The 438,582-nt window shown below is 35.7% G+C and overlaps 5 protein-coding genes, 1 non-coding gene and 2 pseudogenes across 8 annotated transcripts; 4 read left to right on the top strand and 4 right to left on the bottom strand.

Moving 5' to 3' along the window:
* Positions 1-21,854: 21,854 nt before the first annotated feature.
* BIRC6 (baculoviral IAP repeat containing 6) lies at positions 21,855-266,088 on the bottom strand. Of its 3 annotated transcripts, none has more exons than XM_063078978.1 (74): positions 265,758-266,088; positions 238,706-238,887; positions 236,298-236,435; positions 229,119-229,312; positions 226,573-226,684; positions 225,116-225,198; positions 221,066-221,288; positions 220,805-220,965; positions 215,637-215,695; positions 208,380-209,774; positions 197,168-197,317; positions 194,450-194,675; positions 192,081-192,241; positions 190,941-191,030; positions 190,167-190,298; positions 188,041-188,219; positions 186,916-187,049; positions 186,280-186,441; positions 186,063-186,194; positions 185,336-185,433; positions 183,559-183,706; positions 182,559-182,692; positions 177,590-177,736; positions 169,495-169,682; positions 168,441-168,764; positions 168,111-168,210; positions 166,069-166,283; positions 165,707-165,915; positions 165,034-165,380; positions 164,021-164,240; positions 163,321-163,454; positions 162,469-162,606; positions 160,391-160,518; positions 156,837-156,968; positions 155,564-155,779; positions 154,785-154,968; positions 153,845-154,000; positions 152,081-152,214; positions 151,304-151,457; positions 149,150-149,266; positions 147,295-147,449; positions 146,679-146,805; positions 144,146-144,256; positions 142,529-142,662; positions 140,104-140,231; positions 133,027-133,589; positions 131,883-132,058; positions 130,838-130,934; positions 130,496-130,690; positions 129,541-129,741; positions 127,063-127,342; positions 125,381-125,637; positions 125,030-125,138; positions 122,399-122,620; positions 120,632-121,412; positions 119,603-119,746; positions 118,891-119,020; positions 114,687-114,818; positions 113,609-113,776; positions 112,457-112,630; positions 111,016-111,212; positions 96,687-96,987; positions 94,309-94,526; positions 90,476-90,640; positions 89,386-89,554; positions 57,017-57,227; positions 43,605-43,750; positions 42,885-42,995; positions 39,265-39,482; positions 38,025-38,186; positions 35,579-35,656; positions 29,253-29,441; positions 26,630-26,764; positions 21,855-22,986 (listed from the first exon to the last, which is right to left on the bottom strand). In XM_063078978.1, the coding sequence occupies exons 1-74, from the start codon at positions 266,086-266,088 to the stop codon at positions 22,807-22,809; spliced, it is 14,631 nt and encodes a 4,876-aa protein (XP_062935048.1). In that variant the 3' UTR covers positions 21,855-22,806. The 3 variants fall into 3 exon arrangements, with proteins under 3 accessions (XP_062935048.1, XP_062935049.1, XP_062935050.1); XM_063078979.1 differs by having other exon boundaries at positions 162,496-162,606; XM_063078980.1 differs by having other exon boundaries at positions 162,496-162,606; positions 177,602-177,736.
* On the bottom strand, positions 31,359-31,465 carry LOC134363512 (U6 spliceosomal RNA). The gene has a single exon (XR_010021746.1). It is a non-coding gene; the product is annotated as a U6 spliceosomal RNA (small nuclear RNA).
* Positions 257,645-258,197, top strand: LOC134363201 (large ribosomal subunit protein uL22-like; annotated as a pseudogene).
* A 32,371-nt stretch (positions 266,089-298,459) lies between the features above and the next one.
* Positions 298,460-322,038, bottom strand: YIPF4 (Yip1 domain family member 4). Its single transcript, XM_063078442.1, has 6 exons — positions 321,709-322,038; positions 310,013-310,166; positions 308,449-308,620; positions 306,190-306,267; positions 303,235-303,348; positions 298,460-299,570 (listed from the first exon to the last, which is right to left on the bottom strand). Exons 1-6 carry the CDS (start codon positions 321,785-321,787, stop codon positions 299,433-299,435), a joined length of 735 nt encoding a protein of 244 aa, XP_062934512.1. The 5' UTR covers positions 321,788-322,038; the 3' UTR covers positions 298,460-299,432.
* Positions 322,039-343,176: 21,138 nt separating this feature from the next.
* Positions 343,177-384,114, top strand: NLRC4 (NLR family CARD domain containing 4). The gene is made up of 8 exons (XM_063077757.1): positions 343,177-343,186; positions 343,641-343,901; positions 344,725-346,716; positions 360,958-361,050; positions 362,970-363,140; positions 365,425-365,517; positions 366,281-366,448; positions 383,822-384,114. Exons 1-8 carry the CDS (start codon positions 343,177-343,179, stop codon positions 384,112-384,114), a joined length of 3,081 nt encoding a protein of 1,026 aa, XP_062933827.1.
* A 2,829-nt stretch (positions 384,115-386,943) lies between these two features.
* SLC30A6 (solute carrier family 30 member 6) lies at positions 386,944-431,283 on the bottom strand. The gene is made up of 14 exons (XM_063078432.1): positions 431,234-431,283; positions 423,384-423,470; positions 418,295-418,379; positions 417,232-417,274; positions 412,728-412,793; positions 407,112-407,192; positions 406,157-406,192; positions 405,334-405,428; positions 402,733-402,781; positions 402,281-402,400; positions 398,305-398,407; positions 397,329-397,376; positions 396,101-396,169; positions 386,944-387,990 (listed from the first exon to the last, which is right to left on the bottom strand). Exons 1-14 carry the CDS (start codon positions 431,234-431,236, stop codon positions 387,496-387,498), a joined length of 1,380 nt encoding a protein of 459 aa, XP_062934502.1. The 5' UTR covers positions 431,237-431,283; the 3' UTR covers positions 386,944-387,495.
* Positions 390,711-392,107, top strand: LOC134363045 (elongation factor 1-alpha 1-like). Its single transcript, XM_063078575.1, has one exon. The coding sequence runs from the start codon at positions 390,717-390,719 to the stop codon at positions 392,103-392,105; it is 1,389 nt and encodes a 462-aa protein (XP_062934645.1). The 5' UTR covers positions 390,711-390,716; the 3' UTR covers positions 392,106-392,107.
* Positions 425,806-427,004, top strand: LOC134363200 (eukaryotic translation initiation factor 4E-like; annotated as a pseudogene).
* Positions 431,284-438,582: the final 7,299 nt, after the last annotated feature.

Raw genomic sequence — 438,582 nt, 5'->3', positions numbered from 1 at the left:
GTAACACTGACCACACAAGATTCTTAGAGGAATTAAGTGCAACAGCTCTCTGAAACAGCCTGGCCAGTACCCGGCTGCAAGGAGGAAGCTAAGTAATTCTTAATTCACTTTCTTCCTCAGTACCCAGAGCTACTCCAGACTGTGGATGGAAGAGGAGCTCAGCTCAGTTCAGCCGATGCCAGCAGGTGCCAAAGAAAGCCAGACCTGTGAGTGGAGAAGAGCTGATGCCCTAGAATGTCTTCTCACTGAGAAGTAATTAACAGCTATTTGTGTAGGGAATGATATTTGGCCAAAGATGTCCCTAAGACAGGCCCGGAGAAGCAGAATTTATTTGGTTGAGGTAGGAATGTTGGTAAAATTCAAGTCAATCTGGGAATAGAACAATACAGCTACCCTCCTTCATGAAAAGCAACCGAACCATGTAAGGTTTAGTTGTTCAGAAACTGCCCTGGCGACTGGAGGACAAAGCCAGGTAGTGCAATTATGTTTCCCCAGGTCTTACTTTTTCCCTGGGACTCTTAGCAATTATTCTAATTGCTAGCATGCTTTCCTGAAGGGTGTGCTGCTTCTCCCATCATATTCGTCCAAATCAAAGCAAGATCCTTCCCTTTGGTAGGCCTTAATTAGCTAAGAAAGGATAAGGCATTCAACAAGACTTCGCTAGGTGTGATATGGGTACAAAGGAGACTAAACATAGTTACTAGGAACAAAGCACTCTGGCTCACACAGTCTGGAATTGATGCGACCAGCCCTCTTTGAGTACCATTTCTCCCTCTGCTCTGCAGCTCTCTTCTGGATGCTGTCCTGTCCTTAGAATCACACAAGGGGGCTCCTCCCTGGGCCCTGTGCTTTAAAGGGCCCCATATATCACAAATACACAAAATAAATCAAAGAATACATGGGAGCTCCTGTCACTCAAGATCCAAAGACACAAGGTGACCTTGATTTATACTGTTCTCTTGATTATATACTGTTCTCTTGATTTATACTGTTCAGGCTCCAGAGAAAAGGCATTTCCACATCTCTGTGTCCTTGAAACAAAACTCTTCTGAGTCTAATACTCTGAAGATTTGTGGGAAACCGGCACTGCTGAATTAAAAATTCAGGGATGATATGAGTTGCAGAAGCTCTTAGGTAAGTGGCTAGTCCGATGGTAGTGGGTTATCAGCACTTATTAACATTTATGTCACTAAAGTTGGTACACAACCCTCTACTACTAAATTTGACTGACTTTAAAAAAAAAGAGACCTGGTGGGTTAGCACACTTAGTTAGAGCATAGTGCCGATAACACCAAGGTCAAGGGTTGGAACCCCTTACCAGCCAGCAGACAAAGCAAAAACAAAGAGCAAAAGACAAGCTTTTATGTAAGAGAAAAGACGTATTAATTAACTTGTTAAATCTACATCTCAGCATGAGTACAACAGATTCTTACATACTTGTCATTTCCAAGTAGCAATACACATCTAATTTCTTACAACTCTTTCGTTCTATTTTTGGATCTGGAAATACTCATGAAATAGAGTTTTATTTGCAACAGATAGGGACACTGGCTAGGAAACATTTTACAATTTTAAATAATTCATATTAGATGAAACATTTAGGGCTGGCCAGTTAGCTCAGTTGGTTAGAGTACAGCCTTCTAACCCCAATGTCATGGGTTTGGATCCCTGTACCTGGAGGAAAAAAAAATAGATGAAATATTCAAATGAGAGATAATATGTTTGAAACATGTTACCAATTCTTACATTAGCAATTAGGTGACATCAAATACAGGAACTGCTGGGTTTTGTTCTATAAAAAAATAAGATTGAAGTAAATATAAAAAACATTAAAATGTTAGCTTTCTTTAACCAATGTTGATTTAAATTTTTGAAAATCATTGATTATACTTTGTATTTTGACTTTTAATTTTAATAACTTGAAATATTTTAGAAAAAAATTGAACACATATGAAATCTTTTTTCCATTTACTTAAATTTATATTTTTGATTAAAGTACATTCAAACTTTATATACTTTGAATAAAATTACATGGTATTTTTTAATTCTTTAGTTCATTAGTGTCAACAAAATGAGGAAACTTGATTATCATACTGGGCTTCCTGATGGCCCCTAAGATGTCAGGTCCTATAATCTCTCTTACCTTATTTGGAAAAAGGGTCTTTGCAGATATGATTAAGTTAAGGGTTTTAAAATGAGCACGTAATTCTGGATGGGCTCAAAGTGCCATCACGAGAGGAAGATTATACACACACAAGAGAAGAATGTGTGATGATGGAGGCAGAGATCAGAGTGATGCAGCCACAAGCCAGGAAATGGTGGCAGCCCCCAGGAGTTGGAAGAGGCAAGGAACAGATTTTCCCCCAGCCCTCAGATGGAGTGTAGCCCTACTCCCACCTTGATTTGGGACTTTTGTGAGAGAATAAATTTCTGTTATTGTAAGCCACCAAGTTTGTGGTAGTTTATTATAGTAACTATAGGAACTAATATAAGTATTAATTATAATTAATGATTTTATAGAAATTAAGGCAAGATAAGTATATTTTATGAAATAAATATATAATAAGCATGTTAATTATAATGTCTTTATATCATTACTTATCCAAACATTACTGGCCCATCAACAGAATACTCCAACATGCCCAATAATTTAATTATTTTAATGATTATCACATATAATGACAAAGTTTAACACGTTTTATTGTTTCATTATTTGTCAAGTAGGGTGATGTTTCACTTAATAATTTGTTAGTTTGATTGGTAACCTAAATATTTAGACAAATGGTACATGCATATTCATGTGTACCTTTGCCTTTTGCCCTGTAGATGTTGTGGGAAGGCTTCTATGTGACTTGATCCTTTCACAGACTGGAAGAGAGGAGGATTCTCCCTTCCAGTTTTCCTCCCTGTCCACTCAATTCCAGTTTTGGGTGTGAAGACACTTCTCTTATCCAAGTGATCAATGTGACCTGCCTGTGCTTTGATGCACTAAGAGGATAGCCACTTCAAAATAGTATCAGAACCAGAAACTTCCTATCACTAAATTGCACATATATGGTATGGGGAGGGCTTTCCCTGCTCAGGTATATAGGAGAAATGGCTGAAGTTTGAGAAGGGCATTAAGTTTAGGGGAAAAACAAATAGAGATAGAGAATAGACAGAGAGAATTACCACTTTGGGGAGCAGTTACTGGTAGTTCTCAAACCTGGCTGTCCATTAGAATTACTTTGAAAGTTTCATGATCACCTGGTTGGAATCCACCCACACTTCTGAGGGTTGGGGAGGTTTCAGTAATTTTTAAAGCTCCTCAGGTGAGTCTAATAAGCCAGGGATGAGAACCATGAACTAGTATGTACCAGATACTATGCTGAGCATTAGACTTAAGTTATGTTGTTGATACTTATACCAACTTTGTCAGGCTGGGTCACAGACCCTTCAAACCCGTCCTGTGCAGACTGGGTCACAGACCCCTCATATGCTGTGCAGACTGGGCCACAGACCCCTCATATGCAGGTCATGAGCTAGGTAATCAGAAAGATCTTGGGAGCCATTGACAATGTCGACATGCTTTATTCTGACACAAGCTCAGCCCCCAACAGATCAGAGCTTTTATATTAAAGTCAGATAACTAAAGAACACATGGGTGTGAGTCAGATAGCCAAAGAACACCTGGGCACACACGTGCAATTAACATATTTCCAACAGACAGGCTGAGTCATGCTCAGCCGGATATGAGGTGAGGGAGACTGACCAATCTGTCTGCATTTTCCTCACAAACATAGTGAGATAGGTATTATTATTTCCAATCACAGATGAAGACATCAAACTCACAGAAGCCCTGTGCCTTCTCCAACCAGTGATCTGAGGAGTCAGGATGCCTCAGGCTTGTTTCCTTTCCTCTGTAACCCAGCAGAAAATTGTTGAGTTGGATTTAGAGTGTAAACTTGTAAATCAGCCAGAAAGTACCAAAAATTCTCACATCTAGAGCTAAGAGATGGTAAGCCACTTTAGGAGAGAACTGGGACTTTTAATGAAAGCCATTTTTATATTGAGAATAACATTCCCACAAACTTAGAAAACAACTGACTGTTCTGTAAGACTCTAACCCTGATCAGTCAACCAATGACAACCTACCTCAGTAAATACTCTTTTGCAAGCCAATTAAACAGTATCAGCCTCTTGCTTCTGAAAGTCAGACTGTCAAGGATGGACTCTTTCAGATAAACATGCCTCTGAATGCCAACCAGTCAATAAGAGTGTCACCTAAGTATCCACATTTAAGATAAAGTCGACCCTTTATTCCTCAGAAAGCCTGCAGTCTCTGAACTCTGCTCAACCCAAAAGCACTTTGTTAGATCAACACTGCTCTGCTGGAAGAGACTGTACCTGACCAGCATAATTTTTCTTTACTATTTGTTACTGTATGTTATGTGCTGAATTTGTTCCCCCCAAATTCATAACTGTGTGCCTCAAGTTCAGTGTCTCTCACAGGATGCTATTATACACAAGCTTCAACTTCCAGAGGATCCTCCTCCAAGTTTCCTCCTGTGGCAGGCCTGAAGTTCTCACCAGCTGCTGGCCAGAGACAGCCATTCCTTTCCACATGGGCCTCTCTATAGAGAAGCACACGGCTTGGCAGCTGGCCTCTTTCAAGGGGAGAGGCCCAATACAGAGGCTACAATCTTCTGTAACATACTCTTAGGAGTATCCCTTTACTTCTACCACTTTCAATTCATTAGAAGCATATCTGTAAGTGCAGTCCACACCAAGGGGAGGAGAGGCAGGGGTGACGGGGTCACCTGGCTGGCTGTCCAGCACATCTTACCATAGTGCTGCTTGCTTTGCTTCTCTGATGTTTGTCTATTGGTGCAAATTCTCATTTCCTGTGTTTTTCTTTTGTCCTGAATTGTCTCTTTCTGTAGAATGTATAAAGGAGTGTTCCATCGGGAATGTATAGAAACAGGTCCAATAAGTCTCCAATCCAATCCAAGCTGACCATGAGGTACGTTAAATGGATGACCGACTTGTGAAAAAGCCATTGGTCAAACTTAGCCTTGGGTCACCTGTAAAACCTTTTCGAGGGCACTCTTTGCCTTGTCAATTTGTGAAAGAAGGTCACTTTGTTTAATATGATTCTAGGGCCAATGATTATTGGGTCATTAATCAGTCTATTACTAGGCCTCCACTTGGTTGGGCCATTTGAGATATTGCCACCAAGCACACAGTTAACCAGCCCTAACGTCCTCGTTCTTGGTGTATAATAGGTTTGTCTACATCAAAGTCTAAACTTCTTACTGGAAGAACTACTTTTATATAAAGTCACACCATCATCCTAACTCGTGCATTTTCCTTGGTAAATGAAAAAATTAAACAAACAAAAGCTCTTTTTTTTCTTAGAATAAGAGTGGCCATTATAGGAAGCTTCTGTCATGTCAGAAAGAATAAATTAATGTTTAAGAGGTATTCTTTAAAAAATTAGGAGACAAAACACCAAATAGACAACAGTCAGCTTCTCTAATTAGCAAAGTAAGGCCTGAAAACAAAATTGTAACTCCAAGATAGACTCAAAAAACTTTCCAACCTTCAGAAACCTATCCTCCTTGAGGTTCTTGTTTTATTCAGCTTTCCCGGATTTTCTAATTAGCTCTTCTTTCAGAGTTTTCACAGAAAAAAAATTTGAAACTACATTATACTTAATCAAATCAATTCTGAATGGCAGGAAACTGAATGTATAGATTCCTGCCATTCCTGTGTAGAATATGGGCACAGAGGCAGATAAACCACGAAGTTAACCTTAGGCCCCCTCCCAAGGCTCTGAGAAGAGTCCTGACAATGTAATCACCTGATCATAAGATTTTGTAAAATTTGCAAATGTAATAGAAAATAGATTAATGATTGCTTAGGACTGGTGGTGAAGCAGAGGGATCGGACAGTGACAGCTAAAGGATGAGAGATTTCTTCTTGAGGTGATGAAAATGTTCTAAAATTGACAGTGGTGGTGGTTGCACATATCTGTGACTATGCTAAAAACCACTGAATTGTATACTACAAATGGGTAAATTGTATGGTATGTGAAATATAGCCCAATGAACCTTTTTTTAAAAAATGTAAAATATTTTCCCATCAATCAGTTAAGTTCATCTACCTACACCTCAGATATGCTTCTTTCTCCAGTCAGGTGGCATTGGAGTGATTGTGGTCATTTGAGGCATCTAGGAAGTTGAGTTGGGGATGTATTTAATTTTGGCTTAGTAGGATAGCTTTTTGCAGTTTGCAGTCATTTACATGGATAATTAAGGTATTGCTAACCATTGCAGTGTAGGAATGGCTTCCAGGAATACCATTAAAGCCCTGTGTGCTGACTTACCAGTTATGAAACGAAAATGTAGGCTTTAGGAAGAAATAAGTAAATGGGTTGTGTGGTGTTCTACACCAGAGGTAGGTGGGTGAGGAAAGAGAAACAAGCTGATGAGATGTACAGAGCCAGAGCTTGTCTTCCAATAAACTTCTCCCAATAATCAGACATCTAAAATGATAAGACGATTCAATCCTCATCAATGCTTGGTCAAAATGGAATTCCACCCCCATCAGGAATATACTTTATTTTTACACAGTATATCATACTAAATCTACCATGTTTTTTAAATTTTTTGATCGGAATCACAGAATATAGAATTTATGTGTTGGTGTGACACAAACCTGCAGTAGTACTATAAACACTATCCATGTCCAGGAAAGAGGTTGCATGTTTTATGCAGCCTTACCATCAATAATAAAAAAAATTTTGGTCAACCATGCTGGAAGAAACAATGTTGTCTTTCTATTCAGTAGTTAGAAAACACTGCAAAAATATCAGTCACATAGGCCGGCCCGTGGCTCACTCGGTAGAGTGTGGTGCTGATAACAACAAGGCCACAGGTTCGGATCCTATATAGGGATGGCCGGTTTGCTCACTGGCTGAGCGTGGTGCTGACAACACCAAGCCAACGGTTGAGATCCCCTTACTGGTCATCTTTAAAAAAAAAAAAAAAATCAGTCACATGAAGAGGAGATCAAATTATTGCAGCCAAAATATGTAAGGAAAAATTATTATAAAGATGTATCTGTCAATTAAATAATAAAATATATTATATTTCTGCATTTTGTTATGTTTGTGGCATTTTAATTTATTCTGGTGTCTTTTCTTGTTTTAAATAAATATCCATTTGTGTAATTTTTTTTTTTTTTTTTCAAAGATGACCGGTAAGGGGATCTTAACCCTTGACTTGGTGTTGTCAGCACCACGCTCAGCCAGTGAGCGAACCGGCCATCCGTATATGGGATCCGAACCCGGGGCCTTGGTGTTATCAGCACCGCACTCTCCCGAGTGAGCCACGGGCCGGCCCGATTTGTGTAATATTTTTAAAAAACTAAAAACAAAACAACAAAGAAATTATTATTATTATTTTTTTTAATTTATTTTATTTATTGAATCAAAATAGATTATACATATTTTGGGGGTTGAACATTGAGATATGTTGATTAAACCAATATTACTAGCATTGTAACTATTGTTACAAATTATAATTATTTTTTATACCCCTTGTCCAATCTCTCCCCTTCCCCCACTTCCTCCCCCTCCCCCCTCTAATTGCCCTAGATTTCTTCTCTCCTTCTGAAAGAATAATGGTTATTCTGTTAATTTGTTGCTAGATGATCTGTCCAATGCCAAGAGATGTGATCGGGCAGATGCTTCTTCTGTCACTCTGAAATGGGTTTTGTGGAAAGAGACATCCTCTTCTTTTCTTTGTCTCTGCTGGTGACTTTCCTTGTGTGAATGCACTCCAGTGGTTGGCGGACCATCTGCGTGGTGGCTGTGACGTCTAGCCGCTTTTGCAGCAGCCATGGTTATTGTGGTGGCTGTGGTGGGCCACCCATGTGGAGGTGCTGTTTTTGGTATGCTCCTGGGCACTGGCAGTATGCCTGGTTGTGGGGTGTGTTTGGTCCCCTTCTCCATGCCTCTGGTCCCTGGGCAGGCCCCAAAGCGCTGGTGCCATGTGCCTGGTTGTGGGAGGAGGGTCCAGTCCCATTCTCCATGCCTCGGGTACCCAGGTGGGCCCCGAGGTGCTGGCGTTTTGTGCCTGGTGTGGAAGGAGGGTCTAGTGCCCGTCCGCATGCCTCTGAGCCGGGCAGGCCCCGAGGTGCTGGCATGGTGAGCCTGGTTATGGGAGAGAGGTCCGGTCCCCTTCTCCATGCCCTGAGTCCCCGGGTGGGCTCTGAGGTGCTGGCATGTTGTGCCTGGTTGTGGGAGGGTGGTCCGGTCCCTGACTCCATACCCCGGGTCCCTGGGTGGGCCCCAAGACGCTGGCTCAGTGTGCCTGGTTGTAAAACAACAAAGAAATTAAAAGGCAACTACACTGAAAAGTTTCTAGGCCAGAAGGCAGATTTGAAGTTAAATGAAATTATGGTCTAGAGTCAAGTAAAGGGTTATGATTTAGAATTTTCACCAACTTCAGGAAGACAGGTAAAAGAACTCAAGACATTTAAGATAGGTTGTTATCCTAAATTACAGCTCTGTGTCAACTAATTCAATTAATTGTTAGACTCAGATGCAAAAACAAAAAACAACAACAAAAACATGTTAAGAATAATGGTAAAAAGAGGAGAGGATTTAAATGAGGCTTCTACATAAAATTCAAAAATAAAAAAAACCCACTATATGAGGCAATTTTAGAAGATTTTCTGTCAAGATTAGATTATCCGTAGAACCTGAAGACTCAAAATTATGAAGTAAATAAAAAATTTTTAAAAGATTTCAGTTAAGTTTCAAACACTATTCTGGAGTACATCTGGATCTCATCCAAGATGAGATCAAGGGAGCCTAATACTCCCTTTTATAAAATTTAATCAGAAATAATACATGGAATGTGAAATTTACAGGTTAAAAAAACCCGGTGTGTAGCTAGCCATTTCCAGATAGTCTTAGGAAGTAAACAAGTGAGAAATCCATATAGTTTATGTCTTTCTACATAAAACAACAAAATGGGCCTTTCTTCTTTAAGACTTGGGAGCCTACATATAAGAATAATGGTATATATTACAAGCAGAAGACACATTAAAAGAAATAATGATCCATATTGTATAAAAAGCAAGACAACCATCCAAAGTCTTTCCAATGATGCCACTTCAAGAGAGACATTAGCAACCAACAACTTTCTGTCCTTCCTCTAAACTATGAAGAGGAATTACCCATAATGGTTTGATAATAATTCCTGTAGATACAGTGCCACTCTGTCTACCTCAATCCCACTGCTATAGAACATCAGATCCTTCTGTGAAAAATTTAAAAGCTGACTGAAGAGCAATTAGGAAAGCAAGTTGACTTTTCAGAAGAGAAAAAAGAGAAATTTTCTCTTTAAGTTGAAATAATTGCTTGTGCCAGAATGTGAGGGGGAAAAAAGATAACAAAGTGGAAGGTATACAGGAAGTAGTCAAAGATTGAGGGGAAACAAACTTTATTTACTTTTTTTTTTTTTTTTGTGACCGGTAAGGGGATCGCAACCCTTGGCGTGGTGTTGCCCGTACCGCGCTCAGCCAGTGAGCGCAACAGCCATTCATATATAGGATCCGAACCCACGGCCTCGGCACTCCCAGGGCCGCACTCTCCCAAGTGAGCCACAGGGTCGGCCCAAACTTTATTTACTTTAAAAAAAATAAAACAACTCAAGTAGTAAAAAACTCTAGTGAGGCTATGCCCGAACCTGTAACAGATATTGCGGGATCATTATTAGAAAATACTTCTTTATCCTGTGAGATACAACACCCACAATTTAATTTTAGGATTTGCTTCCAGCCAAAATGTACTGTAGCTTCCATGCCTGATCAAAACGGACTGTAGCTTCTATAATCTGATCAGGCATAGAATATTGACAGCACATTTTGTGGGCATCAGAATACCTGTACTATGGGGCCGACCCCGTGGCTCACTCGGGAGAGTGCAGCGCTGGGAGCGCAGCAGCGCTCCAGCTGCAGGTTCGGATCCTACATAGGGATGGCTGGTGCGCTCACTGGCTGAGCGCGGTGCAGCGACACCAAGCCAAGGGTTGCGATCCCCTTACCGGTCACAAAAAAGAAAAAAAAAAAAGAATACCTATACTATGTATGATTCAAAAAATTATATTAAAAAATATTTTCTATGACCTGAGAATCCCTGTAGGCAATACAAACCAGACATAGAAAGATTAATCGGAGCAGAGAGCACATAAGAGTCTGGACTGATTATTCCTAGACTTATGTCTTTATTTTTATACAAAGATGAAAATGTTAGTCCTTTCTCTAGGGTATTATCTCAAATAACATGATATTTATAGAAGAACCACTGCCTAATAAAGCCAGTTCCTTAATTCAGTAGCCAATGCTTAGCCTTCTTGTCTCAGAACAGTTATAGGAATCAACTAGTCAAAACATCTTCGGATCTTATCCTTGGTCTTTAAATCTAATGTTACTGCATGTGGAAAATGCCTGTTGATAATGGAAACCAGCAACATTTTTCTACTAGTTGATTAATTATAAATTACTGTTACTTTCTCCTCATTGCCACTCACTGTTGTTAACACTTTAAATCCAGCACCTCCAGAACCTGTATGAATGAAAGAGAATCTCGTGATTATGTTTCGAGAATTCAAGCGGTGTCCATGCCCAGAACAGAATTTTTGGACACTTCTGTACCAAATCTTGATTACATATTGTTTGTTTATGGGTCTTACACTGAAATTAAACAGGGACAATACTACACTGGATATACAATACGTACTTCACTCAGTCTTGTAAAATCTACTGCTTTGCTAGAAATCAAATTGTTTTAATAACTGAACTGTGACCTTTCTAAGGCATATCAAATTGCTAAAATTAAAAAGTAGATATATAGACTAATAGTATGCTTTCATAATAATTCCCTTCTTTAAAGTGCTATATAAAGAGGCAGTTTTAGTTTCCTTGGATTCCCTTTAAAAACGAACAAGAAATATATTAATTACTTAATGCCCAAAATAATCACTAACATAGAGAGTCACAGTGTACACTGAAGAAACACTGAAAAGATCATCAGGCTAAAAAGATGGCTCTGACCAAAAGTGCTTATACAAGGGCCTCATATAAAACAACAACAACAAAAATAGCAAATCTATTGGAGAAGTTCAAAGATATCATCATAGATACACAAAATCTAGCATGCCAAATTCAGAAGAGAAATGCTGGGAAGATCAAATTATAAGATTTGTAAGCATAAGATCTGGAAAAACCAGAATGGCCCTAGTAAAATCAGATAAAAGTTCAAAGGACACTAGACAAAATTCTCCATGAAACAACTCATTTCAGAAATGACAAGTTGACCATAATATTGAACACTAATGGGAAACTTTTCTAGGGTAACCGAAGATGTGGCAAATCCAGGTCTCATCTGTTACTAAACTAACCTGTAAAAACAAAAACAAAAAATAGGCCATGGACTAGAACTATGTCTAAAGGACTCTTTAGGCATCTCCAACTGGATTTTATATCTGCCTCTTTTGATGGTTTATGAATATGTACCAGCAATAGTATGTTTATTTTCTAGATGGATTGAAACACTACCTCATTGAAAAGCCATGATACCCACAATGGATTTAAAAGAAACCCCAACTATTAGATTTTGTGCTTTCTACCTAGGATATCTAATTTATCAATCCAGTGAAATAAGAAAACATTTAACTATAGTTATTCATGAATTTAAATTATGCAAGGATTTGTCCCTTATTCAAAAACTTTATGGGCCGAGCCCGTGGCGCACTTGGTAGAGTGCTGCGCTGGGAGCGTGGCGACTCTCCCGCCGCGGGTTCGGATCCTATATAGGAATGACCAGTGCACTCACTGGCTTAGTGCCGGTCACGAAAAAAAAAAAAAAAAAAAAAAACTTTATGTCTTCATTGCTCTCAATCCTCTGGAAAATATGAAATGAACTTTAACAGAATGGAAAGTCATATTCATTAGATCTCCAGAGAGTTTCCAGAAGCAGATGGTTCACAGAAGTTGGCTGCTAACCCAAGAGCCTCAAAACAAGCTGATGATCACGCCAAGTAGGTAGCTTCTGCTCAAGCCATCAGAACAAGATTCTTCTATTGGTCTTACTATCTTTAGCATATGGTCAACATGATAATATATGAGGGTACTTTAAAAAGTTCATGGACAAGGGCCGGCCCGTGGCTCACTCGGTAGAGTGCGGTGCTGATAACACCAAGGCCACGGGTTCGGATCCTATATAAGGATGGCTGGTCTGCTCACTGGCTGAGCATGGTGCTGACAACACCAAGCCAAGGGTTGAGATCACCTTACCGGTCATCTTATAAAAAAAAAAAAAAAAAAAAAAAAAAAAAAAAAAAGTTCATGGACAAATAGAATTGAAAGTTAATACAAATCTTTCCATTAACTTTTTGAAATACCTTCATATTATCATGTTGATCCGTTTTCTTTCCTGGCTCAAAGTTATGACTTTTGATGTAGCCTATCATGTTTCCAATACTAAAAAATAATAACTTGTCTAAATACAACCTTCCCTGGAGACAACCATCACCCTAATTCTATAATTAAGTTATCTCAAGCTATTGCTAGTATAGTCAATTTGAAAAATAACACAACAAAAATTATAATCTTGGCATACAATAAATAAACATAAAAAAATTCTTGTGCCAGAGAAGGGGATATATAACAATACTTAGAATTTAACTATTTGCCACAACATCAACATTAGCCCCACTGAGATTGATCACATCTCTTGTATTTCTCCTGGCTTCTTTCACCCAGGTGAAAATAAGGCTCTTCAGTGCCAATCCCAAACCAAAATCAATTGTTCTGTAGGACTACAGGCTGAGTTTCCCTTTTCTGAAATGCTTGGGTCCAGAAGTGTTTCAGATTTTAGAATATTTGCAGAATGCAATTCCAGTTGGAAAATAAAAGTGCTCAATGAGAATTTCCTTTGAATGTCATTTCAGCACCCAAAAGATTTCAGATTTTGGAGCATTTCAGATGTCAGATTTTTGGATTAGGGATGCTCAACCTGCATTGCTTCAGCCACTCCAAAAGTACGACGCCACAATAGATTATATTTCCTTACAAAGATTCCGAAGGGTTAAACGATTTCTGGGGAAAGATTCCTGATGATAATGTCCCTACCCATAGGAGCTAGATAACTCAAGATGGTCATCAAAAACTCATTTCTTCACATTGGTTTATGTAGTAAATGGAATAACCCAAGCCCTGGAGACACACACACAAAAATAGTTTAAATTTTCTAACTTGAGGATTTATGGATAACAGACATAATGGATAACATAATGACTAATGTATAGATAATAGCCTTAGATTTCCCTATGGCTAAACAGGGAGGAATCTGTGCCTTTGCTAACATTTCATATTGTGTCTGAATTTGTACTACAGGTGAGGTAAAACTATAAGCTAAGAGAAAAAGCAAACTGGTTATCTAAAACAGACAAAGGGAAGCACTGAGACTTGTCTTCTTGACTGGACCTGGGAAATCATGGGCAATGGTTCCAGTGTGTCTTCCAGTCCTCTCATGATTCTCCTAGGTGTACTTGTTTGTTTCACATTTGTTTGACGTCTGCAGTCCAGAGTCTCCAATGCTTCCACATGGCCATTGTCCTGACAGATTATTCAACAAATGACTCAAGACAAAATCAGGATGAATCATGCTGGTCAATGCATAAACTGAAAATCAGCTTTGACAAGCAAAACATGTTAAGCAGAATCAACAACACTGGTAGAAACCTGAACAATCTTTGATAGTCTTTCCTGCAGTTTTGGCTGAATGAGGATCAATGTGGAGGACTGAAAATAAAAAAGTTCCTATAAACTTGGGAAAAGACCAATTGTTCTGTAGCCATGGTAACAAGTAACCACCAGAAGTAGTTTAGACCTGTTCAATTAATCAACAACCATCTGCTTTAGTGATCATTTTCTCAAGTCAACCGATCACTGCTACCTCCTTGCTTCTGAGAGGCAGCTAATAAGGGATAGGCTCATTCAGATAAACATGGTTCTGAATGTCCATGAATCAACAACAGCTTCACACAGGTAATCGTGTTTTACAGAAGATGTCAAAAGCTCATGCTTCTAAGTCTTCCTATACTTGAACTCCATGCTATCAGAAAACCTTATAGAAGATTATCCCTCCTCATTTGGGAGAGTGTGGTGTTGTTAATACCAAGGTCATGGGTTCGGATCCCTGAACCAGCCAGTCACAAAAAAAAAAAAAAAAAAAAAAAAAATTAAGATTAGCACTCTGATATGCTAGAAGAGACTGTGACCAACATATTTTCCCTTACTACAGTAAGCAACAAATTCTGGTGATGGTCTCATCATCTTTGGACAACATATTACACAATGTCAGGCTTGACACTGTGATGAAGCTGTTTGTAATGTGTCAGTCATCTCTATTGGTGCTTATACGGATGGGCAGTTTGGATATATTGATGAGGCCTCACAGAGAGAACTGGCTTATGTGGGAGAGTTTTAGGAGAATGTTTTCTAGGCTTCATGCTTTTTGCAGCCAAAAGAAAAGAAATGTATCCACATGGATGGTAATACCAGATATTAACAGAAGAGGAAAACTATTATTTGAGAGTGCACTGAGTGTTTTCAACACAAAAGGTAAAAGAAAAATCCAAGTAATAAGATCCAGCTGTGGCTGACCTTGCTCCAAGAATATAATACCATTAGCAAAGTATTAGTTGTTAGAGGGTGAACAAAACCAATGCCATTTTGTGCCCTGCCTGCCATGCTGACTCCTCTGTCCTTACCTCATTCCTTTGTTTCACTGACCAGTTATGCATCAACCATAGGGAAAGCTGTAAAAGGGACACAGGCTTCAGGGAGTGAATGATTTATTACAGCAGGTGGCATTAGTGGTCTGTCTGCTAACATCACAAGACCCCCTGCCACATGAATCACAAGTCACCTGGTGAATGATTTTATCAATTTATTTTTCTTAAATTGTTTCCTTGAAGTTATTTCTAGTAACAGAGAATTTTGCTATATAAACATTGTCTAACCTCAGAGAACTAGAGCTCTTGATCTGCTGTAGACATCTGATTCTTTGCTGTGTGCAGCTTTCCTTTATGTAAGTCACCCCCATTAATATCTCGGATTACCAAATGGAACTTCTTGCTTTCTTCTTTGGTCTCAAATTAGCTTCTCAATTTGGAGGGCATTATATTTTAACCCCCTCCTTGCACAGTTAGTGCTCTTCATGCATTATGTTATTTAGTACTACAATCCTAAGAGGTTGTTAATAGTATCTCATTTTACAGGTAAAGAAAGTGAGACTCTGGTAAACAGTAAATGACAGAGTTGGAAATCACACAGGTAAGACAATAATACCATTTTCCTGTTCTCCATATCACGGTTCCTCAAAGTCCAGTGGCCATTGGAATTATAATTACCTATGGCACCTGTTAGAAATGCACATTCCTGGGCCCACTCTGGTTCTAATAAATCATAGTATTTGTGCACTGGGCCCAGAAATCTGCATTTTAATGAGTTCCTCAAATGTTCATCACATACTTTGGAGTTTGAAAACCATGGGTATCCACCATCATGCCTGTGTAAGTGGCAGTATAGTCTTCTCTTAGATAGGTTCACTCTTCCTCCACACTCACGCAAATCCACTTCAGGTCCATGTCTCTGACTCCATTGTGGACACTTGTGCAGAGTAATCCATAAACATGATTACAAACTCTTCAAATGTGGCTAATGTCTTAGTGTATATGTAAATAAAAGCATGAAGTTACTACAATGTCAGTTCAATCTGTACTAGAATTGACCAAACTTTGCCACAAAAGATAATTAGGATGTCAGTGTCAATCGGCAAAGACTTCTGCTTTTAGAAATTTTATTTAATGACCCTTACCCTGTCTACCTTTCCATTAAATAAAAACTGATCTATTTTCCCAATTCCACTGAAGTTATCTGTAAAAGATAATTTAGATTGTGTAAAGACAGGTTCCCTTGCATGTGAATATCGACATCCACATAGTTTGCATAATTTTCCTACATAAGATTGAACTTATGAGTGTTTGACTAGAAGGTATTTGGAAACAAGATTAAGTGAAATTTGAGTAAGTTCCATTAAAGCAAACCTACAACTTCAGGCAACTCTAAGATCTGTTTAATAAAAAAAAAAAAAAAAAAAAAAAAAAAAAAATCAGGTAATCAGTGTGTGTATCCATGTAAAAATATACTCATATAAAAATATATTTTTATATGGATGGCTTACAGCACCAAAGAAAGTCATGAAGTACATGTAGTTTCCTCTGAATGTTCTCAAGGTTAAAGTTAGGTTTGGAATAAACTAGACTCTGACTAGATTTTAAGGTTCAGTATTTTGTGATTTTTTTGTCCCATGGAAGTTTAAAGTTCATTATTAGAAAGGTTCCAAACTGTTATATTGATTATAGGTGAATAGAGAAAAAGATACACTTTCTACCAAAGTATAAATTTGTAAAAATCAGTGATTGCACAGGATATTATTACAGTTGTCAAGATTGCTAGCAAAGGAAGTTGCATAGGTCCTGGTGTTGCACAGTTCCTGCCCTCCCTGTTGTCCACACTCCGATATTAGCAGGTCCTCAGACCTCCTTCATTAATCACTTCCCCAACCTCCAACAGTTCCTTGGTGCAGAATTGAGGGGAGTTTTGTTTGAGTGTAAAGTTTCACCTGCCTCAGTAGAGGTGCAAAAAAAACCTCCCACAGTTCTGGGAATGACTCACAATAATCCTCATTCTTGGCCAGTTCCTTGGAAACCAGTTCTTAGAAAGAGGCTTTGAATTCACAAGGAAAAACAGAGGCCCAAAATAAAGATAAATATCTCAGTGAACAGGCAACGACAAGGAAGTACTAATTAGTCCTAGCTGCCGGCAATGGAGGATGGGGGTCACTGGCTGGAATCAAAGGGGTGCTGACTGGAGGGAGAGGTAGTGGGTGAAAATCAGTAGCCTGCCTGTCTCACGCACAGCTTGATTCTGTTCTTTCCCTAGCAGTTGGCAAATTGTTATAAGACCACACCTAGGGGTAGGTGAGCTTTAGACCTTTCTGGGATCTCCCTTGATAATCTCCTTGGAGAAACTAATGTGGCCCCTTGGGTTAAAAGAAATGCTCACCCTGCTTCAGGGCAGTAGCTGTTGCCTCTGAAGGATGGAGGCAACCAGGGAAGGTGGCTTCTAACCCAGACCACCACATGAGTGATGGATCTAGAGCTTGAAAAATATGTATATTTTTCATTTGTGAATTTGTTTAAAAAAGTGGGACAAACATTTGAAAATTGCCCAGGCTTAGGAAATCTCATACTTATCTGGCTAAAGGGAAGATGACAAGGAAAACAGCTCCCAGGAAAGGGGCACAGACAGGTTTCAAGGATTTCTAGATGGTTCCTCGAAAAATGGAAAAGGCTCCAGGATGGAAGAAGGCCTGTGGCTGGATCTGCAGATAACAAGATGAAAAGAGGAAGGAAGGGATAAACCAAAGGACAAACAAAACCTGTAGAAAGACTAGGGAAAAGCAACAGCAAGGAACAGAAGTGGTGAGGGCAAGGATGAGAGAGATTCACGTCCAACCTGTGATCTAGTCCTTGGAAGACAGAGAAGAGGCCAGGGAGGTGGGGAGGATAAATATCCCGGGGACACCACTGGGCAGAGTGCTCAACATGAGGCTGTAAGTCTCCCAGCAGCCCAGGGAAGCCTGCAGCTGACATGGCTGGCCTGGGCATTCCTTCCCTGGAGAAGAGACATGAATAAAACTGAAAACACAATTAAAATCGTGGCCTGATGCAATCTCTTCCTTCATAGGAAGACATAGCTGGTACAACCTGAGGATGGGCACATATGAGAAGCAAAGAAAAGCAGGCTTTTGGTGGAGCCCATAGACATAATACATGACCACGTCCAGGGGCTAAAAGAGGGATAAGGTCAGAGGAAGCCTCTTCTCTCCAGGTCAGCCCGTTTAGCTTGAAGCGTCAGGAGACTAGAAGCTGAGAGAAAGGAGGACAGCTGCTAGAAACTGAGCAGACGTTGAAGAGGAAAGAGCAGGCAGGTTGGAACTTCCTTTCAACATGGCTTACACCTTCTATCAACGTGTGGCCTCTGCATTCTGATCACTGGGGATGGGGGGTGGGAGGTGGGGGTTAGGAGGAGGAAAGCGGTTCAAGCCAGTTCCAATTCAGCTGCAGACAGGCCTATACCAACACCCAAGTCAATCCCAGTTAGGAAATATATATGATTCTTTTCTTTGCATAGGAAAGCTCTTTAAAAGAATAAAAAAGGCAATTAAAATCACAAAGGAAAAGACCAATGGATGACTTCATGATAATTTAAAACTATGAGAAAAAATAAACAAAAATTATAAGGCCATCTGGGCAAAATACATACAGTATGATAAAAATTAATATTGGACTATACAAGTAACTCATACATATTAAAACACCTTAACAATACACAAAAGGGAAAAGGTATGAACTGATAACTGACAGTAGAAATTCAAATGTCTAATAATCATGAACAATGTTGAAGAAATACAGATTATAATGTTTGATGATGATAAAAATGTCAGGTTAAAAAATTATCACCCCCAGTGCTGGCCAGGACATGGCAATATTAATTGACATTGGAAGTGTGAATCAGTCCAACCTCTCTGGAAAGCAATCAGCATTATATATCAAAACCTCTGACCTGGGAATTCTACTTCTAGGACTTGTAAGGAAATAATCAAAGATAGAGACAAAGTCCATCATAGCATTTTTTATAACTAGAAAAAGAGAGACAATCTAAAGTCCAACAGTAAGAGACTGGTTAAAATTACCTCCATATTATGCAGCCATGAACTTTCCTTAATAAAAAGTGTGCATAATATAGCTTAAAAAGTGGATAAAATTATATATATACTAATTATCAAAAAGTATAGGAAATAGATTAGAAGATACCAGAAAATTAATTTCATATTTTGTATTTTTCAATATTTTCTTAATTTTCCATAGTGAGCTACAGAGTTTAACTACTGCAATTTAAAAATTCAATGCAGTATTGTTGGAACCAAATGAACCTGAAGGCCCGACCATGCTCTGAGCAACTTCCCCAAGACTGAAGCACAAATGCAGTAGTGTGGTCAGGCTCCTCATTCCAATCCTCTCTTACCTTGGCTGCCTGCTTTCTGCTCCAAGTCTATACAGCTCCCCCAAGGTCTGCAGTTGGGCCTGTCCCCACATCTAGGTTGACCCAGTAGGCATGTCTATTTTCCATCTTGGAATCTTTTGGTCTAAACAGTCTCATTGCCTTCCAAGATTTGAAGCTTGTGTTTTAGCAAATTGATACTATTCCAGCACCACCTATTATTATATTAACTTTTAATTTTGGGAAAATATATAGTATGGTAAAACAATTAAATTATAGAAATTTATTTATTTTTTTTTTAAAAAATGACCGGTAAGGGGATCTTAACCCTTGATTTGGTGTTGTCAGCACCACGCTCACCCAAATGAGCAAACAAGCCATCCCTATATGGGATCCGAACCCACAGCCTTGGTGTTATCAGCACCGCACTCTCCCGAGTGAGCCACCGGCCGGCCCTAAATTATAGAAATTTATCTGCTAAATAACAAGCTTGGGTTTAAGGAATAAATGACCAGTTGGTTATGCCTGGCTAGGGCCCAAACCTCAGTAGCTGTTAGCACACTGCTAGTCAATTCATGGTTCACAGACTGCCACCAGTCTGCAAGGAGAAAGAGTGAGTGAGCAAAGTGACACTGCCACACTTTTATTGTATTTTACAAAGTACTGGTCTTAATGAAAGCACGGAGGGGGAGTAACCTCAGCTCTTCATCAGAGTTTGAGACACACTAGAATATCTCACCTCAGCACATCTTATTCCACATAAACCAACTTATAGGACATCAAAGACAAAAAATGTTTACAGTACTTTCTACATTTGCCTGACTCTGGAGATTTCGGTCTTAATGCTAGAAAGGTATTTATTTATTTTGTTTTTTTTGGCAGCTGGCTGGTAAAAGGATCTGAACCCTTGACCAATGGCATTACAATACTGTGCTCTAACCAACTGAGCTAACCACACGGCCCCTAGAAAGGTATTTAAGCAGTTAAAAAAAAAAAAAAAAAAAACTTTTCTTTGAGATTACATTATAGTTAATAGTTTTATGAATAGACCAATTCACTTTACTGATTTCCACATTTCTCCAAGTTCTCTGCATGTGCGCTTGGACCCAGGCCATCCTATCTGCTGGGTTTTGATCCATCCCTCTCCAAGACCTTCACACTCAACCTTCTCGCCTGGCTTCTCAGCCTGTAAACATGCTGAAGGTGTTCTCATACCAAAATATTCTATTTCCCCAGGCTCTGTCAATTGTCTCTTCCTCTCCATCCTCTGATTGCCCTAGGATATAATCTACCTACCTAGACTCTGGAGTGGGCTCTTAACTGATCTCCTTGCCTCCCAACAGCTGGCAGAATGATCTTCCTGACACCCAGTCTGACCAGGTTGCTTCCCTAATTAATGCTACTTGAGAGCATTCTGTCACCTACAGGAGCTCAAAGCTCCATAACAAGGCCTTTGATGACCCAACCCTTCCAATCTTTCCAACATCCCATTCAACTATTCCCACTCTGCCTGTTAAAATCCAATAATACCTAACATGGTGCCATTAACCTGAGCTGTCCTTTTATGCTCTTGTGTCTGGAGTAACTTCTTTTTTGCCTGGTTAACTTCTTTATCCTTACCCTTCAAGACTCAGGATACTTTCCTTCAGGAAGCCCTTCCTGACCATATCACCTCAGTGCCCATCAACATCTTGCCTGAAATAGGTGCCGCTCCTCTGTGCTCCCAATAGTACCCTGTAAATAACTCTACCACAGAACTTTCTATACTGCACTGATATTGTTTTCGTGTCTGTCATTCATTCAAGCGCAGGAACCTGTATCCAGTAAAAAGTGAGTGCTTAAATGTTTGTTGACATTAAGTCTGGATCCCAGATGGAACCGTTTAATATAATCAGTCTCAAATTTAGATTTTTAGGCCTTGGTTTTTCAAAAACATGAATTGAACCTTATAGTACTGGTATTGTTACTTTCATTATAGGATGCTGAGGCCTGATGATAGGTGGTGGAGAAAAAAACCCAACTATATTTTAATCTAAAAAAAAAATTCAAAATTGGAGGCAAATAAATACACTTGATAGCAGCTTTCATCATCCAGCCCTGAAGGGACCCTGACAGAAAACAAACAAACAGAAAACAGTCTGGAGAGTTGACAACTATCCCATTTACTTATTGCCAATAATCTTATACTTGGATTTTAGATATCATGTCTGTGAGTGATATATAATTAAGTTTTTTCCTTCTCGTAAGTTGACTCTATCACTGTTTTGTTATTCTTGGTGTAGCTTACCGCCCATCAGACCTAATGCTCTGTGCTTTAGAACCTTTGATTTCCTGGTAACATACTGTTTGTTTGTCCTTTATCCATGCTACGGAACTCTATACCTTGTACACAAGAGAGCATCATGTCCTCTAAATCCCCTTTTTCTTTAGAGAGCAACTCACCGGTTAGAATGCAGCTTCTCCTGATCAGCCAGATTCATGGTTCCCACACACTACTTTATTTTATATAGAAGAATCACTATAGCTTTTCCTTTGTGGTCTTTGATCTTGAAAAAACATCCTTTGTTCTCCCATGCTTATGTCTGGAAAGTGTCCAATTCTTTATAGAAACAGCATTTCACACCATAGCAAACTGGTTTAGAAACAAGACATACTAATTCACCTAAGTCTTTATTTATTTGGCTCTAGAAAGAATTTGCATGAAAATGAGCCCGTATGGCAGGTACAGAATGAACTGTAACAGCACCAGAGAGGTACATCCTCTCTCCTCTACAGAGCCTCAATATTTAATACATACATGTGACTTCAGTAATAAAACCAGATAGTCCAGGAAAAAAGGAGCCCTTTAGGGAAAAAAAAAAATCAGTTTTAGAGTGACCATTCCTTTTTATATACTTAAATTCGAATAACGGATACATTCAGAGGCCCAAATGTTGGCATAGAATAAAATCAAGTTCATTTATTTTTTCTGCATCTTAGAATTAGAAGGCATAAAATTAAATATGTTGAATGTAATAAATTCATCCATACAAGTGCAAGTCTTCAGCTATAATGCATTTTATGGCAGATTTATTATTTTAAAAATGTACGAGTAAATCAAAAAAGAGGGAATATATCCATTTAACTTTTATTGAAGTGTATGTAGGAAGTCTTCAGAAATCAAATATGAGCATGAAGATATGGCCAAACATAAAATCTATCAAATTCAGTGAAAAGTTGCTGACTTTAAATAGTAGTTGTAAGAATGATGAATATATATTCTTTGTTAACAACCTCTCACTCTACAGTAAAAAAAAAAAAAAAATAAACATTCAGTAAACATTCTTTCCTAAGGTAGTTTCCCTTATATATCAGTGATTTATCCATTTCTTTGTATACACAAATTTGTTGAACATACCAATCAGTGGTTCTCACAATTGAAAAATAAAAGCACAAAAAAGTTTACACTCTTGTACAGGTAAATAAAAGATCACCTTGAATTAAACTGGATCTCCTTAAGGGCGTAGTATAGTTTCAGTTTCATTACCTATTACATAATTAGTTTCTTACATACAAATATTGACATATTTGGCTTGTGCTTCAAAGCCTTTGTGTCTATGAAGTCCACGTCAGTGCAGCTCATAATTGGAAGTCATTGGGGAGTTCTTTGCTGCTGCTGGGTTTGACCTGATCGTGCATTAGGGTCTCCTCAGAACCTGCTGTGGCCCTGCACACCTCTGAGGCATCGTCGATGTCAGGATCCAAGCCTTCAGGACAGGGAAGTTTTAGCAGCTCTTCCCGGAGCTGAGCAGTGTGACGCTATACAGAAGAAAAAGACTGATATTAGAACTATAAACCCTGGGATTCTAGCCCAACATGATCTGAAGGAGGAATTGATTTAACAAAACCTAAAGCACTAAGCCTACAAAAATCTCTGAACACCTCCTGTGCAAGACACTGTTACAGGAACTTGATACAGTAGGCAGTAAGCAAAACTGGCAAGAATCCTTAACCTCAAAATAACTGATGTTGCTGATAAGCCAGGAGTGACATGCTTGCAGACCGTACCCTTGACCCCAACCCGTCACAGAAATAGCACTACTGATGACTTATGGGATATCATTAATTTGATACATACACTCTTTTAAATTGAAGACAGTAACCCCTTGACTGGTCATACATGCTGCCTATGCCTAAATATTTTTGAGAGAAAGACAAGTACATATATTAAAACAAACCCATTGCTATTTTAGTGAATAAAAACAAGTATTTATCAGGTATTAAGCCCTACGTAAACTTTTCCAAAATGTTTCACACTAATTTTTTCACTTAATGCTCACAAATAATTTTATTATTAGAATTTTAAAAAAATTTTAAACAAACAAAAAATGATCTAGAGAGATTAAATAACTTTGAATTACTCCATACTGCCATTTATGGAAGGATGGAGAGATGTTAATAGAGAATGGTTGGTTGTCTACAAACAAAGTTTTTTTGATAATTTCCTGGTGGGAGAGAAATGATCTTAAATATCACAGCAAAGGCTTTGAAAATTAGTTTTGTCAGTAGCAGACTTGAAAAACTAACTAACCGATATTCACAGAATGATTTTTATGTATGAGGCACTGTGTTAAACACTGACAATATAAAAGCAATGAGTAGAATGAGGAAGATATAACCTCTGAGCTTATGGATATAAGCTTATGTTTATACACATAAACAGGATAAAACAACTACACACTGGTACAGCCACTTGTAAGGTTTCAAAGGATATTTACATGCTGGTAACTCAAAATTTCTCTAGCCCCGATTTCTCTTCCACTGTGGACAAGAGGTGAAAACACTAACGAGGGAAGAAGAAAGAAATATCTGGTAACTGTGAAGGACCAGTTAAGTTGGGCAATACATATTATGGCTTTTTTATGGAATCAAGCTAAATAACTGCATACTTTTCTCAAGCAGCACAAACTAAGGTATAGTTGAAATGATATAAATTTAGATTAATTCAGGAATGGAGATTTCCAGGTCAGGGTAACACAGAAACAATACAGTAAAACAATATGGGATATAAGCAAGATGCTGACTGAAATAACAAAATTGGGAAAGAAAAGAAGCTGGACTTTAGCCAGTGAGGTTTTGTGTAAGGGAAAGACATATCTAAGCACATATTTGGGGAGGATCAATCTGGTTATACACTACAGGAAGAACTGGAAGGGGGAAAACCTAGTGCAAGGAAGCTGGTCAAACAGACAAAGCTGTGGGAACTGAACAGAAATAATGGGGGGTGGGAGCAATCGGCTTTGAAAAGCAACACTGAAGGGACCTACTACTGACCCGATGTACTGGAAGAAGGAAGAGTTAAATAATATCTGAAGATATTAAGACAGAGAAAAATGGTTTAAAATTAAGTAAATATAGAAAGCTAAAAAACCTGATTTAAGGAAGGATAAGTTCTAATTTTAGACCTTTAATGAGGTGATGTCAGTACATCTAAGTAAAAAATGCCAGTAATTCAATTCAGGAGAAAGCTAGGAGTAAAGAATAGTTTGAAGAGTCACTTTTAAAGAATAAATGGCCAAAGTCAGAGGTATAGATACAATGAAATTGGTTAGAGCACAGCCTTAAAACACCATGGTCAAGAGTTCAGACCCCCATATCTGCCAGCCTCAAGCAAGCAAGCAAACAAACAAAAAACTAGATACAATGAGAGAGAAAGAGAAAAAGAGAGAATAAAATACCCCTGAGGGCCAAAAAGTAAGCCTTCAGGTAAACAGTCATTCAGAAGAAAGGGAAAGAAAAAAAACAAAAAAACAAAAAAACAGAGAATTAAACAGTGTAAGAAGAATCAGGACAGTCTACAGAAGAAAAGTATAGTAGAAAAGACAAACATCAGACCAGTGTTATGAGTATTTTAATAGGTACGCATAGGGTGTTATAAAAGCTTATACTGAGATGATCTAATAATCAGAGTCAAGAAAGGGTTCCATGAAGAGAAATTTAAGCTGAAAAGTGAAAGGAAGTGAGCTAGCAGAACAAGTGCAAAGCAGAGGGAAAAGGAAACCATGTGTAAAGGCCTGGAGGAGAGAGAGCAGATGAGAGAACGGAGAAGTGGGCCAGGGTCACTGGCTTTGAGAACCAGAGAGAAGGTAACTTTGGTAGAATGGAGGTTTAATTGCAAAAGATTAGTTAGTAAGAAGCTGGTTTAAAATGGAGGCAAGAAGTATTGCTCCAGTTTGATAGTGAAAGAAGAGAAACTTTATAATAATAAGGGCAAAATAGAACAAGCTTAAGGGTATGCAAATGTTTTTCTTGCTTTTTAAGTTTTTCTAATGGAAAATTACAAACATATACAAAAGTGGGCAGAACAGTAAAATAAACCCATGTATCCAACACCCAGCTTCAACAATTATCAACTCATGGCCAGTCTTGTTTTGTCTGTACTCCCACCACGTTTCCCTTCTCATTTTATTTTAAAGCAAATCCCAGACATCATATGGCTTTTCATTCGTAAATATTTCTGTAGGTAACCTGAAAAGATGGGGACCTTTTTGAAATCACACCTGAAAAACTAACAAATCCTTACTATCATTGTCTAGTTGTTTTAGGTGAAGACGGTTTTAAAGTCAGAAGAAAAGTGGAGATGGAAAAAATTGAAGAGAGAGAGAGGGAAAATAATTCATAGAGGATGAAAGGCACAGAGGTAAGTAAAGACAGATATTCCAAAGGCGGAAGAAAAGGATGGCTGTTATAAGGGATGATTCCCACATATGGAAAAAAAAAATCTCCCAAACCATCACATTTCACACTTCTATTCTGTGAATGCCCAAGTTGAAAACAATTGCTCCTCTCTCCCCAAACAGTTCTGTATGACAGCCACCGCCAGCAATCAGCTGTCAGAGGCCCTGCAACTCACATCTCCCTCATTACTCCAAGTTTTTTTCTTTTTTTAAAAGATGACCGGTAAGGGGATCTTAACCCTTGACTTGGTGTTGTCAACACCATGCTCTCCCAAGTGAACGAACCGGCCATCCCTATATAGGGATCTGAACCAGTGGCCTTGGTGTTATCAGCACCGCACTCTCCCAAGTGAGCCATGGGCCGGCCCTCATTACTCCAAGTATTAAAATTCTGGAAGGTAAGAGGCCTAGGGAAAAGCTAAAGGAATAAAAGAAGTCACTATTGGAGCACACTTTGCTGTCATCATCTTCAAAGAACTCTACAGACTCTATTGGCTCAGTCCAGGTACCCATTTTTAATTTTAGGAACTGTCAATCCATTTCCTAAGGATTGTATCTTTTCTATAGACTTTTGGGTAGCAATTTAGTCCTCTGAACTTAAAACAAATTATGTTTTTCTGATCTCCTCCCTCTCTTTACCTTCTGGTGGCCATGGTTCTGTCAATGAATACACCACTTTTCTTTTAAAACCACCTACAGGACCCGTATTAGGAAGGCTTACTTACCTTGAGAGCTGCTGCATGGTGAGACATGGTCCTGCCTACCCTCTTATCACTGCTGTACTGCTGGATGTCTGCAATCCACTCCTCACACTGGGCCATGATCTCAACCCTTTTCAAGTAAAAGTGTTTGTGTATAACCTTGAGAAAAAACAACAACCACCAAGCAGTGAAACAAAATGTGTTTCAGATCAGAATATAAAAGTATGTATGTAAAATTACTAAGAAATGAAATTTAAAAGGTACTGCCATGTTTTTTTTGTCCATAAAACTCAATTTGTTAAACTGTACACTATTAGCAGGGAAGAATCAGGCTCCTGACATAAGATGACATGTGCTGAAATACCCAGTTCTATAGGAGAAAAGAATGTCCAATCTCATTCAGCTACTTAAACAATTAATCCTATCAAAAGAGCACACAACATATATAATACAACATATTCAAAAGGTAAATATAAATAAATAATGAGGAGAAAAGGATTAGAAAAGTATTGACAACAGAAAAATTTGTCTTTAAAAGAGAACTCAAAGAAAGAACACCTAGATAAGGAAAGACATTCTAAATGTCAAAGGCATTTACATAGAAATCAGAATGGAGCCCTGAAAAAGATACCATTCTTACTCTCTTAATTTATGGATAGAATTTTATTTTATGAAGTTGAATTTCCTTGTAATAACTGTGGTTTTACATTTGGAATTTAACAAAATCCTATCTTTTGAAAAACTGAGTAAAGTCTTTGTAAGTAGTAAGAGTCCATTCCTAACAAATTTTTTTTTTTTTTTTTTCTCCGTGACCGGCACTCAGCCAGTGAGTGCACCGGTCATTCTTATATAGGATCCGAACCCGTGGCGGGAGCGTCACCACGCTCCCAGCGCAGCACTCTACCGAGTGCACCACGAGCCCGGCCCCCTAACAAATTTAAATTAGAAACTAGACATCAATTTGGAAATATTATGGTTGAGCTACTATGTTGTCCAATGAGTTATCCACCTTAAAGAAAAATTGTTAATACCTACAAAGAAAAAGTGATTAGGAAGACCTGGGAATGGATGTAAAACACCAATGATGTCCTATTGCATTTAATAGTTTTTGAGTTTGTTGTCTATGGGGACACAAAAATGATCAAGACACAGCTTAATATAAAGAACCATGATAACCTCAGAACCAGATAAGAGATTGAGCACACCAGAGAGAAAGATACTTAAAAAAAAACAACAACAACAAGAACAAACAAAAACAAGATCCAGGGAGTTCAAATAGGTGAGTCACATTTGATTTAGGAAAATCAGAAAAGCATTCATGGACAAGGAGTGCACCCTTTAATGCAAGCTAGGTTCTAAAGAATGAAAAGAATGGCACAAATAAGAGGAATATAGGTTTTCCAAAGGCAGGAACTAAATTTCATTTATCCTTGAATTTTCAGCACCTTAGCCCAGTGCCTAAAAACAGTTGATATTTGATACGGCTGCAAAACGATTTACTTAATGTAAGCAACCCAAGCTTTAAAAAAGGACAAAATATTATACTAAGAGTACAAAGAAATGCATGTTTGTACTTCCTGTGATATCAGGAAAAGTGATTTCCCATAGCCTTTCAAGGTAAAAGACAAGCCTTTGCAAAAACAAAATATCTAAATTTGTCATTAAAAGAGCACTGACATGTAAATTCTTTAGTAATAATAAAACCAAAAGAAGAAATGTTCTTTTCACACCCTTTCACAGCACATGCATCAGTGCTACCTGATGAAGAGGAGGGCTTCAGTTATGATACTATGTAGTATCCATGCATAATATCTGCTTAGTTATATAACAGATCAATTTTCCCTTATGTAAATATGCCAAGTTTTACTCTAAAATGTTGAATTTCTAGCACAATTTAATAAATTAATAATCAAGGGAAACAATTTTAAGAAAGAAAAATGTTTCAAAATACACTCAAAACAAGATGTGATGCTACAGTAATTTGATATGTCAAGTGAAAAGTACCATCATAGTTGGACAGACTATGGGGAGACAACTAACCACAGGAAAAGAGCCACAGGGAAAGAGTTTCAGAATGTAGTGAAAAAAGCACTTGAAGGGCCGGCCCATGGCTCTCTTGGGAGAGTATGGTGCTGATTAACACCAAGGCCATGGGTTCGGATCCCCTTACCAGTCATTTAAAAAAAAAAAAAAAAAAAGGCACTTGAGCGTATTAAGACAGGTTTTAGAAACTCAATATAGTCCGACTTTTTCCTAAAGAAAAGGAAATGTCTTTTCCTTAACATCCACACATACACATTAGTATAAGGGCAAAATTTCTATTTGCAAGACAACTTTAGAAAGTATCTTGATCTTCAATAAAAAATAAGATTTTTCTGAGAAATATTTGGCCATTTGCTAGTAGAACAGTAGCTATTAAAAATAATAAGTATTACTGTCCCAAAATATAGTCCAATCTCCTTTAGGATGTAGATGGTTTTAGATGTCACCTGTACTACTTGTATATTATTAGTGACTTTTTAGGATTAACTCTAAAAACTAAAGATTATTATACCAGATACTCTAAATATAAAGGCAAGTATAATACCAACAAACTACATTCTATAACATCTTTAATAAAGTCATTCACTAATTTTATTTAACGTACCTCTTTAAAGCATGGTGAAGGATTTCTGATTTGTTCTAACATTGCCCACTTAACTGTTGCTTGTCTAATGTTTCCATCATATTCTCGAGAACTCTGTGTGCCACTGGGAGTGCCTCTAGACCGTTCATATCCTGGTTCATTAAAATAAGGCTCAGCTACTAATATAAGGGACTGGACAGACACCAACACCTGAGGAACAGAGGAAACAGAATAGTTATAATGGGACATTTTTACTACCAGTAAACTGATACCTTGCTTTATCGACAAGGATAATGTGTTTCCATATATTTCCATCATCACAAAATTGATGTTCATGATTATGACACTGAAATACTTTATTATTACAGCAAAATTAAATTAGGTACAGTACAGCCTTATATAATATTTATATATCTTATGTTTTATATTCTCAAACTCTTGAATAAAAATAGATATGAAGATCCTATTTCCTAAAAATGCTAACAAAAAATTTGCTTATTAATATCCCATACCAATTTAAACATTGTGCTCAAATTGTCCTCACTCTTAAGAGCATAAAACTAACCATGCACTCTTTAATATTTACTTTTCAGGAAAACTATGCATGAGGCAGTTTTCAATTTTTATTCCAAGGAAAATTAACTGCCTCTGTACCACAAAAAGCTGATTATTGGAAGCGCTCATTGGCAAAATGGTCTCATGGTTCTAAGACCACCTGCAACCCCTCATTTATTTACCAGAAGGTTTGTTTTTCCAGATGTAATGCATATTGAGAGGGCTCATTCCTGGCTAATATAATGTTCTTAGCTAATATACCTATATAACTAGCTAATACAACATCTTTGAAGGCAGGAAAACATCATATGCCATCTACCCACTTCATTAATGAAAAAGGACTAACAGCGACTGCACTTTTATTAGGCAGATGATTAAACAGGATCATGGATGTGCATCCTGAAAGTCAATGAACATAGGCTAAGGTCAACTATAGAAAAAAATTTAATCTGTACAATTCCGAGACAAAGATCTCATACTTTTGAAACTTTATGAAACTATTGGGCTGAGCCTGTGGCGCACTCGATAGCGTGCTGCACTGGCAGTGCGGCGACGCTCCCGCCGCAGGTTCGGATCCTATATAGGAGTGACCGGTGCACTCCCTGGCTGAGCGCCGGTCACGGGAAAAAAAAAAAAAAAAAACTTTATGAAACTATAAATATATCACTGAAGAAACGTGGTCTTCCTCTGGCTATCTGCTTTCCCCTAATTCAAATCTGACCCTTCTCAAATAACCTTTCAGGGCATAGTTATTATTTCTTGTCCCTCTTTAAGTAATCTTCCTCATTTATTAATATAAGTAGGGTTACAATACCCATTTTCTACAAAAGCAAAGAAAAAATTTTAATTAAATCCTATCACAAATCTATATAAAAGTACTGTTATTTATTTATTTAACCTCATCTCCTTCAAGACAAAATACAGTTTATAACTCTGGGGCAGCTGTAGATTCAAATAATTTAAAAATTACTTGAGGGCCGACCCCGTGGCTCACTTGGTAGAGTGCGGCGCTGGGAGCACCGAGGCCGCGGGTTCGGATCCTATATAGGGATGGCCGGTGGTCTCACTGGCTGAGTGCGGTGTGGACGACACCAAGCCAAGGGTTCCGATCCCCTTACCGGTCACAAAAAAAAAAAAATTACTTGAGATTCTTAACCTTTTGGTTTAAAACAGCAAAGCAAAGTCTGCTAAAGGAAGCATAAAGAATGCGTATTTTGTGTATCAGAACAAAGAAAATTACATTTGAGAAATAATTTTGGTAATAACTTATTGTGGGCAAAGAAAAAAATACACTGGATTATAAAATTTGTACTTGATAACAACAAAAAATATTTATTAGTAGAGATCAATATTTCCTGTAATTAATTTCAAAGAATGCTTTATGGCATAGCTTCTCATCATTGGGTGACACAGCAGGCATTATCTCCTATTTATTTTCTTTAAATGTATCTTTTTGGAGTTATACAAATATTTTTTAAAGTTTATTTTTCTACAGTGAATTCAGCTATTAAGAAGTCATAATATTCATTTTAAGGAATTTCTGGACCCTTGAGTTTTCTTTTCCTTCTTTTGTTTGATATGGAACGCTTCATGAATTTGCATGTCATCCTTGAGCAGGGGCCATGCTAATCTTCTCCGTATTGGTCCAATTTTAGTATATGTGCTGCCGAAGTGAGAACAAATGTGTTTCTTTTTTAAATTTCTCCTTTTTTTTTTTTTGGCAGCTGTCTGGTAAGGGGATCCAAACTTGTGACCTTGGTGTTATAAGGCTGCCCTCTAACCAACTGAGCTAAATGGCCAGCCCCCAAAGTTTATTTTTCTACAGTGAATTCAGCTATTTGGAAGTCATAATATTCATTTTATGGAATTTCGGGACCCTTGAGTTTTCTAACCTGGATAGAGCTGTTTTATTTAGCAGCACACTTTATAATAGTCCATAAAACACTGGGTATGAAATAAACAAATAGACAAAAAAAAAAAAAAAAGAAAGAAAGAAAGAAAAAGAAAATCACTGAGATGAAGAATTTCCCCTTTTCAAAAGAATTTTGTTTTCAGTATTCTTAAAAAAAAACCCTCAAACCACCTAGCCCTGTATAATGTTGGAAGTCAGGGAAATCACAGTAGAAGGAATAATCTATGCTTTTAGAACGTACTTTTTTATCATCTTTAAAATTTATGTTATAGGATAACTGAGGGAATTAAAAAGTTTTTATTAAGTTAGAAGTGTTCATCAGTAAATGTTTAATATATAGTAGCTAGTCTTTCTTGGAATAAAAACTGACAGTCTGCATCCAGAGATAAACAGGGGCATACAAAAAAGCAATCAGCATGAATTATTTGATCAACAGAACTTCATTTAAAAAGCTATCTGGGTCAAACCAAAAAATATTATTTACCTTAGCTACAGCTAGCTAAAAAGTTTTGTTAGAATCTGAATTGAAAATCAATTATTAACGAACATAAAAACATCCACTACGCTCCACAGTATATTTATACATATAATTATATTTAAGTTAATGTAATGACAAACGGTATATATTTTTATTTCATAGTGTAGGTTCACTGATTTTAGTCAGTTCTTTGATATTTGCATGCAGTCAAGAGTTAAAGACTTATCATAGGCATCTCTCTTGTCTTTAGCTTCATGTTAGCATCCACAAAACTGCAAGAAGCTCTCATTGTACAAGTAATTTGTTCAGGGACTGGTATCAAGAACAGCTTCCTTTCATTATCTATGTCAAAAAAATTCTTAACTCTGTTGAATGGTCTACTAGTCCACTCAACTAGTTGGTAGAGTCTTGTCTCCTACAACTTCATATATTCATTTGGTCACTGTATTCTTCCTACTATCCATTCTTGAATCTTATTCCTAATCTTTAGAATATCCACCAGTTTGCCATATTTCTCCCCCTACCCAAATCCCATTAGGAATTATTAACTTTTGACTTCCTTTATTTTCATGTTATATCTTGTCAGAGGATTTAATTCTTTGACCTGGTCTGGTACCCTGAAAAATTTTATTATGAACATTTCAGACACAGGGAAGTACAAAGTATACAATCCAAAATTTCAATTTGGAATAAGAAACTATATTATATGAAATAACAACATCTTTAGAGTAAGGGAAAGAAACACTCCTAATTGGTAAAATGCTTCTAGCTATTTCAAAATGGTAATGACCTACCTCTATAGGAAACTATGCTACAGGGTAGCATTGTAATCACAAGCTGATTTCACTTCATTTTAAGAAAAATGGTAGCACATGCTACTTAACATTTATGACCCTTTATAAATGGTTGATTACATGAACCATTAAATATGTTTAACTCTTCTTGCACAGTAATAAACATCTGTGTTAACATCTTTTTTTTTTGGCAGCTAGTGGTATAGGGATTGAAGCCTGGACCTTGGTGTTATCAGCACCATGCTCTAACCAAATGAGCTAACTGGCCAGCCCCAACATCTAATTGGAACAAATTATTTACAAGGCATTAACAGGTACTTCAGGTATCTACTAAGTCAGCAACATTAAAATCCAGTTACAGTTAGCTGGTTTGCTCAGTTGGTGAGAGCAGAGCCACATAACATCAAGATCATGCGCTTGGATCCCCATACCAGCCAGCAATTAAAGCAAACAAACAAAAAACAGTTATAGGGGCTGGCTGGTTAGCTCAGTTGGTTAGAGCACAGTGTTAACACCAAAGTCTAGGGCTTGGATACCCATATAGGCCAGCCGCCAAAAAACCCCCCAAAATCAGTTACATAATAAGAATGCTGAAACTTGGTACTACTGATAAAATGTAATCACTCTTGATGATAGTTCTAATGAATAATATAACTTTTGATTTTAGATTATGCAAATAGTCAAAACTATTATTAGGTTAGTGCTGGATTCGAGATGTATGGCATAAGATTTAAGAAATGTGATATTTTTATACAAATAAATATTCTTCTTTTAGGAGTCTCACTGCAAAGAAGCTAAGCAATTATTCTACTAATGCTGGTCACTGCTCAAAACTTTTGGAAATCTTTTTAATCGTATCATAACCTAAAAATTCTGAAAGATTCTCAGTATGGTGCAAGAATCTTTATCCTTTGTGAACATGCGATAAATAGATGTTCTTTAATATTAAGTGAACAAAGCACCATACAAATAATTTATCTACTATGTTAATTATGACTGTGAACATATAACGTATAACTAAAAAACCTTAAAAGGAATATACAGAAAAGATCATTTTTTAATACGAATAGTAAGTTTCCAAACTTGTAAAAATCTAAACCACTGAGGATAAGTATCTTTATTTCACAGGATTCTTGGTATTTATTGAATATATAGGCAATATAAAAGTTAAAAGCAAATCAAATTTTCTACTAAAAAAGCTTGAAAATTAATTATAAATGTATTAAATTCAACCTAAAGTTCAAAAATTGATTCCAATTCTCAGGTAATTTACTTCATGAAAAGTAAGACATCTCTGAATTTCCATTCATAGTTAAACTCATCATAAGCTTAGTTTATGTTGACAAGAACAGCATACATATAGAAAAATATTTTAAGGTTTCTAGACTGGAGTTCACATATTCATTTCTAAATTGAAGAAGTTAATTTCTTCAAGGAATATTCTAGTAACTTCTCTAGTTACTCTGCATTAATCATGTAACTTCTTTTTTCTTGGTCTCCACATTAAAGAAAAAAATTTACTGTAGTATTATTTCTTTAATTTATGAGGATGCTGCAAGGTCTTTTCAGAAAATCTGAAAAAGCACCATCCTAAAGTATTCTTTTGCACATCTGCTTTCACCAAATGTAAAAATAAAATGTAGAAAAAGAATTGTGGTTGTTATATCTTCTCCCCCCCCCCGGTTTTTTTGTGTGTGTGTGTGTGTGAATTTATATATTAATTTTTAGCTCCCACCAATAAGTGAGAACATGCGGTATTTCTCTTTCTGTGCCTGACTTGTTTCACTTAATATAATTCTCAAGGTAGGCCAACTTTTGTAGGCTTACCTGGGGATAATTTATGATGGTCTTTCCTAAAATAAACACTAACTGTAAATGTGAGTTTAAAATATTTTGTAGCCGCAATAATTATTTCTGCTTCCTATATAAACAAGCAACAAAGTTAGTTCATATTATCAATATCCTTATTTGCCCATCTCTCTGCTGGGATTCTGAACTATTATGATAAAGCATCAATAAAAAACATTTGATGGAATATTATGTAACGTATTTTATAATATGTGTTCAAGTGATTTGTGGAGATTAATTTATAAAATTCAAGATTATGAAATCTGTGTATCAAATGCTCTGCAAAATAAAAACTATGAATCCCAAGTTTTATGAACTTCAGGACAGTCCTTCTGAGCCTAAGTCAAATTATTAATTAGGTTATAGAAGAACCATTTCATATATGAAGAAATATGTAATACTAATTAGTGTATTAAATTCTATTCATATGAGTTTAAGCCCTGTTGTGTGAACTGGGAGATGGGAGAGACTGATCTGTTTTGTCTCGCTGCACCACTGTGTATTTTAAGAGCAAGTTATAGATTTTTAAAAAGGTAATTTTGACAAAACTCAATTTTTGTCTTATGCTCTAACTTGAGATTTTAAACTCCAGTTGAGAATCCAATGTACTAACTGCTCACCTATAAGCTATTTAATATGTATTTCCTACCAATCTATCTTTTCTTTTGGTTACTATGCTTATTCTTGGTCACCAAAAAAAAAATTTTTTTAATATAGTTCTTTACTTTCTAAAAGAAACTATTAGATAAATTTTGTTTACTTGCAAAAAGCTTGAGGTCTGAGGATTCCACTTCTCCTCTGGTCTTCCATGCCATGTATTTAAGATGCTTAAACAAACCTGAAGAAGGAAAGAATGTAGAAACAGAATTGAAAGAAGGAGTGCTTAAAAGCAAACTGTCACAAGTAGAAGTAAAAACGAAATGTCATCACATCAAAGTATTTCAGTTTTATATCCCTGAACAAAACTAAGGACTGGTGTGTTACAACAAATTGGCACATTTAGATGTGATCCAAATCTGTATGGCATTATAATTTCTTCATAATGAAAATGAACCAATACTTATCACACGTCAACATAAATAACACCTTTTTTTAAAAAATGAAAATCAACTCTTTTCTAAAACACAGAAATTTTTAGTGGGAAAAAGTGGTACCGTTTTACATTTTTGTTAATCTTTCTAAATTTTATAAATTTTGAAATTAGAATATGGCTTAATATGGAGAGAGCTTGATTTCATATCTGCATTTACAGTCAATATGTGGCAAAATATTGTTTTGGTTCAAGTAAATGGACTGAATCTGGCTTCATACACACTTGAAGCTGGAAAAGGGAGGACTTCATGGATCCCCTAACAGGGTCTTGAGAATTCCCACGGTTCCTCAGAATACACTTTAAAACACATAGACACTTGTCCACTTAAACAACATGACTCAACCCAAACCATCTGCCAAAAACAGGTCAATAGGACATTTTGGGAAGAAAAGAACTGGGAACATTTTATCTGTATCTGTGCTTGTAAAATATTCATGTAATAAAAGTAAAACGGGCATGTTAACATTTGTTCTTCAGGCATATGTTCTATCAAAATAAAACACACTTCAGATTTTGTGAATTTTTAATGGCAAATTTACAATTTCATATAGTGGGCAACAGATGTGGAAAATAAGTGGGCAGAAAATTTGGAAAATAAGTTCCTTAAAAAAGCATAGGTCTGTCTCCTTGTTACTCTTTCAATGCTCTCTGAAAGCAATAACACAAAATACACTAATTCATTTAGAAGACAGTTTCACTAATAATTTAAAAAGCTGGATCGGTACAGCCTTGTGTGTTATTCAAAGAACTGTCAGACATACCATTCCATTTTATTTTTAGAGCATTCCTGTGATTAACAAGGGAAGGTATTCTTATCCCTATCTACTGATATAGGATCCAAGGTTAAACATTATCAGCATGTAAACTTTAAAAATAAGTTTCACAATTGTGTGCACTATGAAGCACATAAGTAGTCACGATGGCAAAAGACTATGTAATTCAGGATACTGAACCCCCAAGCCCTTACTCGATTCCGTATATCACTAACCCTTAAGGAATTAATTTCTTTCTTTTTTTTTTTTTTTTGGGAATTAATTTCTTAAATAAATTTTAATATTTTACACTTTATTCAGGTTCCAGTCTCTCTCGAGCAAAGTCAACACTGCTATCTCCTCTTCTCTACTCAGTGACAGAAAATCTGTTCTTCACTTCCAACAAAAGTTGCCTCGGTTAAGTCTTTTGCAATTAAACCCAGAAAACTAATTCCAGTTTTAAAATTTGAGCTAATGATAAAGACAAAATAATAACTTGCAATCACAGATCTGAGGTAGGCTGTACCTTTGAAACTAAGAAAGTAAAACCAATGGAAAACTTGGAGACATCTTTGATAAAACAGATCAATTTCAAGCATTTGCTATTCACGCATCATCAAAGAAGCGACTGCCTGTGAAGTCTATACATTTCTTCTCACCTTTTAATGGTTTTTAAACACTAAATACTCAGCACAAAATCTACCATTGAAATTCCACTGAACTGTCCAAAATTACTTGAAAAGTGATGGTAGTTCTTTTAAATTTACTTTAAAAATGCTTAAATATCACATGAGATGATTTTTATTATTCCTCTGTTAGCTTTTTTTTTAATTGATGGGAATGCATCTTCTTCCCATTTTCAACACAAGAAAATGTGAAAACAGTTTAACATAAACTTTAAAAATAAGTTCACGATTGTGCGTATTATGGAATATAAAGGTACTTATGATGGTTAAAAAAAAGTTATGTGTAAAAAAGGAACAAAGAGTTGACGGTACCATACTTTTGCCATTCATCTACTTTTAGGCACTTGTGAAAAAACGATGGGAATTGGAGATACAGAAAGTAAAAGAAGTTAAGAGGCAAAGACAGACACTGGCTCTGCTATATTGAGCAGGGACAACTCACAGCAGTTGGCTATGGGATCTGCCGAATAAATTAGGCCCTCAGTACTGTAGTACTGCCCTTTTCAGTTCCTTCTCTCTTATTCCTCATGCTAATTTGTGCATACAGGGAAGAAAAACATGAAGAAATCCATGTCCTCTTAGAAAGATTAACTAAGACGAAATTTTTGTTCAAATTACAAAGAAAGTTTGGATACAATACGTTGGCACTGTAAACAAAGACTGCAATTACATTACCTTGCCATCATTATAAAGGTTTGGATTGAATCGCACACTATGACCACCAGTTGTCTCTAGATTCACAAGAGGGGGTGAACTGGGATAATCTTGAGGAAAATACACATCAAACTCAAAGCAGCCATTTGCATAAGGTGTGTCTGCTGGACCAGTTATCAGAACCTGGTATGCATATACAAACACACAAAAGCTCACATTACTATTCCTAAATACTGATATTTAGAAAATACAATCCAACATGAAATAAAAACAACCATCTAACAACTTATATACATCTCTACCCAAATGTGTTAAAAATAAAATTAAAAGTTAAAAATAAATACAGCACTAGGAGATGGATTTAGATTTATGCTTTGAGGCTCTATGCTGTGATCTTTCAGATATGGGATAATGCTTAACAGAAATAAACTCACAAGTTTGAATGTGTGGTACATTTAGTGATAAAATACTTTCCCCTAGACAATAGTCCAATAAAAGGTTCTATTGTATATAAGAACAAGCAGATAAGAGTGTGGACAAACAGACAAGGTCTATGAGATCTCCACATAAGAATTTTCTAAAAAAGCAAAATAAGCAAGCAAACAAAACCTCTCACAAGTCAATGGGTCAATAGTTTTAGCTGTGTATCTAAGGAAGATAGAGTATTTAATCCATGAATTAAATCATAAACATAAAGGAAGTTTTTTTCCCCCAGGGGTCAAATCTTGAGAATTTTCTTGATGTAGCAGTCTCTTGAAATTTAAAAACAGATCACTAGTGCTAAAACATAAAGGTACAGATGATATCTTATTGTATTACCATTACTTAATTTACAGACTTATGGATTTGTAAATATGTAAATTTCCTAGAAAAGAAGAAAAAGACTAATTTTTGAAGAGTGATAAGATAAAACATGAGAGAAATATCTCGGATGACACAGAATCCTGTAACTTTTTTTCTAATGATCAGCATTAAATACTTTGATACTATGCTTTAAACCTGTGACAGGCTGGATACAGGCTTTGCTTAAGCAAGATGGCTCTTATGCTATTTTCTTCTAAATTTTTATTTTGAACAACAATCTGATCCACATACTCTGAACTAACATGAGGAAAAAAAAAAACTCCTTCTACCGTAGTCCAAAATGGTCACCAAGATGTTCAACTGAATTTATTAAAATTTATGCTATTTCTAGTACTTTGCATAAATATTTTAGTAGTTAGATCAGCCAGAGAGATAGGGGGAAAAGTTGTTTCCCCACCTTCATGATGTCAAGTCGTTCTTCATCACAGCGTACAAACACACTAGAGGATGAAGACAGAGGCAGTGAGGTTGAAAGAGTCACAGCTTCCTGGGCAAGGCGGCGGGCTCTGGCAGCACTGTTTGCATCGTTTGCATTTTTCACCTGAGACATGTAGTGGTAATTTACTTTAAAACCCAATTTTCCATCTTCGTCTTCAGAAACCATCTCAAATGTATCTAAGGTAAGAAGTGGGGGGGAAAAAAAACACAAAGAAAAAAAAAAAAAAGGAACCAGAATGGAAGACAGTTATAATGACAAAAACCACAAATAAATCACTAGTCCTTCTTCCACCAAAAATGGAGAGGACTGCAACATGGAAGAAAATCAAACTATAAATGCTTATCAACACCTACATATACGTGTTAACACTGTTAGATGAATAAAATATGTAATGGAAGCAAAAGCAAAAAATAATTTTTAATCTACAGTGTAGATACTGGTAGATTATATCAAGTAGCTAAATGACTGTATAAATTGTTTTCCTTATAAATAAAAAATAAAATGACAATGTAAAGTAGCAGATAATCTATTATTAAAAGGGTAGTATATAATATTTTGCCAAAACTATTCAGAATATAAAATTACGAAAAGTATTCTCAGTAATTTCATTTTTTAGAAATAGAATAAGTGTTTATATACCTGCATTGATTTGGAATTAGAGAACAGAAATGACAGGCTAGAGTTTACTTTTGCATTATTTCAGAAATTTACATTAATAAAATCAAATATCATTAGAATAATGTTTAACTGATTCAGGACAAAAAACCAACTATCTGACATAATTAATGAGCTAACTCTAAACAATTTATTTAGGCAACTTTGGAAAAACTTTAAGTAATTCTTTACTTGTGAGTTATGTATACAATACAAAGAAAAAATAATGAACTTTATCTCTAATTCAGATTAACCCCAAGCCCCCACTAATGTATAAAAGAAAGACATTTAAATAAATTACAACACTAAATTAAAACCACCACTTATGGCAAATGCTGTCATTACAGACAATGATAATTTTGTACCTTGTGTTCCATACAGTTCTAAATATGTGGAAAATATTAATCTATGTTATAATTAGTATTAATTTAGTAAATTTTACCAAGAGCATACTTAGTGCAAGGCCCTAGGCTAAACTCTTTGGGTCAAATGATACAGAGGAAACTAATTTAGAAAAAGGGAAAGACCTATAAACAGTGCCACAGGTCTGTGTACTACAGTGTTCAAATAGGAGTATTATAATCTTTGTTTAAAAAATCTGTCAGAGAGAAAAAATTTTGGTTCACTTTATACAGAAACTATCAGCAATCATGTATAAGTAGAACCTAATTTAATAAGCAATGTTGGAAGCTTACTTTATCACAGTATATATAACGGTTACTGATCAAATGTACTATGTCTCAGCAAGGCTACTGACTAGCTGCTATCAGTAACTTGTAAACTGTAATTATTTCATCTGCCTAACACTGCTCTTTCACATACTAGAAGGATAAATTTCCTTTGAATTTTATAAATAGCAATCTACCAGACACACAAAAATGGGCCCATTCCCATGTCCAGACGAAAACTTTCAGATCATATATATACCACAGAGAACAGGGTCTACTAAAACTAAAATTTTACTAAAACACTACAAGTAATGGCTAGTAGTTAAAATGCACATCCTGTTTGACTCAGCAATTCCTCTTCCATTAATTTGCTCTAAGGAATTAGCCCTGGACAGGCACAAATATTTACATGCAATGATGGCCATTGAAATGTTGCATATGTTATTGAAAAGCTAGAAACAACCTAAAGGTCCAGTTATTGGTTAAACAAAAGATAGTACATCGTATGATAGAATATTAGGCAATTAACAGCTGTAGAATCATGATACTGAAAAAATGTTTGACATATAAGGTAGAAAATGTAGTTTATTAAAAAGAAAGCAACAGAAAACTTGTCTTTTTCCTGAATTGTTCTGAAAGTCAATGGGTAGCAAAACTCAATTATGTTCAAAAGTCACAACAAACTTGGAGAGTTTATGATTTTATGTGGTATTGAGAGAATCCTCCTGGCTGGATAACATCAATCAAAGGATCTGCACATATAACTCTGAATTTCTTAGAGGCAATAATTTTAAGTCAGAATCTCACATGCATAAACACATTCATTGGCAAAATGAAACTTTCTGAACTGAAAGATCTAGTGAAAGAATTTATAGAGATTAAATATGGCTAAACACTTCCAACTACACCACCACTGTGGAATGTATTTTAAAGGCATTAACAGACATATTTTTGATGACCCAGAAAGCAGAACAAAACCTAAGTTTAATAAAATGTTTACTTCCAATACAAACACATATACACAAACACACTATAGAAACTTTTCTGACACTCTTAAAGGCAGAAATTAATTCCCCTCTCCTTGAGTGTGGGCAAGGCTTAGTAATGGTATACAACCTCTAAGATTAAGTCATAAAAGGCACCATGGCTTTCAATTTGCTTTCTCTCTTAGGGAAGCCAGCTTAGATGTGTGAAGACACTCAACAAGCCCTATCTACAGAGAGGCCCACAGGGCATGGAGCTGAGGCCTCCTATCAACAGCCACACAAGTGAGGCTCCAGCCCCAGTCAAGCCTTCACATGACTAAAACTCCAGCCAACATCTTGACTGCAATCTCATAAGAGACCCAAAGCCAAAGAGTGAGAAAAACCATTCCTGAATTCCAGACCCACGAAAATAGTGAGATAGTAAAGGTTAGTTATTTTAAGCATCTAAGTTATGGGGGTAATTTTTTATGTGACAATAAATAATATGTAACTATTTGAATACTATAGGAACTAATGAGAGTAGAAACACTATAAACAACCTTGGTAATGCTTAAACTCATATAAGCAAAAGTATGCGGTTTTAATATTTACAAAAAATAATTTTCAATAAAATGATTCTTTGGAAATATTGTTAAAAAAACAAGTTAACATACTTAGAATGAAAGGAACAGGCTAGACTGCCAATCAGGGGCAGGCAAAAAGCTATAATATCATTAGACACTAACCAAACCCCAAACAGAAGTATAAATCACTTTTGCATATATTATCTCTTGCGATCTTCATGACAAACCTGAGTGTTTACTTATAGACCAACCTTATAAGGGGTGCTGGTATGACCTTTTCATCAGTCCTAACTTGTCAAGAGTTTTGGAATGGGAAAGGTTAGAACTGAATTTTCTAAAGGTCAGTCATGGTAATAGAAACAGATTTAGTTCTAAGTTCCAGGTGTTGGCTTCCTTCAGGCTAGGATGTACAGAAATGGAGAGGTAAAAGAAAGAAGAACACATTCTGCCTGTTTGTGGACATTTGGCTTTGTTTTTATTTTTTCTAGATTCCTACAGTCCCTCTACTGAAGTCACAATTTCCAAATACAACTACAAATACAGATTCAAGTGATAAAAGACAATAAAAAAATTTCATATGTATAGATATCTAAAGTATAGTTCATATTATAAGCAAATCTTAAAATCTTTAATTTACTAGAACATATTTCAATAGCACAATTAAAAAATGGAAAGTAAGATCTTAACAAAGAAAAATTTCATCTTACCAAACTGTAATTTCTTCATAACAGCCACATATTTTTCTTCAAGTGATTTTAATACTGACAAGGGTTTGGGTTTCATAGCCGCCTTCTTTGAGTATTCACCTAATTTTTTTTCTGTTATTTAATATTTCAAGATAAATAACGTAAGTATACATTTTCAGAAGACCAAAACTAAAAACAATTCACTTCTAGAGCTCAAACTTAGAATTCCAAAAAATTGCCAAACATCAAAATTATCTTCCTATTACACCATTTTGAGAATAAAAGATTTATTTCCACTTCATAAACAATAGCATAAAAACCCACATCAACTTTAAAAACAGAAGTGAAACAATAGATAATGAAGATCATTGTTATCTTTTGTTAATATATGCAAGTATCAACTTAAACCAAACTCACACATAGTTTAATGTACTATTTTCTATCTAATACAATGACACTTTTCAATTTCATGACTTTCAATGTGGAAAAAAAAGATAAACTTATGATGTACACTCTCAGCCTACTAAATTTAGTCTTAGCAATCATATATAATAGAGATATATATTTTAAAATTAGAGATTATTCATAATTGAAACGTGACAAAGAACAAAACCTGACAGAACAAAAAGAACGTTCTTGAAGTCCATTAACATAAAGCAGAAAGAGAAAGGCAGTATTCAGTAGGTAAATAAAATAGGTTTGAATCAAATGAAAAATAGCATGAGAGGAATAGTCTTGTACCTTGATTTGCTTGCCGTAAACTGGTGGTGGCTCCATAAACTATCTCAGCAGTCTTTTGGATGTCTGGTACCAAAAGAGTAAGTCCTTCTGGTTCTTGATCAGATGCATCTGGTTTTGCTCCTGTTTTAACATTTTCCCTTTTAGATCTGAATTTTTTTTTTTAATATAGAAAGAAACGCAAGGAAAATTAAGATTTTAGGACTGAAAAAGAAACACCTCCATAAATCAACAGTAGTAGTTATATAAAAATGAGAATGTACATTTCATTTGTCATACACATGATATACATATCAGGGGTAGTTTAAGATAGATTCATTACTGCTTTTGAAGCCATTGGCTAATGCCTAGGATTGTAAATAAATTTATGGGTTTTAATATATTTGAAGGGCTTTCTCCTCTAATATAAAAACAGACAAGAGATAAACATTATACGAATGTCATACTGTAAAAGTCCCAGGTACCTGGTATGTCCTTAGAGCCACACCTTTAAAAAGACACTTAATTATAAATACCTTGTGACAGAGAAATCATTTTTATACCTAAAAGTGACAGATGTCCATCCTATGTCTTCTAAGACTTGGTAATCAAAAAACCACTTGCAGTTTTATATTTTAACGCTATTTGTATTTCACTCAGAGTATATTAATTTTCAAGAAAAAACAGAAACACAATATTTCAGAGTAAAATGTAGGTTCACTACTAGATATCTCAATATAACGTACTTCTATACACTGGACCTTAAAGTAAACACTAAATTTCAGGGCATAATAATTTTAAAGATATTATTATGTTACTTCCTGTCAGGATCTTACATAGAATTTATATCAAACTGTTATCATAATTCATAATTGTTATCATAATAGGATGTATTACAGCAAGGTTTCAGTGTACAGGGCATCAAATGTTTCTTTATATATTCTAGATAAATGTACTAGTACTTTAAAACAAGATTCACTGCAAATCACAACTAAACACTATTTCCTTTTCTTCTATTTCAACTCCTAGCATATATTATTTCACATAATTAACATCTTTGCATTACTGCTTAGATTAAAAAAAACCCCTACATTTTCATTAATTCATTAAAGAGATAAATTTAAAGCAAACTGAAATCACATATAAAGGTATTTAAAAACACTTATGTTAAGGTATAATCTAAATCACGCATCACTTATTTTTCTAGTTGTATACCTACTAATAAAAGGATTTGGCCATTACATTAAAATAATATTTCACAAAGTGGGGATGGAGCCTTAGAGAACTATAAAAGAATAACAGAAGACAGAAGAATCCTTAACAAAATAATATGTCATCGATGTACAAATAAACCTTCCTTTACCACAAAGACAAAAATTGCTCAGAAGCAATTCAATGCTTTGCTACAGGTAGATAATAAGCAGTAAACTAAGAAGCCACTCAGGTAGGTAGCAAGGGTAAATGGATACAGAACAATGCATGTGTTTTGAATTTGGTTCCTATAGTTTATCAAAAAATCAGTATCTAATCTGGCAAGATGACTTAACTGAAGAGGTACAATGTGTCACTGGATTATTGACTCTTCTCCTATGCTCTCTTCTTATCTCCCCTGAGATATAAGAAGCCACAGAGAACACATGGCCACTTTCCTTTGCCACTCAGGGAACCACTTGTCAGATGTCATACTGTTCACTGTTTCAGTCATCAACTTCTGCGTGCATGTATATATGGAAACATGTGTTTGCATGTACATGTAAGAAGAGTATAGTGAATATTTTAAGACTGAAAAATCAGATATTTTTATTGCTAGAGTCAACTAAGATATTATGTCTTGTGTAGCTATGAAATAAAGTTGAGATTACAGTTTAATACTGAGTCAGGCCATTTCTTAATAAAGATATGATTCTGGTAAAAAAGCTCAAACGGATTTTCAACTTCTGCATTTATCAACAGCTATTAACAATCAGTGTCAAATACTGAAAATTAAGAAAAGCGCTTAAGCTGCTTGATAGTACCCATTCTGAATTTACAAACTCTCCTTCCCCAATTGTAAATAATTCTGTCTGTATTATCAAAGCTTAAAAACTTTAAAGTAATAGGGCCACTGAATTAAAGTGAAAAAGCAACAGTAAGTTGTTTGAGAAAACAGTTATGGTTATAGCTTTAATAAAATATAGTTGACTTCCTAAGTCTATCATCAATCAGTTGATTCACTGTACTCTCAATAAAGATTTCACCTAAAGAAACATATCTTGCCAAGCACAGAAGGAAGATATGAAAGTAAAGCTCATTTTTCCAGAAAGGGTAATTTCTCCCTGAAGAAACAAGAACCTCTGGAGTGGAGAGTGAACATCTGGACTGGAGAGTGAAACCACATCAATCCAATTTAGGACTTTACTGTTTTCACCACCCCAATGTATAGGTTACCCTCGGAAAACTACTGACTCTAAATTTCAAGACCTCTTCATAAATACCAATTTCCTAATTCCATTTTTTAAGATTAGTAGATTATTAAAATAGTGCATATGTTTACAATGGTAAATTTTATGGGTTTTTTTTTTACTCCAATTAAGTAAAAAAAAAAAAAAAAAAAGTGCAAGAATCCACAGAAGTTTAAAAAGGTTATTATTTTTTTTAACAACAAATGCATGTAAGAAATGATCATACATATCTCATATTGAAGACAATAGTTGAATAATAAGGCAGATATATCTTAGACCTCTACAACAGGTTCTAATGAGAAATTTTTACTTGGATTGTTTCTTTGACAAAAACACAGAGAAAAATAGGGATAATCTCTAAAAGGTGAGAGCACTTCAAATTTATGAAGAATACACACTACCTTGCCTATCAATGATTGCAACTAGTCATTGTCTGACATTAAACTACAGCCAGTAGTCTCTTTTCTATAAAAGTTGCAGGTTACTGTTAACCCATATGTAGGCCCAGCTCATGAAAAAAGGCCATACCTTAGCTCACATCCTGAAGTCTGTGTGAAAAGCTATTTGAGTTCAAGGCACCTAGCTGGAAGTAGGTCTTTGAGACTGACAATGGATCCAACATGGTAAAAGCAATCAGCGACGGCCGCTACCATGGTATCCGCTGCTTTGTGCATACGTTGAATCTGGTTGTGATCACTGCCCTGAAGAAATACGAGGAAGCAACTGAAGTTTCTACTATTGCACAGAATTATCTGCAAACATTTTCCACTATGCTGTGAATTCCAACTAAACAGCTAATAAATTAAGCAAATTCTGGCTCTGTGACATATAATCTGAACTAGGATGTGAGCAAAATGGGCAAACCTTTCTTCTGAAAACAAACAAAAAACAAAAAAACCCATACCTCAACATTCAGTTACATTGAACTGCTTCTACTAATACTACAACCCAAATGAAGCTGGAAATTGGTAAGACTAGATACACCACATAAGAATTATGTCTTTTTATAATCCATGAACTGAAAACAGCTTAATACAGCTATTTTCTTGGTAGAACATTAGGAAAGACCTCTTTAAACCCCTGTACTCCTAATACTACAGCTAAAAGTATCACACAGTTGAAATAACATTTAAAAAGCAGAGCCACTTTGAAGAAGTTATCTGGAGACTACATGCTAAAATATCCAGATTCAGAACTATTAAGAATCAGCACCTTAGAAGAAGATTCTAAAACTGTAAGAGAATGAAACTTCTACATTTACCTATAAAACAATCATTGCATTGTGCTCCTCAGTTCTAAAGCCAGGTATTATAGTTCAAAACAAATTAAGATTAAAGGTAAACTGAAAGATTTTTTTAAGAACAGTATCACTGTGGAGAACTGTTTGCTTCTAATGTCTCCAGAAAGCACGAAAATAATTCTTGAAATGCACCAGAAAACAGGGCAGAGACCTCTGTGAGATGAACGTTTTCCATGATTAATTTATAGCTTGTTTTTTTTTTTAACTCAATGATTTCCTTTTATTTTTACTTAAACTCTTTCTAAACAGAAGTACCAGTTTAATTTTTAATGATTTAAATGAAACTTGAAAAAAAGTCTTGTCTTGGGAAGCATAAGCGAGCAGTATGAGAGAAGGAAATCACTTACAACAGAGTATGTATAAGAAGCCTTTGAAAATAAAACCTTGATATCTACATTAGATAATGCTTTACCAGTTTATTAAGGGACAACCCAACCAACCAGTTAAAGAAGAGATATTAAAATAAATGTTGGCATCTCTGTGCCCACAATCAAGTAAAAGGTTGATGAACAACTAAACTTGTATAATGTCACTGAAAAAAATAAACTTGTAAAGAAGTATATGGGCATGGGCCGGGCCCGTGGCGCACTTGGTAGGGTGCTGCGCTGGGAGCGCGGTGACGCTCCCGCCGCGGGTTCGGATCCTATATAGGACTGACCGGTGCACTCACTGGCTGAGTGCCGGTCACGAAAAAACGACAAAAAAAAAAAAAAAAAAAGTATATGGGCATAACAAATCAGGTCTAAGAAATCAGCTCTTTTTCATTTTGTTGGTATGAGAGGCAAAGGTAAAAGAAGAAAAACTAGGATATATTTTTCCAACAGAAACTAAATTAGGAGGGCTGGAACTGAAATTCTTTTTTAACTGATTGAAGCCCTAGAAGATCTAGCTTCAGGGGGTTAAAATAAGAGAGTTTCATAGAAAATAAGCTTTGTAAGAAGTGAGTCAACTAATCTCTTATTGCTTAGGTAGATAAAGAGGAAGTGGGGTATTTCTACCAAGAGAATTCAGTTATTTTAAAAATATGATGTACTTCTTTCCACCAGGAAGAAACTTTGAAAGCTAAGAAAAAATGGCAATAAAGAATGCTTGCTTCAATTCCGTCAAAGAGAAGTTCAATGTCCAGAAAACCTTACAATGAACACATAGTCAGTTGTGTTCTGTTCTGTCAGCATTAGCCTCTTTGATTGGCAGCAAGTCTCTGTCTCAAATTTCTAGTTTAACCAAATATTAAATATATATAACTATTCGCCTACTGGAGGCCAGCAGAAAAAGGCTGCACAGAAGATCAGAGATCAATAAATGCCTTTCCTGCTCCACAGAAGCTAGGTGGTGTTGCATTTATTCAAAGGCAAAACCAAACTGCTGTGACCATAGTGAGATTTCATTTTGAGGTAATGCAGGCTGGAATGACCAGGAGATAAATTTCATCAGCACTAGTATGTAAAAGGTGAAGGGGTCACATCTTCACAGTGTGACTATTTTGTAGGCAACAGAATAAATTTTCACACTAGGCAATTATAAATAAATTAAAGCAAAAACAATATATATATGTAATAAAGTACTGTTACACTATCCATGACACAAGTCCCTTTATTAATGAGGGTAACTTAGAATTACTTTTAACTTATTTCTATCTTTTTTAATAGTCTAAAATAAAATGTTGAACAGTAACTGGTCAGAAACAGTGAGAGTACTTCTGCTTATTCTTTAAATATTAAGTATTGCTGTATAAACTCTTTAATAATTTCTTGATGAAGGATTTAAAGATTTTAGAAATATAGGGTATATTAAAATAGCAATAAAATTCAGGAGAGAAAAACAATAGTATGTTTGTGTGTATGTGTGGGAGGGCTTCTTTTAGCAAACTAGAGAAAACAATTTTAACACCAACACATTACCCTAATTTATACAAGCAGATACCAAGTCAGCTTGAAAAGACAGAAGAGGAAAAATACACACATCAATAACTAAGAGGTTTTCAGAAAAATGGTTTAAATTTATTCTTATTCAATTATTTTTGTCAATTAAATGAGTAAGAAAAACATTCAATGGGTAAAGATTATGTACTCACTTAGGTGCTACCTGCTCACGTACTAGATAGAAAACAAAACACAATAAGGCTTAGTTTACTCTGGTAATCCAGTAATTATTAATTAGGCATAACTAGAATGCTATGCCCACCTCGTGAAATATGCTGCTTTTAAATATCCTATCACAGTGCTTACTTACTAATTCTTCAGGAGAATGAAAAAGGATGAATAAAAAGAAAAAATCAGAAAAATTATGTAAAATCCACAAGATTGTATATTCTTTCTTTTAAAATGATCAAAAAAAGATTTTTTTCAATTAAAAATATGTTTACCTCATTGTCACCATTTAAAAATATTATTATATCAGAAATCTTCAAAAAGTTCATGGAAAGATTTGTATTATCTTTTTAATTTTATTTTTCCATGAACCTTTTGTATATACTACATATCCAAAGTCAGCTCGGAAACAAATCTACCTTTCACATTTTGAATTAATCATTAATGTACAAACCTAATTGTTCTTTGGAAGTTTAATTTAGAGGATAAATATATTTGATTAGGACATTAGGAAATCTGAACTCCTATCATAGCTCAACAACTAAGCATTGGAAAACCTAAACAAATCACAATCTGTATGAATCTTGTTTTCCTCATTAGGGGGATCTCAACTACCTGAACTCCCATAAGGCTCAAAAAATGTACAGATTATATGGACAAGTTACTAATTGTGATGTGCCCAGAAAGAATTGTTTTAGAATAAATCTTACTTAGCAAAAGGCTTCAAATTCATCAGTTAAGACTGCTTGAGATTTTTGTCTAAGATAACAAAGACAGTTGAATCATAAAGCTCAGATAAAGCAATCTGATAAGGAATAAAATGATCATTTTATATTAATATGCTACTGAGTTAGAAATACTAAGTCAACTTATCATTTTTTAAGAGTTTTTTTTTTTTTTTTAAAGTAACAATAAGTTGTGTTTTGACATTTGATCAAGGTGTTTTTCAGGAACCAGCATTATACAAGTGTGAAACCTAAGTGATCAATAAACTATTTTGGTAGGAGGTAGCAGAGGTGTATAAAAAAAAAAGTATCTAGACTATGAATCAATCAACTTGCTTTTCCTCATAAATACTGCTTTGCATAATGAACATCACAGCTGTCAAGAGACTTAGGTAATAAAGCTGTAATTTAGCTCCTATTAGTAAGTTTTTAATGTTAATCTCTAAAGAATAGTTTCATTCTCTGTCAAACAAGAATAATAAATATTTTCTTGCCTACTACATAGAGCAGGAAAAATAAACAATATATATCTAAGCAATTTTGAAACTATAAATCTTACAAAAAAGTTAAGGCTGTATTATTACCTCCTTATATTTTTCACATAACGATATGCAGCTATATATTTATTATAATTTACCTACAATTTAAGGCAGATTGGCTTATTCTCAAGAAATAAGAATGAAAATCAATAAAAGCACAGAGGCTCGAATGGACATATTATACTTATCAAAATTACTTTAAATTTGCAGAACAAAAGGAATGCAGGAAATGTTTTTACTTTCTATCTGCCTAAGACACCAATCAGACAATTATTAAAATTCATTTTCACCAGACTTTGATCCCTCATAATTGGTGTGAAATTAGGTGTAGTGACACTGGGCTGGTGCATCAATAAACATCTCATCACAGGTTGTTTTTGCCATGTGTGTAACACTGCTCACATGCGATACACATCCTTTGTCTGCTACTTTTGATCTCTCTCTCTCAGCCCTTTCAGAACTATTTCTTCCCATTATTTGTAGGCCTAAACATCAAAAGTACTAAACAAGCTAAAGAATTATGCCAGAAATGAAGACTTTTTAGATAAAATAAGTGAGAAACTGGTACATTTTTCTGCATTAGGCAAGGAAAAAAAAAAGGGTCTCAATCACAAAGTGACTGAACATTGCCACCCTGAGAGTATCTGAAAAATGGAATGTTTATGGTAATATAAGTTTTCTAATACTAGCCAAATTGTGAATTTCACCTAGTATGTAAGTCCTTGATGGATGAATACTAAATTTTTTTGTTCTGCAAAAGTGCCTAGTATGGTAGTTGGCAAGTAAAAGAAATAGAGCTTTTTATTAATTTGGAAGTCCCTTTGATCTTTTATTGAAGTGATTACTAAGGTGGCTCTTGAACAATTTCTCGGAAATAAATAAAGAACTACTTAATACTATTCAGGCAAATGATATTAAATAGAACCAATATTTATGGTTTAATTAGCCATTTCCCCATTTTTGTTCAAACTATTATAAAAAATTTTCAATTGAACAAGAAAAAAACCTAAAAATTTCCTGACGACAGCATCCTGAAATACTCCACTTCTTATTGTTTAGGTTTTACGTGATAGATGATGGTAGAAAAGTGGTCTAAATAAAAATTACATTACACTTAACCTTTAAGGTGCAGTTAAGGTATGCTTTAAAAATGCTATAAAACTAGTGCACAAAACATGTCATGTAAATTCCTTTAAAAAAAACCCTTTAATTTCTGAAGAAAATGCTGAGTATTACTTACCTTTACCCTTGTATGTCTTTCAGTTGAAAACTGGAAAGGGCTGAATGTAAAATTCTCCATTTTGAAGTAATATATTGCCTAACCTTTTGTACCTCCAGAAAGAATGTTATCCCTGAATGCTTACTAATAACCAGCCAACAGCAATATTAATCAGTCTATGCTAACTTTTAGACTTAAACTTACACTATGCAGTTACTACAAACTGAATCTTGAAAGGTGGTGTTAGGAGAGGTAGTAGATAGTAGAAACACAGAATCATGAATCAAAGTATATTAAAATATTACTGTCTCAAGGAAACTCTTAGTACAATTTGTAAAGTAAATATTCTATAAATACCTTAGGAATTGTCAACTTTTAAAACACAGACTAAATCACAATAAATCACTCCTAGCTGCCACCTTGTAGTGTCAACAAGATAATTTACCAGAGAAGTCAGGAAAGATGAACTTAATAAACTAAAAGTACCCTCATTTCTCAAGTAGTGCTCTGGTTTACACTAAATATCAACTCCATCAGAGTATTGTAATTATCAGCCACAAAACTATAACAGATAATCATTTTATTATTATTAAGGTATAATCGTAATTGAGGAAAATCTGAAACATGCCTTAAAGTTTATTATTTCAAAAATTAAAATTCAGAGGCTGCTTTTCAGACATATATGTATGTGTGTGCATTCATAAATATACACGTGCATATATAATTATACATAACATATATTATTACATATAATAGTGAAAACTCTGTAATTACAGAACTACACGGAATAAAAGGAATTCCCATGGCATTGTGCCACTGTGCCAATACAAGTTCCTCCTCTAAGCAGTCATTCTTACTGAAGCTTATGGATGTATAGAAAGTTAATTAATATGGCTGCAATACTGACTCTACCTTGTTTACTCCCCAGCAGACCACCTAGAAGGGAGTATGGTGTAGAAGGCAACCCAGCTAATATATCTCCTATATACTCCTTCACCCAAGAATTACTTAGTTTACCTTTTATTAAAATACAAATGCCCCCTTGAAAGGTTAAGGGGTCATTTCCTCCTTTATATAAATTATAATAATTCATACTCAGAGAAGTACTTTGAAATACATAGGATATTTGTCTTGAAGGAAAAGGACAAGCTCCTGGAATAGTAGAACAGACCTGGTTTAGAAGGTCACTTAGCAAGACAGAGGGCCAAATGTAGGACCTCTCACCTACACAATACTCAGGCATACCAAATTTCTTTAAGTTCCCTGAATATGTGATGCTTTCTTTCACTGCTAACATTGTTTCCAAAGCCTGGGACACCAATCCCTCCCCCTCTTTATTTAGGTAATTCTTACTTATTCTTTAGGGCTCCTAATCTGAGTTGGTTCTCCTAAACTGTCTTGTACTTCTCCTACTAGGCCATGCACATATTATTAAAACTGCCTGGTTATTATTTCCCCCATTTATATGTCAATCCCTTAGAAAGAGAACCTAATTTTCTTGTTATGTTCCCATGAATATTCAATAAATATCTGTTAAATGAATGAATCAGTAATGCTCGTTACCAGGCCAGATCTCAACTATCTTAATACAATCAAGAATTTCTAAGGTACAAATCAGATGAGCATAAAGGTAAATGATCTGTCTTTCCAACTTCTTAATGATATTTTTACATCTCCTCTTACAAACGGTTTCAGGTTTGGGAGCATGCTAATCTCCTTCGTTCTTTGAATTATCAGATCAAAATTAGTTGGGTTTAGGTACAGGCCTCAAGATAGAATAATCTCAATTAGGTTATTCCCACCAGTACAAACTTCCTCTTTGTACTTGGCCAAAATATTTTCTTTAATTTCTCTCATCCCAAAAAGGAAAATAAATATTCTAAATATAACATACACAAAATATACAATTTCAGTGAAAATTGTTTTATGTAACCACAATCATCACCTAGAGAGCTGCAGAATATATGCTGAATCTGTTTTTTCTTTATTTAAGATGACCAAAAAGTTAAATACTCATACAACAAAATTTCATTTGAAAGAAAAAAACTGCATGCCTTTTGTGTGTGCTTGGTTTAAAAAAAAGAGACAAAAAAAAAAAAAGTTAACAAGAGAAAAAATAATACAAAAAGGTATATATACATAACTGGTAAACTATTATTTGTTCTTACTTTAAAAAAAAAAAACTATACCAAATAGATGCACTTTATTCACCCTTATATTTCTCTAAAGAGAGTAGAGACTAAAATATTGTAAAAATTTTCTCTGTGGTATGTATTATTTTTAAAGTCATAAATCCAAACCCAGACAAAAGACTAAAACATATCCTAAAAGTGATATATACACAGAATATATTTTCCTTGAACATTCTCAGAGTATCCTGGGATTTCTGTGAATTACAGTTGGGGATGGGGCAGGTAGGGGTGTGGGGAAAAGAAGCTCTGAGCTTACTTTGAAACTGTTAAGATTGAACTAAGGCTAATTTCTGTGGTTATAAGCTCTAAGGGAACCTGAATTATTTTGTTCACTTCATTAGAGTTCTATTGTAACAAAAACAAATACACCTTAAGTCTTGACAGGCTGGAAAATAATAGATTTTACTCTCTCTGTGAAGATGAAAATGAATTCTCAATGTGCCAAATCTTGAAAGGAAGTACAAATGTAATAACAAGTATGTTGCCACTGGTTTCTTATTCTAACAGAGGCTGCACAGTATAACAGAAAGCTTGAGGGATCACAACTAAGAAGCATATTCAAGTCTTAATACAAAACACACTAGTAGTGTTTATCAGTAAAATGCAGTTACTAAAAATAGTTTTTGCACAGGGTCACCATAAACATAAATGAAATGAACTCTGTGAACAGTCATTATAATCTTTACATGCATGTTTTGTTGGTATATAATTTATAAGTTTGAAGTATGATTTTTTTCTGGTTGAAGGAAAAAATTTGAAGAGTAATTTTTTTTCAGGTAATCAATTAGTAGAATAAAGAGCTCCAATTAAATGAAACTCAGTTATCCTCTAACTGAATTTAAATTTTCACAGTAAATTAATTAATATATTTATGTAAAAGTCAAGATCCAAAATAGATTAATTTAAGAAAAGCAAAGAGACCAAAGAGGCAATATAGGTGTCCAAGTTCTATTGACTGCAATAAGCATCTTCTATTAATTATCTTGGAATTCAATACAGTATAACTCCATTTTTGCAAGATCCAATAGAAATTGTAGCATAAGGAAATATATACTTTAAAGAAAGATATTCTTATTTTACTAGTTTTATTTTCACATTTATAACACTACAAATTTGTGTTACTATTTTTAACCAATGCTAAAATTATAACAATATTTCAAATCATTATATAATTTTTCACCTAAGAAATAAAATACTTCTGGGTAAAAAACACTCTAGGCTTTACAAATTTTCAGTGTTCAGTTATAAGCTAATATAGTCATCTCAACACACAGAAATATAAGGTATGGGCAATACAAGGCAAGATTCCCCCTCAAAAGACATGAGAGTAATTTCAAAGCTTGGTATATTCGAGGGTACTTCAAAAAATTCATGGAAAGACTCATATTATGTTTCAAATCTATTTTTCCACGAACTTGTTGAGGTACTCTTGTATGACACTAATTGGTTTCTTAAAAACTACATGTTTATTGAACAGGAATAACAAACACAGATGGCTAGAACAGAGGACAGATGGACAGGACGTTCAATTAGATGTTTCTCAAGAAGACATTAGCTCAATTAGGAAATCAGATGTTTTGTTTAATTATAACACTGCTCTATTTTTATATAATTACACTGCCTTTCTAGGGTACCAGTCAGAAAGATTTTGGGGGCAACAAGACAGGATGGGAACAAATACAATATTATACTCTTCTCAGTAACAGAAAAAAATATCATCCTACCAAAGAAAATACACCTTTGCACTTTCCCTCCCTAGTAACAAAGTAGTATGAACCTACTGGCTCTTCTTTTAATCTCTTCTCCAGTTTACGATTCTGCCTGCCTGCCCATGAGCCATTAGTTTTTAAAGTAATAATGACAGCACAGTAAGCCAACAAAGTAAGGATTATCTGATAACTTGTTTTTCCTCAAAGGTAAGACTGACAAAAACTATTCCTCCAGTGACCAATTCTCTGCCATTGTTTGACCAATACTATTTCTTAGGTTGTATATTCCTAAAAAATAAGTAAAGAACAGGTAAAGCAAAAATAGTGGAAAGATGGCAAAGAACACTAATTGATTCAAAAGACCAGTGACAAAGGAATAAGCTTCCATTGACAGTATAAATAAATGCCTTATAAATAGAATTAGGACATCTTTAAGGAAAATTAACAACCACTGAACAGATACTGCTAAGAGAAAGGAACATATTTGCTCAGTTGTTTGAAAAGAATTTTTGATAACATCATTTGAATCTACTAAGGTATAAACTTAAACTAAAAATAATTTAATAATTCAATTTTCCATAAACATTCAGCTTTATTGAAACTCCAATAAATACTGAATGCTCTGACTCCTAAAAAAGGTTATAACGTGAATTATAACATGTACCAAAATGAAACAGGAGTAATTCATAAACCCAACAATTCTGCTTCTAAGTTTCTACCCTGCAGAGATTTCTACAAGCCCCAAAAGATGTCGGTACAAAGTTATTATAAACTGAAAATAACCTAAATATCCACTAATAAACAGTTAAGTAAAATAAAGCATCTATGTACAATGGGGAATTAGAATAAGTATTAATAACAACGTCAGTCAGTAATACGTATTACTGAAAGATGTCTCTGACTTCAATACTGAACAAAACTAGCATCTATTTGTCTGATAAAGACAACGTGACAGCATTTAAGAAAAAACCCATACCCATAGCTAGAAGATCACATAGGGAGATCTCTCACAAACTATTGTGAATAAAAGTTTGAGTGTAGGACCTGGATACTTTTTTCATTGTATGTTTGTACATTGTGTGTGCATGCGCATGTGTTTGGGGGCGCATGTGTGTGTGCATGTGTTTAAATAGCATGTATCATTGAAAAACAAAACCACCCACAGTTATTGAAAAAACACTGTTAGAGGCAAGGTCAAGAGAAACAAACACAGAATAGTACCTTAAACGATTGGTGTAGGTATCAACACAGGTCTTCATTTTGGCTAATAATGTACCAACAGAGGTTTGGCACTCTGACTGTTCTTCTTCCTCTTCACCATTCTCTGTAGAAAGAGGCAACAATAGGGGCACCATGGATGTACAAGAAGCAATGGCCCGGAGCAATTCCAGCAGAGCCCGGTAGAGTGGCACATGTCTGGCCATATCCAGAACTATAAGGAGGAGGAGGGGGAAAAGCACAAAATGAGAACATGTGCGATATAAAAGTAAGTCCACGGCAACGTAGCTTCCACCTGGATCTTATGATTAATTGGTTATTTGGTAAATGGACTAATAATGCAGCAGATGTTTATGAGGCACCAATACACAAAGTATAATGGGTACTTTGGGAAACAAAAAAATGAGTAAGATATAGAGTTCAGGGGAAAATGAAAAATGTAACTAAATATCTAGTTATTTTACACATCAAAATGATCAAATAGCCCAGATAATACATTATGGCAATAAACACATTTATTAGTATGAAGTGGAAATACATTTTTAAAATTAAGTTGAAATGATAAAAGTCATTATATCTTACATAAAAGAATAAAAGGACTACAGTTTTTCAAAAGTTTATATCAACAATTTAACTTTCTTGTTAGCAAAAAAAAAAAAAATGTTGACTATGCTAAATTTCAATTATTAGCTACAAGTCAAATGAAATTTTTCTTAAAAGCACATACATCTGAGAATGGATTCCTTACTCTAAGAATATAAATTGCTTCTAAGACTTTTATAAGTTGTTTTATTAGGTTTAGTGGCTGTACTGAAACTGGAATTTACTTTTGTGAATCATGTGAAATAAGGATCTAACTTTTTTCCAACATCAGTTATTGAACAGCCATTCCATGAACATTTACTGAAAACTGTTGATGGACAGACTGAGAATCTGAATTTAACAGTAAAGAAAACAAACATTTCTACCCTCGTGTACCTTACGTTCTAGGTAGAGAGGGACAAATGAGTAACAATTCTTTCAGAAGCAAGTAAGTACTCTAAATGCTACACAGAAAATTAAAACAGGGAAGGAGAGCTGGGGTGTGCCAACTAAAGGTAGTAATTGTCTCACTGTCCACAGAGTTTTGGGGCTACACCTTCAAGGAAGAAGCAAGAGGACAGGGGTAGAAAAGCATGACTGCCATTCTTTCTTCACCTTTTTGACATTTTACCCTTCACATCTTTATTGTATACAAAATTTTCATAAATATTGGATATATTTAAAGCCTCTTTTCCAACCCATGATCAATGTCATAACATCCTACTTACTATAATTTTACGGCATAACAGTGAAATACATTAGTCAGGAAAATCCAAATTAAATCCAAAAGTTAGCAGTCAATAGGCACACAGCACAACATCAGTACTTGTGAAGATATTGGCAAGCTAGACTCATACATAAAGGCAGAAATGCAAACAGGTATAACCAATTTGTCATTATCTATTAAAATTTAAAACACCTGTATTCTATGACTTAGCAATATCATTCACTACTATCTACCCTGTAAACAAAGATGTTCACTTTGGTGTATATATGTGTAATCCTTTTTCTTTCTTTTTCTTTAGTTGGCCAGTACAGGGATGAAGCTCTAGACCTTGGTGTTATCAGCATCATGCTCTAACCAACTGAACTAACCAGCCGGCTCTCTAATCCTTTTTTCTACATGATGACTTTTCTGTGTTTATTATTCTATTCATTATTATCCCCATTATGTGTATGAGAAACTAAGATTTAGTAAGTTGCACAAGCACCTGAATAGAAAAGTAGGAAGGAACACTGACACCTAGGCACATCCAACTTTAGAGCTTTTTCCTTTATGCCGTGATGTTTCCTAAGCTGTCTAGTATGGTAGCTTCTGGCCACACAAGACTATTTAAATTTAATCAACAAGTAACAAAACTAAGAATTCAGTTGCTCAATAGTACTAGCCACATTTCAAGAGCTCAAAAGCCACAAGAGTCCATATAGGATGGCATAGATACAGAACATTTTCATCATAGCAAAAAGTTCTCTTGCATATCACCACCTTCAAGAGACAAATTCTTTACATTCCATTTTACATACACAAGCCACAAAAAGTATGTGTGTACGGGGACTCTCGACAAAAGAAAAAAGAATGGCATAAGAAGTAGGGGGAAAATGTCTTTATTTTCAGCAAACAGATATACTAGTAGAACTAATACAAAAGTTCAGAAAGTTTGTGGATGCAAAATTAACACACGGTCAAGTGGTGTTTCAATGCTTCCGATCGACAATGCACTGCATATATAACAGTGGTCCCATTAAGATTATAACGGCGCCGGTTAGCTCAGACCGTGGTGCTGATAACACCAAAGTTCAAAGATTCAGAGTTTGATCCCTGTACTGGCCAGGCACTGCCCCTTCACCCTGCAAAAGATTACATAACGGAGTTGAAAAATTCCTATCACCGAGTGATGTCATGGCTGTCATAATGTCATCATAGAGCAATGCATTATGTAGGAGCAGCAGGCTATACCATATAGGCTAAGTGTGTAGTAGTTTGTGTAAGTATACTCTATGATGTTTGCACAAAGACAAAATCACCCATTTCTCAGAACATATCCCTGTTTAGTGACACCTGACTATATATGAATACTGTTAATTTTGTATAACAAATAATCAATTTGAAATGTTATAGAGAAAGACATGATTCACAGTAGCAAATCCAACAACAAAATATATTAAAACTTTATGAAGAAAAAAAACCATGCTGCAGGACATAGATGACAGTCTCAATAAATGGATATTAAGTTCACGGATGGATATATTCAACAGAATAAAAATGCTAACTTAAAAAATATGTGGGTCAAAAGAGCTTTTAACAAAAATACAACAAGGCTATCCTTATACCAGATTGATCAAAATTCTGTGTAATTTTGTCAGTTTTTAAATGTAACCAAAACAATTCTTAAATGAAGGTTAAAATGCCCCTGTGTCAGGGGTCCCAAGACCACCCACATGTTCACCGAATTGCTAACCTGAATTACAGGGCTCAGAGAGAGGTGTATTCACGGTTACGGTTCATTTATCACAGTGATCGGCAAGGAAAAAGGACACATCAGGTGCAATCTAGAGGAATCCAAACACAGGCTTCTAATGTTCTCTCCCTGTTCTAAAAGGGGTCACACAGAACATGCTTGTTCTTCCAGCACTAAAGTACAGCAACACGTATGCAGTATTTCTGCCCCAAGAAACTCACTTGAAACTCGAGTACGAGTTTTTTAGTGGATGCTCATCACATAGCCTTCACCTAACCAAAATTCCACACTCTCAGAAGGAAAGCAGCTGTTCACAATAAAATTACACTGTTTATATAAACTGTCTAGACAGGTTGTTACAGCAAAATTTGATGTCCTAGGCATACAAAACACCCTTATAACTTAGGGAACATTTAAAAGCCACATTTCCAGATGCCAGCCTAGGCCAGCCTAGAAAATAGACCCTTCTAAAAATCAGGCCTACACAGCTCCCTTGCCCCACAAATCTGACATACTGGACATCTCAGAATGTCAAAATTTCAGACCATCTTAAAATCAATAAGACCATGAAGTGAAAACATAAAATATGTAAATCAGACAATACTATGTGAACACCTAATCTCATGCTCTCATCTATTATATACAGCTTTCCTTCTTAAAGCCACCTCCCCCCAACCGAAAAAAGAAATTAAAAGAGGAATGGCCTGTAAGAAACTTGATTACAGAAAGAATACAATCAAGGCCTAGAATGATATCTATGTGAAGAGCTCTTATCCTGTTATTTCTGTCTGGCTACATATATTTTAAAATGTTCCCACTTGTGATAAATAAAGTAGGAAAAAGATACCAGGACCCTTCATTTGGTAACAGTTAAGCCGTATTATTATCAATACTAAAAATACAGACCAGGTATATCATAAAGTATAAAAGTGAATGTACTTTCTAAATACAGCTACTAGTCTGTCTAAAAAGGGTAAGAATTGTGAGAGGGTTAGGTTGCCCATATACCCACCATAAAGAGATGAAGTGTAATCACTGTTGAAAACAAAGAATAACCCCAAATCCTCCTATTTACTTATGGAAAAAAATGACACTTCTTGGTCCCTCCAAACACTTGGGCTGTAGTTTTCATCATGTAATATCCTTCTTTATTCTTGGCATTATAACTTGTCATGACAACTTTATCTAATATTAATACAGCCACACCAGTTTTCTTGATTAGTTTCCATACTATAATTTTTTCCCACCTTTTTACTTTTAAGCTTCCTATATCATATTTCACAGAGGTTTCAGAATACAGTTGGGTCTTTTTTTGGGGGGGGGTCCAATCTGTCAACAATTTTTAAGCAATATTTAAACAATTTATACTTAATGTCACTGTTGATATGGTTAGCTATGTCTACCATTTTTTTATTTGTTTTTTGTTCCCCTTTCCTGCCTTCTTTTGAAGAATTCAAATATTATATAGTATTATTTTTAATACATCTAATCACCATTTTACTCTCCGGTTGGGGGTGGGTAGGAGGTTGCTCTAGGGATTAGAGTATACTTACCTAACTTTTCAGTCTACTTAGATTTAATATTTCATTGCTTTAAGTAAAATGCAGAAGCCTTACAACCCCGTACATCCTTTACCCTCACACTCCTTATACTTGTTAAATGTATGAAATCAACACATTCTGAAACTTCTCCAGACAATATCATAACTTTTTGCTTTCAACAACCTTACATATTTTCAAGATTTAGGAGAAAAACCCTCTATTTACCTCAAAGTTAACCATTTCTGTTGTACATTCTTGGGGTTCCACATTTCTGTTTGGGATTATTTGCTTTTGGCCTACAGAATTTCCTTTAGTATTTATCTTAAAAGAGGTCTGTTGGTGATGAATATTCTTAATTTACATTCATCTAAGGATGTCATTATTTCATATTCCTTCCTGAAGGATACATTTCTGGTTACAGAATTCTTGGTTGACAATTCTTTTCTGTCAGCCAAATTAAAGATATTATTCCACTGTCCTTTAGCCTCCATGGTTTCTGATAAGAAGACTGCAGTCCTTGAATAGCTGTTCCCTTGCGTCATTTATCTCTGGATCCTATCACTATTGTTTCAGTATCTTTGGTTTTCACCAGTTTCACTGCGGTGTTTCCAGGTACAGCTTTCTTTGCGTTGATCTTCTTCAGTATTTACCAAGCTTTTTGAATCTCTAAATTTATGTCTTTCAACTTATTTGGAAAAAATTCAAATATTTCTTTAAATATTTTTCTACACCAGTCTCCTTCCTTCTTTCCTTCTAGGATTGCGATGATGGGAATGTTGGGCCCTTTGATCCTGTTTCACACATCTCTGGGGCTCCATTCAGTTTTCCCCCCTCTTTTTCAGACTGTATAATCAAGTCCAATGTCTACTTCCTCTTTCATCCCCATTTTGCTACTGAGTCTACCTAGTGAATTTTAAATTTCAAATATTTTATTTTTCAGTTCAGTAACCAAACTTCCCAATTGGTTCTTTTTTATGGTTTCTATTTTTCTGCTGAAAATATCTTTTCATTCACTTCTTTCTTTGGTTTAAAAAGTGGCCACCTGTACCTCATACAGTCATTCATTTCAAAATTCTTCACCTTTACCTCATAGAAGATGATTTAAAAGCTGATTTAGGTCTTTAATAACTTCAACATCTGGGTCATTTCAAGGCTGAAATCTGATGACTGTCTTTTCCCTTGTGTGTTAGTTTCATAATTCTTCATATGGATAATAATTTTGAACTGTATCATGAACATTTTCAATATTGTATTGTGAAGTCCTGAGCACCCAGATCTTGATTTCTAGTTGCTATCCTCTTGTAAAAGGAACCAGGGGGGTCCTTAGATAATCTAATTACTGATTCTAGGGATTGGGCAGGGAAAACATAAGATGAGCCTGGAATATCTTATAGGGCCAGAAAGTAAGAAAGTACTTAAAAACCCAAAAGGATAGGGGCATGTCAAGTAAGACACAGGAGCCAACTTGAAAGAAATCCCAATGGTCAAAGCTGAAACAATTCGGGTAACAAAATAATAACAATAAAATAGATTAGTGTTTGCATCAGGTTGGGAAGTGGGGTAGGGAATGGGAGTGACTGCTAATGGTAAAGGCTTCTTTTTGGGGTGGTAAAGATGTTCCAAAATTAGATTATGATGATGTTGACAACTCCGTAAATACACTAAAACCGACTGAACTGTGCATGTTAAACATGTGGACTTTATAGTATGTTGTTCATATTCTTAGAAAAGCTGTTGAAAATGTTAGTATTGGATTATAACCCATGTACAAAGGGTCTTCAAAAAGTTCATGGAAAGAGTCAGATTATATTTTAATTCTATTTTTCCACAAACTTTTTGAAGTACCCTTGTATGAATGAAATAAATATCCATAAGCCCACACTGGTACAAATAAATGATTAAATAAACATGGAGAAGGAGCAAACTTCCTTTCAAAAGAATTCCAAATTCTAAATGTGCTTTCCCCCTCCAGAACACAGATCTTAATTCCCCTCCCACCTAGTGTGTGCTGGACTTAATGACACACTTACAAAGAATAGAGTTTGGAAAAGAAAAAATAACTTTACACTGGAGAATCCTGGTAGACACCATTTTAACCAAGTGATCAAGGTTAACATCATCAGTGATAAGTCATGCTGACATCATATGCACCCCAATATGATGATAGAAATGGTACTTTTATTTCTGTGGTATTTTCTCCAGAAATCCACAGCTCCAGTCTAATCATGAGAAAACAGACACACTCATATTGGGGGGCAGTCTACAAAATACCTGACCAGTATTCTTCAAAAGTGCCAAGATCATGGGAAACAAGAGAAGACTAAAAACTGTCACAGATCAGAGACACTAAGGAGATGTGATGACTAAATGTAATATGGTATCCTGGATTGGATCCCAGAATAGAAAAAGGACACCAGCAGACAAACTGGTGAAACATAAATGAAGTCTGGAATGATGTCTCAGATTTGCTTCAAAATATTGTTTTGTTTTGTTTTCTATTAAAAGATGACCAGTAAGGGGATCTTAACCCTTGACCTGGTGTTGTCAACACCATGTTCTCCCAAGTGAGCTAACCAGCCATCCCTATATAGGGATCCAAACCCGTGGTCTTGCTGTTATCAGCACCACGCTCTCCCAAGTGAGCCATGGGCCGGCCCCTGCTTCAAAATATTCTATGTGTATATATACGTATGTGTCTGGAAAGAATTGGGTGAGGATATACATAAAAAGAATGGCCATGTGTTTATCACTCATGAAGCTGGGTGATGGAGCTCACGGTGGGTCATTAAGTAGTATCACTACTTTTACGCATTTTCAATATTGAAATATCAACATCACACAAAAGACAGTGTGAGGAAAGTTCCAGACTGAAAGAGATGATAGATGTGACCCTAGATTAGATTCTGAACCAAAATCAAGATTGGGATAATAGCCGAAATATGAATGGTATCTGTGGATTAGATGATTAGATGGTTGTATTGTATCAATGTTAATTTTCTGATTTTGATGATAATAATGTAACTCTATGGCATATTGTATTTGTCTTTTGGGAAGTAAGCCCCTAAATACTTAGGGGTCACAGGGCTATCATGTCTCCAACATTCTCACAATTGGTACAGAAAAAATAATATGTGTATTATGTATAAAATTCATATGTTTGTATGCATGTATAGATAAATAAAGAATGGAAGATGCTATCAAACTTTTATAAAGGTGTGGTCAACCAGCTATTCAACATTTGGACACAATCTTTGAATCAGCAAGTCTAGTAATTCTAAAAATTAATCCTATAGACAAAATGATCAAGGTCACCAAATTAGTCACTGCAGCACTGTTTATAATAGTAAAAAATCTATTTAAATTTATTTGTATGGAACTGTTTTAATTACTAAATACCTATTATGCAGTCATAAAAATAAGGATGTGCATTATGCTGTATTGGAGCAAATTCCAAAGTATATCATTTTGGGGAGTGAGAACAAGGAATAATTGGGCAGTACAGTATACTGGCATTTGGGCAAAACATAACACACAACAAAACAAAGACAACATTATATGGCATTCTTTGTCTCTTTTTATAGTTTTTGGTTTAAAGTGTATTTTATCTGATATAAGACTAGCTACTCCTGTTCATTTCTGGCTTCCATTTGCATGGTATATCTCTTTCCATCCTTTCACTTTTAATCTGTATGTGTTTTACAGGTGAGGTGAGTCCCATGAAGATGGCATATAGCTAGGTCTAGCTTTTTTAGTTTGTGTCTTTTGAATGCGGAGTTTAATCCACTTACATTTAGGATTGTTATGGACAGGTATTGTTTTATTCCTGGCATTTTATTGCTTTTCGTTTACATATTTTAAACATCTTTTGTTCCTTTCTTCCCCTTTTATTATTTGTCTTCAATGTCAGTTGGATTTTTGAGATGGCATGATTTAGTTTCTTTCTCTTTCTCATTTGCTATCTCTCTCTCTCTCTTTTTTAATGGAGGGTTTTGCTCTTTCTTGTGTATCTGTGATAGTGATTATTGTTTTCCAGATTCCAGAAGCAGGACTCCCTTGAAAATTTCTAGCAGGGCTGGTCAGCTGGTGGTGAACTCTCATGGTATTTGTTTGTCTAGAAAACACACTATTTCTCCCTCATTTCTGAAGGATAGTTTTGCTGGGCATAGAATTCTTGGCTGGCAATTTTTTTTTTTTTTTTTAAAGATGACCAGTAAGGGGTCTTAGCCTTTGACTTGGTGTTGCCAGCTCTCCCTGGCTGGCAATTTTTTTTTTTTAGTATTTTGAATATATCATCACATCTTATTCTGGTCTGTAGGGTTTCAGTTGAGAAGTCTGCTGTAGGTCTGATGGGGGTTCTCTTATAGGTGACTTGATGCTTTTCTTTTGCTGCTTTTAGAATTCTCTTTGTCTATAAGCTTTGCCAGTTTGACTACAGTGTGTCTTGGAAAGGATCTTTTTGGATTGAATCAGTTTGGTGATCTTTGGGCTTCCTCAATCTGAAGGTCTGTCTTTCTCCCTATACCTGGAAAGTTTTCTGTTATTATTACTTGAATAGGTTTTCAATGCCTTTTCCTATTTCCTCCCCTTCTGGAATACCCACAATTGGGATGTTTGACACTTAAGGTTGTCTGCTAGCTCTCCTAGATTTTCTTCAGTTTTAAAAATTCATTTTTCCTTTTTTTATCCACCTGGGTTATTCCAAAAAGACCATCTATAAGATCTTAAATTCTTTTTTCTGCTTGCTCTAGCCTAGTGCTCAAGCTCTCTGTTATGTTTTTATTTCATTGAGTAAATCCTTCAGTTCCAGGAGTTCTGATACATTCTTTTCCTCAAACAACTACAGACAGAACTACCATATGATCCAGCAATCCTACTACTGTGTATATATCCAAAGGAAAGAAAATCATCATGTTCATTGCAGCTATATGTACAATAGCCAAAATATGGAACCAATCTAAATGTCCATCAACAGATGACTGGATAAGGAAAATGTGGTATAAAGATAAGGCTCATCCTTGATAAAATCATGTTAAGTGTAGTAAGCCAAACACAGAAACACCACATATCCTCACTCATAACTGTTTACTAAAAAGGAATAAAACAAAAATATAAAGAAAAAGAAAGAAAGAAAGAAAGAGAAAGAGAAAGAAAGAAAGAAAAAAAGAGACCATAATAATACACTGAACTTTCAGAAGGACAGAACAAACCTAAGGACACTAGAAATGGGGAAGGATTGTTTGGGTAAGGGGCATAAAGAATAGTTACAATTTGCAATAATGAATATGTTAATAGAAAAATAAAACACAGGTTCCAGTTACGATGATGGAATAGATGGTCCCCATTGTCACTCTCTCCCACAAATCATCCAATTTACAACTATAAAAATGTAACGACAGCCAAGCTGGGGCCATTGGAGCTCAGGGGAAGAGGAGGAGAGACCTACAGAGTGCATGAAGGCAGGAGAAGCCACGATGAGAGAAAGAAAAAACTGTTCGGAGCGTTTTGGGCCACAGCCGCTTTAAGGCTGGAACTGCTGAGCGCATGGAGCAGGAGCTGGCAGAAGCTGTGGCTGTGCCCTTTGGATGGAGTTCCTTGAAGGTGGCAGGGGAGAAGAGGGCCTTGGTGGGCCCCAGGACAGCAAGACCACTAATAGGGTTCCCTTGGACTCATGCAGGAGCGAGGAGCCAGAACAGCTGAAAAAGGGGAGCCATTCAGAGGCTGGTGAGTCATCGCAAGGGACTGGTGCAGGGCCCATCCCATGGGAAGTGTTTGGAGCACAAGCGGTGGGGAATATGGGCCCACCAGGAAAACACTGGGACACAGCAAAGACAGCTGGTCTGCCTCCCAATCAGCACAGGACCACTCAGAGAAGACTGGTCAGGAATGCAGAATTGCTTGGGGTGCAGTTTGATGAAAAGATTCAGGCCCAGACCAGAGTTTCTAAACAACCCAGGTGCACCCAGTTGCTGGAAAGTCAGAAGTACCTATAAGGTCAATCATTAAACCCTGAGCTGCACCAAAAGTCTTCCCTAGGGAAACAGCAGTAAAGCAGTAATTTAGCTCAACAACACAGCTCAAGTACTAGTTCCCAGAGGAAGTTCCCCCATTTTAGAAGTAAGCAAAGGACAAACAATTAGTTCCAGCCCAGGCACACCACCAGGGACTCAGGGTACGGAGCCAGGGACCGGACCCCCCCCCCCCCCCACAACCAGGCACACCACCAGCGCCAAGGAGCATGCCAAAAATACCATCTCCATGTAGGTGGCCCACCACAGCCACCACAGTAACCATGGCTGCTGCAAAAGTGGCTAGACGTCACAACCACCACATAGATGGTCCGCCAGCCACTGGAGTGCATTGACACACGGAGAGTCACCAGCAGAGATCAAAGAAAAGAATAGAATGTCTTTCTCCACAAAGCCCATCCCAGAGTGACAGAAGAAGCATCTGCTCTATGATAATATTGGGGGACCTGAACACACCTTTCAGCATTGGACAGTTCATCTAGGCAACAAATCAACAAACCATTATCCTTTCAGAAGGAGAGAAGAAATCTAGGGTTATCAGTGGTGGGAGGGGGGAGAAAGAAGGGGATAGGGAGAGATTGGACAAGGGGTTAAAGAATAAGTATAATTTGTAACAATATACATTCTAGTAATATCGATTTGATCAATGTATGTCAACAATGAATCCCAAAAATATGTATAAAATCAATTATGATTCAATAAAAAAATAAAATAAAATACAAAAACCCTGCAAAGACAACAACAATAACAAAAAAGATAAGGGAGAATACATATTCCTGTTTAGTTGCTATATATAGAACCTCTTTAAAGAAATAGAAGAAATTAGTATTATTGGGTATCCCTAGCGAAGTGTTATTGGTTGGTTGTAGGACTGGGGCAGGAAAAGAACTCTTTACTGAATATTATCTTAAAGCTTTTGAATTCTTAAAAATGTGAAGAACATAATACTTAAGTAAAGAAAACGTTGATATGTAATTTAATTAACAAAACTGTCATAAGTGTCACAGAGGAGAAGCATATGATATTGTACAATTAATTAGGTATGTGTTGAATTTTATAAACTGTTTGCTCTGTAGGGTCTAACCTCCTCTTTACACCCAATTACAAAGTACATGGTTTTTACTTTCAAGAAATTAGTGAAAGCCAATACATCTCACTGAAAGGATACAGAACACTTAATAAGACAGCTTGAATACGGAACTAATCTAAACGTCCATTGATGGACAACTGAATAAGTAAAATGTGGTATATATACACAATGGAATACTACTTAGTTATAAAAAAGGATGAAATTCTGCCATTCACAGCAACACGGATGAGCTTGGAGAAAGTAGTGGTAAGTGAAATAAGCCAGGCACAGAGAGAGAAATATTGCATGTCCTCAATCACATGTGGGAGGAAGAAAGAAAGCAAGGGGAAGGAAGGCAGACAGACCACAATAAAACACTGTACTTTCAGAAGGAGAGCAGTTACTACAGGTAGGAAAGTGGAAGGGAAGTTAGGGAGTAATTGGGTAAGGGACACAAAGAATAATTACAATTGTAATGATGAACATGCTAACAATATTGATTTGATTCTTACATAATGTACACAAATACTGGTAAGTCAACTCTGTACCCCAAAATATGTATCAATTATGTTTCAATTAAAAATAAAGAAATAAATAAGAGAGCTTGAAAAAGTTTATTAGGCTTATGAGACATCGATCTTTTTTGCTTGCTGGCATGACACAGTAAGGAGCTCCACATTTCTGCTACCTGCTGAGACTGGCAAATCTTCTTTAAAAAATACAGTTATTTAAGGTCTGTGGAAATGGTCATAAGAGCACACAGCAAATGAAGAAATATTTATTCAATAGCAGATTCAGTAAGAATCTTACTCTTCTTACATTCAGTAAGAAAAGTAAGAGTCTGTCACATTCGAACCAAGATGCTGATCCCTTTCTCTTCACTCCTAGCTCAGTAAGAAAGAAAATCAACTCCAGCCTGTTACAGCCAAGAACACACGGATCTCTCCCCCACAGTTCCAAATTGGAAGGCCGTCTCCTAGTTCCAAATTAAAAGCCTATCTTCTTGGAAGGGGCAGGGCGTCCACATTCTTATCTTACCACTAGCTACCTGCTGTCATGGCTAAGCTACAGGTGAGTTTGGCTGAGAAGATGATGCTCCCTTCCTCTACTCCCACTCATGGGAGAGAGGATCTGGATAGATATTTCTCCAAATAAGATTAAAAAAAAAAAAATAGCCAATGAATACATGAAAAGATGTTTGAGATCATTAGTCATCAGGGAGATGCAAATTAAAACCACAATGAGATACCACTTCACATCCACTAATTTAACAATTCAGATAATAACAGAGTTACCATGTGACCCAGCAATTCCAATCCTGGGAAGATATCCAAAGGAACTGAAAGCAGGAATGCCAATACTTATACGCCAACATTCCTTACAAAATTATTCACAATACCCAAAAGGTAGAATCAGTGTAAATGTCCATAACTCATGAATGGATAAACAAAGTGTGTTATATATCCACACAATGGAATATTATTCAGTCCTAAAAAGTTATCAAGTACTGATACAGGCAACAATGTCAACGAACCTTGAAAACACTATGCTGAGTGAAAAAAGCCAATTAAAAGAAGACCACATACTATATGATTCCACTTACATGAAAGGTTCAGAAAACACAATTCTACACAGAGACAAAGCAGATTACTGGCTGCTGGGGCGGGGAGGGGGGCATGGCAGTCAAAGGGTTCCTCAGGGTTCTTTTTGAGGTAATAAAAAATTCTAAAATCAACTGTGGTGATACCTACACACATCTGTAAATATATTAAAAATCATTAAGTTGTGCACGTTAAGGGGGTGAATTATAAGAATTATAGCAGATGTGAATGATCTTTCACTAAAGGTATTATTAAAAATCTTTTTTTCTCTTTAGTTACATACTTATTCACATATATTTGCTTCTTTTTATATTGGGATATTTTTCTTCCATTGCTTTATAACACTACTTTGCATAGGAGGAAAAGCACACAATAAATTTTACAAATATTTTACAAATACATTGTTTCAATTTTCAAATATATGAACACACAGACATGAATGCACAATCATACAGCCTCTTTCAAGCTGGGACGGGCAAATAAAGCCTCAGAAAAACCTTTCCTATTCCACAGAAGTTTGGAATGGTTTCCATTTCTATATTTAAATATTTGAAAGACTAAACTTTATATTGATAAAAATGTAGCCAGTTATCCAAAGACTTCCATTTGTACAGCTTTATAAACTCATTTAGCACTGTAGTGCACATAGTGTTTCATTTTTCAAACCTCTTCCGTGTAACATACAATGAGAAATAGAACAGAGCACAAACTGTTGCAATCAAAAGCCCAGCAAGTTATTTTGTGGGTATCAATCAAATGATTCTTCAGTTTATATGGAAAGTCAAGATACCCAGCAGAGCCAACATTGCTGAAAATAAAGAACAAAGTCAGAGGACTGATACTACCTGACCATGAAACTACAATAATTAAGAAAATGTGATATTGTCAATGGAACAAAGATGGAAATAAAAATTTGTACATGAATCTTTACAGCAGTTTTATTCATAACTATTAAAAACTGGAAGCAACCAAGAAGTCCTTCAAATGGTGAATGGAGGCAGGGGGAAGAAGACACAACAATCACAATTCCTTGAACTTGTTAAGACAAATGAACAGATTTGATGTAGCTGGGGGGAGCGGATACAGGGAGGGGGGAAAGTGGAACGGGTAAAGGGACATGAAAATCAACTACAATGTATATTGAGAAGTTAAAAAAAATGAATGAATAATGAATGAATGAATGAATAAAACTGTTGTATACAAGGAAATATTGTACGGTAGTTAAAAAAAAAAAAAAAGAGCTACCAAGCCACAGTAGCACCAAAGCCAATCTGAAAAGGTTATATACTATATGATTTCAACCATATAATATTCTGGAAAAGGCACAACTATGGAAATAGTAAAGATTAGTTCGGTGGCTGCCAGAGGTTTTGGAGGGAAAAACAGAATTTCTTAGCGCAGTGAAAACTATTCTGTGTTACCCAGTAATGGTGAAAAACATAACGTTGTCCATTTGTCAAAACCCACAGAACTGTACAACACAAAAAGTGAATCCCAATTTAAACTATGAACATTAGTTAAAAATAACATATCACCATTAGTTAATTGATTGTAACATATGTACCATACTAACGCAAGATGTGAATACTGGAAATTGTGAGTGGTGGTATATGGGAACTCTGTACTATCTGCTCAATTTTCTATAAACATAAAAGTGCATTAAATTTAAATTTAAATTTTTATATATCTCTGATTAAAGTATTATTTCTTCATATAAGCACAAAAAATAATTCCAGATACTTTTAAAAACCTTTGAATCCAAAAGAAAACTAGAATGAAATTTATGACTGAAAAATTCAAAAGGAATAAAATAAAATTACATTAAACTATTTCATAGAAAGTATAGCACTCTCAAGTCAGTTTATAAAGCATGAGGTTTATAGTAAGAAAATCATAACATATGGTTACATTCTACTCACATGTAAGTAGAGTCAAAGAGAAAATAAGACAGTTCTTCTAAAATAAATAATGCATGGTATTTCCTTTTATTCTACTGGTATTTATCTTATTCTACTTAGTTGGCAGTGGGAAGAGCCAACTAGGAATCTTATATTATGGAAATAGAAGAAGATATTCTCTTCATATCAGTGAAGATGGAGGCAAAGCCATGAAAACAGAGTAGTAAGCATTGGCCAGTGAGATTGGGAATACGTAGTCCAAACAGTGTGAGAAATAAAATTGTGTTTGTTTTACAAAAAACTTTAAGTAAGTTTCATTACTGTATCATTTCTTTTTCTTTTCTTTTTTTTTCTTTTTGTCATTTTTGTGACTGGCCGCACCGCGTTCGGCCAGTGAGCCCACCGGCCATCCTTATATAGGATCAGAACCCGCGGCGGGAGCACTGCTGCGCTCCCAGTGCTGCACTCTCCCGAGTGCACCACGAGGTCAGCCCCCATTTCTTAAAATATCTTAAAATACCAGCTTTCTGCATCTTAAACTTAAAATATCAAGTTTGCATATTTCTGCATTTTTCTTGACAATTAGTTACATAAACAAGTGTGCTCACATCTATGTCAAATTCAATAAAATATTCACATCAGATGTTAGATTATTAGCATTTTTTAAAAAAAGATTTCTGAGTACCCCCAAAGAGGGGAATTCTGAAAACTAACAGAGAGCTAATTTATACCATTTTCAAGATACACACTTTTAAATTGACATGTGTGGGTGGTCAGTGAATAACAGTGGACAAATGTAATGAACCCTTCATGAAAACCTGCCTCTTACAGTACAAAACAACATACCAGCTATTTCAATCTTGAATTCCTTAATCCTATTTTTGTCATGAAGCGCTTCATCAGAAAACCCTTAGGTATCTCTAAATTGAGTTCTTTTTCACACATGCTTCATTATTATTACAGGATTAAATGTGCCTGCTTTACAAAGACAGCAAAGACTTGACACATTGTTACACAATGCCATGTCTGTGTGGCTTGCAACTTGCAGTTGTCTGGCTTGCAGCTCCTTCTTTACTCAGCAAGTGGCAACTGCATGTTTGTTTAATGTGTTGCAGCGTACTATTATGCAAGTAAAGTCACTATCCTTTCAATACTCAGATGGGCCTGGTTGCTGAATTAAGCAAGGTTTGAAGAATACCTTGGAATTATCATCAACAGCTACAGATGCAGGTGTGTAACATTACTGTAATTACACCAATAAAGGAAATTTTCTCTTCTTTAAAGTAGCAACTAGTCCGAGTACTAGGTAGAGGAATAAAATTCTCACTTTGTGCATTTGGAACTGTAATATTTCAAAAAGGAAAAGTATTTTCAAATGGCTGAAAAGAAACAGAACACTGTAAAGGTTCTTAAGAGAAATTCATGAGAAATAACCATAAATATTAGCATTTTTTGTGAAATATGATTCAGCATATATAAAAAAGCTAAAAATAATTCTAAGACAAAAATGGAACATATTTACAGTTTGGCTTATTAGTGGCAGAGGCTATCAATTTCTACCAAATAGTCACAGTGAAATTTACTACAGATTACTAATAGACAAGATCCATTCCTTTGGGAAATACTGAAAACATTTGCCACTCTTCAATATGAACCTTGTCCAGATTTTGTTCACTTCTTTTTCTCTGAGTGTAAACAGAAGCTCTCAATGGAGAGAAAAGGTTCCTTTCTCACTATCGAAGACTAAAGCAGCACATCTGATAACACTATCCTGATGAAATGCAGGGTACAGAACACTTCTATTAATTAAATAATTGTAAAACTCTGACATTTAGTTAACTCCATTGCCGTATTTAACACTAAAATATATGATAGTGTTTAATCTAGGGAAATAAGTATTTTATCAACGAGAGATAAATTCAGCTATGATTTTATTATTTTTTCAAAATATTGGCAAAATAGAACTAATTTCAATAAAAGATTTAATATTCTAAAACTAAGGACACAAGGATCACCTAATCTTCAAAGGAAAAAATTATTTAAAATTCCCACTTTGCCCAACCCTCAAACAGGTTTGCTTTAAAGAGGAGCCAAATGACAAATGTTTGAAGCGATGGATATACTAGGCACCCTGATATGATCACTGCACACAGTATGAATGTACTCAAATATCATACTGTACTCCATAATACAATTATCATGGGGCAATTAAGAAAAATAAATTTAAAAGAGAAATAGACAGTAGAATAGTGGTTATCAGAGTCAGGGAAGGGGCAGGGGGAGGTTGCCAGGAAAAGACTGGTAGACTGGTACAAAGTTACAGTTAGACAGTAAGAACAGTTCTGGTGCCCTAGGGTGACAATAGCTAGTAATACTGTATTGATATTTCAGATAGCCAGAAAAGAGGATCTTGAATGTTATAACCACCAAAAAATGATAAATGTTTAGGTGACAGATATCCTAACTATTCTGATTAGATCATTGTACAGTACATGCATGTATTGAAACAAACTGTAGCCAATAAACATGCACAATGAAAAAAATCAAAATTAAAAAATTAAAAAACAGAGAGGCCTATGCTCTAAACTTATCAAATTGTGTACATTAAATGTGTGCAGAAAAACAAAAAAGAAGCCCCATGCTTACATATAAATCACTATTTTATATATCAGAGATAAATTGTACTTCACATTAAATAACAGCCTACTTAGACATATATGGGGAAAAATTTAAATATATTAACAGGTACTAAATATAGAATATAGTATGTAAATGGCAAAATCTAACATGGAGGTTAAAAAAAATGTAATCATAGAGCCTTATATTATTTCTCTGTAAATTATAGTCCTTTAAATAATCAAATACTAAAACAATTCAAATTATTTGCAATCAATCAGTGTCCCTACAAGTAAGGTGGTTTACATGTGCACTTAAAAGACAATCATATAACAAATATATTTTGCCTGGCAAACTAATTTATTTGAATGATAGTTCAATTTTTAGTGCTGACCTAGTAATTATACCTATAATCCTTCCCTAACCCTAAGCTGAGTTTTCCTCTAGCAGATCAAGTTATAGAAATTATACTTGAAAATACAGTTAAAAAAAAAAAAAAAAAGCTTGAAATAAACAATGGGCACAGTAAAGTAACAGAGACAGAACTTTTTCACCTAGAATAATCCTAAGTACTCACCTAAATGCAAGTTAGTAAATAAACCACACTATTCTTTGATACTGTACATTTAACACCCCAAACATTGCTCTGTAATTAAGATCCTTGCAAATGAGATTACTGGAACATTATAAGTGAGCTCATGTCACCAAGAATATTTGTTCATTAATAAAGACTCAGGATTGTTTTACTGCAGAATTATAATATTAAATTGTAATTAGCAATAATTCCATCATATATAGATGCTAAAAGGGAAGCACTGAGTAGCTGCATATAAATATTTCGATACAAATAATTTTTGTATAAAAAAATTTATATACAATTTTTCATCTCCCCTTCAATTTTTCCATTACTGAATTTACAGAATTTACATTCCTCAACCAAGCTTTAGCCAAAAGTCTGTCTCAGGGATTCACATCACTTCTAGAAATGCTGAACTTTGGCTTCAGTTGGCAGTTAAGTCGGCTTCCAGTCCAAAGGGATTATATACAACAAACCAAAGGGTCAAAGAGTTCTGACAGAGGATCAAAATATGAATGTTTTTATACAAGGCAGGGCCAACTTGCTCTACCCAGCTGGAAAGGTATTCTACTAAAGATAGATGCAAACTTTCAGTTTCTCATGTAAACCTAATTTAATGATTGCTTTTGCCACTCCTTTTTTTATGAGGTCTTTTTTTAAAAAGAATTCCACCGATTTACTATGGAAACATCAAGTTTGTGCAATACTTAATTATGTAATGGCAATACAACTTGCATAAATAAATTTGGAAACAAACACAACTAACTTCTAATGGGGCAGCTGCTGTTTCATGGAAGAAATGGAGAGTTAATCTGTCAGAACTCTCTATGCTGGTTAGGTGGAATTTGACTAGGAAAGTTTATACTATATTTGAACTACAACGTGACAGGTGACAAAATAAGTATTAGGCACGCTGGCAACTAATATGACAGGAAGGACCACTCCACTTTGGGTAATCAAGGAAGGTATCCCTAAAGTGTTTAAAATGTTAAGTAATACTTTATCCTTACAAATCTGTACAAATCAAAGCAATTGAAGACCCATCTAAATTTTAATTTAAGCAACTTCTCCTTTCCCTATAAAACTTACCAGTCATAATTAGTTAACAGATAGAGTGATGTATTCCACACCAAAAATATTTCCACATAGGATGCCCTTGACAAATATAAAAATTCTAAATAAAAGAAACTAACATTTGTTGATGAGCACCTATGTTCCAGACACCCTGAGTGGCCATTAACATGCTCAATATATTGGCACTCTATACTCTTTCACCAAGATGGCATACAGGCACTGACAGTATTTTGTTAGCAAACCATGTATGGAAATAAATAAATTGAATACAGGCAAGTGTTTCAAATTTTATTTGTACCGCTCAGATAATTCTCAAGAAATCTAAAGCCATATCATTACACAATTTGGGATAAAAACCAAGTGACATGCTACAATAGAAGAATCTTATAAAATTTCTACCCATTTATGACAGACTATTAAAACAGTGCAAAGAAATGACATATTACAATACAATTAAAAAATGTCAAATGTCAAAGAAATGATAAATGTTTGAGGTGATGGATATGTTAATTAACTTGATTTGATCATTACACATTGTATACGTGTATCAAAATACCACATAGTACCACATAAATATATATAATTAGTGTCAATAAAAAAATCTTTTTTAATGTTTTGAATGAACTTTTAACCAAGAAAACTAAGGATATGCAGTTAAGTACTGTGTGCTATGACAGCTCAATAATTTTTAATTATTTGTTTCTCAGGCAATGTGTACCAACAAAATAAGAAAAATAATTATTTTCATAAATGATAAAATTATGTATTTTCTATTGGTATCAAACCTTATCTTTTCATGTTACAGCACTAATACAATTTCTGAGCTCTCAAAGAATAATCCCTCTCAAATTTGGTGCCCTGTGATTTAGCAAGATTGCTAGGCTTCCAATGGCACATTCACCACGAAGTAACTACTAATAGTTTTTGGATTTAAAAAATATCATATTTAAATTAAGATCTGCCATAACAACAAAATTAATTTCTCAAACAGTACACTCATGAAACTAAACTTAAATACTAATTCTTGTTTTTTTTGACTGGTAAGGGGATTGCAACCCTCGGCATGGTGTTGTCTGCACCACGCTCACCCAGTGAGCACACCAGCCATCCCTATATAGGATCTGAACACACGGCCTTGGCGCTACCAGCGCCGCACTCTCCCGAGTGAGCCACGGGGCTGGCCCAATACTAATTCTTGAGTAATATATCCAAAGGTAAGATATGATTAAGAGCTTTAGACACATAAAATCCAGTGTGAGGAAAATCAGATCAAAGCTTGCAATAATGGGTTTTGTCACACTATAGCTGGTTGTGGAACTGCCAAACCAATATTAGGAAAATGAGAAAATTTTATTTTTATTTATTTATTTAATTTATTTATTTTAAAAAGATGACCAGTAAGGGGATCTTAACCCTTGACTTGGTGTTGTCAGCACCACGCTCTCCCAAGTGAGCTAACCATCCATCCCTACCTAGGGATCTGAACCCATGGCCTTGGTGTTATCAGCACCACACTCTCCGAAGTGAGCCACAGGCTGGCCCGAAAATTTTAATAGTACTAGTATAGAGCATCATTTAGTTAAGACAGAGAGTCAAATTAGTAAATACTTTATAATTTTCCCAATAAAAAAAGTCCTGTGCTTGTTCTCTGATTTCTACCTTCCTCTAACATATCACACTTATTCACTTCTTTTTCATACTGACAAAAGTCACTTATACGTTGCTTTTAAATTTGAAAATAAGTGAGTTTAATAATCACCATGTTATCACTAAACAATTAACTTGGCCAATTGAATACATTTCTCTGGATTTCATTTTTCTCATTTGTTAGTTTCGAATAACTAATTCTCCTTTCTACTCAGAAAGGATATTCATCTCCATACTATGAAATGAGCATTAAAAAGGAAAAGATTTTGTGACACTTTGATTAAGGATTTTTAGCATACCCTGCTAAGTCAATGGAAAGTAATTTAATGTTCCCTGAGACCCAGGGTGCTATTTTCTGCAAAAAGGTATGCGCCATTTTCCAAAATGGGAGTGAGATGAGGTGAGGGTGAGGGTCTCTATAATAACATTCTACCTGTTAACATTCAAATAGTGGTACCAAATATTTCTAACAATGAAACAGTATCTCCACCTAGTGGCCCATGGAGCAACTGTAGGCTTACTAAACTAAAGGAAACTGAGACTGTGGCTAGACAAAAAATGATCCTGGCCTACAAATGCAGCTTTCAGAATAACATGGCTATGAAAAGTGGAAGTCAAAATTGGTTCAGAGATAAAATAAACTCATCCTTTATCTGAAGATTTCCCTATCTACCTATGAAATGTCTCATGAAACTAACTACTTTCTTTCTTTATGAGATTTTTTATCATTCTTTTTAAGAATGATACTAGAGACAAAATATCCTAATGCAAATATATACTTCACTTACTTGTTTCAGCCACCTACCTTGAAGTAATTTTTTCTGCAATGTTTTTCATATCAACTTTCTTAATTACTGACTTAGCATATCAAATTAAGTTCATAGAAGAAAAGTCCAAAAAATTTTTATTTTAAAAATTGCTAGTTTAAAAAAAAAAACAAAACAACAACAACAAAAAATTGCTAGTTTGTCACCTATACTTGGCCAACAGAGTTATGTTACTGATTTCACATTAATCCAAACTGCAAAACCTAAGGAAGAACACTAACAGATGTCTTTATTTTAGTTAACATAAAAATAACAATTATTTAAGTGTAAAACTTACTAATCTGTTTTAAGTAACCGGAACCAAGCTGTTCCCTTTGATAAATCGAATTAATTTAACCCAAATAAGAACACATTTCGCTGCTGTAATGCCATCAAATCAAAAACTTAAAAGAAAGGTCTCCATTCATCTACATATAACAGGCTTCTAAAATTTCCTCTCCATCCATTTTCAGGACTACAAAAAGAGGCCAAGATATGAAACGGTTATAGTAGGAAGACTACTATCAAGTCATTAAAAACTCCTGCTAAAACAGTGAATTCACAAAAAATAAAGTATTTGAAATTTACCCTAACGATTTATACAAAATCGGTATAAAGCCCTAGATACATAAATGTTCCTAAGAGCATTTAATAACCTTAAAATTTGCAAATTAAAGTAACAATCTAAAAATCACAAATTGGTTAAATAATGGCATAACCATTATTATACTACAAGTAAAGGTTATTAGAGAATTATTTAATGACTAAATCACTAAATATAATTCAGTGCCTATCTCTGGAGAACAGGATTGGTGTCTCAGTTACAGAATTGTTAGAAGTCAGTAATGAAAAAAGGTTGTCCTTTCCCCCACAGAATTTCTGTGCTCCCTCTGTTCTAGTAATAATTTTGCAACTGACAATTTTCCCATGTTGCCTCTGATGCAAAGATGTCCAGAGTTAAAAGTGAAGATCAATTTTATGTACAAATATTGTTGATCCTTATGGCCAGCACATTATTTTTTCTTTCTTTTTTTTTTTTTTTAAATTTTATTTTGTCGATATACATTGTGGCTGATTATTGCTCCCCATCACCAAAACCTCCCTCCCTTCTCCCTCCCCCCCGCCCCCCCAACAATGTCCTTTCTGTTTGCTTGTCGTATCTACTTCAAATAATTGTGGTTGTTATATCTTCTTCCCCCCCCATTATTTTCATTTAAAATGTTTAGGCCAATTTTTAAACGTCAGTCAAAACAAAACAGGCTTAGCAGACATGCTATATAGTGAGTTCTCTGATATGAGAACCTAAAAATTTTATTAAACTGAGTAGCAGACTCTGGTATTCATATCCTTAACAATCATTAAAAAGAAAGTTTAAAGATTACAAACTAAAACTTTTACTTGGGTGGAACCAGAAAAGAAGGGCAAAAAGGGGGTGTGGTGGGGTAAGATACCACATTTGATAGTTAAAGGTTAGTGGCAGACCAATCTTTGAAGTACTGTATGTTTCTGCATGATATTTTCTTGCTCACCAATCATTTTAAAACGTATAATAGAAATGTGCATTATTTTACAACAGCTCTCAAAAGAGCCTATTACATTAGGCTTCTGTTTTTGTACACATCTGTTGGCAATGTAAGTAAACCATCTATTGAATGTAATATGTCAAGCAAAATTAATGGTACTGCCCTCACACTTAAAAGCACCTTGTAGAATATTCTATAAAATAAATGGCTCATATCCTGTAAAAATATCAATACCATGAAAGAACAAAAAAGGCTGGAAACTGTTCCAGGTTAAAAAAGAATAGTGGGAGGTGGTTTCAAGATGGCGGTGGCTGCGGTGGTTGGTGCGGAGTAGCTGAGGTGGAAAAGGCGGCCACTGGGCCTTAGGCAGCCGGGAAACTTGGGGACCTTCCTCTTGCCATCTCAAAAGGGAGGACCGCTGCTGGTGGCCCATCATGGGGGCTGACCGCCACTTTGCCCTCGGCAGGAGAGGCTGCCTCATTTACAGGCAACAGCTTTGAAGTATGGAGCAGGAAAAGAACTGTTTCTTAGCTGCAAAAGCAAATCTCTAAACAGGGAACATAGCACCAGGGCTGCTGTGGATGCAGACAGGATCCCGGAGGCTGGGGGCACGCTGAAGGCAGCCAGCTGCCTTATTCATGATTCGAGGTTTCAGGCCGGCATAAAAGAAGATTCCTGGGAGCACCCGGCCGCGCCGCGGGACCAAGCGAGCAGCCCGAGGCGGCGGGAACCGAGAACAGGGAAGGCAACAAACCAGAGGCAGAGAGTGAGCACCCAACCTGGCACAGCCCTGTGAGTGACCCCCGACCCGGCCCTGCTCGGGGGGCTGACGCCCACCCGGCTTCCACCTGCATCACCAGGCCACTCACCGCCCTGGGGCTGCCTCCAATTTCTCAGGTGGTTGCAGCTCCGGCCAGCTCAGCAAAGCCTGTCCTCCTCCTCGCCCGGCTCGGCTCCTCACTGAGTCTTCCCATTTGCTTGCCCCGGCGCGGGGCTTCCCAGGGCCTGCGGGCTGGCCTCCCCTCCCACTCCCTCCGCGGTTCTCTGGCAGGGATGGTGGCGTGGGGCATCCCCGGCCAGCGTCAGGAGGGCAAGGAAGTATGGGTGGGGCCGAATGTCACTCCACCACACCTTGGACTCCGGCCCCCGGTAAACTTCCTGTTACTGGGAGGCAGATACCATCTCTGCGGCCACCAGTTCGGAAAAATGCCTAACCAATTTCTGGTTAGGAATAGTGTGGTAGGAGAGTTCCCAAGTCTGCTTGAACCTGCCGGAGAGCTGACTGCAGGCGGGCACCAGACTCGGTCCGTGCCAGGGGGATACAAAGGTGAACTGTGTGCTGCGGGCTCCTCCCCCGAGGAGCTCACGCTCTGGTGTGGGAGATAAGACAAGTACACAAATAACCGCGATACCAGGAGGAAGGTGATAAGTCCCGAGAAAGATCTACACAGTGCTACAAAGGCACCCGGAGCGACCGGTCGTCTGTGCCTAGCAGAAACCTGGTAGACGTCCTAGGCGAGGTGGTGCCGAGCAGAGTCTTGAAGGCCCAGCTGATAGACAAGGGTTGCAGAAGACATGTCCCAGCCCATTGCGCACAGAGCGGGGAGACGTCTGGCCAGGGAGGCAGAGACTCGACAGAAACCACACACCCTGTGGGGTCGCCACTGCATGATCCAACAGCCTGGGCCAGAGTGCACGGAACAAGGAGAAGTCCTGCATGGGAAGTGAAAGCTCAGCAGAGATCACATACCCTGTGGTACGTGATCCAGCAGCCCAGCAGAATCCAAGCTGACCAGAGAGGTGGCTCCCCGGAGAGGCCAAAGACCCGAGGCAACCATACACACAAGGCACTAGAGGCCAACTGAGCAGTCACGGAGGTAGCCAGACCAAATTGGCAACCACAGCAACATCTTAGTTAGTCAATAGTCTCAAACCGGTGGACTGTGAAAACCCTGCCACAATGAATAAACATAAAAAAAAAGATACCAGAAATACAAAAAATCAAGAAAGTACACCACCAAAAATTAATAAATCTCAAACTCTAGATCCTATAGAACAAGAAGCCCTTGAAATGACTGACAAGGAATTTCGAGTGATAATTCTAAGGAAACTGAATGAGATACAAGAAAACTCAGCTGGACATCATGATGAAATGAGGAAAAGTATACAGGACCTGAAAGAGGAAATGTACAAGGAAATCGATGTCCTGAAAAAAAATGTAGCAGAACTTGCTGACCTGAAGAAGTTATTCAGCGAAATAAAAAACACAACGGAGAGTTTAACCAGCAGGCTTGCAGAAGTTGAAGAGAGAACCTCTGAACTTGAAGATGGGCTGTTTGAAATAACACAAGCAGACAAAAAGAAACAAAAAGAATCAAGGACATGGAAGAAAATCTGAGAGAGATATCAGACAACCTTAAGCGCTCAAATATCCGAGTCATGGGTATTCCAGAAGGGGAGGAAAACAGAGATTGCACTGAAAACATATTCAACAAAATAGTGACAGAAAACTTCCCAGGTATAGGAAAAATCACAGATCTTCAGATCCAGGAAGCTCAACGATCTCCAAACATATTCAACCCAAAAAGGCCTTCTCCAAGACATGTTATAGTCAAATTGGCAAAACTCAGAGACAAAGAGAGAATCTTAAAAGCTGCAAGAGAGAAGTGTCAAATCACCTATAAGGGAGCCCCAATCAGGCTAACATCAGACTTTTCATCACAAACCCTAAAGGCTAGAAAGGTATGGGATGATATATTCAAAATACTAAAAGACAAAGATTGCCAGTCAAGAATACTCTACCCGGCAAGGCTATCCTTCCGAAATGAAGGGCAAATAGTATATTTCTCAGACAAACAAAAACTGTGGGAGTTCATTACCACACGACCACCCTTACAAGAAATCCTCAAGGGAGTACTGGGTTTGGTTCCTGAAAAATAACTACCATTGCCATAAAAACCCAAGAAAAATCGAAACCCACTAGTATAATAAAAATGGCATTCATGAAGAGAAAACAAACAAACAAAAATGCTACCTACAACCTAAGGAACCAACAAACACAGAAACCAAAAAGCAAATCAGAAAGCAAGGAACAAAAGACACCTAAGATAACCAACCAACCAATAAAATGCTAGGAATAAATCAACACCTTTCAATAACAACTCTTAACGTAAAGGGGCTTAAATTCCCCAATCAAAAGACACAGACTGGCTGACTGGATCAAAAAGGAGGACCCAACTATATGCTGCCTAAAAGAGACCCAACTCACCCATAAAGATTCACACAGACTAAGAGTGAAAGGATGGAAAAAGATTTACCATGCAAACAGAAAAGAAAAAAGAGTTGGAGTAGCTATTCTTATATCTGACAAAATAGACTTTAAACTAAAAACCATAAAAAGAGACAATGAGGGACACTACTTAATGATAAAAGGACTGATCCATCAAGAAGACATAACAATCATAAATATGTACGCACCAAATGTTGGAGCAGCCAGATTAATAAAACAAACTCCATTAGACCTAAAGAAGGAAATAGACACTAATACCATAATAGCAGGGGACCTGAACACCCCACTGTCAATATTAGACAGATCATCTAGGCAAAGAATCAGCAGAGAAACACAAGATCTAAACAATACTCTAGACCGATTGGAATTGGCAGATATCTACAGAACATTCCATCCAACAACCTCAGAATATTCATTCTTCTCATCAGCACATGGATCATTCTCCAGGATAGATCACATATTAGGTCACAAATCAAGTCTCAATAAATTCAAAAAAATTGGAATTATCCCATGTATTTTCTCAGACCACAATGGATTAAAACTAGAAATTAATAACAAACAAAACTCTGGAAACTATACAAACACATGGAAATTAAACAGCATTCTACTTAATGACATATGGGTCCAAGAAGAAATCAAGCAGGAAATCAAAAAATTTATTGAAACTAATGAAAACAATGATACATCATACCAAAACCTGTGGGATACTGCAAAAGCAGTATTAAGGGGGAAATTTATTGCATTAAACGTTCACCTCAGAAGAATGGAAAGATGGCAAGTGAACAACCTAACACTTCACCTTAAAGAACTAGAAAAACAAGAACAATCCAAACCTAAAGTTAGCAGACAGAAAGAAATCATTAAGATCAGAGCAGAAGTGAATGAAATTGAAAACCAAAAAACAATTCAAAAGATCAACGAATCAAAAAGTTGGTTTTTTGAAAAGATAAATAAAATTGACAAACCATTAGTATGGCTAACTAGAGGAAGAAGAGAGAAGACTCAAATAACAAAAATTAGAAATGAAAAAGGCGATATTACAACCGATTCATCTGAAATACAAGTAATCATTCGAGACTACTATAAACAACTATACGCCAACAAATTTGAAAATCTGGAGGAAATGGATAAATTTCTGGACACACACAAGCTCCCAAAACTGAACCATGAAGACATAGAAAATTTGAACAGACCAACAACAATAAAGGAGATTGAAGCTGTTATCAGAAGGCTCCCAACAAAGAAAAGCCCAGGACCAGATGGATTCACAGCAGAATTTTACCAAACATTCAAAGAGGAACTGACACCGATTCTTTACAAACTATTCCAAAAGATTGAAACGGACGCAAATCTCCCAAACTCATTCTATGAAGCAAACATCATCCTGATACCAACACCAGGTAAAGATATAACCAAAAAAGAAGACTACAGGCCGATATCCTTGATGAATATAGATGCAAAAGTCCTCACTAAAATACTAGCAAACAGAATACAGCAACACATACAAAAAATTATTCATCACGATCAAGTGGGATTCATCCCAGGGATGCAAGGTTGGTTCAACATACGCAAATCAATAAATGTGATACACCATATTAATAAACTCAAACACAAGGACCATATGATCATCTCTATAGATGCTGAAAAAGCATTTGATAAAGTTCAGCACTCATTCATGACAAAGACCCTCTATAAGTTAGGTATAGAGGGAAAGTATCTCAACATAATTAAAGCCATATATGACAAACCCACTGCCAATATCATCCTGAATGGGGAAAAGCTGAAAGCTTTTCCTTTAAGAACAGGAACTAGACAAGGATGCCCACTCTCACCACTCCTATTCAACATAGTGTTGGAAGTACTAGCCAGAGCAATCAGAGAAGAGAAGGAAACAAAGGGCATCCAGATTGGAAAAGCTGAAGTCAAACTGTCCCTGTTTACAGATGACATGATCCTATATATCGAACAGCCTAAAACCTCTACAAAAAAACTGCTGGAATTGATAAATGATTTCAGCACAGTAGCAGGATACAAAATCAACACACAGAAATCAGTAGCATTTCTTTTCTCCAATAGTCAACATGCAGAACGAGAAATCAAGAAAGCCTGCCCATTTACAATAGCCACCAAAAAAATAAAATACTTAGGAATTGAGTTAACCAAGGAGGTGAAAAATCTCTATAATGAGAACTACAAACCACTGCTGAGAGAAATTAGAGAGGATACAAGAAGATGGAAAGATATCCCATGCTCTTGGATTGGAAGAATCAACATAGTGAAAATGTCCATACTACCCAAAGTGATATACAAATTCAATGCAATCCCCATCAAAATTCCAAAGACATTTTTCTCAGAAATGGAAAAAACTATCCAGTCATTTATATGGAACAATAAAAGACCACGCATAGCCAAAGCAATGCTGAGCAAAAAAAAATAAAGCTGGAGGCATAACACTACCTGACTTTAAGCTATACTACAAAGCTATGATAACCAAAACAGTATGGTACTGGCATAAAAACAGACACACTGATCAATGGAATAGAATAGAGAATCCAGAAATCAACCCACACACTTACTGCCATCTGATCTTTGACAAAGGCACCAAGCCTATTCACTGGGGAAGGGACTGCCTCTTCAGCAAATGGTGCTGGGATAACTGGATATCCATATGCAGGAGAATGAAACTAGATCCATACCTCTCACCATATACTAAAATCAACTCAAAATGGATTAAGGATTTAAATATCCACCCTGAAACAATAAAACTTCTTAAAGAAAACATAGGAGAAACACTTCAGGAAATAGGACTGGACACAGACTTCATGAGTACAACCCCAAAAGCACGGGCAACCAAAGGAAAAATAAACAAATGGGATTATATCAAACTAAAAAGCTTCTGCACAGCAAAAGAAACAATTAACAGAGTTAAAAGACAACCAACAGAGTGGGAGAAAATATTTGCAAAATATACATCTGACAAAGGATTAATATCCAGAATATAGAAGGAACTCAAACAACTTTACAAGAAGAAAACAAGCAACCCAATTAAAAAATGGGCAAAAGAGCTAAGTAGGTATGTCTCTACGGAAGATATACAAATGGCCAACAGACATATGAAAAAATGCTCAACATCACTCAGCATCTGGGAAATGCAAATCAAAACCACACTGAGATACCATCTAACCCCAGTTAGGATGGCTAAAATCCAAAAGACCCTGAACGATAAATGCTGGCGAGGTTGCGGAGAAAAAGGAACTCTCATACATTGTTGGTGGGACTGCAAAATGGTGCAGCATCTATGGAAAATGGTATGGAGGTTCCTCAAACAACTGCAGATAGATCTACCATACGACCCAGCTATCCCACTGTTGGGAATATACCCAGAGGAATGGAAATCATCAAGTCGAAGGTATACCTGTTCCTCAATGTTCATCGCAGCACTCTTTACAATAGCCAAGAGTTGGAACCAGCCCAAATGTCCATCATCAGATGAGTGGATACGGAAAATGTGGTACATCTACACAATGGAATACTACTCAGCTATAAAAACGAATGAAATACTGCCATTTGCAACAACATGGATGGACCTCGAGAGAATTATATTAAGTGAAACAAGTCAGGCACAGAAAGAGAAATACCACATGTTCTCACTTATTGGTGGGAGCTAAAAATTAATATATAAATTCACACATACACACACACACACACACACACACAAAACCGGGGGGGGGGGGGGGGAGAAGATACAACAACCACAATTACTTGAAGTTGATACGACAAGCAAACAGAAAGGACATTGTTGGGGGGGAGGGGGGAGTGGGGGAGGGAGGTTTTGGTGATGGGGAACAATAATCAGCCACAATGTATATCGCCAAAATAAAATTTAAAAAATAAACTTAAAAAAAAAAAAAAATTAAAATAAAATTAAAAAAAAAAAAAGAATAGTGGGCCGAGCCCATGGCTCACTTGGGAGAGTGCAGTGCTGGGAGCGCAGCAACGCTCCCGCCACGGGTTCGGATCCTATATAGGAATGGCCGGTGCACTTACTGGCTGAGTACCGGTCACGAAAAAGACAAAAAAAAAAAAAGAATAGAGACATGACAATTATATAAAATAGAAGATTCTAGACTTGATCCAGCAACCTACACCAACCTCAAAATTGCCAATATTATGATGTTATACAAATTACAAAATTGGAAAATAGACTTTAAACTTAGTTGTTAACATACACACCTTACCAGAAAGTGCACTTACATGAACAGTGATTATTTTAAATATCATGTAAATAATACTGAATTTCCTTTTTGACCGTGAATCATAAAAATAAAAGCATGGTTTTACACAAAGAATTAATTTTAGAAAAATATAAACATTTAAAAGTTTTTGGTAGGCCATATATCTTGTAAGTAGAAGGATTAGTAAAATAATACTTTAATGACGGGGAAGTGAGATAAAGAGAAAACTTATCCCATCCTATTCAATAGTTCTATACAATCTAATATTAATTTTTATATAGTCTCAAATATTTTACTTAAGCAAAAGTGCATCTGACATCTACTTTAAAAAAAAAGGACCAATCTGATTTACCAAACAGATCAATCTAAAAAAAATTTTTAAAAGCCCAATCTAAATAATCCAGCACCCCAATACTTCTATAAAGGAGTTTGAGGTAGACTGGAAAAGGGTGTCTTTCTGAAGCACAATAATATGTATGATGGTGGGGAATATGGGCAGTAATCCCTTTTTCAAATAAAAGTACTTTTTCCATCCATCCAACTGTGCAACTTAGCTCTTATGAAGCACCAAAAAGCGTACTTCAAGATTCATTCCCACTGTTTTCCTTACCTATTCATCCTTAATAAACTAATGAATTGCATCAATGTTTATTTTCATAAGTAAGAATATGAATAAAGGAGACAAGGATAAGAGTAGAACAGACAGTTGAAATAATAAGAAATAAACCTAAAGCTCCTGGCTAAAAGAAACAGATATTAACTGCTTGTTTTTCTTGCTAATATCTACATGTTTCTGAGTCTCTAAAGAAAATACATAATTTTCTATCCTTATTTAGGAGAAAAACTCATTTCTTGGACAATTATTCCACAACCAAGTAAATAATAAACTAGTCTCAATTGATGATCAGTTGAATATTGGCAAAGTAAATACCCATGATAGTTTTATTACTGAATTTTAAAAACTTAATCCTGTTACTATGAAGTATCTCTGAACTTGAATAATTTATGTACATGCCTTTCTTCAAAAATTATCATTGTCTGAAATTTAATAACATTTGACAAAAACATTAAAAATGCATAAAAGTTCAACCATATTTAGATCAGAATATTGCCATGAAGTTGTTAGCCTTTGTCCTATCATTTTCAGTTACAAGTTTTAAAAGAAAAAAAATGTACTTTCACACGTAAAGACAAATTCTGTGTTCTAAGACAAGTGATAAAACAGTATTGAATTAAAGTGCATCAAAACCAAATAAATATTTCCAGAATAATTTAAAAAAAATAAACCCATAAAATATTTCAATTGAACCCTATTATTTAAATAATAAACTTATTTTATCATTAAATAATGATATTAATGATAAAATAAGCAAATAAAAACATTAATTCACAAAGTTATTTCGAAGGACTAATTGTTAAAGTGATTTACCTGAATCATTTCGTAGATAAGATGACATGGCTGGGATGAGGCAAGATTGGCTGAGAAGCTCTAGAAGTACTGAAGGAAGGGCATTATTGTTCTGTCCTCTACTCTCATGAGATGACTGAGCTTCTCCATTTACGGAACCACTCACAGGATTTATGTAACTGGCAAGAACCTTAAAAAAAAAAAGTTGAAGTTAAGTTGAATTTTAGCTTCCTATACTTTAAAAGCCTAGGTTTTATGTTAGCTATTCAATCTGAATACTGAGTACATATTTTCTACTCAATGTCTCATACTATGTGTTTTGAAAATAAGAGATTTTGTTTAAATTTTTGAAAGAAAACGATGTTTTGCCTGAGAGCATTCCTTGCAAAGGATGGTGCACTGCATATGTCTAGATAGAGAAGCAATCCACCAAAGAACATGAACTTTAAAACTCAGGAGCAACTCTGATATTATTTATAGTAATATATATATATTTTTAAAATTTATAATATTTTATTGAATAGATTCAGTTCACAGTCTAAGGGTGATGGAATCTTAGGACTCTGTACTAGAATAAGCATTATCACTCTAGAATTGCATTAGATAATGCTAAAAGACTTGACCAATTTCGACTTCTTGATGGAGAAACTAAAGCTAATCTTTTCTTTAAGCACCTCCACTTCTCATTTCTGTAGTATAAAGACTTTCCATACTAGTTCAACTTGCCTGATTCTAGGTGAGAAACAAAGATGTAAATAAACAGATAATAATTAAAAAAAAAAAAAAAAAAAAGTCCAAATACAACACATTAAGATGAGAAGATTCCTGGAAGAAGGTAATATATGGTACTTTTCCAGTTACTGGATAATTTCGTCTTTGCCACTTCCCACTCAGTGAAGAAGCTAATTGAGAGGGAAGAAATTTTAAGTTACTAGTTGAGAAAGAGCAATCTTTGTCAGTGTTATCTTAGAATGTACTAGGAACAGGGAGCATAAGTGGGAATAAAAATAGCTGAGGATGAGTTGGATAAGTCATCAATATTTAAAAATCAGTACAAATACAAAAAATAATTTAAGTACTAACACTGACAACATTAACTTCACAAATATACCTGCAAAAGACAGGTAACATGTTCCTCTTCCAGCCTCTGTTTAGTTAAGGCTTGCTCCACATCCCATCCTGAAGCTGTAGAGCCTGTTCCAAAGCCTGTACCTTTGGCCCAATATAGCTGCTGTTCTTCTGTTGATGTAGGGTTATGGGAGCTTGACACCTGTGGCTTATAAAAATAAAAAATAGAAGTTTATTACTATTTGGTTTTATTTATCTTCAAGGAATGTAAAACAGTTCAGCTACTATAGAAAACAGTTTGGTGTTTCACCAAAAAAATGAACACAGAATTACTATGTAACGCAGCAATTCCACTCCTAGGAACATACCCAAAGAAATAAAAACTGGTACTAAAACAAATCACATACATATACATTAATGGCAGCACTACTAAAAATAGCCAAAAGGTGGAAATAGCCCAAATGCCCACCAATAAATAAATGGATAAACAAATACAAAGGAATATTATTCAGCCATCAGAAGGAATGAAGTACTGATATATGTTACACCGATGCAGCCCGAAAACATTATGTTAAGTGAAAGAAGACAGCCACAAAAGGTAACATATCGTATGGTTCCATTTATAGGAAATATTCATAACAGATAAATGCAGAGAGAGAGAGAACACAGATTGTTAGTTGCCAGGGACTAGGGGAAGGGTTAAATGGAGAGCAACTGCATGTATTTAAGAATTATGTGGTACATCTACACAATGGAATATTACTCTGCTATAAAAACGAATGAAATACTGCCATTTGCAACAACATGGATGGACCTTGAGAGAATTATATTAAGTGAAACGAGTCAGGCACAGGAAGAGAAATACCACATGTTCTCACTTATTATTGGGAGCTAAAAATTAATATATAAATTCACACACACACACACAAACCGGGGGGGGGAAGAAGATATAACAACCACAATTACTTGAAGTTGATACGACAAGCAAACAGAAAGGACATTGTTGCGGGGGAGGGAGGAGAGGGAGGAGGGACGGAGGTTTTGGTAAGGGGCAACAATAATCAACCACAATGTATATCGACAAAATAAAATTACAAAAAATAAAAAATTTAAAAAATAAAAAAAGAATTAATTCATTAATTACTATATGTATCAAGAAAATAAGGGCTAAACCACTTTAGAGGTTAAGAGTCAATGATTCAAAATTAATACAAAAAAGTACATTTCATGGTCAAAAAAAAAAAATTAAATAGAGAAAAGAGTTGAGAGGAACAGGGATATGACCCAAATCTTTTCAGGATGAATCTAGCAAAAGGATATCTCAGGACAATTCCATCCAGGTGTCATATATGTTTTCAAGCATAATAAACAAGACTCCTTCTATTTCTAGAAGGAGTAATTCCCAATTTCTTTCTTGTTCAAAATGTGAAGTGCAGAAATTTCTCTTGGGAATAGAGGAAATATTTAGAATGACAATGGTGTGGAGACAAAAAAATGACTACAAACCACAGGTTTATTAATGTAACCTCAACTCCTGTAAAGGTCAATTCTTTATTATGGAAATATTTTCTAAGAAAAAATACTATGTAGAAACAGTACTTTTATAAATTGATATAAATAGTATCATGGATCTATGACTGAAAAATTCCACCTTTCATATTTTATAAGGTAAGCTGTTAATTCATTAAAATTTCATTACCATATAAACAATTACTAGAATAATCAATGTTACTGATAAAAACAGCTATTTATTTCAGAAAATATGTCTTAATGTAAAATGTAATATACACAAAGAGCACAAAACAAACATGTAAAGCTTAATGAATTATCACAATGCAAACACCTATTTAATCAAGCAGGTCAAGAATAAGATCACTGCACCCAGAAATTTCCCGTATTCCACCTCCTATTCATGATATTCTCATTCCTCTACAATTAACTATAATCTTGATTTTATAGTCATTATCTCCTCAATTTCCTTTATAATTTTATCTGCTAAGTATTAAATCCTAGTTACTACAGTTTAATCTAATTTTTGAATACTATATAAATGGAATCATTCTGTATATATTCCTTTAGGTTTGGCATTTAAGTTGTGCTTATGAGATTGATCAACACTGTTATGTGTACTTGGCAACAGTTACTCACTTTTGTTACCTTATGGTAGGATTCCATTACATAGTATACCACAATTTATCCATTCTACTGGTTTTACATTATTACAAATGATAGGACAGTATTAGGTATAGAAATTTTAGACATTATGATTGGTATGTACTCATAGTATATCAAAAGTTTGGATTTGTACTTTTCTGATAACTAATGAAGGAGACCACCTTTTCACATTTATTGAATATTTAGATAGCTTTTTGTGAAGTGTCCATTCAAACCTTTCATTCATTTTTCTACTGGATTGTCTGCCTTTGCCTTTTTGAAGCTCTTTATACAGTCTGGATATAAGTTCTTAATCAGATCTCTCTCTCTCTCTCACACACAAATATGGTCTTTTATTTGGTGGCTTGCATTTTTACTCTGTGTTTTTGATGAAAAAATTAAGTTTTTAATTTTAATGCAGTTGGTTTTTTCCAATTTTTTCTTCTTATGGGTTAATTAGTGCTTTTTTTGGTATTCTGTTTAAGAAATCTTTGTCTACTCCAAGATCATAAAGGTATGTCCCCATTTTTTTTTTTTACAAATGGGTATTTTATTTATACATACATACATACATACATACATACATACATATATATATATTATACTGTTATGCTTTTGGATCTATTATCCACTTAGAACTAATTTTTGCATACAGAGCACAGTAGGATTTAAAGATTGAGTTTGTCCCAAATGGATATCAAATTGACCCACCATCGTTTATTGATAAGACTATACTTACTTCATAATGTTGCAGAGTCACATCATATTATCAGATGACCATACATACATGAGTTTGATTCTCTGTTGTTTGCAAGGCTTCTTTCTATCCTTGTATTAGTACCATAGCTTAAGAATTCACTTTGATACAAGGTAGTATGTCTGCTAGATATGTTGTTGTTCTTTGAAACTGCCTCAGCTATTCTTAACTCTTTGCATTTCTATATAAATTTTACAATCAGCCTGTCAATGTCCTCCAAAACGAACTTGGAACGGCATCAAACTTAAGGATTGATTTGTGAAGAAACAACATTATTATTGCACTGCTGTATTTATAACCCATGGGAGATAAACATGGGTAGACATTAAAGTCAGAATTGTTTTTTGAAAAAATTTCATGTTTTATGAAGAGATCTTACACATTTTTTTTCAGATTTATTCATAGATTTTTTTCTATTTTTGATTCTATTCTAAAAGATATCTTTAAAAAGCTCTTTTTATGTTTGCTGCTGGCTGACTTTTATATACTGACCCCATTTATTATATCCCCATTAAACTCACTTATGCCATTAACTATTTTTGCATCTTTCAATAAACATAATCAAATCATATGGAAATGAGGAGAGATTTCGTTCGTTCTTGGTTTTTTTTGTCTTACTGCACTGGCTAGAACCTCTCATTTAATAGTATTATTCTCTAAAGTTCAATACAGGAAAGGAAAAAGGATCATAGTATAAATTCAGAATATATTAGTAAATGGGAAAGCTTATCAAACTCAAATCTTTTTGGTTTTTTAAATACATGGGTTAATGTATGGTTTTCTGAAGGAGCCCAATAGAGAAAACAATTAATTTACAGTTTCTTTTTAAAATATCCTTTGTTTTAGATATAAAAAAAAGGAACACCCAAGTCTCTGAAATATTAATTACTTCAGAAAAAAACTTTGTTCTGTACTCCATGAATTAAATTTTGTTTTTCATTCTGAAGAATTAAAATTGAACCTACCTCTGCTTGATTGAGGCTAGAGTTTGGAACTCGTGGGGCATGGTGGCTCAGAGCAGAGAGACAGACAAGAATGAGGTGTAGTGCTCCAATTTCCAATGCCATTCTCCTTAAAAGCACACCATCATCAGTTGTCAAAGGTGTAGTGCTAAACAAACTACGAAGGACATGGAAAGGAAGGGTTGGAAGCACATTGGCTGATGGAGATTGCAGAATATGACCTAGATTGAAAAGAGGACTCAAAATTAAAAATATTTAATAACACAATAAGGAACTACATACTGGGTCATAAATTAATAATGTCAACATAATATAAAATCATATCACTAAATTTATTATAAAACAACCCAAATACCACAGAATATCTTAAAATTTAATCACAAATAGTGTCAGAAAAAACTCTGTAAGACACAGTATGTATAAACTCCAACAGAAAGTTTACATATATAAAGAAAATGAGAGTTAATAGCTATAAATTATATCAAAATTATTGCAAACTAGAATTTAAACTAAAACCTAAACACTAAAAAAGAAGCATTAAAAGTTTCTTACAATAGTGACAAAGTAACTGCTTGGTTTGGAAGAAGTTTCAACCATGAACAGATAATAAATGAGTAAAACTATTTTCTTATTTTTTTTTTTGTAATATAGTTTTCTATTATATTCTAGCCAGAAAGAGTGTTAGATGCAAAAAGAAAAAATTGCTTCATAAATGGTGGATGCAAAAACTATTGCAGAAAAATATATAAATACGCTTTTTAATAAACATTCATTGTATGTTCACTGAAAATAGTCTGAGATGGCATAAAGACAATTCTTTTTCCTTTTCTGTTCAGGATTACACCTACTGTCTTACAATAGAGTATTAAAATACAATGGTTCTTTAGCCACTTAAAATAAAAAATCAGATCAAGTAACTGGTAATTCCAGATCTACTAAAATAAAGTATACACAATTTATATATGAAACCAAACAACCAAGACTATTTAATATGAAGAAATTAATAACAATTATTACAAAAACATTTAAAATGTCACCATTTATAAAGGATTCCATAAATATGAAAATACAAAACCAAAAGCTATTTGATAGCTTCAGAATTTCAAGATCCACAAATAAACTCATGTACTGTTATCAGATTAAATATATTTTGTGGTATAGGGTTTAACAGAGTATTCTTTCTATTTTTTTTTTTTTTGTCTTTTTCGTGACCAGCGCTCAGCCAGTGAGTGCACCGGCCATTCCTATATAGGATCCGAACCCGCGGCGGGAGTGTCGCCACGCTCCCAGCGCCGCACTCTCCCGAGTGCGCCACGGGCTCGGCCCATTCTTTCTAAATGGCATGTGAAAGAAATCAATCCTAACCAAAAGCATGTGATTTTAAGATAAGAAAATATTAATTTACTTATTAATATTTATAGAATGATCATTGAGTGAACAATTAGGGATAACCCAAATGAAAATCTACTTGGTAGGCTACCCTGTGATTTTTCTTTCTTTCTTTCCTTCCATTAAATAACAATACCAACCCAATAGAAACAATCACCACAGCTCTCTCTTATTATTCTATATTATTATGTGTTATTATATTATCTTATTTTCCTAGTTCTGTATTCTTTAATGTAAATATTGCTACCAGAATCACTTTCTTAAAAAAACTATTCTCATCACACCACTACTTGGCTTAACACATTTTAATAAATCTTCATTGCTACTCAAAATAAAATCTAAAGTTCTTAATAAGCCTGTCCATCTGTTACCAATATCTGTCTTTAAAATGAGTTCTCTGTGCTGCCTTTTATTCCCTTTCATCAGCTAACCTATCCCCTCTCAAATATTCTGAGCCTTCAAACACTGCTCAAATTATTCCTTCTCTCTGAAATAACTCATCTCAGCCTAAATCTAATCTATCCTCCAAGCCCCACTAAAAACTACTATGCCATTTCATTCACATCACTAGGCAATCTCAAAGAAATAATCTGTAATCTGTGAGCCTTCCCTAATACTGTAATCAAGTGTGCTCAAAGCTATTTATAACTTGCTAAGTCTATGTTTATGTACATTCCTCATTGCTATTGCTAAAGGACATTAGCTACTTGAAGGCAGATCTAAATACATGCTTCATGTTTAAATCCCTCCAATAATGCCTAGCAGTTTTGTAAGCACTCATTAAATACTTTTTGAATGAATACAGAAATGAAAATGAAGATCCTTTAGGATTTATTATGTTTAATACTAGAACTGAGCCATCACCAACAAATCACCTCATAGCTTATCTATGAAAGAAATATATGATGAATAATAGGCAATGATCTGGATAACTTGACACAACCTACTTATGTACGTACTGATAAATTTAATTAATACTATTGAACACTTACTTCCTTCTCCATCATCTGTCACTCCCAATACCAACCGAAGAAGGCACTGGGCATGTTTTCTCTCTTTCAGGAGCACTTCAGCATATCCCGGAAGACGAAGAAATAATCCAAAAGCAGCCAAAGAATGGGCAGGTATGGGAGACATGGTCTGTACTGCTGACTTGATAGGTGGAGGTTCAGCTGCGATGGTTTCTGGTGCTTCATAAACTAATTCCCCTGACTGTTCAATGGTCACCCATTCAAACTGATCACTATCCTTTGGCTTTTCCTGAGTGGTAGATGTTACAACAGGAGCACTCACCTAAATAAAAAAAAAGTGTTTGTTCGGCTATTTGTATGTTTCAAGATCAGGTTCAAATTAAAGACTTGACTTCAAATGATCTCTTTAAAATATAAGAATATAGAGATTAATAAAGGGACTTGCTTTTAAAAAACATGATTCCAAATATCAGGAAGCATATGACATCATGAGTATGATGGTGTCTGCCAAGTGTCTCTACATTAAAGTTATTATTTTCCCCTTCGTAGTTAGTTAAATATCTGTAGACAGATTGAGGCTCTGTAAATATCTCGTTTCTCACCAAATTTTGATACAATAGCATTAGCATTTTTATAATTCTTGCCTGAAATAATAATTACTACAGTGGTTACCAAAGGATGACTTTCTGATCCTATCATTTTTTTTCTACACTTATTAGCTGGCACTGAACTGTAAGGAAAAACTCCCATCTTCTTCACCTATTTATTCATTTGTTAGTTTTTTATCAGCATAGATTCTAATTTTATTCTACAGGTTACATTCTGTTACTATCACTGTTTATTTTGTCACCTAAGTAGAACTGGATTTAGTCACTAGAACCCACTTAGAGCAGGATCCTGCATCCTTTTAACGTGTCCCCTTGTCCCCATCTTTCTTTGAGCATTTCCTTACTTTCTAGCACAGCTAGACATTGTAGGCTCACCTTGTACATTCTTTTCCCCAAACCTAGAATTTCTACACGGAGCCCTGATTTATTCTAGTGGAGAATTGTATTTAGAAAGGAAGATACGGGAGATAGGTATGCACACATCACTAGGGAGAGTCTGCTTCCATGCCCTATCAGGAAATGTATCTAGGAAATACATGTATATACACATATGTGTGAGTGCATATACAGACAAAATTTCTAGCATGTACTCTTCAAAAATGACAAGGCCGTGAAAGATAAGTCCTAAAGAATATCAGTAGGACAACTAGAAAAACTGAATAATATCTGCTGTTTATACTACCACATCAACGTCAACTTCTAATTTTGACAGTTGTACTATGGTTATATAAAAAAAGGTCCTTACACTTAGGAGTAAAGGAGCATCATGTCTATAATTTAATCTTAATAATGCAAAGAAATATTCCAATTCTGAGCATGGTTCCCATAGAAGATTTTCATACAAAATGGAAAGTTTCTATTTCTCTTGGTTGGCCATGAATAACATACTTTACTAAATACTAATTAGAAGTTCCACACTCAAACATACAATTTAATGAATGGTAAGCTAACCACAGATCTCTCTCACCATTCATTTAAAAATGGCCCCACAGAGTCTCATATTAGTCTACTGAAGCAAGACATTTAAGAGTCATTCCTAAGGAAACATATATATGTAGAATCCACACCTACACTAGATACACGTATGTACTGAATAAAACAGTTGCTATTTTGATGCCAGCCTGGTCTGACCACTGAGTTTTAGACAAATATGAGACATTATGAAATAGCCCAGAGGAACTTTTCACTTCGGAGTTAAACCTATTCTGATAATCTTATTCAGGTTAACTTTTAAAGTATTTTTATTTATTTATTTATTTTTTTTAAAAGACGGCCGGTAAGGGGATCTTAACCCTTGACTTGGTGTTGTCAGCACCACGCTCTCCGAAGTGAGCTAACCAGCCATCCCAATATAGGGATCTGATCCTATGGCCTTGGTGTTATCAGCACCACAATCTCCCAAGTGAGCCATGGGCCAGCCCTTTAAAGTACTTTTATATTTGTTATTTTATGCTTCACAAAAAGAAAGTTTAGCAGAAAAGTGCCTATACAATACAGAAATAGTACTTTATTATATACATATCATTCAATTTTGTTAAAGATTATTTCTAACAATGCCATAAAATAAATACATTGAAAGTAAAAAGAAAGCAAATACAAAAAGATCTTGATTTATAACATGAACATTCTTTAACAAGATGAAATGTGAAAGACACTCAAACTCATGAAATTCAAAAATAAAACCACTATCACTGGCAAAAATGTTTGTCATAATAAGACATATACACAATTCTTCACAACAACTTTTTTCATTATAGCCAATAATTGGAAATAATCAAAATGCTAGTCATGCCAGCCAAGAGTACTGTACCCAGCAAGGCTATCTTTCAGAAATGAGGGAGAAATCATGTGTTTCCCAGACAAACAAAAACTTCAGGAGTTCACCACCAAATAACGAGCCCTAGAAGAAATCCTCAAGGGAGTCCTCCATCTAGAATCCGAAAAATGATAATTATTACCATGAATACACAAGAAAAAAACCACTGGTAGAACAAAAATGCAAACGAGAAAGAGAAAGAAACTATATCTTACCATGTCAAAAAATATTTTGAAACTAATGAAAATAAAGACACCATAACAAAACCTGTGGGATACAACAAAAGCAGTACTAAGAGGGAAGTTTACTGCAAAAACACACACATCAAAAGAACAGAAAGATTTCAAATAACCTAACACAACACTTCAAAGAACTACAAAAACAAGAACAATCCAATCCCAAGATTAGTAGACAGAAAGAAATAATTAAGATCAGAGCAAAAGAAAATGAAGTAAAGGCCCAAAAAAGATATAAAAGATTAATGAAACAAAAAGTTGTTTTTTTGAGAAGATAAACAAAATAGACAAACCATTAGCTAGGCTAACTAAAATAAGAAAGAAGACCCAAAAAACAAAAATCAGAAATGAAAAAGGAGACATTATATCTGATATGATAGAAATACAAATAATCATTAGAGGATTTTATAAACAACTATATGCCAACAAATTTGAAAACCTGGAGGAAATGGTTAGTTTTCTGAACATATATAAATCACCAAGACTGAATGAAGAAGACATAGAAAACTTCAACAGAAAAATAACAAGCAATGAGATTGAAGCAACAATCAGCAGTCTCCTGACAAAGAAAAGTCCAGGAATGGATGGCTTTACTCCTGAATTCTACCAAACCTTTAAAGAGGAATTAATACCAATTCTCTTCAAACTATTCCAAAAAACTGAAACAAAGGCCATTCTCCCAAACTCATTCTACAAGGCCAGCATCACCCTGATACCAAAACCAGATAAAGATACAACAAAGAAAACTACAGGCCAATACCTCCGATGAACACAGATACAAAAATCCTCAACAAAATATTAGTAAACAGAATATAGCAACACATCAAAAAAAATTATACACCATGACCAAGTGTGATTTATCCCAGGGAAGCAAGGATGGTTCAACATATGCAAGTCAATAAATGTGATATACCATATCAACAAAACCAGGGACAAAAACCATATGATTATCTCAATAGATGCAGAAAAAGCATTTGACAGAATTCAACATCTCTTCACGATAAAGACTCTCAGCAAATTAGGTATAGAAGAAAAGTACTTCAATACAATAAAAGCCACATATAACAAACCCACCCATCAATACCATCCTTAAGCTTTTCCCTGAAGAACAGGAACAAGACACAATGCCCACTCTTACCACTTCTATTTATCACAGTACTGGAAGTACTAGCCAGCACAGTCAGGACAAAGAAACAAAGGGCATCCTACATGCAGAAAAACCTAAAGACTCTACAAAAAAACTCTTACAGCTGATACATGATTTCAGTAAAGTTGCAGGATACAAAATCAAAATGTGAAAATCAGTAGCATTTTTATACTTCAATAACAACTAGCAGAAAAAGAAATCAAGAAAGCAAACCCATTTACAATAGTCACCAAAAAAATAAAATACCTAGAAATAAATTTAACCAAGGAGTGAAAGATCTTTACTGTAAGAACTACACAACACTGCTGAAAGAAATTACAGGACACAAAAAGATGAAAAGACATTCCATGCTCTTGGATTGTAAGAACTAGCACTGTGAAAATGTCCATACTACCCAAAGCAATCTATGGATTCAATGCAATCCCCACCAAAATACTAATGACATTCTTCACAGAAAGAGAAAAACAATCTTAACATTCATATGGAACAACAAAGGACCCTGAATAGCCAAAACAATTCTGAGCAAAACAAACACACACACACACACAAAGCTGGAGGCATAACACTACCTTACTTCAAATTATACAACAAATCTGTAATAATCAAAACAACATGGTACTGGCATACAAACAAACACTCAGACTAAAGGAACAGAATAGAGAAGCCAGAAATCAACCCACATACTTACAGCCAACCGATCTTTGACAAAGGCAACAAGAACATATATTGGCGAAAAGACTACCTAATCAATAAATGGTGTTGGGAAAACTGGACATCCATATGTAGAAGAATGAAATTCAACCTGTACCTCTTGCCATATACTAAAACCAACTCAAAATGGATTAAAGACTTAAATATAACACCTCAAAGTAGAAAACTCCTAAAAGAAAACATAGGGAAACTCTTCAGGAAGTAGGACTGGGCAATGACTTCATGAATAAGACCCCCAAAGCAGAGGCAAGAAAAGGAAAAATAAACAAATAGGATTGTATCAAACTAAAAAGCTTCTGCAAAGTAAAAGAAATAATTAACAGAGGGAAAAGACAATCTACAGAATCAGAGAAAATATTTGCTAACTATGCATACAACAAGGGGTTGATATCAAGAATACACAAGAAACTCAAACAACTTAACAGTAAAAACACAAGTAATCCAATTAAAAAATGGGCAAAGGAGCTGAACAGACATTTCTCAAAGGAAGATACACAAATGGCCTATGGACACATGAAAAAATCCTTGACATCATTAACCATCTGGGAAATGCTAATCAAAATCCACAGTAAGATATCTCACCCCAGTCAGACTGGCTATTACCAAAAAGACAGAGAATAACAAATGCTAGCAAGGATGCAGAGAAAGCAGAACCCTCCTACACTGTTGGTGGGACTGTAAATTAGTGTAGCCATAATGGAAAACAGTATGGAGGTTCCTCAAACAACTACAGATAGAACTGTCATATGATCCAGCAATCCAACTGTTGGATGTATACCCAAAGGAATGGAAATCATCACATTGAAGAGATAATTATACTCCCATGTTTACTGCAGCTCTATTTGCAATAGCCAAGAGTTGGACCCAACGTAAACATGCATGGATGGACAACTGAAAAAGGAAAATGTGGTATATGTACACAATGGAATACTACCCTGCCATTGAAAAGAATGAAATTCTGCCATTTGCAGCAACATGGACAAACTTAGAGAAAATATGCACAGAGAGCCAGGCACAGAGAGAGAAATATCGCATGTCCTCAGTCATAAATGGTAGCTAAAATAAGGAAAGAAAGAAAGAAAGAATCATCAATCACAGTAATTCACTGAACTTACAAAAGGAGGAACAGAACTAAGGCAACCAGAGGTGGGAAAGGGGGAGGAGGAGAGATTAGTGCAAAATTGGTAAAGGGCCACAAAAAATGATTGTGTTGTGTAATGTTGAATATACTGATTATCTTGATTTGAGCATCACATATTGCACACAGATACTGATATTCAACTCTGTTCCCCACAGATATGTAAAATTAATTATGTTTCAACAAAAAACAATAAAAAATGGTAGTCAACATTAAGACTGATAAATATACTATGGTATAGTTATATAATACAGTATATTAGAACAGTATAAATGAGTGTAGTACAGGTTCAGGCATTAACAAAGATTAATTTCAGGACAGTGGTTCAACAAAAGAAGAAAATTGTAGAAGAATATAAAATGATATTTATATAAATGTCAAAGGTATGATTATTCAAACTACTTTTTTAGGGTATTAGTATAAAGATGGATTTGTTTAATTTTTTAAACCATTTATGTATACATTATATTATATATACCTATATGTATTAATTCACATTTTAAAAAGCCAAAATTAAAAAGGTATGAAAAAATGTACTTTTGCTCAATTAATAACATATATATTTCTGATACACTAGGATAAAACAGTTCAATTTCCCAACGAAAAAACTCTATCAAGAACCTGTTCACACTGAATAATGACTGAAACACAAATAATAGAAGAAAATTATTCTAAATTCAATGAAAGAATGTGATTTATGTCATAGGCTTTTAGGAATTATGATATTCCAGCCATTTGATGTCTGTTCTTTAATTCTGATACTCATATATGCTACTATTACATATGATCGAAAAGACAGGATATTTTCTCAAATAGTCAAATGCTCTAGAGTAATGACAAAAATGGGCTTTAGTTTGAACTGGAGAAACATGGGATTAATGTGATTTCAAAATGATAGCCGTGGTCGTTAAGAACTAAAACTAAAAAATGCATATGTCTGTATGGGTCCAAGAAGAAATCAAGCAGGAAATCAAAAAATTTATTGAAACTAATGAAAACAATGATACATCATACCAAAACCTATGGGATACTGCAAAAGCAGTATTGAGGGGGAAATTTATTGCATTAAACGCTCACTTCAGAAGAATGGAAAGATGGCAAGTGAACAACCTAACACTTCACCTTAAAGAACAAGAAAAACAAGAACAATCCAAACCTAAAGTTAGCAGACAGAAAGAAATCATTAAGATCAGAGCAGAAGTGAATGAAATTGAAAACCAAAAAACAATTCAAAAGATCAACGAATCAAAAAGTTGGTTTTTTGAAAAGATAAATAAAATTGACAAACCATTAGTATGGCTAACTAGAGGAAGAAGAGAGAAGACTCAAATAACAAAAATTAGAAATGAAAAAGGCGATATTACAACCGATTCATCTGAAATACAAGTAATCATTCGAGACTACTATAAACAACTATACGCCAACAAATTTGAAAATCTGGAGGAAATGGATAAATTTCTGGACACACACAAGCTCCCAAAACTGAACCATGAAGACATAGAAAATTTGAACAGACCAACAACAATAAAGGAGATTGAAGCTGTTATCAGAAGGCTCCCAACAAAGAAAAGCCCAGGACCAGATGGATTCACAGCAGAATTTTACCAAACATTCAAAGAGGAACTGACACCGATTCTTTACAAACTATTCCAAAAGATTGAAACGGACGCAAATCTCCCAAACTCATTCTATGAAGCAAACATCATCCTGATACCAACACCAGGTAAAGATATAACCAAAAAAGAAGACTACAGGCCGATATCCTTGATGAATATAGATGCAAAAGTCCTCACTAAAATACTAGCAAACAGAATACAGCAACACATACAAAAAATTATTCATCACGATCAAGTGGGATTCATCCCAGGGATGCAAGGTTGGTTCAACATACGCAAATCAATAAATGTGATACACCATATTAATAAACTCAAACACAAGGACCATATGATCATCTCTATAGATGCTGAAAAAGCATTTGATAAAGTTCAGCACTCATTCATGACAAAGACCCTCTATAAGTTAGGTATAGAGGGAAAGTATCTCAACATAATTAAAGCCATATATGACAAACCCACTGCCAATATCATCCTGAATGGGGAAAAGCTGAAAGCTTTTCCTTTAAGAACAGGAACTAGACAAGGATGCCCACTCTCACCACTCCTATTCAACATAGTGTTGGAAGTACTAGCCAGAGCAATCAGAGAAGAGAAGGAAACAAAGGGCATCCAGATTGGAAAAGCTGAAGTCAAACTGTCCCTGTTTACAGATGACATGATCCTATATATCGAACAGCCTAAAACCTCTACAAAAAAACTGCTGGAATTGATAAATGATTTCAGCACAGTAGCAGGATACAAAATCAACACACAGAAATCAGTAGCATTTCTTTTCTCCAATAGTCAACATGCAGAACGAGAAATCAAGAAAGCCTGCCCATTTACAATAGCCACCAAAAAAATAAAATACTTAGGAATTGAGTTAACCAAGGAGGTGAAAAATCTCTATAATGAGAACTACAAACCACTGCTGAGAGAAATTAGAGAGGATACAAGAAGATGGAAAGATATCCCATGCTCTTGGATTGGAAGAATCAACATAGTGAAAATGTCCATACTACCCAAAGTGATATACAAATTCAATGCAATCCCCATCAAAATTCCAAAGACATTTTTCTCAGAAATGGAAAAAACTATCCAGTCATTTATATGGAACAATAAAAGACCACGCATAGCCAAAGCAATGCTGAGCAAAAAAAAATAAAGCTGGAGGCATAACACTACCTGACTTTAAGCTATACTACAAAGCTATGATAACCAAAACAGTATGGTACTGGCATAAAAACAGACACACTGATCAATGGAATAGAATAGAGAATCCAGAAATCAACCCACACACTTACTGCCATCTGATCTTTGACAAAGGCACCAAGCCTATTCACTGGGGAAGGGACTGCCTCTTCAGCAAATGGTGCTGGGATAACTGGATATCCATATGCAGGAGAATGAAACTAGATCCATACCTCTCACCATATACTAAAATCAACTCAAAATGGATTAAGGATTTAAATATCCACCCTGAAACAATAAAACTTCTTAAAGAAAACATAGGAGAAACACTTCAGGAAATAGGACTGGACACAGACTTCATGAGTACAACCCCAAAAGCACGGGCAACCAAAGGAAAAATAAACAAATGGGATTATATCAAACTAAAAAGCTTCTGCACAGCAAAAGAAACAATTAACAGAGTTAAAAGACAACCAACAGAGTGGGAGAAAATATTTGCAAAATATACATCTGACAAAGGATTAATATCCAGAATATAGAAGGAACTCAAACAACTTTACAAGAAGAAAACAAGCAACCCAATTAAAAAATGGGCAAAAGAGCTAAGTAGGTATGTCTCTACGGAAGATATACAAATGGCCAACAGACATATGAAAAAATGCTCAACATCACTCAGCATCTGGGAAATGCAAATCAAAACCACACTGAGATACCATCTAACCCCAGTTAGGATGGCTAAAATCCAAAAGACCCTGAACGATAAATGCTGGCGAGGTTGCGGAGAAAAAGGAACTCTCATACATTGTTGGTGGGACTGCAAAATGGTGCAGCATCTATGGAAAATGGTATGGAGGTTCCTCAAACAACTGCAGATAGATCTACCATACGACCCAGCTATCCCACTGTTGGGAATATACCCAGAGGAATGGAAATCATCAAGTCGAAGGTATACCTGTTCCTCAATGTTCATCGCAGCACTCTTTACAATAGCCAAGAGTTGGAACCAGCCCAAATGTCCATCATCAGATGAGTGGATACGGAAAATGTGGTACATCTACACAATGGAATACTACTCAGCTATAAAAACGAATGAAATACTGCCATTTGCAACAACATGGATGGACCTCGAGAGAATTATATTAAGTGAAACAAGTCAGGCACAGAAAGAGAAATACCACATGTTCTCACTTATTGGTGGGAGCTAAAAATTAATATATAAATTCACACACACACACACACACACACACACACACACACACACACACACACACACACACACACAAACCGGGGGGGGGGGAGAAGATACAACAACCACAATTACTTGAAGTTGATACGACAAGATAACAGAAAGGACATTGTTGGGGGTAGGGGGGAGGGAGAAGGGAGGGAGGTTTTGGTGATGGGGAGCAATAATCAGCCACAATGTATATTGACAAAATAAAATTTTTTTAAAAATGCGTATGTCTGATTATAATTCTGTATATGTGTACACACATACATACACATACACTTGTGCTAGTTTTGGTAAGTTGTATTTTTCAAGAAATTTATCTTTTATATCTAAGTTGTCAAGTTTGCTGACATAAAGTTGGTTATAATAGTGCCTTATTATTATTGTACTCTGTACAAACTATAATAATGTGTTTCCTATCATTTGTGATACGGCTATTTATGTGGTTTTACTTTTTGCTTTAAGTTTTGATAGGGGTCTATCAATTTTATTGAAATTTTCAAAGAAGAAAATGTTTGGCTTTCTTGCTTTTCTTTGTGTTTTTGTTTTGCATTTAATTGATTCTGGCTCTTAACTTTTAATTGTTCCTTCTTATTTTGGGTTAATTTATCCTTTTTCTAGCTTCTTAGGGTAAAAGCTTTTATCACTGATATTGAAACTATTCTTTAATTATAAGCATTTAATGTTATAAAATTTCTCTGTACACTGCTGTAGCTACATTCCACATTGTTTTCATTATCATTTTGAAATATATCGTAATATCTTTAGTGTTATCTTCTTCCATCCACATATTATTTCGAACGGCACTGCTTGGTTTAACAATATTTGAGGTTTTCTAGATATCTTATTGCAACTGATTTCTAATTTAATTCTGTCATGGTCAGAGAATATATTTGGTTTGATTTCAATGCTTTTGAATTTACTGAGACTTGTCTTATAGCCCAGCATATCGTATACCTTGGTGAGAATTCTACATATATTTGAAAACAAAGTGTATCCTGTAGTTGGTAAATGCTGTGTTCTATAAATGTCAGCTAGGTTCATATAGAAGTTTTGTTTCCCCCCCCACAACTTCTACATACTTACTTATGTTGGTTTCAATTACTGAGAGATAAATGTTATAATCTATAACTGAGTTGTAGATCTGCCTAATTCTTCCTTCAGTTCTATCAATTTCTGCTTCATGTACTTTGAGACATTATTAAATGTACACACATTTAAGATAGTTATGACTTCTTACAAATTAATCCTTTCATAGTGATTTAATAACCCTCTTTATTTCTTACACATCTTGTCTATATGTCTACTTTGTGTTAAATATTAGAATAGGCACATCAGTTTTCCTACACTTTCAAGTGCATCTATTTTTGCAAACAGCATATACTTGGGCTTGGCTTTTTTATCCATTCTGAAAATTTTTTACTTTTTAAATGGAGTATTTAGTATACTTACATTTAATATATAGATATTGTAGCATTTAATAGAGTCTTCACAGATTCATCATAATTATTTCAAAATATTTGTCTGCTAATGACAATTCTCACATATCAGTTGCACTGACTGATTCTACTGTGGACTCTGGGTCACATTTCCTCATTTCTTTGCATGGCTAGTAATTTATTATTTACTGCACATTGTTGATGTTGTATTAACTTTTGATTCTAGAATCTTCCATGGAGTGTGTTTAGTTTTGCTTTAGCAAATAGTTAAATTACTGGTGGATCACCCTGAACTTATAAAGGCTTTTTAATTTATTAGGAGAGATTATTTTGGTTTTGCCCTTAGTTCTCAAGAGAATCCTTTATTACTGGGATATAGTCTTTACTCTTAATATGTACCCATTTGGAATTCCAAAGGAAAACACAAGATTTTTATCTCTAACTCAGCAGGACCAAAACAGCAAATTCTGTCTTCTCTGATAGAGAGAAGCTGAAATCTCTGCACAGCTCCTTCAGACTTCCAGCTCTTGAATGCCCTCAAAACTCCTATGTACACATAACTCTGGAGCCAGCTAAGGATGTGCAGGAATTTATGAACAAAATCTGGACCTTCCCATCTGTGGCTCCCTCTTTTCTAAATTCCCCCCTATTCAATTTCCAGTGGGTATGGAAGAATCAAACTCCGGCCAATAGAACTGCAGCTTATGCTTGATTTCTACCCATCCCACCCCACAGAGACTGGGGAGTGCTCTCAGGAGAGAAGCTGTATAGACACTAATATCACCCAATGTGATTCTATTCTTCCCATGTTTAAATCCTCTCCAATTTCTACCTACTTCCAGTCACTCTCCAAAGCCTTTAAATAATTGTTTCTAATATATTTTGCCTAGAGTTTATAATTATAAATACAAGAGAGTAAATCCCATACCTGTTATTCTGCCAATACTGATTTGCTGGGGGGTTGGGAGTAGGGGAGTGTTATGAGGAATTGTAGCAAATTTTCTTCACTAGTTATAAAATTCTAGGATGGCAGATTTTGTTTTGTTCTAGCATTTTAAAAATGTAATTCCCTGGCTTCCATGGTTTCTGCTGAAAGGTCAGTTGTCAGTGTTATTGTTGCCATTTTGAAAATAATAGGACACTTCTTTCTCCACTGGTGTCAAGATTTTCTCATTGTCTTTGTCTGCAGGCACTTCTAACATGATGTTTCCAGGCATGAACACCCTGCTTGGGGTTTACAGAGCTTCTTGAATTTTGGACTGAGGTTTTAATTTTACAATGGCTTGGGAAACTTTCTGTGATGTGGATAGGCTGAGAATTTCCCAAATTGTCAACTGTTGGTTGCTGCTTGTTTAACAGTCCTTCTCTCAACTTACCTCTTTCCTCTCACACTTTACTATATGCAGCAAGAAGAAAATAGGTTGTACCTTCACCATTTTGCTTGGAAATCTCAGCTAAATATCCAAGTTCATCACTTACAAGTGCTGCTTTCCACATTTAGGACACAAATGAGCTAGGGTTTTGCCACCATATGACAAAGATTCCTTTTCCTCCAGTTTCCGATAACATGTTCCTCGTTTCCTTCTAAGCCTCATTACTAGCACTTTCAACAAGCATTATCTACAAAGTCTGCTTATCTCTATTGTGAACCTCACTTCCTTCTAAGCCCTAACTGGCAGAGGCTTCACCAGCATTATTTCTACTAACAATCTGGTTAAGGCAATATAGGATTTTATTTTATTTTTTTTAATCATGCTACTCAAATTTCTCCCACACTCTGCCAAGTACCCAATTCCAAAGTCACTTACACATTTTTTGCACCTGACTTCCAGGTACCAATCAATATACTAAACCATACTGAATACTGAATTAGAAAAATCATTTTCATTGAGCAATGATAATCTTGAGAATGTTGGGGTCTTCTCTGCTTCAAAGTTTTGTTTGTTTGTTTTCACAGAACTGCATACACTAAGATGCTTCAAACTTTTGACTAATTACATCATTATTTTTTCCAGTAAAAAATTAAATTTTACTCACATCTTTCTGTGCCAATCACCTTATAACATGGTTATATCATCTTAAAATCAAAATATCAAACTTTTTAAATAACCATTTACTGAATACCTATTGTTGCAGGTTGAATTTTATCCCCCCAAAAGATATGCTCAAGTCATAACCACCAGTACCCATGAACGTATTTGGAAACAGGATCTTTGCAGATGTAATCAGGTTAAGATGAGGTCATACTGCTTTGGGGGACCCTAAATCCAATGACTGGTGTCTTTATAAGGAGAGGGAGATAAAGACACACACAGATATACATAGGGATGAAGATGTAGGCAGACATTGGAGTGATGCAGCTACAAACCAATGAATACCAAGAACTACAGGGCAAGCACCAGAAGCTGGGAAGAGGCAAAGAAGGATTATTCCTTGGAGCCTTCTGAGGGAGCATGACCCTGCTGACACCTTAATTTCAGACTTACAGCTCCCTAACTGTAGAGAATAAATTTCTGTAGTTTTAAGCCACCCAGTTTGTGCCACTTTGTTACAAAAGCTCTAGGACACTAATATAGACATGTATACAAGCATACTAAGTTGGTGCAGAGAGTAATCCCCCTATTTCATTCAAACATGAAGTGCTTCATATTCCCATCTCTCCACACACCACATTCCCCCACCATTAATAAAAGAAGAAAAGAGCATGCAAAGCACATACATCAGTAACAGCAACATTAATGGACATGTGAACGGGTTAAATTAAAATGTCTTTTAAACTACCTAAAATGGAAAAGGCACCCAAAACAGGAACAAAAGTTAAACAGAAAGACATATTCAGTAGCAGTATACACTTTTACTCTCCCATGTCCAATAATACCCATAATAAATATCACACCTAAATAAGCAGAGAAATGAGAATACTAGTGTCACAACCATGAAACTAGAACAAATGCTACAGTGTGACGAGTTTGTGCTTAGTCTTCAATGTTACTTCAGTACCAAGCAACTTCTCATCAAACTCTCTACAGGAAGACCTTTGAAAGATTTATACAATGCTCAGATTGTAAAGGTAAGGGTACTTCTAAAAGGTTAATGCATGTAAGTTCAAAAAAACAAAGCATAATACCAAGGTCAAGGATTTGATCCATGTATCAGCCAGCCACCAAACCAAACCAATCAAACAAAAACAGAATAAAGGGCTTTGCTATGGAATGATATGTTGAATTAGGAATGTTACCTGTTGAATTACTTCTGGATATAGCATGGGTAGTCTTTCTGCGATAAGAGCCAGTCCACCCATTCCTGCAAAAACTTGTAATGGAGACTGAATGGGACATGTTTCAAGTAAAGATTCATCCAATATCCCATCCATACACTCATCACTTGGAGTCAGAGCCTCATCTTCTGGACAGCTAGCAAGTAAATCTCCATGATCTAGACAACAAATTACAAACAACTGAACAGGTAACAAAGGATTTATTTTTGTAATGCTCTTTCACTTACAAAAGCAGATACTGTTGCCTTCTACCTACTCAACAAAAGAGTATAAATATCATGTTATTCAGATACAGCTGTATTATGGCTAGATGTTACAATAACCTTTAAATGACTTCTGATATTGCCTTCTATGGTCTTGCTCCTTGAATTGTTCGTGGGCATCACCTGAGAGCTTGTTTCTACCCCAGACCTACTGAATAACAATTTGCATTTTAACAAGGTTCTGTAGGTAATTCATAAGCATTCTGAAGTTTGAGAAGTATTACCCTTTAGGGTATAGTTGTACTTTACAGTCTATGTTAAATAAGTAAGTCCTTGAGAAAGACTAATAGCAAATAATATACATACATTATGCTTTAAAGTATACAATTAGGAAAAATTTAATAATGATGAAGACTTCTCTTACTGAAAACTAAAAATTATGCCATATTGGTTTAACTTTTCAATTACTCACTAAGGAAAATTACAAGGTTAGTATGTTCAGCCCATAACCAGACCTTATAAACATTAAAAAAACAAACAAAAAAATCCTGCTGAAAAGTTAGGCAAAGGAAATATACTAAAATTAATGAGGCATACAAAAGGCCAATAACTAAAAGTTGAACTTTAATCACGTGGAAAATTGAAAGATTAAGATGATATCACATTCACACTATGATGATTACTTAAATAGCACTTAGAGTAGTGAAAAAATCACAAACAACCAGAATATTTCCACAATTGGGGAACAGATAAAATTGTAATACCCATATGAAAAAAAAACAGGCAATAAAAGATGCACATTTAAAAATATTTAATGGGACATATAAGTAAAAAATTTTTTAAAAGGAAAATGTATAATCCCAATTCTGCATGAAGAAAAATGTTTACAAGCATGAAGTACCACTCAATATAAATTATCAATAAATTGTAAATTGTAAAATGTGGTTCTCACTTTGATTATAAAATAACAATTCACATAGCTAACAGAAATATTGTTAGAAATTAAAGCACATGCACGACTTAATTTCTAAAGGAAATAATAGTGATTTCTTATATTTACAAATAACTCAGTCATAAAGAAAAATGACATCTTGTTAACTTAATATAATAAAAACACAGGTCAATTAAGTCATTAGCTATAGAAATCCCATCTCCTTGTACAACAAACTGTAATCTTTAAAGCAGTATCATGTGCATACCTTTTTCAGGATGTAGTCTTTTAAAAGAATCTGTTTTTGACAGACTTGGGTCTGTGATAACTCTTGATCCCAATTTAACAGTCAGATCTATTGAACGGTAACCTTGAGGAAGTTTTCGATCATACAGGAGAGTTAAAAGCTGGGCAAGTGTCATTTCAGCTGGCAGTGGCTGGCCTAAAAATGACATAACTAAGTTAAATATGAAATACAAGAGGGAGACATTTACTCAGTTCAATTGACTTAATTACTTACTGTTTTTACTAAATTACAGGCAAGAATTTGACACCAACTTCAAAACAATTTAAAATCAGCTATCGCAAAGGTTACAAATATTGAATTTATTTCTGATATATGTGAACAATAATGTCTGTAGAAAGTGTCAAAGTGGAAAATCACCAGCAAAAGAAAAACTAAGGAACAGACATTCCATAAAGGGCCAGATAATAAGGATTTTAAGCTGTGGGGGCCATATGTCTAGCTTCTGTGGCAACTAGAAACTCTACTGTTATAGCAGAAAACCAGCTATGGACAATACATTAATAAATAGGCATAGTTATATTCCAATAAAACTTTATTTGCAATAAATGGTATCCAACCCACCAGCCATAGTTGACTTTTGCTATAAATTGACAACGTAAAGCTAAGAAGGGAAATCCATCCAAAGTCAGTTAGCAATTTGACTATAATAATACGGCACAAAAATGGTAATAAAATGGATATCACCTGGACAAATGGAAAGTAGATAGGTCAAATTGCTTTAGCTGGGAAGAACATACTGGTTAACCACCAGTGGTTTATAAAAACTTCACTGCTGTAAGTAGTCCTACAAAATTTGCCTCACATTGCTTTCTACATAACTTGCCATAAAGTTTCTAAACATTTATTTTATCAATCATTTTACGGCATACTGACAGCAAAATTTAGGAAGCCAGTAAAGTGGAAATACGTGGCTTGATAGCATTTTAAAAAACGTAATAGGTACTTGTTTTTTGCTCTCACTTTCCTTGGAATGAACTGTATGGAGAAAGTCTCACTAACTCATTTATCTCATCAATTGCACCTAATCAAATACATTCTGTTGATCGCACATCTGATTTATATAGTTGTAAGATCATTAAAAGTTCTTTGATGTTTATCCATTGTGAACATTACCTGCCAAGAGTTTGTGAAACAGGTGAAACACTGGGACGGTAATAATTTTGTTGGCAGCATCTGCTCCTGAGGAAGTGCTTCCTATTTTATCGGGTATTGATCTCCCCCTTCTGGATGGTGGGCGAGGTGGTGTAGCTGACACAGCACGTTTAGACTGGGATTTCAGCCCTAAAAGAAAAGAAAAGGTTCTATATAACCAACATAATAATAAGAAGTAAAAGTGTGTTTCTGAAATACTTTTAAAAAGCACACATTCCTAGGTAATACCAAAACATAGAAATGTTTCTTCTAATCTAATATCTAATCTCACAATTCTATTTGTCCTTCCAGAGACATAATAATTTTGGCTTTGTATGTGTAATTATTTTCCAAGAAAGCAAAAGGACAACCATTCATTTAGTTGAAAGCAGTTTTGCACAAATATATGTAAGAAATCCTGTGTTCTTAATTTTTCTTTGAGAGATTATATCAATACAGAAGTCTCCTAAGGAGTAAGGTAATCTGGTACTGAGCCTTCTCTTTTCAACTAAAATCACCTCACCTGTGTTAAGAAAAAAACCTCCAAAATTATCAGATACACCTGCTTTTTTTACTTCTTCTGGAACCTAACATCGAAAACTCATTGTTCAACCAATTTTTAAATTATTTTTATTTCCTAATTTTATGCAATGAATGCATTATAAAAGAAAACTAATGAATACTTTTTCATTTTGTTTTTGCTTTTTTTAAAACAAGGCAGTTACACAAAAATTTTTTAGCATTTAATGACTGTATAAGGGTATAATTCACCCTGGTTTAAGGGTAAACTATCAAGCTTAAATGAAATATCTAAACTATTCACACATGTTCAATACCTGATGAAATACAGTAAGCTTCAAACATAAAATAAATTTAATAATTTCACTGCCAAGAGGTAACAGATTTCTGGTGCAATATTTTTAAATGTAGTATTAAAACATCATTTTAAGTCAACTTTTTACACTAATACATTTTATTCTATAAAGTTCCTATAAATATAAATTGCTATATTTTATAGAACCCCAGATAAAATCAAGATTATAAAAAACAGAAAGCATACCAGAGGCAACAACAACACTGTAATTGTCCTGAAATCCATTTTCTGCCTTAACTTTTTCTTTCTCTTCATGGTTTTTCTTTTCTTTGTCATCTTTTTGTTCACTAATTAGCTTAGCTGTGATACTTGGAGTATCTGCAAAAAAAATTATCTAAAATATATTGCTTTTCTAAATCACTGAGAAGAGAAGCAACAAATATTTCAAAGGAAGATTATACAAGATAACATTATTCACAATATTGAGGCAACGTAAAGGAATGTAGAAGACATGCAATGAAGTAAAGCCTGACGTTCAATACTTGCTGATATCAATGAAAGAGACTTGCCAACGCTTCTTAAGCCAGGGATATTTAAGTTCCAATCTCTAGAAAGTATTATTTATTACAATAGTACTACCTCTAGAAGCAATGGAAAACCATTAGCATGAGAACATTTTTTATTTTGGACATACTTCAATGTGCTTGATACCTCTATCTAATTTGGAACTTCCAAACTGAGTATCAAGAAAGAATATTATATTCAAAATGAGGAAACAGTGATACAAAAGCTACTGATACAACCTGTAAATGGCAAATATTCAAGCTCAGGACTCACTCCAAAACATTACACAAGACTTCTACTTATAGTACAAATGCGAGTATTATAAAGGAACAAATTTCTGTAATAGAGATTTCCTGTTCTTTTTACTTAGGAAATAGAAATCTTAGATAACAAAGTAATGTGTTTCACTACTGCTTTAAAAATGAATACTAAGGGCTTTCACAGACAGTTATTACTCTCTGAATAATATTTCTTTCATTACTTTGGCATATAGCATGCTAATAAAAAGCATATAACACATGGGTGACCATATAATAATGTGATTCAGCCATAAAGAAACCAAAGGCTGAATGAACTATTTTGATATTAGTCATTTGTTTCACTATGTGAATATGATTGATACAGATACTCTTTACATTTCTTACTTTAACACAATCATGACCTAAAGTATTTTATAATGTTAAAAGGTTGAGACAAACAACATCTTTTGCAATATCTCCCATTTTATAGTTTTCTTTGAGTATCTGAAAATATCCTACTAATCTCAATTTATAGAGGTTTGTACTGATAACTACTGATTGTCTTTAGTTTGTGAAATAAAAAATTTTTTTAAATATTATAAATGTATAATGTAACTAACAATGCATTTTACTTTCTAACCAAAACCAAGCAACCCAGAGTGAAATATTTAGGTAATAAAAAATTCACAAAATTAATTCATAGGATATTCAGTTAAGAAAAACACATAAAGAGAATAAGGGGATAAAAATTTACGTAGTGCAATCAGAAGTTCAACTGATTTCCATTTATTCACTTGGTTATCTCAAAAATAAAATCTAAAAACTAAATGGTATTCAAACACTAAAAGATATCACTAAGAAAATTTTTTCTCAACTTCCTATTCAAAACTGGTGTGGTTTGAAATTCCACTTTTGGCCAAGAAGAAACATAATGACCAGATTTACTTTCCCACCTGAAATAAATAATAATTAGGAAAATATATTATGAAATAATAGTTTTCAGAAACTGGGTGTGTAGAAACAAATGAGGTGAGCACTAGGATTGCTCCAGCTTATTGTACGAACAGAGTTCCCTAGGCCACAGTTCAGCACAACCCAAGTGTCACGCCAGGTTGAGGATACAGAGATGGGAATTCAGGAGGACAAAGGTTGCAGTTCATAGGACACATTGTTGGGAGAACAGATTTGCTTCGAGAGTTCCGAGATCTTTGGAGAGTCTCTTCTGAGTCTTCAGTATGTACTGACAAACGTATACATGTGAGGACACCACAAAGGCCAGAGAAAGCACTACCCAAAGTAGCAAAAGCAACAACCAGAGTCTCAACTGGGGGATAGAATACTTTGTGTTCCCAATGTCCAGCGGATTCCTAACCGAGTACTTAGAAGAGTCCTCAGTAGAGGGGTCAAATTAGCCCTAGACGTGCATTTTCTAATCTCGTACCCTATTTTTCTTTCTAATACATTATACCTACATAAAGTTAAATTCATTATAATTAAAACTTTAAATTAAAAATGTAGTTCCTTAGTCTCACCAGCCACATTTCATATGCTCAGCAGTTATCAAACTAGACTACACAGGTTTATAAAAAATATCCAGCATTACAGTAAATTTTGCCTTAGATTAAAAGCTGCTCTGACTCTACCTAACAAAGCTTAAACGCAGGTCCTAAAAGCAAACAACTGTTTTCAAGTAATAGAACTACATTTCAGAAAAAAGAAACAAACAAAAACTTAGAATATGAAAATATCCAGCACCCCAAAAAGTAAAACTCACTGTCTAGCACACAATAAAAATTTTCAGGCAAATAAAAAAAGCAAGAACATACAACCCATAATGAGGAGAAAAATAACACAGATTGACCAATAAGCTCAAGAAAGTAAAAGAAAGCTTGTATACTTTTAAGGACAAGGAGATATTAAAAAAAAAAAAAAACGAAATAAAATTTCTAACAGATTAGACACTGAAAAGGAAAAGATCATTTTCAAGACACACCAATAGAAATTATTCAAAATTTAAGAAGAGAGAAAGAAAAACTGAGGGGGAAAAAAAAACAGGACTTTGCTGAACTATGAAATGAAAACTTCTAGTAGCCTAATATATGAGTAACTGTAATCCCCAAAAGAGAGGAGGAAGGGGAAGGAGAAAATATTTGAAGAAATAATGGCACCAAAATTCCAAATTTGAAGAAATCTATAAACTCATAGATTTGAGAAACTCAAACCATAAGAAATGGGAAGAAAACTACACGGTATAAAAGAATCAAATTGTTTAAAATCAGTGATAGAAATCTGTAAAAGCAAAAAACTGATACATAAACTTTATTATTTGAAAGCAATATTGTCAAAAACTATAGAAAACAGGTAAAATCACTGCTTAAATATTTTTGAATTACTTGTTTATACAAATGCTGAAATAATATAAACATACATGTAAATATATCATAAAATATGGCTAAAGATGATAAACCAACTTTAAAAGAACAAATGCTAAATAGAGGTTAAATTCAGCATAAATCATAAATGTTTCTATGTAGTGTACATCCAAAGCAATTAGTTTTTAATAAAGGGAATTATTTTGTAAAATATTCTAAATGATTGAAGATGTTTTAGAATAGCATTCTTGCATAGTAAAATACGAATAAAAATGTTAAACTTTCAGTTATTTTGTAGTAAAATGTCTATACTTTTGCATTCCAAGTAAACTGTATGAAATATCAATAATTGGACTTCAGTACTCCTCCTCATTTCCTCCATAAATTTAAGTAATTAATTGTTATTTTTCATTTTCTTCATCACATAGAATGAAAAATTTCAGGAAAATAACTTCTAAAATAAGATTCTCAAAAAAGTTTAGCTGTAATTAATAAATTTCAAATTTAAAAAATGTGTTTTAATACATTTATACTATTCTAACATTTTATTGTGTAACTTATAAAAAGGTAGGAAAAATTACAATTTTATACACACAACTTGTGTTAGATACAGTGACTGAACTGGAAAAGAATCTTTTCTACCTTATTTTCTCACTGTAATCATATCCATTCATGTGGTTTAACTCACTATCTATAAACAGTAAAAATTCCCACATCTTTTAAACCCCCTATTATATTCTGAGCTTTAGATCTGTAGTTTCAACTAATAAACAGACATCTCCAGCATTTTTCTGAGGTACTCCTACTCTTTATTCAGTTGACAACTTCTCTTAAGTGTTCCTCTTAGGTATTTAGATAGAAATATATTTAATTATAATTATAAGTACATCCCTGTACTGGTCAGCCACCCTCACCTTCTCCCCACCAAAAAAAGTGTGAGCCTATCTCTACTATAAAATGACCAGATGGTTTATTGCAGAAAAATTTGATCAATGGCTTGTCCACATTTCTAGCTGCCCATTTTGTCATTACTACACATAATACACATTACAGAAAAGAACAATAGGTGCTTGACTATGTTGTACATTTCTGTCTACTCGGTTGGCTTCTTATGTATGTTTCAAACTGAGAAAAAGTCTTGACCTTTTCTAGTCATTAAATGGTTGCTGAGTGAATGGTTGCTGAGTCAGTAAAATGAAGTTATAAAAAAATAAGAAAATTCCATATACATCTACCATAAAGTTAAAGAAATATTAATACTTAAATGTGACTTGCCTGACACTCTGTCAAGAACATCTGATAACGTTGTTGAGACTGGCAAATGAAGAGTACGGAACTTGTGGCCTGCTCCATACATTGGATGCTGGATGACATGGCTAGTAGCATTAATTCTACCTTTGTATAGCTGAAAATCAAGAAATCATAGAAATCAAGAAGTGACTTTTTGAAATACATATCGTTATGAAACAATTTCAAAGCATACATGAATGAATAATTTTATTGAATACAAAATATAAAGAGTATGTATTTCTTTAAATGGGGCATGTTTGCCATATGATTTAATTATTGGTCAACTTTTGCATTAGCAGTATTGTACCTAATGTTCTTTCACTTTTTCCTCAAATCAAATTATACCACACAGGGTGAGGTATTTCCAGTGGGGGGTATGGGTAGGTGGGTAGGTGGGTAGGTGGGTGGGTGGCTGGGTATGCATGCATGTATGTATGTATGTATGTATGTGTGTGTGTGTATGTGTGTTTATCCTAAAGAGATTTAAGTCCTGTTATGTATGTATGTATATATGTACGTGTGTGTGTGTGTTTATCCTAAAGAGATTTAAGTCCTGTTATGTATGTATTAAGGTTGTTCTAGTTTCAGTCTGCTATATAAGAAATTAGAACATAGAGACAACTGCAAGCGGTGACATGAAATTATAAAATATGTTCACACACAGCTAATCATTAAAATTTAAGTGTCATATACTCACTGGACAGGGAGACTGAAGAAACATTGTCACTTTCTCATCTTCCAGCATCAATTGTAAGAATAATCTTCGTATAAACCCTGAAATGTTCCCAGATGTTGGAAGGTTCCCTCTTTGAGGAGATGTCTGAAATAGTTCACAGAGAACCTGGCAAGGTAAGAGATTTAAAAAGTTTAAAAGCTGCAAAGAAGTCTTTCATTTATTTTAAAGAATAAACAGGAAATTATGAATGTGGATTAACAGGTATATTTTAATACATCAAATCAGCAACTAAAGATCAAATTATTTCATCTTTAAATAGATGAATACAGAAGCAGATAAAAAGTTAGAACTGTAACAAACATTTCTGAGGGTAAGAGAAGTTATTATTGAATAGTTTTCACATAATGAAACCGAGCATAACCAATTTATTTTTAACTTAAGTCAATATCAATATAGTTACAATAAAAATTATGAAAAAGGCGTATTAAAAATATAAAACAAAGCCTTAGTAAGAAACTGAGAGATAGTAATTAAGCCAGAAAACAATATTACACAAAGAATTCATACTACCCAGAGGCACAAATCAAATTTTCATATATTCTTAATTTGCCCTTGGTTGAAGTTCAATTTAAGCATTTCCTTTTAAGTAAGCATATTAAGCAGAGATATTTCCCCAATAATTAATTACTAGAAGCAGTAAAGTACCTTGCTCTTCTTAATAATGTTAAATCATTCAATATTTTATATAAAAATTATGACAGTTATCCTTCTAGATACTAATAAAGTTTTTTAAAAGAAGGGGTGTGTGTTCTATAAGCTAGAATCCCCATTGAATTTGCAATCATCTCATTATAAAGAATAACTGATTTATGTGACAGTATATTTTAAGGGGCGGAGGAAGGAGACTTTTAGTTATGGTTTAAATTTAGATCCTTAAACACAATTACCTCGAACCTTTACCATCACCTGGGCTTTAATACATGGCCGCTTCTTACCTAATTCCACTAGTAATTTAAAAAGACAAATTGTAGACAATTTTTCTTCTCTTACCTGTGCCATTAGCTTTTGATTATTAGGGTGGCATGAAATGCACTGCAGAAAGAATGCAACCGTTGCATTCTCAATTGCTGTCCGCTGTTGAGTAGTCAATCCTGCTGTAGCAGCTGAAGAAAGAGAAGCTGACCTTGTACTGGTCTGTTGTGCACCTAAATTATGTCCTCCAGCAGTGGATCCAGAGTGACATAATAAAAACAGAAGTGCTGTCCATAGTGGATTGACTTCAGAACCACCAAGCCAATCTTTCATAATATGGCTATTGCCAACTTCAGTCAAAAACCTAAGAATAGGAGCAACCAGGTCTGCTGTGATAGGCATCTTATTACATTGTTGTGGAACATGATGTCTCCTGAGTTTGTCCTGGGAAATATCTATTGACTGAGCAATGCTTTCTGAGTAAGAAATGTGGCTAAAGCAGAAGCTAGCCAGACTCCTCACAAGAAGAGAAGGCAAACCTGAGTCTAGTAATTGTTTGATAGCTTCTGGAGACTGAGAAGAACAAGCAAGGGTTGCCAAATGTGATTCAGTTAGTGAGAGAGGTGCTTGTGCATTTTTAGAGTCATCTGTTAAAGACGAACTAAGATCCTGCTTTTTACTATCATCTGTCATGGAGAGTCTGTGATGGCACTGCACTGGAGGAGGGGTAATTCCCATCCAGCCCATAAGCAAAGAAAAATAATTTGGGTGTATGTGACACATGGAGCAAAGCAGACTGTCAACAGCTTTCTTCAAAACCATATTGCAGGGAAGAGACATGGACCAATTAAAAAGTAACCTAGGGAAATAAAAGATACTATGTTAAAAATATAGTTTCAAGAAAGAAATCAATTCAAATATTTCTATTAGAAATCAATCTATACTCTACCGAAAAATTTATAATTTACTTGACATTAAATAATGACACTGTAATGTAAGATTTCAGAAAGACTGTTTATGATATATACATTATTTAAGAATTTAGGGTGGCTTGGAAGTTAGGTTAGACTTGTAAATGAGTAGAGAAAAATCAAGTACCTATACTAAAATGATTCTACCTGGTTCTACCATTCTTTGTGTGACCTCAAAAAAGTCATGTAAAGGAACAACAAAAAATTATACCAAAGAAATGTTTAGGTTAAATTTGACATGATTGATGGCTTAAATTCATGTTTGCATATTAAAAACTATTACTGAGGTTCACAAATAAGTCATAGATTATGCTAAATGGCAGAGCCAAATATGAAGATGACAGATTAGAGGACAAAAGGCCTACCTTTTATAAGTCATGGAACTCTTCAGGAATAAATATAATATTCTGCTACAGATTTACCAGTTAGTAAGCAGTAAGTTAAACAAAGTCTTAGCTGAGTATGGTGAAGTACTATAGGTAAATGGAAACTATCTGTCAGAAAAACAATCTACAAAGTAGTAAGTCTTTGAAAATTTGTAGCTATACTTTTCCTCCACAGTTCTACATTAAAGATAAAAAAAAAAATCTGGTGGGTAAATCTGCAACTGAGAATAAACACCATGAACACCTACATTAAGCATTCCAATTCTAGGTAAGAAAGGCAGGCAGCATTGCTAATATATCTTCTTAAAATATGAAGATAAATTAAAATTTGTGTGACATCTCATTTCAAAAGTATACCTGATTGTATTCACTACTTTCAAAATATTATTTTTATTCGAACAAATATGTAAAATACTCTGTTTCATCACATGAAAACCTAAAGTGATCTAGTGCTGGAAAAGAAAAAGAATTTCATAAATCGTACTTACTCAAAGAGCTCTCGGTCCAGGAGTGCTGGTAAATCATACTCTACAAGCAGTTCATAACTATGCCATAGAATTGCTGCTACACAGTGCAAATGAGAAGGAGATGGCATTAGAAGACCATACTCTATTGTCGAAGAGTTAGGGCACATGTAGTTCATCCTGCCATTTCTCTTCATAGCAGCCACTCTTGCAGAATCACTGACCCATTTTAACAAGGCCTGAATTCTTAAAAGAAGAAAATAAATTCGAATAACCAGTAACGTAACAACCAATATTTAATAAAGATAAATAGCATCTTTGCTCTTAAGCAAGGTATTTATAATAATAATATATTAATTGTTCTTGATCATTTTAACCTAAAACAGAAGAAAAAATGAATTTATAAGCAACAGGGGCACAGTAGTTGCAGTTTTCCTGTAACCTTATCAGTTTTAACCAATCAAAAGGTTTGAGATATCACAACTATGACTCAGTAAATAAGCATTGATTACTTCTTACCTCATTTATAGCAAAATATATACATTTCTAGAATTACAGGATACACAGCTTAACAAATTCACTCTCTCTAAATTTATTACAGCAAATCCACACAACTTACAACAGTGATCTGGGGCTAATTCTTCCACAGAGTCTCATGAAATTTAGTATGTTTCACATCGTTGGATCCAGAGACTTAAATACTAGTAGCAGCCACCTACCCTTATTCATTCTGACAGTATGATATACCCTCCACACACTTTTCCAAGTGCCACACTACTTCCAACATGGTGGCGCCAGAGACCAGTAAAACACACCCAATTTTGAACCATGAGTTGAGAATAAAAGACTTTTTAAAGTAATACTTCTTTGGCATTTGTATAAAAAACAAAAAATAGGATAAGATTTATTGTCAAGTTCTTAAAACACTGTGTTTATATTTGGTTTGTTACCTTTAAAATTTCTAGTTTATACCATAAGATTCTTTGCATCAGGATAAAAGAAATAGGGGTAGGAAGGTATATAATAGTATAATCTTTCTCTCTACCCTGAAGAACTGAAAGATAAGATTCTTAAAATTACAGTCATGTGATAAAAAAGAAAGAAAATTCAGAGAAAGAGATGGAAGATAAAGCAATTAGGGAAAAGTATTATTTTCTCAGTGCATGGCAGCCAACAGTTTTGCCATTAATGTTAGTTCTAAACAACAAACATAACTGTTTTTGAAAAGTTTTATAGCAAGAAAACTAAGTTTAATTTTCTCCTTATGATAGAGAAAAAAAACTACAAAAGTGTTTGAAAATTAAATAATCTTAAGAGTTTTAAAGCAATTTGTTCTGGAAAAATAGTTAACAGTGATTTTAAAAATATATTTTAACACTACTAACCATCAAACTCAAATATGGCACAGGTTGTTATTCAGTTTGTCAAAAACCATTCAATCTATTTTAAAATGTAATATATTTATCAGATAGTATATATAAAATAAAAGGCTTAATATTCTGAAGATTATGCTGAAAATAATTTACTGAAAATGTGATTTAAACCTTTTAAATCGAGAAGACAGAAGTAGTAAAAAAATAAGTAAAAGTTATTACATTATTTATAATTAAGTAATAATTTTCTCCAGAATGCCTTCACTGCCTGGCACCACATCTCAAATCCCAAAGTCTGATATCCTCCTTTGTGGTGACACTGCTCTGTCTCCCCACCCCTGGGGACACAAAGCAGGACTCAATAAACTTAGTCTCTCTAGTATCTAACACTATGTCAGGCATACAGCAGTTATTAATACTCATAAAATGAGTAAGTACCCACCAAAAAGTTAATAATTTTGTTAGGAGTTTATAAAGTAAGAAGTTAATAAAACATTGAACGATTTCGTTTTAAATGTAATCAAAATATTTTTAAAATAACATAACTCAGGAAATAATCTTTATCACAGAAATTATATTATTTATAGAGCAACACTCTATAAATATGGTTCTCTTGATATGGATGATACACATAAAACTGGAGAACACCAAGGAGTGGCACAAAAATTTATCAACAAAAATAAGTTTCAAAAATACTTGGAGTTCTCATCAATTTTTTACTTGGTATGATAATGTTTCATTTTGGGGTAGGAAGCATGAAAAAAAGGATAGAGAGTCTAATGAAAACCTATCAAAAATATTATAAATAATCAATAATAAGTAATCATTTAGAATAAACATTACTGCCATTACCAAAACAGTCCGCATAGCTCCTACGGACACAATATTTTATATTCCTTCACATTTAGTAAGTACTATCTAAGATAGTATGATTTTTATAAACCATTACCTTCCAAGGATCCTATCACTACATGGTTAACTTAAAATATATGTTTTATTCTATTGCATTCCTCAAAAGCAATATTGATGAAGAATTCTATGTGAGTTCAAATTTGCTTAAAATATGTTCAAATATGTGATAAGTTATGTTTAACTGTTTATGAAAATCTCTAAAAGTTGCATCATGTGAAGCAGATAGGTAAATGTACAATACATAACAATATTCCCTTAACTCATGAGATCATCTAAGGCCATCTAAGGAGAAAGTATTATAAGTAACATTCAATCACAGCATATTTGTGTGCATGGGTGTGCTTAAATGAAAAACCAGATCATCACATACCTGTCTTTTGTTCCAGGATCCTGAGTTGTTCCAAGCTGGTAAAGAATATCTATCGTAGAGTCAGAGGACAGCCCATTCAGTCTTCCAAAAAGTAAAGGGCTATTCAAATCTTACAACAAAGAAACAAAAGAAAAAGATTGTTAAATAAGCAAATATGATGGGAAGATTTGCTCAATTTAACTATTAGGTTATTCACTAAAAATAAGTCATCTATTAATTCCAACAAAAAGAAAAAACAAACTCCAAAAATAACGAAGCCATAAAGGAAATTAATTTCAGAAACAACCACATAGTTCAACTGACATTACTTTGCAGGTATGTGAAAATTAAAATATCAAAATTAAGTGTCACCTGTAGGATCACTGCCTGATGCTGCACAATTTCTCAGGAGAATGTCTATGAGCTTCAGGCCAATTCTAGTGGACTGCAGTCCTATTTTTACAAGAACAACCTCAATGTTGGGTGAATGCATTCCACAGTATGGTGACATCAGTAAGGCAGCACAAGTCTGTAGGAGATTAGCAGTAGGTGCAGCTGCACTTGCCATCATTCCTTCCAGATCACTTATATGCGTAAGGCAGTGATGTAATAACCGTAACCATCCAATACTGAAATATACAACACAAAATTATTTGTATGGTTAACATAAGTAGCTCAAGTTATTTCAAGGGTAAAACAGACTTTTTAAAAAAGATCAGTACGTTGGGTTTCATAAGTAGCAATAATCAATTTAAAAAAAACAGTTTTAGAATGTTCAGAAATGACTGAAGAATTAAACACACAGTAAGTTTCCCCTATGATGTAAGTACCTAAATGCTCATAGCATTTAGGAACTATATGCTTGCCTTAAAAACAAACAAACAAAAATACCCAGCCAGGATTAACATAAACTGATTAGGATAATAGACTTGTAAAACTCTTTGCACTTTGAGAATGAAAAAGAAATCCTAAATATTTTATCAGGAAAAGCTTTCAATAGAACCCATTTATAAAATTTTTAACTATTAAAATTTATCAGAAGAATGTTGATTAAAGGATGAATTCTGGCCCCTGCTTTTTGGTTCAGATGTAATTCTTCTGATAACTGGCATTTAAGAATTACCCTATAAGACCAGCTCCCTGTTTCTATGGTCAGTTTGTATGGTTCAGATATGCTCCTGATTGATATGCGTTTGGGAGTCCCTATATAATAGTCACTCCTTATACATGGAGGATGTGTTACAAGACCCCTAGTGGATATCTGAAACCTCGGATAGTACTGAACCATACGTATATTATGTTTTTTCCTATACATACATACTTATCACAAAGTTTAATTCATATTTTATTTATTTGGCAGCTGGCTGGTACGGGGATCCAAATACTTGACTAAGTTTAATTTATAAATTAAGCACAGTAAGACATCAACAACAATGACTAATAATAAAATAGAACAATTATAACAATATGCCAGCATCTTTACACGTGCACTCTGAGGCCATTATTAGGTAAAATAAGGGTTACTTGAACATAAGCAGTGCAATACCAGGCAGTCGACCTGATAACCAAGATAGCTACTAAGCGACGAACAGGCATACAGTGTGGATATGTTGGACAGAGGAATGACTCACTGCCCAAGCAGGATGGAGTCAACAAGGTGTAATTTAAAACATAAGTTGTTTATTTCGGGAATTTTCCAATTAATATTTTCTGATCACAGTTGATTGCCAGTAATTGAAACTGTGGAAAGCAAAACCATGGTTAAGGGGACACTACTTTTATAGACAATGATCCAAAAAATTTGAACCTATATCTACATATACCATAGTGTGGATCATCTCAAATGTTAAACACACACAAATCTCAATTTTAATCAGCCTCAAGGTTCTCCTTTCACAAAATTATTGTCCTATTACACCTAATAACATTATCATATTATATAGATAAACAGAAGAAAGAGCTTCCTAAGACCTAAAAAAGAAAGAAAGGGCAGAATGAGTAATTTTTTTTAAAAAAGATGAAAGATTTTTATAAGAATGAGAAATAAAACATACCTTGTTTTGGATACCTGATCTTCAGATGGAAGAAAGGGATTATTAACTGTTGCTGAAGAAGTGGTACCAAAAGCAGTGAGGCCTAATAACTTAATTTGTGAAAGGCCTAATGTGCTGGCATCTCGTGGACGATGTAGTCGGAGGCAGACAGCAGAAGCTACTTCAGCTTTTACAAGCTGAATTTTTATGTAGGTGAGACCACTTGTGACAACAGGAGTGGACAAAGGTAGCATATTTACCCCATCTGCACTCACTTCAACAGACACTGAGGATGGGCAGGCTATAGAAAGAGAAAATCGAACAATCAAACAAGAAAAAGTGAACTAGATTTCACAGTCCAATAAAAATCTTAGTAACATACCAGCTTTCAGTTATATTGATTATAAAACTGTAAAAAGAAAATTTATATACCAAATCATACTTTGCGACTGACTTTCACAATAATTAATTGAGGAACATAATTTTCCAACAAAAAATATTTGATCCACAATGAAAATCATACTTAAACATTCTAACATTCACCTAAAAAAGGTCACTGAAAATATGCAACTCACATGTACTTGATGCTCCCCAAGAAAAAAAGCTGCCAAATAGGCAATTACTTTATCATTTCTAATTTACTCACAATTATCATGAACAATATGGGACTACATTTGATTAATATGCTATGGTTAACTGTTATAAATAATCTTGGGAAGAAGAACATAATAAAAAAAAGTTTTTCTACCAGCTCATTATTTTACTACAGACTGCAATGTTTATAAACATTAAGTTGAAACTCACACCTCAGGTTAAAAATTGTTCTCATCTCTACTCTTCTGTTTCCCTTTCAGAATTGAACAAACCACCACAAGATTTTTTTAAAAATCAATTCTTACTAAAATTTAAGGAGTCCCAAAAAATAACCAGCAGCTACTACAGAAAAATTATTTCTTACTAGCATAACACGGAAGCCCACATAATAAAGGTATCTACCAACTAAAACAACCTTTGAAATTTGGTTTAATTTTAATTTCAATGCTAAAATAAGAAAGTAACCTTTATTGTAGGCCAATTAAATGCCAAGTTTGCACTGAGAACTACACAAGTCACATCAATTTTTAAAATTTACTTTAAAACCTTTTGAGGAAAGTATTATCCTCGTTTCACACAAGCAGACACACTGAAAGAGATTGACCCCAAATCCCACAAGAACAAATGACACACCTTATTTCAAGCCCATGTTCGCTTCTAAACCCTACGTTATCTCCCCTGCAGCACAACATATCTTCAAATTTCTGCTCTAATCCAATATTAAAACTAAACTGTTTTATTAAGCACACTTATGTAGAAATTCTAACACCTAAACCAATTGATTTTTTATAATGTACAGCATTCCTCTTTGAAATACACATCCTACCTCAGTTCCTACATGCAAGATCTAGCCACCTTTCAAAGCCACCATTTATAACAGGCACTCCTTCTCCTTCCAAATAAAAGCGATTTCTTCCTCCCTTTAGATTCTTCTCTGTTTGATACTGACTTACACTTTGCCTTTTAATTTAGTTATTTTTTGGCCTGCTAAAAGACTATGTGTTAGTGTATTTTCCTTCTACCTCTATTTTAATTATATCTTTTTTTAATCTAAAGTAGCATGGATATAATAATCAGGATATAATACTCTAATCTTTCAAATAAGTAGAAAAAAATGTATTTTTCCAAATATGCCAACATCTACAAAATTTCCTATAGCTCTTCATCCAATTACCAAGTGACATTTGATAGCAAAGAGAATCAATGAATATAAACATGTAACAATCTCAACAATTATGTAAAAATTATAATTATACTGAAAGAATTTGGGGAATCATAAAAAATGCAAAACAGCATTTTACATTCTTTATGAATACTTGAAAGAGTTCCAGCTCCACTTAATCTATAACTTACTTTCTAAAAATTATTTATCTTACAAAATTACAATAAAAGGTATTTGATAAACAAGCATCAAAAGAATGGAACAATATTATTATTATTATAATATTTTATATTTTAATATTCCAATCTTATTCAAAAACCACACTCAAATATTCAATATACTATAATAAAAAAATTCTTCTCAGAGGTACTTATCTTCCAAAGGGAGTACAGGGGGAGACAAAAATAAATCTATGCTAATTTCACTTACAAGGCTCAGACTGAGGACCAGGCTAGAAAAACTAAGGATGCTAACCACAGGTGTATAAATAAACTCATTTCAGCTTAATACTACGGCCTAATAAATTTGAGAAAAAACAAAAGGTAAAGGAATATATACCCATGTCACTTCATTTCATGGAAATGACTTGGCGGTAGTGTTGAATATTCCATTGAAAACTGAAAATTATGCAGTCTAGTAATCATACTTAAGTGTACCACTGCTTGAAAAATATTTTTCTCATTTTCAAATGTTTCCAAATTATAGTATATTCTCATGATGCTTCCTTATAAAATACTACTCACTTGCAAGAGATGCAAGATGAGGTTGGATATGTATCTCTTTAAGAAGCACTGCTGCAGGAAGGTGAATAGTAAGGTCACACCAAGCCTCCTCTGGCAGAAAGATGTAAGACCAAGCAGCAGAGCGAGCTCTTCTGTGGGGTGGTGTGGCCTGCAAAAGCACTTCAGCTGGTTGGGCAGTAGGACTGCTAGATGTGATTGTACCTACAGAAGACATTTTAAAAAAAATTAGAATTTGCAAAATAAATGCAATAAAGCATAAAAAAATTCAAATCATAATTAAATTAGAAAAATTAGCTGAAAACACGAACATTTGATGCTGTTAATGTATTTAGCACCTTAAGCATGACTGCTGGGTTATGCACAAAGCATCAGGACATCCAGTCAATTGGAAGTGACAAGTTCATTATTTATTAACTGCTGCCTAATTTCTTTATACTCACAAAACAGATGAAAACTAAAGTAGCGACAACAAATCTAGCACATAAATTCTCAAATGAATTAAGTAAAAACAATGTAAAATATATCCTTCACCTTGAAAAGAACCATCTTTATTCTAAGATGTCAATGTTTATGAATTAGAAATATGAAAAGAAAAATAAAAGAAATTATGTGGACTGGATAAAGGAGTAAATATCTAAATTCAAAACTCTTTTTTTAAAGATAATACCACTTAAGGGACAAGTCCTATTAAACTGATTAACATGTAAAGAGAAAAGGAATCTAAGAATCTTCATTTAGTCTCAAAACTGTGAACAGAAATAAAACCAAACTTCATTGCCAAAGAACTGTTAAAAACTTTCTTCAAATCAGTAGGATGTTTTGATATCCACTACCTTTAAAATCAACTGTTTATCATTAAAATGGTTAAATATCAAGTTACTTCAACCATTAATTTTGCTTCATACCAGCTGACAAACTGAATTCCTATCAGTAAGATTTAAGAAACTTTTCTTACCCAGAGGTGCAAAGTTATGGATCCCTTCTGCATTGTCAGGTTCAGAAGCTAGTATTCTTGTTTTCAAAGAGCTGTCAACAGCTTTATTTGGACCACAATCAAGAAATTTCATAATAGTTGATACCATACTTCTTGCAGTGTTGACAATAGCCCTTGTACTAGTAACCATATTGTTGCAAATGAGCTGAACACCACCTAAATTTACAAAGAATTCTAAATGAAAACTATCTTAGGATAGATGGTTCAACATCAAGAGTCAACTTTCACAGACTACAAAAATGACAATGTAACGTACTATCAGATTATTACATTTAAATGATAGTTTTTGGGATTTTATCTTACCCATATCATGGAATGCTCTTAAGGCGTCACTTGTATCCAACACTCTCAAAATGAACCACAGTAATGGTTCAGATAACTGGCAAGTAGCAAGAGAGCCCTAAGAAAATAAATATGTATATTGTGATTTCTATATTTTCCTGTGAATAAGGAAAACTAAACTTCTCAGTGCATGTAATATTCCTTTATACTTAATTTTTGTAAACTGACAGCCTTATATACACTAAACACAAAATGTCTGCCAAAATACATTAAGAAATCTTATCTGAATCAGAAAGGAAGAGAACTATCGTCTCTCATCTGAACTCAGAACATTTTTTAAGCATCTGTCTTCACCTACAATTATCTTTTTCTACCTTAATGTACATTTATTTTGTTTTCCACTAGACACCATTTCATTTAAAAACTGAACCTTCTCAAATATCTTTGTATCTTCCAATGGAAAAATATACACACATTCAATAAATATTTTTAAAAATGATAATTATTCATCGACATATAAAAGACTCAAGAAATTGTTTTAAAATCCGCATTTGAAAAATGATAAATGGACTAGAAGGTAAAATTAGGCCTATAACTTCATTTTTTAAAACAGAAATATAGAAAATAAAAATACTCTATTTTTCTTTTTAAATTATCCAAATCCCTTTTAACTGAAAGGAAACTAAATATGCAACATAAATTTGAAAAAATACTCATATTAAATTTTTTTTACATATCATCTATGGAGAACAGCTTGGTACTCAACTATGCTATTTTTAGGGAAAAGGAAAGAACTACTTCTTGGGACAATGGAAAGAAATCTAAATTTTAAGAATTTGTTAAACGTTTTATTTTTATATCCCTGTGCTCATCTTTGAAAAGACCACTTGAAGGAAACTTTACTCTCCAACTTCTATTAATAATCCATAGTTCTTACCTACTGATGCTTTTCACTTTCCAATATATAACATGAATATTCTTATTGTTTCTGTCTTATATATAATTCTCGACTTGAATTGCTAGAAAACTATTTAAATTACTACAATTATGGCTGAATTGAACTTACTTGTCTGCCCATATATCCACAGGCCATGTAGGTTAAAATTGGCTGCAGCATCATGTGGACTGTAGAAGCTTTCTTACTAAGGGTTGTCAGTATGGTAAATAATCCATCCCCAACTGATATGGCATCTAACCCACCATGGAAGTTTTCATGTTTGGTGAGATGTAATCCACTTGCTCCTAGTTTAAAAGATTACACATTTTTTAAAAAGTATATCCTTAAAAACCAGTAATAATTAAAATAGAGAGGATTAAAAGCCATCTTTTCCAAAACCACTGAAGGGTGGGTACATAATAGCTATACACACACACACTCCTACAGATTAAAATATCTAAAATAATATTCAGTAAAGTATATTTTTTGGATATCTTCTTATCTGACTTATATGAGATATGCCTATTGTTGGTAATATTAAAAACAAGTTGCTCTGTTATATGACTGAACTAACATCACTCTACATTCTAGAAACAAGAAAGTAAATAAAGAGAAGTGATATTGCTATGTAACTACACTTTAAAAGATCTACTCAAAAATAAGATATAGTTGTTTCCCATACACTGACAAAGAAAGATATACCAACAGGCAAAAATACATCAGGAATGGATTTTGTCACAATTTACCGAAGTTTAATTATTTAAAAAAATAAAAATTAAAGAAATATATTAGCATTCAAATAGGTAGAAAAGTTAAGCAACAATACATAAACTTTACATTGATATATGTGTCAAAAACTGTTACACTGAATAAAATACTATATTTCATTTTTAAAGAAAATGTGAGTAAAAAAACCTTACTGGTCTCTAATACAAACTTTGATGTCAAATTCTTCATCTTGAAAACATTAGAGATGCTTGGCTATAAATTATGGTACCTGACTTATGAGGCAAATCTTTTTTTCTCCTTAGTTAACAAAAAGTTGTTTTGTTAGTATTTTCCAGTATCTTTTTTAAACTGACACATAATGTCTTTCAATCTTTTACTTTATTAACTGAAGCCACCCCATAAGTCTTCACTAATAAAATCAATCATGATAAGAAGCTTACAATAAAGTAGTTTTATACTATGAAGTAAAAAGAAAATGAATCCAACCCTTGCTAAAGAAAAGAGGTGTAGTACTGGAAACAAGATTAATATTCTCAATACATACCAATTATCATTGCCATGGCACTGCTATTACACAGTCCCAGAGCAGACAAAATCTGGCTCATAATCTGTTGGTTGGCTAGGACTAAGTCAGCGACATATGCAGGAGATCCTTGAATATTGATACTGCTTCCATTGCCATCTTTGCCTCCTGAGACCTTTTCTTCATCTGAAACACTATCTGTAGTATTGGTGGTCACAGACACTCTTGCGCTGTATTCCCTATTGCCTGAAAGAGGCAACTGTACTAAAATGTTAACAAGTTTTAACAAATCAAACATGAGTTGATCTCTTGTCATTTCGCCACAAACTGCTTTTGCATCACCTGGACGAATGAGGTTGGCAAAGAGTCCCCCAAAGCATGCTCGAGCACCCACAGAGCTATCTGATCCACTTCTAGACATTACTTTGTCTGAACAAGTGATATAGTGATGCACCAAAAAGGTGACAGATTCTATCACAGCAGAAATAGTACTAACTGAAACAACTTCAAAATTCTGCTCCAGAGTAAATTCTAAGAGCTTCACTTGGGCATCGAGAGGTCCTTGGCCTGTCTGGAAGGCACCCCTGCAGAAAGAAAGAGGATTTAAAAATTAACCATTTTAAGTAGTTTTGAAATAAGTAATTACTGCAATACTACAAACCTAAATGATAATTAAAATCATGGTATTCACTACTTGATTTGGTAGCTAACAGTCCTTCTTGTTCTTGCCTCTATTTTATGCAAAATCAAAAATGACTTCCCTTCCAAATAGGAAACTAAAAGCCAAGTGCATCAAAAAAAGTAATTTTTGAAGCTACAGACTAAAACACTTCAACATCACTAGGCACTCCTTATAATGGAATGAATGTTGCATCCTCAAATGTTGGTACTGTAAACTTTCTCTATTGATTTTGATTTTTGAAAATTAAGATTCAGTCAAATCATTCTTATGTATCAAAATTGAATGCTGTCAAGTTCTGCTTATGGGAAAGACATAAAAAGCTGGAAAGAGCTTCATCCCCAACTTAACAACAAGAAAAAGCCAAATTAACCAAAGAGTCATAATTTTTCTTGAACCCACAAGAGGGCTGAAGTCAAAGAGTGCTATGGTTTGAATGTGTTCCCCAAATTTCATGTGTTGGAAACAATCCCCTAATTCATATATGTTGATGGCATTTAGAGGTGGGGCCTTTGGGAATTAGTAAGGATTAGAAAAAGTCATCGGGATAGGGCCCCTTAAAAGAAGAGGAAGATAGACCTGGCTGACATACTCTTGCCCTCTTGCCATTTGATGCCCTCTGCCATATAAAGATGAAGTAAAAAGGCCCTCACCAGATATACCCTTGACCTTGGGCTTCCCAGCCATTAAACTGTAAGAAATAAGTTTATTTTCTTTATAAATTACCCAGTGTCAGCCATTCTATTATAGCAACAGAAAACAAACTAAGACACAGGGCAACCAAAATGCCTGAAATCCATGAAAAGGCAGGCACCTCCAAGGAGACAGAACATGAAGCCTGGCTATCCTGTGACAGAATTTGGGGAGAAGACACGATGGCAATACACAAATTAACAAGATGAATTCAGCTAAAATATTTAACAAATTTCTAATAATATGGTTCATACCCACTCACAGGTGCCCTCCCCGACTCCTTACCCTCCTACACACCATGCCTTATGCATCTATTTCACCTGGCTATTCTTGAGTTGTATCTTTTATAATAAACCAGGAAACCTAAGAAACATGTTTTTCTTGAGTTCTTTAGTTCTTTCTGTAAGTCATTCTGATGAATTACCAAACTTGAGGAGGTGGTTATGAGAACCCCTGAATTTGTAGCCAATGTGGACAGAAGTCTGGGTAGCCTGGGGACCCAGGGGACTTGCAATTGGCATTTGAAGTAAGGGCAGTCTGGTGGGACTGACCCCTCAAACCTGTGGAGTTTCATGCTAACTCTGGGTAGTATCAGAATAGTATTGAATTGTTAAGTCACATAGTTGGTGTCAGAGAATCAAAGAGCTGGTGTTGGCAAAGACACCACATATTTGTTGTCAAGAAAAAAAACCCTCAAATACAATTAGTAATTTCCCACCACTAGAGAGCAGGAAATGCTCTCCTGCACAGAAATAGCCAAAGACAGAAAGCAGGATTTGGCCAACACTAACTCTTTTTGTTCCTATTTTTTAAAAAAAATCACTGAGAAAGCCCCACCTCTGAGGCATAGTCAGAGAGAGCCTACCAAAGACTGAGGCAGGCCCAGAACATCAAGGAACACCTGCCACTACTAGGTTCCTAGCGAACACTGAGAAACAAGCAACAACAGCTGACTGCTGGAGGTGGTGCTGTGGACACTCTGTGGTACAAATGTATAAAGAACAAAAGCTGAGGATGGAGCAAGAATATTGGAAATAATCCTCCTGTATCCCAGACCCCACCAAAGTAGAAGATAACTAGATTAATTTGAAGCTGATGTGAAAGCAAAAGGAACCATAACAATAACAAAACTTAAATCCAGCTAAATGCCTGAAATAAGTGACTCATATCGTCACACTAATCCCCCAGCAGAAGAGGCATGCCCATTTCGAGGCATAAATGCTATTTTCTTCCATTGTCTAAAAAGATATCTCATTATTTAAAGCAAAAAATAGCTGCAAAGTATTATGTATTTACAGCATATGTTAAAGTAAATGTATGACAATTATGTCACAAAAGACAGGAGAAAGAATTTGGAACTATACTGTTGTAAGTTCTGACATTATACACAAGTAGAATAATATTACCTGGCAGTAGACTGTGATGAATAAAGATGTATATTGTAAAGCTAAAGCAACCACTTGTAAAAAATTTTTAGTTATAAATACAAATACAATAGTGAAAATAAAATTCTGAAAAAAAATAATTCAAAAGTCAGCAGAAAAAGATCTTTTTAAAAGGAACCAAAAATATGGGCCAGCCCGTGGCTCACTCGGGAGAGTGCGGTGCTGATAACACCAAGGCCACAGGTTCGATCCTATATAAGGATGGCCAGTTGGCTCACTGGCTGAGCATGGTGCTGACAAAACCAAGCCAAGGGTTGAGATCCCCTTACCGGTCATCTTTAAAAAAAAAAAAAAAGAACCAAAAATAGAAGTGTACTTCAAAAAGTTCATGGAAAGATCTGTATTATCTTTTAATTTTGTTTTATCACAAAATTTTAAGTACCCTCATAGATAAAAAAAAATTGAAAACTGGCAAAATTATCAATTTTAACCCAGTATATCAATATTATATTAAATATAAGTAGTCTAAACGGAACAATTAAGAGACAGATAGTGTCAAATGGTTATTTTAGAAAAGAAGAAAAGTCTCAAATCAATGATCTAAGCTAATTAAACTAAAAGCAAGTGGAAAGAAGGAAATGATAAATATTAGAGCAGAAAGTAATAAAACTGGAAATGAAAAAATAAAGAATACCAATAAAACTAGAAGTTGGTTCTTTGAAAATATTGATAAACTTCTAGACAGAATGACAAAAAAAGAAAGAAGATTAAAATTACCACCAATATCAAAAATGAAAAAAGAAATCTCACTATAGAGTCTATAAACATTAATGGGATAAAAGGAATGATTACAAATAATAAGTTCAACAATGTAGATGAAATAAAAAACTGCCTTCAAGACACAAACTACCAAAATTCATTCGAGAATAAGAAAACCTGAATAATCCTAGATCTATAAAATAACTTGAAAATTTTTGGTACAAAAAAACCCTCCAGGCCAAAGATCGTTCAATAGGAAATACTACCAAATATTTATGTAAGTGATAATACACATTTTACACAAACTCTTCCAGAGAATCAAAAAGGGAACTCTCATTTTTATGGGTCCAGCACTACCTAGATACAAAAACCAGACATTATAGGAAAAATGCAAATATCCCTCGTAAATACAGATCCAAAGATCTTCAGCAAAATATTAATTAAATTCAGCAAGATATAAAAAGGATTAGTACATCATGACCAATTAGGTCTATCCTGGGAATGCATATCAATCGACACTTAAAAAAAAATCAACATAATTCAATATACGACCACAATAAAGAAGAACCAACATACAATCATTCTAATAGACACAGCAAAAGCATTTCACAAAATCCAAGAGATGGTCATCGTGTATTTTGAAAAGTCTTAGCAAATCAGGAAGAAGTAAGAATCTCATTAACTTATCAGTCACCTACAAAAGAATCTATAGCTAGTAACATATCTAATTAGGAAAGACTGAATGTTTTCCCTTAAAGATTGAGAAAAGGCAAGAAGGGCAACTTTTACCATTTCTATTCAACATTGTATTGAAGATCCTAATCAATACAATTAGGTGAAGAAAAGACAAGAAAAGAAACAAAGGCATACATATTGGAAAGGAAGAAATAAAACTGTCTTTATTCTCTGATAACATGGCTGTATGCAAAGAAATCCCAAATAAGCCTTAACTGTGCCCAAATTGCTCTACAGATTGATGCAATCTCAATCAAAATCCAGCAGAATTTTGTACATCAATAAGTTGATTCTAAAATTTATATGTAAAAGCAAAGGAATTAAAACAGCTAAAACAATTCTGAAAATAATAAGTTGGAAAAACCACATTATTAGACTTCAAAAAGTACTGTGAGGGTACCAAGACAGTGTGGAATTAGATAGAGAATTGACACAAACATCAACTCTATATAATAGAATGTACAAACAGATCAAAAGTATGGTCAATTGATTTTTGACAAAGTTACAAAGGGATTTCAATAAAAAAGTATAGTGTTTTCAACAAATGGTATAGGAACAACTGGATATTCATAGGCAGAAAAACTTCAGTCCCAAAGCAAAAATTAACATAAACCTAAATGTGAAACATAAAACCATGAAGTTTCTAGAAGAAAACAGAGGGTGTGGCCTTTGGTGAGGCAAGGATTTCTTTACGACACAAAAATAAAACATAAAAGAAAAAGTTAAGAATTTAGACTTCATTTAAAATAAAAAACATCTGCTTTTTGAAGGATCTAAAAGAATGAAAATAGGATCCACAGACCAAGAGAAAATATCTGCAAAACATCCATCTGATAAAACTGAATGCCTTCTTTATAATAAGATTGCGTATATCTTTTTGGTGTATATTATGGCATTATTAATCTAACTAAAGAGCTGCTGGCTAATTTATCAAGATACCAGAGACTTTCTTGAAAACATACAAAACAAACAAAACAAAAACTAATAGTCTTCTTGGGCTACTCACTTATGGATCCAATGAAAGAAACTATGTCAGAGATATTTACGGGTATATGTTGTGTAAAGTGGTGTTAACAAGCAGCTAGTAAAAAAAAATTCCTAAACAGTTTTTGAGGCATGTAAACCTAGAAATATCTCGGTTTAAAAAACAAGACTGGATAGAACAAAAGTGAAAACAAGACTGATATTCCTTCAGGAAATGTTAGAGTAATTGTACCAAAATTTCTTATGAAAATCTTTACTTTTATATAGCTCTTTATGGACAGGACTATGCTAAAGCCTATACCTAAGAACTATATTAATAGGTCTCACAGAGTTAAAATTAAAAAGCCTAATTAGAAGGAAAATGAAATTAATAAGTGATCTTTGTCAGCTGGTTGTATTTATGTCATCCAAAATCTCACAAAATCCTCCTTTAGTATGCACACATACTGTTTATTTTCATGTTGATGTCTTCCAGATGCATGTATATAAATCACAACAGAATGCCCTTGGTATTGTGAATTTACTCTTTCTTGCCCCTACCCTTATTTCTGTATATACTCTCACATACTACAAATAAGTTGAACTACAACCACAATAGTATTTTAAAATAGTTGTAAAGGAGGAGATATAAGGCATTTTACTACTTAAAAAAAAAATAACTATTATAAACAAATTATTATTCTTTATTTTAAAGTTTATAAACTACAAATCTTCCTGTGGTTTCTAATATTTTAATTTTTAAAAGTCATGTAATATACAAATGATTTAAACCATTTTTTTGTTTTTTTAACTGGTAAGGGGATCGCAACCCTCAGCACGATGTGGTCCACACCACGCTCAGCCAGTGAGTGCACTGGCCATCCGTATATAGGATCCGAACCCGCGGCCTTGGTGCTATCAGCACCGCACTCTCCCGAGTGAGCCATGGGGCCGGCCCTAAACCATTTTTGAACATATATTTTTAGAAAAATCTTAAATGCATTGGCACTTCCAGAAAGAAATTAAACAATAAAGGTGGCAACAGCACCTTTTACTTATTCCTGATGTTAGCGGGAATTTTAAAATGCTCAAAGATGACAGATGTTTTGTTGATCGTGTCATTTATTCATCCTGTAGTATTTTCTAATTTTAAGTAAGACAACATTGTTTACATTCTATTAAAAGTTTTTATCAGAAAGTAATGTTGGATTCTATGAAATGTCTTACAGAATGATAAAAATGGCTCATTAATATGATATATATTATATGGTACTGAAGCACTGATGCATTATAAGAATCAAACCATCATAGTCACAATTTATTATTTTAAAATACTGCCTGATTTTAATAAATTTATTTAGGATTTCTTTTATTTTTATTTTTTGATGGCTAGGTAGTACAGGAATACAAATCCTTGACCTTGGTTTTATAACACTGTGCTCTAACCAACCGAACAAACTGACCTGCCCCTATTTAGGATTTCTATATGAGATGAGTACATAATTTTCTTTAAGCTATTTTAGGTTTTCTTACAATATATGATATCACTGATAGCTTTAGTTCTCTCTGTATTCCAAAACAATTTAAACAGTTTCAAAATAAATTTCACTGAGACGGTTTATAGATTAACTAATCTATGAAACCATTAAAAATAAGCAAAGTTTTGACACACTATATTCCTTTAATATTACAAAGAGTTGAGGGACTTGGAAGAGCCATAATGAAATAAAATGTAAACAATCAGGAAACACATCAATATTAATCCCTAGTGTCTTGCTACTTATTTGTTCCCACATTAACCCCCGATGAATGTTAAGAAAAAGTATATTTGGAGGATTACATGTTACTTCTATATCAGGAACATATGAGTATACTGAAATTTACCTTTCTGTTGAAAGTATATGTATTAGCTTGAGCAAAAATTCACTGAATATCTGAGGACATGTTGAAGAAAGATGCACTTGTAATCGGGTAAGAAATTCTTGCATAGCTTGTGTAGCTGTTGGACCAACCTGAAGAGAAATGTATATCCACTAAAAGTTATTTACTGATACCATTTACAGAATCATCTATTTTAAAAGTATCAAGTGTAAAGGTAAGAGCTATACTGTTATGATTTTTCATGTGAGGAAGAACAAAAATATTAAAAGTGATAGAAGGAAACCAATTAATTTTTTAGGTCTTGATACATTTATTTTAAATTGTGAGTTAGAGCTTCTAATGTTGATAACTTTTTCATTATGGCTTATATATAACTAACAATTACATTAGGATCATTTAACTCAATACAGAAAAGATTACGCAATAAATATCTTCATAATGCTTTCCAAAGTACAAAAAAACTCCCACACTGATTTTCACAAACAACCTTATTAATTATCCCATGTCAAAACAAAATAACTCGGGGCCGACCCTGTGGCTCACTCGGGAGAGTGCAGCGCTAGGAGCACAGCAGCGCTCCCACCGCGGGTTCGGATCCTATATAGGGATGGCCGGTTTGCTCACTGGCTGAGCGCAGTCACAAAAAAGGCCAAAAAAAATAAAATAAAATAAATGTTTGTTTTCAAGGGCCGAGCCCGTGGCGCACTTGGTAGAGTGCTGCGCTGGCAGCGCGGCGACGCTCCCGCCGCGGGTTCGGATCCTATATAGGACTGACCGGTGCACTCACTGGCTGAGTGCCGGTCACGAAAAAACGACAAAAAAAAAATAAAAATAAAATAAAAAAAAATAACTCACACCAGGTTAAGTGATCTACAAAAGATAACTAAAAGAGCAAGCACTAAAGTGAATGAAAAAGAAGACCAAACAAAACAAAACTAAAACTAAAGCTAAAAATAAACCTATACCTAATCACAAGAAAACTGCTTTCTCAAACTTCTATCTCATCAATGGAAGAAATAATAGTGAACACCACACTAAGTGAAATGAGGTTTGTTTTGGAATGCTTTATAACACTTCAGCATATTATCTTATGATCCTTATTTGGTTTAATGGACAAATGATAAAACCCTAGAGGAGTTTTAGAAAAATAAAATGCAATATAACACTCCGAACTATTTTAGAATTAAATAAAGTTATTTCCTAGTACTGAGCACACAAATCATAGCACTCAACTGAACTTCCCACGTAAAACCAAGACATCTGTAGCAAAGTTTGGTCTTCAATGACTTTTGCTCTGCCCTCAAAAATAAAAAATAGGAAGGAAAAATATTATTTTATATGGTGGCATATTTCCTGACACCTAGCTCTACCACTAACTAGTTATATAATTCTGGCCAACAGCTGATATGTATCTTCTCACATGGAACAATGAAGTTACAGAGTAGTGATAAAAGGAATCTTCCTGTTCCAAATTCAATCTTTATGTACAACCATCATTCAATAACATGCCTCTGCCCCCACCAAAACCCTGTCTCAATCTAGTTTCTTCTCTCTTACTTTTTATCTCACTATTATCTACAAAATTAAAGTATATTCAATATCAAAGTATTGACCAAATGTATTCACCAGAATTTAGGCTCTATGAAGGTAGAAATTCGATTTTGGTAAATACTTTTATCTCTAGTACCTAGAACAGTACCTAGATCTAGCATACAGTAGCTTCTTAAATACTTACTGAATAAATGAAATAGAAGCAATGAGACTGTGTGAACTATACAACTAAAAAACTTGTCTAATGGAAAATCCAGACAAGAATTTTAAAATGATAAGAATTAAAAATTATTAACTTGTAACATAATCTTGAATAACTTCAATTAAAAAGATGTTATGAATACTAAATATGTTTTATATGAAAATATAATAAAGTAGAAATATTTAAACGATAGCAATACAAAATAACCAAGAAATTAAATTGACATGAAGGAAATCTACAGTGAGATGGAAAATGTTTATAAGCACTGAGCAGTATTTTATTTTTTTCTATTAAACATAACTGTTAATACCATAAAATGACTAAGTGAATTGTCAGTCTTGATCGTAGAGGTCACAAAAATGATAATTATTCAATTTTTATAATTCCAAATTTTTTAAAATGCTTCTCTGACTTCACAATAAATATTTACTCAGAATGTTTCTAAAATTATCATTAAGACAAAAATATATATTTACATCAAAATCTAGTATCATTGTTCTCAGAGATAACTTAACACCTGCAGTCATTATTATAAATAAATCAAAACATTTTATTATAATGATATATAAAAGGCTATTATTTAATACTTTAGCAATGAAAATTATACATAGTTTTACTTTACAAATATTGTTTATTGAATAGTATGGGCACACAAGTAGTTAAAAGCTCCCTTACTTGTGGACTGTGTTGATTTGTTCCGTGTGGACTGGTGCCAGAAAGAAATTTCACTAACACATGAATAAGGTTTGGATCTGAAACCAACAAATGTGCAGTACTCTCCTGAGTTCCAATGGCACTGCTGGAACCAGCTATAAAACATTAAAAAAAAAAAAAACATTAAAAAAAAAAAAACTCCTAACAAATGGACCATGTAACAATGGAAATGCAGTATTTTAAAACATCTCTTAGTTCCAAGGGAAACTCACATATTCCCTGTAATTACAGTTTACTAAAAAAGATTTCACTCACTACTATACTTACTGACTGAGGTGCACTTCATTCTCTATTCTCTATTTCCATCTGCTACATATTTCAACCTGACTCTCTTCTGATTGTGAAAACACCTTGAGTTTAATGGGCATCTTATTCAGTACACAGTCGAGTGGAAAGCAAATAACTAAATCTTTATTGTCCTATTTGGTGAGCCTATTTTTAATACCTCCCTCCCTCTTCCAGAAACAATCAGAGATCTACTTTTCAGTTAAATTTTATACCAATTTTCTAAGGTAAACCAAGGCGAAAAACTATTTCTTTTTGTATGTTAGTTATATACAGCTCACAGACTGTGAACTAATGTACAGGCTCACACCAGTTTTCTGAGCTGAATAAAATACTCTGCATTAAATTTATCTTCACTGTAAGAGAGTGATGTTTTTGATTCCATTCTTGGAAAATATATTCCAAACGAGAAAATGGAATAGCATTTTGATGCTAAGCAATGATTTAAACGAGCAGCTTCATCAATGTAATATATCTTCTATTTAATGAAGTTATTCCCAAAGAGAACAGAGATGAAATCCATCTACCTGTTGCATAACCTACAGATGAAATGAAGATTTCAATTCACAAATGGCTAATCTTTGCTCTGTAACATGAACTTTGATCCCTACCTCACGAGACACTCAAGACTGTCAGATAGAACTTTGACCTAAATGTGAAAAGTAAAACCAATAAACACTACATAAGATAACACAGCAGAGTATCTTCATGACTTTGGAATAGTTAAAACTACAGAAAACACTAAAAGTTCCTTTCTAACAAGGTTTATATTATTTTATTACCTTAAATTTTTAAAAGGGAGGTGGGGTAAAGAAAGTAGAAAACTTAATAGGATACTAGAATCTGAAAAAAAACCAATTGTGTTCAGTAAATATACCTTTTAGATGTGGGAAACAAAACCCAGGAATCTAGTCATACACATTTATCAATAATATAATGAACAAATCATTTTTAAGTGCAAAGTACCTTAAAAATATAACCAAAATGAAAACTTAAGACTAACAGTAAAAATTTGGCTTTATACACTAAAAGCAATAAATTTTCTTTTACTAGTAAGTTTTAGGAAGGTAAAAATATGAACTATTGATGAGAGCTATTTGAGAATACTTATGGTATCATGGAAAATAAGTACAAAGGATAAGATATATAAGAACAAATTCAGAAGACACATCTTCAAATAAGGAATTCTACAGTTTTCACATTGTATCACTTCTTAGAAAAACCTATTTTAAGAATCTGATTGCAAGAATATTAAAGTATATGTCATTTAAATGAATACATTATCGAACTTACAATTGAGCTGCATGTTTGTCATCAGTGTTAGGCTATGAAGCACGAGGCACCACGTCCGGAGCAAAGTATTGGGATACCAAGCTAGCACTGTCAGAAAGCTACTTATTGATGCTATGCAGAAAAAAGAAAGAAAAAATTTTTACTCAGAAAAACTAAACACTAAGAATTAAAAAACAAAAGATGAATTAAAAAATAAGACATTATTTCTTTAAATCAACTTATTAACAACTGTCCTAAAAAACTACACATCAGAAGTGTTCCCCATCAAATACAACTAAAGCATTAAAAGTCAATAACATGTTACGGCAGGGTTTAAAGCTCAACCCAAAACACATAAAATGACATGTTATCAAACAAATCTGTTGTGCTTTACAAACTACAGGCATTTCTCCTGTGACACAGTTTGTGTTACTAAAAATCCTCACATTCTCCAAAACCAAAAGCAAAAAATAATAATGCATGATGGAAAAACTGGGATGAATTATACCAATTGAAACCAATGCAACTTCACAACAGAAGCACAAACTCAAACAATAATTAGGTAAGTTGAAGGCCCAGATTGTAAGTACTCATGGCAGCTGGAGAAGCCAAAGAAGTTATGCATGAACATAGTTCAGTGTACATAGTACACAGCACTGTGTACATAGTACAGAGCACAGTGCCCACACTGTGCTCTTAAAACACTCTTTAGAAATAATTGATTCCAGGGCTGAGCCCGTGGCGCACTCGGTAGCGTGCTGCGCTAGCAGCGCGGCGACGCTCCCGCCACCGCGGGTTCGGATCCTATATACGGATGACCGGTGCACTCCCTGGCTGAGCGCCGGTCACGGAAAAAAAAAAAAAAAAAAAGAAATAATTGATTCCAGATCTAGGGTAGGAAATAAAAAGACTCTAGAATATCTGTCATGCCAAAAGCTAACAAAAACATAGCCATGCATTTCAAAAACCAAAAACAAAAGAAAAGAGCATGTTACCGGTCACAAATACCACAATTTCAGTATCAAGTATAACAATTATAGAAATATTGTATTGTAAGAAATATTTTTAAATCCAACAACTTACAAAAATACTTATTAAAGAAACTAAATTGGTCATGATTTAGATTGTGAACCAACTCATTTTGTAAACTAAGTTTGAAAAACAAAGTTTCCAGCATTTTTCCTGCCTCACTTATACAAACTGTATCATATGGTGAGATGATAGAATACAAAGGGAAGTTTCTCTTTAGGAAAGTATTTCAGCTAATAAATGAAACAGAATGTGAATTAGACTACCATCATTTTGAGATAAATTGTTAATAGGTTTAAGCATCGAGCACATAGCACAGTGTACAGAGTACATAGCATTATGTCTGCTAATATCATGAAAGAAGAGACAATCCATGAAATTGCCTTTAAATTGTCTGCTAATATCATGATAAAAGACACAATCCATGAAATTAACTTAAAAAAACAAATAAATCCCAGATCAAAATAAGCTCTAGGTCTGTCTAACTACCAGTTTACAAGAAATATAGAGGACATCACGGAGATACAAACACCAGAAATCTGGACCCTGGGAACCCTGGAAGACAAACAACCAAGTTCTCTGACAAATGACTTTGCAGGGGGTTTAAAAAAATGCAACGGAAACCTATACAGATTAAAGGGGATTTAAGAAACATAATTAATTCAAAAGTTTGGGCCTTATACGAACTCTATTTCAAATAAACAAAAAAGTTTATAACATTTGAGACAACTGGAAATTAGAACAATGACCAGAGATCTGATGATAGTAAGGAATAATTATTTTTTCACTCTTCTATTTGTATAAATGTTTAATATTTTTCACAATAATAAAGTTAAAAATAGAGATGGGAACATATTTGCAACTGAATCAGTGGGGCTGTCACTAAGGTTGGAAGACCAGCAATGAACAGTCTAGGGAAAAAGCATCAGATATAGATGTTCAGTCTTACTCTTTAAAAAATACACCGAAAATAGATTCCTGTAGCCACAACTGAAGGCTAGTTCTTCTCCTGTTAAAGGATATTAGTTTAATCCCACCATTCCTACATTCTTGCATTTGCCCAAAAAAAAAAAAAAAAAAAAAAAAAAAACCCAAAAAACTAATGCAATTTTTACAGGAAATTGACATCCTTCTCCAGTCAACCAATTCCCTCAGGGGCTAATTCAATTTTTTTTTTTTTTTTTTTAAATCTGTTGCAACAGAACAGATTATGAACAAGACAAAACTTTAAGAAAATATGATGTAAAGATTAACAGGACATAGTTAAATTTTAGTTGCTCACAAATACAAGATAACACAGACCACAGAATGAGTTTTCTGTTGTCTTCCCTGCTAATAAATAAGTCAGGGTATTTTTTGGAAAAGGGGTTTTACTAAAATATTGTAACCCTAATGACCAATATTAGGCATAATTTAGCCAATCATTACCTTTTAATCATTACCTTTATACTATATCAAAATTATTGATATAGTATAAATCAATAATTTAAACTATATTAATGATTTTCCTTCTAATAGATCCTACCTTGATTTAACGAAATGACCGGTATTCGATTAGCATTATATAAAAAAATGTCTGCTCCATTCTCTTTGTTTCCAGATGAACTAGAATTTAGACTCAATGTGAGCCACAACTGGAGAAGTGATTCCAACTGAAAAAGAATAAAAATTGACAGGAAAAACGTACCTATCATATTATGAAATACCATTTAAACAAAAATCTTATCATGATCCTTGTCATAATTAAAGAATTTCTTCTATTATGTATTTCCTCTAGTTACCTCAATTCAGTTGAAAAGCAAACATATCTTGAAGTTCTTGATGAAACAAAATTTAACTTAAATAATTTACCTCATACAAATGGTTTTCTAAATTAAGACAAGTGATTCAAGTTTTTAAATCACAGGTTGAGTATAACTGTTAGTAGGGACTAAAGTACTAAAGCTTAAAAGCATGAAAATTATAAATGGCCCATCACTGAGGAGCCGTGATTATCAAAGTATTTCCAATATTTTTCCAACTGAGTATAATTAAGAAACCATTCCTATCAGATTGACAATGAATGTCCCAGTTAGTTTCTTCTTTTTTTACTAGGCTGGCAATAAAAAAAAAAAAACAACCTATTTCTCCTGAAGTCATACCTGAACATGATGGACTTGAAGCATGGAAAAGAGTTTGTTGAAACAAACATTTAACATTGGGATAGATGATAACTGTACAATAAGCTGGTTGGTTTGGTTCACTGCTTGTAAACCCCCTAGGAGTGAATCATCTGTTCCAGTGGGAGACTGGGATACTGAAAATTAAACACAAGTATGATTTTATACATAAAGTACCAGGAGAGATGTTAACTGGCTATTAACATGTATAGATTAGTCTTTTTTTTTTTTTTAAATAAAGATTATATTCTTCAGAATGGTTCAAAGCTTTGTTATAGTATTTCAGAAACTTGTTTTTATAACATTACTTGAAAGTAAAAACAAAATCAATAAAAGAGAAGCTCCCAAATTCAGAGGACTCATCTAATAAAGGAAAAGCTCTAACAATTTTTATTTGCAATATTTTTCTAATTAATAAAGGATGGAGAGTAAAGGAAAAGAATCTTGACTAATTATTGAGAAGGCAGTTTTAGAATAATCTAGATTCTAGTCCATTGATTCTTAATCTTGACTGCTCATTAGAATTATCTAGGAAGCTTTGAAAAGTTCTGATGTCTCGGGTTACCCACCAAACTAATTAAATGAGAATATATTCGTGGGGAACAGAAAAATATAGGGACATTAAGACGGGTTTTTCATATATTTAGAACATTAATACACTAAAAGGAGACATAGGTATAAGAAAATAATAAAAAATTAGAATATTGAGAAGCAGATAATTTCAAAAGGATCTTCTATCTAGTAAGTTGTTTTAAACAACAAATGTCTAACAGAAAAGGGCTACTTTGGGCAGTACTGAGTTGTCTGATTATGCAGGGGCTGTACCCTACAAAAGGGATTCCCATACTACATGGGAGATAAGACAAAATGATATTAGTGTACCAATACTAAGATTACAGAACACTAGACAATCCCTTCTGTTCTCCTTTTTTCTATCTATACCGTCTAAGGCAAGAAATAAACAGAATTACAAAGTGAAAGAATTCAATTTAACATAAGAAAGATCTAAAAACCCAAATTTCTCTATTGAAATGGATTGTGCACTCTTCTTCATACAAGAATCCTGAGTTCTGCCTACTATCTCTACCCTTCCACTTACTCTGCCATAGAGAAGGTGAAGTCATTTGTAGGCCAAAGAAAAATAAAACTATCACCCTCTCCTCAGCACAGCTCCTCAGTCTTTGTCCCTGAGAAAGTATTCACCAGATGCGGAATTCACGTATACAGAGAACCAACTTTTCACATCCATGTGTTCGGCAGGGCCAAATGAGAACCAGTCCCCCATGAATACCAAGGGACTGTAGTTTCAACACATGCCATATGTCAAGGAAGGACTAAAATATTTACCATCAGCCTTTATGAAAATGTCTGCCTTTCTTTTCTGTAGAGAGGTAGCAGATCCTCTCAATTCCGGGGTTTAGTTAGCAGGCCTATTTGGCTGTCATCCTATCCTATGTCTTCCATCCTAGTCTTTATAGATGTTACTTAAAAAAAAATCCACCTTATCATAGATTTGGATATAATGCAATGAACTCACAGGCAGCTAACTATGCAAGCTTCCCTCAGAATTTCATTAACTTCACAATAACAAAAAACACAATTCAGGTTTGGACTGAACTTAGAGCATACATAAAGGTTATTTTGGGTTCCCTCCCGCCCATTTGTTAATCTGTTGTCTTAACTACTAACTTAGACGGGGGAGAGGTGCTATATAATAAGCCCTCTCAGACTCATACCAGACATGGAATTTTAAAACCTGTCCTTGCTGAAGGCACCTGAATATAATCAAGAAATAAATCATTCATTACAATACCCATAGAATGGTAATTTTACTTACACATAGGAGATGTATTTGTTAACGCCTGTAAAACGGAATCTGCTTCCAGAGTAGACATCATTTTCAACATAAGTTCTGCTTGCTGTTCCAGTCCAACTTCTAGACGAGCATCTAGGGCTACAAAAAGCAAGTAAAAGAAAAAAAAGCATATTTGATAATTATTACTCATTCCCTACCTCCGACAATAAAATGTCAATCTGAACCTGAGACAGGGTGAGGAGAAGTTCTTCCTTAGGGAAGAACAACTCGGCATGTGGTATCAGAGCCAGAAAAGGGAAAGAACACCCGTGCAACAGAGGTTAGAGACAGGAGAGTGGTTATATACAGAGATGGGTAGAACAAATAAAGTGAAGTAATGATAATGGAAGCAAATACCTGAAGGATAATGAGAGCCAGGTTTCTCATTGCCAGAAAAAAGAGGTACAAATGTGTAGAGAAAAAACTAAAAGAAACCTTATAGAGTTAGATTACAATCAGATATATAGATGCAAACTAATCATGTTCGGTATATATAGATATATATAAATAAATATAGAAATAAACACATATACAAAAAATGTACGTGTGGACACATACACACATTCCCTAGCTCTGTCCACCAAGAGGGCATGGAAACAAGGGACCGAAATAGCAAGTATATCTAGCACCCAAATCTTGGTTTAACCACATTCCTTCTTTAAAAGGGTTTGAAATATCGTACTACTTGCAGAAGTGGGTAATTCCTAGACTGAGGCAGGTAGAGCAAATGATGAGCCTGGGGTATCATATTTTCCCACAGGACAAGGAACAGCTCAAAGAATGATGAAGAGATCTCAAAAAGACAAGAGACCAGATTAAAGGAGATCCTACTGGATCAAATAAATAATGACAACACTGTGAATGTACTTAATAGTGAACTGTACACACACACAAAATAGTTAAAATGATAAATTTTATTTATATGTTTATAATAAAAATAAATAAATAAATGATAATAACCAATTATAACCCACTGAATAAAAAAGAAAGCCATGGGTCCATTCAAAACAAAATGAATAAACTAAAAAAAATTTTAAAAAGAAACTTGGTAAAGAACAGGATATTAATACAGTTTCCAAGTACCACTCTGTTCCTACACCCCCAAAAAACTTTACAAAGGGGAAATGAGTAACTTTACAAAGGAGAAGCCCAGCAGACACTTCCTTAATTAAGTGATTAAACTTAACACCACTAGTAGGGGACAAATCAAACTCAGAATCAACCTAATAGGCTGCAATGAGAAAAACTGAGCATTATTACTATGATATTACTGCCAAGATGCATGATCTCAATCTAATCATGAGAAAATAGCATTTAAACCCAAATTGAGGGACATTCTACAAAATAACCAACCTGTAATCTTCAAAAACATCAAGATCATGAAAGTCAACTCTGAGAAACTGTTGCAGACTGAACAAGACCAAAAAGATACAACAAATAAATGCAATGCATGATTTAGTACTGGGTCCTTCTGCATAAAGGACATTATTTGGACAACTGCTAAAATTTGAATGGGCTCTCAGCGTTAGACAGTAGTAATATTAATTTTCTGAGTTTGATGGAATATACTTCTTGTGCTTATGAAGAACAAACAAAATTAAATTAAAAAAATATCAGTTCAAAAACTTACTCTCAAATGTAAGGATAACAAGCATTCTCTATTACACAAGGGTATCTGCAATATTTCAGTAAATGTGTGATTGTTTCAAAATTTAAAAATATTTTATAAAGAAAAATTAAATATGTCTCATATATGCTACATGACTACAAAAGCACAAAAACAAGATTCAATGTGGTTTCATTCTGATTATAAATAAAATACAAGTTTATTATTAAAGATAAGAAATTTTTAAAAAGCACAATTAATTAAAATCATTATCTATCACACACAACTTATGAACAGCTTTTGCTAGGTGTTATTGTGAGAAAGAAACAAAAAGATGGATTATAAATGCAAGCTCCTCCAAACTGACTAACAAGAGAAATACACAGCTCTGAATAGCACTCATGGCACAGATGTGATACTAAACTCCTCTAGCATACATCCAGGCTCAATTTTTCAAGGGACAAAGTACACATAAATTGAGAACTTGTTTTAAGAGTAGCATATGCCTTAAAATATAAACATACACTTACCCTGAGATACTGAAACACTAACTGTCTGTGATCCATTCTTCTCTGTATTTGCTGGTGGCTTTGCTACAGGAATTCCCAGACCTCCAATGTAAGGGTTGTAATTGTAGGTGCCATAATCAGCACCCCAATAATCATACCATGTACTGCTTATTGGCTTTAAAGAATGGGAAAAAACTGCGGTTTATTATTGTTTTTTCACTGAGTGACACATTATATCATCTAAACCCAAACAGGACAACAAAATAAACATTCTCCCCACCTTTTAAATTCCAAAAACCCACTTATAATTTTAATGATTTACAAGAATGGTTCAGTGATAATCTCTTCCTTTTCTTCCAAAATCTAAAAAAAAACTTATTTGTTTAGAAACTGAGACATAACTAGCACCCTTAATAAAATCTCTTATGCATCAAAAGAACAATACCACTATAAAGTATTACAGGTGTATCTTCTTTAGAAAAGTGGAGACTAACATAGAAGTAGAATCTGCAATGAACGAAGCTTGGATGAGTTTTAAATGGTTACTGGAAATGTTTGTAATCCATAACTATACTTCCACAAGCTTACTAGTAGTTAATATCACTATAACATAATTATTACTGGCTATATTAATAAAAATGGTATAGTACCTATAAGCAATTTGATGCATTTTGAGTATGCTTAATAATAGGTTGCATTTGGTGATAAACATGTATATTTTCCTCTTTTAAGTAATTACTAAGCCAAAAGTGTAAGATGAAAGACTTAAATTGCAAAGAATATTCTAATGTATTATACCTTGAAAACTTTGGCTGCCAGAGGATCCTTTTCCAAATCAATATCTAAAGGATCAATGTCAACTTCCATTAAATCTTGAAGTAGTTCAAGGTCAATTTCTTTATCCTTTTCCAAAGAGGAGAGAGGAGGTGCCCCTTCAAATAATTGAAAGCCATTTTATTGGTGGATCTTCTCACATAAAATTTAACTAAAATGTTGCTTTCAGTTATGGAAAAAGTTATTTTACTTGCATGTAACGTACATGCCTACTAACAAAAAAATCTCTCAATTTTTATACGTAACGATTAAACATTAAAATTAAGCTTAACAGTTAAGCAAATATATCTTTCCATAACACAATGAAAACACCAATGCAATGATATTTGATTTCCTAGGGAAAAGACCACCATATTTTTTAAATCAAGTTGCATAAACTTTGCTACTAAAAACAATCATTAACATTTCTACAACAAACATTATTCATTCTATTACATCCATTATTATAGTAATGCTACCCAGTATTAAAAAGAAAAGCAAGTGGGAGCGCTGCGACGCTCCCGCCGCAGGTTCGGATCCTATATAGGACTGGCGGGTGCACTCACTGGCTGAGTGCCGGTCACGAAAAGGACAAAAAAAAAAAAAAAAAAAGAAAAGAAAAGCAAGGAAGATTTAAGTTATAAGACTGCTATTTATTTTTCTATTATGAATCAGAAATCATTTTGGAGATACCCATCTCCAAATTTTTAAGTATCCCTTACTACCCTTCCTTTCCCATCCATCTCATCCTTTTGTTCAACATATATTTACAGGATGCCTATCGAACGCCAACCTGTAGTAGGATTTGAGTAAAGATTAATGATACAAATCTCCACCCTCCAACAGATGAAGTTCAGAGGTGGGGGTGCACTATAGTTTAACTAACCACACATGATACATGCTAGCAGAGATGGTGCACTTTAATTTAACTACAACATGATACATGCTAGCAGAGATATCTGAGTGTGCAAAGGGAGCACAGAGAGCCAAGTCCCCAACTCTGCTGACAGTGGCAGAAAATGCCTCTTAAAGGAAGGGTATGGTTTATGTGAATATTAGAAGGGGAGTTCATCATGTCTTATTAGAGAAGGTTGATTCCAGATAAAGAGAATATCAGGAGAAAAGATCAAATCACAAGAGATTAAAAAACGACAAATGGTTGAAAATGACTGCAGCATCTGACAAATATAGGGTAGTAACCATAACAGAGTTTTGAAAAGTAAGGAGTATCTAGATCACAAAGGACTGTGCGTGCTAATTTACAAATACAGTTTTGAAAAAAAAAGGAAAGAAAGAAACAAAAGAAAAATACACCAAAAAAGCTTGATTTTAAAGAACAAGAGCTTTTAACCTTACTATCTTCACTACTGTATATCTTGAAATGTCTATGTAGTATCTTCTTCAACATAACCAAATCTGACTGTATCAAAAGAATTAGGACATGATGAAATGATAGCACTTTGTTATAGTATAGAAGCACTCATTCAGAGAAGCAAGGAAAATATATTTATCAGGAAAATACCCAATGCTATTTATAAGGCCAAAGACCTAATATAAAAATATAAAAATCAATTCTACTCTTCACTAACATTCCTTATTTTGAAACATACGCAGCTACTTTGAAAAGTTTGTAGAAAGATTCACATTATCTTTCAATTCTATTTTTCCACATTTTCAAGTACCCTCATATTTTTATTTAATAGAAAGAACTAAAGGATATTTTAAATAAAACATAATTTTAAAATTTACCTGTTATATCATGCGTCAAAGGTTCGTCTATAGTTTCCAGCAACTGTACTGAAGACTGCTGAAGAGAGTCATCAGAGTCGCCAGCCGTTGCACCTACATCATCACCCACTGTTCCTTCTTCCATGGCTTCTGCAGCTACTGGAGCCAACAATTCTCCTGTAATGTAAAGAGACAGTCCTAACTGCTTTAATAATCTATACATGGAATTCTGAAAAATATTAACCCATACGTTTTCCTCCAGTTGAAAGAATAAAATAGTATGTGTTCTACCACCTATAAAAGAATCTGAGGCAAATGAGCCCCCACAAAGAATACCAAGACTCAATGTATTACCTTCAAATGACAAAAACAAGTAACTAGCAGCAGAAAACACAAAATGGTTAATATGTACAAGGAGTTATTATAATAACTTTAGAAATATTATCCCACTTATTATTCACCAAAATAACCTTATAAGGAAGGTACTTTTATTATCTTTTTTTTTTTTTTTTTGTCCTTTTCGTGACCGGCACTCAGCCAGTGAGTGCACCGGCCAGTCCTATATAGGATCCGAACCTGCGGCGGGAGCGTCGCAGCGCTCCCAGCGCCGCACTCTACCAAGTGCGCCATGGGCTCGGCCCTACTTTTATTATCTTTATTTTACATATGAAAAAACTGAGGCATAGTATAAAGAATCAGTAAGCAGGACACCACTGGTATAATGACGAAGCAGACTAGCTCCAAAATCCATGCACTTTAACAACTTAACTTTATCACAGCTGTCGACATAATTAAATACAAAAGTAATTCTAAATGGTTGCTACTGCTGTAACTTGTAAAGAGACTTTTATGCTTTTAGGGGTTTACAATTTCCTTTAAAGATTACTTAGCTGAACAATGACAAGCTAAGTTTGACATATACTATAAATTATTCTGAAAATAGAAATAAATTCTGACAAACCTGCTAAAATATCCTGTAGCATACAAGTTAAGGAATACTGAGCCCAAGCACCACCCCAAGATATATCTCCTCTATTGAAGTCAGTTCCGACCAAAAGTAACAGCAGTCTTTCCAACTGAGGTTCATTCACAATCTCACACAGATGAATAGTTGGCCTTGTGGCATTTGCAATGCGAGCTAGAACCTGTAATACGTTTTATAAAATTAGGTATTTAAATAGCAATTACATATGTTTTTTTTTCAAAAAAATAACAAAAATCTATAAATACTTTAGCATCAGAGTAACAGTTTTCAATAATGATGTATGACTTTGGTGTCAAAATAATCACGTGAGAAGGAATACAAAGGAAATTAATTTCATGAATCAAATATCAAAATCTGGTTTACATCTGGGTGGAAAGGTTAAGAATAATTTCCATGAACAGTGAATATGCTACAGGAAAGCAATCATGGCATTAAAAGTCCTTCATTAATATGACACTTATTTCTCTATTTCCTATTTTAATTAAGAAACGTCAGTTGGAGACAGATATTCCCACATTACCTACATTTCAAACCATCGAGTTTTAACTAAATTGAAATATAAATCAGGTTTCCTTAGGGATAAATGAATTTTTAATCTTTCAAGGCACAATAAAAAAACTAAACTGCAAAAAAGGAAAATCAAAATTAGGACTATTTCTCTTAATTAAAATCTATTAAATAAACTACATCATATCCTGGTTCTTTTTCTTACCTTATAAGTCTATTCTTATAAATTATTCTAATATTTAACTCACCTTACAAACAAATAATAAGAGATCTGCATGACATGTAAAATCCATGGAGAGGAGAAACAGAACAAGTTTTTGAACTACTGAGATACAACGCTCATGAGCCAGAGTAAATGGAAGTGGTTCTATCTCTGGATTTTCTTTTGTTGTTGTAACTTCTGTGTCTAAATTGGAACGGGACCATTCTGCTGTCCGACGTAAACGAATTAAATCCTTAAAGTGCTGCACACAGAAATTTACAGTATTTAAATAAGTATTTATTTTATGATAATTTTTTCAGTATAAATTTATTTATGGAAAAATATTTATATTTATCAGCAAACTTACAACTTCTGAAGAACAAAATTTTTAGATAAACTGCAAGTTTCAAAAAGTAAGATTATTAAAAACTATATTGACCAATATTTCTTACCTATTTAGAGTAATGTATAAGATATATAAGAGAATTTCAGAAAGTGAAATTCTACAGAATTCTATAGGTCAAATGTAATAACTTAAATAAATATTACCAAAACATCCTAAACATAATTCCTACAAGGTTAACAATAAAGAAAACTAATATAACTTCAAGTGCAAAGTATTAATTCAAGTTATTTCAAACTCTGGTAGAATAATTTCATATTTACAAAAACATAATACACAAACTTGCTTCCTACATATAAATATCATTCCCCCAAATAAAAAATATATATATATCAAGTTTTAAAAAAAATTTATTTACAAATTACTTGAACTTCATATTCACTTAGAAAAGAAATGCTATATTTCAGCCTTGTGAGCACCACTAGATCCAAAATAAGTTCCACTTTTAAACCTAGCCCTGAAAATCTTCCAATAATGTAACTAAGGGGGAAAGGGATGCCAAAGTTTTCACTTTATATATTAATTTTATTTTTAAGGCTGACACATGATACTTATAATCATCTTATATATTTCTTATTTTAGTATGAAAATAATAAACAGCACTGTCAATGCCACATTAGCAAAACTGTACATTCCAATGACTCTTCTATGTTCAATTTACTATAGCTCAATCCACTTTGAAGGTATTACACTAGAACAGTACTTAAAGTTCACATTTATCATACATTTCTTTGAGTTAAAAGCTACCCTACCGAAAAAAAGTCCATAGTGGATTTTTTTTCTGTTGATAAGTAGAATAACATATATTTAAGTTTCCTGATCATTATTAAAGATACTAACCACTCAAACAATTTAAAATACTACAGGCAGAAGTGATTTTTTCTGAGATAATTACATTAAAAAGTATAGATCATACCTTCGAAGTAGCCTGCTTTAGTTTTGCTTGTTCTACTAGGAGTTTATATGATGATCCTTTGTTACTCTGTATTTTTTCTTTTTCCATCTGTTCTACCAAAGCCTTCTGTTTTGCTTTTAGTAGGTTAAGTTGCTATAAAAAGACAATCAATCTTAAAAATAATGTTTAAAAAAAGTAAAATTATTGTACTCCTCACAGAATTCATACATCCAAGCTAATGCCGTAACTCCCTAAAAGATCTAGTAATGAAATTTTAACTGTGTTGTGCTCATTTTAAAAAATCATTTCCAAATCCTGACTCAAAGATTTTGCCATGTTATCATTAAGTAATCAGCTCATTACCTATGGCAGAAGGAAAGTAACTGGAAGACTTTCCTACACAAGCCAATAAAGATATTGGGTGACAGACTTTTTTAATAGAAGAAAACAACTATTTATTTTTATATACATGGGGAAGATATTTTTATCGCTTAACACTTTTAGCTTTGCTGTTATGGGTATCTCCCTCAGAAGTAGCACATATTTTTACTGACTACAATGTATATTGAGAAGCTAAAATAAAAAATAAAAATTAAAAAAAGTAGCATATATTTTTGGTATATCTGTTATTAAAATTTTTATTGATTTTATATGCAGCTTTGAGAAAATCTCTTGTACACTTTACCCAGTTGCCCCTAATAACAATATTTTGCAAAGCTACAGTATAATTTTGCAACAAGGTATGGACATTGACACAATTCACCAATTTTATCCAGATTTTTTCAGTTCTACTTGCACTCATCTGTGTGTGTGCTTGTGTTTATTTAGTGTATACAATTCCAAAGTTGTAAGTTCATGTATCCACCACAACAGTCAATACTGAATAGTTTCCATCACCAGGTTCCTTCATGTTGTCCTTATATAACAATACCCATCTCCCTCCTATCCCATCTCCCCCATTCCTAAACCCTGGTAATCTACAGTCTGTAGCAATGAACAAATAGACCAAGGGAGAGAAAAGACTTTTTGCCCATGAAGACCTTACAATGAGTTAAGTGACTTCCACATATAGACATATACAGTTATTTTAAATAGAAAAATCACTGGGAAGGTATAGAAACATAATAAATAAATAATTTATATGTTAAGATCTTATAAACCTGCCTTCTCAAAGAGCACTTCCTAAATTTCTACTCGACACATATTTTTGGGATCACGGAAAAAAATACTAATATTATATTAAAAAGGAAAATCCACTTGGCTGTTAGCTCCATAAAGGAAGAAAAATGTATCATAAGTTAAAACTAGCATGCACATGTAATAATAAAAAAAAGCAAATTTAGAAGAATTACTACAAATCTGTATTTTCAGAAAATTTTCAAAAGTTCTACAATTATAATCAAGAAAAATATAATTTTTATTTTCAAACAACCACAATTTTAATTATTGTAAAAATACATTTGTCTTCCCTAAACTATTCGAGAATAAGTTGGCAACCTGATGCCCAATCCCCCGAATACTTTACTGTGTACCTCCTCGAAACAAGAATGTTCTCCTACAAATCACAATACAACCATCAAAATCAGTGAAGTAACACTGATGCCCTACCATTAATTTCTCCTCAGATCCTCTTTTAAGTTTTGCCACCTGTCCAATAAATGTCCTTTATAATAAAAAATCAAACAGGAATATTTGACAAAGAAATATCCACTGGATTATAGTCTAGCTTTTGTTTTCCATGTTTATATCCTAAATTAAATACAGCAGGCATAAACATTAACTGGTCAATATATTTTAGCTGTATTTGAAAGGATGCAAATTAGTACTAACTAAAATTTAAAGAGTCTCAAAAAGAAAAGGGAGTTGAGAAGGATACCTCATATCATTTTTCTTGTAGAAGACTGACTTAGCTTTATAGTTGAAAATCTTAGAAATGAAAAATAAACAACTTAGTGCCAAATCCACCTTTAAAAAAGACCAAAAACTTTCATAAACTTGCTAGATCTAAGGATTTTCATATAAAATCTCATTTCATCTTAAATCAATTATGCAAATAGTTTTGGAACTGCTACATACAATATACTAGGCTCCACAAGGGTCTTCAAAAAGTTCATGGAACGATTTGTGTTCTCGTATAATTCTATATTTCCACGAACTTTTTGAAGTGTCCTTGTACACTAGGTAGGAATCAAGGATATAGTTTATAAACTCGATGAAGTGTCTTTCTCTAGAAGAAAGAGTAGGATACCTTTTGAAAAGTAATTACATTAAAGTAATGGCTCATAAGAATCTGACATCAGCTTTAAACTCAATCCCTGTTAGAAATGCACATCAAATAAATATTATGTATAAATTGAAGGGACAGCATGTAACTAATGTAGGCCACTACTGGAAACCATGAGGATTCATGGTGTCCTGTGCATGTGTGCACACTCCCATGCAATGAAAAAGTAGAGAAGGGAACACACACACACACACACACACACACACACACACACTTCAAAAAGAAACAATGGAAAACTAAAGAAAGGATTCATCAACAGAAAAATGGACAAACAGATTTTAGAATATTCAAAGAATGGTATAATAGAAAAAAAAAAAAAAAAAGAACTACTGATATACTCCACATAGAAAAATCTCAAAAACATCACGTTGAGCAAATGATGTTTTCAAGATTTATTCAAAACACATACTGCATGATTGCACGTATTATTCAAACACATACTGCACGATTCCCTAACAGTACTTTAAGGAAATCACTTACAGTGAAATGTACAAATCTTAAGTTAACAAAATAAAAGAACACTCACAAAAAAGAAGATGAATATAATTAAAGGAAGGATATAGTCTACATAGGACAACACATTACATAAGAGTACTATTCTAATATAGAAACTAGGGAAGACCTCTTTGAGGAATGGAATATGAAATGGCTGAAAAATAAGTTCAGTTAACCAGGCAAAAGGGTAAAAAGTACCTATGTAAAAAGAAAAAAACTATTTAGCATACACAAAAATCCTAGATGACAAAACTGGTGTGGGTGGTTCCAGGAACTCAAATTCAACATAGTTAGAGCTTTAAGAAACCGAATTGAAACCTTAAAGTTGGATAGCAGGACAGATGATGGATACTGTAACACCATATTAAGGAGTATGACCTTCACCCAAATGTCAAATAAAAGCCACTAAGAATTTAAGGAAGGAATGATATGATCAGGTTTATATCTAAAAACAACTCTCTATGGGCAGCAATTTCTAGGGGAAAATGGATTGCATTAAGGAAGAACAAAGGCAGGGAGGCCTTTTGACTAGGAAAAAAATAATGGCAACCTCACTTAAAATGGTAGTAAGAGATGGAAAAAGGTAAACAGTTTAAAGAACATCACCAAAAATCTGTATACTACATATTGTAGCCATTTTACAAATAATGAAACTCAGTCTCCAAAGTGTTAAATCATTTCCCTAAGGTAAGTAGCTCATTTAATGTCATACCTAAGATCTGATGGCACATCTATCTCATACAACCTCCAAAACAATACTCTCAAACATTAAAACAAAAAATGTAGTGACAACTACCTGTTTATGATGAACAAGCTGCTTTCTGATTTTTCTGGAATATAATCTATCAAGGCTACTGCTGCCTTTGGAAGATCTATTTAAGCTCTGAGTGTGCAGATTATTGTTAATAAAACTCCACTGGTTACCTATAGGGGGAGGAAAAGTTTTATTAATAATTCTGTTAAATGTGAATTTAAAGTACCTTTCATATCCAGAAAACACAAAACACAATTGTGTGTCAATCATGACAAAGAAGTTTTAAAGAAAATTAAAGAAACCATTGTTAAGAAATTGCTAAATCTGACCCTACAAAGGTTAAATAACTGTTAATGCTCTAACCTAGGCCCTAAATGACTTTATGACCAGAGTTCTCTGTCTCCAATCTTTCCTCTAGAATAACAGCCATCTTCCTCGACAATTGTTTAAGATTAATCTTTACACAACACTGCTTGATGTCACTCAGTTCTAACAACACTCACCTTTGCCTATGTCAAACACATACGCTTTTGTGCAGAGACTGAAAAAAGGTACTCAACAATTTGACTAGCTGCCAAAAAGAGGTTAAACAGTTCAAAAACTAGGCTGTGTAGCTACATTTATTCTCATTTTTCTGTGTCATTCTTTTGATTAATTCAGGCCCAATACCACACTTACCAATCCCCAATTCTTTACTCATGTTTGCCTAACTAAAAATATCTTTTCCTCTTCTCTGTTATATGTCGTCTTAGCTCAAATTCCTCAAACCCTAAAAAAACTTTTCCACTAGTAGATCCATACTATCTGAACAATATAAATAAAAACTAACACTTAAAATACTATCTGTTATAGTCTAACTTTATATTATAATTTTATTCATTTTAATTATATATCTTAACTTCTATATCCTGTAACTGAGTAAGCTGACCTACGGACATTCGTAATTTGTTTTACAAAAAAACCAATATAAAGTAAATTTCCTGTGGATAAGGAAACTGTGGCATATCTACACAATAGAATACTACTCTGCTATAAAAAAAATGAAATACTACCATTTGCAACAACATGGATGGACTTAGAGAAAATTACATTAAGTGAAACAAGTCAGGCACAGAAAGAGAAACACCACAGGTTCTCGCTTATTTGTGGGAGCTAAAAAATAAATAAATAAATAAATATACAAACAAATGGGGGGGAAGAAGACACAAAAATCACAACAATTGCTTGAATTGTTAAGACAAGTGAACAGATATGATGTAGTGGGGAGGAGGGGAAAGAGGAACAGGTAAAGGGATGCTACAATGTGTGTGATACAAAAAATTAACTACAATGTACATTGAGATGTTTAAGTAAAAATAAAAAATTTTTTTAAATAAATAAAAATAAAAATAAAGTAAATTTCCGGGGCATCAGAATTCCCCACCATCTTCCAAAACATAATATACACTATAAGCAATTGATTCAGCTATAAAGTATCTCACGGGAATTTTAAAATATTGGGAGACTGACAATGTGTAGAATTCCAAATTTTATGGACCTTAATGGCTGTATTTAGATATTAGATTTAGCTATATCAAAACCTTTATAAAAAGCCTTGTTAACTGGGAAGAGGGGAAGAAAACGGTTGGTCTTACAGTTTGATTTCCTTTAATTTTTCTGTGCCTCAAGCCTATGAAGAAAGATTACAATTCAAAAAAGTGGAAGAATTTCTCTATCTAAACATAAAGGTCATTTGTAGTTAATTAGTAGAACTCGACAATGGTAAATCAAATGACACACTATACTAACATAACAAAAAACTATAAGAACTCTTCACAAATTTCCCTTTCATAACTCACTTATATGTATATTATTATAAAGTGTTTAAATAAGCATAGGAGGAAAACCTTGTGAAAGACATAATTGTATTTAGAAACTAAAAGTCATATACAGACAAAGAATCTTGACTATCAGAAAGTCCTTAACATATAAATTCTATCTTTAAAAAGATTCCTGGTAACCTGATTTCGTATTTTCAATAAATTACATACAGCTGGTAACTCCAGGCCAATAGCCAGTTCTGGAACAACTGCAGAGTCACTCAAAATTCCCACCAACATATTATTATAAACTTCTGATACCTGTCATAAACCTCTCCCTGTCTTTACCATTCAAAGGTTTCTTTGCAGCTGCAGCTTCATCTTCAACAGTTGCCACATAATCCAGCAACCTGGACACCAGCATAACAACCCAACTGATCATGGGAATATCTAGTACTCCTGGACAGAGATGAGAGGGGGAAAAAAATCCAGGTGAGTGTAAGAGTCCTAATAATGTCTGATAAAATAATTGAGATTAAATATTTTATAAATCCAAAAAATACCATATCATTACTAACACTAATATTTATATATAATAAGCCTGAAACTTAGGTATCGATGGCCACAAATTGAGCAAAATATCAAATCTAATGAAAGACAAATGCTTCATGTACAAAAATAGATTAAATGCAGGCTGACTTCAACAGATAAACTAGAAAGCAATGTATAAGATGCTATTCTTGGACTCACAGGTGACTGAAATAAAACATCTCTCAATTTACAATTCATATAATACTAAACTATGTTCTAAAGTTTTTATTCCTGCAACAATTTTCTTGCTTAAACTAAGCCTTTTATCATTGACCAGAGCACCAACTGTGCCTTAAAGCTTAAACTTATATAAGGGCATTTGATTTCAGTTACGATAGTACAGAAAAAAACATAAAATTCCTAAGATCAAAGTTCAAATAATGAAAAGGTAATAGACTTAAAAAGCAATAAGTATATGGCAATCACATGAAGGTTGCTCTTTGTAAAAAGTCTACATCATAAAAATATTAACAAAATGTGTTACAATAAATATTAAGATAAATATTTCAGAGAAGTTGTTTTAAAAAAGCAATATTTATAGGAATCATATTTTCACTAAAGATCAACGCTTTACATTAATACCTTCTGTCCTCCTATGCATCGGTAATTGTGGCTGAAGAGGTGACAATAAATCATCTAGGAGATTAAGTAAGCTTTCTAATACTCCACTATTACTGAGTGATCGTTGACCAATGCAGGAAAGTAACATGAAGACCCTGAAAAAAAATATAAAGAAAATATCAAGTAAGAATCAATTTACTTGTTCAATTTTTAAAATAATTTACATTGAAATTGAATAAATTCACTGAAATTTAATAGAGTTTGCCCCTAAAAACATATTATATGTCAGGTTAGGTAAGCAAGATTTATATCTGGAGGTATAATGTTAAAATTAGCTCTTTTTCTAGCTACTGGTTCTACAGAATTTTCTAACATTATCACCATGAAATCAGGAACTTAGTGAAGAATAAGAGAACTTTATCTTACCCTCAAAAAAACACAATTAACACACAAAGTAACATGAGCTGATAAATAATTGTAAACACAGATCTATAAATTACACACGTTCAATTAGGAAACTAAAGAGTGTAGATTAGTTATATCATGTATAATTATCAACATAGTGCTGGTGCCATTCACTAGGCATTCCCAAAACCCTGAGTAGACCTGCTTTATTTTTTCCACACTTCAAAATCACATAAACAAGATTTCAAAATCTGACCAATGACTGTTAGAAACACAAATCACTAATAACAAATACCTCCAATATTTTCTGACCTACCTATCCTGTGGAAAGATGAGAAGCTGCTCTGAATTGTACAATTCCTGAAGAACATTAGAAAGAAACTGACCCCACCATCTTTCACCACCACATAGCTGAACAAGCAGAAGACCAGTATGTAGCCGTATCTTTGGAGTTCCACTAATGCACAAGTGTTTAAAGAGCTCTTCACAGGCCTGGGCATGAAATGTGCTCTGCAAAACTGCAGGAACAGAGTGTCCTATTACAAGAAAGAAAACAGTAAAATTTCTTATTTAAGTGTATTGTATAATATCAAAAAGCATGCTTAGATATGCCTTCTTCTTTACCATCAATCAGTAGACAATTGTATTTATTTTGCTATTTTTTTTTACTCCTCATATATAGAAATTTAACTATCAAATACATGAAGGGGAAAAGAGCTAGCACTTACACAAATTATATCTCTTGTCTATGGCACTAGGTGTACCAGATGGCTGTGTTAAGTAAGAGAGTGAATGTGAGAGAGTGTGTGTGAGAGTGTGAGTGTGTGTGTGTCTCTGTGTGTGTGCATATGTAATGATCAATAATAACTCCTGTGTGTGTGTGTGTCTGTGTGTGTGCGTGCGTGTTGGTGCGTGCATATGTAATGATCAATAATAGCTCCTCTGTGTGTGTGTGCATGTGCGTGTTGGTGCGTGCATATGTAATGATCAATAATAGCTCCTGGCTAGAAAATGACAGTTCCATACTAGGTTAGAAATTAATGAAAAGTTTTCACTGTTGAACTTTTTAGTATTTACTACTCTGCCAGTAACACAATAATGTGCACATCAACAACACAAACCCAAGAAAAGAAACCCATCAAAACTCCACTTAAGAAAAATTAAAATAAAGGGAAAAAATGGGTGAACTTAAACAGATATTTCGTAAATATTCACATTAGAAAGGAAATCAAAATGAACAATACCCAGAAGATATTAACACAGATCCTAAAACAAGCAACATAATCACATCAAATATATTCCCTGCCTTTAAAGTACATAAGTACAAACCATTTGAAGAGTGAAGAAGGCTGAGCAAAGTGTCCAATAAATATCTGATTATAGTACGTAATTGCTCTGTGGAAGACGACTGAATTAAATCTTCTGGACCTGATGTTTCACTCAACATCTTCCGACTTGCACCTAGAGCTACTCTGAGCCTCTGCACTGCATTATGAGCCAAATTTAGTTGAAGCTGTAGCTGAATACAATCCTGATAAGCAGAAAAAACTCTACTATCTTCCTCAACTGCCTTGTCTGGTTTTCGCAAAAAGTACTGTGCATTGTTAGCACTGTTGAGAGGAGGAAGATCAATACTTTGCAAAAGACTTTCCAGACGATGACAAGCCAAGTTATATCTGTAAGCAAAAAATAAATGAACAAAATAATTCCTGCAATGTTCTCCTGATGCACATGTATGAACACAGTAAGAATTAAACCCCTAAAACATGTTAACACACAACCATTAAAAAGAATTACTCAATTGGTAAGAACTAATAAATGGAGTCAATTACTAAATCACAATATTTCATGCATTATTCTTATCATATGCTAGTGTCCTACCTTCCTCTTGTTCTTTTCCACACATCTATATAACACCATTTCTTGACAAGATACATACAAAACTTTATACAAAATGCAGACTTTCAATAAGATTAAAATATATTTGCAACTTTCTACTAACCTGCACTGTATATCCTCCTGCAGAGCAACCATCATTGCTAAATGCTGGTCAATTTCTGGCTGGTTTGCAGATTCTCCCTCTCCCCTTAGGGGATCATGCATTAACTTCAGTTCACTTTCCCAAGGTAAAATATAGGTATGACCGTAATAAAATCCTAATGGTATTTTAGCTCTGGCATTTGTACTTCCATAACGTCCAATGACAGTGATCTGAAATAAAAATTATAAATATACATACATACACACATGCCACAACAAAAATCTGGGCAATGTATTTAAAAAGATAGTTATATTTTTAATTATGTGTCTGAGTATTTCTTATAACACAGAAAGCATGTCCATTTACTTTCTTGAAGTTCTTACCTTCATGAATCTGCATACAGGAGGTGGTATTAAGTCATGAAGAATAAGTGAATGGGTACTTATATCAGTTGCCACTACCAATCGCCTTCCATCCACCTCTTCTCCTAATGTCCAAATGTCAATTGATAATGAGGCCAAGTCTCCACAAGTAGGAATCAATACATCAGTCAATAGTATAGGTCTGCCAAAATCCAAGGTCACAAATCTCCTTGCTCCTATGCGAGAGAGAGAGAGAAACAGTTGACAAAAAAACTTATCAAATAACAAAATGATACACTGAAAACAGTTTGGAGCACGGGTCTTAAAATATGAAATCAACTTACTGAAATACAAATAATAGGAAAAGCAAATAAGTAAAAATGGCCTTGTTGATTCTCATTCAAAAATTTTCTGAAATCCCAATTTTTGTCAGTTTTGAACCCCATGATTTAAGAAAAGACTAAGACTGTTACTATGAGGGCAACCAATTGTGCACATAACTCTGATGTGTTCATTTAAAACATCAGAGTTAAAATAAATCAAATCAGCAAAAGGAGTATGTAAGTTAATTCTGTAAAGCACCAATGTGCTCCTCTTTCAGCCACTGACTTTTTCCTTAATTCCTCAACTTGATGCATTAAAAACACCAGATTATATTATTTGACTTTAGTTTTCTTAAGCTTTTCTTAACTTCTTGTGGAGTTGCATACTACACATTGGGGTTAAGATGTAAAGAGAAAATGTGGCTGAAATTATATGCAAACTACCCCTAAAGAATGCTTTGAGAAGGTCCTCCAACGCTTTGAGACGGACAACTTTTCTCAAATGATATTTTCCCCCAGTATGGACATATCACTGTCTCTTCAGCTCAATACCAGATGAAGTAAATGAAGAAAGAGCAGATCTGCATCTCTCATCTCATGCACCGTACAAGAATAAGTTCAATTATTGTGGAACAGAAGGCAGACCATTAATAATATTTTAATTCTTTTTCTTCTTCATTGGGGTGAGGGTAAACCAGTAACCTTACCAGCTATAGTGAAGGAAAAACAACTAAATTAAACTTCTAGGAATAATGTTATTCTTGATGGAGCTAGTATAAAAGAAAACAAGGCAGTTACCAATATTTTCCTAAACAAAAAAATTATTAAATAACTAACAGAGAATATAGTTCTTTTCTCAGCGGGCTTATGTGCTGCAGTCACTTCCATGGATAGAAAACAAAATTGTACTGTAAACAACTGATCACATCTTACAAGACTACAAAACAAATTTTCACTGTAAGTATAATAAACATTAATGCTATACCAGTGAATAATTAGTTGGGCAGAAAATACCATAAGACTTTCACTTTATTATCTTTCAAACTCCCTCTTCCATATAAGAGATATCCCAATAAAGCAAATATGGTTTAATTGTTCACATAATGAAAAGTGCTACAATGTGCATTATATCTATATTACTTTCCTAACGATTTTGTGGAGTTCTGCTGCTACTGAGGCACTGAACAATAAGTAGGATAACAGGGTAAAAATTGCCTACAGTTTATTCATCAATATGTTCTAATCAAAAGAACTTATCCCAATCACAGGTGTCTAGCATACAAGCATGAGACAAACTTAGGCAAAATCTAAACTAACTAGAGACCATGAAGTATTATTAATTTTACTCAGTTATTATAAGCAGTAGTTCTCTTCTCAAGAAATAGTTCCACTACAAGAATGTTAATTTTATGATTATTTCTTTGAGTGTAATTTCTAGTGTAATGGTAAGCAAGCAACTACAAGGGAGGCAGATATTTACATCAAGCAAACTTCAACAGGCAAGAGTCATGTACAGATCAAACCCACTGTATGAAAAGAATTAGCGAGACTACTGAACAGCACTCATCCACTCAACCCGGTGATCACACAGCTTGAACCGTATGTAGTGCTTGTTCTTGGTAAAATGTACTTACCCAAGAACAAATGTGATTCATTGCCAAGAAAAATCAAACTGAAGAACAGTGAGTCTTAAAAGGGTCAGCAGACTAGGCAAGAAAAATATTTTAAATCAAAGATTACCTGAATGCATTCGCTCTATAATAATGGACTGGTGAGGTGGAGGTTGAAGAAAATGTGAAGCATGAGAAATTGCAAGGGCTAGACCAGAACCGAGTGGATTCTAGAAAAGAAAAAAAATAGAACTGCATATCTTGCTCTATAAAAACTACTAGCCATAATATCAAATCAACGTGTTGCATTTCCTGATGTCTATTCCGTCATATTTTATAAAAGAAAATAATCTAATTTAATATATTGAGTTGGTATAATAAAATTTTGCCTTCTAAAGTTAGAGTATACTCAAAATATTTTTAAATGTCTAAAACAACACCAATTTAAAACATAATTTACCGTTCTGGACTTGTTGGAATTTTTGTTATGTGCAGCAAGATTGACTGTTGGGGGATCGACAACTGAGCCTGGGAAAAGCTGTGCAAGTTCAGCATTAATCACAACAGAAACTGCTTCATTGGGTGGAGTGAGTGGTGGAGTCATAAAAAGTGGTGTTGTTTTTGGAGTGGGTGGAATAACATCAGATGGATGGATGAAGAATCCAGGGGCAGCCACTGGGTTGGAAGGCACAGAGTTGTGAACAGGACCTACTGCCGATGCTGCTGATGCTGCTGCAGCTGCTGCAGCTGTTGTCTGATGTAACTTGGCTTCCAGCTTTGCTTTCTGTAAAAGAAGTAAAAGCAATACATATAGACTAATCCTGCCTACCTAAGTTGTAGGGAACACTACATGGGTATATATTATGAAGATAAACATGAAATTAAATCAAAACTAGACTCAATATAAATGGAACTTTGCTACATATACTTCTTTGAATACTTAACGTAAAATCTCCTCTGTAGTTGAGAACAAGGACTTTCTCAAAGCAAAGGTGAAGAGGAAGCAGAACAATTAACTGTAAATAAGGAAACAAGGTTCTACTCAAAACAAAATATTAACAGGAAGTGGAGTCTCATGTTGAGTCACCTGATACAATTTGTCACCTGGAATCGCCACAAGGTGCATTTAGACCACAAAGAAATCTATAAAACACCGATCATTACTATTAAATTTTAAGCCACATGAATTTATTTGGTCTTTAAAATATTTTAGGTAAATAGTAACTGGTAACTTTGTTTGATCAAGAGTGTTTAAACAGAGAATGGGTTTTACTTGAAGACTGCAAAAGCCTTATCATTTATATTCCCTCAAATACGTATCAAGTAAAATATATTCATATAATCTTAACAAATTTAAATATCTCATAAAGACTTTACCTCAATTTTTGTTGAAAATGATTAGCTCAGATCGGTCAACCTACTTTCCTTTATGAAAATAATGGTCATTTTTTACAGTACTTTTCAGCTTTTGAAGTTTAGAGACAGCATGAACAAAGAGCCAAATGGTCTCCAACCTGTTGCTGAAGCTTCAAAAGCTGCTGCTGTTTCTCTTGCAGCACCTGTAGCTGTTGCTCGGCTGAAGCCATTGCATGAGAGAGAGACTGCAAAGCTACCTGGGCTGCTGAACTCAGTGCTGTCGAGGCTTCCCCAACTGTCCCAGATGATAGTCCACCTACTGCAGGAGTAACCCCGAAGGAACTCACTGGCATAAGACAAGGGAAAAAACAAAAAAACAAAAACACCAGGATGAAGAAAACGTTCATAGAGAAACATATCCAAAGTATACTATTTTGTCACTAAAACTATAGTTAATTTTCATTTTAAAAAAAGAATCTAAGAAATATAAATGAGGAAATCTTAATGGTAAAAGTACATTGATAATACTACTATTCAAGTCCTAAGGGATCCAGAAATGACTTCTAAAGCAAAGAAAAATTAGAGTCAGTACACTTTTGAGTTTACAAATATTTCTGGTATAGAAAAAATTTTCTTTAATTTTATTAAAATGATCATTAAAAATAAAAGTAATCTTATAAAATTTGAGCATGAAAAATAAATTTAAATTTGCTTTATTAAGTTTTCATACAGCAGCAACACACAGCCCTCTCTACCCCCAAAAAAGGTTTTTTTTTTTTTTTTTTTTTTTGTCATTTTTTCGTGACCGGCACTCAGCCAGTGAGTGCACCAGTCAGTCCTATATAGGATCCGAACCCGCGGCGGGAGCGTCGCCGCGCTGCCAGCGCAGCACTCTACCCAGTGCGCCACGGGCTCGGCCCCAAAAAGGTTTAAAAAAAAAAAAAAAACCTTATTTAAAAGGGAGATGACACTGATTTCCTCATTTTAAGCACACCCTAGACAGAAGGCCTGCACAGAATATATAAAGCAATGTTTCCTATTATATACTCCCCAGATCACTAAAACAGAGAGAAGTGTGTCCCACACACAGTGAAATCTAGCATACATTGCTTACCAATGAACATTATCATCAATGTTTTATGAAAAGCTATATGAAATTTTACCAGTTAAGAAATTTCTTTGACTTTTCTGTTCAGAACTTAATTTCACAACTTAATCTAATATGTCAGCACAAAACAAGAAGTAGGGGCTAAATTTAATAACAGCATTAACATTTATATTACAATTGGCCTTCAGTAGAAAGTTACATCATGGAAAAGATAACTACTATGAAAAGAGCAAATGTTTGGTGTGCATTACCATATGATAGAATTTTAAGGAATTTCTGCATTTACCAGAAGCTCAGAGAAGTTACCCTATAAAGTTGACAGTAGTAGAACTGCCATGAAAACCAAGGGCTATATGAAGCCAAAGCCAACGAAAGGCACAATACTAAGCATGGAACTTACATCAACTCATTTAATTTTTCCAACAAGAAAGTACTAGGTACTAATTGGGCAAAGTATTTGTTGCTATTACATTATTATATGTATTAGGTACTATTATATTCCCATTTTGCAGATAATGAAACTAAAGCTAAGGAAGTACAATAATTTGCTCAAAATTAGTGGAAAAGGGAAAAACCCAGGCAATCTGACAATCTTTTTAACATCTAGCAACAGTTATACTGTGCTATGATTCTAATAAAATGCTTTAAAATTAACTATACTAAACAAGATACCAATAACAACTAAAGCTGTGCATATCCTCTTAAAACTAAAAATTTCCTCATGTAAACAAAACAAAACCACCATTCATTACAGTGCAGTCATACCACACTTCATTTAACTTACACACATTCAACTACACAAACTTGGTCAAAGTAGTAACAATTATATCTCATACAACACATATGGCCCCAAATGAAATCTATCTGCTCTTTCTGGTACTACATGAGAACAACAGCTATTAATTCCAATTATCAAGCAGAAATTATCAGACTTACTAAGACATTTAGTAAGTGATTTTCAATACAGTGTGCTTTTGCGCTTGACTGCTTTAAAACCTAATGCCCAAAGAATATTTATGAGAAAACCAATTAAGTCTCTAAAAAACACATATAAGACACAATCCAAGAAAAATAAGCCATCCTGCTACTACAAAACTAGTTAAAAATCTTTTGCGCAATCTGAGTTTTCAATATCCTTTTCTATTTTTATACTAAGAAGGGCCTCAAAAACTCTAGATATAAAAAAATACACAAGGGAAAACAAGACGAAGATGACTACTCCAACCATTTCTATTCAATACCACACAGAAATTCTTAGGAAGGGCAGGCCCGTGGTTCACTTGGGAGAGTGTGGTGCTGATAACACTAAGGCCACAGGTTCGGATCCCTATACAGGGATGACCGATTAGCTCACTTGGGAGAGCATGGTGCTGACTACACCAAGTCAAGGGTTAAGATCCCCTTACCGGTCATCTTTTAAAAAAAAAGAATTCCTAGGAAGACAAGTGCAAAAAAATAAATAAATAAAAGATATAACAACCAGAAAAAAATAAAGTAAAACTTTCATGAACAGATGACATGATTGCATACCCAAAAAATAAATTGCCAAGAATCTACAAACTATTAAAATTAGTAAGTTAATATAGCAGTATCACCAGATGAGATTAGTTTTTGCAAATCAACTTATTTGCACATACTAGCAACAAATGAATGGAAAATAAAATTAAGAGCAATATCACTTATAATAGCATAAAAAATCAATTATATAGGTATAAATCTAAAAAGAGATATGCAATACTCCACTGAAAACTATAAAACATGGGCTGAACCCGTGGCTCATTCAGGAGAGTGCGGCGCTGGGAGCACTGAAGCCGCAGGTTCAGATCCTATATAGGGATGGCCGGTGCGCTCACTGGCTGAGCGCGGTGCGCGCGACACCCAGCCAAGGGTTGCGATCCCCTTACCAGTCACACACACACGAAAAAAAACCACTATAAAACATAACCAAAAGAAATCAAAGACATAAATACACTAAAGAATGTATACCATATTAATGGATTAAAAGGCTCAATATTAAGATGCCAATTCTCCCAAACTGATTTATATTCAATCCCCCAATTTTTTTTTAAAAAGCCTTCTTTAGTGTAGAAATTGTCAAACTGAATCTAAAATTAAAATAGAAACACGTACTAAAAACCTAGAATAACCAAGACACCCTTTAAGAAAAAGAATGTTCACAGATTCCACTCCTAGGTATGTACACAAGAGAACTAAAAATATACACTGACACAAAAACTTACACAAAAATGTTCATAGCAGCATCATGCATAACAGCCAAGAAGAGGAAACAACCCAAATCTTTATTAACTGAATGGATAAGTATAGTATACACATACAACAGAATATTATTCAGCCATAAAAGAATACATGGTAAAGGTATGAAACTTGAAAATATTATGCTAAGTGAAAGAAACCAGACACATAACAGCATATATTGTACGATTCCATTTATATGAACTATCCAGGGTAGGCAGATCCATAGAATAGCAAATAGATTAGTGACTGCTAGGAGGTGGGAAGAGAGGGAAATTGAGAGTGACTGCTAATGGATAACGGGTTTCTTTCCATAGTGATGGAAATGTTCTAGAATCTAGATAGTGGTGATGACTGCACAACACTGTACAAACTTGTAATTTAAAAAAAGTTTTTTTTAAAATCAAAGTTTTAAATCTACCTACAAAGAAAAAGAAAGTTGATGGATTTGTACTATCAAATATCAAGACTTAATATAAAGTTACAGTAATTATACAATGGGATGTTGGCAAAAGGCTAGACAAATGACCAGTGGAACAGAAATAGACCCACACATACTCAAGAAATTTTTTATAACTGAGGCAACCCTGAAGAAGAATGGGGAAAGGGTAGTCTTTTTCCATAAATGCTTAGATAGCAGAAGAGAGAATTAGTTTAAAAAAGAAAAAAAGAAAAAAAGATAGGCTATAAGAAAATACCCATAATAAATTAAGGAAAGATAAAAGTTGGAAATTATATCAGTTATAGTAATGAGATATTATGAAATTAAAGACTCAAAAAAAGAGAAGACAAAAAAAGGGCAGAAGCAATATTTGGAGAGTTAATTGGCTTAGATTTTTCTAAAGCTGATGGATAATACCAAGGAAAGATTCAGGAAGTCCTAAGAATATAAAGCAGGATAAATTCATATGAGACCACATATAGGAACATCACAGAAAAATATGAAAATGGCAGAGGGGATCTCAAAAACAGTTTGAGAAGTGACAAAGACCTTAAAAAAAGCAATAAGACTGACAGGTGACTTCTAACAAATACAGTGTAAGGTAGAAGACAAGAAAGGATTATCTTTAAATCACTAGAAAAAATAACTGCTAACTTGGTATTCTATAAGATGTGAAAATATACTTCAAGAATGAAGATGACACCTCTTGATCCAAATAAGCTAAATGTTATTTTTGTGATATTCAGATAAATTTAATTATGTATTAAAAATTAGATGGCACCATAAAATGGACTGTTAATTTCCTTGATTATGATAAAATGGCATCAGTTACTAAAGAAGATATCCACATCATTTAAGATACATCTGTTTGTATTATGTATGTAGAGTTAAAAATGACATAATATCTTGAATTTGCTTTAAAGTACTTTGGCAAACAAACAAAAAAAAGGAAAAGATAAAAGAAATGTGAAAAAATAACAATATTGGCATCTGGATAATGACTATGTGGTTTGTAAATCTGATTGTGTACAAAAACTTTACATTTTTCCAAAAAAATTAATATATCATCAGTAGACAAGAAGAAAAGGAGATCTTACACAGTATTTTCAGACCTAAAAAAAATCATACCAGATAAACACTCAAAGGCAAGGAAATGAATAAAAAGCAACATAGATTAAAAAAAAAAAAAAAGCAACATAAATAAAATCATGAGGTAAATCCAAGTGAATACTGAATATTAAACACTATAATAATAATGTATTATGGAGATTAAAATATATGCAAAATTAAGATATAAACCAGAATGCCACAGAAATTAGGAGAGTGATAAGCTCAACATACAGGATTTTCACTGCATAACAAAAACAGCAATTAGACTTCTGAAATCCAGGATTTCAATGACATAATTATTAAAAGAACGGTGAAAAAGAGAAAAAAAGAAAAATGGACGAATAAAAAATAAAATCAACCAAAAAAAAAAAGGAAGGAAAAGGAGAAAAAGAAACATTTAAACATCAGGACAAGATATCTAATAGTATACATAAAAAACATGGTAGGTCTAAACACAAATATCTCAGTAAATGTATACTAAATGCTCTCATTGAAAGACAAAAAATACTAAATGCCATCACTGAAAGACAAAAATATCAGACTGGATTTTTATTTTTTTTTAAAAAAAGCAACTACTTGGTGCTTATAAAAAGTATGTCTAAAATAAAAGGAGCTACCAAAAGGTTGAGATAAAAAGATGAAAAGCTATATACAGCACAAATAGCAACCAAAAGAAAGTTGGTGCTAAACAGCAAACAGAGATAAAGAACTAAATCATAATGATGAAAGATTTAATTCCCAAGAAAAACACAACCATTCTAAATTTATAAGGTAGTCTCGGAAAGTATAAAATAAAAATTGATGAAGCTATCACAGACAAATCAACAATTATAGTGACAAGATTTTTAACATGTTGATCTCATTAATTAAAAAACATGTAGATAACATAAACAATAAAGACAGAGGACTTTAAGAACACAATTAGCAAACTTGACCAAATGGATATGTACAGTAAAATTCACCAGCAAGTACAGAGTAAACATTATTAAGCATGTATGAAATATTTATAAAAACCAAACCTCTACGATTCACAACAAATTTTCCAAGATTAATATTTTGAGTATTTCTTTTGAGCCTACAGCAATTTAAATAGAAATTAACAGCAAAGAGGTAACTTGAAAATCCTCGTTTATGTGGAAATTCAGAGATGCACTTCTTTAACATTACTTACTAAAGTTGAACACGTGAATACCCTACGAAGCAGCTAATCAATTTCTACATTTATATTCAAGAGAGAAGCATATCCATCAGTACTCATAACCCCACAGTGAAACAACTCAAATGTCTATCAACAATATACATGGGCTGACCCCATGGTGCACTCGGGAGAGTGCGGCGCTGGGAGCGCAGCGACACTCCCGCCGCGGGTTCAGATCCTATATAGGAATGGCCGGTGCGCTCACTGGCTGAGTACCGGTCACGAAAAAGACAAAAATAAATAAATAAATAAACAATATACAAATCAATAGTGGATAAATAAATTGTGTCTTATTCAGACTCTCTAGTCCTAAACAGCAATGAAAAAGAACCAGCTGTCTATATGCAGTGATATGGATTAATGCCATAATCACAGCATTGAACAGAAAGCAGACAAAAAAAATATACATGCATACAATTTTATATTACATTCTAACCAAACAGTGTTCATGAATGCATGATTAAGTGGTTATTCAATGAACCAAACAAAAATCAAGACATAAATGTTGGGATGGTGTTTACCTTTTGGAGACAATGAGGGAGAAATAACTGGAAGTGGGCATGACCTTTTAGGGTGCTGGAAATGTTCTTTCTTTACTTAGTTGGTGGTGACATGGACATCTGTGTAATGATAAACTGCTGAGCTATGCAATTTTTTTGTTCACTTTTCTGTGTGGGTATTGTACTTCGTAATATTAATGTGTTTCAAAAAAGGAAACAAAGTTGAGTCTATAGTCATCTTTCAGCACCTTATGAACACTAATCAGAACTTTCCTCTAACATTTAATAAAAACCCCTCTGCTGATGGTGGTTTCAGGCTGGATGGAATACAGAGGTGATGCTTGTATATGCATAGACTGCCTCTGGAAAGACAAGAAACTGGTTCCACTGCTTGCTTTGCAGGAGGGTGCAAACGGGTGGGTAGTGTAAAGAAATATTTCTTCAAACCTAATCTTTTTTTTTTTTACCTTTTAAGAACTATACCTTCTGAAAGCATTATTCATTCAACCACATTTTTCTTTAAATAAAATAAAAATCCTTGATACTTAATTTCATGACAGTTTCAGGGAAGAGCCTCATTTATAACTCAAATCTTCTGAAAGTTCTACTTTTTTGTCATGGCATATTACTATTCCAGTGTTAAGTGTAAAATTTTTTATAAAATGACTACGACAGTCCAACAAAAACAAACTAATTTTGACCCTTCTAGAATCTAGATTTTAATTTAAAACCTTCATCTTTACTATGTAAATTATGAATTTCACTTAGTGGTTACTTCTACAATCAGAAGATATAAGGCAATTTTGAATTGAAAATGCACTAAAATAAAGAAATGATAAATTCCTTTTAAAACTCCATGCCATTCTGGAGCCAGGTACAAAATTAAATCTTTCATGACTTCTTATGGAAATTTTTTTCTGCTCCTGTTAAACTGTTGAAAACAATAAAAAGACACCCACTTACACAAAACCACCAAATGCAGAATAAGTTTAAGACAATATCCAAAAACTCCTCAGTGACCGTAATACAGATGTTAAACCACATACCAATACTTAACTATAACAACTCCAATTATTTATTTATAACATCAACAACACCACATATTCAACACACTCCTATAGGTCTCAGATATCCAAAGATGCTTTAAACTAGTTGGGAAAATAGTATTCCCTCTTTATTTATCTCAGCCTTCTCAAATATATCACAACAAATATACTGTTTACTTCAAATGCAAGAAAAAACATTATGACACCAAAAATACACACAGTATAGACAAAACAAGATTAGCCATCAGCTGAAAATTGTTGAAGCTGGGTAATGAAAACATGGAGTCTATTTTACTCTTTCTTCTATTCCTATTATGTTTGATATTTTCCAAATTAAAAAGTTTATGAAAATGCACACACATAAAAACAAAAGGATATAAGACAGTGCTCTAGTGGTGAGGGAAACAATAACCTATGAGTTGACTCAGAAAATAATACAAAACTATTTCTGATATTTCCCCAAAATGTCCCTCCCATAAATAAGCTTCCATTTAACATGACAGCAATGAAACTTACACATATTATAAACTGATATTTAAATACTTACATATCGCTGTTTATAACTGTAAAAATATATAATAAAAGAAGGTATATACCAGTAAACGTACTTGCATCATCCCTTTCTATTCTGGTTCCATCACTAGTTGACACACAAGTAAAGTGCAGGGGTTCAACTTCTAGAAGTCCAGTGAGAGATGTGAAACTACCCTCAGCAGCTGTACAACTACTGACCTTTCCATTTCCTAATACAGAAAAAAGACAAGACTTATGTGAAGATAATCTTTAAAAGACAACAGTCACACTGACAATTATACCTATTCCAATTTTAATCAAAACATATATAAATGTACAACCCTTACACAGTGTTTCAACAATGGACATGGTATTAAGAAAACTCAAAAAACAGGAGATACTAGTTTCTTTTTTTTCTTAAATCTTGAAAGCATTTGTTTTTGGTTTTTTGTTTGTTTTTGTTTTTTTGGATTCAGCAACATCTTGCTACATTTGCTTTCTCTCTCATATGTACACACATGGACATATACATATCTGTAGGAGATACTAGTTTCCTTGCTACAAAAGCAGAGTTGCATAAAAGCAACTTGGCAGCCCTTCACATTAATAAGAAACCTGACTAAGTGTTTTCTATAACACTGAAACTTACATTCAGTAATGAGTGATTTAAATTTTATTTTATTATTTTTTATTGGTTATGAATATTCATGAGACACAAAGCTGATTGTCGCCCCTTGTGCCCATGATGTGAGGACCAGATTCATACTGGCAGCATACCCATTACCACAAATTGCATTTGTACCCCGTGTCCCCACCCAATTATCCCCAACCTCCCTCTCCCTCCTCCTAAATTTTAAGTGGGAGAAGAAAATAATAAACCAGCTACTAACATTAGCTATAACCCAATCTGTTAATTATGCATAAAATCAGAATACATTCCATGATGTCAACTGTATAAATATAAGACACTAAGATAATATAAGTAGTTTTTTTTTTTTTTTAAACAAAAACCACGTTGTTACAACTACATAAACAATAAAACCACAGCAAGAAGACTGGAGAGAAGAATACAAAAGAATTTACAGTGACTGTGCATGTGGTTTGGGAGGATGAGGATTATTTTTACTACTTTCCAAGTTTTCTAGAATTAGCACTAATTTAAACAGAATTCATTTAGAGACAAAATAGAATCCAGGGATGAGAAGAATGGGGAGATACAAAAACTGTCATCAACATCTCAAGAACTATCAATGCAAGACTAAATTGTCATAACCTTGTTCTCCATCGTCCCATTGGTGGCTCAGTGGAGGTCAAGAAAATGTTTTATTGCACATTACTCAACACAAGACCTGGGAGATGAAAGAGTAAAAGGATAGGCCCAGTCCTCTTGAAACTTCTATTCTGTGTTAGTGGTTACTAGGCATTAAACAACCAACTATATATCTGAACTTTTTTTTTTTTTAAAGTACAATGTTAAAGAGAAATGTAAACGACAGGGGAAATCAGTTCTAAGGTCACAGGGTAATAAAATGCTTCCCTGATGAAATGATGAGATTCATGGGAAGAACAGGAGATTTCTATGTATTTACTCCCTCGAGATGGGAAAATCCAGGAACATGGAACATGAATGAGATCCCAGCAGTAGAAAGGAAGAGGGCACATTTGAGGAATTGAAAGAAAAATATGGACAGAGGAACAGTTTTCAATCCTAAGATCCCTCTGCATATCTTTAAAATATTAAGAACCCTAAAAAGTTTTCCTTTATGTTGGTTGTATATATACTGATATTTACCATAGCAGAAATTTTAAGATGAGAAAATTTTAAATATTAATTCATTTTATAACAATAAACTCATTAGATGTTAAAAGAAACAGCATATTTTGATGAAAAGTAACCATTTTCTGGGGCTGACCAGTTAGCTCGCTCAGTAGAGCGTGGTGCTACTAACACTAAGGTCAAAGGTTCGGATTACCATACCAGCCAGCCACACCAAAAAATGTAATAAAAAAATAACCATTTTCTAAAACAAAAATAATTTAGTAAGAGTGACAATGTTTTAGCTATTTGCAATCTCCTTAAAATCTGGCTTATCAGAGGATAGCTGGATTCTATGCTTCTGCATTCAATGTGTTGAAATATGTCAATCTGGTAAAAGTACATAAAAAAATCTGGTCTGACACAAACATGTAGTTGGAAAAGAAATATTTTAATAGTCTTGCATATTCAAAAACATGACAAGATTAGTTACAATCTAAATTTAAAGATTTAGATTCTTAAAGATTAGTTACAATGTGGTATCTGAAATCTTATCAATGAACTTCTCACAATGTTACATTAAGATCAACTGGTGTATCTTGTACTTTAAAGGAATCTTCTACCTATGCACAATGGTGAAATATCAAGCATTATTTGGAAAACACAGGTTCATCACTGTATACAAATCTTCCAAATGTTGACACATTTCATTATATAATGTCAGAAAATGATACTCACTAATATCAACATATCCCATTAGAAAAGTCTTTACATATTTGGAAGCTGTCAAGCTTACTGTGTAAGGCACAAGTTTTCCAAAATTCTAATTTTTGCTTAAATGCTCTCCTTTTTACATTGGCAACAAATACTACCAACTTCTCCAGAAGACAGGCTATTTTCATCCATTTTTGAGAAAATATCTGCCAAATTACCAAGTCTGAATGAGTGTAGTTTGCCTGTCAGCCTAATGTAAATAAAAATGGCATTCCATGAAACAAGCAACTAGTTTAACATATAACTCAAACAACTGCACAAATGCATTTCCCTAAAACAACCATGGTACTTCAACTTGCAGCAGAAGTGCTTCATGTATATTTTGCATTTCATTACAGAATATTTTTTTAAATGATGTGTACTCTAGTGTTCAAAATTTAATAAAATTAATGGTTTTTACTGCTTCATCAAGGACATTCAAAAATAGCATATTTTTATTTCAAGTGCACAGTGCATGCTTTTGCACAATCAGTACAAATGTCAATGCAATGAAAAAGGCAAATAATATTCTACTATCATGAAAATATGGATTCCCTTAAAGGATCTAAGGAACCCTGAGGAGTTCCATGGACCACACTCTGAGAATCACTGGGCCAAAGAAAGGACACTAAGACTAAAAGGGGCAATGGCACAAGATTAGGTGGCAAGGGAAAGAGAGGCAGATCAAACAGGATTTTATATGCTATACTAGAAACTGTGAACTTCACAGTAATGGAAAGACATGAAAAGAGGTAAAGTGAAAGGGTTTGCATTGAAAAAAAGATAGCACTCACTGGAATGTGGACAATGTACTGAAGTGAGGCAAGAACAGATGCAGGAAGGCCAATTCAAAAGCTATATTGCAGTCCAGGTTCAAGGTAACTGTGACTTGGACCGTAACTGTATGATCACAGGAGGTAAGACAGTGAGCAAATCTGAAATACACTGCACACTAGTGGAAAAATAGGTAGGTTCTGGTGATAGCCTCAATATGAGGGATAAGAAAGATAGAGGTACCAAGGATTTCATTCAGATTTCTGTCTTGTGCTAGTGATGCCTTTAACTGAGAAAGGGAATGCTGCAGAAGGACTAACGAATGATAAGGAATAAGGTGATGAGACATTTGTATGATTTCTTAGTCACTGCTTCTGGATTTTCTTTGCTGTGTATGGCTGCTCTTACAAACCTGACTGCCTCAGAGCCTGGCTTGAGCCTTATGGTCTTCTCCTTACACTCTCACCCTAAGAAATCTCATATCCTATGGTTTACTGAAGGCATTTATATATAGCCTCTCCTGAGTTCCAACTATAAATTACAATGGGCTAATTGATGTGTCACTTGGGTAGAGAAGACCAAAGGTGGTGAGATGGGCATAATTAAACAGAGCCTAAATCATCAAATAAAGGGGGTAATACATACTCAAAGAAGCATAAGTCATTAAAAAGCAAATGACAGACTAGTACATGTAGTGTAATCTTCTTCATTAAAAATGTTAATGAATACGTATAGCAAACAAGTCTAAATAGCTAAGCATCTAGTTAACAATGGTAACCAAGGGGCTGGCCAATTAGCTCAGTTAGTTAGAGCATGGTGTTATACATAACAACAGGGACAAGGGTTTAGATCTCCATATCAGCCAGCATTCAAAAAACAAACAAACAAACACAACAATGGTAATCTAAGAGGGTCTGAAAAAAGTTGGAGTTGAGGCATTTTACTTCTATTTATATTTCTATATTTGATTTTTTCCATTTTTCTTTTTTCACAACTCATGATTTAGTCTACAATAAATAAAACAGATTAAATTTCAAATTTTACTTATACTTAATATGGTAATTATCTTAACAGGTTTGCTAATAAATTTTCTAACTTTTTGGATTACGAGCAACACTTGCAATAAGTGCAATTAGATGGAAGAAAATAAAAATATGGTCTTTGTTTTATCTGATGAAAATAAACACCAAATTCCAGCACTTGAAAACACCGTACAAGCAGTGTTATACACAGAATACTAAAAACACATTCTTGAGAAATGCGTAGAAGGATGCATGTAAGTGTACAAAGCCTACCCCAGGAGAGAGATAGCAGATGCAGGAAATTATTTTTTCTTTCTGCACCCTCACTTATTATAATAAAGATACATTAATTTTAGATTTTTGAAAAATATAACACGTTTTTTGACTTTAGAGAGATGGCAAAGATACATCAAATAAAACTGAAAAGTCCACAACAAATAAATCAAATTTTAAATGGTCTCTTATGAGCATTAAAATCATAGTGACATACAACAAAAATGAAAAGCAATAAAACAAATCCACAGCCTTTCAAAGATAACTTTAATACGCTGTTGTTGTTTTGAGGGAGAAGGGGGAAGTTAAATTAAGGCAAATAGTTTAATGATTCACAGATGTTAAGGTTAAGGTTAAAGTCTAAAGAATTTTAATACTCTAAAGACAAAATGTAATAACTACAATATATTAAGTCAAATGGTAACTTAAATCCAAGATATAACATTCAGAAATTTCTTTAATAGAAGTCACTACCTGAAAGGACATCTGATAAATCTATTTCATCTGATTGGACACCAATGCTGCTGTTGTATATATTTTTACAAGAAGAGCCACTCATCTCCAAATCAAAGAGGACTGGATCAAATGGTGAGCTATATAATCCATATCTGAAAAACAAAATGACATACTAACAATTTTCCTGTCAGCCATCTAATTAACAAATTACCTATTTACTGAGTTTTAAAAGCAGTTTAACAGGGCAGAGGAGATGCTAACCAAATTTACTCCATCAAATTCAGTGAATCTCAACTGTGTTCCCTGTAATCTATACTCCAAAAGACACTGTCCAGAGACTAAACAAATGTGATTTAAATAAGCTGGTAGCTAATGTACTAAGACTGCCACCTGCAGACTGAAGCAGGGAAGAGATATCAGGCACCCATCTCTCCCTTCAATCACTACAACGACACAGCAGAAAGTGCAAAGGCTTGGAGTAACATTTCATCAAAATCAAAATTCTAATCTACGATGATTAGAAAATCACTGCTCTAAATAAAGGAATATCATACTTTATATGCTGAAAATCAGGCAAGAACTCAAATCTAACCTTTTACTATTTTTAAATTCATTATGTTAAAGTTTTGGAAACATAACCAGAAGATGGAAGAATACTACTTAAGGGCAGTCATAATTTACATAATTTCACCTATAAAGTTGTAACAACAGAGAAACAGATCACATTAAATTCCTCTTCCATTAGACAGAACACCACCTTTAAGTATTAAATATATGAGTAATTAGCCCTCTGAATAAACATCTTCAAGACTTCTCAAATTGTTAAGTGGAATAACCTCACAAAAAATGAGGAAAAGAAAACCTTACACTAATATCATCTGGGAAAAGGTAAAGCAAAATTAAACAAATTTTTGCAAGAAAGCAGTGTTTTAAACATATATTTAATAACAGTTTTATGCAAAGGTGGTATCATACCCAGAAAGTCCCCTGTTATTAGTCACTATGTATACTAAAATACCTTGTCTGAAGTAAAGCCTCCATTGGTGTTAGCCTGTCCTGTAACTGCCTGGACACAGCAGTAAGCAAAGATGCACAAGCTGTACTGCACCCAGCCAAGTCTTCATCTTTAACATAATTCAGTAAGACAAAATACCAATAGACAGAACCTGAAAACAACAGCAATAAAAATAAATGTTTGTTTTTCCTCTTCCTTCTTTAACAAAGAGAAATTCAGATTACATGTTTATCAATATACCTCCTTCTGCTACAAAGATGCCTCCTTTTTCTGGAAAGAAATTCTTTAAGGGCAACTTACAAAGAAAGACCAACTTCTTGGAGAGATTAAAGAGGACATGGACAATATGAACCACATCTTGAGGCTTAGTCTCACACTAAACTTCAAACATTTTTTTGTCATCAGCACCACGCTCAGCCAGTGAGCTAACCGGCCATCCCTATATAGGATCCGAACCCGTGGCCTTGGTGTTATCAGCACTGCACTCTCCCAAGTGAGCCACGGGCCGGCCTCTTCAAACATTTTTTTGGACAGAGGTATATCAAGTCAACCTAGGCACTTAGGTGTACAATAATTTGAGATGACCCTCAGTGACATTTTAGAATAGCTGGAAAAGTGGTCCTTTGAGCCATCCTTCCTGAATACTATTCTTCTGTACTAAAATTTTCAAAAACACTGGATGGCAGTGAGCTTCATATAGCACACTTTAGCAAGTGAATACACTGTAGCTATTCTATATTTCCAGTTATATACAGACCAACATGGCTTAAAAGATGATCATGGTGGTGTATTTTAAGATTCTTTCATAAAACTTGAGATGTCTAACTACCAAAGTACACCCCAGAATTTAAGCCTCCTACCTCTAAAACTATCCTCAAGAAACTGTTTTAAACATCAGAGACTATTCAGTGAGAACTGAATCCAAAATGTTCTACTCTACATAAGAGTTAATAGTTTCAGTCAATATATGTTCAAGGTAAACATAAATAGACCCTTTTCTTAAATTAAGATAATGATAAAATAATCATTTACCAACTAACTCTGATCAAGCATTTTTTCTGGTTTACACAAAGATAAACTTCTTGTAAATTATACATCTCATTAAGGCAACCTATAGAATGGGTTGGTTATTTATAAAAACAGAAAACTGTGAGAAATGTCTACAAAAAATAGCATTAGATCTAAAAAGCCAAATTAGTAACCCTTGATAGTAACAGCATAAGACAGCAAAAATCATAAAACTCTTCATTACCTTATATATGTGCTATTTTAGGGAATTGCTTCCTAAATTCCTACTTGACAACTACATTTATTCTTAAAATGTATTTCTACAGAGTGATCAGGCACTGAAAAGACCACTGACCCCTTTTTTAAGGAACTCCAGTTTGCCTTAGTCCCTACCATCAGACACAATATATGCACGTGCAATGACACCTGGACCATTTTACTTATTTATGTCATTTCCTTGGCACTTGCTGGAATTTTGGTTTGTGACATCTGATCTACAATAGTAAACAACCAAACAATTTAATGATTTTAATGAAATACAGAAAAATGTATAGATTAAGATGACTTGATATTTGTCCCACTAACCTTTCCTAAGAATATTATTGAACAGAGAGTATATGTCCACTCAACCACAATTTATCAACCCCTTACAAAAAAGCTACAGGAAAAAAAGGGAATAACAGAGAAAAAATAGTTACTAAGTAATCCTAACTATACTTGGGAGATATTCCCTATAACTATAGCTATTTGTGATTAAACTAATTTTACATACCACCAGTTGCTGCTGCAGGCAAAAATGACATATTATCAAGTAAAGCCTTCAATAGAACAGATCCAAATCCTGGTTGACATGGGTCACATTTGCCATTACTGAAAAAAATTTTACAAGAAAAAAATTTTAAATATTACTCAAGGTCTAAATTCAACCCTAAACCTGATGTAGTATTTTAAAATCCTTAAAATGTATTCATACTGATTACAAGAAAAGATAACAGGGACAGATTATACTGCCTTTATAACTATTTTCTTATTCATTAAACCATTACCTTTACTAAAAAGTGCTAACAAGCAGTTTCAGTCAATATTGACCATTAGCTCTTAAACACTTCCTAGATATTTTAAGCTTCAGGGTTTAGAGAAAAAGGTCTCCAAAATGTTACAGAAAGATCCAGTAAGATTGTTATATAACAGGGAACAAGGCTTCTGGTGAAGAAAGAACAACCAGGTAGAGTAGGAGTGAAAGTAGGGGAAGAGTTCCCATTACCAAATTCTCTAAGCCACTACTGATAGGCAGAGAAGCCTAACAGACTTATTTAACATGATATTTTGCCCTACAAACCCAAAATTCTTTCTTAGAATGTCAACAACTCTCCATCAACTTTTGAAATTCTCTTAAGTTATACATACATTCAAATTAGGATCAAATTACACTATAGATATCACCCACTAAATTGCAGGTGCACCTACAAAGTATGCTTTCAACTTAAAAACACACCAACCTAATGCACAAGGCAAGAAATCGGGAACACTTATGGGCTATACTTCGTCCTGCCTCAAAGAAACACACACGTACGATGTCTGAAAGACATTTTCGTGTTTTTGAAAGTAGGCTTTCGTTTCCTTCCTTTGAGCTGCAAGACAATAGCAGACATTTTAGGCTCATCCATGACATCCAAAGGGCAATCATCAGTGGTGAGCAAAATCTTAATTATTAACCTTCCAGGTCCATTTGAATGTACTCCAGCTAACCAACACAGAATATCTAATACAAGGCTCTGGGCATGTTCTGTGATTTGGCCATCATCTGCTTTTCTGCAAAGAGTGTTAAGAAGCTTCTCATGAAATTCTGAAAACTGTAACATGGCACATCGTTGCACTCTACAAAAAAAAAGCAAAATAAATATATTACCAATCAAAATAGCAATTAGACTAAAACTACCACCACAACCTGATTGGTCATGTAATGTTTCATTTTAAGTCATGAATATCACAACTATTAAAACAAACTTTTAAGAGTATATCTGGAGTACTTCATTTGCAGAAAGTATTAGAAGAAATGAAGTTTACAATAATGTATTATAATCTAATGAAGAATGAGCATAACTTCAAATCATGTGTATTTCTTTCTTCATCTATTCCTGTATCTAACAAGCACTGTTTAGACACCAGCGATAAGATAAACCAACGAAGTTCAAAGACAACTCATATCCTCAGTAAGATTACAACTTAAAAGAAATGAAAAAGAAACAAAAACTTTCAGGTAAAAGTTAGATTTTTAAATGTTTTTGTGTATGTTGGTATGTTTTGTACTTTTATTACTATAAGAATAGCACAAGAATGAAATAAGACTACCTTTCCTTAGAAATTGAAGTTTTCTTAAATCTTCTAATAGTTACTGAGACCTCTTGAAGTAAGTCACAGCCGCGGAGGTTTTCAGATTTACGGGTGCCACTTGCATTTTCATTCTTAACACTGGATGTTTTTTCCTAAACATACAAAAATTAAAAATTGACCAAACAAATTAAACAAAAAATATTTACTATTAAAGCTGTAAAATAAAGAAAAATAATTGAACTATGATTATCAAAACAAATCTCAAAGTGATAGCTTTTATGGTCATGTTCAGTTAATGACTAATTCATCCCAGAATTATAATGGAGGGAAAAAAGAAAGATATAGTCACTATAGTAAAGGCAAAAATCCAATGACTAAAGATTATAAAATTAAAGTCCTGAGTCCAATTCCCAGGTATAGCATTTATACACTACATGAGATATGCCAGCTCCCCAATCACTAAGGTTCACTCACTTTCAATATAAAAAAATTGAGATAATAGCACCTACTCTGCCTATCTCAGTTATTTCGAGGACTAAATCAGATAAAGTACACAGAAGTCCTTGAAAAATTGACAAATATAAGATAACTGGTGTTACTAATACTGCTGCCATTGTTGCTTATGAAGAATAATGATTAAGAAACAAAACCTCCAGAGTTCAGAAAAATCCAAGATAAGACAATTATGAAGAGCCTGCATGGTACACAGCTAGTTGTAGAATATCAACCATGAAGATTAGAATATATCTCTAAAATTACTTCCCCAATTTCTCTTCCTACATCTTCCCAATGTTTACCACAAATAAAAGGGGGAGAGTGTGTGAGTTATCAGTCCAGCATAAGAAAAAACTTTCATACGTAAAGAAATAAGTACTATGGCCCAAAACAATTATAAAGGGAAGTATCTGCTAACAATACTTCCTACTAAATAGACTTTATAAAAGCTAGATAATTTGTCTAAAGTTAACTCAAAACATTTTCTTCTTAATTACATTTTTTAAGTTGCTGCAAAGAAAAAATGCAAACAAACCAAGTGTCAAGTAAAACATCAATGAAGGGTCATATTACTTCCAACAGTGTATCAAATCTCATCCACAATGTTTTAAACAGCATTGTTATTGTTCAAAAATAACAGTTTCATACCTTGCCTGCCGCAACTTTTGCCAAAAGCGAAGCAAGTGAGTAACCCTTATTACTCTGGTGTTTTAGGGATGGAAGTCTTACTACAGGACGAATACCACCATTACAAATCTCATCTGTTCCTCTTTCATTCACTGCTTTGACATGGATTAAAAATGAACGATATTTTCCTCCTGCCATACCTAGTGAGTGGCATACAATGGAATAAATAATTGAATCATCAAAAAAGTAAACTGTTTTTCATCTTCATAGAGCAAGCCAAATAATTAACTCCACAAAAAGTACACTAAGTCAGAATTTTCAAATTACACTGCTTAAGTATATAATATGGCTGAACAACCTTCATATGTTGGTAGCAATTAACAAAAAGTACAGGAGTTATATAAACAGCATAAAATAGAAATTGGACTATTATAAACATTTGGCATGTTTTTCTCCAATGACATTATTTATTTTAAAGGCAGAAATGTTTTCAACTACAGAAAAATAAAAAGCCTTACAGTATTAACAGTTTAACAAGCACAAGCTTTGGAGTCAATACCTGGGTTTGAATAATGGCTCTGTAGTTTACTAGGCATGTGACAAATCATCCTCTCTCTGTAGTTCAGTTTCTTCAAATGTAAAATGAGAATAATAGTACCTGCACCTCAGAGTTAACTAAAACACTTATAACTAAAGCACACACTCAATACATACTTATTATCACTACTTAGGTGCTTTATCTTGTTTTAACTAAATTGAGATCATTCTATGCAATCCACATATGAAAGGTATTGCAAAAATACCCTCAAATTAATATACCTTCCAGCAAATCATTAATCTACTGTTGCCTTAGCAGATATTAAATCTTTGCACGATTGCAAAAGCCACCTTTGTTGTTTACCACCTGTCTACCTGCCTACTGTCCTAGCATTACACTGTTACGCTCTTCTTATTGCAATACTATTCTATGTTCTAGTGTCTGACAAGGCTCTCCCTCACAATATTCTGTTTCAAAATTTCTCTGGCTGGTTTCATCCTTTCACTCTTCCATAAAAATTTAGCAATCATTTTCTCCAGATCCAATGATTTGGGGGATGATTTGATGAGAAAAATAATAAATCTTGGTAAATTCTAAGAAAATTAATACTTTCACTTTATTGAGGCTTTTCAGATATATGCCATATAATTCTAACCTCCATTTTGTCAAAACCAACACTTTATTTTCATGTAAAAATTAAAGTTTTGCACACACTGAACAAAATTAATATTCTAAACAATATGAGAAAGGAGATTTTTATTAGATTTTGCTCACCACTGTATTACAACATGAAGCCTAACACATCACAGCGTTTCAAAAACTTAATGAATAAATGAGATATAGTCAAAAAAAGCCCAATAAAACTTGTATATTTATACTATGTCTGCAACTAAATGGAAATGTGTGAATGTGGACAAACATAACATAATGAAAATAATGTAAATTTTAAAAAGTTGTTATTCAGATGTTCAACTATTTTCTTGGTTTGGAAAAGGATTTCCAAACCCCACCCCACCTCCAAATTTCTTCAACAACTAAGCTAGGCATTTTGTTTCTTGGCTTTTTTTATTCATCCCTGGAATACACAAGTTGAAAAAGTCTTACTACTCATATTTCAATTTATTATCTATATAACAGCCAATTATTTTTAAGTGCACATTCATTATAATATGCATTTATTTATGAAACTCAAATCACTGTATCTGATACTATCAAAACTCTTCTATAAAAACCCATTTAAGGGAAGATATTATAACTACACAACAAACACTCTGATGACATGGGACTCTACACTGATTGGAAAGGTAAAAATGACAGAATTTAATGTCTGATTACTTGGAGGAACGCTGTTATGTCACACCGTCACCCTGTAGCTATTTCTATATGCTTTTTCAAAAAGCACTGAGACCTCCATGTCACGAACAGTAGGATCAAATAACCATAAAGTTACTTATGAGAGGAAATGACCTTAGCTACGAGGAAATTGATGGAATTTCTAATGAAAGCATAAACAAAAGAATAGTTTACTTTTTTGAGATTGGTTTTTTAAAGAATCATTTATACAACTGTTGTATTATTCATTCTGCTTTTACAAAACATAGTACTTCACCTTTAACAAGTTTTGGGCTTGTTAACGTCAACATCCCAGCATGCCCTGATAGATCAAGGCCACTAGCAAGCCATACAGGCCCACATAGAATGTCTTCTTTATGATCCTCTAAAAACGGACATAATCTAAGACCTGAAAAGAAAAACAAACAATTTTCCTTTAAATTAGTTTGTTACTCAAAATGTACTATTTAGTAAGCAAATTCCCATCCCATTTATATATAATAACACCACACAAAATACCATACTTAGAATGTGTTCAAATACAGGGCCGAGCCCATAGCGCAATCGGGAGAGTGCGGCGCTGGGAGCGCAGCGACGCTCCCACCGCGGGTTCGGATCCTATATAGGACTGGCCAGTGCACTCACTGGCTGAGTGCCGGTCATGAAAAAAGGACAAAAAAAAAAAAAGAATGTGTTCAAATACAAATACATTGTCATGCTAAGAAACTATAATCCATTATCTGAAATAATATGTTGCTTTCCATTCCATATTACTTTATGTTTCACCTTGATTTTCAGAAAATTTATAAAACCATGACTTGATTTCAAATTCCAAGGCATTAAAAAACAAGAACGCAACTATTAGAGCAGCTGTGTTCACAAAGATGAGCTGAAAGTTAAAGCATATTGCCAAAGCAGAATTATAGGTTATTTTTTAATCATGTTCTTAAAACCAAGTTTTGCAAGCCATAGGAAATCTTTGCCCAACACGATGCATTTGAACCACTAGTCCTTTTACTGTCATGGACAACAGCTCTGTAATTTAACTCACACTGTGATTCCTCTACATCCATGTGCTGCATTTCTTCATTCAAATCAACCAGGGACGGTTTCCCATTTTGTTCCACTTCAATGTTAAGAGCTGGAGACAAAGGAAAGGTGATCTGCCTATCTACTGCTGTTTCTAGAGGATAAAAATATTAGTAAACTTAATTTTGCTTATTATCAATGATTTATGTGCCTAAAATCTAAAATTTTCTGTTAAATCAGGAACTACTATGATGCTACCAAATGGTTGTCAGGAGAGGAAGAAAATTAGATTCAACTAATTGTTTTATATACTCTTCTCTCTTTTAATGGTAATAAATATTCACCTAAAGAAATAATTTGCTGGCAACTAAAATTTCTTCCCCTAGGCTGCATAGTACAAGCACCTACAGAGTTTTAAAAATACTGATGCCTAAGTCCTACACCTAATTAAGGCAAAATCTGTCATGAAGCACAAGAATACATACATAAACACAAACTCACATAAATACACAAACACATACATATACATGTAATTTTTGACACAGGAAATTTTTCAAATTTTAGTGTTTGAACCTCTGGTGTTGACATTTTACCCTAAAATTATCCCAAGACATTTAAATTAATCTATTAAAGAGAAAACACTGAGAAGTAACATCTAGTTCCGACCATGCTAAATGTCTACTATGTTTTTTTTGGTGGCTGACTGTACAACCTATTTTAATGACTCAGTACATCAAATTCTGAACTTGTAAGAAAGATAAATAAAAACAGGTATGTTTCTGGCATTACATGAAATGTTGGCTTCCCTTAACTTTAAGAGTATATAACTTGCCATGAGAGTTTTTTTCAAAATCAAGTCTCCTCTTAGGGGGAAAAAAAGGCATAAAGCCAATAATGCTAAAAGTGACTCACAAAGGAAGTAATCCCACTCCCCAAGAAAGCATGACTAAATTATTCAAGTTTATGCTATTCTGAACATTACCGAGTTAACTAAAAAGCTGTAAAACATTCTCTAAAATGTTTCCTACTTTTTGACTCTAAATCACAAAAAGTAGAGCAGGCAAGGGACATCAAACCTAGACAGTCACGGTGAAAATAAGTTTTTTTTAAGAAACCAACCACAAGATAAAATCTTTAACTATAAATCTTGATCCAGTCTTACCATTGACTTTCCCTAAGCCTGGAGCTTTATTTTTCAGCAGTGTCACTTGTATCTGTGGAATACTGGTGATGTTTGAATTCAAAACAAATTTGAAGTCCACGTGTCCAACCATACAAGCTTTAGGTAGAACCAATTCAAATACATGTTCATCCCAGCTGTTGCTGTCAAAAAAGGGGGAAAAAGCTAAATAAGGCAAAAATCTTTCTTCAGCCATAACTATATTATCATTAATATTACCCTCCTACTTTTTTATTTGCAGCTTCCAACAAAAAAATGTTTCCTCAACTGTATCAAGAAAGATAAGCAGTTCCCAATGGAGAGGTTAAACTTAGGACAATAAATGATCTTACCTTAGGAATCTACACCTGTCTTCAGACTTGTACATACCAATAAACCCTTATTCCTCAAAGTGTGGACTATCGTGTGTCAGAATTATCTGCAGATTCCTGGGTCCCACCCTAGATCTACACATGCGGTCCTGGAACCTCCATTTTAAACACAACTTTTTGTATGTCTTATATATAGCCATTCTCTGGTTTTAAATTCCATATAGAGGCATTCCTCATTTTATTGTGCTTTGCTTTATTGTGCTTCACAGATTTTTTTTACAAATTGAAGGTTTGTGGCAACCTTGCATCCTACAAATCTATCGGTGCCATTTTTCCAAGAGCATGTGCTCACTTCAGGTCTCTCTGTCAGACTTTGGTAAGTCTCACAATATTTCAAACTTTTCATTATCATTATATCTGTTATGGTGATCTGTGATCAGTGATCTCTGATGCTACTATTGTAATTGTTTTGGGGTACCACAAACTGCCCATATCAGACTGCAAACTTAATAAATGTTGTATGTGTTCTGATTCTACCAACTGGCAATTCCCCCATCTCTCTCCCTCTTCTCCAGCCTCCTTATTCCCTGAGACACAATAATATTGAAATCTGGCCAATCAATAACCCTATAATGTCCTCTAAGTGTTCAAGTGAAAGGAAGAGTCACACATCTCTCACTTTAAAGCAAAGATCAAGCTTAATGACGAAGGCATTTCAAAAGCAGAGACAGGCTGAAAGCTTAGATTCTTGAACCAAAGAGTTAGCCAAGTTGTGAATGCAAAGGAAAAGTTCTTGAAGAAAATTCAAAGTGCTATTCCAGTGAACACACCAATGATAAGAAAATGAAATAGCCTTATTGCTGACATGGAGAAAAGTTTTAGTGGTCCAGATAGAAGATCAAACCAGACACAACTTTCCCTTAAGCCAAAGCCTAATACAGAGCAAGGCCCTAAATTTCTTCAATGCTATAAAGGATGAGAGAGGTGATGAAGCTGAAGAAGAAAAGCTGGAAGCTAGCAGAGGTTTGGTTCATAAGGTTTAAGGAAAGAAGCCATCTCCATAACATAAAAATGCAAGGTGAAGCAGCAAATGTTGCTGTGGAAGCTGCAGCACGTTATCCGGAAGATCTAACTAACATAACTGATGAAGTTAGCTACACTAAGCAACAGATTTCTATTGAAAGAAGATGCCACCTAGGACTTTCATAGCTAAAGAGGAGAAATCAATGCCTGCTTCAAAGCTTCATAGGACAGTCTGACTCTCTTGTTAAGGGCTAATGTAGCTGGTGACTTCAAGTTGAAGCCAATGCTCATTTATCATTCTGAAAATCATAGGGCCCTTAAAAATTATGCTAATTCTACTCTTCCTGGGCTATATAAATGCAACAACAAAGCCTGGATGACAAGACATCTATTTATAGCATGATTTACTGAGTATTTTAAGCCCACTGCTCCAAAAAATAGATGTCTTTCAAAACTTTACTACTCATTGACAATGCACCTACTCACCCAAAAGCTCTGATGGAGATGTACAAGGACATTAATGTTGTTTTCATGCCTGCTAATACAACATCCATTCTGTAGCCCATAGATCAAGGAGTAATTTTGACTTTCAAGTCTTATATTTAAGAAATACATTTCAAAAGGCTATAGCTGCCATAAATAGTGATTCCTCTCATAGATCTGGGAAAAGTAAATTAAAAACCTTCTGGAAAGAATTCACCATTCTAGATGCCACTAAGAACATTCATGATTCATGGGAGGAAGTCAAAATATCAATGTTAACAGGAGTTTGGAAGTAGATTCCAACCCTCAAAAATGACTAAGTGACCAGTCTAATTGCAATAGTAGATGACTCTATTTTACCCTATAACTAAGAATAAGAATATAGCAATTTCCAAAATCAAGATGACAAATGGAAGGAACAAAGATAATATGTAAAAGCTAGGAGAAACAGTAATATTACCTAGGAATTCTAAGTTGTCTCTAACCAATATATAATATGAACATAAAATTAAATATTCTGGAAAAACGTTTTACCTGTCAGTCTGTAGTTTCCACGTTCTAGTATGCTGAGCAGCATCTCCATGGTGTTGCTGATGCAAATGTTGAGGATGCCTCCTTTGCTGCTGTTCTTGCTGAACTTCTACCCAGCATGGAGGAACAGTAGCTGAAAACCGTGGAGTCAAAGTCTCAAAGCGGGTTAGCTCCACTAGAGATGTCAAGATTTCAAGGGTGAATGGCTGGTCCACCAATAAATCAACTCCTTAACATTAGTGAATGCAGTATTTGAAATAGGTTGAAAGAAGAAGAAGAAATTTGAATTTATGTTTTTTGTTTATTCAATTGCAACACTTCTCAAACATCCCGTAAGTGAAATTCAGGTATCTATACACAACTAAAGTAACTAGCACTGACTGAATAAACAGCACAGAAGAAAAATTCACCTTGAACATTTCAAATTATAAAGAGATTATTTGCTGTTAGAGAAACCCAAACCCAATCTGTCTTACTGAGCTTTAACTGGCCCTATGTTAATAAGGGCAACAAAAATAGTGGTACTAAAATGCAAGGCAATTTAAAGAGCTCAATAATTAACTGTTAGAGCTTGTTATTTATAAAATAAAATGCTAAAAGTACATAACACATGCCCTTTTATAATCAATAAAAAATTTTAAAAACAGTCAAAAACTACATGATGGCAAATAAATACTTACAAACTAAAAAATTAAGCAGTATTTTTAAAGTAAAGAATGTAAGTAAAGGCAGTGAAGAATATTCTGTACACATACCAGTATTACAACAGTAACCACCTGCTTCAGACAGATTGGTTTTCTTTTACAAATACATTTATTCACCTCTGTGAAATATCTAACATTAGACATAATGATTAACAATAATATGTTTAAACAAAAACTAAAATAAAATCTGGTAAGTTTAGAATATTTTCACAAAGAAAAACGACAATAAAATGTTTTATATAGAACCTAAATTCTATAAAATTATTATAAGTTTACTCAAAACTACATCTTTTTCTCAAGGTTTAGACTCTTTTATATCTGATTAAAACAGTGTTAAATACTGTTTGTAAACTTTAATAGCATGATGTCAATGTCCTTTCTTTACATTATTTATTTCTTTATAATCTAATGAATCTTTTCTCTACTAAAAAGTACTTTTATGTACTTTATATGAGAATTCTTCTCCATTCTACAAATAACCTACAAAATATGAAAAGTACATTAGCTTTTTATACCAAAGTACATTAGCTTGTACAGTTAACCAAGATAATCAAGTATTGATTAATTACAGAAAGGCCATTTCTGTATTTCAACTGGGGAATGATTTTGCCTACAAAGAGTCATCTGGAAATAACCTGACTGTCATGATGGAGACTGGAATCTAGTGGATAGAAGCCAGAGATGCTGCTAATAATACTCCCACACAAAAAATAACCTGGTCCAAAATGTCAATAGTGCTGAAGTTGAGAAACCTTGACATAGATAACCACATATTACACTAGTAATCCTTAAGAAACAATCACTAAACTTAACATATATGATACTAGTAATCATTAAAAGTTTGCTTTTGGTACAAGGAAGAATGATCAAATGTCCAAATATAACTATCCATGAAGATCTAATACCAACTTTAGGAATTTCTATTTGGAATATGTTTGAGTTTAAAACACTTTTCATTAAAGATTCACTAAACTTCTTTTAAATGCTTTTAGATTTACTAAATTTCAGAGCATAAAATGTAGTAAGCGCTAAGAGTAAAACATAACAACACTTTGGAAACACAAAAAGACTAGCTTTAGGTATAAAGGGTGAGGGTGAGAGCTTGGTGCAACATGTAAAGAGCATGAAACTGAATTATATACTTAAGAAATCATGAAAAGTTTATAGTAACTGGATACTGAGAGTCAAACTAAAGTTATTTCACGAATGTCCAGAAAGTAAATAATGATTTTTAGGCAGGAAGTAACAAACTATCATTAATTCTTACTTCTTTTGGGCTGACCCGTGGCTCACTCGGGAGAGTGTGGTGCTGACAACACCAAGGCCACGGGTTTGGATCCCATATAGGGATGGATGATTAGCTCACTTGGGAGAGCGTAGTGCTGACAACACCAAGTCAAGGGTTAACATCCCCTTACTGGTCATCTTTAAAAAAAAAAAATTTCTTACTTCTTTTGCAAAAATGGCTCTGGAGGATAGTATAGAACATGGGTGGAGGAAAAAGGCAAAAACAACAAACAAATACAAACAAACCTATCTGGGGCAATGTGAATGTGAATATACTACCTCAATGAGAGTATATTTTTTGGTTTTCAGTTACAATACTAATATTAAAAATATTAACCATTCTACTAATTTTACACTTAACGAATTCTTCTCTCTTTCATTTTTTTCCTCCCTAACTAAACTAAAAGCTCCTTAATTGCAGAAATTTTTTTACTTCTTAGGTGATTTCACCAGTATTGATTACCCTAGCACAGGTTCAGAATCAGCTTGAGAATCATTTCTTATTTTAATGTTTATAATATTTTCCAACTACTAGAAAAATATTGATGAATATACAATAACAACCCTTGTAAAAGAATGTGAACAAGGAAATGAATTCTCCCAACAAAACAATCAAGAGTTGATTATAAAAAGTGAAATAATGTTTAAGATTACATAAGAAAGTCTCAGAAAACTTAATAGTGCAAGAATTTGCATCTCTAAAAAATCACTTAAAAATTTCATATCATACCTGAAATGCCTGGACTTGAAGGATTTGATAAAGGTTTAGAACCTTCAGAAGATGGTTCTATTCCTTTAGAAAGAGACCCATCCACTAATATATCAGCTTCATCAATGTCATCACAGGTTCCTCCAATTTGGAGAAAATGAAGCTCACCACCTATAATGTAGTAAAATCCCATCAACATAGATAACATGAAAAATGGGTAAACACTCAATATTCAAATGCAATACTAGTTAGTTATGAAACTTTATTTTAATAACACTTGATAAGCAGATAAGGAAAGCAAAAGTGATATATCACCAAGAATTTAGAAATGTAATTGCTAAGAAAAACTGAAAGCCATTTTAATGAAGAAAATGACAAATACATAAACGTATGTGAAAATAAGTATTTGTCTACTACTTACTATGAGCAAGACACTATTTCAATTGCTTTAAATATTTTGTTTATTGTTCACCAAAAACCCTTGCAGTAGAAACTATTACTGTGGACATTTCACAGATAAGGAAACTGACGCACTGATAACTGGGATCAACAGCCCAATCTCCTAATTCTAGCAATAACAAAACGAAACAAATACAAGTTCGTGGAAAAAGAGAATTAAAAAGATAATATGAATCTTTCTGTGAACTTTTGGAAGACCCTTTGTACTATTAATTTTTGAAGGACTCACAATGAAATGAAAGCAATTCTTCAAATTTCTAGTTCTCCTATCTCTGTCACAGAAAAAAACTGACAGCAAACTTCGCAAATATTTAAGACCAAAAAAATCAATAGATAATAGTATATTCTAACAAGAGTATTTGAAGAGTCACTTCCAGCATGAAAGAATGAGGATGATAAATCCTCTTCCTGAAAAGCAACTATAAAGCTGGACAAAACTGTCATTCAACCAGGCTGAAGCATGCCATAAAAAGCAGCACATATGCTGCTACTTCCAGAGGAAGTTCACTTGATTTTCAGTTTAATGTGATTTCAGTGAGGAACAAAGAGGTCTGCTACCTGAGGTCATGATCCTGTCCAGGGCAAAGCACTAGAAATACTAGGGATTTAACCAGGATTATAAGTGAGAGAAGCACACAGGGTCTGGTAAACTCTCCACATAACCCACATTGATCACAGGCTGTGCACCTGTGCAGTAAAGACCAGAGACAGAACAAGCCATCAACACCATTCCCAGCCAACTAAAAGCTTCCATGTCTATGTAGAAGAGACCTGAGAGGCACAACAGAAAATAAAAGCCTAGGCACACTTGTTTAATGGGCACAGAGTTTCTGTTTAGGATGATGAAAAGGTTCTGGAAATAGATAGTGGTGGTTATACAACATTGTGAATGTACTTAATGCCACTACATGTGCACTGTAAAATGGTTAAAATCGTAAACGTTGTTATGTGTATTTTGCCACGATTTAAAGAAAGAAAAAGAATTACACACCATGAGTCAGCAATTCTACTCCTAAGAATACCCCAGGGAGCCTCTTACACATATGTGCATCAGGGAACTTACACAAGATGTTAACAGCAGCAGAACTCAACAGCAGAAAAACCGGAAACAACCCAGATGTCCACTAACAGGAAAACAGATAAATTGTAAGTGGGTTTTTTGCACAAAGAAGTACTAAGTACTATGTAAAAGTGAAAATTAAATGATCTATAGAACATACAGCAAAACGGGTGTAAAGCTAGAGCTAGGTCTCACAGACCCCTCAAGCCCCGTTGTCCAGACTGGATCACAAACCCTTCACACGCAGGTCTACGAGCTAGGTAATAGCAAAAGGTCCTTGGAACCGTGGGTGAAGAAATAATAGAGAGCTAGGATCAGCCGACCTAATATGGCTTCCCGGAGCGTCCCCTAGAAGTTTCTTGCATCACGGCTGTTAGTCCTTTATACCTAAGATAACAGTCCAAAACACCTCCCTCGGGCAGTAGCTACAGCCCAGAGCAGAGGCGGTTGGAAAGGAAAGGCGGAGTCTCAACATGCCCGCCGGCCCCGCCCACACCAGATACTGGGCAGATCCTGAACACCCGAGGGGCCCTGACCAATTTTTTATATTTTCCCAACAACGGGTAATCTTAAAAATATGAAAGGGTAAAAACCAAGTCCCCTCAAACTACTTAGTTTGATACCATTTTTATAAGGCAAAAAAACAAGCAAAACTCAACAATATATTATTGAAATACCCCCACATATGAAGTATAAAACCAGTTTTCTTTTTAAAAGGAAAAACAAAAATTATTCTGAGAAGTGGAGAGGCGGGACAAGACAGTGGACTAGAGGTGGCCAGGGCTCATTCCTCTCACAAAAAGGGACCAGAACAACTCATGGATAGCTAAATATCAATGGGAGTGTCTGTGGGAGAAGAGTGCAGGAGTGCAGTAGGAGACTGGTGAGAGAGCCCTGTGGACCATGAAAGCTCAGGATGCCAGCACAGAGACGGGAGAGAGGCAAACGGCATCAGCCATCACGTCTCCACCACCAGGATCCGCACAGGAGAGCCTTTTCCCTTGCAAGAGGAAAAGTTAAGCAGAGGGCCTCCATCTTCACCACAGAGGCCTGCAGTTCCTACTGCAAGAAGATTCTATAACTCCTGCAAGCCTGAAGCCAAGCTTGGAGAACTGCCTAGAATACACGCACTGCATCACTCTAGAGCAGGAGCACATACGGTGCACTCCCCAACCCCACCCTCCTAATCCAAGCTGATGAAATACAGCATCACCTTGAAACCAGAGCCACTGCAGGAGCAAGCCCTGCCCTAGGAGCCAGAAGCCAATGCACTTCCCCAGCCTTAAGGCTCTGCAGTCATCCCAACTCACTCACAGGAGAGGCTTCAAGGCCCTGGCCACTGGTGGGATGAGGCCTGGACCCAGGGGCAAGTGTGACCCCAACTCTGCAAGTCTGGGAAGACAAACCCAGGCCTGCTGAACTAACAAACCGCCAAGTCCCAGGCCAGGGGTCAGACAGGCAGACATTCCCCGACCCCCACCACTACCAGCCAGTGGACCAAGTTCTGTTTGCCCAAGCTTCAAACCCAGAAAAACAGCTCATGGATACCTACCTTAATGAACACACCCCCCAGACCAGTGGAAGTAAAGCGAATCCATACCCTCTCAGAGGAGCAGCCATGAGACCTTGCCCTTAACAGTCTCATATAGTAGCTTCGCACTCTGCCCAAGAAGTGGTTAGCAGGGCCCCCTCTCTGCAGCACCATATTAGCAGCCTTATTCACTGCCCAAGAAATGCTTGCTGGGCCCTGTCTCTGCAACCTCACCTAGCGGCCTCGCGCAATGCTGGAGAAGTGGCTGGTTGCCCACCCTCCTCACCCCAATAAGCCCTGTCTAGTGGCCTCCCCCACTGCCTGAGAAGCGGTTGACTGGCCCCTCTCTCTGCAGCCTCACCTAGCAGCCTTGCCCATGGCCCAAGACAGGGCTGGCAGGGCCCCTTCTCTGCAGCTCCATCTAGTGGCCTCTATTCTACTCAATCAAAACCCAAAGACATTTGCAGGTCAAAGTCCTTTCCCACGCAAGCCTTCTACAATATTAACAGGTGACTGTTCCAACAGATGCAATGCATAGAAACAAGAAACATAAAAAACAAGGAAAAATGACACCGTCAAAGAAAGAAAATAATGCTCCCAAAGAATCAGAAATTGCTGACTAGCCAGAGGAGGAATTCAAATATTCTTAAGGAAACTCACTGATACAAGAGAACACAAACAATTCAATGAAATTGGAAAAACAATTCATGATTTGAATGAGAAATTTACCAGATAGATAGCATAAAAAAAAATCAAACCGAAATCTTTGAAGAATACATTGAATGAAATAAAAAACACAACCAAGAGTCTCAACAGACTAGATCACACAGAAGAATTTCTGATCTTGAAGCCAACTGTTTTTGACATGACCCAGGAAGACCAAAAAAAAAAAAGAGTTTTAAGAAAATGAACTAAGCTTATAAGATTTATATACTATCAAACAAATATTCAAATTATGGGAATTCCCCAAAGAGAAGAAAACAAAAAAGATACTGAAAATAAATTTAATGATAATAGCTGAAAACTTCCCTTGTCTTGGGAAAGATACAAACATCCAAATCCAGGAAGCTCAAAAAGGTCCCCAAGAAAGTGCTCTCCAAAACACATTGTAGTCAAACTGTCAAAAAATAAAGACAAAGAGAGAATCCTAAAAACAGCAAGAGAAAAGCATCAAGTCACTTATAAAGGAATACTGTTAGACTAACTGCAGATTTCTCAATAGAAATGCTACAAGACAGGGGAGAATGGGATGATATATTCAAAGTACTGAAAGAAAAAAACTGCCAGCCAAGAATATTATACCCAGTAAAGCTATCCTTCAGGAATGAAAAATAAAATCTTTGTCAGACAAACAAAAATTAAGGGAATTCATCACCACCAGTCTGGCCTTACAAGAAATGCTCAGGGAAGTCCTACATCTGGAAGAGAAGGAACAATAACCATCACAAAAACACCTGAAAACACAAAACTTACTGGTAGAATAGATATAAAATTAGAAAGAGAAAGGAATCAAACCTCATCAATACAGAAAACCACCAAACCACAGGATAAACAATAAAAGAGAAAGAAAGGAACAAAGGATACACAAAACAATCAGGAAACAACCAACAAAATGAGAGGAGACCTCACATATCCAGAATACATAAAGAACTCAAAGAACTCAGTAGTATTTTTTTAAAAATCTGATTATAAAATGGACAAATGAGGTAAATAGACATTTCTCAAAAGAAGACATACAAATGGCCACCAGGTATATGAAAAAATGCTCAACATCACTAATCATCAGAGAAATGCAAATCAAAACCACAATGAGATATCATCCCACCCCAGTTAGAATGGTTATCAAAAAGGAACAAAATAAATGCTGGCAAGGATGCAGAGGAAGGGGAACTCTTATACATTGTTGGTGGGAATGTAAATTAGTACAGCCATTATGGAAAACAGCATGGAGAGCTCTCAAAAAACTACAGATAAAACTACCATATGATCCAGCAATCCCAATACTGGGTTTATCCAAAGGAATGGAAATCAACATGTCAAAGTGAACACCCATGTTTATCATAGCTCTATTCATAATAGCCAAGATTTGGAACCAACCTAAATGTCCATCAGCAGATAAAAGCATTTTAAAAACGTGGTATATATACACAACGGAACACTACTCAGCCTTGATAAGGAATGAAATTCTGCCATTCACAGCAACACGGATGAGACTGGAGAAACTTATGTAAAATGAAATAAGCCAGACACAGAAAGAGAAATACCACATATTTTCACTCATATGAAGAAGCTAAAAAATTGATCTCATGGAAGTAGAGAGTAGAACAGTAGTTACAAGAGGAGAGTGGAGGGGGGATGGGGAGAGGGTGGTCAATGGATACGAAAATGTACAGAGATAGAAAGAATAAGATCTAGTGTTCTATAGCAATACAGGGAGACTACAGCCAACAACAAATTACTATATAACTTCAAGTAGCTAGTCAAGAGGATGTTGAATGTTCCCAACATAAAGAGGTGACAAATGAGATGATAGATATGCTAAACACCATGACATGATCATTGCACACAATGATACCCAGTAACACAATGTAAAACAAAAAATTTTTCTGAGTAATAGTCATTTCTGGGAGAAGACCAGAGTTTAGGAGAGGGGAGGAGGAACACATCAGTAGATGCCAGGTATCTGTACTGTTCTAGTTCTTAGTTTGATAGCAGGCCTGGATGTTTATAATAAATTATCCTTTACCAATGTTATATGTTTTTTAAAAAATCAACAGAGGAATTAAAATAGTACACTAAAAATATTTATTCAACACAAGAGAAAGCAGTGAAGAAATAACAAAGGAATGCAAGAAAAAATATGAAACAAATATTAAAATAATCAAAATGGCTGACATAAATGCAACCATAACAATTACATTAAATGTGAATTGATTCAAATTCAAAAGGCAGAGATTATCCAACTGTATTAAAAAGCAAGACCTAACAGTATGCTGTCTGTAAGAGACCCATCTTGGATTCAAAATCACAAACTGAAATTGAATCACAAATTGAAAGTAGAAAAGATATGTGAGACAAACTGTAACCATAAGAGAGCCAGCATGATTTTTATTAATATGACACAAAATAGAGACAAAGGGGAATATTTCATAATGACAACAGTGTCAATACATCAGGAAGATAAAACAATTATTAAAAAGCCTCCCTAACGAAAGAACCTCAAAATAACTGATGTAAAAACTAACTGAATTAAAAGGAAAAGTAAACAATTCAACAAAAAATAGTTGGAAATTTCAATACTCCCTCTCAAAAATGATAAAACTGTATATAAAAATCAGGAAGACTTCAGTAACTCTTCAACAACATACATTTATACCAGTGAAATTTATAGAATACTCTACTCAATGCGTACACAATATACATTCAAGTGCACATAGAACACTCTCCAGAACAGACCATATGCTGGGCCATGAAGAGTCTCAATAAATTTCATTTATTTATTTTTTTGGTAGCTGGCCGGTATGAGGATCCAAACCCTTGATGTTAGAGTTACAACACTGCACTCTAACCAACTGAGCTAACCAGAGAGCCCTCAATAAAATTTAAAATACTGACATCATACAAATTATGTTCTCTGACCACAATGGAGATTAGAGATTCAGAACAGAAAGAAATCTCAAGAAACCTCAAATATTTGGAGGCTAAACAAAACACCTGGGTCTTAAACGACTCATGGGTCAAACAAGAAACCACAAGGGAAATTAGAGAACATTTTGAGCTAAATGAAAAGAAAAACACAAGATATCAAAATTTAGGGGATACAGCTAAAGCAGTGCTTCCAAGGAAATTTATAGCTTTAAAAAATGCCTGTATCACAGGGGGGTAGAAGGAAAAGTGGTAGACTGATGGGTACAAAACTATACTGTCTACTCTAAATGAATCACTGTGCAGGATACACATGTGTATACACATGTATTGAAACAACACACTGTACCCAACAAATATGTACAAGTAAATGTTAAAATATTTTGAATTTTAAAAATGCCTGTATCAGAGAAGGTCTTAAACCAATAACCCGAAAGCAAGCATAGGAAGGAAATAATACACTTTAGAGTGGAAATCAGTGAAATGGAAAAAAAGAGAAGAAAAAAAAAATTATTTAAGCCACAAGCTGTTGTTTCCCAAAAAACTCAATAAAATGTTTTATCTTTAGCCTAATTGCCCAGGAAAAACAGAGAAGACACAAATTACCAGTATCACAAATAAGAACAGTGACATCAGTAAAGAGTCCACAGATACTAAAAGGATTGTAGGGAATATTATGAAACTCGTTATGCTAAAAGTTGGTAATGTAAATGAAACTGACAAAAAAAAAACCTACGAGAGCTTACTAAAAAGAATCAGATAACCTCAATAATCCTCTTTAAAATAAACAATTTGTAGTCAAAAATCTTCCCACCAAAAAAAATCTCTAGGCCCAAAGGGTTTCATTGGTGAATTCTACCAAACATTTAAGAAATAAAATCATTTCTACACAAACTTTACCACAAAATTGAAGAAAGAATACTTTCCAATTCATTCTATCAGGCACACATTACTTCGATATCATAACCAGACAAATATTACAAGAAACAAAAACAAAAAAGATTACAAGGGCCATATAATATCCCTCATGAACACAGATGGAAAAATAATGAACAAAATTTTAGCAAATTGAATCCAATGTTATATAAGAGATAATGCATTATAACCAAGTGGGTTTTATCCTGGGAATGCAAAGTTGGTTAAACATCCAAATATCAGTGTAATTCACCATATTAAACTAAAAAGAAAAACCACATGATCATCCCAATAGACACAAACAAGTATTTAACAAAACACAATATCTATTCCTATTGGAAACTCTCAGCAAACGAAGAATAGAAAGCTAAAGAAATGTTTTCCTCCTGAGATCAATAGCAAAACAAAGATGTGACCATATAGATCAATAATCCCAGATAATGGGATTATTAAGGCCTTTCAAAACAATCATAGCTCAACTTCTCCTTATAAATATCAGTACAAGTATATAGGCTTTACATGTTGTTGGGGTCACATTCACATTCAGTACTGTAACATTTCATAACATATTCCCTTTAACTGCGAGCTTTTAACAAATTTATTTTTTAGGCATCAACATGTTATTAGGTACCATAACTGCTTCCTTATCCTTATATTCCACTGATATACCTTAGTCCTGTCTTCTCATTTAAGTTTTTCATATTCTATTTTCCCTTCTATTTTAAATACATATGTGCACCAAGCAGTATACCAATTTATCTTTCATTTTAAACTCTAGACATTTTATAAAGAAATTCATGAACAGTTTTCCTTTATTTCTTTTTTTAACGAGAATTTGTAAAACTTCTAAATTTTAATCAAATATAGCTTTATCAAACTACTTTTAGTATATTATTAATCCTATTTAAATTAACTTAAAACATTATTAATTGTAGATTTTTATGAAAAGACAATGATTCTCCAAGAGAAAAAGAGTTTTATGCTATTTGAATATACTCAGAAGACAGTGTCACATTCATTTAATTCACAGTCTGAGATACTTTTTAAAAATCACACAGGTACTTATAGATTGTTACACATACATTTTAAGACATCAACTGTTCTCTAATCTCATCTTTTCAAATGCTTGATCAGTCAATCCTTGAAGAATGGGGGTAATTTTCAAAGTGATTAACTTCTCAGGCTTTTTCTTGTGTTTCAATTGATCTGGATAAATTCCCTATCAAAGGAGATCACTTCCTAGAATGTTTTACTGATCAAACTCGAAGACTACATCAGTCCATTTTAAATACCATTATTAGTATTTAAATATGTAATACTTAAATATTTAAGGCTTTAATGCTATTTCTCCTCTGAGTAACCTAAAGCATATCTCATCAAATAATTTAAATTATTAAACCCTTACTGTATTTCTGGAAAATACTAGCTTCTTATAAAAATGTGTCCTAGGGCCATGTCACTCAGGTTCCAAACCCAGCTCCATTTTGGATAACCTGTGGTAAATTAAATGGTTTTATTTTTTTTTTATTTTTGGAAGCTGGCCAGTACAGGGATCAAACCCTGGACCTTGGTAGTTATCGGCACCATGCCCTAAGCAACTGAGCTAACTGTCCAGCCCTGCTACTTTTTAAAGACTGCAAAGAATTCAATGTATGATTTTTCATCTTTTGTTACATTCTGGCAGTATAAAGTAGTTTAAAGCACTCTGGTGACAGACTGCCCAGGTTTGAACACTGGCTCTGTGATTTAGGCAAGTTACTTTACCTTTCTTTCCTCAGTTTCCTTATGTGAAGTTTGCAGATAAGGAAAGAATATTGCAGACAATAAGAGTAGAAACCTCATAAAGTTGGTGTGATAGCTAAAAGAATTAACAGAGGTAAAGTTCTTACAATAAAAAACTGGCACACAGGTGACCAATAAATTCAAATTATCTTTGATACTACATAGTATTTTACTGGTTGTTCAAAACTTTTCATCCGTAATTCAAAGTTTTATTAAGCTAGAGTTATTCTATATTGCTAGTTTTTAAATTAACCTAGTTGGATTTTGATGTATTTGAAGATTTTTGGGGGGGGGCTTGTTATTTCACTAGATATAATTCAAAGATACAGTACAGCAATCTGAACCACTACATTAACCATCTTCCTCTTTGGCTAAACTCTTGAAATCTATTTAAGAGAGGAAGAAAAAATCAGGTTGATTCCTACCAGAACCACAGATGAGGAATATGTGTAACTCTTCTCAAATCCTAATTCCTCTGCCAATCCTTAGTTATAATCACCTAGGCTTCAAATATCTCCTGGCCCTAAATTCCTAGTAAACTATCAATAGGATTATTCATTTTGCACAATATTGTCAGTAATCCTTTATAAAAAATTGCTCTATCACCCCAACTTAAAATGTATATATTTTTTAAAAAGTAGAAAAAATTTTGCACAGTATGTATTATTCTATACAGAGCCTCAGATGTTACAAAACTGATTTACTAAAGCCAAAGGTTAGAAGTAAATCAGACAAAAAAGCTTTATTTGGCAAAATTAATAATTATTTGCTAAGTATTTCTATTTCAGAAGGAAATAAAAACCAGTATCTGTGCCAGAAACTTTACATACATTATTTCAATTAATTCTAACAAGGCTACAAAGTAAGCCTTCTTATCCTAGTTTGCAAATAAAGAAAAAAAAGTTTGTTTACTGAGTTTAAAGTAACTTGCCCAAGGTCACTTTTTTTTTTTTTTTTTTTTTTAAATAAAAAGATGACTGGTGGGGGGGGGGGAAGAAGATATAACAACCACAACTACTTGAAGGTGATACCACAAGCAAACAGAAAGGACATTGTTGGGGGGGAGGGGGGAGGGAGAAGGGAGGGAGGTTTTGGTGATGGGGAGCAATAATCAGCCACATTGTATATCGACAAAATAAAACTTAAAAAAAAAAAAAAAAAAATACGCAAATCAACAAATGTGATACACCATATTAATAAACAACAACAACAACAACAACAACAAAAAAAGATGACTGGTGGGCTGAGCCCGTGGCGGACTCGGGAGAGTGCAGCGCTGGGAGCGGGGCGATGCTCCCGCCGCGGGTTCGGATCCTATATAGGACTGGCCAGTGCACTCACTGGCTGAGTGCCAGTCACGAAAAAGACAAAAAAAAAAAAAAAGATGACTGGTAAGGGGATCTTAACAGTTGGCTTGGTGTTGTCAACACCATGCTCAGCCAGTGGGCAAACTAGTCATTCCTATATAGGACCCGAACCCATGGCCCTGGTGTTATCCCCACACTCTCCCGAGTGAGCCACAGGCCGGCCCCCAAGGTCACAAATTTGAGCAGATGTAGAGTCAGGACTCACAGAAACAATAGTAGGTTACTTTCTTGAGGTTAAAACAGAGAAGATACTTTCTGAGAAAATTACTAACTTATTTACAGTTAGAATCCTTACCTAGAGCAGTAGAAAAAAGTTTTAAGAACAGTTAAAACAGTAGAACTTACCACTTCATTACAAAGAAAGAATTCCTCTCCATCTACCTAGACCTAAAATTCATACTATGTACACATACAAACAAATGCCATATACATGGATCTCGTAAGAGTTATAGAAGAATCAAACAAACAGCTTACCTTTGGTGCATGCACACAGCCTGTCTGTGCCTGAGCAGTAAATGACAGAAACAAATGTGTCCTGTTCCTCGGTGCCCTCCTTTTTGGGAGGTTCCACTTTGGCCAAAATTTCAAAGTTTGAAAGATCTAATATTTTTACATATCCTCCCTGAGTGGTTATTACCAGGTGTCCAAGAGTAGAAATGTCAGGCTTTTTTTCTCTCTCAATGCCATTCTCTGAGGTTAACTGCATTTCCTCAATAGGTTCCTCACAATCATCCTCTCGATTATCCAATATATCTGGTGGAAGCAAAATGAGCGAGGTAATTGTGTCCTGGGGATCTTTGATATGCTGGATTTTTATTGGCTCCTCTTCTAAAGTCACTATCCGAGTGGCATAATTCATTTTATAAAGTACTAAATATCCACCACTAATATTCCTCTGCTCAGGCTGAATTATCAAAGGAGTCTGTACATCTGCTGGTGATTCATGTTGGATTACATTAATATTTGCACCATTCACCGCAGCAAGATTTGATTCCAGCTCACCTTTCCGTCTATTACATAGTGCAGAGTTTAATTTATTTAAATTATTCAAGGCCTCTACTTGATTTATTGCACTCAAGGATTCAACGGGGCATGTCCGCAGTCCTATCAACAAATGAATTCCATCAGCACAAGGAGTTATTGAGTCTATACAAAGATTCTCCTCCTCTGCAAACTTTGGCAGCCTCAAGCACTGAACCAAAGTCCCAGGCTTGGGAAATACAGAGTTCCATTTCTCAGAATCTGGAGAGGTAAGGTTGGCTGCTGCATCTGCAAATTGCTGAATGTAAGTCACAGGAGGATCCTGCAACAACAACTGCTCCTGACTATCCAGCTCCATTTCAATAATCTGTGGAACAGTAAAACCATCATCATGTAAAGTTTTACTCATAATATTGTTCATCTGTGAAAAGATTTTTCCTGCTTTCTCATCAGATTCCTTGATGCTATAAAGAAGCAAGACAGGTAAAGTCCTCCTCACCAAAGGAGAATTTAGTTCTGAATTAGTGCAGGATTCATTGTCAGTTGACCCTTGTTCTGATATACTTTCGCCCTGAGTTCTGCTTAAACCATCCAGTGACCTGTGAGAATTACTACTAATGGGTGAGGTAGCAGGAGATTTATATGTTAATAAACCTCCAGCTAATAAACATGGAAAGGGAATGTTGTGTTGTTCCTGGTGCTTTTCCTTTGTCTTTTCACTCTTAGAGTTTGTTAAGCAAGGATTTGCCCCAAGTTCTTCAAGATCCTTAACAGTATCTTCAAGCACATTTGCAACGATCTCCCACTGAAGTTTTTCTGGCTGTTGAAGAATGCTGAGCGCTGTTACATCAAGGCTTACTTCCATGGCTTCCTTCTGTGATGTATGCCCTTTCAAAAAAAAAAAAAAAAAAAACAATAATTATTAAATGTGGTCTTGTAAATGCAAATCAAAATCTGTGGTTTAATGTTTTCATTAATTTTCTTACTCATCCAATCAGTGTGTTATGATTATACAAGTAGAAAAAGTACTTTTTTAAAAATTTAATCAAACTGGAGCCGAATCTACTCAGAAAAACCATAAAGGTATTCAAGGTAAAGGTATTCAAAATTATTTTCAATTCAGAATACATTCTCCTGGTAATTTGAGAACAAAATCCCTTTTTTGAAAAAAATTATGAGATTAAACAGTTAAAGAATGAAGATATTATTTATTCATCACTTTGAATTAGTATCAATATAACAGGATTTCTGCACTTCAATTCTAAACCAAAAAGACAATACTATTCATGCATCTGTCATTTATGCACTTTGCAGAATATCCATGAAAATTACTGTAATCTTAGTTTCCTTTCTTTTATCATTTAAGTCATAGCACATTTCTTCTCTCTCACATCGCCATGCTGATGATTATCAGTGATTATCATGATAATCAGAGGACTGTCATAGTATACAATTTAATTCTAACCTAAGCTTAGAAAAAAATAATAACTAGGAAGAAAAAGTTCCCAAACTTTGTCATTTTAAATTGAAACATAAGTGTCTTCTATATTATCTGCTAATCTTTAGTTCATTTAAAGTCATACTACTATATTACATAATCCCTTATTGGCCTTTTCTCTATTGTGTCCTCCTCAAGCTGTCACCTTACAAATAGTACAAAAGTCACTTCTTTTTGTTTTTTTAATTTTTATTGAATCAAAATTGATTATACATATTTTTGGAGTTCAACATTGAGATATGTTGATCAAATCAATATTACTAGCATAAATATTGTTACAAATCGTAATTATTCTTTATGCCCTTTGTCCAATCTCTTCCCATTCCCCTCTCCCTCCCCCCTCCCACCTCTAATTACGTTAGAATTCTTCTCTCCTTCTGAAAGAAAAATGGTTACTATTTGTCACCTAGATGATTTGTCCAATGCTGAGAGGTGTGATCAGGTCCCCCAATATTATCGTAGAGCAATGCTTCTTCTGTCACTCTGGAATAGGCTTTATGGAGAGAGACATCCTCTTTTCTTTATCTCTGCTGGTGACTCTCATTGTGTCAATGCACTCCAGTGGCTGGCAGACCATCTGTGTGGTGGTTGTGGCGTCTAGCCGCTTTTGCGGCAGCCATGGTTAGTGTGGTGGCTGTCGCTGGCTACCCACATGGAGGTGATGTTTTTGGCACGCTCCTTGGCACCGGTGGTGTGCCTGGTTGTGGAGGGGGTCCAGTCCCTGGCTCCATACCTCGGGTCCCCAGGCGGACCCCTAGGTGCTGGCGGTGTGTCTCAGCTGGAACTAATTTTTTGTCCTTTGCTTACTTCTAAAGTGGGGGAACTTCCTGTTGGGACCAATACTTGAGCTCCGTGGTTTAGCTAAATTGCTGCTTTGCTGCTGATTCCCTAGGAAAGGCTTTTTGTGCAGCTCAGGTTATAATGGTTGACTTTATAGGCACTTCTGGATCTCCAGAGACTTGGTGCACCTGGGTTGAGTAGTAACTCTGATCTGGGCCTTAGTCTTTTCATCAAACTGCACCCCATGCAATTCTATATTCCTGACCAGTCTCCTCTAAGTGGTCCTACACTGATTGGGATGCAGATCAACTGTCCTTGCTGTGCCCCCATGTTCACCCAGTGGCCCCGTCTCCCCTACCACGTGTGCTGCAAACACTTCCCGTAGGACAGGCCATGCACCAGTCCCTTGAGATGACTCACCAGCCTCTGAGTGGCTCCATTTTTTCAGTTGTTCTGGCTCCTCCCTCCTATGTGGGTCCACAGGAACCCTATTAGTGGTCTTGCTGGCCTGGGGACCACCAAGGCCCTTTTCTTTCCTGCCACCTCCAAGCAACTCCATCCAAAGGGCACAGCTGCGGCTTCTGCCAACTCCTGCTCCATGTGCTCAGCAGTTCCAGCCTTAAAGCAGCCATGGCATAAAATGGTCAGAGCATTTTTTTCTTTCTCTCACAGTGGCTTCTCCCGCCTTCATGCACTCTGTAGGTCTCTCCTCCTCTTCCCCTGAGCTCTAGCAGCCCCAGGTTGGCTGTTGTTGCTTTTTTATATAGTTGTAAATTGGTTGATTTGTGGGAGAGGGCGACGCTGGGACTGTCTATTCTGCCATCTTGACTGGAAGCCCAAAAGTCATTTCTTGTCTCAACCCAACAAGCATGTGATCTCTATCTACACAAAACCCTACAATAGTTGTCAAACGACTCCCAAGTCAGGTAAAATCTCTTGACAGTGAACTGAAAATTCTTTCCACCAATCTGTTTTTTCCCCAATGGCACCAACTACTTTAAGTCTAGCAGCAACATTATTAGCAACAATAACATAACGCCTTTAGATGATTTGTGGAAATACAACAAAGATTAGAATTGCCCTTATAATTTAGATAAGAAGAACACAGAAGAGTAAACGAAATAAATATAAAAGAACTCAAGGTGAAGGCCTGAAAGTTGTCCAAACAGAAGAATGAGTAACAGATTCATGGAACATTGAAAGTTGTCCAAACAGAAGAATGAGTAACAGATTCATGGAACATCAAACACTTAAGGTATACTGGAAGCTTTGTTTACATCATTTTTTCTAACTATTTGTTCATGATCTCTTCAACATGCTCACTGACAGCTTTACCTAGAATATCCCATAATATGCTGATGACCTCACTTCATATATCATTACTATTAATCTTCTAAAACTAAAACCTTTTCTAGCTAAAGCAGAAGAAAATTTTAGTTATAAACTCCATATAACTGTACTACTGAGGCTGTTCACTTACTTAAATACTCACTTGGCTATATTCACATGCAGCCTTTTTACTGCCATGCAACATTAATATATACTACTAGCCCAGATTGGAAACTGAAGATTGACAGTAAGATATTTTTACAACAGGTAGCACACCACAATAAATCCTAAGGATGCTCAACTGTTGGAGTCAAACTTATTTAAATGAGTTTTTAAAAGTTATGGTAGGAAATTGCCAAGAAAATCAGTGTTAGTCAATGTATATATTAACACAAAATAAATAAATCATAAATTACATATATAAACACACATTTAAGACAATATTCAAAGCTAATGGCATGTGAGGCAAAACTGTTCATTAAAAAGGAAAACATAACAAGTGACATTATTACTCTGCTTCTTCTCAACTATTTAATCAACGTCAGGAAAACAGCACATTGATGACTGACAAATCCCACAGTAAGGAAACCTATCATCTCTACTTATCTCAGAGTATTTAAAACTTATTAGACCACAAAATAAATTTTTATACAACATACCTACAAACATCCTGCAGTCTAATATTCTTCAAGCAATCACTTTGGGAAACCCTTCTTTATTCTGCTTACTTAGGTAGTGTCAATCCCACAGCTTCTGCCAGACAAACTTCCTGAGGTTAGCAATTAGGCTGTAATTCAATCTCCTGCCAAACATTTTTCTCACTCTTCACAAGAACCCCTGTATCCTTAAAAATGATATGTAGTCCAAACACAAAACTTTTCTTTCTGTGATCATCTAGATACTTTCAAAAGTCATAACCTTCAAACGAAATACAGATGTCTCTTAGCCTGCACTACTTATTTTTCCAGCGGCTGGCAGGTAGAGGGATCGAACACTGGGCCCTGGTGTTACCAGCACCACGCTCTAACCAACAGCTAACCAGTCAGCCCTGCACTCACATTTTTGAAATCAGGAAATGTATTCTACAATTCTTCAGATGGTATCATTCACTTTGATGGGAATCACCTAGAGTTGTAAATATAAATTTTGAAACGGCCCTCTAATTTTCTAATACTTCGGGACAAGAACATATCTCCCATTAATATCAAGAATACATATGGCTACTCCATATATGGTGACATAAACTCATCATAGTCTTTCAACATAACAAAATTAGTTTAGAAGACATATTTTATTATAAATGAAAGAGTTTCTTATAAATCTTCAAATAAGGCAATTAAAAATTTTGATCTAAAAGTATATTTTCTCTTACCATAGCTACCTTTTTTTTTTTTTTTTTTTTCAAAAGATGACCGGTAAGGGGATCTTAACCCTTGACTTGGTGTGATCAGCACCACGCTCACCCAGTGAGCTAACCGGCCATCCGTATATGGGATCCGAACCTGGGGCCTTGGTGTTATTAGCACCGCACTCTCCCGAGTGAGCCACGGGCCGGCCCATAGCTACCTTTTAAAACTACATAAAGACAACATTCCTAACCCTAAAGATGTATCATACTTAGTCAACAGAAACATATAGTAATTTTCTAGTTGCTGGAAAAGGAAGTAAACAGTACTACAGTATCTAAAGGAAGTATGAAAAACCAAACAGGAATAGATGAAAAAGATAAAGGTAGAAAAGGGACAGGAAAATAGACCAAGTACAAGAATTACAATTACAAAAATACATACTGAGTGAGGTCTTTAGACCCAGAGAAAAGAACAAAGCTATAGCATACAAAAAGGAAAGTTTAGAGTTAGAATAAAAAAATTTACAAACAGAAAGTGGACCGTGGAAACATTTAGTGAAAACACTTTACAAAGCAAATACTGAAGCCCACAGAGTTTAAGTCACTTGACAAGACCAAAGAGTATCTTGTGGAGGAGTTCAAGCTCTCACCAGATTTCCAGGTGACCAGTGACCAGCTGATTATTCTTTAAGAAAATGACCCTCTTCCGTTTTTGCAAGAGGACAACAAGTAGGAAAGAGCATTATCTTCATCAGCCTAAATTTTTAATATAATCAACTCTTTATTTTTCTAGAACTAATTACATATTTGTACATTTCTCAGGGCATTTTCCTGCCTTTGTTGTTACTGTATTTTTTTTTTTTTCCATTGTTAAGAACTGCTCCAAAAGACAGCTGAGTGTTAACTCAAAATCAGTCCAATCTTCTATTTCGTGGTTTTCTAAAGGATTTCCTGATAAATTAGAATTCAGAGAACATTTACTACTCTAAATAACTGTAACTTTTGTCAACTGTACCATATAAAACCATGTCTCTTCTAAAGAGGTTAAGTTATACTCATATATGTCCTTGTACATGACATTTGACATTAAAAAATAGCCACAATAATGGTCACATTTTTAAAATACTGTCTACTTCCCCAGGCACTGCACTTCATGCTTTATATGTATTTATCTTATTTAATCCCTAAAACTCTAAATAACAGATGTTAATATCACCATTTTATACATTAGGAAGTGCAATCGGACTATAAGAGTTAGGATTTAAATTCTGACACAGTGAAGCTATTTTGGGATGCACTATTAATGTTTCCTATAAAATAACATTAAAATATGAAGCATATTCCTTTGCCTTAATATTTTATCAGCAAGTACAGCAGCATTTACTTGATGCCTTAATGTTTATGATGTTATGCTTTAAAATTCATTGTCTATTCACCTATTTGCTTTTGAGAATAGCTTTAATTTAAACATTACTTTTATTTAACAGAATACATTATACAAATAAAATAAACATAATTTGAATTCCCAAATATATGTGACAAAGTTTTAATATAACTATCACTTTCATTTCTTTGACTCAAATAGGTAGCATTCAAATTTTAATTGTGGAACACTATGTACATACTACTAATTCAGGATCTCTGATATATAATATTTCAGTTTTCTGTGTACATAAGTGAAAATTTAGAGTATGCATTAACTAAGAAATTTAGAATTAAGTGGTATTTTGCTTTACCTAGAACTGCATAAATCCACAGATTTAAAAAAATAAATTACCTAACATTTTTTACATACCTGTCACAGAATCTGATCTGGAATGCTCTTCACTGTCTGAATCCTCCAGTAAATCATCACTTAAATCAAAAGAAAAAGTAGAAGCAATTTGAATTTCAAAAAAAGTATACATCCCACAAGAAAGCAAAAGAAAAGAGTACAGTGTTAAAACCAGTGCTACACATCTCAAACATAAGCAACATACAAAACTATTAAAACTAGCTTAAACGAGATATAAATAGTAGTTTGAGATCACAACTGATTAACAATGCTGATTATGAATCATTTTAAATTATTAAATAAATGTCTATCTGAAATAGGGTATGGGATTTTTAACATCTGTTGACTTAAAAAACTGTTACATGACTAAAGACCATTTGGGCAAATAAAAGGTAAAAGAGAACAGCAATTAGTCAAATCCAGCACAAGCTTGAAGTAGTAACATTTTAAGAACTTTTCTATTACTGAATTCAGGACAGTTACCCTAAAACCAGACAGAATACTTGTATATCCACACATATGTATCTGTGCTCACACAGCAGATGTATTTCATTTTTGTCCTGTGTGTTGTTTGTTTTGGAGGGGCTGTTAATAACTCCTTCACATATAGGTAAACTATTCCAACTCAGAAGATAGGGGTCAAGACAATAGCCTCTCTTTTGCTCCTTAATTAGGTAGCCAAAAAATTGTCAGCCTCCCACTTTGCATCTACTTTTATCCTCACTCTCTCTCTCCTGCGAGCAGACAAGAAAAAAATGTAATTACAGACCATTCTAACACAATATTCAGCTGTTTGAACTCTATTAATCAGGTCTATAGTAGTTTCTAAAATCCTGATAAACTCATTATAAAAATTAAAAGATGCATTTTGCAGAAAGGTGATTCTTCTTTTTGAAATAATATACTACACTTATGTGTGAAATGCACAGACATTTATAATTTTATTTTATATATAAGTTGGTAATCTCCATGAAAAATGCTTAACTACACTACGCTCCAGGGCAATGTTTGAAATTTTGAGGGGAAAAACTCACTAAAATGTTTTTGACAAAGTTTCTGTATTTTTAATTTTTTTGAGTGATAATAACTGTTCATAAACCAAGCCTGGGTCTCAAGCCCACCTTCACTGTACCTTTGCCACACCGCACTGTATTGTACTGGCTAGAAGGAGGGTGAGGGATTTTAACAGTCTGAGAATGAGTGTGTGAATGAGGCAGTATCCACATTCTCAACTTCAAATCATTGCAGTTTCTTTTTCTCACAAAACAAGGGGTTAGATGTTACATTTCGTAAAACTAACCGAAGTTATGTCCACTGATGTAGCACAAGAGATGTGTTTAAAAAGGGGGGGGGGGGGGACACTCTTTAGGTTTTATTTTTTGTTTCTTCCAGTTATGTTAGGGAAACACTGAGAAATGACCAGCAGTCCTATCCTGATCTTTTTCATCAAGGCGCCTTTCCCAATAATATGGTTCAACTGTGAATGTAGAAGTGTGGGAGGGAGAAGAGGGAGGGAGAAAGAAAACTCTGTAGTTAGAGGACATTGAAAAATAAAAAGTACAATTGTTACAAATGAAAAATGCAGAAACAAAAACAAAAAAAGCCACAACCCAAACAAGACAAAATTTAAATGCTCAAAACTGGCAGTACAAAAGAAAAGCTCTCTCCTGACTTGAACTGTGGAAATATGAACGCCTCCAGAGATACTGTGCCAAAGAGTTTAGAAAATAGATACACAATAAAAGTAAATACACACACACACACACACACACACACACACACACACACACACAGCAAACTTCAGGTAACTATTTTGGATTGCAAAGGAGAATAAACTTAATGTTCAAACAATCTGTTAAAATAACCATTTGGAAAACAAAACACAACAAAAATAATAATAATTGCCCATAAACCAATTTAATGCTGTAATTTAAAACAGAAAGAACGCAAAAAAGTTTAAAATCAGCTGTTAATTGGCCTCAAGTATTCAAACACTAATTTGCCAGCTTCAGAGAAATAATAAGATGAGTGGAAAAATAAATGCCAACAGGAAATATTAATGATTGGAAATTATCCAGAATATACAAGTCCAAACCAATTATACACAATATGTTTCAAGTACAGAGAGGCTTTTACATTAAGAAAAACAACAAAGCATTACCCAGCTGTACTGAGACATAAAGTAAAATAAAGCAGTAGTGTATTTGAAAGAAGGAATTCAGGTGTCTTGACATTACAAGGATTGCCAGATAATCATCTTAAATTAGCAAAGAAAGTTTTATCCTGAAGATCTTCAAAAATATAATTATCTTTTACTAAAATATTTTATGACAGAAAAATTCACAAACTATTAAAGGATAGAATCATATGAGTAAAACTGTTGAATGGTACACCTAAAGAGTGAATTTTATATGAAAATTAAACTTCAATAAAACTTTTTTAAAAGTCACATGGCTCATGACTGGCCAGCTGCCCCCCAAAAATAAAAAATTTAAATTTAAAAAAATTAAAAAATTTTGGGGCCACCCCATGGCTCATTTGGGAGAGTATGGTGCTGATAACACCAAGGCCACAGGTTTGGATCCCTATATAGGGATGGCTGGTTAGCTCACTTGGGAGAGCGTGGTGCTAACACCAACAAGAGAAGGGTTAAGATCCCCTTACCGGTCATCTTTTAAAAAATAAAAATAAAAAATAAAATAAAATAAATAAATAGATAATTTTAATAAATCACATGGCTAAAAAAAACTAGTATACATGTAAATGTTAAGATAACTGAATAGTGTTATTATGGGTTGTAGTGGATTGAATTATGTCTCCCCAAAACTCACTGAAGCTTGAATTGTGTCCCCCCAAGTTTCATGTATTAGAAACTTAGCCCCCATTGTGACTGTTAAGAGCGTGGGAAATCCTATTATGGTAATTGAAAGGTGGGACCTTGAAGAGGTATTACTTATATAATAGACACTAGATTTACTAAAGCCCTTTACATGATACAAACCTTTTACAAAGTTTAAACATGAAAAACAAATAAGATACTATGGACAAGTTGAAAATGTTAAGATTATACATGTTTTTGAAAACTAAACACACTAATATCACAGGAGGTACCTTGGTTTGTGCCAATACAATTTAACAACTTCAAAGTTAAATTCAGGAAGTTTTTACCAATTTGACAAAATATACAATGACAATGAAGCATTTATACAAAATGTTAATTCATTAAAATTAAATGTGTTCCCAAATCATCCCTGAACAAATTTAAAACAAAGACAAATACTGTCTTCTAAGTAGAAATAGTCAAAAACAATCTCTAAGCCAGCTATACTTCTAATTACTTTAAACTTCTTGGATAAGCTTTAATTTCTCCAATTAATAAATTATTCTTCAAACTAGTGAAACCCGCATAGAATATATTTAGTTTAAAAATATACTATCTTGTGCCACACAAAGTCAGAAGTAATTTGGCTCATTATATTCACAACCAATACAACAGGACTCCTACTACCTCTGGGTAAATGGAAGGGCAGACAGGGGGCTTAAGATTAGGTATGAAGTTCCATTTCTTCAGTTTCCTTCCATCACACCAATTTAGAGTAATCTTTCTGTATGATTCCTTTCACAATTTCTTGGGACAAAAAAATCCTTCTATCCTAGGTAGACTGTAAGATTTTTAAAAGCAGTCCTATGGACTTACATCTCACATCCAGCACACTACCCCTATCATGTGGGATATCTCCACCAGAATTACTGGACACACGTGTACCTAAAATGTACATTTTACCAAGGCGAATGTGGGGATGAAGATGTGGGTGTGATCCTAGAAGCACATTTTGATTCCATTTTTAACTTACAAATTACAAAACTCTAAGACAAAGTTCTAATTAAAATTAGAGCTTAGAAAGACATGCTAATTTCACTATCTTCTCAATTTTCCATTAACTCCTAAGAAAATCACAGAAATCAAGCAAGCTTAGTTTTCAGTCCTATTGGAAAATATGGTTAAAAACTCAGACCAACAAAGGGCAAGCTATTTTCCCATCAAACTTTCACAGAGATTTATAATAACTGAGAACAACCAGGATGCTTTAATTCAGTCTGTTCCAGAGCGCAGACCACATTCATATATCTACCAGTAATTTCCACATGCTTTTACCAAGAGGAACTAGACAGAGGTAATCTTCCCAACTTATATGTTGTGAATTTTCCATAAATTCCATTAATGAAATAATTTCCATTAATAAAATTTTACATTACACTTAATGAAAGTGCATGCCACCAAGGGGTTTGTGAAGTAAAATGATAAATCACTGGGTACAGTGCAATACCAATCACACATTCGTAACATAAGAAATCCCTGCAAGTGAAATGGTAAATATCCTCAGTATATTAGAACATCTGATCACACAATGTGATTCATTTCATGTTGCTACCTATAGAATCTTAAAAGTAGTAGCTGCTATTGTTTATCATAAGCCAAGTGGTTTATGGAACCCTTCATTCTGCCTACTTGGGAATAATGTACATGTTGCTGTGTGATCCTAACCCAGTTCAGAGTTACAACCACAGAGCTTCTTAGGAAACAGGTGAGTTAAGTGGGATTATACTCTCTTGTCCTCATATAGAACAGATGCAGCCACAAAAAACAGGAACCTGTCAGAAACACTGAGTGGCGGAGAATCCAGAACAGCAATTTTACCAAAATGTTTCTATAACAATAATTATGGTGCCTCAACTCACCTCTGACTACTGGTTTATTGTTTTAAATAATTAGGTCCTCCTGCCTTGCCTCAGGTTATTTCATTATTCATCAGTACTTCCATAATTTGAAGTGCTAATGAACTAGGAGAAACTAAAATCATTTAGTTCAACTGCTCTATGAAAAGATTTAGTAGAAGATGCAATTACAAATCTAATCCAAAGATTTCATTTCATTATTTAGACTTTATTTTTCAATGTGGCAATTATTTCTAATTGACATAGATTGGGACAGAAAACACAGACTATGGTATTTCTGAATGAAAATTTTTCTTTGAGAATCACACAGCTTTCAGATTTCTAACCCAACATTTATTCTCTAATCTCTTAACCTACTTTTTCTTGCTCTTTAATCAGAATGATGAGAATATAAAATTTAGGAAAAGAAAAAATGTAACATCTATAAATATTACTAAAACAAATTCACATACCTGTCTCCTTCCAATTTTGGTATATCTGAGCAACTAGAGGAGTCCTCCAGCCATGCCAAAGTTGGTCTCCTTGAATCAACTCCTGAGCTTGGTTCTCCTGATAGAATAAGCTGCTGTACAATTGCTGGATCATAGGCATTAATTTCAAACTTTAAGTGCACCTAAACAAATGAAAAGTCTAAGTTTACAACAGACTTTTTTTTAATGACTAATCTGTTACTTCAAAATTAACATAATTAATAAAATTAACGTAATTAATACCTTCATAATTTTGGAAACATCCCATATGCAGATCTTTCCTCGTTTAGTTGCAGCAGCTAGAAAATGAGGGCAGCTCCCCGACCCAAAGCAAGATATTCTGTCAGTTCCATCTGTACAAGGAAACTGTGCAGGACTTGTTGCAAGAGTTACTGACAATGGCACATTCTGTGTGTGCTCACCTTTCACAAACGGGCAGTTTGGGGAATGTCTCTCATGTTCAGACCTTTATACAGATTAAGAAAAGATTACTGAACAACAAAGCAGTTAAGTTTGTAAATTAAAACAGAACTCTAGGATCATGATCATTTTTTTTTAAACAATTGAACTTAAAGTATTCAATATAAAAAAGACTTTAATCTTAACAAATCATTCAGTCTTATCAAGATCACTCTAACATGGTCAAAAATTCACAATATTCACACATTCATTATTCAAAACATGCAACAATAGCAGTTGTTACCATAATTGATTACAAATAAAGTCATCTCCAATGAAACTGAGAAACCAATGCTACAGTATTATTTACGCTATTAAAATACTGATGAAATTGTTTAAACTCCTGGTATTTCTTCACACTGGTTTCCTACAACTTTGAATGAATAACTACTTTGTTTCAGTTTAAAATTTTTCATATATGTTGGTGGCCACAACTATAAATGACATATAGTAGAAACTCAATAAATGCCACTTACATTGCAAGAAGTTTTCAGTAAAGATCTGAAAACAAAGAGAACTCTAGGGTATGGAAAAAAAAATGACATATACTAAAAACACACTGGGGCCGGCCCGTGGCTCACTCGGGAGAGTGCGGTGCTGATAACACCAAGGCCCCGGGTTCGGATCCCATATAGGGATGGCCGGTTAGCTCACTGGCTGAGCGTGGTGCTGACAACACCAAGCCAAGGGTTAAGATCCCCTTACCGGTCATCTTTTTAAAAAAATAAATAAATAAAAATAAAAAAATAAAATAAAATAAAAACACAGAAATATGCCTTAAATATGTATTATGAAAACCAACCTAACAACTTCTAGACAAAATTTCTTTTCAAAGATCCTTAGAAAGGTAAAATTCATAAATTATACACTACTTCTTTCAAACAAATGCTTATTGAGCAAAAAGAAATGTTAAATTAATTTACTATAAAACCATAACACGTTTAAGAAAAATAAAATACTAGAGCCTCAAATCAAGATTGGTAAAACGACTTTAACGATTTTCTCAACATTAAAAGCAGGCTCAACTTCAACACTTAAAAACTTATCTGCCCTACTTTTTACCTTCTTTTTGGTTTTTTCTTAAACTTTCACTAGCTGTAATTACAAGGCATTACTTGAAAATGTCAGGATCCTGCTAGGAAAAAAGATCCCCTATTTTTTTCTTTTTCAACTCCATTGTTTTATATCCATGGCAAAGAAAAAAGAGAAAACTTTACTCATAACACATGCTCTTCTTCAGGGTATACATATTTCTTGTTACATTCACCTACAATTTACCTATATCCACATATAAATCCTGGGAAATTTATAATATGCAAATGTCTTCCATAGATCTTTTTATATTATACTTCCAAGCACATGATATATGGACCAGATTCCCTCCCAGCTAAATTCTAGGGTATTTTTTCTCCTTTCCACTTTTCTCTTACCTGAGTTTTAACTTTTTATTTCCACAAGTTACACCTGACTATATAAAATAAAGCTAAAGATGTACTTCAATTATATTTACTCCCAGTAATCTCCTATCCCACATCCAAGTAACCACTATCATAAACTGAAGTGATAACTTCTAAAATATTTTCTATAAGTTTACACACATGTATGTACATACACATAATATGGGGGGGGTGGTTCTTTTTAGGGATTTTTAATTTAAACGATCATTATATGAATCATTCTACAGCAGCTTGCTTGATATAATAACATATCTGAAAGTTACTTAATGGTGACTGAGATCTGTCATTCTTTTGTTGGATCACAGTTTATTATATGAATATACCACATGTTATTTTGCTATTCCCTTCCTGATGGGCATTTAAGATGCTTCCAGCTTTTTACAGCAATGATCATCCATTTTTTATGCCTCCATGCATACAAAAGCTATTAACTCCCTATGACAGATAAGTAGAAGTAGCATTGCTAGGTAATAGGGTGAGCCCATTTTTATTTTTTTTAAATTTCAATCTCTCTCTAAAGTGATTCCATCAACTCCCACACCAAAATATGAGTGTCCTATTTTCCCCTTCAAATTTTCCCTTTTGCCCTTTACAGATTCAGAAGATGCCTAGGCTCAGATCCCCAGCTTCCATCAGTCCCCTCCCTCCTACCCAATTGGAGCATTGGTTCCAGGCCTTCAGAGACCCCACCTACTTCTTGAGAGTTTGAGGAATCCCAAATCCTGGAGCAAAGAAGAGGTAGAATCCTTGAATCCCTGACCATGTCAAGAAAAGACAGGTTTTGAAAATCCCAAGTTAGAAATTTGAATCAATTTTCTCAAAGAAAATATTTAGAAATAAAAATACATAGGGCCAGCCCGTGGCTCACTCGGGAGAGTGTGGTGCTGATAACACCAAGGCCGCGGGTTCAGATCCTATATAGGGATGGCTGGTTTGCTCACTGGCTGAGCGTGGTGCTGACAACACCAAGTCAAGGGTTAAGATCCCCTTACCAGTCATCTTTAAAAGAAAAAAAAAAAGAAAGAAAGAAAAATACATGCTATAATATCATGGTACAATTTTTCAGGTATGGGTTAAATAACTATTTGAGGATCAGCCTGAGAAACTAAAAATGTATATATTAAAATGGTTTCTATATAAAAATAGCTTGTGTGGAGAAAGACCAAGTTCCAAACAAAACTTAACCTAAAATAGAATTGCTCATATTCAACTCTCAGTCTGCAGAGATATGCAACTTGAAGTTTTCATACAGTATTTTCCAATGAATCCTGAAATCCATATGTACACTGCAACAGGCTTTGGCAAATTCACCCCATTCACATCAGCTTGTAAACATTGAGAGACTTCAAACAAATTTTAGTACAAAATAAGAAGCACATCTAAAAACCAAAATTTGGGGCCGGCCTGTGGCTCACTCGGTAGAGTGTGGTGCTGATAACACCAAGGCCCCGGGTTCGGATCCTATATAGGGATGGCCGGTTGGCTCACTGGCTGAGCGTGGTGCTGACAACACCAAGTCAAGGGTTAAGATCCCCTTACCGGTCATCTTTTTAAAGAAAAAAAAAAATAAAAATAAAAATAAAAATAAAAAAAAATAAAAACCAAAATTTGGTTCTATCACTTACTAGCCATATGCCCTTCAGCAAATTTAATTTTTTTCATTTTAAAATGGGATAATTCCTATCTCACTGACTGACTGTAAGGATTAAACTGGAGAATAGTCTCAGTTCCCTCCTATAATCTGGAGATGACAATAGTACCTACTTCACAAGATTAATGTGAGAATTAAATGAGTTAAAAATATATAAAGTACTTAGAATGGTAACTTGTAAATAGTATTATATAAATATTTTCTATTATTATTACTATTTCTATTAATAAGGCCTGAGCAGTTACTTGTAAAAATGAGGTTTCAGTACATAATCTCTAATATTTAACCAGGTTCTAAAACTCATGCACTAGAATTCAAGGACACAGGAAACCCCCTAAAGTTACTTCAAAATTTGAAATGTATACTATAAGGCCCTCCTCCATGAATTCCCTATTGAATGCCAGCCCTCAACAGACCAAAATTAAACTGCTGAAAGTAATGATGCAAAATTAATTCTACCACAACCTTCTGATTCTTGGTCAAACCTGGTTCTAGTCTTTGACACTTCTCCCATGTACAGGGAAAAGTGGACCTTGGAGACACTGTATGCCAAGTGATGTGACAGAATATAGACAGAGCTATCCCATTCTCACAGGACAATGGCAAAAATGTAGATGGCAAAAAGGCAAGAAAAATATTATATCAAGATCAGAAAAGTAAAATTTGCAAATGCATTTATAGGACTAACTGAGCAAAATTACCACGCCCAGAAGAATCATAACTCACCAAGGTTCATCAGTAGGTTCCCAGCAAACGAGACACACACTACAAGTAAAACACATGGCTCTATCATCTCCAGATGATGCAGGCTGCAAAATTATAAAGAAGACAGAAAAGGTTAATCATTATTAAAACAGACTTTTAATAAAAACTCTTTTTAAAAAGTTCATAATTTTAAGTAAAATTCCATACTGAAGAAAATAAAATCATCATACCATTAGGTCCCAACCATACACTGAAACCTCAAATGGCATGGTAGTAACTCAATCCCTAATCTAGTACCTTCTAATTGTACTACTAAAGTATTTAAAATATAGTTAAATATAGGAAGGAAAATAACAGGTTTATTATTTCAAACTGAATCCCATACAGCTACACAAGAAACGGCAATTAAAAAGAAAAAGCAAACCAGTCAATCTAATTCATGTAATATTCTTTAAGACACATAGAACAAAATGCTATATATATTTCAGTTCAGGTTCTGATATATATAAAACATTTTAATTTTTATAATATCTATTATAATAAATATTTTTCATATGAGGTACATCAAAAACTTCATGGAAAGATTCATGTTAACTTTTAATTCTATTTTTCCACAAACTTTTTCAAGTACCCTCATAATTATATTTATAATTATATATATACTCATAGATTATTGCTATAAATTATGTTTGTATATTTAATATAATTTTTAATATATTACATGTAAAAATATATCCCAGCTAAAATTAAAACTTCAGGAGCAATGCCAAAACTGCTTTTATTACATTATCCTAATCATCTACTACTCTGTTATGAATGCAGAAGTCAAAAACTGAAAATAAACACAAATCCAAAGAGAGCACTTTTCAAAAAGTAAATCTGGAGAATTCTGCCTATTTGCTGATTAAAAAATTTGTACCTAATATGAAAGGGAGTTGTTATTAAGTACAATCATGCTTCACTTAACGACAAGGATATATTCTGAGAAACGCATCATTGTGCAAACATCACAGAGTGTACTTGTGTAAACCAAGATGGGATAGCTTACTACACATCTAGGCTATATGGTATAGCCTATTGCTCCTATGTGAGTAATGCTTTATGCTACATATGACAACTATGACATCACTAGGTCATAGAAATTTTTCAGCTCTATTATAATCACTGTCATATATGCAGTCCATCACTAATGGAAACATCATTATGCAGCACATGATTGTATTTAGTAAGTCAGTTGTTAGTTACTTTTAACAAATTTATTTTTCCTTTTCGTAGACAATACACAACACAGGAAATAACCAGTCAATATCATAATCAAAGGTATAGAAACAAAACAAAACTCATATATATGCATACACAAAAGCACAAAACCAAGCTGCATAAAATAAGTTTTTGAAAGAAGAATTAAAATGCTGATGATTTTACTGAGGGCTACAAAGGCATACTGAAAAACAATTTTGGGGGGTAATCTTTTTTACCTGATGATAAAATCCAGCTTGAGCCATGGGATCTGGCTGCGCCCACCTATAGCCTACATGAGGCCATGAGGTAAATGTCTCCCGTCTGTTAGCTTCACTATACATCAATGATCTAAAAGTAAACACACTTCATGTAACTGAAGTTTGGCATCAAATTACAGTGAAATTCCTATTTAACACTGCAAAAGAAAATTTTACTGGGCTATCAACAAAAACTGGGAATGGTTTAATGATCAAGTTCAAATTTTTATTTTAAACTAAAAATGATCACTTTCAGGAGTTTCTCTTAAACAGAGTAGGGAAAAAGAAAACCTGACTGGTGGTTACATCTGATAAACAATTCCAGGAGTAGATTAAATTAGCCAGTATTGCATAATTACCAAGCAGAGAACAGAAAATCTGGAAATGTAGAGGCAGAGATCCCTATGCTTTCATTACATGCCAAGTTTTGCGTAACTGGATAAAGCTGCTACTAACGTAACAGTGGTTTTATCTCAACTATATTGAGAAAGTATTTTCAAGTTAATTTTTTGTTAAAGTAGAAAGCAGTTTTCTGTTTTTTCTCCAGAAAAATCCTTTCCCAGGAAACCTATACTCTCCAGGGATTTATCAAAACATGAAATCTTCACTTACGTGTTTTATGTTTAAAACACATCAGCTCACTCAGAGTCAAACTATAACAGAAAGTAGCAGAATAATTTTTAAAGGACCACAGCAAACTTAGGAAAAGTCCAAAAGGCTTCAAGTAAGAAAGGACTGGTAAGCAAAGCTTACTCTTCTAACACAAAATTGCAACTGATAACAGAAAGGAAATAAAGAGAGAAAAATGGTAAAGATAACCACAAAGGGACAAGAAAATTACTTTTCTTAAATTCTTTCCTTATATTAGTACATGATTTCCTATAATACTGCTAGTGAGCTTAAGTTTACTCACTGTTGTATTCTAGTACTAAAAAAAAAGTTGTTGGGTTAGAAAAGCATTCTCATTTACAGGTTATATAGGTCTTCAGGATAGGTCTTAGAACAGAAAACCTGTCTCATTTAATTATATTACTAGACAAAAAATACATCCAACAGACCCTAACTCAAACCTTCAACAGACCTAAGTTCATCAAAGTCTTCATAAGGCTCCTAGATTCTTTTTTAATGAAATGAATACAACAGCCTACATCAAAATTAATATTTTGGGACATTTTAACACCTCCAGAAACACTGAATATCCTATCTAATGAATGCATTACCTAAAATATAACATTTGCTACTGCTTGCACCGATTTCTTTAGAAACTCTGCAACTGTTTGCAAAGAAAATAGCTCTGGAGGACTGACTGTTACAATCTCAAGATAGGCATAACTCTCAGACCATAAACCCTTATTCTAATTACATATTTTTCTTCTTTTGGCCCTCTCCAGACATATTCCAAAGAATATTTCAATGACAGCTATGGTACCTAGCACCTGATAGACTAAAAATGACAGTCTCTGCAGTTTGCCCAAAATACAGAGGTAGCAATATTATTATAGGATATAAAAAATATTCCCAACTGTGAATACAACTAATAGAAGTTATTTATATAATAACAAAATCACTAAACTAACAAAAATAGGGCAACTGATTAAGCAAAGTCACAGTTTACCAAAATATAAACTAATAAATATTGCAAACAAATATAAGAGCAATACTTAAAATACTAGGAGTTAAAAATCATTTCATTCAGTAGTGCCTTTGCTAACATCAGCATGTACTATTTATAACTGTACTTCAGAAAGAAGCATAGGAAGTTATAATTCACATCCAACAAAAATGTGAAAATGTAAAATGCTACATGAGAAGGCAAATGTGAATATCTAATCAAAACTGCCAGGTTTTATATTTCTGTATAGCATTTCTAAACTTCAGCGCTTTTAATAAGAACCTGATTAATGTCATTCAAAGAGCAAATCATTTACATTTTTAAGTTAATGAATTACTAGCTTTTTAATTCGTTTTACACAAAACAGACACTTAATAAATCTCTACCAAAAAAATTATGGTTGAAATATGATTTTTATAATACTGTTTGAATCCAGGGAAGGCAGTATAAAAATCATAACTCAAAATTACCCCGACTGTTCTTTTAACTCATTTTTTTTAATGAGAAAACAACAGATGGTTCTTTCTTTATAATCACATTCAGGTATGGTTTTTAAATTAGTCAAAATTTAAATCAAAGGTCACAAAATTTCATCAATGGCAAAATAAATATATATTGAATAACTGTAATAACTTTAAGTTGACAAATATTTACTAAGCAAGTACTAAACTGGAATTTTTTAAATATGGTTTTATTATCCTTTTAAATATCTTTAGGGTAATAAAAGATACTGTTTGGCAACAGAAATTCAAGCAGTAGCTTACTTCAATACAGTATTTTGATAATGAGAATCTGGTTTTTAAAATACTTTGAAATTTTTTTAAATCATACAGTTTTACAGTTATTCTTGATTAACCCAAAAAATAGTCAATTCAATCTCACTATCATCTCTCTCTACAAACAAGGTTCATACCTGTCTACAGAACGGCCTGGCCCCACTCCAAGTTCTGGACGTGCACTAGGTAAGAGGTAAGACAATCTGTCCATCACTGAGGACGCCACAGGTAAGGCAGCAACATTTTGATTTATTTTCTTGAGTTCATTTACAATGGCACTAGCAATGGACTTCAACACATGATGAGGAAGATGAAATGTAACTGTGGCCCACTGGGGAAAAAAGGGAGTATATGCAAAGGAAAATGTAGTCAACAGATTTAACCAAAATCATAACTTAACCATTATCAAATAAAGAACTATGTATCGGTCTCAAGTCAATCTGCCCATCAGTTTATCAATTAAAGCAGGGACTTACAATATTAAGTACAATATTAAGCATTAATAATTAAGTATAACTAAAATCACCTGTCATTTTTCATATCCATCCAGCACATACCAAGTGTTAAGCATAGGTAGGCACTAAAAGATCTCCATTCATAAGATTATTTGGACAATTACCATCACTGGGGTATATGAGAATTTAGTTCACCTTGGCAGATGCATATATAAAAAATGAAACCTCTTAATCACAAGAGCCAAGATACGGAAGCAACCTAAGGGTCCATCAACAGAGCAATGTGATAAAGCAAATGTGGTGTAGATGAGGGGTTTTCAAAAAGTTCATAGAAAGATTCTTGTTGTCTTTTAATTCCATTTTTTGATGAACTTTTTGAAGTACTCTTGTATACACAATGGAATAATATACAGCCTTAAAAAAAGAAAAAAAATCCTATAATTTGCAACTACATGAATGAATCTGAAGGATGTTATGCTAAGTGAAGTAAGCCAGGCACAGGAAGACAAATACTGCATGACATCATTTTTATGGAATCTAAAAAAGATGAACTCTCAGAGTACAATAGGGGTTGCCAGAGATGAGGGGCAGGGGGATGAGGAAAGAGGGGATGTTGGTCAAAGGATACAAAGTTTCAGTTACATGGGAGGATAAGTTTTGGTGATCTCTTGCACAGCATGGTGAACATAGTTAATAATGTATATTCCAAAATTGTTAAAAGGGTAGATTTCAAACATTCTTACCACAAGGAAACGATAAGTAGGTGAGGAGATGACTATGTTAATTAACCTGATTTAATCTTTCCACAATGTATACATATATTAAAACATCACATTGTACCCCATAAATATATACAATTATGATTTGACAATTAAAAATAAAATTGTTCCTTAAAAAGTGAAGCCTCTCCACACTATGCCGAGGGTTGCAATCCCCTTACCGGTCAAAAAAAAAAAAAAAAAAATTAAGCCTCAACTAATTACCCTGAAAAAGACAGTTTAGAACCAATGGTAGGTAACACATCATCTTATATATCCCACCACCACAATTAAGTACGACTAAAATCATCTGTCATTTTTCATATCCATCCAGCACATACAGAGTGTTAAGCACAAGGCAGGCACTCAAAGATTTCCATTCATAAGATTATTTGGACAATTACCATTACTGGGGTATATGAGAATTTAGTTCACCTTAGCAGATGCATATGTTTTTGTTGATGTTGACACCATAATCCAGCAATATAACTAAAGGCATAAGATGGCAGTCACACAGACCTGGATTCTGAGCTCAGCTTCACCATCAACAATATTCAATAAATGTTAACCACAATTATTTAATATTGTAATAATCACTGAAGAAGTTAGACTGCAAAAATGCTAAGTAATTATTCTCCCAGAGAAATGTCTATAAAGTAATTCCACCTTTATATCCTGTCCCCACTCAACTATGAACAGTTTCCACTCTGTCTAGTATACTCTAGGCAGCCTAGTAAATTATTATTTATTTATGTAACTGAAAAAATTGTGGCCAAAAACATCACTTGAATTGCTAAAAAAAAAAAAAAGAGAGAGAATGAAAACCTCTCTTCTTGTTTCTAGGCCTAACCTGTTCATAGATGCAGAGCTCCTTCACTGAAAGGGAGGCTGACTCCCCTTGAGAAAAGATCCTACAACAATAGCCCAGCTATATACTGTAAATCATACCCTAAGCCTTCCCCCAAAGGGACTTGTGGGCATTCACTACAGTGACCATGCACTAGGGAAAAGATCTTTCAGGCATTACAAGAAAGTGACATTGAACAGACCTGAAACATCACTGTCATTTACCAGTAAAAGGACTTAACAATGGTCAAGTGATTAATGGAGTTTTGGCAAACAAAAGCTGTCTCAGCAAGCTCTGTGTGTCCACAGAATTCATACTGTAGTTATTTTCCCAGTTCCAATGCATAATTGGAAGAGATATATAATAGGCAACTGGAAAAAATCCCCACATTAGCTCTCTGCTCCTATCTGAGGACCATTAAGGTAGGAAAGGCGAAGTAGAAACCCCTAGAACCTTCCTTCTCTACAAGGATATTAAACCAAAGCAATATCACATTCCTGAGGAAATTTCTGAGATTAACGCCACTATAAGAGACTTGAAAGATACAGAGGTAATCAAACGATCTTATCCCCATTTAATTAGCCTATCTGGCCTACACATTATGGAAATGAATCTTGAAGAATGTGAACTGTAAACTATCAGTCTGTGACATCAGTTGCAGCTGCTGTTCCAGATGAGGTATCTTTATTGTTATTGAAGCAAATCAACAAATCCCCTGATATCTAGTAGGCATTACAGTTCTGTCAAATATTTTTCTATACTAATTTTTAAGGACTATCCAAAAAGTCTGCTTTTACCTGGCAGGAATAACAATAAATCTTCACCATCTTACCCTAGGACTGTATCTCATGTTCTTTACCTTATCCTAGTCTTCAGAAATCCTGATCATCCTAACATCCGGCAGATCAACAATCTGGTCTATTACATCAATAACATCACACTGATTGGAACAGATGAGAAGTAGCAAGGAACTTAAATGCCTTAATAAGATACACGCAAGCCAGAAGGGGTCAGTAATCCCCAGAAAAACTAAGGATCAAGCAACCTTGGTGAAGTTTCTACAGGTCCAGTGGTCTGGGCATATCAGGATATCCCCTCCAAGGTGAAAGACAAGATGCTATAACTTGTAACGCCAACCACTGAAAAACAGGGACAATGCTTAGTAGGCCTAACTGGATTTGGAGCCAATATTTAGCATATTTTAACATACTGCTCTAACCAAATTATTCAGTAATATATAAGGCTGCCAATTTTGAGTAAAGCACCGAAGAAGCTCTGCAACAGGTCCAGCCTGTACTCCAAGATGATCTGCCACTTTTACCTCAAGAGAACATTCAGTGACACTGACACTAGAAGTGTCCTTCGCAAATAATGATGCTTTAAAGAGCCTCTGGCATCCTGAGTTAGGACAATCACACAGCAGAATGCTAGGGTCTTAGAGCAATGCCATGGCCTCTCACGCAAATTACTGTTCTCCTTTTGAGAAACAGCTCATGGCTTCTTACTGGTCCCAGATTGAGATTAATATCTACCCATGAGACAAACATCTAAGCAATCAGAGCTGTCTATCACAAACTAGGTGTTATCTGACACACCAAACCATAGTATCGGGCACGAACAAGTATCTTTCATCAAGCATTTTATAAAAAATCAGTCTTGAGAAAGCCCAAAAGGACAAGTTGAATAAGCAAGTGGTTCAGACTTCTACAATACCTACCCCCATTGCAATGCCTTCTCCTCATTCCACATCGACAGCTTCATAGGAAACTCCTTATGATGAGATAATCTGAAGGGAAAATACCCTTGGCCCTGATTTACAATGGTTCTGCCCAATATGCTAGTACCACCCCAAAGTGGATGGTTGCAGAATTACAGCTCCAATCAGAAGGACAGTAGTGAAGGCAAATCTTCTCAGCAGGCAGAACTTCAACCAGTATATTTGACTGTTCTCTTTGGATTGATGGAGGATTGGCCAGAAGGAAAGATTCTCGCTGATTCAAGGACAGTAGCAAATGTGTTAGCTGGATAGTCAGGCATGTGGAAAGATCATTATTGGAAGACTGTTAACAAGGAGGACAAGGGTAAAGGTCTATGGACAGACCTCTCAAAGAGTGTGAAAATATTTATGAATTATGTGGATGCTCATCAAAAGGCATTCATTCCAGAGGAAATGGACAAACTGTACACATTGTACACGTCAGTCAGCTTCTCCCCATAGCCACTCCAGTGCTTGCTCAATGGACCTGTATGCAAAATGCCATAGCAACAGAGATGGAGGCTATGCAAAGGCCCAATGACATGAACTTCTCTTCTCTTCCCCAAGACTAACCAGGCTACAGCTACTGGAGACTGCTTAATCTGCCAACAGCAGTTACCAAAGCTGAGTCACCAATATGACCCCATTTCCCAGGGGGAATAGCCAGCTACCTGACGGCATGTTGATTATATCAGATTCCTTCAATCATGGATTGGGTGGCACTTGGTTTTCACTGTAACGGATATGTATTATGGGTATGCATTCGCCTGTTCTGCCCACAATGCTTCTGCCATAATATTACATACCGATGCCTGTAGACTAACCAAATGTCTTATGCACCATCATGGTATTCCAGACAACTTTGCTTCTGACCAAGGAAAGCATTTCAAAACAAAAAAGATGTAACAATGAGTTCTTGCCTCTGAAATTCACTGGTCTTGTTGTGTATCACCCAGAAGGAGGTGGCCTGACGAAAAAGTACAATGGCTTACTAAAGATTCATTTTCAACACTAATTAGGAGAGACACCCTGAAAGATTAGAGGTCTATCTTACAGGATAAAGTATATGCTTTGAATCAACAAAAAAATGCATGATACTGTTTCTCCCAGCATGGTCACCATTATACTTAGTAAACCCATTCACAGATTTATTTTAAGCTTTAAGATCTACAGGTCTTACTTCCCAAACAAGAATGTTCCACCAGAAGTACAACAATGGTTCCACTGAATTGGGTGTAGACATTGCTACCCAGCAATTCTGGGTCCTTCTTGCATGAAATGAACAGGCAAAGAAGCAGGTTATTCTACTGGCTGGTATGACTGAAACTGACAAAACAAGAGGAAGTTAAACTGATGCTGAATATTAGGGGCAAGGAGAACTCATGGAGAACCCAGGAGATTCCCTAAGGTGCGTCTTAGTACTTTCATGTCCAGTAGTAAAAATAAATGGATGATTACAACAACTTAAAAAACAGCACCACTGAAAATTCAAATCCTACAAGAATGAAGAGTTGGATTACGCTACCATGTAAAGAATCCTGACCACTTGAGGGGCCAGCCGAGGACAAAGGGAATATGGAACAGGCAATAGAAGAAAGAAGTTATAAATATCAAATATATCTTCTTGACTATTATAGAACTGAGGACTGAAGCTATATGCATATTTTCTTCACTTCTTATTACAAAAATGATGGACAGGTAGACAGATGGATAGATATAGATTTAGATATAGACACATAAGTATAGATAGACATATAGACTTATTATTTTATATAAGAATTTTTGGTGGTTGTTAATTTAGTCTTTAAGTAGCACAGTTCTGTTACCTTAACAGTGGGACTGTGACTAAATTTTAGGAGTAGTTAACATTACCTACCGATGGATAAAATTATCTGTTGAAACTTTGTGTCTCCCCTTTCTGGGGAAGGGGAAAGAGAATCTTCATTTGTAAAAAGTAGCAAGGCGTCTTGTTAGGTAAAAGTATATTTTTGTTGCATGAAATACATATATAAAGTGTGTATGGAGATGCTGAGTAGCCAAAGGTGTGTCTGCGACAGTTATTAAGCTACTATCTCTCAACTCTAAACCTACCCTTTAATTCTCTGCTCTGCCATGTTGGAGCTGCGACTCTACATACTATATTTCTTCTTTGTCAACCAGTTTCCTGGCTATTAGGTTCTGCCAACAGGAATACAGGAGGGAAACTGCAAAACATTGTTTCAGCAAAGAACTTGGTGGCAGTAGCTGATTCTTCCATCCTTCTGCATTTTTATGTTTTGTTACATTTAGCATCCCCAGAACTAGTCTCATAGAGCTCCCTTACAGGAACTACCATCAGCCAAGTAGTACCTCTCTTCAGACATATGAGTCCCAGTTCCACAAGGCCCTCCTCCAAGTTCCTGAGGTACCAGCTGGGCACTAGTTCCTCCTCTGAAGTCTCAGTCCCAGATCCATGAGGTCTATTCTCTATGTTTCTTGGTTCTGATAACCCTAACCTCTTTTCTTTGTTCCTTCAGACCTACGTGAGAGCTGTAGTTACCTCATCTGTTACCCTGTGAATTCTCTGTGTTGAAATTCATAGTATGGGCCGGCCCGTGGCTCACTCGGGAGAGTGTGGTGCTGAGAACACCAAGGCCCCGGGTTCGGATCCCATATACGGATGGCCGGTTCGCTCACTGGCTGAGCGTGGTGCTGACAACACCAAGTCAAGGGTTAAGATCCCCTTACCGGTCATCTTTAAAAAAAAAAAAAAAAGAAATTCATAGTATGGTTTCTGTTTTCCTAAATAAAATGTCTCATCAATGTAGTAAGAGCTGATAAAATCATGGTAAATCTACAAAATAATTCAATGCAAATATGAAGAATGCAGATGATCTATGAGAATTGATATGAAAATATACCCAAAAATAAATTCATAAGTGGAAAAAAGCTAGAGAAAAAAAGATATTTGTAAATGCACAAGTTACTTTTAGGAAAATGGTTTTTACCTTCTATCTTATATCTTCAAGTACAGAAGTTTTATATGTGGTTACATTTATAACTTAGTAAAGGTCTTAAAAGAAAAATACAAAATAAATTAAGGAAATATATCCAAGGATTTAATTCAAAGCACCCTCTCCCACAGACATCCCCCTCATGCCAAAAAATAATTTCAAAGAAAGCACAAAATGGTCTCATTTCAAAGACATATTCCACTCTCATCCAAACTCATAACCTAATGAGGAATCCTCTTTCATCAGTCTCTCAACCAATACAGGACCATCAGGCACTAAGGAGGATTCACAGAAACCTTAGGAACACAATAAGCAAAACAGTTCCCCCAAACTGAAGTTAAAATTTAATAAAAAATAGTTTCAACTCTGAGATGACTTATAAGCACATTATGTTTTTTAAGAGAGAAAAACTAGAATTAGAATATTTCCAGGGAGGGAAAAGCAAAAGGATGGAGATGTTTGTTCTATTACAACCCCAAACAAGGTTAATTTTTTTTAACTTCTTACCTTAGCAACTTTGTGGTTTGCTGCAGTCTCGTGAGATGTATTTTTTAAACCGTCTTTGAGCTGTGTGATGAACAAATCATAACCCTCCATACTAGAAATATCTACCTTTTCTAAACATGCTGATAAGAGCTGCTGTGCCTAAATAAAAAAGATGATCACAGAAAATAAAACACACACAAAAAAAGTTAAATTCAGATCCTCATTCAGCTATTTTAATTTGTTACAATTATGATGGGTACTATACTCAACTTATCTACTTTTACTTTTTTTCTTAACAAACCTAATTAATCAAATAATGATTTAAAGAGTTGTCATAAAATTAAACTAGATAAAGCAGTGAGTGTAGTACCACAAAGTAAGGCTTCAGTACACAGTAGTTATTATAAAACCAAATCAAGACAGCAAAACGGACAAGCTGAAACCATGAGCAAAATTGAAAAATTTAGAGATAACTGTAAAGTCTAACGAGCTTTAAATACTCAAACCATGAAAGGTGACATTCACTAAGTCAGCAAGCAATGCGAAAAAGCCCTTTGCATTGTTACCCACATATTCAATATGAACTACCTTAACAGCTGGTAAAGGAAAAGATTTACACTGTTCTATGTTTATTAAACCAAACCCAGGACCCCATACTTTAGGGAAGACAGTGACAAACTAATGTGATGCCATATAGGATGCCTGGGATGGTGGAAGGTCTACAAACAATATTGTGAACAACATTTAGAGCTGTGATTATTTAAAGTAAAAAGAGAAAAAAACCAACAGCAAATGTAATATCAAACATAGTGGAGGAGGAGGTAGAAACCAACTAAATATCTAGCATCTCAATGAGTGTAACAGGAAAAATAGTGACTTGATAGTTAATAAATGTTCAAATATTTTATTTTAATTCTTTAGTTCTTTTTAAAACCTGAACATGGGCTGGCCAGTTAGCACACTTGATTAGAGCATGGTGCTGATAACACCAAGATCAAGGGTTCAAATTCCTGTGCCAGCTAGCCACCCAAAAAAAAAAAAAAAAAAAAAACCTGAACATAATTTAACACTGACTTTCATTGTTGAATATATTATATATCCTTTATTAAGATATCAACTGGTCTGTAGTCCCTAAATTAGGAGAGGAAAAAATGTTCAATCCAAGTAGAACTAATTAATTTTCTGTCCAATGACAAAAAAAGATGGCTTCTCTGTTTTTGGAACTCAAATACTTTCATGATAAAAAAGATGGCTTCTCTGCTTTTAGAACTCGAACTTCCAGCAACATGCTTTCAATATTAACATATAATAGAATATGGTTATATGACACTAAATGTGAAATCTAAGTAGATATATTTTGGTATCTTAAAAAAAAAGAAGCCTTTCCAAAGAGAAAAATGCAAAATAAAAACATTTAAATGTACTGCACTTAAAATTTACACACTGACATTTTTTTGTGTCCTAAAAATGGGAAATATACTGATTTTATCAACCAATCATATCAATCCACCAAATGCAAAACAATTTATAAACAATAATTAAGCATGAAGGCAGAAACAATTTATCTTATTAGGAAAAACAGCATTATAATCTTTTATATTCTATTTAAGATGATTCGAAATCTAATAACTTTGAAAAGCATTCTTTCGAATTACATATGAACATCAACCCATACAAAAAAAGAATTTAAGTTAGAATAGACTTAAAAATCAAATAATGAAATTTTAACACTACAGAAAAATACATTTGGCTGAAATTTAAAACTGCAGTTATTGAGAGACATGATGCACAGCAAAGATTATCGGTTGTTCACTAATATGTGTTCCTCCCTTTTTCTTAAAATTAAAAAAAAAAAAAAGAACGACCTCTTTCCTAGTCTCCCTCTCACCTTCATGTGGCCATGTGACTAAATTCTGCCCAAGGGAATGAATATGAAAAGAGTACGTGAGAGAGAGAGTTTGTAAAAGAAAAAGAACAAAAGGGGGAGAAAGAGAAGAAGAAAGAGAGAAAGAGAAATGCCGGTGTGCTCTCCTGGCCTCTGATCTCCCTTTCCCTAAGACCTGGAGCTGCTGTCTTAAACTCACCAGCAAACTGCTGAGTTAGCAATGCTGGCCCTACACTTGGCCCTGGACCGTTACTGAAAAGAAACTATCTTGTTTAAGCCATTGTATTTTGGGGTCTTTCTTACAGCTGTTTAACCTATGCTGATGCATAGTTCACACCTAAAACACCACTTCAACAAACACCAATTAATTACTCAGAGGAAAGATAACTATTTAAACAAAGTTGTGTTTGATAAGTCAAATCTTTGTTTTTACAGGGGTACCATATAATGCCCTTAAAGGAAAACTTCATTTGATTTAATATCTAATAGGTCTGATATTACATTAAGAATAAGAAAGAGCACATTGATACTTATTTCAACTTACCTCTGTAACGGGTAATTCAAGCTGAACCACATCATCCTGCTTTGAAACTGGAGTTTGCAGAGCAGTGTCTAACAACAAGATTCCATTAAGGTCCTTCCTACACCCTACTGCATAATCATCCACAAATATAACTTTGTCCACAGCAGAAATATACTGACATTTCACCTGTCCACCTGGTTTAGCTGTTAAAAGAACAAAAATTCAACACTTAAGATTTTAAGACCAATACAGTCCATTAAAAATAAATGTTTACATGGCAAATTTGCTCTAAAGGAGATTATTGTGGCAACTGATTAAATTGGATTATTTATTATAGACTAAAGTAGCAATGTGAAATTATCAAAATTTGACAACTACACTGCTGTTATAAAAGAGAATATCATTGTTCTTAGAAATAAACAGAAATAGTATGGGGTAAAGGGTATGCTATATGCAATCTACTCTCAAACAGAGCAAAAGTAATACATATATACATGGGGGAATGATAAGCAAATGTGGTAAAATGCTTAAAGCTGGTAGAAATGGATAAAGGGTATAGGAAGTTCTTTGTACCACAGTATTCTTGAAATTTTTCTGTACATTCAAAATTATTTCAAAATTTAAGTGTTTTTGAACGAACACTTTTAAAAATTAAATATTTTCTTTATGTCATTTTTTGCCTATGGAGCATAAAGGCAGCATGAATAGGTACTAGATAATTACCTCAAAAGTTCCTGAGGGCTTTAAATTTGAGATGAAATAGAAAACATTCTTAAAATCTACACCATGAACCAGTAAAGCTTCTAGTTCAACCACCACTGAGAAGGCACAGTCACCAAGTCACTTCCCTTAAGTTCTGCTGAGTCAACAGGAGAAGTATAATTTAATGAAGAGCCATAGAATACACTAACCATAAAATTTCTCAGAATGAGAATTTCGAGAAGTCTTACAAAAGATAGCATCCAATAGGCAGAAGCTTTATATATAATGCCCCCAAAAAGTATGAAAAAGATAACATCCATTTCTATATTTAAATTATAAAGAGATTTATAAGGAGATTATTGTTAAGTGTTTCTTCCATAAATACAAAATTTCTATAAAGATACTTTAAAAACTGATCGATTGAGAATTTTATAGCATTAGAGAAGAAACTTCTCTGTGAGCAAGCAATCCTGCTGCCAGCATAACTAAACACCCACCACAATTCTATAAAACACTCCTGTTACTAGTACTGCTAATGCCTAATGATAAAAAAGCAGAAAAGTGTAAATAAATCAGGGTCCTACTCATCAATCTCTAAGACAACTATAAAACATGTTATTATCAATGAATATTAGGGCTGGCTTTCTTAATCACAGATTACTATAGCTCTCTTGGGCTCTAATAGGCAGCTTGGAGGCATTATAAAATTGATAAGCAACTAATCCATTATCTACATAAAACAAAGAAAAAATTCATGGAATTTTTATAGATGAGTTCCAGATCTGGCAGTTTGAAATATAAGTTAGCATACAGGAAAGCAACCTCTGTGATAACATAAAATAGGAATATTTACTAGTATTTCTGATCTGTAGGTAAAACCACAAGAAACAATACAAATTATAGGAACTCAGAGTAAAACTGTGTAAGAACTTATAGTTTTAAAAATCAACAAATTTTGGGCCGAGCAGTGGCGCACTCAGGAGAGTGCGGCGCTGGGAGCGCCGCGACGCTCCTGCCGCGGTTCGGATCTATATGGGAATGGCCGGTGCACTCACTAGCTGAGTGCCGGTCACGAAAAAGACAAAAAAAAAACATCAACAAATTTTTAAAAACTACAAATCCCACTTTATTGTTTTGGAGGTATGCAATCAGGTACAAACTATAAAAATCACAATTTTGTTAAAACTTTCTCAGGTATAATGTGTGAATCCCCAGGGTTTTTAAATGGGTTTCCACACAACCCTAGGATTCCATATGATGTCACTAGAAATTCCTCAAGAGAACATGACTGAAAAAAAGTGAACTTTTTTGAATTTCTTGCATTATGTAATACTAGCACTCAAAATAATGGACAATGAACAGTCTTTTAGTAAATTCTTTAGAGGTCTTTCAGGCCCATACGGCAGCATGCAATAGGACCATGTTCACCTGGTTTAGTCCATTCTCAGATTCTGACCTGAGTTAGGAAAGAGTATCCAAAATGGCGAACATTATATTGCACAGAGGAGAAGACAACAGGCTGAAGTCAGTCATACTCCCTCAAAGGCTCTTAGGACCTCAACTAATTCCATCTGCAAAGATCTATTTCCAAATAAGGTCACATTCCAAGGTTCCTTGTGGATAAAAATATTGGCGGAAGATTATTCAACCCACTCAGACCGTTTCTCTGAATCTTTTACTCAGCCTAAGAACTCTATTTTGAGAGAAAGAGCTTTGTTAATTTAGTCTGATAGTACGCTCTAGTTGAGATTTAATGATCTGCCCCTAGACAAATCCAAGATTTCTGTGAAGGAAAAGAATCCTCCAATGAACAAAGAATATTTTGTGGAACTTTTTACCTTCTTGCATGTTCACCTAGCCTCTTTCTAATTAACAAGAAGCAAGACCAAGGACAAAGATTCTCTAATTTCATTTAAAAATGAAATCCATGTGTATTTAAGTCTGACCCAAAATTGAATATTTATACACAGCAAAAAACAATGCAAGTTTCATAATGAGAAGTAAATTTCAACATTTATTTTTAGTTACAAGAATAACAATTTCAAGACCATAAAGACCCATAAAAGAGATCAAGAAATGAAGAGATCTATACTGGAGCCTGATTGTGTCGCTAAGTAAGAAAACATCTTTTCAATCTTGTATAATATTGTATCTTAGGTTATGCTTTTCCTCATATTGCTTTGGCTCATGGTTTTAGCAGTATTACTATTCAACACTGTCAATAAATTTTAATGTTGCAAATAAGATTAATTAAATTTTTATAATCTACATGTAAATTAAACATAATCTACATATAAATTAAATCTCCTAAACCTAATTTTTATTTTTTCCTTTTTTTTTCCATCTTTTTTTTTTCTAAACCTAATTTTTAAAAAATTAAATGCCATTTTGGCATAAATCAGTTATTAACAGAAATTCATTTTGTTTGTCTTATGAGTTTTAAATGTCTGAAAATACATTTCTTTAAAAAATATAAGATACGGGGCCGGCCCGTGGCTCACTCGGGAGAGTGCGGTGCTGATGGCACCAAGGCCCCGGGTTCGGATCCCATATATGGATGGCCAGTTCGCTCACTGGCTGAGCGTGGTGCTGACAACACCAAGTCAAGGGTTAAGATCCCCTTACCGGTCATCTTTAAAAAAAAATAAAATAAAATAAAAAATATAAGATATGGTTAGCTAATGTTCATGTTTTCAAGAAAAAATAGCTAAAAAGTCATTTTTGGTTTTTAAATGGGGGAAATAATTCTATAAATACCCTACACGATACTCTGTTCCCTATCAGAATTTTGTACAGAAGATATTTACAGAAAAACTTTTAAATCTACACGGATAAAGTTTTAAAAAATTCAAGTAGGAAATTTTAATGGAGGAAAAACTAACATTTCCTCTATCTCCACCAGAAACTGGCAAACTTCTTTTGAAAAAGGTTAGATAGTTAATATTTTAGGCTTCACAAGCCATATATGATCTCTCACAACTACTCAACTCTGCCACTGTAGGGCAAAAGCAGTCGTGGACATTAAGTAAGTAAATGGGTGTGGACATGTTCCAGTTACACTGTATTTGCAAAATCAGGAGGCAGCCTGAGAGCCACAGCAGTGGCAGGCCATAGTTTGCAAACCCCTGATTAACAATAACAACTTGCATTAGTGCAGATTTCTTTCTGGGAAAGGGGAAACCTCACAAAAATAGTAGATTAAAATTCACAGCCAGACATAATAAACAGCTGAAAGCTAAAAACAACAAAAAATCTTGAAAGCAACCAGAAAAGAATAATACATTATTGACAGGGAGGCAATGATTATAATGTAAGCACATTTATCATTAAAACCAAGGTGTACAGGGCCGAGCCCGTGGCGCACTCAAGAGAGTGCGAGGCTGGGAGCGCTGCGACGCTCCCACCGCGGGTTGGGATCCTATATAGGAATGGCCAGTGCACTCACTGTCTGAGTACCAGTCACGAAAAAGACAAAAACAAAAACAAAAACAAAAAAAAAAAACAAGGTGTTCATTAGGAAGTGGACCATTTTTAAGTACTAAAAAATTAAATTCTATATCCAACAAAAATATCCTTCAGGAATGAAGGTAAAATAAAGACATTCTCAAATGAAAGAATACTAAAGAGAATTTTTGCCAGCAAACTGCTCAAAAATAACTGTGAAAGGAAGTTCATCAACGGACAGAAGGTTAAGAATGAGGGAAAAACAGAAATGGTAAATATCTGAGTAAATATAACCAACGATTCTTCAGTTCACTTCTTTAAAGTATATTTGACAGTTGAAAGGAACAATTATTACATTGCCTGATGGGTTTAAAATGTATGTAAGATACAATAAGTGAACTATAACTTAAAAGTAGGGAGGGTACCAGCTAGCTGCCCCCAAACAAACAAAAACTGTTAAAAGTGGGGAGGGCACTACATGGTGAAAAGGTTTCTATAGTCACCTAAAGTGGTAAAATATTCATTACAAACAGACTGTGAAAAGTTAAGTATGTATATTGTAATCCCTCAAGTAATTATAAAAATATATATATAAAGTATTATACTAAAAAGCACAATAAATTAAAACAAAATAATTTTTAAAAGATTAACCTCAGGGCCGGGCCCGTGGCGCACTCAGGAAAGTGCAGCACTTGGGAGCACAGCGACGCTCCCGCCGCAGGTTCGGATCCTATATAGGGATGGCCAGTGAGCTCACTGGCTGAGTGCCGGTCACGAAAAAGACAAAAAAAAAAGATTAACCTCAAAAAAAAAAAAAGAGAGAGAGAGAGAGAGAAAAAAATGGAAACAAATAAATACAGTCATTTCTCACCATATGTGAGAGATTGGTTCCAGGACCTCCAGCAAAGTCCCTGATATAAAATGGCATAGTATTTGCATGTAACCTATGCTCATCCTCCCTTATTCTCCAGATTACTTGTAATACCCAACATAACATAAATGCTATATAAAGAGTTTTTATACTGTATAGTTTACGGAATAATGGCAAGAAAGAAAAGTCTCTATGTATTTGGTACAGATGCAATTGATCAAATCCACGGATGAGGAACCCCTGATACAGATGGCCAACTGTAATATATGGAATACTTAAGTCAAAACATCAATAATTACAAGAGAACTTCAAAAAGTTTGTGGAAAGACAGAATTAAAAGACAATACAAATCTTTCCATGAACTTTCTGAAATAACCTCATACATTAAATATAAATATGCCAATTAAAAGACAGATTGTCAGAATGGATTTACACACACACACGCACACAAAATCCAATTATATGATGTCTACAGGAAACTCTTACCCTTCTAAAAGGGCAAAACTAAAAGGATGGGGAAAAAAGGTATGCCATGCAAAGGTTAAAGGTGGAGTGGCTATATTAATATCAGACAAAGATCAGAGTAAAGAAAATAACCAGGCAAAAAGAAGGGCATTACACGATGATATAAGTGCCAATTCACAAAGAAGCATTCCTAAATATGTTTGCACCTATCAGAACTTCAAAACACATACAGCAGCTGAGTTCCAGTCAAGATGTCAGAATAGATGGTCACCAGCATCACTCACTCCCACAAATCAACCAATTTACCACTATAAAAATGTAACAACAGCCAAGCTGGAGCCACTGGAGCTCAGGGGAAGAGGAGGAGAGACCAACGGAGTTCATGAAGGGGGAGAAGCCACAATGAGAGAAAGAAAAAACTGCTTGGAGTGCTTCGGGCTGCGGCTGTTTTAAGGCTGGAACTACTGAGCATATGGAGCAGGAGCCCTTTGGATGGAGTTGCTTGGAGGCGGCAGGGGAGAAGAAGACCTTGGTGGCCCCAGGACAGCAAGACCACTAATAGGGTTCCTGTGGACCCACACAGGAGGAGCCAGAAGAGCTGAAAAAGGGGAGCCATTCAGAGGCTGGTGAGTCATCACAAGGGACTGGTGTAGGGCCCGTCCCATGGGAAGTGTTTGGACCACAGGTGGTGGGGGAGACAGGCCCACCACAAGAACAGTGGGACACAGCAAGGACAGCCGACCTGCCCCCCAATCAGCACAGGCCCACTCAGAGGAGACTGATCGGGAATGCAGAATTGAATAGGGTACAGTTTGATGAAAAGATTCAGGCCCAGATCAGAGTTCCTAAACGACCCAGGTGCACCCGGTCTCTGGAGAGTCAGAAGTACCTATAAGATCAACTATTAAACCCTGAGCTGCACAAAAAGTCTTCCCTAGGGAAAGAGCAGCAAAGCAGCAATTTAGCTCAACAACACAGCTCAAGTACTGGTTCCCACAGGAAGTTCCCCCATTTTAGAAGTAAGCAAAGGGGCCGGCCCGTGGCTCACTCAGGAGAGTGTGGTGCTGAGAACACCAAGGCCCCGGGTTCGGATCCCATATACGGATGGCCGGTTCGCTCACTGGCTGAGCGTGGTGCTCACAACACCAAGTCAAGGGTTAAGATCCCCTTACCGGTCATCTTTTAAAAAAAAATTTAAAAAAAAAAAAAAAAAAGAAGTAAGCAAAGGACAAAAAATTAGTTCCAGCCCAGGCACACCGCCAGCCCCTTGGGGCCCCACCCAGGGACCTGGGGCATGGAGCTAGGGACCAGACGCCACCACCACCACCAGGCATACCACCAGTGCCAAGGAGCATGCCAAAAATATCACCTCCACATGGGTGGCCCACCACAGCCACCACAGTAACCACAGCTGCCGTGAAAGTGTCTAGACACCACAACCACCACACAGATGGTCTGCCAGCCACTGTAATGCATTGGCACAAAGAGAGTCACGAGCAGAGATCAGAGAAAAAAATAGGATGTCTCTCTCTACAAAGTCCATTCCAGAGTGACAGAAGAAGCATCTGCTCTATGATAACACTGGGGGACCTTGAACACACTTTTCAGCATTGGACAGATCATCTAGGCAACAAATCAACAGAGTAACCATTACTCTTTCAGAGGGAGAGAAGAAATCTAGGGTTGTCAGTGGTGGGAAGCGGGAGGGAGAGGAGGATAGGGAGAGACTGGACAAGGGGCATAAAGAATAAGTACAATTTGTAACAATATACATACTAGTAATATTGATTTGATCCACATGTCAACAGTGAATCCCAAAAATATGTATAACCAATTATGATTCAATTAAAAAAATAAAATATAATTTTTAAAAAACACATACAGCAAAAATTAACTGAATTAAAAGGAGAAACAGTCATCCATAATTATAGGTGGAGACTTCGACACTCTTCTCAGTAATTGATGGAATTAGTAGACACAAAACTAGACATTTGTAGAATATTCCACCTATCAAGAGTAGAATACACATTCACGCATATGGAACACTCATCAAGAGAGATCATAACCTGGGTCATAAAAAAGACTTTAACAAATACAAAAGAACAGATATTAAAAGTATGTTCTCTGACCATAATGGATTTAAAGTAAAAGTCAATAACATAAATATAACAGGAAAATTCTAAATACTTGGAAATTAACTAACACACTTCAAAATAATCCATAACTCAATGAAGTCTCCAGTAAATCAGAAAATATTTTGAGTTGAATGAAAATGAAAAACCTCAAAATCTGTGACATGTAGTTAAAGCAGTGCTTAAGAATAAAATTTATAGGAATTAAATGCTTATATTGAGGTAGGGAAGAATATCTCAAATCAATAACCTAAGCTTCCTATAAGAAACTAGAAAAAGAAGAGCAAGATAAACCAAAAACAAGCAGAAGAAATAAAAATAATAGCAAAAACGAATGAAATTAAAACTATTAATAAAAGATAGAGAAAAAATCACTATAAGCAAAACAAAATAGTTATTTTAAGATTAATAAAATTGATAAACCTCTAGCAAAACTGACAAAGAGAAAAAGAGAAAACACATCACCAATATCAGGAATGAAAGACGTAATACACTATAGATCCTGCAGACATTAAAAAATAGTAAGAGAATACTATGAACAACTCTACACACATAAATATGACAACTTAGGTTGTCAAAATAAATAAATTTGATACTGCAGATGTTAAAAGGACAATTGGGGAACAATATGAATAGACATACCCATATAAAAGGGACAACATAGATGAAATGTACCGATTTCCTTGAAAACCACAAACTACCAAAACTCATCCAAGGTAAAATAGGTAATCTGAATAGCCCTATGACTAGTAAGAAAATTGAATTCATAGTTTAAAAATATTCCAAAGAAACCTCAGGCCCATATGGTTTCATTGGAGAATTCTACCAAAAATTTAAGTAAGACGTCACACCAATTCTACACAATCTCTTCCAGGATACAGAAGAGGGAACACTTCCAAACTCATTTTACGAGGCCAGCATTAACCTGATAGCAAAACTAGAAAAAATACAAGAAAACCACATACCATTATCCTTCATGAAAACTGGTGCCAAAAAATTAAATAAACTCAACAAAATAAAAAGCAAACTGAATTTAGCAATATATAAAAAGAATATTTCACCAGGACCAAATAGGATTATCCTCGGAACACAAAACTGGTTCAATATTCAAAAAGCGATGTAATCTACCATACTAATAGTCTACAGAAAAAAACTACATAAGTCAGTGGATGGGTAGGCAAAATTCAAAATCCTTTCATAATAAAATCTCTCAGCAAATTAGAAATAAATGAGAATTTCCTCAACCTGAGAGAGGACATAAATCCTTCAGATGTCAACATACCTAATGGTAAAAGACTGAATGTTTTCTTCTTTAGATCAGAAGCAAGGCAAGGACATACATTCTCACCGTTCCTATTCAATATCATACTAGAAGACCTAGTCATTGCAATAAGAAATGAGAAGACTATTAAAGGCATACAAATTAAAAAGAAATGAAACTGTCCCATTCATAGACGACATGATTATCTATGCAGATAAAAATCAATCATACTTTTATATACTAGCAATGGTCAATCTGAGACTGAAATTTACAGAAAACCGTACCAGTTTACAATAGCTCTAAAAACATAAAATAAATTAAATACTTAGACATACATCTCCACAAAAGGCACACAGGATATAAATGCTGAAAAGTACAAAAGAATGATCAAAGAAATCAAGACCTAAGTAAAACTACGTTCATGAACTGGAAGAGTCAACATAGTAAAGATGTCAATATTCTCTAAATTCATCTACAGATTTAATGCAATTTCAATCAAAATCCCAGCTAGCTTTTTAAGATATAGATATGCTGACTCCAAAATTTATTTGAAAAGGCAAAGGAACTAGAATAACCAAAATAATTTTGATAATGAATAAAGCTGAACAAATCACATTACATGATTTTAAGATCTACTATAAAGCTACAATACCACAATGAAGTGTGGTACTGACAAAGGGGCAGACATATAGTTCAAATGAACACAAGAGAATCAAGAGATAGAACTACATAAACATGGCCGTTTGATTTATTTATTTTAAATTGTGGTAAAATATAGGTAACATAAAACTTACCGTTTTAACCATTTAAGTGTATAGCTCAGTGGCATTAAGTATATTCATACCCTCGTGTAACCATCACCATCACCTCACAAAACCGAAACTGTACCCATTAAACAATAACTTCTCCGTGCCTCTTTGCTGCAGCCCCTGGCAACCACTCCTCTTTCTGTCTCTATGAATTTGACTACTCTAAGTACACACCTCATGTAAATGGAATCATACAGTAGTTTTCCTTTTATGACAGGCCTATTTCACTTAGCATAATGTCTTCAAGATTCATCCATGTTGTAGCACGTGTCATAATTTCCTACCTTCTAACCATTCATCGATAGATGGACATTTGGGTTACTTCCTCCTTTTGGCTATTTTGAATAGTGCTGCTAGGAACGTTGGTGTACAAATATCTCTTTGATTTCCTGCTTTCAATTCTTTGGGATATGATGGAGTTTGGATGTGTTGTTCCCTCCAAAACTCATGTGGAAATGTGATCCCCAATGAGGCAGTGTTGGAAACTGATTGAGTCATGGGGGCCGATCCCTCATGAATGGATTAATGCTCTCCCTGGGGGTGTCTCCCTCTATTTGTTCCCGTGAGAGCTGGTTGTTTAAAACGACCCTGGCACCTCCTCTCTCACTCTTGCTTCCTCTTGCCATGTGATCTGCTTCTACCTGCCATCGCCACTTGCCACCATGAGTAGAAGCAACCTGAGGCCCATGCCAGATTCGTAAGCCAAATAAACCTCTGTTCTTTATAAATTATCCAGTCTCAGGTAATTCTGTTATAGCAACACAAAACGGACTAATACAGGGTATATACCCAGGAACAGAATTGCTGGTTATACGGTAATTATATTTTTAATTTTTTGAGGAAATTCCATACTGTTTTCCATGACAGCTGTACCATTTTACATTCCCAACAGCAGTGCACAAGGATTCCAATTTCTCCACATCCTCACCAAAACCTGTTATTCTGTTTTGTTTTGTTTTTATAATAGCCATCCTAACGGGTGTAATGTGGTATCTCAGTGTGGTTTTGATTTGCATTTCCCTGGTGATTAGTGATGATGCTTTTCACGTGCTTGTTAGACATTTGAATATTTCTTTGGAAAAATGTCTATTCAAATTTTTTGCCCATTTTTGAATTGGGTTATTTGTTTTTGTGGTTGTTGACTTTTAGGAGTTCTATATATGAGAGTACTTCAAAAAGTTCATGGAAAGATTTGTATTATCGGGCCAGCCTGTGGCTCACTTGGGAGAGTGTGGTGCTGATAACACCAAGGCCACGGGATCAGATCCCTACATAGGGATGGCCAGTTCACCCACTTGGGAGAGCATGGTGCTGACAACACCAAGTCAAGGGTTAAGATCCCCTTACCGGTCACCTTTAATTAAAAAAAGATTTTTATTATCTTTCAATTCTATTTTTTTGATGAATTTTTTTAAGTACTCTCATATATTCTGGATATCCCTTTTCAGATATATGATTTGCAAATATTTTCTTCCATTTTGTGGGCTGCCTTTTTATTCTGTTGATAGTGTAACTTTTTTTTTTTTTTTTTTAAATAGATGACCAGTAAGGGGATCTTAACCCTTGGCTTGGTGTTGTCAGCACCACGCTCAGCCAGTGAGCTAACTGGCCATCACTATATAGGCTCCGAACCCGTGGCCTTGGTGTTATCAGCACCACACTCTCCCAAGTGAGCCATGGGGCCTGCCTGATAATGTAACTTCTGATGCACCAAATTTTTAAAATTTTCATGAAGTCCAATTTGTCTATTTTTTCTTTTGTTGCCTGTGTCTTTGGTGTCATATCCAAGAAATCACTGTCAAATCCAATGTCATTAGCTTTTCCTTTATGCTTTCTTCTAAAAGTTTTACAGCTGTAGCTCTTACATTGGTCTTTGGTCCACTTAGAATTAATTTTTATATATGTTGTTAGTAAAGGAACAATTTCATTCTTTTGCATGTGAGTATCCAGTTTTCCCAGCACCATGTGTTGGAAAGACTGTCCTTTCCTCCCAATGGTCTAGATCCCCTTCCTGGAAATCATTTGACCATATATGCAAGGGTTTATTTCTGGGCTCTCTATTCTATTCCACTGGTCTACATACGTTTATGCCAGTATCACACTGTTTTAATTACTGTAGCTTTATAGTAAGTTTTGAAATCAGGAAGTGTAAATCCTCCAACTTTCTTCTTTTTCAAGATTGCTTTGACTATTCAGGGTCCCCTGAAATTCCATACGAATTTTAGGATATATTTTTCTATTTCTGCAGAAAAAAAAAAAAAAACCTCATTGGGATTTTGACAGGGATTGCACTGAACCTGTAAATTGCTTTGGGTAGTATGGTCATCTTCACAATATACAGACAGTATGAAGCACTGGCAAGGATGCAGAGCAACTGGAACTCTTATACAATTCTAATGTAAATGCATAACGGTACACAGGTTTGACGGTTTCTTATGAAGTTGAATGCCACCCTAGAGACATAAAACCTATATTCACACACCAAAAAAAAAAAAAACTGTACGTTGATATTTATAGTAGCTCTATTCTTAATCACCAAACACTGAAAACACCTAAACATTCTTCAGAGTGACTGGCTAAATAAATGGTAATACATTCATACAATGGAATACTATTCAACAATAAAAAGGAATGAACTACTGATACATGCAACAATTTGAGTGAATCTCAAAGGCATTATGTTAAGTGCAAGAAGCCAGTACCAAAAAGTTACATACTGTATGATTCCATTTCTATGACACTGTAGAAAACACAAAACTATAGTATGGAGAACAGATCAGTAATTGCCACAGGTTAGTGATGTGGGCAGAGTGTGACTACAAAAAGATACCAGAGGGGAATTTTTTCAGGTGTTGCAACTGCTCTTTATCCTGATAGTGGTGTGGTTACATGAATCCATGCATCTGTGTGCTTGTGTTACCAGTACACAAAAAATAGGGAATTTTACTTTATAGTCATTAAAAAACATTTTTAAAAATGATATTGTAAAAGAAAATAGACATGAGAAAACACCCACAATATACTATTAACCAAGGGGCAAAGGGTAGTTCATAATACATTATTATGACACAAACTGTATAAAAATATATTAAACAATAGAAAAAAGTAAAAAGAACTACAAAATATGTTAACGATGGCCATCTTTAGGTAATGAAATCATAGGTGATTACTATTTTCCTTAGTGTATCTGACATCCTATAATAAGGTATGTCACTTTTTAAACTGAAAATATCAAAAGAAATTGTTTTTAAAATCAGTTACCAATTTTAATACCCACTATAAAAAACAGTCAACTACTTATCAATACACTGTGTGCATCCCTCTGAAGCTTACAAAAATACTGTCAAATATCTTAGCATACCTACCAGCTGCCAAAAATAAAAATAAAAATAAAGAAATACATTATCTTCGCAAACTGATATAACACAATGTAAAATTCCATTTCTACTGGGATATCATCAGACTTCAATGTTTAAAATAGGCTATTATAATGTACTATATACAAATATAATTCAAAGTAAATAAAGGAGGTGTAAAATTAATGTTAGGTTCCCACAAAGCTTTTAAAATATAATTAACCAAAAATGAAATCATTTAATAAGAGAAAAGTTGTTAGTACCACCAAAATGATTATTCCTGGAAAACAGAACTCAGTGCAAAACAAAGTAAGTTTGGTAAAGTTCAGAGACTAGTCCATGAAGAAAAGGGTAACAAATGACAAAATGCAATGCAGGAATAGTATTGTTCCAGGCAGGAGAACCAACATCTACCTAAGCACAGAGGAGGGTGTCCAAAAGATACAGAATTATTGGAATGAAGAGTTCTAAATTACAATTCTCTTTTTTCACTTTAACCAAAATTGCCACCAGACCATTCTAATTTTACTATATTCTTAAATATCTAACATCAATTGAGAAAGTTTTGAAAACATAATCACCACTGAAGAATTTCCATGGATGGGGCTCAATCTCTTAAAGACCTACTATTCCCTGCAAGATACTGTGTGGTCTTTTTCATATACATTATTCAATTTGTTAAAGTTAAATCTCTCAACACCTTGGGACACATAGGTTATCGTCTTCCTTCAGGATGTTGACCTGGCTATAATTAAGTAAAATTTGGGAACCAACTTCCCTATCTGATGTTGCTCAAAAGAACCCATAACCATCTGTAAAATGGCTGTTCGTGCACAAAGTTGTCAATGCAAGAAGCAACTCAGCTACAAATCAATACAATTCTACAATCTGGCATGCCCTTGTTAATTTCTATCTGAAGCTCATATTTGAAATTACTGTTTTCTGTTTAATATAGATGGCACATATCTCCAGAATGGTAGTCACACAGACCTTTCATCATTCCTCATATAGCCTACATTTTAAGTCAGTCCAAGTCAAGTTCCATCCAAATATGATGAAAATCCATCTAGCTGGTTTTGCCTACAATAGTAACAGCCAGGCCGACGGAAACTTCCCCTGGATATTTGCACTGCTGCTATCTCCCGCGTCATTCAGATATTTGCTCAAATGCCATCTCAGAGGTCCTCCCAGACCACCTAACAGCACAAACTTAACATCACCGTTCTTACACCAGCCTTAATTTTTCTTATGGTATTTATCACCACGTGACATATCTAGTATGGGTATATATGTACAATAGATCTTATCCTGCTAAAGCATGAGCTTTACGAAAACAAGTACTTGAATTGCTGTATCACTAGTGCGTCACACACAACAAATGTTTTTGAATAAATGAATCACTTTACATAGTTTTGAGGAACTTTTTAGTACATTAAGACTAAGCTATAATGTGGTAAAATGCAATATTCTCAGTTTGTTTTTAATACAACAGGAAACAAAAACATTTTAGGTATACTAGTTGACCAGGTGGTAGATACCCCAGCCATCTCTGCCTTCCCTATTCCCTTTCTGCCCTTCTCCCCTCTCAGCATGAGGAAGTCACTCTATAGTGCTATAGTGGCATTTTGATGAAAAAATATCAGAGCACTTACTTGATTCAAAAATCAACCAAAAATAAATTACAACAGAAAAGTACAAAATAGAAAGCAAAATAGAAATTTGGTCCTTGATATATCCTTGCTGCATACTTCATTACTGCAAGAAAATAAGTGATTCATTTTCAGAAATGAAGTATCTGATGGTGTTTTAACTAATTCAGGTCCAGACCGAAAGAGACAGAGCTCTCCTTGAGATGGTAATTAATTACTAGCCCCCACTGTTTTCTTCATTCCTGTAGATGGTTTCTCCTTTCACAGGGCTTCAGTGGGCCTTTTACGTAAGCAGGCTTGTCCTGAGCCCTCAGACAAAGAAATTTCTTACAAGGGGGTAATAAATCTTAGGTGTCGTCCCGGAAAGACTGTGCACCCCATAGTACTCTCAGCCAATGAGGAACTGGGGGGAAGGACTTGTGTACTAGGGAATAAATTGCTTGTTATAGCCCTTTTCTGTGTGCCTGTCCCATTCACAGCCATCCAGACTTGCAAAGCCATAATTAAAGTCTCGCTTTGCTGTACACCTCATGTCTCTATGTCCATCCTTTGGCATTGGACAGGTGAGGACATTCCTCACAATTACATTCACTAAACACAACTTAAAATATAATGGGGTAGGTTTTATTAGCAAAGTTACCTGAGAGGTTTTTCTTACAAAAAAAAAAAAAAAAATGTTTAAGGCTAAATAGATTATTATTCAATTCAAATGAAAACTGTCTAATTTATCCCAAACATACCAAATAAACTTGCTTGTCTAAGATCCTAGGCAAAGTCTAAATCCCTAAACCTCACTGCACATTAGAACCAGTTGGCATGCTTTTAAGGAAAAATATATATATACACTATACCTGGGCTCTACTCCAGACCATTTAAGTCAGAATAATAGGGCCCAAGCAGGATATCTTTTTAAAAGCTCCCCTGATGATTCTAATGAGCAACCAAGGCTGAGAACCACTGCCCTGTGCCATCTCCCAAGTTATACTTCTCTCTTACTTCATAAATCAAAGTACAGAAGCAAATCACAAAGATTTAAATTCCTGGTGCCCACAATAAACCTCAAAGAAGACATTCCTATCTTCCCTCCTCTAAAATTCACATCACTTCCTCTAAAAAGTAAGTATAATTTTACCTCCTCTAAAATACATCCCTGATTCAACACACACAAACTAGATCATAATTACTTCCTTTTAGGAACACTGTCCCAGTCACAGACTGTTTTATACAGCAATTTTTTTTTTAATTGAAACATTATCAGTTGTACGTATCTGTGGGGTACAATACTGAATATCAATACCTGTGTGCAATATGTGATGTTTCTTATTTGTACCCCCATTATCTCCTTTCTATACTGTCTTCTATTTGTACCTCTTTTTTTCTATACCCAAGAAGTTTATCTTAACTTTTTTTTATAGCCCTTACATTTGAAGTGCTACAGTTTACAAAGAATTTCTACATTCCTTATCTTATCAGATAATGAAGTAGTCTGGGTAAGTATTATTAGCCCATTTTAAAGATGGTAACTCAGAGAAATATCTTGCCAAAGGCACCCTTTTAATGAGGCCATAAGTAATACAATGCACATATCAGAAAGGTACTTCCTGCTCCCCTCCCCACTGTTCTTACATACTACATTACAGAAACCTATTATTACTATATTAATATTAGTTACACTAATATTAATATACTATATTATTATTATTATAAATCTATTATTATTCTATCCATAGTTATAGGCAACATTCCTAAGGACCGACTACTAAATGTTCAACAACTTAAGTATGGTTATAACTAGAGATTTCCAGTTTTAAAAGGATATAATACATCCATGTTTACCTCTGCTCCCACTGGAAAAACAGTAGAGAAATAAAGAGGGCATTAAACAAGGCTACAAACGAAAATAACAAGTGAGGAGATGATAGCAACAAAATTTTTGAAGTTGGAGGGCAGATGTTCCCTCTCCTCCCCAAAAATCTTAAAGCTAAGCCATCAGGGAGAGCCCAAAGCATTGTATGTTGTAGTATTTCTGAAACACACAAAAGTCTAAAATTAAAATTAACTTAAAAGTAGCAGCTTTTTGCAATATTTTCTCAACTATCTAATACTAAAACATAGCTCCTATCATAACAGAACCCTACTTTTTTTTTTTTTTTTTAACCTTAAACTGAGACTTCTTGTACTTTAAAATATGGGAACCATAACCTAGGAGGACAAAATCCAAGATGCTCAGGATATCTTATCACCTCCTTCCTCACGCTTTATGTACACACTGCTTGTAACAAATATTACCTGCTTCACTTCATGACTCTATGTTTGCTTACACCATTCCCTCTACCTAGCTAACTCCTTATCCTTCAAGTCTCAGCTGAGGTATCACTTCTAGAAAGCTTTCCAAATTGGGGTGGGAGATGGGGAGAGGGAAGGTTCAAATTCATCTGATTATTCCCCTATGGCAGTGATAGAGTGTGGATGTGTTGTCCCTGCCAAAACTGTGACAGTGCTGTAAGCTGTTCGAGTCATGGGGGCAGATCCCTCATGAATGGATTAATGCTCTCCCTGGGGGAGGAGGGGTAATGAGTGAGTTCTTGCTCTGTTAGTTCCAGTGAGAGCTGGTTGTTTAAAAGAACCTGGCACCTTCTCTCTGCTTCCTCTCTCACCATGTGATCTGCTTGTACCCGCTGGCTCCCTGCCGCTTTTGGCCCTGAGTAGAAGCAGCCTGAGGCCCATGCCAGATTCAGCTGTCCCAGAATCGTTAGCCAAATAAACCTCTGTTCTTTATAAATTACCCAGTCTCAGGTGTTCTGTTATAGCAACACAAAACGGACTAAAACAGGCAGACAAACACTTGTTGAATTGAACTATATAATGTAAAACACCAATACAAAACATAACATTTATTGAGTGCTTGTGGTGTGTCAAGTAGTGTTCTACTACATGTATCAGTTTATTTAATCATTCTGATAACCCAATGAGTTAGGTATTAATTATGAAGCACAGAGAGGTTAAGCATCTTGCCTAACTAAGGTCCCAGCTAATAAGTGGTCAACAAAGACTGTAACTCAAATCATCTAGCTCCAGAGCCAATATCTTTAACCACTAGACTGGGCTTTCTCTATAAATGCCAATGCCTTCCAAACCTGTACTCCCAAATCATAAAGCTTCAACCCTGAATTTCCAAATGCCTCTGGACATCTCCACTTGGATGTCTTTTAAGAACCTCAAAATTAACACAACTGAAATCATTATTTCCCTCTTGCTTCCTAGCCTTCTCCAACAAAAGCTAGTCACCACACCTTCTTGTAGTGTCTATTTTGGATTAATAAAATTACCCAAGTAGGAACCTAACAGTAATTATCACCATGCCAATTTTTTTTTTTTTTTTTTTTTTAAAGATGACCGGTAAGGGGATCTTAACCCTTGACTTGGTGTTGTCAGCACCGCGCTCAGCCAGTGAGCCAACCGGCCATCCCTATATAGGATCCGAACCCGTGGCCCTGGTGTTATCAGCACCGCACTCTCCCGAGTGAGCCACAGGCCGGCCCCACCATGCCAATTTTTATAATCCCTCACATTCACCAAATTATATCCCTACTTCTCAAATTAACACCAGGCTCACATCACTTCTCACATCTGGACATTAGCTTCAAATCTTTCTAAACACAATTTTGATCATGTCATTAACTTACAATGGCTCCCTACTATTGACACCAAATCCAAATTTCTCAAAAGGACATATTATGCTCCTGTCCTTGCCTATCTCTGAGCTTCAACCCTAACCATCCCCACACATATTCTAGATGCCAACCCCCCCTCCAAAACACTTGCCTCTCTTCCTTGAATTCATCATGTTTTTGAAGACTAATACATTTCAGCACAAGCAAGTACCCTGACTTACGATGACCATCTCCATAACATTCCCGTCCCATTATCTCCATCTTTCAAAACTGATCATAAATGCTACCTTTGAGAAGTTTTCTGTTTCCCTCAGGATGAAGAAACTCCCTCCTCTGTATTCACACAACATTCTGCACATCTATACTATAGTACTTGTAAGATTATGCTAAAATGGCTTACCTAAAAGCATCATCTAGATGCACTCAAAGGCAAAAACATTAACTATTTTTTGCTCACCATGCCTAGCAGGTATTCAATAAATGCCTGAATGAATACCCATCAATGAGCTCTTCACATCACCTTCCTCTTTTAACAACTTCAAGTTCAAAATCAATTAACATTCTCTTCCCATAAGCAGCCTAAGGTGATCTGTGAAAATGGTTCACTATTCACTTGATCTAGAAAACCCCCAAAATCATGCAATTCAAGAAGTTCAAATCTTGGTGTTCACTTTAAGAACACCATGAAAGAGCCCAAGTCATCAAGGGTATGCATATCCAAAAAGCCACCAAGTATCTGAAAGATGTCACTTTACAAAAGCAATGTGTACCGTTCTGGCATTGGTAGGTCTGCCCAGACCAAATAGTGGAGCTCGACACAGGGTCACTGGCCCAAAAAGAGTGAATTTTTGCTGCACATGCTTAAAAATGCTGAGAGTAATGCTGAACGTAAGGGTTTAGATGTAGATTCTCTGGTCAATGAGAACATCCAAATAACAAAGTACTCAAGATGTGCCACCATATTTACAGAGCTCATGGTCGGATTGATCCATACATGAGCTCCCCCTGCCACATCAAAGTGATCCTTACTGAAAAGGAACAAATCATTCCTAAACCAGAAGAGGAGGTTACACAGAAGAAAAAGATACCCCAGAAGAAACTGAAGAAACAAAAAAACTTATGGTGTAAGAAAAAATTCAGCATTAGATAAATGCAAATAAAAGTTTAAAAATGTTTTAAAAGTCAATTAGCATACAGTTTATAACTCTCCTAGGATATAAAAAAAATTATTGCTCTTATAATTATGTGTATTAGAGTTCACCCAGCCACACTTCTACCTAAGTAGAAACTAAAGGAAAATACCACAATGTCAATATAATACTTATAGCAAAAACAGTTACTGCACTCAGCAACCTTTCAATTAGCCATTGCTACCACAAGAATTAAAAAAAAAATGAAAAAGAAAAACAAATAACAAAATTTGCAAAAAACACTTATAGAGCACTTACTATATATATGAGGCACTGTTCTAGATGCTTTACATATATTAACTCATATTAATTCTCACAACCACCCTACAAGGTGATACTATTATTATCCTCGTTTTACCGATGAATTTTCAAGGTCAAAAAGAACCAAGACTCAAGCCCAGGCTGTTTGGCTCCAGAGTCTGAGCTCTTATACTGCCTTTCATTAATAAGACTAAAACCACTAAAACAAAGACTAGGATAAACTCTCTGCTAGAGCAAAACCATCTTTAAGCATTCAACATTTAGGAAAATCCAGGAGGTAAATGGAAAAATGTGGATAAATATATAGGGTCTTAAAAACATAGCAAATTTTAAAAAACAGATCTTAGTATAAACTTACTGTAATCATAGAAAAGTATTTTTCTAATAAAACTGCACACCTTTGACATAAACCAGGTCATCATTTATTATCACTAAACTCAGTCAACTGACAGAGCAAAAGTACGTACTCACAGCCCAAAAAGAGGTTCTGCTGAATTAAGTTTTCATGAAGAACTCAGATGCATCCAGAAGACAGCTATCTTCTAGGAATATTGAAATCCTAACTCTATAACCATGTTTATCTTCTCTCATAGAAAAATAATTTAGAGTAGGAAGGCTGCATGTACAAAAGCTAGTAAATAGGAACTGGTTTGAATTATTTACAATTTCCATCACCGGGAGATTTTGGATTTTATCCAAAAAAAGTATTTCTTGAGGACTACACAGGCTCCAAGACTTCCTGGAACAGGCAGCTCTAGGCTTTAAGTATGATTAAGAAGCTGTTATATATTGGGGGAGACAACTCAACCTCAATTTCACCAAAACTGGTGTAAAGATCTTTCTCTTATCTATGACCACTGCACAAATTTCTCAAATCAAAGTCACTATATATACAGGAAAAGGAAAAAGAGATATTCATAAAGAAATGTAAAACTGGAATGTTTGTCTAAAAACACTGAGCAGCTTTTTCCCACTTTTTCATTGTGACATAGTTCTGGAACTCCAGAAACTGAAGAGACATGACTTCCTCTACACTTATAGTACAATATCCACTGATTAATTCCCACACACACACACTTCATTCACTTATGTACATATACTACATGAATAATCCATATACACATAAAACTAGTAACACAGTCTTCATTCTGACATGTAGCCACAATACACTAAAAGATATTTACCCAAATATAGATTATATTTGTTACCAACATTTATATTCTCATCTACATATTTCCTTTTGGGGGGGGGGGCTGGCGGGTATGGGGATCCGAACCCTTGACCTTGGTGTTATCAACACTGTGCTCTAACTGACTGAGCTATCCTATCCTGAGCTATCCTATCTGGCCAACCCCATCTACATTTAAATGATATCTATCTACCTTCTGAGTGAACATTAAGTGAGTGAACATTTTTAAAAGTAATAGTTAGGAGCGTGGCAATACTAAGCCCCCAAGAGACTTAAGAGAATTAGCATTCACTGAGCACCTACTATACACTTGTCATGCACTGTTAGGCACTCTTAACATATTTGACTGCTTCATCTTCACAACCATCCTATTAAACATTAATCTTACGTTACAGATGAGGAAGCTGAGATTCAGGAAGTTTAAGCAGTGAGTTCATGAGATAAAATTCAAAATTCAAGACTACCTAACACATAAAGCCCACACTCTCTCCATACACCTTTTTAAAAAAGCTTATTAAAAAAACTAACAATATAAAATGTACTATGTAGGGGGTGGAGATGTGGCCCTATTTCAGGAAGCAAGAGAAACCACCACCGCCAGTAATTAAATAAATAAGACAATACCTTAACAATACCTTATTCTTACAACAAAGCAAAAATTGGATGGGTTCTGCAGGATGGTAGAAAGTAGGAAATCAGAAAAAATTCCTAGCAAGTTCAAATTTCAGGTTAAATTCAAAAGACTTAACAGAGAGAACATGAAAAATTTTTAAGTAAAAAAGAAAAGCAAGGTATTTACAGGGAATTAAAAGAAGATAAGGGGCCGAGCCCGTGGCGCACTTGGGAGAGTGCAGCGCTGGGAGCGCAGCGACGCTCCCGCCGCGGGTTCGGATCCTATATAGGAATGGCCGGTGCACTCACTGGCTGAGTACCGGTCACGAAAAAGACAAAAAAAAAAAGAAGAAGATAAGTGTAACTTTTGGGGGTCACTTGACTGGTAAGTATAATGTTTGAAGCACTTTGCATGCATTTACACTTACTCCTCACAATTAATACAATTATCACCCCCATTTCGCAAGTAGGGAAACTGGAACAGAAATGTTAAGTAGTTTAGTCAAGGTTACACATTTAATAAAGTTTAAAGAAAAACAGAACAGAAACTCGGATCTTAACACAAACCATCTGTCACTGGAACTAAGCTCCTTCCTAACCATTAAGCTAAATTCCATGAATAAACAACAGCTAGAGAGAGGGACCTATATAGTAATATGAACAGCATGGTCAAGCGGCATTGTAGCTTTCTTGATTTTTAAAACCCGAAGTTAGCAAATAAACATATTTAAATAGGCAAATGAGCATATGAAAAGAAAAGATGCTCAACATCACATGTCATCAGGGAATTGCAAATTAAAACAAGGGGATTCCACTACACACCTATTAGAATGGCCAAAGTCCAAAACACTGACATCACCAAATGCTGATGAGGATGCGGAGCTCAGAAATTCTCCTTCATGGGCCGGCCCGTGGCTCACTCGGGAGAGTGCGGTGCTGATAACACCAAGACCACGGGTTTGGATCCCTATATACGGATGGATGGCCGGTTGGTTCACTTGGACAGTGTGGTGCTGACAACACCAAGTCAAGGGTTAAGATCCCCTTACAGGTCATCATTTGAAAAAAAAAAAAAAAAAATTCTCATTCATTGCGATGATACAGCCACTTTGAAAAATGGTTTAGCAGTTTCTTACAAAAGTAAACATACTCTTACCACCACCAATCGAGTTCCTTAGTATTTACCCAAATGAACTGGAAATTTATGTCCACACAAAAAAACTGCATACAGGTGTTATAGCAGCTTTACTCATAATTGCCAAAAGTTGGAAGCCAGAAAGATGTATATGAATGGATAAACTGTGGTACATCCAGACAATGGAATATTATTCATCGCTAAAAAGAAATAACTATCAAGACATGAAAAGACATGGAGGAACCTTAAATGCACATTACTAAGTGAAAGAAGACATTCTGAAATAAGGCAAAACTATGGAGACAGTAAAAAGATCAGTGGTTGCCGGGGGTGGAGGGGAGAGAGGGAGGAATAGGCAGAGCAGAGGATTTTTAGGGGAGGGAAACTATTCCATATGATAGTACAAGGGTGAATACATGTCGTTATATATTTGTCCAAACCCACAGAATGTACAACACCAAGAGTGAACCTTAATGTAAACTCTGGACTTTTAGTAATAACAATTGTTAATGTAAGTTCATCGATTGTACCACCACTGTGGTACCAGATGTTGACAGTGGGCACAGAGTATATGGGAATTCTCTGTACTTTCTGCTAAATTTTGCTATGAACGTAGAAGTGCTCTAAAAAATAAAATCTATTTTTAAAAAAGTCAAGAAGTGTGTTTATTTAATAATTAGTATGTAAGGAAGCATCTACCTAACATACTCATTAGTATACATGCATCAAATCAAATATATTTGGGTTAATATTTTGTTCTAGGCATTCTGGAGAAGAGATATAAACAAGTAAACAAGGTACCTTCCCACAAGGAGCTTGAAATAGGACGAGACAAACATCATATATTTACAAAAAGCCAAATAAAATGAAATTTAAATAGTTCAAGACAGCAGAAAACATATCACAAACAGTGAATTACCAAATTACTAAAATGGACACATACAGGACAATATGGGCTTAGGGTTCAGTGGACTATACCTGGCTAAAGGGATCAGGAAGTTAAAATGTGCTCTGTCTTGAAAAATTGATCAGATTTGTGTAACTGACTGGAGGGGATTAGTGCATTCCAAGAAAGAGCAAAACTGCTGTAGTTAGAAAAGAAAATTAAATAGACCAGTTTCACAAAACAAAATAGGGAGACATGACTAGAGAGACTGGTAGAGGCCAGATCATGGAGGTCACTGAGTGTTAGGCCAAGGAATCAGCTCAGAGCCTCAGAAATGTTAACTCTTAAACACTAACAAGGAGCAAATATTTGCCTAACCTATGTATATACTGATAGCTCTTAATCTAGTGAAAGTGTATTTACAAACATTTTACATCAGATACAGATCATTGGAAAACATATACTAGTAGAAAGTTAAAAACTCATCACCTTTGCCATCCAACTGAATACATATACAGTACATACAGGTCCCGCTTCCATCCTAATCTACAGATAAGCTGCCCATAACCCTGTAAAATGAACCTCATGCATCCATAAAGACATACAAGAAAAGTTCATGAGAGACTGGATGGTTAGCTAGGTTGGCTGGAGCTTGTTGTTGGTAACACCAAGGTCCAGAGTTCAACCTCTGTACAGGCCAGCCACCACCCCCTCCACTCCCCCAAAAAAGTTCATGGAAAAATGGAATTAAAAATAATATAAATCTTTCTTTCCACGAACTTTTTGAAGACACCAATACCTCTATCACCCAGTAAAACTCTGTATAGTTTCCCTGCTCTTTATATCCTCAGACAAAGATGACTTTCCTCTGGAGTAGAAAGGAAGGTGGCTCATTGCCCATGAACTGGAAAGAAGGTTTATGTTAGGACCATGATCACTACTGGCACCTTCTCCCTTCTCTACTTACAGGACTGCCAACCTCTATTAACCATTAAAAGCAAAACTATTAAATATCTACATGTTCCACATAAAACATAAAATGCAGCATTCTCTCCCAAATCATCTGAATATATTACACAGGACCCTATACAAACTCTGGTAATTATTATTAATAATAAACTTTACTTCTCATATATAAAAATGTTTCAGAATTTATTCATTGTTAATTTCCTTTTTTTTTCTGTAATCCTTTTATTTAAGAGTTTGCCATAAACTTTCCTATACATTTTAAATCACATACTCAATCCTCATGCATGGGCATTTGCAATTATATCCAATCCCCAAATACCCCAATTAAGTTATCCCAAATCAGTGCTATTTTATGCATTTACCTCTACATTCACATTATGCACTTAATTCTCTTTTTAAGTAATCTACCACTAAGGCAACTAGTTTCTTCTCTTTCATGTACAGGCACATAAATATATGATTCCTGATCCAGTTCATGAGCAATGAGCCACCTTCCTATCTATCCCAGAGGGAAGACGCCTTTGTCTAAGGAGATAATGAGTGGGGAAACCATATAAAGTTTTATCAGGTGATAGAGTAGTATGAGGGGTCTTCAAAAAGTTCGTGGAAAGATTCATATTATCTTTTAATTCTATTTTTCCACAAACTTTTTAAAGTATCCTCATTATGTCCAATTTTCCCAACCATTTTAACAAACCCTGACACACATTATTGTTCTCAAACATGGCCTCCACACGTAAAAAGCACCCCAAGAAACTCTTTCAATCCCAAACACAAAAATCATGAAAAGTAATATCAGATATTAAGGATATAAACACATACTAAAAAGTTTAGACATACATGAAAACGGTAACGCCAAATTAAGGATAATGTTTATAAGGGAGGGAGGGTTGGAGGAATGCAATCCAGGAAGGACACTCTGGAGGCTTCAACTCCATTTGTTCTTAAGCTGAGTCGGAGATACATGGTTGTTTACTGCAATTATTCTTTGTACCTTTTCATATTTGAAATATTTTAAGTAAGTTTTAAGAAGAAATATATCCAATTACTAATGAGCATCTCCCTCTCATACACAGTGACAAGCTGTTATGTCCAAGTTGCAGTAATTGATCGTTGCCACACCTGGGACACCCCTCCTGTCATATACCTAAGCCAAGAAAAGAAAAAATCACAACGCCACCCAAAACTTTCTCTTAGATATATCTTTTAGATATATTCCAGGTTTATATTCTATAAACTATACACAATCCAGTTCTTTCACAATTCTCACAACAAAAATTAACACCTTTAATTTCATCTTTGTATCCCTAAATTGCCAGTTACTCTTATAAATGACTTATTACTCACACAGTACATTTTTCCTTATTTGTCTATGTTAAAATACAAGTGAACTGGTAGACAGCATAACTACTTCCACTTGGCTAATGCAGACAGTTGTATACATTATATCTCTGTGCATGAGTCTAACTCACTCATACACTAACTTTTCAATCTGAAACTATAACACCTAAATTAAACAACTCATCATTTAAACACAAATGAAAAGTCATCTCAGCCGAATGTAACTTAGCCAGGGCATACCAAAACACTCCGGTCAGTCCAGAGCATTCACCTCATGCATTCTAAATGTCCCGTCCCTAGACCAACGTTTACACCACCAAGAAGTGCTCTCCTGCAGTGGTGAGACTCAGACGTACCCCCAAATCCCAATTTCCAGCTCGCTGTAGTAAACATATAGAGGGCCTGAAGTTTCACCTAATTACGAACCCAAAGGAACCTACAGTTCCTACATCGCGGGTCCTGAGTTTCTCGTCACTACGGGGTAGAAGTTGGGAGCTCGATCTAGGGAACCAGATCTAGCCTTCTTTAGCAGGCGAGGACCGAAGAGTTCAAGCAGCAGGCCCGCCTACTTCCCTCCCCACCCCCACCCGGGGCGCGAAGCCGGCGGTGCGTCCCCGCACCTGCGGGACCTGTGAACCGCCCCCTGACTATCCACTTCTCTCCAGGAAGGAAGCGCTAGGATGCCGGCTGGGACGCTCCCCGCCCCTCGCCTCCGGCCACCACCTCTCCCGCTGGGATCAACCTTTCGAGCCTTTGGCCTCTCATCTAGCAGAGCGCGGTACCAACACCTTCCCACGACCTACCCAAAGGCCTGGCCTTCTCGCCTCCCCCAGAGGACCAAGCCAGACCGGACGCTCAAGGCCCGAAAGGCAACACTCCCACCACTCCCCGCTCTTTCCTTCTCAGCTGCGGCCGCTGAAAAAGCCAAGCCCTAAGGTCCTCCTCCATCAGCTTCCGGGCCTCCCTTCACAGCCAGGCCCGAGCCCCCAGCCCTGCCCTCCCACTACCCCGCTTCCCCTCCACTGGAGGCCGAGCCCCGGGGCTGGGCGGGTTCCTTCACCGGCATCCCGCCGGCCCGGCTCCTCCGGCGACGGGCCCGGCCCCAGCCCGGCGTGCGGCATACTCACCGCTTAGCGCCGAGGCCTGCAGGGTGGCCCCCGAGGTGCCGTCGATGACTTTGATGGTCCCGCGGCTGGTGACTGCCAGGATGGCGTTGAGCGCCGGGTGGTAGGAGAGGCTGTGCAGCCCGTCGGCGTCGCAGCGCATGCAGCCGTCCCGCAGCACCAGCCACTCCGAGACCCCAGCCGCTCCCGCCCCCGCCGCGGAGGAGCAGCCCGGGCCCGAGGCCGCCGCAGCCGCAGCCGCAGCCGCCATATTCCGGCCTGCACTCAGCACAATCACACTGGGAAGCGGCTCAGTGACAGTCCCGGGAGGTGCAGCACCACCGCCAGTCACCATCCGGGGCCAGGGGGCAAGCGGAGCGCGTTATCCGGAAGTGAAGTCAGGCGCCCGCACGCACGCGGAACGTCGGCCGCCCGGCCGGAGGGGCCAAGCTCGGAGAGAGCCTGACGCGGGAGGAGGAAGGAGCGAAAGAGGCGGGACCCGGGGCTGGGGGCGGCCGGGCGGAGCATGCGCGGAAGGGCTCGCGCGTGGCACGCGCAGCTGGTCTGGCCCGTTCTGCGTCCGCAACGTCTCAGTTTCTTCCTGCGAGTCCGGGGGATGGTGGCCGCTTGAGTTCCGTACTGCTCCCGCGCTCTTCGCAGGGTGGGGTGGGAGGTTCCGTGTATTTCCATTAGGCTGGGACCCCGACCTGTGCGACCTGACTGGCACATCCTGAGGCCCTTTGCAGCGGTTCCAGCTGCGCCCCGACCGTTCCCGGCACGCGGAGTGCAGCTGTTCCGCGGTAGCCGGAAGCAGACCTCTGGGTCTGGGCCCCGGCTCCGGTCTGAGAATAAACAGTCCGAATAGCCTCTAGTTTGGATTTGAAGGAACTGAACGACCTTCCCATGCCCGTGCCTTTACCTCGCCTGCCCTACCCCAATCCCTAAATCTTTTTGTTGAACAGAAGTGCCAGATAAGCGGTGCTGAGAGCATACGGTTAAGCTTAGTTTCTCTATCCGTGTTCCGAACAACTCGAGCTGTATGAATTGTTAATAGGTGTGGTGTGTGTGGGTGTTGGAGAGCTAGAAAGGACTAGACAAGTTAATATACTGAGAGTTAACATTTTTTCTACTTTTTATTTCAAAATAATTATTAGATTCACAGTTACTTGCAAATATAGTGCAGACTTCTGTGCTCTTCTTCCCCAAAATTCATAACCTGTATCTATGAGGAAAACACTGAACAAATCCAAGTTGAAGGACATTCTGTGAAATACCTGGACAGTACTCCTCAAAGGTAGTACAGATAGGTCCAACTGTGGGGATATGACGTTTGTATGACGTGTGTACAGGTCAATGTTATTTTATCATGAGTAGATTAGTGCCCATAATCAAATGCAGAACTGTATCTTCTGTATGTTTTGGAATCATTACATTATCTTGGAAAAGACCTGGTTTCCTATCTCAAAATCTAATCAAAGTGCTGTTGTGAGGATTAAGAATCATTTGCAAAATGTATAGAACACCATGAGTATACCAGGAGCTCAATAAAAGATGAGAATTACTAGCTTTCTCACGTTCCTGCAGACTTCTTTCAGAATATCTTCATGGATTATCCCAACTACATCCTAAACCTGTTTATTCATATGCAAAGTTATATAATCTGTACTGTTTATTAATTCCATTTTGGAATGGCAAATATTCCATTTTTATCTAATGTTGGAAGGCAATATAATGAAGTGAATAAATACACAAGTAGTAAACTATGAATAAATATCTGATGTTGAGTTACTGTAGCATCATCAATCACCTCTATCTATGAACCTGGGCAAGTCACTTAATACATTCTGAGAATGTTTCACCAAGTGTCAAATGGAGGTGATACTATGTCTTGCTATACTTACTGAGGCTTGTTATAAGTACATGTAAACTGTAAAATTGAAACAGAGGTTAAATGGCTTGTCTGTGGTCTCCCAGTTTGTGGGGCAGGGGTAACAGAGAACTAGACTTTGAACCCAGCCAGTTTGATTCCAGAACCCATACGCCTAATTTAACCCTCCTCTTCAAAACTTTAGTGCCTTACGTTAAAGTACTGCAAAAATAAAATCTAAATGTAACTGGGAGTGTCCTTGCAAAACAGTTTTTTAAATCTTCAGGATATAAGTAGAAACTGTAAACACTGCCACTTCGAAGTTTTTATTTCTCAAGATTCCTTTCAGCCACACTTTTAATCTGAAACACTCCCTTGAGTAGCCTTCCAATGCAAATCAAACCCCGCAACATATTGGGAGGGAAAATAAACTAGTAACCTTAACACTAAATTTATTTATTTATTTATTTATTTATTTTTAAGATGACTGGTAAGGGGATCTTACCCCTTGACTTGGTGTTGTCAGCACCACACTCTCTCGAGTGAGCCACAGGCTGGCCCCAACACTAAATTTAAACTAAGTAAACTTTAATATTATACCTTGGGGGCCGAGCCCGTGGCGCACTCGGGAGAGTGCGGTGCTGGGAGCGCGGCGACGCTCCCGCCGCGGGTTCGGATCCTATATAGGACTGGCCAGTGCACTCACTGGCTGAGTGCCGGTCACAAAAAAGACAAAAAAAAAAAAAAGTTAAAAATATTATACTTTGAATTGCACAAGAGTTTTACCAGTTAGCCTGTACTTTTTTGAAAACTGGGAAAAAGTACTTTCTTCTCTATGAATTTAGATTGCTTTCACCTGTAAACCAGCATTCTCCAAAGCTTATTACACAGAAGATGTTCTGAAATAAAACACCTCCGTTATTAAAGAAATTTGGGAAATAACTCCTCCTATATTCTTCCTCTTGGGAGATTTATAATACACATTAGCATCTCAAAAGCTCTGAGGCCTCCTATGACAAGGAATCCTATTTAACCTCCTTTAACCAACATTTCACAAACTCATACCACCATAGACTCCTGCAAAACAAGTGTTCCAAAGAGCACTCTTTAATGTAATTCGTTGCTTCTTTAGTTTAAGGACTTGCTGAGACCTGAAAGACTATAGTTACCATGGTCAGGATCCAGATTCAGGTTCCTTGAATTAAAGTGATTGTAGAATGGAATTAGTCTTCACAGGCCAGCTGCGGGGGGGCGGGGGGGGGGGGGGGATTGGCCAGGAGTGGATGAAATTCAACATCACCTGTGTTGATGTCTTTCTGTGGAGGTGTTGAGAGCAAATACCCTTAACATTGAAAAATGTACTGATTGTCATGGCTAGTCTATTTTGAAGTGATGGCCTTTGGAGGGCCTCCAGCCAAACCATTTTGGGGACAGGTGGTGATCACCTAAAAGAAGTAGAAATTTCTTCACATTGACAGTCATTCTGGAAAGGGAATTTGCTGGAATCAGAAATGCGGACTCAGAAAGAAGGTCTGATTGACACAGAAAAAGCATTTGACAAAATCCAACATCCATTCATGGGAGAGGGGAAAAAAAAAACTCTCAGCAAACTAAAAATAGAGGAAAATTTCCTCAACCTGATAAAAAGCATCTACAAAAAAACCTACAGCTAACATCATACTTAACAGTGAAAGATTGAATAATTTCCTTCTAAAATCAAGGACAAGTCAAGGACATTGACTCTCCCCACTCTTTTTCAACATAGTATTGCAAATTATGGAACTTGTTGAAAGTCACTGTAATAGCCAAGAAAAAGAAAGAAAGTGCATAGAGAAAGAGTAGTTTCTCACCCCCCACACTCCACCTCTTGTGCAGTGGTGGTGGGGGTCAGGTAGTTAGGAGGAGGAGTAGAGGTTGAAGCCTAAGAGAGACAAGCTGCCCTAGAACTGCTGATGATGATTGGCAGAGGGCTGAGCAGGGGCTCCAGCTGAGTGGAGGCCTATGTCTGGAACTATGCATTGGCAGAGAAAGAGAGGCATGACTATTTCTAGAGCTAACAGAGCAGACACTACCCCTGAAGATTCTTTGGCAAATACCCAGGGAACTGTGAGTGGGTAACTGAGGTCATAACATGGGAGCTAGAAATTGGGCACCTTGATACCACATTGCTAAAAACCACAATACACACACACACTATTGAGCCGTATACAAATATTGCACTAAACAAATGCTTAAATTTGATATGAGATCTCTACACTTTTTAAAAACATGATGATAATATAAATAAATTTCTAAACTAAAAAGAAATTAGAAATCATCACCCTAATGCCCAAATTAATTAACCTCTCTGCTGAAGTTTACAGGCAGATTTTCTTTGTCCCAAAGCAAAATATGATGAAATTCTAATGATTTCTAATGGAAAGGTTGACCTGCTAGGAATTCCTTCTGTCTGGCCTGATATTGACACCCAGTACATGTATCATTAAAATTCACTCTGAGGGGCCGGCCCGTGGCTCACTTGGGAGAGTGCTGCTGGTAACACCAAGGCCACAGGATCGGATCTCTATATAGGGATGGCTGGTTAGGTCACTTGGGAGAGCGTGGTGCTGACAACACCAAGTCAAGGGTTAAGATCCCCTTACCGGTCATCTTTTTAAAAAATAAATAAATAAAATAAAATTCACTCTGAGGACAAAACCACAGTGAGATACCAACTCACACCCATTAGGTTGACTATCAAAAAAAATGAAAAATAATGTGTTGACAAGGATGTGGAAAAATTGGAACTCTTATGCACTGTTGGAAGGAATGTAAAATGCATACAATTGCTATGGAAAATAACGTGATAGTTCTTCAAAAAATGAAAAATAGAATTACCATATGATTAAGCAATTCCACTTCTGGGTATATAGTCCAAAGAATTAAAAGCAGAGACTCAAATAAAAAAAAAAAAAAAAAAGCAGAGACTCAAAGAGGTATTTGTTCACCAATGTTCATAGCAGCATTACTCAAAATAGCTACCATATGAAAGCAATGGAGGTGTCCATCAATGAACAATGAGTAAGCAAAATGTGGTAAATACATATAATGGAATCTTATTCAACCTTAAAAAGGAAGGAAATTCTGATACATGCTACAAAAAGGATTCATCTTGCTTTCCGTGCTAGGTGAAATCAGTCAAACACAAAATAACAAATACTGCATGATTCTACTTATATGAGGTACCTAGAGTAAATTCATGGAAACACGAAGTAGAATGGTGGTTGTCTATAGTTGGGAGTAGGGGAGAACAGGAAATTATTGTTTTAATAGGTACAGGGTTTCAGTTTTGCAAAATGAAAAGAATTCTGTGGATGTATGATGGTGATGGTAACAAAACAATGTGAATGTACTTAAGGCCACTGAACTGTACACTTCTCAATGGCCACTATATACCTATTAGAATGGCTAAAGCCCCAAAACTGATAATACCAAATGCTGGTGAGGATGTGGAGCAACAGGAAGAATTGCTGTGAAAATGCAAAATGATAAACCCACTTTGGAAGACAGTTTGGCAGTTTCTTACTAAGATAAACATAGTTTACCAAGTGATCCAACAATCACACTCCTAGGTATTTATCCAATTGAGCTGAAAACTTATGTCCACATGAAAACTGCACCCAAATATTTATAGCAGATTTATTCATAATTGCCCCAAACCAGAAGCAACTAAGATGTCCTTTAATAGATGAATGGATAAACACATTGTGGTACATCTGTACAATGAAGTGTTATTCAATGATAAAAAGAAACGAGCTATTCTACAAAAGACATGGAGGAACCTTAAATTCGTATTGCTTAAAATGTTACAAATAGGGGAAACTGAGTGCAAAGGACAGAGTGGGTGGGAATTCTCTGTAGTATCTGATTTTCTGTAAATCTAAAACTTTTCTGAAAATCAAAGTCTATTAATTTTAGAAATAATTAAGATGGTACATTTTATGTTCTGTATTTTCACCCCAATTTAAAAAAATAAAATTTAAAAAAATTCACCCTCAGGAGGAAACAGGAACATAGTCCACATTTGTTTCTCATCACTGGGAACATAGTAGAGTCCCCTCAGTATTTCCAGATACAGTTTTCTCATCAGTGGTATTCTATTGTCCTGGAAAAAGGCCAGAGCTAGGGTTGTCACAGGATGTATACAAGTGGGATATGAATATGAAGATTTATAGAAGAGAAATGCTATCAGAGAAACAATAACATGTTAGCTCCAAAATTACATCTAATGCCAAAAACCAGAATTCATAAACTTAATGCAGATCTAGGAAGTAATTTTTAAAAATTACCTCCTGTAGTAATTTGCATAAATTTACTATGTTTGTGTGAGGTTTTTTGTACTTCAGAAATTGGAGTTAATCGTCTTTAAGTATGCCAATGTTTCTCACTTTTCTTTCTTTTACATGTTTTTACTGTATTTTCTCATTTCTGCTATCCTCATGGTTTTCTTGCCCTTCCTGTGGAGAGTGTGTGATACAGTATAAAGAGGAGGAAAAAAACCAAATTATCTCATATGGCTGATGCAGTGTTTAGAAGAATGAACTGTGTACTATTTATTTTGAAATGTATCAAAAACAGAGATTAATAGATGTATAGGGGGTGGATAGATATATGATAAAGCAAGGATAGTAAAATGTTAATCGTAAGGGCTGGCTGGTTAGCTCAGTTGGTTAGAGCAGGGTGCTGTAACACCATGGTCAAGGGTTCAGATACCCATACCGGCCAGCTGCCAAAAAAAAAAAAAAAAAATGTTAAAAGTGAAATCTAAGTGGTGGGTATACAGGTGTTTACTATTAAAAGTCTCACCTTCTCTGTGTGTGAAATTTTTCATAATAAAATGTGGGTTTTTTGGGGGGGGAGGGGGGCCGGCCTGTGGCTCACTCGGGAGAGTGCGGTGCTGATAACACCAAGGCCACGGGTTCAGATCCCATACAGGGATGGCCAGTTTGCTCACTGGGTGAGCGTGGTGCTGACAACACCAAGCCAAGGGGTAAGATCCCCTTACCGGTCATCTTTTAAAAATAAATAAATAAATAAATAAATTTAAAAAAATTTTTTTTTTTTTTCTGACTGGTAAGGGGATAGCAACGCTTGGCACAGTGTGTTCTGCACCACGCTCAGCCATGAGCACATCGGCCATCCCTATATAGGATCTGAAACTGCGGCCTCGGCGCTACCAGCGCCACACTCTCCCGAGTGAGCCACGGGGCTGGCCTCATAATAAAATGTTTTAAAATATATATATATCAAAATAAAAAAATAAAATTAAACACTTGTACTCTCCCCCCCCCCAATCCCTTAAAAAGAATTATTTTCCAGTTCAATTTTGTCTCTATTTAGTGACAATGAGCAGGCTTCAAAGCTTCCTAACTCAGTTGCCTCCTGTGCTAAATTATAAAACTGGACAAAATCAATAGTTTCCAAATGTCATTTTATGTATTGGCAGCATCAGTATCATTCTAGGGCCCCACCCTAGACCTATAAAATTAGAATTTCCTGGGAGGTGAAACACAAGCACCTCATGGGGTTTTGATATCAGCCAGGTTTGGCAATCCCTGGACTATAGTATTTTCCCATTCTGCAGTGGGTACCTGTTTTTACTAAACCCTTCTTAAGAACACATATTCTTAATTTTTTCAAACACTGGGATCTTGTTAAAATATAGATTCTAGGAGTTGGGGCCTTAGACTCTGCATTTAACAAGTTCCCAGCTCTGAGGCAGATGCTGCTGATGCTGGACCATACTTTGAGTGCAAAGAGCTAGAAGATAGTACACAAAAGTAAGGCCCAACTATTCTTTCATAGGCTAGTTCTTGCTTCCTGTTGAAACCGCAATCATAGGTTAGTGCCTTTTTGGTGTGAACAGCCATTATAATTTATGGAAAAAAGTTTCAATGTGGCATTTAACTGAAAGGCTTGGACACAGGAAATACTTATCTTTGATACTTTCGGGCAATCAGAAAAAAAAATCATTAGGCTGTTTTGAATATAAGACAAATCCTTTCAGAATCTACATCTATGATAAAAGTAACCATAGGATTGCAGCCTGAGATTAAGGAAAAAATAATGGACCAAACAAACAAACAGTGGAAACCAATTGGAAATTCAATAAAATGCCTAGAAAGTTCATTTGCTTTCCTCCTTGCTTTCATATGCTAAATGATTTGCCTTTCTTATAATAATTTTGCAAACATTTACTGACAATGTATTATGCCCCAGTCTCTATGTTATGTATTTATTAAGCACCTACTACATACTAGGCACTCAGGATATAGCAAAAGTGACAGGAACGGGCCGAGCCTGTGGCGCACTCGGGAGGGTGCTGCGCTGGGAGCGCGGCGACGCTCCCAGCGGCCGCGGGTTCGGATCCTATATAGGAATGGCCGGTACACTCACTGGCTGAGTGCCGGTCACGAAAAAGAGAAAAAAAAAAAAAAAAAAAAAGTGACAGGAACAATAGAACAAAGAAATAGACATAATCTCTGCTCCCTGGGGTTTACAATCAATCAAGCAGATAGTTACTTAACTAATCACAAAAATAAATACTATGTGGCTGCAAATGTGAAAACTGTGTGAGAAAAAACTCAATTGTGCTATGAAAAAGTGAGAGGGAAAATTGTTTTAGACTGGAGAGTCAAATTGGGCTTTTTTTTTTTTAGTGAAATTGTTTAAATTTATTATTAGCATGTTCATTCTTACAAATCAAGATATTTCTTTATGCCCATTACCTGACCTATCACTTCCCTAACCCTCTCCTTCCCTCCCCCCCAACTCTAGTATCCTTAGGTTTGTTCTCTCCTTCTGAAAGTTCAATGTACTGTTGTGGTCTTTCCTTTCTTTCTTTCCTTCATTCCTTCCTTCTTCCCTCCTTCCTCCCCCACCTCTCTTCTTTCCTCCCTCTCTCCCTTCCTTCTTTACTAGCAGCCAGTTATGAGTGAGAACATGCAGTATTTCTGTTTCTTTGTCTGGCTTATTTCACTTAACATAATTTTCTCCAGACTCATCTATGTTGTTGCAAATGGCAGAATTTCATTCTTTTTTACGGCTGAGTAGTATTCCATCATGTATATATACCGTATTTTCTTTATCCAGTCATCCATAGATGGATACTTAGGTTGGTTCCATATTTTGGCTATTGTAAATAGATCTGCAATGAACATGGGAGTGCAGGTATCCCTTCAAAATCAGGCTTTTTGGCATAAGTGGAAATCAAGCCAGCCTCTAAAACTTGAAAAGGAAATACCAGCTGAAAAGGAAAGCACTTGGGAATATCTTCAAAAACAGAATATTCTGGGCAAAAAATATTCTGTATGAAAGGCCTGTGGCATTTATTTGGCTTGTTCCAGACAGTATAGCTGGAGGTCAGTAGGTAATGGGAAGAGTGGCACAAAATGAGGTTAAATAGGAGGGCAGAAGCCAGCTCATGTAGAAACTGGTAGGCGTGGGCCACACTAAAAATTTTGGACTTCAAGTGCAAAGGAAAGACATTTAATAATGGAGTGACATGATCTGATTTGACTTTAAAGAGACCACCCTGGCTGTTGTGTGAAGAATAAATTTAAAGGCAGCAAGTAGGGCTGGGACTAGGGAGAGCAGAGTAATGTATTCACTTCAGATGTAAAATTTAAAGGGCTGCCAAAATAGTCAGTAATCCAGATAAGTCATATTTTAATGCAATACTTTAAAAAAAAATCAAATCTGCAAACTATGGCCTATAGGCCAGCTTCCTGTTTTTGTAAATAAACTTCTGCTGGAACCAGGGCTAGGACCAGCATGAGAAAAGTATAACAGGATCATGCAAGTACAGATCCTGTCTTTATTTAAAATTTTAATTTTTTTCCATCATGGCTTTTTTGCATTTATTTTTATCTTTTTAAATAGTGCATTAAAATATAATTTATCATGAGGGCTAACCAGTTAGCTCACTTGGTTAGAGCATGGTGCTAATAACACGAATATCAAGGTCAAGGGTTTGGATCCCCTTACCGGCCAGCTGCCCAAAAAAATAATTATTGTGATTACTGAGGCTTTTGACATCCCCTCAAATTTTGCACGTGAGGCAAATCCCTTACTTGCCTGATCTTACAAGAACAGAAACAGGAAGAGCAATTAGTAGATCATTCATCTATTCTTTTTTTTTTTTTTTAAAGATGACCAGTAAGGGGATCTTAACCCTTGACTTGGTGTTGTCAGCACCACGCTCTCCCAAGTGACCTAACCAGCCATCCCTATATAGGGATCTGAACCCATGGCCTTGGTATTACCAGCACCACACTCTCCCAAGTGAGCCATGGGCCAGCCCATCATTCATCTATTCATTCATTCAACAATGTCAGGCATGGGCCAGCCCATCATTCATCTATTCATTCATTCAACAATGTCAGGCACTGTTCTACATTATGGGGGTACAGAGTGGAAAAGACAGTTATGGTCTCTACTCTCAATGGAGTGTATGTTTTATTGTAATATAAACAACTAAATAACCAAGATGATACTAGATAATGTAAAATGCAATTTAAAAAAAGAGAGAATCTCATTTGATGACCAGGAGAGGGCTACTTAGGAAAGCATGGCCAGGAAAGGCCAATAGAACTAAAACCTGAATGGCAGGAGGCAAAGAAAAGTGTCCCAGACTAGAGCAGGACTCGGGAGATAAAAGATAGTGGTTTGAACTGGCATGGTGGCAAAGAAAAGGAGAACAACGGCTAATGTGATATGTTTTAAAAGTGGAATCAACAAGACTTGGTGAGGGTCTGGAGTAGGAGAAAGGGAGATGTTGAGGAAGACTCCTCATTTTCACAGTTGGTTGAAGGAAGAAAAATCATGATGGTTAAGTGCTTTGACTGTTATGGTGTTTTAGTCCAGCACTGCTTATGATTTGGAGGAATAAATACATCAACATAGCTACTGATTACTTGCCCCAGAATCAACACCTTGACCCTGCACAAGACCTAGCTCAAATACCAACAACCACATTGAGTTAAGGAATATCTGTGTATCTAAGAGAAAACACCAGGTTTCCTGAACGTAAAATGACATGGGGAGAGTTCAGCCATCTGTCGTGTAAGGAAGAGATGTGCTCTTTATCTCAGGATCCTCTTCTCAGCCTGGATGCCCGACATTTTCCTGTGGCCTGTGATCTCTCCTGTCTAATTGGGAGGTACCCTAATCCATCATGCCCACCCCTTATCTCTTTAGGTATCATTTCCCCCATTTCTTTTCTTTCTTTCTTTGTGTGTGTGTGTGTGTGTCTGTGTGTGTGTGTGTGTGTGTGTGTGGCCAGTATAGGCCTGGACCTTGATACCTTGATGTTAGGCAAAACCATGCTCTAACCAACTGAGCTAACCAGCCAGCCCCTCCCCCATTTCTGATCTGCTCTATGGTATCAGAATGGTCAATATTCTGATTGTTTCCTGATCATGATGCTGACTGTGGCCCTTTCAATGAGAAGTCTCTCCCATAAGGTAGCATCTGAAGTGAACTTTTCAAATCATAGATCACTATTTGGGCAGTACATAGTTTGCAAAGACTAAAGAAGGAACATTATCTTAGATATACCTTACAATAATCCTAAAGTATAAATTGTTATTATTCCTGTTTTATGGATGATGCCGCTGAAGTTCTAAGGGGTTAAGGAAGTTAAGAAAGGGATTAGAGGCATTTCTTATCATACATTAGTAAGAGGAGGAGTCAGGGTTTGAACTTTAAACTCCCATCTGACTTCACAGTATGTACTTTTAGCCACTACACTAAATTTGACCCCGAAGGGTATAATTTTATTAACATTCAGAGGGAACATGATGTAGTGGGAGGAATGCTCGGGTCAAAGGATGTGGATTATAATTCTATCTTTTCCTGCTGTTAGCCACCCTATTCTCCTGACAGCAGAGCAGTACTCATACTTCTCAATTGCAGGAGCCCCTGAAGGCCTCTGAAAGAACTTCCTTGACACACAACAGACCTACATCTGAGTCTGTTACATGTTTGGGCCCAACCTAGGTGAGCCTCTGCTTTAAAAGAGCTTCATACAGAATCTTTATCCTGAAGAGAATATACTTTGTCTAAAAGCATACCTCAATATAAAATTTTTAAAAAAATTCAACTAGCATGTGGAGGAAACCCAAAATGGAATATAAATTACAGCAAATGAACCTAACTGCCATTTTGTGATGTGATACTCTGCCGTCACTGTGGCCACCACCAAGAACTTCACCAGCTGTGTTCCCTGGGCTTTGGACTTACCAATCTCAGAAACTAAAAGCAATAAATTTTGTTTTCTTTTCTTACAAATTATCCAGTGTGTATATTTTGTTATAAGCAACCAAAATGGATTAATATGGTACCATAGTAATTCCTGGAGGTTTTGGAGGGATACTGGATTTCCCAGTATATTGTGCTTCTGGTCTATTTTACTTAAAGTTTATGTTATTTTATACTCTGTCTTTTAAAAATCTCTCCTTCTCTCTATCTCTCTACCCCCTTAACTTCTTCCATCTGCCTGGCTTGTCTTCCACTCCCACTAACAATTAACTACTGTTAAATAGTTCTGTATGTATCATTCCAGAAATTTTAAAAAATGCATTTACAATCAAATATAAATATATATTGTCCTTCTATTTACTTTTACACAATTGGAAGCATACTATACATAGTTATCTGCACCTTGCTTCTTTTGCTTAATGATGTTTCTAGAAGATCTTTCCATATCAGTCTATGAAGATCTTCCTCATTCTTTTATACAAAAACAGTTTGCCATTGATTCTATGTACCATAATGTTTTTTAACCAGACTCTATTGCTGGATCTTTAAGCTGATTCTAGTGGAATCACCAGGTGAAGTGTACATGCATTATTAATTTTGATAGATACTGCTAAACTTTCCTATGTAGGGGAATTTTACTTAAATTTTAAAGGATAAATTGGTCTTAGTATGAGGGTACTTCAAAGAGTTCATGGAAAAATAGAATTGAGAGGTAATACAAGTCTTTCCATGAACTTTTTCAAGTACCCTCATAAACTGAAGGCTTAAATTGCAAGCAGGCAAGTGAAAGTTGGTTTACACAAGGTCCTAATGAAAGTCCTAGAGGAGCCACCAGATATGACCCAAATCTAAGGAGAACTGTCTTGATGCCTCTCAATCTTCATCATCATTTCTAGTCCATGTTCTCTCTTTTTTTTTTTTTTTTGGTAGCTGGCCAGTACAGGACCTGACTTTGGTGTTATAACACTGTGCTCTAACCAACTGATCTAACCAGCTAGCCCCCATGTTCTTTTTTAAATAATGAAGACACCAGCAATTTCACTTCTAGAAATATTCTGTGGATATGCCTAAACACTTGTGAAATGGCATGTGCACAAGATTATTCCTCAATGCATTATTTGTAATAGCAAAAGAAGCAATAAAAATGTCCATCAATAAGGGCCTCGTTAAATAAATTATGGCATATAATCATACCATGGAATACTAGGCATCTGTAAATAAGAATGGGGAGGCTCTTTTGTGGTAATATGGAATAATCTCTAAGCTCTGTTAGGAAGTGAAAACAACAGTGCACACAATGCACATAGAAGGCTAACACTGTATAAAGGAAGGTGAGGGGATATGATAAATACATGCTTGTGTATGTATAAAATACTCTGGAAGAAAACATGGAAAGACACAATCATTTACTTCTAAACAACTGAGTAGCTGAGGGAGTTACTGTGAAGCCTTGTAAACATTTCAAAATTTGAATTACATGAACAAATTATCTATTCACAAAATAAGTCAAATAACTTTTCTGTAAGGAGAAAGGATTAACCAGTACGGTACTGACTGTTAAAGCAAATCAAGGCCACTGTGATTATAAATGCTATTGAAAAATGTCTGATCTTGAATTTAGCACCCTTGCACAGCATCAGGCCTCTAGCCTCTACCCTGAGTGGTCCTTCCTGTTCCCACTCAGTGTACTTTTCTGCACTTTAAAATCGGTGTGTCATTTTAGTGGATAATGTGGATTGGTTCATCCAAGCTGTATCCATTCTATCCTCCTTCAGGGTACCTTCCTGTATTGTGGAGAACACTAAAATCCATAGTTCTTGCTCCTTTGTAGGTACAGCTCTAGATGTGAATTAGCTTCCACCCATTAGATGCATTTGAGTGAGATTTGGATGGTAGAAGTGAGGTGGAAGCTATTTTCCTGTTCCTCTTGCTTATTTTTCTGTTGTAGGTGAGGAAATGTAATGTTTTGGTTTTTTATAGCACCTCCTTCAATGTTTCTTCTCCAGCTCCACAGGTGTTGGGATATAGTTGCTGTGGCATGGAGCCATGTTGGATTCCTGAACCCTGGAATGCATCCATGGTATTATGATCTTAAACTTACTTATTCTAAATTTAGGCAGCTCCCCTGGTGAGTCAGTTCTGTATTGTTCTAGGAGTCATTCCTCAAGGCCCAGCCTAGAATCTACTCCTTTGGCCCTTTTAAACATTTTCTAAGCACATAAATCTTTATAAGTCCCTTCATGCTTCAAATACTTCTAGTGGTTTCCATTTCCTGCATTGAACCCTAGCTGGTACAATCAGTAAGACTTCAGAGAAAAATTCTATAGTGAAATTTCTGCCTAGCCCTCAAGTTCTAATTCAGGTTATCCTAATCACCTTCACTCTGATTCCAAACCTGACCTCAGGCCGATAAGATATGCATAGCTCTAACTTAGTAGCCCTCTGACATTGCTGCTTGTCCTGACCTGACCTTTGTTCTAAGTTTCTCAGCATCTGGCATAACTTCCCCTCTGGAGCTGAATTGCTATGCTGTGACTCTTTCTGAAGAATGGATTTTTCCATAATACCTTGGAAGCTAAATTCCTGCATAGATGGTTAAAACATTACTGGGGGGCTGGCTGGTTAGCTCAGCTGGTTAGAACACCAAAAAATAAAAATAAATAAATAAATAAAAATAATGAAATAAAATAAAATATTTCTGGGTCTTTCATCCCTGCAAGTGCTCCAGACTGAAGACCAACTCACAGAGCCAGGACTCACCAGTATAGTAGTACAGGTAGTTAAAAAACTGAAATAGAGCTGGCCAGTTATCTCAGTTGGTTAGAGCTTGGTGCTGATAACATTGAGGTCAAGAGTTTGATCTCTGTACCAGCCAACAAAAAACAAAAAAACTGAAACAGCCACTATCTTGGACACCCCAGTGCTCCTTCACACTCCCTCTCCCACCCAGGGGCCACTTGAACCCTCCCTACAGTGCATCCACTAAAAATTAATGCCCAGAACAACAGGGATCTCTATGCCCCAGTGCCAGAGCCATGGTCAGGCTTAATTTTTTTTTTTTCTTTTTTTTTTTTTTTTTTTGTCTTTTTCGTGACCGGCACTCAGCCAGTGAGCGCACCGGCCATTCCTATATAGGATCCGAACCTGCGGCGGGAGCGTCGCTGTGCTCCCAGCGCAGCACTCTCCCGAGTGTGCCTCAGGCTCGGCCCGTCAGGCTTAATTCTGATTAGCCCTTGACTGTTCCCTATCGGTTGTTTTTTGTTTTCTTACTGGTTATTAAATGTTTTGAAAATCACCTCTGTACACAAAACTGTAGTGTCTTTGTTGATTGGATCATTCCCTTTACCTCTATTATTTGTTTGCTGCTGGGAAACTTGCCTTTCACTTATTCTGTGAATCTTCACTATCCAAATGTGGGAACTATCATTATCCAATTCTTGGTTTTAGATTCTAGTTTCCCACTGGTGCCCAGGACTTTTACCTTATTTATTATATCCTTCTGACAGATCTCTTAGGCTTTATTGGCCTCACTAGCTCATGTCTTATTGTAGATGAGACTCCTGGGATTATGGATCCCTTTGAAAGCTCAATCTTTACCTGCCTTTAGTTTTAGGCTCCCAAATACATTTATATGAAACCATTAACATTCTTTTTTTTTTTTTTTAAAGATGACCAATAAGGGGATCTTAACCCTTGACTTGGTGCTGTCAGCACCATGCTCTCTGAAGTGAGCAAACCAGCCACCCCGATATAGAGACCGGAACCCATGGCCTTGGTGCTATCAGCACCACACTCTCCCAAGTAAGCCACAGGCCGGCCCAGAAACCATTAACATTCTAAGAAACAGCATTTAAAAACATTTTTTAAACATTAAAATGAGCTTAAATTCTTTAGGCTAAATAAAAGTTTACCTCATGTCTATTATTGAAAAAATAAAATTTGTAGTCTTGTAATTTGGGTCTTCTCTTGATACAGTTACAATTATTGTGACCACACCCTTAAATTGAGTTAATCTATGTTATTGGAAAATACTATTAAAATCAAGACAATGTGACAAAATCAGTCAAACTCACAGTTGATCACTATAGAAATTGGCAACTTAAGCTATAAAATACATATTAGGTTTTTCCATATTATTTGGATTATTATTCCACCATAAAGAAAATCAATGGTTGCTCCAAGTTATAGAATTGTTGATATGCTTACCCTTTAAAGAAAAATATTGGTGCTTCTCTTGCAAGGAATATAGGAAGGAAGTTGGAAGATAAATTTACAAGGAGAGAACTTTTAAAGTAGAAGAAATCCAGATGGGTAGATATCACATAATTTTTTTCGGAAAGAAGAATCAAAGCCATGCTCTACATTAGAAAACAAGAAATCCTTGTGAAAACATGTTGATGTATTCCAGCAAAAATCAAGAAAAATCAAGATATGGGATTCAAGAAACATGGCAACCAACCAAGAATCCAAGGATGAACAATGCTGAGATGCGGTAGAGCTGGAAAGCAATCTGTCTGCACACAACTAAGTCAGGACTCTAAGGAGTATGCATTCGAGGGTTCTGCATCCATGGATTCAACCAAATGTGGATCCAAAAAAAAAAAAAAGGATGGTAGAAAACGATGCTAGTGTCTGTACTGAACATGTATAGACTTATTTCTTGTCACAATTCTGTAAACAATATAGTACAACAATAATTTACATAGCATTTACATTGTATTAGTTATTATAAGTAACCTGGAGATTATTTAAAGTATATTCATACAGGAGGATGTGTGTAGGTTATACGCAAATACTAAGCCATTTCATATAAGGGACTTAAGCATCTGCAAATACCTGGGGGGAAGGGAGTCATGGAACCAATCCCCCCTACCTACTGAGGGACAACTACATTCAAGGATGAGAACAGAATGCATTCCATGCTGTAGATGGATAAAGGAGGCAAATATTTCTTTTCAGTAAGGAAAAAGAAAGGCAGTCAGAATTAATAGAAAAACAAAAAATTCACAAGAAAGCCATGGTCCAGATAGAAAGCAAATTAAAATTTGGCTTGATTTTGAACAATTGATGGAATTCAAGGAGAGGGACATTCTCTCTTAGGTGGCCGAGGGGTCAAAAAGTGGACATGAAGGAGGAAATGTTGTTCTGGTGTAGCTCCTGTGTCTGCACTGAGTAATATTTACACAGTGATAATAAAGCAAATGTTGCTTACTGCCGTTCAAAGTTTAGAATCGGTTATAGCCAAAACACTGAATGTTTATTTATAGTTACAGAACAGGGCGTAGTTAACCTTGTTCTGTAACCTTGATGCTATAACATGAAAAGACAGAAAGCAAAAGTGAAGCTGACAGAGGTTAAGTGGAAGAAGAAATGGGGAAAAGGAAAGGAGGATGTGATGCTGGCTTCATTTTACATACTAGAGGACAAGAGCTGCTATAAAGTTGAAGAACCAGAAACAGGAGTTTAAATATCTTATTTTAACTTATAAAGATTTCCCATAGAATAACTAAAAATAGGGAGGAGGGAGAGTTGCTTAAGTAGTTAAATCCTTACCTTTCAAAGGTGGGAGTAAATACATGTCTAAAATTGATACATCAAGAAATATTAACATAGGAATATTATTCAGAGTTATAAAGTGACTACTTGAAAAACAAAAACAAAATGAGTTGCCCCTGAGAAGCAGTACTAAAGTGAGAAGTAGGGCAAGAATGGCAGTGGGGGCTGTGACATTTCATTATGTCTTCCTGGATTGGCTAATTTTTTACTACATGCAAATATTAATTTAATGTGTTAAAACAGTGAATAAAAATGATTGAAAGTAGATATAATAATTTTCTGTCCTTAGCATATCAAACTGCTGTTGGATCTAGGATATTTTAGAATATAATACACAATAAAAAATCGTCATAATCAAATAAAAACAAATAAATATTAAGAAATTTGATGTTTCTAAAAAAATTAATACTTTTCTTTTTTCTTTAACTACTGTATTGCCTAAGTAATTATTACTTGTTTCTCACTTCAGAGATTTCTAGACAGATGAAGTAGTCACTGAAGATAATTCATTAAACATGATTTACAAACCAACCCAAGGGCCTGGTTAAAGATGACCTGAGGTTTTGCTACAGATTGATAAAAGTTTCGTGGACAACTCTTTTCCTAGAAAGAAATAAAACCAAATGGTGTAGAGAAACTCTCATAAGTTCATATTTCCTCCATTTAACAGGGGCCACGGCCTAACTTCTGCTTGTATTCCCGGGTGAGCAGAGCAGGGATGAGTAACTTCCTGCTACATCATTTTCCTCAAGCACAGAAAAATCAGGGAGGATGGGAAGAGCTTTATCCTCCTCATAGTTTGTCAGGACAAATAATTGTGAAGTGAAGTGCTTTAGAGATTTGTAAAGCATGTGAACCCTCACAGGGCAGAATTCTTATCCATGTTTTGAATATCATCTGGATTCTTTTTTTTTTAATGAGATTTTTCCTAAAAATTCTTTCACTATACTAAAAGCCACACAAATTTGTTTTCTTTCAAATATCCCAGCTCTAATGAATATTTTTCCCCCACTTTCTTGTAACAAAATTTACCTGTATTCTTATACAAAACTCTATATCTAGGTCCTTCCTTTGCCATATATATATATATATATTTTTTTTTTAAAGATGACCGGTAAGGGGATCTTAACCCTTGACTTGGTGTTGTCAGCACCACGCTCACCCAGTGAGCAACCAGCCATCCCTATATGGGATCCGAACCCGTGGCCTTGGTGTTATCAGTACCACACTCTCCCGAGTGAGCCACGGGTCGGCCCCCTTGCCATATTTTGAGGCTGGGGTGGGATACTGATGATGCAGGTAGCAGGTTCTGGTTCAGTTTTAGTGCACATATAAATGAAAAGGGGCTGGCTGGTTAGCTCAATTGGTTAGAGTGTGGTGTTAATAACACCAAGGTCAAGGGTTCAGATCTCTGTACAGGTCTGCCGCAGGGGGGGAAAAAAAGAAGGGAAAAACATAAAAAATACTCATAGTATAGAACAGCACTAATTTTTTACTGAATGATTAAACAAATATATACTGAGTGCACATTAGGTACCAGTCACTAGGCTAGCTGATAATATTCTCTATAAAGTCAGGACTAGAAGCATTATTCCACCTCTAGTAGCACTTTATTGCTTGAAATTTTAGAAAATATGGTTATTTAATGCAAGGTTTCTCAACTTTGGCACTGTTGACATTTTGGACCAGATTCTTTGTTGTGGGGGCTGTCCTGTGCATTGAAGGATATTTAGCAGCATTCCTGGTTTCTAGCACTAGATAACAATAACATCCCCTGCCCCTGCTACCCTTTCCTGTTACTTGTGACAATGCCCTGAGGGCAAAATTGTCTTTGACTGAGAATCATTGTATGATCATATATTTGTTTTTAAATTTTTTCTTACTTATTATTATTATTTTTTGGCTTGACTTTGGTGTTATAACACTGTGCTCTAACCAACTGAGCTAACTGACCAGCCCCTTGATCATATTTTTAAAGAACTAAAGTTTAGAGATACTGCTACTGTGCCAACATTGCTTATTTCTTATGTGATGAATTTGTCTTACATATCATCGAATATCGGAACTTAAGAAATATAAACCAGAATGGATTCTGATTCTCAGATAAGATAAATGGAACCTTTAAGCACTCCAGTTAGTGGCATTTTCAAATAACTTACAAATAGCACAATACAGTTCCATTTTATTTTTAGCTAAGAGAGGTTTATCTTAAACCATACATGGCTGATAAAAATGTGAAATCTAAACTCTTAGTATTTCTCTGGAGTTAACCAGATGGTGTGCTTATAATCTGTCTACAAAATCTTTCCATTCTTTTAAAATAAAAAGCTATTTTTTACTTTCCACTTTAAGATCATGTGCTTTTAGTTTCTTTCAAAGTGAAAAAAATCCAGGCTACATTAGACACTAAGGTATCACATGTCCTGGGACTTGTGATAAATCTAAGAAAAATGTCGCCTGACTTCATGTTCTTTACCCTCACATTCTAATATCCTCATCTAACCTAGCCTTCTAGCCTATACTAACAGCAAACACACACATACTCCTAATTATGTGCCAAGCAGCATTCTAAACTCTTTTACATATATTTACAACTTTATAATGTTTTATTTTGGTTTAATTCCAGGCAGAAAAGTTGCAAGACTAGTACAAAGAGCTCCTGGATAGCTTTCATACAGATTCACCAATTGTTATCATTTTACTGCATTTGCTATACCATTCCCACCCCTGGCTTGCTCACTCTCACGTGCTCAGCTCTACTTATCTATCATTATGATCTTGTTCTTTACTCAATAGCTTATATTCTTTTGCCTTCATCTTTTATTTTGCTGTTCAAATTGTCCCAGATTTGCCCAATGAGAGTCCCTTCAAACAGGCTCCTGTGACCTTTGACATAACACAAAACGATGTACCAGGCTCATCTTGTATTTTCCCTGCCCCAGTCCTGGAATCAATCATTTCTCCAAGGAGTCTTTGTTCTTTTTGTCAGAGAAACCACTGAGCTAGAGCCAGTCCAAGTCTTGGTTCTTTTTAAGGGAGAATAGGATTTAGAAGCCAAGATCTGGATGTTATGTGTGCTCATTGCTACTGGGCTCTATGGATGGACAGAATGGGAAATAGATGTATTCATACATATTTACACCTACATACATGTGTGTATATACACATGCATAGATAAACATACATTAACATTTAACCTTCATTACAACCCTATGAAGTAGCTACTTTTATTATTCTCTTCTCAGTTGTGAAGTTAAATAACTTGCCCAAAAATTCCCAGTTAAGTGCTGAAATTGAGATTAGAAGCTGGCAGTCTAGCTCCAGGTTTACCCTCTTAACATAAATATTCAAAGATAAAAGGGTTGAGGAGGAAGCTTATCCTATATAATCTAAAATTCCTCTTTAGTCCTTTGGCTTTAATGTCATATCCTGTTTTCTACCTGGGGAGACTGGGAGCAGAGAGTGTACTGGTGGCCTGGGAATCAAATCCAAGTAAAAGATTTGACAGAGAATTACTTCTGCCCCTGGAAGACTAAAGGTTTGCAACTGTACCAAACTTGCTGTGTCTGGCTCTCTTTTCTCTAAGCATGAATTTGGTCCTATAAGGGTTTTCAGGCCCTCATGGAAATAGACTTCTAGTAAGCCTTCCCAGCAATTCAGTGGATGTGCTCAGTGTTCACCTCAGGTTAAGCTGAGGCTCCATCCTCTCCTGCTGCCTGCTCAAACTTCAAAGTATTCATGCAAAGCAAGGAAACATATATATACATATACGTGTACATATTTTTTTAGTATATTTCTTTTTTAAGTGAAGGATAAAGAGGATCATGGACTTTTAGATAAGGCCAAAGGAAACCTATTGCTTTAAAATTCATCAAAAAATACTTCATGGTGGGATGTTAGAAGGTTTTTAATACCATCTATCCAGAGAACACTTGCCTTGCTCATAACTATGTTGCTCTGAAGAGAACAAAAATAACAATGATTTGTAAGCCGAATTTAATTCTGTCAAGGAAGGTAGACTTATGTCATAAGTGTGAATTTATCCTTGGAAGATTTTGTAATAGCAAAAAGTACACTGAACATAAATGAGACATATACTATTAACTTTGGGAGTGGTATCATGAAAATAAAAAAAAAATCATGTGACATCAAGCCCAGGGATTCTTAAAGGAAATACAAAGGGATAGGACAGTTCTAAAAATGATATCCTAACAAGTTCCATTGATTCCATTGAATGAAAAGAATAGGTGTTCAAGCAGCCAATATATTGTGAATGGAGCTCTCAGATGAGCTCAGACAAACCCAAAAGATCAAGAATGAATATAAAAATATAAGACAAATTCTAAGGATAGTGTGGTAGGTTAGCTAGACTAAATATTATCTCTATATAGGCCCATATATACTTGGAAACTAGACACATTGCAGATCAGTGGGTAAATGCTGAATTACTAAATGTTGCTGGAACAATTGGTTAACTATGTAGAAAATAATGAAATTGGGTTTCTATCTTACACCATAAACAAAAATAAATAATAGAAGGATTAAAGCCCTAAATATGAAAAGCAAAGATTTAAAACAGGGGAATGTTGAAAACAGGGAGACCTATCTTTACGACTTTAAGATAAAAGAGTTTTTTAAAAAATTAAAACATTTCTTAAAAACAAAATTAAAAGTTAAAGATTGACATCTGACTATGTTAGAGTTTAAATATTCTGTACATCCAAAAATACCATAAAGTAAAAAGACAATCCACAGACTGGGAGAACATATTTGTAAATGCAAATGGCTGACAAGAGATTTCTTTCTCTTTTTTTTTCTTGAATATAAAAAGAACTCCTATAAATCAATACAAAAAAAGACAACACATATAATAATAATAATAGACAGAGGGTATAAACAGGCACAAGGGCCCTTTATAGAAGAAGAAAGCTGTATAGCCAACAAACAAATAAAAAGATGTTTTACTTCATTGGTAATCGGGGACATTAAAACCACAGTGTGATTCTATTAGAATGGCAAAAGTTAAGAATACTGCGAATGCCAAGCATTAGCACTGTATTGGTGAAGCAAAGAGAAGTTTCTGGTAAGAGAGTAGGATGGTGTATCCACTTTGGAGAGCAATTTGGCAATTTATATTCAGGTAGAAGATACACATACCCTAGGAACCAGCAATTCTACTCCTAGATAAATTTTTCTCTAGAGAAATGTCACTTGAGTGCACAAGGCAATATGAAAAAGAAATGTTCATAGTTACATTGTATGTAACAGCAAATATTTGGCAACAACCTAAATCTCCCATCCACTGGAGAATGGATACATAACATGTGGTATATTCATACAATGAAATTTTCTACAGCAGTGGAAATAATGAATACATACATATATAGCTACCTGGATTGCCACAGATGAAGCAGGATGCAGAGGAATACATAGGGAAAGATACCTTTGACATAAAATTTTAAAACATGCAAAACAATCCTACATATATTACTTAAGAATATATACGTATGTAGTAAAATTCTAACAAAATGCATGGAAATGAAAAACATCAAATTAAGGAGCATTTTTGTTTATTAACATTGCACTGAAAGTCTCATAGGACCTGTTCACTACAGGGTGAGAAATCCCACTGTGTACCATTCAAACCACATCCAGGTCTGAGGAACAGTGACTAGCCAAAAAGTACACAGAAGTGAGTGAAGTTGAGCTTCTAGGTAATTGTATTCTGTGACAAGTTTTCATAAGTATGCTGACCTGTTTACAGAAAGCCTTGCATCCCTATGCTTTAAAGAGGTAAATATTATATTTTAAAAAAACCTTAATTTTATGAATTTTTATGTTATTTTTAATTCTTGGGGTAATATAATTTTAACTATCCATGTTACCTTGTTTTTAAGTGGGCTCTATTTTCTCTTATGTAGGTTTCTGAAAATCAATGAGCACTAAAGTACATTTGTAATAGGAATGTACAAAAGTTACTTGTATAAAATATCCATGTTTTAAGACTATGTATAGGAAAAAAACCAGAAAGTGTATTAGTCACAAAGTGACTCCAGAAAAACAGAACCAATGAGATGTATATATACATAGAAAAAAAATTATTGTAAGGAATTGGCTCACATGACTATAGAGGATGACAAGTCCCAAGATCTTTAGGGTGAGTTGCCAAGCTGGAGACCCAGAGAATCCAAAGACTGACAGGATCAGGAAAAGCCAATGTTTCAGTTTAAGGCAGAAGGCAGGAAAAAAATCAATGTCCCAGCTTGATGGCAGTCAGGCAGGAGGTATTATCTTTTACTGGTATGTGTGGGGGAAGTGAGCCTTTTTGTTTTATTCAGGCCTTCAACTGATTGGATGAGGGAGGGCCACTCACATTAGGGAGGGCAATTTGTTTTACTCAGTCTACTAATTTAAATGTTAATCTCATTCAGAAATATCCTCATAGAAACACTCAGAATAATGTTTGACCAAATATCTGGGCAACCCATGGCCCAGTTAAGTTTACACATAAAATAAACCATCATGGAAAGGAAATATATCAAAATGTTATCATACAATTCATTAGATAATAAAAGTTTCCTTTAGAGTTGGCTCTGTTTTCCAAATGGCATATTGTACTGCCTTATTTTAAACAATTTTTGCTTGTTTTTCATGCTTTTAGTTTTATATGTTCAATCAGTTCTAGTTTTTGTCAAATTAATTTATGAATCTTAATAACTAAAGCATTGCTCTCTTGAGTTCTTTGTTTAGCAACCCTAAACAAAGAACTGACATTTTCACTAAAATACTTTTCCTAAGTATTTTTTCATATTCTAAATGTTTGTTCTGACTTCAAAATTTCTGATGAAGAAAATATACACAGCTTGATATGATTTCCAAATTACGTTTGTAGTTCTAGCAGTATAGGCTGCCCATTGAAGGCAAACAATATTTCCAATTATCAATATCACAATTTCAAGCTCCTCAGAGAAAAAATATTTAACCTTATCAGGGGAAATTTTTACTTTTATTGCTATCATAAATTTATGACAGTAAATATATAGCTTATTGAGAAAATATTTAAAATGATTAATTTATATCTTATTGCATCATTTAGATATTCAAATTTAGTGATTTTTGTGACAAATTAAAACATTTGGCAGTCTGTCTTAAACTTTCACTGAAATTCCAGATTTCTTCCCTAGCATTACATAGTACTTACTGTCTGTTCAAAATCCAATAAGGTTTTCATATATTTCTTAGAATCATTTAAAAAATTACCTACAATAAAGTTTGACATTTTTATTCCCACATGTTGTTACTTTCAACTCCACAATACCAATGAATGAATGCCATTAAACTATTTTTGAAAGCATGATATTTTGCCTTTTAAATGTTATTAAGACACTTTTGCATGTAACAATTGAAGTTTTGCAGTAATGACTGAAAATTTCCTTTCTTATAAGTTTCCTAAAATGTTGTTTTGTCAGTAGATATGTTTTGCAAGTTAGGCCATAAATCTAAATTGCAGTAAGTCTGCGTTAGTTTTATTAAATACTTTACGCTTGAAAATTCTTGATTGTATTTAATACTAATCACAAAGTAGATGGTATTAACAATTTAAATGGTCCTTTTAAAACATTGTTTGCTCAAATGAAACTCTTACCTAAAACTTTTTGAAGTCACTATTTCAAATTCTTCATTGCTGAAACTGATTTATACATCCTCCTAATTTTCCCATTGATGACTGCAAATCTTTGTTTAAACCATGAGTTTTAAGTGATAATGATTGTTTTGGATGAAATATGTATTTAGCACTTTCAATATTATAATTTTGATAACTCTCAGCACTCAACCTTCACATCACTTGCAATAAATCATGTTTTTCATTTCAGAAATGAAAATCACTTATTTTATATTAATTCTTGCACAGTATCAAAAGACATTTCAGGACTTTTCAAGACATGTTATAAGCTATAGTTCATTATCATGTTCTTCCAGTTTTTAGTTTTTGTGGCTGGCCAGCACAGGGATCTGAACCCTTGACCTTGGTGTTAACATCGTGCTCTAAATAACTGAGCTAACTAGACAGCCCTACAATTTTAAAATAAGAGCATTTACAACATTTGAAGGAATGTTAAGAAGCTTATCAATACTTTGCTGACACTTCAGTCTGGGTGTGTGTTTCCAATTTACTACTTTTAATTCAAGCATAATATCGGTTCATAATTGGTGTACATATTGTAAGTGTACTGCCTGATAAATTTCACAAACTAAATGCACCCATGTAACTAGCACCCAGATTAAGAAACAGAACATACTTGTATCCTAGAAGCACAAATTCTTGTACCTTCGAAAGTTACTTCCTTCCCACTCAAAGGTAACTAACACCCTGTTTTTGTACTTTACGTAAACGGAATCCATTAAGTGTATTCTTCTGTCTAGCTCATTTTGCTCAATGTGATTTTGAGAATCATCCATATTCTTATGTGCAGTTATCGGTCTTTCAATTTTATTGTGTTGTATTGTACGAATACACAACTTATTTGTCTATTTGGGCTTCCAGTTTTGGTTATGAATGCTTACAATTATGGATGGGGTTGCTATGAACACTCACTGCTTTAATACAGTAGCCACTAGCCACATGTGGCTCTTTAAATTTATATAAAATTAAATTGAAAATCAGTTCCTTATTCCAAATGCTCAATAGGCAATAGCCACATGTGGCTAGTGGCGACTGTATGAATAACACAAAATACAGTATATTTCCATTAAAGCAGAAAGTTTCATTGCACAACACTGTATACATGTCTTGGTGAACATATGAATTGCTGGGTATGTATATATTCAGTATTAATAAATAATAGTGTCAAACAGTTTTGGGGCGTTCATTTGTTAATTTTATTATAAATTCTTTCAATTTTAAAATATGAAAACACTGTACTTACTGTTTAACTAAGAATTACAATGCACAACGTTAAAACCAAATGAAAAACTAAACTAAGACTAGTTAGAAGCAGTAGCAATTGTTAGAGCATGGAATGTTTCACAGATAATGTACAACATAGCTACATTATTACCATGACACAGGCCAAGCTAACATATGTTGCAAATGTTTCTCAGATGTCATAACAAAAGGAGGTGCATTATCAATGGCTGTTACAACAGAATTAATGAATCTATACTAGAATTTACATAATTTATTAATTTTAGTGCTTGTGGTTACAATAATTCTATTTACCACTCACACAGACTTTTCAATATTTTAACAATTTAGAGTCATGCTGTTGTCTATCAGTGAAACATCATATTTGCTCATAATCCCAACCAATGCTGGATATTATCAATCTTTTAAAGTTTTGGAAATCTGAGGGGCAATGCTGTTAATTTGCATTTTATCACAAATGAATTTGTGCATCTTTATGTATTTCTGTTGGTCTTTTCACCATTCTCCTCTCCCCTTTAATTGCTCATTTATATCCCTTGCCCATTTTAAGTTATTAATATATATTCCTTTAGTATTATGTACATTATATGCTATGATTGCCCATGTATGTCCTTTACTCATTTTATTTTTTTGGGTAACTGGCCAGTATGGGGATCTGAACTCTTGACTTTGGTGTTATAACATCACGCTCTAACTAACTGAGCTAACCAGCCAGCTACCCTTTGCATTATTTTAAATTATTGATTTATAAATGTTTTTACATTAAGAAAACTAATCCTTTGTCTATGTCTTACAGATATTTCCCCCCAATTTGCAGTTTATCTTTTTCCTGTAGAATTGTTTTGAATTACTTGTAGTCAAGTATCTTGATCTCTTCTCTTTCGGATATTGTTTTGTGTCATGCTTTGAAAGCCCTATTTTCTCAAAGGTTATATGAAAAACTTATTCCAAACTTTTTAAAAAAGTTTATGCATTGGTAATTACTTTGGTGTAGGAGTAAAGTATAGAAATGACATGTCAGAAAGTGTTCTTGCCCTAATGTAGCTTACATTACAGTGGAGGACTAAAAAAAAAAAAAAAATCTAGACACAGTAGTAAGTACTATGAATGAAATAAGCAGTGATGTAATAGAAACTAACTGGGGCACACAGTTGGATCAAGTTTTCAGGGAAGATTTTTCTGACAAGGTAGATATGAAGTTTGTTTAATATGAAAAGATGGCTATGACATAATAATAAAGGAAAAATTAAGATGCAAATTGGTAATTGAACTATGTTGTGTTAACCTGTCTACAACTTTTTAAAATATTAAAATGATGCATTATAGCACATAGAAAAGTATATAAAACATACAGCTTAATAAATTATTAAAAACCAAACACCTGTCAAAGAAGTCTTCCTCATTCCCCTTTCCAAACACAACTCGTCTTCCTTCATATTAAGGTGTAATGACTAACCTGACTTCTATAGTGGTCACTTTTTTGCTTTGTATAAAAATGACTTTGCCAACTGATTGTGATGAGTTGTACAACTGTACAAATTCACTAAAAATCAAACTGAATCATCAAGTTGTACACTGACAATGAACAAATTTTATGGTATGTAAATTATACCTCAGTAAAGCTGTTTAAAAGACTTTGTACCTCAGTATGTATCCCTAAACATTATAGTTTAATTTTGCCTGTGTTTGAATGTCACATAAATGAAGTAATACAGTACAAATTCTTTGGTGCCTGTTTCTTTTAACATAATGCTTATGAAATTCTACAGTATGTTCTTGCACATGGCATTTGTTCATCCATTTTCATTTCTGCATAAGATTCCATTGTACAATTATACAAATTTATCCATTCTGTGTTAAGAATATTTCTAATTTTTGGCTTTTATGAATGTTTCTATGTACATTCTTGTACACGTCTCTTCGTTTCGGTTAGGCATATACCAAGAATGTAATTGTTTATTTCTGTCTTCAATATTAAAAGCACACGTTTCTGATACTATATTTCTTAACAAAAGTTTTGGCAAAGAAAGTATGGCTAAAAATGTCAGGTATGGCGCCGACTTACCTGTTCAATTTCATTAACTACTAAACTTCAGCCAAACTGGCTTTCAATTCCTTCTACTCACCTACTCTTCCCTCTATCCGGAAGTCTTCCCCTACCCTCTTTGCCTTGTTAACTTTCATTTATCCTTAAAATTTCAGATTAGGCACCATTGCCTCAGGGAAGGCTCCTCTTCTCTAATTCCTCCATTATAAGCTCTCTAACCATCACAGACTTCTTTTTCTCCTCATTTGCTGCAATGGTTTTACAATCTGTTTGTGAAATTAACCAGTTGTCTCTCCAGCCATATAGGCTCATTAAGGTAAGGGTCTGTGTGCGTGTGTGGTCTTTTTTGTGTATCATCTTATCCTTGCACCCAACACAGTACCTGGCACAGTAAGGGGTCAATAAATATTTGATGAATATCTATTGTCCCTTCACAGTCAGGGTACTAAATTAACATCCTGTTTCTTCTCAATGTTTCATTCTTTACGCCACCACTAGCACCAAACTTTGAAAATAAATTTGTATTAGGTAAAAGATTTTGCTAAATCCCATTTGGCAAAGAAGGCTGGATACGAGGGATTTAGCAGCTAGGTCCATCATCATAAACAAGAGTATTTTTACTGTTTTCCATGGAGAGACTATAATTATCAGAGCTTGTGATTCTGCATAAGTGTTATAAAACATATGGGTTGTCTCATTATCAAATCGTGCTTACTACTTTAGAGATACTTTACATAGACAACTGATTAATTCCACAAAAGCAAGTAGGATCATTATAAAATAGAGCAAAAATGTAGAATTTCAATCATTTATTCTTCAACAAGTACTTATTCTGTGAATAGCAGCAATCCTCTTTTATATCTTTTTCTCTTTATCATCAGATAACAAATTTCTCCTGATAATCAGTCACTTGGTGTAACGTCACTTGCTATTGTGTAAGTACTTTGGTGAGCTTTTTGGGGTTTTTTGCTTGTTTAGTTTTTAATAAAAATTGCTCAGTGGCAACTACTATAAAAAAACCAAGGTTTTTCTTTCTTTCTTTCTTTCTTTTTTTTAAAAGATGACTAGTAAGGGGATCTTAACCCTTGACTTGGTGTTGTCAGCACCACACTCTCCCAAGTGAGCAACTGGCCATCCCTATATAGGGATCCGAACCCGTGGCCTTGGTGTTATCAGCACCACACTCTCCAAAGTGAGCCACGGGCCAGCCCTCAAGGTTTTTATTCTTGATAAGCCTAATTTACTTATAAGTGTTAATTTAACGAAATTATTATAGGTAGAAATGCTTACTTTTTTCTGTAAGTATTAACAACCTTTATACACACTTATAAATTAAATTCACAATATTTTCTAAAAATATTCTATTTTTTCATATTAATATCTATCTTAAAATAATCTCAGTGGTAACATTAGTATACCTCTAAACTCTGTGGAAGGGATGTTTAAGGAATTTTTTACAAGCACTTGCAAACAATAAACTAAATTATCTTCAAAATAAAAACTTGTAGATATCTTGCTGAAAATGGAAAACTTGAAATCTGAGTTACCAATATAAAATATGAAGTAGGAAATTATTTTATTACTGATGTCTTAATCCTCCCTACATTCTTTCTATACATTAACCTCCTAATTGCAACCTCAGCATATCAAAAGAATTTCAAAAGAGAAATCTAACCCTGTTTCTTATTAAATAAAATATGTCTTGTATAGGGAATGTTCTCTTAGCCATTTCTTTTCATACCACTACACCCAATAAAGACATGGTACGGTCTAAACTTTACACCAGTTTGTTATAAAGAAAATATCCTTACAAATAGAAATTTCTTTAGAACATATCATGATTTGAAGTACAAAGATATAAGAATGTCTAGCCAATAAATTCTCAAACACACAAAATGCTGCTAGGAAATTACATAAATGAGGATAGAACACTTGTAAGTCAGTTTTAAAGAGAAATTAAAAAGTAGTATAAGGCTCAAGGGGTCAATTAAAGAAATCATTTATGAAGGAGGATAATAAAACAATATTACTTTGTTTACATAACTGAAATATAGTGCAGAGAATTGCTGAGGGTGATTTTTAGCTCTACTAAGATTTGTTTCAGACTGCCATGCCACACTATCTAAAACAACTGTATTGAAGTAAGATATTATCTTAAAAACAAGTGTCACAATTCCATAATGCCTAAAAACTGGCTAACATACACACTAATAAAAATGTAAAAAACATAACACCAAGGTGAAGGGTGTGGATCTCTGTACTGGCCAGCCACCAAAAAAGAAAGAAAAGGTAAAAAAATAAATTACAAACATTTAAAAATATTCAATTAGTTTTCTTGAATATGAAAAACATTGTTTTTTTATTAGGTTGTAGAAGCATTATTATATCCAATGTTTTATTACATTGAAATTTAAAAAAATAAATGACTAAATTTTAAGCAATGTTTAAACAAAAATATCTAGTTCATATAAGTCAATGCAAATTTTCACTAATTTAGAATCTATATTAACATTAATATTTGGGGAAATTTTGAAAATGAATACATTAGTATATATAAAACTGACTTTAAAATTAGCAGGTTTTACAATGGTTCATAAAAATTTACAAATCTTCCTAAACTACTTTTTAACATAATGTTTAATTATATAGAGACTTTGTTTTTTAATCAAAATTTCAATTATTTTATAATCAATTTGAAAAAGAAGTAAAAATGTCTCATAATTCTTTTTTTGAGGATTACTATTCAGGAGTGTTACAACTACTAACACTTAAAACACACACACACAGAACTAGAAGAGACAAAGGATATATAGATAACTGCCTAGTTATGTTTTAAAAATACTAATGAATAATTAGGTTGGATGGAAATCATGACTTAAACCCAATATGACTTAGAAAATATTATATAAAAATTCAAGAAGAGGACACTGTTATGGTTAACTTACCATTACAGGTGTAGAAGTATTGCATTTTGTACACATCTACAAATGATGTTTTAAACTGACAATTGGTTTTAACTCCTTTGCTCATTAGCACATGAAGATGATACCAAGTTTGAAACATTATAACCTGTATTTATATATACCCTAAACAAGGTAGTTCCCAAGATTAAATGCTATTATTTAAGTACCTCTTTTAGGACACAAATACCTCATTTTATAACATTAGGAATAAATATGATCCATACAGGTAGACTTTACACTCATTCCTTAATGCACTGATAGCCAAAACAAAATCAAACCATTTTTTGAGAGAGGTGGTCTTAAAATACCTTGATTTATTGTTTAGTAAAATTCTACCCTCTGGTCCTGACCCCCAAAGTTTTTATGGAAGATTCTCCAGGGTCAACACTATGAACATCTAATATAGTAATCCACTGTAACAAAGTATTGACCTCAGGAATTTCTGAAGTGTGACTAATGTTCATTTTAGAGTTGCTGCTTCTGTAGCTATAGATTCTTCCCTACTACCTCATATTAATTTATGTCTTAGAAGTTCTATCCCTCTGCTGCTTCTAATCTGTTTTCTTAAGCCCGTTTAAAAAAATCAGCATTATTTTCCACATTATTCTAGATCCAAGGTGTTCCATACTTTTCTGCAGCTTAAAATAAGTTTTTCTTTCTTTCTTTTCTGGTGATCAGGAGAAAGGAAGAGAGATGGGCTTGATACCTTGCTAATTGGTAGTCTTTGCTTCAGAGGTGCTAGATATTTCCTGATAAGTTTGCTAAAGGGATACATATCAAGAGATGGCCATGTTATCATATTGAGCACAGCTGTTAACTCTTCCAGGTGAGAGCAGAAACGATAATACAATAATTTACAAATAGTTAATAGGTAATTCGTTATTTTATGGACATAAATAAAATATTTTATCTATTTTACAAAGTAATACCAATTACAGGTATATCTAGAACCTATGAAATTATTTGTAACAAAAAATTCAGTAATACAAATTTCTCTTAGCAAATATTGTACATTTGTTAGAGAGTACCAGATACTCATTAAAATATCAAGTAATACAGGACAAAGTGTTATAAAACAAAACACACAGCTGGAAAGCATTTTATTTTCTTCTACTTCATATAACATTGCTCAGGACTACAAGATTTTAAAGGTCTCTTTCCCACAACTTTTCTGATTTAGGAATACCACTTAAAAATATTCACTGATGCTATAAATATTACTGTTTTTCTACATATTAATGATTTTAATAAATGCCTTATCATTATACCTCTTGTTCCTTTGGTCAGACAGATTAACAGAAACTTTAAATCAGATGTTTGGACATTCAAAAATGGTTTTAAAAATCACACCCAACCAAACCAAATCTAAATCAGCAACTATGAAAATTAGTTTTAGCAGTTATTATTAAGAATTTTTAACAAGGAAGTACGGAAGCATGTATGAGATTTTAAAAATTATATACAATTTTTAAAAAATTAAAAAATTTAAATAAAAAAGATTAATGGCCTAATTAAAGTTTAAGCATCAGATTTAATATCTTAATTTTACACTATTTGGAAATATATTTTGTGGATAATAAGAATTATTTAATAAATATATACGTATTAAATATAAATATATATCTACAGAATCTGTGACTCAGGAGAAAACTCTTTAAAGAAAAAAAAAATTGCACTTTTAGATTATCAGGAGTTGTCCAATTTACCCTTCACATGAAATATAATTACCAATGCAGGTGTTTTTGGCACAAGGTTTTAGGTGAATATTGACACAATCTTAAAAAAACAACACTTTTATATTTTATTCACTGGAATATGAAGAATCAAACAGAATTTAGAATTCTGACCAAAAAAACCCCAGATAACTGCAATTCTTTAATTAAATACAAAAAACATCGTTTTGAAAAGACCTTAAACCTGCCTTTACATCTGGAACAAGTAAAATTTTACCATCAACAGGTTTTCTCCAATCCCTTCAGCAAGAATTCCCAGGCTACACACAAACGTGACACCATCCTTTTCTACTCATGTGTGACTTGGATCACACCCCAGTATATAAGGACAAAAAATAAATGTATAATAAAAAGATTGGATAAATCAGGAGAGGCTTTTTGGTCTTGAATTCTTCACTCACTAACAATGAAGCAGCACTGTAGGCAGCCCAAAACACACCAAACAGCTTAAAAAAAAAAAAAAAAAAAAGACAAAAGGCAGCATATTAGCAAGTCAATTAGTTTTCTGGATGTCATAGAATAAAAACAACATTTACAATATTTTAAAAAATCAACCACCAATTGAGGTAAATAGTAAAACTTATTAAAAATGATAAAAACTTATTAAGAATGTTCATCTTTACTCTGTTCCTTGACTTCTGTAAATGTATCTTACCAAACCGGTCTCATTGTAAGAATCACCTGAGGTGCATATTAAAAACAGACTTGAGGGACTTGCTCTAGCTCTGTTGAATTAGAATTTCTAAGGAAAGGATCTAGTTATCGGTTGGGATCCCAACAGAACAAAAAATTCCCTTTTTTTCCTTGGAAGTAGAAAAAAAGATTAAGTAAAAAACTTACTCAATATTTATTAAGTATTGCAGCGTTTTCCAAGGTAAAAGTACAGAGTTAAATAAAAAGGAGGAAAAAATACCACATTTTGGTCCACAGTTTAAATACACTGTGGTTTTCTGATTATACACATACCTAATTTTAAATTACTTCCACTGGAAACTTATTTATACTCATTGACATAGACACCAAAAGCATTTTACAGCATAAAACGAAAAAAGAACTTCAAGGGAAGAAATCAGGGAAACTATAATAGAAAGAGGCTTGACACAGAGCAGAGTTTCTCAATCCTGCAATACGGACATTTAAGGCTGGATAATAGTTTTTTTTTTTTTTTTTTGCGGGGTCTATCCTGTGCACTGTAGAATGTTTAGCAGCATCTCTGCCCTCTACCCACTCCATGCTAGTACCTACTCTCCCACCATTTGTGACACTCAAAAATGCCTCCAGATATTACCAAATGTCTCCCGGGGGGGTGGGGGGGGGCGGGGGGGCAAACTGATTCCTGTTGAGAACCATTGAAACAGAGGTTAAAAAAATACTGGCAGACTAACTGAAAATATATGTGGCATGGTTCACAGAAAAAATCTCTATTGTGCTTTTTAAACCCACTAAGTTGAAAATGCATTTAATACACCTAACCTACCTTAAACGTGCTCAGAACCACTTAAATTAGCATACAGTTGGGCAAAATCATTTAACACGAACCTATTTTATAATAAAGTGTTTATTATCTCAGGTAATTTACTGACTATTGTACTGAAAGTGAAAAACAGAATGATGGTATAGGTACTCAAACTATGCTTTCTCCTGAATGTTTTGCAGGATCATTAAGTCGAAAAATCATTAAGTTAAATCATCATAAGTAAAGGACCTTTTGTATATGACATAAAATTATATTCAAATTGCATTGGTATGTCATGATTAGATTTTTTTCATTATAAACAGTTAAAGATTGTGTTATAGAGCGTTATAGAGATTTGATGTTAAATAAAATTAGTGCTTATACATTAAACTATAAAGCTAGGGTTAACTGATAAGAGTCTTGCAACATGTTTCTCAACAAACCTTGGACTGAAATAAGAAACGTACAATAGCTCACTACCCACAGAAAACTGATTAGGAAAAAAATTTTGGCAAAGAAAAATCTGAAGTTTAAAAGTAATTTTATCCTAAAACTTTAATGATATAGAAAAAGTTTTCTGGCTAGCCAGTTAGCTCAGACAGTTAGAGCATGGTGTTGTAACACCACTTGGATCCCCACACTGACCAGCCCCGCCCCCCCCAAAAGATTTTCATTTTATAATATACATTCATATTCTGCAAAAAGAATATTAACATCTAACTTTCAGATGAACTGTATGACTAAAAATGACTAGAGGACAACAGTTTTAGCAATTTTGGAAGTAGTCTCAGAAATATTAAAACAAGCTTAGCCCAAGTAAAGCAACACACAGAAGGAAGTGATCCTAAATAAGTGGTATGTTCACTAAGGATAGAATACTTAAATGCCAGCAAGAGGCTAGCTGCTGCACTCTAAGACTTTTAAACTAAGTTCTAATAATGCCAATTTGAAAAAAAAAGATTTTAGGGTTAGAATGCAGAGGAAAACAAGGTGTTTTCTTTGGTCTCAAAAGTGTTTAAACAGTTCGAACATACAAATACGATCTCAACATATTATTTTAAAATATTTGTAGTAACAGTAGCTACTACTGTTAATCTGTGTCAAGCACTGCATTAGGCATTATATAAACTATAAAATCTTCATTAAAAAAAAGTAGGTAAGACTCCCACTGTTAAGAACAAACTGAGGGTAAAAGAAGAGTGAATGTATCTCCAGAAAGCCAGGCTGCAAGTAAGTGGCAGAACCAGGATGTGAATTCAGAACTGAGTAGTTCCAAAATCCATACTCTTTTCAGTACTCAATGCTTATATATCAGTATTAGCTTATAGTTACCAAATCCTGAAATAAATCATTATTTCTTTTATATTGGAATTAGTAATAAACTTTAAATAAATTCAAACCTCATAAAAATCAAGTGGCTCTGGCTATCTAAAAACAACTACTTTTGGGCCGGCCCATGGCTCACTCGGGAGAGTGTGGTGCTGATAACACCAAGGCCACGGGTTCGGATCCCATATAGGGATGGCCGGTTGCTCACTGGCTGAGCATGGTGCTGACAACACCAAGTCAAGGGTTAAGATCCCCTTACCCATCATCTTTAAAAAAAACAAAACAAAAAAAAAAAACTACTTTAGTGTTGAGGCTATGTGACAGCAGTACTGGAAGTATGGTCTGAAACAGTTCTATTTTTCGTAAAGAAAAAATTACATTCACATGATATAGATACATATGCTAAAGTAGTCATTTATTTCTCAAAGTTGTTCGATATTAATAAACACCAAAATTTGAGTTACATTACTATTTATTAATACTTAACACTATCAATAAATGTTTACGGTGTGTACATATGTTCGTTTAATTTAATATGGTATAAAGAAGTCCTGATCTCTGCATAACAGAAAATCCAATTTATTAGAAACATGTCTATCATATTTGATAAGGACATTACTATTCAAATAGGAGTAACAATTATTAAATAAATGTTCAGTGGAATTTTAAATAACTACCACCATCAAAACCTAAGTCAGATGAACTCATATTATAAACGTAGATAGGGAAAATTCAACAGCAAAAAAATTCTTCACAAACAAAACAAAAGAATCTGATTTGCTCTTTGTTTTTTCCCAGCAGACATACTTTATAATTCCTGGTGGTTAAGAGGGAAAAAAGCTTTTAAAATACACTTGTTAAAATCAGTAATAAAGGTCACTGTTCCAAAATACTACCAACTGTTTGATAAAGTTTTAAATTACAGACGGCCCTCCGTATCTGTGGATTCTGCATCTGTGGATTCAACCAACATGGATCAAAAATAATCAGAAAAAAAAAATGCATCTGTACTGAACATGTACAGACATTTTTTTCTTGTCATTCCCTAAACAATAAACAATTATTTACATAGCATTACCTTCTATTATGTATTATAAGTCATTTAGAGATGATTTAAAGTACATGGGAGGACGTGCATAGGTTATATGCCATTTTATATCATGGACTTGAGCATACATGGATTTTGGTATCCCAGGGACGTCCTGGAACCAATTCCCTACAGACATGGAGGGAATATTATACAACATTCTCAGCTAGAGGACTAGTATACTTTTCCTATTGGAAAACAGTAAACTACTTTATATAATACACACTACTTAACTTACTTTTATAAGTGTAGATACCACTTCGAATGATCCAACCACCAAAAGTACAGGGGCTATTACAATGAGAGGAAGTAATGAATATCCTATAACTCCAAGAACTTGGCCATATGCAACCTGTGAATTTTCAAAATTTTAAATAAGTATCATAGAAATCAAGATACTCATTTTAATCACTACTGATATCATATATCCTTTGTTGTACTTACATACATGTGTAAATTAAGAAAAAATCATAAAGTATCATACCCATTACACTTCGTATAGTCTCCCATGTTCCTAGGCAGTCTCACCAACCATTATTGTCTTAATTATCATCAATTTGCTGGTGATACCCAAGTCTGCATTTCCAGCCCTTCTCTCTCTCATGAGCTTCAGACTTATGTATCTAATTACCTTCAGTATATCTCTACGTTATACTCTGTCACTATTTCCCTCAAATTGTAGAATTACTTAAAGGGACCACAACCATCCTATTCAGATGAAAAATCCAAGGTCTAGGGAAGCTAGATGTGACAAATGCAGATCAGAAGGGAAGGGAGGATGGCCAGGAGAGACTGAAGAGAAAAATATGTTTTAGTGACTACTATGTTCCAAGCTCTACGATGGGACTTCATGTGCTATGAAGATCAAATGCAGTAGCAACCCTATGAAGTAGGCATTATTGTCCCTATTATGAAGAAACTGATGCTTAGAGATACAAAGTGCTTTGCTTTCCTGGTAGGGGACAGAGTTCAAATTAAGATCTAGGTCTCAACTCCTATACCAACAGTCCTAAATTACAAAAAATATTTGGTGATACATATTTTCATATAAATATTATACTAGGTTTTGTCTAGGATACAAGAAATAATATATTAACAAATATAATTTTGTGTCTATTAGAATTATTTTAAATTTCCATATTCAGAGTGAAAAGTTTCATAGATGTTACTCTAAATTGATTTAAGTTTTTTAGGTTAAGATGTTAGATTGAGCATATATATCTAATATTCCCTCCTGAAACTCCACTAAAAGGAAGGGAAAAAAGAAACTCCTTTTTATGAGAGGCATAAACAGGAGAAGAACAGGAGATAAGACAACAGCAACATAATTTTGGAAGCTGGAAAGCAGATGAACTAGAGCTAAGTAACAAAAGTGGCAGGTAATTTCCACCAAGTGTGAGAAAAAGGCTGAAAGTTTCTGCATTTATTATTCAATATTCATAAAGTCAGTTTGATATGATCCAGTACCAATATCATAACTCTGTCTAGCATTCCCTCTGTTTTACTCTCTCCACAGAATGAACTGGTGGAATTCCTAGGTTTATAGCAATTCATAAAGTTGTATTTAATAGAGCAGTGATTCTCAAAGTGCAGTCCTGGGAATCCCACAGACTCTTCCAGAAGACCATAAGGTCAAAACTGTTTTTTAGAACAGCAATAAAACATTATTTGCCTTTTCCATTGGGTTGATATTGGTACTAACAGGGCATAGGCAATGGTGGGTAAAACTGCTGCTGCCTTAGCACAAATCAAGGTGGTGCAAACTGTACTGGTAGTTACTGTGTTCTTTACAACCACACTCACAGAAAAGGAAAAAAAGCCAGCTTCACTTAAGAATGTCCTAAATGAACCAGTAAAAATTATTAATCTTATTAAATATCAACCTTTGAATTATGTCTTTTTAATATTCTGAACAACAAAAATGGGAAGTACACAGAAAGTATTTCTGCTGTATACTGATTCAGTGGTTATCCCGAGGAAGAACACTTGCGTGATGGTTTGAGTGAAGAGTTGAATTAGATGCTTTTTTCATGGAACATCATTTTTACTTGAAAGTACAACTGATATCCAAACTATGGTTATTAGACTTGGCAATGGCAGGAATGTTCTTGAAAATGAATGAAGTGAACCTGCTGCTTCAATGAAAACAACTGACAGTATTTGTTGCAAATGATAAAATTCTAGCTTTCAAGCAAAAATCAGAACTTTGAAAAACTTGTATCCAACCACTATAAGCTTGACAGTTTTCCAATGCAGACTTTTCTGATAAGATGGGTGGTTATAGTAATGATTATGATTTTCTGACACTGTATAATATCTCAACATTTGGGAGATCTGCAAAACTTGGTGAACTAATGTTTTCTAAACGGCAAATACATGATATTACAAAACCATGTGTGGGTAAAAAAAAAATCCATTCAAAGTGAATTTAAATGAAACGGAATATAAAAAGTTCATTGACATGGTTTGAGATTCTTCACTGCAACAAACCTTGAAAAAATTACTACTTTTGAGTTTTGATGTAGTATCAGAGAAGAATATCCACAATCATCTGAAGGCTATTAAAATACTCTCCCTTTTCCAATTATATATCTGTGTGAAGCCTTATTTTCTTCATATAATTTAACCAAAACAATGTATCATAACAAACTGAATGCAGAAAGCAGGTTTGAGAATCTGGTTTCCATTAAGCCAGACATTAAAGCTACTTGCAAAAATGTAAAACAATGCTACTCTTCTCACTTTAAGTTTTGGAAAATAATTTTTTTCTTTAAAATGTATTGTTTATGTTAAAATATATTGGGTTATTGTTAGTTTTAGTGCATAAATAAATATTTTAAATTATTTTAATTTCTAACATGGTAAATATTGATAAATATAACCCATATGAAGAAACCTCTTTGGTGACCTGGAAACAAAAAGTTTGAGAACTGCTATAACAGAATAAAATGTATGCTTACCTAAAAAGCTGTAAATTACTTGATAAGTGGGATGAGATCTTTTTATTCCTTGTAACACTTATTGAGTAAATGCGATACTAATATGTTGATCATCTTAAAGGAACTAGCGTAACTTAAAAGCAATTCTGAGACAAGAAACAGTTATAATGAAAAGAGCTAATGACAGTATCTGCAGTACCAAAAATAAAGCTTACCATAAAAAACAAAGGGAATTTTCAAAATTAATGACTTACTTCTCCACCAAGAACTCTGGCCAGTAAGAAAATTGTTAGTGAACCAAATATCCAAATGGTAATAATCCATGAGACCACCTTAAGGGAAAAAAAATTCATGCAATTAATATTTTTGTATCAAGTAAGCTAATAATTTTCCAGGAACTCAATTCTCTGCCATATAAGATAGTTTGGCATGCCCAATTTCAGATCACAGAGAGGTTGTATGGGTTCTCAGGTATCATCCTAAAACTTAATGAGAACACAACAGGTAATACAATTTTACATCCAAATTGAAAATTTAACAGTTATCAATTGCATAAGGGAATCTCAGTATTTCAAGATCTATGATAAAATATTACTTAAAAAAAAAAAAAAAAGAGGAAGTGTTTACTACCAACTCCCTGGATTTATGGTATCCTGCAAGGAAAATTCATTCCTGAAACAAGTTACTGATCTTCTCTGGAAGTCTATAAAGCTAATATTAATTACATATTTATCCAAGCAATAGAATATGGAAGACATCTCAAATAACTGTAACTCCTCAGACTTAGCATAATAATACATGCATATATTTAGAAGCTCTGTCTGCTAGGAGGGTCTAAAAGTAATACCTGAGTAGCTACATAAACACACTTATTACCCAGATCCTGGTTTCTAAATATTCCCTAATTAGAGGAACTAGGACTCCTTAGAGAAATGGCTGATTCAGGGCTGAAGAAGGGAAAAGATTAGCCTGGAACACTATGTGGGCTCAATAGGTAAGGAAGGGCTCAAAAAAGGATGGGATATGTTGAAAGATCACAGAGGAAACCTGAAGGAGCTCCCAATAGCTAAATCTGCAACAATTTGAGCAATAAAATAAGTGATAATAATATTGGATTATAACACAGAGAATAAAATAAATATCCATGAGTTCATACTAATATAAAAAAATAAGTAACAGAAAAGAAGGAATAGCTATTTCTTCAAAAAGAATTAATAAATGTAGAAAGAATGAGGGAAACAGGAAAAACCATCACATAGTAAACACTATAATAATTGCTACGTGCAAGATCCATCAACAGATGCTAAAATTAGTAGGCTAAAATTCGGTGAGAAACAGTATATTTGCATAGATGCAAAGTATCTCCACAGAGATTCATTAATTACAAAGAGAAAAAGAGTAACTTTACAGTGGAGGAACTTGATAAATGCCACCCCAACACCTAACCAAGTGATCATGGTTAACATCACCAGTAATAACACACATCAGTGCAACATACTCCTTGTTACTACGCAGAGAAAGGCACAATGGTCACTTCTGTGATTCTTGCCAAAAATGTATGCCCCAATCCAATCATGAGAAAACAATAAGCAAACTTAAATTGAGCAACATTTTATGAATGTATAAGTAACCTTCTGTTTTTAGCCTTAGAACCCCTTGTTCAAAGATTATACAAAACAGATAAAACTAGAGATATTCTAGAAGAAGGACAAGTGATAGGTAGGAGACCAGAACCCACTTTCAACTTCTTCAATGGTACGTAACAACACTTCAATAGAATACCTGATAGGAACTACTGACCTAGGGTAAATATTAATAGGACTAGTAGAACAATACAAGTATGTTAAGAATCTTGTGATGGGGAGATTATTCTGGATTATCTGGGTGGGTCCTAAACGTAATAACAACTGTCCTTAAAAGAGAGATACTTGAGTACAGTAAAGGAGAAAGTGATGTGACCATGAATACAGAGATTACAGTGATGCATCCAGAAGCCAGCAAATGCTAGCAGCCTCTAGAAGTGAAAGAGTCAAGTAACAGATACTGCCCTGGACCCTCCACAGGAACCAGCCCTGGTGAAATTTTGATCTTAGCCTTTTAAGATTCATTTTGAACTTTTGACCTTCAGAACTGTAAAAGAATAAATTTGTGTTGTTTAAAGCCACTAAGTGTATGGCAATTTGTTACAGCAGCAACAGGAAACCAATTTATTTCCAAATCATTCTGGTAAGGATTTACTTTTTACTCCCCTAAAGCCTTAAACTGCAGATGAGAGAGTGATGTGTGTATGTTGTGTTTTGATGATAAAGTCCTTGAGAGAAGTTAAAATAAAAGTGATTAAAATATTGCTAACAGTATAAAAACAAATACGGATGAAATCCTTGTCATCATTTATTAAAAATAGTATTCATTTTAAAAAAACAATAAAAATGAAAAAAGGTAGGAACATGACTATATTTAATTTTTGAAACTTTTAAAATATTTAGAATTTGTAAAAAATAAGATATACTTACCCTAAACTGTCCATATAATGATATCATGGAAAAGAAAAGAACAACAGCCAGAGGACCCCAAAAGTCAGGATTGTCTCTCACCACTTGTCTGTTAAAACCAAGTGATGGCATTGGCATCAAAACACATCGGATCTTGTAGTAAATATCCTTTAAATCGATATCCAATTCTTCCCTATAATTTTAAAGTAAGAGTTTTCAAAAGGCACACACTTCTGAATATTAAGACAGTTTCAAAAGAATTTAAGAAAAGTTTAAATACGACAGTATAGTCTCCATAAGTCAACAAATATTTGCATTTGACGTACCATATTTCACTGATTCTAAGGTGTACATTTTCAATATTTCAACATCTCTAAAATTGAGACACATCACACAATTGCTCGTGTCTTACAATTGTTGTTAGCCTGGAGTGAATTCAAGACTTCTAAGAAAGGATTCTAATATCTGCCTTTCTTTTTATCAGTCTCCTACAGGCACTATCAATTAAATACAACTTTAAATAAAATTTTCTGCTTGAGACTTCTTGGGACCATACTGATAATTCGGACTGCAAACCTATATGAGGACCAGTGTAGGGTTTACATTCTCAGGGGATGTTTTTTCTTCCAATACCCCATCCAGTGCCAAACTGAAGCAAATGTCCTTGCTGTCTTTGTGTGGTGGGTTCTCATTCACTCTTATGCTAAGGAGATAGCCTTTTGATTTCTCAGCTTTATGCAGTCTTAGGCACTTTGCTTTTTTATCAATATGTAAAATAACTTCATTTCATAATCCAAAGAATCTTAGATTTGATAAAATGTGATATATTAACATTAAGAAACATAGGACGTTTTAGCACTTAATGTACTGATACTACTACAAAGAACAACCTGGTAATGCCTTGGTTTTCCAAAGCTATAGGTTCTTCTTTCCAAAATTGTTTATTTCTTTACTTTTTTTCCCAGATGATAGATAATCACAAAATTTCAAGTACTATGAAAAAAGTGAAAGTCTCCCTATAAACCTACTCTCAATGGCACCTCTAGAATTTCTATATTGGAGAGATTTTGTGCTGGTAATCTTTCTGGAAATCATAATTGGTCTTAAACCTGAATTTCCACAGCAAGCACCAAGAGTCTTGCTTTTTTTCACATTGCTTGATTACCTAAGATAGCTGACAGACCCAGGTAAGCTCTAACAGTTGAGAGAGAGAGAGAGAGAGAGAGAGAGAGAGAGAGAGAGTGTGTGTGTGTGTGTGTGTGTGTGTGATATAGGATAACCATTTTAAAAATTTTTGCCATTCAATGGGTTAAAAAATATTCTTTTATTATTTCAGATTTTTTTTTTTTTTTGGCTGGCCAGTATGGAAATCCGAACCCTTGACCTTGGTGTTATAAGGCTGTGCTCTAACCAACTGAAATAACCAGCCAGCCTCAGTTTTTTAAATTAGTAAAACTGAAAATTGCTATAGCTTTTGACCAAAACAGATTAAGATTTTCCACGTCTTTAAATAACATGAAAGAATATAATCATCCCACAGACTAACTCTAAAAACCAAAATATACATACTATTATTTTTACATACAAGAGTGGCTTGTTATCTTCAGGATCATCATCTTCAACTTCCAAAAGCCAGCCATACCCTCTTTGTCTCAGAAATGTAGTAGCTGTAGATTCTTTGATAAAATCTCCACCAAGGTTTAATTTGACATCTGGTGATGCTATTGAACCACTGAGATCTTAAGAGAAAAGAGGACAAAACTGTAAACCAAGGTAAAACCAAAGTGAGCATATATTCAACTAAAATAATTATCACCTGAAAATCTCTAACTATGAACATCTGCTATTGCATACAATCTTCAAATTTTATAGATGGGAAATATCTGAAAATCATCTTTCATTTTATAAGAAAAAAATGAAAAGATCACCTCCTACAGTAGAAGTGAAAGAGAAAAGAAAAAAAAAGAAAGAGGTGAAAAGACATATGAAAGGTTTCACAGCTAATGAGCTAGACTGGTACCAGAATCTAGACTTACAACAATAACCATTTAAAATTTAAATGGGGGCCGACTCCGTGGTGCACTCGGGAGAGTGCAGCACTGGGAGCCCAGTGACGCTCCCGCCGCGGGTTCAGATCCTATATAGGAATGGCCGGTGTGCTCACTGGCTGAGCGCGGTGCGGGCGACACCAAGCCAAGGGTTGCGATCCCCTTACTGGTCATGAAAAAGACAAAAAAATAATAATAATAAAATAAAATTTAAATGGATTGCTTCTTGGTCTTTTGGCTAAGACCAAGTGTAAAATTTAAATGGAAGACATATGCAAAATATACTACATGATATCATTTTGGATGCCCTTTTATTATATACAATATGTGCCTCAGAATAAAGCAATTGTATAAATTCTTTTTAGAGACATTACATATGTATACATACAAACCATTAGACACAATTTATTTGCTAAAGGAAAACTGTAAATAATTTTCCCTACTTTTTCATGTATTTATTCATACATTCTTTCATTTGAGTAATCAAATATCTATGTTAAGTGCTTCATATATTAACATTTAGTTCTGAATAAATCTGACTAGTAAGAGTTCCCTGCTAGTTCAGCAAACTATTTTATATATAATTACATAAATTCATCTTAGTTTTGGCAAAAAAAAAATAAAGCGATGTGTTTGTGTGTTTGTTTTTATGATCAGGTCTAACAAAAGGTGAAGAGATTCAGTTATCCATATTAAAAAATAAATTCCATGCATAGTCTGCACAATGTTTTAGAGGTTACAGATAATCACAGTAGTACAAATGCCACATTTTCTGGTTGAAAAAATTGTGAATAGTGAAGGATATGTTTGAGGTGATACAAGGATTAAGAAGAAAAAAACACATTTGTAGGACTGGACAACATGCATTAGTAAATAACCATCAATGATAACTCAAGTCAGGGCCAGCCCGTGGCTCACTCGGGAGAGTGCGGTGCTGATAACACCAAGGCCGTGGGTTCAGATCCTATATAGGGATGGCTGGTTAGCTCACTGGCTGAGCGTGGTGCTGACAACACCAAGTCAAGGGTTAAGATCCCCTTACCGGTCATCTTTTTAGAAAAAAAAAAAAAAAAAGATAACTCAAGTCATGAGATTGGAGTGGTACTTCAGAAAAATAATTTTGGCAGCAGCAAAACAGAATACTTTCACACAAATCCTCCTTCTCTGAGAGTCATCTCCAACCAATACTAAAGTTAGCTTCCTTAAAAAAAACAAAACAACCCAGTCACAGAACAAAAACAAAAAACAAAAACCCTACCTTTTTCATAAACAGTGTAAGAGCTCAATTTGCACAGTGCTCTAAATTCTAGGTTAACTTCTGAGAACTGCCATTTTGGCTTAAACTTCAATGAGTGGCTCAATTATGAGTCACATCCTGGTTTGGTTGTGACAACTGCTGAAATTAATTATAACAAAAGTTTATTCTGAAGCTAAGTTCTAGCTTAGCAACTAATTAATATAACAAATTATTTATGTCTTCTGGGCCCCTGTTTCCTATTATAAAAACATTAACTAAAAGGTTTTTATAAGGAAGTTTACTCAGCTAGAGATAAAATGCAAGTATTTTTTAATTCACTGTTCTTCCCCACCAAAAGTTTAAAAATAGTCCCTGTAGATGCTGTCATAGAATCTTGTAGTTAAAATATTCACTCAAAATTACTTTATGTTCCTTTGTCTTCATCTAAGTTGATGGAGTTTGGATGTGCCGTCCCCTCCAAAACTCAAGTAAAAATTTGAGCTTGGTTGTCAACTGTAGCATAGGTGAGCAGATAGTAAAACACTGATTTTAAATTAATTCCTTCTTTTTATACTATATACAATATTCTTGTCATTTTCTAAGTAAAAACAATGTAAAGACAACAATAAATATAAGTGAGTTTAAAAGGAAACAATCTTCGAAAAGAAATCTCTTGCAAAAGGAAACCTTAAAAATGTTTCCACTGCTGTTTGGGCTCAGAGTGAAGAAGAAAATCAGTTAAGTTTCTCAAGTCTAATTGAAAGCCACCATTAGAAAAACTGCACAACAAAATTTAACAATACTTTTCCCTCCCTTTCAACTCAAATGTATGATTGGGTAAAGCATCCTTTCTCTGAATCTTCTGCACAGCCTGAGAACTTCAATTTTAAAGAGGAAGAATTTTGTCAATACAGTGTGATAGCATACAGAGGATGAGATTTACTGATCTGCTCCTAGACATGTTCAGATTTCTATGAAAGAATATACCACAATGAATAATGAACATTTTGTTGGTGGTACTTGACGACTTCTTATATATGTGAAAAAGCTTTTTCTTTTTTAACAAGCAACAAGAGCAAGGACAACAGTCATTTCATTTCAGTTGAAAATGAAATCTATGTACGCTTAAATCTAACCCAGAATTGAGTCTTTGTGCAGCAAAAACAAAAACAAGCACATTTTGCACAAAAGAGGTAAATTTCATTGTTTCATATGAATTAAAGGAATACCATTCTAATGTATATATAAGTTTATGAAAGAGACCAAGAAATTTAATGCATGTGCATAATAATTTTGTAATTGCTAGACCTATATAGGAGCTTGATCATGTTACTCTGTAAGAAAATGTTTGTTTAAAACCTTGTATAAAATGGCTTATGGTTTTAGCATCTTTACTATTCCATACTGTCAGTAAATTTTCATATTGTAAATAATATTAGTTAAAATCAGCTAAAATATCTTGAGCCTATCATCAGAAAAAATTAATTCCATTTTGGCATAAGCTAGATATTTAATAAAAATTTCTTTTCTTTGCTTTATGAGTTTCCTAATTTATTATTTTGAAGAATTATAGCTTCATAGGAAGTTGCTAAAATGGTACAGAAATGTCACATGTACCCTTCACCCAGTTTCCTCCAATGCTACAATCTCACATAACTATCAAAACCTGGACGTTAACATTGGTACAATCCACAAACCTTATTCAGATTTCACCAGTTGTACATGCACTTGTGTGTTTCTGTGTGTGTTGCTCTGTGCAATTTTATAATATTGGCAGATTTGTGTAATGCCTTGCGGGTTTTAAAGTTTATGAGAAACAGATTGATTTTTTAAAAAGGTAAACCTTGCTTAACTACCTTCCTTCCCCCAAAGAAAGGTTGGTTAAAAAATCATTTTCAGGGCCGGCACCGTGGCTCACTTGGGAGAGTGCGGCACTGGTAGTGCCGAGGCCACAGGTTCAGATACTGTATAGGGTTGGCTGGTGTGCTCACTGGCTAAGCGTGGTGCAGACCACACCCTGCCGAGGGTTGCGATCCCCTTAGTGGTCAAAAAAAAAAAAAATCACTTTCAGTTTTCAAACAGGGAAAAAAAGCTATTCTTGCATCCATTATATATCATATACCAGTTATCCCTCAGAATCTGTGGAAGATTGGTTCCATGACCCCCTGCAGATGCCAAAATCCACGGATGCTTAAGTTCCTGACACAGAATGACTTAGTATTTGCACATACCCTATACACATCCTCCTGTATACTTTAAATCATCTCTAGATTACTTATGTAAATATTATGTAAATAGTTGTATTTTTTGTATTTTTATTGTCATATTGGTTTTTTAATTGGTTGTGAATATTCATGAGATACAAAGCTGACTGTCACCCCTTGTGCCCAAGATGTGGAAGCCAGATCCATATTGGCAGCATGCCCATTACCACAAATTGCAATTGTACCCTGTGTCCCCCACCTAATTATCCCCAACCTCCCTCTGTCATAATTGTTTTTTATTATTTTTTCAAATATTTCTTATCCGTGGTTAGTTGAATCCAGGGATATGAAAGGTTCACTTTTCATACTTCACTAGCATATTGTATAGAAGATATTTGTGATAAGACCTACATGGATATAATTTTTTAAAGTAGGAAACTTTTAAAAAGGAAGAACTAAAGACCACTCTGTTGATACTACTGACTAGTTTTAAAGGTTATATCCTTTCCGGCGAGGGGAATCTTTACACAAAGAGTAGACTAAATGCTTGTCCACAATAACAGAGTAAAAGAAAACTAGTATTGACTTAAAAGAGCATTGACAAAAATTACTGGACTATCATGTCTACAACTCACCATCACAGGAACATAATGTGAACTGTAGATATTATCATTTTGATATAGGGGTAAGAAGACTAAGCTCGGAATGCAATATGTTGAGTCCAGTCCTCTTTTCTAGACTTAAATAACCAATTGTCAACTTAACATTTCCTCATAGCTATCTCAAAGGCACCTAAAATTCAATATTCCAAAACTGAGATATCTCAAGACTTTCTCCACTTTATTTCAGTGAATGGTACTACTATCTATCCAGCATCATAAGTTATAAGTTTGATTATCCTTGAGAGTTTCCTTTGTCTGCCTGCTCTCCCCTCCATACAACCCACCACTAAGGCCTGTCAGTTTGTTTTTGTTTTTTGTTTGTTTGTTTACATTATGCTTTATTGGATATGTAGATAATTTTCATCTTGGGGGTACTGAAATTTGCCGTTCCTTCATGAAATTAAAGAATGCCATTTAATGATGTTATAAAATGTATTGTGTTTGGTTGCAAATTGTTTTGATAATTATTATTTTTTTGTCCCTCATCAGATGAGTAGATAAATAAAATGTGGTATATCTACACAATGGAATACTACTTGCTATAAAAAAGAATGAAATACTACCCTTCACAGCAACATGGATGGACTTAGAAAAAATTATATTAAGTGAAATAAGTCAGGCACAGAAAGAGAAATACCACGTTCTTACTTATTTATGGGAGCTAAAAATATAAATAAATAAATATGCAAATAAATGGTGGGGGTGGGGGTGGGGAAGAAAACACAACAATCACAATTCCTTGAACTTGTTAAGACAAGTGAACAGATATGATGTTGATGGGAGGAGGGAAGAGGGAGTGGGGAGAGAGCAATTGGTAAAAGGACACAAAAATCAACTACATTGTATATTGATAAATAAAATTTAAAAAAATAGTGCTATGACAAAAAAAGAAAAGAAAAAGTTCTGTCAGTTCTCTCTAAATACTTTTTAAACCTGTCCACTATTCTCCATTTCTACCACCAGCACCAAGCTAGAGCAAACTACCAACTCCTGCCTGCATGATTATAATGGTGCACTAAACTGCTCTCTCCCTAGTTATTCTTGTCTCCTTCCAATCCATTCTCTTCACTATATCCAGAAGACTCTTTTTGAGATGCAAATCTTTCACTCTTGTGCTTAAAATCCTTCAGTGGCATCCCACTGTTTTTTTGGCTCAATCCCAGCAATTTCAACATGCCCTATCTATTTCTCCAGACCCATTTTCTGTCCGCCCTCCCAATTTGGACCCTATGCTCTAGCCACATCAAGTCTCTCAATTCTTTGAATGAACCTGGATCCCTTTTGCCTCAGGGATTTTGTACCAGGCTGTTTCTTCTAATTAAATGACACCCAGTCTTCAGTTCTCAGATATACTTGCTTAAGGAAAATTTTCTTGATCTCACAGACTAGACTATATTCTTTCACGGTTTCCCTTACTTTTCCTTCATAGCATTTATCACTGCCTATATATTTGTGTGATTATTTGATTAATATCTATAAACTCTACAAAGGGAGAGACTATATGGGTTTTTTTGTTGTTTTGCATATATCCCCAGTACTTATAGTAGTGCCTAGCGCACAGTAAGCAATCAATAAATGTGTGTGCTAGTTGAATGAATTAATTAATGGAAGTGCAAACAGCTCCATATAGCTTAAATCAAGAAGTTACATTAAAGGCTTTTAATAAAGAAAATAGACAAATTTAGATTTGTATTTTGGAAATATAATCTTAGCTGTACTATAAAGGACTGATTTAAGAGAGGGGAGATTGGAGCAGGATGTTTGGTCAGGAAGCTTCAGGAGAGTATAGATGACAAATGATAAGATCAAAGACTTGAATTAAGGTAGTGTCAGTAGAGAGAAAAGAATACAGTTATTCTGGAGCTATTCTGAAATAATTTTATGACCAACTGAATACGAAAAAGTGAGGGAGAGAATAGAGACAAGTTACTGGCCTTTCACAAGAGGACCTATATCACAAACATTACATCATTTTCACTTTAGTACTTTTCTCATTTTCAACATTGATCAATTAATTAATCCATCAACAAATATTTATGGATTACTTACTTTTTTTTAGGTGGCTGGCCGGTAATAGGATCCAAACCCTTGACTTTGGTGTTACAACACAGAGCCTGTAACCAACCAAGATAACCGGCCAGCCTGGATTTCTTACTTCTACAATGCCTTGAGAGTGATATAAAAAAGTGAGATACTTTGAGAAGTTTAAAATCTAATTGATGGTATATCCAAACAATGGAATATTATTCAGCCACAAAAAGTAATAGGTTACTGATTCATGCTGCACCATAGATGAACGTTAAAAACATTATGCTAAGTGAAAGAAGCCAGACACAAAAGGTCACATATTATATCATTCCATTTATGTGAAATGTCTAAAACAACCCATAGAGGCAGAAAGTAGATTAGCAATTGCCAGGTGTTGAGAGGAGGGAGGAATGGGAAGTGACTGCAAGCAGGCTGATGAAAATGTTCTAGAATTAGACAGTAGTGATAGTTGTACAACTTTGTGAACAAAAAACCACTGAATTGTATGCTTTAAAAGGATGAAGATTATGTCATGTGAATTACCACTCAATCAAAAATCTAATTAAGATAAGCTGTAATACAAAACCTAACCAGTACTGTAAAGCATACTTTTCTGTAGGTATAGGACAATGAGTATTTCTTACTGATCATAGGTGCCATAGGAGTAAAGAGGCCTAAATAAATTGGAGAGGTGGTCAGAAAGGCTATGTAGAGGTAAAATCTGAATCGTCCATGAAGGATGGCTGGACAGAAAAGGAATAAAAAGTCATTCCAACGAAAAGACATGGTAGGGGCAATGGCATGGAAGTCCAGGGCCTTTGATAGGCACAGAGTTTGTCTCCAAAAGTTGTGAAAGACAGGTTGAAGACAAACTGTTAAGAGCATAAACATGAGGCCAAACAAAAACAAAAATAATATCTTTATTTTAAAGGCCAAATGTTTCTCTATGGATGTTCTGTGGAATCTGGATCCCATGAGATGCTCTCCATAAAAGGCTTTTGATATTTACTAAGTTTGGAAAACTCTGCATACTACAACCCCCACCTGGAGTTTCAGAATTAATACTGGCATATTAAAGGCTCTGAAAATTCTATATTAAGAATATTGTTATTGACACATTATTTACCAAAGTTAGGTTATCATGGAAACATTTCCACTTTGAGAAACACTGCTGAAGGTACCTCTGGAGATGATAGGAAGTAAGTGCAGATCCAGCAGAGTGATACAGACTGCTGGATGCTGAGGAAAAAAAATAAATAACAGGGACAGGGACGATTTAGCTGTAAAAATAAGGGGAAGTAGTAGATTTAATTAAAGATTCTATCAGTTAGGAGGGAATATATGAGTAGCAGTAGAGATGGAAGAAACAGGAGAAAAAGGAAATGCTAGATAGAAACATAGAGAAGAGAAAGATCTCACAGTAGGTGGGAGAGATGGGAATAAAAGCACTAGCAGAGGCATATCCTAGGAAAGGATGAAAGAAACCTTTAAGATTTAGAAGACAGATGGATGTTTCAGTATAGATACAAAAATATTTAGAGGAAGAAAAAAAAGAGGATGGGAAAATGGCTTATGGGTGGCTTACATCATTTTTCTTGCTTAGTTGTCTCTCTTTGTGTCCTTTCCAACTATTTGTTGAATGCCTGCTAAATTAGTGTTGGCTTCCATTCTAGCAACACAGCACATATATCTTAATCAAAAAGCATCACACAATCATTCATTCAACAAACGTTTATTGAATTCCTGCTATGTGCCAGGCTCCACACTAGGCAGTGATTATGATACTACCATGCAGTAAAGCGCAACGTCTATCTGCAAGCAGCTCATCGTCTAAATCAGCATTGTTTTAGGTTGTGAAGATAGGGAAGTATAAGATACAGAGACTGCCTCCACTCCACCAATTATTGTACTTGTATAGTTCTTATATCAATGCTCTTTCCCTTTTTCAATCTGAAGAACTCTTATTTATCCTTCAAAACACACCTCATCTGTTTCTGAAGACTACCTTGATCACTTCTTACACAGTTAACTCTCTCCTTTGCACCATACTTTTTATAGCATTTACTACGTACACTGAAAGTTTTATCTCTTTCTTGGTGGCAGAGACTTCCTTACACGCAGGCCCCTGCACATGGAGATACTCCCTCCAGCCTACACATAGAAATCATTTTGTCCTTCAAAGTTTGGCAAAATATCATCTCCATTAAAATTTCCCTGACCTAGCTAGAAATAATTTCCTACTCTTCTGACCTTTCAAAGTAAAGGTGAAGGATTGGCTAAAAGATTTCTATATATGCTTTACATATATACAAAATGGTGTCATTATATTCTTGCTTTTATATACATGCATTTCCTTATTGTTTTTGGATGCAGTTTTACACCACAGACTTGATTTCACTATTCATTTACTTATTCAGTCTGGATTTCACTATTCATTTACTTATTCATTTATTGCCTCATTCACACATAGCTCATATTCTATTAACTTGTACTTATGGATCTTTCTTTTATACACATTACCATAAATAATTCTCACAATATTCTTTTAAGCACGCTTTTCATTTTATAGGGGACAAAATAGAAGCTTATAGAAGCTATGTAATATTCCCAGTATCACATAACTACTATAAGAGTCGGGAGTTTAGCTGAAGCCTCAGGCTCTAAAACCAGTAATTTTTTTGTTATACCATATAAAATGTGCTACATTTGGTAGTCCTGTCGATCAATGACATATGAGAAAAAAGAAAGCAAAAATAATTTATTGATTCAACAAACAATTCTTTTGTGATGTTTATATATTGGGTTCTGTTGTAGGTGCTGAGACACAGAAAATACTAGGGAAGTTTCTGTTTCTGAGGGACAGTTAAGCAAAGTTTTACAAAGGAAGGAGCATTTGAGTTGTCTTAAGTTTTAACTGGGGGAGGAGAAACACATGCTGAGCATGAAGACTAGGATATGCACACATATGGAGACAAACACTAAGACACACTTTAGAACAAAGGTTACGTGTGAACAAATAGTGAGGGCAGGCATCTATTATTAAGAACAAAAGACATGGACAGAATCTAGCAGAAAGGATATACACTGAAAACATTTATAAGCTGAAAACATTCCTAGTTAGAGAAACAGCATAAAAAGGGGAAAAGCAAGAATTTACATGGCAAGTATAGGGACCAGAGAAGAGACCTGGAGTTGCAGAGTAAAATGTTAAGATCAGAATATAATATAAAAAAAATAAGCATGGGGCCAGTTAATACTGAAATCCAAGCAGCAGCATTATTTACATATATTAAACACTAAACTCTGCCAGATATAGCAGTAAATGCTTTACATCTGCAAAATATTTGAACACTTGCGTATTATTCTTCCCAATTTGTGTATGAAGAAACTGAGGTTAAGAGAGGATAAGTAACTTGCCCAAGATCTCACAGACAGTAATTGGTAAAGCCAGGATGCAAACCCAGCACTGTTCTCTACTTCAGATACACTATTCAATTAATAAAAATATGAGGCATCATGGTTTAGCCGACAGAAATGTGAGGAGACAGACTACCTCTTAATTCCAGATCCATCATGTGGAAGTTACTAAACCTCTCTAAGCCTCAGTTTATAAAATACAGGAATAATAAAGCTCAAATATCAAACAGATCGAGCAGTATGCTTAAAATATTCTGTACATTTAACCTGTACAATGTTATATACATAGGGTACTTCTACATATATATATATTTCCTTGGATATGTAGGGGATCTATAAATCCTTGGAGAAAATAAAGAGAAGTTTTAATAAGCTTATGAATTTATTCCAGGTTTCTTAGTACATGGAGTCAATGGGCTGCCTAGTTATATTATTCTGTCAGATTTCTTAGGTGTATTTAAGAAAAGTAATTCCTAGAGGAAGGGAGGCTATGAAAACGTACATATACATAGATACATGAGTTCGAACAAAAATCAGGTTCTTATACTCAATGGAGACAATTTTTTTTAAGTCTTGGAAATTAAAGTTGATATTCCTCCCTCAGCACTATACTACCAAATGTAGATAGTACTTGGGTTGCTATAATTAGTATTTGGGTTGCTATAATTCGGTTTAAAAGAAATTTACCAGCTATGTTCCCCTCTGATAGATAAAAAATTTATTTTACATTTTAAGTTATAAGCTGTACTATTTTTTAAAACAATGCCACCCAAACAGCAAAACAAAGGGGATAAAAGTGAAAACAAGCTACAGTAACTGATGCACTATGAAATCAGGTTTCTGGGGAAAACTCAGGTTCTTCTGTAGACTGAAATTTCTATAGTTAAACATAATTTATTTTTTCATATCAGGCAGTAAGTCCGTTCACTGGAAAGTAGCTGGTGTACAACGTTTAATAAGGTAAAATTTGGAAATGACTAGCAGAAGAAAATTCAGATTACAAGGCATTGGGCGAAAACTGAGAAAAGGAGGAAAACATTTTCCTGTGCTGTAGAAAAATCTCTCCAGAATATATGCTTCCTCAGAACAGTACCAGGAAACCTACTGAGGCTATGGGGGACACCTAGTTGGATTACGAGAAGTTTCAAATGTACCTGGGTCCACTTCTCTGAATACAGAAGTCAAACACTATAAAATGGGAGGAGAACTGGGACCCAGACAAGATATCAAATTCATTAAAAACGAGGGAAATTTGTATTTGCAATGCTAAATCTAATCCCAGCACCAACAAAAACGATGTCTGTTGATAGAGCACAGAGGAACACAGCTCTCCTTCCTTGTTCTCATTCTTTAATATCTCCCCTGTCCAATCTAACTGAGTAACAGCGAGTAATTCCAGAAATAAAACCTCAGGGTTCCGTGGGTCCACTAGAGGTGAATAAGCCACCCAGAAAAACCAGCCACCGGACGGTGTGGGGAGAGCTAGGAGCTGACCGCGTAACCAGATGCTTTAAGACATTCCCTCACACCCCTCCCTAGGCCACTTGGGGCCTCTCAAAAGGCCCGGCCAGCGGAGAGGGCTGGAGTCGCTACCAGTCTGCTTCCTGCCCATCCCCACCCGGCCACAGTCGCCTCAACACCAGGAAGACCCCACCCCGTCAGGCCCTCCTGGGGCTCAGCCTCACCTTCCGCGTCTGCTGAGGAGACAAAGGTGAAGTCCCCGTTAGTGGGGACATACGCCGGGGGCGGGCCTGGCGGCTGCATCTTGCAGCCCCTCCGAGCCGGCAGTGGTGCAAGAGGCTGCGGCTGGGCCCAGGCCCCAAGGCGGCCGCGGCGCCGACCCGCACGCTCGCCCTACGGTGCGGCCTGCGAGCAGGGAGGCTCAGGCTGGGAGCGAGGCCGGAGACGAGCGCAGAGGGCCGCCGGGATGCTGCCGAGACTGCGGCGGAAACTGCCCCACGAAAGTCCTCTCGGTGGCGACCGACCGCCCAAGCACCACGACGCCGGAGCCCTGACAGGACCATAACAGTGACAGCGCCGCTTGGATTGGTTCTTTGTAATGTGCTCTCCCATTGGCTCCGGGAGAAAGGTTCTGATTGGGTCTTCTTGTTGTTGATTCCGGAAGTTTACCCACGACCGGAAGTTTACTTGTAATTCGTGGAACACTCGGGCGTCCCGGTCCGTCTTGGCTGTTTTGTTCCCTTTGGTCCCATGTGTAACGGCTTTTCGTTACCTAGTTCTTCCGTTTTTGTTAACTGGATAGATTATGGAATTTTAGAACTATGTAGGTTTCTTGAGGTCAACCCCTGTCTAGGATCACAAGATTCCGCTGCCCTTAGTCATTCATTAATTGTATAGGATCTCGATTAAGTTATATGTCATCTCTGAGCCTCGGTTTCCTCACCTGTGAGGCGAAGAGGGATGGATTGGAGAAGAATAAATAAAGCAGATTAAACTGTAAATTGCTATCCAGAGACTGGGGCTGTCTTCTAGCCACATTCTTTTATGAGAGAGGCAACTGAGGCCAGAGAAGGTAAGGTAATAACAATTAAGACGGCACCCAAGTCTCCTGACTTCTAGTTATATGCCGTTTTCACTAGAACGCCTGTCTGTTGATAAACTTGCTAAAGTTTGCAAACTCACCTAAGCTGTAAAATGTTTAAATAAATAAATTTAATATTGAAGCTTCATAACTGTGCCTTCCAATTTGAACAGAGAGGGGTTGGGGGTATATTTTGAGACAGATGGAGAAATACACAATGGATCAGCAATCGAACAATGGGAAGCCATGGCCATTGCAGTGGATTGAATGACCCCTGGAAGTCCTTGAAGCTTAATCCCCACTGTAACTGTTGAGGGCGGGAAATCCGATTATGGTAATCGAAAGGTGTGACATTGAAGAGGTGATTAGATTGTGAGGACCATGCCACAGTGAATGGATTAGTAATGGTGGTCATGGGTGTGGTTCTGAGGGTTTTAAAAGGAGAGCATTTGAGAGTCTCTCTCTCTCTCTCTCTCCTCCACCATTTTCTGCCATGTGAGAACTCTGCATTGCTGTAAAGCCACCATCAAAAAAGACCCTCAACAGATGTGTTCCCTGGACTTTGGACTTCCCAGCCTCTGCAACTGTAAACAATAAATAACATTTTCTATTTTTTTTTTTTAAAAGATGACCGGTAAGGGGATCTTAACCGTTGACTTGGTGATGTCAGCACCATGCTCTCCCAAGTGAGCTAACCAGCCATCCCTATATAGAGATCCGAACCCTTGGCCTTGGTGTTATCAGCACCACACTCTCCCAAGTGAGCCATGGGCCAGCCCTATAAATTTCATTTTCTTACAAATCACCTAATTCCAGGTATTTTGCTATAAGCAACAAAAACAGGCTAATACAGCCACTAATGTGTTAAATGAAATTTCAAGAAAGTATTCTCACAGGAAATAGCAATTAAGTTGGTACCTAAAGGATGAGTAAAAGTTTGCAGGCAAAGAGATGGGTTGGGGGAGGGAAGGGGAGGGCTGGCAGCCTGGGTCATAACATTCCAGAGATCAACAAGTGGACATGGACAACTGGAAGTCATTCAGTTTACTTGTAGCTTAGGTTTCATAGGAAAGAATGGCTACAGATGGATTGCACAGATAGGTAAAGAACAGATCATGAAATATCTTGTAGGCTATCCTATGGAATTTAGATTTTCCTTCTCTAGAAATGATGGGGGAAACATTAAAGGAATTAGAGCAAGGAGTAACAATCAGATAGACCTGTTAGAATTATTACTTAAAATATCTGCAGTAGAGAATATTATGACTTGGAGAGTACAGATTTGTATGAAGACTTTTGCAGATACATAAGTAAGTAAGTCTTGAACTTGGGTTGCAGCACTGGGAATGGGAAAGAAGAAACTGATTGAGAGATATTAAGGTTAAGAATCCACAGTATTTAGTGATGAATTGGAAGAGATTGGAAGTGAAGAACAGGAATGAGCATAGGGTAACTTCATGTTTCTTGCTTAGGTGATTGGAAGTGTTATGAATCAGCTGAGGAAATAGAAGAGGAGTCTGATAAGGGGAAATTTTTGAGCATCTTAAGAACATGTAGATTGAGCTATCTGGTTATTTTTTAGCTTATAAGGATGAGCGCTAAGGGTAAAGTTCTGAACTGTAGGTAGAGCACAATAGTCATCAGTGCATGGATGGTAATTACATCTACAAGTACGGGTGAGATTGCCCAGAAGGAGTTTGCTGAGTGAGACAGGAGTGTCAAGAATGAAACGCGTAAACAACGAAGTTAAGGGCCAATCTAGAGAGGACTGGTCATCAAAGGAAATGGGAGGAGCTGCAATTTTAAATAAGATGGTCAGGAAAGGAGGCCATCTTTCCCATCTACCTATATTTTTATTTTAACTTTTCTGTGTCCCCACAGCCTAGATATATCTTTTTGTAAAGTGTTTTATTATTATTATTATTTTTTAATGTAACATATTTAGCCTTTCAACTTGAACATTGAGTCCATTTACATTCATCGTAGTCGGTGGTACATTGGATTATTAATTTTTTTATCTTTTGTTGTGCTATTTGTCCTGCTTTTTTTTTTTTTTTTTTGGTTGGCGGGTACGGGGATCCAAACTCTTGACCCTGGTGTTATAACTCTTTGCTCTAACCAACAGAGCTAATTTATTTTTATTGTTATTACTACTTTTTTACATTCTAAGATGTTATTGTGGAGCGGAGAGGAGGCAAAAGGGGAAGGGGAAAGGGGGAAGGGGGAGGGGAGGAGAAGGGAGAGGAGAGGGGAAGGGGAGGGGAGGGGAGGGGGCGGGGCTGGCCCACGGTGGCTTCTTGGCACCTGGTTGTGGACAGCAGCGGGGCGTGGCCGAGGCCCTTAGCCCCTGCACCTGGCTCAGGAGCCCTGGGGTTTCCAGCTCTGGCTGAGTCATCCCTGTGCTGGATCTGTTCTGCCTTTTAAATTTACTTTTGTTTTGTTTTCTTCTTTATTTACATTGATTATTTTCACTCATTTTATTTTTACCTTTATTAGTTTAGAAGTTAAACCCTCTATTTCTATTTTCTTGTCAGTTATGATGAACTTTTAACGTGCGTATCTAACTTACCACAGTCTAAAGATAATCAGTATCTTTCCCCTTAATAAAGAACCCTAGAACACTAACTTTGGCAAGCCCCAAAATGACTTAGAAACTATTGTTACATAGTTAAGTTGTGGCTCATGCTTCTTCCTCTCCTACTGCCCCCACCAAACATTGTTTTATAGAGTATTTTTTTAGATTTTCCAGAAAAATGTTAGACCTTTGCTTATCATTTATTCTTTCCTCTCCAAATTTCCACTTCTTTCTGCCTAAACTCGTACATCCTTTAGGATTTTCCTTAGTGAGGACATATTGGTGGAAAAATCTATCAGGTTTATATACAAATGTATTTATTTTGCTACTGTTTTTGAAAGGTATTTGTGCTGGGAATACCATTATGGATCAACATTTATTTTTTTCTCAGCACATTGAAGATATTCCACTGTCTTTTGCTTTCTAGTTCCGATTGAAAAATGAACTTCATTTCTTTGAAGATGACTTCTCTGTTTTCGTTGGTTGCTTTTAATATGGCATTGCCTTTGTATATGCAGAGTATGAATACTGAAATAAGTATACTATGGATTTACTTTTGTTTATACTGCTTGGAATTTATTGGGTAATCTTAACCTTAAGGTTATTGTCTTTCTTCAGTTCTTGGAGTTTTTAGTTATTATCTCTTCTAATATTGCTTCCACTCTTATTCTCTCTTTCCTCTCCTTATGAAACTCCAATTAGATATATAATAGTAATAAGTAACATTTTCATGATACCTATAGCTAACATTTTCATGGCACTTACTATGTGCCAGGCACTGTGGTAAATGGTTTAAATTAACTCATTTAATCCTCATGACGACCTCCATGAAGTAAGTACTTAAAGAATCCTTATAATTCAATGTCGTTAACACATAGGCAAAGATTTAAACGGATGTTTCACAAAAGAAGATATTCATTTGGCCAAGAGGTACATTAAAGATGCCCAACATCATTAGTCACAAGAGGAATGTAAATTATAACCACAATGAGATACCACGGCAGACTCATTAGAATGACTACATGTAAAAAAGGCAGATAACACCAAGCATTGGACAGGATGTGGACCAACTGGAACTCTAATATACAAAGATGACTGGCAGTTTCTTATAGTTAAACATATACTTACCATATGACCCATCAATTGCAATCCTGCTCATTTAGCTAATGAAAAGTTTTGTCTACACAAAGACTTGTACAGAAATGTTCACAGCAGCTTTACTCATAACAGCTCCAAATTGGAAACAACCTAAATGTCCATCAACTGGTGCATGGATAAATGGATAAATTGTGATATATCCACATAATATAATAATAATCAATAATGAAAAGGAATGAACTACTGATATATACAAAAACAAGGATGAATGTAAAAAACCTTATAATGAGTGACAGAACAAGAGTATATGCTTTACGATTCCATTCATATGAAATTCTAAACAAGAGAAGTCTAATATGCAGTGACAAAAGCAGATTAGTGGTTGCTTGGGACCAGGACTGGTAGGCAATGAAATAAAGAGGCCCGCAGGAGCTTTTTAGGTGTTTTTTTGTTTTGTTTTGTTTTTGTGATTGGTCAGCATGGGGATCCAAACCCTCGAGCTTGGTGTTACAACCCCTACTCTAACCAACTGAGCTAACAGGCCAGCCCCTTGAGGGAGATTTTTAGGATGATGGAAATGTTCTGTATCATGTTTGTGATGTTCCAACTGTACAACTTTAGATGAGGACATTTTCATGTATGTAAACTACAATTTTATGAAGGTGTTTATAAAATAAGCAAAATAACAGAAAGAGGCAAAAGACTCGAACAGGCAATTGATAGTATAAAAACTCAGAATTGCCAGGAAACATGAAAAGAATTCAGCTTGACTAATAATCTAAAGAAAATCATAGTCAAGTAGTAGATAGAATTTTGTATGTATTAGATTAGCAAAGATTTAAAAGAATAAAAACAGTGCCCGTGTTAGTTCCTTTCTTATACTGTTAATAGTAATTCACATAGATATTCTCTGCCTCAAACACACTTTGACAAATTATATAAAAATACTTTTAAAAGTACATTTTCTTTGATACCAAATTTCTATTTCTTGGAATTTATTCTAAGGAAAATTTCAGACAAATGTGCACACATGTATGTATGAGGTCATTTATCAAACAGTGAAACTGGAAAAAACCTAAATGTTCAGCAACAGGAGAATGAGTAAACAAATGGTGGTAATCCTTTTAATGAAATGATAAACATCTATTCATTAAGAATCATGTTTTAGAGTATTTCATGACATGAGGATATTTCAAAATTCATTATGAAATGGAAAAATTGTTTATAAAACAATATACTATGATTCCAATTTGCATTTGATTCCAGTGCATACAATATAACTGAAAGGGTAACATCCTGAAGTATTAGCAATAACTATTTTTGGGTGGTAGAATTGTGCAGTTACTTTCATCTTTTCTGTATTTTCCAATTCTGAAATTAATATATATTACTTCAGTAAATAAAAATGTTTTTAAAAGGTAAATGCAGTTTAATTAGTTTCAAATGGCATAGAAGTACATCCAGTGCTTGCTGTATTTTCTTCATTGAGCTAAAAACATAATTCTCATTAATTGCATACAAAACTACTTTTGCAGAATCAGATTTCTAAAAACTAGGAAACACTGTTTTCACTTTTCAAACATAGATAGGTGAACCTAGGACCACCCTTAATAAAGCGCAGTGGATGAACAATTTTAGATACTAACTAGCAAGCCTTGCTCATTTTTTCTGTGTGACCAATGTCAATGGTCCTGAGTCCATTGACTCAGTGGGAGTGAGTTGGGGGAGACCCACCTCCCTAGCTTCTGGAATCTTGTCTGTAGCGTTGAGGAAGTCTGAAATGCCTGGTCCTCTACTGGAGATGGGAGAAGCAGAGAGAAGAGTCAGTGTGTCAGGCAGGGGTGGAGAACATGCACCCAAAGGCTAAGAGGTAGATTGCCGACTTGGAAGAGGAGGAGGAAGTAGCCACATTTCAGAAGCCTGATGGCATCAGGCAGCTAGGTGGGTTCCACACAAGGAAAGGGAACTCACATATCACCTGAGCCCAGAGGAACACTCAGGATGAGGACACTGGCGACAAGTTCTATCATAGGAACTGAGCTTAGAAGAGGATTCTGATGCTCCTCACTGCTGTTAGGGGCAGTCCTTGCGTAAGCCCCCAGAAACTTAGAATACATCCAAGGAAGGAACAAGGAAAGAAAAAAGATCGACAGGAGTTTTAAGTTGGAACCCAATTTCCCACCTAAAGCAAACACTAACCTCCCAAAGAATCCATGCCAATCAACTAACTGCCAAGGCAATACTTTATGTGACCAGGTACAACAGAAACCATTCCAGCAAATTTAAACAGAAAAGAAATTTATCAAGGAGATCAGACAGCTCACAGAATCTTCAAGAGTGTCCAGAGAACCAGATTTGAGGCCATGCAGGCAAGAATAAAGTCTAAATAAGCCTTCTGGATTGCTCACTTGGAAACCCTACTGTCACCACCATTGGGCACAGGCTCCACAGGATACTACAGCCAGAATAACTGTGCTGCTGCTTCCAAAGTCTGAATGTCTCTGTGGCACTTCACCAGGGTGGCTTCCATATTGGCTCCAAATTGCAGTCATATGTTGGCTTCCAGTTGGCAGGACCCTGGGGATATGAACACACTAATGTCAAGGGAAGCTACGAAAAGGCGTTTCTGGTTTCTACCTTGGGAATATAGGTATCATAATTTGGTAAACTCCCCAAACATTAGAAGAGTATTCACAAATGCAAGGAGTGCGAAAATAATGACAAATTCCCCTAAAAAAGTACATTTAATCATTGGGCTTCTTTAGCATTTTGAGAGGAATACTGATTCCTTGTACATGACATTCATTTGTCATAAACATCTGAAACATGCTCCCTCTTCCCTATGCCATGCCTCTGCAAATAGTTGAACACAGCTATCAATCCTCCTTGAAATTTTTTCTTCTTGCCACATATCCCTAGTTCTTTCAAATGTTAATTTTAGGACAGGATTTCAGGCTCCTTGAGAATCAGTAATCCTCCAGCATTTAGTTTCTTCTACTGAAACCTTTTTTATGTAGTGTATCTGAATTCTTAGTTCAATGTTAGGGGTGAGGATGGGGAGTTATACATGTATTTATATTTATTTTACATAATATATAAATACATATATTGTACACTCATATATATATATGAGCAGGGAGAGAGAGAGAGAAAGCTAGCTGAGGATAACAGGCACAATGTACCCCTACTTCCTTAAGAAAGCAGTCAAAAGGTTTGACCTTCCTTTATTAAGACATGTAAGGAAGTTGCCAAAGGTGACTTGGCCCAATAACTTCCCCTGCCACTGACTATATGTGCAGAAGACTAGCAAAATTCCAGAAAAGTTATTAGAATTTTGAGTTACAGGCCACTAGGGAGGAAAGTATTGTGGATTTTTCCCTCCCTCTCCATTAAACTGGGAGTGAAAAGCATAAGTATCTATAAGTACTTAAATCATAGACCAGTTAGTACAATGTGGCATGTTCACATACAGTCTCTCATTTAATGTTCATGACAATCCTGGGGCACGCTGGGCAACCACCGTTTCAATTCTAAGAAGTTTAAGTGACTTGTTTTTTTAACAGGGTGGAATCCACACTTGAACTCAGGTCTTTTGTCTCCAGAGCCCTGGGCATTTCCACTCTGCCACACTCGAGGATAATGAGGGGAGAGAGTGGGAGGAAGAGCAAAAGGGCAAGGGACATAGCTCTTGGACCTTACTCAGGATGCCACAGTTTCTAGTTAATCATCTATTTGAAATGCATTGAAAACACCTGACTGCAAGTCCATTTGCAAAGGGAACTGTTGAGCAGCGTGAAGGATGTGCTTGTATGAATATGGATATTAATTTATTTTGCCATCATATACTTGTATATTAGTCTCCTGTGGCTGCTGTAACAAAATACCACAAACTGGGGTGGCTTAAAATGACAGAAATTTATTCTCTCACAGTTCTGGAGGCGAGGAGTCCAAAATCAGTTCCACTGGGCTGAAATCAAGGTGTCAGCAGCACTACACTCCCTGTGAAGGTTCTAGGGGAGAATCTGTTTTTTGCCTCTTCCATCTTCAGGTGGCTGCCAGCATTCCTTGGCTTGTGTGGTCACATCACTTGAATGTCTGCCTTCACCACCGACATTCACACATTGCCTCCCCCTCTTCTATGTGTTTCAAATCTCCCTTTGACTGTCTCTTATAAGGATACTTCTGATTGCATTAAGGGCCCACCCAGATAATCCAGAATAATCTCCCCATTTTAAGGTCTTTAACTTAATCACCTCTGAAAAGACACACTTACAGATCCAGGGATCAGGACCTGATATGTCTGAGTGGCCGTTATTCAGCCTATTACAACATGTTTCTACATTTTCCCTTTTATCCTGTATTACAATACTTGTTATTAAAAAAGCAATAGGAGATTGCTATAGAAAATTAGAATATAGAGATAATCAAAAGAAGAAAACTTAAAATTTCCATAATCCTAATCCCCAGAGATAAGCACTGTAGCACTGTTACTATTTCGGTGGCTATCTCTGGTAGATTGTGCAAAGACAGAAGAAAGAGTACACAAGAATGTCACTTTCAAGAGAAGTGCAGAGAGATTTCTGCATTCCCGGAGCTGAGTATTAACAGGCTTCCTGGAGTCTGTGACCACAAATGTTGAAAGTGTGTGTGCCAGTGTGGGCCCCTGCCTCTTCGTATTCGGGAGGATGTCCCCGAGCATAAGCAGTAGAGTGGACATATTGGTGACCTTTTCTCTGTGCTAGCTTTGCCTATAACCATGGCAACTGAGAGTACACATTGATGGAAGTCTTCAAGAGATTCAAGGTACATAGGTAAGTATGACCTTGACTGCCTTAGCAATATGCTTTGACCAACCAAACCAGCTGGCTCATTTCATTTCTCTCTCTCTCTCTCGCTCTCTCTCTCTCTCTCCTTGTCCCCCCCCGCCCCACTCCCTCTCCCCACACGCCTTGGATTATTATAGTAACACATATTGAATGTTCAAATTATTTGTATCATTTTAAGCTATAGAATACATCAACAGCAATAGGATTCATATGTTGTGAAAAAACAGGAAACAAATGAGTCATTGCTTTCTTGAGGTGAATTTTAGCTCTTGCATCTTTAAGCTTCAAGTCCTAGTTCTTTCTCAACTAGTTCTGCCTATACTCATCTTCCCTTTCTGAACTGGTAGTACATAATGTCCAACCCCCGCCCCCCCCCCCCCACTATGCTTTGAGAAGAAAAACAAAAAAACTGCACAGTGTTTCCTCTTTTTGTACACTCTCCTTTTACAGGATATGGAGGCCTCAGATCTACAGGACCACTGGCCTCACTGTGATATGGAAAACAAATGAAAGAAACTTTATTTTGAAAACGTCTTTTGGTTCAACAAGAAAAGGGTGACTGGATTGCTCAGCCAGGTACCGTGGGGGAAAGAGAGTGGGATTTTAAGTAGGTTTTGGAGCCACATGTTAAAATTTAGGTTTGCTTTCATTAAAAACTGTGTCTGGGAGGTATAAAAACCTTATCATTGACAAATGTGGTTTTGCATGGCTGGCTGGATTTGCCTGCAGGGAAACCATTAGGGGTGGTTAACCTGGTCTGCTGGGGTTTCATCAGGTTCCTCTGAATTGATGTTTAAGTGTATGTGGAGTCTGGGGGGTGCATATGTGTTTACTGTGAGACAAAGTGAGAAAAAGGACTTTGAAAACACCTTTGGAATTACAGAAAGGAAATCCTCTCTTGTTGCTATGACAATTGTTAGAATTGCAGAAGATCAGAGCTGAAAGGAGCTTGGTGGATTACTTAGTCCATCAAATCCCCCGAGTACTGATGAGAAACCTGATATTTGGAGAAAGATGTAAAGGAAACCACTGTTTACAAGATGCCTATTTTGTGATAGGGCTTTACATTACTTATATTATCTCAGTTGATCTTGACAACCCAGGTTTAGAGAGGTGAAAATATGGTAGGGGGAAGTTAAATGACTTGCCCCCGATCATGCAGCTAACTGTCTACAGAACGAGGGTAGAACCTGTTCTCCTGTCTCTGCTCTTAACAGTTCAGCACACTTCTATAATACTAATTGTATTAGTTTGCTAGGGCTGCCATAACAAAATACCACAGACTGGGTGGCTTAAACAACAGAAATTTATTTTCACCCAGTTCTGGAGGCTGGAAGTCCAAGATCAAGGTGCGGGCAGTGTTGGTTTCTCCTGAGGCCCCTTTCCTTTGCTTGCAGATGGCCATCGTCTCACTGTGTCCTCACATGGCCTTTTCTCTGTGTGTATACATCATTGGTATCTTCCTTTCCTCCAAATTTCCTCTTCATATAAGGATACCAGTTATTGGATTAGAGTCCACTCTATCAGCCTCATTTTAACTTAATTACCCCTTTAAAGGTCTTAACTCCAAATACATTCACTTTCTGAGGTACCGGGCCTAGCACTTCAACATATGAATTTGAGAACACAATTCAGCCATATCACTAATATTGACAATAATATATGAGATTTCTGGAGTCTATTGGAAATCTAAGAACATTGTCTAGAGCCTTTTTACTACAAGGAAAGACAAATAATATCCACTGGTCATCTCTATCCCGACTACTTTTACGATTAATCTTTACAACAGTCCTAGGAGGTGGTTACTCTGCACGTCAATGTTTCACTGAAGAAAGCGAGACTCAGGGCAGTCAAGTAACATGTCCAGGAGCACCGATCTAATAAGCTGCAGAGTGAGGATTTGAACTCAGGCCTGCAGCGGCAAAGCTCACACACATTTTCCATTTCTATGTGCTGCCTCTCTGCTCCCGATGAATAATGTACTCTTTCCCTTATCTCATCCATAAGTTGTAGGAATGACTTTATAGACATGGCTTATGTGGGTTCTGAGGAACTTCAGTTCTCTGAGGAGCTCATGTAACCATTTGTAAAAAAAAAAAAAGTCCATTTTTAGAATTAGTTCTAAATATTACTTTATAACATACAAGTATAGGAAAAAGACTTCTTCCATCCAATCCATTTACTCACAGGACAGCCTTCTGGGAAGGGAGAGGTTGCAGAGCCACAGCCACAGTCCAGGGGAGCAAACTGGTCACAGCCCTTACCTTCATGCCAATGGGTGACTGAGAACAGACTACATGAGCTCCAGTCTATGGGCTGATTTAATTCTCTAGAGCGATTAATAACTAGTTCGTTGCTCTGACTTGGTTCCCTGTTCTTCGTTTTTCTCTGTGGGTAAGAAGAAAACATCCAGTATCCTAACAGAATATAAATTTTTAGCATCTTCAAAATCAGCTGAGATTCTTCCCTGAGGATCCGTGCAGCCATTTTAATGGATTATTTTAGTGGACAAATGACTGGATGACCAACTCTGGGATTAGGTTATTTTGTTTAAATGTGAAAATAGGGAACTTTTCGGCTTCTTCCTCTATCTTCTTCCTCTTTTTCTCTATTCTCACATAAGCTCCGACACAGTCAGTGGGGGGTCAGACCCACCCCTTTTTCAGAAGGTAGAAAGGAAGGGAAAAATTATGCTCTTTTGCTGCCCAACCCTTGCTTTCAGGCTCTTTCCCCCATGGCTCCTTCCCTATGCTGCATTCCTCTGCCCAGAAATGGCCTTTTCCATTTACTGCCTGGTGAACTTTGCTTTCTTTCAAGTACAACTCAAAAGTCACCTCTTCCAGGGCCACCCGTGGCTAACTTGGGAGAGTGTGGTGCTGATAACACCAAGGCCACAGATTCAGATCCTTATATAGGGATGGCCTGTTAGCTCACTTGGGAGAGCGTGGTGCTGACAACACCAAGTCAAGGGTTAAGATCCCCTTACCGGTCATCTTAAAAAAAAAAAAATGTCACCCCTTCCAGGTAGAACTAAACATTCCTCTGTGGGAGTTCAGCTAGAAAAATGAGCTTCAAATTTTATTGACCTCCACCCACAGTAAGAAGTTCACTACTACCCAGTGTCAGGGTACATAAATAATTGAAACAAAATTTTTATGAAAAAGGCTCTGCTCTCTCTACTTCCACCATCTTGCAATGTGAGACCCCTGGGTCGTGGTCACCACTGCCAGATGGACTTTGGACTTCCCAGACTCAGAAACTGTAAGCAATAAATATTGTTTTTCTTTGTAAATCAACCTGTTTCAGGTACTTTGTTATAAGCAATGGAAACGGACTAATACAGAAAATTGGTACCAAAGAAATGGGGTGTTGCAAATACTTGGAAATATGGAAACGGCTTTGGAACTGCATGTTGAGGAGAGGCTAGAGGAATTCTGAGGAGCAGGCTAGAAAGAGCCAAGCAGCTGGTGGAAGTTTAGAAGACAAGAAAACCAGGGAAAGTTTGGAATGTTTTAGAGACCAGTTAAATGGTGGTGAGCAGAATGCTTATGGAAATATGGATGTAAATACCATTCTAAGGAAATCTCAGATGTAAATGAGAAGGAAATTAGTGGAAACTGGGCAAAGATCAATCTTGCTGTGACTGGTAAGGAACTTAGCTGCATTGTGTCCATGCCCTAGGACTTTGTAGAAGTTGGAACATAAAAGTTGTGAACAAGAGTAGTTAGCGGAAGAGATTTCTAAGCAGCAAAGCATTAAGGAAGCTGCGTGGCTACTTTTAACAGCCTATGCTGAGTTACGGTGGCAAGGGCATGACATAGAGCCAAAATTTAAAAGGGAAGCAGACTGTAAAGATTTAGAAAATTTGCAGCCTGGCCATGTGGTCAAGAAGCAGAGAACATTTTCTGAACAAAAATTCAGTGGTACTAAGAAGATTAACACAAAAGAATGGGATTATCAAAAGAAGGGGAAAAGGCCCTGAAGGCATTGCAGAAGCCTCCTTTTCAGGCCCAAAGGTCTAGGGAGAAAAATGGTCTTGGGGAACAGGCCTGAGGTGCCCTCCACGGGTTTGCTGCCTGGGGCCACCTTGGGAAGTTGCTTCCCGCACCCTTTCTGCTCCAGCCTTGCCCAAATTGGCCCCAGGCATGGATGGACCCACAGCTTTGGAAAATACAAGCCAGAAGCCGTCCATGTGGTGTTAGGTCTGCAGACTTACAGAATGCCAAAGCTGTGGAGGCTTGGGAGCTTCCATCTTGACTTCAAAGGATGTAGGAAAAAGTCTGGTGGCCCAGGAAGAGATCTGTCACAGGGGCGGAGTCACTGCAGACAGCCTTCTGTAAAGCAATGCTGAGCAGAAATGTGGGGTCAGAATTGCAGCAGACAAACCCAACAGCGCTATGCCTAATGGAGCAGTGAGAGTGGGACTGCTGTGGAGACCCCAGACCTGTGGAGCAACTAGTGTGCAATGCCAGCTTGGGAGAGCTAAAGCATCACCTGAGACCAGGAAAGCCATAGAAGCAGAGCTGCCTGAGGACTTGGGGACCCAACCCCCACACCAGCGTGCAGAGGAGATTGAACGTGGAGTCGAGGTACATGATTTGCCAGCTTTGAGATTTAATGGCTGCCCTGCTGGATTTTGGACTTGTTTGGGACTTGTTATACCTTTCTTTTGGCCTATTTCTCTCTTTCGGAATGATAATATGTACCCTATGTTTGTCCCACCATTGTACCTCGGAAGTGGATAACTTACATTGATTTCACAGATGGGACTTTGAACTTTGGACTTTCGAGTTGAAACAATACTTGGGGATGAAATGAATGTATTTACATATGAAAAGGACATGAGTTTTGGGGGGCCAGGGGTGGAATGCAGTGGATTGAATTATGTCCCCCCAAAACTCACTGGAGCTTGAATTGTATCCCCCAAGTTCTATGTATTAGAAACTTAGCCCCCACTGTGACTGTTAGGAGGGTGGGAAATCCTATTATGGTAATTGAAAAGTGGAGCCTTGAAGAGGTCATTAGATTGTAGGACCATGCAGTACTAAATGGATTTAAAATATGATTGTCATCATAAGATGAAAAAACAAACAAAAGAACTAGAATTTGCTGATCGTGACCCACTTAAATTGATATCATGACCCATTATCATGAGTTGACCACAGTTTGAAAAACTGCCCTAGAAGACATGCTTTTCTTCTTTGGCAGCTTTTCCTGCTTTTCTCAGCTCTGAAGTCCTCTGGCTCTTCACACAGATGCACTGGAGTATAGAAAGACTAGTTGTGGGCCCTATCCACCAACCATCTAAGATGGAAGTTTCATTGTTTTTCTTTCTTTTTTTTAAAAAGATGACTGGTAAGGGGATCTTAACTCTTGGCTTGGTGTTGTCAGCACCACGCTCAGCCAGTGAGCGAACTGGCCATCCCTATATAGGATCTGAACCCGTGGCCTTGGTGTTATCAGCACTGCACTCTCCCAAGTGAGGCACAGGCCGGCCCTGGAAGTTTCATTTTGATACCATTTGTCCAGTGATGTTAGGTCTGGCTCCAAGAGCATGATTGTTTATATCTTGGCAGAATGTATGTAGCATATTTGACATTTCAACAAATAATTCTGAACATCCCTCTCTTTTATACAACATTATTTTGAACAAACATCATGTAATAAAATTAATAATAGTAATGTAATGACCAGAAAAAAATGTCAGTGACAATTCTATTTTTTTATTAAAAAATGTTTTAATTGCAGAAAAATACATGTAATGTAAAATTTACCATCTTAACCATTTAAAATGTACAGTTCCATAGTGTTACATATATTTGCATTATATAATCAATCTCTAGACTTTTTCATCTTGCAAAATTGAAATTCTATACCTATTACCACTACCCATACCTTAGAATGGCTACAATTGAAAAGAGTGATAATGCCAAGGGCTGGTGAGGACTTGGAACAGCTGGAACTCTTATACTCATATATTGCTAGTGGGTGTGTAAAATGGTACAACCACTTTAAAAAAGTTTGGTGCCTTCTATAAAATTAACATACATTTATCATGTGACCCAGTAATTCTACTTTTAGGTATATACCCAAGAGAAATGAAAATATATATCCACAAAGAGCAGGTTCATAGCAGCTTTATTCATAATAGCCCCAAATTAGAAACAAACCAAATGTCCATTGTATTAGTCCATTTCTGTTGCTTTATAACGAAATACACAAAACTGGGTAATTTATAAAAAAACCAAAATATTTTGCTTACACTTTCAGAGGCTAGGAAGTCCAAAGTCCAAGGAACACATCTGGTGGTGGTGACAGTGACCCAGGGGTCTCACATTGCAAGATGGTGGAAGCGAGAGAGAGAAAGAGACAGACTCTCTTCTTTCTTCTTTTAAAGTCCTCAGAACCACACCCCCGACCACCATTATTTATCCATTCACCAAGGCATCGTCCTACAATCTAATCATCTCTTTAAGGCTCCACCTTTCAATTACCATAATAGGATTTCCCACCATGAACAGTTACAATGGGAATTAAGTTTTGGGGGGACATACAACCGAAGGAATCCATCAGTAGGAAAACTGATAAGTAAACTGATCTATTCATACAATGGGATACTGCTCAGCCATAAAAAGGAATGAATTACGGACACATTCAAACAAAAAGATGAATCTGAAAAACATGATGAAACCTAAGAGAAGCCAGACACAAGAGAATACATACTATATTTTTCCATTTATATGACATTCCAGAATAGGCAAAACTAATTTATAGCTAAAAAAAAATTAGATAGGAGTTGCTTTGGTGCTTTGGTGGGAAGTAGGAGAGATGGATGGACAATCGAGCGACACACAGAAACTTTCTGCAGTGATAGAAATATCCTAAATCTTGACCGGGGTATTTACAGTACTTGAATGTATATATTCATCAAAGCTGTTTGCATTTTACTACAGGTAAATTATACCTCAGTGAGGTTTATTTTTAAAATATATGAGGCAGTGTCATATTTTTAAAAACTGCGTTAAGGGCCTTTGAATAATATGTGATCCTATTTATAAGCTTAGCTAATTTAACACCTTCAAGCATTTTAGATTGCAACTGTAAATCAATGTATTCTATTTGTTTTAAAAAATTTCTTCAATGTTCTGATTAAACTAATATAGCCTTTCTGAGTACTCAAATAAAAAATAATAAAAAAATAAATGTATGAGGCAGTACAATAACTGATATAGAAAGGTCTCAAAAAATGAAAAAAAAACAGATACAGAACACTGTATAGTTGCTCTTATTTGGCATGAAACAAATATATAAAAGTGACAATGGTTGCTACTCTGAGGATTGTACTGGGTAGCTGGGAGACAGAGACAGAAGGCATATTAATCTAACGAAATCACTCAAAAGAAGATATCTATTTGTACCAAGGAGGTTGAGCACCATTGTGGAAAGATCGATAATGTACATCTCAAACAAAGAAGGAATGGTTAAGAAAATAATAATAACACAACTAGATGAAATATCATGCAGCCATTAAAAAAACTAATTTGAAAATTATAACAGAACATAAAAAATCCTTTGAGATAATGTTATGTAAAAAACCAGAATATATAATTGTATGCATATGTTCTATGTAAAAATAGTGGTTTTTACAAAGCCATTCTGTGTTGGGGGGTTGCATATGAAGAAATGAGTGGTGGTTTTAAGAAATGACATTCATTTAGGGCTGTATGGTTAGCTCATTGGGGAGACTGTGGTGTTGACAACACCAAGGTCAAGGGTTTGGATCCCTGTACTGGCTGGCTGGCCCTCCCCACAAAAATGACATTCGTTTAAAAATCTTTTTCTAATTATTAAATTAATTACATGTTTATTATATAGAAAAAAAGTGCCCGTAATTTCCCTGGGGTGGGGACATTACAATTTTTTTTTAAAAGATGACCGGTAAGGGGATCTTAACCTTTGACTTGGTGTTGTCAGTACCACACTCAGCCAGTGAGCTAACTGGCCATCGCTATGTGGGATCCAAACACATGGCCTTTGTGTTATCAGCACCGCACTCTCCCGAGTGAGCCACAGGCCGGCCTGTGAGATTACAATTTTTTTATGCTGTTAGTTAGTAAATTAGTTTTAACATAAAGGGGAAATTTTATTTTCTGAAAGATATGCTTTCACAACAGGAACATTCACAGCAAAATTGCTATGGCTGTGAGCATCTAGTTTATTTCCAGGAGGTCCTCATCTAAACAGTTCGTGAAATTAGAAAGATTGGAACCAAATATAGCTTCTCTGGGGCGGTTTTTTGGGGGAAGGGAAACTTTTGTATGAGAATATTCATTGTTCTTTGTTTATAATAGCCCCAAACTGGAAACAACCCAAATATCCATCAACAGGAGAATGGATAAATAAATTGGTATATTCATACAGTGGAATACTGCTCAGCAGTAAATGGTACAAACTACTTATACAAGCAACAGCATGGATGACTCTCATAGGCGTTATGATGAGTAAAAGAAGCAGGACGCAAAATAGCACACACTGGATAATTCCATTTATATGAAGTTCTAAAACAGGCTAAATTAGTTTATGGGGAAAAAAACGGAATAGTGATTGCCTCTGGGGGTGTGGTGGAGATGCGATTTGACTGGGAAGGAGCATGGGATATTTTCTAAGGAGAGGGCAATGTTTTATATCTTGATAGGTTTTTGAAGTGTAAGTATTTTTCAAAACTCATCAAAAGATATAGTTATGACCTGTGCTTTCACTATATGTAAATTTTTCCTAAAAAAGAATAAACCAATATTTAATTCTAGTTAATGATATAGATGTAGAAATGTATTGATGTCTGCAAGTTGGGTCAAATGTGCAAAAAAATAGGTAAAATGGATTGATGAATGGATAGAGGGATAGAAAGATGGATCAATACATGAGAAAGTACCTAGAGCAAAAGATTAATTGTAGAATCTATGTGGTTAATGGGGTTTCTTTGTACAATTCTTTTAACTTTCCTATATGTTTGAAAATTTTCAGGGCCAGCCCGTGGCTCACTCGGGAGAGTGTGGTGCTGACAACACCAAGGCCACGGGTTCAGATCCCTATATAGGGATGGCCGGTTAGCTCACTTGGGAGAGTGTGGTGCCGACAACACCAAGTCAAGGGTTAAGATCCCCTTACCGGTCATCTTTTTTTAAAAAAAAAGAAAGAAAGAAAATTTTCATAATAAATGTTAGGGGAAAAACACATGGGTTTCCAACCCAATTCCATTCACATACTCTAGTCCACTCACATAGGTCCCATTTTCCTCTCTCGACCTGGTAATTCTAATTCTCTCCCCCTTTTCTTATCTGCTCAATAATGCCATCTCTAATTCAAGCTTTGTTTCTTCATCCTGATGCAGGGGGGCATGTATATGAGTGTGTATGGGAGGTTGGGGGAGAGGGGGTGGAGAATAATCTGATTTATTTGGTTCAAGGAGGGTTAAGGATAAAACAATCACAGACAGACGAAGCACTAGCTTCTGGGCTCCTGTTTTTCACAGACACCTTAGAATGTGTGGAGGGGAAAGAAAAAGAACAGAAGTTGCTTTCCACATGGTCTGGGAGGATGAAATGCTAGGCGTATACTGCAGAAATCTGTTTGTTGTCTTTAAACATCACTTTGAACATGCTCCTAGTATCATTATTATTCTCAGTGGCCCATAGGTAAAGTGCAAATGCCTCATCTTGGCACACAAGGCTTTCCATAGCTTTTCTCCTTTGTACCCTGGCAGCATAATCCTTTTCCTGTCTGTTCAATTATTCATACTCCCTGTCTCCATTGCTTTGCTCATCTTCTTCCTCTTGCCTAGACGGCTTTTTATTTCCTCACCTCCACCTGCACCCCAGCCAGACCACCTGGCCTCTTCTGGTATCTTTTAAGACCTGGTTCATGTGCTATCTCCTCTATGAAAACTTACTCCCTGGATGATGCCCGTCCATATTGCTCTTTCCTGGAACAACTGGAGAAAACCCATCATCCATTCCATTCATTTTGACAATCACTCACACCATCTTTTGCCATTTAATTCCAAGTAGCCCTGTTAGTTCTGACCAGCAGCAAAGGGAAGAAACTTTGAAGAGAAGGACAAAGTTCCAGTGGACCATAGTTTAGAGCTCTAGGCCAGGAGTCTAGACACCTAGATTCTCTTTGTGGCTTGGCCATAAATAGCCAATGGCTTTGAGCAAGTTTTTATCTGGTTTGGACCACCATTTTCTCATCTTTAGAAAGAGTGGCATTAACTGGATCATCATGCTAGTCCTTGAACCTGATACTTTCTCATTCTATTTTGTTAGTTTTACAGAATGAAGAGTAGTTTTACAGAAAGAAGAGGACAATATTGGGGTCATCTTTAACTTGTCCATTTGGAAATAATATTTTCTATTGAGATATAGAAAGGCGGAAAGCTTTTGTTCGGAACAAGTAAGTATACTGGAAATAACATCTGCCTGCTTATATAGTCTGCTACCCAGTACTGATGATATTGAACAGACTATCAATTCATGCCTTTCTCTGACCACTTCTATGTGGAATTCCCAATAATATTCTTCTGTTGTTTTGGGAATTCAGTTGCAAGTATGGCATCCTGTGATAAAAAGAAGAACCACAGATAGAACAGGACTTACACAGAGTGACCCAGGTGTATGTTTTCAACTGTTGGTTCCTTGCCATCACTTGTTCAGCCATACCCTTCCAGCCAGACAGCAGAGAGCGATACACATCAAGATCATGGTGAAGAAACATGGTGTAGATACAAGTGACAACCAAAATGTAGCTCTTTCCACTTTGATGACTGTATTTAGACCCATGCTCTCCAATTTTGTAGCCACTAGTCACCTTTGGCTCTTTAAATATGAATTTAAATAAATTAAAATTAAATAAAATCTAAAATCCAGTTGTGTAGTCACTCTAGCCATATTTCAAGTGCTCGACAGCCACATGCTAATGGCTACCATATTGGATAGTGCAAATATAAAACATGTTCATCTCGGAGAGTTCTACTGTAAAGTGCTGGTCCAGACAAAGAGATATTCTGAAAAGAATGAACAATGAGTGAATGAGTAAGCAGCACTGTTTTCACATAGCATGGACATATACCATGGTTAGTAATAAGAATATCTTATATGTAGAATATCTTACAGTATATATACAGTTATATAGTGTGTTTTTCAAATTTTGAAACGTTTTTATGTATGTGATTTATATGACTTTATTAAATACCACAAGTCTTTAAAACAGTCAGAGAAAGTATCAGTGTCTTCATTTTACAGCAAAAAATATAGCTTCAGAAAGGCTAGTCTTGTGAACACGTGTGAGTCTTAAGGACTTTCTGAGTCTACATTTCCTCAGCTATAAATGAAAGATCATGACTAGACACAGAGGAGATCCCAGAGAGAGAGAGATGGGACCCACAGGACATGTTGACAGGGAGGGGGCAAAGTTCCAACTGAGCTTAGCAGTAGCTCTGTGATGATGAGACAGGAAATTGGGGCGGGATCCTGGGGGTTGGAGTGCCTGACGGTGCATGCAGACCAGAGAGGCGTTGGGCCCTTTGGGAGGAGCACACGCACTCTCTGATCAGTCAGCAAAGGTTTGAAAGCCAGGAGCAGCCTAGCCCAGGAAGAAAACTAGTGCAAACAGTGTCTTAGAGTGAAAAACCAGGAAGACGTTTCTCCAAGCAGTCACGGATACAGTGTGGATACAGTGCCTGGGTACACTGTAGTCTGCAGTTGAGAGTTAGACCTTGCAGAGCCAGACACAAAAATGACACAGAGACCAGGGAGGTGAGAGAGCTTAGACTGGATACAGACTAATGTACTGTAGTGATATTCTTCAGAAAAGACCAAAATCTTCGGGAGATAAAATGTGCTATTCCTTTGACTGACGACAGCAGAATAGCGGCTATCATGTAAAAGAGTACTTCAAAAAGTTCCTGGAAAAATAGAATTAAAAGATAATACGAATTTTTCCAGGAACTTTTTGAAGTACGCTCGTATTGAGCTATTACTTTGTATGAGAGTCTATACGTGAATTCTTGTAACAACTTCATAAGTTAGATACTGTTCTTAACCCTATTTATACCATGGGGATTGGTAAATTCTACAAATTAGGACCTTTACCCCCAGAGAGAAAGTCTGTTAAACATTTAGCAGCACAACATTGAAACAGGCTCAAAGAGGTTTAGTGACTTGCCATGGTTACACCGATGGTAGCTATTGGAAGATCCTAGGCCAGTCTCATTACTCTAAAGCCCTCAGTCTTACCAATATGACTTCACTGGGGACCCTTTTATATTGGGGGACGAGATTATTCACCTTAATTCATCACCAAAGCAAAACCATCTTGCTCACCAAGGACTCCGGGGTTAGAGATGAAGAACTTTACAAAGCTTTTCTTGAGGGCCTGAAATTCAAGCATCCGGCATTTCCACAACTCAAAATGGACCCAGAGGAAAAAACTGCATGCCCCTAAAGCTCTGGCAACAGACGCTGATATGCACATTTTATATAAATAAATAAATATGTATATTTTCCCCCATCTCCTCAGTGAATTTCATAAAGGAGAACAGTCAAGTCCTCATTCAAAGGATGGGAATGACTGTTATAAAGCAAATTATGGATGATCTGTTTGTATGGAATGTTGTGAATTGTGAAGAAGTAAACATCATCTGCCGTGAGAAGGTCGAGCAGGATGCTGCAAGAGGGATCATTCACATGATTTTGAAGAAGGGTTCAGAGTCCTGTAACCTTTTTCTCAAATCTCTTGAAAAGTGGAACTATCCTCTATTTCAGGACTTGAGTGGACAAAGTAAGTACTGGTTTGCTTACATCAGTTTCTATGAATAGAATAAACCATGAAGAAGGTCCATAACCCCATTACCAAGCCTCTGCTTTCCTCCCTCTTCATATCACCTGGCAGTGGTCTTTAAGTCAAGCTAAGGAAAAGCTCAGACACTCTCAGAAAAAAACTCCCATTAGATCACTCGGCAAAGCTCAATAAGTAATCCCAGGGCCAGGGAATAAATGATTTAGAAGTCTCACTTCAAAATAAAGCTGGACACTAGATGCACTTGTTAAATCAATGCAGTAGTTTTTCTCAACATTCCTTAGTCTGATGAGATCTGCCGATGGGTGAGTGGGCCCGCTGACAACCGACTCCATCATTCAAGCAGCATGGTAGATAGTCCCTGACTGACTCAAGGAGAATGGATCTGCGCTTCATGAAATATTAATTTAGTTTTTATTTTACTTAATTAATAAATTTTGTCATGACAGACTTCAATCAAGGTTAAGGCTTAATCTGCTGAAAGTTACCCCAACCATCATTCTCAGCCCAATCCTTCACTTTCCCAAATCCAAACATATGCTCCTCTCATTTTCAATCAGCTGCTATAAGACTTGGTGGTGGAAAGGAGGAAACAGAAGGCAAAAGGGGGTGGGAGGGTACTGGGTGCCGGGGAAAAGCAGGAGTAGATACTTGCTACTCTTTGTGCCAGCTCAGAACTGGGGAAGGAAATTAAAGTCACCAACAGCATATTCTCAGAATCACTCCCCTTTCATCCTCCTGAACTTTAGGTTTTGAGGAGAGACAGAATTGGGTACTCTTTAACATCACTTCTTCTGTATAACAGGTCTTTTTCATCAGATATCAGAAGGAGACTTGGACGATTTGGCTCAGGATTTAAAGGTTTTGTACCATACCCCATCTTTTCTGAACTTCTATCCCCTGGGTGAAGATATTGACATTATTTTTAACTTGAAAAGCACCTTCACAGAACCCACCCTATGGAGGAAGGACCATCACCATCACCGTGTGGAGCAGCTGAGCCTCAGTGGTCTGCTTGAGACTCTTCAGAGCCCCTGCATCATCGAAGGGGAATCGGGCAAAGGCAAGTCCACTCTGCTACAGCGAATCGCCATGCTCTGGGCCTCCGGAAAGTGCGGGGCTCTGACCAAGTTCAAATTCGTCTTCTTTCTTCGTCTGAGCAGGGCCCAGGGAGGGCTCTTTGAAACCCTGTGCGATCAACTCCTGGATGTACCTGACACGATCAGCAAGCGGACTTTCATGGCCATGCTGCTGAAGCTGCGGCAGAAGGTTCTTTTTCTCCTTGATGGCTACAATGAATTCAAGCCCCAGAACTGCCCAGAAATCGAAGCGCTGATAAAGGAAAACCACCGCTTTAAGAATATGGTCATGATCACCACCACCACCGAGTGCCTGAGGCACATCAGGCAGTTTGGTGCCCTGACTGCCGAGGTGGGAGATATGAGAGAGGACAGTGCCCAAGCCCTCATCCGGCAAGTGCTAATAAAGGAGCTCGCTGAAGGCTTATTGCTCCAAATTCAGAAATCCAGGTGCTTGAAGAATCTGATGAAGACCCCTCTCTTTGTGGTCATAACTTGTGCGATCCAGATGGGCGAAAGTGAGTTCCACTCTCACACACAAACAACGCTGTTCCGTACCTTCTATGATCTGCTGATACATAAAAACAAACACAAACATAAAGGCATGAGTGCAAGTGACTTCACCCGGAGCCTGGACCACTGTGGAGACCTTGCTCTCGAGGGTGTGTTCTCCCACAGGTTCGATTTCGAACTGGAGGATGTGTCCAGCGTGAATGAGGATGTGCTCTTGACCACTGGACTCCTCTGTAAATACACAGCTCAAAGGTTCAAGCCAAAGTATAAATTCTTTCATAAATCGTTCCAGGAGTACACAGCAGGACGAAGACTCAGCAATTTATTGGTGTCTCGTGAGCCAGAGGAGGTGAGCCAGGGGAAAGATTACTTGCAGAAGATGGTTTCCATTTCAGACATTACATCCACATATAGCAACCTGCTCCTGTACACATGTGGGTCATCTGCCGAAGCCACCAGGGCTGTTATGAAACACCTTGCAGCAGTGCATCAACACGGCAGCCTCCTTGGGCTTTCCATCACCAAGAGGCCTCTCTGGAGAAGAGATTCTATGCAAAATGTGAAGAACACCACTGAGCAAGAAATTCTGAAAGCCATAAATATCAATTCCTTTGCAGAGTGTGGCATCCATTTATTCCATGAGAGTATATCCAAGTCAGCACTGAGCCAAGAATTTGAAGATTTCTTTCATGGTAAAAGCTTATATATCAACTCAGATAACATCCCCGATTACTTATTTGACTTCTTTGAGTACTTGCCTAATTGTGCAAGTGCTCTAGACTTCATTAAACTGGACTTCTACGGGGGAGCTACGGCTTCGCAGGACAAGGCTACTGAAGACACGAGAACTCACACAGAGAAGTCCTCAGAAACCTACATTCCCAGTAGGGCTGTGTCTCTGTTCTTCAACTGGAAGCAGGAATTTAAGACTCTGGAGGTCACCCTCCGGGATTTCAGCAAGTTGAATAAGCAAGATATCAAATATCTGGGAAAGATATTCAGCTCTGCCACAAGCCTCAGGCTGTGCATTAAGAGATGCGCTGGTGTGGCTGGAAGCCTCAGTTCGGTCCTCAGCACCTGCAAGAACATTCATTCCCTCGTGGTAGAAGCCAGTCCCCTCACCATAGAAGACGAGCAGCACATCACATGTGTGACAAACCTGAAAACTTTGAGTATTCATGACCTACAGACGCAACGGCTGCCAGGTATTGTAAACATCAGCAGTTTAAGCTAGAATCAAGCCTGGCTGGGTACTGTGGAAATATTAAATATCACATGGTTTTGTTTTAAATTTTCTAGTAGTTTCTACCAGGAAAGTATTGTCAGGACTTAGAAGGGAGGTGGGAGGGAGGGCTGGGGAGAGAGGTCCATGTGGAGGAAGACTGTCAGATTGGGAGGCCATAGGGAAGATTTCCAAAGCTGGAGCTATATAGTCTGATTGAAAAGCTATATTACATAAAATATAATTAAATAGATACATTTGTTATTTTAAAATATGTGTGTATATATATATAGTAGATTAAGTTTGTCTTCTGAGAACTTTTCCCTTGTCAGCACTGCCATCTGTACCCAACACCCACTGCTACCCTGCCAAGTGGCACCTGCCCCCCTTCAAGTCTGGAGGAAATCCAGCCTGGAAATGAATCACCTCAGGAGCTAGTGGCTAATTGTGTTACAAGATTCTCACCCAGGAATTTGCAAGAACATCCCCATCCCCAGCCCCACACTAAGTATTGTACTTTAGAAAGAAGATTTCGGGAATAGATATTTCTGTAACATGAAATTTCTGACTTCAGACACAGACAGGTGGGGGCAGTCTTTATGGGTAAAGGGGAGTCTTCCCCACATTCTGGATAATACTGAAGGTGAGTACTGTCCTATCTGTGTAGACCAGCTGTATCGCCCAGAGCAGAGACTGCTGTGTGGTGTGAAGCTATGGGCAACAGGAATCTTGCTCTACTTAACTCTAGCAACCTGGGGTAGGTTTTAAGTCACAAGCAATTTCCCATCTAGCTCTGCCTCACTTGTCACCCTGCAGAGGAATTGCCTATGATTTAAGAATCTAGAATCTTTTGTACAGATAATATTTGCAACCTCCTACTCAATGCAGGAATCCCTTCTGTAACCGACGGGATGCCATCCAGACTTTATTAGAGTACCTTCTGTATCAGGAAGCTATCATCTTCCTTTGATGACTGTTCTTTCATACTGATCTTGCAGAGTGGTTGCTATGCACTGAATTTAGCCTACATGGTGTTTAGAATTTTAAAAAATGTTTGCCAATATTTTGTTCTCAATTTTTAAAATTTAGTTTATTTTGTGAGTAATATATTCATATGGTCCAAATTATACAAGGATCTACAATGAAAAGTCTCCTTCCTGCCCATCTGTTCTAACCATGACTCCCTTCCCGGGAGGAGTTGCCAACATTTTGAAACTAAGAGATTGCATGTAAAAATATGGGTTTCTCATTTCTCTTGAAAATTGTTAAGATTTGATAACTGCATGTTCACATCCTTACTTGATAACAATTGGCTAAATCTGCATAATCTGCTTCTGTGCTCTTTGGACAAAATGCATAATTTTCAGTTGGCTATAGCTGCCCTATGTATCCTAATTCTTTTTTTTTTTTTTTTTTTCATTTTTTAAAGATGACTGGTAAGGGGATCTTAACGCTTGACTTGGTGTTGTCAGCACCACGCTCTCCCAAGTGAGCCACGGGCTGGCCCTAAGCATGATGTTTTCAAGGTTCATCCATGTCTGAATGTGTCCCCAAAAATCCGTATGTTGAAACTTAATCATCAATGTGATAGTATTAAGAGGTGGGGCCTTTAGGGAGTGATTAATCCCAATGATCTTATAAAAGAGGCCCAAGGGAGTTGCCTCCCTCCCTTTTGCCTTTTTTGCCCTTCTGTCTTGCGCCATGTAAGGACACAGCATTCAAGGCACCATCTTGGAAGCAGAGACCAAGCCTTTGCCAGACACTGAAACTGCCAGCACCTTTATCTTGAACTTCCCAGCCTTTAGAACTGTGAGGAATAAATTTCTGTTCCTTATAAATTACCCAGTCTCAGGTATTTTACTATACAGCATATCAAATGGACTAAGACTATTTCATTTCTTTTTATTGCCAAATACAATTCTGTTGTATGGATAGGCTACATTTTGTTTATTCATTCATCAGGTGATGGACATTTTGTTGCTCATTTTACAGGTAAGTAAACTGAAACACAGAAAGGTTAAGTGGCTTTCCCACACAGTTAGAAGGGGCAACAGCAGAGATTAGAATCTAAATAGCCTGGCTCCAAAGTCTATGCTCCTCACTTCCATATTATGCTATTTCTTGTTTTGTCCTTGGTTAATGCTAAATGTATCAATTATAAGGTGAGCCCAAATATGTGGAAGCCTCTTTTTTTTCCCCTCAATAAAAAGATACTTCCCCTCGAAGGCTTTTTATTGCCAACTTAAATATATAACTAAGCCAATGAGGCCTTGTCTGCGCTATGTCATTGGGTACAAGGCTTCATGTTAGTACACAAAGTGCTTCCTAATAATTCACCTTCTGCCCCACTCTGTTCCCTTATCCCATTGCTTATAAAGCCAAAAATCAAAGTCCCTCTGTCCCCACCCTCTCTTCTTCCCCCTTATCTGCACTAAGAGTCATCTCACCCTTCCCCAAGAGTAGAAGGACATGTGTATGTTTATGTACAGGTGTAAATGTTAAATATTTTAAGTGGAAAGTCCTTACTTCCTGTGACACATCAATAAAGTACAATGTGAACCCTTAAAAAAGATACATATATATACATACACATACACATACACATACATATATATATATTTTAGGGAAGACAGATGAAACAATCAAATGTCTACTCATAATATTTAATTGATTACACATATGAATATAAAATTATGCTGTATAACATAGTACTGGTACTTGCTATTAATAATTCAGCTCAACAATTACTTTTGAGGGCCGGCCTGTGGCTCACTTGGGAGAGTGTGGTGCTGATAACACCGAGGCTACGGGTTCAGATCCCTATATAGGGATGGCTGGTTGGCTCACTTGGGAGAGCATGGTGCTGACAACACCAAGTCAAGGGTTAAGATCCCCTTACCAGTCATCTTCTGGAAAAACAACAAGAACGACAACAATTATTTTCTAAAGAATACTCAAGAAAAAATGTTTTTTTTTTGTGACCGGCACTCAGCCAGTGAGTGCACCGGTCATTCCTATATAGGATCCGAACCCGCGGCGGGAGCGTGGCTGCGCTCCCAGCGCCGCACTCTCCCAAGTGCGCCACGGGCTCGGCCCAAGAAAAAATGTTTTTAAGACATATTTCTTGAGAACTGCTTTTTAATCTTATTTTAAATCTAAAAATGTTATAGATAAAGGAATGTGTCTGCAGAACATTAAGTGATGACTTTATTGCTTAAGAGCTACGAAAGTCTAGAGTTTGGCACTGGTCTCTCTCCTCAGAATTTGGGTGTTGAGGTGGGATCTAACAGGTATCACAATTATATTTTACTTACAGTTCATGTGTCAGTTTTTATGTGTCAGGTATTTCATCAAACATATGTAATTCCAAGGCTGAAAGGGCCAATTTGGGAATGACAAATATATACCATTTATAACGTGCATGGGCCCTTTGCAAAAACAGATTTAGGTTAAAGAAAGCTTAGGGACTAGGCTGGGAAGGAATATTCCCAGGAAACCATATAATCCCTTTAATTTTCCAAGGCTATTCTTCAATATTTGCTATATGGCATTTGACAATTGTCTTGGTTTGGACTGCTATAATAAAAATACCATAGACTGGGTGGCTTAACCAACAGAAATTTATTCCTCACAGTTCTGAAGGCTGGGAAGTCCATGAACAATGTGCCAGCCAATCTAGTTGCTGGTAAATGCCCTCTTCCGGGTTTGTCTTTGTTTTTGCTGTATCCTCGTGTGGTGGGAGTGGGGGCGATGTGGCTCTGGTCTTTTCGTCCTTTATAAAAGCACTCAGTCTATCGTGGGGGCTCGACCTTCATGACCTCAATTAAACCAATTTACCTCCCAAAGGACACATGTCCAAATACTATCAAAGTGGAAATTAGGGCTTCAATATATGAATTTGGGAGTGAGGACATCAACATTCAGTCCACAGAAACAGTAAATGACAAATTTTTTGGAAATAAACATTATATTTATTTCACAAAATCCTTTCTTATTCAGTGAGAAATATATTCACATCTTTTTTCAAATACATCAGATCTCTTACTTCACGATTTTCCAAACTTCTTATAATGTGGTTATAATGAGAAAAAAATAAAATTTTCCAAAAAGGTTTTAAAAACAACTGTAAAAATCATGAGATCAGATACACCAAAATCTAAGGGAGGAAAGCTAGAAAAAGCCCTGAATAACTTTTTTTTTTCCTTTCTTTTTCCTAAAATTTTAAGTGTTTTATTTATCAACAGTAAATCACAAACCTTAAAAATTTACAATTTCTATTTAGCATTAAGAGTTTATCCAAGAGAAATTTCAACTATTGTACTTCTTATAAATGGAAACTCAGACCAGAGTATGTCAATTATCTAACTGGTCATTAGAGAATCCAAAAAGCAACTGACACTTTGGATTCCTATTGAACCAGTTTTGGTTATGGAGAAAGGGTATGAATGTTTTGTTTAAACTATGTTGTTCAAAAGTAAGTGGTTAAAAGAACTCTTGTAATATGAAAGAGCTTTTATAAGGACTTGAATATAAGGCTATTACCTCTCTTAGGAGGAATAATATTTTAGGGGGAAAAAACAACTTTGCCTTCTATTTGAGCATATTCAATTTAATGAACAAGGGCAAGAGTAAAGGTCTGTAGCATTAGACTTAGGGACTCCCACTCGGCCCAGACTTGTAATTATCTTTTGGACATAGTTGTTTGGTCATTCAAGCAGTGCTATCATCCATATCATATTTCCAAAATTTTATTAAGACTTGCTGAATAAAAATGGTCTATTTGGTAAATGTTCTGTGTGCACTTGAAAAGGATACATGTTCTGCTGTTGTTGATAGGAGTATTCTGTCAGTGTCAATCAGGTCAGTTTGCTTGACAGTGCTATTGAAGTCTTCCCTGTACTTATTGATTTTCTGACTAATTGTTCTATCAATTATGGGTGTAAGGGCATTGAGATCTCTGACCATATGTGTGTACCTGTCTAGTTCTCTGTTCAGTTTTGTCAGTTTTGCCTCATGTATTTTGAGACTGTCATTAGGATGCACAAACACTTAGAGTTTGCTATGGTTTAAATGTGTCCCCCCCCCCAAATTCATATGTTGAAACCTAATGCCTAATGTGATGGTACTAGGAGATAGGGACTTTGGGAAATGATGAAATCATGAGGGTGGATCCCTAATTAGTGGGATTTGTGCCTTCATAAAAGAGAGCTGCTCTGTTCCTGCTACAATGTGAAGACAATAGTGAGAAGATATCATTGATGAATCAGGAAGTGGGTCCTCACCAGATACTAAATCTGCTGGTGCCTTGACCTTGGACTTCCCAGCCTTCAAAACTGTGAGAAATAAATATCTTTTGTTTAAAAGTCCCCCAGTTTATGGTAATTTGTTGTAGCAGCCCAAACAGACTAAGGTTATTATGTACTATTGATGAATTGACCCCTTAATCATTATGAAATGACACTTTTTATCTCTAGTACAATTCTCTGTAATAGCACCAGCACTAATATTATCCCTAGTACTACTTAAAGTCTACTTTGATACTCATATAGCTACTTGGGCTTTTTTTTGAAGATCTCAATTGGCTTTATTGTAATTCTAGAATCGGGCAACATGTTATTACATAAAATAGAATAAGTCTTTCAGTGACTACTCGGGCTTTCTTTTGATTAGGGTCAGCATGGCATATATTTTTCTATGCTTTTACTTTAAAATTATTTGTGTCTTTATATTTTATTTATTTATTTATTTATTACATTCTATGATGTTGTTGCGGAGCAGTTGGGAGAGGGTGGAGAGGAGAAAGGGAAAGGAAATGGGTTGGAAGAAGGAGGAAGGAGGACGGGCGGGATTGAGGCCTGTGTCCCCCTGCACATTCCCACAGAGAAGACCAGGGGGCTTTCAGCGGTGGCTTGGTCATTGCTGGGCTGAGTGCAGATGTCAGGCATGTCGGGCAAAAGCCCTCTCCCCCCACTATCCCAGTTCGGGAACTTGGGGCCCTTCTTGCTGTGGCTCAGTGGTCATGGCTGGCCAGGTTGAGTGTGTCAGGGGGGCGTGGCTGAGGCCCTTGGCCCCTCACCTGGGGCACTTCCTGCAGTGGTACAGTTGTCATCGCTGGGCTGGTAGAGCATGTTGGGGGGCATGGCCAAGGCCCTCAGCTCCCCACCACCCTGGCTCAGGAGAGCCTGAGGTGTTCCCTGCAGCAGCTCAGTGGTCATTGCTGTGCTGGTTGAGCATGTCGGGGAGGGCGTACCAAGGCCTTTGGCCCCCCACCCCGGGGCACTTCCTGTGACAGCTCAGAGGTCGTCACTGGGCTGGTTGTAGGTGTCAGGGGTGTGTGGCTGAGGCCCTTGGCCTGCCACCACCCCGTCTTGGGAGAGCCCAGGGCACTTCCTGCAGTGGCTTGGTGGTCATTGCTGGTGTGGTTGTGCATGTTGGGGGGTGTGGCTGAGGCCCAAGGCCCCCACCATTGGGACTGGTTGCAGGTGTCAGGGGGCATGGCTGAGGCCCCCGGCCCTCCCCCTTTTCTGGCTTGGTAGCCCAGGGGCTTCCGGTCCTTCTAGGTGTTAAAGGTGTTCTTTGGTGAAATGAGACCTTTACTAACTAATATCAAACTTTATCTCTGACTGTGAGTACTTTGTTTTTTCTTTCAGTTCTGTGTTGGATTATTTGCTGTTCCCACCACTTCAAGTCTGCACTGGAACTAAGTTTTTCGTCCTTTGCTTAGTTCTAAAATGGGGGAACTTCCTGTGGGACCAGCACTTGAGCACTGGGGTGGAGCTAAATCGCTGCTTTGCTGCTGATTCCCTTGGGAACGCTTTTTGTGCAGGTCAGGTTTTAATGGTTGACTTTATAGGTACTTCTGGCTCTTGTGTGATCTAGTGAACCTGGGTTGTGTAGAAACTCTGGTCTGGGCCTGAGTCTTTTCATCAAACTGCACCCCATGCAATTCTATATTCCTGACCAGTCTCCTCTGAGTGGTCCTACACTAATTGAGGGGCAGATCAGCTGTCCTTGCTGTGCCCCAGTGTTTCCCTCTCCCCCACTGCCCATGCTCCAAACACTTCCCATGGGACAGGCTGTGCTCTGGTCCCTTGCAATGATTCACCAGCCTCTGAGTGGCTTCTTTTTGCAGTTGTTGTGGCTCCTCACCCCTGTGTAGGTCCACAGGAACACTATCAATGGTCTTGCTGGCCTGGGGACCACCAAGGCCCTCTTCTCCCTGCTGCCTCCAAGCAACTTCATCTGAAGGGCACAGCAGCAGCTGTTGCCAGCTCCTGCTCTGTGTGCTCAGCAGGTCCAGCCTGGAAGTGGCCAGGATTCAAAACAGTCAGAGTGCTTTTTTCTTTCTCTCATCATGGCTTCTTCACCTTCATGAACTCTGTAGGTCTCACCTCCTCTTTCCCTGAGCTCCAGCAGCCCCAGCTTGGCTGTCATTGCTTTTTTATAGTTGAAAATTGGTTGATCTGTGGGAAAGAGTGACACTGGGGACCGTCTATTCTGCCATCTTGACTGGAAGTCTGTGTCTTTATATTTAAATATAAATATGTAAGTATGTGTTTTGTAGGCAGAATATACTCATGGCGGTGTCTTGCTTTTTTGTCCTATCTGATAATCTCTGCTTTTTAATGCAGTGTTTAGATCATTTACATTTAATATTATTATTGACTTGGTTGTGTTTAAATTTATCAACTTATTTGTTTCTAATTGTCCCATCTGTTCTTTCCTTCTTCCTCTTTTTAGTCCCTCTTTTGAATTATTTCTTAAGATTCAATATTATTTTTTGTTGACATTAACTATTCTCTTTGTTTTGTTTTTTTAGTGGCTGATTATTAGTGGGTTTTTTTTAGGACTTATAGTATATTTCCCAAATCTTCACCTGGTCCCTATTATTAATGAAGTTTCCAGAATTCTGTGGTGAAATGACAAAAATGCAGACAATGAAGAGAATTTTTCCACAAAGTTAATTTTTTTCTATCTTATGGACTGTTCTCTGTTTTGAGATTAGGTACTCTCTACTTTTTGAGTGCTTAAATGTCCTTCCTGCTGATTTTTTTCTAATCTTACCCCCACTCGTATACCCTGGTAACCACTGATCTGTTCTTGATGACAAAGATTTTATCTTTTCATGAATGTTATATAAATGGAATCACACACATGTAACCTTGTGAGACTTGTTCTTGAACAGGGCATAATGTTTTTGAGGTTCATCCAACTTGTAGCAGGTATCTATGGCTCATCCATTTTATTGCTGAATAATATTCCATTGTATGGATGTACCACAGTTTATTTATCCACTCACCACTGAAATGCATTTAGGGTGTTTACAGTTTGGGCAATTATGAATAGAGCTACTGTAAACATTCTTGTGCAGGTTTTTGTGTGAAATGAATTTAAATTCACTTGGGTAAATACCTAGGGGTGGGACTGCTGAACCATAAGACCAGTACTTATTTAACTTTATATGAAACTGCCAAACTGTTTTCCAGTTTGTACCATTTTGAATTCCCAATAGCCATATATGAGAATTTTAGTTGCTCTGAATCCTCACTAGCACGTAGCATTGTCTGTGTTTTTATATTTTAGTTTTCCTACAAAAAGAAAAACACACACACACACACAGACATTACCAAGTGCTAGTGAGAATGTCGAGCAACTGGAACTCTGTGTGTAGTGGTGTCTCATCATGGTCTAAAGCATTTCTCTAATGGCTGATAAAAGTTTAAAATGTTACGTGTGTTCATTTGCCAAGCTATATGTTCTCTTTGGTGAAGTGTCTGTTCAAGTCTTTCACCATCTTTTTAATTGAATTATTTGCTCTCCTAATGTTGAGTTTTGAGAGTTCTTTATATATTGTGGATACAAGTCCTTTATCAGATAAGTGATTTAAAAATACTTTCTTCCAGTCAATAGTTGCTTCTTTAAAAATTCTCTTAACAGTGTCTTACATAGAGCAAAATTTTTAATTTTGTTGCTATCCAATTAACATTTTTTTCTTATATGCATCATGATTTGGTGTCATGTCTAAGAACTTTTGGCCTAACCTTAGGTCATGAAGATTTCCTCCTATCTTTTCTTTTTAAAGTTTTATGTTTTACATTTAGATCTATGATCCACTTTGGTTTAACATTTGTGTAAGGTGTGAAGTTTAGGTAGAGGTTCATTTTTCTTGCATATGGATATCCAATTGTCCTACTTATTGAAATGACTATTCTTCCTTGTTCAAATTTCCTTTGCAACTTTGTCCAAAATCATCTGGCTATTATTGTATAGGTGAATTTCTGGACTCTATTTTCCTGTTGCTCTACTACTTGCCAGTACCCTTGTCTGTCCCTTACCAATGCCTCATTGATTTAATAACTGTAGCTCTTTTTTTTTTTTTTTAAAGATGACCAGTAAGGGAATCTCAACCCTTGGCTTGGTGTTGTCAGCACCACGCTCAGCCAGTGAGCAAACCGGCCATCCCTATATAAGATCCGAACCCGTGGCCTTGGTGTTATCAGCACCGCACTCTACCGAGTGAGCCACAGGCCGGCCTAATAACTGTAGCTTTATAGTAAGTCATAACATTGGGGGTAGTGTTATTTCTCAACTGTACTCTTTTTCTTTTCTTTTTTTTTTTTTTTGAAGGAGAAAGCAGCATTAGCTGGATGAAAATGGCTGTTGGGGGTAGGTAGAAAGGGATATGTCTAAAATAGTCTTCTGAACACACCAGTTCAGCTATGTCCTTTGTTTAAATGCTTTGAATACAATCCTAACTATGTAGTACTTTAAAATTAACCCCAGAGGGATTATATCTATTTTTCTCTCAGTTTTAAAGTTAAGTACTAATGGAACTTGGTCTCCTCGTGTAGTAAGTTTTTAGGATAATCTTACAGTTGGAGGAGATATTTGCTGAGATTATTTATTCACAGTCCTCTCCATTGCCCAAATTTCCTCTGCAGCATCCTTTTTTTTTTTTTTAAATTTATTTAATTAATTAATTTATTTTTTAAATTTTATTTTGTCGATATACATTGTGGCTGATTATTGCTCCCCATCACCAAAACCTCCCTCCCTTCTCCCTCCACCTCCTCACCAACAATGTCCTTTCTGTTTGCTTGTCGTATCAACTTCGAGTAATTGTGCTTGTTATATCTTCTTCCCCCCCCCCCGGTTTTGTGTGTTTGTGTGTGTGTGTGTGTGTGTGTGTGTGTGTGAATTTATTTATTAATTTTTAGCTCCCACCAATAAGTGAGAACATGTGGTATTTCTCTTTCTGTGCCTGACTTGTTTCACTTAATATAATTCTCTCAAGGTCCATCCATGTTGTTGCAAATGGCAGTATTTCATTCGTTTTTATAGCTGAGTAGTATTCCATTGTGTAGATGTACCACATTTTCCATATCCACTCATCTGATGATGGACATTTGGGCTGGTTCCAACTCTTGGCTATTGTAAAGAGTGCTGCGATGAACATTGGGGAACAGGTATACCTTCGACTTGATGATTTCCATTCCTCTGGGTATATTCCCAACAGTGGGATAGCTGGGTCGTATGGTAGATCTATCTGCAATTGTTTGAGGAACCTCCATACCATTTTCCATAGAGGCTGCACCAATTTGCAGTCCCACCAACAGTGTATGAGAGTTCCTTTTTCTCCGCAACCTCGCCAGCATTTATCGTTCAGAGTCTTTTGGATTTTAGCCATCCTAACTGGGGTTAGATGGTATCTCAATGTGGTTTTGATTTGCATTTCCCAGATGCTGAGTGATGTTGAGCATTTTTTCATATCTGTTGGCCATTTGTATATCTTCCTTAGAGAAATGCCTACTTAGCTCTTTTGCCCATTTTTTAATTGGGTTGCTTGTTTTCTTCTTGTAAAGTCGTTTGAGTTCCTTATATATTCTGGATATTAATCCTTTGTCAGCTGTATATTTTGCAAATATTTTCTCCCACTCTGTTGGTTGTCTTTTAACTCTGTTAATTGTTTCTTTTGCTGTGCAGAAGCTTTTTAGTTTGATATAATCCCATTTGTTTATTTTTCCTTTGGTTGCCCATGCTTTTGGGGTCACATTCATGAAGTCTGTGCCCAGTCCTATTTCCTGAAGTGTCTCTCCTATGTTTTCTTTAAGAAGTTTTATTGTTTCAGGGTGTATATTTAAATCCTTAATCCATTTTGAGTTGATTTTAGTATATGGTGAGAGGTATGGATCTAGTTTCATTCTCCTGCATATGGATATCCAGTTATCCCAGCACCATTTGCTGAAGAGGCAGTCCCTTCCCCAGTGAATAGGCTTGGTGCCTTTGTCGAAGATCAGATGGCAGTAAGTGTGTGGGTTGATTTCTGGATTCTCTATTCTATTCCATTGGTCAGTGTGTCTGTTTTTATGCCAGTACCATACTGTTTTGGTTATTATAGCTTTGTAGTATAGCTTAAAGTCAGGTAGTGTTATGCCTCCAGCTTTATTTTTTTTGCTCAGCATTGCTTTGGCTATGCGTGGTCTTTTATTGTTCCATATAAATGTCTGGATAGTTCTTTCCATTTCCGAGAAAAATGTCTTTGGAATTTTGATGGGGATTGCATTGAATTTGTATATCACTTTGGGTAGTATGGACATTTTCACTATGTTGATTCTTCCAATCCAAGAGTATGGGATATCTTCCCACCTTCTTGTATCCTCTCTAATTTCTCTCAGCAGTGGTTTGTAGTTCTCATTATAGAGATTTTTCACCTCCTTGGTTAACTCAATTCCTAAGTATTTTATTTTTTTGGTGTCTATTGTAAATGGGCAGGCTTTCTTGATTTCTCGTTCTGCATGTTCACTATTGGAGAAAAGAAATGCTACTGATTTTTGTGTGTTGATTTTGTATCCTGCTACTGTGCTGAAATCATTTATCAATTCCAAGAGTTTTTTTGCAGAGGTTTTAGGCTGTTCGATATATAGGATCATGTCATCTGCAAACAGGGACAGTTTGACTTCATCTTTTCCAATCTGGATGCCCTTTATTTCCTTCTCTTCTCTGATTGCTCTGGCTAGTACTTCCAACACTATGTTGAATAAAAGTGGTGAGAGTGGGCAACTGTACTCTTTTTCAAAATTGTTTTTTATATTCTAGTTCCCTTGATGTTCCATGTAAACTCTAGAATCAGATTATTTATATTTTCCAAAACATCAGCTTGGATCTTGGTTGGAATTGCATTAAATCTATTGGCCAATTTGGGTAGAATTAACTTCTTTACTATGTTGAGTTTTCCAAGTCATGAGCATGTTTTCTCTCTCCATTTATTTAGATTTTCTTTGATTTCTTTTATCACCATTTTGTTGATTTCAGCATACAGATTCTGTATATGTTTTGTTAGTTGTTTTGGGGGTTTTTTTGGTGGCTGGCTGGAATGTTTTGTTAGGTTTATACCTAACTTTTTTATTCTTTTGGAGCTATTTTAAATGATATTTAAGTAAAATGTTTTGGTTTCCAATTGTTTATTACTACTGTATAGAAATATCACTGATTTTAGTGTGTTGACCTTATATTTTACACCTTTGCTAAACTCACTTATTAGTTCTAGGAGGTATAGTTTGTTTTGTAGATTTCTTGAAATTTTTATAATAGACAATTATGATCTCTCCAATTATGTTATCTCCAAAAAGAAGAGTTTTATTTCTTCTTTTCCAATCTCTATTCCTTTTACTGCATTTTCTTGCCTTATTGCACTGACTAGGACTTATAGTATGATGTTGAATAGGAATGGCAAGAGTGAACATCCTGCCTTGTTCCTGATCTTAGGGAGAAAGCATTCAAACTTTCACCATTAAGTATTATGTTAACTGTAGTTTTCTTGTAGATGCCTTTTATTAGGTTGAGGAAGTCTCCTTATATTCCAAGGTTGCTGAGAATTTGTATCATGAATCGATATTGGAATGCGTCACATGTGTTTTCTGCATCAATTTATGTGATCATGTAGTTTTTCTCTTTTGGACTATTAATATAGTGAATTATATGGACTGATTTCCAAATATTGATCCAGTCCTGCATTCCCTTTATGAAGCCCACTTGATGGTAGTGTAATATTCTTTTTATGTATGGCTAAATTTCATTTGCTATATTGTGGGGGGTTTTTCCTTCTATGTTCATGAGTGATATTGATCTGAAGTTTTATTTTCTTGTACTGTCTTTGTCTGGGTTTCATATCAAGTTAATGGCGACTTCATAAAATGAGTTGGGAAGTGTCCCCTCTACTTCTATTTTCTGGAAGTGCTTGTATAGAATTGGTTTTACTGCTTCTTTGAATGTTTGGTTGAATTTATAAGGGAAAGTATCTGTGCCTGAAGATTTTTTTTTTTTAATTTAAATTACAAATTCAATCTCTTTAATAGTTATAAGACTACTCAGGGTACCTGTTCCTGAATGAGCTTAGATGGGTTTTGTTAGTTTGTGGTTTTCAAGGAATTGGACAATTTCATGTACTTTGTCAAATTCTTGCATGTAGATTTGTTCATACTGTTCTCTAATTGTCCTTTAATATCTGCAGTGTCTGTAGTGATATCCCCTCTTTCATTTCTGATATTGGTAATTTGTGTTTCCTGTTGTTTTTCTTTGTCAGTCTTGCTAGAAATTTATCAATTTTATTGATCTTTTCAAAGATCCAGTTTTTAGCTTTTATTGATTTTTCCTATTGTTTATGTTTGTAATTTTATTGATTTTTGCTCTTATCTTTATTATTTCCTTCCTTCTTGCATTTGGTTTATTTTAGTATCTTTTCTGTAGTTTTTTAAGTGGTAAGCCTAGGTTATTAATTTGAGATCTTTCTCATCTCTAATATAAGCATTCATGCTATAAATCTCCCTCTAAGCACTGTGTTAGCTTCAGATTTTGATATTTTACTTTTATTTCTGTATTTTTCAAAATAGTGTCTAATTTCTCTTGAGACTGCCTTTTTGACTCATAATTATTTAGAAGTGTGTTGTTTAATTTCCAAGTGTTTGGAGATTGCCCTGTTATGTTTCTGTTATTGGTATCTAGTCTAATTCCTTTATATTTGACAAACATGCTTATAGCAAAGTACAATACCCATCTCTGACCAAAAAAAAAATATATATGTTTTTGTGTCAATTTCACGAGAATTTCTTGCCCATGGTAAGAACTAAAATCTTTTGATTGGTAATAGAAATGATAGTAATAGCAAATAGTATGGTAAATAGTAAATGTCAGCTGAACACAGTCTAATTTTTTTTTCTTTTGGTAGGTGGTCTGACTGACAACTTGGGTAATTTGAAGAACCTTATGAAACTCATACTGGATAACATTAAGATGAATGAAGAAGATGCTATAAGACTAGGTCAGATTTTTATTTTTAGTTAGCTTAAGACTCTTTGACACTGGCTGTGTCTGCACAAAGCAGGGGTGTTTTTATGTACTTGTTTTTTTGCTTGTTTTTGTTTTTGGTGGCTGGCCGGTATGGGGATATGAACCCCTGACATTGGTGTTACAAGGCTGTGCTCTAACCACCTGAGCTAACTGGCCAGCCCTGTGTTGTGACTATACTAGTTTCTGCAGACCTTTTTCCCCACTCCCATTACAATGCTTCAGTATCATTTTATTCCAATTGTATGCTACTAGACTGTAATCCCTTTGGGGACAGAAGCCAGGACATATTTTTAACTTCCCTCGCCCTGGCTGATTGCCTATGTTTGCCTATTTAAAGCACATAAATAATATGAAAACATTTATACTGTGGTTTCATAATTATAAAACTTCAGAAATGAAATAGGATGCAAGAAAAAATGTTGATCAAGAAAATTTTAGGAACAGAAGCAGAACCCATGGCCTATCACAGAGAGCCAGGCCCTCCAGTACAGGGAGGATTCCTGTTCAGGCTGCTTTCTCCTAATATCCCTGCCTTTTTTTTTTTTCCCTCCTTGAGCCCTCAGTAATGATCTTCTATTTCCTCATCTTTATTCTTTTTCATTCTGCTTCCTGCCAAAAGAAAATTCTATCCTATAATTAAAACATGGCTGACCTCTTTTTTCTTATATAGCCTACATGAGAATAATCAAATTAATTCAGTGTTTAATAAACACTTATTGCATGCCTATGAGTTACACAGAATATCGGAGCTGGAAGAAGCCTGAGAGTGCCTAGTTCAACTCATTCATTTCATAGAAAACTCCACTGGAACCTACGACAGTTTATTGACTTGCCCAAGATCTCACCAATTGGTAGGAAGGGGTTAAAAAGTGCCTCTCTAGGACAGTCTGGTTCTGCTATTAAGGAATCAGATTCTGAACTTGAGTAAACCAGTCTAATTATATTAGTAATAATTTACTATTTAATAAAGAGTTACTGTGCAGTAGGTTAGACACTCTACTAGGCACTTTTATGTACTTCATCTTCCTGAATCCTCACAACAGTTCTAGTCCATAGGTATCATGATCTGTAAAGCCACAGTTAAAACGTTGAATAACTTGCCCAAGTTCTCACAGTTATCAAGAAGGGGATCTAGCAATCAGACTGACTACAAAGCCCATGTTATCTGCAACCTTCCCAAAGTTCTGCAAGGTTGGTATTATCAAAACCATATATTTCTTTCCTGTAGCTTAGAGTACCAACAAGATAAGGAAATATTTTAATGACACAGAGCTATGCCTAATCAATCCTAAACTCCATATTAGCTTTAGACATAAGAATGAGGGACACTTTGGAATGTTTTTAGTTGTACCATTGACACAAAATAAATCTTTCTCCCTGGTTAAACATGCTGCATTGGATGGGTCTTCACTATAAAGCATCAAGTGGACCCGTATCACACAGTCCCAGTAAGCTCTTTGAGGCTGTAGACAGTTTTGCTAGAAGCACTCCAAGGAACCAGAGTCCCCATGTTGTTCCTCTGAACTCAGCCCCCACCCTGTCTAAGATTTTTGAGGGGATTTAGAGGGAGAATGCTCCCCAAAATCTTCATTCACAAAAAGAGTTTTGGTAAGAGTACACACTGATACCCGTTAAAAATACCACACATTTATTATAGTTCTCATGCTACTAAGAGAATGACCTCCACATAAGTGACCTTTGTATGATCCAGGAGACTGGAAAGTGAAAGTTGAAAGAAAAACTCTCTTTGGCTCTTTGTAACTTGAAGTCTCTACAGAAAGAGCATGAAAAGGTTCCTACACAATTGTTCTTTGCCTTCTTTTCTGTCCATCAATCTATGTTTAAATAAAATTAACTTGGTATCCTAATACATTTCTTTTCAATTTGCAGCTGAAGGTCTGACAAACCTGAAGAAGATGTGTTTATTTCGTTTGACCCACTTGTCTGACATTGGTGAAGGAATGGATTACATAGTCAAGTCTCTGTCAGGTGAACCCTGTGACCTTGAAGAAATCCAATTAGTCTCCTGCTGCCTGACAGTAAATGCTGTGAAAACTCTAGGTATGATGCCTCCTTTAACTGAATGAAAACAGTGTAAAAGAACATGTGAGACTTTTATACTAATGTACGCTAAATTTCTCAAATGCAAGTTTACAACACTGGAAAAGATAATAAAGACATCAAGGTAATATCAGTCCTGTTTTTAATTATTTTTCTCCATGATTGGAATTAAAATTAATTATTGATGGATAATAGGAGAGAATTTTAGGATAATAGAAGATGTTATAACATTGAGAAGGTGAAGATGTAGAAAATAAGAAACAGTGCTTGAGGGGCCGGCCCGTGGCTCACTCGGGAGAGTGCGGTGCTGATAACACCAAGGCCCCGGGTTTGGATCCCATATACGGATGGCCGGTTCGCTCACTGGGTGAGCGTGGCGCTGACCACACCAAGTCAAGGGTTAAGATCCCCTTACCGGTCATCTTTAAAAAAAAAAAAAAAAAAAAAAAAAGAAACAGTGCTTGAAACTTGCCACATATCCTGTCATATAATGACTACCTAATAAATATTTGGATGAATGGATAAATAAATGATTGAGAAGCAAGGCTGAGCCCGTGGCACACTCGGGAGAGTGTGGCGCTGGGAGCACTCCCGCCGCGGGTTCGGATCCTATATAGGAATGGCTGGTGCACTCCCTGGCTGAGTACCGGTCACGAAAAAAAAAAGACCAAAAAAAAAAGAAGAAGCAGAGAGAGAAGCATTTCCTTGAATGTTTTTAGGTCTCTAATTCTTACCCACTGCCCTGCTAAAATGGAGTTAATGTGCATTAAAATAACATTTGAATCTTTTGAGTTCCCAAAGGGTATGCATACTAAATATGGAGAAACCTTTGATATTTCTGTATGAACTGGACATGTTCAATTCGGATATGTTTAAAAATTTAGATTTTGGAAAAAAAGATGGTATAACCCTTTAAAAATCAAACTATAAATCTGCTGGGAGTCTGTAAAGATTACTAAGGAAACCATTTGATAATAATATAGACTTACAGCTAGAGAAACTTGTGGTTGGAAAAGGCTAGACAAATTCTAGCAACATGAGAATGATGAGCACACTCCTTTATTTCTCTACTTGCTGCTGGAGAGAGATAAGCTTTGAACTGATAAGAGCAAATTTACCCTTTTGAAGAGGAATTCAGCAGGTTTTTTATTTTAGAACATTAAATCCCAGAAGATAGTTTAAGAACTTACATGGTTAATTAAAAATAATGATAGCTAATACTATAATAAAGAATACATATTCATGAAAAACACCCAATTTTTTAAAAAAGAGATTTTTCTAATTAGTCTTGATAGGAAAAACTTCAGCTAGATTAAGCAGGCATGATAAACGTCTGAAGTGAAGAAAAGAACTAAGGAGTTCTCAGCTAGAGTGATGCCATTATATGATTAATGTTTGCATGCAAAATAGTTTTCTACACTAACACATTTGTGTGTTTGTCATTAAAATACATCTCTTGTAGACAGCACAGAGTAGGGTCTTGCTTTTAAAAAAAAATTCAGTTCTGATTATCTCTACCTTTTAATTAGAATGTTTAGTTCATTCACATTTAATGTAATTATTGATATGGCTGGATTTGCAACTGCCATTTTGCTATTTGTTTTCCTTCTTTCTCTGTCTGTTTTTTCCCCTAAGTTTTTATTGTTAGCATCAAAACTGTGACATCAATAAAATCATCTAAACTGCATTATACAAAGAACAGCTCATCTAATCTGTTTTTTGTTCCTCTGTTTCTCTTACGTGATTAATGACATTTTAGAATTGAAAGCAACCTCATAGCTTCTCTACTGCAACCACCTCTTTATAGAGACAAAAAACCCAAACCAAAACACCAAAAAAACCCGAGGCTTATAGAGATTGAGTGACCTTCCCAGGGTGACATACAACTATATTCCATGCTACTTTAGGTTTTAAGTGACCAGGAGTTAGTTTATTTATTTATTTATTTATTTATTTATTTATTTTTGACTGGTAATGGGATCGTAACCCTTGGCTTGGTGTCGTCTGCCCACGCACAGCCAGTGAGTGCACTGGCCATTGACCAGGAGTTTATTAATCAGAACCTAGGACCAGGAAATATCTGCCCATTTGGTTATAGCCAAGGGAGTTGGGGGTTACACCTATCTACATATATTTGGAAATAATTAAATTAATCAAGTCAAATGATAGTTTGCATTCTCATCAGCAAACAAGACAAGGATTCAGAATTCTTCAAAGGATTTTTTTAAATGCATTTATAGTTACCTGAAAATCTTCTCATTTTGGATTAAATTTTTTTTTCCAGCTCAGAATCTTCATAATTTGGTCAAACTGAGCATGCTTGATTTATCAGAAAATTATCTGGAAAAGGATGGAAATGAAGCTCTACATGAACTGAGTAAGAATGACAACTCAGCCAAAATCAGATACTTGAAAATGTGTACTGGATAGTCAGAAAAACACAGCCTGAGCCCTGAGCTCTCTTGTACCCATGCATGCCTTATTAGATGCACCTTCCTTAGGAAAGTCATTTAGTCCTTTCTTAAACTTCCCTTAAGGAGCACAGGCCCATGTCTTTTGAGTCACCAGTTTGCACATGCTCATCATGCCTGAGGCTTCCACCTGCTTACGTCCTTCAAGGAAGTTTGTGTCTGAGAGTAGCTGATGTTCAGGAAAAATTTACTTAAGGAATTTTATATAATTTTATTTTAATGATAGTGATGTGATTATGATTAAGAAGAAAGAAAAAAAGGAAGAGAGAGAGAGAAGAAAGAAAGAAAGAGAGAGAGAGAGGAAAAGAAAGAAGGAAGGAAGGAAGGAAGGAAGGAAGGAAGGAAGGAAGGAAGGAAGGAAGGAAGGAAGGAAGGAAGGAAGGAAGGAAAGACACTGTCTGGAATTTGCTTCAGAACAATACAGGAGGAATTAAGTCAAGATTAAGCAAGATTGCCCATGAATTGATGTTTGTTCAAAGTTGGCTTATTAGTACATACAGTTTCATTATACTATTCTGCATAATGTTTGTAAAAAACCAAGTAGATTCTCATTGCAGATTGAGTAGGCTGAAGAGCCACAAAACATAGATTATTCCTTCCCCCACATCCCTTCATCCTTCATCAATTTTGAGATGATCCAGTTCCTGAAGTGTTCTGTGTTTCTTCAAGTTGACAGGCTGAACATCCTGGAACAGCTAACTGCTCTGATGCTACCCTGGTGCTGTGATGTGCGAGTCAGCCTGACCAGCCTGTTGGAGAAACTGGAGGGGACCCCACGGCTCATCAAGCTTGGGTTGAAAAACTGGAGACTCACAGATGCAGAGATTAGAATTTTAGGTAGGTACACATACACAGAGCCAAGAGAAAAGATGTTAGCTATAAAAAAGTTCTTAAATTAGCTTTATTTATTCTTCTCCTTTAGTTTATTTTGCCTCCTCTTTTTAAGACATAAGTATGAAATATGTTTAAACAAAGTTCACATATGTTAAGCAGTAAGTTGATTTAAAGCACTGGCCTTCCTTTAGGTTTTTAGGCATTTTACGTACAGAATTAAAGGAAAAGCATTCACAGTGCTTGACAAGGTATATTATATTAGTAATTGCTCTTCCCAGCCTTAATTGTCTGAAATTCTGCAGTGTTCCTCCAGCCTCTGGAAATATTTTTAAGTCACTTTGTGGGTACTCAAAACATGTAAAACAAATGCAGCTGTATCTAAGTGAAGGCACAGAATATCTTTAGGTAGCTGTGATATAATCCAGAAACAAACAGATCTATATAAATGACTGAACACACCACCAACCTCTGGCAGTTGAAGAGAGGTCCTCATACTATCCGTATTAGTTATCCATTTCTGTGTAACAAATTACCTCAAAATGTAATGGCTTAAAACAATAACGATTATCTCACAGTTTCCGTGGGTCAGGAATTTGGGAGTAGGTTAGCCAGCGGTTCTGGCTTAGGCTCTTTCATGAGATTGCAGGCTGGATGTTGAAGGGGCTGCTGGAGAATCTGCTTCCATGGTAGCTCCTCACATGGTTGGCAGGTTGATGCTGGTGTTGGCTGGAGGCCTTACTTCCCGTCACTAGACCTTTCCATAGGCCAAATGTCTTTACAACACGGCAGCTCACTTCCCTCAGAGGAAGGGATCCATGAGAAAAGCAGTTGGAAGCTGTAATGGCTTTTATGACCTAGCCTTGGAAGGTCATTTATGGTCATTTCTGCCATATCCTACTGTTTACACAGGTCAACCCTATCCAGTGTGGGAGGGGACAACACAGGGTCATGAATCTAAGGAGGTCAGGATCATTGGGGCCATCTTAGAGGCTATCAAACTATTTAAGGCAAAGGATTGGTGAAAATAGCTTTGACTGCCTTCATTTCCCTCACAGATCATCTAGAATGTGTTTAGTTTACATAATATAAGATTTACCATTTTAACCATTTTTAAGTGTACAGCTTTATAGCATTAAATACATTTACATTGTTGTGCAACTATCACCACCACCCATCACCAGAACTTTTTCATCTTCCCCAACTGAAACTCTGCACCCATTAAACATTAGCCTCATCTGCTCCTCTTTTTAGTCCTCTGTCCTGGAGATGCTTACCTCTCTAAGTCCTTAGACTGCCCAAGGGTTTTGCCTTCCCTAGTGGTGCTTCAAGTTCTGGGTCTTTCCTTCCCTTAATTGCTAACTCTACTCTCATCTCCCCTACTCACTCCCTCAACCCATCAAAGCATATCATCCTGGGTGTCATTCTTTCAGGTCCTTCCTCTATTCTGGGTGATATTGGATGCAGGCAGCTTCTGTGACAGACTAATTAGCTAGCTAATAAATAATGCCTCTCAGGTAACCTCATACCTTAAGCAAGCTGAAAAAAAAATGTGTCTTTCCAAGGAGGCCCTTAGAGAGTGTCTAGATTTATATTTCATATGTGGGTGGCATTTTTAGGTGGGGGTCTCTTATCATCTTTCAAATCTCTAAGTACGTGGCTGACTATTTTGCCCACTCCTGAGGCTAGCCATTGAGACCAGAGAAGGAGATGGTGTGTTTAATGAAACAAGAACGGAGCTAGGCAATAATTTGCCATTTGAGTTTAATTTCCTAGTGCCTTATGGCTTCCATTTGAAAAATAGGAAAAATAAACATAAAAGAAGTCAGCTGATTTCTGGAAACTTAGCTGTAATGATGTACCCTAAAATGCAACTAAAAAAATGGGTGAAAACTGACAATGCAATAGCTTTTTATTCTCAAAGTTTTTTTAGAAAAGAGTTTGTGGAATTATCATTATATTCCTATGAAATATAACCATTATTTATCCCTATTTTATAACGAAGTTTAGATATAAGAAGGTTGTCAGACTAAAGCAGGGAAAAGTGTTGGAGACAGAGGAGGAAGAGTTGTTGAAAAAGGAGAGAAGGTGTAGGTGCTGAGATTGCTCCCCTACAGCAATTTCCTCTGCTTTCCAGAGATGTAAAAAGCAGTCTGCTAAGGTTTGAGGCAAAGGCTGAAAGGTGAGAGCCAAGTGTTCTCTGCCTTTGGTCTCTAGCCAGGTGCTGGGACTGCTGTCTTCCAAGCCCCTCTAATGCTCTCTGTTTACAAAGTGGTTAGGTACATTGATTTTGGAATCAGACCTGCCCGCCCTTCCACTTGATAGATGTGTGGCCTGCAGAAACTTAGTTAAACGTCCTGAGCCTCAGTTTGCTCATCTATCAAATGAGGATAATTATAATACCTACCATGTTAGCAGTAATTGTGCTGATCAGTAACTGAGCTAGTGCATGTAAAGTAAGAAGTTCAATGTTGATCCCATTATATATGCTTTTCATTATCCTCTGTGGACTTCAAGGGGAACTAGATACTAGGATTACCTTCCTTAAATAAAAAAGTTTCTTCTGCTTTCAAAATAAAGTACAACCTGCTCAGCTTGGAAAAATAAATTTGATGTATAAGACCCTTCACAATGGAACCTTAACTCACCTTCCAGTTCACCTTCATCTTCTGGCACACCTCCCCACCTCCATGAGGTTCCACATGGGGACCTCTTACTGTTCCTCAGATATGCCTTTTTACATTTTGTACATGCATTCCCTCTAGAATGTGCTTCACCTTTTCCTCCATTTAAGACCCAACTTAAATATCTCCTTGCTGAAATATTCTTCCAGTGCTCCCTCTTCTGCACCATGTGGAACCTAGTGGTTTCAAACTATTTGACTGTGACCCAGGTTAACAATAAATTTCATCTTGTAATCTAGTACACACATACATGCACATAAAAAGTTTTACAAAAAATATTTTGCTATGTGTGATACATACACTCTCTTATTTTCTATTCTATATTTTCACTTTTAAAAATGCAAATTGCAACCAATTAAATTTATTTCATGCTCCTCTAAAGGAGGGGATACCCTGCAGCTTGGAAAAAAACAATGCCCTAATCCATGTCCTGACCAGGATGTCAGCCTAGATCCAGGGCGTTTGTTTCCATGATCACTTCTGATTCAGCATTTCTGCTGCTGTGGGTCTCTAGATCTGTGTCATTTCACCTCCTGCAGTGGTTCCCTTCCCTCTTCTCTAAGTGACCCTGATGGAGAGAACAGTCACTTGTCCTTAATTTCAACTAGAGGCCCTAGTATATGTATGGGTGTAGCAGACTTACTGAGTGCTTGTGGGCAGGATTATATGATAGCTCTGAATAGCCAATTAAGTTTAATATTGGCACTTCCCCATTCTCAAAGAGATGCTTGACCATTTCTGCCCATTCAGGCTCCCACTGCCTGTCAATTGCCTTCTCTTCTTTCCATCTCCATCTCTCACAGTCCCCCAACAATTCCGAATAAATTCCTTCCATTTTATTATGAAGAATAAATCAATTATTTCTAGCCCCTAAACCAAAACTCAGCTCTGGACCTTACTTTGCACATCCAAAGACTCATTAATGTGTTCAGTAATAATGGGCCTCTGTTCCAGGTCTCACCCATTCCCTTCCTACCACTGGGCAGTGCAAACATCAGGAGAAAGAACGGATTTATTTCCTCATTATATGAATAATGGCATTCCTCTGGCAGAAGCAGCCAGAGTCAGGATTTGTTTTGTTTATACTTTTTAATCAAAGTATAACATACCCACAGGAAAGTACACAAATCAACAGTACATAGTATGATGAATTTTCACAGGGTGAATATGTCCATGTGACTATGAGAGACAGAAGATTACCAGCTCTATAGCTTCCTCCTCCCCAAGGGTAACCATTATCCTGACTTCTAACACTGTAGATTAGTCTTGGCTGTTTTTGCATTCTATATAAATGGAATCATACAATAAGAATGTTTTTTGTCTGCTTCTTTCACTCAACATTATGTGTGTGAGATTCATCCATAGTATTGTATGTAGTTGTGATTCGTTCTCATTGCTGTAAAGTCTTCTGTGTGAATACACCACAACTGATTTTTCCATTCTGTTATTGACAGATATTTGAGTAATATCTAGTTTCTGAATATTCTGAATAGGGCTGCTATGAACATATAGGCACATTTCTGTTTGGTATATACCGAAGAGTGGAATTTGGATTACAGGAAAAGATTATAGGTAAGCATATGTTTAGTGTTAATAGATATGCCAGTTTTCCAATATCCTTGCATCCAATACAGATTTTTAAAAGCAATGGTTTTCTTTATCAAACACAGACAAAACAGTTTTTATTACAGCATTTATCTTATGAATTTAGAGAACGTGTTCATATGTCTGTCTGCCCCACTAAACTGTGAGCTCTTTGAGGACAGAGCCCATGTCTTTGGGCTTGGTATTGAATGTATATCCCACATGGATGCTCAATAAATATTTGTAGTATGAATGAACACAAACTTATAACAGTTCCACAATTTTCCCTAAGGTATAAGCTCAGGTATATGTGGGTTCTTAGAGCCTTCAGTTTTGCTATAGTAAATGCTATTTTCTTATATATAAAATCATCCCCCCAAAATCTAAAACACATTTGTATGATTTCACAACATCTTTATATCCAAACCAACCAACTTTTCAAACTGAAAGCCTCATTCTTAAGTTTCCTGGCTCTGGTCCACAATACCTCTCCTGGATCAGACCTGGCTTAGGGATTTCCATCCTCATTTGATGATAGTATGTGTGATGGATGAAACTCAACATGCCTTGAGATAGGACAATAAAATGCAGTCTGCAATAAGAAATGAGGAGACTAATGAAATAAAGTCTACATAAGAAGATGCAGCAAAGAACATGCCATGGGTTGGGCGATGTAAAATGAGATACGGGATGGGTGAGATGCATTGAAGACATAATGGGTATTTTGAGAAAAGAACATTTTTATCAAAGGTTTTAGATACTTCCTGGTCTTAACTGAAACCTGGCTATTCCCTGAAGCCCTCATAAGTAGTCACTTTTCATTCTTCTGATATTCATGCCTCTCAGGGTCCAAAGGCTAGATCAGTTTCTCCTTGATTTTCACTGCCCTTCCAGTGCTTTCCTTTTCTAACCTCATTAAAAATTCCTACTTCTGGGCCAGCCTGTGGCTCACTCAGGAGAGTGTGGTGCTGATAACACCAAGGCCACGGGTTCGGATCCTATATAGGTATGGCCGGCTCGCTCACTGGCTGAGCGTGGTGCTGACAACACCAAGCCAAGGGTTAAGATCCCCTTACCGGTCATCTTTAAAAAAAAAAAAAAAAAAAATCCCTACTTCCATGAGGCTCAAGGCATTTGGTGGACCACATTCTGTCCTTTTTTATTGCTATGAACTATAAACTTTTTGTCACCTTTTCTCCTTCATTGAAGACTTTGGCAACTGTCTTTCAGGATTTCTTGCCCTCTAACACTGGCCAATATCATAGAGGACTTCACATCTCGTATGAAACTACTCAACCAACACACTGAACCTTCCTCTTCAATGACCTTCCCTTCCACTCTCTTTCATTCATTCATTCTATGAGCACGGAATGACCAAATTATGGTAATTCACTTAATTCACTTAAAATTGTTCTATCTCTGAGATATTAAATTCAGCTATAACACTCTCAGGCCACAACCTCCTATATTTCCACCTGACTTACTCAAAGACTCCTAATCACTAGTTCTTTTACTTCACTGGGACTTCCCGTCCACTGATCCCACTACTTTCTACCTATTTCTCAGCCTCGTTCTGTCTAGCCTTCCCTTCCCACCTAGTTTAGATTCCATCTTCCATCCTTGCAAACACTCTCATCCCAAGCTGAAACTGTCACGGCCCACAATATCACAAGTCAATTTAGGCAATGACATTTAGTGATGGATGTAGGTAATAAGTGTAATAGTGAAATGAAGAGTGTAATAAGAGATGGAGTCTTTAATTAAAGAAAGACTACCTAATGAGATGCAGGGAGAAAATGAATCGTGGGAGGTAAGGTATGAAATGAAATACAGTGGATGGGGTGTACATTCCTGGATTGTCCTTAATTTTGCCCTTTTTTGTACCAACACTCAGGCTACTGGGGGAAAAATCATACAATTTGTCAGATAGATACATTACAAGTTCAAACTGACAAACTTCAACAAAAAATGTTTGGAATTGAATGATAAGAAAATACTATATGTCAAAACTTGTGTCATGCAGCAAAAGCAGGGCTTAAAGGAAATTCTCATAGACTTAAATACTTATATTAAAAAAGGAGAAAGGCTGGAAATAAATAACTTAAGTTTCTAATTTAAGCAGCCAGAAAAAAAAACAGAGTAAACCTCAAGATAGTAAACATAAGAGTACAAATCAATCAAATAGAAAACAAAAATACAACAGAAAGAATAACAAATCTAGAAGTTGATTCTTTTAAAAGAGTACAAGATGCGGCTGGCTGGTTAGCTCAGTTAGAGCACGGTGTTATAACACCAAGGTCAAGGGTTTGGATCCCCATACCAGCCAGCCACCAAAAAATAAAAATAAACAAACATAAATAAAAGCAGTAACAAAATGGATCAAAGTTAAGCAAGACTTATCAAGAAAAAAATAGAGCGACATAATTTCATTAATCAAAATAAAGATATAAGCATATTAATATTTATAGCAGCTCTATTCATTGTGATGGCTAATTGTATGTGTCAACTTGACTGGGCTAAGGGATACCCAAATACCTGATATAACATTATTTCTGGGTATATCTGTGAGGGTGTTTCTGGAAGAGATTAGCATTTGAATTGGTAGACTGCATAAAAATTGCCTTCACTAATGAGAGTAGGCATCATTCAAAAATTTGAAGGCCTGAATAGAACAAAAAGATGGAGAAAGTGTGAATTTGCTTCTGTTGATCTATTTTCTCCTGACTTTGGACATGGGTTCTCTTGGTTCTTGGGCCTTCATACTCAGCCTAGGACTGACTTACATCATCAGCCCCCACACCCTCCTGGTTCTCGGGCCTTCAAACTCAGGCTGAATTACACCACCAGATTTTCTGGTTCTCCAGCTTGCAGACTGCAGATCGTGGGACTTCTCAACATCCATCATCATGTGAGCCAATTTCTATAACTCTCCTCCTGTATACAGTGTGGATATATATATATATTTTCCCCCACCCCATTTCTCTGGAGAACTCTGACTAATACATTAATAATCACCAAAAACTGGAATCAACTGAGATGCCCTTCAATAGATGAATGGAGAAACAAACTGTGATGCAAACATACAATAGTACATATATTCAGTGATAAAAAGAAATGAGCTATCAGGTCTGGCCAGTTCGCTCAGTGGGTTAGAGCATGGTGTTGTAACATCAAGGGCAAGGGTTCGGATCCCCATACTGGCCAGCCACCAAACAAGAACAACAACAACAACAACAAAATGAGTATCAAACCATGAAAAGACATGGATTAACCTAAGTTCATATTGCTAAGTAAAAGAAGCAAGTCTGAAAAGGCTACATAATGTATATTGCTAATTATATGACATTCTGGAGAAGGCAAAACTACTGAGACAGTAAAAATCTCAGTGGATGCCAGGGGCTTAAGAGGAGGGGAGGGAGGGCCGGCCCATGGCTCACTCAGGAGAGTACGGTGCTGATAACACCAAGGCCCCGGGTTTGGATCCCATATACGGATGGCCGGTTTGCTCACTGGCTGAGCGTGGTGCTGCCAACACCAAGTCAAGGGTTAAGATCCCCTTACTGGTCATTTAAAAAAAAAAAATTTTTTTTTAAATTAAAAATAAATAAATAAATTTCACTCTTGAATTTCACTATTAAATTTCACTCTTTGTGCTGTAAAGTTCTATGGGTTTTGATAAATGCACAGTGTCATGTATGCAATTGCACATGCATAGTGAAATTTAATAGAATAGTATAAATGCACAGTGTCATGTATGCAAAATTTAATATATGCCAACTAAAAAATCATTTAGGGAGTCTTAGAAACCCCAGGATGGAATGCAGAATGTAAAATGATCTAACTGAAACAACCTCACTGAAGGGGATTAGGGGGAAAGATGCTGACCTAAATATCTTTGGAAACAAGTGGTCTATAAAACTAAAGGCCAAATAAAAGGTACATAAGCACTGTATTCTAATTGATATGCATATATGTACACTGTTATACATATACACTGAAATTGAAAAGCTGAGCATATAGATGGCAGATGATGGGAGCCAGGTTTCTCACTGTTGGGGTAGAAATTTACAGAGGAGGAGGCTAGAATGATCCATGTGGTAATGGATTAGAGTTAGAGATCTCACTATGAATTCATATTTAGCTTAATAAAGATTCACCTGCACACACACATACACACACAGGTTAGTATACATACATACATATGAAGATACTTCAAAAAGTTCATGGGAAAGTAGAATTAAAAGATAATATGGGCTGGCCAGTTAGCTCAGTTGGTTAGAGCATGGTGCTGATAGCACCAAGGTCCAGAGTTTGATCCTTGTACTGGCCAGATGAAAAAAAGAAAAAAAAATTTTTTTTTTTTAAAAGATGACCGGTAAGGGGATCTTAACCCCTGACTTGGTGTTGTCAGCACCACGCTCACCCAGTGAGCTAACCGGCCATCCCTATATAGGGATCCGAACCCGGGGCCTTGGTGTTGTCAGCACCGCACTCTCCCGAGTGAGCCACGGGCCGGCCCCCAAAAGAAAAAAAATTTTAAAAAAAGATAATATGAATCTTTCCATAAACTTTTTGCAGTACTCTCATATATTTCTTTGCTCTGTCAGCTGAGAGGGCCTAATAGCAACACCCCAGAAGTAATGAGCATGGCTAGTACCCAGATCATGGCTTCTAATACCATCCTTGGGCTGCCGTTTAGCTCTGTTGGTTATAGCAGAGTGTTATAACACCAAGGTCAAGTGTTTGAACCTCTGCACTGGCCAGCTACAAAAAACAAAACAAAACAAAACAATACTATTCTCCAATAAAAGGAACCAGGGCACTTTGGAGAAATGACTAATGATAATATTGGGGGAGGAAATAAACAAGATGAACCTAGTGCATCATACAGTACCAGAAAGTAGGGAAGCGCTAAAAACCAAAACCAAAAATATCAACTTACACAGAAGGAGGTATGTCAAAGTGACACAGGAGCCAACTGAAAGAACTCCTGATGACCAAAGTTGGAACAATTTGAGCAACAAAATAAAGTAGTATTGGATTATATACCAAATCATAAAATAAACACCTACAGGCCCATATTGATATAAATAAATTATTAAATAAATAAATAAATAAATGCTGGAGAAGAGACAAATCTCTCATGCAGAAGAATTCCAAAGAATTATGTAGATATTTTGTTCACAAGGAAGTAGAGCACAACTCTCACACCTTAAGTGTAGACTGCACTCAGTGACTTCCTTGGTGATAGTATAGAAAGACAGGAAAAAAGAGTAGCTTTACAGAGGAGAAAGCTGATAAACACTACCTCAACTGGTGATCAAGGTTAACATTAACAGTGATAAGTCATGTTCATAGTATGTACCCTGGATATGATGTGATGAAAATGGTACTTTACCTCTGTGCTCTTCCTTTCCCAAAATCTATATCCCAGACTAATCTTGAGAAAAACATCTGACAAATCCCAATTTAGGGACTTCTACAAAATACCTGACCTGTACTCCTAAAAACTGTCAAGGTAATCAAAAACAAGGAGAGACTGAGAAATTGTTACAACCAAGAGGAGCCTAAGGAGACATGATGATTAAATGTAATGTGGTATCCTGGGATTAGATCCTGGAACAGAAAAGGGACATTTGATTAAAAAAAAAAAAAAAAAAATCCTAAGGAAATCTTAATAAACTATGTACTTACATTAATAATAAGGTATAAATATTGGTTCATTAACTACAGCAAATATATCATATCAAATGTCAGATGTTAATAATAGAAGAAGCTGGGTATGGAGTATATGGAAACTATGTATTATCATTGTGATTTTTCTGTAAGTCTGAAACTCCATTTAAAAACACTAAGTTTATTTTAAAAAATCAAAGGCAAAAAAGGAGTCATAATTGGGCCGAGCCCGTGGCGCACTTGGTAGAGTGCTGCGCTGGCAGCGCAGCGACGCTCCCGCCGCGGGTTCGGATCCTATATAGGACTGACCGGTGCACTCACTGGCTGAGTGCCGGTCACGAAAAAAAAAAAAAAAAAAAAAAGGAGTCATAATTATAGGTAAATCAGAAATTTAAAAGATAGAAACCCATCGGCTGTAATACCAAGAAATTTAAAAACTGAGACAAAGGAGACATGCTGTTAGAAAAATGTAATTTACTGAACTGATTCAAGAATTAAGAGAAAATTGAAATAGCCCATAACTATATTATAAGTTGAAGCAATAATTAAACTTCTTTCCGTAAAGAAAAAAACTAATTTGACACAGATTTTTGGTCAAGTTTCACCATCCAACAAGCTTCATAATAATAATTGTTACAGGCAAGATCAACTGGCGGATGCCAAAATTAGTGGGCAAAATTTTGAGGACAAGGAGGATGTTAGTATAGTATCAAAGTATCTTATCCTCAGTATTTATCAATTACAAAAGGAAAAATAGTAACTTTACAGTAGAAAACCTGGAAGACACCACCTTATCAAGAGATCAGATGGAAAGACATCCTTCTAGTCCATCCTAGAAGACTTCATATTGTTAACATGGCAATACTACACAAACAGATCTACAAATACAGGGCAATTCCTATCAAAATCCCAGCTGGCTTCTTTGCAGAAATTGGCAAGCTCATCCTAAAATTCATATGGAAATTCAAGGAACACAGAATAGGTAGAACGATCTTGAAAAAGTAGAAAAAGCTGAAGACCTTCCCAATTTCAAAACTTTCTACAAAGTTACAGTAATCAAGACAATGTGGTACTGGCATAAATATAGGTATATAGACCACTGAGTATCCATGTGAAGAAGAATTAACCCTAACCCTAACCTCACCTCATACTGTATACCCAAATTAACTCAGAATGCATCAAAGACCTACATGTAAGAGATAAAACTATAAAATTTTTTGAAAAATATATAGAAGTAAATCTTGATGACTTTAGGCAAAACCTTTTTACATATGACACCAAAAACAAACAAGAAAAAATATAGTGGACTTGATCAAGTTTAAAAACTGTTGTGCTTTAATGGATACCATCAAGAAGGTGAAAATTCAACCCACAGAATGGGAGAAAATTTGCAAATCAGAAATCTGATAAAGGGGCTGAGCCTGTGGCGCACTTGGTAGCGCGCTGCGCTAGCAGCGCGGCGACGCTCCCGCCACCGCGGGTTCGGATCCTATATAAGAATGATCGGTGCACTCCCTGGCTGAGCGCCGGTCACGAAAAAAAAATAAAAATAAAAATAAATAAATAAATAAATAAATATTTAAAAAAAAAAAAAAAAAAGAAATCTGATAAAGGACTTCTATTTAGACATTCCTTCATAGAAGATTGCAATGGCCAATAAACACTGGAAAAGATGCTCAACATCATTAGGCATCAGGGAAATGCAAATCAAAAGTACGAGCTACCATTTTAAACCCGTTAGGATGGTTATATTAAAAAAGATAATAAATGTTGGCAAGGATGTGGAGAAATTGGAAACCTCATATGCTGGTGGTTGCAATGTAAGTAATGCAGTTGCTTAGGAAAACATTTTGGCAGTTCTTCAGAAAGTTAACTATAGAGTTACCACATGACCCAGTAACTCCATTCCACTCAAGAGGAATTAAAACCTATGTCCTCACAAAAACTTTGTAGTAATGTCCTCACAAAAATTAATGTTCGTAACAGCATGTTTAACAGCCCCAAAGTGGAAACAATCCAAATGTCCATCAAATAATAAATGGATAAACAAAATGTGGTATGTCCGTATGGTAGAGTATTATTCAGCCATAAAAAGGAATGAAGTATTGAAACATTTTACCGTGTGGATTAACCTTGAAAACATCATGGTGAAGGAAGCAAGTCACAAAAGGCCACATATTGTATGATTCCATTTACATGAAATGTCCGGAATAGGCAAATCCATATAGATGGAAAGCAGATTAGTGGTTGCCAGGGGCTGTGGCAGGGGTATGAGAGCAACCGCTAATGACTACGGAGTTTCTTTTTTGGGATGATTAAAACGTTCCTGAATTAGATAGTGGTGTACAACTTTATGAATATACTAAAAACCACTATATTGTATTCGTTAAAAGGCTGAATTTTACGGTATGTGAATTATATCTCAAAAACCAAGAACTTACCAGCCAGCAAACAAAACAAAGCTAAACAAGTATAACAAGTATATATTACACCCTAAGCAATAGATATTTTAGATATACAGTACTTGTCAAAAGCCGTCTTTCTAAAAATACAAAGGAATGACTAACTTCAAATCTGGAATAGTAGTTACCTCAGGTCAGGAAGGAGGCAGGTGTAGAATAGGGAATACCACGTAGTAGATCCAACTTTTTGTCCATGTTCTTGTTCTCAGGCTAGGGGATAGATTCGTGAGAGTGAGTAGGTGAGTGTGTGAGTAGAGAGTGATCCAATTCTGAACACCTGACGTCCATTAAAACAATAAACACAATCTTTCTTAACATTTCCTGGCAATCTGATGTGCTTCTGTATTCAACACTTTCTCCGTAAACTATTTGAAACTTTATTCTCCTCAATTCACCAGTCTTTCACTTATGTTTCACAGAGGGTGTGATTGTTTGTTTTTCTTTTCTCTCCTTTTCCTGTTACAGTCTCTCTCCTGTCTAGGGGCAACCTCTTTACCCTATCTGTGCTTGAGACCCCAGTCCCACCCTCACTCATGTTCAGGGATATCATTTCATCAGTTATGCCCCTCGTTACTGGCTCTCTTCTATCAGTTTTTAAAGTTGCTTAAATCTCTCCACTTTTAAATAAAGAACTACCCGAGTCCTATCTTCCTCCTATGGTTATCATTCTATCTCTCCTCTCGTCCAAGGTAAAAGCTCTTTAAAAATTAATGTACTCAGTACATCTCCACTTCCTGATCATCTGCTACTTTCTACTCATTCCATCTGACTCTACATACCTGTATGTGGCTTAATTCAATAGACACTTTTTGAAAGTGTTTAACTTGCTTGATCCCTGTACAGGAGTTAACACTGAGCACTCCCTTCTTTTCAAAACATTCTCCTGACTTCTGTGCCACCTTGGCTGCTTCTCAGTCTCCTTTCCAATGGCAATTCCTCTACTTAGATATTAAATGCTCCTAGTTTTCCTTAGAGCTCGGTCCTAGGCTCTCTGCTGCTCTTCCCCAGAGATTGCATTCAATCTCAAAGGTTTAATTGCTTTATTACTCATGACTCCCCAAATTTTGTTTCTAGCCCATCAGCAATAAGGGACTACGAGACAGAAATTGTTGCTAGCTCAGGGATCTATTTCACCTGTTCTAACAAAACCTTTTGTTAAATGGCGTCTTTCAACTAAAATGTTTTGAGGCTGAACTCTCCTCATATTTTCCAGCCTGTTCTCAAAAAGAGCCATCACAGACCCTATTCATGGTCTAGAAGCTCTTTGATATCCTGGACCCAGTCATTCTGCCACATTGTACTTTTATTTTCCAAGTGCTCTTTCTAGTTCTCCAATTGTACTTTTAGAAAAAAAGAATAGCATCTTATTTTTGTTGAGTCAATGTAGTGACTTTTCAAGGTCTCTGAAAAAATTAAAGCTTGTTCTTTTCTGTTCCCTGTGTTGCCTCATTTTGGGGGGAGTTCCTTTTTTGCTTGGTTTTTAGTCTGTCTTCCTTGTTGGAAGCTGTTCTCAAATGTCTGGTAATCAATCCTGTACTGTTCTCTTCTCATTTTAGAGTGAGGCACAAGTTGATAGGAGGCTCTATGTGTCTGAGGGAGGGGATGGCTTTTTGACTGGTTAGCCTCACTATGGGTTGATCAGGCAAGAAAATTGACTCTTTCTTTGTAGGACCTTTTCTCGGAAGCAATTCCATTTCTCCTAAGAAGAATCCTCATCTTCTTTCTAGAACATATAAGCCAGTGTTCCAGGAACAAAGTGGAGTTTGAAAGCCTATTGCTTTTGTGTGCTCCCAGGGTACCCTGACCTACCACAACACCCATCACCTACCTAATTACTATTAAATGTATGTCTTCACACTGTCTATTCTTCTCACATAATCCGCAGCACCCAACACAACTGTAGTACATAGAAGGCACTCCAAAATGTTTGCTGAATGCATAAACAGTAAGAACCATGGCGCTGGCTCAGGTGAACTACAGGGCAATACTAGAGCTTTCTTTAGGATATGGGAACCCTCAAGGAGTAGAACTCTTCTACCCAGAGCATTTAAGCTTTTGCCTGGAATTTGAATCAAGCCGTTTGCACTTTCCAAAGCCCAGGAACAGCCTATAAATGTCATGGATTCTGTTTCTCTCAGATCTAGTCTGCTCCTCATGATGACAGAAGCATTGCAGATTAAATGAACAAAAGGCATGCCCTTGGATTATACAAAATGTTGCCTGTTCTCGGTTCCTGTGCTTGCACACATTCTATTAATTATCCAAGAAGCTCTCATTAAATTAATGATGTTGCGATCCTTATACCTTAGCAGATAGCCAGTATAAATAGCTCATTCTCGGAGAGTGGAATGGGCTTTAAATTCTTTTTTTAAGTTCCTTTTACATGGTGAAAACCATTCTGCTAGTTGAGAAGGAGGATAGAAATTGCTCTTTGGGGAAGGAGCCTTAAATGGGCACACTAACAGGCATTGAGTGAATATGTGCCATGCTGGGAAGCACATGGAGAAGAGGCAAAGACAGAAAGGACATGAACATGAGATGTAAGAGAGAACAGGGAGAAAGCCACCCTACAAGGCATAAAGAAGGCCTCCTTATAGGAAAGAAGAAGGGAGGAGAGGGAGGACCTATTTACTAGTTAGGCTGTGTACAGACTAAGCTGGTATAACAGAGACCCAACTATACCATGGCTTACAGAAGATAGAACTATTTCTCTCTCGTGTAACAGTCCAGAAATGAGCAGTCCAGGCAGGTAATGTGGCTTTGCTCTGCGCAGTCTTTCAGATCCAGAAGCCTACTTTTTCACTCCTGCATTCCTTTGATTTCTTGGTCATAGCTAGGTCACTGACATGTGTGCTTTCAACCTAGTGGAAAGGTGAGGTGGGGTGGGGCTGGAAGTGCAGGGCATTTCTTTTCAAAGTGACAGAAATTGCACACATCAATTCTGTCTGTACTTCCTTGGCAAAAAGTTAGCTGCATCTAGCAGCAAGGCAGACTAGCATATGAGTCTAAAACTCTAGAACTATGGAATAAAGAGAGACAGAACTGGGGAACAACTAGCAGTCTGTTTCACTTTTTAAGGAAATAAAAGCAGAGAAAGGAGGTCCCAAAGCTGATCTCAGTGGCAAGTAGCACACTAACCATGGTTAAGAGACATGAAGGTAAAGCCCTGTGAATCACCCTCCTTACCTTGTGTTGCCCACTTTTACCGCTAGCATCTTGACTATGGTCTGGCAGGGCCCATTCACTTCAGGTATCTGGAAAGAAGAATCTGAAGAGCTTTCTAAACTCAGGACCTTATAAAAGTGATCAAAGTACTGGCTGACACACTCTGGAATGAGCACTGTATACAATATACTTACTGTACTTACTTACACTGAACAAACTACACAAGGCCACATAGTGGTATCTGACCCCAGAATTACAGCCTCTTCACTAGGGAGCTGGTAAAACCCTTACTGAAAGTGGGTAAGTGTAGTCCCAGTGTATTACTGGGTTGACCTTAACCCACTTAAGCGGGTCAGACAAGAATGACCAGTCCTGTCCTAAAGCCCTCATCACTGGTGGCAGATGCCTTTTAGTCTTTGCTTGTTAACCTTAAGATAGGCTGCATGGCACTGAAACTTTCCTTCTTTAACTTAAACTCTTTAGCCTCCTTTGTCTTTTGTCTTTGGGGAACAGTGGTCTTCCGCACTGAGACGAAGAGAAAGGACCTTTGAAACCTCTTTTCCAGAAAGTATCTCTTCCTACTCGGAATCCAAACTGAATCTTGGACCCTCATTTCTTTAAGACTGTAACGTTATCTAATATCATACATCTCCCAAGCAACACAAGTTTAGTATATAACAAATTAAACCTCCATGCTCAAAGCTGAGTGAGGTGCAGTAGAACTTAGATGAGCTGGGATGAGCAGAGTAATGTGGATTGATAAACCAGGTATACATGCCTTCCACAATTTGTGGGTGATCGTCCAGAGTACAAACATGTAAGGAATACAGTTCTCTTGTCCAGTCTGCCAGACTGTGCACCCTGTAGTTCAGAGTGAACTTAATTAGTCACCCAGAAAAGGTCAGGAAAGAGGGAAGGGCTAACGATTTGCACAATCTAAGATGCACAATTCATATGGAGTCTATACGAACTCCTAATGTTATATACGGCCAAATTACATTGTGGTACATGATCTGAAAGAGAGGTTTTTTTTTTTTTTTTTTTTTTTTTTTTACTGTGAGACTCACCTGAGTTCCAGTACCACTTAAACTGATAACGTGGGAATAAACAATGAACACCGAAAATGCCTGCATTCTTTGTGTATCAGAAGGACAGAATATCCATCTTCCCTTTGTAGGAGGTACTTCAGGGTGCACTATTCTGCAAGGAATGGAAGAACTTCCTCAAGAGGTTAGGGAAGGTTAAAAACAAGTAAAAAACCTAGATCTTTAGATACTGAAGGAGGCTCCCTTACTCAAGTTTAGTTAGGAACATTCCATACCCAAAGAAACAACAGTTAGGGTTTGCTTCTCTGGAAGAAAAAATGACCTAATATTGCCATAGTTTGATTCAAGTTTTGAAAACAAATACTGAATATTTAGTAGTATCTCTCATATCTCAATTTTTAAGTAGGCTTCCATTTCTTGGAAGAGTTGGGAAAAGGGAAAAATATATAATTCATTTATATTTGTTCACTATACTACTACTAATTATTATTTATCAGATTCCCTTATACTTTAGGAAAAACATAATTTTTAAATATAGTGAACCATATTCATAATCACTGCTCTATCTACAGAGGTTTCTAATTTCTTTCTGAAGCAAAGCAATGGTTCAAACATGGCCACTTTAAAATAAAAAAATTATATATGTATGTGTGTGTGTATATACATAAAATACATAATACATATATATAAACAATAACTACAGAAACTATTACTCTTAAAAAATTGTTTTTCTTCCACTAACATACTTATTTCTTTACTCAGGTGCATTTTTTGAAGAGAACCTTCTGACAAACTTCCAGCAGTTGGATTTGGCAGGAAATTGTGTGAACAGTGATGGATGGCTTGCCTTCATGGGTGTATTTGAAAAGCTGAAGCAATTAGTGTTTTTTGATTTCAGTAGAAAAAGGTTTTTACCTGATGCGGCATTAGTAAGAAAACTTAGCCATGTGTTATCCAAGTTAACTTTTTTGCAAGAAGCTAGGCTTGTTGGGTGGCAACTTGATGATGATGATCTCAGTGTCATTAAAGGTGCTTTTAAACTAGTAACTGCTTAAATAAAGGGCACCCTAAGCCAGTAAGTGCTCTGGGGATCCCGTTATTTTAATCCTGGTGATTTAAAAATCTCGCAAAAGGAAGCCAAAGAAGATGAGGAAGTGGACAGGAGTTTAATTTGACGATATGTGCAATAGTTTTGTATCTCATCTCTCTTAACAGGATTATCAGCTCCCTGAAGGGACTCTTGCTCATCTTTGTGTTATCCTTGGCCCCAAGAATACCAGGTCACAAAAATTGATATGTTGTATGCATATTTACTTAGTACAGTGCCTGGCATGTAATAGACTCTCAAAAAACATTTGCTGAATGCAACATAACTAAATTACCAATAAATAGCTATTAAATAAAGAAAAAACCCAAAATTATTTAAAATCAGAAAATTCCATATATGTTCTTTAATTCAAACAGTTTAATTCAAACAATCTGGAATGCAAAAAGAACTTCTCATATTAGAAGCAGATTAGATTCCCAAAAAAGATCAGTATTCTTTAGTCAAGCAAGAACTGGCAGTTTACAAGCAGCTAAATCAGAGGCTTGAAATTCAGGTCTTATCCAGTAGCTGATACATTGTATGTAATTCCAACTGTGACTTCAGAAATTAAGGAAGAAAAGAAAAATGTATCCCACTCTTTTGTACCCTTCAAAAGCTAAGGGTACTCTGCCTTAATCTTTTTTCTATCACCCCCCAAAAAATAACCCTTACCCACAAAGAAAGAAATCTAAGAAAAATCTCTGTAATCTAAACAGATTTAAATAAAGGCAAGTCTGAAAAAAAACAAAACCTAAAGTATGTTAGCCTGCGGTTCACCTTCTATTCTCATGGCACCTCAAATGAATGGCTTGGGTTTGGTGTAGGCAACACTTGGCCTGTGTGTTGAGGTAGTCACTAGAAATAAATTCTGGGCACAATATTTGTTTAGCAATTGGGCACATATTCTGTAGATTTGGTCATAAAATTTTAGAGCTGATATTTTACACATCAACTAATTCATTCCGTTCCTTAACTTTACAGATGAGAAAGCTCAGAGAAATTAAATGATTTGCCCATGGTTACAAACTACTTACACACCTGCAGTATCAGAATGGAAATCCAAATCTCTTGCCTCCTAGTCCAGTGTTTTTTCCATTACAATGTAGTGACTTCTTGAAACAGAGTAATTACAGTCCATAGAGCTTACTCTTAATTACAAACCATGGGCCATGTATTTAAATCAAACTTCTCTCTTTGTCTAGCTTCAAGCAATTCTCTGGCAAGATTTACTAATTACGGCAGTTGCCTATCGGCCTATGCTGGCCAAGTTCCTTATTTTCGTATACAGAAGTTAGCCAGAGCTTGGCAAATAAGACTTCTCTGTATAGTAGTACATGGGCCAATCTCACCTGCAACGGTTGGCATTACCAGTCTTCAGCAAGTAGGGCCAATTCCTTTACAATACATGCAACTCTGAGTGCCCTTTCTCAAACAATGTAGGTGGGTATTAAAGCACCTTTGGTGGGACTGCTGCACAGGTGTTGCCTCTGAATAGGTGTTGTGGAAGTAGGCACAGAACCTCACACAGAACCATGTTTAGTACCCGAACACATTAAAATCCTGGGGAGATGGAGAAGACATGCATGTGGAGGCAGCACATACCTCTTAATCATCACTCAGTATACATGGCATTCTTCAGATTTCACGAATGACCCTAATTCACATTTAGATGAGGCCAACAGGAAAAATCACCCTGTAATAGTAGACCAATAATCGGTATAGTAATAGTTGGAGAACATAAGACAAAGGACAAGGAACATGTTGCCTTATTACATTTTACAAAGTTTCATTTTCTCTAGTCATCAAGGTAGTGTGGGGCTGTATTTCTTCAGCAGGTCAAATGCCTGAACAGGACTGCAGATGTCAAAAACAATCAAAAGGTATTTAGGACACAGTCACTTATTGCCATAGATGACTACGGTTCTGCTCGACAAAGATGGCTTTTTGGATGTTATTCCACTGTGAAGAAATAGGATTTGAAAAGGTTATTCCTATTTAAAAGAGGATGAGTTGATTGAAGAAACTTGCAAATTCTACAAAAACAATAATCTTCTGTAGACAGCTGACTGATGGCTGGGAAATTCATAAATATCCAAGAGCACTGGATTCCAGGACAGTTGAATCCACTCTCAAAATCCCTTTTTAATACCACAATTATAGAACTCATGATAAAATGAAACAAACAAACAAAAACTTCATAGGTAATGTTTGAGTGCTACTTGTTATACTTTTTGAAAGTAATACTGGCCACGTTGGAAAGTCCTTAAAATCTGTATTTGAAAAACAACGAAAAAATAATCTACATGATTCTCACACTTCATCACAGTTGAAAATTCACTGTTTTTAACAAAGTAAAACAAAAAATGTTAGAAACTTCTTACTGCAGACCTAATTATACTGTATTCTATAATGTAAGGTCCATTATACTTTGGTAAAATTATATAAAGTATACATAAATACTTTATGCAACACGGAATAGATATCAAGTTCTATATTACCTATGGGATTCCATATATTTTGGTAATATATTTGGTATATTTTGTTAATAAAATGAAAAATTAGAAAGTCAACCAATGAAAATGTGGCAAAAAAGATAAATTCAAACATTATATCAGTATTTGATTAAATGTAACACAGAAAACTTGGATTCTTTCACTGCATATCACCAAAGGTTTGGTATTTATGTAACCAAAATAAAATGCTGAAAACCATGAAATATTTACAAATATACCGAAATTTTTAAATGAGGAAAACTTTAATAAAAACCCTGATAATTAAAAAATTTTAATTGTGCTAGATAGTAGAATATGTTCCAACATTTCTGATAAAAATTTTTGCTTTTACTTTGCAAGACATCATTCAGGAGGCCCTCAAAGAAAAATGTAGCAATTAAGTTTGAAAAAGCTATAAAAGAGACTTTTACTTTTCGAATGGATATTTTTTTCCTTCCCTCGAATGTGTATTGTTCAAGAGGCATGTTTATAAATTTCACCTAAGAAAATATTCTATTCTTAGTAATGTGACAGATCCACTCCATTTGGTGGCTCTCTTTTAAAGGTAAGGTCACATCACACTGCAGTCAACTAAAAAACCAAAGAGAGCAAAACTCAAATTTAGAGAAACATATTTTTTAAAGGAAGGCTATTTAAAGCCTAAAACATTTACAAGAATCTCAGTGCCACAAATACATTTTACAAAAATATAGTTTCATAAGTTTCATGAAATGTGAACAAGCCTAGTATTCCATAACATTTAGAGTAAAAGACTGAACAGTCAATGCAAAATTGGATTACTAAATAAACTAGAAACCAAGGAATCAATATTCCTCATAAAACTAAGTTAGAGTACACTATGGTCTTGGTTGCCCAATTCTATTATTAGTTCCATATCTACTTGGTATGTTTGTAAAACCAGTCCTGAATCCTTGGGTTGCTCCAATTCCTGGAACTCCAAGTCCTTGATTAAGCATGCTGCTATAAGGTCCATGATTAAGACCTAAACCATAAGGCCTTGTTTGTGTGTTTAGAAGAATAAGTGGGCTCACATTTTTTCCAGGGGTGTTAAATGAAAATTCTGGAGGTGGACTACTAGGTTTAGCTGGAGTTGATGTGACAGGGTTCAAATCATCTGTACCCTTTAAAAGAGGCATTGGGATTATGTGATGATCTGAAAAGTTTAGGACGTTGGCTGCAACAGGCCCAGACAGTAAGGCAGGCCTATTCCAATCATCCTTGAAAATTTGAACAGTCAGAGTAGACACCAGAGTGCAGAGCCTGTTGGTCACATGAGCAAGAACCATTTGTTCATTTGCATCTCGTCGAATTCTTACATGCACCGATCCAGCCTAAAAGGGGCAAGATCATAAGAAAGATTGCTTAGAATTATACAAATGAAAGTTCCATTAGATATTAACATTTTATTTGTAATTTGGTCAGCACTTGGTATTTTCTTTAAAACAAGAGAAAACTTAATGTCTTGATATTTCTTAAAGACTACTTGCTGGTGATTACCCACACAATGAGTTAATAAAATAATCTGTGACTCTTTAAAATACAAAAAGAGAACAGAAATCCATGCAAGAAAAAGTCAGGCTTGTTATAATGCGAGGCAGAATGTAAATGAAGTATAGGAGTTATAACACCAAGGTCAAGGGTTCGGATCCCTGCACCAGCCAGCTGCTAATAAATAAATAAATAAACAAATGACGTATATGAACAACACAATGGGGGTCAGAAAAGGAAGTATTGATTCGAATTGAAGAAGACTTCAAAAGATGGCATTTGGCTTAGGGTTGGCACTTAAACGAAATTTCAAATAGTGGAGACAGGCATTACATGCTGAAGGAACAGAAATTAAAATGTATGCATATTTGGTAAGAATAAGCAATAATACTAATGTATAAAGAAGTACAAATATTTCAGGGGGCAGAAGAAGAAGAAAGAGATAAGATAGGAAGCGAGGGAGGGAGGAAGGGAAGGGAGGAAAAGACAAGAAGGAAGGAAGGATGGAATGAAAGAAGGAAAAGACAGGTTAAGGTTAAAAAGAAATGCTTGCAGAGGGTTCCAAAATGTGGAATTTTGATTTAACTGCAGCATTTGAACATAAGTAAAATAATCAGAATTCAGAAAAGCTATAGGTATGGATAACTAGTAAATCAGGTAGGAAGCAACTGCAACAGTCCAGGTTAGAAATGAGGAGAGCTGAGCTAGGGCAAGAATACTGGGATCAGAAAGGGATAGATGGATTCATCATATTCCAGCAGCAGAAGTGAGAAGACTTGATACCCAACTAGAAGGAATGGATGAGGGAGATGGACTCATTAAAAAAAGAGAAAAAAAAGATCTCAAGGTTTCTAGCCCAAGTTACTAGGACAGAGAGCTCCAAACATGACAATGATGGTTAGAAGTATAATTAAATTGAAAAGGTGTTTACCATACATTATGTTTTTAAAGCAAATAAAATAGTAGGTACAGCAATGATCCTATTTTGGTTAACACACACACACACACACACACACACACACACACAGAAAAATATCAAGAATGACAGCACTTTAGATGGCAGAATTATTACGGATTTTTACTCCCTTCTTTAAGACTTAGTTACAAGTTCTTATTTTTCTAATAATTGGGTACTATTTACCTAATAAAAACTTAAATAAAAATGTATAGTAGGGTAAATAAAATTAAGTAGAATGCTCAGCAGACATTCCATGTTGGTTTCTAGATAAACTCAGATTTTTAAAAAAGAAAAAACTAACAAAACATAAACTGCACATAAATTAGCTAAATAGTATATTTAGTTACAGTGTGTGTGAATCTATGAGGTAGAAGGCTAAATACAATATAAGAGTTATTGTCAATCATGAGATAAGGAAAATATCTATATTCCTTGAATTTGTCTTCTAGTTTATTACTTTTTGGTAAGAAAAGCCATGTCTAGAAATCAAGTCATCTTTGATTTCTCTCTTTTCTTTGCCACTACCATCACACAGTTGTCACTATACAAAACTGTAAAAGATACCGTATCCTCTTCAGTCTGATAGGAAATCAAAGTAATTAAAATGAATGAAAACATCCTCAAATGTTTGATGCTAATGAAAAAAATATATATAATAAAATAAGTGAAAACCATTTCAGAATATAAGCTTGAACAGTCTTCTATGATAAAGGTACATGTGTAATCTTAAGATTTTTGTGACATAAATTTTTGGCAGCTCAAAACCTTGGACCTTAATCAGGGACTTCATAGGTGTAGTTTCTAGATGGCCAAGTTCTGAATAGTTGAGACAACTATACTTGTGTTTATATGCCACCCACCTTAATAAATATTTGTCTACTTATTTATTAATATCATCAGTACAATTAAAAGAATGGTTAAAAATGAACTACACCGGTAGTGGAACATAAGTTGGTATAATCATTCTGGAAGGCAATTTGACTATTTGCATCAAAAGCCATAAAAAAATGTGAGTATCTTCTGACTCACAAAAAGCACTTCTAAAAATTAATCTTAAGAAGGAAGAAAGAAAGATAAGACAGAACACAATAAAATGTTGAACTTTCAGGAGAGAACAGACCTATAGTTACTAGAGGTGGGAAAGGGGGAGGTGGGGCAGTTTAGGGAGTAATTGGGTAATGGACACAAAGAGTAATTATGATTTGTAATGATGAACATGCTAATAATACTGATTTGATCATCATGTACTGTACACAAATACTGATAGTCAACTCTGTACCCCATAAATATGTATAATCAAAAATAAATAAATAAATAAATAAATAAATAAATAAATAAAATCAGAATTTCAGCACAGTAGAGGACAAAAAAATAATAAAACAGTAATTTTATTTATCATGCCTTTTCACACATAGTAATTGCCAGCTAATTTCTAAATATAAAGAGGAACAGAGACTTAAATATTCTTCTTCAAATAGCAATCCAGGTAAGATTTCTGATAGTGAATTACTCTTTGTGGTTGTACCATGGATAAAAAAAGTATGCTTTTTTGCAACAGGTTTGCCACCAGAATACAGGTGTTGTGAAAACCACCACTAAGTCAAAGCCAAAATGGGAAAGGAAAAGACTCATATTAACATCGTTGTCATTGGACACGTAGATTCGGGCAAGTCCACTACTACTGGCCATCTGATCTACAAATGTGGTGGGATCAACAAAAGAACTATTGAAAAGTTTGAGAAGGAGGCTGCTGAGATGGGAAAAGGCTCCTTCAAGTATGCCTGGGTCTTGGATAAACTGAAAGCTGAACGTGAGCGTGGTATCACCATTGATATCTCCCTGTGGAAATTTGAGACCAGCAAGTATTACGTGACTATTATTGATGCCCCAGGACACAGAGACTTTATCAAAAACATGATTACAGGCACATCACAGGCTGACTGTGCTGTCCTGATTGTTGCTGGTGGTGTTGGTGAGTTTGAAGCTGGTATCTCCAAGAATGGGCAGACCCGTGAGCATGCTCTTCTGGCTTACACACTGGGTGTGAAACAACTGATTGTCGGTGTTAACAAAATGAATTCTACTGAGCCACCCTACAGCCAGAAGAGATATGAGGAAACTGTTAAGGAAGTCAGCACCTACATTAAGAAAATTGGCTACAACCCTGACACAGTAGCATTTGTGCCAATTTCTAGTTGGAATGGTGACAACATGCTGGAGCCAAGTGCTAATATGTCTTGGTTTACAGGATGGAAAATCACCCGTAAAGATGGCAATGTCAGTGGAACTACACTGCTTGAAGCTCTGGATTGCATCTTGCCACCAACTCATCCAACTGACAAACCCTTGCGTCTGCCCCTCCAGGATGTCTACAAAATTGGTGGTATTGGTACTGTCCCTGTGGGCCGAGTAGAGACTGGTGTTCTCAAACCTGCCATGGTGGTCACCTTTGCTCCAGTCAACGTTACAACTGAAATAAAGTCTGTTGTAATGCACCATGAAGCTTTGAGTGAAGCTCTTCATGGAGACAATGTGGGCTTCAATGTTAAGAATGTGTCTGTCAAAGATGTTCGTAGCGGCAATGTTGCTGGTGACAGCAAAAATGACCCACCAATGGAAGCAGCTGGCTTCACTGCTCAGGTGATTATCCTGAATCATCCAGGCCAAATCAGTGCTGGTTATGCCCCTGTACTGGATTGTCACACAGCTCACATTGCTTGCAAGTTTGCTGAACTGAAGGAAAAGATCAATCGGCGTTTTGGTAAGAAGCTGGAAGATGGCCCTAAATTCTTGAAATCTGGTGATGCTGCCATCATTGATATGGTTCCTGGCAAGCCCATGTGTGTTGAAAGCTTCTCTGACTATCCTCCTCTGGGTCGTTTTGCTGTTCGTGATATGAGACAGACAGTTGCTGTGGGTGTCATCAAAGCAGTGGACAAGAAGGCTGCTGGAGCTGGCAAGGTCACCAAGTCTGCCCAGAAAGCTCAGAAGGCTAAATAATTATTATCTCTAATACCTGCCACCCCAGTCTTAATCAGTGGTGGAAGAACGGTCTCAGAACTGTTTATCACAATTGGCCATTTAAGTTTAATAGTAAAAGACTGGTTAATGATAACGCATCGTAAAACCTTCAGAAGGAAAGGAGAATGTTTTGTGGACCATTTTTTTGTGTGTGTGTGGCAGTTTTAAGTTATTAGTTTTTGAAAAATCAGTACTTTTTTTTTTTTTTTTTGTGACCGGTAAGGGGATCACAACCCTTGGCTCGGGGTCGCCCGCACCGTGCTCAGCCAGTGAGCGCACCAGCCATCCCTATATAGGATCCGAACCCGCAGCCGGACCTCCGAGTGAGCCACGGGGTCGGCCCCCAAAATCAGTACTTTTTAATGGAAACAACTTGACCAAAAATCTGTCACAGAATTTTGAGACCCATTAAAACACAGTTTAATGAGGAAAAAAAAAAAAAAGGGCCGACCCCATGGCGCACTGGGAGAGTGCGGCACTGGGAGCGCAGCAACGCTCCCTCCGCGGATTCGGATCCTATATAAGAATGGCCAGTGCGCTCACTGGCTGAGTACCCGTCACAAAAAAGACAAAAAAAAAAAAAAAAAAAGTATGAGAAAGGAAATGTTGATCACAAAAGAGCAGTTAAAAAAATTAATGTATAAATTGCATGTATATTTTTTCTTAAATGTTTTCTTAATAATCTAGAATTGAGAATTATTTAAGAAGTTAACTGTAGGTAATTTACAATCTGAAACAATATTGTCTGAAAAAACTTATTTAATTGTGGCTCCTAGAATCTTATATGATATTGTATACATAAGAAAAAGATTTTTAAATTACTATGTTGTACGTTTCCTCTGTAATCACATTATAATAAAGTGTACTTGTTATAAAAATGGATCTATTTAATTTTTACAATAAATGGATTTCATTTAGTAAAAAAAAATTTTTTTTTAATGTTAAGGAATAATCATGCAATCCCTGTACTGGTCAAATAAAAAAAAAAAAAGGAATAATCATGGATATTTGCAAAGATTATTCCACAAAAATGTTCATACCAAATCTATTTATATAAGAAAAATGGAAAACAGTCCAAATGCCCATTAGGGGATTGATGAAATAAATTATGGTATATTTGTGTAATATAAAACTCTGCAGCCATTAAAAATTATGTTGGGATTCTTGGAAAATGACAGCAGTGGTGGCAGTTTTTGGAACGCCCAATTATCCTCATAAAAATAGAGAAACTAAGACAGCAGAACTGAAAATCTATGGACAACATCTACAAAAAACTAGGTGCTATGCGTCAATTGTGTCCCCAGTTGGAAACATGATATCCATTGTAACAGTGTTAAGAGGGTGGGAAATCCAATCATGGTATTTGAAAGGTGGGGCCTTTTAGAGGTGATTAGATAGTGAGCACTGTGCCCTTGTGAATGAATTGATCCAATATGGAGTAATGGGCATGGTTCTGATGACTTTAAAAGGAGAGCAAGTGAGGTTAGCTCACTCTTGCTCAGCCCATTCTTGCCATGGGATACCCTCCATTGCCACAGAACTCTGAACAGAGCCCCCACCATGAAAGCCCTCACTAGATGTGTTCCCTGGACCTTGGACTTCCCAGCCTCCTAAGCTAAGAGAAAAATTTCATTTCTTTATAAATTACCCAGTTTCAGGTATTCTGCCAGAAGCAGCAGAAAATAAGCTAATACACTAGGTAACATGGTACCCCTGTGAAACCCCAAATACAAGTTATAAGACTTGAAAGGCATCAGAATCTGTGTAGGAGGAAGCAGAAGGAAGTAACAGGGCATTTGACTGACCTAAAAACCCAAAGCAGCCAACTAGTACTTAATGGAAATCTAGGACAGCCAATTTGAGAAAGACAGCTGAAACTGAGAGTGGTTTTGCATATTTCAATCATGGGTGAGTATACGGGGTCTGTGAACTGAAGGGCTGGAGCAATCTGGACCCTATAAGCTTTCTAAAGTAGCCAAGCAAAGCTCCCTTCTGAACAAAGCCCCAGATTAAGAAGAAATAACTGGAAAGAGGATCCAAAATGAGCAGCATAGATCATTTTGACAAAGGACGGAGGAGGTTCAGATAAAAAAAGGAACAAGGAACACAACTACAAGAAAGAAAACTTTTACTTTACAAAATCATCAGAAAAGGGAGTTCCATACCCACAGATTTATACACGACATCTTCAACAACTCCTAATTTTAAAGTTCAGGAGAACTAATTTCACATGAAAATAAACAATATAAAAAGATTGAGGCCAAATCCCAAAGATATTATTTAAAAAAAGAGATTATAAAAGATCACCACAAAGATATAACTACAAAAGAGATAAAAACTATAACCTACTTTTTCAAAACAAGTCAAAAGACATGAAACAAGAACATAAATCAGAATTAAAAAACCTTAGAAATGAGATAACAAAATACAAGGGAAAAAAACACCAGAAATGAAGATTAAACTAGAAGGAATACAGATAAAATAAATAAATGTACAGGTATACCTTAAGAGAAATAAAAGGCAAAAAGAAGGAAAATTTAAAAAATCAAAAGGAAATTAATAAAGATTTGATAGAAAATAACAAATACAAAAGAAAGGCAAAGATCCAGCATGCATATAACAGGAGCTCCCAAAAAAGAAAATCAAAGCAAGAGAACAAAAATAAATATTAAGAACTAAAATTAAAGTTTCCTAAATGTTTTTAAAAATTATTTTTGAAACAACATTATTGAAAGGGCACACTGTATACCTGAAATAACTGATCCAGAATGATCAACAACAAGACATAGTCTAGTGAAATTACCGGACTTTAAAGAAAAAAATAGTTTGGGCATCCAGGCAAAAAGAACAAGTCACATACAAGTCTTTCTATATAAAGGAAAAAAATCAGACTGTCATTAGGCTTTGTCACAGCAATGCTTCATGCCAGAGGTAAATGGAGTAGCGTATTTAAGAAACTCAAGGGAACAAAATGTGTACTGAAGATTTTATATCTAGCTAAATCAATCTTCAAGTATAATGTCCATAAACTGTTTTCAACATTCAAGAATTTAAGGAATATTGTTCCCAAAGGCCCCTTCTGAAGAATTTACAAGAGAATGAGTTTAGACATCTGAAATGACTAGAGAGGGGAAAAGTAGAGGAAGGTAGAGGTGAAGCAGCCATTTTTCCACTAAGAGAGCATAAGCCTGAAACTTAAGATTGCAAAGTGGGTGACATCCCTGAATTTTCGGACTAGCCCTGGTCTACATACCTCTGGAATTAGTACTAGGGTAGAAAAATAAACCTTATTTTGTTTTTTAAAAGTGATATTGTAGAAGAATATTTAATGACATGGAAAATTATTCATGATATATTAAGTAAAAAGAACAAATTCTAAAGCAGCATAATCTCATTTTCTAAGGAGAATAAATGTATAAATACCAAAATATCAATAGCAATTTTCTCTGGATAGCATTATGGTGATTTAAATTTTTTTCTGAGTACTTTTCTGTATTTTCGTCATCATTCCTGACATAGGAATAAAACCATACCATAATAATGTCCCTCTGGTAATGACATCCAAACTGGATGAGAAAACATGGACTTTTATGCTGAAGCAAGTTTGTTATTGCAATTCTTTTAACATACTCAGCAAAATCTCCAAAACTAGAAATGCAGTTAGACAATTGTACTTTTTAGTTTTGCAACATTTTCATATTTGGGAATTACACTGACTATGGATTTGTCTTGTCTGGACAGTCTAGTATTAAGACAATTAACAGCAGTTCGAAAAAAAAAAAAAAAAAAAAAAAAGAAAGAAAAACCCCCCTCAGTTAACCTCAATTAGGTAACTGAGTCTATCTACATTTTAGACTCTTATTGAACAGAAATGGGAATCAAAAGCTCTATGAAAACTTTAAAGAAATATTTCAGTTTTAAAAGTTAAAAACTATGTTTTAAATTATAAATAAAATGAAATATAGAAAACATACCAATGAACCGAAACCTAGGGTCCAAAAATGTTCATTTCGGACTTCTAAAACTCCATCCAAGGTAGATACCTAATCAAAAACAAAGGTTATCAGGGTTGTCTGTATTTTATTTGACATATCCAACACAATTTAGTCACTGTGGACTTGTTCTAAGCCTAGAAATGACATGGCCAAACCCTGCACAAAGACACTCCTTAGCCAAGAGAAGTCCCTGACGACTCAAGATACCATTCCCGATTGGTCAGTACTAACCCAAGACTTTGTTTTCGCAGTTTCTTGTTTGCCTCGCTCCTTGTAGAATCAGGTCTGGACTGCTCAGTCTATTTTTTTTTTTTTTTTTTTAAAAGATGACCGGTAAGGGGATCTCAACCCTTGGCTTGGTGTTGTCAGCACCACGCTCAGCCAGTGAGCAAACCGGCCATCCCTATATAGGATCCGAACCCGTGGCCTTGGTGTTATCAGCACCGCACTCTACCGAGTGAGCCACGGGCCGGCCCAGGACTGCTCAGTCTTAACCTCCCTCTGACTCCCCCACTTCTTCAACAGTGTATGGTTCTTTTTGTTTTATCAGTATGGCATATATTTATATCCAGTGCTTGTGGTATCAGATTTTTTACTTATTTTTTTATATTCTCAATCAGTTCTTTCTTTGGATTCCCTCATAACAAATCTTTGCAGAACACAAGATGTTATTTGGATTTGGGCAGACAGGAGACAAACCCAGAAACAGGCTTCACTACCTGAGACAAGTAGCCAGGTGTTTTGGTAAAAGTGGCTAATATTATGTTAGGTGTGAAATAATCAACACACAAAATAGGCCTTTGACTTTTATTAAAATTCTAGCTTTAAATATAGAGTCATTGGCCAACCCCGTGGTGCACTCGGGAGAGTGTGGCGCTGGGAGCACAGTAAATATAGAGTCATAATAATCATAGCATTTATACAACTGATAGGGTGGTCTTTAGACCATTACCTTCCACATTTATTTCAAGTCAATTTAACTTCCAAACTGAACAATTCCTAAAATGTTACTATTTTTGCCACTATGTTATGATTCCTATGGTGTTATTATAAAGAACACAAACTCGCCTTCAGTTTTAAAAGTTAAAAACTATGTTTTAAAATTTAAAATAAAATTCTAAGTAGGGTTGAATAAAGGATTATATGTTTGTACCCTTTCAATTTCCTAATATAAACTGAAGTGATTTTATTTATTATTCCTTCTTACCTCTCTGATAAGTTTGTCCAATTGACCAATAACATGGGGTGGTGTTGTCTGGGGAAAAAATAAAATAAAATATGAATAACCTAGGGAGAAAAAAATTTTTACAACAATGGTCCTGAAAACCCCCAAAATGGTTTCTAAACCAGCTTTTGCTTTGACATGTGCACTATCATGATTTAGGGAAGAGAAGTTTCAAATGACCCCACTAGTGTAGCCATATCACAAATTGGCTCAAACTCATTTTTTTAATCTCACAAAGAAGCTGCTACCTCTAAAACCAAATAAGACTTAAAGAACCAAGCAACCAAAAAAAAAATCTCCAAAAAATAGTTAGAAAAGTAATATTTTGTACAGGGCATAGCCCTATACAACTATTATCTTATTGTTATTACTGCTTCTGGATATGGAGCTACTGCCCCTAAGTTTTAGGAAATGCGTGAAGACAAGACAGAAGGAACAGCAGTGTTTATATATACATCCATCCCTGGGAAACTACCTTTCTGTTTGGGGGCTTATCTACAGGTGTGCCTATTGTTTCAGTAAACAGCAATTTGCCATTTAAAATTTTTTAAGTTTGAAATTTAACAGTTTCACTGATCCAGTGACAGGAAATGTGAAACAAATCATAACCGGGTTATACAAAAGCCAAAGCACATTTACTGAGGGATAATAAATATTTCTGAAATTTTTAAAGTAACATTTTTTTCCCCTTGAAACATTATTAAAGGTAAATAATTTTAAGTTCATGATTTTGTGTTACACTACAAATATAGGAGGATCTGTGCCTATTTCATGGTCCATTGGAATTTCATCTGGTTCTTATTATATAAATTTCAGAGATTACTGTCTGACTTCATTTCTAACAGGGCCCTCCAGTAGCTAAAAATTTCACAATGTGGTAGAAGCACACATACAATTTTTTAATCTGGTAGAAGCACATGGCTAATATTAAGCATGCACACTGAAAGAAGAATCTTACCTGGAGTAGTACTTTCCCACTGTACACACTCATGGGATACATAGTGCCAAATGTCATCAGGGCAATGGCTATTGCAGAGGCAGTGTCTACAGCAAAATAATTACTAAAAAGAAAAAATAATTCTAAATCCTAAATGCATATCTCACTGGTCATCTTACAACTCAATCTACTGAACATGAATTATGCATGAACTAATTAACATGAACTAAAGCAATGAGACTGTCTTATCACAATTGGCCATTACTGGGAAGGGAACATCTCGAAGGATAAAAAATAGTTTTCAGGATCCCTTCCTGTCAAGTGGAAAAATAACTAATAATTATGTTAATTAGTATGAAGAGGGATGATGAAGAAAAAAAAATGTGTTTCTCCCCTATGTATTTTTAAGTCAATCTACTTGTCAACTAGAAAGATTTCAAATATATTTATTCATTTGCTTGAAACAGACAAATAAAAAACCAACTAGTAATTTCTGATACAGAGAGACCAATGTAATTCATCAGCAATTCTACCAATTTTCCTGTTTTTTTTTAAAAAGATGACTGGTAAGGGAATCTTAACCCTTGACTTGGTGTTGTCAGCACCATGCTCTCCCAAGTGAGCTAATCAGCCATCCCTATATAGGGATCTGAACCCGTGGCCTTGGTGTTACCAGCACCACACTCTCCCAAGTGAGCCATGGGCTGGCCCAACCAATTTTCCTGTTAAGACTAATTCTTCACAATAAAATTTTTTGAAATTCCCCAGGAATTTCACAAGGCAAGATTCTCCAGGAATTTATTAGAAACACTGTGGCTGAAGTACAGCATCTCATCGATAGTTCAGACAGTGCTGAAGTTCTAATAGCAAGGGACCAAAATGCCAATGGTTATAAGCTCATCCTGCACTCTTTTTCACTTTTTCCCACATGCTGGGAATGGAAACGTGAGTAAGACATAGTCCCTTTCCCAGAAATAGCAGGAGCTACAGATGTGAAAAACAACAAAGCACTTAGGATACTAAAGTAGAAGTGTCTGCAGGGTACCATGGATACACAAAGGAGTGAGTGACAAGACTACTGAACTGGATAATACAGAAAGGCTGAATATAAAAATAGGAAGTGACATTTGAGCTGAGCCTTCAAAGATGAGCAAGATAATGGGAGGAAGATATTCCAGACAGTGAAAGCAGCACATGGAAGGGCATGGAAACTCTAATGCAGCAACAAAACCACAAACAGGTGCAGATAGGTGAATGGATAGTAAGGTCGGCAGGGGCTTGACTACACAAGACTCCATGCTAACAACTTTTAATTCTTAAAAATATGCAAAGAGGAGGGGGTTTTTTTGTTTTTGTTTTTGCGGCTGGCCAGTATGAAGGGAAGGGTTTTGAAACAGGAAAATATTATGTCTGGACTGATAATTCTGAATGATCACATTCATGGCAAAATAGAAGCTAACTAGTGATGGGTGAGAATGAAAATTAGAAGACCAGAAGGCTATTCTAATTAGGCCAAGGAAATGATAATAAAAGCATTAATTGGGACAAAAGCAATGAGAATCGGAAAGAGGAGACAAATAAATAAATACAAAGGAAAGATTAAACAAAACTTAGTGACCAATTAGAACTGGACTGGGAAAGGCTAAGAGGGGAGGAGGGAGAAGTAGTAGGTGTTTAAGAATGCGTTGGAGGGACTGGCCAGTTAGCTCACTTGGGGGAACATGGTACTGGTAACACCAAGGTCACAAGTTCAGATCCCCATACTGGCCAACTGCCCCCCCCCCCAAAAAAATTAGAGAATGCATTGGCATTCCTCAAAGAATTAAATATACAATTAGCATATGATCCAGCAATTCCACTTCTGGGTGTATAGCCCCAAGAACTAAAAGTGAAGGCTCAAACAGATATTTGTATACCCATGTTCATGGCAGCATTACTCATAATAGCCAAAGGATGGAAACAATCCAAATGTCTATCAATAAATCAATGGGTAAACAAAACATGGTTATGTACATAAAATGGAATGTTTTTTAAAATTTATTTTTAATTTTATTTTTTATTGTAACATAGTTGTACATATCTGTTTGGTACTCAAATATCAATACCTGTGTGCAATATGTGATGCTCAAATCAGGATAATTAGAATATTCAACATTATACAATGTAATTGTTTTTTGTGTCCCTTTAGCAATTCCACCCTTAGCCACCCCTGGTCCCACCTCTGGTAACCTCAGTTCTGTTTGCTCCTTTTCAAAGTTCAACATATTATTGTGATTACTGTAGCTTTCTTTTTTTTCTTTTAAAAATTTATTTATTATTTTTTAGCTCCCACTTATGAGTGAAGACATGCAGTATTTCTCTTTCTGTGCCTGGCTTATTTCACTTAACATGATTTTCTCTACATTCATCCATGTTGCTGTGAATGGCAGTATTTCATTCTTTTTTATGGCAGAGTATTCCATTGTGTACATGTACCACATTTTCCTTATCCAGTTGTGTAATGATTGACATTTAGGTTGGTTCCAATTGTTGGTTATTGTAATTAGAGCTACGATGAACACAGTGGTGCAGGGATCCCTTTGACATGATGATTTCCATTCTTTGGGGTATATACCCAGCAGTAGGATAGCTGGGTCATATGGCAGTTCTATTTGTAGTTGTTTGAGGAACCTCCATACCATTTTCCATAATGGCTGCACCACAATGGAATGTTATTTAGCCTTAAAAAGGGAAGGAAATTCTGGCTTCCAGTTAGCTCAGTTGATTAGGGTGCAGCTTTGTAACACCATGGTCACAGGTTCAGAACCCTGTACAGGCCAGCACAAAAAAAAAAAAAAAAAAAAGGAAATTCTGACACATGCTACATGGATGTACCTTGAAAACATTATGCTAAGTAAAATAAGGCAGACACAAAAGAACAAATATTATATGATTTCATTTATGTGAGGTACCTGGAGTAGTCAAATTCATAAACACAGAAAGTAGAATGGTGGTTGCTAGGGGCTGTGTGGAAGGGATATGGGGAGTTACTGTTTAATGGGTATAAGAGTTTCAATTAGGGATGATGAAAAAGTTCTGGAGATGGATAGTGGTACACAACAAAGGGAATGTACTTAATGTCAGTGAACTGTATAACACAATTTAAAAAAAGAATGCACTGGAATAGATAATAGTAGCATTCACTGAGATGGGAAATATAAGAGAAAACAGTTTTGGAGATAGGTGAAAATAGGTTCAGTTGAGGTAGACATGAATAGAAGTCAGGAAGAAATGCCTTTTGGAATTCAGTAGAGATCTGGGCTTGAAATAAAGATTTGGGAATCACACAGAGGTGGCAAGTTAAAAAAAATGTATGCAAACCAGGAAGAAGAATAATCAAAGACAGATTCTAGTAAACACTAATATTTAAAGGGTAGGTAGCCAAAGAATCATGTCAGAAAATGTCAAGCTTAGGGCTGAGTCCGTGGCGCACTCGGGAGAGTGCGGCGCTGGGAGCGTGGTGACGCTCCCGCCGCGGGTTCGGATCCTATATGGGAATGGCCGGTGTACTCACTGGCTGAGTACCAGTCACGAAAAAAGACAAAAAAAAAAAAAAAAAAGAAAGAAAGAAAGAAAATGTCAAGCTTAAAGCAGCTGTAATGTCTATTTCCCAAAAGCCTTTAAAAAATTGCTTCACATCTACTTCCTCTTCCTCTCTCAGCAATAGCAGCTGTGGCTTAGATCTCTCTCACTGTCCTCTTCTGTTTTATTCATCAGGTCAGCAGTAGGGAATTTAAATTGTTTTTCCAGTCTGCATTATACATTGTGGTAAGAAATACTTATTGAACCCAATCCCGTTAATTTTCAGATGAAGACACTTGAGGACAAGACTTGATCAAAGTTACACAGTTCATAAGCAAAAATGCTAGAAGCTTGACACCTATCCATCCTGCTGATGCCCTTAAACGTCAGGTCCTAGGAACTGAAACACACTTGACAGCAATAAAAAAATACTTACTTAATTTCAATTAACATATATGTAATACACAGAGCAAATGCTCCAGCAAGATCAATCAAAACAAATGGATTCATTCGGGGAAGGAAGATACTGCTAAGTCCTGGAATAATTCCACACAAGCTATGGAAAAAAAGAGAGAGTATTCATCAGCAGAAAAAGAGTATCACCATAATACTGATGAAAACCTTGTAAAAGTTAACTTGTATTTTTGTATCATACTATGTACTTCTTATAGAAAGCAAAGAGGAGTTAGAAACAAAGCTCTCTCACTTGTAAAGGTCTCTTTTGTATCATCAATTAAAAACTAAGAAAAAGTAAAAAGAGAATAAGAATCTGATCTGTGCAATTCATGTAGAGGCCCCAGCAATAAATAATGTAAGTTCCCATGATAGATGCATTGTTTGTGTATTCTTATTAAGTTATGTATATCATGAAACTCTGTAATATCTTACCTTCGACTAAGATCTGCAACGTGCTCTTGAAGCCAACTCGTACTAGCAGCTTTAAGAAGAAAATACTTAAATTATGCATATAGATTAAAGCACTACCAGAAATACTTGAGTTCTTTAATTTTACAAATAAGTTTGGTGGTGACTGTATAACATTACAACAAGACATGCTACTACTCAAATCTAGAACTTTTTCCTCTTTTATGCATTTAAGATAAAAAGGGCACTTCAAAAAGTTCATGGAAGGATTTGTATTATATTTAAATTTCATTTTTCTACAAACTTTTGGAAGTACTCTCATACTAAAACAAAAGCAGCTTCTTTTTTTTGGTCTTTTTCGTGACCGGCACTCAGTGAGTTCACCGGCCATTCCTATATAGGATCCGAACCCGCGGCAGGAGCGTTGCTGAGCTCCCAGCGCCACACTCTCCCGAGTGCACCACGGGCTCGGCCCAGTTTCAACTATAATATACAGTAGACCTGAAGGAATTAGTGAACTTACATATGTCATTGTTATTATTAATTTGAAGTTTTAAAGGCTCTTTATACTATAAAGCAGGGCTTCCTAACCAATGTGTTGAGAATGGGTTGTATGTATATCAATTATTAATTCCCTCAGCAATCAGAAAAGTCAGGTGGGATCTGGGTACAAAGACACCTTCCAGTTACTGTCCCTGAACAAGTAGCCTCCAGTTTCAAGTATCCTCTTCCATTTATCCCAGAGTATTACAGAAATATTTATTTTTTATGTGTACCATGACGTAAAAAAGATTGGCAAGCCCTGTACAGATGAAGAATAGAGCAGTTAAGAGCTCTGATGCAAGAATACCTGACTTTAATTTCCTGCTTTGACCATCACTAGATGTGTGACCTTGAGAAAGTGATTTAATTTCTCAGTGCCTCAGTGTAAAACAGAGATAGGAAAATTAATTACTTCATATGATCATGGGGAGAATTACATGAGTTATTCTATGTAAAGAATTTAGCATAGTACCTGGCATATAGAAAGTATTCAATATTATTTTCCACTCAACTTTCAAGAAACAGCACAAATCTTGATGTTTTGGGGAACCTTCATTTCCAGCTAATTAAAATATAAACTAGATAACCTTTCTGGAAATAAACCTCGCAATATATATCAAAGCCTTTAAAAAATGTTGTGTTTTCAATCCAGTTCATAATTCCTTTCTGGGAATTTATCCTAAAGAAAGAATCAGAAATGAAGAAATGAAATTTGATGTAAAGAGGCTGGTTATAATAATATTTATAAAAGGAAAGTTGGAAACACGAAAGAATAAAGTTTAAAAATATTCATAAAACAGAATATTATGCAAGCACTCAAAAATCATTTGTATTCAACAAGTATTTAATGAGACGCAATGCTCAAGAAACAATGTAACAAAAAAGCCAGACATGGGCTGGCTGGTTGCTCAGTTGGTTAGAGTGCAGTATAGTAACGTCAAGATCAAGGGTTCAGATCCCCGTATCAAACAAGCCGCCAAAGAAACAAAAACAAAAACAAAAAGTCAGACATAAAACTGTAAATACATACAATTCTAAGTACATAAATATCTACAATTCTAAGCACATAAACTAATACGCATATAGAAAAAAGTGAAAGGAATAAAAATGTTACCAGATATTATCTCTAGGTAGTTACTGACTTCTTGTGTCTTTCTCTAAATCTTTGTACCTTTTTAAAATGTCTACAGTGATATATTATTTTTATAATTTATAATAAGGTTTTTCAAAAAATTCTGTGTCATTATTCAATTTTCTAGTTCATGCAGTAATTCTTAAATTCTGACTCATACAAATATAACTCATCTTCATAACAGTCATAGAGTTGCTTTAACTTGAATGGGACTTTTAGAAACCTTTCTTCGCTTGACTGTCCTAGTGTTCAAGTCATTCAGACCAAAAATGACCCTCACCTATCTGTGCTTCTCTGTGCTTCAAAGTGTAGGTCTGGGCACACATCCCACTTTTCTTTTCATCTCATTTCTCCATCAATTAGTGACTAACTCTTTATGGTTTAATAGGATTCCAAAACATTGAAATTATTGAAAAATGCCAATAATTTAGGCTGCTGAAGTGAAAAGCCAGACTGAACTTGTATAGACTTCAAAATAAAAGATATTTCAAAAGAAATATCTACTACTTTCAAATATATGCCCATCCACCACTGCCAAAGAAAAGTTCCTGGGAACCTATTCAGTTAACAGAATACAATTCTTTTCAAATAGCACATCAACTATTCTAAGTATACTAATGCTTCCAAAATTCTTATAATAGACTTTTCCTAGGTAAATTACCTAATCTAAAATCTCATTCACATTATTTGGTAAATGTAATTTTTTCATTAGATATAATTTAATATATTGGTCAGTGCTGTCTGTTTTTAAATAGTATGTTATTTTAAACCTTGAACAATGAGATTTTATTTTATAATTCTCCATTTAAAGAAGGCCTGAGAACCTTTGGGCTAGTTCTCTTTTCTCTCAGAATATAGTCTCCTGCTGATTGATGAGTTAATGAAAAAAAAGACTTGTTTCATGATATAGTAATCAGATTTTTAAATTAATAGTAGATAAAAAAACATACCTTCAGAGACATAAGCAAAAGGTTTATTCCGAATAGAAAGCATCGTGAACAGGTTGAAAGAAAGAGCCACGAAAGTACCGACTAGTAATCTTCCCCTGAAAAGAACAATGATAACATTCACCTTTATTTTTTTCTTGGTAACATCAATATGTAATTTCAGTATGTAGAGAGACTATGAGATGGGAAGGTAGAGTGCGTCAATGGTTTGGTATTCCCACAGTCAGAACCTGAATTTGGTTTCTAGCACCAATAAACCATGTCCTATGTCTTCTTGCTCCATCTTACAAAGGACAAAAAAGGACTCTTAGCATTAACAATATCTTTTTACAGGCAATTGCTGTTATAAATTTGTATAAATGCTAATGATAACTTGATTTACAATGTACTGGACAAGTCAGACTTTCCTGAATTAAATTAATCAGAAGAGGTAGGGTCCATATATAGTTGGCAATGATGCGGTTGATAAATACAATCTGTTTTCTAAAGGTACTATGGAAAGATTACGGAGGTCAAATTTGAAATTATAGACGACAAGAAGGAGCTAGCTTAGTGTGCTGGCCTGGGTTGGGATATAATCAAGGACCTGAAGCCAAGAAACAAAGGATTCCCATGCAGTATTAAAACATCTAGGGCTTGGCAACTGTTAAGAGTGAAGAGAAGGAGTCTTGGGATTAGCAGATTTTATTTTTGAAATACTGGTGACAATGTATATCCATACTCTGAAATCTGATCATGGCCAAAGTAACCACTATTTAATAATATATCAATTAATAATTAGGAATCAAACTTATTAGTAAATTATATATCAAAAATAAAATCTCACGTGTGTATCTCTGGCTGCTCCAAAAAGCGTTCTGCACTAAAAGAAAAAAATTTATTAAATAAGTCCTGTAAATTATAAAATTAAAAAGCTTTATTAAATATATAATTAATCCACCCTAAAGTTTAAAAAATCTTTTAATACTATAACCAACTATTAATTATTTGCAGTGAGGAAGCAAGGAGACTCAAACTATCCTTGATATGTAATGTCAATCTTTCTCTACTAAGCCTGTTTCAATGGGTTTGTAATAAGCATCCAAACTGTCCGACAATCTCTTCCCCTCATTCACACTCACATATTGATGAATTTAGTAGCATCAAAGAAGGAAGTAAAAGTAGTGAAAGAGAAGGGAGAAAAGTCTGAAATAAGGAAATTGTACTATCAATATTCTGCTGGCCAGTTAGCTCACTTGGTTAGAGTGCAGTGCTGATAACACCAAGGTCAAGGGTTCCAATCCCCAAACCAGCCAGTCACACACACACACACACACACACACACACACACACACACACACACACACACACACACACACACACACACACACACACACACACACACACACACACACACACACACACACACACACACACACACACACACTTCCAGCACTACTCATCTCCAAACCAGCCAGTCACACACACACACACACACACACACACACACACACACACACACACACACACACACACTTCCAGCACTACTCATCTCCAAACCAGCCAGACACAGACACACACACACACACACACACACACACTTCCAGCACTACTCATCTCCAAACCAGCCAGACACACACACACACACACACACACACACACACACACACACACACACACACACACTTCCAGCACTACTCATCTAAGTCTGCATACCCTTCAAACCAGATACATTTCACTGATTTCTTTCATGTTCCCAAAAGTATCATAGGTGGGATTTAGAGTAATATGTAGGAATGTACCTTTCTTTTAATATAAAGAGAGCTCCCAACTGTGCCAAGACTGTGGAGGCAAATACAGCCAGTACTTCTAATCTTTCAAACCTGAAATCAGAAAATTTATTATATCACCATTATTCTTTCAAATCACAAACAAGTCTCTCTAGAACACATTTACATTCATTTATTCACTCAGTCAATATACATATGTGCAGTCCACTATGAGCCAAACACTTTTAGAACAGACTACAGAGTTTTTGAAAGGATAATAAACAATGAAAATCACAGATTAAAATGAGTGCCTATTTGTACAATACATATTTCCAGGACCCACTTCTGGCCCTTGTTTTTCTAGAAATAATCATTATAATAATAATACTTAATATTTAATTGACCAATCTTGCATTAAACACCAAAGTGCTTAACATGTTACCTCATCTAAACCCCCCAACCTCCCCTGTGTGTATGTGTCTCCACATGGCCTTCTTATAAGGAAACCAGACATTAGATTTAGGGCCCACCTTTATCCAACAGGACATAAATTTACCAGTCTCTATTTCCAAATAAAATCACATTCAGCAAAATAAATAAATAAATAACCCCCCCAATATCTTATGAGGATTACTTTATGCACTTTAAAAAAAAGAAAGATAAGGAATTTGGGACACAAAGAGGAAAAGTAACTGCTAGGAAGTGGAAGGATCAGGTTATCAAACTCAGGCATTTTGACTACAGAGTTCATGATTTTAACCACTTATTATGCTGTCTCTTATTTCTATACATAATATCAATTAATTATGAGTATGCTTTATAATCCCTAGACTATAAACTGGAGGCCAGGGACGGTTGTCCTATTTGTCCTAGTTTTTCCCACAACACACAGTCTAATGGTACTCGATACTTATGGAAAGTGTAAATGCTTAAAATTTCTCAAGGAAATAATCATAGAGGTTCAGAAAAGATAATGAATAATTAAGGATGTTCATCACATTGCTATTGTAAAGAAAAAATGTTGGAATCAACAATAGAACATTATGCATTATTAAAAATATAATAGAAATGTATTTATCGACATGAAAAGATGTTACTAAAATAAGCAGGTTATAAAAGAATATAAAAAACAGTATGTAGGGACTGGCCCATGGCTCACTCAGGAGAGTATGGTGCTGATAACACCAAGGCCACGGGTTCGGATCCCATATAGGGATGGCTGGTTGGCTCACTAGGTGAGCGTGGTGCTGACAACACCAAGTCAAGGGTTAAGATCCCCTTCATGGTCATCTTTAAAAAAAACCCAAAAAACAGTATGTATATGCAGCAATGTTATTTGTCAAAATGGAGAAGATGACATTAAAATGCATATGGAAATGCAAAATGTGGGAAAGCAAAGACAATCTTGAAAAAGAATAAAGCTGAAAGATTTACACTACTAGATATCAAGACTTATTTTAAAGCTACAGTAATTAACATTGTATAGTACTAATGTAAGGATAGACAAATACATCAAATCGAACAGAAAAGAGAACCCCGAAAACAGATTTACACATATTTAGTCACCTGATTTAAGAAAAGGATGGCACATAAAAGTAGAGAATGGGTGATTACCCTCCCCCACCAATAAATGGTTTATCAATCGAATATCTATATGAAAACAAACGTGCCTTGACCCCAACTGACAACATACACAAAAATCAATTCCAGTTGGATTGTAGGCCTAAATATGAAAGGTTAAACAATAAGACTTCTAGTTGATAAAAGAAGAGAGTATCTTTATGACCTTGGGGAAGGCCGATGTTTCTTGACAGGCACACAAAAAGTACTAACCACAAAGGAAAGGATCAGTAAATTGAATTTATTAAAATTAAAAACTTTAATTCACCAGAAGATACCATTAAGAGAATGAAAGGTAACTAGAAGGAGAAGATACTTATATATGAAGAACTCCCACAGATCAATAAGAAAAAGTCAAGGAAAATGGTTAAAAGACTTTAAAAACATTTCACAAAAGAGGCTCTCTGAATGGTTAATAAACATGAAAAAGTGTTCAATTAATAATCAGAAAAGTAACTTAAAACCACACTTAGATGCCACTACATGGCCCAGAATGACTAAAAAAAAAGACAATACCAACTGCTGGCAAAGACATGAAGCAACTGGAACTCTCAAACACTGCCAATGGGACTGTAAATTGGTAAAACCACTCTGGAAAACTGTGTTATTATCTTAACTTCTAATAATGAACACATGAAAATACTGACTAATTCCACAAAGATACATACCCAACATAAATGAGTTCACATGTGCACCAAAAGACATGTTTAAGAATGTTCATTTGTAGTTTTACTTATAATAGCTGAAAGCTGAAAATCACCTAAATGTCCTTCAGCAGTTAAACAAGTAACTTGTGGTATATTCATATAATGGGATATTAGAACAATGAACAAGAATGAACTGCTACATGAGAGTATATACTATAATTCCATCTACATGATATTCAAAAGCAGACAAAACTAATCTGCAGTGAAAGAGGTCAGAATACTGGTTACTTATGGTAGGGTCTGACTCTGAGTGGACATGAACAGAGGCTTTGGGGGACGTGTAATGTTTTATATCATGATCTAAGTAGTAGGTATACAGGTGTTTTCATTTCTTCGAATTCATCAAACTGCACAAGGATATAAGAGAAAACAAAATAGGGTCCCTACTTCCATGAAATTTACATTTTAAGGGGAAGACAGAAAAGCAATTTATTTGGTAAGTTCTGAAGAGAAAATTACAGTAGTCTGACATGACAAGAGGCTAACCAGGTGACTATTTTATTTTTATTTAATTTTTTAATTACAATTTTTAAAATTTTTTAAATGTTTTTAAGTTTTTAAAATTTTTTTTATCAGTCAAGCGAAGCAGCGGGAGTGGAGAAGGAACAACAGAAAAATCTGCAACTGATTGTGATCAATTAGTTGTAAACACCACTGTATTTGGACCCGCCCAGGTGACTATTTTTGATTGGGCCATTCTGTCACTTGATGACAGTAGCAGTTAGCAATATTAAGATGTGAATAGCAAGATGAAGCCAGTCTTGCAAAGATCAGGTAAAGAGCTTTCAGGGAAAGTTTGCACAAAGACCCTGAAGCAGGAATGAGTTAGTTGTGTTCAAATAACAGTAAGAAAGTCAGTGTGGTATAGAGAGCATGAGAGTGGAAAACTGAAGAGAAGTAGGCATGGTCCAGCTCATATAAGGGCTCTGTAAGTTAGGAAAAGGAGTCAGGATTTTACCCTAAGTATGATGGGAATCAACTGGATGGTTTTAAAACCATCCAGGAGAGTGATAGTAGGATTAATGTTTAAAAAAAAAAAAATACTCTGGCTGCTATATGGAGAATGAACTGTAGTGGAGCAAGAACAGAAGCATGGGGACCAGTTAGGACGCCAGACATTAGTTGAGGCAAGAAATAAAGGTAGCTTGGTCTGGGATGGTAGTAGTGGAGACAGAAAGAGGAAAAGGAGCTAATTCTGGCTGTGGTCGGTAATGAGAGACAGTAATCAAGGATAACTCCTAGAATTTTTTGCTTGACCAACTTGAGTGCTGGTGGTACTTACTGAGATGGGGAAAACTACAGAGGAACTGTTTTGTGAAGAAGAAACCAAGAATTCTATCCTAAGATTAAGATACCAATTAGACATCCATGTGAAGCTGTCAAGAAGTTAGTCTGAAACTCTAGATAGTTTTCAGGGCTGGAGAACCATACTTTGAAATCACTAAATACAGATGATACTTCAAGCTACATGATTGACTGCAATTATATTTGAGTGTTTATCTTTATTGTTTAATTACTCCTTCCTTTCCTGTTCACTCTAAGCAAGTATGCCAAAATGGGAGCCATTGCCTCCTTATATGACCTTTCCTCCTGTCCACAGTAACTGATATAAAGACATTCCTGTTCCCAGCTGGACCAAGCAACAGTTCTTTCTCATGATTTTCTTTTTATTTATTTATTTCTTTATTTATTTTTTATTTTCAAAAAAGATGACCGGTAAGGGGATCTTAACCCTTGACTTGGTGTTGTCAGCACCACACTCTCCCAAGTGAGCTAACCAGCCATCCCTATATAGGGATCTGAACCCATGGCCTTGGTGTTATCAGCACCACACTCTCCAAAGTGAGCCACGGGCCAGCCCTTTTCTCATGATTTTCTGAACTAGAGCTCGGGAAGAGTCCTTTCCTCTTAGGATGAAGGTAAGAAGGTGTGAATTAAGGTCTTGCTAGGAGTTATCATTCCAGGTTGGTGGAGAAAAGTGGCCTGAGAGACTGAATGTGACACGTTGAGAAAAGCAGTTCTGAGAGATAAGAACAAGACAATGTCCTCAGTGGTCTATGCCAGATACTGTCTTCCCATTTTGGTTACATAAACTATCAAAGTCCCTATTTTTCCCCCAAACTATTTTAAGTTAAGAGTTCTGTCACTTGCAAACAAAAGCCTTGGCTCAGAATGACAGATTTCCACATATGGATATCTATACCTTATAAATGATTATCATTAGTAATAGTTCAAATCTAAAAAATTTCAATGACATTTATGAATACCCTTATTTTGCATTAAAATTTCATGTTTACTTTGTCCCTCCATTTAAGTAAATTAAACCTGATTTTGTTCAAAAGAATATAATTCCAATAAACGGTATGGTGGTGAAGAAGAGTAAGTTTGGTCCAAGAGTTTCATTACTAAAGTAAAATTCTTCTTTCAAGTTGTTTCCTTGAATCTGAAAGGAACTCATTTTTTCTAATATATTTTAAAAATTCCTCTAAAATATAAGATTATCTTCTGGGCTGGCCAGTTAGCTCAGTTGGTTAGAGTATGGTGCTGATAACACCAAAGTCCAAGATTCTTTTTTTTTTTTTTTTAAAAAAGATGACCGGTAAGGGGATCTTAACCCTTAGCTTGGTGTTGTCAGCACCACACTCAGCCAGTGAGCGAACCGGCCATCCCTATATAGGATCCGAACCCGTGGCCTTGGTGTTATCAGCACTGCACTCTCCGGAGTGAGCCACGGGCTGGCCCCCCCAAAATCCAAGGTTCAATCCCTGTATTGGCCAGCAGCCAAAAAATAACATAAAAATAAAATAAAAGACTATCTTCTGCCTTTCAACATTCAGTAATTTCTAAATTACAGAAACAGAAATTTCAAATTCTTTGTTAGTCCATTGCTATCACAAACCCAAAGTCTTAAGATAAATATCTATCTCTACCACTGCATAATATTAAACTATATCACATTTACTTTACCACCTAGAAGATACACTTATATGAAAATCCTTTGTACTTTCTCTAACTAAAATAAGAAATTCCAAAAATATTAAAGAACTTAATGTGAACATTTTATGTTAATATTTGTTTCATAAAATATAAAAGAATGAAATGTGAACATTTTATTTTAAATATAATTTATATTTTAAATATTCATGTTTCTTTTCTAGAATCCTCTTGGAAGACGCTTTTCTATCTACTTTCACTATCTGATCACCATTTTAATAAGCAGGCAGCATTTTTTTTTTCAGAAATAATCTAGCTAGCTCTTTAATGCCTATTATAACTGTTATTTGAATAGCAATTAGCAGAAAATAAAATAATTTGAACTTACCCAAATGAATAGACAGGGCTAGGTTTTTTCATAGTTACCCAGTAACTTATTAAACATGTCATTAAACTAAATAAAAAGAAAAAGAAGTTTGGTATTGGAATTAGAACCAGAACAGAACATACACAGAGAAATTGTTTCCAGAATTCCTAAGCTGCTGAAAGTTATCAGTATTTTCACAGATTGTTTAATAATAAATTATTCTAATAATTTATTAGAATTATAATTCTAATTTATAATATCATCACAAAAAAGCATCCTAACACATGGTCTACTTGGAAGATGACAGTTTTGACGTATGAAGATACTGAAAGAAGTTATAATACACCATTAAAGTCAGTTAAATAGAAACTAAACCCATACCTTCTCTATACAATGTTATCCACCCTACATGGTTTCCATAGCTTAGAATGCCAAAAAATAACACAAAAATAATGGTAATATATTTTATTCTAGGAATATACAATAAATTTTAACTTTGATAAGCTTTATTTAGTATTTGTTGAAAGTTAAACTAAATATTAATAACACCTTGACAACATTCTAGATGAGATAAAATTGTTTATTTTCCAGGTATAGTGGAGATTCACTCTAAAACAACTTATTACAGTGTGAAATTCAGGTAACAACTATTTTAGACCCAATGAAGCAGGTTTAAGTTACATAACTAATAAAAAAAACTCCTTATCACTTATTCCTATAGCAAAAATCTTGAAGACCTCAAAGTCCAGGTATTTTGCAATCCTTATATGGAAATACAAAAGGTACCATGGAGCAGGGAACCAATAGGCCGTCTCCCTAGTTCACAATCTCTCACTTCTCAGTTATTAACTGTCCCTCATTTCTTTTCCCATCTACACACTTACAGTGGGAACCAGTATATTCTTACATAACCCTGCTCACTGGCCATAGCTGACTCAACCACAGGTAGGCATCTGAAGCACCTGACCTAAGCTGGGCCAAAATCTTGCTTCAAGAAAATTTGGAATTGTAATCAAGACATTCCAGGCTTAATTTGGCTGCTTTCTTGAACAGCAGAAATACAAATTTGAAAGTTGGAAGAAGCAGTATCTGTATTTCTTTTCCTGGACTTTGGAGCAGGGAAAGCTGATCTACAAGAAGCAAGAAGCTCAAGAGAGTCCATGCACAGGAAAACAGAGATGAGAGATGTGGAGATTTATTAGCATTTAATACACTAAAATCCTTTTAGATATTTTTGTGCCTTTGATACTAGTTAAGCTAGTATCACATCTCTCTTTTTCTGAAATGTTATACATTGATACTGGATTCCTATGGCAGATTATGGGACCCTAAAGAAAGAAAACTCTTCAAATTAAGTGAAAAGAGTCTCTTTATGAACCTCAAGACATTAGGGAGAAATTATTATTATTATTTTTTTTTTTATCCCTGTACTGGCCAGCTACCAAAAAAAACTTTAAAAAATTTTTACTATTACTTATTACTATTATTATTATTATTATCAGATATGGTTGGTAACATTAATAACTATTCCCCTAAGTAACATTTTAAAAATTGCATGTTTTTAAATAAGAATTTTATTTACATAATTAAAAATTCAAAACTTACAGAAGTATATAAAGTGAGAAGATTCTAACCTTGTCCCCTGTCACTGAATCTTCCTCTTCTGAGACAACCATTATTACCAGTTTCTTGTTTATCCTTCCCATAAATATTTACACAAATACAAAAAAATGAGTAGAGTGTGTGGATGTGTATGTATGTGTATATTCTTCTTAATCCTTCCTACTTTTTAATTTTTTTTTTTTTGGCGGCTGGCCAGTATGGGGATCCATACCCTTGACCTTGGTGTTATCAGCACCTCACTCTCCCAAGTAAGTTAACCAGCCGGCCCATGATTACATAGACTAGTGATTCTCAAAAATGTGATCCCTAGACCAGCAGATATCAATTTCACCTGATTCTTAAAAAATGCAAACTTTGGGCTCCAACTTAGGCCTCCTGAATCAGAAATTATGGAAATGGAGCAATCTGTATTTTAATAATCCTTTCCAAGTAATTCTGATGTATGCTCAAGTTTGAAAACTCAAAGGCATATATGTACCATAAATAGTATATATACACCGTAATTTATTTCATCAGTCACATAGTAATTGTTTTCAATCTTTTGTACTGAATAACCTCACACACAACTCACTTTTAACCACAGTAGTATATCTATAGCATTAATTCCTAGAAAAGGAACTGCTAGGCTTAAGACTATAGGCATTTATAAATTTGATAGATATTGCCAAACTGCCCTCCAGAGAGGTTGTACCAATTTATATTCCCACCAGCAATGGATAAGAGTGCCTGCTTAGCCAAAACAATATTGAAAAAAAAAAACAAAGCTAAAAGACTCACATTCCTAATTTCAAAACTTATTACAAAGCTGTAGTAATCAGGACAAGTAGTAGTGGCATAAGGATGGACATGCAGATCAATGGGATAGAACTGAGAATCAAAAAATAAATCCTCCCATTTACAGTAAATTGATTTTTAACAAGGGTGCCAAGACAATTCAAGGGGGAGAGCAGTCTTTCAACAAATGGTGATGGGACAACTGGTGATCCACAAGCAAAAGAATGAATTTGGACCCCTACCTCACACCATATACAAAAATTAACTCAAAATGGATCAAAGACCTAAATGTAAGAGTAAAAACTATAAAATTCTTAGAAAAAAAAAAAATAGGTGTAAGTTTTCATGACCTTGGATTAGGCAATGGTTTCTTAGACAAGACATCCAAGGCACTTCATCAAAACTGAAAATTTTGAGCTTCAAAGTAAGAAGACAATCCACAGAATGTGAAAAAGTTTTACAAATCATATACAGACATGTGTTGCTTAACAACATCCACTAGGGTGGCTATAATAAAAAGATGTATAATATCAAGTGTTGGTGAGGATGTGGAGAAACTGAAATCTTCATACACTACTGGTGAGAATAAAAAATGGTGCAGTCACTTTGGAAAACAGTCTGGCAGTTTCTCAAATGTTTAAACACAGAGTTATTCTGCAATTCCACTCCCAGGAATTTATTTCTCCCAAGAGAAATAAAAAACTATGTGTAAACAAAAACTTATAAATAGTGGCATTATCCATAATAGCTAAAAAGTGGAAATAATCTTAAATGTCTATCAACTGAGAATGGATAAATAAAATGTCGTATAGCCACACAATTCAGCAATAAAAAGAAAGACCAACTTCTGATACATGCTACAACAAAAGAGTAAAAACATTATGCTAAGAAGACAGTCTAAAGGGCCACATATTATATGATTCCATTTATATAAAATGTCCAGAAAATCAAATCTATAGAGAGAAAAAGCAGATTAGTGGTTGCCTAGGGCTGGAGAACAGAATGGAATGACCGCAGAGTAATTGCTAAGGGGAATAAGGTTTATTTTGGGGGTAATGAAAATGTTGTAAAATTGATCATGGTGATGGATGCATAACTCTATGAATATACTGAAAGTCATTGTAAGGCGTGTGAATTATATCTCAGTAATGCTATTTTTCAAAAAACAAAAGTGTACCCGTTTCCACCAAACCTTCAATCTGATAGGCAAAACATAGCATCTCACAGTAATTTTAATTTGCATTTCTCTCAGTGAAGCTGAGCAACTTTTCATAACATAACTTTTCGTAACTTTTCATATTACCTTTTCCATGAACTCTCTATGTGTTGTAAATTTTTTTTGTTTCTTTCTTTTCCTTCTTTGTTTTTGTCTTATTAAACTGTAGCGTCCTTTAAATATTAGCAAAATTAGCCCTTTGTCTGAGACATGAGTTCCAAATATCTTCTCAGGTTGTTCTTTATGATGGTATTTGCTGCCTAGATTTTTAAATGTTAATATAATTGAATTTATCCATATTTTCTTATAAGGCTTTTAGGTTTTGTATCATCTTTAAAATATCAATTTATCACATACTAAATTCTCATAAGTGTTTATTTACATTTATCACTCAACCTTTTATTCTGTTCATTTTTTCATATAAACTTTAGAATAAGCTTGTCTAGTTTGATTAACGTAGGGACAATTGACTTTTTTAAATGATTTTAAGTGTTCCTATCTAAGTACATAATTTACCTTTTTATTTTTTCAGGTCTTTTTTTGTCCTTCAGAATCATTTTGAGGTTTTCCTCACACAGAGTGTGTTCATATCTTGTTAAATTTATGCCTTTTCTGTTGTTCTGTAATTGGAATGTTTTGTTCCATTATGTCTCTAATTGCTGTTTATATATATATTCTATGCTGATAATTTTACTTATTTAGCAGATTACTCTTATCTTTTCTGTTGTTCTGTAATTGGAATGTTTTGTTTCATTACATCTCTAATTGCTGTTTATATATATATTCTATGCTGATAATTTTACTAATTTAGCAGATTACTCTCCTTTAAGCAAATAAAAAACTTCTTCATAAATTCAGTTCAAAAAATACCTTATTGGCTCCAGAACATTAAGGAGATTTTTAAAAGCTTACCTAAAAAGATCAAAAATGGTCAGGTAAGTATAGGCAGTTAAAGCTGCAAAACATCAAAAAGATTAATTAAAATGTTAACTGAATCCATTGTTCAGAAAATATAATAAGTCACCAAAATTGTTCATACCAGAGTAACAATTACAACAACAGTTCTGAATCACTGGCTAACCTCATATATTAGCAATTATCAAGTAATTTCATTAATATATGTAGCCAAAGTTGTTTAGTAAAAAAACTCACTTTAGAACCTGATTTCTGCAACAGGAAAAATAAAGCAGAAATGTTCATGACCCCTGTGACCATTTTTCTGCCTTCTTCAGTCATCTCACTCACAATTTTAAATGTGCTATTTGAATAGTGGGAAGAAAATAATGACATAAAAACATAAAAGGTCAAAACACAAGAAAAAAACTACAGAATTTCCTTTTTAAGGAAAAGTTGACAAACCTCAAAATCTTACTTATAAACTGCATAAATTAAAGTTTTAATCTATCACATTAAAAAGAAATCTCAGGGGCTGGCAGTTAGCTCATTTGGGAGAGGGTGGTACTAATATCACCAAGGTCAAGCGTTTGCACCAGCCACCAGAGAAAAAAAAGAAGAAGATGATATCTCAGTTTCACAAATAGATTTAAAGTTTCTTTTTTAAATAACAGCTCATTTTAAATGATAATGTCCAGGGGACCGGCCTGTGGCTCACTTGGGAGAGTGTGGTGCTGATAACACCAAGGCCAGGGGTTCGGATCCCTATATAGGGATGGCCGTTTAGCTCACCTGGGAGAGCGTGGTGCTGACAACACCAAGTCAAGGGTTAGGATCCCCTTACCGGTTATGTTCTTAAAAAAATGAAAAATAAAAAAAGAAATGATAATGTCCAAACAAATCAACCAAACTTTATGGTTTATAGGGAAGCTTTAAATAAATTCTCTCATTTAAATCATCTAAGTTATACACATTTCAGAATAATATATTCTACGTAAAAGAAGATATGACTTTATTTAAAATCACAAGAATAAAAGTGAAACAAATAATTAACTCCATAAAAGTAAAAATGGTGACATACCTATACTATTAGTAGAACTGCACCACATAAGCAGGAAGCCAGTACATAACAAGTTTATTGCACCAAAGAGCAGTAATTTCCAGGACTGTGAAAAAGAAAATCACTCTTATTTGTACATTGCTGATAAATTTCTCTGGGTCTATTTAAGTTGCTATAATTCATACTCTGATATTCAACAGAATAAGCACAACTTCCTTCAAAAAGTCTGTATCATATCTTCCACATCTACCAAAATTATCATCCACCAAGTTGTTATTATAGTGTATAAATCTAAAAGAATTCCAGAAGGGGAAGTTTTTAAGAGAAAATAAATTCTGACACAGAAACTCTCAAAGAACTGAGAGGGCTGGCCTGTTAGCTCAATTGGTTAGAGTGTAGTGTTGTAATACCAAGGTCAAGGGTTAAAATCCCTGTACCAGTCAGCCACCAAAAAAAAAAAAAAAAGAAGAAGAAAGAAATTCTCAAAGATTTGAGAAAAATATGCATACATGTATTATTTTATCTCTATAAATATGACGTATGCAGGGTCAGGGATAAAGCAAATGAGGTAAAACATAAGCAAATCATGAATCTGAGTAAAGGGCATAATGGCAATCCTTATACTAATCTTGTTACTTCTCTGTAAGTTTGTAATTATATCAAACTAAAAAGTGACCAAGAAAAAAGGCAGTACTTGATTATTTACCAAATAAACCATATGAAATCCGACTGCAAAAGAAGTAGAAATCACCATGGTTTAGAAGTTCGCAGAAGACAGAGGACTTGAGATAAGCCTTAAAAACAGCTAGGATTTAGTCAGAGGAAGAAAAAAGGGCATTCCAAAAATAAAGAAAGAAGAGATAAAGTGAAATGTTTTTTATTTTTGTTCTGCCCCACACCCTACAAAGAAGGGAGACCTATGCTTTTTCAAAGTATGGAGGAAAAATCAATAAAAAGGCCTCAGTTTAGAGGTGTTGAAAGAAAGAGGTATAGCTGTAAAGGGCAAGTGTGGTATAGGACAGGATGGTCTCAGAACTCAGATGAAAGGCGTAGGTTTAGAAAGGAAGAACACATCTCTGAGAAAGTGAGAAAGATAAGAAGGTAACTGAAGGAATAGAGAAACTGTGAGATTGAAAGAAGTAAAGAGTAAAGCAGCATAGAGCTAATAGTCTACAAATTTCTAGAAAAGAAGCAGCAAGGCCATTTTCTAAAATAAGGGATACAGTAAAGTAGGACTGGAAACTTAAATCCAGAGGAGAATCTACAGGCAGCTGTTATGATGAATATACTACTAAATCATCAAAGATGAGAACAAAAATTGCCAGCATGAATTTTTGTAGGCACCCAGGAACAGAACCAGAGAAGCAAGTCAGTTAGGGATGTTAGAGACTTAAGAACTGATATGGGACAAAGGACTCTAATTAATGAAATGACTGGACAAAAAGTCTAGTCAGGACAGAGATTCAAGAACAGTCAGAAAAGGTGGATAAAGAATATAAATTGAAAAATGACACTTTGTAGCTCTGCTGCTGAATCAAGCTATTAATCCACTCAATAAATATTTAAGTATCTATTTTGTGCTAGACACTATTCTAGGCACTGAGGATACAGTAGTGAACAAAACATAGGCCTTACAATCTAGGTGGGGTGACCAACAATAAACAAACATATAAGCTAAGATGGTGATAAGTGCTAGGAAGAAAAAATAAAGTAGGGTAATGGAAGATATGAAGGAATTATTTTTCCAAATAGGATGATCAGAAAAGACTCCTTTGGTAAGGTAACATGTGACCAGAAATCTGAAAGAGACAAAGGGGCTAAGTATGCAGATATCTTGGAGGGAAAACAGGAACCACAGTGAAATGCCCTGAAGCAGATGAGTACCTGGATAAGGACAGATAGAGCAGAGTGGCTGAGAAAGTCTGGGGACTATATCAAGTAGTATCTCGTATGCCAAGAAAAGAACTGGGATTTATCCCAAATGAGACAGAAAGTGACTTGACTTAACATTTTAAAAAGATCATTCTAGCTTCTCTATGGAGAACATGCTATATAGCAGCAAGGATGGAACTAGGAAGATCATTTAGAATGTGATCACAATAATCTATGTGAGAAATGATGGTGACTTTGAAAGTGATTAGGAGGTGTTAGAAGAGTCAGATTCTGGGTATTATATTAAGGATAGAGCTAGCAGATTTACCAAAAAACGAACGTGAGGAGTAAGAGAAAGAAGAGTTGAGAATGACTCCATGTTTTCTGTACTGAGCATTTGGAACAATAGAGTGGCCCTTCAGTGAGACTGTAGTTAAAGATCAAAGTTCAAATCTGACCATATTAAGTTTGAGATGCCTATTAGATAGCCAACTGAAAATGCTGAGAAGGCCATCATATACAGCAAACCCTTGCACAACACAGGTTTGAATTACGTGGGTCTACTTATATTCGTGCCTAAATGCAGGGCTAACTTTTGGTATATATAGGTGAGCTCTAGAGGGCCAACTACTTAAGTACTTAACTGCTTAAGTAACAATATGGGGAAAGTTATACAAGAATTTTCCACTTCGAGGAGGGTCTGAGCCCCTAACCCTTACATTGTTCAAGGGTCAATTGTATAGGAATCTGGAGGTAGGGGAGAGGTCAGGGCTTGAGATATAAATATGGGTCATCAGCATACAGATGGTAGTGAAAGTCATGGAACCAGATGGTATCCCTAGATGTAAATTAACTTAAAAAGGAGAGGTTAGACCTCTAAGCCCAGGGACACTCCAAAATTAGAGGTCAGAAAGATGAGAAAAAAGTGGCAATGTAGACTAAAAAAATCAAGGCCAAGTAAGCAGAAGGAAAACTAGCAGCACTGTTTCAGAGTCCAAATGAATAAAGCATTTTAAGGAGGAAGTGCCCAATTTTTGTCAAATATTGTTGAAGGTCAAATAAGATAGGACATGAGGATGACCATCGATTTTGGCAATAAAAAGGTTAATGGTGGCCTTAGTGGGGACTAGAGCCAGACCAGTATGTGTTTAATACAGACAGGGAAAAGAGAAGGTAAACACAGAGAGCACAGACAGTTCTTTTAAGTAGTTTTGCTGTAAAAGGAAGCTGAGAAATGAAGCTTATTTCAAAGAGTGGAGCATATGGCATATAATTATGATGCAAGAAGAGAATGATGCAAGAGGAAACAATGCTGCAAGAAACAGAAGGAAAAATTATAGGAACATCATCTTTGAAGGACTGGCCTCATATAGCTGAACAAACTGTTCATTCATAGAAATAGGAGGGAAGACAGAGTTGGTTGATGTGTGAATGACAGGATGTGGAGGTTTTCTTCTGATTACTTCTTTTCCTTTACTGAAACAGGATGCAAGATTGACAGGTTAGAGTAAGGATGAAGAAGGTTTTGGAAGTTTGAGAACAGAAATGAAAGAAAATGGTATGAAATAGTCATCTAGGAAAGTGGGAAACTGAATGAACTAAGGAAATACAGTATGTGCAGCACTAATGGACTATTCGATCATGAACTCAAAGTGAGACAAGTCAGCATGGTTTTTTTCTCTCAGGTTACATTCCGTTGCTTTGGTGCAGGTACAAGGTAAAAAGAAAGTGAACTTAATGAAGATTAAGGATTTTCCGGGGAAGTATGATAGAGGGAAGGGGGACACAAAGGAGTTGAGGGCATATTAAAGAAAAGAATTATACCAGTTAGGGGAGGGGGGAAGGGGAGGCAAGGAAGGGATAGGAAGGAAAGGGGAGGGGAGGGGAGGGGAGGGGAGGGGAGGGAAGGATAATGATGGACTATAGAATCTAAGATGAATAAGAAAGCAAATGCAGATAAGGGAGGTGAAAAATAGTGAAAATATGGCAGAGTCAATGGATTGAAGGTCATAGTAAAAGTGAAGAATGACTGGTGTTGGGGTAATAGGAGGAGTGAACTGGAAAGACAGGAGCTGGTAACTGGAATGTAAAAGCTTGAAATTGAGACAACAGGAGGATATAGTTATTATAATTGATAAGGTTTACAGTATGACCATAAGAGTAGACGTCTGGGAGGGATGAAGGACAGATTATTTGTGGTGAAAAAGTGAGGAACTGAGAGGTGAGGATCTTGAAATGTGAAATCACCAAGAATTATGAGCAGTGTTAGAGAGAGATGAGCCAGGGATATCTCTTAAAATTTAAATTATGATGGAGAATATCTGCAGTTTTGGTGTTCCTATATTGGTTTTGTTCCCTCTACCTGTTCTGTGGTATACTGTGCTTCAATAAAGTGCATTGTCAAAGAATTTCCTCTTTACTGCTATAACATAGCTGCTTTCCATCAACAATACAGAGCTATATCTATGTGTTTGCAAGAGATCATGCTAAATGGACTAGATATTTAAGAAACAGAAGAATTCTCTACCCTTGGCTCTTTAAGTTTAACATTCAGGGCATGACAATATTTCCAAATACTAGACTTATTGAGTTCTGACTATATTCTAAGGTTTCAGGAACAGGAGATATATGATTGATACTGCTTATTATTATGTTCCATCAAAGCTAGCTTTACTTAAAACTCATCAAATATTTATTGGGTGCTTATTGTGTAATTTTGTACTTCTATAAAGAGGTGACCAAAATAGACACAGTCACTGCTATGAGAGCACTGCCAAGAGAGCTTATAATTTAGACAATAATGAAAAGAATGAAAACAGCACAACTAGAAGGACTGCACTGGTGGCCAAAAAGGACAGCAACTACATCTCTTTACTCACAGTCTCAAAGCATGAGATATTTTCCTTGCTTTACATTAAAAATGAGAAAACATTACTTTAGACTACATCCATTTAATTTTTTAAAAAATGAATAAAAAAGCAACACAAAATGATTTTTCTTTAAAACACTTTAGAATTAGAATAAAAATGTCAACTAAAGCCCTGCTTCCTCCTACCAAAGCAAAACAACTGAACACCAAACAACTTAATTTTACATTTAAAAAAATATTTATCTTACATGGAAAATAAAAACTGTGTTGAGATAGAGAGTGATTTTTATTTGCCTTAGAAATTACCATTTTTCAACGTTACAATGTTGTTCGTGCAATAATTAAAATTGGGCTTAAGGAATAACTTACCCTTCGGTCAGATGCTACAATTCTAAATTCCTGCAATAACTTGCCAAAAAAAGATCTTTGTGGTTTCCGAAAGAGATGAATTGTCCCCTTAAAACAAACAAAAAAATACAAATCAGCAGTTAAGTATTTAATCTTCATTGTTCCCATGATGTGATACAGTAGTAACAACTAATATTTATTTCGTAGTCAATACATATTTGCCAAACACTTATTCAAGACACTTTACATGTTATCTATCGATTTAATATTCACAATAATCCTATGAAGTGGAAACAATTTTTAGTAAGTTGCTCAAAGTCACAAAGCTAATAAATGACTGAGCAGGAATTCAAATCCAGGCATTTTAGCTTCAGACCACACTCTTTCTTTTTAAATGGATAAGGCAATTTGAGCCACAAAAGGAAATAGTTTGCCAAATAGCTCTACTAGAAAGAAAACATTACAATTTATCTAATCAAAGCTATATATATGAAAGTTCTAGGACCTATTATTATAGTAAAACCCTGTGCTTCTGTCTTAGGCACTGAATCAAGGTAACTGACTTCCTAGCTAGTCTCCATGGCCCCTGCTAGTACACAGCATGGAGCTAGCAAAGGGTCTAGCAATAGGGTTACCAATGAGAGAGAAGACAAAGTAGTGACCAGAGGGGATTTATCACCCAAGTTTAGAAAACTATATAGGAAAGCCTTAGCAGAAAGAAGAGTTCAAACATATGAGAAATTAACTTATGATAAAGAAAGTACCAAATACCAGTGGGAGAAAATATGAGCTATACCATAAATGGTTACTTTGATAAAGGTAATGTATCTTTTCTCTTATTATTTAAAAAATTAATATATAAAACTACAGAGTACTTGAAGAAAGTATAGATGTACAATTTTATAATCTTGGAGAAGCCTTTCTTAATAGAACATAAAACCAACAAGCTGTAAAGGAAAAACACTGATCAATTTTACTACATACTTTCATGTAGGAATACAATACCCTAAAGGGAAAAACAAACAAAAAACACAGAGAAAAAGGTTAAACTGTGAAATATTTGTAATTCATGACAGACAACAGATCAATTTCCAATTTCCTCTATACACAAATAGCTTCCACAAATTAAAAAAAAAACAACAAAAGACAAATGACCCAATTTAAAAAGTTATATTTATAAAGCTGGCCAAATCAATACCTGTCTATTACAATAGTTGGTTTTTTTGGCAGCAGGCTGGTAACCCTTGACCTTACCTTGTTGGTCTATTCATTTTTATTCAGTGTTTCTTCTCTGTTTCACTTCAGTTTTTTTCTTTTTTTTTGATGGCTGAACCCCTGACCTAGGTGTTACAAGGCTGCGCTCCAACTAGCTGAGCTAACTGGTCGGCCCAATATTTGTTTTTGAGACTCTGTGCTGTTAATTTGAAGTCACGTTTTCTGTTGATATTTTAAAACTAAAAATGGTATGCTTCTCCCTATACATAGTCACACCAATCTCTTGTTGAACCTCAGCTTCAGCTGCTTTAGAGACCTGTCTTTATTAGGTGGCTTCCCAGCACATCCTCAGTCCCTTGTCACAGAGTGAATATCCTGTTTGCTATGTAGCCTATATTTAAAATCAGACCATTCCAAATTTGGTGAAAACCAGCATAACCACTTTCGTATGTGGTACAGATAATGAGGAAAAAAATTATGTCTTTGAAGAAGGCTAAAAAGGATACTTTAAGTGTTCATTCAAAAATTCTTAACCTTTAATATGCTGAAAATATGGTATGGCCCTATTAATTTTTCTGGCATAAGTTTCCAAAAGAAAATTCTATAGCTACTTTTAGAAAGAAATTTTGTTATTCCAAAGGCAAGTAATTATTTCTAGGGGGAAAAAAATTCTTCACAGTTTTCAATGGGTAATACATAATAATTTGATCACTAAGTGCCATATAGTTAAATATTTGCATTTTAATTTTAACAAAATACTTTTGTAGATGGTAAAGGCCACAATCACTATAACATACTACATGTCTACCTTGCTAAAGCTTGCCAATTTGACTCAAACACTGAAGCCCCAGAAAGCAGTGAAACTAGGGTATTAACAAATTATAAATGTAAAAAACTTTTGGATCCAATTTAAGCAGAGGCATGATTTTCCTACATAGTTATCATCTAGGGAAAAATTTGAGTAGTTATAAGGTATATCTCATTTCTTCAAAGCTTAGACATGTCATTAGTTGCATTATGCTGAGACTCAGGAAAGGCAGAAGGGCCAAGTACTAGAAATCTGGCATAAGAAAAACCATAGCAGAATGGTGATAACTGTAGATGCCAGGTTATGGGTACACAGGGGCTAACTATATTATAGTTTCTCTACTTTTGTGTATGCATGAAAACTTTTGCAATAAAAAAGTAATAATAAAGTAAAAAATATTTTAGGGAAGATGGATCTAAGATGGTGACCATGGAACTGCAAACCAAACATAGTCCTAATCCCCTGCCTACAGAAGAGGAGAAAACAGATCTAATCAGGAGGTTGCTAACCCAAAACACTATATTAAATGTCCTCTACAGAACAGATGGGTGCTCAGGTTTTTTTTAAATGATGAAAGCAAAATTTGGCAAGTAAACCTTTGGTTGATCTCTAAGTTTGATACTGTTGAAGACTTTTGGGTTCTGTACAACCATATCCAGTTGTCTAGTAATTTAATGCCTGGCTATAGAGGATTCTTAAAGCAAATGTACTTCACAGGGCCTGGTTTTTCAAAGCCTTGCAGTTTCAAATACTGACCCTGTGGAGGACTGGAAATTTTCCTCAGGCTATAAAGTCTCTGGTGTAAGATAAATATTTGTGGCACAGCAAGGTTGCTGGCTCAAGGACAGACTAGTTACTGATTGAGATGTAAAGATACTGAGAAACTGCTGTAAGAAGGAATGTTTGCTAAGATCAAGCTTTTGTTGATAGGACCACTTAATTGCCTTACTGGAATGTCATCTGGCTTGTTTCACTGAAAGTTATAACCCCACCTACATTCTCTTCTTGTAACTTCCTGGTCTGGAAAATAAATGCAGAAAGAGAACCCCAATTCAGGGTTAATTTCCCAAGGAAGGAATGCCTCTCGCTTGAGGGTTCCGGCGGGAGATTAACCACTTCGGGGTCTCTCACTGTTCAGAAGAGATGGGCTTTGAGTAATCCTTTGTATCTCCATCACCCAGGGGAAGTAGGGTGACAAATCCGTGGGGGGCAAAGCAACACCGGGCTGTGACTACTCACTTTTTAAGGATGGTATTGAGCATTTGGGGGAAGATGAGGAGAACAAACAGGGAGGACAATGGCTAATTACACTGAACAAACAGCAGAGACAAAGTGACTTTGATCACTTTTGGCTAGAGACACTGCTGTGCCTTATTGGGGAATCTTTTGATGATTACAGTGATGATGTACGCAGAGCTGTTAATGTTAGAGCTAAAGGTGACTACTGAATGTGTATTACACATATAGGGAGGGTATACGAGGAAAGTTTGAGACTTCCTCCAAAGATAGTGACTGGTTATCAGTCTCATGAACATACAGCTACTGAGAGCAGCTCTACCACTAAAAATAGGTTTGTTGTTTTAAGAAGGCACCTTCTGAGTATTCTCATAGGAGACTAAGTCAAGCAATCAAGATTTGGAAGCTGAACCAAAGCCTCTTCAAAAGCAGAGTAGACTGCATTTAAATTTGATTTCCATCTAAATATTACTAAGATATAAGAGAAGTCTGATTCACCTTTGTCTTCAACTTCTGTGTTCACATATTTTTTTAAATTTTGGCTAGAGTATCCACTATCCCAATCAAGGAATTACAGTACACATATCTCCAGAATCCGTAAATGTGTTCCTGGTCCACTCTGTAATAGTTTAGTAGAATTACCATTACAAACATGTTTTACTCATTCACAATATTAAAAAAATAACTTGCATTTCTATACCTTATAGGAAAAAATTGTTTATGTTCCATTGCATGCAGGAGCATATTTTGCTAGTTTGAAAGAATATGATGCATGTAATTTTCTAGAAATTTCCTGTTTCTTTTTCCTGCATTGTCTTTGCTGTACTCTTGGTGATGGCTACTAGATTTTATTTGTTTCCCTGCTTGATCACATTAGTGATTCTGATTTCAGTTTTTCATTTGTTTTGACTTTGGTTTTTTCCTCATGTAACATTGGTGAAGGATCCAGGAATATGACACAAAGGTGGAATAAACATTAATTTTGTGCATTCTTTGTTAGTTTTTTTGGTTTTTATAACTACAAAGCTTTGTTACAAATTTATGCATTTCATTCAAATTAGTGATCTATGTTTGTGTGATTTCCTAAACATTACTGTCGATTATAAAAATGTAACATCATAATGACATTCCTAAATAGAATTAGTATGACTGTTTTTGTATCTTAATGCTGTACTTTAACTTTGTATTACTTAAGTTATTTTGCCTTGGTTAAAAATGGCTCAAGTAGAAAAGCAGTCCCATTCATATTAAGACAGTGTACAAAACTGTAAATAAAATGTGTACAGTGAATTGCCTTTAAAAAAAAATTGTTTTTTTTTAGGGGCTGGCTGGTTAGCTCACTCAGTAGAGGGTGGTGCTGATAACACCAGGGTTAAGGGGCTCGGATCCCCATACTGGCCAGCTGCCAAAAAAGAAAAATGTAAACAGTAAAAGTAAAACATGAGAAAAGAGTTACTAATTTTGATATCCAAATAAACACCAGTGTGTGTGTGACCGTAAGGTTGTGCTAAGCTAATAGTTTAAAAGGAACAATATACTATTGTCATTTGAGATGTTAATAAATGTTAATGTTAATAAATATATTATTTTCTTAAAAAACTATGTGAGATATTTTGGTCTAACGATTAAAAATTCTGCTTAAATACTGTTATCCTTGGATATTTTTCATTCAACCTCAGCTCATTTTACTTAAGTTACTTTGTTTCAGGTTAAGAGTAAACAAGGTTTCTAAAAGGTAGAGGGCCACTTTTGATGCCATCCTGATATTGAAAACAAAACAAAAATCCTAACATTCTTTCCAAAATTGTATTGGCTTTCTATTGCTATCAGAATAAACCCCAGGGGCCGAGCCCGTGGCGCCCTCGGGAGAGTGCGGCGCTGGGAGCGCAGCGACACTCCCGCCGCGGGTTCGGATCCTATATAGGACTGGCCGGTACACTCACTGGCTGAGTGCTGGTCATGAAAAAGACAAAAAAAAAAAAAAAAAAAAAGAATAAACCCCAAATTTTACAACCTGAAATCCTAACATTTCAACGATTTAGCCTGTTTCTTTACAGTCTTATCTCTTACTTCAGATAACTTCGGACTGGCCCGTGGCTCACTCGGGAGAGTGCGGTGCTGATAACACCAAGGCCATCGGTTCGGATCCCATATAGGGATGGCCAGTTTGCTCACTGGCTGAGCGTGGTGCTGACAACACCAAGCCAAGGGTTAAGATCCCCTTACTGGTCATCTTTAAAAAAAAAAAAGAAAAAGAAATCCTCAACTTCAGCTAGCCCTTGTCTCATGATTATACCACTCTTGAGTGAAAAGGCCAAAGTTGACTAACCCAAGCTCTACAGGGATAGCAGATGGGCTGGCTGGATAGCTCACTTGGTGAGAGCTGTTGCTGAAAACACCAAGGTCAAGGGTTTGGATACCCTTACCGGCCAGTCATCAAAAACAAACAAAAAAACCCCACACAGGGCTAGGAGAGATGAACACTTGACCTCTGTCTTCTCATCTAAATGAGAGATATGAATATTACATCAAGAGTTTTTATCCCCATACTGTCTAGCTGCCAAAAAAAAAAAAAAAAAAGTTTCAAAGTAAGGCGCAAACTACTGTTTTGTTTTACTTCCTACGTGAAGTCTTCCTAGACCATCCCAAACTATAGTGGTTTTTATGCCACTTATTTCGTAACCACAGGAGCCTTCATCTTATTATCTTCCATTGTAAATTAATTTTTTAGTAACTTCACTAATGATAAGGGCAATATTTTCTTTACATTTCCTAAGAAAGCACTGTGTCTGCACACAGCATGTTCTTAATACATGAGTGACTCATAAAGTCTTTTTCCTAATAACCATTAAAATAAGCCTTAAATGCTTCTATTTCTCTATATTACTAATAGTAATGTTTCAAACATAAAAATTTAGTGCCATTAGTTTATTCAGTGTTTTATAAAACGTATATTTATCGAAAACTTCCTCTGGGCCAGGCCTGCTGTACAAGGCTCTGGGAATACCAAAGTGAAACATATAGGTCCTGCTCTCAATGAGCTTACAGTTTAGGAAGTGAGAAAGGCAAATAAATACACAATTTGAACATAGTTTGGTAAGGGCTACAGATGTTACTGGTAAAAAGCACAAGGTATCCAAATTTAATCTTGTTAAATTAGGGCTGTGAGTTAATGAAGGTTTCTAACCTGAAAAATCTCTGAATTTTAAGTTTCTTATTCCTTCATGAGTCTCTTAGGCAAGTTAGGTTTTTATGATATTTATGCATTTGTGAAGCTTTCTTTATATGATAAAATTGTTGCTTACATATTGGGACATGGAGAAAAGGCTCATGAAAAGGAATTAAAGAATGTAAGGATTATACTGACAAGGATAGGGGGTAGGGAAAGGAGAACAATTCAGAGACTGCTCACTGTGGCTAGAATATGGGCATACGTGTGTGTGTAAAAAAAGAAGCTGTAAAGGTAAGAAGTTGACTATGGATGATTTTGTATGCCATGCTGAACAGGACTTTATCTTGAGGGCTAAAAAAAAAAAAAAGAAAAATTGAGTAATTTTAAGCAATGGAGTGACATGGTCAAATTTTAGACCTGTAACTCTGACTACAGAAAGGTGAATGTTGTTAAGATCTTAGTTGGATGCTATTTGGTCATTAGCCAAAAAAAGGTAAACTTTTACCCATTTTCTGTGTACAAAAGGATTACAGGGCTGGCCTGTTAGTTCAGTTGGTTAGAGCTGGGTGTGTGAATACATTTTTTCAACCACATCCACTTAAGGAAAACACTTAGAGTGACAACAGCTCAGGCACAGTTGATGTAGTCCCTTTCTCACATGTAAGCCAGCAATAAGTACTCCATTAATTTTTCTGATAACATTTTCAAAAGGCACACACCACTCTGACATTTGAAATCATAACCAACTGCTTATCTTCAGATAAAACTTAGAGAGCTATATATTTGATTTATCAAAGCATAAAATGGCTAACTCCGTTAACAAACTGTAGAGAAAACACCACATCCCAACAACCATAACGTATACTGGGATCTTTCATTACTTTCTACAAACGCAGAAGTAAGCAATAAAATGCCCTACCAACACCTTGACCTTAAGGAAGCTGCTGCCGTATCAGGCTATCTTCCAATCAATAAAGCCAAGCTGCAGGGTGGAACACACACCTTAAAACTCTACTCATCCACAATAATCAACCACACTGTATATTGACAAAATAAAATAAAATAAACCCTACTCATAAGCTTCTTTATTTCCACTGCCGTTATCGCTACTGCTCCACGCATCACTATTGTGGTGTAAGTCGCTGATACCAGCAAGCAATTTTATTTTTACATCAAGAAAATCTCGGCAGGGAGAAGTCATAAACTCGACAGGAGCTTGGGCCGGAATCCCGAGCGTCAAAGGTACGGGTGAGGGGCCGAGGGCAATCAGAGACCTGGGGGGAGCCTTTCGGATGACAGCCGGTTCTCCTGGGGTAACCAACCGCAACTCTGAAGACCCCTCCTCTGGGAGGCAGAGGTATTTTAAGGCCCCTTCGGCACGAGAAAAGATAAAAGGAGTCACCTACAGTAGAAACCCCTACCCCACAACGGCCGACTCACCATGGTAAGGAGCAACACAGCTCCCGCCGGAAGACGCTGTCGGGCTCGTTTATCCTAGACCGGAAGAGGTGGGGCAGCAGTGGCTGATTGGCTGCTGAGGTCTAGAGGGCGGAAGTGACTTTCCTGGCCTCCGGGTCCCGCCCCACTTCCCAGCTGCCCCTGCGTTCCGTAGAGGCGGAGGTGGCAGCTAGAGTGGTTCCTTCAAAGCGTTGGTCGAAACTTGAAGCGCTGAGGACAAAGGGAGGAAGCTATGAGGGTCTAGTTGTAATAAAAAAGTTTGGGTGCCGAAGCGCTTTCATCAATGTTGTATGATTTAACCGTATGAAGTAGATAGTCATCCAGTTTTACAAGTGAGGAAACAATGATTAAGAAGAGGGTGTTTGAAAAAATAATAAATGAAAACCCTCCAAATTTGGTAAAAGACAAATTTACAGATTCAAGCTTAGTAAACTATAACCCAAATAGAATAAACGCACCACCCACCCCCACACACACCTCGACATATCATTGTCAAACTTACGAATCCGACGATAACGAATATGACAAAGACACTTCTGGAAAGCATCTGGAAAAAAGGGTATATATTGCATATATGGAAATGATTGGGATGACCATTGACTTCTCAGAAACAGTGGAGGCTAGTTTCATTTGTTTCTCCACAGTTTCTTTCCGAGTATCTCCCCATATTTCACACTCTTAAGAATGTATTTGTGAGGGGGCAATGCTAGTAGTAAAATATGTGATAACCTACAAAAGAAAAAGAGTGTATGGGAGAATAAAAACAAAAACAAGAACTTCCCCTTTATAGCACTTCTTGATGCTCTCAGACTGTAAAGGTTAGCTTGAGTAAAGCTAACATTGAACTAATACGCTTATTTTTGACTAGGGAAAATGCTATTAAATATTTATTTATTTATTTTCATTCATTCATTCATTTGGTGGCTGGCCGGTATGGAGACCCAGACCCCTGACCTTGGTGTTATCAACAGCACACTAACCAACTAAGCTAACCGGCCAGTCCTAAATGTATATTTTAAAATAATCTGGGATGTGCAGATACAAATGTGCAGATACAAAGACAATTTAAAGTCTTTTTTTCTTGTTATTTCATAGGCTGAATACCATGTCAACATTTACTCGATCAAATGTCAATTTTATGTGGACATTAAAAGGTCTAAAATTTAAAGGAAAAAAAAGGATTAAGAAACTTGCCTAGAGTCATACATCTAGTTTGTGGAAGTAGCTGAATTTGAACTCGGGCCAACTAATTACAAAGTACTACAATCTACTTCCTAAAACACTAGATTCTCTATAAAATTAATTTTATTATAAAAGTAATGTTAATAATAAAAACTTGGAAAATAAAAATTAAATATAAAATTATCCATTTTATAAAGTTTAAATATGGAGCACATGTCTACGTCAGATATTGGTTTCATGAAAATTACATTCTAGTAAGAGGAGACAGAAAACAAGTAGGAGAAAGAAATTTTCAAAACATATTCATAAGTAGATGTAGAAAATAGGGTAATAGTATAAAGAGTAACTGAGTGGCTAATTTAGATTATTCGTGGTGAAGAAGTAAGGAAGTGAGAGGTAAGGATCTTGAAATGTGAAAGCACCAAGAATTCTGTGCAGTGGTGAAGAGAGATGAACCAGGGGTATCTCTTAAGATTTAAATTATGATGGAGAGGGCCGGCCTGTGGCTCACTCGGGAGAGTGTGGTGCTGATAACACCAAGGCCATGGGTTCAGATCCCATATAGGGATGGCCGGTTCGCTCACTGGCTGAGCGTGGTGCTGACAACACCAAGCCAAGGGTTAAGATCCCTTTACTGGTCATCTTTAAGAAAAAAAAAATTATGATGGAGAATATCTGCACAGTTTTGGCGTTTCTATATTGTTTTTGTTCCTTCTACCTGTTCTATGGTATACCAAACATTTAAAAAGAATTAGCACCAGTACTTCACAAACTCTTCCAAAAACAAAAAGAGGAGGAGGAAGGAACACTTCCCATCTGGTTCTATGAAGTCAGAATTACTGATACCAAAACTAAACAAAGACATCACAAGAAAATTACAGATCAATATCCATATGAAAATAGATGCAAAAAAACTCAATAGTAAAGCAAACTATCGACATATAAAAAGGATTATTCACCATGAATGAGTAGCAATTATTGTAGGAATACAAGGTTGATTCAACACATGAAAATCAAACAATGTAATTCACCATATTATTAAAAGGCAAAAACCACAATTGTCTTAATAGATGCAGAAAAAGCATTTGACAGATCAAACACCCCTAGTAGACAAAACATTCAACAAACTAGGAACAAAACCACAGACCTAGGACTTTTGTTAATTAGACCTTTTAGTTGGAGGTATACTGTTTTGTAATTAGACATAGAGACTTGAATAAAGTCACTGGATTTTTAAATTTTGTTTTGAAAATGCTTTTTGCTATTAACCTATAATTTATTCTTCTGATTGGGTTGCTTTTGCTTTTTCTTTTACCTGTATTACAAAGTCTTGTTTCATGTGTTTTAAATACAATGCATTAATACAGTTTAATACATAAGGGAATGTTCAGAGGAAACAAATGGAAGCATAAACAAATGGAAGCATGGAATCTCCAATCCAGTTCAAGCCAGCCCTAAGTCCTAATGATTGGAAGCCTCACTAGAATGGTGACCAATTATTAAAAAAGTGATAATCAAAATTTGCCTCAGGAGCTGGCCAGTTAGCACCGTTGGTTAGAGTGCAGCCTTATAACCTCAAAGTCACAGGTTTGGATCCCTGTACTGGCCAGCCACCAAAAAAAAAAAAAAAAAAGAAAATGAAAAAGAAAAAGAAAATTTGCCTTGAGTATCATGCATTAGCTTAATGAGGATACGCACATCGATTTGTGAAAAAAATCACTTCAATTAGTTCATATTCTTGGATTAACAACTGTCAGGTTGTTAATTGTGCAGGCTCTTCCTAGTCCTCCTGCTTGGTTGGAAAATCTGAGACACCGTAAAAAATACCCACTGTCAACTGATCATCACTGCCTCTCTTTTGTATTATGGGATAATCTAAGTCTCAATCTCCTTCTTGAAGAACTTCCACTTATATAAAATCACTTATAATCCAAAGTCTTACGTTTTCCTTGAAAAATGGGAAGATATCAATATAGAATACAATTACAGAAACTTTTCTTGTTTTGGCAGCTCACCTGTACAGGGATCCAGACCTTTGATCTTGGTGTTATAAAACCACACCTTAACCAGCTGAGGTATCTGGGCAGCCTCAATTATGAGAACTTTTCAAAATATTTATTTATTTATTTTAAAATTTATTTATAATTTTCATTGAATCAAAATTGATTATACATGTTTTGGGGTTCAACATTGAGATACGTTGATCAAATCAATATTACTAGCAAATATATTGTCACAAATCATAATTATTCTTTATGCCCCTTGTTCAATCTCTCCCCAACCCCTTCTCCCTCCCCCCACCCCCCTCTAATTACCTTAGATTTCTTCTCTCCTTTTGAAAAAATAATGGTTACTCTGTTGATTTGTTGCCTAGATGATCTGTCCATTGCTGAGAGGTGTGATCAGGTCCCCCAGTATTATCATAGAGCAGATGCTTGTTCTGTCACTCTGGAATGGGCTTTGTGGAGAGAGACATCCTCTTCTTTTATCTATGCTGGTGATTCTCTTTGTGCCAATGCATTCCAGTGGCTGGCGGACTATCTGTGTGGTGGTTGTGGTATCTAGCTGCTTTCGCGGCAGCCACAGTTATTGTGGTGGCTGTGCTGGCCACTGTCATGGAGGTGATATTTTTGACATGCTCCTTGGTGTTGGCAGTGTGCCTGGTTGTGGGGAGTGTCCAGTCCCTTTCTCCATGCTTCAGGTCCCTGGGTGGGCCCCGAGGCACTGGCATGGTGTGCCTGGTTGTGGGAGTGGGGTCCAGTCCTCTTCTCCATGACTTGGGTCTCTGGGTGGGCCCTCAGGTGCTGGCATGGTGTGCCTGGTTGTGGGAGGGGTTCTGGTCCTCTTCTCCATGCCTTGGGTCCCTGGGTGGGCCCTGAGGTGCTGACATGGTGTGCCTGGTTGTGGGAGGGGAAGTCTAGTACTCTTCTCAATGCCCTGGGTCCCTGAGTAGGGCCCCAAGGTGCTGGCAGTGTATGTGGTTGTGGGCAGGGGTTCTAGTCCACTTCTCCATGCCTCGGGTCCTCAGGCGGGCCCTGAAGTGCTGGTACAGTGTGCCTGGTTGTGGGAGAGGGGTCCAGTCAGTCCCCTTCTCTATGCCTGAGGACCCTGGGTGGGCCCCAAGCCATTGGTGCAGTGTGCCTAGTTGTGGGAGGGGCGTCTGGTCCCCTTCTCCATTCTTTGGGTCCACAGGTGTGCCCTGAGGGGCTGGCCTGGTGTGCCTGGTTGTGGGAGAGGGGTCTGGTACCTTCTCCCACAGTCTGGTTCACTGGTGGTATGCCTGGACTGGAACTAACTTTTTGTCCTTTGCTTACTTCTAAAATAGGGGAACTTCCTGTGGGAAGCAGTTCTTGAGCTCTGCAGTTGAGCTAAATTGCTGCTTTGCTGCTGTTTCCCTAGGGAAGGCTTTTGTGCAGCTCAGGGTTTAATGGTTGATCTTATAGTTACTTCCGGCTCTCCAGGGACCTGGTGCACCTGGGTTGTGTAGAATCTCTGATCTGGGCCTGAGTTTTTTCATCAAACTGCACCCATGCAATTCTGCATTTCCAGCCAGTCTCCTCTGAGTGGTCCTGTGCTGATTAGGGGTGCGGATCAGCTTTCCTTGCTGTGTCCCAGTGTTCTCCCAGTGGGCCTGTCTCCCACACCACCTGCCCATGCTCCAAACACTTCCCATGGGACGTGCCCTGCACCGGTCCCTTGCAATGACTCACTGGCCTCTGAATGGCTCCCCTTTTACAGCTGTTCTGGCTCCTGGGTCCAGGGGAACCCTATTAGTGGTCTTGCTGTTGTGGGGGCCACCAAGGCTCTCTTCTCCCTGCCGCCTCCAAGTAACTTCATCTGTAGGGCACAGCTGGGGCTTCTGCCAGTTCCTGCTCCATGTGCTCAGTAGCTAGAGCCTTAAAGCGGCAGCAGCCCAAAACACTCAGAGCAGTTTTTTCTTTCTCTCGTGGTTTCTCCCACCTTCATGAACTCCGTAGGTCGCTCGTCCTCTTCCCCTGAGCTCCAGCAGCCCCAGCTTGGCTGATGTTACATTTTTATAGTTATAAATCGGTTGCTTTGTGGGAAAGAGTGACACTGGAGACCGTCCGTCTATTCTGCTATCTTGACCAGAACCCAATTATGGGAACTTTTGACATGACAAAATTAATCTTAAAAATGAGAAGACAAAACAGCATATAGTCAACAGTCAGCTCCTTTAATTGGCATGCAGAGGCCTCAAGATCTTAACTGTAAGACAGGCTCTCTCAAAGATTTTGAAGCCTCCAAAACCTACCCTCCTTGCATTTTTCTTTCTATTTAGCTGTACCTGATGTTGTTAATGAGATACCTTTTCTTCAGGGTTTTCTCAAGAAAAGGAAAATCACATTGTAAACTTGTTAGAACAGAAGTGAGATTTATAGAAGTTAAATAAAAACTGCCCTAGAGCCAAAATCCTAGAGTTTAGGGAGATCGAAGATTTAATTTTAATTAAAATTAATAGGGATACAGACCAAAATAATTTGCTACAGAGATCAGGATTTTGTTAGACGCTTAATGTCCTGGACCACAGATCTGTACCAACTAATTCAATTACTTGTTTGTTCCTCAGATGTCAAAAATGTTTTACATCAGCAAGGTAGAAAAGAGAAGATTTAAATAATACACTACATAAAGCAATTTCAGAATCTTTTAAGGAAAGACTGACCGAAGATTCAAAATTATAAACTAAATAGAAATGAAAAATAGACCTTAGGAGATTTTCATACATTACTTGAAAACATTCTGAAACAATGAAACAGTTGCAGAAAAGTTGGAAATACAGTGCAAAGAACTTTGTTTTCCTTGAAACATTAAGGTTTTGTTGCTCACCTGCTGTCCCATCAGACCCAAATACTCATGTTAGTGTGTATTCCCTATAAACAAGGACATACTCAATAACAATACAAGCATCAAAATCAGAAAGTTAATATGAATACACTACTGTCACCTAATCCTCAGAGCCTGTTCAAGTTTCATCAGTTGTCCCAATAGTGTACTTTATAAAAGGAATTAGTTCTGAATCACAGGTTTTATTTAGTTGTCATTGTATTTAATCTCCTTCAGTCTGTAACAGCTCTTTACTTTTTTCTTGACTTTTCGTGACTGTATTAGTCAGGGTTCTCTAGAGAGACAGAATCAACAGGATAAGTTATAATTATACGAGAGGGATTTATTAGGGGAATTAGCTCACATGACTATGAAGCAAAGTTCCACATTAGGCTGTCTATAAACCGGATGCCGGTAGTGTGGCTCAGTCCAAGTCCAAAGGCCTCAAAACCAGGGAAGCTGATGGTGTCCTTGGTGTAAGTTCTGGAACCCAAAAGCTGAAGAGTCTCAAGCTCTGATGTCCACAGACAGGAGAGAAGAGTGTGTCCCAGCTCCAGCGGATCGAGAGAGTGCTTCACCTCTTTCCTCTGCCTTCTGTTCTTTCCGAACCCCCAGCCGATTGGATGGTTCACACCCACATTGAGGGTGGGTCTTTTCCACCCAGGCCACTCAGACTCTCATACTAATCTCTGCTGGAAACACCCTCACAGACACACCTAAAAAGAAAGCTTTACCAGGTTTCTCAGCATTCCTTCATCTAACCAAGTTAACACCTAGAATTAACCTTCACAATGATCTTGACACTTCTGAAGATTACATGCCCGTTATTTTATTTTGTAGAATGCCCATGGAGTAGATTCAGGTTATGCATCTTTGACAGGAACAACACAGAAGTCATACTACATTCTTTTCATTGATCGAACTATGTGAAATTTGGCCCTTTGAAGATAACTTTGATCTCTAAATTAAGGCGGTATCTGCCCGGTTTTTCCACCATAAAGCAACCATTTCTCCCTTTCTAGTTAATAAGTATTTGTAGGTACATACTTTTACACCGTACAAATATCTCATTCCTCATCACACTTTTAATTTGTTCATGTATGTCTTTATCTATCGACATGAGTACATGGTTGCTTCTTTTACCCAATGGGTTATGTATGACACATTACTATAATTATTTTGATGCTCAAATTTGTCACACGAGAATCCCTTCAATCTGGCTTGTGTCATTTCAATGACTTATACTTATCATCCTTTAAACATTTCCTTCTTTTCTAGCACAGATGTTCAAGGCTCATCTTGTA

This window comes from Cynocephalus volans, chromosome 14, assembly GCF_027409185.1.
Source record: "Cynocephalus volans isolate mCynVol1 chromosome 14, mCynVol1.pri, whole genome shotgun sequence".
Taxonomy (NCBI): Eukaryota; Metazoa; Chordata; class Mammalia; order Dermoptera; family Cynocephalidae; genus Cynocephalus; species Cynocephalus volans.
Note: the sequence above shows the minus strand (reverse complement) of the source record. Positions and strands in the feature narration are given on the sequence as shown.

What these genes read in the sequence shown, in the direction of transcription:
- BIRC6 (XM_063078978.1), bottom strand. Translation starts at nt 266,088, where the DNA reads ATGGTGACTGGCGGTGGTGCTGCACCTCCCGGGACTGTCACTGAGCCG. An exon ending in TGGAAACTACAGACTGACAG is followed by an intron (nt 192,242 to 194,449) that starts GTAAAACGTTTT and finishes CTTTTTTGACAG; the next exon opens with CAACAGCTGGGATGAACATG. An exon ending in ATCCAGAAGTAATTCAACAG is followed by an intron (nt 96,988 to 111,015) that starts GTAACATTCCTA and finishes TTTTTTATTTAG; the next exon opens with GTGAGTGCTCCTGTTGTAAC.
- YIPF4 (XM_063078442.1), bottom strand. Translation starts at nt 321,787, where the DNA reads ATGCAGCCGCCAGGCCCGCCCCCGGCGTATGTCCCCACTAACGGGGAC. An exon ending in CCAGAGTTCTTGGTGGAGAA is followed by an intron (nt 303,349 to 306,189) that starts GTAAGTCATTAA and finishes GAAAATTCACAG; the next exon opens with GTTGCATATGGCCAAGTTCT. An exon ending in TGGTATCTACACTTATAAAA is followed by an intron (nt 299,571 to 303,234) that starts GTAAGTTAAGTA and finishes TTTTTTTTTAAG; the next exon opens with CTGTTTGGTGTGTTTTGGGC.
- NLRC4 (XM_063077757.1), top strand. An exon ending in TCAGGACTTGAGTGGACAAA is followed by an intron (nt 343,902 to 344,724) that starts GTAAGTACTGGT and finishes TCTGTATAACAG; the next exon opens with GTCTTTTTCATCAGATATCA. An exon ending in AAATGCTGTGAAAACTCTAG is followed by an intron (nt 363,141 to 365,424) that starts GTATGATGCCTC and finishes TTTTTTTTCCAG; the next exon opens with CTCAGAATCTTCATAATTTG.
- LOC134363045 (XM_063078575.1), top strand. Translation starts at nt 390,717, where the DNA reads ATGGGAAAGGAAAAGACTCATATTAACATCGTTGTCATTGGACACGTA.
- SLC30A6 (XM_063078432.1), bottom strand. An exon ending in ACCATTTTTGATCTTTTTAG is followed by an intron (nt 412,794 to 417,231) that starts GTAAGCTTTTAA and finishes CTTTTTATTTAG; the next exon opens with TTTAATGACATGTTTAATAA. An exon ending in CTCTTTATATTAAAAGAAAG is followed by an intron (nt 406,193 to 407,111) that starts GTACATTCCTAC and finishes TTTTTCTTTTAG; the next exon opens with TGCAGAACGCTTTTTGGAGC.